At 38.4% G+C, this 576,716-nt stretch overlaps 2 protein-coding genes across 3 annotated transcripts; both read right to left on the bottom strand.

Annotated features, from left to right (window-relative positions):
* Positions 1-122,818: 122,818 nt before the first annotated feature.
* SIM1 (SIM bHLH transcription factor 1) lies at positions 122,819-169,663 on the bottom strand. Its single transcript, XM_086608159.1, is given in 12 exon segments — positions 122,819-123,549; positions 126,687-126,872; positions 126,875-127,091; positions 134,410-134,575; positions 154,683-154,830; positions 155,080-155,186; positions 155,470-155,669; positions 156,888-156,973; positions 157,091-157,199; positions 157,337-157,426; positions 158,362-158,444; positions 169,489-169,663. Coding segments are annotated over 12 exon segments (2,298 nt in total).
* Positions 169,664-197,698: 28,035 nt separating this feature from the next.
* Positions 197,699-478,684, bottom strand: ASCC3 (activating signal cointegrator 1 complex subunit 3). 2 transcript variants are annotated; one of them, XM_086631271.1, is made up of 42 exons: positions 478,651-478,684; positions 457,058-457,201; positions 456,122-456,272; positions 451,807-452,390; positions 427,908-428,028; positions 422,688-422,895; positions 421,790-421,931; positions 421,090-421,215; positions 399,285-399,485; positions 398,685-398,825; positions 373,399-373,563; positions 361,905-362,081; positions 358,887-358,958; positions 334,206-334,340; positions 301,879-302,070; positions 301,326-301,550; positions 291,671-291,790; positions 287,327-287,491; positions 286,406-286,492; positions 283,973-284,149; positions 281,601-281,826; positions 277,361-277,515; positions 273,577-273,675; positions 272,903-273,071; positions 270,758-270,978; positions 268,973-269,058; positions 267,281-267,447; positions 266,998-267,143; positions 266,764-266,884; positions 264,630-264,772; positions 254,725-254,862; positions 254,503-254,623; positions 250,922-251,054; positions 248,202-248,327; positions 238,818-238,929; positions 238,408-238,542; positions 220,113-220,337; positions 207,279-207,430; positions 206,617-206,767; positions 200,620-200,826; positions 198,351-198,526; positions 197,699-198,252 (listed from the first exon to the last, which is right to left on the bottom strand). In XM_086631271.1, the coding sequence occupies exons 2-42, from the start codon at positions 457,145-457,147 to the stop codon at positions 198,105-198,107; spliced, it is 6,636 nt and encodes a 2,211-aa protein (XP_086487397.1). In that variant the 5' UTR covers positions 457,148-457,201; positions 478,651-478,684; the 3' UTR covers positions 197,699-198,104. The 2 variants fall into 2 exon arrangements, with proteins under 2 accessions (XP_086487397.1, XP_086487398.1); XM_086631272.1 differs by lacking the exons at positions 197,699-198,252; positions 198,351-198,526; positions 200,620-200,826; ... (2 more) ...; positions 220,113-220,337; positions 238,408-238,542 and adding an exon at positions 243,769-243,834 and having other exon boundaries at positions 238,899-238,929.
* Between the last annotated feature and the right edge of the window lie 98,032 nt (positions 478,685-576,716).

The following is a 576,716-nucleotide window of genomic DNA, read 5'->3' as shown; positions in this document are numbered from 1 at the left end:
ACTCTATAGAAAGCGTGAGATTTCTGTTTTTACAATACCTTACTTCTCACTTCTAAATTTCACACAGAATTTTCAGATTTAAATTTAAGTATTTGCACAGCCCTATCTGCAGGCTCAGATGCCTGTCAGCAGTTCCTTCAGCTGCATGGCAGTCTTCCCACTCAGTCCCCAGCGCTGCTTCACGATGCTCTTCTGCCCCCCCAGGAGCCACCTCCTTCCCCACTCCCCTCTCCAGTTATTTCCCAGCTCTTGTGGAAGTGTTACTACCTTTAGTTGCCCACTGAAATACTCGCACTCGTTCTCCCCTTTCTATCCTGCCAGCATGGCTAAAACTGGTCTGAAAATTTTGGAGGAATGTAAAATACATGTATCTATTTTAATCACACAATTGAAAGCTAGCTAATTGAGAGAAAGATTTTCTTTCCGAAACAGCGCAGCGTCACTCAAAGTACTTTTAGGCCGTTTGACTGTATAAATAACCTTTTGCACTTCAAGGGTCATTAGATCACGATAGTTTGTAATACAATTATAGTCAGCACTCTGCTCTTATGGGCTGCCTGGTAATTTGCTTGTTAATATATTAGCACAAAGCATTGATCAAGTAGCTAATCCAATCACACGCTTGTTATTGATCTCTTATTGAACATCCTGCCAGTGATCACTTTTTGCTTAGGCCTGGTCAATAGCAAATGCCAAATAGGCTCTTCCACACCTAATGAGCTTACGAAATAAACCAAACATTTTCCTTTGCCCTCAAGGCTAGGATCAATTGAGAGCTTTTAGAGCAGAATTCAGATGATTTTTTCATCAGCTTTTCCCCATTCTTTCAGCAAGCACGCAGGTTTGCATTAAGACCTCTATCTAAGACTTTCATTCTAATTTGAGGACATCTGAAAAGCAGCTGCCATATCTGAAATACTCGAACAGCTGTAAACAATAAATCACACGGGTGAGGAATTCTGGGCTGCAAGTTGGCATGTGGTCTGTCAAGCCAAAAAAATAGAGACATACAAAAGATCAAGAGGTCAGAGGTACCTGAAGTTTACAAAAAAATGAACTTGCCCCATATTTCATCCCAGAAAGCCATATTCTGGAGGAAGGCCTACACAGCATTCTTTTTCAGAAGGATCATACCTTCATACATCGGGGTGGGGGGAGGCTTGGGGGAACTGCAATGAATTAGACATGAGCCTTTTCATATTGCTGCTATTGCATTAAGGCGATTCCAGTATCAGCTAATGGAATTTCACACTAGAGACACAGATTCTTGCTGATGAGAAGCACACCCGAATTATACAGGAAGAAACAGTATTTCAGTTACATGCATAAGTGCCAAATACTAGTTCTTTAACTTATAACAGTTGCCAGTTGCTTACCATGCAGTACGCGAATGTGACCATAATGGATTTACAGTTACTCAGGAAAGAAAAGAGGGAGAGAGAAGAGAGGAGAGAGGTTTTTTAGAAGAGGTAACTTTTACTTATTGCAAGAATTTTGTAACTTTTATCAGATGTCTTTTCAGCTAAAACAGCTTATTAAGTCTCGAGGAAAGGTCTTTGGAAGGAACATTTTTCCATTTAGTCAGAGGCCTTGTAGCAAAACAATAGTGCTGTAATAGTAGCTTCTATTAGATCATAAAAGAAGAATGCAAGATCCTTAGATCTTAAATATCCTTGCTTCAGCTATTACTATTAGCACTATTTTATATAGCTGGGTTGCATTTTCACTTTAATCACTTTTATTCCATGATCTTGTTTTGATTATTGTGGTTACTATTTTCCTCGTTACTGTACCAGATTTAAATTACAGAGAGACACAATCTGAATATAAACCAGGTACAGATTTAAAATCTTTAAAAGCATTTGTAACATATAAGCATGCAATTTAAAACCATTACCAAAATCTGATTACTTGCCTGAGGAAAAAAACAGTTCAGCTAGAAATGTTGGTGATATCTTTTCGGAATTTTTCTTTTGAATTACTCTCAATTATGCATTACAAAAATATTTGTTTGGCAACTTTTTTTGATTTCAAATGAAAACGAGCACATCTTTGACTCTGAGTTTTGCAAGTTTCCACTCTCTATTTCTGTGAGATCCTCTTAACAACCAGCTGTACAAACCTTTACTGATGAGGCTGGACCTTTTGTAAGAGGACTTTCATGAACATGACAAGACCTTGCTCTTGCTGTTAGTAAGTCTTACGGGGTCAGCCTCAATTGACAAATACTTTACCTCTTGTTTCACCTCTATGTTTCACCCTCTTATCTCACTGCCTACACTTGTTCACAGACTTTCTTTCAGTTTGATCCAGACAATTCCTCCAGGATCAAACTGCGCGTGCTTCCTGGAATGGTTTAACCGCAACATCATTCCTGAAAAGACTGTAAGAAGACTGAACAGAGTATGGGCAGCATCCACCTTCAACCTGGACAGGGCTCACCTTCTCAAACACCTACCTGCAGCTTCATGCTGCAAAAACACTGGTCTGGTGGCTGTGGTACTCCTCGTATTGTTTAAGGCATTTTTGTTGAAAAAGGCACATATCCAAAAATAATATCTGAACCCATGGGACCATCACAGCAGGCCCAGAGGATAGTGTAGGCCACATCCAGAGTATTTTACTCATTCTGCTCAATAAAAGACAGTTAAGAGCCATCTTATACCATCTGGTTTGGAAGCAAGAGCTTGCTCTGTGGGTGGGATGCCCTTGGCTGCACAGGCAGAGCCATCCAGCTGATTTGCATCTTTCTTATGCAATCTTAAACCAGGAGAAACTCCACTAAGTCAGTGCACTTAAGCAGTATACATGCTATTTGAACTCAGCTCAATTGTGTAAGAACTGCTTGGATGAGTCAAGCGTCAAGCCAATAGCCTGCAAAATTGAGGACTTAACTCTTTATAACAAAGTTCCTAGAAGTATCGCATTTTCTAATGCAGGTAGTCTAGTACTGCAATTCTACCTTCAGCTAAATCATTTCCTAATCGGCTTCTGCACAACCAATTAAGTTTATACAAATACTCCAATTTTGCAAGCAACTAAAGGTAGCGGACAAAGTTAGAAAAATATGACACTAAATGTGAGCACGCATCCCATTGAACTTACAAGTTTAATCAAAAAATTGGTCTCTAAGGTATAATTAAAATTCGGCTTAGTTTGTTCTTTAAATTGTTATTTAAAATTTCAGAAACATAAGCTTCTTCTTTTTAAAAATGTTTTCTAATAGGCACCTCTATTAGGAGGAAATGCCCAAATTCTGCATCACATCATGTCCTTGCATTACTGCACTTCTCAAGTCAGTAACTACTTAGGTTTTCAGAACTGCATATTTGTTCTTCACTTAACTCTGGAGGTGTAATCAGGCCTTCTGACTAACTGCAAAAAAGGCTCCATGTTCCTTGTACTTTTAGGGTTTATTGTAAAATGCAGGACACCATCTACATGGTGGGGGCAAAAATGGGAGGGATTTAATATTTTGGAGACAGGAGAGTTTCTAAGTCCTAATTCTGCATCTTTCTCAAAATCTAAAGGGAAAAACTTCTTTCTAAGGTTTTTTTTTTCCACTATACTTTCCTCATTGACCACCAGAACCTCTCGATCAACAACTGACCAAATTGTTACACTTTTTCTTAACCACATTTTCCTGCTGTACAGCTCTCCGAAACAAGGATCAAAAAGTGGGAAGTGATTGTTAATATTTTTCATCTTGAGATGAAACTCTTGTAGGCATCTAGCAAAAATACTGTGAATTAACCATAAGAGTCTGCTTATGACAGTAGTAGTTCTCCATCTTTTTCTTCTTACTCAGCCAGTCAAGTCCTAAAGAGTTATTGGAACTAGTCATATGAAAGCGTTGTTAAGGCACTGAGACAGAAAGGTTTCATTGTTGTTGTTGGTTTTCAAATTGTGTTTCATACCCGAATGCTTAGCAGCTTAATTTGGACAGTATTTTATGCTCTTGTGAGTCCCTCTGTACCTCTTGGGGAAAGAATTTTTTAGAAGCTTACATTTCATATTGTGTCTCTTTAAGGAAATGATACAAGCATGAATAACAAATAATAGCCAGTTTCCTGTAACTGAGGAGAGACAGAATTCAATTTGGTTTTGTCTTCTTGTGACCTATTGTGAACAGCTGCTTTGTTCTCTAGCTAGGTCTATGTTTTAGGTGCACCTCACTAGACAATACAATGTATATAATTAGACATTTTAAGTTAGAGAAGATGAAAATCAAGTAGTCGAAATGTGGTCTTCTACCATAATAATTTCCAAGAAAGAGACTGAATAGATAGGAATAAAGATCCAACATCTAAAGATGATGCTTTTCATATGGATTCATCCAATGAACTCCTTCAACAGCACCTGTCTGGGAGAGGGTTTTCTTGGCTCCCTGGCAAGTGTCTGGCACTACCTTTTAAGAAGTATGGAAAGCTTTCTGGTGAAAATGAGAGCCATTCTAAGATAGCTAAAATAAGATTTTAGCATAATATGTTTAACCATATATTTTATCATGTCTTGAATTGGCATTGTTCTTGGTTATTTCTTCACTGTTGATGCAAGCCATTCTGAAGTTCTGCAGTGGCAATGAAGCAGCTTATCTCTGAGAACAAAGGCTAATTGGCTACACATTGCAAACTGAAGCATTGTGAAATGATGCAAAAAAAAAAGAAAATCAGTGTGTTAGCATTTTCCTGGTGGAATGAAACTGACAATGAGACTGGAATGACAAAATTACTTAAATAATGTTAATATTATGTTAGAAGTATAAGCATAAGTGGAAATATTTGTTTTTCTCATTCGCCTGTGAAAACTGACAACAATGTTAAGCTTGGTCAAATACAATAAGGCATGCATGTGTAGCAAGAAGCTATGAAAATGCCCTTTTTCCCCAACTCGTTTAGATGAGTGTTTTTCTAAAGCAGTGGATAAGAAAGCAATTCCCTTCTTTGATCTGAGTAGTCACCATCATTCAGTATAGAACGCTGCATGTGATCATTATCTATTTCTTTATAGTACTTCAAGAACAAAAAATCACAAAGCCATGCTCAGCTCAGTTCCCTTGTGAAACAAAGGAATTAGATGGACTATCAGAGACGTACTTCAGGAGAGGCTGACGCCTCTAGAATGTCAAGGAGGTTCAGAGAAATGATAATTTCAAACACAAAGTCTTCCCTTCATGTCATCTGTTAGAGGTAAAAATTAAAAATGTGGAAATGTTAATATGAAGCACTGTGATGTTGTTTTACTTGTGCTGCTTTTGAAATGCGTATTTGAAAACACTTTCTGTAAGAACTTCCTAAAAAGAAATCTGTGCTTTACCAGCTAAAAATAGCTATTTAAATAGCTATGAAAATTTCTGTCCTTTCAATAACGATATGAAAGATATCTGTAAAATGTGTAGAACTAGTCTCTTCTGTGTTTCTTATCTACAATACTTTAAAAGCATTCATGTCCTTTAAAATAAATTTTAAATATTCTTTTGTAATTATAGTAAGTTTACAAAATAATACCATATTTTAAAACTATCATTCAAACATGTTTAATCAGCTACCAGAACTCTGATTAATAACATTAGCAGAATGAAGGAAGACATCTTCAGAAAACAGATTAACTAAATGTCGCAAAAATCCAAAACGTCCACATTAGACTCTCAACTTCGATTTTAAGACATTGACAAAGACAGGCTTCAGACTTGCTATACTAAGTTAGGTGCTACTGTGGTGCCTAATCCAAGAAAAAACAGCTCAAGAAAGTCTGAAGGTATACAAAGCAACTCTTAACTTCTTAAGAGTTATAACACAGAAGACATCTTAAAAAACTTCTGATGTGCCTTCCTTCACCTTTACTTCTGGAGTTTGGGCAGAAGTATTCTGCTTTCAAAATCTAGACCTGTATTTGGTATACAGAACTAATTTGAAGGTAAGTAGAATTTGTATTTTAATCAATTGCTTCCTACAGAAACAGTGCTTGGAGCTCAAGCCAGGACTAAGATATTTTCTGGCCAATCTGAATATCCTAGCCATTACATCATCAGTTACAAGTCTTGTCCCTCCTGGCTTGTTCCTCTTCTAACTCCATGACTGATGCATTCCATAGTGGGCAGTGTCAACTGGATGACAGGAAGACACCTCTGAAACACTGTCTGGGTTGAGTGTAGCACATACTTGGCAAGTGGAGGATGTCACAAATTTTTATGTTCTCAGGCTATGAAGGGAAGTGACCTTCAGTTTCTGCCTTCCTAGGCAGTTGCTCAAATCACTAGGTCATTATATAAAATTAGATCCACACTTTAACACTCTCTTTTTCTCCTTCAGCAATGTTCCGGGTTTTTTTCAGTCTTTTGTAACCAGAGTGGTGTTTCTGCTCTCTCTGTTAGACTCAGTGTTACTAGTGTAGAGTCTGGTGTTTCTCAGGGATAAGGTATTAATTTTTTTCTGCTTTCCAGATGAATTATGATGAAATTGAGGGCAAATTTGGTCACCTAGTTGCTCAAGTCAAAGCATTTATGCATATGTACAAGATGTGAACTTAAGACAGCTAGCAAAATTTCGAGACCACCAGCAAGGTATTTAGAAAGTTGTAGGTGCCTCTAGAGCTATATAATGCTGGGGATGATCTTTCTAAATCATTTCAATAGTTTAGGTGCCAGCATTCTATAAAAGCCCCAGTCTAAGTTGATTTTGCAAGTTTTATCTCACCTTTTAAGGGTGCTTAAAGCCTAATCTGAAGGTTTTTATTTTGGATCAGTAGATATAATATTTTTTTCGTTTTGAAAAATAGTTTATTCTATAACTAATTCTGTTCTCATCAATGGAGTAAGTCTTGAAGGAAGTTGGAACCTGACATCTATTAAAAGTATGAATGGCTGGTGATATCCAAAAGGTTTTGTTCACTCCTAATTGCGTGAACTCTCCCAAAAGTCAATGGGAGCAACCAAATCAAAACTTTAGAATTCATTCAGTACTGAATTTTAATATCAGGGCAGGATGGGGGAGGGCGGGGCAGGGGTATATTTGAATTTATTTTAAAAAAAAGAGTAATAAGGACACAAGCATGGCTCTCTAATGTGGTCTCAAACTTTCCCATAAACTCTTTTAAAAATTTCCCTCATTTCTACTCATAGATTCATTTGAGGTAAGAGCTATTAGATTATTGCAATAGCAAGGGCTAAGTACATTTTAAGTTGTGGCTTCTCTTTAAGTGAAATGTATAAATATACATGTCTTCTTGAAGACTTTGAGTTCAAACTTGAAAGATGTCAGACTTAAACTGTAGTAAAGTGTTAAAAACTATCTGAAAAATTAATTTCAAAATTATAAGTCTTCATGCTCCTTGCCCATAATATAGATCTAATGTATAGAGGTCCCTTTCAACCCTAACCATTCTATGACTCTATGATTTTCTAAATTAAAACCATTTGTGATTACATACACAAGGGAGGTTGTAATCACACACTAATGCACAAATTTATGCCTCTATGTGATTGAGATTAATAACAACTTAAGAATTAAAAGAACATCAAAAAGGCCCTGTCAGTCATTGGTACAGGAGAGCTGTTACGCTTCTTGGATATCTACTTATTATTCTAAAATTAGGGTACAGATACAGAAGCTAGCCAACTAAGATACCAGCAGTCATTTAACTGCAGTGTCATACAGCTCTCTGTGGATCTAATATCACTGCATTTCTCATGTCTCAAATTCATGGTCATATTATGTAGTGCAGCTCCATGGGTTTCCTTCCTCTTAAATGTGTCCACGCTTGTTCTGCCTTGGGAGCATATGCAGTATATCATATAAAACAGTTACAGTAAAAATAGACCTCTCTCCTCCCAGAATAGCAACAAAACAACAACTCCTGCCAAAAAAAAGAAGGGGGGAATTCCCAAACAGTCTCTTTGGTCATTAGGCCTTCTTAAGAATGACTAATCAGAAAACCCAAAGACTTTGGACCGTGTCCATTTTATGCACTGAACCAAGCAGAAATGGAAATTCCATAGTCAAACTTTTCATTCAAAGAGCCTTGTACTAAAATTCCCTGCTGACCTCTACCAATATGGCACCATCTGAACAAAAATCTGTCAGGGCCTAGAAATACAGGCAGAAAGATGCACATTTTCCAGAATAAATTCACGGCTGATAAAGGCTGCAAATCACAGCTCTGATGTGCTCACTGAAAGAAGTTCTGTTTAGTAAATTCACACCACAGTCTGCACCACTCAAATGTCTAGTCATCCATGAAACAGAAACCCCAGAAATGCACATTAGTGTAGACTTGTCTCATAGGGTTCTCTGTAGGAAGATTAATATCTAATATTTTAAAATATGTCTTGGCAAGAACAGATGCACATTAAGATTCTGTCAACATTTTCTGAATATGGCTCCAGACGGCAAAAAAGCAGGAGAACTCCTTCTGCACACTGATCCGTTAGCAGCTCCACAGATAGCCTCCACAGTATTGATTGCCTTTGACACAGTCACAGTGAATCTATTATTTAAGAAGGAGATATTCTTCAGTGAATCCCTGAAATAAGCAATAACAAATACTGCATGTTCTTGGTTTCCTGCTGGAGTGGTAATGGGCAGAAACTCAGAGCATTATTGTTGCCATATGTCTCAACAGTCGTATTGATTTAATTGGTTGTCATAAAAATCTGAAAAGAGAGAAGCCAGTTCATAGCTGGGTATGGGCCAGAGAGTACTGGTGAATGGTCTACTTAGATCTCTCAAGAGACTCTTTGTCTTCTACCAGTGTCGTTGAACTGGTTGTCTTGTCCATAATCTAAAACCAATCTATTCTGTGAATGGAAATGCAAGCCATTTACTTTTGGATCCAATTTGTCTTACAGAATTGCAGAAAATCTTATACTGTGTGGAAACTAACTATATTAAAATATAAATTCTCTGAAATGGAAAATGTTTCCACTGAGGGCAGCAGACGGACTGCCTCATCATTTGTCTCTATATCACCCATCCATAAATCTGTGCCATATTTAAACTGCTTCAGTCTTTCCTTAGCATCAAAAGACAACCACATGCAAGAACATCCATATTACATAACAGAATATTTAGCACTTGCATGAGAACTGTCATAGAAGAAGCTTAATGCACTCTTACATATCTGTGGTTTACTGCAGGATAGCCTTGCTACCCACATTTTATGGAAAGGGAAGGAAACCAGAGATGCTAGAGAAATTACGTGACTTGGCTACGGTGTGAGGTAAAACCAGGAGTGGAGCCCAGGGGCTCCGCTTTCAGGCCATGGGCTTTACTAACAGACCTGTCCTCTTATTCTTTTCCTGTCACCCCGGCTCTGGAGTGGTATGAAAACATTCACTTAGTTTGGAAGAAGAGAGCAAAACTACAGTTACCTTCCGTCCATGTTGAAAATTCAACAGCCAAGAGATACTCTTGTTTGCATGTTCATTTTTTAACACGTAGTTCGTATCACTTAGGTTCATCCATGAGGAAGTTAAGTGTCCAGTCTGCTGAATCATCTAGGCTGCCTCTGTGTTCAGTGTCTTCTCTGGCAGCTCTTTCTACTGTAAGACAAACAAGTCTATTAAGCAGAGAGAATCATCCTTATGGACTGAGAAGAACATTTAAGCATCACCTATGAAAGAATTTTGAACAATCTTGAACCAGTCTTGTGTATTGACTTAGTGTACTACAGCTTTATGAACACTATCAGATGCGTCAGAACTTCTGTAGATTCAATGCAGACTTGTTTTAGTGAAAATGCAACTTTAAAGGTTCAGTAGGTAATATTATATTCAATACATTACATTAGTCTAAGAAAGGAGAGACATGAACTTAAAGACAAAGTTCAGCTTAGTTTTTTCTCATCAAATGTTTCCAATGATTGTTATTATTCTGAAAACTGTACTAAAAAAGAATGTAATAGTGATTTAACAATACAACACTAAACAGTATACTGTTTTTTTTTTTCCTCCAATAAAAGATTCAACAGACTATATCCATCAAGGCTGACTATCCAAAATATTTATTGTATTTTTTTGGCTCAAAACTCTCTCAGTGTAGGTAATTTGTAAATTCAGACATTTGTGCCCATGAAATTGTACTATTCAATAAACCGATTTGATAAGCTCATCTGAAAAGCATCAAATTAAACTCTCGAGTTTCATGCCCTAATAAATGGTCAGCTAGTTATGAATGAATTTAAATATATAAATTATCATCAACTTGCTCATGAGAGATGATTAGTGAAAACAGCATACCACCATGGCAAGAACTGTAACACAGAGGAACATTTCCATGCAGCAATTAAGTTCATACCCGTTAGCTAAGGACAATGTATCCAAGCCATGAAACTGATTGAACAGAGTCTGCACAGTAACTGTATCCTATTTCAAAATACTGAAGTGAACAATCATCTGTTCAAATGCAACATTACTAGATTGAAGAGACCATAGCTGATTTTGGCTACTATGGCATAAATCTTGAGACAAATCCATGCTACTAATAAATTTAGTCAGTTTTCACCACTGAACTCGAGATTGACTCACTCTAAGGAGTGTATTTGATGTGACAGGAAAAGTAAACCAGTTAGACGACACTCTTTGGTGAATTACACCTGTGCAATCCTACTTACTTCTTTTAGTTTACTTCAGATGAAAGCCGGTGCAAAGTCGAGTGTTGAACATTTGTATGTTAAACACCTGATGGGTTTTAAATTCTTAAGAGCTTACCAAGCTCTAACACAAAAATCAATTGCACTAAAGCAATACTGAGCAGTTTATTGAAAACTCTGTTTTTCCCTTGTGATAGGCTTATCTGAAATTGTTTCAGATGGTGGCAATAAATTATTTGAAAAAAAAAGGCTTTTCCATGAATCTTTATAAAGAACTTCAGATTCCAGCTATATTATCCAATAATAGAGGTGGTGCATACACCTTTTGCTGGCCTATGTAGAAAGAGAAATCTCTAAATTTGTTAAAGCTAAAAGAAAATTTTAAGATATTGAAGCAGGAAAAATCTAAGACATTGTTTCATCTTGAAGATATGGAGTGAAATGCTGGATTCGGACACATCAATTCAGAGCAACTCCAAAGAAGCAGATAAAGTTATTTACTTTCAACCAAATGCATGACAGCAGATTTTGGCCTTTCCTCTTCTAACCTTACATCTCTGTTGGTGTTAATCTGATCTCATATGCACTCAAGCATACTTTTTTGATTTACCTGCTATTAGATTAAACACGTGAAGTTGAGGACCTATACAGATTTTAGGGATTCAAGTCCATTACTAAATAACAGTGGGATGATCAAAACCAGCAAATAACTGCTTCTTAATACATCACATGCCTAAAGTACCTGTGTTTTCCCTTTAAAAATTGGAGCTGGTCAGAATCTTCCTTTTGAAAGCCAATAAGCATTTCAACATCCCCAAGACAGTTTGGGGATTTAGGCTTATTTAGCCCACAGGTATTACAACAGGCTGATTCAAAGCCGTCTGCATCCAGTGCTTAGTGCTAGCGGGAAATGCAAGAATACGGTCCCAAACTTAGTGGGAGCTAGGACACCTTGCAGGACACCACTGGCTACAACGCATTCAAGGCAGTGGTTGCCAGTACCTGAGTGCCTGCTAGCCTCAGGAACAAAGAGTAATGTCAGCTATCCGCAGACACACAAGCTTTCCCAGTTTCTGCTGAGTTCCTCTAAGCCCTAAGGTGTCCAAGGCAAGAGCTGCCCCACTAGACCATTTTCTGTGTTTTCCCCGTATGACTCAGTTTGTCTTCAGTTATGCTCACTACTGAGCTGAAGACCTATAAAATTCAGAGCTGGCCAGTTGTTCCATAATAAAAATAAGCCAAGTCAAACAATGTGGTTCGTGAACCCAGCTGAAGATGAAGCAAAGCTAATTATTAAACCAGCCATCACCAAATAAAATATTACCTTTTCACATATCACCACACTTGTTTTGCTGCTTGTATTTTTTCCTTTCTATAAACAGAGGTCAGTTATATGACCAGGAAAAAAAAAATCAATTAGACCAGCTTTACAGAGAACAGCAATAAACATTCTACTGAACTTAATCTCGTCCCATGGACTAACCTCCCAGTTATACTGTCTCTATTTGTCCTTCTCAGCCATGCTGCTTTGTGCTGACCAGGCTGACAATATTGCTCATCTGCATTGCTTTTTGCACTGCTGTTCTGCAAAATGAAATAAGAAACTGTGATCAGTCAAAGCGTTATATGGATATTTAAATTGCTAATGTATTTTGACTCTTTTAGGTTTTACTCCTGTCTCTGCATTTTCCTTTACTTTGATGCTTTAAAAATGGATACATCATGCCAGCAATCAAACAAAAACTCCAAAAGTCATATTTTGCGTTGTTGAGGCAAATTCAAAAGGACACAATAAGTAACTTTTGTGCTTTCTGGATTGGTTTCAAACCAATCTTTTTAAAAGGTAAAAAAGTCACTGAAAAATGTCAAGTGCCTTTACAATTTACCAGGACTCATAATTTGATTTTGATTAATGCTCAACCTAACAATACCACCAGCATTTGAAATCAGTTCATCAGCATTAAATCTTAACAAAAGTAGCTAAGTGCTACATCCAGCTCCAGAGTGCATATAGTAATTAGCAGTTCACAGCAAGGAAGAATTTCACTCTACAAGAAGCAGCTGAGCAGGGCATCATCATTCTATATCAGAAACAGCCATCATTATCACTCTTCTTAGTTTCATACCAAAGCACTCATACAGCCAGCAGCCACACAGATTGGAGAGCTAGGGAAAAGAAAAGTTTTGGTAAGTGGCCCATAGGCAAAAGACCACAGTTGTTCTCCTAAGATATCACTATTTCTCTGCCTAGAAGGGGTTGAGGTGAGCCAGAGCAAGGCAAGGCAGAAGCCTCAGTGGACTTACTTACCCACATAACCAGGAGTCTGGAGTATGTAGCCTCCATCCTCATTTTACAGGTAGAACGCAGAATGTAGTATCTGAAATCTTCTCATCAATAGAGGAAGAGCTATATCTGACTAAAACCCATGAACAGGTCACTCCTGCTTTATATATAATAACCATTTGGATAATTTAATTTGAAAAAATACAATTACTTGCATGGCACAATGATCACCATCATTAGATCAACACAGAAAGTGCTACAGACTCTTTCGTTAGCATCAGTGTTTAGTTGTTTATTTCGGCTGGAAGATGATATCTCCAACAGTAAAGGGCCCACTAACGTCATGATGAAGCACTGATTCAGTGAGGTACAAAACTTAAGTGCCACGTACTGAATGACCAGAACTACTTCCTGTTCCTCCTATGTCCTTCCCACGGGTCCAACATCCGGGCATTGATGCTGTTTGATGCTGATTTGGAATCAAATTCAGAGCCATAAAATACAGCAGTCCAGAGAGATAGCCTTAAAAATACTTTAGAATTAAGTTAAAGAAACTAAAATTAGTTTGACTGGTTTTGTTTTTCAAAATTCAGGTAGTTCTTTCTTCTAAATATCACAAACACATATTTGAAATCCTTCCACAGTTAAGAAATTGTATTTCCAGCACACAAAAAGGATTCCTATTTTAACTCTTTGTTTGAATGTTAGTCTGCAGGCACACTAAAGGTTAGATGTCTTGTCTACATTAGTCAAATTCAGAAGTAATTAGCAAATGTCTCGAGTATGTTGACAAATGAGCCAGTCGTGTAAGTAATGGGCAACACTGGACAAAGAAAATAGGAGTTGTGCTTGTCAGCATGAGGGATTTCACTGCAGGAGAGTTGCTGTGGCTTTCATTATTCCAATGGTCAACGAATGTTGCTATAGAAACTACATAGTTAGCAAGCCATGTAAGAAAAGCAATATGATTAAAACAAAACTAAAACAAGGAAAGGATAAAACCTCAAGGATCTCGTATCAGTCCAACAACTTAAATTCGTTTGTTAGTTTTGTCTTTCAATCATATCAGCGATTGGCGAGATTCCTAGTAACGATATCATATATTCACATAACACTTTTATGTAAATCCCATTATGTATTATAACACATGATAATCAAAATCAGCATCAAACCCAAACCCTTTCAATATCAATTAAAAAATGAAACAGCATTGATTTATTTGAATATATAAAAATAGTATTTGGCTTCATAACAAAATATTAGCCCTCCATAAATACTAATGAGTAGTAATAACATCTATTGTATGATGTACTTTCTTTGCTTAGAGGAAAAATAACGTATTAATATTTAAACTAGGTTTCATATGTGTCAGAAAGTACTTGCAAATACAGTTACTTGCCTGAAGCATGCAGGCATTCATGATCACCTGCGTAACAGGTTGGCTCTATTCAATGCGTGTCACAAAGTTTATGCTAATTTGAATATTTGGACTTAATGAATGAAGCCTGAGACTCTTCTTTCTTCCATTTTGGATAATAAAGTAAATAGCTGATCTGTGATTTTTTTTTTAAAGTGGGATTAAAGAGATATAGAGATCTTATCATTATGAAAACATACGTAACAGGTGATCATAGAATCACAGAATCGTAGAATTATAGAATGGTTAGGGATGGAAGGGACCTCAAAGATCATCTAGTTCCAACCCCCTGCCATGGGCAGGGAAATCCTTCACTATGCCAGGTTGCCCAAAGCCTCATCCAACCTGGCCTTGAACACTTCCAGGGATGGGGCATCCACACCTTCTCTGGGGAACCTGTTCCAGTGCCTCACCACCCTCAGAGTGAAGAATTTCTTCCTTATATCTAATCTGAATTTGCCCTCTTTCAGTTTAAAGCCATTACCCTTTATCTTATCACTATGATCGTATGTCATTCTGAGTTTACACAGATTCCATGGGCTGTATTCTACGAATCATAGAATCATAGAATCATAGAATGGCATAGGCTGGAAGGGACCTCAGAGATCATCTAATCCAACCTTCCTGTCATGGGCAGGGACGCCTCTCAACTAGATCAGGCTACTCAAGGCTCCGTCCAACCTGGCCTTGAACACCTCCAGGGAGGGGGCATCCACAACTTCTCTGGGCAATTTATTCCAAAGTCTTACCACCCTCGTACTGAAGAATTTCTTCCTAAGATCTAATCTAAATCTGTTCTCCTTCAACTTAAACCCATTTCCCCTTGTCCTATCAGTGGACACTCTTGTAAAAAGTCCCTCCTCAGCCTTCCTGTAAGTTCCCTTCAGGTATTGGAATATATATATCTCGAATATATTTTTTGACAGTTTTTCCATAATCACATTTTCCTCTAAGTTGATTTCTGTTGTGTACCCTTTCAGTATGTGTACCCATGACTTTTTACTTTAAAATGTGGATATAATAAAATATACAGAAAAAGAGGTACACATCAGAACCTGAAAATCCTCTTATTTCCCTTCCCAATCCTGTGACCGGGGTTGAGTGACAGAGCCCTGAGCTTTTCACTTCAACTGCTGCCTGGCTGGAGGATTTTTTGATAGAGGAGTTCCACAGCATCAATTACCAAAAGAGATGTGTTACATGAGCAGAAGCCAAGAGAATCAGAAAATCTGATCAAGATGAGAACTGTGCCAAGTAAGCAAAAACTACACAAGCATTAATGTCTTTGGACAAAGAAAAGCAACTTGAAGATCACAGCAAAAGCAGACAACATTTGCCCTCTATTCAACTGCAGTTTGTTCATCTAGCCATCACAAATAAACTTTTCATTATCATGTTGCTTTCCTGGTCTATGGAGAAAATATGCCAACATATAGAAATGATTGCTTTCATTGCCATTGAAAGCCTTGGTGCTTTTAGCTCCAAAGTCTCTTGAGAAATGTTGATAAGCTCTTGCCACTAGGTCACATAAAAAAAGAGAATACCAAGTGTTTCATAAACGTTTGCACTAGCGCTGTAGAAAAACATACAAGGATGATTAAACTGAAAGAGCGCATTCAAAAACTTTTTCTTTTTTTTTTTTTTAATAGTGAAAGCAAAACCCAAGAAATAACAATTTAAATGGGACACTTCTGGTTTGCACTGGTCCATGATTTGGTCAGTTTGGTCATTTTAGCTGGACTATTAAAAGTAATTCTCAGAAAAGACACTGAGTCTTCAAGGGTCTCATTCCCTTATCATCCCAGAGGGCTGAGCAACACACAAGTTGCCTAGAGGTTAAAGAGAATCCCAAAAATAACAGCTCAGGTAATAAAACTTCCCCCGCTAGGGGTGCCGTGGGGTCGAAAGCCCAACTTACGTGCTTCTATACAAACGCACGTAGTATGGGCAATAAACAAGAGGAACTGGAAGCTCTTGCTATCCGGGGAAACTACGACATAGTTGCCATCACTGAAACATGGTGGGATGACTCGTATAACTGGAGTGCTACCATGGATGGCTACAAACTCTTCAGGAGGGATAGGAGAGGTAGAAGGGGTGGTGGGGTTGCCCTGTATGTAAGGGAAGATCTAAACTGTTTAGAGTTAAATGTTGGGGATGACCTAGTAGAATGTCTGTGGGTGAAAATCAAAGAGGGGCCTATGAAGGCGGATATTGTAGTGGGTATCTGCTATAGGCCACCCTATCAGGACAGTGAGACTGATGAGCTATTCTTTAAACAACTGGGGGAAGTCTCGCGCTCACTAGCCCTTGTCCTTATGGGTGACTTTAACCTGCCTGATGTCTGTTGGAAGTATAACATGGCAGTCAGGAAACAGTCTAGGCGGTTCCTGCAGAGTGTGGAGGACAACTTCCTCTCACAACTGGTTAGTGAACCGACTAGAGAAGGAGCTCCCCTAGACCTGCTGTTTGTGAACAGAGAAGGTCTTGTGGGAGATGTGAAGGTTGGAGGACGCCTGGGGCTTAGTGACCACGAGATAATTGAATTCTCAATTCTAGGGGAAGTTAGGAGAGGGAACACTAAAACGGCCAAGCTGGACTTTGGGCGAGCTGACTTTGGGCTGTTTAGAAGTCTGGTTAACAAAGTCCAATGGGAGACAGCTCTCAAGGGTAAGGGGGCGCAGGAGGGATGGTTACTATTCAAAAAGGAAATTCTGGAGGCACAGGAGCGAGCTGTCCCTGTGTGCCGGAAGTCGAGCCGCCGGGGTAGAAAACCAGCTTGGATAACAAAGGAGATTTGGGAACATCTCAAAAGAAAAAGGGATGTCTACAAGTCTTGGAAGAATGGGCAGGCATCCAGGAATCAATACAGGGAGGAAGTTAGGGCATGTAGGGAGATAATCAGGGAGGCAAAAGCCCAATTGGAACTTAGACTAGCCAGCTCCGTAAGGGACAACAAAAAGTCTTTCTATAAATATATTAATAACAAAAGGAGGGCTAAAGATCACCTCCAGCCCCTACTGGACTCAGGGGGTACGTTAGTCACTAGGGATGAAGACAAGGCTGAGGTCCTTAATGCCTTCTTTGCCTCAGTCTTTAATAATAAGGTCAGCAGTTCCCAGGTGAGCTGGCCTTCGGTGTCTGAGTGCAGGGAGGGAGAGCAGATCGAAGCTCCTGTGATCCAAGAGGAACGGGTCAAGGATCTGCTCCTTCGGCTGGATGCCCACAAGTCTATGGGGCCTGATGGTATCCACCCGAGAGTCCTGAGAGAGCTGGCGGATGTCATTGCCAAACCCCTGTCCATTATCTTTGGGCAGTCTTGGCTCACTGGGGAAGTTCCGCTGGACTGGAGGCTGGCGGATGTTACCCCCATTTACAAAAAAGGGCGGAAGGAGGATCCGGGGAACTACAGGCCTGTCAGTCTGACCTCGGTGACGGGCAAAGTCATGGAACAGGTTATCTTGAGTGCTAGTAATGAGCACATACAGGTTAACCGGGTGATCAGGCCCAGTCAACATGGGTTTATGAAAGGCAGGTCTTGCCAATCAAACCTGATCACCTTCTATGACAGGGTGACCCGCCTGGTTGACGAGGGAAGGGCTGTGGATGTAGTTTTCCTGGACCTCAGTAAAGCCTTTGATACAGTTTCTCATAGTGTTCTGGTGGAGAAACTGGTAACTGCTGGCCTGGATAGGCACACCCTCCTTTGGGTTAAAAACTGGCTGGATGGCCGGGCCCAAAGAGTGGTGGTAAATGGGGCTAAATCCGGCTGGAGGCCGGTCACCAGTGGGGTTCCCCAGGGCTCAGTGCTGGGTCCAGTTCTGTTTAACATCTTTATCAATGACCTGGATGAGGGGATTGAATGTACCCTCAGTAAATTTGCGGACGACACCAAGCTGGGAGGCTGTGTTGATCTGCTTGAGGGTAGGGAGGCCCTTCAGAGGGATTTGAACAGACTGGATCGTTGGGCTGAGGCCAATGGCATGAGCTTTAATAAGGCCAAGTGCAGAGTCCTTCACTTGGGGTATAAAAACCCCAAGCATCGCTATAGGCTCGGGGAGGAGTGGCTGGAGAGCTGCCTGGCGGAAAAGGACCTGGGGGTGTTGGTTGACTACCGGCTTGATATGAGCCAGCAGTGTGCCCAGGTGGCCAAAAAGGCCAATGGGATACTGGCGTGTATCAAGAATAGTGTGACCAGCAGGAGCAGGGAGGTGATCCTGCCCCTGTACTCGGCACTGGTGAGGCCGCACCTGGAATATTGTGTCCAGTTTTGGGCCCCTCGCTTTAAGAGAGATATTGAGCTCCTGGAGCGAGTCCAAAGAAGGGCGACTAAACTGATCAAGGGGCTGGAAAATAAAACTTATGAGGAGCGGCTGAGGGAGTTGGGGCTGTTTAGCCTGGAGAAGAGGAGGCTGAGGGGAGACCTGATTACGGCCTATAAATACTTGAGAAAATATGGTGGGGAGTTAGGGGAAGGGCTCTTTACATTAGTGATGGGAGATAGAACAAGAGGAAATGGGCATAAGCTTAGTCAGGGGAGATTCAGGTTGGATGTTAGGAAGTATTTCTTCTCTGAAAGGGTTGTCAGCCACTGGAATAGGCTGCCCAGGGAAGTGGTTGAGTCCCCATCCCTGGATGTGTTTAAGAATAGGGTGGATGAGCTACTTGAGGATATGGTTTAATGGGGATTAGGGATGGTTGGACTCGATGATCTCTAAGGTCTTTTCCAACCTAGAAATCTATGAATCTATGAATCTTTTCTTGTTAACGCTGCTTCTGGAAAAAAGAGAACTATTGTAAACCTCTTAACGCACTTTCCTCTTGCCGTGTCTCTCAACCCTGTCACACAATTTGAAAGGATATTAGAACAGACAGAGAGTGCAGAGTTGAAGTCAAGCATAAGTCCTTATTCCATGAAAGCTTTGCATATCATAGGGTCTGTGTTATGAAATGGGCAACCGTTTGCCCCTGAGTCCTCATCCATTACATCCACATAAAAAAGACCATCTTGCAGTCGGAGCTGTGCAAACCACTGGATGCTGCCTCAATCTGGCAGGAGGGAAGAAGTTCACTGCCCAAGCCCACTAGCTCAATATACCTCAGGGGACCCAAGCTGAGCCAAGGCAGTCAAAGGACAGACATAAAACCAATTTGTTTCTTTGCAGAAGAAAATATCTGAGGCTGTTATTGGTGTGTCTAACCTTCAGATTAGGGGTCTTTCAGGTGTAGAGAGCTTAATGCTATACCAGTGATCGAGGCAGAGCATGCTACTGTGGCTGACAATGCCACATGTCTTGCCAAAACAGAAATTCCTTGGGAAGAGAGTGGATTTGTCAGGATTTCTGTAAATGGATATTATCTGTATGTGTTATTTGGTGCTAAAACTGTCTATGCTTTACTAAGTATATTCATTTAATTGGAAAATAATTTGAATAATTGACTGAAATCTACTAACACAAAATTGATCTGCTGCAAAACCACAAAGTACACTATCGTTATCTAGCAAAGAAGAAACACTCACCAACTGTATAAGATTTGTTCATGGAAAATTCTCTAAGACTGGAAACCAGTAATTAATTTTTCTCATCACCTCAGGAAGGTAGCGCAATGTCTTTTCTATGGATAAACAATCTAAGGCACAAAGGTCTGGATCCATCCTACTCAGTTCACATTCTTCAGTGAGGAACCTCACCCAGGTTTGCAGTGTAGCCACTAGAGGAACCAGATCACCCTGGGCACAGCTAGCACATTTCCTGTCTAGATCAGGTAGGGACAATCTGGTGAAACTGCTTAATTCAGTCTCCCAAAGCCATGCATCAAGTTAATGACAAACCTCAAAGCAGAACACCATCCATAACAGTTTTGGTGGTGGTATCTGTCAGCCATGAGAACAAGTGGGTTCTCGGTATTGGACGGTCAATCGTGAACAGGGAAAAGGATAAAGGAGAAGGGAGGCTAATTTTGTGTGACTACATTGACTATGTCTATCCTGGTAAACTTCCCCAGGGGCAGACTTTTCCATATTGTTTAATTGTTAACTGTGCTCTTTGGCACAGCTATAGTCAGTGCCCCCATAGGTCCAAGCACTGTCCTGGCACATTCAGGAGAGGACACAAGCTGTCATTTGCTCCCAATAGGCTTAACATGGATTTGCGGGCAGATGGATGTAAATAAGACTAGTTTTATGGACATAACTCTCCTGTGCTACTTGCTGTTAGGGCCAAGGATGAGCCCTGGCCATGTCTGATCTCCAGGTAAAGTTGTAGTCGTTATGTTTGTTGCTGTTTCAAAGACAACATTTCAAGCCATGTTAATGTATTTTCAGCTTTGCTGTGTTTGGGGGAATGTCAGGTATTGGAAAAAAGTTGTGGTAGATTAAATAGCTATCCAGTCTCAGAATGTCTTCCTCTGGAAGCTTAATATGCTTTATTTATCCAAGGAAAGCTTAAGAAAAGTCTTAATCGTGACCTGCGTATTTGCAATGTTTCCAACTTCCGATAATTCTGCTGAGTTTTCTAAAATTTCTGTAGTTTTTTGATTGTTTTTTTTTTTTTGTACAGTGGATTACGCCACTTTAAACAATGCTGCCTGTTGTACTCTCTTTTAACCCTGAGTTGATATTCCTTATTCATACCTAGCTGATGCGTTACTGTGCCTCTGGATGCTTTTCCGTGTCACCTAATTCCAGATCAATGCTGCCCATCTGGTGTACATGACCTACTTTGTAGTACTATGTTAGCAGGATGAATTGGAGAAAAATTGATGGACTCATATTCTATTTGAATATTCAATTCTATGAGAATCATAAAGGTATTCCTAAAGTTACATTCTGGAAGAAAGATGTTTAAGGCAATGCTGAGATTTACAGTTTGAGGGCAAGATACTTGCTTTTCTGATTGGGAGGGGTTTTTTGAGTTAAAAAAGCAACTAATATTAAAATGAAATATTCAATTAAAGTAAATGTAGTCAAATAATTCTTTTTTTTTCTTTAATGCAGAACGGATAAGTTCATAGTTCATAGTACATGTCATGAAGGCAAACTGAGATCTTAGTTTGTTCCACACTCCATGTGAAGGAAGTTCATTGTCAGGTTTGATTGACATTCAATTTTATTTTTTTATCATTATCATCATCATCATCATTTTCTGAGCAATGATTTTACACTTTATTTTAGATCACAACAGAAAATGGATATATATCATTCACAAACAGGACCTGGCAGACCAAACTAGACTTTTTGTCCCTTTTTGGATGTAGATTTTCCATTTGAAATTAGGATTTGCAGACCAGTTTAATTTCTTTCATATGGGTTCCATGATATTTTTTGTTAAGCTATTTTTAACCAGAATGTAATGTGGTACTGAGCCCTTACGTTGTGCATGATGTCAATACGGTTAACTTCATGAGCTGGCATTGATTATGTAAATGTTTTTTAATTTGTTATTTGACTATGCGTGGTATGAGCTTTTCCATGGTGTTGATCAGAAGACTAGCCAGCTTATATACTCTAAATACACTGTTTATCTTTTTTCATATCAGGACAGTGTATCTATATTTCTTACAAATCAAGAAGAGTGACTGAGAAATTAATGAACTAACTTTAATGTACAGTGGACGTAGGTTTTCCAGTCGTTCATTCACATTGTCTTATTAGATTAGATTTGGTTTAACATTTTTGCAACTTAATAGTAGCTTTTGCACTGTATTTGATAGCTATTCTGCTCTTGTCTCTTACTAGAACTATATGAACTGTAGGATTTTCCTTTCTTTCTCTTATTTTGTAACAATTAATTCCTAAAGATCTGATAGCTTCTCTTGCCTGTTATCAGTCATGGATGACATTTGTTGATGAAACATTCATATACCTCTATACGCATGAACATGTTTCTATGGCTTATCTACATATACATTATGTACAACGTTCCTATGTCTTAGTTTCTAACTGGGATGGCTTTCTAATCTGTCCTGGTTTCAGTTGGGACAGAGTTAGTTTTCTTTTTTAGTAACTAGAATAGTGCTGTTGTTTGGATCTAGTATGGCATTTGTTATGAGAAGAATGTTGATAGAACACTGGTGTTTGTAGTTGGTGCTGAGACATCAAGGACCTTTCAGCTTCCCGTGTTTTGCTGGTGTGGAGGAGCACAATGGGCTGGGAGGGATCATAGCTGGGACAAAGAGCTCACAATTCCTGGCTTATGATTTGAGCTTAGATTTAGGATTGAGACCCAAATTAACCCATGGAATACTCCATATAATGCAAGGTCATGCCTGACATATAAATGAGGGTTGGCTGGGAAGTTTGGTTTTCTGAGTCTCAAGTGCGTGCTCTCTCTCTTTTCAGATCTCTTTTTGGGCCTCCCACTTGTCTGGGATTGCAGTTTTGGGACTTATCTGTTTTAGGATTGCTTGCTGGAATGAGACGGACATTGATCACTGGGTAGTGAAAATTATACTGTGCATCACTTTTTTGTATGTATTATTATCTTTTTAATATATTTTCATATAATAATAATTTTAATTATTTTTATCATTATTACTTTTAATTTTATTTTAGGTTAATTATTAAACTGCTCTTATCTTGACCCATGAGTTTCCTTTCCTTTTCTCCTTTAATTCTCCTCCTCATTCCCCGGGGTGAGGAAGGGTGAGTAAGTGGCTGCGTGGTGTTTGATTGCCAGCTGGGTTAAACCATGACAAAATCACAGAAAATATTTTGGTTCATTTCAGAATTGCTACTCATTCCTCCAGAAAGCACTGTTCCACAATTCTCAGCTATGAAGTTTAAGCCAATCCTGCTGTAATGGATAAATAAAACAAAATATTGAAAAATTTATTAGAGCAGAAAGCTAGAATTTTGCAGGCCATCAGTTTTCAGTGCTTGGCTTGCAACACCTGGGGCTTGTATTTCAGTGGTACTTATTGCTGGCAGTTTAAAGCAACTTTAAGAGCAGTAGTAGTGCTGCACTTTTTTTTCCTTATTCAATATTAACACATTCACACATGAGAAACCACAAGGGTAGTCTAATATGTTGTATATTTATCAAATATTAAGCAGTCATTGTTTGGATTTTAAGAAATGGAACCGCAGAAGTGTGTTTAAGTTATTTCCGCTTCTTGCAAGGGAGGGTCAAAACAGTGCAGAGTAGTGTTTAGGTTACTAGTGGATTAGTAACACCGTGCAATGTTTCCTAGATGGAAAATAGGATGTTAGCAGTATGAACAAATCTTAAAGGGCAAATATCTCTTCAGACATCACCCACTTAAACAGTTGCCATTAGAGGAAGCTGTATTCAGCACAGATGTTAAGTGTCCGCAGGAGCTGCTGTGTAAAACATCAGGCTACTAAGCTCTTTCCAAGGCTCAGTGCCTGAATCGTACATGCCAGTCGGACTGAACATCCCCTGTGAAAGGGACGTTTGGATGGAGTCCTGACTCCATCAATACATTACACATTCAGATCTTATTATTTTCACAAGGCTCCTCACTGCGCCAGTTCCAAATGGGCATTAAGGCTCAACACCAGAGTAAACAGTGTGGGCAATGAACTTCATCACCACAAACACCTGATGACTGCTTCCACTAGCCCTTTCTTTTCTCTTTCTCTTGCAGGCTGCCCATTATTTTGGTCCTCCTGGCAGCAATTAGCTGTCATCAGGCTCGCTCTCTCAGGCACCCTTTATGCTGGAGACTAATCCCCCTCAACACAGCCCATTCTTCTATTTGCTGCCATTCTTTATTGGTTACACCGTGTGCACAAATTAATTAGGGCTCGATTTAAAGGATGACTCAGCTGGCTCATAGCACAAATGAGTTTTTCTGCAAAAGGTTTTCAGCTTCTTTTTTTTTAGGCTTTTTTTTTTCCTCTTGGTTTAGAAATATACTCTGTGTGTGTGTGCACGCACACGAGTGCAAATTAAACATGAGATTTTTGGCAGATGCAATTGGCTAAGGAAGTTGACAACATGGATCTGTTTAGCCCATCTGCCCTTGAGGATCCAACTCAATTTCTTGCAGATCTATAGGGATAAGACTACTGAGTTTCCAGTGTCAAAGGGTGGCTTCTTTACATCAGACATGCTGGTATTCTGATCCTGGGAGGTCCCCTGCCCCCCAAAAACAGAAACATCTGGAATCACATGGGCAGCTTGTCTGCCGAGTTCAGCAGCAGGGATCCCTGCAGCTTCAGCTCCACCCCACTGTTAGGGGACCTAGAAGGCACTTAACAATTACTGTCTTTACTATAGGATTACAAGTGCAGTAGATATCATATGTATAGTACAATCCTTCAGATTTTACACAAAAAATATTCTTGGGGTATAGTTCACACTGAAATATATCCTCGGAGAGATAAGCATCATGATGTTTTAATTTAATTTAGTAAATATTCCCAAAATAAGAGGATATTTTACTTAAGTAACCATGTTATGTTTATATCCTCTTACATATGCTGGAATTTTAAAATCCTGAGTCATAATTCAATACCAGAGCGATAAAGAACCTCAAGTGATAGGGAAAAGTACATTCTGAACATGCAGATATTGTTCTTCACTGTTCATTTCAACTGGGAGAATTTAGTCTTTGATCATGGAACTGGTGTTTGTTTCTGTTCTCACTGAAGTCAAATGAGACTATTGCTGTTAACTTCTATGGATGACTGTAAAATGTTAGCGTATATGAGTTTATGAGACTTCAACCAAAATGTTTACTACTTTGGGCTTAGTGTTACTGCCACTGGGCTTTAAAGAGGACAACAATATATGAACACTGCTATAATTACCTGGTTGATAATTACTTCTCGTTGACTTCATGAGTTTTACATTCACTGTGGTTAACTGAGGGCTTATTTTATTGGCATATAGAATTTTAAAGTCCAACTGTGTAAATATTGCTAAAAAACAAACAAGTACAGGCATAAGCCTCAGAGCCTCTGGAATTTTTCACAAGCTGAAACAACTAGTTTATATTTTGTATCTACGTATATGCATGTATATATACATACATAGACACACTATTTTTCCCCTCAAGATTCGTAAACTCATCGGGATAAGCATTGTCCCTGACTAAAGTGTACATATCACTCAACAGGAACTTGATGGGTTCAATCCTTCCATATCACCAGTGTCCAAACAGTGGCAAAGGCAACTTGGCATTTGGAATCAGAAGACTACTTACGTGCTTACAATTAAACAGCTGCTGAAGTGCTTCATTAGACTGGGTTAATCAGCTCCTTCTCAGAACACACCTTCATTTCAATAACTGAAGTCCTGTACTCATATTTACTGAAGCAAAAGTCTTCAGTTTTTTCCTATTTTAAACAGGAAGGAAGTAAGTATATATTATTTAGTCTGTTCTATCTTTTTCTCAAGAAGTAGCTACTGAGTTTTCATCAGTTCAGATGTGAACCACTACCTTGAATGTCGAATACAAATATTGCATAAATTATATGTTTGAATCACTCATGGAATAGATATGGAATTATTAGGCATACAGTATGTAAACACTAGGGCAAAAGTCTCTGAATTGACCTTTGAAGAAAAGTTATTTAAATCAGCAGAGTGAAAACAAGAGGTAAAAAAGGTGCAATTCAGAAGAAAAACCAGATTCATAATTTCCTAGAACAAATACGCAAATTTAAATTCATCTGTGCTAGAAAAAAAATAAAAATAAAAAAGAAAGGCAAATATTTACATGAGCAGAATCTCACCCAGCGCGGTCCCAATACTTGTACGCATGAATAACTTTACACACTTTAGCGGTAAGATTGTCTGGAATGGCATTCCTCGGGTGAGAAATGTCCCGTATTTGCAGAGCTGTCCATTACCACGTAATTGTTATGCACCATAAAGAAAGCTTGCCGGTCTAAAGAAAATACTTTGACAATTCAAAATAAACATTTTCTAATATAAAAAAAAAATTACTTTTACCTGTAGACTGTGCTATTAACAGCCACTGATTTTTAAGCCGAACCTCATTAAGAGCTTCTGTACCAATGAAACCGCTTTCTGGATTGACAGGTGGCTGATTTAACAAAAAAAAAATATCTTATTTTGAAGGTTTTTTATCACGAAAAAACCTCTCAAACGGCCCAGCGCATTGTGATTTCCGTGGTTCTTTTTCTTCTGAGCTGTTCAATTAGTTGGAAATCTCTCTCTGATGGACTGAAGCCGCTGGAGTGAACGCCTGAGCGCACAACCAATTAGGCTCATTTGAAGTTGCAGAATTGCCTTCTTTGGTGTTAAAACCCCATGTCAAACACTGGGTCTAAGATCATTTGTACTACAAAATGAGATTGACAGAGCAGCTGCAACAGGGGGCATGCCTGCTGGACGACTTAATTGTGGAGACTGAAGGGCCATCATGAACTGGCGTGTGGAGATTGTATCACCACCGCTGCATTACAAATGCTCTTTATTAACAGTGGTCTGTAATCAATGAGCTCAGGCTTTTTGCCAGAGCTCCGAAATCAGACAGGCAGCTCTCTCCTCCCAAGGAATAGGAGGAGCCACCGGAGCAGGGTGTTGTGCTGAGAAAGGCAGAAGGGATGTGCTCCCAGGCACCTTGTTGGGGTCGTGAAGCTGTGGAGAGGGAAACAGCCACCGAATGATGCATAGCTTCCCTCATTTAGTAGAATATGCATTAGCTGGGTTGAGCTTGTGGCAATTGCACTTATATTGGCATGAATGAAACACTTGAAGAGATATTTTCTTAGTGAAAGAGACTACACCAACTCACACTGATCTGAATACATAGTTTTGATGGTGGCATAATGCCTGTAGCCTAATGGTAATCTCATGAAACAAATAAACTGAAGTAAAGCCAGTAGGCTTAGTTTCAGCAAATTAATGTAAAAAAACCAGTATATTTTAATCTTTTGGGTAGAAAATCTTTAGCTTTTGTTAATAAGACATATTGCTTTTGAAAAGAGTAGTTGCTTTTTCACTGGCTGTTCCAAGCCAACAATTTTGTTTATTCCTTCGCTATTAAAAACAATGTCCCCCTTACCGTAACCAACTGGGTCAGTATTCTGGTCTAAAATAAATGATGCTATTAGAATATAAATTGAAAATATACCTTTGACATTCCACCTTCTGAAGACAACAGCTGCATCCTCTGTAATCTAGGGTAAATAGGGAAAAACCTGGTACTGTATAAACACTTTTAAAAAAATATATCTTGCTTAGAGTCATAGAATCATAGAATGCTTAGGGTTGGAAGAGACCTCAAAGATCATCTAGTTCCAACCCCCCTGCAACGGGCAGGAAAACCCTCCACTACACCAAGTTGCTCAAAGCCTCATCCAACCTGGCCTTGAACACTTCCAGGGATGGGGCAGCCACAACTTCTCTGGGCAACCTGTTCCACTGCCTCACCACCCTCTGAGTGAAAAATTTCTTCCTTATATCTAATCTAAATCTACCCTCCTTCAGTTGAAATCCATTGTCCCTTGTCTTATCACTACACGCCCTTGTAAAAAGTCCCTCTCCAACTTTCCTGTAGGCCCCCTTTAAGTGCTGGAAGGCTGCTATAAGATCACCCCAGAGCCTTCTCTTCTCCAGGCTGAACAGCCCCAACTCGTTCAGCCTGTCTTCATAGGAGAGGTGCTCCAGCCCTTGGATCATCTTTGTTTCTCTCCTCTGGACCCGCTCCAGCAGCTCCATGTCCTTCTTGTGTTGGGGACTCCAGAGATGAACTCAGTATTCTAGGTGGGGTCTCACGAGAGCAGAGGAGAGGGACAGAATCACCTCCCTTGACCTGCTGGCTGTGCTTCTTTTGATGCAGCCCAGGACACAGTTGGCTTCCTGGGCTGCCAGCGCACATTGCCGGCTCATGTTGAGCTTCTCATCCACCAGCATTCCCAAGTCCTTTTCCTCAGGGCTGCTCTCAATCCATTTCCACCCAGCCTGTACTTGTGCTTGGGATTGCCCCGACCCACATGTAGGACCTTGACCTTGGCCTTGTTGAACTTCATGAGGTTCTCACAGGCCTGCCTCTCCAGCCTGTCAAGGTCCCTCTGGATGGCATTCCTTCCCTCCAGCGTGTCCACAACACTACACAGCTTGGTGTCATCGGCAAACTTGCTCTCCATGTCACCAACAAAGATGTTAAATAGCATCTCTGTTCTCCCAGTACTGACCCTTGAGGAACACCACTTGTCACTGGCCTCCACTTGGACATTGAACTTTTGACCACAACTCTTTGAGTGCGACCATCCAGCCAATTCCTTATCCACCGAGTGGTCCATCCATCAAAACCATGTCTCTCCAGTTTAGAGACAAGGATGTTGTGTGGGACAGTATCAAATGCTTTGGTCAAGTCCGGGTAGATGATGTCAGTTGCTCTTCCCCTATCCATCAATGCTGTAATCTCATCATAGAAGGCCACCAAATTAGTCAGGCTATTTAAATCTGTGCAAATTCTTCAGTGATTATGGTATTTAAATAATGTCACAGATATCAAAGGAATTAGTGTTGATTCCAAATTTTCATGCTTATTTATATGCTATAGATTTTTGTACAGAGAAATGAAATTTGCTTTCATCTGTGGAAATACCACACATTATATTTGTCTGAACTTCCATTTAGGGAAGTCAAAGCTTTTTCTGCAAGCCACGTTTTTTTAAAAAACAGAAAGAAAATTAAAGCACAATATATGAAGTGTATTGGCATTGCTAATCAGTAATCTGTGACTTTATACCCGGTTATCAAAAGGAAGTTTCATGTAACCAGGAATTAAAGGACAGAAAACTGCTATTCTCAAGAATAATCTTTTAAGGAGGAGTCAAATATTACAAGATAACAACAATATCTAGCACCATGCTACCAGAAATTGTAGCTGGGACATACAAACATATCCTTGAGATTTTAAAACCGTCATTAATCACTAGGTCAATACAAGACTTCCTAGAAAAGAGTTTGTTATATATCTAGCAGCCATGGGTATTTTGCACCTTTCTCTCTGGTGGCACTGTTAAGCAAGCTTTAACTAAACAGGCTCTGTTTAATTCTATCATTCAGAGAACAACAATAATTGCTATTATTCAAAGACTGATAACAAGCTTCAACCTAGTTTTGAAATACTTGTTGCATTTCTTATCTCTATCATCTTCTGTTAGTTATCAGAATGTAAGGAACATCTTAAATAAAAATACTCTGTTTTTGAAGTTATAGATAAAAATTCTAAACATGCAATATAAAACTAATACAATATTATTTTTAAATTCTATTACAAGACTCTTCTTTCCCTCTCACCAAAACAGGGAAATGAAGCTGACAGGCTGAAATATCAATTGATTTGTAGCAATATATCTAGATTGAGATTCATCTTCTGTAATCTAAGATTCCTCATTTTAGTAGTCCAAGTCACCCTTGTCTCCTTTATGGTCAATAGAAGAAATCACATAACTTCAGAAAACAATTCATCTTGCCTATCTTAATGCAACCAGTTAAAGATGAGATGAATCGCTTGTTTCTCTCATTGACTATACATATTCCCTAGGGAGACTAACCTGAATTTAAACAACTAAATTTTAACACCGAAATTAAGGAAAATTAATCTTCTCGCAATCTGTAAAATTGCTTAATTTACAACTAAGCCAAAAAATCAGCTACTATAGCAGCATAAGACAACACCCAGGCTGCTATGGTGACCCTGAAAGCTTTTACCCTTTTAGTTTTGCTCCAGTCATTGTAAGTCATTAGTATCTCCTTGATTTTTTCAGTGATTAATTTCCTTTCTCATTGATTATCCTTTTCCAGATGTAAAGAAATGTTGACCGGCTTCTCTGAATAACATTTAACATTAGCAACAACTGTTGTCTCTCTTTGTGACCAAGTAGGATTTATAACTTCTTTGTTCATGGTTTAGCAGCTTTTTTTTCAGGAGCAAAGCTGCTGTTCATATTAAAAAAAACAAAGTTATAAAATAAAAAATGCAACTCTGGAATAAATAACATCCTAAAGCAGTAGAATCTCTACAAAGAAAAGACGCAGAATCTGAATATGCTACAGATAACCTTCAAAATACCATTGTCTGAACCTGTTTTGTTCATGTTATAGTTCTATTATCAAGCCTATTTCTTTATAGATATTTACAATGATAAAAGAGCCAAAAATAATTAGGAAGTCAGAATGTGACTTTGTGAAAGAACACAAAAGAACAGCAGTATCACATATATTTTATGAGCAGTCTAAATTAGGTTGTCCACAACTTTGGTGTGGTTACTTGCAAATGATTCTCCATTTGGATTAAATGTGAAGGTGATGTGGCATTGTTCCTGGAGTGAAAACTAATCAGTTGACGAAGATTTTGTTGCTTACTTTTAGATAAAGATAGAACCTTTCCTCTGAGAGGAAAAATTTCTAAGTAACCAGTGATTCAGTTTATTGCTCTTATCAGGTTCTTTACTTGCTGTTTAATCATTTAATCTGTTAACAAAACAATTTTATTTTATTTATCTGAGTGGAAGCCTGATCTGTACATATTATGTATCACTCACCTATGTTGTGTCGCACATCAGACTCAAAATCTCTATGCTATTTTTATTGTATGCACTGGTCTTCTGTTTCTTGCCAAACTTCTAGTCATGCATAAATGCTCTGTATCAAACTTCAAATGCTTCTGAAGAGATTTTTCAATGTCATTGCACAAATTATCATAGGATGCAGCTGACTAATACGGTAGGACATTGTTGTGGTTTAGCACTAGGCAGCAACTAAACACCACGCAGCCGCTCGGTCCCTCCTTTCCCTCTCCACTCCCCCATACCCTCCTCTCTAGTGGGATGGAAAGGAGAAAATGTAACAAAAAGCCAGAGAGTGGAGATAGGAATAGGGAGCGATCACCCACCAACCATGGCCCTGGGCAAAATGGCTCGGACACAAAACAATTTAATTTGTTTTCAGTTACTTCAGAGAGGATAACGAGGAACAAAGTCAAATCTTAAAGCCATCTTCTCCCCATCCCTCTCTTCTTCCTGGCTCTACCTCCTCCCCAGCAGCACAGTGGGACAGGGAATGGGAGAGTTGCAGAACAGTTTGTCACACATTGTTTCTGCTGCTTCTTCCTCTTCAGAAGTAGGACTTCCTTACACTCTTCCCTCGCTCCATCGTGGGGTCCCTTCCCACAGGACAGAGTTACAGAATCATAGAATCATAGAACCATAGAGTGGTTTGGGTTGGAAGGGACCTTAAAGATCATCTAGTTCCAACCCCCCTGCCATGGGCAGGGAAACCCTCCACTACACCAGGTTGCCCAAAGCCTCATCCAACCTGGCCTTGAACACTTCCAGGGATGGGGCATCTACAACTTCTCTGGGCAACCTGTTCCACTGCCTCACCACCATCATAGTAAAAAATTTCTTCCTTATATCTAATCTAAATCTACCCTCTTTCAATTTAAAGCCATTGCCCCTTGTCCTATCACTACACATCCTTGTAAAAAGTTCCTCTCCAGCTTTCCTGTAGGCCTCCTTTAAGTGCTGTAAGGCTGCAATAAGATCACCCCAGAGCCTTCTCTTCTCCAGGCTGAACAGCCCCAACTCTCTCAGCCTGTCTTCATAGCACAGGTGCTCCAGCCCTTGGATCATCTTTGTTTCCCTCCTCTGGACCCGCTCCAGCAGCTCCATGTTCTTCTTGTGTTGGGAACTCCAGAGATGAACACAGTATTCCAGGTGGGGTCTCACGAGAGCAGAGGAGAGGGGCAGAATCACCTCCCTTGACCTGCTGGCCACACTTCTTTTGGTGCAGCCCAGGATACAGATGGCTTTCTGGGCTGCAAGGGCACATCGCTGGCTCATGTTGAGCTTCGCATCCACCAGCACTCCTAAGTCCTTTTCCTCAGGGCTGCTCTCAATCCATTCTCCACTCAGCCTGTACTTGTGCTTGGGATTGCCCCGACCCACATGCAGGACCTTGCACTTGGCCTTGTTGAACTTCATGAGGTTCTCACAGGCCTGCCTCTCCAGCCTGTCAAGGTCCCTCTGGATAGCATTCCTTCCCTCCAACATGTCCACAACACTACACAACTTGGTGTCATCTGCAAACTTGCTGAGGGTGCACTCAATCCCACCGTCCATGTCACCAACAAAGATGTTAAATAACATCTCTGTTCTCCATTGTGGAGAAATCTTTTGGCTGCTGCAGCATCCTGTGAAGGTTCTTTCCCTATGCAGGTTAACTAAAACACCTGTGGCTCGTTACACTGGGAAAGTTACCTTGAAACAGGTGCTGTAGCATTCAGCCAATCACTCTGGGAGATGGATGGTCAAGTGACCAATAGCCTTGACCCATCTAGCAAACCATGTGACTCCTGACTATTTAAGGCAGGGTGTTTACTTCTAAGGGTGAGGCATTTCCTCCTGAGTCTTGGAGGAGTGTGGGCCTTCCTTAGAGTAAGCCTGAAGCCTTCGCATTAGAGCATTGGTCTACTTGGAGCCACCTGAAGCCTTCCAGCAGTGACAACTGGTGACCCCGACGTGATCCAGCCGCAACGAAGATCTGAAGGTACGTGCTTCCGTACACGGGGCTCCAAGGGACGAACTGCAAATTAGAATGATGGGACAAAGCTCCACAAAAGAAAGCATGATGTTTTCCATTCTCAAACCTGCAATGACAGTCGCAGGGGCTAAAGTAAGTGATGAAGCTCTCTGTGAGCTGTTAGATTGGGCGGCAGAGCATGAATGCCTGACCGACCTCAACACCCCCTTTAGCTCTGAAGCGTGGAAGCAGCTAGGGGATAAGCTAATCTATGAAACAGTATTTGGACGAAAGAACCTGACTGGTTTGCTACGTATTTGGGGAACTGTATATGATGTAATGCAGACATGGACGGTAGAAAGGAAGGAAAAAGTATTGCCAGATTCTGATGAATCCACAAGTGACGTTTCTGAAGGGGACGATGAATTATCTGAAAGGGGACTGACCACGGGTAGTGCACCAGTTGTGCCCCCGCTGTCCTCAGATATGGAGAAAGTTGTGGGGACTGCACAGAAGCTTTACCCCTCCCTGCGAGATTATGTCCAACCCAAGTGTCCTCCTTGTGATTTTTTGCGGGAATGCTCCTCCGGACAAGACAAAGCATCGGAGCGTCCCCCACCCTTCGCCCCAACAGCCTCCCCTTCTTCTGCATCTCAACCGGCTACTTCAGCCATTACAGCAGAATGTGTTCTTCCTACTGCTCCGCCATTGGCCCCTCAACCAGACCAGGCACCACAAGGACAGTTCCCAGGCATGGCACCCTGGTTTACTGCAACCTCATGTCCTGCGGCATCACCCATAGCGCCCGGCTATCTGCCACGGGCACAAATGGAGCAACCCCGAACAACGCATTTCATAATACAGCAGGTTATGGCAGGTTTGCAAGGAATGTCGCAACAACTAACGGCATTGATGGAAATGTTGCGGCAGGTTATTGCTGCCGAATCTGTACCGGGACAACCTGGGCTGGCCATGCCAACCGGCCCAGCAACGACCCCGGAAGTGGCGCCAAGCATGCCACTGACAACAGCAGTGGCACCTTCACAGACAGTGGTGCCGACACAAGTTTCCGCAACCCAGACTGCATCTCCATGGACTGTTCCACAACCGGCCACAGCCTCCGCCTTTACACGACCCGTTGGCCCAGCGTCTGCATCCTGTCAGAAGCCATTGGACACACCCCTGCCTGATAATGTTTCATCACTGCAGGAAGCCGTGGCGACAGTCAGACAACAACAAACATGGCCAGCCCACAACCGTCCCTGGACGCTTCCCGAATGCAAGGTGACTGTGCGCCCAAAAAATTCAAAACGGTTCTGGGAAGAAGTCAAGAGGCGGGCTCTGGAGGCTGGCGACTGGGATCTAATAGAAAAAGTTGGGTTGCCTGAAAAGGGGTCTGAGCAGATTGTTCAGGGAAGTAATGAACGAACAGAGGATGTTATCCAAGCCTTTCCAGTACAAAAGGCGCTTCCCAACTCAGGTCAAATTGACAAACACGAAACCATCGCCTGGAAGGTAGTCCAAGACCTGCAAACCAAGGTAGCACAATACGGGTTAGATTCTCCTCAGGTCATGCAGATCATCAGGATATTAAATACTGACCTACTCTCCCCATTCGACATTAAACATCTAGGTCAGGTATTATTTCAACCAGTACAATATACGGTCTTCGAGGCCAATTGGAGAAGAATGGCTGAGAGAGCTGCAGCCGGAAACATGCAATTACCCCCAACTGACCCCAGATACGGAGCTCCAGCAGATGCTCTACTGGGAGCCAATGCTTTCGCTGACCCTGATTTTCAAGCTACATGGCACCCCCAAGTTCTTGAGCAAGCCCAAAAGATCGGCGTGGGAGCTCTATTAAAGGGCATAGATATGGCTGCCCCAAAAACACGGTACGTGAAGATTTATCAGGGGCAGAAAGAACACTTTTTATCTTTCGTAGAGAAAGTTGCTGCAGCCCTCGAAAAACAGGTCGAAGATGAAAACCTGAGACAACTACTATGTAAGCAGCTGGCAAAAGACAATGCCAATGAAGAATGTAGAAAAATCATAAATTCCATGCCAGGGGAGCCTACACTAACAGAAATGATCGAAGCATGCTCTAAGCTAGAATCTGAAAGCTATAAGTCTGCTCTGGCCACAATTCTACGGCCTATTCAACCCAAAAATGCTGACCCGGAACTGAAAAGACAACCTAAGAGGGACAATAGACAAAGACAGACGAGACAAAGAAGAAACAAGGATAACAGGAGACCTGCTCGCTGCATAAGATGCGATAAGCCAGGCCATTCTGCGAGATATTGTGAATCGTTATACCATGCCAATGGCCGACCCCTGACTCGTTCGGGAAACTTCCCCAGGAGCGCAATGGGGATGTGCGCTCAGACAGAAATGTTTCCCCAGGGCATGATACCAACCCAGGCTTACTCAGCCAGCTTTCAGCCAGCACCCAGGGATCAGCCGGGGTGGATGTATGCACCGCAACAACAGTCGTCTTAGAATCCTGTCGGGTCTATAAGGTTCCCTTGGATGCATTTGGGCCTCTAGGACATGGGCTAAGTGCATTATTGGTGGGAAGATCTAGTACCACCATTCAAGGGATCTTTGTTCACCCAGGAGTTATTGACGCCGACTTCACAGGACAAATCTGTGCGATGATTTCCACGCCCACCCCCCCTGTCACAATACTGGAAAAGACTCGGATCGCTCAACTTGTACCCTTCAAATCAAGCGTCCCTAAGGCAAAACGACAAAGTCGTGAAGGTGGTGGTTTTGGTTCCACAGGACTTCCGCAAGTTTACTGGACTGCGGATATCTCCAGCCAAAAGCCACAGATGACTTGCACCTTAATATTGCCAGATGCCCAGCCGTCCAGGATTCAGCTCCGAGGTTTGATTGACACAGGGGCTGATGTGACAATCGTCTCCTTCTCCGCATGGCCTCCTACATGGCCTTTAGCCCCCGCAGGGTCAGCCATTGCAGGACTGGGAGGAACCACACAGAGTTATCGAAGTGAACGACCTGTGGTGGTAAAGAACGCAGAGGGTCAAACAGCTACAATTCGGCCCTATGTCACTACAGCTCCACTCAACCTCTGGGGGCGAGATGTCTTGGCAGCCTGGGGAGTACGTATCGGGACAAATTTTTGATGGGGGCCACTGTACTGAAGGGCGCACAATATCCTACGTTGCCTTTGCGATGGTTAGCAAACAAACCCATCTGGCAACCCCAGTGGCCCCTACCAAAAGAAAAATTAGTCGCCCTTCATCAACTAGTTAAGGAACAATTACAACAGGGACACCTTGAACCTTCTACCAGTCCCTGGAATACGCCTGTCTTCGTAATTAAGAAGAAATCAGGAAAATGGAGATTGCTACAAGATCTCCGAAAAATCAATGCAGTAATGGAAAGCATGGGGGCATTGCAGCCTGGTATGCCCTCACCCACCATGATTCCAGCAGGGTGGGAAATCTTGATCATTGACTTGAAGGACTGTTTTTTCACGATCCCCTTACATCCTAATGACAAACCAAAATTTGCCTTTACTGTACCTGCGGTTAACAACGCTGAACCTGCAAAGAGATATCAATGGAAGGTCCTACCTCAGGGCATGAAGAACAGCCCGACTATCTGTCAATGGTACGTTGCTCAAGCTTTGTCCGGAATCCGTAAGCAGTTCCCTGAAGCATACTGCTACCATTACATGGATGATATCCTGGTAGCAGCATCCACCCAGGACGAGCTGCTGAAGATACAGCCTCGGCTACTCACTGCTCTGCATTCTTATGGATTGCAAGTGGCTCCGGAGAAAGTTCAACAGCATCCTCCTTGGAGATATTTAGGAGTCAAAATTTTGGACCAAACTATACAACACCAAGAGGTGCAATTCTCGAGTTCTATTAAGACCTTGAATGACGCTCAGAAACTGTTGGGCGTCATCAATTGGTTATGTCCCTATCTAGGGCTAACCACGGCGCAACTTGCGCCGCTCTTCAATAATTTAAAGGGGGACCCTGAGTTGAATTCACCTCGAAAATTGACTCCTGAAGCGCGACGGGCACTAGAGGAGGTTCAACAGGCCATTTCTGCTTGTCAGGTTTACCGAATAGATCCCTCCATTGATATTACCGTTTTTATTACCACTCCAGATTCTCATCCTACAGGTATCATTGGCCAATGGAACAAACAGTGGTCTGACCCCTTGCATATTCTGGAATGGGTCTTTTTGCCGCACCAACCAAAAAAGACAGCATCTACATTATTTGAATTAATTGCTTGTCTGATAATCAAATGCCGTCAGCGCTGTCTACAATTGGTGGCAGCAGATCCTGCAATAATTGTTCTGCCAGTACAGCAGGAATACTTTGAGTGGAGCCTTACTAACAGTGCTCCTCTCCAAAGTGCGCTGGAAAATTTCTCAGGACAAATTGCATATCATCTGCCTAGCCATAAATTGCTGCAATTGGCAAGATCGACAAGCTTTACCTTGCGGCCAAAAAATAGCCGAGTGCCAGTACAAGGACCCACTGTCTTCACTGATGGGTCTGGGAAAACTGGGAAAGCTATTGTTACCTGGAAGGAGGAATCTGAGTGGCAGGTGCTGGAAGGCCATGAGTCAGGCTCAGCCCAGTTGGTTGAACTGAGGGCTGTTGCCATGGCCTTTCAACGGTTCTCGCAGGTACCTTTGAATTTGGTCACCGATTCTGCTTATGTGGCTGATATAACACAACGCTTAGATTGTTCACTTCTGAAAGAAGTGAATAATGCGGCTCTGTTTTCTCTGTTAAAAACCTTATGGTGTGCAATTCAAGATCGAGTTCACCCATATTATATCCTGCATATCCATAGTCATACTAATTTGCCAGGCTTTATAACGGAAGGCAACGCCAGGGCTGACATGCTAGCTAACCCCGCATGGGTAGCACCTCAGCCCGATAAGATCGCACAAGCCAAGGCATCGCATAATTTCTTCCATCAAAGTGCACATACCCTGCAGAAGCAGTTCCATTTAACGCCCACTGAGGCTCGGGACATTGTCAGCGCTTGCGCTGACTGCCACGGACTTGCGGCACCTCTGCCATCGGGGGTAAACCCCAGAGGCCTAAAGGCCCTGCAGCTTTGGCAGACGGATGTAACGCATGTTCCTGAATTTGGCAGGTTTAAGTATGTGCACGTGTCTATTGACACTTTCTCCTCAGCTATGTGGGCAACTGCTCATACTGGGGAGAAAAGTCGCGATGCCATTGCCCATTGGAAACTCGCTTTTGCGGTCTTGGGCGTGCCTTCTTCTATAAAAACTGATAATGGCCCGGCCTATGTCTCACAGAAGACGCGGCAGTTTTTACAACTATGGGGTGTAAATCATACTTTGGGTATTCCGCATTCTCCTACTGGCCAAGCCATTGTTGAACGCGCTCATGGCACCTTGAAGCGTGTTTTAGAAAAACAAAAAGGGGGAATGCATGGAGAAACCCCACAGAGTCGCCTAGAAAAAGTGTTATACACAATTAACCATCTTACGGTGCCATCAAATTCAAATAATCCCATTATTTTGAATCACTTTCTTTCGTTGCAGTCTTCAGGCGAGACGCACCTGCCCCGAGCGAAAGTCTGGATACGGGACCTACTCACTAAGACGTGGGAAGGCCCGTATGAGCTTATTGCTTGGGGTCGTGGGTATGCTTGCGTTTCCACAGATACTGGGATACGATGGCTGCCCGCAAGATGCGTCCGCCCTGACCTGCAACATCGGAAACAGAACAGGCAACATCCGAACGATGGCCAGGACGGAGATCATCCATCAAATGACCCTCCTAATGGAAATAATGACATCGGCCATCAACCTGTTCCTTCCACGAGCAGAGACTAAATTTCAAGTCTCCGTCGGAGTCAGAATTAATAACTGAATGTACAACTGGTTTGCTAGATGTATCTCCCATGGTATTGCTGAAAAATCTCCCTGCTTGATTCAAATTAATCTTAAAACAAAAAGGGGGAATTGTGGAGAAATCTTTTGGCTGCTGCAGCATCCTGTGAAGGTTCTTTCCCTATGCAGGTTAACTAAAACACCTGTGGCTCGTTACACTGGGAAAGTTACCTTGAAACAGGTGCTGTAGCATTCAGCCAATCACTCTGGGAGATGGATGGTCAAGTGACCAATAGCCTTGACCCATCTAGCAAACCATGTGACTCCTGACTATTTAAGGCAGGGTGTTTACTTCTAAGGGTGAGGCATTTCCTCCTGAGTCTTGGAGGAGTGTGGGCCTTCCTTAGAGTAAGCCTGAAGCCTTCGCATTAGAGCATTGGTCTACTTGGAGCCACCTGAAGCCTTCCAGCAGTGACACTCCATGAACTTCTCCAATGTGAGTCCTCCCATGGAATTCAGTCCTTACCTTACTCAGGCTGTTCCAGCATGGATTTTTCCCACAGAGTCACAGCTTCTTAGGTACAGCCACCTGCTCTGGTGTGGGATCCTCCACGGACTGCATATGGATCTCAACTCCACTGTTAAACTCCAGCAGTGTGGCAGGTCCTTTCCCATGAAGACAGTCCTCTGTAAACTCCTTCAGGTGCAGCCATCCGCTCCAACGTGGGGTCCTCCATGGACTGCGGGTGGATCTCTGCTCCACCATTAATCTCTGTGGGCTGCAGAGGGACAGCCTGCCATCTCATCATGGGCTGCAGGGGGATCTCAGCTCTGGCACACCTCCTGCTCCTCCACATTTCTATCTGAGTACTTATTTCTCTCACATCTCAGTCCTCTGTCTGCTGCAGCCATGACAGCCCCAATGAGCCCAACAAACCTTGGCAGTCCCAGCAGGATGAACTCTGCCCAGCAGGCGTCCCAGGAGTGGGGGCACTTGGAAGCTCTCCAAGCTGAGCCACTGTGGTCATCTCCAGTCAGGTGGTGGCAGCCCAGCACAGGCAGCTGCCCTTGCAGGAGGCTGGGATGGGGGGCCAGCCCCCCACCTCCCTGCCCCTCTCTTCACTGCAGGTCCTGAATAGCACAGGTTTCTTTGTCTATTCTTAAATATGTTATTCACAGAGGTGATGATTGGCTCAGTCCTGGTCAGAGGCAGGTCCGACTTGGAGCCAGGGAATCTTCCAGCAGCTCCTTACAAGGGCTATCCCTGTAGCCCCTGCCCTGCTACCAAAACCCCACCACATAAACCCTCCACACACATAAACTGCTGCTATAGTTTGTGACCATCTAAACAATTATCTCTCTACAGTGCCAATGAGTCCTACCTTGTTTCTACTATCAGTGGATGTTTCCCACAGTCTTGAACGATAATGCACTTAATGACTCAAAGATGAAGCTGCCTACTTACAGGCACTTCTCCATAAGCCTTTTCCTGATAAATATAATGGAAAAGCCAGCTGTCAGGGAATGCATCTGGGTCTTTTCAGAGCCTGAATCTGTAGACTTCTGAACTTAATGTGCGGAGATATTTGCTAGATTATTTCCTCTTTTGTTTTTCATGTGACTAATGTTATATTTTTCATGTGTTCTACATCTTTTTTTAATCTCTTATGCTTCTTCCTCCTGGTTTGTTCTTTTTTTTTTTCCCCCTCCTATCACCTTCCTTCACATAACCTTCTTTGCAGTTCCTTTGCTTTTTTCCTATATTTCAATATCACTCTTCCTTTCAAATTTTGCCCATTTTGCTTATTATTCTGAAGTGCATTAATCTCACCTAACTACAGCCATAGTTAAGGCAGTTGTTTCAACTTCCTTTATAGTCAGCAGAGAAGAAGTATACTGACCAAAGTCATTTATACCATGCACTTTATACATCAGCCTCAGATAGGGTCAGGCTAGATAAGATAAGGCCTCCTAGTAACCTCCACAGATAGAGACTGGATGACTAGTTTAGACTAGATGCTGAAGTTTAAGATAGTTAAAATCTGGCAGCGTAAATCCCATCTCTTATAATCATCTCATCTTCTTCTTCTGCAGTAAGCTTTAAACTCTCTAGTTTCACTTCACTAACCCTAGCTATTGGTACCTGCCCACTCAAGCCTCCCTTTGTCTTCTGCTACTTCTGCAACTTTAAGAAAAATGTGTCTAAGGATCTCGAATCTTATCACTGTTGCCTTCCTTTATCCTTTTTTGCTTTCTCCCTTCTTCATGCATGCTCTCAGTATGTGAGATTAGACTGAATGCTATGAGTACATAGAGACCGTATGTTTATTTTTCTATGTCAAGTAGTACATTTTAGACACTCTCACTTTTTAAGAGGCATCCTCCCAGGTGTTGATGGAATGGAGTGTGGACCAGATGCCCAGATTTTCACCTGAAACAGAAGATGGCCAACATTTCCTGAGATGGCTGAGGAACAATCCATGGGTCACTCCTCAAGTTCTGTAGGTGCTCATTCTGAAAATGGAAATATGGGATAATCTTCTAAGGGAATGCTAAGGACATCTTCTCACTGTGGTTCTTTCATGGTTGTTTTTTTTTTCCCCAAATTAAAAATGAATCAATTTGCTCAAACACGCAGTGTTTAACTGGGAAAAAGCAAGGAAAAAATCTCCATGACAGCTGTATCTTACACCTGTTTTAATAAATTTCCTACACAGAAGATTGATAAGTTAATTTTAGTCAACCACAAAATGATCAATGATTAAAAGAAATGCTTTATTAAGAAGCAGCATAAATATTTCTGACAAGTCATACAGCTTTTCTCTGCAATTTAAATCTGACATGCAACCTTGCTTATCTTTTACATCACTTAAAATATAGTCTAAATGCTTCCAAGAAACTTACAATTGTTTTTTCCGCATTAAGAACCTGTATTTCAGTATTTCCCAGAGACTTCAAGACACTGAGGTTCCTAAAGCCTGGTCAGATAAGTGAAACACTTCATTCACCATTAAATACCACAGAAATGGCTGTTAAACATCACAGAGTCACACATTAAACAATCAGTTTTCAATTAAGTCTTCTTTCCTTGCCTAAATCAGAGGAAGAATCCAAAACTAGGTTGAGAAGTTCAAGAATCATTTCATGTGCAGAGGCTGTTGAAAGGAAAAGCAGAACACGCTGACTAGGAGAGTTGAGGGAGGATAGCAGACAAGCAGAAACCCCTCCTCATTCAAAATAGCTGGGACACCCTAACTTAAAGCCTTGCAGCTGTGAAAGTCTCATGAGGCTTTACTGATCTTAAGAGCTCAGCCTCAGTTTTGAAGGAGAGATATATTTCCTATGTTTTCTGTCCTGAATTATACTGTCACAGCTGCACTGACAGTTCCACGGTATAGTTTTTTCTAAAAATAAAATCGTAACAAAAGACATCTTGCTTGTTTGTTTAAAGCACTTTCCTCTGAGTGTTCCTCCAGCCAGGAAAAAGTTATTTCAGAATTTTACATGATCTTGCAAAGCAGGTATCAAAAAGTATGAAAGCACCCCTCCTGACTTTTCTATACCACTCCACTTCCTTCAAAAAAATGAAACCAGATGACATTTTGGTTTATTTGTTATTAGGAGAAGCGGGAAGAATCTAACGTTATGTACATCCTCAGTCCATTATTTCTGTGCCAGCTTGAGTTTCATAATTTAATTCAATTCCAGTAGGGCAGAGCACAGCAATACATTTCGTAAAACAGTAAACTATGCAAACATGACACAGAAGTTATAATGCAGTATTCATATGCATGCTGAGTTGTCATTTTTATAACACAGCATTTTCACCAGAGGGACACTTAATTAAAAACAGATTCTTTGTATCTGATATCAAACTAGCACCAACAATTAATTCATTCTAATGCTGTTTTTCTATCAGGAACTAGTCTTCTAATTGTGTTGAAAAATGCAACATGCACGTTTGATTTGAATTAAAGTAACCATACTAAGGCTCAGCAAGAAGCAAAAAGTGGATAACCATTTTGTAATGGGAAAAAACGCTTGTACAAACTACAGGAGACCATTGTTTTTTTGAAGAGAAGGGAAGCTTTCAACACTCTACAATATAGAAGATGGACAGGTGTAAAACTGATCTCTTAGCTTTATTATCTGTAAGTTATTTAATACTAACAGTATCCTTACGTAATATAATACACAAATAAAGATGTTCACTTCCTCTACTTTCTGACTCAGATACACAGTGGATTTGACCCAGTAGAAAATGCTAAGGCTAGCGATGTTAGGTATGCGGGTTTTCTTTTCTCTTAAATTCACTTTTGTGTGTTCAGAGAGAAGCAGTGTGTTAGAAAGCATTTGAATGAGGACAAGGTGATGGGTAAGTAAATAAAGGTGGTAAAAAATATTATGCATTGCAGAAAATGAGGGAAAATACACAGAGGACTATATATGACTAGTACTGGTGACAAGACTGGGACAAGTTAGGGTAGGTACTGGATGTTTTCACTCTCCAAAGCTTTCACTGGCTTTGGAGAAAAAATTTTTTGCAGGAGATATCTGTGAACATCTGCTACGAGATATAATTTGGGATTCCATGAGCAGATGATTGACCAAACATGAACCAGAGTTTTTTACCTAAGAAAGACTTTCCCTTGGTGCCGATGCTTCCTGTCTCTGTGCTCTACGTCACATTCCTGGGGCAAGACACAGAGCAGAAAATGTTGGCCCAAGACTCCGGGAACTGCTCTTCCAGAACCTGAGCATAGGCCGACCTATTCCATCTCACCTGCCTTATATTTCATTATGAAGGTTCTTCAGATTTTTAAAATCAGCTCAATTGTGCCTCCTTTGTCTGTACATAGCTCTCATTTGAGTCAAAGGAAGACTGACAAACAAGCGAGCCCCGTTAGTTTTTCCTGTAATCAATGTTATGGTCATTTCTCACCAGCCTGTGGCACAGTGTGTCTTCTCCCTCTTTCCAGCTCTCTTCTGTGAACTGCTACTTTCTTCCACAGTTTCCTGTTCAAGATATACTTGTTTTATGACCCATTATTGCTACTGTTTCTCAAACATGTTGTCTTTGTGTTACTACTTTGAGCTAATTGAAAAATGACTATTTATCTTTTTCTGCCATAAAGCAGAATAGGTTTGTGGGTCAAGTGGTTTTGCTACACGTAACCTTTCAAAACATGCTTCCAGCTGGGAAACTTGTGCTGTTGACAAACACCACAAAGAATGTCAGGCTGAGCGTTAGATTTACACAGCCTCTGTATCACTGTGCGTATCACGTGGCCCTTGTTCGGTAAGTGATTGTTCTTCGTCTCAGGACTTTGAAGTAGTGCTGTCAGGCTAAAAGCCGTAAGACTAATTTAGCAAGAGAAACAAAGGTAAAATGAAGGCAGAATTTAAGTACCCGTGTCAAAGACTATGGGCTGAATCTGCTTGTCCCTTTCTGCTGTCTCATCTAGGCATCTCGTTGCCTGGCATCCAGGTTTTTAACAAGAAAGTTACTTTGCTAAAGAGCAAACTTTCCAGTTTTGGTGACTTTGGTGTATATCTGTTTATGTGCCAATAAATCTAAGCTTCCATTTTTGTTTCCAAGATCTGTTCTGACCATGCCCAAAAGAGAGAGAATTGAGTTCAGCAGGAAGGATAGGAGCTCATGGCACTACCACACTCTTTAATCAGCAGTACTTTAAACACTACAGACATGAGTAAAGACTTGCAGGAATCACAATAGACCAGACTGCCCTCACACTGGGCCAGAATATGTGTTCCTTTTGGCAATTATGAGTCTCTAGTTTGTGAAGGGTGTAAAGAAAATATATCCACCTAAAGGGTGTGAGTTTTACTCCAACAGTTGAAGTGGGATCTGTCTACCTAAATGTGGACATTACCAAATGTAGAAATATAGATCTGAGTAAATAAAATATTATTTTCTCTAAGTCAGGGAACAAATTAGTAATTTTCTAATACTGACTCCAAGATTTCTAAGTTGATATCTCAATTTTTATTTTACCTGTTTTATTAAAGAAAGCAATAAACAGTCACAGCCTATCTGATTCACTGATTATAAAAGGAGACTGGGGTTCATGTGTTCAAGCTTCTGCAAAGATAGATGAGATGAATCTAATCTGACTTCTGAGTCTGATATCACTCCTGATAGTTGCCACGTGCAAATTCTGGTGATCGATTGGAACTTACTAGAAAAGGAATATTTTTCTAGTCTAAAGATAAAAGTTAGGGTAGAGAGCTACGCCAATGGTTTTTGTTACCATCGCAAACCTTTTTGACAACCCAGCTTCAAATTGCTTTTGTAGGATAAATGTGAAGAAGATATATAAGGCCAATAGTTATTTTTTTATAGCCATGGTTTACTTGAGCAGTTCTGTTAATATGTTTTGTTTCATTTTTCATATGCTTTCATTGTCAAGCTGCCCACAGCAGTTTATTTATGCCCATGGTAAGTTCTGACCAATGCATTTGGGCAGAAAGACATCTCAGAATAACATTTCCAAATCTGCTGCAGGTTGAGTAGTCAATGAAAACATTTCATTTCTCACAGTGCTCTAGTAAACACTGTTGGCTAACCAACTGGGAAATAGCTCTGCAGGGGACCCGGGGATCTGGTTCTGGGCTCCTTGGTAGAAGACAGCCATGAACTTACTAGAGGGCAACAAAGATGATGAAGAGATGGAGCATCTGTCATATGAGAAAAGGCTGAGAGAGGTGGGGTTGTTCAGCCTGGAGCACAGAAGGCTCAGAGGGATCTGATCAATGTGTTCAAAAACCTGATTGCAGGTGGGGGATGAGAAAGACAGAGACAGTGTGGCCCAGTGACAGGAGAAGAGGTCATGGGCACAAAATGAGATCCCATTTAAACATATGAAAAAGCTTTTCTACAGTGAAGGTGACCAAGCACCGACACGGGTGCCCAGAGAGGTTGTGAAGTCTCCATCCTTGGAGATATTTAAAACTTGACTGCACATAGCTCTGGGTAACTTATTGTAATTGACCCTGCTTTGAGCAGGGGGCTTGGACTAGAGATCTCCAGAGGTACCTTCCAGCCTCAGCATTTCTGTGATTCTATGATTCTGTAATTTATTTTTTCAATTAAAAAGGAACATTTCTATAAAAGTCATACTTTTCAGTAAAAATTATACTAAAAATAAGCAACTTCACATAAAAGTTCTCATAGGAATTTCCAGCGCCTGGTTTTCAAGAAGACAGTATTTTTAGGAATTTCTGTGTTGCTTTGTAGAGGGAATAGATATAAATCTAATCTATTTTTGTTACCCAGAGAACTTAATATAACAAGGTTGAATTTATTATAAGGGAACACAGAGTAAATTTACTGTCTGTGCAGGCAAACATGCACAAAAGAGCATAAGCAAGTAATTATGTAATGCTCTGATTTGACATGCAAGTTAGTATAAACTAATACTGACTTGAGCCTCCTAATCATGTTCACACTGATTCAAATGAAAATGTGTGTTTTCTATTACAATGATTTTACCACTGATTTAATGGCATTTCTCTCCAGCTAAGAGTGATTATTAGTCACAGAAGTGCGGTAGTGCTGTGACCCTTTCAAACTTTTGCTATGAAACAGTTGTTATTGCATTTCTAATGTCCAAATAGTTGCAGTTGGATTCACATAATTTGACAATTATCTTGCAACAGAATGTCCATATGCAATTTAGAGCTTTCTTACGATGTTCGTTTTCAGAAATACAACAGATAGTACCTAGTCTATCGATTGGAGTAAGCACTGTAATTGTAATATTGTAATAATATTCCACAGGATGAAACAGACAAAACTAAATAATTTAAAGATTGAGTGCTACTCTTAAACATTTTATACCATTCATCCAGCTGTAACACTGATAGTATATTTTTGAATAGATGATACTGTATAAATGTTTCTTGACATTTCGTTCCTAGCAAGTGGTTAAAGGACTTAATATTCTCCTATTTATAATTAATTTTGTTGGTTTAGGTTGTTTTTTACCCTATGCTTCTTACATAGATAAAGCTCTAGGGAAAACCCATGCTAGCAGGCCTATATATGATCTCTACTATTATGTACCTTTTCTATCAATATCAGTGATAAAGGTCAGGTACAAACACATGATAGGTAGTGTGTTACTATCTCTGAAATAAAGTGGGACAGATAATAATCTGTATGCTAATAAATTTGACTCAACGATCTTCTTTATATTCATAATAAAATACTACTTGTAGAAGAAAGAAAAGTTGTTCTCAAGGATGTCAATAGATAACCCTAACTGCTCTTCCTATTCCTACTGCTTGAAAACACGCTATTGCACATATATAGATGTGCAGGGCTACAAAAATGTTGTAGATCGTATTTCACTCACAAGGCTTTGCTTTATTGTAATTTTCTTCATCTTCTTCCTGTGTGAGACTCATCCTGAACAGAACAAATTCTAAGGACATATGAGTAGAGACAGATGTGCATTAAATACAGGGCAGTTTTGATTATGTGAGAATTCACTGATGACTGAAACTAGTGACAAGGAGTAGTAAATGGGTTGGAGACACTGGTCCGTGACACATTGTGTTGCTTTTCACGCACTGAACACTGAATGCCAGCAGTGAAGAAACTGTAGTCAAAAATTTGCCGCAGCATGCCCCTGTGCTCCCAATGAGAAGAGATTTTAACAGGTTCCCTGTCGGAGTGCAGATCCTTGAAGAGACTGCACGAAGAAAATCCTGTGTAAATAAAGACTGGAGCTCGAAAGTTAGGCCTCAAGGGCAGAATGCCCTTGAAGTTAAGGATAAGAAAACTATGCAGTATGATAAGGGAGTAGTGTTTGCTTAGAGCAGAGCTTCGCTAGGCGGGTACCTGTTTGAAATAAGCTGTTAAATATGACAAGCGTATGTATCATCCAATAATGGTGTGGAAAAGGTGTGGTCTCAGGATTATTGGCAAATACTGTCTATATAAGCAATAAGAACTGCGCAATAAAGGAGACTTCCTGCAGCTAACTCATATTGAGTCGTCTCAGTACTTCTCCAAATCCCTTCTCCGCAGTTCCCGTAGACTTGTATTATGCTGTTAGCAAAGTTTACATGGATAGCTTTGCAACATTCAGTGCAATGATGAAATGTGGAGGTAGAGCTGTATTCTGAAGTGGCGTAAGTGCATTAGTATTGTATGTCCAGCAGTAGCTGCTAGGGCTGTTAATAGATCTTTGGCTTTTTTAGTACTTAGCAAATAATAATATTTAAATTCCTTGGACATAATGAAGATAAGTCTTCTTTTTCTTTCTTTTTTTCTTTCTTTTTTTTCCTTTTTTGGTACAAAGACGCATCTAGGGAAGTTGGTCAACTGCCAGTTCAAGAGAAATACTAAATGTGAGAAGTACCTCAGACGTACATTAGCTAGATAGATCAGATAGCTTGAAAGTTCCTTTCCTCACTGTAGGATAATCAAGGAACTCAGTCAAACTCCAATTCAAGTTACTTATTTGACTTGTTGCAAGTTGCAAAAGGATATAAAATACCCCATAGCATTTGGGAATATGGAACTAAAACGGCCAAGTCTGAAGAAAAAGTACACTTGTGAATACCAGCAGTCAGGAGCCATTCATCACTGATGCAGAACCCCAGAATCCTGACAGCCTGAATTGATTTGATTTGATATTCATAGTCAAACCTTGCTCCTGAAAGCAGTGAAACAGTCCTCTGTGATGCTACAGTTGTGATAACAGACCAAATGACTTCATCTTCCAGAGGTGAGACTCTAACAGACTTGCCAAATCCTGTAAATAACCCTAAAAATTTATTTCTTTAAATCATGAAGAGGGTTTAAAATTCACTTAGCCAAATATATACTTTCTGAGGTTTGCGTACTTCGTCATAAGGTTTCCTACAATCATTGTTTCAATTCTACACTGAGGCACTTCAGAGCAGACTGCTAAAGGACTGCAAATGACCTGGTTGTTATCCACACCGCGGGCTGTAAAAAACATGACCTTGGAAGAGTAGTTGATGCTAGTCTTTGATTTTCTCATTTATGTTTTGTGTCTGTTGTCTTTGCCAAATTTAATTTTCTGTGTCACAACACATATAATGCCTAGAAAGCCTTTTAAGTCTTAAGTCATGTTGGTTTGTGGATTTTATTAACTTGGTTCTAGATTAAATTTTATATGCTATAATGAAAGACATATGGCTAGTTTTAGATTCATGAAACTATATTTTGTCTCTTTCAGTATCATGACATGGTCTCAGAGGTGCAGGATAACATCCCAGCCTTTGCTCCCAATGCATTTCCTCTTGCTGAGAGGAAGACCTAGAAACACTCCATCTCTCCTTCTTTCCTGGGCGGGAGCCACAAGGTAAACCACCACCTTCTTAGAGCTGAACATTGGAGGAAAAGCGAGGGCACTCTGCACCACTGAATGCACCTCCTACGCAATCTAGACGTCCAGCCAGTCTTCTACTGAAAATGTCTTTGGCTTCAGGGGAAGCACTCAGCATGAGATTGAACTCAGTCTAAATGTTACAGGACTCAATCTACATAACATTTAATTTTGAGTCTTTGGTCAGACACAGCCAAGATATTTCACGGTATCTGCATAATAACTTCCCATGGTTTCTCAATAGATATTTTCTGCTTTTAAACCTCAGTTGAATTATGTAGTGGTAGGTTTTGTAACTCAAAAGGGTCTGACATGTAGGTGAATAAGGAGGCTAATCATTTTGCTGTAAAGAAGAAAAATATGCATATTTTCTCATGCTTAGTAGAGTGTAACAGATATCCTAGATGATAAAGGCTCACAATTGTAGAGTAGTTAAACCAGGGCTGGTCAGTTTAAATGAATTAAAACCCCTTTAATTCCTCTGAGACCTCTCGATTTCTGTTCAGATTTAAACTGTAGTCACAGCCTCCTGTTAACTAATACGCATGCTGCGGATTTTCCATCCTATTCATCACAAATTCCTGCAGTAGTGGGAATGGGGGAAGGGAGGAGGAAGGACTTCAACTCGGTTATAAATCGTCAAGAAATGACTGACAAATACCAATGCAGACCTTTGCACAGTGCTATGCTGGAGATGGCACATTGCCAGGCAGGCTGCAGATACACATGGTGTTATCTCCAAGCAATTTTAGAGAAATGATATGTTTACTCTAAAGAAAGGGAGGAGAACAAAATGGAGCTCTTGCAGTTTCAGTTATAAGGCAATAGAAAAACTATTGGAATTACCTTTTCCTGGTTTATTTCATAGGTAAATAAGGAAAGGGAACAGGAAAAAAAACCCTCCAAGATAATTCAATATCATACACTGTGAAAAATAAAATAGGTAATGAAATTTATTTAGTTCATTCTAAATGTGTTGTGCATTTAGCGTTCCTTCACCAGGCTTTGGTCATATTTTGAAGTTTTTGTATATAATACATTTGAATTCCAGAGTATTCTATATTTCTGAAGCAAGCATTTTTGCTTGAAGTGAAAAAGTCATTTCCAAACCACTTACATCTAACTCATGATATATGTTGTATATTTGTTTAATAACGTCTCTGTAAATTCAGTCATCTCTCTGATTTATGTACACAGCTGTCTGATCACAGTTTGCTACTTGCCATATAGCTACAACTATGCAACATGAAACTTAAATTATAATTCTTCAAGTCTGTGTCATTTTTTGTTGATAGTTACAAGAGGACAGGATGATCATAGTTTAACATAGACATTAATATATGCAGTCAGTGTGTGTACTTTGTTTTGATTTACTTAATTGGCCACAGTAATGTATAAAATCTGAACACAGGAGGGAAAAATTTAAGAAAAAATCAAGAAGCAAAAGTTTGTAGCTCTGCACACGGCTCTCCTAAGATACACATGTAATATTATGGCACATAGGATATGCAGCTCACATTTAAACACTGTTAAAAATATTATGCCTATTACACTTGTATGATAATATTAATCTTGCTTTTTCCTGTGAATCAGTGTCATCTGTTTAAAATCCCTAGAACAGTGATCAATTTCTTGGAAGACAATCGACATTTTTTCCAATCAATTTTACTTATGCTGATGGCAGAAAAATGAATTAACGAAAATTCTGCAGAACTATTTTCAGCATTCAAAATAAATACAGAAAGGAAGGATTCAAGTCGCAATCCCTTTCATCTCTTGCAGCTTACTGATCACAGACAGAAGGGAAAAATGTGGAACATATTCCAGATTTCCTACTTGTCTCTGTTGTTTCAGTGCCAAGAGGAAAATAAGTAAAATATTATGTAAAATATTAAACATTATGAGCCAAATATTCTTTAGAGGAGCTGGAGGAAAGACAGCCAAAAGAAAATGCTTTTCAATAGGGGTAATGATATTAACTTCCCTTCCAAAACACTTCGGAATACATAGCTCAAAAGTGACAAGTATCTTTAACAATTAAAAAAAAATCAAAAAAAAAGGATCCATTCAGCATTCTTAGAAAACTGACTGTTCAGCAGAAATTACAAACATAAAGGAAGACAATTTCAGTCAAATTTCCAAAGAATTAAACCTACTGAGATTCAGAGGTGATACAAGTGAAGTGTTGATTACTAACCAGATTGCTTTTTGTTCCTTCTCTTCATATCACAAACTTGGCTCTTGGAGTTACACAAGCAGACGCTTGCTCTCACTGGAGTCCAGAATAAGCCAAGCACAGGGTTCCTGGTGGTAAGTTTAGTTATACCAAAGCCATCTTGTTGGTTTTGCTTGTCCCTGTGAACAGGAGTCAGACAAGGATAGATAACTATCACTGGAACAGGTTTCCTTCCTCCTCAGACACTGGAACAGGCTTTCTAGAGAGGTGGTCCATGCCCCATGCCTGTCAGTGTTTAAGAGGCATTTGGACAATGCCCTTGACGTGCTTTAACTTTTGTCAGCCCTGAAGCCATCAGGCAATTGTACTAGATGGTGGTTGTAGGTCCCTTCCAACTGAGCTATTCTATTCTCTTTCACTGGGATGGAAACATCTTGCATTTTAACAGTGAACAACAAATATAAGAACTGAAATACGAAAAGTCAGCAGGCAAGGCAATCCACAACAATATTAATTTGATTTATACAGTTGGTTAAGGTGTTTTGTTGTTGTTTATATCATATAAATCAAATTAACAATAGACATTGTGAGCCCATTTTACTTGATGCCAAGAAAACCTACAGGTACAAGAAGAGACAGGAAGAGGAATTATCAGGGTATTTATTTTCCTTTTCATTTCACATTTTCCTTTTGGAAATGAACAATCCACAACTGCAATTCTGCCTGTCTCTCATCCCTGGCTGATTACTTGTAGCATCCAGCAGAGATCATCTGAAAGGGATTTGGATGAAAGTAAGCTAACAACTTTTCAGATTTATTTATGAAGGAAAACCTGTGTGACCATTGCCATGATATCAGGTGTGAAGATGATCAAGAGCAGAAGTGAATAAATTGATCTTCAATATTAGGAAGACCGGTGGACAGATACATTAAAAACCAACATTGGGTAAGTGGCTTTGAAGAGAGATACAAAAACGACTTGATAGTATAGAAACTTCTAGAAAGTTTCTAAGACAGGCATGGTTTCCTCAATGTAAGGGACAAGGACAATCACTTTACATGCTAAGGTCTACATGGATTATTTGGGTGTGAGAGGAAGAGTGGCAGAAGAAAAAATTGATATATCTGCAAGACAGGCCAGAAGGCAGTGTTCAAGGAATGAAATACCAGCCTCCAACGTCCATCAAGAGAAACCTACTTTGCCATCTCCTTGAATATACAGACAGACTCTTTTTCGGTTATTCCTTTTAGTCATGAGCAGAGATGTGGACAGCATCAGACTTTAAAACTGAGGTACAGTTTAAACCTTACATATTGTTCAACACACGTATATCACACAGACCTGCTGAAGAGTTTAACACAATGTGAAAGAAGTCAAAGTTTTAATACACTTTACCATAAATCACACATAATCTTGGCAAGCAAAGTCCACTCTTTCTAAGGACTATCAAATTCTTTGGATATTGTGACAGTGTATATTCAGATCAACAATTTAGAAAAATAAGAGTAGTGTAGCTGTAGTCATTACATCACAGAGCCAGGTGTGATGTATGCAGGCGTGAAAGCTCCCCATGGGTCTCTGCCGATGTCTCCTAGGCTGAGGAGAGCAGGCCAAGATTCAAGGAGGTTTTGTGAAATGGAAAATCCCTTGGCCTTCAAAATCAGTTTAGCAAATGTATTGTTGCTCATTGACAAACAACAAGCCTTGATTTTGGGTCAAATCTCTTGAAACTGAAGTCTATGCAACATACGACGTTTATTTACCCAGGCTAAATGAGAAAGCATAGCCTTAAGAATTTATTTCACTTTATGTTTAATTTACATTCAACAAAACGTATCACAGACAGTTCATACTTGTCTTTACATCAGTGGAGGGATCTAAACAAGCAGAAATGTATTCATAAGTTACTACTATTTAGGCTTGCTTGGGAACAGAGACAACTGCATCTTAACAATTTGTCAAGTGGACGATTTCTACTCAGGCTAAGAAATATTTCTGAAGAAGTGACCTGATCATCCCTGTGGTCTCTTGACTAGTTCTCAGGGATGTGAGAAAAGAAATTATAAAAAAGACTGACTAACATCAGTCAGTTTCGTTTTTCAAGTTGAAAAAAGGTGAATTCAGACACATCATTTTCTCAAGGTGTCTCCAGATGAAAAATGTTTGAAAATCACTATTCTGTAATAACCTACAATCACATTTCTGACTGCATTCTTTCAAGAATAAATGATAAAATCTCACACATTTAACACTGGGGAACTGAAAAGACTAATCGCTTCATGGAAGTATCATTCTCCCTTTCTTGGTTTTCCAAAATTTCAGCATATCAAAAATGTATGCGTTGGAAAGAAAATACTAAGACAAAGAAATAGGAGGTAGTACTTTTTACTTAATTTCTTACTTTACTTTTTCTGAAAGAAAAGAGTAGATTTTTAAGTGGTATTTAAAAAACACATGCTTCCATGAATACAATATTTTTATAGAAGGTAGTGAATATGACAGTTTTTAAGCGGATTTAAACACGCTTTGAGCAAGACTCCTTTCTCCTCAGCAAAGTTGTGTTGTGGATAGGTAGGTAGATGAGAGAGAGAGAGGGAGGGAGGGAGCAAGGGATGGATGGAGGGATGGATGTGTTCTGCTTGTAAGTTACTAGAACTTTTTCCAAATAACTGCAAAAAAATCTTGAGGTGAAGGACATTGCATGTGTTTTAGCAAAGGAAGAGCAATCAGGAGGCATAAAAAACATTATGATCTAGCAAAGCAGGATATCATTACTTATGTACCTGGACTCATTCAAAGCATTTGACACTGTCCCACACAACATCCTTGTCTCTAAATTGGAGAGACATGGTTTTGATGGATGGACCACTCGGTGGATAAGGAATTGGCTGGATGGTCGCACTCAAAGAGTTGCATTCAATGGCTCAATATCCAAGTGGAAGCCAGTGATGAGTGGTGTTCCTCAGGGGTCTGTATTGGGACCCATGCTGTTTAACATCTTTTTCGGTGACATGGACAGTGGGATTGAATGCATCCTCAGCAAGTTTGCTGATGACACTAAGCTGTGTGGTCAACACGCTGGAGGAAAGGAATGCCATCCAGAGGGACCTTGACAGGCTAGAGAGGTGCAAACCTCATGAAGTTCAACAAGGCCAAGTGCAAGGTCCTCTACATGGGTCAGGGCAATCCCAAGCACAAGTACAGGCTGAGTGGAGAACAGATTGAAAGCCACCCTGAAGACTTGCGGGTGTTGGTGGATGAGAAGCTCAACATGAGCCGAAAATGTTCACTTGTAGCCCAGAAAGCCAACCATATCCCGGACTGCATCAAAAGAAGTGTGGCCAGCAGGTTGAGGGAGGTGATTCTGGCCCTCTACTCCACTCTTGTGAGACCTCACCTGGAGTACTGCATTCAGGCCCCAACATAAGATGGACATGGAGCTGTTGAAGCGAGTCCAGAGGAGGGCCACAAAAACGATCCGAGGGCTGGACCGCCTCTCCTATGAAGACTGGCTGAAAGAGTTGGGGTTGTTCAGCCTGGAGAAGAGAAGGCTCTGGGGAGATCTTGTATCAGTCTTCCAGTACCTAAAGGGGGCCTATGAGAAAGCTGGAGAGGGACTTTTGACAAGGGCATATACTGATAGGACAAGGGACAATGACTTTAAACTGAAAGAGGGGAGATTTCAATTCGATATAAGGACGAGAATCTTCATGATGAGGGTGGTGAGGCACTGGAACCAATTGCACAGAGAAGTTGTGGATGCCCCATCCTTGGAATTGTTCAAGGCCAGGTTGGATGAGGCTTTGAGCAACCTGATCTAGTGGAAGGTTTATCTGTCAATGGCAAGGGTGTTGGAACTAGATGATCTTTAAGGTCCCTTCCAGCCCAAACCATTCTATGATTTTATGACTCTATGTTCTCCAGAGTGCCTACAGCATATATACATAATCCTAACTTGTTCATCTTTAGGCTTTACAGTTCTAACCTGTGGTTTTAACTCCAGAAATATTGTCCGGTTGTATTGCAGCATGTTTGTTAATATGCTGGTTCATCTTGGTTTAATGAGTTAAGCAGAGATTTCACATACAATGTCTTCTTAGGATGCTCCACAAATCAACCGATTTTTGAGGGAAGAAATTTTTTTTCTCTCTGTTGTGCCACTTGTTCATTTGAACCATAATTACACTCTCAAAAACCTAGAATCCCATACTAATAAAAAAAAAAAAGTGTCTACAATAATTTTTGATTCAACTACATGGAATCAAATACAGCACCAGAAATGTAGCAGCAAGATTTATCAAAGAAACTGGAAACATCTGGAGACTTGTAATGAAAGTGAATAAATAATGAACAGCAACACAATGGGCCATCATGACACCACATTCTAACTGCACTTCAAGCGGTGTTCAGAAAGCACTACACAGTTGTGCGTTTCCTACTGGCTCAACCAAGAGTTCGGTCTTGTTCAGGTAAGTGGCTGATAAATGTTCTATAACATGGAAAGCGTCACAGCAGTCCAGCCTTGGTGGTACAACAAAACTGACCATGCCAGACAACAGCCACTCAGTGACTTCTCACCACAGCACACAAAGCAACTAAAAAGCAGAGTGGAAAAGGAGTATTTCTGGATTATATACGATGATTTATATGACATCCATACAAAAGTGTTGAAAATCTCTGGAGCTTTTTACCAATTTTGGAGTGACACAGTGGACTGTCTTTCTATGAAGTCCTATTACAGAACTTGACAATGTAAATATATGCAAAATCAGCAGATATTCCCGGTGTCTTTACTTCCATTTTTTACTTGAATGTTGCCTTGGCGAAACATGGAATATTCTTCTCTTAGAAAATCTCATAAATATGAAGACAGAAAAAAGGTAACACACAGATAACTCTGCTGACTTACTGGTTCCTTTTCTTCCCTCCTAGTTCATGTTTTGGAAGTTAAGTATGTAACTCATGTTTCTGTCCCGTATTTGCACTAAAATTACAGCACTGGGACAATTACAGCACTGTTGTGGTTTTTTTTCCTTCAGCAAATCAAAACCTTTTGTTTTAATCACAAGAAATGACAATGTGTCACACAGCAGGTAATAATTTAAGATGGGGAAAAATCAGATACTGAAAATGATGCGGGCAGCATTAAATATTTGCTCTAAATTAAGAGTGGATTTTTGAAGTATTTTTTTCCTGTTTTTCATTACTTTTGTTCTCATCTTCTGTTGAACTTCTACTCAAACAAGCCAAAAGAGACTGATACACCAAAGAAGGGCCAATAGCTCACTCTGGCTTCTTACTCCTAGACTTCATGTAGAAATTTGAGAGAACTTTTGAGTCAGCTTTGCTCAAATGATGGAAAGACTGACAGCAGCTCCTTTCCCTTGTAAAAACCCTCAGCCAGCATGAAGCCTACTTACTACAATAAACAACACAGTGTGAACTATTTTTGCAGGTGAGATGTCCTGCTGGTGGCCCACCCATAAATCAAGGAAACTGCCTAACAGCAAGGGAAGCAGCCAGAGCTAAAAGAAGGGGAAATGAAGTGTTGCACATAACCCCCTACTGATTGAAGGTCACAGACCCGTTGAGACTGACAATTTATTATAATTTATTAGTGTTGTATTTCTTCTTTAAACCAGCAGGAGCATCAGAATCTAAGTGTATGAATTCTGAACCTGAGGAAGAATAAAAAGTCTTTAGACGATGTGCAGCGTGTGTATGCAGTAAAGGGAAATAAGGTAAAGGTAGCTAATTCAGCCAATTTGTTTTTGATGAAAGTAAAGTTTGAATGATGGGTGACAAGTAGTATTTGTAAACATGTTAGGATGCACATAAAATATGTCAGAAATTAGTAATCACACAGTCATTAACAAAAACGTGCCAAAATTTGTCTTTCAGCAACACCTGGATCTTAATATTTAGACATGATGTGAAAGATCTCCTGAAATTATTACTATAAACAGTAATTAAATGAATCCAATCTTTGGTTGTTATCAGGCAAGAGCTTAACTTCATGTGAAGTCCCTAGCAAGCCACATTTTTGAAAGACTGTTTGAACCCAGTTTTGAAGTCCTTCATCTAGGAAGGACTTGAAGTTCAGAAATGACTGAACTCTGATCGTATATTAAAAGATTTCAGCAATATCAGCTTGCACAGCTGCACATAAACTGTTCATCCACAACATAAAGAGACAACCTGTGAGCTGGTAAGTGGATAAAAATGCACTAGATTTTATATATTTAAAAAAAAAAAAAGTTTGTAATAAAGGTAAAGCTATTTTCCTACCTGTCTTAGATATTTCCCATGTTTAGATATTACATTAACTAGTAAGTACAGGTGATCATGAAGTATTAAAAATTGCCACACTTCTGACCCCAAAATTGTGATTTTTGGAGTTAAGGTAGACTCTGTGTAGTCACAAAATCATTCAAAATAAAATAAAAAAACTAGCCAAGTGAAAATTCACTAGCTTCACACGGCTGGACTGATAAATCCTAAAGATTTCCTGGGAATGCAACATGAATATCAAAGTCATGTGTTGGGGAACATTTTTTTAATCAGTCATACCATTTAAAAACCTCCTAAACCAGAACAATACAGTGCCCCTCAGGAAAAGGAATGATCAAAAGAACAAACCCCTCTGGCAGATATAAATCACCCCACTTAATGCATTACTGGAGGGTTCTTATATTCAGGTGATGAGGGTAGTTTAAAAATACAGTTTGACCATATGGTACAACATCTCATAATTTGGATGGTAAGATGCCTGCTTCGTCTCTTTGGCTGCAGATTCCAAATCCAGCTTGTCCCCACTTCCATCAAGGTTCAAATGACCTTCTGTTGTAACTTAAATTGCTTTGATAGTGAACTACCACTTTCTGTCTCTCTGTTCTGGCTTACCAAAATTTGTATCTGCAATAGCTCTTTCCCGGTTACATTCTTATTTATCAAAGTGCTTTCTTTCCCTACTTTTTTCCTCACTTGAAGTGATCAGTTCTGAACTTGGAAATGTCATTTCTTACAGCACATGGGTGAAAGTGTGCTCCTTTAAGAAACAGGTACAGATGGCAAGTCCATCAGCTAAGTTCAAACTAGAGGTCAAGAGAGGAAAAGGAAATTACCCCTAGTACTCATCTCAGACTCTGCCCTCTTCCACTGTCTTCTCTCACTGCTGGTAAATTTAGCTCATCATTTCCCCAACCAGCACCCAGCTTAGCCACTGACAGTGGGAAATCAATATATCCACCACATTTGACCTTATCACCTTTAAACCAGTATCTTACAAATCACTCAGGGTAAACAGACATGATCACAGAGTTAGTAGAGAGGTCAACTAGTCTAAAGAAGGAATCAACTGTACCTAAACCATTTCTGGCAGAGGTTTGTCTAATGTTTTCTTAAAAACTTCCAGCAATTGAGACTCCTTAGCTCTCCTTAGAAATCTCTTCCACTGTGTGATTATCCTCGCTGATAAAAAATCTTTTCTTGTGTCTAACCTAAATCTTCCTAGCTGCATTTTAGCGTGCTATTTCTCACCCTAAAGATCAACAAATCAAGGTCCTAAATAATGCCTGGAGAATATTTTTTAAACCTCACCTTTTCAGTGGCCTATTTGAAGACTTACATCTACTCCTCAGTTTTCTGTTCTTTGTACTCAACCATCCCAATTCTTTCTTTAAAGCCACATTTTCTAGGTTTCTGATTAATCTTTTTGCTCTGCTTTGCCCTCTCCTTCTTTTGGTCCACAAACTTCTGGAAATATGATGCCTTTAATTGAATGCAGTAATGCTCCAGTTGAGGCCAGTATTCAGCAGAGCAGCTGGTTTACATATAATACTCATGTTTATACATCCTGATACAGTGTTTGCTTTTTTAAAAATATTTTTGGCAGAAGTTTAACATTGAGAATACATGCTCAGTTTGGGGTACATTCTAGTTCCTAGGCTGTTTTCTGCTGAGCTGCCAGCCAGGTGGAGATCCATCTTTGTGAAAGGACACAAAACCGGAGGAGCCCTCCCTTCTATGTCAGAGTACTCTGGAAATACTGGGCTGGTCTGACAATTTGTGTTAGTTGTTACTTAACAGATTATTGCCTTCAAAGGTGCTTACACGCAATGTATTTGATTATTCATTCCCTTGTTTCTCTGGGACCCTAGTTATGCCAACTGTTCAGTAGCTCCTTCGTCTAGCAAAAAGAAAACAGAATTACCTTCCTCACCAGCCTTAGGCCATGACTGGTGTGTGTATGGACATGTCACTTTAGGAAAAAAAAAAAAAAAAAGAATAGAAGATGATTACCTCTCTCTCTTAACTAAAGACAAAGGGAGGTATTTTTTAAAAGAGGTCTAAGTGGCCTATGAATTCAGGTCCTACTAATTATACCTCAGAGCTCAGCAGTAAGCCCTTATTCGAGTAACCCCACTGATTTAAACCAGTTGTGGGGTAGAACCGAAGGAAGAGCCTCAGAGAAGTTTTATGTGCAAATAATAGTCTGCAGTAGTAGTCCAAAACCAAAAGAATTTACTCAGAGATGTTCCCAAACAGAAACATATTAAGCTGTTTATGATGAATCAAGAAGAATTTTAACTTTCAGATAGCCAAAAGAATGGGGTTTGATTGCTTTTTTTTTTTTTTTTTTTTTTTTAGCTTGTGTTACCTTGTAGCAGTAGTCAGTGAACAAGGAACTGTAACAAACCACACACACAGCATGCAGGGTATGGAAAACAAAGAAAAAAAGTTTCACAGCTCAGCCAAGAAGCACCTGCAGTGACAGAGCACTCGGCTGTCAAAAGCTTTTCTACTTCATGTTCTGGGTATGTTCAGAATTGGTAAACATCAAAATGACATAAAACTTGGGGGGAAAAGCTTACTGTGAATGCAAAAAGAAAGGACTTTTTTCCCCCCAAATTTGACCATATCTGCTAGATTTCTATCTCTACCAGAGCTATACTTTATAGCAGAAAAGAAAAGGCTATCATCTAGCTACCTGGTTTTAAGAGCAACTGCATTCCCTATGTGATGCACATCTACTAACCTGTGACATTGTGCAGTGCCAATAGAGCTGGATGCTGATAGATCTCACGCCAGAATGACTAGCAAAGTTAAGGAGCTCTGCCCCAGCTCATAAGGCGGGCCTGTGAGAACCTCATGAAGTTCAACAAGGCCAAGTGCAAGGTCCTGCACGTGGGTCGGGGCAATCCCAAGCACAAGTACAGGCTGGGCGGAGAATGGATTGAGAGCAACCCTGAGGAAAAGGACTTGGGAGTGCTGGTGGATGAGAAGCTCAACATGATCCGGCAATGTGCGCTGGCAGCCCAGAAAGCCAACCGTATCCTGGGCTGTATCAAAAGAAGTGTGGCCAGCAGGCCGAGGGAAGTGATTCTGCCCCTTTACTCTGCTCTCGTGAGACCCCACCTGGAATACTGTGTTCAGCTCTAGAGTCACCAACATAAGAAGGACATGGAGGTACTGTAACAAGTCCAGAGGAGGGCCACGAAGATGATCAGAGGGCTGGAGCACCTCTGCTATGAAGACAGGCTGAGAGAGTTGGGGCTGTTCAGCCTGGAGAAGAGAAGGCTCCGGGGTGATCTTATTGCAGCCTTCCAGTACCTAAAGGGGGCCTACAGGAAAGCTGGAGAGGGACTTTTTGCAAGGGCATGTAGTGATAGGACAAGGGGCAATGGATTTAAACTGAAAGAGGGGAGATTTCGATTAGATATAAGGAAGAAATTTTTTACTATGAGGGTGGTGAGGCAGTGGAACAGGTTGCCCGGAGAAGTTGTGGATGCCCCATCCCTGGAAGTGTTGAAGGCCAGGTTGGATGAGGCTTTGGGCAACCTGGTGTAGTGGAGGATTTCTCTGCCCATGGCAGGGGAGTTGGAACTAGATGATCTTTGAGGTCCCTTCCAACCCTATCCATTCTATGATTCTATGATTCTATGATTCATGCTCCATCCAAACGCTTCTGTGTCACCTGGTCAGGAATGTTATGACAACACAACATTTTGGGATATTAAAAAGACATTAACCAAACTATTCTGGTCAGAAGTACAGGGTTTTTTTTAATTCACTAGCTTGTGAAAAAAAAAGATGGATTTGGAGCTGCCTAAAAGTTTCTTTTTACAAATATCATAAAAATAAAAGGTTTGCTTTCCACATGAATGTCCCTCTCATGTTGAAGTACCAAGGTATTTTTAAAATATAAAAATTATTATGCTGATTGTATTTGATTTCTCTTTTTCTAATCAGTTCACAGAGGTTTTACAGGCTGGTATTTCATCAAGAGTCAAAGTCAGGAAGGTTTCAATGTTGCTATAAGGATTAGAAACAAATCCAATTGACACAGACCTGCTTTTGAGCACTTCTAATTACTTTATTTTGTATTTTCTGTCCATATTTATTTTTCCTGATGACAACTTCTTTTTACAGAACTTATTTCTATTATTTCAACATGTGCATTCATCATTTGAACAGCTATAAATATCCTCACTCCCCTCATCCCTAATTACTGTTTTGAAGGTACCATAGAGTCATGCAAGTGACTTAATTTGCAACTGGGAAAATAATTCTTAGCGTAGTCTGGACCACTCATCAGTGTTTAATACCTAGTGAATTTTTAGAATAAACTTTTACAATATTATGGATTGATCTGCTTTTTCTACCGCTAATTCAAGGACAAGCATAGTCAGCACAGCACTGAGTGATTTTGAGAATTACTCTCATCAGCAATTTTTCCAGTAAAATACATCAAATTCTGAAGTCTTGCATAGCCACTGGAAGTGGAAATGTTTGCATTTTTGCCGGGCCCCTGCTCAGCGAAGGGCAGTTATGATTAAATTACCCATATTCACTAGTGTATTGGTGGAGATCTAAATTACAAACCCACAAATATGGAGAAACTTCCAAACAAATTCAACCTCCCTGAAAATGTCACTGAGAAATATGACCGAGCCTGTTTGACTCTGTGTGTGAAAATGCAACCACCAAACATTCTTCACTGTAAACTCAGTTTTCATTCGTACAACAGCAAACAAAGCGTGTATTGTAATGACTTTTGATCCTATAATCCGAACCAGAGCTCAGAGGTGAGCTAGCAATTTACAGAGCTTTGTCCCTGAGCCTTTCTGGCACTTTTCTACTATTCAAGTACACACTGTCCTGGTGGCTGATCCAAGTTATAGATATGGTAGAAAGGAAAGGAGCTTACAGGGCATACTCTGAAAACTTCAATCGCCATGATTTTTACCAATTTTGTTAATTTTTTTTTTTTTCCTCCTAAGGAAAATTTCTCATCTTACTCTTAAAATTGTCATGTGATTCAGCATAACATTATGCCTGCCAACAACTCAGCATAAACGTAGAACAGCAATGAAAAAACACCTGTTTCACATTCCTTTTTACTTCATTTCACAAAAAGTATTTTCTTTTCTTCTGTTAGAATTTCCAGTTCCCCAAATCTCTCCATCTGCTTTATAACACATGACAAAACAAACTCTTAAATTGCAATAGATTTCCACTTGCGAGCTACTGTGCAACTCTATTTTCAGGCATTTCACTGTAATATTTAAAAACATGAGCAGTGTTTGATTTTCACATTTTACTGAGATGAAGTTGACTTCAATGAGGAAATATCTCTTATGGGAACTTTGGTTATCAAAGCAGGCATTTTGCTCTGTTTGGTTTCCTGGCTGTGTTACCAAAGAAATCCCTAAACAGTGAACTCAGATTTGGAACCAGAAGGTCCCGTCAACAAAGTGGTAAATGGCAAAGGGGAAGCATGATCAGTCAGAGAGGATTAGAAAAACTTCTTATTTGGATTACCCAGAACTACTGAAAATAAAAATAAAACCCGCTGGAAAAAAAAAAAAAAAAAAAGATTCAAATCATCCAGATCAGTTAGCAATCAATTATGTTGTATTAAAACGCCAAGATTCCTGCAGACCAGGCTAAACCTACCCAGGACAGGGCAGCAGAAAAGAAAGCAGATTTCTGCTCAGTGAGAGGGTTCCCATATAAAGCAAGTAATTTTTCTGCTTTTGATCTCAGCTCCTTGTTAGTGGAAGAGAGAATAGCTACTGCTGTTTGTGCCATTTATGCTTTTGCATTATTTTCTGTGCTGCATACCTTTTTTTTTCTCCATAAGAAGTTAACCACAAATTAGACATGTATGGAGACGCCTCAAAATGTATCAAGGCTTTACAATAACCTGTTGGGCAGCACTATCAAGAGTGTAATCCTCATTTAGAAATGTAGAAGTTTTGACTGGGTTAAGTGGGAGGTCCTGCATTCTGATCCAGCTGGGGCCAGTGCCAGATATTCCACAAAAGGGCGCAAGATCCTCTGAAGTGTGAGAACACAGTTAATAATGGGAGAAAATAATTCTTAACTTTTTAGGAAGTAATTGATTTTCATTCTGATACAGAATCCTCATACTAGATGTTAGCCTCTATTCTTTAATTCTATTACTTATTGTCTAAATAAATATAACTTGCACCCTCAGCAAGTTCGCCGATGACACCAAGCTGTGTGGTGCCGTCGACACGCTGGAAGGGAGGGATGCCATCCAGAGGGACCTCGACAGGCTGGAGAGGTGGGCCCGTACCAAGCTCATGAAGTTTAACCAGGCCAAATGCAAGGTCCTACATCTGGGTCGTGGCAATCCCAGGCATAAATACAGACTGGGTGGTGAATGGATCGACAGCAGCCCTGAGGAGAAGGACTTGGGAGTACTGGTGGACGAGAAGCTCAATATGAGCCGGCAATGTGCTCTTGCGGCCCAGAAGGCCAACCGCGTCCTGGGCTGCATCAAGAGGAGCGTGGCCAGCAGGTCGAGGGAGGTGATTCTCCCCCTCTACTCTGCCCTCGTGAGACCTCACTTGGAGTACTGCGTCCAGTTCTGGAGTCCCCAACATAAGAAGGACATGGACCAGTTGGAGAGGGTCCAGAGGAGGGCCACGAAGATGATAAGAGGGCTGGAGCACCTTTCCTATGAGGACAGGCTGAAAGAGTTGGTGCTGTTCAGCCTGGAGAAGAGGAGGCTCCGGGGTGACCTTATAGCGGTCTTCCAGTACCTCAAGGGGGCCTACAGGAAAGATGGGGAGAGGCTGTTCAGGAGGGCCAGTTATGATAGGACAAGGGGTAACGGTTTTAAAATAGAGGGAGGTAGGTTCAGGTTGGATATTAGGAAAAAATTTTTTACCATGAGAGTGGTAGAACACTGGAACAGGTTGCCCAGAGAGGTGGTGGATGCTCCATCCCTGGAGACGTTCAAGGCCAGGTTGGACAAGGCCCTGAGCAACCTGATCTAGTTGGAGATATCCCTGTTCCTTGCAGGGGGGTTGGACTAGATGACCTTTGAAGGTCCCTTCCAGCCCTAACCATTCTATGATTCTATGATTCTATAAACCTTTTAAAATTATGGTGGGATTTGCAAGCAACAGTATTTTGTAGCAATTAATTCCAGAAAGACATTATAAATTGTATAATGTTTTTCTTTTCTTTTGAAATTTTTCATCTTTTAAATGATTTAAACAATCCCTTCTCTCATAATCCGAAGCATATTAAATTGTGTTGTTTTTACTTTCTCAGTCTTGTGTTAACCAACCTCTTCAATGTCTCACTACTCCTTCAATAATTTTTTTTCCAGCTGCAAAATTTCTGATTTAGATATACGCATCAAAAATATTTTATATATATCAGAAGTATTTTTAATAGGATCTCATATCCGAAATGGAACACAAATGAGAGCATACTGCCAGTTATTATAATTGACACTACAATACATTGAGATTTTTTCCTGTCTCTTTTACAAAATTTTCTTCACTGGATTCACTGTAGCAGCAGACCAACATGAGAGTATCGTTGAGATAAACTCAACGATGCTAAGGTTTACTTTCCTTAATCCCAGCACGGAATTTAAAGTCAGCAGAATTCATTCAGGCTGTTCCATCTCAGCATTTAGGAGCAGTTAAACTGGTACTGTGCTTACTTTTCCCTATGCTTTTTACGATTCGTATCAAATCTTGATTAGTCTAAGTATTGCTAGTCTAATTTTTTTTTTTTTTGATTTGCCACTTCTCTAATTGTGCCTTTTTTCTAGATTGCTAATGAATAAAAACCAATAGTTTGGACACTCTACTCGCAAAAGTGGTTACACAAAGCTGGTGACATGTTCTTAGTTTCACAAGTGCAATGATTGTGAGTACAACAATATAGCTGCTTATTCAGTGCCTCCTGTCACATGGGTCCCGATATTACAAGCACGAAGGAACGACTTCAGTGCCATACATATCAAAACAGTGTACCTGAACCAAGAGTTTGCTTCTGGAGTCTTTGACTGTCAGAAATAACAGTGTTGTCCTGGTTTCAGCTGGGAGAGAGTTAGGATGACCCATGGCGGAGCAAGTGGCAACATCCTGGCTGGCATCACAGCCAGTGTTCAGGCAGTTTCATGTATATATGTGAACACTTTGCCCCTCAGTGAGTGAGTAAATTAATTATGTTAATAAGCCTACTGCAGAGCTTTGAAGATTGAGTGTCTTCAGGTGTTTATTAGAGGAAGGACTCCTCCATTAAGCTGTCCTAACCACAATCTACAAGACAGGAGGGATTTGACAACCAGGGTTTACTTCTGGCACAACTGAGCAGGAGATGAGACATAATGACACCCTTTATTTTTGATGAGCATATTGTCCTAGATAAACCGCCCTGTTATTCTCACCCACAAATGGCATGGGAAAAGAGCAGTCAAAATTCCTATGATATAAATGTGCTACAATTCTCTAGCAGCTACAGAATGTGTTGGAAAAGAGGGATAGTCTCCTGACCTTCTTGAAAATATGCACCAAGACAGCAATCAGCTCCACACTGTTAGAGCTCAGAGGTATGAAAACCAGATTGCACAGAGATGAGCATCTTGGGTGATGGTTCCCCAGATAACTATATCCCCTTACCAACAGTTTTGGCCTGAACCAGCAATGAATCTCACAATCTACTCTGTCCTTTCAGCTTGGCTGAAGGAGTCTCTGCTCAAACACCTCCATTCGACACGGAACAACTCACCCTCTAGTGGGAAAAATGTAAAGAAAAAATCAGTCACCCAAATCTTTCCACGGGCCTTTTCATAACCTCGGCTTCCGCTTTTACCCACCAATCTCATAGCTCATCTCAGATGAGTCTTTCTAAGAGCTGGCTTTGTAAATGGTCTCGGACTGTCTCAGAAGGTCTTTTCTAAGACAAACATCTGCACAGAGTACAAAAGAGTAACAAGCTAAAACATTCATGAGCACTTCAGGCAGAAGGAAAATACCAGAAAACACCTTCAAACACCAGTCCAAATCTAAATGATTACACCTGAACCCTGCATAGCATCTTAGTTATGTCATATAACAATGTAATATGCAATATATCATGTCCCCAGAGGAGATTTGCACCTTACAAGGTTCCCTGAGGAGCCTCTTTTCCAATACTACTCCAACAGCTTCCTCCTTCCTCAATCTGGACCCCAGTGAGCTGTGCTACCTCCAAAAGCCACAAGTGGGAGAAACTAACACACAAAGGCATCAACTACTTCAGCATGGTGGGATCCACCAACATGAGTAAATCACTGGAGAAAGGCTGAATGATGAGTTTTCTGTGGCATTTCTATTCCTAAGAAACAGAAATGGCTTTCTAGAACAACCTCCACAGCCCTAAAGTGGTTCAAGGTGTGTGTTCCCAGACTAAATTATGTGAGCCCTGTACAACTCCGGTATCAAAGTAGTTTTCCCCTCTGTCTCATGCCTGCATTACACCTGCAGAACACAGGATGGGGAGGTGAGCAAGCTGAAAGAGATTCTTTGAGGCAAACATTTTTTTCCTAGTCTGTTTAAAAAAAAAAAAAGCAAACAAACAAACAAACATGCAAATAAAGCTTATATCTGTTTTCCTGCCTGACTGCACACATTGGAGATAGGAGATGCTGGGACCTGCTGAAAATAGCCTTGCTGGGAATGGGCAATCCAACAGTGACCAGGAATGTGTACAGTATGTGGTCAAGGCATATAGTTGTCGTTGTGATTAGCTCATGTCATAGAGTTGTGATTAACTTACATCAGCCAGATACATGGTGCAGCAGGTAGATTTGGAAGGTATAAACTGTACAGACCAGCTCTTCAGGCAGGGAGACTACCTGAGCAGTGGAGGCTTTCAGAAGACCTGACAGCGTGGGGGTTCTTGTGTGTGCTCAGTGGTGAGCCTAGATTTCTCACTCCTCAAATGGGAAATCTGGGGGAGAGGCGGATTTCCTGAGACAGCATGAAGCTGCGTGTAGGAGGGTGCTGCGAGGCCAGATCTGAAGTTCCCACCTCCGCAGGGTTCCCAGCACCCTACTTGTAATACACATGGGTCAAGGCCACAATAGAAAACCAGGGAACCTACCCCTGAGGGAACCATGTGGGGCTCATTAATAAGACAATGTAGATTCCGTCTAGAATAAAAGAGCAAAAGTCGCCCCCATTGCAATACTTTTGAGTGTTGGGGGGAGCATACACAACATATTAATCCCTTATGGGTGGTTTGGGAACACTTAGCTGACGAAGCCCGTCAGGAATGAATCTTGTGAGTCACAATGGGGTTTGGCTAGGAATTAGGCTCCAAGCTGCTCAGTGCTATTGAGACTAAGATACTCCCAGGTCCACAGAGAAACAAAACATGAGGGTCTATAAAACTCCAAAAGCACAGTCTCCTCTCAATTTTATGCTGCCTCCCACATTAGGCAGGGGTTGAGTAGGAATTTTGCAGCTTTCCCCAGATGCAAGTTAAGCAGCTAAACCTTACAATCTTTTGTATGACATTTAAGGTCATTTGGATAATATAATCTGATTCTGGCAGCTTGATGGTTTGTGATGCATCAGAAAGTTCTAGCACCTTTTGTATGTTTTCAGCCCATGAAAAAGTCTCTAAATTTATTTTCTTATTATTAAAAGAGTAATCTTATGTTTTTTGCACTGTCAGTGTCCCCTTGGTGTTTACGAGTTCTGTCTATTCCTGTCTTCCATGGGAGAGACCAATAATCAGAGGAACCTGCAAGAAAGAAAAGAGTCTTAAACCAAGTTTCTGAACAATGACATAAGAAGCCAGTAACTCTCTGGAGCCAATTTTAATTCTGAGCACTAAACATTTTCTCATGCTGCTCACACATCCTTAAAACTGAAGCAAGCAGTTTGCAGACTCTACTAGCATGTTCCGTGAAGTCAAACTTTTACCCCATCTTATTTGGATGAAATACTGTTCTGTTAGCTAAAAGCAGTGATTCTGCTCATCAAACGTACTGCTGCCTCACCAATAATTGCCATGCCTGTTTTGCCAGAGATGGTATCTTCGGAAAGGTAAATGAGGATTCTTAAAAAAAAACAGGTACTTTCACCTGAATTTCTGGACTTTGAATGTTCTCTCTTACTATTCTGGTTTGTATTGCTGGCCTGTGCTGTTAACTGGATGATTTCATTCCTAATCTTAATTACTTACTACTTTATTTGAAATATGAATTTCAACATCCTTTTTAAGTTTTGAATGAAACTTTCCTGGTACATTCTTCATGTTTGGGATTTGGTTGAAATTCCTCCAAACTCTAGTTTAGTCTACTGTCTTAACAGTTCATAAACTAATTCCCATTTTTTCTCCCTTATTGAGGACACGGGATAACAAGCGAGTTTAGTCATTAGAGGATATGTTGTGAATGCATCATACTTCCTATCTTAAGAATGTCAGATGAAATATTATAAAACTGATCCTGGTAACTGACATTTTGTTAATCTTCTGGTATATTTAAAACTAAAAAAGTGTAAATAAAGTAATACTGGAAAGACTCTGTAATCAATAAATAAAGCATAAAAATACATAACTAATTCTGCACGCTAGATTTGCACTACTGCAAAAGGCAGTAGCATGTTCCAATAAATTATTATTCCAGTCAGGTCTTTTGTAATATTAATTGGTTGCTTTTGTATAGCTTTGAATCAATAAACTGATTACAGTCTGTTGCTTTGGCTTTCAAACTTTTATTCAGCCATTAACTTCTATCCAACAGTATCTATCACAGCTGACAGTATTAGTAAAGCTTTTAATAGAGACAAACCCCAAGTAGAGAATGCTAAAGAAGTTTGGATATGAATGCCACAACTGGACTCCCTTAAACCAGAGATGCCTTAGAATACTTATCATCATTTTTAACCTAAATTGCAGGCAATTTTGGTTCTTCAGACCTTGAATCGCATCAAGCTAATTCTCACTTAATGCTGGAGCAGTATAAAAATTTTTGAGCGGGAATGGGAGTCAGATCCTTAGCTGTTTCTATGTTTGCTCTCTTATAGTTATCGCTTCCTTAAAATAAGGTGAACTACAAAATCAAGTTGCCAGTTTGGACTGTGGGTTTTTTTTCCTATACTAAAGTATTTATATACATACTGTAAAAATCTAGACAAGCATTAGTCCAGATGTAATTCTAGTTAAACTTTGCAAGGAAATACATCTTTTCACATCTTCTCAGGGAAAAAAAAAATCATATTCTGTTAACATATCACTGATAGAATAAGTGATACATATTTTTATATAATAAAAGTATCTCAGTACTTATGTATTAAAAATATTTTACGTATTAAAAGTATCTCTGCTGAAAAAAAAATCAGTCCTTTTGTCATATTAAACCAGTAAGAAGCATATCGGGTTTTATATTTTTCCTGTGCTGTCAATCTGCCATTCCCGTTAAATCTTGCAGTATTCTTATAATGTAAAATATCCAAGTGTTGCATAGCTGTGCTGAATCTAATTTAGTCTCAAGCACACCAGCAACTGCTGGTATTGCTCTGGAGTTTCTTTGCTGAAGCTTCCATATCTATCACTACTTATATCAGAGCCAACATTCGCTTAAGACAGTAGGCAAGGAAGTGGAAATCCTCTACCGCAAACTAGATCTGTGTTATAAATGTGTAAAAAGATAAACAGTGTCACTCTGAAATGAGCATTACTTACAGGTTAGAGACTCTTTTTCATTTAAATACTTTGCAAACTTTACCATTTAACCTAAGAGACCTAGTTCATCTAACGGAGACAGGGTTTATGCGTGACCTCCACTAATACACATTAGAAGACTTCTTGAGGTGCCAAAACATACGGAGGCCAAACAGCAGTTGGACAATGTTCATTTTATTGTCCGCTCTTGCATACTTACCCCCATCCTAAAGGAGTTCACGAGTTACAGCATGAGGTGAAATAAGCTTTGCTGCTTGCAGTTCTGCAGCCATTGAATTATTAATACTTGGGCCGTTGCTCAGAAAGGTTCATTTCGATAGTTCACAAGACCACCGTCTGGTGAAATTGCTCTTTGCTGTCTTACACCAGTAGCTCATACACTGGCCTTAATGGGGCAAAGTTAAAAAGTTGCACAAGGCTTCCTCTCGTAAACACTTGTGCGCGGGGATGCGAGTATGTGTAGGGAAGTGAGGGAGAGATGGAGGGAGGGAAGGAGAGGGAGAATCGTTCTGATTCTTACACACTCACATCTGTCTGCAAGGTGTGCAGTTCCTCAGGGCGGAAGACCTGAGCCTGGCAATTGGTAAAAGCTAAAGAAGCCACCCTAACTGCTAGGAAAAAACAGCTAGCGAGAAAACAGATGGTTATACATGTGGGGCTTCTCCCAGAAGTTCTACTTAAGGCTTTTTTGTTTTGTTTTCACAGCAAAATGGAAAAATGTGAATGCATAAAGAAAAAGCCACATATTTATTTTCTGATTTGGGTCACATTATTCTTATAAAAATGAAAAACTTACAGATCTGGAAACAATCTTACTGCCACATAGCTAATTTCAAAAAAAGAGTGTAGACTGTAAACCGAGTGTGCAATGTGCCACAAATACTTCCGTGTGCACAAATAGTAAGATTTTGTGGGAACTCTATTTACACATGTGAAATTAAGTGGTTACCTAGTGATGCAAATTTGCAGGCATAAAATAAAATCACAACTTCTGCACATAGACAGTAGTCGCAGAAAACTCCATGTAGACTATAGCTATAACTTAGCATGCAGCTTCTAAACCAGCTCAGGAATAAGAACAATTGTAATATTAATATTTTTTAAAATCAAGTTAGTGGAAAAAATGGCTCAGTCCTCATGCACTGATATGTAAGAGTTTGCCTTAGTGACTATGAGCCACACAGGGTGCATGGTTCAGGTGAATTACCTAAATAATGTATTAGTTCTGTATTGGTTTGTCTGTCTTCATTCCAATATCCTTGTGCTGACATAAGGCAAACATGGCATGTGACAACTAGACTGAACGGCGGGAAGGGAGCAAGAAGGGAGCATAAAACTGACATGATTAATAGAGCTGCCACAATTTGTTTACCAGAATGACTTTGATGAACATGTACTTTTTTCAAGACTGTTAGTTCACTGCCATTTGTCTGTTGATTCACATTAAGGGTAAAATCAGGCCATCAAACTGCCTGGGAAAAAAAAATCCCACCCTAGCAGGCTGGCTGAAGCAGCTGAAGGTATTATAGGAACACTCAAATGCTCGGTGATGACTGCATGGTGTGTTTGAGTCATCTTTGTATAGACTAATACTAAGGACAATGTGGGACACTTTTCATTACCTTCTATAAATTCACAAATAATATTCCTCATTGACAAAAATGACATGGAGTGAAATGAGTTGTTTGAATAAAGCAGAAACTGCAATGTTCCAGTAATTAAAAAGCTTAACTGTAAAGTAAGTTTGAACCAAGCATTTCAGTCTGAGTACCCTAATCTTATGTACAGATTAGAAAAAAATCTAAATTAAGATGCTTTTCCACTTATAGCCATACGGTTGCCTTTCTTTGATGCGAATGACTAGCCAAATTTAACAGATTTGCAGCTTGTTGTGATAGGAGACACTGATTCTATCTTCTTAGATAAAATCCTGTTTACTTACAGAGCGTATCTGAAGTCCCAAAAAAATTCAGATAGGAGACAGTTGATTTGCCCACAGATACAAGCTTCTTTTTCAGGCAATACTCGACCCAAAATTACATCTCAGCTTTTCTCAAGGTCATACTCTCAGAGAATCTTTGTTCTTTCCTTGCGTATAACCACCCTGTTTCTACCGCTTCTCTGCAATCCCTTATCCATCCGTAACCTCTTTAGCCACTCAATTTATCTTACTGTGGAGTTTTACACATAGGTCAGGTTTCAGATGAAACTACAGACCAACCAGCTAGCTCCACAGAGAGATTCATTTCTTTCACCTGGAAAAAAAAAAAAAACAAACCTAAAAAAAAACCCCTAAATTTTGTTCCAAGAATATTTCTCCCAATCCTTTGCACAATAATGTGTTACATGTCTTTTTTACTCATTTAAAGCTATCCACATAACTAAAGTTATATGAAGTCCTCAGGTTTACAAAAGGGAAGGGAAGAGCTGTTAGAGTTAATCACTCTGTAAACTGAATTTGTAACTCCTGCTATCTCCCCGGTGGCAGATGCTTGGGTTTTTTGTTAAATCATTGACTAGAAGAAATGCAGCCAAGTGACTAAGTTGTTTCAGTTTTCTCTTGTTGGCTTTTCTTCAACATCTCCCATCAAATCTGTGAACTTCATAGTGATCAAAATGGCCCTTTTTTGTATTGCCTCTCAAACTACGAATTTAAGTGTCCAGGACAAGGCATCTCTATTGGGGAAGTTCTGGTCACACTTCAGAAATATGAGCCTTCTGTTTCTCCTGATAACATTGTTGACCACGTTCTCAACATCTGCAAACGTGCAAGTGAGAAAAAATCAAGCTAAAACCCATAAACTGCTGAAATAGTAAAGAGACAGAAAATCTGAATCAGTTATGTTGAAGATCAAAGCGATCAGTGTCTCTTAAAATGTTTAGAGACTGAAATTCTCAATTTATGGCTTCAGTCTTACAGCTCTCTCAGGTGTTGTATGCACCTGGGATCATGGATCCTTACTGACTCTTTCAGTCCCTGGGTCCTGTCATGCAGGCAAGACAGACATTTAAGCAGGTCAGTAGATTACTTCTTCGTAAGTAATACTCTGAGAGTGAATCTTCATACTAGCTACTATAGTATGGCTCATGGAATATTTTTAATTTATCATAGTCATTCAGTTATTATAATTAGATTCCAAATTCTCATCTGTTTGAAAGATTTTTTTGATCAGTCTGGTATTCCATATTTTAGGAGGCAATCTATTCAGAGGTGGACATGCTGCACTCCTAAACAAAATAAAATTTTAAGAAATGTAAGGGTAAAAACTCGAGCTGCTGCATAAATAGTAGAAATTGTAAAATAATCAAATGAGCTGGGTTTGTTCATAAAAAGTTGTTTTGACAAGTCTAATTAAATTCATAACATAATAAAGTGACAGATTATAGACCATAACATGCTACTCCTCCAATACAGTATAAGTTAAACTCAAGGCATTATCTCTAACAAAAAGATAAAGTTCACTTTCTAATGTTTAATGTTTCGTTTCTGATAGTAAATTGGAAAATTGCTCATAACTTTATAAACAGAGAATTTTTGAAAAAACATTGTCTGATATCAGAGTTCATCAAGTCAGAATTTTTCTCCCTTCACAAGCCTTGAAATGTAATTCCTTCACAATACAGTTGAACCGAGGTGGCACCTCACCTCCTTCTACGTAATCAAAGCTAATATGGATGAATACGAAACTAAGTACTCAAGTTCAAAATTTTACAGAGCATCATTTTAATTGGACAGACTCTTAGAGCATTTGGAGGTTAGTTGGGGGGTTGGACATTTGTTTTCCTCTTTCAAGAAAAAGGAATTTTGATGTGATGTTGATTTGCCGTTTTTCAGTTGAGTGCTGTTTGTCACAGGCATATACAGGTACATCTGTAAAAACAAAAAAAAAGTGCAAGCCTTTTCTCAAACTGTAGTGCCAGAGTGCCAGATCACCGTATCACAGTGATATCAATAGTTAGTTAGCTAGTTTTTTCTTCTCTGCGATAATAGGCAGTAGAATATAAAGCATTCTTCTACAGAATATTCACAAAAATCTATGACAGAAAAAAGTCTAGATATGATGACAGTGAATATTTGGGATAAAGGAACAATCTGATAACCACAGAAGAAATCTCACACTACAAACACAGTTTCTAGTGAGAAATCTGTACACAAAATACCTTTTCAGCTAAAACTCAAAGTCCTCAAGGAGCATTATGCTTTCAAGAGCAACTACAGACCTAAAAGCTATTTTTTTCCAGTATTAATTTGAAGGGAAAAAAAAAGTCATCAGTCTCTCTTCATGCAGTTTTTCCTGTCTTCATTGTATGAAATGTAATCATTACAGACAACAAATTTTATATGCACAGAAGCAGAAGAAACTGTGCATTAAATACAGCAATGTGAAAATCCAGCAGAGCAATACGTGAAATCTGGTATTTTAAAATCCAGTTCAACCCAATGCAAATTTTGAAACAGAAGAACTAAAGAAAAATAAGCCATCAAAATATATTTTAAATTAAAGTAAATAATATATAACGTTAAAAATCAAAATAATTGTACATGAACACTTCACAAAATACTGTCTAACACAACAAAATATTACCGGAGTCTGTTAAGAGAACTGCTTTTAATTTTTTCTCTACTTTTTAAAGTAAATCATGATGAGCCTCTAAAAATAAGTTTAAAAGCCACATGTCATGACTGTACAGGTATATCACCAGAAGGTCACTTGCCAGTACAGCATTTGGACTCCCTTCTTCTCCACTCCTTTATGAAATGTAGTACCTTCCATCACTTTACCAGATAAAGACATAATTTCTTATTGTCTTTCTTATATGGTAATACATACTATATCATCTTCACTCCAGATATGAAAGGTCTTCTCCTTATCATTTTGTGGTCATGAATTTTAATAAGATTTAATATAGATAGCTAGATTAAAATCAGATATTTTTTGTCCGAGCCGATACAAGTGTAGTCATTGGTGGTATGTCATTTGGGATTGTCATACTGAGACCTTCTTATGTTATTTAGTTGTGATGGCAGGGGTTAAGATACATTTTGTGGCATTGTATGTTGATCCCACATGGAGTAAAGATCTGCTACTAGAGGGATATGAATAAATCAGGCATTCTATTCAACTTAAAAAAAAAATCCAATAAACCTGTTTCTACTTTTCAGTAATGCAATCTGTAAAAGATATAGCAAATAACTAGATGATAGAAAACTGGGAGGGGAAAAAAAAATGCTCTTTATTGTAGCTAATGATCTAATTGTTCTAATATTCCATATTTCTCAAAAAGTCTTGTAGCCAATGGTAGAGAAGCCCAAATGAAACACATCTGCAGAACAGAGACACTGTTACCCACATCCTTCTTCTCTATGCAGCAGAACTATAGTATTTTTATTGCTTACAAAGTCTTCCAGAAACAGTAAGTCTGAATAACTTCTCCATTTTAATATTTTACTTCAGGGCTGAGAGTCAAATCAGGAATCTTTTTCAAGCCATAGTATTTAAAAATCTCAAAGGTGGGTGAGAAGCAAAAAAAAAAACCTCTTACAAAGTATTTATTCAAACTAGTCATGCTGGTTTTGTTTTAATTTTCATGTCTGCATTGACTTATGTCTCAAGAAAAATTCTGTTTTAAAGAATGTTGACAAAAATAATTTCAGGCAAGAGGAAGAAATTTGTTATGTAGTCTGTTGGAATGTTTTTAGTGAAGAGGAACAGAAATGGTATTACACCACTGAGAGGATCAGGCGTACAGATCAAGTTGCGTGATTAACTTAACTCTGTGTGTCAGATAAATAAAGTAATGCTCAATTTTTATGTAGAAAATACAATGAAATGTATAGAAATAAAGTAGGATTCCACCAAATTATGATTAAACTATTTGTATTTTTTCCTGCATTGGAGAGAACCTCATTCAGAAAGGGCCAAAGTTAATCAAAGAAAACTGTTCACACCAAAAAGATAAATTGCCCCACATTGTGTTAATTAGAAGGGTATTGTCTTTGAACTGACTTCTCTATACCTGAATAAAAGTGTTAAGAAGCCATATTTATTCTCAAAAACTCTAGATCAGAAAAGATGTAAGTGCCAAGATGTAGATTTTTGTCAGAACATTTTATGCGTACAGTTTTATGCATGCAATCTTGTGAGTGCAACAGTATTGTAGAAAGCGTCCAGGAGAAATTGAAAATATTTTGTTAAACACTTATGAACAGTATCTTTAACTTGGACTGTATGAGACCATATTTTCCCTTCTTGGAATTACTGCTGCAAGTTTCTGCTATTGCAAGACGATTTATCAAAAACTCTTTATGATAAATGTAATGGATTAGTAAATTGAAAGAAAGGACAATGCTCTATTCTCAAATCTACCTTTAGTTGAGTTCAGCTAGAGCTTAAATTGCTCAAGAAAGGGCATAATTTTGTTCCAAAAGAAAGAAAAAATAACAAAAACCACAAACCACTTATATCTACCTGAAGATGAGACTTAAGTATAGTTGCAGCAGATTTCTTGGTTAAGCTCCTCATCACTAGCTTTTCATAAATCTATTTTTCTTTCTCTGGTCAGTTTAATTCTTCTCAGAGTTGTTTCTGTCTTTGTATGCAATTTAAGTTGCTCATTGATTAGTGAAAAACCCCATTTTTCTTCAGAAATATTTCCACTGAAAATATTCACATTGTTATTCATCAGCAGATATTAAAAAGAAATCAAAAAATGCTTCTGCAATGCCGCATCCTAAAAACTTTTTTGTTTGTTAGTATCACTGCTTTCCCAAAATTTGCACCTGTCCAATTTTACCTTGAATAAATCACAGCGCTTTAAAAAACAGCACAAAGAGAAGCTTGCGAATCTGTGGAAAATGAAAAGAAAATATTTTTTCCATATCAATCAACTTTTGTATTCAGATATTGTGTTTTTATTTTTTTTAAGTTATAAAAACTATTGTGCAAGTTAGCATGTGGCACACAGAGTGCCTCGGCTTCTTCCCCATTTATTTTCTGTTTCCACTTTTAAAGTTTCAGATGCAATATTCAAGCTAGCAAAGGATCTTATATTCATCTTCACATTAATACTATACTGTATCGAAATTGTAAGTCGCGTTGCGTCTAAGAATTCTAATAGCATGATGCATACTTCATACATTACCTCTATTTTCCTCTTGCCCTTTCAACCTTGTTTATAGTTTTGCATAATTTGTAATCTACTCAGGAGGGTGAGATAATTGCCTGGTTAGAGTGGAGAATATTGAGGCAGGGCTTGAGTCTGAAAATCCTTTCTTGGGTAAGCAGTCCTTACTCAAATAGGTATTAGCCAACGAATTCAAGAGAGTTTACATAAAAGCAGTTTGTAAGTGTCTAGTCTAGGAGGATATTGAACACCGTGTCTGAAGTTTCCCTACAGAAATGGATATCAGATATGCTTTCATTTTCAGTACAATTGGAAAAGAATTAGTTTATTAGACCATGATGGATCATCCTGCACTTAGCTTTCTAAGTTACTACAAATTTTTAAGGCCAGATAAAACCAGTCCATCTCCAGAGATTTCAGAATTGTACTGTTACTCATGAACAAACTCCCACTCCCATTTTGCAATAAATCTTATTATAATTTCCAAGTAACATTATATTCCACAGAGAAGATGGGAACAGAAAGAAGCATAACAGTTATATAAATCACTGCAAAGACCCAAGAGTTCGAAAAGAAGGTATAGAATAGTAAATCATAATAATATTTATTAATTTTTATTTATTGGATTAATCAGGAAAAGATAAATATACAGAGAACAAATATTTCTTAAATTCTGATTACTGTCATACAGTCTTAAAAATGGAAGCAGGCAAGGAAAAGAGGATGTCTAGCAAATTACAATGTGAATAAGACAAATCAGCTTCATGCCACTTATTTTTCTTTCAATCGATGGAAAATGTTTCTGTGTCATTTCCAAAGGGAAAGGGGTAAAGAGGCTTTAATTAGTATTCCATAAACAACTCCAATACTGTCGTTAGAAGACAATAAACAAATGACAAAGAATGTAGATCTTCAAAAGTGGCATAGTATTTGGAGAAAATCCGTGGAAGCAGTGGGAACAAAAATAATTTTAAAAAAAAGAGCCTAATAGATGAGATATAATCTCTGTAAGAAGGACAAGATGCACAGAGGATAGGCGAGAGCATAGGTTAGTTGGGGTTGCTGGAACCGACACATCTAATCCAAAAAGTAAACTAAACACAGAACCTTTGTATTTCGAAACCGTCTTAGGTAGCAGACTTTTGTGTGCCTTTTACCTTTTTAGTTTAGAAAAGAAAGTTAAAAAAACCCACAAACCTTTTGATGGAGAGTAAATGGCATACTTTAGAATCTCACTAAATCACGATTCCTTTGCTGTTTGATTAGGAATGCATTTGAGAGTCTGGACACTTTCTTTCAAACTTGTTTGCTTTTCTTCCTCCCTGCTTCTCTTTGCTCAACATTGTCTGTCTGTGGTGCCGAGATTTTAGAACTCTCTTTACCCTTTAAACTGTTGCTGTCAAAGACTACAATAAAAGGGAGATTCATAATAAGAAGCGCATTCTGCCAAGACGCTTCTCCAATATATATTGCTATTATGTATCTTGACAGATCCTTGTGATTAATATTGTCGTTCTAAGCCAATGAAATTGATCCTGTCATCACCTTTAGAAGAGAAGACAACCAAAAGAAAAAGTTCATTTCCAGGGTTTACACAGAAGATGAAAAAAAAACTTTTAAATGGTCATCACGCAAAAGGCAAAGTCATTCCTTGTATGAGTTCGCTGCCAACCGCTGCCAACCATGCCATACATAACAAAACACCTCAGACTTTATCACTATCTAAATCTAGGGTCCCTGACACACTTTCATTAGTTGCATCTTCCAGCAGCACAGAGAGTATTTTCACACAACTTGGAATGAAGCATATGTTGTTAGCAATTTATCATCCTTGTCTTAAATTCTTCTGATCCTATAGACACACAGTAAAATGCTCAAGCCAAATAAAAATTGTCAGGGAACAACACAAATCAATCTTACAAACAGGCAATGGAACAATTTAATTGATCAAAAAGCATTTACAATAAAAGCAATAAAGACATGAATACGGCACCTTTATCAAATTCATTTTCTCTTTCTTTATCTCACCTTTTTTTTTTTTTCTCTTCCTCCTGCTCACAGTGCATAAATGTCCAGAGAAACTATATCTTCTTTGGGTATGGGCAATCTTTTTGCTAATAACTTGCTGCTTCCTTCCTTTTCCTTTTTGCTGCTTGAATGAAAAATTCCTCTGCAAAATTGCATTTTTGGCTGAATTGATTGCCTGAACCTTTAATTCTAATGTTTCAATACATTGACTTCTGGAGATTATATACGTGTCTTGTATTTCATAGACTTTTAGTTGTGATAATTTAGGCTTAGATTGCTGATAATGTTAGACCATTAGAGAATATATAGTCTGACAGCAGTCATAAAACAGGCATTTGTTACTGCATTGTGTTTTATGTTGGTTAATGGTGTGTCCACAAATGTTTGCAAAACATAAAAGATACCAATATTTTAATGATGCAATAAGACTGAATCAAATAAAAAGTCATATCTTTGTGACAAGAAAATTTATTCCTAAACAATGGCATCAGAATTTAAATGAAAAGTTTTATAGAAAAGAATAGTGTGCTTGTCAGAGGTTTATATATGTATGCATTTATTGGTGTGCTAAATTGATTATATACAGTAAATGGCATTGCTGTTATTACACCCTATTCTGATCATTTCCATATGCTCCAGGCTTTTATATTGACTTTACAATTATGAATGTATAATCACAGTTATTTGAGCAGGTTACATTCTGTGGGGAGAAAAAGTGATTGAGTAACAAAATAACATGTGAACATAGGAAAGTTTAAACTGGTCAAACAGAAAAACAAAGTGCTGACTGCTTGTAGGCTTCAGAATATATGCTCCAAAGTCATTAACCTGAATTTTACCAGGAGTCAAGGCCAGATAAACAATAACAAATGTGAAGCTGCTCAGATTTGGAAGTGGCGTATCTATACTGACAGCAATCTTTTTTTTTTTGTTTTGTTATATCAGCGTTTTATAGGTAAAAAAACTGACACAGGTGAGAGATTAAGCTACTTGCCCAGATCAGAATTTCATACTTAAATTCTGCCTACCTCAAATGGTCTTTGCAAGGACAGCAACACTACTCTTCTTTCTGTCCTAAACTGATATAGAGGAGTAGATAAAGAGTTGAACTCTGCCATAGAAGCATTTGCCAATCTGTGCTGGATAAAGTTCTACCTTTCATCTCTTTGTGTTTTTTCCTCTGGAGCAGGGAGCTCACTAACCTCAACACACAGTGTCCCCAGGCAGGAGAACAGCTCACGGGGCAGACTCAGAGCCCCAAACCAAGTGTGGAGATGGAGATACGGAGCATGCAAGCAAGAGAAATTACTCTGACTTATATCATGCAACAGCTGGGCATCATGCTGGTGAAACCGCAGCTGCACTGCCATGCAGGATAATGGGATCTCCACAAAGGCAGAAGTGCTTTAAGTGAAGCACCACCCTCACCAGTTTTTGCATCTCTTTCAAGCTCAGATGTAAAGCAAGACGCAACAGCATGGGGATGAAGTGGTGGTGAGAGAGAAAAATGGCTCCCAATTCACAGAAGAAATATTGTCCTAAATAACAACCATCCTGCTCCAACGGTACGGGCAGCAGAGAAGCCAACCACATAGGTGATAAAGTCCAGGGAAGCCCCCTCTCTTTCCACTCTGCCTGGAGTAGGAGAAACATCATCTTCCCTTCCTTGCTTTCAAGAAGGACTGTTGCAATGAAGTTAGATAATTTGAGCCAGTGAGGTCTCATATGCAGCACCCCATGGGAGTTAGCAGGAATCTTCTGCAAGCAGAGGAGAGCCTGAAGGACTATTCCTGTTCCCTCTGCTGCATAGCAGTAACCTTTGGCTGAAGAAATCAGTGGGGTTAGATTCAAGCAGTACCAGAGATGCACCACAGGATCAAATGAGGAAAATTGATGGAGATACAAAGGCATATCAGTGAGCAAGACAGCACAGGATAAAATGATGTAAGAGATAAGACTGTTTATTTTCTACCAAAATCACATTCTTCAGATGCTTTTTTCCTACATCAGCCTACCCTTTTCCTCTTTTGTGGTAAATGCCTCCATAGAGTACTGGCATTTACCACTTGTGCCAGTACTTTAGTCAGTGGTAAATTTAGCTTAACAGTTTATAAAATGATTTCATGACCTTTAGAATAATAATTCCCTCAGTATTTGACTATCCTTTGAAATAATTTTGTTGTATTATCAGTTCTACAACTCCTCGGAGAATCTTAATTTGTTATTAATAATTTCTTGAGGATTTTGGCTGAGAAGATATACAAGCACGTTTTCGTTTTCACAATAAAGTGTGAGTAACATATAAATTTGTACTGCTTTCAAAGAGTGCAGCTATTTCAGGTGGGCTCTTAAGAAAAAAAAACCTTGATGGACAGTCGTCACTTTATTGTTTACTGATTGTTGTCAGTGGCAAAACTAGCCATTTTCCAAGCAAGATTTCTTTAATTTGCAGCCTGTTTTCCCAAAAATACAACTGATTTCTGTACACATTGTAACCTGTTTATAACAAGGTCACAAAGAGGAGTTTGGTTGATGGGAAAATCTTTCAAGCCGAAAGGAGGAGAAGGCACATCGTTGGTACATAGATCAATCCCAGTAAGTTCCTGACAGCAAAGAGAGAAGCGGCTCTGAGATTCTATTTAGTGCCTGTGTTCCTCGTACCTAATGGATATCAGGCAGAGCAATGCAAGTAATTCACAGGTTGTATTTTGTATTACGAGTTCGATCCTATGATTTTAAAACAAATGAAAATTTTGTTGGGATTGGGCCCTGGCAGAAGTGTGGTGAGTTCAGAAATTGGTATGGTTTACATCATATCTTTGAGAAAACTTTTGAAGGAAACAGGGGCCTGCTTTGCCTGCTCCAGAGACCAAGGAATCTGACAGAAAATTACCTTTGTTTTTAATACTACTATCCCACAGAGCATAACAATGGGTATGGAATAAATATGTCAGGATTAAAAGGTTGTAGATTAGAAATGCCTTAAATAGAAACAATATCACAAAACTGAACTTATATGTTACTGCCAATAGAACAAACCAGGTCTGCCTATAGCCAAATTAAAAAAAAAAAAAAAAAAATCATATGTTTTTATTCAAGAATCTACAGTCTTGATTCACATAGGTTTGTCACAGCTATCTGCAGCTTGTTTTCCGGTCTGTGGTCGTCAGGAGTGACATGTGACATGTTGGTAAATACCAGTTTAAAGCACGTTATCCAATAAAGGAGGTATATTTTTTCCACTGAATTTGCATTAAATTTAAATTTATGTAGGGAAATAGTACACTATAAAGTAGAGGCTTCAGGTTTAGCAAGGCAGCTGGGTAGGTCTACTAAAACAGCATCCATCAGGCACCCTACTGAGGCTTGTAAGAATGCTACATGGGTAGTTGGCTTGGCTGTAGACAACATTGCCACTGATGACAATAAGCCTCCAAAAGCCCAGCTACGGCTCCACAGCTACTTGCAAAAATGTCCAGTTCGATTTTAACATCATCCTCTCTATTCGAAAGCAGTTCTCCCCTCCCCAGTTCGAAAAAGCAGCTGTGGTGTCAACAGGCACATTATGTAAAAATAAACCATTTGATAAGTGGATGGAGAAGAACGCTCTTTGATCACCAGAATATACAGACGTCCATGAGTGCAAGGGGCACCGGAGGAATTCCTAAGAAGTAAGTTCCAGCAAGGGTGAATTTGCTAGAAGGGTAATTGTGTGAGAATCTGTCAGGCAGCAAGAAAGAGCTGTGAGCTTCCAAACCATATGATCCAAACCAAGAAAAAAAGAAAAAGCACTTTTGCTTTCAAAAGTCTCTTGAAAGACTAAAAATAGATCACGGGGAGATGAATCAAATAATAATTTATGCAGAAAACTAACTTGCAGACAGAGTACACAATCCTTTGATGTTTGAAAACTATTGAAGAAGGTTGGTCTATTTCAAAATAGCAGTTTCAAAGTTTCTTTTCTTCCCTCTTATTTCAATGAAGTTTTCAATGCGGTTAAACTTTTCTGCTGCTACTATATTTCCAGGCATCAAAAAGAGCAGAAGAGATGCCCATGGTTCTGGGTAGATAATATGTTTCTGTCTACTGCAAAACCAACAGTAAGTCCCGCTCCAGCAGAATACACTCACAGTTAAACAATCACCTCTAAAATTCTCCAAGATCACATTTTGTTCAACCTCTAGATAAAGGTCAGCTCTTCTAAGTAACTAATTTTTACTTTTTCCTTGGGTTGTCAACTTACAAGTTTCCCTGTACGCTTCAGAAAAACAAGCACAGAAGGTTTTATTCTGCAAGACGTTCTACTTGTAATGAAAAGTGAAGGCTTTAAACTGCCTTCCCTTATATAAACTTTTCATGTTGAGGAGTCAGATTATGCTTAAAGTGATGAAACCTGATGATTGGTATTTTCTACAGTAATTCGAAGGCAGAACCTTGGGCAGTTGAATTGTACTAACTGGCAAAAACCTGGCAACTGGCAGCATGTTTAAGTCTCAGGTTGCTATATTGATTATGTCTTTTTGAATTTTAGGATTTGAAATGTGCAGTTGATTTAGCCAATCAAGCAGCAAAAAGTTGAGTGAGCTGTTTTTCCCCTCTTACTTTCTGGGTGTATTTTCATTCTGTAACAAGAATCCGGTTTATCAGGAGGTAAACTTTCGGGGAAAATCCCAAATTGCTCGTTTTAAAGACTATCAGCAATCACTGAGGATACCAAACTTCACTGACACTGGCAAATCCAACACCTGCAGAAAGATAACAGAGGAACCCAGTGCTGTTTCAGAAACACCAGCAGTATCACAGTCACAGCTAGATAAATATCACATGATGAGAAGCGATAATACACTGCCATAACCTCAGGAAGATCTACGTTTACAAAGATTAAGGAGGAAAACATGAGGAAATGCAGTTAAACAAAGAGCCTAAAAGATACTTCTATTTCACATCAGTTGTGGAAAAAATCAACAGAAAAATACAAAGAATGAACTCAGTGTGTTGAGATCCTTATAAAAATAACTCAGAGCAAATGCAAGCAAGCTGGAAAATCAGACCCATGCTGGCAGTTGTTAAAGTGCTACCAGAAGGATTTAAGTCCTGTGCTGTGTTGGCTTTCAGATGCACTCGGTTTGCTTTACATAGGTGGGGGTGTTGCAACTGAACGTGTGAGCTTCTGGTGACAAAATGCGAGGCACACAAGTTGCTGCTCAGGTCAACCTGATGGACTTCATCTCATACGACAGAAAACTACATCACCCACCCCCTGCCCCTCATTTCAAACCAGGGCTGAGATAAATTATGCTTCCTTTACTGAATTGTACTGCCTTGGCTGTTCAGGAACCACCAGACTCTGCATTAATATTGATGCCGCCACTTCAACCCAAACTGGATGCAATAGATATTCAGAAAGAAAATTGATGGGGAAAAGTGTAATATATTTTTCAGTGACTTGCTCCATATATATTTTGTGTTCTCAATATTCTAACTTCATACTTTTCTACTGATACCTATGTAAAAGAAATATGAGACTAAAACATCTTTCTTAATTTGTTGGGTATATGACTAGAAAAACTCAATAATGGTAAAGATTTTGAAGTCTTTGAAACAATTAGTATAATTTACTTATTTTTTTTTTACCCAGACCGTCTATCTGAGTTGGGTTTTTAGATTATGTCTTAAGGCTTAGATATAATTTTTCCCCCATGACAAATAATTCCAGCTTAGATGTTGTAGTCCTTGTTATCATTACTGGATGAAAAAGTTATGATTTAGTTGTCACATAAGATGAAAAAGTTCTAGAGATGGACCATCCTTCTGAAAATAATGCCATTTTATTTTTGACTGCATGCGACAAAGATGGGGAAAAAACGTAATAGCCACTGTTTTATTTCACTTAACAAATATGAGCCTGTAAACCACTGACCATATAAACCCACTTTCATTTATCTGAGACAACAGGACACTTTGCAGATCCTGACAACTGTGAACATGTAAGCAACCTGATAGATCTTTGAGGTCTTTCCTCATTTCTTCCCACATTAATTTAAATAAAATCAGACTTTTGAATGAAGACTCTTTCACAGCTACCTTCAACCACAGGCATATTGCACAGCAGAGGCAGATGTTTCCTTCTCACCTATGACTGACAGAGCAGGTGTGAGATTTCCTACCTGACTCTAACCCAAGAGGAAAGTGTGCCCTTTAGTGCTACTTACTGGATCTCAGCCTTAACTTCTCAGCATTTCTCCTTCTCCCTCTTCAGACCTAGGATGCCTATTACAGGCCAAAGAAACCAAAGAAAAGCTGTTATGGACCTGCTCTAGCAGATGGGACTTCAATGGGCTATTGAGTATGGTCACATACCTTGTACACAGTATTTTCCTTTCTCTTGTGTTTCGAAGGCCAGCTGAGAAGTAAAAAGGTGTTTTACTAACACTTTCCAAGCTAGTTACAGCTTCTAGGTACCAACCACAACCTCTGGGACCATTTACTGTCAGATAGGGTTAGTTAAAGAGTTTTAAAGTTTTTCTTCACAATGTTTTCATTGTGTGAATTAACCGACAAGTGATAAACACCTGCCACAATCTTGATCAGGACAGGGAAGACACTGTGTACTATTCTACTGGAGTCATGCTTGTTTTCTAAGGTATCTGTTTCTGAAGATTACTGTTAATATAGACTCAGATGTCACTGTGATTGCAACCTAGTTAACAACATTGTCAGGAACTGCTAGGTAAACAGCATATTCAAGTACTTTTATTGTCTTACTGATGAAGCTGTTTGGAATGTTTTTCTTATACTCTCACACAGAATGTACCTCCTAAGGCTTAGTGGTCCACTGCCCCCAAAGTCATTGAAGTACTCAGAAGTTTTATGACCGGTCTTCCGGCAGGAAGCTACACACAAACTGAACTTCAGGCATGTGAACCATCCCATTGAAGTTAGCTGCAGATTTCAAGTTCATACCCATGTGTCTGTAGGATGACAGTACCTCAACATCTTCATGCCTCTTGATTAAAGGCTGGTAATTGGAGCCAGCTTCTGGTAGTATGGGCAGCATTTCTTTCTGCAGCTCTGAGGACTCAGGATAGGGCTGCTCCTGTAATAAAAAGTGAAAAAAGGACAACCCTGGGGAGCCAGACTTGCTACTTCTGGAAGGGGCTATCTCCTGCGCTTTGAATCACTGTGGCTTCTCCTGGACTCCAGCTCAGGCAAAGCAATGGCTGCAATCTCAGTGATTCTCAGCATTGTCACAGCGAGGTTGTGATCCCAGAGATATAAGTAAGGAGACAAAAGATAACTTGACACCCTGCATCATAGAAGGAACCCAGACGTACGGAGCCTACTGCCAAAGAAACAGATATTTCTATTGTTCTGGAGCCAAAGGTTGTTCAACATCTTCACGGCCTCTCAAGAGTCCACTTTTTGGGGCTGCTTCCACACATCTGCATATGAGACATAACTTCTAGCATATTTTCATCTCAGCTCAAACACTGAAAAACTAACGGAAGAGAACAACAGGAGAGAAAAACATGATTGAAACTTGACTACTTGGAAGACAAAATTATAGAAGGTCCAGGTATTTGTCATAAATGAGCTTTGGGACTATCAGCTACCTCTATGAAAAGAAATGTTGGTTTTGCTCCATTCTCAGTAGTGAAGACGTTTGGACTGCATTAAACTGCAGAGTGGGAGTGGATTCAAAACAAAATTTCCCCTGCCAAAGATTGCGTGTGAGGCTGCTTTAAGCAAAAGAGCACGGTTGTCATAAACCTTAATATTACAATGTTTTCAATTAGTTTAAAAGCTTTTTTTATTGATCATTTTTATTATAGTTCTTCAGTTATTTTGTATCTTTTATTTGGAATAAGTCTCAGTTTATTTGAAACACTTTTTTAAACTACATGGCTTTTTCAAGTGATATCAAGTATGAGTACTTTACAAGGCTAGGTTAGTGTACCTACTTTCAACTTCTAGTGACTATTTTTGTTTTAATGTTTCTAAAAGTTCATGTTGTGTTTGTTTTTCATCCATTGATCTGGTTTTGCAAGACTTTGTGCAGCTTAGCTTTGGTTCGTTTGAGATGCTAAACACCTCAAAATTTTAGCTATTGTTTTGTAACTGAGATTCAACAAATCCAGATACTGATGATTTGTGTACAAATCAAATCTGATATGGAGATTTCTTTCATGAATAGGTTAGCTTGCATTAATATATTCTTGCTTTTCTAACTTACACAATGCATTCTTTTTTCTTTCTCTTTAACTATTTCAGTTTTAGTTGTGGGGTTTTTTTATGCCTCAAGTCTAGGTTCTGCACATTTTGTAGGTTCCTGATTAAAGGTTTTAAAATTCTGAAAATCAACTGATGTGTCAATAAGCTCAGCAATACTTGGATAATATCCATACCACATACACTTTTAATAAACAAGCACAACAGATAAATTCCAATGCAAGACCTATGTTGAAGATTTACTAAGACTGAATATTTAGTATTAATCGGATACAAATTGGTATAACAGAATTATCCTGAGTAAGTACTTTCAGCTATTAAATTTAAGTAACTTAATCTGTTTCTAAACCAATTATAAGCTACAGAGTTTGGGGGATGGGGAGGAGACGGTGAGGGATAACTGGAGAAGGAGAAAAGAATTAATTGGACATGAGCAGATGATTTGTATGAAGGGAAACATATCTATAATGTTACCCATCTGACCTAAAGGACACATGACAGCCTACCCACTATTTTTACTAATAATTTATAGACCCAAGATTACTTGTAAAGCTTGCCACACTGTAAATGCAAGAAAAATGTAAGCAATACTTAAGTTACTTCAGTGATTCTGAATATCTGTGCTTCACAAAAAGGGGTGGGAAGAGGTAATAACTAGATTAATGGGATATTTTAATCCTAAAGCTGATACTATGGTTCTTTTTTTCCCTTCTGCCACAACAATTGTTCCCCTGCATAACCAACCCCAAACACTAATTGACTTATCTGACAGCTGTAAACAAGGACCACACCATAGTATAACTACATCATATAACAACTTTATCACACAGCTGGTGTTATTACCTTGTCCTTAATCCATCTAGCAGACAGGAGACACAATGAAGCCAAAATCAGTTTATGCAGGTGTTCAATAATTTGACACTTATTCAGGTGTATGACTTTTCCTCTATAAAGGTTTTTTCCTTTTCTTTTTTTTTTTTTTCCTTTCTTCTTATTCTCTAACCCTATCTGGTGTTGACTTCTTAATGCTATTCTTGTTCAGAATGTTTTGACAGATGGCAAGCCTGGGGCATATTCCCCCTTCCACACAAAATTCAAGGCAAAAAAAAGAATAGAGAAAAAGTTGTCAATGTTTTGGATAGCCTTTCTAAACAAGTAGACTCATCTCAAATCACCAAAAAAGTAGAAAAGGATAAACAAGACTGTGACGGGAAATGTGAGTCAACTATTTTAAGTTTGTTTTAAACTGCAAAAGTGGCAGTTTTACTCTGAACCTGTTGCCAGAATCCAGCATAGAAGCAGGAGGAGGAAGAGGCTGGAGCGAGAAAAGGTGAATTGCCTATGTCCATTTTTTGACACCATTCTGTTAAAATAGAAAGTTTCTCATTAATCAAAACATTTGAAGACCTACACATGCAAGGAACTGACTTAATACTTTTGCAAGATGCTTCCCACACCTCAGTGATTCTTTGTATGTAGAATAAAAAGTGGAAATACAATTCCACATGAGTAGGATTGGCTTAAAAATACAAGTTTGCCAAAACTGAAAGATAAAGATTTCAGCAGCACTCAATTTAAAGCAAGAAAGCTAAGCTTTTAACTTCAGAGAGTCCCCATTTCTGATTAAATTCTTTAGCACTCTGATTTCCTTTCCCAGAATAAGAAATCAGATCACAGAAAGGGAAAAAAAGATCCCAGAGAGGAGACCATTACTGACGGAAGCCATGTGTCATTAATTCAGTTATAAATTATTAGCTGAAAGCAGCCTCTCAGCATTTGTATTTGATGAATAAAAATTGATTGCTTCAAGGGCATTTCAATCCTTTTGATGTTACCATCTTTTAGTCCACCACAAATCTGAATCCTTAACAGAATGATTATAGCATTATAGTAATCCTAAGAGCCAATACTAAAGGATTTGGAAGAGCAACAGAGATCAATAGTTTGAAAAAAGCATGTCTTTTTGAGTTGACAGAGCTGTCTAGCCTGATAGTGAACCTGAAAAAAAAAAAAGTGGGGGCTAAGTAAACAAGCAATTCTGCAGACTGAGCTAAACTGAAATGATGAGCCATTTTTTCTGAATTGTTGAATACACCAGGAAGCTCTGAATATTTCCATGGGATTTAAGCAAAACTAATGGCAACCAAGGAATATTTTGCTCACAATAATAAAAAAAAGAGTTCGAGAAATATGTTTGCAAATGTTTTCAGAGCTTTGTGAACTATTCTGGAGGTTGGGAAGTTCTGTGAGGTCAACATTTGTGTTTTGCATAGACTTTGAGATTATTTGAACTCGGATTTGAGGGAACATTGTCTTAATGATTGTCTTCCTTTTAGTTGCTTTGAAATCCAGAATCTGGGCCATATTCCAACATAGAGATGAAAGTTCAGTCCTCTCAGCAATTGCATTGTGAGATATACAGTATACAGAAGGACTATGCATCTTTGTCATGTAATCTCTACCAAATTTTTAAAAAAACATTTAAACTATAGAAGCAATAGGTAATGCTTGTGGATAGTTCAGGTTATGCCAGGATCTAAGTAACACAGTTTCCCTAGCACAACAAATCAGTAAATGAGCTGAAGACTAATGCCCTCTTCAACAGCTCAAGGATTAGCATAAAATTATACTTCGAAGGAGGAAAAAGAACAACATTGCAACAGTGCGGTATTGTTAAAGATCACTGGAATGGAGAGAGGAAAGAAAGAGAAGAAAAAATTCCTTACACCAGAACACTGCAAACCCCTATAATGTTTAGCAGGTATTTAACGATTCTTTTGGTGTGCTAAACAACAGATTAACTTCATAGTACTCAAGTGAAAATTCAGAGAAATTCAGATGCAACACATCTGGAGAGCATCCCGTGGCAAATGGTGAATGGCTAAGTAATCTGTTTCAATAGCAAGACATGTAGTGATAATTTATTGTTTGCAACAAGGGCTGTGAGCCTATCATTAATACTAATGCAAAAACTTTGAAAATTATTTGAAGGACAAATGCAGGACTTCCAATAATCACATTTCTTTAGTGAGACATATGTCACTGATACATACTATTATTAAAAGATGAAATCATAGAAGTCATTTGGAAAAGGATGTGTTTTTCAATTCTGAATGATCTTGCATATGAAGACTAGTGAAAAAAGTGTGGCACGTATCTTTTATGCTACTGTAGATTATTTTCTTTATGGACCCTTACTTTTTAGCTTGGTTCGTGTTTTCACATTTCTTACATCTGAAAGAGTGGCACAAATTAAGTGCACATTAAAGACATGATTTTGGAACACTGTGTTGAAGCAGGTTTAACCCATTATTTTGAAGCTGTTCATGATAACATGTGATCTTTAAGCTTAACCTTTATCTCAAGCTGTTTAAAATGTTTTGTAGCTGTTCTTGTCTAAATGAATAAAGAGGATGATAAGCAGAGACTGGCATAAATAATAGCTGCTTTAAAACGGGCAAAGAAATTGATAGCTCTACAAATGGTAGCCACCTGTATCAGGAAACTAAAGAAAGAGTGAGTATTCAGAGGAGAAGAATGACTGAAAACCTGACAGCAAAGGATAGAAATGGCAAAGGGAGAGAGGTCTTTTTAAAATGCTCTGTTCTCTAATCATGCAGTGCCAACTTCAAGCCATGAATGCAGGTTATAATATCACTGGTGGTCTGCTGACTTTATCCAGCCACTCCTAACTTCAGTGAGTTACAAGATTTCACCAGTGTTGGAAGCTGACTTATCTAATGAATACACAAACCTTCATTTTCCCTCTTTATGGTAATGTTTTTTGGCCCATGGTCTCTACATCTTCCACTACACCACACACTCCCTTGAGCAGAACTGGAGATTATGAGCATAAAAGCGGACAAGACTCTGCCCATTTCAAGGTAAGATCTCATGGAAATCCTGCAAGCATTGATGACTTTCCACAGAGGTTCACAGAAGCAGAGGTGATTAGCAAAGTACAACTGGCTGACAAAAGGCAAGGACACAATTTGTGAACAGCAGCAGATGAGCAGACAAAAGGACACAACAGCATAACTGCTGTAAATCACAGGATCATGTAATCTGCAGGCAGTCTCGTGGGGGAAAAAAGGGTGACTTTGTGAGGTCTGAGACAAAATCTGAACCAGTGCTTCCAATAGTGAGAGACAAGAAGACAAAGCTATGTTTTATGCCATGTTACAGTTTCTGGAAGACCATAATATCCTGCTTGCAAGGCTAAGTCCTTGAAAATCTTTACATCTTTTTCATTCTGTGACATTCACAAAAACACAAGTGAGCTTCTGCAACGGGAGAGGAACTTCAACTGTCCTGAAAAGCCAGAACATCTCTGGCTCTGGCTGCATAGCATAAACCCCACAATTAACTTCCAGGTATGAAAAATTCTTGTTTTCCTCAATAAAGCTTCTGTTTTTCTTGGCCCGTAAAATTTTTTTCTTTGCTACAGTTTAGAAAGAGTAGTAGTTCTTCAGACATGAAGCTACTGTAGAACTGCCTACTACTAACCAGTTGTTTTTGCATTTCCACTCAGCATCAACCTGGACAGGCAGAAAATATATGTTACTAAATTTACCTCAATCCTTAGGAAAAAAAGGTAGCACAGAACCATTGCAGAAAAAGATCTATACTTCCCCTTTTATAAGGTCTGACACATTCATCTCAGCCTACACTTCTACAGCAATCTTGTGGAGATATTTCTATAGATTATTGCTGGGTGGATTTGAAATCTGCATGTATTCTTTTCAAATTATTGATATGATTCTTGGCAGTTGGGTTGTCAAACATATGTTCAATAACAAGATTAACATTTCAGCCAAAGTAGCTTCATTCCTAAAAAAGTATAATTAACAAAAATCTTTATATCCTTCCTATCTATCTATACAATATTCCCCACATGTGGTAATCTCTATACAGATTGAAGTTTCCAAAGGTCCTATTGACATCAGTGGCAGTTAATATGTATATATGTATATGTTTTTTTCTACATGTGGGTGAAAACTAACTTGAAATAAGAAAAATGTATTGCAAATATTGAAAGTTTTTGTAACATCGGAAAAAAAAATGGACATGATCTGGTCAAACCCATCTATCCTTACTCAAGGCAATGCTACCTTTCATCAAGGCTAACTTGATTCTACCGTGCTTATCAATGAATAATTCGTTCAAACTAATGTTCTTTACCTGTGATAAGAGAAAACTCAGAAACATAGTATGTGAGCTGTAAAAGGTGTTGCTTCTTGACATCTCTGAATCTCAAGGATTAACCTCCTCAGGATTACTCTCCTTGAAGTAGCCCCATCACCTTCTCAATCCTTCACAACTCACTACAATTCTCTTCCTAAGTTACAAGCTTTTACTAATTGCCTCCTTGTACACAAAGTCTTACTCAGAATACATAACTTACTCCCTCTGTATTCATACAACCAGATAACACCTCTCCTACAGACGAGGTTTGCTCATATCTGCTTCTCACAGGTATTTTAAAGGATTTACGTGTACTTTAACTTGTTTCTTAATGAGGATTGTTAGACAAAAGAAGCCAGAATTAATATTGAAAAATGTTAAAAATTATTATAAATTTTTTTTTCCACTTCAATTAAAGTTGCATAACATGGACTCCAAAAAGAGCATCTCATTTTAAGAACTACATATCACGTCTCCTGAGGGTTTCCCATATGGTTTTGGTGGATTGAAAGATAATCACTAATACATTTTTAGGATGAGCATGATGTTTAATCATTAAATTTACGATTAATAAGGGTGAAAAATATCCAGTGAAGTTCACTAAAACAATAGGGATTGATCGACCAACAAGCAAAACGAAAGTTTTCAATAAGATGGGAAAAGTTTTTAAGTATGGAAGGGAAACAAATCACCACTATGAAAAATAAAATGCTTCAGCTGTGTGTTACTGAGAAACCATAGGGAGATGATTTATGATTCCTGAATCAAGACTTAAAAATAAAATAGAATAATTTTACATCACATTATTTTTTAGTAATTTTTGACAGGTTTCTGACATGAGGTCAATTGAAGGATTTTGGAGAATCTGTTTCAGTATTGTTTTATTGTTTCAAATAAAAGCAAAACTCTGATCATAAGAGGCTGATCAATTGTAGCATGTGTCTATCATTATTTCTATTTTAGCATTGCCACAGCCCTTGCATCTGTTATTCAAGATAAACTGAATCAATTCCGTAAGTAGTTCATGACTACACGTTACATATGCAAACTACATTGAGGGGTATAGGAATGGAAAAAATCTTAATCACTCAGCCTACTCAGCTGCTATTGCTGGCAATCATAACTACTCACAAGTTGCCATATCTTTTAATTTTTTTTATCTTCATTTTCTTTGGTTTAGAACATTGCTGCATTCTACACTCAAAATTGTCTTTAGTTTTCACCCTACATCTTTTCGAGAGCATCTTTACCCATTCACTCCTGGATCAAGATAGTCCTTTAGGTTAAATAATTTTTTTCTCTCCTTAGGGCTTGTTTCCATCATAAATTTTGAGTCAGCATTAAAATTTCTCCCAGCTCTTGTTTTGCTATGCTACACAAAGCCAACCCTTCCAGTCTGTTCTAACGTTAGCTCTGTTCATCATCTGATTTAGCGGAGATATTCACTGTCTTCATGTTCAGTAATAATTGACATTTACTTTAGTAACTCAAATTTCAATCTCTTAAGGTTTTTTTAAAAAAATTTTTGTAATCAAACATGCTAAATGAGTTTAGCTGATTGCCTAAGGAATTGCTCACAGGAATTCTCTAAAGGCGTGGATAGGAGAGTTTTCTAAAACAGCATTAAGCTCACATAATCAGCAGAACACTACATATTCCTCTACATCTTTTTTCCTTGTTCTGTGCACAAGAAATTTAGCCTCTGTGGCCAGCTCCAGGAAGAAGCTGGGTGCATTGGGGAGTGAATCTCAGATAGAAGAAAAAGAGTTAATTGCTAGAAACAAATTATTTTAAATTAATGATTTGACCATTCCATGATGGAATGTGAATACTCCCTCTTAGTTCACTAGGTCCAGAGTACACAGAAGTTAGATGTAGCTGTACTGAAGTGAAAGGCCTCATGTGGATCTATTTCCTATTTTTTTAAGTAAAGAACATCAGTTCATTCCAATGCGAAAGAAGTGGAAATGTTGATTTACTTGTCTAAAATTTACTCTGATTTACACGGAGTTGTGAGTTATGCAAGAATCACAGCAAGCCTGATCTTACTTACTTTTAAGTAGTAAAATTTGCAAGTTCCCAATTGCTACTTTTGCAACAAATCATCTTATGTGAGGACTAAGTTAACAGGACCCGCCAACAGTTTAGAAGGACAAAACAATGTGATCTAGCATTCCCAGAGGGACCATAGGAAAGCTGTGGAATACATGGAGGCATAATAGCTCCTCAGGCAGCTGGAGACTGACACCTACGCAAATACTCTCTAGCTTTGCAGACAGTATGACAACAGTTGGCACTACAGAGCAACAGAAACATGGAAAGCCCAAGAATCTGCAAAATAAGCTAAGCATTTTAAGCATTAATCTGCAAAAATGTTAATTTGGCATTTTTTTAATGCTTCATGCTGAAAAGCTTCAGGCAAAACTGCACAGAAGAGAGACACCATGTCCCATTTGCTCTCTGATGCCATTCAGCTACGCCTGAACTAACTTTGATGTGGAAAAGACTGAAATACAGCACAGGTTCTCTGCTCTGACTAAAGCATATATTTAGACCTTGATTCAAAACCAAGAAAGAATTATTTATTGACAAAACACATAAAACATTAGTAGACATCTCAATGAAAAATTACAAAACTGAGAGAAAAATTGTATGTCTGCCGAAATTCTATGTTAACTGATGGTCCTATTATTTTCTTCACAGGACTAAAAAGAGATATCATTTCTTGAATTTTCTTGTTGGTGTTTCCCTTTCCCTTTGGAGAATGGGACTAGTATCAAGTAAGTCAATCTAGTTATCAGTGGAAAAGACTATCCACATGGAGCAGGTTTTTGGTATATTTGAGATCACTCATTACTGACTTATATAACAAAGTCACCAGCTATTTTTATATTTTCTTTACTTTAGTTGATCCAAACTTATTTCTATTTCAAGGACTACTTATCTCACTAGAAAAGTATGAAAAACTGATAAGAATTGAGCCCAGTATAGCCAGCCAATTACATGAAACGCTAAGGCAGTATGCCATACTTTTTTTAGTTGGAAACTGGCTTAGTCCTACAAATGGGAGGCAGGTCAGAGGGAAAGACGCCAATACAGAAACATAAGATCTTAGAAATACTGGCCATGGGCTATGACTAAAAATATTGTATAAAACATAACAGTGTTTCAGGGAACACTTTTATAAAAAAAAAAGTTTAAATGTAGTAGAGCAGCTCCAGTAGGAACAATAAAGAAAGAACCACCTTAGACTTTCAATATCTTCTCTATTGCTTGATACACCCCACAGCATATTGGCCTTTTGCTGCACCATTCATGAGACTAAAATCCACTTTATGCTTACCCTCAGTGGAAGCATCCTAATAAGTTGCCTGTAGAGAATATTCATGTGAACCTCCTCCCTTTCTCGCTTTACATAAGTAAACAGTTCCCAAGATAGAACAATTTGCTTTCCAGGCTGGTGGTTAAGACAATTCTTTCAGAGCCCTACAGCCTGCTGATTTCAGTATTCCCTTTGTTCATTGGGGCTCTCAGAAAGACAGGGGAACGAGAACAGGAAGTCTGAATCTGGATCTCCTGTCCTATTTTGAGTACTCTTTTAATCCACATATATGTGCTGATAACCAATCAAGTTTAAGGAACCAGATCCTGCCAAAGAAAGAAGGTTTTAAAGCACTTTACTGAAAATAATTACAAAATTCAGCAAATAAGAATACATCATACAAAATGTTATGAAAATATCAATACTAAGTTAAAAAAAAAAAAAGAAAACAAAGAATGATAATTCAGAATTTATTGTAAGTTTTAAGGTGTTGAAAAACACTAACAGGTGTCCAGTCTGTCAGTGATAAGTCTTGCCTAAGCCTTAGATGTTAAGCTGCAGAGAAATGGAGGTCTCATTGCATTTGCAGATAGGAACTTTGGCATTGAATATGAGTTCAATGCCAGATGAAAGCTGCCTCATGGACGAGTCTTGTTTTATTACCTAGTCACCAACACTAAGCTGCACTAGTACAAATATAGCAAATGATTTCACTTAATGTCTCTGGGTGGACCAGATCTGACTTTTGTCCTAATGCATATACTTCATTGTTATCTAAATGAGTCTGATATTATTCTGTGGTCATTTTTGGTTCTGTGAATGTGAAGAATTAATTCAATGACCATGTCTTTTAATTCTTGATCCCTGAAATCTGTTTCTGACTCAAAGGTCAGTCAGAGTTTGACTAGAGGTCTTAACTTGTAAATCTTAGACCTTTAGTATTCTACATGAACCCTTCCTGCTTATTCCTGGAAGCAATGTATTTACTCTATTTGAAACACCCCTACCCTTGGTCTCAGAACTGCTAAAAGGTTTAGAGCTGGCAGAAAATTTCCAGAAGGGAATCTGAATCTAGTCCCCTGTTTTCTTATCCTAAGTAAGCAAAGTTATCTTTTAGTTGTTTTACACCAAAGCACAGTAATTTCAAAAAGTTCACTTTCGAAATAAAAGATTTTTTTTTCCCCCAGTATTTGCTTTATCTGCTCCACTGAAAAGAGAAGAGACTTTAGCATTGTCATGGTTTGATGTGGAGGGGGGGTGGTTCTGGTGGCAGGAGAGGGGTTTTGCTCCCTGCGACCTCCCCGGTTTTGGAACCGGGTTAGGCTTAGTTCTGGCCACCAGATCAGACTGCCATCCCCCTCGGGGTTGAGCCAATAGGGCACCTCTGTGAATTGCCCTATTTAAGTCAGGACAAGGGAACCGGAAAAGGTGCTTCGCCCAGGATCGAGCAGAGAAGGGAGGAGGGCACTGCCCCCGCTCCCTGGCTCCCGGCCGGGCAGCTGCCTGCGTTGGGCCGGCGCCGCCCACGGAGGATGGCGGCGGCGGAGCCAGCTGGGGAACTCGGGGGCACCCCACTCCCGGGGTGCCCACTGGGCTGAGTTCACCTGGAGAGGACTGAGATCTGAGAGAAACAGCCACATCGACAGCAGGTCAGTGAGGATGGAGCGGGAGGAGGTGTGCAGGAGCCGAGTTTCCCCTGCGGCTGATGGTGAGATAGCAGGCGGCCCCCCTCCAACCAGGACGGCCTCGGTGGAGCAGAGACCCACTCACAGCCCGTGGGGAGAAGATGCCTGAGCCTGAGGATGGTCGTGTTGGGACGCACGACAAGGCAGAGAGGCATCTGGAGTCTGCGTGACGACCCACGCCGGAGCGAGTGGCTACAGCTCCCTAAGTACTCGAGACTGTGGTAAAGCCCACACTGGAGCAATCTGTGGGGAAGGATTGTTTCCAGTGGGCTGGACTCACGCTGGAGAAGTTTGTGGATTTCTCCTCGTGGGTAGGGGATCCATTGGAGCAGGGGAAAAGGGTGTAAGGACTCCTTCTCCTTTGACAGAGAAGCAGCAGTAACAGCACGGAATGAACTGACCTGCACTCCCCCAGTCCCTGCCCCCTGTGCTGCTGGGGGAGGAGGTAGAGCCGGGAGGAAAAGGAAAGGGGGGGGGAAGGTGTCGGTTTTAAGATCTGGTTCTGTTTCTTTCTGTCCTCTCGAGTAATCGGTTTTTGTTTCCCTTTGTCCTTCTAAGTAATCATTAATAAACTCTTTTGCTTCGAGAAAGCCCTGTCTGGTTTGCCCAGGACCATGGTTGGTGGGTGCTCCCTCTGTTCTTGTCTCAACCCTCAGTCCCTTTGTTTTTTTTTCTCTCCTCTCTACTTTACTGGAGAAGGAGAGACTGTGTGAGTTTTAGTTGCTGGATCAGCCTAAAACCACGACAAGCTTCCAAACCCTGAGAATTCATAACTTATACACACAGAACCTTGTATAATACGTGCTTCAAAACATGGAATATTGGCAAAGGTTGCTAGGTTTCTGATTTTAGATGAGCAATCAGAGGAAGTCAACAGAGTTTAGGGACTGTTGTCTCCAGGAAAGAATGTGAAGAAACAAATGGACGATCCTATGGGCTCACAGGATATGTTTGCAAAATCATCTGATAGAGCAGACACTGATGACGTATTCCCATAGCTGGTATTGCTATTCCCACATAAGAAGTAATTTTATTTACATCACATTTAAAAATTGTAACTTGTGCTTTCAAAGCTTGTATTCTCTTGGACTGCTCAAGGTCAGAACTCATTGTGGATGAAATATCGACTTTCCTTTTTCCATATTTCTGATGATACTAAGGCCAAAGAGACTGTGTTAGGTATGGCAACATCTGTATTATCTACCACTAATTTAAGCCACTAGGAAGTCACAAAATTCTTTCAGAATCATCCCACCTCATTATACTACTAGTATTTTCATTGAAATTGAAGGATCTGCCAGCTGAGTCAGTTCGTCTCAAACTCATTATCCCCACAAATAATTCTTCTTTCGTCTCGTGCAATATCTAGAAACACCTGCAAGCATCACAATGTTGGTACAAGTGCAGCTGTCGGTTTGTGGGTGTAGGAAGAGGCTTCACCCTGAAGCTATGATTCAAAAAGGGCTTCATACAGAAACATACCCTTCTTTAATAGCATTCTTCCTCTAATAGCACTGCTAGTGGTGGCAATCTCTGTCCAAGGTGCTTGCTCCCTGCACCACCTTCCTCTCTCCCCTCTAGTAGCTGCACAGTGAACCAGACTGAGGAGCTGATCCAGCAGAAATACAACTTTCTCAGTCAGGTAATTTTCCAGCCATATCACAGCTCTGATTCAGTTCTCCTCATGGTTATCCAGCAGACAGGTATCTATCGAAGAATGGGAAATGCTTGAGTTGTTTTAAACATTGCTGCTGCCAAATACTAGATTGATTTATTTTTTTTTACTAATTTCTTATCAGGGAAGCTATGCATTTTCTTTCAGTACAGGTTAACACTACCCAACATAACTGAGGTCTCCAACACAAGAAGCACATGGAGCTGTTGGAGCAGGTCCAGAGGAGGCCATGAAGATGATCCGAGAGCTGGAGCACCTCTCCTATAAAGACAGGACAAGAGAGAGCTGGGATTGTTTAGCCAGGAGAAAGCTGTGGGGAGACCTTCTAGCAACCTTCCAGTACCTAAAGGAGGCCTAAAGAAGCTGGAGAGATACTTTGACAAGGGCATGGAGTGATAGGGCAAGGGGTAATGGCTTTAAACTAAAAGAGGGTAGATTTAGATTAGATATAAGGAAGAATTTCTTCCTTCTGGGGGTGGTGAGGCACTGGAACAGGTTGCTCAGAGAAGTTGTGGATGCCACATCCCTGGAAGTGTTCAAGGCCAGGTTGGATGAGGCTTTGAGCAACTGGGTGTAGTGGAAGATGTCCCTGTCCATGGCAGGAGGATTGGAACTAGTTGACTTTTAAGGTCTCTTCCAACCCAAATGATTCTATGATTCTACGCTAAAAGCTTGGCTAAAGCCCAGTAGTGTAGTAAGCTAACTGTTTATGCTCTGGAGAAGTGACAATTGCATGTGGTTACTCTTAGGGACATCAGCAGTATGAGTGGTTGAGGATGAAAATGTTCAGGAAACAAAGCAGAAAATCCCTTTATTCTTGACTCAACTACTGAAATTTGAGGTGGGAGAAAGAAGAAGGGGAAAAATGTGGACTTGGTTTAAATGGTCTTCCAAGGGAAGCTTGGACTATAAAAGTAGGGCTCCAGACTAGATCCTTCTTCAGAAGCACAACATAAAGATATGAAGCCGAAATAAAAGGCTGTCATTAAAGAGGCTGTGATTGTCTAATATTTAGTCAGCAAGAGCATGAAGGGTGAAAGGAACCTTTGGTGATATGCTGCTAAATAGATCTACCAACTGATTTCTTTTAGCACTTATTCACCCATTTCCATGAAGTTTTCAAACTCACTAGAGGAGTGAGTGATAGAGAGGATGAAAAGAACCTCTATATTTGTTTTATGGAAACATTCTGCTGCTTACTACCAATGAGAGTGAACTTAGCAATGAGACACTGAAGTAGAGCAAAGCAAACTTTAAGGAAAATATACAACTCCAACTTAGAAATTCCAGCTCCTTCTGTGTGAGGACATTTTGGAACTGAAGTTGAAGATCTCCTATAGTACAAGGGAATGTAAGTGCTGAAGACATACACAAATCATGGTATAAGCAAATTGTCAATATTTTTTAACAGCGTGTATCGGCAGAATATGTAAAGTATTATCCTGAGATGTAAAAGAATAATTTACCTACATAAGGACACCATGAAAAGTAGATACTCAGTCAATGAAACAGCATTAAAACATTCTCTACAAAAAGTACACTGTCAAGACAAACATACATTTAATTCTTGTTTTCCTTTAAGATCTAAGGGCTCTGGAATATTCAAGCCACACAGACTAAGTTATATTGGCTTTTCACAAAAAGTTTACATGCAGTTATGAAAGGCATCTGCTAATTGCAGACCCACCAAAAGGCCCAGACTTCTTCGAGCTTTTCTCACCGTCATTTTTCAGAAAAACTTTATCAGATTCTCTGTTGCTTAGTATTTACAGCGTCTTTAAAGAGTACACAGTGAAAAGAATCTGTGGAACTGTGGTGAGGTTTATGGCCTTATACAGAAGGCCTGGCTAGATCATTACATGATTCCCTCACTATAAGAGGGAAAAAAAAAGTGTTAGAATCTCATCCAAGCTGTTGGAATTCCCTTTTACACAGATGAGTTTAATACCCATGCACTGATTCTCAAAACTACTATCCCTTTTTTCAAGGAGGCAGGGAAATTCAAAACAAATGTAGGAACAATAATTACAAAAAATATATACTAGCCAGCTGGAAAGGAAATGTGAAGCACTCTTACATGCAGAACACGCTACTACTACTTCTTTCCCAGAATTAACACAAAGCAAACAGAAAAAACACATATTAGTGAAGTCAAATCTGTATTATCAAGCCCATGGGTCAAAAAGAAAAACAGATTCTGGAAAGGGGGCCGAAAAAAAGACTATTTTGAGGACTACTACCCAGGATGTTCAATGAGAAAGAAACAGAAGACAAAACACTTATTGCAAACTTCCATTTATTTATTCAGCCATCTTTTCCTGGCCATCCACATCCATAAATTTTCTGGAAATAGATTTAAACAGATTGAATTACATTTCTCTGGAAATGCAAAATGTTACTGATGTGACTAGTATCCGTAGTAAGATCCAGTGGGATTTGTAACAATATGTGTATGATACAGATTTTCTTTTAGATACTATCCTGAAACAACTAGACAAACTTTTTGTCTTTTCTGTTTACCTAAATGGAACTTTCCCTTATACATGACAGAGGTTGACATCACACATTTCAGAAGACACCTTGCAACACACAAAATCTCCCTTCAGCATCTTATCCTTACCTTGACAGTTAGAGAACTGTGTAGTTCAACACTGTGAGAGATACTTGATCATCCTTTCTTACATTTAATCACTGCACCCTGAACGTAACGGCTAATCATATGAGACAACAGTTCCTCTTTCAACCCTGCCAAATGGTCTCTGTCACTTTTTGGACGCAGATCTCTGTGCTGTTACCTCAGATCTAGATCGCCTCTCGGTCACTCATATTGCATTTTGCACAGAGGCACACAAGTCTCCCCAAAAGAGGAGTTAGTGCACCTCCTTTTCAAAGAGATGCAGAGGTTTGCACAGCTGTTTGGAAGTATGTGATATTTATCTTACACATCTACTAATGTATTTCATCATGGTTTGATAGGAAAGCTACGGGGGAAGTTCTTCACTGGATACAAGTCAAAGCTAATTAATTTAGGAATGTGAACACAGTACCCCAAGGTAAGGCAGTCTGCAAACTTACAGTGCTCTCGGCCTACAGAGAATGCTCATCAAGAGCTCATTCAAAGCAGCTCATCCATTGCTGACCTCAAGACCATTTCCACAGACAATAAGCCCTGTGTAACTGGCCCTTAACAGAGCTTAGCTAACCCAGGCAGCTAGTTCAAGGATGCAGCCTCGTGAGGATCCCTGCACAACTGCAATAATTTATCACAGCCAAAGCATCAGTTTTCAAGGTGGTTTGTGTTGTTTTTTTTCCTTTAGAACAAAGGGAAAAACTAATATTGCAATCTGAAAATGGAGAGAATACAATGCTCAAAGAGTTTTAAGAGGAAAGTCTTGTGCTTTAAAATAACAAGAACGGATGTCAGTTCAAAAACAGGAAAAGTACACTTTGTCCTGGGCTTGAGTCTAAGGTCTACAGGACTTAGAGGTGCTAAGAACATTTTACACTAAGAGCTGTCAAGGGAGGATGTTCTAGTTGCTAGCCAGCTTTTCGGGAAAGTCAAGCCAGTGCTGTCCTAAATTTTCCTTACATAGTCAGCTTTAAAAAAGGGGTTTCGTCCTCCTGCTTTTAGCCAGTGAGAATTTTTTTTTCATAAGGGACATCAGGCCTGTCGGTGTGGAGAATCAGTTTGGGGAGTGTGAATGCTGTAGTTGCCAGCAGTCCATGGTGCTGATGGAGAGATTTATATTTGAATATGGTCAGTGTCCTCAGTCTGCAGCTGGAACGGATTATTTCCAACATTTTTTGAAAGGTCAGTTGGTGCGTTTCTGTGTCAGCATTGTCAAGGATTTATGGACAGCAAGAAAAGGTCAATAATGCACACAAAATGGCCTGCCAAAATGAGTTGTGATCTACTAGTGGGTTGTTGCTCTACAAAGTTCCACTAAACTGGAGATAACATACAGAAAACCCACTTGTTAGTTTACCATGCTGCTTGGCAATTGCTCAGCATAGCTTGAGTCTCCTGCTAAGCTATGAAAAAAGTGATACTAAAAGTCACAATAGGAAAAATTTTAGCATATATCATCTTCATGGTCCATTTTTCTTTCATGTGCTTCCCCATAATAATGTAGTGTTCACTGGATTTTCATGGGTGTCCAGGGTATGCATGTTAAAAAGAGTGGATCGTATTCAGAGATATATTTTCCATTTTATGTTACTGTGTTATGGGATCCTTAACTGTGCAATGTTTTCATTTAAAAGATGCTGCTGCCTATGTTTTATTAAATTAAGAAAGGAAGAAGTGTGGCAAGTTGATATTATGAGGGTTTTTTTAACGACTAATGAAAAAGGATGAACTGTGTTGTAACCAAAAATGGCTGCACATGAGAAACAGAGCACATAGATAAACTTCCCCCCATCCCCACCATCCAGATTGCATCCAGACCATCACATGTATTAGCAATTGACTGACCTATCCTTTGTCAGTTTGGACCCATTTAGCTTTTGGCTTATAGTCAAAATCTATAGCTCTAGCAAATGCAGAAGAGGAGGACTGTCTAAGTCACCTTTCAACACCCACAGTAATTCACTGAGCTCGGACCCAGCATGGCAGCCATCACACTATACTCATTCTGCCATGCTAATGGTAGCACCATTCTCACAAGAACCGTGTCGTGGTTAAACCCAGCTGGCAACTAAACACCGCACAGCCACTCAGTCTCCCTGCCCCATCCCTGGGGAATGGGGAAGAGAATCAAACGGGAAAAGGGGAGGAGACTTGTGGGTTGAGACAAGAACAATTTAATAATAGCAATAATATCAAATTTAAATTAGTAGTGATAACATATGAATATATATAATGATAATAATATATACAAACAAGAGATGCGCAGCATAACTGCTCACCACCCAGAGACCCACTTCTGTCTGGTCCCAGCAAAACAGACAAGTCTCAACACCAAAATCTGGACTAGCGAAAGGCCCAAAAAGAGAGCAAGAGGAAGATAGGGCTCTGAGAGTCCGAGAGTTCAAGAGAAAGCCTAGGAAGAGCAAGACCTTCTTCCCGGTCAACCCTCATCTGTATACTGGGCATGACATTGCATGGTATGGAATATTTCATTGGCCAATTTGGCCCCCCATACGAAGTCTAAGTTCAAATTATAAGGGGAGTTGTGGACCCTTTGTCCCAGCCATGCTCCCTGCAGCCCATTGTGCTCCTGCACACTGGAAAAACATGGGAAGCTGAAAGGTCCTTTGTATCTCAGTACCAACTATGAATATCAGTGCACTATCAACATTTTCTCGTACCAAATCCCATATTTAATCCAAAACACAGAGCTCTTCTAGCTGCTAAAAAGAAAAACTACCTCTGTCCCAGTCAAAACCAGGACAAACTGTTAAAAGACATGAGCCCTCAAAGCAAGATGTGTGATGAGCACCAAGCTACTCCCAGGACATTGGCTCCAAGTCTCAGCAAAACTACCGCCTCTCAAGTTGTCACTTCTTATGCAGAGAGACAAAACCCAGACTCCTCTTCTGTAACCCAGCCAAAAGATCCTGTGGAAACAACAGAGTATTGTTTTTCCTAAAATTCTTTACTATTTCTCTAGACATTTGACTGTCTTCCCCTTAACAATTTGCCCTGCCTCTCTCTGAGCCACCAGAAAGGTTGCCCTGCTCGGACACCTCTTTTTGGCCTTGGCTGAGATGGTTGAGTGGCTGCTTCTGCTTGGTGACTTGGTCACAGCTGCAGAAAGACACAGACTCACAACTAGAAAACCCCTTCAGGACATTCCGAGTCGGGTGTCTGCGCCCTCTCCCCCCAAACAAACATCCGAAGGCCACATAGCTACAATGTTTTGCCTCAAATGAAGGTCCCTCCCTCAATCTGCTTCTATTTTATTGCTGTTACTAGACAAATTATGGCATTGAATCAAAGAAGAAAACAGAAATGCCTTTTTTCCTTCTGTATCAACTATTTACTGTTACCCATTTCTGTGTCCTATAGCCTTTTCAAGGAAATCAGATAAACGTCAGATAAGCAATCAGAATCTCTTCTTAGTGCTTTGATACTTCAGCTGTTGTTCGTACTGTCCTTCTAGCATGCCTTAGTGCCACAAACCACTGTCCAATAACTAGTATGTTTTACTTCACATTAGAAATGTAGCAAGCAGGCTCGCTGTGGTGTTCTCACCATGGGCTCACATCAGCCAGCAGCTAAATGGGAAGAATAAACATGGAGAGAAGCTACTTTTAAATCTCAAAATAGTACTTCATTTGAGTTTTGTTCATCGCTGGGAATCATTCCAATTTTAATGAAACCGAATTTCTCGGTCATATTTCCACATTGCGTTTCCATCTTTCATTAAAGCAGAGCCAGAAAAGCACTTAAGCAGATGCTTAAAACTTCAAAAATGCATTCTGAACGTATTGCCTAATTCCTGTGATATTTTTGTTCACTGGGGGTCTTCACAAGTTCAGACAAATACTAGAAATTGGCTTTGATTTAGATAAAAGCATTCTTGTCCTAAATGAGGTCAAATACAACAAGGCCAAAACCTGAAACCTTCGCATGTGCTGGAGGAGACAGACACTATCATTCTTCCCTACACTCATGCCACTAAAACATTGGCCAGTTAGACGCAGAGCGAAGAGAAACTCCTCTATCTTCCTCTCTGCAGAAAGCTGGCCCACTTGCTGGCCCATGGTCTAGGTTGGCTCAGATGCTAGCACCAAGAGCAATGACTACTTTCAGCAGAGTGACTTGTTGAGTGCAATGCTCTTCAAAATGAGCTTTAAAAAAACGTAAAAGTGGCAACGTAGTGGCTCTCCTATCCAGTTTTTAGAACAGTCCTGAGTCTTTGTTGTTATTACTGGCTTCCCTTTGTCAAAGAAAGGGTATTTTCTACTGGAGGATGTTCGCTCAGTCATTTCCCCTCTAAGGGACCCCATGTCTTCACATAAAAGTGCAGGATTTCCTAAGTGGTTCACAAACAACAGGCCAAATTCTTATTCCGGTTTCAAAATATTATTTTCTTCAGTAGTCTTCGTGAGGAAGGTTCAGATCCCAGAGAGCAGGAGCAGGCTATTTTAATACAAAGGAACTCAGACCTTTAAAGAGATTCAAGCTGCTCTTTATATCTTCCAGAAAGCCTTGCTCTGAATCGCATGCTCCCAGCGTCTGCTCCCTATTGTCACCTATTCTCCTCCTTTCACCTGGGGAGTTAGGTAATGTCTGGCCCAAGTACAATAAGGCCTCCACTCCCTTTAAAGGCCATCTTATTCTAGAACAACATCGTTTATGGATTCCATATGGTCTATCATTAGTGTTATCCTTGATTCTCTGTCTCTCACTTTCCTCTTGTGCAATAAAAGAGATGAAGTAACACATTGTAAAAGAATGTGTTCGCAAGATAGAATAGACATCTGCCTCTCTCCTTTGGAGGCTGCTGCGAGAATACAGTTGCTACCTATTTTGCCAGTTTGACCCCAACATGTCTAGGGCCTCTCAGAGCAATTGTGTGTGAACACATCAATATGTTCATGAGCAGTAACTCTGTGTCTGAGATGGCCATTGATTTGATTTTTTTGACTGTTATTGGCACAATTTGTCCAAAACCTGCACAAGTTATTGTTCGTACCGTTACAAAGGATGCTAAGGACCCTTCAGGGAAGATGTGACCTGGTCTTTCTGGAACATTTTTAAAAATATTGTCTTTCTTTTTTAAAGCAAATATCATTCTTCCTTGGAGCCAGCAAGCCCTGCGCATCCAGACAAGGCCAGGAAGAAGTCATGTTTCCACTTCCAGAATTAAAGACAGAATGCTTTGTACATTTCTGAGAAAAAAACCAATCTATTCCAACTTGATCACATAACTTGCCTTAGATCTATCTGTGACAGCTTAAAAATAAGGAAGGATAATTTCATCAATTAAAACCACCTGCTGTTTGATTTATGATGACTGCACAACACCTAAGAATCAGTTAACACAGTGAATATTGGTTGTCAAAAAGGCTCATTTTGCCCTCTGTTTCTCTTTTACATCATCTTAAGCCAAGAATACCTCTGGTGGATTTGCCACAATTAGTCTGCTGTAATACCGTACAAAGGTGGATGGCTTCTGACCGCAGTGCAGGCAGCTCCCCCACCTTACACTGAGATGGGAATCAGGCACAAAGGCTGCAAAACTGGTCTTTAACCACACACTTGGTGCCCTGTCAGCATTTGGAAATCTGTTTGTACGTCTCATTTTATTGTCTGCTAGCCCTAAGGCCATTTAAAAAAAAAAAAAAAAAATGACAGCATGTCTTCTCCTATCAACACATGGAAAAAGATATAAAAATATAAATAAACCAAAGTCATCTGTCTTTCTGGATTATTGAGGATAACCTCATCTTAATGAAGATATAACAATATGCTTTAACAGAACCCGCGGCATAGACTCTGATTGAAAGAGGAATTATTATTTCTCTCTAGTTCCCAAGCAATCAGACTTGAAGGCAGGTCTTCTTGTGTTACTTCCTAGACGTAAGGCAGAGACTATTTTAAAAACACTGAATCTATTCTTTCCTCTCCACTGAAGACCTGGTGTTTCACTGGTGACTCAGGGAAAATTATTGCTGGAGTTGGCGAAATATTCTTGGAATGAGGTATATAGAGGTTGGCATACTTATTGTAGTGTTAAAATTATTTTTCTTGTGTAAAAGACAAGAAATCAACCAATGTAAATAAATAAATAAATAAATAAATAAATTAATTAATTAATAAACAATTGCATACTAGTTGCCAGCAAGTCCACTGAATCTTTCTTTTTGATTTAGAGGAAGCTTAAGTATCTGCCTTCCTGCCAGCTTCATTTCATGGTCTTGCATCTATTCTCCTACACACATTCATCAATTTCGTCAGAATTATAATTGTTCTGTACTATATTCTGTCGTGTATTCTTTTTTTCCTTGTAAGCACCTGAATTATTCTTGCCTTAATCATTTTTTTCTCAGCCTTCCGAAATCTCTATAATCTGAATTTATCTATAAGGCTAGAAACAATTAGTTAGAGAATATATGAAATCTATGAGAGAACCAATTGCAGATTGGCTTGCAATTTTGGGAGTAAGACTGGCCAAGACAGTGACTCGATCCTTCACAACTGCAGCAGCCAAGCAACAGATACTCACTTTCCAGGGAACAGAGGTGTACAACTGGCAAAGCATTCTCCATTCACCAGAACAGGAAGCCCTTAAGAAGGACGAAAGACTGCATATGGAATATGGTACAGTGGGAGAGATACTGAAGATCTTAACCTAAATGCGCTCATTTAAACACTACAAAACCTCAGGTCACTTCAGGTGCTTGTATTATTTTAATATTATTGCCTCTGACTGACAGTAAAAGTGACTTGGAAGTGTGTTTGAAAACTATTTATACAATATGCTTACACCAAAATGCAGTTGAACCTCTATACTTGCAAGAGTCTGTGCATCATTAGTCTAGGATTGATTTTTGGACACTGCTTTTTACATTGTTTTCTTTTAACTAGATACTGGTAAAGTCGTCTCTTCTCTAGCGTACTCGGTGCAGTGTAATTTATAGTGTTATGCAGATGCTGGATCATTTGAATCTCCATTCTGTTGCACATAATTTACATTGTCTGTGGCATATAAAAAGATAAGTGCAATCCATATTGCAAATGCATTGTACCATTGTGAATTTGCATGCTTTCTCCTTGCTGTTCTTCACCTCATGGAATTTATGTCATTGTAGCAATATCTGTTATCACAGTGCATATCCTCATATCAGTTACGTTTGGATTTTAAAACTAGCTGTTTCTATATACATTGTCATAACAGTCTTCACCATCACCCTAAATAATTCCCAAACTATGGTAAAAAATCTGCTGAACCAAAATTTACAGTAAAAGTAAAGACACTACTTGAAAATACACATATAATGTTTTCTCTTATTTAATTCATGTTCAAGCAAGCAGCCCTAAATCAGATTAAAAAAAAAAAAAAAGAAATAAATCACTTTACAGATTTAAATCCATTTGTGTTGGGACATTTTTATTTGTGACACTTTATGTGAACCTTGTAGCTCCTTTGAAATAATTTTCACTTGAACATCAGTATTTCACCATGTTAATGAATGTCTCCCTGATGCAGGAGACCATCTTGCCTTTTGAAGGCTCAGACACATAAAGTGATCTTCCAACTAGATTTGAACAGGTAGTATCAAAGTAACTTTAAATACAATAAAATACACAGTTCTGTAAGAAGATAACTCACTGAACCTCATTCCCTAAGGTCTTGTGTGTTGTGTCTGAGTTTCCATGTTCTGATCTTGTGTAAGAGGAATGTGAGCTGCAGCACAGAAGGTCTCTTGCCTTTCTGTAGCATTCTATTTTTACAAAAATTGTGAGGATTTGGACTGACATCTCTTTTGAAAACTTAGTGCAATTTGGCTGAAGAGTTGCAAAGATATTAGGGATGAAGTGACTGACAGATGGACAAAGAGACTAAGTGGTTGCATGAGCTTCATTCATTCTCATAGGAAACCATGACAAGTAGAAAGAGAGACTTGGAGACCTTTAGCTGGAACAAGTCGGTACAGCTTCACTTACCTCAGCGAGCTGGAGTGACCTGCTGAGAATTTGAGCGCTAAAAATAGATAGTGATTAAAATGGAAACACTGGGCTGGGCAAACTCTACCTGAATGCTCTCTCTCCTCTGCACCTCCCTGTAGTACAAACACAGCGCAATCAAATTTGAATGAATTCTTCATATATTCATAAAGTAGCATGTTTTTGAGTATCAAAACCAGCACTTTAAAATCGCCATTGTGAAAGTAGCCTGTAATTAAAATGCAATACATTCATTTTAGCATTAAAGTTTAATTCTTACTCTTGACTTTTTGATATTAATTTTATAACACTGCAATTCCAGTGCAGGAAAAACAATGCCATGTAAAAAATGGAAATGAGTTTCCTTGTCTATTTATTTTCTAATCACTTTCCCATCTCCTTCTGGTAAACTACCACGAAATGTTTACAGCAATTTCTAATGCTGTAAAGTATCTATATTTGCCCCTCCCTGTGAAACAATTACCTAATCAAGCACTGGATAATAAAACAAATACCAAAATATGACCCATTACTGCTGTGTGAAAAAAAGAAAATATTAACCAAGGTCTGTTTAAAAAATTTTCATATGATAAATCACAACTTGTTAAAAAGCCAAATGAATGAATTTTTTTAAAGAATAGAAGCAGAAAACAGAGAACTTCAATCTCTTTTAAATTCTCTCCATAAAAAATACCTCTTCAACTCATTTGCTGCAGTATGTTAATCAAACATTATTGATTAATATACAGCATCTGTGACATGCTGATGTGGGAGGTGAGGGAGTTGTTTGGACTACAGAAGTCTTTAAAAACTTCCCTTCCCCTGGCAGGGCCATCTCAGGTGGGAAGTTAAATGTATGCTCAGCCACCGGCTGCAAGAAGTCACTAAAGCAAACACCGAAGCACCTTGGTGAAGGCAATTGCAGCCTCAATACTATCAAGCGACACTTCTGCTCAGTGACCCTCTCAGGTCTTGGAAATGGTCTTTTCAGATTCCAGGTCTCGCTGTATTGATTTCAATCAGCGGCTTTTCCTAAGAGCCCCACTTTGAAATAGCCCTGCCAGAATTTCTACTCTCTAAGCCCAAGTTTTATCTCTGGGCTTTTATTCACGTTTGGCATCGTTCAGCTAAATGACAAGAGAGGATTTTGTGTGTGTACTTCTTTCCCTACCCACTTATTTTTTTTAATTATGTTTGTTTCAAACAGGAGTAAATCTCTGTGTACTTACGCTTTCACTCACTCCATCAAGGGAGGCACGCCGAGCTGCCTCAAGGGTTGTTTTTACAACGTTTTTACATTTCTCCCCATGCTTGGGTGGGACCAAAATATTTCTGTTGATGACTTCATTAATGCCAGGATTTTACCCCTGGCGTTTGAATACCTGAGGCACCCCACAGGAGGCTTTCTCACCCCTCAGATTCCCGTACTCCCCCCTTACCCTTACCCGAGCAGCAGAGCCTTCAATAGCCCACTCACTCCCGTGGCACAACTGGTGAGGGGCCGGGCAGCCGTCACTCAGTGCCAGGGCACGGGAGCTGGAGCAGGGAGAAGAGCAGGCGAGAGCTGTGCCCTCCATCCCACCTCTCCCTCACTGCACTGCATCACCAAAGGCACGGAGCAAAGCAAGTCAGGGGGGAGGCGAAGTCGCTTAAGCCGTGTTTGCACCTTCTAATTTTTATAGCTCTCAGCATAAATGAAAGCCGCCTAAAGGGCTTTTTGGTGGTTAAGATTCGAGAGGGGGGAGAAGAGTATTTCAGACAGTAAAAAATTTTCAAAGTTTTTCCATTTTTCTGCTGTTTTTCTGTTGTTTCTTTTTTTTTTAAATGAAGAAAGTTATCAGGAAATCCTCAGCAGAAACTGAGAATGGGTTCCTGATGGCCGGGTGGATTTTGCCAAAATCCATTTTAAGGTTTACTTTGAGTAAGCTCAAATCAGGTTGCCATATGGAATTACTCCGTGCAGCAGCCTGACCTAGAGCAAAACTGAACAAAGCTGAGATTATTTACTAAACTCCTAAACCGCTGGCTGTTTTGCATCTCTCCCACACTGGATCTAATTCCCTAAGTAAATAAGCACATATTAAGTTAAAAACCCAAGCTAACGAATAGGCAAAATAGTTTTGCACAAGGTAGGCTATTTGATGACACACAAAACACAACCATGGGTCAGCATTCAAGCCTCAGACTGTCTGAAAGCTTGCTGGCACCTGCAGTTTAGCATATTTACTGCTGTAGCCAAGAAGATTGATCACAGGAAGCCGAAGCTGTTCAGTGAAAAAAAAAAGAATCAGCTGTTTTCTATGAGCAGTCTGTCAGATAACCAGCCTAATGAAACTGTGGGCATTTCTCTTGAGCTCAAGAAACGTTCATGCTGGAGAGGATACTGGAATCATTCTAATACTTTGCAGTTGTTTTAGAGGTTAAATAGAAAGCGGCACAGAAGAAAGGCTCTGCCTTGATGATTAAAGAAAAGGCAGAAACATAACATCAAAATGCACGGTTGTGCCCTCGACTGAAAGAGACATAACACTAATGCTGTATTTTTCACCTCACTGATGTGCTCCAAATTGAAAACACAAAGGATGCCTTTCGCTGGTATTCTTTAAAAAAAAAAATGACACAACTGTCCCACAGAGAAACCAGACAGACAAGACACGGTCCTGCTTTTGTAAAAATAATTCATAACCTGATGAAATGTGTTGTGTCAGAATCAAAACCAAGAAGCTTCAGATGAAAAACGGATCTGACTCCTGTTAGAACTGCATAAGCTGCTCTGCAGTCACAGCCCTCTCCGTCCTGGGCTCCAAATGGATGCAAAGGTAAAAGGAAAGCAGCAAAAGGCTCAGCACACCATGATCCTAGTGTCCTTCGACAGGACACATCATCAACATGGAAAACACTGGCATTCATGCACGGGTTTTCGCTCAGCTTGTACATACAAATGTGGTTTTGCCAGCCATCCCACTGTCAGTGCAGAAGGGCATTTCCACATAATTTGTCTCACCTAGTCGCAGGCAGGCAGGACTCCACCAGTCAGGCGTGTATTCTGCTGTGATGAGAACACTCTTCTGGGTGTTCAATCAGTTTTGCTGGACAGTGTGGGAGAAAAAGCATAGTTTCACATCTTCTGGTACCTTCTTCCTTTCATTTCTTACCACTTGTGAAGCTAATAGCACAGGAGAGAGGTGCTGCTTTGCCTCACAAATCAGGCAATACCAATGGAAGAAAGTGATTTTAAATGGTGATGAGATTCACACCGCTATTTCAGCCCTCTTGCACTTATAAACTCTCTACAAGCCAGAGGGCCACTGTTTTTCATATACAACGGACATGTAGACAATTGTGGTCGGTGGCACAAATCAGTGTAGCCTCAAGGCTGCTCTAGTTGATCCCAAGAAGCTGATTTCAGTTCAGAAGTACCTCAAGCTTCAAGGAAGATAGGAGTCACAGAAAGACTCCAGTCTCTCCTTTGAAAGTGAATCGAATGATCTCTGACACTACTTCTTGAAGGAAAATTGAAAGTGTCCAGCTTAAAAAAGAACCTTAAGATTTCTTCACCATTTTGTCCTGTTTCTCCTTATCAGAAAAAAAAAAAAAAAAAAAGAGCAAAATCAAGTAAATATGGCATATTTGATAACACGCAAGTCTATCTGTTTGCAACACAGCTTTGGTATAATTTCCAAATACATCATACTAATAATTCCTAGGAATATTGCTGGAAGTGAAAGATGGCTCCCATATGACATTTACTACCTGATACATTGGGTACCAAATAGTGGAACTTACTTATAGTCAGTTGAAAGCTTGGAATATGCTGATACTTTCTGGTTTTCATTTCCCAGGCCTCAGTTTATGCTCTGCATTTTATATTAATATTATTTTTATTATATAACATTTTTATTTATAGATGAAATACAGTATAGGTAACAGGTGGCAAAGATAACGTGATAAAAAGGACAACGCTGATGACAGCTCATGATAACAATGAACAAATGAATAATACTGATGAAATGAACAGTAATAATGAACATTTAATTATTTGCATGTTATTTAATGCATGCTTAGGCAAAGACCAAATTTCTAAGTTTCCCTCTCAGGTGCAGCTCACAGTAGCTTTTGTTGTTATTTTCCGATACAGGCATATGTCCTCTGGTTTCGGTTTCATTTTTGTGTTCTGTTTGCAGGCCGAGAGTGACGATGTTTTGCAATGCAGCTAAAGTAGTATGTGTATTTGGTATGCCAAAGGCATCTATCGTCTTTTGTCTGCAGCTTTTCTGAAAAGTTCATCACCTCCATTCCCTCAGCCAATAGCTTTCTTGTAGCAGAACTAATACCTGTGAGAAAAAGATTGCAGGATCCTCAGTACGGCATTTACACCAGCTGTATAGAGAAGGGAAAGGGAAAGGGGAGTGCAAGTGATGGAAACTTTTGCCAGATAGCCATTTTCATCATGAAAAGGAAAACATGATTTTCAGGATCAACAGAGGACACTTACTGGGCAAGCAAGATCACAGGATTTGTGAAACCACAGGCCTGGGCTTGGGCAGAAGGGAGGAAAGGGAAATGGAAGGGATAATGCTGGAGGAAGCTGAAAATGAGAGGACTGTGAGAGAAAGGCAATGACAGACTGTGAGCAGAGAGAGATGTCTGCGAGGATGAACAGGCTTGATGATGGCGGGGCCCAGCTGTTTCCATGTATACATATCCTTGCACCTGGCCTCCGGACCATAGCCCGGAATGTTGTGTGCATGCTTTGTGAAACTCCTGTTAACATCCATGGAGAAACCACACAGTCCGTCAGGCTTTGCGCCACAGTGGACAGCCCTTTTTATTCACACAGGCACACCGGGCTGCACAGCAGCAGGCTGTTTGTGACCCTCCAACTGTAAAAGAAGCTGTATCAAGTGCAATTGCTGATGCCAAAGCCTCTGATGGCCACCATATGGGGATAGAGGAAGTTCCCGATGATATCACACACTTTTATTACAATGGCCATGACAGCAGATTTCCTCAGTGAAAAGCAATTTGCCAATGTGAGTAGGAGCCAAGAGTGAACAGAGATCAGTGGGCAATAGGTATTCTTTATGCACTAGAAGAGAGACTGAAGAGCAGGCATTCATGTGGCAGGACTTTCAGCATATAGCATCCAGGATGATACTCAGTTTTGTTGCAGAGCTGAACATGGAGAAATTAGGACTACTGCTGCCCTGTGGAGGACAATATGGTTCCATGAGTGCCTGTTGATCTCAGTGTCTCTTTTTCAGCATAGGCTTCAAAGGCAGAGAGGTAGGTCAATAACAGACATTTCTGAAACCCCTCACTCATGCGTTAAAATAAAAAAGAAAGAAAGAAAGAAAGAAAGAAAGAAAGAAAGAAAGAAAGAAAGAAAGAAAGAAAGGAAAGAGAAAGAATGAGAGAAAGAAAGAAAGAGAGAAAGAAAGAAAAGAAAGAAAGAAAAAGAAAGAAAGAAGAAAGAAAGAAAGAAAGAAAGAAAGAAAGAAAGAAAGAAAGAAAGAAAGAAAGAAAGAAAGAAAGAAAGAAAGAAAGAAAGAAAGAAAGAAAGAAAGAAAGAAAGAAAGAAAGAAAGAAAGAAAGAAAGAAGAAAAAAAGAGAGAAAGAAAGAAAGAAAGAAAGAAAGAAAGAAAGAAAGAAAGAAAGAAAGAAAGAAAGAAAGAAAGAAAGAAAGAAAGAAAGAAAGAAAGAAAGAAAGAAAGAAAGAAAGAAAGAAAGAAAGAAAGAGAAAGAATGAGAGAGAGAAAGAAAGAATGAAACCCAACACATGTTTTGCACAGCTAAACAGCATCGTTTGTGGAAAAGATGACACCATTTCCTGCCTGCATGGACAACCAGGGCCAAATTCAGGCCAAGGAGAGGGGAACTGCCTAAACTACCCTATAGGAAACATTGAAACCATGAACGAAGTTTAAACATTTAACTCATTGCTGCAGAGTATACCCTAATCCCAGGAGCTTCTCTGAGAACCGAGTGCCTCTGTCCATGCAGGAGCTAAGGGACAGTGATGCTCTCCATTTTATGCAGTTAATTTACTTGAGACTCAAACCTGACTCTTCTGTGCATCTCACTCCCATCCCTGCTGCTTATGTATTTTGCTCTGAGTCTTACGAACAGATATGTGATTCACCACTTGCTCTCCTGAGAAAGCTGCTCTCTCCCTTGACCACAGCGTCAGGATCCCACTACTCTCTGACACCATCAGTCTTGCCTTTGTTCACCAGCAGGGAAGAGCCTCAATGCCCCAGAGCAGGCAAGGGTTACAGCAGCTAAGCTACTGCACGGAGGCTCGTGTTATTATGGGTCGATTGAACTGTACAAGCACAGAAGCCCAAGCAATAGCCAACTCTCAGATCTGAATGCAGTTTAGCATAACTTCTCACCTGTTCCTTTGTCAGAACGCTCCTCTTATTGTCTGAGTATAGCATTTTTAACACCTATGGGGCATCATTCTCCAAGTCAGCCAGCTGATTTAGCTGAGGCACAGGGGTGGTGAATGGTTTCACAAAGTAGAAAACTAATCTTAAGTAAGTCAGCTCTTCCTGACAGAATAGTATCTGAGCAGATTCAGACATCTTTCTTAAATGGGGTAGCAGTATATTGTCAGTGTCCCTTCATATTTGATAAACTTCATTCAAGATTCAGAGACCACTGAGGACTCACAGGAATCAAAATAAATTGCTTTTACTGTGTCCCCTCCCCATTCTGAGAAATACTCTAATTAATTAAAATGAAGTCCTGAAAATGTATCCTATATAGGACAATCCTTAGTTTTTAAAATGTAGAAAACCAGACAAAAATTGCATATTGGTAGCTATATTTTAAACCAAAAAAAATCTTCACATAATAAATACATCTTATGCACATTAACTTCAAATTTACTTCAGAAAGCTATTTACAATATAAATAATTATAAATGGGAACACTTTGCAAGATATTGTTGACATAGCTAAATTGTGTTTCCTACATTACATTCCAAAGGAAAACTTCAAATTACAGATGTTATGCTACAATGTCACTAGACCCTATACATTGCAAGGCATGGTATTTGAAATGCTGGCAATCTGTGTCTTTTTCTTCCATAAATACAACCCATTGGTTTAAAGCAAACACAAAATGCTTCATTATGTCTCAAGTGCTTTTTTTTGCTAGAACAGAATATTTTTAATGCATTGAAATATTTACCTTGGGAAAAAGTTGCAGTGCCTTAAAAGTACTTTTTCTAAAAGACTTTATTTCCTTAGAAACATAAAGGTGCCAATGTTTTATAATGTGTGAGCAAGATTATTTCTTGCATTTCTCAACTTCCCACTGTATTGGTAGCTGAAAAAAAAATGCACGCAGTTCAAATTGCAATAAATAAAACGTATTTTGAATCCTAGAACAACAGGAAATCTTGAAAAATCTGTGTGAGAGAGGAGTTAACTGGTGAATACAACCAGACAAAAGCTTTGTTTCTTCCTGTATTTGATCTTTCCTTTCAAAGACAGCTTCATAGATGGAGTCGTAAATTACCTCTTTTCAGAAGGGGATGTATTCCCAGCAACTTAGAGCCAGATTTATCCACAGAACTCTTGTATACATAAGCTAAATGCCACAGTGAAGTTTAACCTCACATCAGGTTTTTTTTTTCATTAATAAATGATCTAAGGAAATGTGAATTGGAATCACACTAGTGTTCTCACTGTTCTGAACAGAAGACTATTTAATTTTTTGGTCTTCAAAACAACAACTAAACCCTCAGTTACACCTCTAGCAGGCTTTACTAATGCCAAACTGATGGGTTATAGAAAAAAACTGTGGGGTTTTTTGGGGTTTTTTTGGGTTTTTTTCTGTTGTGGGTTTTTGGGTGTTTGGGTTTTTTTTTTTAGCTTCTCAGTGTATGTAGCCAAAATATTTAACTGTCAATACTAACTGCAAATAAAATAAAATAGGTCCACTTCCACACTGTGGAGGTGTCTGGAGCTAATCCAGTATACCTACAGGAAAGCATGTTCATCCACCACTGTTCCTAATAACAAAGCCTGTATTGCTTTTAGACCCTTAGGTGTTTTAAGTAAACTTGCAGCTCATGGAAAGAGCAGAGCCTGAATCCATTTGCTGCCAGACATTAACTATAGCCACCTTAAAATAGACATAGCTAGGTCTAATCCTGGAACTGCGTGCTATAATCCCCATTATATACAGCTTCGTATGCAGAAGGTCTGAAACCGATGCGTATGCCACAGCTTTGTGCCTTGACTGAGAGGTTAACTGACCTTTGCAACAGCCAGTTTGATTTTCAGGGGTGGCTGTGCCTTTTCCAGAAATACTGTGCGACCTTTTATTTTTTTTCCAGCTCACTCAGGGCGTTCACACAAATGAACATATGGTGGTTAACATACTTAGGGACATTAATGGATAAACGCTGCATGTCCAGAGACAGAAATGAGATTCAGGCAAGAGTGATTAAAAGAGTTTAAAAGAGCAGAATTTCACTGTGCAACCTGTGGCAGTATTGCGGACACATCAACAAAAGTCATTTAAAGCATAAAAAATACTTTGGGGCTTTTCAGTGCAGAGATGCACTCATTTTTTCAAAGCATGTATAAATAACCTCTGTTATAGAAACACAGCCATTACAGCTATTACCTTCCATAGTTTCTATACTCGCATCCTGAGATTTTAAAAAAAAAAATTACGAACAAACCCCGAACCTATTGCCAGTTCCCTTACACATATTAAGTAGTACCTTACTCCACAAATATTCCCATTCGAGCCAATGGGACAAATTGCTGAGTAAGGTTCCTCTTCTAATGTAAGAATTGCTTTGCCAGTTTGTCCAAAATCACAAACTCCATGCCGCTGGGGTTCAATTTTGTATAAAGAAGAGGGATCTTTTTTGCTGCTTTAGACAAAAGAGATATACCAAAATCATGATGCACCATCTGCTGATACCAGTAAGAAATGGTTTGAAAGAGCTGTGGTCACTCTGTATTTGGAGTAGCTAAAGAGTATTAATTTGGTGTCAAGAGCAAAACACTGTTGCATCAGACAAATAATGCAACATAGCAATTTGTATCGTTTCCGTTCCAAAACAAAACCTATACAGCATCTTTAAAGTGATAACGTGTAGCTATTGTGATGCGTTTGAAATTTATGTGGTACAAATGCCTTGCATTTTTCAATTTCGCAAAATATCTCATTTTATCTGATTTTTAAAAGGAAGAAACAAAAAAAAAAAAGATGACATCCTTGAAGGATACTAAATGATAATTAGAATTAAATAAATATGTAATGAAAAAAAAAAAAGCTTTATACTATATTGAAAAGTACATGTTATATGAGCTGCAGTGATATTATATGCTATAATTAAGATTGCAAACTTGTTTCCATGTAGCATGAGGAGTCTATGTTTACAACATTCAATGTTCTCTGTCAAATAAGAAGAAATCCCTGGCTATCTGAAGAAGCAGGATGGCAAATTAGCTGACAAAAGGCAACTATCTCCAGCAGACTGTACCGAAGTGCTAAGGAGTGCCAGTTGCTGGAATCCCTTGGGTGGAGTGAGCATCAGCCTTTGCTTGTAGCACAATGCGGCTGCGTGTGCAGACCTCTCTACGGAGATATTAGATATTCCACTCATTACAGTGCGTTTTGCTGCATTTGTCATTGTAGTGGGCTGGAACTATTGAAAACAGGATAAATAACTACAGTTTGGGAAGTTTTATTTTGGGATCATAGCAAACAAGAATGGGGAATTTTTATTGCATAGCACACTGGCTTTTTTCCTAGGTGAAATCATATAGAGTACAAGCATCTTACATCACGCCTGTTCATTTTATAAGTCTTCTATTTTTGAAAAGTGCCTGTCAGAATGCAAATACAACAGTGCCCAAACTGTAGTTTCCCGACTACTTGTGGCCATTAGATCATAACCAGGGAATTGCAGCTGGTCTGCAGATCTCTATTGCCTTCTAATTAAAAGCTTGATAGCAAGGGTGCTTGGTGATCCCAAGGAACTCGGGTGCTGATAAAATCCCATTCATCCAAACAGTTTAGGAAACTCTTCTGTAATACAAAATAATATTGACACTTAGACTTATTTTTCGTATGTACTAGTAGGGATAATACGATACCATGTACCTCTACTCTAATTCGCTTTGCAAATTGTATTTTTATACTGTACAATGAGACTCCAAATACAAGTTTATTCATACTATTCATAGGAGTAAGTGAAATAAATATGTATCCAGAACTAGATTTATCAAAAATACTTTCTCGTTCCTATGCTTTAGGAATATATACAATTGTTGGGCTGAAAGAAGTCCATTTTGGTCGATTCCTTCCTCTGAGTTAACAGTTGTCAATGTTTTTCTTTCCCTCAATTATTTGCCTTGTTTTTATCTTAAAACAAACAAATAAACAAACAAAAATCTCTAGCTGCTTCTTTTCATGACTTTTGTTATTCATTTGGCAGCTAGTCAAATAAATCTCTTGCCAAATCATTTTGTTCTCATTTTGCCTTGGCTAACATTCAATGCCCTGTCTCTCATTCCTGCCACTAGTTCAAATAGTTTTAGACCATTATTTATCTCTCTTCTGTGCAGAGCTTGGTGCACATCAGTGACATTCCCCCTTATTCTTTTCCCTTACAAAGATGACAGACCCAGTTTATTTAAAGTTTTTATTAGATCTTTCAGCCTCTTTATCTTTTTGCTGAGCTCTGCTCCACCTTTTCTATTATGAGCTTTAGATAATGAAGACCAGACTGTGTTGCTCTTCCTTGTGTGCAACGTACATTTCACCAGGAGCGATCGCACTGCAGTCAACAAAGATGGCTTATGGAGTAAGGTACTACTCAATTCAAGATTCACAATCTGCCTTGGAGTGATCGGAACTATACACGATATTCCAAGTTCAGAGAGGTAATTTCCTCTGCTTTCAAGTACATCTCTACTTATGTATAGCTTATAATGTTATTATTTAGCTTTTGCTTCTGATTAGTTTTATTTGAAAATAGATATTTTTAACCCACCCATAGCATACTGGTTTATATTTAGTCCCATTGATGACTCGGTCCCATATGTCAAGCTTCTTAATGTTACAGATGAAGCTAGACTTAGTGCTAATCTCATTTTAATAATCACCTCAAGTCCCCTTACCTCCACATCAGTATAATAGGGAGCAGTGGTCCTGCTCCTGTTGCAGTTAGCTTTTGAGACTTCATATAAATGCCATACAGAGAAGGACAGGTCTAGCAATAGTGCCTATGAATGACCTATTTTACTGGTTTTAACATATGTTTTTTATTTACTCTTTTCCAATCAATTAGTGTCTCTTTGTTCATGAGATTATTAAAAATTGTAAAAAAAAGTTTCTCTGCCTCTTTTGATGTCTTATATAGCTCTAGGACAGGCCCTGATAATATCAGCATTCTTAATACAATTGAATTTCTTGGAAACTCGATTTCCCTCAGTATTTTTTATGCACATATGACTGATTTTGATACCTCTAATATGTTCTGATATTCATTAAATTTTCTGCTGCAAGCAAGAAAAGAATATGTATCTCATTTTCAAAGTCATACCTATTACTTTACTGTATGTCAGACAGAGTAGTTACAATTTTCTAGACTTTCTTAATTTACTCCAAAACTTTATCAGAAGTAGGACAAACCACCATAGAGTTTTTGTCTATTCTTGCCTCTCATATTGTTACACTTCTGCAGTTGCTTTTGTATTTTACAGCAAAATTTCTATAATTCTATTGAGTTCCTGCTGTGTTTTAAATTAATTCTTGATTATTTGGCCACTTAGAACCACTTTTACTTGTTTTGTAATTATTACTAAATGACAGACATAGCCATAGGGTTAAATGCATTTATCTTGGACCACTCCTAATTCCACCCTATTTTCTGTTTCTCCTGACAATTTTCTTCCGTTTCACTTCACTACCCACCTTGTGCAACCTTTCAAAAATATGAGGGCAGTCTCCCACCTCTACATCAAGACAACCAAGCCCTATGTGTTTCTCAAAAGTACACTGAGAAAGGCCCTCTTTCTTTTAAATACAGCAGAAGTAAATATTTGATCATGCTAATCATGAAGATACTGCTCATCTGACTCCTTTCAAATCAAGCGTATGTAAATAGCTATGCATGTGAGTACACAAGGAAATAATAATTCAAGGATTTCTCTCTTCTTTCTCTCCCTTTTGATTTTGTACTAGTTAGACATGGATGTTTTATACCATGGAGCAGCATAACACACTTGGCCATTATGGAATAAATAGATCACCAGAAGTACGCATTTTGATGCGTGTTTCAAAGGAACACATTCCAACTTTCTGCTTAAAAAGAGTGCATAGCAGTTTTGTTGGCTGGAATCTGTGGGGCACAGGCAGTTCAGAAGGTCTGCCCTTGGCAGCGTTTCCAAACAACAACCTCTTACACATTACGCGTAAATTACTCTACTAGCCTGCCCCAAGCACTCCCTGCCTAGACCTCTTCCATCCTTCTCACCTTGCATGGCACCAACTTTGAGTATAGCTCCATAATCCGGCATGCCAGTGCATTTTTTATTTTTTAAAAGCAATGTATGTTAACTAACTTATTCCCCCAAACCTTAGGCTATTTTTTGTAGTGCACTGTGGTATATCAAATGCTGGTAACGACAAGGGCATGAAAACATATAATATTTTCCAATTAGATCTCAAAGGTTAATTTTTAAAGCACAAAAGTTTTTAGAAAAAAAGTGTCAGCTTCCATTGGTTATTATAACGGATGTCCCCTTGTGTCCTTGTGCTGGATCTTGCTGCATCCTTAAGTGAGAAGTCACATCAAAATGTGATCCATTACAGCCTAGTGAATAGTTTCTGATGGTTTCAGTGTCATATAAATGCTCCAGGGCATATCCAGTTAACGTGTAAGCATGCTTATCAAAGTACTGCCTGTGGGAGCTGTAATAATTTGGAGAGGCTGCTGGGTGGTCCCCTGGGGTTTGATGAGGGGACATGTCTGAATGCAGGTAGTCTTTACCTAGTACCAAGCTAGATTTTGATATTCGATCAGAATTGGGGCTGCTTATCCTAGACAGTGTTGTGGGGCTGTTGTCATAGTCATTTTCATGTGGGCTCATCATCTTTCCATCTCGTGGCTGGATGTGTTCACAGGGAGGAGTGTTGGCAACCGTTGGGACGCAGCAGACATCCACTGCCAACTGCTGCTGAGGGTAGTTTGCAAAACAGATAGCGTGCTTCTTCCCTGTGCCATTAATGGAGACCAGTGGATCAGGGGTTGTCTTCCGCAGCTGTAGTCTGTTTTCTTCCTCTTTAATCATTTGCTGGGTGGCTCTTATCAGAGTTTCAATTTTGCTGGGCTCGTGCGGACTGCTCTGATATTGCTCAGGACGGTATCGGTCGCCTGATTCACTGGCAGAGCCAGGATCGGGTGAGCTAACCACACTGTCCTCATCCCAGTGTCCTCTTCCTAGGAAAGACAGAAAGGGTATAACCATTGACGTTGAAGCAGGCAAGCAATCTTGAAGAACATGTACTCTCAATCTTATTTTACAGACAGAAGGGGCAAATGACTCCTACAAAGTCACCAAAAATTACCATCTTAGGTGCCTTACTTTTCATTGACAGCCTCTGGTTTCCAGTGTCTGCACATGGAACAAGTAACACAGCTGAAAATGTACAAATGAGAGATCTAAGCACCTCAACACAGACATCTAGTGTCACCTGAGGTGCTCCAGGGTAACGAAGCATCTGCATAGGCCCAGCAGATGTGGCACCACCTCTACAAGAACTTTGTGTCTTCTGGAGCAGACAGAGGCCAGGCAGGGTACCCTAGGGCATGTCAAAGTGCCCTCAACACAGATGTTCAGTTCCCTGACCCCTCACTACCTCTTTGCATCAACAAAGACTAAGTGAATAGAGACCCTGGTGAAAACAAAAATCTCAAGGATTTACAAGTGTACATGACTCCAGTGTGTCTTCTTGGCCCTTTCCAGGAGCTAAAACATAGAGAAAGAAAGCACAACAGAGCAGTTTGTGGCCCTATGGTGACTTTATGAAGGTTACACAACAAATAATCAGAAGAAATGAAGCAGTTTTCCTTCTTTAGAAGCATAAGAACCCATAGCTGTTAGACTTGTTACTTGTTCCATGTTACTGGAAAAACCTGGTTTAAAAAATAAGACCCATAGACAAATCAGAGAAGGTGTTCAGCTTGTATGTAGCTGAAAGGACAGAGTCAGACCTGTCAATCCACTAGGAAGAAAGTGAATGACCTGCATACCTGAACTGTCAATTGAGGCCACGCTATAACAAAGGGCTTGCTAAAGGATGTGCTGAGGTACGTGATCGCAGGAGAGCATGTGTTGGACTCGCACAAATGGCTTAATGATGCCTTTGCCTCAGCACATAGAAAGTCTTCTCTGGGGACAAGGCCCTCTGGGTTGCTTGACAGGACCCCTCCTCAAAGAAAACCCATTTTCAGACTAGCATGAGGGGTTTCCCCTTTGTGTTGGGTCAAGGCACGCAAATTTGTTTGGGTTGCAGAGCTCATGACAAAATCAGTGTTGGACTTTCATAATAAACATATCCCGCCCTTTGTAGGTGGAAGTACTGCCCTGCAGAGTATCTCACAAGCATAATTTTATCCTTCACATCCTCTTAGGGTCTGGGTTCCAAATGCCAGAGCCTGGAGGTATAGGAGAGCTCCAGCCTCCAGAGCGTGCGATATGTCAGGCACACCACGACACGCTGGGGAGCTGGTCAGCCACGGCTCTAAACCAAACACTCGGTTTGTCTCACCTCACAGGCCATACCTACAGTGCCCCAGGCTTGCTGAGGGTCACCAGAAACACATGGGCTCGTACGCAATGCCTGGGACCTGCCATACCGATCAGCTAATTGTCGTTAGTGTGAGATGACTCAGCCAGAACTACCAGAAGATGCATTAAAAGAACTGAAAAGGAAGAAAACGTTTTCTGCCTGAAGAAACTGCTCTGACAGCAATGTTCAGAGATCATATCAAAAAGAGTTTCAATTGTGAAAGGTCAAGGTTTGAAACTGCCTAAATTTAAATTAAAATGGCACATTTGCAAGGGAAGCTGAGATGTTCCTCTCCTCAACTGAGACCAATGTGTCAGGTTTTACCCCCAAAGCCACATGCAGAGTGAAGGTCCACTGAAGTGTGTAAGATTTCATACAATAAAGAAAACAACTTGCAGCATCTGAAGTTATAGCAAAACTAAGGAAAAACCAAAAATTAAATTATATTATCCATTTGCATTGATTATCCTCGATAAAAGTATGGAATAAATATTTAAGACTTTTGCATTTGTGGCTCTGCATGATATTTCTACATTACTATCTTTCTATGCTCAGTAAGAATTATCATGCGTTAAACTTGCCAGTGAAATTATCGTATTCTGCTCAATTCTCTGTTTTAGAGAGGAAAAAGCTAGAGAAACACAAGTATGACAGAAGTACAGAACAGACACAAGGAAGGAGGTGTATTCTCACAGGAAAAGTGAGGAACAGTACTCATCAGCAAAATTTAGGTGCCCTTTTCTTTCCTCTTTTTTCCTCTGCTTGTATTTCCCAGAACTTGATATTTAATCATTTTTCTAATCGCAACATAATTTTTGTCAGATTGGAGTAAAATAGTACAATTTTTAATCTTAATTTCCAAAGCCTCATTTTGCAAGTCAATGGAATGGTACTAATGTAATTTGCTTTTGTGATTTCTTCAGATACAACCTATGTTTTGACAGATTTTTTAGTAGAAAAGCTTTTTTGTGTGTGTGCTGCATGTATCCTTACAATCTTAAACTCTGATTTTTGGGCCAGTCACAGTCTTTCAACTCTCAGCGTACCCTTTAAACTCAAGGATCTTTGGATTTTTCCAAATCCAAGAACAGCCTTTCATTCTGAATTTTTAATCAACTTCAACCTCTAAAGATGTGCTAATGCCATGAGGTTGCAACCTGTCAGACACCAAGCAAGGCTTGAGGCTTGGTGCTGAAAGGATGAAGAGACTCAAATTGACCAAAAATTATAGCTGGGGATAAATATCTGAAACCAAAAGCAGACGTTAATTTGAATTGCCAATTTCAAATAAAAGCAATCAGCAAAAATTTAAGAATCTAGTAATAACTAGTGCAGAGAAAATAAATCATTTGGAGAACAATTTCTCCAAAGACTTTAAAGTTTTTTTTAATATCTAGCTTGGGTTTAGTTCTAACTAATTTCATGCTAAATATATTCCATCCAAAGTAGTTTGATATTAAGTCAAATAAATACCACGTTTCTATCAAGAGTAGAAATTTGTTCATATTTTTAAGCATCCTTAAGATCTCACCAGTCACATATTCCCATCTTGATTTCACAGACTAAAACATAGACAATAAATTCTATTTTGCTGCATATGAGCCAGACTGTCAAGCTCAAGTTGAACTGTAAGTGTTCCTCATCTCCATAGATGCAATCTCTGAGACAGGGACAGGGATCAAGAGCCACTCTCATTTTCCATCTCTCACACAAACATCTGCCTGTTTACGTCATGTTGCTTTATCTGAGACGGTGCCACTTCTGCAAACCCTTGTTATCTCTTACCATGAATCCTGTGCACTGAAGTTATGTGAGGCATACTGTTTTCATATGCTTCTCTGCTCTCAGGGGATGACTTAGTCAGGGGCAATGCTGAACGAGAACCCCACCAGCTCTCCCTTCCCGGCTGTGGCGTGCCAAGGAAATACCGGCCAGCTTCACATCTGCCTCCTTCACAGGCCTGAGTATGGAATGTCTGTCATCACTCAGCCTGGAGTGGTCGAGTGCAAAACCGTAGCAGAGAGCGCCGCGGTCTGAGTACTGTCTGTAGGCACAGGAGACATCGTGGTGCTGGGAGCTCGGTCTGTCCGCGGGCTCCAGGAGCTGGGGAGAAGCCGTGTCGGTCAAGGGGCTCCCACCCCACTGGCTCTCGTGGTCGGACTCGGATCTCTCGGTGTGAAATCCAGAATACTGCAAAACAGGAGAAGAAGCGGAGAGATTACTACGCCTGGGTAAAATCTGCAAGTAACTGCGCTGAAAAGACAGAGTAATCCATGTGATAGGGTGTTTTTTGCGAGCACGCCCGCACGTCTGCACCTTCCGATCAGACTCCTGGTCCTTTCCTGTATAACACTCTGTAATCAGCTCATAGATGACAGGACAGACCTCGTGAAAGTCTAAAACATCCCCTGTCGACCCTTAACAGCCATCTCCTTTATGATGTGTAATATTAGGCTCAGCAACATCAATGTTGCAATTCGATATTTTTTTAGTACGTCCAGGTTTTTCTCATTGCTTTGAAAGCGAGTGCTTACGCTCAGCAATGGTGCTGCAGTGCTCCTCGGCAAAACGCTTTCAAAAGGGACTGAAGTAACACCGCTCCCGGAGCGTTCTCACATGTTCAATTGAAACTGAATGTATTTCAAGTTCTTTTTCTAAGGGTTCCCTCTCTTATCCTCTTATTTTGTTGCTAAGTGGTTGGGTTTTTTTCTTACCTGGAGCAATATCTTGGAACTTCTTTCCTCCTATTAGTAGGGAAAAGAAAGCCTCCTGTAGATCTTGGGACTACCAACACTACCGCGGAATAAAGCTCCAAAGTGATGGCAGATCGGTAGGAGGCTGAAAATCACAGCTCTGTTGCAATGTGGGAACAAGCAAAATCCAGAAACGGTTTGCCAGAAAAGGCAACCTCTAGTCAAAGCAGGCAGAGCGGGCATTTGGGCACCCTTGCTTAAGCAGGGCCCTCTCAACATCGAAGATGAAGTTAGCAGGCGGTTGGAAAAGCAGACAGAATAGGAACATGATCTTGGTTAGAAAGAAGTAGGGGCTAAGTTAAATGTCACAAATTTCTATATGTTCATAGTGAATGTTTCAAATTTTTAGATACTTTCTGAGAGGGGAAAAAAAAAGAATGCTTATTAAACCTCCTAGGATTTAGCTATCTCATTTTTAAATCTTTTTATTTATTAAACTGTCTAACTCCATGGAACATCTTTAAATCAATTTCACCCATGATTATGAAATGGGATGAGACCAAAGCTGTACATGCTCACCTCTTCAGTACTGCACACTCGTGTCACAAATCAATGTATTACAACATGAAACCTTGGAATTCTCCCATTCCATCACTCGCCTTCCAGATGCCCACTCTGCCTTTTCTTTTAATAGGCATTAGTCCTCTCTCCTGAAAACATAAGCTTACCTTCCTTTTCATTAGATTGAGTTGCTATGAAACTCCTCATTATCAGACAGGATCAAGGTTTTATGCACTTACCAATCGAAAGTACCGACCAGATGTTAGACTTACAGAAACTTAAACCATCTGTGCAACATCAGTAGTGGAACTACTTCGGTTTTGGCATTTAATTGGGTATTTCTTCAGTATTCCTCTTTATATTTGTGGATGCTGTTTATTAACACGGTAAGTTATTTAAAGGAAAGAAAGAAAGGGTCATGGCTTTGAGGAGCTCAATTATATGTTGTTGTTAGTTTTCAGAAGAATATTCGTAGGCAAAAAGTTTACCAGTAGATTTGGAGGTCAGCAAGTTAGTATCACCATATTCATTGGAAGGTCTTAGAGATGAAAGGATACATCTGATTTTGTGTGGAGGCAAGATAGTTACAGAGCCACAATAAAGTTTTCTTCAAATGCCAGTAACTTGGAATACGTTAACTAGGATCTTTATACAGCCATCACAGTGTTATGTGACCAACTGGAATGTCTAGCTCTTCTATTATCCTTTCAGATCTAATGTCTTCAAACTGCTTAGTCACAAAGGTATCCTCATAAATACCAACGGAATTATTGTAAACCTTTTACAAAAATATATAGATAAAATTAAGTTTCCAATGAAAAAAAATAGAAATTATTAACAAGATTTTGACTATTAAATTTTAGCTAAAATGGAAATTCACAAAAGGAAAACTACTTTTGCACCTGTTCTTAATTTTAGAATTATTTTTAGTGCTCTTTTTGGATTTGACTTTTATAAACTAGATTTTTTAATTTAAAAATTTAAGCTGAAATAGAAGATAATGTAAACATAAGTGTAAGTATAAAAAAAGTTAAAATGTTTTTTTAAATTTTAAACTACTTTTTGAAAAAGTCTTTTCTTATTAAAAAAAACTCATAGTATTTCTTTCATAAAGAGGACAACAGAAATTAATTTCTAATAATATTATAATGAAATTTCATTTTTGGACAATTTATTATGATAATAAATTCCAGATATTCTTTCAAATTGAAAATTCTTAATATCATTTAGCTCTAATAGATATTCTTCTACTAGTTCTCTATTTCTAAGGACACTCGAGGGTGCAACACTGCTTCTCTTGAAGGAAATTTCTCCATTTAACTGAAAACTTCTCAATTTTTGTTTTTTTATCTTGAACCTAACCACAAAGGATTCAATTGTACAGGTCTTGGTGCACTTTTCTTAAAGAAAGGGAAACCATTTCAAAGGGTATATGTTCAGCATATCAGAAATGCACCATGTAATGTCGTATAACCATGTAGTCAAGACCAACAATACTTCATGCATATTCTTTGTACTTGATGTAAATGATGATTATTTGAGATCTGACCCATCGCAGCTGCTAGGCCATGGACAGAACTAAATTAACACAGTGAATTGCTTGTAGCCCACACCGTCTATCAAGCTTTGACATGACTGCTTATTCTTAAGGTACAACATAAGCAGACAGAGGCCAAAAATATGTCTAATTCCCTTTAAAGCTAATCACATCTCTATTTGGCATCGTCAGGCTGCTTCTAACACTGCAGTCCTATCACTGGCTTTTCTGGGAATCTGATGTTGACAGGTGGAGACTCCAAATACAGGCATGTGTGACATGTTGACGGAGGGAGAAATGAAAGGATGATCAAAGATACTGCTTACTGAAATGGGAGTGGAAACACTATCTCTCAAGTCAGAATTAGGCTCCCATATGTCAAGTGATGAAAGACCATAGAAAACGGAATCAGATTTAACAAACATTATGGCCAATTAAAATTAGTGATTTTTTTTATTTCAATCCTAGTCCTGCCTCACCAGAAATGTTTTCCTTTCTGCTAATTTTTGCCTTTCTGGCTCATATTTTTGGTTTTTTGACAAAATTTAATCAGCAGACAGAAGTTAAACATGACAAAAAACTTCAGATAGGTAACGTGAAATCCCTTCAGGTGAATTCTGAATTGTCTTCTGGCATAAACAACAACAACAGATAAATTAAATGGTCCTCCAGCTGTCTCCTGGAAACTCAATTGCCACTTCTGGATACTAGAAATGTCTTCCAGACTGCTAATCCAGTGTATTATCATAGTGAGAGCACACCAGTGAGATTAGGACTGGCATAGAAAGGGGCTATAGGCCATTACTGGTGCTATTTTCACTTCAAGAAGAACTTCAGGAGGGCTGAAGGGGCAAGGAAATAGGAAAATATCAATTCCATATCTAAGAAAAGCTTACTTCACGAGAGCCCATGGAAGTGTATTAGATAATATTTCTTAGATTATTTTCTTTTGCCTGACCTCTCATTCCTACAGGTGTATCACTGGCCTGAGCACTCATCCTGTCATACGCAGCAACACCAGCCTGCTCCGTGCACCAAATGTTTGAACAATAGTTGCTATAGATATCTAATGTTCTGGCAGCCTACTCAGGTTTTTATCATTATAAACACTAAATATATAGTGAAACCCTCTCAGAGTCCTCTTTTCCATGAAAAACTTTCACTACATCAGCATTAGCAGCTTTCCTCTTGATTTGTGTCTTAACCATGAGAAAAAACATCACAGATGCGGGCTGTGTTGTACTAAGAACATGTGCATGCTTTTAAATCACTTTTATCTTACTTTTTACTAATGTAATCCTGAAATGTAAAATACGTTCTTTTTGCATTCACGATTATAGGCAGAACAGATGGTGGAAGGCTTAGATTAAAGTAATACAGCATGTCCATTAAAATAACCCCCACTGCTGGTGACTCTTCACCAGATCAGGAGTTATGTTTACTATAAAAAGAGGCTTTTGAATACACTGGAAGCTGCCAAAGCTTTAGGCTACAGGAAGAAATGAAAAAAAAAACAAACAAACAAAAAAAGGCTGACTAGAATTCAGCCTGTTTCTGTTATCATTACCCCTTTGGGTGATATGCCCAAACAGAGGTGGATTTCAGAATTAATCCAGATCATCTGTTTAAAAGATCTATAAAATCAATGTACCTCCAAAATCAGGTGTATTAACATACACATACCAGAGAAGGCTCTTACTTCCAAAAATTCATGCATGCCGTAACACACACCAAAGCCTCCATCCAACAGCTCTTGTGTACATCCTTACTTGTATGTGTGCGTTCATTTTATATATATATAATCTTTATCCAAGAACTAAGATGAGATATTAAGTAATAAATGTTTATCCAGATCTGACCATAAAATGTTTCCATTAGAGGTAGACAACAGACAATTTTGAATATTTTCTTTAAACGATCATCATCAACAGGAGAATAAACTCCGAAGCAGTTGTTCAGATGATCACAATTAAAATGTTTTTCCAATCTTGTTGCTATTTCCTGTGCACAGAATAAATGAGGTCCAGGGCTAGCTTTTGGGAACACAAAATAAATGAGGTCCGGGGCTAGATTTTGGGAGCCCCTCACAATTATTATTACTATGGGGGAAGACTACAGGCATCTTTTAACCAACTCACAACCTCCTTTTTCTGCAAACCTCTAGCAAGTCTTCATCTCTCCTATTTTTTCACCTTCTCTTTCAGCCCTCCACCTCTCTGGTAGGACAGGACTAGAAGAGCAATGTTCAAAGTGTTTGTGCAAATCCTACAGCTGTTTCATGAATTTTGGGTTACTCTCCTCTCTGCTTGCCCTTCTCCTGCCTGGGGCTGGTTCCACAGAACTCTACTGTACTAATGTCAGTCAGTGCTAATTAGATGCTGGCCAATGCCTCCAATTTAATTAACTCAGTTTTTACCTAAAAAGTCTACAAGTGCCATATCACACTATGCTTTTGCATAAGGTTTGAAGAAAAAAACATTAACACTGTCTTAAGTGACCAAAACATCCACCTTCTGCCCTAGTAGTAAACATTCAGCTGAAGTTTATTAACATGGTTTTCATAAGTTCACATCTCACATAGCTATCCTAGGGGCACACAGCTGGCAAAGGAGAGGATTCGCAGTCAACACCCAATAAAACAGATGATTCCCTTTTGTCTTCAAGAGTGAAGCAAAGTAAATGGCAAGGGAAAAGAAAGGAAAAAAAAAAAAAAGGGAAGAAAGTGTGTACATTTAAAATCTCCTAGGTGCCCTTACCTTTAAGAAATACTTTGCCCACTGACATTATTTTACTAATAAACTTCCTGCTTCCTTCCTCCACCAAAACCCAGGCTCCTGTGTAAGCCAAAACCCATGACCTCACTTTTTAGCCGTGGCTTTTGAGTCACACTCTAATTCTCCGCGACTGGCTGGCAAATTACGTGGGCTGGAGACTGAGGGACACAGGCCATACCACCTGCTGCATGTTCTTCACAACAGCTTTTCTTAGTCTTTCAACAGTTTGTTCAGCGGTGGAGAAGGATGGGAGGGATGCAAAGCCAAGCTGCCAGCCTTGCTTGTGGTGATGTGCTACAATGAACGGTATGACCATTTTTCAAGATATTGGCAACCAGCACGGCTGCTTCTTTTTAAATGACGAAATCTGTGACTTTACCACCAGGCAACTTGTAATAAAGATGCAAAATGAAACTGGACATAAAACATTCTGAGATTTCAGACAACAATCCCTGATAAATCAGCAGTTTCAATGCTGCACTGCTAGTTCAGGATTTTTTTTCTGGTGGCAGAGAGAATAAGGAGGTACTGATGAAAGTCACGCTTTCAGAAAGCAGATTGATGTGGGAGGATAATGGGTCTTCAGTTGAGATTGTCCTGCTAGCAAATAAGGACTTCTGAAAGGACTATATAAGGGGAGACAAAAGGTAATTTCAGTAAATCAAAGATAGTAATCATAAATATCTAATTTGTAATTAATTGCAGGTATAGTTCCCAATTCTTTGAAGCAGTTTTATTGCAATTATTTGGTGTAGCGCATTCAAGAGAAAGGCTCTTCTTTAACCCACAGAAATGCGTATGAACAAATGATTAAACAACGAGAGTCATAACGACCTCTGGCAAAATCAGATTCTTAAAATAAAGAATCTGAGTTCATATTTAGGCACTTGGTTCAATATTCCCTGTGTCAAAAGCAGATGTGTTTTAACTGAAATTCTTACCCTTGGTACTTTTGAGAGGAAAAAGAAAGAATACAAGGAAATGATGTAGACATGTGGGCTCCCATTGTGCACCCTTAGAGGTCAGTTTAGAAAACATTGTGCCTGCAGAGAAACTTTAGTCATCAAGGTCATTATCAGTTAAATATTGACCTGGACTCTTTAAAAGTACAGAGTTCTTCAATGTTACATCATGCATGCATACATTTCTATCCACTGTGTGGATGCAGTAAGACTTGCATCATTGTTTAGTAAACATAATAGTTATTTTGACAAAGAGATTTATTTGAGCTAAAGGGTCGGCAATGTAAGTGTGCAAGTGCTATGGCATTGTCTGCAGAAAGCAGCTGCATAAATGTATTAGGCAAGCTCCGGTTCAGCGACCCAGTCAAGTCTAATCCATTCTCCAAGTGGGGACATGTACCTTACACATTAGGCCTGCAAATTATACCTGAGAAATTAAAATCTACTGACACTAATGGTCACCTCCTAGCACTTTCTCCCTTTCAAAGCTTTGTTCATAGAAATGCTTTCCTGTCCCAGTTCAGCAAGCCAGCTTGTTGCTTTCCCTCCTCAAAACTCACTCCTCCTGACTAAGATTTCAGTATTAAACTGCTGTCAAACATCTGGCGGCTTTCTAGTTGGATCTATTAAAGAGTAAGTAAGAAAAAGCAAGCCTTCCCAAATGGCAAAACTCACAATCCTCTCAAACCAAGTATTTCAAAACCAACGTTTTCACTTGTCCTTCTGTCTGCTCGTTAACTCTGAGCTCTACACTGTTATTATTGTTGATTATGATTTATTACGCATGCTGAAACATAAATGTTTCCAGCTTTTTAGAAACAGTTTAAAGAAACATATTCCTGTCTCGAGATCTTATAACCTGTTGTCCTTTATTCGCTTTCAGTAACATGTTCTTTGGCCCATTCTGATTACTTGGGTAAAATAGCAGTCAAAATCAAGATATTAAAAAAAGTTTTAGTTTTGTTTTTCAAAGACAACTACCTGTGGGTATGGTGATGTCCTTGATTTTGACTTTGTGCTCGAGAGGCGAGATTTGCTTCCCTTTCTATTATCCGTTATGGTCGGAGTTGAATTTGCGTATGAGAATGCCGGCTTGGTAGCAGTGACCTGATCCAGGGAGAGCTGTAGTCCTTTATATTCAGTATCCCTATGTAAAAGGCAAAAGTGAAAAACAAACTCACTTCATATCTTAATGGGAAACATTCTTTCCTTCTTAGTGGGGGGTGGAAATGAAAGATATTTTTAACAAAAAAGAATAAAACCATCCAGGGCAAGCCAGTATATCCCCTTAATACATTTAAGTAGTATAGCTTACTAAACAATAGCACTATTTTTATGCCGAAAATATGATTGCTTTTTGCATCCAACTGTTATCATCCTGGTCTACTTTCTTCAGTAATAAAAAACAATAGGATGGAAATTTCTGAGATTTATATTACAGTTCTGTATTGGTCACATAGCTATGCAGTAAACAGGATACATTTTCCTCAAAACTCTTTTAACTGAACAACCTCAAACTTACCACGTGTGTGTATGTGTGTGCTTTCATGCGTGCATGGGGGTGCACATAACAGCCTACCCAGATGACTAAGTAAATAGAACAAAGTAATTTTTTTGATGGAAAACACTTCATCTTTAAGGTTATATTTTTTATTTTTTACAAGGTTTCAGGCAATTGGTGCAAATTTTTGAATTTTTCTTCTTCTACCAGTTCTGTGTATTTATTCCCCTGTTTGAAGTTTCTTACACTGAAAGAGTTGACAAGTCAGAGAAAACCACTAAATAAATAACAAATCTTGTGATTTAAATGATCTGACCCCTACTCACAAAATACCAGAGGTTTTCTATGAGGAGCTAGACATAATGGCAGTTTGTAAAGTTCAGTGTTAGTTTCTTCAAACTTTCTAATGAATACATAAAAGTAAGGAAAACGGGCATTGTTCACAATGTCTTAGCAAGCATAACGAGGGCATATGCATGGAATTGCACCCCTCTGCACACATCTGCATGTCTGCCGATACCCGAGGGAGTAAGAAATGAGCTCTCCAGCTTTCATGTAGTCATACGGAATCTATTCTGACAATGATTTATTAAAAGAGAGTGAAGCAAGAGTTTCTTCCTGACCTACCTACCTGGAGGAAAAGAGGAAGGATTCATGGCTTTTCCCTTCCTTTGTGTTAATCAGCAGAGAAGTAGGAGAGCAAAGGAAGAATAATGCTTCTCTTATGCAGCCAAGGAGGCAACATATTCATTCAAACACGACCTCATACTTCATCTAAACCTAAAGACTCATCCTTAATGAATTACGTTAATAATAAATTGTTCACCCAGCTTTAGCAACAGTGTCTTGCTCTATAATCACACATATATTGATGTAAGCTGTGACAGTGTAACATTTTTTAGAAAGGAACTGCACCACAACCTGAGCATATCACAGCTTAGTACACTGAAATGCTTTCAGACAAAAGTCAGGGGCAAAAGGATAAACTTGATAACACTGAAATAAATGAAATACAATGAATCTTTGGACAGTCACAGATAAACCTGCAGAACAGATAAATTAATTCATGCCAGTTCTACACTACTTTTTTTTTCACCTGATAAACAACAAACTTGTTGGTTGAAGAGGCTTAGTTTTTTGGGCACTGCAGACAATGTGTATGTATCCATGTATATATAACACATGAAAACAAATCACTGACATTAGAATTGTACTCACTATGCTGTTTCCCATTCATAGCAGACAGAGATTGGCCAAGTATAATTAATGTTTTGTAACATGACATTACTTCTTAATGAGGTCATTTCTTCAAATTTTGGCTTTAATAGAGATAGGCCTCTGCTATAATATTTGCATTTCAAATATCCTGCCTGCAGTGAAAGCATCTGAATATAGGGATTTGCTCTGGCCTATTTGACAGATAAGGCTCATCCACATATTTTGAAACCATTAATCTTTCCCATGGTTACCCTCAGAATTTCCATCCAGACACTTTGTCCTGACATGCAAAGCATCTGTCTCCATTATTGAGTCTTACCAAATTATCTTTATGTTATACAAAACATCAGAAATAAAGGATGTCAATTAATCTCCGTATTTAACTACTACAGTAGTGTGAGATATTATCAATAGTCCCGAAAAAATTATTAGTCTCATCCTGATATACACATTCCCACTGACTATTTGATTATAAGAAAAGGAAGAGTCCTGTGGTCCTAGTACAGATGCAGAAGTGTTGCCTCCAGACATTAAAATTAATCAAAACTAAGTAGATAAGTTGTTCACAATCTTAGGAATATGAGGAGGTTCTATTTAGTTTTTGAGCCTACCAATCCCATTTGCCTCTTGTTTTGCTGGAGAACTCATAGCTCTGCACTCCTTCCCATCCCTGGTGTATGCCACCTGGTAACAGTCTGTTGTTTTCTCATGTTAGTGGAAGAGTTTTCAAAAATTGAATGAAACATCACCCCAGAATTTAGACCACAGACTGTCACTCCAACACTACTTGCCTGTTGCTATGATCTGAGTAAGGGCCGAGTATTAAAATCTTAGAAACTACACTGTACAACACGTATAGGTCATGGGAATCTAAACAAATCCAGGCAAACTGGGCTGCCCAAAACCTTACATGTTACTTTTTTAAGTCCTTGGTATCCTTAAGGTGAGGAGTGACTCTCCCAGAACATCACACATTAGAATAAACACAAGCTGGTATTTGTAGCCAATTACTTAGACAATAACATCATCAAACAAAGGATAAGAAGAAAACTATCTGAAGTTCTTGCTGTTGAACGCAAAGGTTCCCCTCAGAAAAACAACACATCTGTGCTCCCCTTGCAGATGAAACACCTGGACTTCTTTTGCATCACCAAGGCATGATTGAATACCATCTCAACCTTATCCTGGCACAGCTACCCTTCAGAAGAGTCAAGATAGAGAGCAGAACACTGATAGTAACAGGCCACGATAAATACCAGAAGTTTTTTAAAAAAAAACAAATAAAACATAGAGGAAGGGTCCAGTGGTCTCAATGTCAAATGCAGAAGATGTTCCACCAAGAAATGAAAACATTTGAGTGTATCCATATGCACTGTGAGACAAAGGAATAGAGAATCCAGGGCTTCCAGTGGTACGCAAACTACAGATGGAAATTCTGACAACTTCCTAGAGGATTTTATAAAACTCCCACCAACCACGGAACTTTAATCTCCAGATTCCCTGTTCTCAGACACCTGAATCCTCTATTACACAGTCCCAACAACACAGTAGTACTGCATCTTGTGTTCTACCCATAATTCATAAAAAAAGCAGTGGATAGGAGACTCTTCCTCCAAGGTCCTCCCTCACCTTCAGAATCACACGGGGATCCATACAATCTACATCTATCTACATGAGACTGCTGAGAGGGAGAGTGATATGGCATGTGTTCAATTGCTAACAGTATGTTGCTGACAATCTACTATTTATCTCATTTTCTGATGCAACTATCATCACTATAAAACATCAGAATAACTACAGGAAATTAGCTCTTAAATGAAGAACAGATGGATCAAACTGAATCCAGACAAGACCAAAGTGATGCTTCTTTGCAAAGAGAAACACATTGAAGACCTCCACCTTTTCATGATGGGAAACAGCCATCCTTTCCACAGTTTGATGGAAATTCTAGGTTCTCTTTGACTCCTAAAAAAACTTGGATGCATATGCTTCTGGTAGCATATGCTTCCAAAAATGTATTATTTCTCCTCTATCTTATCCCTCCCACCATATGAGAATTTGGCCAGTATGGTCAATGTATCAGGCACCTACAGACTGAATTGTCCTGCTTCACTGTAAACAAAAAGAAATCAGAGGACAAAGTGTAAGATTCTCTTGCTACAATATGCTGCTTCCCATTTTCTTCTCAGATCTAACTCCCAGAAGCATTTCCACTCTGTGCCATGTCTCTGGCTCTTCCAATGCCCATTATAAAGGTTGAGCCTAATTTTGAAAGCACTTACTGATATACTAGAGATAGCATCATGAAAAACCAAGGATCGATGTCTGTACCAAATCCACTTCTCTAAAGCAAAGCATCTGAAAGCTGAGTACAAAGCATTCGTTACTAAAGGGATCTAGCTATAGTGAGCTGCATAGATGCAGAAGGACAAAGGCTGAAGCAGAAAAGCATTTGGAAGAGGAAGCCAGTCTGTTTACACATGATTTGGATGCCAACTGGATCTGCAACGCTTGCGTGAAGAGTTCTTACAATTCAGCTTTAGAAGACACTTTCTGCCTACTACCGTTGTCAAACTGTACATTATGAAACATGGTGGCCACAGTCTGTCTAATGAAAGTTTGAGGAAGAGATAATGACTTACTATCAGATAGATCCAAAAAAGAACACTAAGAGAATATCAGAGCACCACAAAATCTGAAAGCCATAAGAAAGAGCATCTTTTTACATTAACACCACAACATTCCAGAAAGGAAGAATAACCTACACATGCAGTGACCGAGAACACACAGATAACCAACAAAGAGGCAGATACTTACAATGTTTTTAATTCCATCAAAAGACATTAAATTTAAACACCTTAAAGAATATTCACAGAAATTCAGTTTTCATACATGGAATTACGGCATTGGATTAGAAATGCATTTCAGTTCATTCTTTCCAGCAGCAATCAAAATATCAGTATGCAACTGGAAACAGATCTTACTCTTATTCTTAGGTATCTTTCAATTGATAGTTTGAACAATATGCAATGATCATACTGTCACTGGAAATCATAGCACATAAGGAATAAAAAGGCACCATGTGACCACCTAAACCTTACAAACACTGGATAACCTATATCCATGTCATTCCTTACACATATTAAAGTAATAAATGAAGTACAAGATGCAAGTAAAAACATTAGACCATCTTAATGCAGCAGGTTCCTACATCATTCACATCACTGAAGCAAAGTAGAAAATATTGCTCATGCAAAAAAAAACAAGGTGTAATTTCAATTGGTTACATTATTATTTCTATTGAACATATCTATGTTCGTAATTTCCTCTAGTTTTACATGAAAAATCTATGAAGAGAGTCATATGCACTCAGCATTTCTTTTAGTTAAAAATCAGAAAAATGGTATTTATCAGATTTTCTGCCAGTTTAACGAAACACAGATAGAAATTATGAGATTAAACTAAAGGTGTTAATGCTATGAATATTCACTCTATTTTGCTGAGCTGTTGCAATCCAGTTAAAATCAGCCATGAAGGTGGTAAAAGTCTGGCACTTCCTCATGCATGTCTGACCACAATACTGTAATAATAGATCATTCTTCTACTTTTAAACAATGCCTGCAAGTTTTAACATTTCCACACCCCAGCTCATGCAAAGCTAACAGAGCGCTATTCAGCAGATGAGTAAAAAAGAGAACAGATTCTGGCTGTTTGTCATCTTCATGACTTTCTAAATCAGCAGATGGTACAACAAAACAGACAATTTCCTCATCTGCTGTGTCCTCTGTTCATGTACAATGTGTCTCAGAAATGTTTACAAAGGCCTCAGTCTGCTCACGAGAGTTGTCAGGAGGAGCATATGCAATCCCTTTAGCATCTTCCAGAACCAGTCAAAATAAGGAGGTTTCACTTAGCTCATACAGGAAGTCAAAATTCAGAACACAGTGGGAAAAAAAGCTGTTGAATCTCACTACTTGACACGAAATTCAGTTGTGTGACCTCAGAGATAGTCCCTGCATCAGTTTTTCCATCAGTTATTGGGATGATGTCAGTAATTCTCCTTTCTAAAACTTTTCAAGTGAAAAGTCCCATATGCCGTGGTCTGACCTACTGCTCACCAAAGTACTCGGAAAGACCCTCCAGAAATCATAGAATCATAGAATCATAGAATGATTAGGGTTGGAAGGGACCTCAAAGATCATCTAGTTCTAACCCCCCTGCCATGGGCAGGGAAATCCTCCACTACACCAGGTTGCCCAAAGCCTCAACCAACCTGGCCTTGAACACCTCCAAGGATGGGGCATCCACAACTTCTCTGGGCAACCTGTTCCAGTACTTCACCACCCTCAATGTAAAGAATTTCTTTCTTATATCTAACCTAAATCTCCCCTCTTTCAGTTTAAATCCATTGCCCCTTGTCCTATCACTACATGCCCTTGTGAAAAGTCCCTCTCCAGCTTTCCTGTAGGCCCCCTTTAGGGACGGAAAGCTGCTATAAGATAAAATCTTTCGAGTAGTTGCTTATCATTGGTACACTTAATGGTTAAGCAATGCACCTACTTGGAGAAGCATGAGATCTGTATATTGGATCCCTTCATTAAGTTTCAGATACTCATTTATCACCATAAATAGCATAAGCAACGGTAGCTGTGTACATCCTGTTGAGCCAAAGTTTACAGCTTCTCCAGCCATGAGATTCACATACATGGTATCATGTTTCTGTATCGGCTTTTAAAGACAGAGCAATCCAAACCAGGAAATTTAATTAAATTATTTGATACGTTCAGGAAAATCGAAGCACAAAGTTTCCTACATGGATCATTTAACACAAATGTCTGAGGATATCCTCTAGACAGCTACTGTCAGAAAAATTTTAGATATATTCCCTGATTGGTTTCTTGTCTCAGAACGCGGTCATTTAACTGTCAGTTGGAGTTAAATAAAACATCCTGGCCTCTAGATAATCATTGTGTGGCAGTTTTCAGCAGTCTGAAGGTACAGTTTGTCATTCCCAACCACATGTCTAGCCATCTCTGTCTCTGAAAGGAGCCCTTTGTACACTATATTTGCCCTTATTTACTAGATCTGCTAGATGAAAATACGCATCAGGGATTTATTATTGTTTGTGACTAAAATACCTAAGATGTACTAGGCTAATTATATATAAATATAATAACCATTTTTAGTTACAGATAGCACTGAAATAAAATGCTTTAAATAAATAAAATACGAGAACCTGAGTTTAATTCTGTAACATTTATTTATACTGGTAGTGCTTTCTTTCAAATGTGAGGTGCCTAGGAGCACAATTGGCTAAAAGTCCTGTTCAGTATATATTCAGTGCTTGTCAAGTTATATGGAGAAATATATTTGGCAGGAGTTTATTAATATTTGCATATGTTAGAATCTGCCTAATAATGAGAAATTTGAATTAGAGAGACACAGCCTGAAATGTTTGGGGTTTCTTGGGTGGCCATCAAATAGTTAAGATTACTTCATCTGAAGGCATGTTAAACCTTGCAGAATTCCATCGCTCACGTCTATACTGTCAGCCTTTATTAAATTATTGTGGTGAATTCTTTGTAATGATTTTGAGTTTTCCATTACTTTAAATTCACCTGCACATTCAAAATAATATTTCTGAATACACCAAAGGCCTTTTAAATGAGATTTTAAAAAGTCTCATTTTTTTCCTGTAACTACTGCCTTTCAACCGCTCCATAAAAACCAATGTCACCTCAGTGCATTGGCAAGTGCACGTACACAGCACTCCTTTAGGAATTCATGCCACATAAACGTAGGTTCTCACATATCCCTGTAAGGCGGTTTCCGTTTTGCAAAAAGCCAGACTGACAACAGCGCAACAGTCTGCTGTTATACAGGGTAGATTTTCCCATCTCAGACTTCTGAGAATTTTTTATGTGTTAAAAAATATACCTTGAATACCACTGACATCTTTCAGACACCCATCTAGCAGCCAAGCGATCTGAGTGCAATTCCCAGCCCTCCCACAGACTACTGGTGCCACGCTGGACAAACTGTGTATCATGGGACGATTTTAGCAAGCACTTGACACTTGCCTGAGCTTACCCTCGAGGCAACAAATAAGACTTTTAGTTTTGATAGGGTCAAATTTAGCACAGCACTGATCACTTCTGAAAATCCCTTCCTTAACTTTGCTGAAAGGGAGGATAACAATAAGTTCATGCAGGAAATACTTTTTTTTTTGTGAAGTATCTTTGTCTTGCCTATTAAACTTAAGCTTTTGTTGGACGGAGCAATCTCCCACCACGAACACACGATAGCCAATGTTACTAAGCTAACTCAACTGCAGCCCCTGGCTGCACATCTACCACAGATAACAAAAAAATTAATTTCCCGAGACCAGCACTCATGTCACTATTGATGCCAAACCTGTTTTTATTATTTCAGAATCTCCACGTATTCAAAGCAAATGTTTTTAAGTATGTCCTATACCCTTTATCCTTGATTAAACCTCTTCTAGATAGTTAATCATTAATGATTTCTTTACAGTTGCTGTGCAAACAGTTCACTGATGTCTATGACATATCAAATTTCACAGATGTGTTCTTTAATTGGATTCATTTATTTCTAATCTACTTAAGCCCTCACTACGGTAATGCTTGACTAAATATACATTAAACTTACTTATTTAAACTGCTAAAATAAATTTGAGATGTATTCTATGAATAAAAATACTTGATTGAATACATGTAATACCATTGTTATTGTGTACCTAACTGAGCAGAAATTATTGGAAATAGCATACCAGATAGCTATATGATATGCTTGGACAAAAGGATTTGAGAGGATGACGATTTTTTAACAGAGATTATAAATTAACGAGTTTCTAAATCCTAAGAATTCCTATAGCACATTAAGTTATGCAATAAGGAGAATCAAAAGGAGCTCCTCACGATTTTCGTGAAGGATGTTGAGTGTTTTCATCTTAGAGTCCAAGCACTTTTTTAGACATATGAGCCACATACCAGTTCTGTCCCCTCATTGCAAGGAAAAGGGCTAAAACAGTCAAGATACTTTCAAGATTAGACTATTTTATGTTTTGTAAGGAACATTAACTGAAAAGTTGGCACGAAACTGGACAAAAGTCCTGTTTCTGGGTGTTTAGAAGCCACAAAAGACAATTATGTAGCTATGGACTCAGAGTTATTAGGGTCATATACAACACTCTCCTCCATGGGGCTTAAGTATGGTCTTTAAAACCTAGTTTCAGACTTCTCTGTCTAAAACCGGTAGCCTTAAGCTCCATTTTGGTGAAGAATCCTCTAATTTATATGAGAGGTCACTGATAACACAGACTGTCCTGTGTGTAAGAAAATTCACATCACTGCATAATTATGCAGTAAATGTGGATCATAAAAATAAGGATTATACCTCATACTGTACACAAACCCCTCATGCACTGACACTTCAAATATTTTACACTCTGACCACCCCATCTGAAAACCTGTAAAAGCTCAGAGTGGGACAGTAAGAATGGTGGGCTTGGAACAGCCTCTCTAAGAGGAACAATTAAGGCTGAAAGAGAGATGACTGAGAGAACAAAATAAGATCTGTAAATTATGAGCAACATGAAGAAAATGAGTAGGAAGTAGTTTTCACTTTTTCTTCTAACGCAAGAAGTATGGGCTATGAAAGGAATGAAAAGGTACACTTTCACAACAAAAGAAGGCCTTTTTACCACATTTATTTAAGCTTGGCAAAAGCTCACATGGTTTCAAAAAGTAAACAGATAAATTTGTGAAGAGAAAAAAAAGACACAACACAAAACATTGACAGCTAATACACTCAAAGATCTCACCTCTTTCTATAAAGTCATTTGAACTTCTTGAAGACTGGGAGAAAGTGCTAGGGAAGCATTACTGCATGCTTGTCCTATTTTTAAACTCTTTCCAGAGTATTTGCCATGGTCACTATCAGTATGAGCCTGATCCTGTATAGCTGTTCTTACATTACGCTCTATACCACAGTAGTGAAGCAATTTCATACTTCAGTTCCTTTGAAACTGTGCAGTGAAAAGTGGTCCTGACAATTTGCTGTTATTACTTCTAATAATTTGCTGTGAAAGTTAGTTTATTGATATTTCAGATTTTATCAACTCCTCTATGTTCCCCATAGTTAAAGCTCAAAAGCTTGAAGGTTGTTGAGACAATCTTCCTAAGGCAAACATTTAAAAAAATTAGTTAGCTTTTCTGTGATGACTGTCTGGATAAGCTTCGCTGATCTGGGAAAAGTCTATTTGAAAAAAAACAATGTGGCTGAAAAATGGTTTACTGTTCATTCTGTTTGTTTCTCCTTGGAAAATTTCTCATCTGCATGCCTCATAACCCCATTTTTTTTGATCAGCTGTGCCCCGTAGTGAAGAGGCATGTTGAACCCAAAAGGATTAATGAACTCCATCTGCTACGAGAGTCCTATTTACAGGAGATGGCTTCCTCTTTTATCAGATTAGTCCTTTCTGGTCATAAGACTTTTACCTTCCTCAGAAGAAGCAAGATTTTTCTACAATGAAAGACTTTCCAATTCACTTGTCCAAGCTTTCTCAGCTTTGGCCAAGGGACAGCACTTTGCCCCTGAGTGCCATTGTGTACCATTATCAGCCCACAAAGCAAGCAATCATGATATGATACTTAATAAATGCTTACAGCGGAACTTCGTTTTGCTTTAATTTTAGAGGAGGTAAGGGGAGGAAGACAGGCAAGGACTTGCATATGGGTTTTGGCATTTGGGGAGAATGGTTTCTTGGGTTTTTTTACAAACTAACATACCTGTTTTCTTATTTCATTATTTGTACCTGAGTGATAACTATATTTTAGCTCCTTCCCACACACAACCAAACCTCTACTGCAGCCAAATCCCATTCACATTACTTGCCACTTGGGTCTAAGGCTCTGTTCATATCAGACTCAGGCTTGGTCATCCAGCTTTGATAGATGTACAATGCATAAAGCGTTTATGTTGATAAAAAAGGAGACAAAGAGCAAGAAAAGCCAGTATCATGAGGTTATAAGATAACACATAATACTTTGTTTTATTTGATACTTTCCTGATAATGATTGATTCTATCTCCTCAACATATATATTATACATGGTTGTATTTGTTAAGTGGGTCCATTGAATGTTCAAATTGTTACAAGATAACTTGTTCAACTAGTAGACCCTCTGAGCCACAGAGTAAGTTAAATCACCACACATTGCACAACTACTGCTGACCCCACACCTTCTATCAAATCCAGAAAAGATACTTTTTTAATGGTTATTAATGCTTTTTGACAATACTCCTAACCACAAGCCATCATGAACGTACACTGCCAGAAATGAATGTCTACATTAAAATCCAGCTTATGAAACTGAAGAACAAGTCTCAAGTGGGTTGAATGGTTATAGGTAGTGAAATACTTGCTAGGCATATCTAAAATTTCTCAACAAATAAATAAAAATCATTTTGTAAAACACAATAACATCTAGCTATAATTATCTTTAGGAATTTAAATCTATCTTCAGACTAGTATCTTCATCCTCTTGGTCCTTGCTTTGACAAGGAGAGGCAGGGGCCTTAGCTGCCTTCAGCCACTCTGTTGTCACTGCTTCACACGCACATTTATCAAGGGTTTCTGGATGCCTAGAAGTGTCTCTGACCAGACCACTGTATGTTCCCATAAAAATGTCCACAGCACACATCCAGATTGACTCCATGGCCATCCTACAACTGTCCTCGGACCAACACTGCAGCTGATCTGCAGCTGGACTATACGAACACTTGGGTTTGTACAACAAATCCAGTATATCATAAAATATGACATTTACCGTACTTGTGGTCACCACTTCTGTAGCGCATATGCAGCAACTCCAGAGTATCACACCTGTGCAAATGCTGCTGTGTACCTTCTCTTCTGTTGCTTTCTTGAACTCACGAGATATCATCATGGAAGACCTAATTGCATATTCCCATGTTAAGTTACACAGTTGTAGGCACACAGAGATGCGGTTTTCTTTGGCCTGAAGCCACATCCCCACCCCCGTTGCTGGTTTTCACAGACCAGAAAGCACTAAGGAGGCTAATCGTCTTTCAGAAGATGACACTCTTTCTTTAACTTTCCTACTCACAGCTTAGGATCAACAGAATTATTTTGGGGAACACTGTTGAGCAGTTTGGCTGCAAAGGGGAGGATGCTATCAGGTTATTTATCCCCAAATCTAGCCTTTATTTGAGCAGATACTCTACTGGGATATGCCTCGTGGAGCAGTCATTAAAGACTATTATTTTGTTCCGTGTACAAAACAGTCTTTGGAAACAGCAAGAGAAAAATAGCGTGCAATGCCTTTGGGTGGATTTCAGTTAACCAGGGCCTAAGTCAGGGGGAGAGAGTTTTCTATAGCAACAGCCCAGGCTACGAGCTGCCAAACATAATACAGAGATGATCGAAAGCCACAGGCTACTTGGGAACAGGCTGCCTTCGAGGCAGACTGTGCATGTTCACTTCCTAACGGATAGTACAGTTGAACATTGGATGGGTTTAAAGATCTTTGCTCTAGGTTATGCCAAAATATCCACACAATGCTAGGGATATAGCCAATCTTTAGTTAGCCAGGCATTTGAGTTTCCATAGCTGCACTGAAACTTCAGCAGATAATAGCTGTTATTTTCAACGTCGCTGCCCCCAAGATTTATACACAGTGGTTTGTAGCTGAGAAACTACGGCTGTTCTTTATTAGGTCCCAATTCAACACAGTAACAAACGCGTCCTTCAAGCCGTCTCTGTTTGGCAAAGTCAAGGAATATTCTTATTTCTAAGCATGTGCCTAAGGGTAGGGTTTTTTTATTTCAAAACTGAATTCACTAGGATATAATCATGTACTGAAAGTTATGGCTAAGCACTTTTAGAGCCTGCCATGTGCTCAAGTGCTTTAGTAAATCAGGACTTCTGTGATTTAATTGCACTAAGTGGATGATAACAAAAGACAACAACAGGAATAAATCGCCTAACTGTGTTAAAGATCATGTGATTGACTCCAGACTTCAGCCATCCCAAGCCTTCAGAAGGGTCAGACGCTTTACCCTTGTTCACGCAGAGCGATGCCTGCCTCCATAAATAGTGTCATCAAAGTGAAAGGGGCTGCCTCTGAAGTAACCTACTGAGTACGAACATGTGTGCTGGAGCCTGGCCCATGCTGTAAAGTACAAAAGAGAGGTGAGGGAAGGAGAATTAGATTTTAAACAGATACTTGCCACTGTTGAAGGGACAAAGGAGATTTATTTGTTAACACTTAATTTAGGCCGTGTCGAAATGCTGCGTTTGTGTGTGTACGAACAAAAACTAGCAAGAACACCATAACGCAGAGAGAAGAGCTTACCTCAGAAGCAGTGTTGTAACTTATCACACCTGTTGTATCGCATGATAATTACAGTGAGACAACATGGGAATCACAGCAGTACTGAGAGGCAGCACAGAGCAATGAGAGCAAACGTGCAACAGATTAAGGAAACGGAAGCAGAGCTAGTAAAATTGTAGACTTGCTTAAGGAACGCACTGTTGTTGTTATGAGAGCAGAAGCCAGTTCAGCATCCAGTTTTGTGCAGAGTATTGAAAGGATGATAGCGTGGGGGGTACATCCTTTGGTAGCAGTTCAACTGCTTGGCCTGTGTCTTCTGCATAGCCGCTAACACGATCCATAAACGAGATATAAATGCTGCGTGGCAAAACCAGCAGACGTTCTTCCAACTGCCTCGCTTGTCTTCAGCTCTCTGAACTATCACACAGCAGTGAACGTAACCCTAAATTCCATGGCCTGCGGTCTCCCCCTCCTCTGCCATGTAGGAGGACCACTGGGGCCGAGCCCCAAAGGGACTGAAGCACCCAGCTGCAGTAGTGGTGTTCACAAGCCTCATCTGTGCCATTCAAAGTGCTGAAGGGCAGAGAAAAGACAAAGCATGAGCAACCTCTCCAACAGAAACGGTTGCACTACAGCATACAGTCCAATGCTTCCACGCAAAGTGAAATCTGTGGCAGTTTACCTTAAACCATCAACTATGGCATTTTGGGAGTAAAAGTCCCTGCAACAGGCCCTGTACCTTCCAGCAACGGAGTGATGCAGACAGCTGGAGATAGTAATTCCTTCAGCCATTGCTGCTGCTGAGTGTGTCTCAACCCCAGACAATCATGTTACAAGATCTTTTAACAGAGTGTTTTGGGAGGAGGGAGTTTCCAACGGCCTGGGTCAGCCAGCACACTCAATGGGAAAAGGATGAAGTGGAAAGCATCTGAAGTCACTTTTCTTTCTTGGAATAGAGACACTTATTTGCAATCCCGAATTTCAAGCCGTGTGAGACTCTCAGTATGCATGCATTTAAACTAATGACTGCCTTTTTTTTCCTATGGATCTGAGCTGAAGTCCTTTAATCCTTACTCTAGCAAATAAAACTTTCTTCACACGAGCAGTGACTGTAGACTCTGGGTCACAGTTTCAGTGCCTCAGACATTACAGTCACCTGGTTTAAATACAAGCCTAGAAATTTGGAGTGAATTAAACAAATGGTAGCTAAGAAAGCTCCTACATGAACAAAGAAGAACTGCAGAAACGTATTGTGGACACCTGGAAAAGCCTGTCTCCTATTTGCAAGAAATATATAAACAATGTTCCAGGGAGACAAGTCTGTAATAAAAACTAGTGGCGAACAAACAGAATACTGTACTGAGTAGTTAAAGAGGAATCCTTTTATACTTTTTTCTTTGAGGCATATGCTTCCCAAGCATTTTGATTGATTAAAACAATTCCTTTATATATTTGTGTTGCTAATCAAATCACATTAATGATGGTAAGCCTTAGGAAAAGTACATTGTAGACTGACAGACTAAGTGGAACCCAGTTCTGTGCACAATTACACAAGTGGCAAAATTCTCGTTAATACGGAGAAATATAAAGGAAAAGCAGCAGGTCAAATTTAATTCTACTCTTTACAACTGTTTAAGGAAAAATACATTATCCAGTTAAAGTCACTAAGCCTTATCCTGAGTATTCAAGTTAGATGGCTAAGATTACTCATACAAGTGGTTCCACTAATGATATGAGTAAGGGTGTGCAGAATTACTTCTGCAAGTAAAAAAAACCTTCCCAGCATATTCACTATCCTACACACTCCATCACACGCTTGAGAGATACAAGAGAACACACATCTACCTTTGACTGAGGACTCTGTGGCAGTTCCAAATAGGTCAATTTGAGAGAAACACTTAAGAAAGGCAGGCCTATAGGTGTAGAAATACAGTCTGTGGATTCTCCCATTGACTAGGAAGAGAAGGAGGTGAGGCCTTCTGGCCCAGAGACAGGCCAAAAAGAGGATGTTTATGAAAAGCTATAGAAGTATTTCATCATTACTGTCCGAAAATAGGGACAGAGTTTTATTTCCACATGAAACACAAATTCTCCTAAAGTCCACTTAATAGGCCAGGGAGGAATGTTTTCAAAGTCTGAGCCATCACACAGAATGATGTCACATTGCTTATACAATCACTTTAAATCTGGTAGTACATAAAGCTATAAATAGTAATAACAATCTAAAGATTAAATGTGTAGATACGATTAATGGTTAATTTATTCTAAATTGCATTTATCACATCATTAAGTAAAACATTCATCAATATGGCAGTTATTTGTGAAATAGTCTTTCAAACAAATTGCATTCAATTTGTGCTTCTAATCAGCCAGTTACATAATGCAATGCGAAGAGGTCAACTGGAACTATATCATATATGTACTACATCATCAGAACAGAGATTAATCACAATTAGGTACTAATCCATGTTATCTGTATATGTTACCGCTATTGCTATTCTTTTAAATGCCAAAGGACAACAAAATGTGTCTAGAAAATCTTCCTTAGCTTTCTCTGGGGACAAATTGTTATAATCTTTGCTAGTGCTTAAAAAGTCAAAGGATTTGCACTTTGCGTTACACATTTGTTTAAAGGGAGGTTGTTTGCGACCTAAGTACAAACTTAACTTCAGCAGTTGCATTCTCTATTAATTGACTCACACTTGAGTCCCTTTATGTGATAAACATGCACAGCTAATAATCAATGGTACGGCAACTGTGTGTACAGAACAAATACGAAAAGAAACACATATTCTGTGTCTGCACTCACACACGCCAAGCGGAATACAAAGAAGAGCAAGTGTGTGCTTTAAAACTGAAGTCGTCAAAGGTCATTTATATTAATTTTTGAGACACCGCTAGTACACAAAAAATAACCTTTCCTTTTGTTGCTAAAGTGCCCTTGCCACTGTACCTGTTTCGTTCAGCATGTATACTTATCACAAACATTTGTTCTCAATCCTAGAATTTCCTTTCTCAAAGCTTGGGATTTACGGAAGATAGAAATCACTTCTTTTTTTATTTTCGTATCCTGGAGGGGGGGAGGGTTCCTTTCTGCATAAACCCTTTCTTATTCTTTCCATTTTCATCACCTATATCGCCCAGCGGATTTGGGAAGCTACAAGATAAGAGATTCTCACTCTTCCTGCTCAGCCTGCACTGAAACTGGTCCTCCAGACAAGTTTGGCACTTATGTCACTCAGTACCCGCTCCTTTCTAAAACATCCCAGGTTCCTCTAAATAGTGAGAAAACGCTCCTTATCCCATGAGCAAACAAAAAAAAACATTCTGGGGCTTTCCCTGGGTGAAGAAGTACTGTGCAAGGGGATCAGGAACCCAGCAGGTCAAAAACCTGTACCATATCTTCCAAAGCTTATGACCCCTTTTGCTATTTTCACCCCAATTCAGGGAAACAGACTGACATCTCCTATTTTCAATGGAATCTTTGGCAAGAGGCATCCCATCTTTCAGGCTCTGCCCTGCAATCCCAAACACAACTCTCTATTATTTCAAAACACAAACCCACGAGTTTGCACCTCTTTTGCTTTCTCCTTGGCTTCCATACACAAGAGTTGATATGTAAAGGTTTGGCTTTCTCTTCCCTAAGCGCGTTTTTTTCCTAGCTGGGTTTATAATATGCTGAGGCTGCAGCGGGCAAACCTGTGCCTCTGCCAGGAACTGCATCTGCACAAGTGGCCCTGCCACGCACCCAGTCCCAGGTGGGTGAAGTCTGGGAGGAACCCACAACACGCACACACACATACATCTCAGCTATTCCTGGTTTACTGGAATAATCCAGCGTCATCCTTAAAGAACTGCAGTAGCTATAGGATTTATATCGGAATAAAGCATGTTGAACGTTTGCAAATTTTCAGTGCTACAGGGCCTTTACTTGGCCCTCCTGAGGTGTAGCCTACCTTATACCAGAGGAAAACGTCAAGCGTCCGTAACTTCTAATTTTCCCCTGTATTTTCACCACTTACCTTCCTCAATTGAATGATAACATTTTGACCCTGCATTGCTTATTAAGACAACTAAGCTGGCTCTAGATATGAGAAGTTCAACATCTCTAGCTGCTCAACTGTCCTACCATTAACCTTCCCCCAACAGCTCCCCTCCACCCTAGATTACCCATTCCAGAGGCTGACTACATCTCACTTTTTAAAAAGCCATCCCTTTCTCTGCTTACAGCCCGCCGGCACACGGCAGGGCCTGTTCTTCTCATTTATTTTCCCGAATGGCAGGCTAGCTGTAAGATGATGATGTTAATAATAATAATAAATAATAATGCAATGGAAGCTTCGCCTGTCCCCTAGACCGAGGGCAGCGATCTCAGCAGTGGCAGCCCTGATGCACAAAGCAAGCGGGACGCGATCCCTCCTTCTGCAGCACCCTAATGAATATCCAGCCAGGCTTGATGAGACCTCAAAGGACCTGAGCGCACCAAAACTCGATTTTAATGCAGTCGCGGTGCCCCTGCTGCAGCAGCCCACGGCCCATGACAGTTGCCTCAGCCAACGATGGACCTCCCAGCATTTACGCTCCGCGATTTGGCTCCCCCGGCTCCCTCCCTGCCCTCTCGCCGTCCTCCGCGCTCGCGGCGACTGCGCACAGAGCGCAAGGCGAGCCTTGCACCGGGGCGTAACGAAGTCGCGCCGCGGTAGGACCGTGTTCTCCGAGGGAAATCTTGAAAGAACAGCTGTAGTCCTCCATCATGTCAGTCCTGCTGAAAGCAGGTTGAAATATAACCTTGTTCTTAAAATCCATAGACACGCGCGAAAACGTAAAGACGCTGCCTCCAGCGGAAAATCAGCTGAGGCGGAGGAATTGCGCCGTTTCGGTACCGCTCCCGAGGGGGAAGCCGCCTTCCCTGCAGCGCCGTTTTAGGGGGTGCGGTGAGCGCCGGGGCTCCCCGAGCCCGGCTTCCAGGAGGCTGGGAAATCCCGGCGGGAGCCGCGGGGCGCGCAGGGGCTGTCGGCCGCCCCCGCGGGAGGACGCGGACGGGGGATCGAGGAGCACCTGAGCAGCCGGCTGCGCAGGTCCAAACGGACTGCGAACAAGCTGAGCGCGGTGGCCACCCTCCGAGACCCTGGTAGCCACCCCGGGCTGGGTTGCGCCGGTGGTGACCGCGGCACTGGTGCGGCATATGGTATAACCCGTCCCGCTGCTGGAAAACAGCTTCGAGGGGGTTGTCTGACCGGTCCCCAAGGGACCAGGGCACTCCCTGCTTGCTTCGCTGTGCCAGCCCGAAACGCTGGTGCCTTGGTGGTCACCCCGGCAAGCAGGGGACTGATCGAGACGAATCCCCAGCTGACTTTAAGCAGATTCCACTGGGATGTTTCATTTCCACTCGGGTCATTTGAGGTAGAGATCCGTGATTGTTGTTCGCGCTTTTGGGATTAAAGGAGAGGGAAACGACCGATAATCTCAGGTGCTGGTAGAAAAAACATGTAGCGTCTCTGGTGCAAAACCACTCTAGCGTGCTAGTTGACTTTGGGTTCCTTGTTCCTTAGTTTTACGACACGCTCACTTCTGTCTTTCAGTTCCCGTTCACCTAGGGCGGGTGCTTGGACTTAACTGAGAATCACAAAACGCGAAAGACAGATAAAAATAGGCTGGTATAGAGGGAAAGGACATACAAGTGTAGGGAACTGCTAGAATAGAGGTGATGACGCCTCTGCTGATCCGCATCCTTGCAAGGTGAGCGCCACAGGATTAACCCGACGCGCCCCGCATCCCTTTTTAAAGCGAATAAAAGGGATTCTCTTTACAGGAGAACGGCAGTTTAGTCCCTCCACCAGAGTGCTGACCCAAATGCATGTTTTTTCATGCAGGCGCAATAAGTCATGTCTGCCCAGATAAGAGCACGATGCCCGTTATCACCTTACGTACAAAGTGATTACGTCCTAGAGACGCAGGCGCCTTCCCCACCCCCCGCGCCGCGCCTGCACACATGAGCGGACCCGTTGCCTCCGTACCGAGCCGCTCTATTTTGGAAAGCACGTCTTAAAATTCGGCTACAAAACCACTCGCCACCTGTGCACGCACGAAACCCGCAACGGCAAGATTGTGATGCTGCCACCACCGCAGTTTTAGGAGAGGGGAGGGTTTGCCCTCTCAGACGTTTCCAACACCTACATTTGCCTCCAAAATAAAAAATTAGCAGCGGAACAGAGGAATATTCAGCCCCTAAAACCGAGGTACCGCCGACCTGACCGGCCCTACGACCCTAACGAAGCACCAGTGCTGCTGCCAGCAGCTGCTGCCATGTCCGGAGGAGATGCGAACAGTCACGACGATAAACACTTCAAAATAGTCCCACCGAGCGTCCCCTCCCTTACTGGGCCGCTGTTTCAGTTTAAGCAGCACGGCTAGAGCACAACCTAGCAATCCCCAAGTACAAGGAGATATGGTATCTCAGCAGTCACCCTGATTTTTTTATTACTATTATTCTATTTTAAAAAAAAAAAAAAAAAGTTCAGCTGACCCTTCTGGTCACCAACTTTCTTTGTGGTTCACTGTAAGGATCGCTCTCCAAGAACAAAAAAGAAATCTCGGAGCTTTGATAGAGACTCTGGATGAAATTAAGAACTTCAAACCCCAGATTTTTGAAAAGAAAAACAGATGTCCTGTTTGTTGAGTATAAATAACTCTGTACGTGGAAACTATTTTTTTTTTACGCTGCATTAAATTTTATTTAATGCTGTGTGCATTTAAACTGGGAAAAAAAAAAAAAAGAGAGGGAGGGGAAGGGGAGACTGCAAAATATGTGGGTGACAAACCTCTAAATCTTTTCCCCTCTCGCAAGAGAAAGAAACAGGCAGACGGGAAACCCTTCATCTAGATGAAAGTGTTCAATGTGTTTCCTAGCAGACCTGGCGAGCCTGCACTGGTCAGTGCGGCAGCGAGGGAGCTCAGCAGCCGTGACCGGGGAAGGGGGCAGAGGAGGGCGGCAGGAGCGGCCGCCGGGCCCGTCCCGCAGCGCTGCCCTGCGCGGGGTGCACAGGCAGATGCCCGCCGCCCGTCACCCGCCGCCCGCCACCCGGCGCTCGCTCCCGCTCGGCCCCGCTCGCTCCCGCTCGGCCTCGCGCAGGTTGGAGCGGCGCCCGGGCTGACTTACGTGAGGACGTAGTTGACGCTGACGATGCAGTGCGGGCGGGACGAGCGGCTGTTGTGCACGATGGTGGCGTAGCTTTGCACCCACACCCAGCCGCCGTGCTTGGCCAGGAAGCGGTAGTACTTGGTGGTCACCTGCCCTTTCACCAGCACTGCGGGGGACAAAGCGGGGAGAGCCTCAGCGCAGCTCCTGCCTCCCTTTCGGTCGGCCCTGGGGAAGGGGGTGCACCGCCCCCACCACCCCCCAGGCCCCCGTGGGCGAGAAGAGGGACTGAGAACCCCTTAGCATCACATGGGGAAGCGGCGTGGACCGAAACCCCCGTGGGCGAGATTCCCCTGCAGAGAGAGAAGGGGGAGGGGGGGTGAGGAGCAAGGTCTCTACAAGAACGTCATTTCCTTACACAAGTGATGCGCGCATCGCAGGTGGAAGGTGTCACAGCCATGGACGTGGTGGTAAAGGGTCTTCTCTATCAAGTCCTGGGGCTCATAACCTGTTAGCTCAGCTACCCTGAAAGAGACACAGCAGCAGGTATCAGAGGGTGCGAGGACATGAGAGGAGGCCTGAGGGAGTTGTTCTTCCCCAGGAAAGGGCTAGGGAAATAGATCTGGACATAACAGAGAAGTTGTGGCTGCCCCATCCCTGGAAGTGTTCAAGGCCAGATTGGATGAGGCTTTAGGCAACCTGGTGTAGTGGAGGGTTTCTCTGCCCATGGCAGGGGGGTTGGAACTAGATGATCTTTGAGGTCCCTTCCAACCCTAACCATTCGATGATTCTATAACCCCAGCCCTACCTGGAATCTAAGAATATGAGCTTCATGTCTAGGCTGGCCCGAAACATGAACATGTTGCTGTGCAGCTTGATCTCCGTCACGGCGCTGGGCGGCAGCGAGTGGCCCACGGCGACCAAGCCAACGTTTTGGTAGCAGCCGTCGAAGGGGGACATGTCCAGGCTGTACTGGCGAATCTTCAAGTACCCGCTGCAGTGAATGACCTGCCGGAGACACAGGAAAGCTCGGAGGCTGCCTCGCAGCGGGGGAAGGGTGTGTTGTGACAAGCTTCCCTCCCCGCCGAGGGGACCCGGACAGACCCGCCCGCCGCCCCGGCTGGTGCCGCTGCGGCCGCCGGGTGCCCCGGAGTCGCTGCCCCGCGGCACCGCTCCGGCAGAGCGGCACTGTCTGCGGGTATTCTGCTTTTCTCTTTGGGTTGGTTTTTGGTTGTTTTTTTGTTGGTTTTTTTTTTTTTTTTTTTTTTCCCATACGAGAGTTCAGCGCTGATCTAAGGCCCATTAAAGTCGACGAGATTTTTCTTTTTTCCATTGACTTAAGTGGTTTTTGGACCACCTCCTAACTACGCTTTTATTATTCTTCTAAAAAGGAAAGACGCGGAAGCGCCAAGCCCGTTACAACTTTGTAATGAAGAGTGCATGCGTGTGAGAGAAAGAGTTTACATGTGTGCATATGTCACATGTGTAAGATACGTCTATTATATAGATAGAGCAGACGCGATCCGTACCCAGAATGTATCATTGGACGTGGATTAGGTATGTCTCCTAAATGTATCCTTGCATATGACTGCTGTGTACTTCAGTCTTACTTGTCTATTATTAGGGTGTTTCTTCCCGGAGTAATTTCAACAGATGTTCTTGTTCTACGGCACGTCGTGGCATGACATCTCCTTGGGTTATAGGTACCCGCTGCTCTCCAGCGCTGTGCAGCTGACACAAAAGCGGGGAGAAGGTGGGAGAGCAGGGGCTGTCCCCACCGAGGAGCTCTGAGCAGAACCGTGTGAAACGCCCGGACAAAAACCTTGACTTGGAGACCTGCCCCTGAAGCTGACGAGTTACCCAATAAAATAAATTAACCCAGGGCTCCCATTGTGTCACCTGACAGCTTCCACAGACGCCTCGGCAACGCCAGTGGTTGTGCGAGCTTCCAAAAAAAAAAAAAAAAAAAAAGCAAAATAAACCCCCAAACCCTACGGGGAGCTCGATTGCTTGGGTTTCTGGTTTCAGCTCTTCAACCTGAAACTCCGAGAGAAAGTCTGGCTACGGACCACATGAAAGAGCACCAGGCTGGGACAGCCCCCGCGGGCAGAGGGCTCATCCCCACGCCTGTCCCCGTTTCCACCGCCCGCCCAGCATGCTCGGCGCTGCCGGAGCCGGGGAGCGGGAAGGCGGGGGCGGGGGGGTGTCCTGGCCGCGGGCACGCACCTTGTAGCCCCCGCAGGTCAGGCCCGCGTTCCTCTTGGCCAGGACGCACTTCATCCTCAGGAAAAAGGACCTCTCGATCTCGTACTCTGGGAGGGAGAGAAAGGGAAGGCAGAGGCAGGGTGAGCCGCGGGCTCCGCCGCTCCTGCGCGGTCCCCTCCGCGGCCGCGCAGGTGAAGCGGGGGCGGGAAGGCTGTGTGCTTTACCCTGCACAAAGTGGGAGTGGTAGGGCTGGTGGGCCGTGAGCACCGCCGTCATCTCATCGTGGTCGGCGGGGTGGATGTACTCGTAAATGCTATTGCCGGTCAGCTCTACCTGTGAGAGAGGAGGAGGAGGAGGGGAAGGAAGGGAAGGGTTCATTGCCGGCACCACTCACCCTCCCCGCACGCACCTCCTCTGTCAGATGGGGAAGAAGAGGGGGCAGACATGGGAGTTAAGTGGCCCCAGTTTACCTGCGACAAGCCCAGGTGCACCGAGGCGGTCTCCGAGATGTACATGATCTTGCCATCCGGAGCCACGACGAATATGAAACCGTCCAACGTCTGCAGAAAAGGGTCGAGGGGTGGGAAATACAAATATATCACTGGATAGACAGATAGACCCAACCATGAAGACCGATGGATTAATGAAGTACCTGTCCCTCGAATTTATTTTAGCAAACAGGCACTCCTGTTCAGGCTGTAATTATTAAAAAAGTTGGAAGGAAATGGGCAGGTCCTGGACGAGAATCCCTCTAAAGCTCCTGGACCTCTGAGATACAGCCCATTTCTCAGAGAGGCCGAGCTCAAAAGTGATGCAAAGTGTCTGGAAAGTATCTAAGAAGAGGTCCTGGCTACTCGGTGATTAATATGTCGGTCTCAGAAAGCCTGAATACTTCCATGCCATTTCAAATGTCGCAAGGGGTTTAGAGCTTGGATATTTGCTAAGGAGACTTTAAGAGAGCGAGGAGGATCTAAAACTCTCCACAGTGTAAATAAGGGACGAGACAATTTGTCAGGCACGTTTCAGCAGACATTGGTGGGACTTCTGAGTGTGCCGAAGGCAGAACAGGTCCCGCAAAGGCCACACGACCTCACCAAAAATGCGTGGTCATGGTAACCGCTAACATCCCTTAGTATTTCACACCGCAGTGAGTTTTCAAACATGTCCTACCTAGTTTGTGTCCATGCTCACTTGTGTGCCTGCTGAGCCCTTTTCTTCAGGACAGCCTCCCCCAGTCTGTCCCTAGAGCGTCTCCCCGTCTCTACACCACCCTGATGTTCTACCCATTGCCGCCAATTGTCACCTTGTTCACAATTCGGGGAGAAGTCATGCTCCTGTTCCCCACCCCAGCTCCTCCTCCCCCCCCCTTTTTTTTTTTTTTTTTATTAAACACGTGAACAGTTAAAAATTAGTCACGGTGGCAATTAATGGCTCAGAAGAAAGAATGATTTCTTTAATCATTAATACCACATGGCTGTCGTTTCCAGACCAGTACCTGCAAAAGATGGGATCCCAGTTCCCGTCCGACATTATCCAGCGGGCTGGTTCGGCTAGAGTGGCCCCAGGCTTCTCCAAGACCTGTTTATTTAAGACATACAAAAAAAAAAAAAAAAGAAAAAAAAAAGTAAGGTGAGGAGGTGAAGAAATCACACGTGAGAAATTTTTTCTCTTTTTTTTTGCTTATATTCGCTGTAAACCGTATACATATAATCTTTGGAAAACTAGACATGATTTGGTTGCACAGAGAAACCTCTTATGTGGATTTTTTAAGGATCTAGCTCCCACGAGAGAAAAATATCAAAACATCTATTTTGAATTAACGGTGAAGTTCATTCCTAAGACCTAAATGAAAGAGCGTGTCAGATAAAAAGAGCTTTTGGTGCAGCCTGCGGCTACTGGGGACCGGCTCCTCGAACTTCAGGGAAAGCGCCTTTCTCCTAACTTCGCCGAAGGGATCCTGGACAACACTGAGAGCTATTTAAAATGAAAGAAAAGGGATGCGCGGGTGAAAGCCTTTGATGTCGAGAGAAGGATGCGGTTAACGTGGCACGACAGTGTCCGGAAAGAGAAGCCTCTTGGCGCGGCCAGGCCAGCGTTGCAGATGAGTCCTGCCAGCCCCTGAGCCCTGCCTGCTAGGGGGTTCCTCCCCCTGCAGAAGGCAGAGCTTGGCCACAACCTGCCGGGTAATTAGCCAGAAGACTTCGGAGGGGGAGTGATAAGGATGGCCTTAGACCCCCTGCTTGCCAGACATCACTTTCCAGTTTGATTTGTGACCTCCTGCCTCTCTCTCTTCGGAGCCACCGTCCTCTCACCTGGAAGGTTTGTAATCACCTATTTAGGGATTAGGGAGAGAGAAGCGACCAGGTGCGACTTCTCCAGCTTCCCCCCAAGCCCCGTGTTAAAACACTTTCCCTTTTAGCGATCCCCACTCAAGCCCACGAAAAGCGAACCACCTGTCGCTAAGCCGAGCGTAGCTTCACAGCTGCGGCAAGGAGCTCCTGGGGCGGCCCAGGCAGGCACCATCCGACGGCACGGACCGTCCTCCCTCCCGCCCCTAGAAGCCGGGTCTCCGGGATTCACCTGCCTTCCCATCCCTCCCTCCTCCCCGCTGCTCTGGCAGGCGGGATGTATCTCTCTGCAGAACGGGCGATCTGCCTCCGAACAGCCTCCCTCCAGAATTAATCTCTCCGGACCAGTCTAATGTTTCAGACTCCGCTTGTTTTCTCCTATGCAAAGTCAGGAGGAATAAAAGCCAGATGGAAATTACTCCGCGGGAGTAAAACTATTTACGGGCGATGCCTTTTCCCAGTTTTGGTGCGGAAATCATTTAAACGGGGCAGTTAAAACCTTCTACGCTTATGCCATGAAGTAAGGCTCAGCCTGACACGCACAAACACTGGGATAAAGTAAAAGGGAGGGAAAGAAAAACACAAATCCTGATTGATGGCCGGGGTGCGGATCGCCCGGGAGAGGCGAGGGCCGAACCGGCGAGGTCTCCCTCCCGCAGGGCGGGCTCGGGGAAGGCAAGACCCCGTTTTCCGGCTATTTCGAGGCATACAAGCGAGGTGGCGACAGCAGGCAGCTGCGGGCATCCCTCGCTATTGACCGGCTTCACCTGAGTGTTTACCGGTCTAAACAAAGATAACGATTTCCTCCGCGCTGTTTGAACGGGGCATCCCACGGCGGCCCTCGCCCGCCCTCCCCACCGCCGAAGCGGCAGAGTGATGCGCCCCTCTCGTCCCCGCCTTCCCCTGTCTTCTCCCCCCCTTCCTCGTCTACCTCTTCACGCCAACTTGTCGCTTTACCGCTCCTGCACTTCCTCCCTCCTTCCTCCTTAACTTCCCAGCCCTACAAAGGCAGTGGCGTCTCTCTGACCTGCCACTCCTCCCGCAGCCGCGGCGTGTACCCAGCACCAGGTGCCAGCCAAAACCAGGCTCCTTCCCGTTAATTCCTCCGCGCTAATTGTGGGGACCCGGTGACTTTGCTCTGATTCTTTGGGCTTCACCCCTCTCTGCGCCCTCCGGAGCGGGTGGAAGCGCCCCTCCCCGGGGAGCCAGCTGCCAGGACGGAGGGTCACTCCCGCCCCCCGAAATCACCAAGGAGCTGGCAAATCTTGCGCAGCTTCCAAGGAAAGAGAGGAAAAACCCGCTGTATGTTGGTGGTTGTTGTTGTGTTGTTTTTGTTTTTTTTTTTTTCCCGAGCTCCTCGGAGGTTTCTCCGCTGGAGAGCCAGGACGACCCGTCCGAGCGGAGGCTCCTTGCGACGTCCCTTCACCTGGAGGGAAATCTGAATGACGGGGTTTCTGTGTTCAGAAACTAAATCTGCTCTCCCCGCCTATGATTTAAGTTGTTTATTAATCGAAGTTTAATAATTCTTCTTCTAAAAGGGAAAATAACCCGGCCCCGGCAGGTTAATGAACAGCCCACGGGTACCACAGGTTAACCTCCCTCTGGGAAGGCGGTTCTTCACGGGGCGCTGGGCTCCTCGCTGTGTTTCAGGTGGAAACCCTGCGCTGCTGGGCTGTGTCTGTTAATGGTTTATAATTAAACGCTTTCACCCGTCTACCTGAACAGGCTTTTTGAAATCCTATCACATGAGACGGTTCTTTGTGTACTCCCCAGATGTTTCAGCACTTTCAAGTCGGAGACTATTTCTGTCTCTCCCAAATCGATGGGCTCTCTTGATGCCCCTTAAATACTGTCCTTAAAGATTATACGAGAAAACCTCTCCATTAATGTTCTCTTTTTTCTTTTTTTTTTTCCTGTCTATTCGTTTTAACATCCAATTTCCTTTTATCGAGGGGGCAAACTGTGATTTCTTGCACTTGACCTACCGCAGAAAATTCTGCAAATCCTTTGATTGTCTATTTAAAACAAAACAAGGAAATCAGCTCTCCCTTTTGCTTCAGGATTATGCTTGGAAACAAGATCTAAAGATTCTCTTGTAATTTGGAGAGCCAACAGCATAATAGGTTTGGAATAGAAACAAGCAGCTTTGCAAGGGGAAGGAGAACTAAATCGTTTTTAGGCAAAGGATTTTCCCAGCTAAAGTGGCCGAAGACAAAGCAAAACATAATCTATTTTGGGAGATTTCCAAGATATGCCACATTAACCTTAGCAGATAAAATTTGCTTTCTTCCCTGCCTCCCCTCCTCCACCAAGGTCTGGTTTATCATATTTACATAAGTAGCCTTAGAAAGGATGTATCTCTTATGGATCTAAGGAGCTAGCGAGCTCACATTTCATTTGGAAATAGAGGCGAAGTTTTACTGTTGCTTGATACTTAATGCATTGTAGAACCATTTCCATTTAAATACACCCGACCCACGGATTACCTCAATGGACTGGCTGCATGGGTTTTGTAATTTCCTGAAAATGAGATTTCGATTTATAAAACAAGAAACCAATTAGTAACCAAATGAGGCGAAGTAGATCCACTAAAATTGACCTAATCCCACAGGCACCATTTAGGCCGGTTCTTGGCAAATGAATGATGAGCAACCGTCTAGCGTAAGCTCAAGGCATCATCCAGCTGTGTTATTCAAGCGGCAAAAATAAATGGGTCGAGCTTTTCTTTCGGAATGAATTTGATACTCTTGACAAAACATAGATTATAGGCTCCTACCTAACAATCTCCTCCACTCGAGGATTTCTTCTTTTTTTTTTTTTACTAAGAAGAGAAACAATTTCGGCCACAGGAAAGTGTCCACCGCCAGGAGGAAGAAAACACATACATAAAAAAACCCCAAGCAACCAAACAAAACACAAGGCATTTTACAGAGCCTCTTTCTTAGTTCGTCAACAACAGTCTTGTTAACTAACAGCGTGCGCTGAGACTGCGCGGATCCCGCTCGGAGCGAGCGTGCTGACTCAGCGGTTCCCTCAGCACTTCCCAATGGAAAACCACTGCCCTTTCCACATCAAAAAGCATCTCAATCGGTTTCGTGGGGTAGCTACACCGGCGAGTCCATGCGAAATGCCTTCTCCTCGGCTGTGCCCACCCCCGGCACTCGCCAAGCCGGTCGCCACTGACAGCCCGTACCCCCACGCTCACGACCAGCACCGCAGCGCTCGGCTGCGCTGGCCCTGTCCTTCCCCTCATCGCTTGACTGATGCAAGCCCCGATGCCGGCAGCCAACAGAGGGGTCGGGTGGATATCGTCTCTACCCTGTGGCGATATTGTCGCAGGAAGCTCCTCTGTCCCACGGAAGGGGGAAGAGATTCCTCGATCATTTCTAATTTGATTTAGCAAAGACGGAGGAAAGCAGGAGCAGGGAAGGGATAGTCCAGGAGTCCCGGGCAGCTCCTTGGCCCTGGGTGATCACCGGGTTACTTGTCTCTCTGTGAGCATCTGCAGCGCAGAAGCCACCTTGATCCCCTCTCCTTTGTCTGGCAATAGCCAAGGGGGGCGGGGGTGGACGGTGGGGGTGGGGTGGCCAGAAGATGTAAGCCCTTACCTACTTTGTGTTGATTTGCCGGCTTTTAAAAGCAGTTACTACGATTTCCCCAACGGACTCTCCGTCATGAAATCTCAGCTCAATCCGGATTCACGGTAGTGAAAACAGCAGCAGAGCGGGCGATTTGACGTCCCCAGTTAAAAATCACTTAGCGGAGAGCCCAGCCTGAGCTCCAGATCCGCTCCTTTGCGGGGCCGGGCTTTGAGGGGCAGCTGCCTGCGGGGCGAGGGAGAACCCCTGGGAACGCTCCCCAGGAATTGCCCCTGAGCCCTGCATGGCTGCGCGGCCCGGCGAGGCCCACGGGCGCGGCTAGAGGTGTGAGGGCCGCGGAAGCCGTGCACGCCGGGTAGATGCTGGCTTGGAGAGAAGCCCTGCAGGCAGGGTTTTCCCCTGTTGCTGAGGATGGGAAGAGGGAGAGGCGCAGGGAGCTGCACCGGAGGCAGCCCGTTGGTGCGGGGCTGCCCTGGACAACGGCCCTGCGAGGCAGCAGCCGAGATTCTTGCCTAAGCCGAGTCCTAGGAGCTCCACGGTGCGTTTCGCTTCCAGGCGCTTCTTGAAACTCCCTCTCTGGACAGCGGCCCCCGCCGCCCAGCTGCCAGACTCTCCTCGCCGCCTCCCGGGGCCGCGTCCTGGGGACGCCTCTGCTTTGCTTTTGTTTCGGTGCGTTCGCTTTGCACTTTTATCAACCGCTCTCTGCCTGTTAAAGATGGAAGAGAGGCAGCTCGCCTGCCGCCCCACCGGCCACCCGCGCCGCTGGGGATGCTGAGCCCGCGAAGAGCGAGGGATGCGGGACCCCCGGTCACCTCCGCACCGGGGATGCTGAGCCCGTTCCCTGCGGCACCGAGGCAGGCCGGGTCCCGCCAGCCACCTCTGCGGCGCTGGGGAGGCCGAGGAGGGGCGGCCCGGTCCCGGCGGGGCTGCCCCGCCTTGGGGGAGCCGGTCCCGCCGGACCCTCTCCCCTCCCGCCCCCGCACGCCGGCTCCGCGTAACCTGCTCGGCGGAGCCGCTCGTAAACCTTTACGGCGGCCGCGGGCGTTTCACCTCCGTGTGCAGTTCGTAAAGCAACACCTTCCCCATCTCTCCATCGCCCCTCGCTGGCACCGCTGCTACCTTATACCCCCCGCTGCAGCTGCTCTGGGGAGAAGCGGGGCCCGGATGTTGTTTTTTTGGGGAGAGGGAGGCCGGACAGCTTGGTCTCTGTCTTCAAGGCGGTCATTTTCGAGGGAAAATAACAAACAACAGCACCGGCAGCCGCAGGGACAGAAGCTATACGTCCTAGTTACTGGGAAGGGAAAAGGCAACTGGCTGTTGTATCGAGGAATTAGCTTGATTCGATTAACCGTTTAATTAAATCGTCTACCGCCAGCGCTGCGTTTTGCCGTTGCCTAACGCCCGACAGGGCTGATTTCGCACTTAATTTAACAGGCAGTGGTTAATGATAACTCAAAATCTCGGCCAAATGAGGCTTCTGTGAAGGAGTGGGTCGCCGTCGGAGGGTTCAGTTGAAATGGAATAAGCTATGTTTAAAAAAAAAAAAAATGCTGTTCATTTCCAACTGCCTGCGGATGCCATTAGCAAGGTTTTGTAAAGATTTATTTTCTCAGTAAATCACATGGGTTCATTTGAAGCAGAGATAAGTTAGCATCCCGCTTTCTTTATAAAAATAATAGTAAGAGGGAGGAAAAGTCCTGTTGACTAAACAAACAACCCTATTAAGAAAACGGTAGTGGAAATAATGCCGAGACTGATTCACTCTAGGAAGAAATACCAGCATTTTGGCACACACGAGGTAACGGAATTGCGCTCTGAAATGCAAACAAACGGAACCGTGCCCAAATCAGAGGAGGGGGGAGGTGGGTGTTGGAAATCAGGCATATTTTCGGGCGCAAACTATTTATTCGCGTCTACAGAAGATGCAGATTCAGATAGTCCTTATTCCGAAGAAATTAGGGAGGGAAGGGTTTCCACCAACGCACTTGGTGAACACAGGCTATTTATACGCAAATCGAAAAATATCCTCCAACATTGAAACAGTCATATGTTATCAAGAAGGGAACGGATGTTTCTAAAGAAAATATTATATTCTTTTCCCACTCGTCTCACGTAGTATTCTTTCTAACACATAAATCTGCTTTTTCAAGGATCATGCTAGCAGTTTAGTTCTGCGCTTCACGTTTTAAGTTCACATCAAAACGGGAATTAAACAGAGAGGCAGCGTGGAGAGTAAACTGCAGCTTAAATGAGAAAAACTTCTGTAAGAAAATAAACACTGAAACCCAATGCTCAATCATTTCCCTTAGCAGTAAGAAAAACAGCATTAAATCACCTATCCACGTGGGAAACGGATTTTTTTTTTTTTTCCGCTGATCTCTTCCCCCTTTAAAATAAAACAAGATTAAGGGTTTCAATATTGAAATGTTAACCATCCTGATTCGGCGAAAGTTTATGTAAACGGTGCCTCTGCTTTTGTCTCGAAAATCAAACGTCTCTGCGCGCCGAAACCATCCGTCCCCAGTAGGACAGAGACTGTGAAACCTCCTTTTCCCTCTCTGTTCGCGTGAGGAGAATAGGACCCGTAAAATATTGCCAACTAAAAAAGTGAACCAAAAAAAAACCCGATCAACCAAAAAGCTATTCACTATGCCACTTGGTGGTGTTTTCTTTTTTTTTTTTTTTTTTTTTTTTTTCCTGTTGCGGTTGTTCGGGGTTTTGTTTGTTTGTGGTTTTTTTTTCCCCCCCTCTCTTCGCTTTTGGATACTGGTGAGGGTTAGTGAAGAATTACCCCGCCAGTTAGAGCCACTGCATCGTTTTTTAAGAAAAATTCTTTCAGTTCTTCGACATCCCGTAGATTTTTCCAAAATTTTTTGAGGCTACATTACTTGCCATCAACTGTTTAATGTTAAATTGCAATTTAGGTTTTTTTTTTTTTTTTTTAATTATTATTTTCTTTTTAATGAACGGTAACTCATTAGTGAATTTATTAGGAAGCTCTGCTTAAACAAACAAACAAAACCAAAACCCAAAAAAAACTCCATCGATCTTCCGTACGGTCCTCAGCGATTTAGCAGATCTTCAGCCTTTCCAAAAACTGATTGCCGAAAACTACTACGTGTCTTACAGGCTCTCTCCTCCAGAGACAGCAGAGTTTTTGCACTGAAACAATGCAAGCTACCTAAGCCGCTGAACGCTTTTCGACCTTGACAGTTTTAATCTGCTGGAAGACCTAGTAAGGTGAAATCAGGGGTAGAGAGAACAACCCCGGCGTTTTAGTAGCTTGTGAGAATTACACAGCCATTACGAGAGGGAGCTCGTTGGCAAATCTCTGCTCGATTTATCAAGTTTATTCGGTGCCACCGATTTGTGTTTAAATTTCTCGGGGGTGGGAGGGAGACGGAAACCGCACGGGGATTATTCCGTGTGTGACTTTCCTGGCGTTTTACTCCCAGCAAACTCTCTCATTTCCAAAATGAACCCGAAATCCACCCACCTTCTCTCTCTCTAGGAACCTTTTAGACGTAAAAATATGCAGGCAAACGCGCACCGATTCTTTCCGCCTGTCCCCAGCCCCGCGGGCGCGCGGCGGCGAGGAGCGTATATCTTTCTGTACGTGATTATTTACAACCAGCCCCTGTGCAAAGTGCTCTCCGGGCAGATGGAAATTCGCTCTCGTACCGGCTGTGTGAGTTAACACACTGGAACCGCAGCTCGCTCTTACGGAAGCAACTCTTCTCTATCCTGACTCCTCCGAGATCTCTTTAAATGCGTGACGTGACACCTCGCCGTGCTCCCGAGCCTTCTGCTACCCATCTCCAGCCCTTTGGCCAACTCGCCGGGTCTCTCCCGGTGCTTCTATCGTTTTCCTCCCCAGGGAAAACCAAGCAAACGGACCCCCCCCATTAAATCTATCCCACATCCCTACCCTGCCTCCTGCTTTCAGAAAAGCTTTTCCGTTGGGCACGTAGTTTCCCTGGCTGCCACTACCTGTCCTCCTTCTCAGTGAAGCAATGACTTCTTTCCTGGCTGGAAGTAGCAGGAGATCAGGATCGCCCTCCCCGCCTTCCTCGCCTCCTGCCCTGCAGCCGGACCCGCCGAAAGGGCCGGTACACAAGTACACGCGCACCGTGAGCCCGAGCGGCCGCTCCTCCCGCTCCTGCCTCTTTCCCGGAGCCCCCGCCGCCCCCCGAGGTTCTGGGGAAAATCATCCGGCTCCGGGCTCGGCTCCCGCACTGCCAGACACAGGCATAGCACCGGGAAGCCGCCGGTGGTCGAGTCGCTCGTGATTAATCGCGGAACTGGCGAGCGCAGGGAAACTCGCGGCTCCGGGGCCGGGCCGGGGTGCGCTCGCCGCTCACCCGCCTCCTCGGGAATCCGTGGGACGGAGAGGGAGCGCGCGTGGGGCCGCCGAGAAACGGCCCGGCCCCCACTCTCAGGCCTTTGTGCCCGGCCCGCAGTGCCCCCCCACCTCTCCCACCCGCGGCCCCGTGCGGGGATACGCGGCTCCGGGGGGCGGGAGTCGTGGAGGGGAGGCGCGGCGTTCCCGTGTGGATCTGCCGCCCGCTCGGCGCCGGGCCTGCAGCGCGCCTCGGAGGAGCGAGCCCTTCCGTGCCTGCTCGCTGCCTTCCTTTTTAATTTGCAGTTTGCCTTTAATTAGGCTGCGAAGGCTCTGCTGCTTCCAAAGCCCCGCTTAGCCGCCCCCTCTGTCTCGGCGCTCAAATTAGCATCTGCTGCGGCCGGCAGCGGCCCCGGCCCGGCGCACTTCGCCACACGGTTCCCCAGGGCATTCAAACATCCTGCGCCGCCACCGAGGGACGGGGATCAGCTATTCTTCTCTTCCCATGATTACTCACAGCCTACAAGCAACACCATATGCTTCTTCTGATCAAACAACCCGCTACATAGGCACCAGTAATTGACGAGACCTGCTCGAAATCACGCAGAAAGGTAGCCTACTGAGACCGCAGGAGTTGACAAATCATTGCTAATAATCCTTTTAGGAACATCGCAGGCATCAGAGTTTGCAATAGCTTTATTTTTATAAAGTATGCGCTGACAGTATAAAGGACAACTCGGTCTCCTTTGAAACAGAGGACTGCCTCGCATAGTGATCTTCAAGGTGGCAGATCACACGGAAAAGGAGAGTGGCTTGATGAAGGCTGTAATTATTACTGTTTTTTTTAAGTCTTCCTTTATCTCCTTCTTTGGTTCTAAGTTAATCGGAGGTACGGAAGGTTGTTTAAACAAACTATTGCAAGATGCACTGGACTGGAAATCACTGCTGTGGACTCTAGGTATAAGGGTTCACATGTAACAGGGGGTGGTGGTGGGGGGGTACCTCTCCCAGTCCAAGTGACTGCCCGATCCCTGTTTACTTTTAAAAAGTTGAATTAGGACCAATAGTTCACAGCCTTTGTCAGATTAAAAAAAAAAAAAAAGGCAAACCAAACAAACCAACAAAACAGGCCGTATACCCTTACTGTTGATTTGTAAAACATAATAGTCAGACAGACCGACCGACTGGAGGCATAGCTGCAGAAAACACAGAGGGACATGCCTATATTGTGCTGTTTCTTATGTACATACTCTTTTCAACGAAAGATGTAGCGAATTTTGTTATTAGGTCGGAAAGAAGCTCTCAATACTTTTTCTTTCATGCAGACAGTATCTCAATTGATTGATCTAAATAAAAGATTACTGAAGTATTTTTGATTTTTTTCCTACTTCTTCTAAAAGCAAAAGAGTGAGAACACAAGAGAACTTTATTCCGACCCTTTCAACTTTCTATGCTGTTTGTTTTTCTTGGCAGCCGGTCTAGAAGCCCCAAGACGGTCGCTTTAAATCCTAATTCTACTCCAAAGCAAGACATCCTTTAGGGCGCTTAAGTCCGCTTTTGCTGGACAGGCAGGACTTTTGCTGCTGCCGTGGAAGTCAAAGCGAAGTTTACAGTTGCTTGACCGTGGAGGAGAATCAGGCCCAGGCTCGGATGTTGGGCTCGCAGCGTTGGGTGGGCGGGGGGCGGGGGGGGATCGACTATGTCCGAGTACAAAACTCCTGTTAAAAATTTCCGAGGTCGATTAACGCCTTCAAACTGCCTTAATGATCCTTAGAGCGAGACACATCACATTCGCGATGCGATTTGGTGTGCTCGGCTTATTTATTTAGGCTGTGGCTGTGCGTGTGTGAGCCCGCCCGTACGCGTGTGCTGTACCTGTAAACCCGCACCTTTGCTCCAGACTTGAACTAAGGCTTTAGGACTTTGCATAGACTTATGTAAATATTTACCCATATATTAACTCCCCCCCCCCAGTATGGCTATAAATAGGGGTGAATCGTCCCCTCTTTCGCCACGCACGTGCTTGGCGGGGGATGCACATCTTACCGAGACACGGGGGGAAAAGAAAACCCGTGTTTGCTTTAGCAGAACACGCAGCAGAGCTCAGTGCCTTCAAGTGTTGACAAAAGCACTGTAAGTCTCCAACCAAACCTGTCATAGGAACTGAAGGGAAAGTATTTACGACAGAGAAAAGTGACAGCGGAGAGCACCCTGCCTCCGAGCACACTACCCTACGCGATTTATTATTTATTATATATATATATATTTTTAAGTCAAAACGACAAGCGACATCTGGATCGGAATGGAAATAGAGGCGAATAGGCATTCCCACCTACCTTCTGGAAAAACCACTCTCATTTTTAAATAGCTGGTGGTGAGTCTGATTATGGATGCTTTGTCCAGCTGAGAGGTGATAGCGGAGGGCAGGGGTAGTAATTTCGCCAGTTCATAAAATTCACTGTTTTCTTTCTCCCGTCTAGTCCGGGCAGCATTTTTGGACTTCTCTTTCATCGTGTTTTTTTCCCCCCTTCCTTCCTACAACTTAAACTCCAGAGATTCATCCAAAGGTGGAAGGGAAACTTTCAGCTGCAATTCATCTCTCCGGAGCATCAGGCAGTGATTCTGAGCGCGGCCATTACTCTGAGAAACCGTTCAGTTGCGTAAAACGCAAACAAGTATTGAAGACCAGAGAGGCGTTCTTAGAGGAAAAAAAAAAAAAAAACAAAACCAAAATATTCTCTGAAAAGCAGAGTCAATCGGATGGGAAAGGCATTTATCCAATGCAGCTCAGAGACTCCAAGCAACTGCAGGAAAAAAAATAAAATAAAAAAGCTAGAAGCTTGTGGCACCAGACAGCAACCAAACGAGGTATTTCTGGCCTTTTTTCCTACTCATGGCGGGCAGCATAGCTCCTCGGAAGAGGGTCATAATAATCCCGTTTCTTCCCGTGATCCGTCGTCAATCCGAGGCCCGAAACTCCCGGCCGTGAGCTGCCTCCCAGGGCGCTGGGTGACTTCCTGGGAGCCTCTGTGGAGAAAAGAGCAGCCCTGGGGTGAGAGAGCCGCTACACAACGCCGCAGCCGAGAAATAATAATCAACAAACACCCTCCGGTGGGTGTAGTATTTTCTCTCACCAGAGGGGAAAAAAAAAAAAGTATATTTTCCCATCTAGCTCGCCCGTGGAGGAGCCTGTCCCGCACTCTCCTCCCACAGCCCTCGCACACCCCAGGCCAGGTGTGCACGGCATGACCAGAACGAAACCAAGGCAGAAACCAGCCCCCGGCTCCCGGCAAAGGCGAAGGAGTCACCGGCTGGTGTCGGTGCCGGCAGGGCTGCGCCGTCCCCTCCGCGCTCCCCCAGGCTGGCACTGCGGCGGCGGCCAGACCTCCCCGCGCACCGCGCTGCTAGCCCCGCAGCGGGGCAAGCGTTTCCAATGCCGGACTATTTCTGCGCTTTTTTTTTTAAAAAAAAAAAAAAATAAAATCTCTCTTCTCGAGAGCTCCCCTCATTCCCCGGTTGGGGTTGGGGGTGTCTGCCCCAGCTGCACCGCGGCCAGGAGAGACACGCTCTGCCCGGCCTTGCCCCGAGCCGGAATCCCCCCAAACATCACATTTTTCCAATCTTTTTTTTTTTTTTCCTCTTTTTCCACCGGGGGGAAGCGACCCTCAGCCTAGCCCCGCACATCGCGGCGGCTCCTTGCTGAGGCTGGCAGCTTCTGGTGGCGAGTTATGATCTTCTTTTTACCTACCTTGAGTCCCTGAGCCCGGCAGCCTGCAGAGAGCTCTCCCGGGGAGAGGAGCCCAACTCTTTAATTGGTTCATTAATGGCACGGGGAAAAGTTTGCGCCTGTCACTGCTCCTCACCCCGATGGGCAGACAGACATTGCCGCCTCCCCATCCCCTTTATCGGCTCCCAGGCTTTCCCTCTCACATAACGGGGGCGGGGGGGAGGTGGGGGGGTAGGGTGGGGTGGGGGGCGAGGTTGGTATTAATGAAGAATCCCTAATTTGCGGCTGAGAAATGCCTAATAACTTCTTGATGGCTAAAAGCCTTTTAGCACAACTTCATTTCTCTCCCAGCCCCCCCTCCCTCCCCATCCATCCCCCCCCTCCAGCCGAGCCCTCCCGTAACGCCACTCACGGACCCACCTCGCCTCCCATTGGTCGCCTCTGCTCCGCGCCCGGCCTCCCACTGGTGGAGAGGAGGGTGACGTCACCAAGCGCCCCTCCCCTCTCTCCCCGCGCCCGCCCTCTGACCTGGCGGCTCTGCGGGAGGGGTGTGTGGGCGCCGCGCGGGGACGCGCGCGGGGACACACCCCCCTGCGCGCGTCCCCGCGCGACGCCTCCCCACCCCCCCCCCCCCCCCATACCTGTCCGCTCCGCTCTGTGGGGCTTTATTGTTGTTTACTCGGGGGGTGCGATCCAGGCGACGCTCCGGTCTCCCCGCTGGGCACTGGAGAGGAGCGGCCGAGGTCCCTCGGGACTGCGGGTTGTGAGGATCCGCAGTTCCCCCCGCCCCGCCAATTTCCGCCCCTCCAAATCCCTCTAAGCGAGTGGTCGTGCTTAAGATAAAGAAGCGGTAGCCACGTCTCCTGTCCCGTCCCCCACCTCTTTAACGGGGAACGGTTCAGCCCCGGGGCTGATGCGCTGTGGGACGGTGTCAACCGAGCCGTGGAGGGGAGGAGGATGGACAAAGATTTTAACAAACCTTCTTGATACACGCTGGAAAAAAACAAAACAAAACAAAACAAACCCCCACAAACCCACAACAAACAAACAGTCCCACAAATAGACAAAAAAAAAAAAAAGAGAAAAAAAAATCAACAAAACCAATCCTTCTGTATCAGGAGACAGAGGCACTTTAAAACTGTCCGCAAAGTGGGAGCGGAGCTAGGGGGTTTCTTTCTTTCTTTCCTTCCCAGGGAGAGGGGCTATTCCTAATCTCGCCAGTCCCCTGAAAAAAAAAAACACAACACAGACGTGGGTCCAACTGCTGGCTCCTAAAAAGAGTAGATAGAGAAGAAAGAAAGCGCCTGGGGGGTTGGGGGGGGGGGGAGGGGGGGGGAGAAAGGTTGTAGAGGCTTCCGTAAAACCAGAGGAGACGCTCAAAAGCCTGAAATAATTGCCAAACCGGTCGGTGCGAGAGTTCGGCTAAAACAGTTGGTTAAAACGAAATCGCACTGGCAAGGCAACCGTCGGAATAGTTCGAAGAAAAAGAAAAGGTCTCCATTTTTGAAAGGAGAAAAATGTCAAAAACAACCCGAAAAAAGCCTTTGAAACACCCCATCCCTTTCACTCCACAGAGGGCTGCAGCTCGAAGCTCACGCTCCCAGCGTCGACCGCCAGTTCGCTGCTTATCACCTTAAATCTCCCTTCGGTTAAAAGCTTTCCCTGTGTTCATTTGGGTAAATAAAGGAAGGACGGGAGGAAAGGCATTCAACAACTCCTCTGGGTGTCCAGGCGTCTACAAGCAGCAGAGAAATGGATCCACGGAGTCTCAAATGTTCTTTTGATTGTCTTGTTTACCGAAGCGACCCGTTGTTAAACAAACACGAACGCAAGTCATTTAGTGAAGGTATGGATTAAAAAAAAACCCAAACAACCAAAAACAGCAAGAAAAGGAAAAAAAAAAAAAAAGCAGTACCCCTCCCCGCCCCGAGTCACGTTGTCAAGCGATCGATGCTATGGGGGAAGGTGATACTGAATTTTCAAAAATTTTCCCTGTGTGTTACTGCCATCAGGTGTAAAGTGGGGTTAGGGGAGAAGAAAAAAAAAAGTCTTCCTTCTGGTTTTCATTTGAGGTAATTCTCTTGCTAAACGGCACTGACGTCTCTTCCAGGGTATTTAGACATATGGGCAACAACTGGACTAACACTGTCAGGTAGCTCACCAGTTATTTGTCAACATGAGCCGCAGAGAATGTCTTTTATAACACCCTTGGTTTGGGAAAAATAAATAAATCAGTCGGATACACTTCTGCTAATTTATACCAGGGAAACATGAGTATCCACCTTACCAACCCCACACAGCCCCAGCGAGGACGTCAGCTCACCGAGGATCCTCTTTCCCGGTGTACCGGAACTCGGTTTGTTCCCCGCAGTGGCAGACGGGTGGGAGTCAGCAGCCACCCCGGTTCCCCCCGTGGCCGGAGCCCGGGGCTGGGACTCGACAAGCCCAATATGTAGATTTTTAATGTATAAATGCTGGGGTAGATAAAGTACAAGACGTGAAAGGACCAGCGTACGAAAGGGAATTACTCGAATTTCCAAGTTACAGTGAGCACGGACAAAGCTTAACGGAATTACTAGCGGGGGGTCAGCACGCTCGGGACATTTCCCAGCAGATTTGAAGAGGCAGTTGCCGAATGGGGAGAGGATTTGGCCGTTTCAGAGGCGTTAGCTTTGTTTTCCTTCCTCAAAACACGCCACTTCTGACAGCGGCTGTCAGAGCTAGCACTGCCCTGGTCCAGGTATGCGCAGAAAGGCAGCCCACTGTGGCTAAATTCGCCGTCTTCGTACCAGCCAAGAGCCCGGTGTCACTCCCCGTGGGCTCGACGAGGCTGCGGCCGCGCCCCGATGCAGCCCGCTTGCCCCAGAGGGGAGCGCACGGTGGTGTTTGACCAACAAAGTGCACGCACCACTGCGGGGTGGCCGTGCCGCCGCTACTCCTCGGTGCACAAGCCGTCGGAGCGGAGTTTACACCAGCGAGCGCGCTGACGGAGCGGAGGGGACACCTGCGAGCAGAGGGGCTGAGCCCCGGGGGGAGCCCCGCGGCCTCGGCACCCCCTCCGCCCCCCCTCCGCCGCCCCCGAAGCGGGGAACGGAGCGGTTCGGCGGCGGTGCCCCGCTGCCGGCACAGCGGGTCGGGGCACTGAGAGGGGGCCGAGAGAGACCCTCCGGCTGCCTGAAGCACGTAGAAAGATGCGCTGAGTTCAGATGCGTTTATTCTGGGGTGAGAATACTCTGGGAAAAAAAAAGAGAGAATACCGGAAAACTGAATAATCAGGTACTGCAGCGCGGTGTGATTCGAAAAGACGCAGAATAAACCGGGATGTCTGAAGAAAGGCTGGGTGAAAACAACGCGTTTCACAGACAGGTTTCCGACTACGTGTAGTAGAAAACTCGTGCAGCCAGGCACAATCTGCAGCGTGTACTGCGGCGTGTGTGCGTGTGAGTGTGTGTGCGGAGGAATGGGGGGGGAGGGGAGGGGGGGGCGGAACGCGAGAACCGCACAAATCAGAGGCGGGGGGGGAAGAAATAAAAACCCTACTGGGTGATTTCCCTATAGGACACGTCTGATCCAGTTTCTTCTCCAGCACATTCTGGCGTACTCTGATATTGGTTTATGAATTTCGATGCGTTTAGCGTTTACTAACACCTCCCCCCCCCCGGAATAAAGTGGCCAGTTCTTATGCAGAGAGAAAAATCTTCTCCACATCGCTTATCCCCTGCTTTTCTGATAACGTTTTAAAAAGGTAAGCATTAGCGAATTAAGCATGTGGGTCTCTCTCATGATTGCGTAAAAAAACCTCAAACAACCCATCGGCCTGGTATCGGTAATGGACAGATCCTGACACGCCAAACACCCCTCCGCTTTGCACCGGGGCGAAGGCAGGGTCCGACCTGGCACGGACCCGCCCGGCCGAGGAGAGCGCATCGCCACCGCCGCGGCGACGAGAGAGATGCGGTTCCTCCCCCCGAGGTGCTCCGCCTCGGGGGCGCCCGGACGAGGGCGGCGGCGCGGAGAGCCAGACTCTTTTTAGGAGACGGATAACTTCAGACACACGCACTCGGGTACCCTGGTGAATTGGGAGTGTGACGTGAATTTCCATCCGCGCCCTAATCAAGGCTTTATTGACATAAATAGACAGGGTAAATGCTCTTTGAGACCATTCAGAAGCAATTAATATGTTTTTAACTGATCTAGATCTTAACCTCCAAGACTCGAGCCATGCTCTGGGTACTTTATTCCTGCTCTTTTGCTAATGTTATTAGGATGTTCAGGGGAGCAGGACAAGGGGAAAGCCGGTTCTCTAGCAAAACACAGGAAATAGTTAGCAGACCCTTGGACACCAGCTCTCGGATATAAGCAGTTCCGAATGCATCTCTTAAAAATAATTACAGAAACACTGCAAAAGCAGAGTATTCGACCACCGGCATGATTGTTAGTAATTTTCGGTAACTCTTTTAAGCCATTTTCGGCGATACGTCCGTGGATTTTTTTAAGCGATGCTTTGCGAGGTACTTCTCTTGACCACGCACTCCTTTCAATTTTATTGTTTTTGGCATAAACGTAACAAGATGATTTATATTCATTTTTTTCCAGTGGAGCCAAAGGTCAGTATCTTTTAGCCCTCATCTTATTGAATACACTCTTGCTAACGATCGAAGTTAAGCTATCATACTGTTACGTAGAGCAGCGAATGAAAACATAAAATATAAATAAGTGTTTTTTTAAAAAAATCTACTTTATGGTCAGCAACAATTACCCCCAGGTACATTTTTCTTGTCTTCTGCATTTCCAAAGGTACGTCCGAACCGAGCTGAAACGCCCTTGCAGGGGATGAGAGGTTCGGGAAACATACGGGACTGGAAACGAACTTTGAAGAAATTACAAACTTTAAGAAAGTGCCTCCCGCCCTCCCCACGTCTGCACAGACATCTTGCTTAGCTCCGATCCTCCTTTCTGCTGCACGACCGTTCAATTTTTCCCTCCTGCTGCCGGACGGTACCAGCGGCCCGGGCAGTGTCGGTGCGGCGCTCCCGGCTCCCCCCTCACCTGCGCCGGGCTCCCCCAGCCGCTCGGCCTGCCGGGCGCCGGGGAGGCGGCTCCGAGACCTACACCCGGCGCTCCCGCAGCCTCCCGCGGGGCCCGCCGCGCCCCTCCGCGCCGCGTGGAGCCCACCCCCTACGCGGGGACTTCGGTCGCGAGTGACCCCTCTCCCCTTCAGGTCGCCGCGGCGCTATTTGTCTCTCCCTCCTCCTGGCGGAGGCGAGGGGCGCTAGCACTGATGGCGGCAGCGGCGCCCGGGGAAAGAGCCAGCCGGGCGCCCCCGGGATCTGCCGCCGGCCCCTCACAGCTCTCCTTCGTGGGAGGGCAGAGCCGGGCTGCCGCTGCGCGCCCGCCCGCCCCTGGAGCATTTCGAGGGAAGCTTCCCAGCGGCCGAGGGCTTTGTTCGGCTGCGGTGCTTCCACCGGGGCTCTCCGGTGGCTCGGCAGCGGCCCGCGGCGAGCAGACCAGACCAGCCCAGCCCCGCGCCGCCTCCCGGCCCCTCCGCCCTGCCCTGCGCTGCCCTCGCCGCGCCCGACGCCAGCGGCCGCGGGACCGGCAGCGCCCCACGCGCCGCGCCGGCCCCAGGCACGAGCGCGCCCGTGCGCGCCAGCGCGGGAAACGGCGCCTCGCAGCGCGCCCCGCCCCCACTCCCACCCCCTCCCCCTCCCGACAGCGCCGCGCGCCGCCTTCCCCGCGGAAACGGCGGGCACGCGCCGCGCCGTGCGGGATCGACGATGTCCCGCTGTCCCAACTAGCGTCCCCTCACCTGCGGCGGCGCCCCGACGGGGAAGGCGGGGGCTAACGGGGCGGCGAGAGTGTCCTCATGGCGCGAGCCGCCGGTGCTCGCCCCCTCCGCCCCCCGTTTCGTGCCTTCGCCTGCCTGGGGTCGCGCCTGCCCTCCGCGCCCCGGAACGAGAGGGGCGACGGGGAGGAAGCGTCGCTCTAACGTTGTTTTATTCGCCAGGTTGGGTTTTGCCATCCCCCGTCCCAAACCGAGAGGAACGAACGGAGGCTGCGCCCCGGGGCCGGCCGGCGGCAGGGCGGCCAGGCGGGCCGCTTCACGGCGGGGGGAGCCTCCGCGGGAGGGTGGTCTCTTCCCGGCCCCTCAGGTGCGGTGTGAGAGCTGCGCTTAACTCCCCTGCGCTCGTGGAGCTGCGTCAGGCTTCCTCCAACCCCTCGCTATCGCTGGAATCTCCTTTCCCAAGGCCTGGCTTTCATTAGCAAGTTACTTCATTAGTCGGGGGAAAATCTGTCAGCAGAAGCCTGTTTAAATTTCAGCACCCCAAAGAGTAATGCTTAAAATAGTGGGATCCGCTCCACAGTCTGTTCTTACTATCAACCTGATAATTACGAGGTCACAAATAGATTTGTGTCGCTGCTTTGTTTCAGTGGAGGAAAGCGGCTTAATCCGTCTCGGGGACACGCTTTGCTTCAAAAAAACGTGCCGTTTCAGATGAAATCGGTAGCACGAGGAACCGTCCCCCTCTCCCTCCCGTCACTTCACCCCTCCCCAAAAAGGAGGGACACAGGGGGTGAGGCTGCCTGGCAGCTCCGGAGCTGCTGCGTGTTGTGCTTAGTGCGTATGATAGTCGTCAGGACGCTCGTGGTTTGGTGGGAAGCATTCCCTGCGTGGATTTTTATAGGAACTTGTTTTAGTCTCGCTCCTGTTTGTGGTCATGAGTCTAATTAAGTTGATGAGCCCTGCGCACTAGCCTGGGAGCAAGCCCTCTGTCGCTGAATAGTTTCTGAATTATTTGGGTGCTCCGCAAGCCTGTCGCTGCTCTCCGCCGCGTTCCCTACGTGGTGGACTGAGTTTGTAACTGTTTTCTTCGGAAGTGATGCGGAAGAGATGATGTCTCTGAGGAAAACACTGTGGGATCAATTGCTTGCATTGGAAGAGGGCACAGGGAAACAGCACCAGACTTGTAAGCCCAAATCCAGTTTTAACCTATTTCAGACTGTACTAAATCTGTTGCTGAGGGGTTGGGGTGTTTCCCAAGGCTTGGCATATGCCCACAATTAATGTTTTTTTTTTATTTAGGTTTTGCCCCACTATTGAAATGTTTTGCCTAAACCCTGAATTCTGACTGTTCACTGATGGTGGGACTCCATTTACATAATGCAGTGGCTGGATATAACCAGCTGAAGCTACAGCCTATTAAAAGGACAGTTTCCCCACAGTGCCTCTCCTGAGGAGTGTCCACTACTTGCAGCTGGAGGGAGGAAGCTCCAGGGCTTGCTTGCTCTGTGTAATTCCTCTCAGACTTAGCTGGTAGAAGAACAAGGAATTGTCATTTCTTTGGTCTGGCAATAGCTTGGTGATGTTAATGCCACATTTTTGAAATGTGCCGAAACCTTAGGATGTATTGGAGTCTGGTTTTAATTTTGGCTTCTGCACAAAACGCTCCTGGTGCATGGCTTAACCCAGCCACTTGTTAGAGCAGCCATACTGGTAAGAGAGGAGAAGACTGTGTGTGTCAGGTCGCTGAGTGCACTAATAAGCCTTAATTGCCCTGATGAGCCTCACCTGGCAGCTCTGCTCGCACTCTGTGCCCTCAGTGCTTGCCTGAGCCAGGCTGTAGGGGTTCCTGGCTCCAGCAGCACTGCAGCTATGCCTGTACCAGCCTAGGGACCCTGTTGATCTGGACCCTGACCTGTGGACTGGCTTCCCAGCTTGACGTTGGGCCTGCCTGGCTGCTATGGACTTGCCTGATGACCTGGGCTCTGGCCTGAGATCGGCTGCCATCCCCACACCACCCCTGCTCTCCTCACTCAGGTAGTGTGGGGCGGGCCCTCACTAGTGGGGTCCCTGCCCTGCTGGCCTTGCTGTTACACTCGGATCGTGGCTCCCTGTCCTGTCCCAGTAGCCCAGTCCTTATTGTTTACTGATGCTGGGCTGCTTCTGTTAATTGTGGGGCTCAAATGACCTTTCTGCTTTCCCTCTGGGGCAAAGGATTAGCCTGCTCGTCTATGCTCTTTTGCTTTTCCAAGGGCACTAGTGCCTGTCCCAGAAGCTGTTGCGCTCTGGGGAGCTTCCTGAGAGGTACCAGAGACCTCTGTGTGGGTGCAGACTTCTTCCTGCAGTTATGGGACCTTAGAAATCACAGCGCTGGAGAGGGAAGGATGTTGCATGGCACAGAGCTTCCTCCGATTTCCTGGCAGAAGCAAAACATTTGAGTTTGAGTGATGTAAATAAGGGTTAGAAGTTCGGTAAGATGGTGGACTTGTCTAAGCTTGGGTGTAGTTCAACTGCTAAAGAGTGGGAGAGGAATGGCTTAGAGAGGCTCAGGCTCCCTGCACCCGAAGCTTGCTTGCCACTTCTCTGATTAGAAGGGTTAGGCAGGAAGTTTTGACCGCCTTGGAGGGCTGGGGGCCTCCGCAGGGGCGCAAGAATCTATCTGCCCAGATCAGTTTACAAGGCCAGGACCATACAATACAAGCTCTTGGAGGCAAGGACTGTGTTTATCTCCATACAGCGTTGATCACAATAGGATCCTATTTCTGTTTAGGGCTTCCAGATGCAATGCTAGTCGACAATAATAATAACATAATAAACAATAATATTAATAATAAGTATTAACATGCCAAGCTGCAAATCACTGACATAGTTTTCTAATATTGCTGGTTACTTTCCAGTATTGTCCTCCAGTCTTACTGCAGTACATTGTATACAAAAGAATTGAAACCCAATAATCGACGTTTCAAGAGTTTGAAGGCATGATCACATTTTTTTCTTCTGAAATCCATCTATTGAAACTGACATCACAACAAGTGAGTTCATTGGCCTAATAAACCCAGTGCCCAGCATGCACACGCTGTTCCGTGTACCAGAACGTTCGTAATTAGGCTGGTAACGAGGCTGCTGTTTCATGGAATATCTAGTATGAAAATGTTAGAAGTTAAGCATAATGGGGGAATAATGCGGCAAAAATGTAAACAGTAGACATCAGAGATGACATTTATTTTCACTCACAGGAAGACAGCTGAAAGGAAGACTTTAGCTATAATTTGTTTTCTTTGCTTTACTGAATCTATAAAAAGTCTACAACGATTTCGTTCTTCTGACCACAGTAGCGTAGCTTTACATTTGAACAGAAATGTAACTTTAAATTTAGATTTTAATTTCATGTCTGATTGCAGACATAGTAGAAACTTTATCCTAAAATAACGTTTCTTCTATAGCCAGCTCCTTTTGTGCTACTGAAAGAAATAATAATGAGAAAGTATTCCAGCAGGAGGAGCTGGTTTAGAAACAAATGGATTCCATGGCAACTCCTGACTCTACATGACACCTAATAACTAGCATTTATGTTGGAAATTGTCTGTGTTATCTGGTACCCCAGATCTGGTCTTCTTATAGGGTTTTCCCCTCATTTTAAAGCAATAAAACATAAGTTTTTTTTTTTTCTTTAAATAGAGATTCAAGAATTAGCATGAAGTGAAATGAGTTTGTCTGCCTCAAATGTGTGCTTAGGCAAGCTGTTTTGAACTGAGTGAAATTAATTTATTTTTTTTTTTTAAATCTATTTCAGAAATGAATCTGTCAAGGAAAGAGTTGTGTAGGATCAGAACATTGAAACTGCGTATTTTTTAATGTCACGAGATATCCATATTCAACAGTTTGAAACGTAACACAAGAAGATCCAACCGAATCAGATGAGTATCGTGGTTCTCACAGTGCTGAATGCACCAGGGGAATCTTGTAATGGGCAGCTGGAGAATAACCCAGTGCTATGGGCACCCTGTCTGCCGTCAGTCAGCCAGTTTGACTGATTTATGGTCTGAAGAATGTGGGTTTATATCCTTCTGTGCTATGATCCAGTCTTGCGCACGTGTGAGGCCCGACAACTGTTGCTGCTTGAGTGTGGAATATTTAAACTCGCGATTTTATACCTAAATTGAAAGGAATCTGTTTTTAAACTGTCATGTGGTAAGCCACTTTTTCCTATGGCAGTTTTTTCAGTATTACTGCATGAACAAGAGAGCGTTAGCTGAAATTAACCCTGGAGATGAAGTTTTCTGTAGGCACTTTGTGGCCTGGCTGGTTTCTCAGTCAGCTGTTGTTTAACTGGTCGCTTGAGGGCCTCAGACTATAGAAAAGCATAGTCTAGGCTTGGGGAAAAAGAAAAAAAGTCTCCCCTGTGGTCAAATGAAAGCTGATTGAGGTTTGTGTTGCTCCCTTCTCCTCAGTGTGAGTGAAAGAGCAAAGAAGAGCAAAGAAAGTGTGGCTGAGGGAAACTCCTGGGTTTGTGATTGTTTGGCTGGGGAGAAGTGCAATCACAGATGGTGTTCTAAAGTGCAAGTGAAGGGTGGCCAAATGAGAAAGATGGAAGACTCTAGGGTACTGTAACCTTATTGCTAGGTGTTACTGATAGCAAAATACATATTGATACCTCTTGAAGATGCCTCTGTTTAACTTTTCACCCAAGGGAAGGAGTGCTTTTTTCCTCTTCCTGCCCATACAGACAAGATAGTGCTTATTACCTGCCTTTCAAAACATAGATTTCATAGATTTCATAGATTTCTAGGTTGGAAAAGACCTTAGAGATCATCGAGTCCAACCATCCCTAATCCCCATTAAACCATATCCTCAAGTAGATCATCCACCCTATTCTTAAACACATCCAGGGATGGGGACTCAACCACCTCCCTGGGCTGCCTATTCCAGTGGCTGACAACCCTTTCAGAGAAGAAATACTTCCTAACATCCAACCTGAATCTCCCCTGACTAAGCTTATGCCCATATCTATCTATGGTTCTATCACCCATCACTAATGTAAAGAGTCCTTCCCCTACCTCCCCACCATCTTTTCTCAAGTATTTATAGGCCGTAATCAGGTCTCCCCTCAGTCTCCTCTTCTCCAGGCTAAACAGCCCCAACTCCCTCAGCCGCTCCTCATAAGTTTTATTTTCCAGCCCCTTGACCAGTTTGGTCGCCCTTCTTTGGACTCGCTCCAGGAGCTCAATATCTCTCTTAAAGCGAGGGGCCCAAAACTGGACACAATATTCCAGGTGCGGCCTCACCAGTGCCGAGTACAGGGGCAGGATCACTTCCCTGCTCCTGCTGGTCACACTATTCTTGATACACGCCAGTATCCCATTGGCCTTTTTGGCCACCTGGGCACACTGCTGGCTCATATCAAGCCGGTAGTCAACCAACACCCCCAGGTCCTTCTCCGCCACTCTTCCCCGAGCCTATAGCGATGCTTGGGGTATTTATACCCCAAGTGAAGGACGCTGCACTTGGCCTTATTAAAGCTCATGCCATTGGCCTCGGCCCAACGATCCAGTCTGTTCAAATCCCTCTGAAGGGCCTCCCTACCCTCGAGCAGATCGACACAGCCTCCCAGCTTGGTGTCGTCCGCAAATTTACTGAGGGTACTTTCAGTTCCCTCATCCAGGTCATTGATAAAGATGTTAAACAGAACTGGACCCAGCACTGAGCCCTGGGGAACCCCACTGGTGACCGGCCTCCAGCCGGATTTAGCCCCATTTACCACCACTCTTTGGGCCCGGCCGTCCAGCCAGTTTGTAACCCAAAGGAGGGTGTGCCTATCCAGGCCAGCAGTTATCAGTTTCTCAACCAGAACACTATGAGAAACTGTATCAAAGGCTTTACTGAGGTCTAGGAAAACTACATCCACAGCCCTTCCCTCGTCAACCAGGCGGGTCACCCTGTCATAGAAGGTGATCAGGTTTGATTGGCAAGACCTGCCTTTCATAAACCCATGTTGACTGGGCCTGATCACCTGGTTAACCTGTATGTGCTCATTAATAGCACTCAAGATAACCTGTTCCATGACTTTGCCCGTCACCGAGGTCAAACTGACAGGCCTGTAGTTCCCCGGATCCTCCTTCCACCCTTTTTTGTAAATGGGGGTAACATCCGCCAGCCTCCAGTCCAGCGGAACTTCCCCAGTGAGCCAAGACTGTCCAAAGATAATGGACAGGGGTTTGGCAATGACATCCGCCAGCTCTCTCAGGACTCTCGGGTGGATACCATCAGGCCCCATAGACTTGTGGGCATCCAGCCGGAGGAGCAGTTCCTTGACCCGTTCCTCTTGGATCACAGAAGCTTCGATTTGCTCTCCCTCCCTGCTCTCAGACACCATAGGCCAGCTCACCTGGGAACTACTAACCTTATTATTAAAGACTGAGGCAAAGAAGGCATTAAGGACCTCAGCCTTGCCCTCATCCCTAGTGACTAACGCACCCCCTGAGTCCAGTAGGGGCTGGAGGTGATCTTTAGCCCTCCTTTTGTTATTAATATATTTATAGAAAGACTTTTTGTTGTCCCTTATGGAGCTGGCTAGTCTAAGTTCCAATTGGGCTTTTGCCCCCCTGATTATCTCCCTACATGTCCTAACTTCCTCCCTGTATTGATTCCTGGATGCCTGCCCATTCTTCCAAGACTTATAGACATCCCTTTTTCTTTTGAGATGTTCCCAAATCTCCTTTGTCATCCAAGCTGGTTTTCTACCCCGGCGGCTCGACTTCCGGCACACAGGGACAGCTCGCTCCTGTGCCTCCAGAATTTCCTTTTTGAATAGTAACCATCCCTCCTGCGCCCCCTTACCCTTGAGAGCTGTCTCCCATTGGACTTTGTTAATCAGACTTCTAAACAGCCCAAAGTCAGCTCGCCCAAAGTCCAGCTTGGCCGTTTTAGTGTTCCCCCTTCTAACTTCGTAATCCTGAGCAAATACACTAAATGGATGGGCAGAAAATGTGAAAATGAGGCTTGGTTTAGCTCACCTCTCACCGTAGCTCACAATTAGATGCTGGCATGGAGTTCCTTCAATGGAGAGCCTGATCTGTCACTAGGGTATTTGTGACTAGTGCTTGGGATAAAAACTGAACTGCTATAAGAAGGGTTATAACAGATCATGTAACAAAGGTGATGGCAGGGTGGGGAAGCCAAAGTCACAACCAGACTTTGGAACACAGTTTGATGATAAAGGCATAGAAATGGAAAAGGCAATGGAAAATACAGAAATCCCAGGGGAAGGTGCTCTGGGTATCAGTGGTAGGAAGAATCATAGAATCATAGAATGGCATAGGCTGGAAGGGACCTTAGAGATGATCTAATCCAACCTCCCTGTCATGGGCAGGGACGCCTCTCAACTAGATCAGGCTACTCAAGGCTCCGTCCAGCCTGGCCTTGAACACCTCCAGGGAGGGGGCATCCACAACTTCTCTGGGCAATTTATTCCAAAGTCTTACCACCCTCGTACTGAAGAATTTCTTTCTAAGATCTAATCTAAATCTGTTCTCCTTTAACTTAAACCCATTTCCCTTGTCCTATCAGTGGACACTCTTGTAAAAAGTCCCTCCCCAGCCTTCCTGTAGGTTCCCTTCAGGTATTGGAAGGCAGCTATTAGGTCCCCCCGAAGTCTTCTCTTTTCAAGGCTGAACAATCCCAGCTCCCGCAACCTGTCCTCGTAGCAGAGGTGCTCCAGCCCCTGGATCATCTGGATCAAGAAAATGGTTTTAAAACTTTTTTAGGCTTGTGTGTTTATTTTTATCAACAAGATAAAAGAAGGTTCACCACAGAAAAGAGAAATAAGGGCGTAAATAGAATAAAAGCAATGCTAGACAGATTGGCAAATTCAAATGGAGATGAGGTGAGGGCTGAAATGCAAGAGCAACCGTAATTATGGGAAAGGAAGAAGAATTAGGAAAAATAGAAATTTCAAAAAGGGAACTACTTCGTTTATCCTTATTCCTATATCTAATTGCATTGCTATTTCTCATAGCCTGAACTTTTGTTGTTTGAAGAAGAGATGGCAGAACAACGTTGGGTTGGTTATCTGAGCTGGACAGGGATTCTTACATAGAAAGGTAAGTGGCAGATAAAAGAATGAAATAATGATTGTGGACAAAAGTGTGAGGTTTTTTTTTTTTTGTTCTCTTTTTTAATTGCAGGAAAATAAAGGAGTATAAGTAAAGAAATAGAGCAGTGAAAGTTAATTTTAAAGGAGACTGTCTTCTCTGGTTACGCATAAACCTAATACATAGACAGAGGTCTGATTCCAATCAGTAATCTCTTTGCTCTTCCAAAAGATCAAAGCGATGTTTCTCCTCTGAATGTTAGTTTTGGTGGGTTCTTGCCTTCCTTCAGTAGTGGTGGCAACAGTAACTGCTAACTTCAATGGCTTGTTATGTTCATGTTAATCAGTAACATCTTCATGTTACTATAATATTTATATATATATAATTATAGAGAGATATATATCCATGTATCTATTTATTCTTCCTTTCCTGAGAAATGTTGACATAACTGTCTGTATTTTATTAATGTCACATGCTATACTTCCAAATGTAAGGATACGGACTGGTTTTTAATGTGGACTACTTATTCTTAACATCAAATTGGTATGATGTAACATGAGAGCTACAAGCATAGGTGTGTAAAATGGAAAGAAGAGCATATATAGTTTATAAAATGAAGAGTACACACTTCTTTAGGGATATAGTTAAGGAAGGATTTGAAAATAGCAAGAATCTCACCCCTAAATGCACCCAGAGTGGAATTCAAGATGTGAGGTGCTGAAATTCCTCTATCTGGTGAGTATGGAAAATTAGGTGTCTCAAAGAGACTGGATAACTGCATATGATGAGGGAAGCTTAGCACAAAGATGGAAGACAGAGATGTAGCTTACATTTGGTACCTCGCCTAAGACTGCAGGAGAGGTGCTTGTCTGTTTAGGATGCGTTACTTGGAACCTTCTTCTGAAAACAGAGGCTTGCTGTTTTTCAGAACAAGAGACAGGACTTGTGTTTGCTTATTTAAAAATTAGCTATCGCATCTCCTCCCGTACAAAATTCCCTCCTTCAATTCTTTCTTCCCTTTTCTGACCACGTTTTCCCCCTAATGTGCCCTCATCACCAGGTCAATGGGACAGGTATGCTTTTGTGGAAGCTGTGCCATCATGCCGAAATAATTTGGTGTAGCAAAAGCAGACAAGATTGTATAAAAAAACCCAAACAGGACCGTTACCTCACAGCAGCCCTGTCTGTGTGATCCAAAGCTTTGTCCCTCCTTGGAGATGGGATTCTTATCCTGTTTTTCTCATTAGGGGTATTTTTTTCATCTAATTTCATCCGATTAGCAATTTTTCATGGTCATGAGTTCTTAGTCTGTTCCTGTAAAGTCAATGATTCCTAAGAATTAAATAACTTTAGGACATTACCTACCCATCCAGTTCAGGAAACTACAATTTATCCCTGAATTAGAAATGTTATAAAATCTGCAGCTGTTAATCTTTGAGTCCTAGGTCTGAGTGAAGGATTAGATAATACTAATGCTACTGTCTATTCACAAATCCTTTGAAAGTAATAGCAGGAACTAAATCTGATCTGCTAATAATATATGTTGGGAATGCATTTCATCCTCCAATCGCTGAAGCAAAGGGCAGTGCATCAACAGAAAAGAAACTTTAGCATATTTTTCAGTTACTTCATGATGAGATTTCTTTTTAGGTTCTGTTTGTATCCTTAACAGCACCCATATTTCCCAAAAGATTTTCACTGATATCATTAAATTAATCTAGCTGTTCCCCAAGACATTCAGACAAATAGGTAGGTACTACATGTTTTTAAAATGAAGAAACAAAGCATTTGGCATTCTTGTCAGTATCCCTTTGGTGAGATTTTTCCTTTTTATTTCATGTTTACAAAGAACAGAATATTCTAGCGATCCGTCTGGACCACGTGTTTCTAAATAAATCCCTATTTCTTAAAGGTTTTGGTCCTTTAAGGTCAGCATTCCCTGAGGACTCTGGTCCTGGGAGAATTTTGGACAAGGTCCAGTTTAGTTGAGGTGCATTTAAGTTTGGAATAGAAATTTAGACTCTTGTTGTCAAAACAGCGCATCTCTCTGGACACACTCTCTTGCCAGTGGAGGAAGCTGAAGCATGACCTGGAAGGCTGATGCACTCGTCCACTACTGTGGGATGTATAGGGCAGAGGAGTGAGAGGAAACTTTCACATCTTCCAGAGGAGCTTGGGTGCCTCTGTCAGCTGAAGAGTCACAGCACAATGCCCAAGAGCTGGCGCCTGACTGAGCACCTCCTGCAAACCAGACAGAAAATGAACTGAATGTCTGGTTTCAGCCTTTCTAAGTAACATTGATGCGGGCGTTTCGGTTTCCGCAACAAAAGGGAAGAGCTGTCACTGCATGTTCTGTGACAGTTTTCCAGGGAGCTCCAGGTTGTATTTATGTGCCAAAGATGGTGCAGTGACCTGCTTTTCTGTTGCAAAAAAGCTAAACAGAAAAAAGAAACAAACTACTTTCCACACATCAACAAAATAAAACCCCTTTTCTTACGACTTTTATATTGCAACGGTATGATCGTGCTTCATTCAGCTTGCATAACCCAAATGTCATTTCTCCTACTCTTAAGCACCTAGGAAAGTTAAATGTCATTGCTTTATGTCTCATGGCTTTATGAATGGGCATAATTTTAGGAGATTGGTAGCATTTCTTGGCTCTATAGGGCTGAACTAAATGAATTCATTAAGTCAATTCCTTTTACTATTACAACTGCTTTCATTCATAATTTAGTTTTGTTTTTAAAAAACGATCTAGCAGTCTTTTACCTAAAAAAAGACAACAAATTTGTATATTCATTTAGAATAACATGATCTGGATAGTTTAGAGCTTAGATTGATTAATTCTAGATATGCTTAGAAAAGGTGTAATCAGAGAATTTAATCCAGACAAGCAGATGATTTTACTCTGAGCTGCATTTTCCCAAAAAATACATAGTCCTTCACAGAATCACAGAATGTTAGGGATTGGAAGGGACCTCAAAGGGTCATCTAGTCCAATCCCCCTGCTGGAGCAGGACCACCTAGATCAGATCACACAAGAATGCATCCAGGCGGGTTTGGAACATCTCCAAAGAAGGAGACTCCACAACCTCTCTGGGCAGCCTGTTCCAGTGTTCTGTTACCTTTATGGTGAAGAAGTTCTTCCTCATGTTTAAGCAGAACCTCCTATGTTCCAGCTTATATCCATTTCCCCTTGTCCTATCATTGGATGCCAGTGAGAAGAGCCTGGCTCCATCCTCATGACAGTCACCCTTTACATATTTATAAACATTAATGAGGTCACCCCTCAGTCTCCTCCAAGCTAAAGAGACCCAGCTCCCTCAGCCTTTCCTCATAAGGGAGATGCTCCTTATCCTAAGAAAGTCTTGGTTTCAACTTAAACTCTTCTTTTGGAGTACAAGCCAGAGTATTTAGTTCTCTTCCCGCCCCCGCCCATCCCCCCAACTTCACCAGCTCCCTCTGTTCGTAGCCATTTTCCAGCGAAACTCACTGAAAAATTAAGTCTTCTGCTAATTGGATGTCTAAGTCAAGTCTTCAGGGTTACAGTGGTATTTCCTTGTGCTTCCAGCTAAAAGTGTCAAATGGTTTTAGGATGAAAAAAGTATTGTTGAGTCAACTGTTAATCAATTCTCGTAGGTCTGGTAGGCTTATGGGATGAGAATGTTCCTGTTTTCTCCAAGTTTTAAGTTTGTGGCCAGACTAGTGATAAGACTGAACAGGATGAAAAAGCTATTGTAGCACTCCTTGGGTATGTCACATGCTATGAAGCCAAAACCTGGGGGTCATCAGCAGTGTTAGGGCAAAAGTCCTCTACTATTGCAGTCCAGCCACAAGTTATTGACATGGAATTCCATTAAAGGAAAAAAATATTATGAAAGATGATTATTTGCAGGGGATAGCGTCTGTGTATAGTTTAGCAACAGAAGGCAAAAATTGTTAGCAAAAGTTTCAGAAACTTTACCCAGCTGTGATTTCTTCTGAGTTACTGGACAGCACTGCAGAAGGCGGCACTGCACCGATATACAACTGGGTGAGAGCAAAGTCTTCATCTGTTACGAATGTGTTTTGCAATTTCTAACCCTTTTGCTAAGGGGTCATTGTGAAGTTGTGGGAAGTGTTTGTCTTCTGATACGCGTGCCATTGTATGTAAATTATGGAGGCGCTGTTCTCTTGGGAAGTGTAAACCATGTGTTTTCCTAGTATCTGCGAGGATGAGGCTGAAAGATGTTGTCCATGTTTGCGTGTAGGAGTGGAGTCAAAATGTGTGAAATGCACCAAGGTAGAACTTGACTAGATGAGTATCGCACGCGTGGATAAAGCCTGTAACTATTTCACTTTGGTCAGTTCTGAGCATACCAAGGAGAACTGAGAAATCTCCATATCCCTCTTTTCCCAGATTCCCTCATTAAATTAAGTCACTTAGAATTAAAACCTGAAATGAAACTGCTGGCGTTTGCCTTAATTAATCATACAGCCAACTGTGCTGCGTGTTTCGCATCTGTCTTATTTACTTAGTGTGTTCTTGGAGTAACGTTGCATCATGTTTTGAGTTTAGCACAGTAGGGCCTTTTTGTAGATCTTGGCTTGCAGGAACCTAATCGTGGACCAGGACTTCCTCTGTGCTATGTGTCCTATAAACCGAGAATGAAATTCCCCAGAAGGTCCTATCCCAGAAATCTTAGTCTGAGTAAAATATGAGAGACTGCGTCACTGTGTCGGCAGGGGTGGGGGAGTGGGATGGGACAGGGCAGGGCCGAGCCAAAGAAACAGCAAGACGCTGTAACTGGGGTAAACTGTTAGATAGTCATGTTGTCTCTCGGTAGAGAGTTGAACTGGTTTACGTTGCATTTTAGATAGGGCAAATTAGCAAAAATCTTTAGGGATAAATCGTGCTCTGGTGTGAGTGAGTGAAGGAGCCTATTTATGGAGATGGCAGAATCCTCCCGGGTGTTTTTTCCAGCTCTCCCTTTAGTCATTGTAATCGTTAGAGACAATAAAATAAGGTTTAATTGCAGAATCTTCACAGGTACAAAGATGACAGTTTATCAGAACCTGATATTACTGTGCTACTACAATGAGTTATTAGTCGCTAATTAGTTAGATTTACTGACAAATACATGATGGGAGCTCACCATGTGTTACTGGCATCTGAAACAATTTTATCCTGTTAGCTAGAAGGAAGTACCGCTGTCAAGTACGTAAGCCTAATTTTCCCACATTAGCACTTCATGGTAGAAACAGAGTTATTTCCATTCCAAGGTGCAAATTTGCTAGTGTGTGAAGAATGCCGTTTATCACATTTATGTAGAGATTTAAAATGTAGTTAGAAAAAGATGGTGACGTTTCCAGAGTCTCCTTTCTACTGTTCTTCTTGCCAGTAATTAATAGCATAGCCCTATAACTATTTGTGCATGTATCACTTTAGTGAGAGCATGATTTTTCAAAAATGCCCAATTCACCTCTGCTGTCATTACAATTAGTGGGAATCTTATTATTGGAAATGATAATATTTAGCACAGAGCACTTTTCATTCTTTATTCCGTTGGTTTTCTAGCACATGAAAATACTTCTAGCCAGTGTCTTTATTTTCTTTCCTTTTCTCCCTATGTTCTCATTTCTATTCTGAAATGTAGATATAGACACCGCCTCCAATGGTCACTTAGTATATTTTTAATGATTACCTCCATCTTGTCCTCTCCCTTGTGTGACCTTTCTCATTGTGCAATGGGATGTCACCAATTCTGCTGTGTATGGATCTTCTGCAAGGAGAGATACAAGCCTTCTGTTTTGTGTGCCTGTTTTTGTTGAGAGTCTTGGTAGGACAAGGCTAAGCTGGAGGAAAAAAGCAGCAGTGAAGCCTAAGGTATAGGCTTAGTGACGATTTTACGTTCTTTATTTCTGAGGAGACATCTGAACAGAGAAGGTGGTTGTGATTTTCTAGGAATAGAGATGCAGAAGAAAGGCTTACTGACTTGGAGAGTCCCAGATTCAAATCCCATTGATGCAGTATGGAGCTCATTAGAAGATCTGAGTACAAGACATATTGTAAACATATTTAATTGCAGGATGGCGTAATCACTGTGGAGAAGCCTTTTCTATAGAGCTTGTTTCTTCTGTCTAGATTGAATCCTCTGTAGGAATTATTTACATAGAGACTTACTTAGTACGAGCGGTACAATTGCTTTCCAGAGAAGTTCCTTTAATATCGACGTTCCCCTCACACACTTCGTGCAAGCAGCTTAACCTCTCGCTGCTACCAGTGTGTGACATTAATAACAAACTTGGTTAGTTCGTTCCTCAGCTTTTGCAAATCACTGCAGAAAAATGTGCATCGAAATTTCTGCAGATGTAAGTCTTGGCACAGCCTGCTGAAGTGCAGCGTGCTCTGAAAAGACATGCCATTTAACAAGATATGTATTTAAAAAGGCAGGTGGGAATCAAACAGAGCTGATTGATGGAATAGGCACAGTGTGTAAGTAGAAATGCAATGACCATTCTCAGCAGCAGCCCTACTTACCTTTTTTGTAGCTCACGTGTCTGTCTGGGCATCCTATGGCATCCAGACCTTTTTTCAGAAAAATATTTTTTCTCATGAAGCAAAGAGTATACTCCCTTCTCATAAAATAGCTTGCACTGTACTATGGAAGAGAGAATTTTGAATGCTTACGTTTTTTCTGACTTACAAAAGAGCATGGGCTTGATTAGCTAATTAAGCTTGAGTATGTAGGTATGCACCCCATGATATTGGCATAGCTGCATAGGGGTAGTGGAAGTGGAACAGGACATATGGAGGACTTGATGTAATCTACCTGGACTTGTCCAAAGCATTCAACACTGTCCCACATGACATCCTTGTCTCTAAATTGGAGAGATATGGATTTGATGCATGGACCACTCAGTGGATAAGGAACTGGCTGGATGGTTGCACTCAAAGTTGCAGTCAGTGGCTTGATGTCCAAGTGGAGGCCAGTGACAAGAGGTGTTCCTCAGAGGTTGGTATTGGGGCTGGTGCTGTCTACCGTCTTTGTCAGTGACATGGACAGTGGGATTGAGTGCACCCTCAGCAAGTTTGCTGACGACACCAAGTTGTGTGGTGTTATGGACACACTGGAGGGAAGGGATGCCATCGAGAGGGTCCTTGACAGGCTGGAGAGGTGGGACTGTGAGAACCTAATGAAGTTTAGCAAGGCCAAGTGCAAGGTCCTACACGTGGGTTGGGGCAATCTCAAGCACAAGTACAGGCTGGGCAGAGAATGGATTGAGAGCAGCCCTGAGGAAAAGGACTTGGGAGTGCTGGCTGTTTCTGATACAGAAAGCCAACTGTATCCTGGGCTGCATCAAAAGAAGCCTGGCCAGCAGGCTGAGGGAGGGGATTCTGCCCCTCTACTCTGCTCTTGTGAGACCCCACCTGGAGTACTGCATTCAGCTCAGGAGTCCCCAACAAAAGAAGGACATGGAGCTGCTGGAGTGAGTCCAGAGGAGGGCCACAAAGATGATCCACAAAGAACACCTCTGCTATGAAGACAGGCTGAGAGAGTTGTGGTTGTTCAGGCTGGAGAAGAGAAGGCTCTGGGGTGATCTTATAGCAGCCTTCCAGTACCTACAGGAGGCCTACAAGAAAGCTGGAGAGGGACTTTTTTTTAGAAGGGTATGTAGTGATAGGACAAGGGGCAATGGCTTTAAACTGAAAGAGGGTAGATCCAGATATCCTTGGTGATTTTGAAGTGCATTGGATGCAGTTAAGCAACTGTGTTGCTTACCTATGACTAAACAAGTAATAAGGGCTCGATTTGGTTATCTGATTATGTATCTGGTTGTGTAGATACCTTGTGCTATTTCGGATGCCTTAGGTTACTTGAGGCACCCACAGAGAGTCACCGATAGAAGAGCATCATGTTTCACATCTGATAGCCCTCCGTAGATGGTGCACAATCTTCTGGAGCTGAATGCAGAGGCCAGGTGAGATATCACATATTAAATGGCACTAGATATCTGCATGTAAGCAACTAAATCAAGGATGAAGGTGTGCAAGGAGCTATAAGAAAGGATACAAGGATACCTAAAACTAAAAAAAAAAGGAAAGAGTTTATATAAAAATCACTTACACAAATTTACCATTTCATATGAGATGTAAAGTACACTTGGATGGATGGGCGGCTTCTTTATACCCATGGCTTGGCTTTCTGGTTACAGAATTATCATACAGATTTTTTTTTCTACTCTCAGCATTAGCTCAGACTTTTTTGTGGAGATCTTTAGGATGTGGAAAAAATATATACGCTTTGCTTGTATGACCTTATTTGTCCTGCTTCAGTACTTACTACATAGGCTAGAAGTGTGTCCCTATCACATCATAGAGATGTCTGTAAAAAATTCCTTCTGTGATAATTTACTGCCACTAATATGGATAACTGTCTGTGAACAGGTGTGATTGCAGAGTTTACAGGTAGTGGAAGGAGCTAAAGGGAGAGGTGAAGGCAAGACAAGAGAGTGAACTGGCTGCTGTAAATAAGCTTCTTCATAGAGAAGTGATGCCTGTTGGACCAGTTAATCAAACTGTCTTAAAAATACCACAACCTCTTTTTCTTGAGTGAGAGAGGAACACAAGAATTTGGATTCAGCTTGTCATATGCAAGAGCAGACACACACAGGATACCTTCTTCTCTTCATAAGTACGTCTCAGAACTAGAAAATTAGAGTTACAGAACTTACCTTTCTTTAAATGCAGCCTGTTCAGCGAATGTTCAAGTCTTTACTAGGCTCCAGGATGGAGGTTGATGACTGAGACTTCCTGAAGTTTTCTTCAGGATGACCATCTAGAGATGGTCTCTAGAAGCCAACTAATGATGGGGGAGAGGAATTTTTTGTCAGCAGCATAAAACCCTGAATTCATCTGGGTGAAATTAGGGCCTCCAAAGATTCAATGTCCAACAGACGAGAAAGACCTGTAGTGGTGGAGATGGCTTCATGGTGCCACAGCGATACATTCAGGGCCTGGACTAGAACCAAAGCCGTAAGTAAGGTTCTAAACATCAGACTGAATTGTAAGAATTCCTTAAGAAGAGACGAGGGATGGTTGTACATACTCAAACCTCCTTTAGCTCCTGCTAAGTACTGCTGTGATGCCGCCATCAGGTTAGAACAGGGTAAGATGGAAAAGGTGGGCTCACACAGGCAGACTTAAATGCATCTTGATACATAAGATGTGTGTGGTTTTTGTTGCTCTTTCCAATTTTTGGAGGAAGTGTCATACCTGAGCAGGCAGCACTAACTGCAGCTGCTCCAAGAAGGAAAGAAAAAAAAAAAAGAAAAAGGAAAAAAAACCTGCTTGCAAACTGGAATGCGAAACTGAACATTAAAAATTTCTGCATGTGGTGTCAATTTGCCCATTTATCCCTAATGATGTTAATTACATCAACAAAGTATTTATATCTTTTTTTTTTTAATTCTGTGTTTGATTTTAATACTTTTGTTAGACAGCTGTTCTCACTTTCCACCATTAGATAACACTGGATTGAACATATTGATTGTTCCTTCTAAGCAGCTGTTTCAAATGCATCAGAATTCCTTCTCTCGGGTTTTTCAGATAAATAGAGATTCTGATCAATTTACTTAAATTCATTCTATATTACTTCAGACTTTGTCTTCATGAATCCAATACTTCTTAAAAGAAAATTTTCAAATATGTTACTTAGAAATTTCACCAAACTATTTCTAAAAACAATTAAGATGCTAGGAAATTGAATACAATATTTCCAAACCGGAGTACAAATGGTACAAAATGACATTACAGAAACTCTTTAATTGATTAATACAGAATACTGAAGCTATTGTCTGCTGCTCTGCAGTTAGACTGTTTTGTGATGTGCATTTACAAAGCAACAAGAGCTGGCGTCACAATGTTGGTATTTTGTTTGACTGTGGCATAGCTCTTTTTCCTAATGAATTAAAATTGTTGAGGGACAATGTATTGCTTCAGCCAAGAATTTTCCCAAAGGAAGGACTTAATTTCTGCGAAAATTTACTTGCAGATTAGAGAAAACAATTGTCTTAAAAATGGGCGTAGGACTAAGTAAATGTGTGTATAACCAAACTTTTGCCTACCAATTTGAAAAAAATTCTGTTTGCTGTGTGACACAACACCATATTATATTGGATATAGTCTAAATGGCAAAGGCAGCAGTTGTATCATCTAGCAGGCTGTAAATACTGTGACTTTTTTTCTATTATTGTCTGTTTTCTTTCTGACAATAAAGTCAACCTATGATAATGAAATATAAATTTTTGAACATCATCGGATGATGTGAAGATCTCTGAAAACACTCAATTACAGAATTGATAATTTTAAAAACTTTTCTCACAATTTAGAGGTGCCAGATAGTTATGAAATAAATTGATGTTAAACTATTGACCCTTTGAAATTGGCCAGGCTTCTCTTTGCTGCAGTATAGTGTTGCCAGCAGGTTGAGGGAGGTGATCAGCATTGTTGAGGCCACACCTGGAGTATTGTGTCTGGTTCAGGGCTTCCCAGTGCAAGAGAGGCACAGACATACTGGAGAGAGTCCAGTGAAGTGCCACAAGAGGATGAAGCGACTGGAGCATCTCTCACATGAGGAAAGGCTGAGAGAGCGGGGACTTTTCAGCCTGGAGAAAAGAAAGCTCAGGGGGATCTGATCAATGTATATAAATACCCGAATGGAAGATGTTAACGAGGACGGAGCCAGGCTTTTCTCAGTGGTGCCCAGTGACAGGACCTGAGGCAGTGGGCACAGACTGAAACACAAGAGAGTTCTGAAACATTTTTTTACTGAGAGGGTGACCAAGCACTGGCACAGGTTGCCCAGAGAGGTTGTGGAGTCTCCTTCCTTGAAGATATTCAAAAGCCATCTGGACATGGTTGGATGGATGGTTGCACTCAAAGAGTTGTGGTCAACGGTTCAATGTCCAAGTGGAGGCCAGTGATGAGTGGTGTTCCTCAGGGGTCAGTACTGAGGCCAGTGCTATTTAACATCTTTGTTGGTGACATGGACAGTGGGATCGAGTGCACCCTCAGCAAGTTTGCAGATGACACCAAGTTGTGTGGTGTTGTGGACACACTGGAGGGAAGGGATGCCATCCAGAAGGACCTCGACAGGCTCTAGAGGTGGGCCTGTGAGAACCTCATGAAGTTCAACAAGGCTAAGTGCAAGGTCCTGCATGTGGGTCGGGGCAATCTCAAGCACAAGTACAGGCTGAGTGGAGAATGGATTGAGCGCAACCCTGAGGAAAAGGACTTGGGAGTGCTGGTGGATGAGAAGCTCAACATGAGCCGGCAATGTGCACTGGCAGCACAGAAAGCCAACTGTATCCTGGGCTGCATCAAAAGAAGTGTGGCAAGCAGGTTGAGGGAGGTGATTTCTGCCCCTCTACTCAGCTCTCATGAGACCCCACCTGGAATACTGTGTTCAGCTCTGGAGTCCCCAGCACAAGAAGGACATGGAGCTGCTGGAGCGGGTCCAGAGGAGGGCCACGAAGATGATCCGAGGGCTGGAGCACCTCTGCTATGAAGACAGGCTGAGAGAGTTGTGGTTGTTCAGGCTGGAGAAGAGAAGGCTCCGGGTTGATCTTATAGCAGCTTTCCAGTACTTAAAGGGGGCCTAGAGGAAAGCTGGAGAGGGACTTTTTACAAGGGCATGTAGTGATAGGACAAGGGGTAATGGCTTTAAACTGGAAAAGGGGAGATTTAGATTAGATATAAGGAAGAAACTTTTCACTCAGAGCGTGGTGAGGTACTGGAACAGGTTGCCCAGAGACGTTGTAGATGCCCCATCCCTGGAAGTGTTCAAGGCCAAGTTGGATGAGGCTTTGGGCAACCTGGTGTAGTGGAGGGTTTCCCTGCCCATGGCAGGGGGGTTGGAACTAGATGATCTCTGAGGTCCCTTCCAACTCTAATTATTCTATGATTCTGTGGTCCTGAGCAACCAGCTGTAGGTGGCCCTGCTTGATCCGGGGGGCTGGAAAAGATGGCCTTCAGAAGTCCCTTTCAACCTCTGCCATTCTGTGATTCTATGTGGGTGCGGCAGCACTGGTGCCCTTGTTTTTTGCGGGGGAAGCTTCTAGACAACAACTCTGTTGTGTTCTTTCATCTGGTGATACACAAGGTAAATGATCCCTCAGAGAGGTAATGCTTATCAGCTAAAGGCAAAGCTTTACAAGTTCAAATATGAATATTCCGTTGAAGGTCTAGTCTATCTGAATGAAGATGTATGATGTTTTTGCAGTATGCTGCCCCCAGGTACTCGTGCAGCATCTCGAATCCCCGTAAGAGGACTGACCTCAGGATGAGGTCTTAGATCTGCAGTCCAATCACTGTACTGCCCAGAAGATCGATGCTGCTACCTTCTCCCTTCACATTTATGTCTTGCAGGTGGAAGTGTCTCCATGATTCTATCACCGAACTAAGCATCTCTTGGACGCTACCTATTGTCTGGCAGAACTCTTCCTTGGTCATCAAGCCATCTGTTGTAAACCCTGTTTTTGAAGCCTCACTCTCCCTTATTTACAGAATGTAGTTGCCCACTTTAGCTCTGAACCCTAGAACAGGACACTTGATTTTATATGCCTTAGTCCTTCAAAATTCAGGAAAAAACACTATAGACATTGTAATTATGTAATATATATGTATGGTGTGTGTGTATATATATATATGTACATACTTGTAAAGGTATGACCTATATAAATTGCAATATTTCATACTGTTTAGCATGCTTTTATAACCAGATTTACTGCATATATAATTGATACAAATTTGTGAATTTTTTCCTTTAGATTATCACCTTCAAAATGCAGTACGTGCAGGAGGATGATTTTGTTACTGTACATCTCACATTTTACTCTTAAAAAATCCAATGCAAAACATTCTTACGGCCATATTTTTATTAAACATGAAATATAACACATCCATCAATATTTTCAGCAGTTCTTAGATCAAATGTTGTATTTTTCCCTATAAATTAAAAAAGTTGACTATTTAAACTACATTAATACATAGGCTACAGAACACTGCCCTAAATTTGCGCAAAGTACAATACCTTTTAGTCTTTTTATTTTGATGTGTCAAAATTCAATTAACAATATGACTTCTGAAAGAAAAAAAAGGATGAAACAAGAAAAAACAAATCTTGATAAAGGAGTAAGGCCACTGTGGCTAACTCTGCGTTACCAGAGTCGATACAGTAGTCGCTTTCGATTTCCTGGTTGTCTTGAGGTTTGAAGTTGGTTCCACTAAGGCAAATGCATTTTTGGATGTCCAGAATGACCAGATGTCTTAGCTGCAAGACCAGCTCTTTCGAATGGACTTTTCAGAGCACCTTACTTCAGAGCCAGGTGACTCACAGCGTCCGACACCTCCGTTGTGACTCGTGCTGAAGTATTAGCTGCTATAATGTTCAGGTAGATATCGTACTGTTGGTCCATGCCAAGGTAACTGTCACTCATGAGATACAATGTGTAGATACACCTGGAATGTAAAAAGCAGAATCATTAGATTGGAAATTAGGTCTTGGCTACCTGGAAAAGATAATCATTAAAAGAACTTAGTTTTTAAATTTTACATACTTTCCAGGAGTTTCTGGAGTATAAAAAGCAACAGAAACAGTATTTCGATTTCTGATGTATCCAGTTCTCTTCAGGGCAATGAGTTCTTTTTTATCGACTTCTCCCAGTATCAAAAACCATCCTTCATCTTTAACTTTGGGGAATCGAGGAGCCACTGCTTTACTGTCTTGCTTTCCCTGTTGGGGAAAAGAAACAGTTTAGTAAAACTAGAAACCCAACATGCCACTCTTCCTTGAATGAAAAACACCACAAAAACACGCTGTTGTGAATTTTTACATAAGATGATAATTTAGCCAGACTAAATTTTTTTTTTTTACTTATTTCCAGATTAAAAAAAAAAAAAAAAAAATAATCAGAGTCCACAGAGAAAAACCCAGAAAAGGAGATACTATTCCACTTATTTTGTAAGCTATTAAAACTTGAATGGAAACACTGTTCCCTTTTTGTAATTTCATCTAATGTATTCCAAATGCTATTCTCTGCAGAAGGGTTAACTGTAAACCTTGTGTCTTTAAATAATGCTGAACAATATTGTTCAAGATTAATATAAAGACAAAAACAGCATTTGAAGTCTTTGTTTGAGGTTGATATAGCAAAAGGAAAGATTATTTTAGTGATTCTTTAAGACAGCGACTTTACTGCTGGAAGCTGAAGATATAATGACGCACACTCAATCAGCATTCGTTTTGTGTTCTGTAGACGGAAGGGTTTTACTGAAGATTTATCCAGAAGAAGCAGCACCATCATAGCAATGAAGCTTCAGAAACAGTTTGATCCAGCTGTTTATTACAAAAGAGGGATAAAATTCTAAGAGAGGTTTATAAAACAGTGATCGCTGCATGAAATGCTTCTGCTCCCTTCTTTTCAGGGGCTTCTGGTTAGGGAAAGTCTCTGTCAGTAACTGACACAGCAAATCGAGCGACTTATGGAGGAGCTTTGACCTTTTTTCCTTCCTACAATTGAAACAGTCTCCCCTTGAAGCTATGGTGAACCTGCTGCACTCAGGACAAGAAGTTTTTTGGGAAAGAAGAATAATTTTCAAATATAATTCTTTAACTAATGTAGGTTAACTTCAGGATTTACAACAGAACATATGTATCTCTGTTACTATTTTTATCAAACTGTAGTTGTCTTAAGAGTCTCAGAACTAAAATCTAAAACTGTTCTCTGCTTATAGCTTGAACTCTTCTTGGTATCTTAACAAAAATGCTAGTAATTACCATAGAATAATAGAATCGTAGAGTGGTTTGGGTTGGAAGGGACCTTAAAGATCATCTAGTTCCAACCCCCCTGCCACAGGCAGGGACACCTTCAACTAGACCAGGTTGCTCAAAGCCTCATCCAACTTGGCCTTGAACACTTCCAGGGATGGGGCATCCACAACTCCTCTGGGCAACCTGTTCCAGTGTTTGAAATGCTAGAGAAATTCATTAGCAAAATTATAATCATGGTGGTCCAGATGCCACTCATGGTATGCAAATAACGAAAAAATGCATCTATAAGTAAGTGATAGCTACAGTGTCAGCAGCACCTGATTTGAATGCAGGAGGCACCGTCTTCACTTTTTTAGGAGCTGACAAACAGGCACTGTGAGTTACTGCTGCCAGGGGCAGGGCAGCTGGAGGCCTGTGCAGCTGCTGGTGTTTCTGGCTTGGCACATGGAGACTTGCTGAGAGCCCAGTGAGGTGACCATCCCAAGAGAAGATGGGATGTGCTTTAATCGCGCAAAGGGGTGGGACTGAAAGTAAAGGCCTGAGGTTGTGTTATGAGTAGAAACATACAGGTTTCTACTCCGATGGGTATGGGTTATAGGTATGGGTCTGGTATGCAGTTTGGAGGTACATGGGGATATAATAGGGAAGCTTATAAACTGGTTTGGGGAAGCAGGATATGCAAGAGTAGGAGTGGCAGGAGTTTGGGGCTGGTGCATACTTAAGTACTGCCTGTGAAGTTATTATCTCTATTTCCACTGCTTGTAGTACCCAAGCATATGAATTTTATGAGTTTCTGGTTTGTAAAATCTGAGGGTTTTTTTTGCATTGACTTAAATTGGTCTAGGATTTTACCTTAAGAGTCCATTTACTATCCTACGGCAACCTGGAAAACCATTTGCTTCATTACTAACACAGAAAAGGCCTTGAAAGCGTGTCTAATTTGCATAGCACTTAAACCATAAACAAACTTGTTGTGCTGTATAAAGCATTATTGATAACGCGAATGGATTATTGGAAACTTGTGCACTTGGGAAGGAAATGCTAAATTCATCTACCTGATGCCCCATCTGGGTTCTCTGCAGATCTATTTGGAGCACATACTCTTGATCAGCATGTAATTTGATCCATCTTTTGTCGTCTCGCGTGTCTGCTGTCAAAGAAGGAACAGGCACTTCGGTCTGTGGCTGAACTGGGTCATCCCAGCAGCCCTTAATGCTCAGGCTGACGTTTAGAATGGGCAAACGGCACAAGAAATTCCAAGCCTGTAGAAAAAGCAGATCCCTGTGGATTACAAGACAATCTATACAACTCAGAGCATTGTCATTGTAACAATAACATTTCAATGTGCAGTATACATAGTTATTCTATATTAATCATACTTTATTATGTATTAGAATATCATATATAATCGTACAACTCTCAATCATAAGCATAAAATACTTTTCATTAACCTCTCACTCTACTTTCTTCTAAGCAAATAAAAAAAAAAGTGAAACTCCTCAGCATGTTACACATGCCTCACTAAGATTACTGATGTCTGAACATAGGAAAAATTCCTTTCCGCTCCCGATTAAAGTTATTTTTTCCCTATAAGCCACTTAAAAACTAGTATAATTAAGTTTTAAATTAAACTTCCTTAACATAATCCATAAAGAACAAGTCACTGCAGTGATAATTAGCAATGGGCAAACCTCAGAGAGTTCAGAGGATCAGTTCAGATAATTAACCAAAAGTCAACTGCATATCCAAAGTTATCCCTAGGTTTTATTTTTTAAGGTTTCCTTGCTTCGATCTTCATGAACCCTCCTTCTTACAGTCCTCCTGAGGAATCTGAAGTCTCTGTGGTTTCTTATGAACTGCAACAGGCCCTCAACTTTCTCTCATCCTTGTACAGAGAACTTGTTGTTAGAGGCATAGAATTTGTGTAGCTGGACATGACACTCTCTTCAACCTTAAAGAGGCATCCTGAAAATGTAGCCCCATGTCTCTCTCATTTTGGTCTCCATCAGACAAGGAAAAGCAGCTCTGAGAAGCTGTGACAAAAATGGAAGGGAGTAATGCAGGCTTTCATTAGTAAAAAGAAAATCTGCATGTTCAGCCAACGAAATTTGTTGGGAAGACGAAATGGAAAAATGGGCTGTGGAATGGAGGCAGTGATTTGTGGCCTCACGATGGCTGAAATAGATTTGAGGCTGGCACTGGAAGAAAAACAAACAAAAAACCAAGAACCACCTTCTGCCCTGCCCTCCTTCCCCTCCACCACCAAAACCAAATAGGAATCAGCACTTCACCCACGTGTTCAGACAACACATACGAAAAGCTAAAGGATGGGAAGGAGAAGGCAGCAAGAATACTACTGATCCCAGTAAAGAGTCAGCAGATGTCAAAATGGGAACTTGTGGGAGCGAAGAAGGTAGCCATAGTCGCATGGGCAATACTGGCATGGAACAGAAATGTCTTATCTGGAAAAAGATCAAAGTGTAATTTATTTTTAATGTATTGGTCTGACCGTCTTGTGTTTCAACAAAAAAATCTATTTTCATTTGGATTGCGCTTGATGTGTCTCTGATTACTTTTTCTGTGCTGGAAGTCACAGAGCCCTAATAAAAGCTTAGTTTGCTTTTTGGAGACATCACTGCCGTGATTCATACTGACAAAAATGGTATATGTTAATACATATTTAGGGATCCAGCACCCAGGGTAAGCAGACTGTAGATCGCACCACCGCAGGAAAAGGTGGTACTGTCCCTCTCTCCAACACCCTCCTTGCCAGCTCGCTGTGCCCCCCTCCATCCTCGACAGGTTGGCACTACCGTGCTGTGATGGTGCAGCTCGATGGATCAGCTTGCTAATCATTTTGGTGACAGCATGAACTTAGATCAGCTTAAAGCTGACTGCGGAAGCATATTCCCTAATCCTGTGAGCACTCTGAATAAGCATGAACCTTCATCGCCATGGAAAGACGTGGTCCAGCCTCCTCCCCTGCCAGCACGAGCATTCACGTAGCCGCTTGGCGACAGGCCATTTTGGCTGTCAGCGAGAGGGCTGATAGAATCCCTCCTCCTCTTGCCCCCAGATGCTCGTTCCCACCTCCTCACCCGAGGAGCCGCGGCGTTTGTGCAGCTGTGTGGTGAGCTGGGTCAGGGGAGGTGAAAATGGCACGGGGAGGGCAGGACTGCCCATTTCGGCAGCGGTGCAGACTTAGGTTGGATTAAAATGGCTGCATTGCCAGAGCCTGGCTGGACTAAATGAGAAAACTGATTTAGGCCAAAACTAATCTCTCTCTCTCTTCCCTCTTCTGTGTGCTGCATGAACAGCTGTGCCTGCTCAATGGAGAAGGTGGGGAGGGCCAGCTGTGAGCGCTCAGGAGCTGCAGTGCAAAAGCAGGGGACACCGATGAACTGCACTGATGTTCTTAATAGTGCCTTAGCTACAAAAGGACAGGAAAATTATAACTGCAAATAAACGGCTAGAACGTTAAGGGAAAAGATGTCCCTCTCTGTCCCAACTCTGAAAGGGAAAAGGGGGAAAAAAAGGCAGCACCTTGAAGAAGGAGACAAAACACCGGAGACATTCTTAATTAATTAGTTGTTGCCAGGATTTAGCTACAGTTAACACATAAGACACCGCTAAAATCACCTCCAGAAGATCACACTGGATGAGACAACTGGAGTAGTAGTAACACCTTCACTAGCAAATAATTTTCCTTTTAATGTAAAAGTTTTTAAGATGAAGCTTACTGTAGGAATTGTACCGACCCACTGCATGAGACTCTCTGTGCACCAAAGCAGCGTTCTTCCGCTGTGTTCTGTAGAGGCACCCTAATATATACCAACCTGGTGATCTCCCCTTTGGTTATACTTTAGATATCATTTACCTGGAAAACTTTTACGTGTACTATCCCAAAGGACAAGACCTGTTACGATTATGTTAGAACACCGTTTAATTTCAGCAGAGACCATAACGTATTAACTCCTTCAGTGGTGTTACCTGTTGCTCTGTCGAAGACTATGATTTGGTCTGTTTCACACCGTACAACCCCAACATATTCTACTTGTTAAAGGCTGTCATGCCCTCACGTAGCTTTTACAGTGCAAACAAAACAAAGTAACTTTGAATAACTTTCTAATTAGATAAGAAAGTAATTGTAATATGTCATTCTCCAGGCCTTGAGTATTTGAAAACTAAAGGCAAAGTTAGTACTGCTTGATACGGCATGGACAGCAGGCTGCCTTTTTATCATCCATGCAACGTGGAGAAAATGAAGAAATGCTTTTCTTACTGAAGAAAAAAGTTAAGCAGTAGCAGGTGAAAATGAAAAAGAAATTATAGGAACACAGATACTTCCAGAGTAAAGGCAGTTAATACTACAGCAGGGATAATATTTTTTTTCAATCTTGAGGTTTCTTTTTTCTCTTTCAATAATATAAATACGAGCTTAGTATTTTAAAAGGTGCCTAATACCTAGGTGACTTAGAAACTGAAAAAGATTTGTTAAATAAATATGATTCAGAATGAATCACTGAAACAAACAGGGAGCTTAGGCCAAAGATCACAGTTACAGTCTAAATAGTTTTTGAATTTAGACTGTCAGCTTTTAAAGCCCCATGGACTTTCAATGAGGCTTAGGATTATAAGTAACTTTTTAAAAATTAAACTCAGGCTTCCACATCACTTAGGTATTTCTTGACAATTTTACTGTTTTTTTTTGCTGTACAGGATGACACAAGCACATATTATCTCCTTTTAAATATATGAACATGTCTAATGTGTGCATGTACATATATACTATTCACATATTTACCTACCAAACCCATAGATTCAAATCATAATCACATGAGAAATTCTTCATGAACCTTTGATAACATCATTAGCATTTTTGCCAATAATCCGTCTCCTCAGGACCTAGCCTAATATTCCAAATCCATGAGCAGCTTCAAGAGCTGCTATTTAAAAATTAATTACCAATCTGCTTAAAAGACGTTTTCTTCTTTCCAAATGTGAAATTTCTTCCTTTTCCTGTCAGCCTCAAATTCGCGTAAAGCTCAAGAGCTATTTCTACCAGTTTCATGCTAGTAACAGGTTTAAGATATAGGTTCAGTATACTGTGAGTGAGAAGTAAAAGGTTTGTTAGGAAAATAATGATTTTGGGCAATTTAGTGGTGTACTTACCACTTTATTTGACTTTGTTCAGGTCTGGTGCCAGAATGCTAGGCTTAAACTCTGTAATCTTACATTCTTTCATTATAGAAAGTATATCATACGGATGCATTATTTATTGAAGAATTTTTCTCTTGGTTGGCCCCTGTCTAAGTGTGCATCGAAGGACTTTACATATGAAGGCACTCAACAGGCCGTCTCAATATGAATTTTAATTCTCTACAAGGCATTACCATATTTTTTTCTGAAAAAAAAAATGCCATAAAGAATATAAAATATCGGTATAAATGTTTCACATTTGCAGTGACCTGCATAATACAGTCGTAGCTTTGCTATATCCAATACGGCCATTCCCAACTCACAGAAGTGAAACTTTCTCCTTCTATGATGCTAAGGCATTATGTTTTTCCCTCTTATATGCATTATATTTACAAACATAGGCATATAGAGGCATAGAGTCACTCACAGTGTGAACGTACACACCACATACACACAAGCTATTTTTGAAGAAACTGCTAAGACATTTCAATACCAGCCAAACATATTTATCTGAGGATTAATCTTCATCTATTGAATCAGACGAGAACACTGCCATGCATACAATTATTTAATTAGCAGCCAAATCCTCTGCCAGTCAGCAGCCGTTCCAGGCATACTGATGGGACAGTAGATGCAAATCTCACAGTAGTACTGCTTTTTCTCATTACTACTGCAATTAGCACTTAAATTGATGCTTTAAACATACTAATTTCTGGAATAATTCAGGATTTGTATGTTACCTGGGATCGCCTCACTGCAGAGACGACACCAGATTGCTACGCAAATTGAAGCACTTTTGAGCCAAATAACCATCATCATATCAGACAGAGCCAATTTGCATTTGCTTTTAAAGATAACAGAATGGCAATTTATGCAAATAAATTAAGTAAGTTTACTTCTGAGTTCTCCCTGAACTAATTACAACAATGTTCTAATTTTTTATCGCATCTGAAAGTTGGACTGAAATCAATGTGTATTACGTTAGAAATCTGTTGTTAAAGGAAGCCTTGTTTTGATGTCAATACATTTTCTTAATTCAGAATTTTGATGTTAATTTAGTTACAAATGCAGATGTCTGTAATAGACATTTAAGTACTTTTCTTCTTGTTTGCATACCAGTGGAAGGTTTAACTGAAGCTGAACAGTCAAACACAGGACATATTGCTGTCCGTTTAAATATTCAAATAAACCATATTTGAAGTATAGCTTTTGAAGTTTTCATCTTTCGTACATTTATTTGAAATCAATAGGCTTAACATGTGATGAATACTATGGAATATAGCTGCCCTTTGCTGGAAATGGCTTGAAAACCAAACTGAAAATAAGACTCCAGCAGCCTCAACATTTTGAGATAGTATTTTTTTTTCTTCCTCCTGTGAAGTGTGAAAATTTAATCTGCTTTTTCTGTTTCAAACAGAAAATGAGTGCTGGATCTTTCACTAAGGGTATTGTCAGAAAAAAAAATGGTGTTTGACAGACCACTTCAGAAACCAGCTACGATGACATTTGCAATGCATGTATTCCTAGTGCATAGCTGGCTAGGAAAAGGTGGATAACACTCAGCAGATTGAATGACCTAAAGAAGCATCTTTAGGGCAAAGAGATGTGGTAATATCAGCCATAAACCAGACTCTGTTACTGGTTAGCAGGGAATAAGTGAAAATTATATTAAGAAAACAGGCAGACAGGAAACCCTGTAAAGCTAGCAGGATCTTGAAATTAGAGCAATGAACGTGTTGAACTTTATACAGAACATGACATATTTGCTGAAGGGAAGTGAAGAGAGTATTTCTTTTCCCAACTACTCTTCCCTTCCAATCACATTGATAATGACCACGGATAGAAAGTAGTACCTGTGAAATGTGTGCTGTCTGCAATTCACTTTCCACAATGGAAGCAAAAACATTCTCTTTTCCTTCGCAGGCAGCCATTAGTTCGGGAAGACACTCGATAGGTCCGTGGTAACCTCCATGCACACTCTTCCTTTTGCCTTGGCTCCACTTGCTGATACAGACAGCAAAACATATGCCCAGGGAGGGAAAGCAAACACGTGTTTTCAGTTGTTTCGGTGGTAAAACTTGATACTGGTTTCTGTTATTAAATGCTGGTCATTTATTTTTGGGTAGCTTTAATTACTGCATCATCTAGGCATCTATAGAGCTTAGCATTATCTATGATATTAAGATGGATACTAATGTATTTTTAAAATGGATTAAAATAAAGAGATAATTAATATACAGAGTGAGATTTGTTAGGACTTGGAGCTCTTCCAGTGATCTCTTGTTAATTTGTCTGGAATCATGGTTCTCAAAATAATCAGTGGGTGTTAATTAATCAATGAATATTGAAAACAGAAACAGAAACTCTATTTGGGAAAGCATCACTGTGAAAGAATGAGTTCTGCTTCTGGTGCATTAATGAACATTCTTGGGCACAACAATGACATTCAAACACAATCAGTAGTCAGAGGTGGAATGAAATTACAAACCTGCAAATGCTTAGAAGAATTACCTACCGAAAAAGGTAAAGGTGGTGTAGCTCTATATTGGGCAAAGTAAGCAGGGAAGAGTCATGTATCCATCTACCCTGAACCACCATCTGCACCAGACTGGTTATATTCAGAGCAGTCACCAGCCAGCCATGATGCGCTGCAACATCCAGCATTGCCTAATCAAAGGAGACATATATAAAAAAAAGAGAATGTAAGTATAATTGCATGTCTGTTTGATACAAGTAAAAAGCATTTATTTACTGTTTAACATGCAGAAATTTCTAGGCCTTCAACACAGGAATTTACTTCAACCTCTACTGATGGCAGCAGGCACCTCTTCTGAATTGACCTTGAAAAAAGACGGACTAAATCCTGCATCATCATCATCATCATCATCATCTCTTACCCTTGAAAAGGTAATTTACACCATGTAAATGCACATATGAGAGTAGAAGGTGAGATCTTTTCCTTACATTTTATTCCTTTTTTACGTAATCCAAGTCAGAATGAAAGGAATAAGTTTACTGTAATGGAAGAAGTTACAACTAACTGCAGTATCAGTTTATATTTTGACACAAGAACTTCGCCAGAATTGCATATTTATTAAAAAATCCTCCAACTATTTAAGGACAATAACAACATATTTACATTTGTTCAAAAATTAATAGTAAAGCCACTTACCAGTAGCAGTTATTATTCCCATTTTAACCTGAGGACTTAAAAAATGTCTTGAATTGGGCTAGATAAAAACCCTAAAATTTAGCTTAATGAGAATTTTTGAGGTTTTGTTCAACAGTGACACCTAACTTGAAAGCTTGAAGAAAGATTACAAAATAGCTAATAGTTTGCCTAAGGTGAGTAAGAGCAGTCAGAAATAACACAAATTTCACCTTTTCCATTGTGAACAGTTGATTGTCTTGAGAATGAGGGATGCTTGGCTGTCTCTCTTTTGGCATCTCTATCCTGAGGCTGAAAAGCTTTCCCAAAGTACATAAAAAACCCGAGCAAACAAAAAAAAACCCCATCCAGCTACACATCACACTTTAAAGTGTTAGCAACCATCCTGCCTTCCATGTCTGGTGAGTTTCTGTTCTGTTTCTACTTACTATGTTTTAGACAATACAAGTAAAAAGTATCCTATGAGTATCACTTGCATAAAGATCTGAGTCTGCAAAATTCATTACAGATTGTGTATTGTGAGTGGCCCTATTGACATGAAAAATTTGTTATGCTTGCTTTTTTCCTGACTGGACTTAAATTCTGTTTGGTTAGCCTGAAAGAGAATTTAAGAGTTCTTCCAAAGGAGAAAGGATCAAACATGAGCTTTTGGTTTCAACATATATATTTTTTTTAATAGTAGATGCATCTATTTGAATATATACTTCTTGCCCTGAGTACATTAAAACAATTATTACAATTGATAGAAGCATTTCAGCTGGTGAAGAAAATGATGCTGTTAGTTTTCTTGTTTATTTTGTTATCTAATACTATCACAATCACAAAAAAGTGTGGGTCTTCATATTACAATACTCTAATTCTGTAGAAAGTCATGTATTTAAAAGTGGCTTGCCATGTAGCAAATTTGGGCTTCGATTAAAATACTAGAAAATGTTTTTTAAGAAAGCAAGAAAAGAGTCTGGTATATTGAACAGTTTCAACACTTCTTTAAACAACCAGGTACTTGATATTAGGAGAGCTGTAGTTTAATTTTAGGACTAGGCTTAAGATATTTCCATGGGTTTTTCTTTTAAAGACAAATGATATTGTTTGATACTTCCTTAGACAGCAGATACCTGCATCATTTTAACTTATTTTCCAGCCACCAGCGTAATGAGAAGCTGTCTATGTAAGTCTTTACATTTAATCAAATGTTTTACAGACAAACAAAAGGCGGCATTTACTTACGGCAAACTAAACAGTGAAATCTTCTTTAAACAAAGGATTTGTTTACACACGCAGAGCTATTTCAATTAAATAACACTGATTCTGGAGAAATACTGAGTTTAAAGACACAAGTAAGTTTCAGTCCTGGCCAGTCACACAGTTTATTTTAGCAGTTTACAATGCAATTTCAACAGGTTTTATTCCAGATCGGGGTGATAAGATCAGTGACACTTCGAAAAATATTTGAAGTGTTACTCCGTATTGCACAAATGTTGTCTCATTTCTCATGAATTGTGAATAAAGTGCCTTTCAACTAATAAAGATCTAGATCTAACATTTAACTCGTCTTTTTTGAAGAAAGAGCCATATCACCCTGAAACACCCTAATAACATCCCTAGTGACCCTAGAAATAGTACCTCACAGCACAACATTAATGTTTTTCTCTCTTTTCACTTGGCTTGCCAGGGCGATTTCCAGGTATGATTCTTTTTACCCAACAAAAAATAAAATTACATTAGAAGTCACATTTGAAAGGAGCAGCTTCATGGCCTGTTGATTTACGTGTTGGTTCACATGATTTTTAGTCAGATAAAGGGAATTGTTCTCAGCATGTATCAGAGTGAAGTCCGTCTTTTAAACTTACAGGGTGAGTCGCTCTTTACCCACTTCCATATTTTAAAATATATTGAGGCCTCCACATATGGTACAGTCCGTGTCCCTGAGCGTGTTGCTCAGACAGTACGGTATCTCACTCCTATTCTCCACTGCCTGATTCTTGTTCTCTCCTTTCTGCTATTCTGACATCACCTGAAACATCATGTTCCTCAATGACAAGGCTGCTGTATGTATGTGAAGAATAATGGGTGCACAGATATCCTGTCTTTTCCACGAGCAGCAAGAGGAATACAGTAAGTTGTATTTTCAGTCATCACGAAGCAGTGGTATTTTCATAAAATGCTTCTGAGGATACATGCATAACACTGTTTTAATTGTTTGTTTCTTTTTTTTTTTTTTTTTCAATTATTCCCCTACCCCCATCCCTTTTAACTGAGGTTTGAAAAGGGGAAAAGGAAGAGAGAAGACGTAAGAGAAAGATAAATCTAAACCAAGCTACACACTGAAATTAACTGGAGGATCCTTTCAACCTAGAAAATCTCCTAGAAATTGATAGAGGCCCACAGATAGATATCCCGTAGGGAGTACGGAAAGCCTGTGTGTATGAGACTCTGTGTTCCACATTGTTATAATGAATCCACATGGCAAATCCTCTTTTCCTCCTTATTTTCTGCTTCTTCACCCATAGAATTTATTCACAGCATCTCTATCTGGATGTGAAATCCAAGACAGTGACATTGTGAAAAAGTCAGAACAATGGTAACGTTGGCTTGTTTCATCTGCTGCCTTGGAAACCTGCATACGTTTCATTCTCTGCTAAGTGTAAAACACACGGATGCTTGATACTTACATGGTTCCTGAAATTCCTGTATATAAATACTCAAGGTAACAAATTTAGTCATTCTCCACAAATTTAGTCATTCTCCTATCTCCAAATTAGCTATATAAAATGTAGGAACTAAATAAAGAAAATAATAGAAGAGACAAAAGGAAAAATATTAGTATTTAATATTTGTTATCTGGTGAATAACATTTAGTCTGTCTAGTTTCTCCAATTACTGCTTGTTTGGTTTGTTATTGTTGTTTTTAACTACAAACCAGCATAATTTTCTAGAAATTTGTGGCTTCTTAACTTCAACTCTTAGTTGGCAAAGTAGTAATTAATTTCTAAATATCTTATAGGTGATAAGATTGGAACAGATTAAGAATATTATTCTAAACTGAGAAATGGCATAAATTGGTTGTCTGCCTTTCTAGCCTCAGAATTTCATGCCAACACAGGATAATTTCATATAGAGAGAAAAATCAAAAGAAGCATACAGGGAGTGCAAGAAGTGAAACAACCAAACTATAAAGATGCTTTTACTTACAGAAAAAACATACAAATATTGTTTTGTAAACCAACAAGTTAAAAAAAAAAGCCCTAAGCCCACCACTTTTTAACCTAAAGTAGAAAAGATGGAGTAAATAAATGGAGTCAGGGGAAATATTGCTTGTTATAGTGAAAAATATGTTTACCATTATCTTATTTGGGCCTCTTCCTGTGCTTTAGGGGAATAAAAGCAGAGGCCTGGACTGAGATGGATTTTAATGAAAGAATCTGGCATTAGCTTTTAAGCCTTTCAAGTGTTATACTTGGATAACCACAAAGTAATAATAGCAATTATTGACACATCCTTTAACATTTTGTCTGTCATTATCAAAAATAGCTTGGCTTGTACCAACATGGGAAGCAACAAGCTATAAACCATGGCAGGGGCAGGACAAAGATGCTGATGCTCATTGCTGATTGATGTAGGTGTACCTGTCAGGTATGGCAAAAATTTCCATTTTGATGATATTCAGAATTGAATGTCAAAACGTTTGGATCAAAATCTTGCTATTTCTCTCTTCATTCCAGGAGTGTATTAATACGAAACCTTGAATATCTATTATCAGGTTTCCATCATCTTATTTTCAGGAACAGTGGGTGGTTATCCTGAAGTACTGAATTATTTAAACTGATGAAACTGCACCTTTCTGGTCTAACATGAAGCTGAGATTTTACAGTCCGTTTCTTCTTAGCCAAAGCTACTACCCATGGTTGGAATTTAAATTATGGTTTATAATTCTCTGCCTTGAGGGGAACCAAAGATGGAGGCACCATATGGGAGAAGTGAGTGTGTGGCACACTCACTGATAGCCAAACACACTGATAGCAAAACATTGCTTTTCTCTGGTGTTTTAAGCACTCTGAATACGTGTTCAAAATAACAGATACAAAATCGGTCCATAATGAACATACTCACCCCACTTACCTCCCACCCATTTAGGAGATTTGCCTGGCAACTGAAGTATGTTTTATTTTAGAAACTTTTTGCGAAGTTTTAACACTCTCTTTGGTATTACTTTCACATCCTTCATTTGAAAGCCAGATATTCTGGATCACTCTTGTACGACTGGGTAGGTGGCAGGGGAACAGAGACTGTACAAGTAGAAGAATTTCTGATCTACTCAAATGACTTAAATAGGTTTTTCCTTTAAGATAAGTTATTGAAGTGCTAAAAATGAATCTTGCAGCTTGCATCTTATTAACAGGGACTACATACTGCTTGGAATAATTTCTTCTTCTGTTTGAAGTTACCTGTCATATAACTCTGAATATACTAAGTATTTCTACTTAAGTACTGTAAATCTAAATGTAATTGCAAACATTGTAAATATAAATGTCAATATTTTGTGGCTAGAGTATATTTAAGGAAGCTAAATGAACAATGATAACTGCTCTGGATACAGAGGCTAGCTAAGGAGACTAAGGTAATGTAAGAAGTTCCATTGTGGCTGAGAATTACATCTGTGATTACTCAGCTGCCTACAGCGACGCCGCTGGTGCTAATGACTTGGGGGGTGTGGGCTGAAACTTCAGGAGTACTCATGGTGAGCTACATGGCTCAATTTTCTCCACTCTTAAAAGATTATTTATTTTTTTATTAGTGCTTCACAGACTATGACACTTTCGTGAGTGCCTTCATTCAGGAAATTGAAGGTTGGTACACTAATGTATACAGCCCTCTAGGCAGAATGACGTTCGCCTTCAACTTGAAAGTTTATGTAAAGTAAATCCAACACGTTCTTAGCCAAACAAATATGAGTCTTATTCTGCAGTGACGCTTTGAGGAAGGAAACAATAATTCAAAAGAAAGAAACTGTTTAAGACTAAAATACTTTAAACTGTTATTGCACAGTTACATCAGAAAGCAGAGTTACTTGAATTTATTGTGTTTAGTATTCCAATATCAAATAATCAAAATACCCTACTCTGTCTTTGCTGCATGCTAATATAAGTTCTGCTGTCTAGGACTAGACTTCAGTTAGAAATACGAGTTTAAATCCACAGATCTAGTAAAATCATTAGAATGATGCCTAATTACAGCTGTTTAGGACTACAGAGTTTATATGACAAATATTTATAGATAATAATATGCAGAAGGGTATGCATTTTACCCATTTTCCTGAAAACTATGAATTCAGAATAATAATAAATCTTTTTTGCACATGCTTCAAATGTAGGAAGCCTTCCAATATGTAATATTATATTATGATCCACATGTGACTTGAGATCACACTAATACAAGTAAAATATTTTTCCAGATGTTAAAGCATGCCATGTACTATAAGTTTCATGTTTTTATATAAATCATGATTACGATGCTTCAATTATATACCCCAGAAACAAAAACTGACTTGAAAAGTTGGAATTTATTTGAAGAAGTCTTACAGAGGGTTTTGAGGTCACTACCTCTTGTATATTATATATTGGCAAAACAGGTATCTATCTACAGAACCTTTGCACTTCAGAGATCTAGTCCAAGATTACTTTTCAGAAATGTATTAATTTGAGGAGGGGGAGGAGTTATTTTAGATCAATTAAATCAGACTCATATAGCTGTATAGTTTCAGCCTACAGGCCACCCCCCTCCTTGTATTTTATCAGAGATATAGTGAATAAGATGTAATTAATCCTATTCAGAAGGCACTCCTTTTATACTGGTCTCTGCATCCCCCTTCCCTTCACTTTTTTTACAAGTATATTCAGCTCCCTCTTCCATATGCCCTGCTACCCCCTACGAGGGACTAATTCTTCGTTCTCCCATCATCATAAAGGTCTCACTGATGTATGCAAATTACGACCTTCCTAGCTGCTTTGTAAGATTCCTATCCCTGTACTCATCCTTTAGCCTCCATAGTAACATTATTAGTAGAATCAGAATCAGGGAAAGGACAAATCACTTACTGTCTACATTTAGTGGACTGCAACCCTTGGGTTCTCACTGACTTTTGTTTGGATAGTATTACAGAGGTAAAAGCAGCTATGGACTGTGATACCAGCAGTATAAACTTGGTAGGGCATAACCCAACACGTTCTGAACTTGTTGAGTCCCAATATCCAATTTATTTTCAAATTAGTAATTAATACATTTATAGTCTCTACTATGCTAGTGAACTGTAAATACAATAAAATGTTTTTGAGAAAAATCTCTTGGCAAGAGATCCCAGTTTCCTAAACATATACAATGTCTTTCTTCCAAATCTTACACAAACCTACCAAACTCACAAAAAATATACAGCATCTTTCTCATAATAAATCTGCTCTCTTTAGAGTTTAAAGTCAATTTCAAAGTAGTAACATAATATTTTGTCAATAATTAAAAATTTTGAGTGCATTCACAAGAATCCTTTTCAACAGCAACAGTTATTCCCAGTAACTTTCTCCTGAACTTTTAGCCCCATAAGGTTAGCATTCAGGAAGCTCAGCTGCTGTCTAACAAACTTAATTAATCAAAAAGTCATTTCCGAGCTGTAACTATGAGTAAAAGTGCTTCAAGTGTGCTAGCAAGCCTACAAGTTAATCAAAATGCTAATGCAGTACAAATTAAAGTTGTGATTAACATTTCACAGTAGCTGCTTAAGTGAATTGATCACACAAATGGGTTAAGCATTACTCATTTCCTCCAGCCCCAACTGGGAAAAGGTTTGTCATGGGTGGGGGAGGGATTATATATATAAGCAGCACCAAATGATCATTAAACTGTCACCAAGATGCTTCCATACACCAGTTCACCAATTAGCCATAGCAAGCAAAAACCCCAATACCACTGCCACAAAGGTAACCTTCCCTTCTCCCACCTGTGAAACACAACCAGGCAGGGGGTTGGAACTCGATGATCTTCAAGGTCCCTTCTAACCCAAACCATTCTATGATTCTAATTGCACCTCAACATTGCCTATGCCCAGGTATTTTCACTACAAAGCTATCCATTGCTGCTTAGTATCTATAAATAAGCATTCCTGTCCGGTATACGTGCTACAAGTTTTTTCATTATTCTATTATTTCCACCCTCCTAATGTGGAATAATAGCCATCCAACCATGAAAGCAGCCTGTATTTAAGTAAAATTGCAAACATGGTGCTATCACTGGAATATCACCGCATAGGCAAAGAATACGTGTAGTAGCTAAAGAGAGGTGGCCTCTGCTCTTCACTTGTTTCTGAATAATCCTCTGCATTCTCAAGTTAATTTGATTCTCTTCCCTTCCTTCAGTAAAGCTGCCTGTTTATTTACAGTTGCCAATGCATCCGTTAAACAAAGCAATTATCTCTTTCCCTGGGCACTTCTGGACAACTCTTACATACACAACTGTAAAATAGGCCATTGCTGTAACTCCCACCACCTTGCAGCAAGTAATCGGCACACCTGCCCAAACAACAGGCAACGTAGGAGCTCAAAACACACTTAGGATCTTCAAGAACTTCTCCGTTTCCTCATAGGCAGGAAAACAAATGATCCAAGGGATACAGCTCCCCAAGGCAATAGTTTTAGGGGCTGTTATGAACTGAGGAGGTTTGGGGAGGATGAGAAGTCCAGAAGTGAGGGACATTCTCATTCTTTTAGTCCAGGAACTGCAGCTCGGGCACCTCTGCTGTTTGCAGCTGTGCCAATATGGCTGGAAAGTACAGCTCCCACCATCAGCCAGAACAGTCTGCAGTTTAGGAGAGTAAGCATTTAGTATGTAAGCTAGCTCTCAAAAGACAGCTGAATTGGGCAGCATATTTTTTGTGCAATATTTGATGACCCTGAACATGTACCATAAAGATGATTCTCATAAGCAGAACTGTAGCAAAAGCTGCAATTTAAATGACCAGAAACAACTCGCTTTAACTATTTTAGAATGGGTAACGTGGTGTTATGCACATCATCGTCCAGCTAAGGAAATGCAACGCTTAACCCAAAGAGTTTTTTATTTCCTGTCAAAATTAGGTTCTCTGGAGGAGTAATATGATGGGGAAAGTCAAGCCATCAGTGACAGTGTTACAAGGTCCTCGTTTCAGGGACGTGCATGTTTCCTGTGCAAACTAGTCTTTACTCTGCAGTTTGGGATCTGACTTCATGTCCATCTTCTCAGTGCACAGGTACCCTGCTGAGATGCGTTTAACACATCCATAGGTAAACACTTCTCAAAGGTTAAGGCTGAGCTCCCTGGCAGTTCTGCTCCTGGCAATATTAAAATATTTTAGCAACGATTATACTACAAGTGGAGGCTTGTGGCCAATCCCAATGCAAAGCCAGCAACCATCACATTATTTCCTAGAAGAGACTGCCCTGATGAATCTGAGACTGACGGTATTACTGCCTCAATTATCCATTTCAATTAATGCAAATATAGGCGATAGTCTTCGAACAGCAGAGTAAGAACTGATCGCTGAATACACAGTCTCAGAATATAAGGCTTGACAAAAGAAGTAAAAAGGAGATTAGATTTAGTCCATTTCACATATTCTTAAGTCAGAGATAGGAAAAAAGGGGGGGTATTGTCTTTACAATAATAATTATATTCTATAAAAATATTAGACAAATCATTTCATTAGAATTTTTCTTCTTTGATGTTCTTCTGCAAGAAGTGGAGGAGTGTTTGATTTTGAGCAGCTACTGGAGTGCTCATCACTGTCTTACTGACACCTCTATCTTTTCTTAGTAAAAATAATGCATAGAGAGGTTGGCTTGAAGAGAATATGCAGTCTGCTGTAATTGTATTAAAGGTAACAGAGGCAAATAAAAAATAAATGACTTGCCCAAGATCACATAGGAAGAAGTCATGGCAGATTTTCTGAGCCATGGGAACCTTTTGCGCCTTATCTACGAGAGCCTGTCACTGATAACAAACTTGTTAGTTTTTGACTTGAGCTTTTCAATGAAGATCAGGGACATTCCTTCAGTCTAGTCAATGCCTCAGTGGCCATTCATTACAGAGTTGGGTGTGGGAGCAGATAGGCATTCACCTTCCAGAAGGTTACATACTGCTATTCTCCATATTCCTGCAGTAAAAGGGAAAGAATTCTGTATTTCATACTGGGTAAATAGATACTAAATTTTATCTTGCTATAATGAACTCCATCTGTACCTAACAAATTCTAACTATAGGAAAACTGTAACAGAACATATTTCTTCCATTTTCGATGTTAACAATTACATTCCTTTATTGAGCCAGCACCATGACTCCTCAAATTCTGTTAAATGCTCCTGACTTCTCTCTTTTGTCATGAGTACAGATGAACAGAATTCTAACAAAACCCCAAAACTTCTAAGACATCTCAAGAAACTTAATTTAAGAATGATTGCATATTTTTTTTTTTTTATTAGAAGAAAGTGGAATCATATCAGAAATCCATCAGATACATTTATTGATCTGATGCTGTTAACATAGTTTTCTGACTGACCATTAACACTACTCAGCTTAAGGCCAGTAGTGATCAAAGAGGCCCAGAGAATGCTGGAGGAACGGGTGGGAGGACACAACCATGGGAGAGAAGGCTGATTCAGGTAAAAGACAGCACAGAAGAATGGAGAAGTTAGCCTGCAATGGAAAGAGGTTTGCTTACGTATTGTGGCTAGGGATGGCAAATCTGCTCTGCAGGGACCTGGGATGGAGGCCTGCTGTATGTACTGAGAAACTGCCACTTGTGAAAGCTCTTTGAAAGATCTTGCTTTCTTGCAACAGAAAAGCAGCGCTGATATGGGAAATCTGTCATTCATGTACCCACCAGCAAAAATAACAGTTTATGTTCAGGTCACAGTTTGAATGTTAGCTATACAACCTTAACAGCTAAAGTACTTTGTAAGTAAATAAACTAAAGTGCAACATAACTCAAAACCCAATTCCTGTCTCACTGCTGAATTTGAATTTCGGTGGTGCACGAGCTCATGTTCACACACGCAGAGAACATCACCCACTGAAGATGTTTATCAATGGATCTTTCTATGGTTCAGTTCCTTTTCTCACAACTAACATCTTTTTTTCCACCTCTATTGACCCAGAGTTCATCAGCAGGTCAGTGCTAAGGAAGAAGGTAACAACCAGTATTGAAAGTGTAACCCTGTCTATTGCTTAGATTCTGGGAACTTTAACCTCCGTTTGGAAAGCGTGACTAATAAGATGGAACAAATATTCTCCCAAGAGATGTAAACCATGCGCCAACTCCAAAATACAAAAATGCTTGCATGTTTTTTCTTTTTTTTTTTTTTTTTGAATGGAGGAACTTTATTTTTGTTTTTTTAAGATGACTATATACGTAACATTATGTAGTAGTTAACTGAAGGCAGGAGTGCACAGTATAGAATGCTAGTCTTCTGAACTCTATTTCAGTTTAAAGGAACTGTTGAATATTTTAGGTTTTTTTCTTTCTTCTGAGTGGTTATTGTTTCTGAAACACCTATTATGCAGTAACAGGATTAAAAAAACCATTTCTTAGCATAGCAGGATAAATATTAAGCAAAATAATTATTGAAAAGATAATTTACATTTTTTTTCCAAATATGTAATTAACCCCCAAACGCTAATTCCACAAACATCTAAATGAACTTTTAAGTATGTGATTTCTTGAAACAAAGGTGAATTTCTTACCTGAGCAAGTGACATTGTTCTCTGTTAATAACTGAGTATTATGAATAATAACTGTTCTTACATTGAAGCTTTCAGTATCATGATTTTATTGATTTGAAATATGTGGAGTAGACTTGCATTCAAGCACTGCTGGTTGCCAAGTTTAAGACTGCATAGCAATGGCATCTGTGGTGTTATTTGCTTCTTACTTGCTTTTTCTTAATTTTAGTTTCGTGTTGTTTGATATTAGTACTACAAGCTTGCAGGTTTTACTGGTGTAAGGCTGGGACCCACTCAAATCACTGGACACTGAATTGCCCATGGTATTTTGTCCATCTAGAACATTGATCAATAATTTCTCATAGTGTGGTTTTACAAACTGGTAGGCTTGACACAATGATGCTTGCAGTTACCATACTGCCAACAGGCTTCAAACAAGTTCAAAGCCTCATTCTGACAGTAGACATGCAGACCACGGAGGTTATTAAAATCTGAGCAAACAAAACTATTGGAAGAAAGAATTACTGTCCCTATTTAACAGATATGGAACTGAGGAAGATAAAAAGAATACTTTGTTGAAGGCTACCTGAACTTCAAGAACCTTTGAATAAATCCTTGTCCAGTTCTGTTAAAGTGAATATTCCTTTCTGGCAGAATCAGACAGGGGGCTGTTCTTTGCATCAACTAGAGCTCACCCTTCCTGCGGTAACTGTGGTTGTTCTTCAGATATGGCAGCACTCTATTCCTAACCAAATTGCTGTTTTAAAATTCTTTTGAGGCATTCAGCTGTGCATGTGATCGCTTGTTACCAGTAGTCTCAATGGTCAGTTTAGTTTCTGTGGGTTGCCACTGCAGTACAACTGTAAAAGTCACAAGCCTCCAGATTAAGATTAAAATCTGTGTTTAAAAGTGTGCTCTTTGACTCTATGATAATTGGGAAATAGAAGACATTATCTTTTCACAAGCTAGAGAAACCCCCTGTATTCTTGTCCCAAATCACATTTCAAAACTTGTTTTATTTATGCTTGGCAGTGACTACAGCACTTTTGGGTGCTATAAAAATAAAAGTACCCATGGGAAACAGGTTCTCTGGGGTCAGCACAACAATCTGCAGGGAGCACACCCATGCAGGAATGACTTATGTACAACATTCCATGATACAGAGATAGAAAGCTGTTGCATATGAAAGAAGAGGCGAGCCCTATGGCAACAGATGCCTCTAACCAGAGTACCACAGTCTTTTACCATGAGTTTGTTTAACGCCAGTTCTGTAAAGTGGGCATCTAGTTCCTCCCTATCAAAGTGGTACCATACCATGTGGTACCATTTCTCCACAAGACTGAGAGAAATCTTCAAATTTTTCTATATTCAAAATATTATAACACATTAACAATAAATAGTAACCCAACAAGAATTAAATATTGAAATGCCTTACTATACCTGACATATTCTAATTGCTTGGTCCAGCACTGTCTTTGTATCAGTTGCATAATCTGGACAAGGCAGCGTGGCACGACTGAAGTGGGCTTGCAGCAGGAGGTGTGTTTTTGTGTGTGAACTGTCAAATGAATGGGGATTGACTTCAACTGGAAGATGCTTTGCCAGTTCACTGTTCATCTGATCTTCATTGTGTCTCACAGGCAGATCTGTGTACTCCTCCGCATTCTTAAAAAAAAACCAAAAAAAAAATTAGCCATTGTAATTAACTTCATAATAATTATTATTCCTTACTGAGACATTAAAAGTAGATGCATTTAATTTACTGCAGATAGATTTAATTGTTAAAATAGCAGCATTTTAATGTTTAGAAAGCGTACTTATTTATCAAAATCATGTGTGTGGGAAAACAATAGCTAGTAAAATATTCACAAATATTCACACACTTATAGGCTTTAAAATTCCTTTAATGTAGCTGATTTTAACATTAGAGAAGAAAATAAAAGCAGTGAAATAAATACATTAATTGGATGGACTCAGTATTTGAGATGACCTTCTACAGATATCCTACCTTGGTTGGCTTACAAAAAACACTATGAAGTATAAATAAATCAATAATTTATATTTTCAGTTTTCAGGGTTTCTACTTTTCTCTTTGTATTCAAAACACACTGGGTTTGAAATAACTCTGGTAAGGTTCTTTTAAAATATATTTTCAATATTTTGAGCAGTCAGTGTCTAAGCAACAGATGATCAGCGATCAAAGCAAAAACCAAAATTGTAAGTAGGTGCCGAAAACTATCCTCTGTGCTCTGGAGTGGGATGAATACCATTCACGCCAAAACAAAAGCTGTCTAAGAACTTTCTCATTGTTGCAAAAAGGAGCTGCACACCAACAGGTAATCTAAATGTAATTGTGAGTAGCAACATCCTTGGGGCTGAGAGGAACAAGTATGACTGTTCTATTAGCCAGAGCAGAGATGTTCATTCTCCTGCTAGGGATATCTACTGTCTCTGAAGGAAAAAAAAATTCAACAGAAGCATCCTAAGAACTACAATTTAGGATGAAGAGTCAGGTCTGTGACTTAATTGGTAATTTTTTTTTCCTCAGCAAAATCCTCTCGTGCATGTACACATACACGTTCTTGTTCAGAACAAGAATGATCTCTCTAAAGTATGAAACTTGCAAGTAGAGTAAGAGTTTTATAATATATGATATCTTTTCCATCTGTAATTTAAGAGAGTGTATTTCTTTTGTCGTAAAATAAAAACTCATCTGGGCAGCCCGAAGGGCAATGTCTTCCAAACTATGGGCTTAGCAGAGACCATTAAATTAAAGTATTCAGGGTTTTATATCCCTCTTAAACTATAGGTTGGATATTAGGCATTTTAGTCTTCAATCTCGAGTCAGACTTCCTGCAAATCTGTATTGATGAAATATTCACAATGGTAAGCAAGTGATGTAAAGAAAAATGGCAATTTTAGAACACCTAATAGAAGTACCTAATTGACTTGCAAAGTACCGCATCCACTCATTAATATTCTAACACAAAGAACCTTTTTTTGACAATTTCTAAAACCAGTTATATAGCTGTTTTTCACCCCCTTGGAAACTGACAGCACAAATTTTTCTATTTTCTTTAATGGCACAATAAAACTACAGCTAAACTGTGATACAAATGTAAAAGGAAAGATCGGTATTGGATAATTGAAGATTTGGAAAGAAAATCAGAATGTCATTAATTTATTTCATATCTCGACTGCAGATTAGAAGTGAAGACTGACTAAAGACAACTGCTGCTTAATCCTGGATGTCTCTGCTAGATCTCTTGTGAAAACTGTGGTCATTTATTCTCTGAACCTAAGGTCACAATCTTTTTAAGCCCTATAGAAGGCTGCATGTTTGCTTCACTCTTTTTATTTAACTGGCATCTCCTTTAAAGATATTTTAAAGAATATTTACCAAGGAGATTTTTTACTTAGTTTTGCTTTGCAGTTTAAAGTAGCAGAAAGAAGAAGGATCAGCCAAGTCACTCCAGACCAACTGGTACTCCTGAAAATGCATTTTTCCTAATTCTTCCCCAGCACATGTTTTATTTACCTCCAAAACACTCCTCTTATTTTAAACAACTTGCCTACTTAATTTCCTGTTTGTGATCATTGACTGTAAGTAAGTGAGGTTCATTTTCTTATCTGCATCATGTAGGTAATTAAAGGAAATTGAGAATGGGTAGTGAAGCTTTTATACAACTGAGAATGAAGCTGAATGGAGGGCACCGAGGTCAGCAGAGTCCATTATATTTTTATGTGTGAGGCCAGTATGTCTGCCCTGTCCTTGTTTGCTTAGTGTAGGCTGGACAGACTACTAACTGCAAATCTGTTTCTCTGATTTGCCCAGCTGTCCTTGAATAAAGACATCTTCCATTGCAAAATGTTAAATGACAGTGATTGACAACTCTGTGATGAACTCTGCTTGTAACCCCCTGCTACTGTTTTCAGGTTGCACAAGAAAAGACAGAATAAAGAAACATCCTTTGTAATCACCTCAAATGGGCCCTGCTGTTCACTCAATATTTTTTCATTTTAGTTTTCCTTTTCTTTGTGAATCTCAATCTGTTCTGCAAAGGCTGTTGCTTCAACCATTCCACACAATATATAATATATATTATTTTAGTACAGCATATCTGAATACCGTTCTTACTTCCATGGGTGAGGAAACAGATCAAATTACGCATCAATCATTAATCTTCATTCTCAATTCAAGAAACTTAATGCAAACTTTATAGTTAAACCACAAAGCACTGCTGTGCATTTTTCACTTTCCCTTTTTCTTCTGTTAAATCAGGACTATTGCAGCCCATGTGTGAATAATATATTTACAAGCACCTACACAGTTAAGCATAACTTGGGAGTATACCAGGAGATAACTAGGGATTTTAGCTACGGGTTCTGCAACCATGCATTTGGTAGTCACGTGACATCTCTCTTTTCTATAGGTCTGTGATGGACTTTCCCAATAATGTCTTCTTTTGGGCGTTAGAGACTGCGGCATCATTTCGAGGGTGTAAGAGTCCTCTCAAACCTGCATTTCAACCTATATGCCATGCAGGGTCATATAGGAGACAGTAACTTGCTTCGCCAGTGAGAAATGTCACACATAGACCTGCATTAACTCGATAGCTACATTTTACAAGGCCAAAGGGCTATTCCGATAATTGAATTCTGTTTCCCGCATAACACCAGCCACAGAATCATCTTAAAGAGTCCTGTCTGCAACATCGTGTTCCAGATATGCAGCTTATCATCACCCTTTATTTGAATTGTTAGAATTGTTCTAAAAGTAAACAACTCATCCCATTTTCAAATATATCTTTTGCAGTTTTCTGGTACTATGAAGCATTTGAGGAGTCAGACTGATCTAAAATTTAAATAAGGTATCCAATATGGTGAGTATTGTGCTCTGCAGTGTCCATAGGGTTAAAAAAAACTAAATCAGTTTTTCTTTCTACCCATCAAACACACAAATTTGGCTGAAATTACTGACTCATAGTGAGAGCTGAATTATAAACTTATACTACATGTAAACCTGCTGAAATATTTTAATCTCAGGTAACTACATCTTGCCATCTGCTTGCAAGAAAGAAGAGGATACTTGTGAAGAATAGACAGAAATGGGATCAAGGTGAACAACTAAAGTAAACTTGAATATTTTAAGTTCAGTTCAGTCATGGGAACAGTAAAACTTATAAAGTTAATGAGTTCTAGACTTTAAAGAGCAGTTGATTAATTTGTAACAATGAAGGTCTAAACCAAACCAAAAATAGTTTCTCACATTCCAGAGTTGAACCAGTAGTCTTTTCTTTAGTGATGTAGTTACTAAAACTACCTTAGAATTGACTGACTGCCTGTGTGTTCCTTTTCTTTATATAGGTACAGTGAACCCAAACACACCATATTTTCAATTTTAATAAACTTGCAATGTGTTTTGCTCTCTTTCAAATTTCTGATGTAGAAAGAAACAAGGGAAAAGCATTCTCAGAAAATTTGATACCAAAATTAACAGTCATTAAGCTAAAGTACTAAAAAAATCTTGCAGTAAACTAGTACTAAAAGTAACTACCAGAATAATAAAAAAGGAGAAAAGATGAGGATCATTTTTAGCTAATATAGTAATCACATCCTCTTTACCTGAACCTTGATTTAAATTACATAAACTTCTGGTAGTCTGAGTACATGCTGAAGGACTGCAAAAATCATACATTTGTGCATAGAATTAAAAATAAAAATTAAGCTGCAATAAATAAATGTGATTTTTTTTACAGCTGTTCTGCAATTAAATACATTATGAAGTAAATTTTAGTTCTCTGCTATCAGAAGGTATGCCAATATGCGATTTATTTTTCCAATGAAAACAGCATATTTTGATCTTTAAGTAACTGGATAGGCAAATAGAAGCTCAACAATAATATTTTATGATTGACTTTTGTCTTTTGTTCCGTTGTACAAAGTGCTACAGAGTACTTCAGTGCAACATCCTGACCTATCACTTCCACATAGTGCTACACTGTATAGGAAGTAGCTGGACTCCAATCTTTAAAGTGGTCTGTAAGCGTCCTCATTTGGGTGATACCTATGTCACCCTTAGTATAGGAATGAGTAAAGCAGCGTGGTCAAGATAGAGAGAGAACAAGCACTGATAGTGCGTGAGTAGCTAGGTAACTGGATAATAATGCCTTATAATAGATTCACAAATTCTTAATTTCTTTCAAGGATACTTAAACTTGTGTACTTTGAAACATTTGAAATTATTTCTGTTTTTTATATATACATATGTATCTCTCCATTCATGTGTTGACAAAAGTCTCATTTGACCCTGTTAAATGTATTGTAAGGAAATAAAAAAATCGCTTAACTAAAGTTCCCAAGTTAATCTTCCTTTGCCCATGCTCTTCTCAACAGCACAAGGCTCTATTACATGACACAATAATGACACAGGTATTTATTATGAAAATTATTTAAATTAACCAACATATTTATATCATAATTTATCTTCACGTTTTCAAGTGTGAGTTTGATTTATAAGGAAAGACATTAAATTTACACAGATGTATCCTGGCAGGTGGCTGTAAGATAATCAAGCTCAGATTTATATTCAGAAAACAAATGTGAGAAAATATGTGCTTACAAAAGAAAACAAAAACGAAAAAAGAAAAAAAGCCCAAACTGACCACATATTTAAAAGTTGTTTCTCAGCTCACACCAAAAAAGTAGATTGAAAAATGGAATTGTAGGGTACTTGCTAGAATGACTGCTCTGAAAATGATATCTGTGTTAGTGATTCCATTATAAATGCCTATTTTAAGGAGTTTATTGGTAGCCTATAAATGTGTATGCTTTGGTCTCAGTTTTATGGGACACAATTCAAACTTCTGAAGTTTAAAATGTTTGGGTGTTTTTTTACTCTTAGATATAAAAGGTCTAGGACAATATGACAGTTAAAGACAGTTATAAACATATATTACTAGTTATAAGTTTTAAGAACAAATACGATGCATGTAGTCAAGATTCATATTATAGAAAGGAAAAAAAAAAGTCATTTCTACCAGCTTATTGAGGCCGCTACATAACACAGGAATACTTAGATTTTAGACAGCAGGCATTTGCTCAAAGAGCTTCCTCACTCTATTTTACGCATGTAAAAATTCACTTTTAGGACAAAATTTGCAGAAGTGACATTCCAGATTTTTAGGGCAGCCTGGCAGGCTCCGCTAAGTAACAGAGCAGGCTGAAGTTTTGTAGAGATCTTGAAGAGTGGCTAACATGAGGCAAAAGAAGAAAACAAAAATTGTCAGGCAAGATTAGAATATATTTACTACCTGATACTGTAATTCATCACGCAGGCCATTTCTACATAAGCTCTTTGCCTTCGTGTACCATACGGCACCTCTCCCTGTCAACTGCACGTGTGTCAGTGCAGGCAAATGGCATCCAGCATATTAGAGGCAACCCTGCGGTGCAGTTCCTTTCCTATGGAGGCTTTCCCATTCCTTCCTTCCAGGGTCAGCGGCTGGCAGGGAGGAAAGGCAGAAAGTGAAGCCCTGTGCCAGTCCCTGTGCCGCAGGGCACTGAGGAGTCTGAGCCACAGCCCCGGGCAGCAGCTGTCCCTGGCTGCAGAGAAGGAGCTCCCTCTCTGGCACCAGTGCCTCCCACTGGGGACTCTGCCCGCCCTAACTCTCCACTCCAGCTTGGGTAACAGGAAAATGATCTTGCCACTTCTCTAGTACTCCATTGGAGTACTCTCCACTCTCTACTTTTGGAAAAACGACAGGAGGAAAATAAACAAATATGCGTAGGATGGAGAGCAACATCCAAGGGTAAGGGCTGCTCAGTGTCTTTTTGAAACAAATACTAACTTTTTAATTTATTATCTAATTAGTGGGTAATGCATTTTTACAGATAAAAGATATCTGTTTAAAAACCAAAAAGTATGGAATTCAAATTGTCAAGTTAACCCAATTCACTAGGTAGGAGCAAAATAGTGAGGCTGGGCTACCCTGGGCTCTGTCTCCAGATTTAAGACTTACCAGAGAGAGCACTGGAAATTTCCACTTGTGCATGAGAAGTTTAAGAGATAAAGTTGAACAACCCATCAACATGCAATTATGTAAATCTATTATTTTTAAAAAATTAATTCATAACTATCTTTTCCGGATTTAAAATGAGCACGTGTCAGTAATGGGACCCACAAACATAGTTTATAAGAACATACAGGTTAAAAACTCTTACAGATCTTATAAAAGTTTTCACATTAGCAATCAGAGAAATTATATATAATTGTATTCTCAGACTTCTCACTTTAAACAGACAAGTGTTTGATTTTTGCTTTTAAATAGCTGCGTATGGTAAACATCACAAATTTTACAATTACAGACATCATAAAAAGTACAAGCTAGGGCAATGAAACAGTTGAGTGATCACTTAAAAACACCCTGAAGGGTTTAGATTTCACAAGTTCACCTCTTACTTAAAACATCCAAACTACAAACTACCGATGACATTCCTGATGACCAGAGGTCAGGAGTCTGAAAGACCTTTGCCACTGCGCACAGAGCAATAGGAGGTCAGCAATATTAGCTACCAGTAGCAGAGTGACCTGGCAGATCTGGGAACTTCTAAAGTACAAAGTTAAATTACAGACCTCTGCTTCAGCATGGAGTTGCTAAAAGAAAATGCAAGCATGCTAGCTTAGGTGAGAGGGAGGATTATATAAAGTAACAATAATTCGACATGGGAAAAAAGTTCTTAGGACTTCTATACTAACTTGAAAGTTGACTTCCCTTTTTTTTCATAAAGGTTCCTAGGCATATCAGAGGAGCTAGTTTCAGTGTACAGGAAGATACATTAATAGATAATACAATCACTGTAATCAGTTTACCAAATGGCAAAAAATATACTTATGGAACCATTCTGTTTCAGAATAAATTGCTTTTAAATTGCGTACTTTACTAAAACATATTAAAACAAGGAATGAATTAATGATTGTAAGTCTTAACTCTCACAATCTATATTTCATAAAGTTTATGATCACAATTATAATTCAGTGCCACTTTTTTTGCCAGTCCTAATAAACCTCATTTTTATAATACATTCATTCTTCCCCCAAATGTGTTGATATTTTCATAGTATTAAGTCTGTTCAACTTTCACAGAAGTGGATTTAGTTCATTCTCAGGTTTTTAAGTTAAACTATTGATTATAGGTAAGCCTGTAACACTTGGACATTTTAAGGAAAAATAAATGCAAAAGACGACTAATGTAGGACAAAAATAAGAGCAAACATCTGAAATTGGTATGGCATACACATTATTCACCTAGAATATGTTACTTTGACCATAGCGAATAAATATAAATGGAATGGTATAAATTCCATTTATGAAGTGAATTATAGCGATGTGAGAGAATTATTACATTTTATCACTGGAAATGGTATATTTGTGATTTTTGCCTCTCCAAGATGCCTGACTTTTCCTATTACTTTTCATGAGAAAGCTTTGAACCTGCACATTGTGAATGCATTACCATCACCCCATTTTTTTTAATGTCTAGATGGGGCAGTGACCCACAACTTTCTTCCCCTGTGATCTCAAGTCATAATATAGGAAGGATTTCAAACTGACTGGTTTTTGCTGTACTGAAAGTAATTTGATTGTACTAATACAGAAAAGCTTTTCAGTGCATGAATTCAGTAATGTGCTAACACAAAACTGGGAAAATCTCTCAGAGTATACATTCAAAAGTCTGATTGTCATGAGAAATCTACTTCAGTTCCATTTGGACGTTTGTCCACATTTTGAAGCTGAGCTTGGCTGAATCAGCTGGCTCAACTACTGATTGAGATGATGATAGCAATAAAAATTGTAATAGCCAATCTTGGCACACAGCTTTCCCTGGGAAAGTGATCAGTCATTTTCCATCTTTGGCTTTGATCCTCCAGTGGGATCTTCCAGCGCAGAGCCCAGACCCAGGGAAAAGTTAAGAGATCTCTGCATTAAGTTAATGCTACTCTGCATGGAGACATCAGTAAGCACTACTAATTCTTTATGTGAAATGGGGCCCATACATACTGTATATGTTAACGGCAAGCTGTAGAAGCTCTGTGTGTTGAAAACCGGATTTCAGATCTACTGACCTGTGGCAGGTCCCCTAGTGGGGAGCCACAAATGCACACTGCTGCATTTTTGTACCGGATTAAATTCTGGATCTAGACTACTATGTGACCAGAGACAAAAGGGAAAAAAAAAGTTGACAGGCGTGAATACCTGTCATCATGTGGTGAAATGACTGGCAGCCTCTGTTCAAGAGAGGCTCAAGCCCAGAATAACAGAAGAACAATATGAACTGGCAGAAATTTACGGGAAACTTGGAAGGTGCCTACATGCACAATGTCTTTTCAGCGAGCCAATGCTACTGGTCTCACTCTGAGCACTTTTAAATGAAAAAATAGTTTAATATAATAGTAAAACCAGACAACTGTAAGAGGAAGTGACAGCTGCTGCAAGTAAATTTCAATAAGGGTAGTTCCCTGCTGATAAAACCCTGGCACATCTCCCTTCATTTCAGCGTAACTATGTGGATTAACATTGCTTGAAAATCTGACCCAATGTTTTAAAGAACTCAAGAGCTACAAGGTAATGCAAATATGGAAGACACTGATAATTACAAGGGTGGGAAGAGAGGTAATGATTGAAGAAACAATAAAGTCAGAAAAGGAAAAATATATGAAGTTTGTTAAACAAAGAGATGATCTGTCAGTATTTTGGTGTGCTTGATTTGACAAAGTTCTATCAACACTTCTGTCATGAATGACCAGAGGTCTGATACAGAGAGTAATATGGCAAAAATGCCCTTGTATCTATCTGACGTTAACAGAACATCCCATTACCTGAATGGGATGGACCATGCATTACTAGGGCAGATCTAACTCTTTCTGGATGGCAAGTGATAATTTTTCTTGGTGATGTTCACTGCACATGAATTTTTGAGAATATTGTAAACTCAGTGTTCCTATATAGACTTATACCATGTCTTTTTTTACCTGTAAATAAAGGCATTCATCTAAAGTACACTGTAAGAGCTGTATGAAAAAAAAAATTAATTAAAATGGAAAGATAACTGATGATTAAGAGAGTTGCAGATACTTTGCCTCTGGTGTAAAGTTTTAAGAACTTCTTTTAAAAGACAAAGAAAACAGAGATTTTCAGTACCAGATGTCTAGGAAGATCCCATTTGGATTTGAGCTACTTAAATTTGCAATCATGTATTTATACATCTAACAGAGCTTCTGTTTCCCCTAGAATCTGAAAATTAACTAGCTTTGTAGCATCTTCCTTGATCTGCCACCCGTGCCCTGAGGATTAGAGACTCCACCTGAGCTTGTTTTACAAGCATAACAGAAAAAATTAATCTCTGCTGGCAGCGATCCCACTGGGATACTGATGAATAATGATATCCCTCTCTTGCTGCCCTCTCAGTCCACTAGAAAAGCCACTCTAACCCAGCAACGTGGAAACTGCTGAAACCATTCCAGCTGTGGATTAGCAGGCAGTCAAGCATCCATCTGTTCTGTGTGAATCAAGAGAAAGCAAACACGCATTCTTATAGCTAAAGAAGTATTAAAAATTAGCATCTTATATGACTGCATACAGTAAATATTAAGACAATCATATACAAAAGAAAAAATAATCTATTATCTACACCTCATGTTGTTTACATTTGCTTGCTGCCTTAAGCAAATGATAAAACAGAATTCATCTCAACCTACAGAATATTGGGCATTCAATGATTTAACATATTTAAGATAAAATTTCTGAATATTGTATGCATCAGTTGTACCTAAAAATATTTTGTAAGTAGACATGCATACACACATTAAATAAATATAAGTGAATATAACAGCATACCTTCACCTTGACAGGAGAAGGATTTAAGAGACCTGTTGTGAGAGGGATTTTAGCCATTTTCTCACCCTCTAAGGTGAGAGGAATAGACTTGAGACATTTTCACTTTCTGAGAACTAGTAGTTTGAATAATCTCTACTTGTTTGCTATTCTTTTCCATTGGAAGACAGAAAAGGAAAGGCAGTGGGAAGTTGGCATGTGGGCAACCCAACCAAATTGGTGATGTCTGATTTGATTCTTACATGGGAAACAGGACAATGATCTACTATAAATTAAGGAAAATCGTATTCGAGTATCATCCCAGATAAAATTACTTAGAAAAATGCATAATTTGACACTTTTCATATACAGCAATTCCAATATTTTGCTGGATACCTGGCTCACATTAATTAAGCTGCAGCAGTGAAGAAAATCTGCAACTGTTTGTTCTCTAAAAGCAAGCTTACTATTGCTATACCAAATTTACAAATGCATATGTTAACTTTTTCAAATGGTAAGAAAAGTTTGGGCTTTTTGGTAGCAAAAATCCCTCTGCAATTTCTTCTAACATTATAGGTAGCATGAGCTATCTAAGCAACTGTGAAATAAAGCACCTTGTAAATACTAGGCCAATAACAGGAGAGGCTGATTTCTTAAAGGTTCATCTGTGATAATGCATAATATCAACATTTAAAATAAAATTCAACCTTCTGAAGCTAGCCAGGTTCCATCAGGGATAAAAAAGGAAAGAATGACACAAAGAAAGAATCTAAATGTAAATAAGAATATACAAGTGTCAGATACTTCATTAAGGACTGATCAGTAATCCTCTTATGTCCTTTTTTTATGCTAAAGGAACAATATATGCTGGATACCAATCTTGTATGATGCAATTTTTCAGCCAAACCAATCCTTATCCTCAAATTTCTGTTCCAATCAGAGAACAGGCTACAAAATGCCATCCTCGTTCTTAAGAGTTTTACAAGTCTGAGCAATAACTTCTTCGCTGATAGAGAAAAACATTTGTGTGCCTTTAAACAGCAGTCACTGTCACTGTGACTAGTGACCGAGCCGGTGTCACTAGGTGAACTGAATTCTGTGAAAACAAATCCATCAGCAATATAATTGTTAACTGGTATAATTTATAGCACAACGGTATAATTCTATCAAAGCAAAGGCAATAACCAGAAATCAGTGTATACAAAAGAATTGCAGGCTGCAGAGGGCCTGAATTTGCCTATCATGCTTTAGTTACAAATTGGGAGCCACAAAGTAGGTAGGACTTGTATTGACTTATTAAAGGCACGCTGAGCTGTAAGGCTGCCTTCTAGGGTACTTGGGGCATGAGAACCCACAGCCGTTTATCAGAGCAGCATTGCGTATTATAAAACGTTCAGCTTTACCTTCATAAAGATGCAGTTTAGAACTTCAGTTTTGTTTCAACAAACACAAACATTATTTCAACAAATATATTGTACATATTTGAAAAGAGAGCCATATGACATGACTGCTAAAAGGAGCCATTTCCCTTTCAATATGAATACTTTGCAAAGTATTGGCTGCATGTACACAACGATGCATAGTTTGAAATCTCCCATATTGACGATGCCTACAACTCAAATTGCCCAGACTTTCGTGCTAAAATAAACAAACAAATGAATAGTGTGCAGTTGAATTGCCTGCAGCTTTAAGCAGTCAGCTAAACCAAGCTTCTATCACTGAACTTGTTTTCTAGCATATATACCAAGGACAAGCATTGATTTGCCACAGATGGCCGCCAACATTCACATTTGTAAGCACAAGACCAGGACGGTACTCCTGTCTGCCCTGGTGGATACAAGCGTAATAGCTTTCCGGCTCATCCAAATACTTTTCATTGGTATACATGAGCATTTTGCTGCTGTAACTGCATCTGTAGCTCCTGTGAAAGGAATTTTTTCCTCATTTTTCTGACAGAAACGGTTACTAAAGCAGCTGTTTGAAATGAGGATATAGCCTGAGGCTACTGGCTTCTGTTACCACAGCTATATACACTTGCACAAGTTTTTCCCTTGGATGCTGCACTGCAATCAAAACAAATTAAAAAAAAATAATTAAAGATACTACATTATTTCCAAGATAACACTTCTCGTCTTATGGCCTACCTCATGGGAAATGTATGTTAGAAACCTTTAACTTCAACTTTAAAATAGGTTTTATTATAACTTTCCTGAGTATTGATTTAGTTTTTTAAACTGGCAAATAATTAGGGAAGTTGAGTAAGAAGATTGGAGGGAAAAAAAAGGAGATCTGTTAATTGGAGATTAGAAAGTCATGTGATATTGGAGATGGGAAGGTTTTATATTTTCTAGTTTTGAATGTAATTCTTTCTTATTGATGCCATAGAAATGAAAGACTTATGCCATGTTCAGCTAGCTGTCAGTGGTGGGCATTGTCTTCTTGATTTACCAGCTGATTGTGCTTTTCTGGAAAGACAGGCAGCATATGATGCTTTCAAAGTAAAAAGCAAAACAATAATTCGGAAAAAGAAAAAAAAATAATTGTGTCATGATGTTAGAAAAAATGTACTATATTCAAGTACTACAGCAACATTTAAAACTGCTCCACCTACTGGGACTAGAGAAAAATAAAGACAAATTTAATGTGTGAGTATTCATGTGTATAAGTATTCTTTCTGCTAAGTACAAGATATTTTGAATATATTGGACATAGATGAAATTTGGATGCTATTAAAATTCACTGTAGCATTTTGTTTTGTTTTCAAGAAGCTGAATATGATTTTCAAATTTAAATGATTTTATTAAAATCTAGAGAATATAAGCTGTACAAAAATTAAGTAAATGACCTGGTAATGCCTGTGTTTAGGATGAAATTTATGCACTGAACAGTCCTAGGGGTGGATTTATTGTGAAGAAAAGATTTAACGTTAAGAGGTAACAGTTTTCTCCTATTATAAGGGGTCACTAAAATATGCATAGCGGCTGAGGCCTCTTCCGATTTGTAGAGTGGCCACAGCAGTCATGTTCATATTGTTGAGAAAGCGTGATATATGTGAAATCAAATATGTAAGTTCTTTAAACGTTAGCATCAAAACCATAGTAGCACCTTTATTTCCTTCTAAATGAAAGGTAAACATAAATTGAAACTAGAAAATGACTGACTTCGGAAAAGTGATCTGATTTTTTCCTGAAACGGCTCATAAAACAGAAAACCAGTTTTATACAATGTATTAAAAAAACCCCACAACAATGTTTCTGCCATGACTTGCAGAGAAAATACTACACAAACCAGCTCACGTTAACTTGTTTTTGGTCAATATTTTTGTAACTTATTAATTCCTCCTTCCCTGGCGTCTAACTGGAGACCAGTAGAAAAGATGGTTTAACACTGAGTCAAAAACCTTTGTGGTCCCTTCATGGGAGATTGAACCAACAGCTTTAAGATAGAACCCTGCTAAGGTAACAAAGTTATTTTAGACGAAGAGTGTAAATATTCACAAAGATTCACGTATTTCTCTGGTTAGAATAGGATGTGCCAATGATGATGAAGAGAAAATAAAGCCATAGGTTAACTAGGTTAGCTAGAATCAACTTGTACAAATACCTGACGGGTAACGAAAGACAGATAAGGCGTTAATAACTTTATGCTTTTGTTATCCATGTATCTGGGATGGAGAGCGCCTGTTTCATGAGCCTCCTCCTTTTGCCTTCCAAATGTGCTACTCCAGCAACGCCAGATTTTCTGCTGAATTCCAGAATACTTAGTCTAATACAAGCCAGTGTAACAAAACAATGTCAATATAGGGAAGAGGTATTATAAGCTCATGTTTATATCACAGAAAGATGGATATGTATGCCCCCACTGTAACACAAATACTATGTTGTTCTGTCCCTAAACTCCCCGGTTAGAAAGAAACCCACCTCTCATGGCCAGTTTACATGAAAGACAGCAGTAGGCACAAGAAAACCAATCAGTTCTCTCTTGTAGGTAGAATTCAAAAACAGAAATAAGGGACAACAGGCAGATGAAACAAGGGATGAAAGATGGTAATGTTGTCCCCCTCACTGTCTGGTATGAACAGATATGTCAAAGTATTTGCTCTGTAAATAAGAATATTAACGAGATAAACAGATAAGTGCAGTAAGAAATCACCAAAAATCACGAAGCTAGTGGATCTAGCTATCACAGTCCTGATAAATCATCAAGACAGACCTCCTTTCCTTGAAGTACAACAAACCTACATTTGATTTTAAAAAGATTTGTGGTGACTGTTGCTTTAGTACAGAAAATGACAAAAATTACCCCAAAGTATCTCTCACTGTTTTTTACCTAGACCTCTGTTTTAATCTCTGCACCTAACTTTCAGAATAAAAGGAAACAGTCTTTAGACACCTCAGGGAAATCCAGCCTGTCAGTAATAATTCATGAACACTTTCTCATCAATAACACTTAATGCAAGAAGCACCATAACTCAACAGTGATTAAGCTCATTTGGATTACTGCTGCCTGAAGCACGGTTAGGAAAGTTTTAAAGAAAGCTCTATGGAAAAGCATCAAACATTTTCTCTCAGAAAAATTACAGGTCCACTAGCACAAGTCAGTTACAAAAGTAACTGAATCTGAACTTTGCCTGCTAACTGCAAACCCAAGAAAGATGAAACATCTCAAGTACAGATTTACCGAGAGAAGAAGGGAAAGTGTGAGGGGATTGTATCTCACCTATTTTTATCACTTATTACTGTATACTTCCAACATGACTGCAAGGCTGTTCCAGTGTGCCATGTTCCTGTTCATGTTACGGATACTTTAGCCTCTAGACTATACTGAAAAAAATTCATTTGATCTTGCAAAATGCCGGCACACGATCAAATGAAAAGATAAAATAAAAACAGAGAAAAGAACAGATACTGGAGAAGACTATGAATAGTCTTGATTACTAAGTGGAAACAAATCTTGAGAGTAAGTGCCTTTTTTGAGAAACCCATCAGCACCAGAAACAAGATGACTCAAAATTGCTCTTTCACGTGCCTTGCAAAAATTCATTGATAATTAATTGGTGAATGATCCTGAATTCTGAACACTTCCAGCAGCATGGCAAAATATCAATCTGGAACTCAAAATCGCTTAATCAAACTCAGATTCAAAAATTTTAATACAAACATAAATTTCTGGATTCTTGAATGCAATCTTGCTTTTTTCCTGTTTTTATTTTAAACAAACTTTTGCTCCTTTTCAAGTTACACATTGGCAATTTGTTAAAAATTGTATATATCCCATTTTAAACTCACAACATCAATTTTCTTTGTTACAATTGTAGACTTCTGCCTTCCTTATATACATCAGACAACTTGTGAATGTCTAAAGGTTTGCAAGATTATGAACAATGCTAACAAAAAAAAGACCCACATGTTGCATCTACAATATCCTGTAACTGCATTTGAGAAATGTTTTAGATGGTTATTCTTAAATAATACAGTCCAAAATTCAAAACTTTGAAACTGAGTGATCAGCAGAATAATCACAATTATAATTGTTTTTTGCAATGATACAAGGCCCTTTTGTACTATAAGCTCCAGCTTTCAGTTCCAGCATCATTAAGAGATTCTTCAAATTACTTTTTAAATATCCTTTTCCCTCAGGATTTTCACTTATACCTAATTAGACTACTTACCCCATGCCATGTAATTCCCTATTGCCAAAACTGCTAAATGCTTCAATAAGAAGGAGGAGGGCACCAGCGGAGCAAGGCAGATGTAATGTCATTGGTTAACAATAGAGGTGTGAAGCAACTGCTGTAATTATAAAACTCATTAATTCACAGTGTTTTTGGGGAAAAAAAACCCCTTGGCAATAACTCTGCTGAAATGGCAATTCTTTTCAACACTACATCAGATTGAAAAAAACATTTCCATTTACACCTTCAACAAGACAGAAGAGTAATTCCACCAGTAATTATGAAAATCAACATCTGCATAAAAAGTAAGGAAAAATTGTCAGCTATAATGGCATCCAGCATTCGTACATCCTTTTCATCTTTCAAATTCACATGTGGCATCTTTTGACCCCTAACCGATTTTATTTTTAGTCTCATTACTCTTAAGACTCTAAGTGGACAACTTCCAAGACTGTATTTCCAGGAGAAAAAAAAATAAAAAAAAATAATTGGAAAGAATTAAAGTAAGATTAATGAATTTTAAATTCTACAATCTCTGCCCAACAATAGGGTCCTAGATTTCATTTGCAACAGAAATATTTGCCATTTACCTTTGTGCTTCATGCATGCATGGAGCCCTGACATAAGATAGGCAGTTCTAGGTTCTGCTTCCATCATTCATCTTCCATATGTGGCTCATGAGCTTAGGCTGTGTCATGAAATGTCCCCCATCTCTGCTAATGCTATTCTCAAACTTTCCCTGTCCAAACTTATCTGAAAAAAAATTCTGAAGTTTCTAGGTGGAGAAAATTTGCTCTATAGAGAAGAAGAGATTTTAAAGAGACAGCAGCTGGAGTAAAGCTTTCACCTTGAATACTCAACATTATATTATTTATCTTCTGTTCACTAGTGGGTATTTCTTCTTAAAATTTCAGTTATTGTACATACAGCATATATAGGAATTGGGGTTGATTACCATTTTGAAATCAGTCAAATACACTGAATTTCCTTGCCTATAATTTGCAATATTTTCTGACAACAGAACAACAGATATTGCAGGGTCAGTGATAGCAATTCCCCTATTTAGGCTGTCTAACACTTTCCATTATAAAAGATTACTGTGGCCTTTGTTTCTAAGCTGTAACACTCCGAATGTTTGCAGCAGGCGATTTAAATTTATCAGAAAGAAAGTCTCTGTACTAGAAAAGTGGCTTTCCTAGTGCATTAAAATGCTGATCAGGTTTTGTTGAGATGCAAACTGTTGAATAGCACTATTTTTTTTATTTGTTCTCAGAGAAGTTTTGGCAACATGTCAAAACAATAATGAATATAAAAGTAACATACATGAATATTAGACTCTAGATTTTGAAGTTAATATTTGGAAATCAGAATATTAAAGAATTTGAGCCACTTGTATAATGTATATAATGTAACAGAGACTATAATCGTAAATGGGCAGAAATAAGTTTTCCTGGATAATATTCAGGCACTTCTTTTCAAATACGTGTGTACAAGTGCAGTTACACCATTTTGAAAGAGAAGATTTTGTATATATACCTACTTAAGTACTCACAAAAGAAAATGGAGTAAAACCTGATTCTTTTACGGTAAGAATGTAATACTAGCATGTTGCCCTGTACACTGTGTCTCCAAATTTGTACTCTAAAATCTTTTGCATTGCACTTCTCTACTAAACAGTTGCTAGACTAATCATATGAGTTGACATTACTGCAGGTTATGACCTCAGGGATCATGAGGTGGCTGGGACAAGGAAAAGAAGGTATTTTAGGAAACAGGTCTTCCCCATAGGTCTACCCCACTTCTTAAAGCTGCTGTATCTTCCAGATTGTCCCAGTGTAACGTGACGGCCCTGGTACTGATTTAGGATGTTGATAGGCAGTTACTATTCTGGCATTTTAGTATTACACCCAACTCATTTAGAAAAAAACAATTATCAGTTTTGTATAGATCCTGAACATTACAAAGGGATATAAGAGGATAAACAGGTGTATACAGTAATTTTGATGTACTGATTAGAGGAAACACTTGAAACATCAAAAATGATTCAGGTATATTACTCAAAGCAAAAAAAAAAGAAATTATAGATCAGGGAAGAAAGGCTTTTCTTAATTTTAGGGTGTTCTTTCATACATTTGTAAATATCTTTAAAAGTCACAAGTGACATATGTTAAGAAAACATCAGCACTTACTGTCAGAATTAAGAGCAATTCTTCGATGTTACTTTCAGGTTTCAACTGATCTTTGAACATCCCAATAGTTGGATGCTTCAGATAGTAGTAGGAAGCAATGCGGCCATATGTCAGAGGCTCAATGCTGCGATTATCCTGTTAGAAGAGTAATCAAATATGCATGGTTCAGTATAAATGATTCCTACGAAACTGCAAAATATTTTAAGACTGCTTTATAAAAGAGAACAGCAAAAATGATTTAGCATTGTAATTTAGCTGCAACCCCAATTAAGGTCAGTTTTCGATGCACATCTTACAAATAGCTCCATAGACAAACTCTAACATCTCAAATCAAGAGCATGTGTCTTGTTGTTCCCAACTTTTAGGACCATGTATCTTACCAAATCTTGTAAGGCACAGATTAGTCTTACCTCCCCAATTTCAATACAGTAGGAGCATTCCAAATCAAAGAGGGATTTCTCAACAAGGCTTGAGAGGTACTTATTCATAGTGTCATGGCTCACATCATCCAAGTTATAGTAACTAGATAAATTGAAAACAGATGCACTACGTGAATACTTTTGACACTCTGAAGATTTTTAACAATAAAATCTTGTAGGAAAACTTACAAGGCTGCTATAATATACACACATACTTGGAACAGCAATATCCATATTAAACAATTAAACACAGAACTATTCCCTTATATAGTCTAACAAGAAATTCAAGATTCTTAAATGGTTTGTGGGAGTCACCAACACAATACAAGCATGTACATATGAAAGATGGTAATTTATCTATTAATAGAAAGGTTGATGCAAACAGAGCTAGACTGGCTACATTCTGTTAATGGGAAAATTTTCCTGATTGCATAAGTATATTTTCCTGATTATATAAGTATGAAAGAGAACAACCAATACTAACACAAGTAACAGTATTTTAACTTGAAAGAAAGAAAAGCCACCAAGGATGGCAACTGTTCTTACATCCTGGAATTCTGAAAAATAGAAACTAGGCATATAGTGACACCTTACACCACCCCACATGTTGGTGTTTGCTGTTATACTTCCGTGTCATTTTATTCTCAAAGTTAAAATTGCTAAGAAAAGGAACAGGGTATTTGTCAATGTGGTTACTTCACACATTCATTTTCAAGCAAAATTGTTTAGGTAAACTATATATAGTAACAATGGTTCTTAGTTATCTGAATAAAGGAAAAATTATAAAGTGTGCCAAAACATAGTTATGCCAGCATATAAAAAAGACGCAGTGACTGAAGTTTGCACTCAACTATAGAACTTAAGCTGTATTAGAAGATTTTAGTCACACAAACTAACGTAATTTCAGGGACAGCTTTTACCTAGAAAACTCCAGATAAAAATGTAGTAAGAACTTGTGTCCTAGATTCAACAAAGGCACCAATTCAGAAAGTAATGAATAAGTTCAATGAGAGCTAAAGAAAAATTGAGCATGCTCAGAGAGTTTGAAAATTCTGAATTTAAGCAGAGCAATTAAATCATGCAATTTCAAAGTGGAATTCAAGTAAACAAAAAATTTGATGATTTACTGAGATGTTAAAAAGCACAGGAAAAAAGGTTGTTGCTGCTCATTTAATTCTGTAAAATACTGTGGCACAAATAGACTACTGAGATTGCTGCAATGATGAAAGATGCTCCTTTGTTCATACTAGCTGCTTTACTAAAATTTCCTACTGTTATGATGTACTCAGCATCCCCACTGGAAACAACACCACATGCTGTAATGGAGATTAGGTTCTTTCAGTGTTATTTTGTGCAGGTGAACAACAGGCTGCAAAACAGTGTGCTGAGATTCATTTTAGGTGATTTTACATAGTTACAGCTACACCTGAGTTAGTCTTTTTAACTCCCTTTACTGCCAATAGAGAGAAATGTGCGATTGCAGAATGCTATTCATCTGAAGTATTTGATATATCTGGTTTAGGATGGGGTGAAATGTAATCACTGACTGAAAAAAAAAGAACTTTAGACAATCAGTTCAGCTGTTGATGCTATATTTGGGCAGATGAATCCCATTCTCTGATTTAGACTCTATTTCGTTTACTGTAACGCTGCTGTTAGCAAATTTCAAAGGATGGAATTGCATTTTTGTATACTACAAGCACCCTTCCATGACTCTTATCAAAAGAAACTGATTTGCATTATTATTTTCTTAAATACAGTTTTCAACATTTATCTTTTTGAATAGCAATGGCATAACTGAAAAAAGCCTGCATGCTAAATAGTACAGTGATTTCCAGATTTTTTTCCCTTGTTGCTAATCCTTAATTATTAGGTTATTCTCTGATGCTTTGAATGCTCACTTATAATTGGGTAAAGTTGGAGTAAAACACTACTACCATAAGAAAAAGATTAAAAAAATCTGTTCCGATAGCGGGAAACAGTCAGCTACATTAGACAACAACAAAGTGTATGGCAGTGAAGTATACAGCTCTGTGATATTTTATAGGAGTTCATCCTGAGATGATCTCAAATATTTCAAACATAGCTATTGTCAAAAGACAAAACAAAACAAATATTTATATTGACTAAAAAGTTTCATATGGTAGACAGCCACGTTATCTGTCGTATGCAAAGAAAACTTATTCGTAGCAAAAGTGCTCTAACGTTCTTTATAACGCAACTTAATTTTCACGAGTCCGATTTTAAATTTACTGAAGTAATATAGTAACGATAAAAAATGGTCAATATTTCCATCCGCACCTTTTTTCTGCCTGGCTTCTTATGACTGAACACATTTAGATTCAGTTTATTAGCAGAAATTACTTTGTAACATTTTGTTTACCTTCTGAAAATAATTGAGTAAATTAACTTCATAAGTTGTTTAAGGATGACAAAAGATTTTCTATTTTATACATCTGAACCACTAATGATTCATTAGTATTTTTCTCTAAATTGAATATAACACTACTGAAGTGATTCTAATTAAGGCAGTTTGTTGTCACGATATTCAGACTTTCACCATATCATTGCAGCACTATTATTTGCAGTATCACAACACTGATGATGAATACTGATAAAACAAAGGAAGAGACATGGGCAGTACACTGAAATTTTTGAGATTGAAATTTAAGACAGTAATTCAGAAAGATTTTGTCTTGTGCTTTGCCTAATTTGCAGGATTTCAGACTGAAGTCATAATAATAAGAGGCATTATAACGTCTTTTAAAAATTATGGGAATTTTAAATTTGCTGATTTTTGGTAACTTTTTGTCAGAGAAGTAAATATGTAGCGGCCTAGGGCAAATAAAACAATGTAGAGAAAAATCTTATATGATTTGTAATCTTGAGTGAAGTGGTACCAGTGTGTTTTAACTACTATCTATAATGGGGTAAATATAATTTTGAGCACACCCACAGGAGCTTCTTGGTCACTCAGCACATTTTCCCCTAATAAAAAGCAAAGCCATTCATCTAGAAAGACTATGTCAAAATCATTAATGAAAACAGAGGTATCATGACATTAGACAGTATTTTGAATGCACAGGCATAAATGCAAGTTGAATTTTGCATGTTGGTATGCTCCAAGTGTAAAACCTGCATTGTATGTGAGGTCTTCTATAAAGCTATATTACCTAACTATTTAATTACAGATAAAGAATAAAAACAATGCAGTTTCATGCTCACTGCATTGAATCATCTAGTCATTATTTTCCCTTTGCTATAAACAGACAGCCTACCTTTTTATCAGCACACCATTTCATTTATTTCACAGTGAAGCCCAGTTTCACAATAATTGACTTGTCAGAAGCTCTAATTTATGAGGCTGGGCTCTGTAAGCCTTCTCCTATATTGGACTCAACCTGCACACAAGCAGGGTTGAATATTTACAATGCTGTTAACAGGTGCTGAGTTGTTTAATGATTCTAATAGCCAGAAGCGTACTGAGAAAGCCAGCGGGATCACAATTACAGGCTGTTTGAACACAACAATTACTCGTCCCCTGAGAGGTGTGAAAGTCAAAGGCAGTTTTATCCTAACAGCATCTAGCACATGGGCTAGACAGGCTAACTTCCATTAGTAGTCCATTGGGAAAAAGCAATAACAAACCCCTAGGTATCATAAAAATTTACAAAGTATGTAAAATTTAAACAATCAAAAACTGAAGGAACTTTTGTTTTTTAAATAATATATTAAAAATCTCAAACCTCGTAGAGCTCAGCAAAAACAACAAACTGTGAAACATGAACGTATTTCTCTAATCTGAGGAAGTGTGGAATTTCATCAGCTGAGAAAGACAGAGAGACGTGCAGGAACATAAAATGTAGATGAAGTTACACCAAACATTTAGGATTTAATGTGAATGGTGGCAATCATTTCCTGTTTAGCTTATGTAAACCTGACCTGAGATCTCTCTGGGAAATTTTTCATCAGCCTTGAAATGGTCCTGCTATAACTGTCAATGCTGTGAAGTCATTTGTTACAGCACCATGTTTTTTATGTTCAGATTATACGGTAGTAATAGTGACACACATAATGAAAATCGGTGGCAGAGTCAGCCAAAAATATTAAAAGAAAAAACTTCTTAGCCGGAAGGCCTTTTGAAACAAATGCACAAAAAAGACAAATCTACAGCATTCACTTGATAGCAAGAAAGTGTGCTTTCTGAGATTTTCCAGTCCTGAAAGCAGAATTTTGCTATGAACAAGTATGGGAGAAGCACAGATCGTCGTTTTTGTAAATCGCTTTACTGCAGTCATCAATTGTGTTTACTTTCATCAGCTTGTGGCCTTCAGCAGCTGCCATCTTCAAATGGCACCATGGAAATGGTTCCGAGTATATAGCACAATTGATGGACCTTCATAGCCAGAGACCATGAACCAATGTACCAACTCACTTCTGTTATTAAGGCGTCACTGACTGACTCTGGAGTCCGTGACTGGCGTGCTAAAATGCCCTACAGCACGCACAAATGCTGCAGACAGTAATCTCCATCTGTATTTTGCTTGTATCATATTTTCTTGCACTCATATATTTGCTTATACCAGGTATGAAAAATAGATACATTGCTATCTTTGATCAGTTTTTAGTATATTGTACATTGTGGTTATTTAAGATGATCAAAAAAGACTCCAGTTCCTCTGACATCAGCAAGGTATTTGCCTCCAGATCAGTGCTTCTAATTGAAATATTTACAAGAAAGTTTACCTCCTCAGATGCATTCGTAAGCTGAGAAATCAGAGGTAAGTAAATTTGCTTACATATTGATCAGGTATTTCTTTTTCCTGTGATATATTCCCACAGCTAATTTGTACAGGTAAATCATATCCAGGAGTAGGAAGACAATTAAGTGAATTTGCTTTCTGAATGGGGAGATGTGGGATCTTCAGTTTTGCATTCTCACCTAAGACTGCAGCAGACTGAGGAACAGGAGGTGGCTCAAATACTCAGCAGCCTGGGGCTTCCCAGTCTGAGAGAATCAGAAAAATTTTCACATCACTATGACCCTAATAATCTGAAAGAACAAGCTCTTGTTACGAAATTCATAATAATGCCTATAGCTGTTATTTATGCACACAGGTCAGAATGAGACTGTAAAAGAAATAATCCACCCTGAGAAATACCTGTTTACTAACTCAAAACATAGACATTGGTAATTACTGCAGCGTTAACATACCTGCATCATCTTAGCTCCTGTTCTTAGTAGCTACTGCCAAACTTTTCCATTTTATCTCTTATTATTAGTTAATTGAACTATCTTCAGTAGACCTCCCTTCTGCTATAATTCCAAACTAGTCCTAAAATTCTGAATAACTGTGATTTTGTCACTGATATACATATTATTCTATCCTGACTGGCTGATATTAGCTGTCACCTCAGTACCAGAAACTATATTGGAATAGTATATAATCATAATTTTTATTCAGATGTTTTATTCACATGTTATTAGACATGCTCTGCTAATCATACTGAGAAAAGGAAATTTAAAGTAAAATATAAGTGTATGATGATAAGAGCATCAGTCTGAGATAATTTAATTATAATTTATGCTACATTATTCCTTCACTCCCGAAAACTTCATAAGACTGACATTAAGTGAAAAAAAACCAGCTCTTAATAATAATTTTCAGAATGAATTAATGAAACAATTTTTTCAGGTCTTCACAAGGCAATTTACATGGAAAACTGATTTTATAAATGTATATGTATACACACACACTCTTTCACATATATTTATAAATACATAAAACCCCACACATTTTAACGGTGATGTGGATGTGTGCTCTCAGAATATCTAAAATTTAACTCTCCAAATGAAAGCTGATTCTGCTTAACTTTACATATGTTGTAAATTTCTATTTCTCTTTTACTGCACATGTGTCTGGAAAATATCATAACCTGATTTACAGAAAATGTTTCCCATAGCTATTTCTCTTTTGCGGAAAGTTGCAGATTATAATCTTCTATAAAGGTAAAATAATGAAATAGTCAAGGAATTTCAGCCAAGGAAAGGTGATTGACGAGCCTCTCAAAATAGCCCCCTTCAAAGAACAGGGCACTTCGCTGATCTGTCTTGTATGATCTTGACTAAGTAAAGAACATATCGAATAAAGTTGCATGTGGAAAGGAGAACATGTTGCAGTACTTGACTGAAGTAGCACAGAAACTTTGACTTAACATGCAAATTCATAAACCTTTTTATTTAGGAATAATTCCTTTGGGGGGAGGAAAGAACAGGGAAGAAACTCTGGATATTGAGATCGATACACTTTGATAAAGTGATTGGCATAAAAGTCATTGTGTGCGATGCTGTAAATCCCAAGTTATTTGGACCACCCCTCCCATTTGCACATCATCTCTTGAACAACATGCACATGACTAGTCAGAATGCCTCTGAACAAAACTAGCACTCAGCTACTCCACTCTCCCAAATCAACAAACCAATTATTCCTCTTAACTAGACAGGTAAAACCCATTTCACAGATTTCAAGATACAGGCGTTCATCAAACAAGAAAATTAAAAGGATTTAATGAAAAGAAGTATTGTAACGTGCAAGGATTTTCAACGCCACCATTAAAAAAGCCGTTATTACAAGTCTAACAAATGATCTCAAGTGTGCCAGAAAAACTTTCCTAATGACTGCATGTTTAGGAGAAACCCGGACACTTAGAGCAAAAGGATACTTTGATCTCTATGTCACAACAAAGGTAGATTAACATTACTTAAATAGTACGAATTGTAGGCATTCTAAGGCATTTTATGATACTGGATTGGAATAGACTGATCCTAGATTTGTTTATGCAGCTTTAATATACAAGTAGGTAAAACTGGCAATAAATGAGAATATAAATCTTCTGCATATTATCTAAGCCCATTATTTGGGGGATTTACAGCATTGCACACAATGACTTTTATGCCAATGAATCCCAAGGCAATTTACCAATTGTGCATACGGGAATTACTTATTCATCACTAAGGTACAATCACCTGCTGGCTGGAAAATAGTTCTTGTTTCACAGCAGAGAGAAAGTCAACAAAATTGCTTCGGGGCAGGACATGACAGAGAACATTGTATCAAGTGACACTGAGTACGTATTGCGTTAACTACCCAAACCAAAATTCAGCTATGGTGCTCCTACTGTCATGAAAAAAATAAACTCTAAAACCTTTGGATTATCAAGGGCCACAGATAGTTCTTGTTTGCTAAGATTAATAATTTCATATGCTCATCTGTGGCACAGTAAACTCCATTACTATACTGCAATTTATTCAAAGTTATCTCAACTATTTCTGACTTCTCTTCATAAAACTCTTCAGTTTTCCTTTGATGGATCTCATTCAAACATTGACCACGCTGGAACTACTTGGCTTGTAAGAGGTTTGAAAATATCACAGATAGGTCCAGGAACTCTACTAACTGGCTAGTTTAGTAACTTTGGATGAAACTTAATAGAACTTATTATCATGTCAAAGAATGGAAATCATGCACATCCATTGCACTTGCACTTGGTATCTAAAGTGACCTCTTTGACAGTCAATAACGTCCTTCATTTTTCTCCCGGCATGACTGAGTACAGAAGGAATGCTGAGTACCTCTGTGTGGATAAGACAGGGGGTAAAGCAGCACAGCTTGTGGACTGTTCCAACCTGCATGTGTGGCATTCCAGTGAAAGACTCCAATTTCATCAGAAACTTCAATATAAATTCCTATCCTGCCATTATGGACATGACTAGTCAAGATCTGTTCACCTTGTTTCTCACTACAAAGGCTCTGCATCTCACTATATTTCATATAACTTGAAATATAACCCTCCTAACTTTCTCCCCATAACTCTCCCAGAATAGCAGAACTTTTGCTTAAAAGTTGATATTGTGGTAACTTCAGATATAGCTTTCCATGACACTGCCACATTAAAGAAACTGCTGAGAAAAAAGGACCATCGGTAAACATGCCAACCTCATACACCAGTGGGAACCTTCTTTTATATTGGGAAGAGCTTGCCTATTAAATCAAACGACTACATTTCTATATTCTACACTTACCTTTGGGCTATATGTTGTGTCTTAAAAAACTACCTAGCACAGAGACCACATGATCAAAGCTTGCCAAAGACAAATCAACAAAATCACTTTAACACAGCAATTCAAGAGCAAGGCATTTTAAAATACCATTACTTATTCTTTATACTAAAAAAGAATAGTGTCTGCAGTGGCACAGTTTTTAACACTAGTTGTAGTATGGATCGTGTAAATTCCAAAGCCATACAACTAAACACAGCTTTACCCACATCTAACCTAGACAAAACCAGAATTTAGCTGTTTGTCACTCTCAGGGAAGAAATACCTTCCACATAAATGGATTCATTTTGTTAGTTATGAAGTGAGAGAACTGAATATGTTTTCTTTAGTTTACAGTTCTAACACTCTGCATTTTTTATTTCCCAAGAAGATTAGATGGAAATTCTGTTTCGTGGGAGACTCTCAGCATAGGACTAGATGCAGAATTCAAAACTAATGAAGACTAAAAACAGAATTAAAGGAAATTATTTTAGCACCTGCAGGCTACCACAAGCAGTTGCCCATAAAGAACTCAGCTGAAAATTCAGCCAATGTTATGGATATTAACATGATTTCAGAAACACAACACTTTGGAGTACATCAAGAAATATTTAGTGCTATAAATGCCTAATTCTTTATTTGCCACATTATTTTGGTGGGTGAACGATCACATAATAAGTAACATACCATTTACCCAAAACAATATTGTGGCAAAGGCAGGCTACATTGCTGGAACAGCTCAGAATGATCTGCATACCAGCTGGACATAGGCAGGATGATAACAATCATTGAAAATACTGCACACATGGTTTCACCAGGATACCCCAACGAAAGTAAACTTTATCACATAGAAACAGCTGATAGCTATTCTCTCATTTATTAGGAAAAGCCAGGTCTTAATAGATTTTCTATAGAAAACCAGGCAGAACATATCAATGTGGTAGCTAAAAAAAAAAGTAACACATTATAAATACAATACCTAAAGGAATGTGATAATCTGGAGTTTTATTTTAGGGATGCTGATGTAGCCCTCTCAATGGGCTATTTTATAGTTGTCACTAAACTGTAAAGTTATCTGCCAAGAAATGCATTTATATTTAGATAAAAAAATCATTAAAAAAACGTGCACACAAGTTTTATTCGATGTGTGGGCCAGTAATGCTCCTACATTGGACACTGCTAAGTATCCTAGGCTCCAATAGCAGCGGGATCACCTTTGGATCAACTCTACTCTCAAGTTACCTTTAGATTAAATTGCATTTGTATTTTATACTCACGTTGGGTTCATTATAAGTCGACGGAAGAAATAAGTCCAGGTGATATAATCCATTGCATCCTGCTTAGAAGTAATAGTTCCAGCAGCAATTTCAGCATTCAAGTGGTCAGCCAGCACTTCTAACAAGCTGAAGAACAGAAGACCAGAGGACTTAGCTGACTTTACAACCACAAAGACAGGTAATATATTTTGTAGAGTTGTGCATAAAAAGGTTTATTACTTTTAATCTGAAAAAATTTTATAATTATCTTCCGGTAAAAGAGAAGAGGGGAAGAAGGGGAAATGTAATTGCAAGGCCAGTCATCTTCTTTACATGATAGTGGAATGAAGCTCAAATTATTTCTTGATTGGACCAAGAATGCACAAGTTTAAGTCACTCATGGATTGTATTCAGATGGAGCTACTCAGTGGTAACTTCTGAATACTGTGTGTTGACCATATGATCATGCTGGTTTAATCCAATAGAGAATCATATGGAAAGACAAACAGGAAATGAAACAGTGGCAATAGCTTAGCTAATACTTGATGAATACTTGAGGGCTATTAAAATTACATCAAAACTCCTTCCCTCAGATTTTGCCTCATCTTCATCCAATGTAAAAAAAAAAAAAAAAAAATCCAGAAAGAGCTAAATTCAGAAACACAGAAGAACAAAAGCAGTTTAAAATTATTCTTACAAAGTAAAATACTGTTTAGTGCCATTAAATGGAACAAAGACCTCCATTAGGGTATCTAATGAGATCATGCCTGGCTAGAGTTCAATCAGGGAATGGCAAATATCCTTAAGGATCAACCTAATTTTTCCTGGATTAAAATCCTTTTTCTTTTTCTGCTATTCTTCCCCTATTGCTAAAAGTAAAGAATAATTTGGCATGAATAGCTGTTTTACTGCTCTGTACCACTGATTGCATGCTTCTGAAGGTAAGAACTGCAGATGTTCTACCCAGACTGTCCAGCAGAAACTGGACAGATGATTCAATAGCTGTTCCATAACAAAGAATGCTTTCTCTTTTGCCTCTAATGGGCCATATTTCAGACCCATGATCAGTGAGAGCACAAAGCCTGTCGTACGAGTTGTGTACTCAAGTCTTACAACTAAAACATAGACAATAACTTTTAGAAAAAGCTTTAATTAAAAAAAAAAAATTAATTTTACAAATTGAAAATACTACACAAAGCTGATAAATATGCTCTTTGGTAGAACAGATGGGAAAGCATTCTAAAACTAAAAACCCTTCAAGAACCCCCAAACCATTTCTCTTGGATTTTATGAAGCCTCTTACTTCAAATACTTGATCATAAAAGAGACCAAGACAACTCTAAGTTAATCAGATCCCAACCTACATAGAACTTAATGTGATTGCTATTAATATGTGAATCTTCATCTGAAAATTTATCAAATATTCTTTGTTTATAGTAAAAGATGGAATACATCACACTATAAAGTAAATATACACACACAACATGAGCTACTAGAAAAGGAAAATACAGTATTCCAAAGAGGAAGAAGGTGTGATTACTACTGTTATATTGCAAATACGACTTCTTCATTTAGAAACAACACTCACCAATGATTTGAGAGATTTCTTAGTTTATGCAAGTGCCATACAGTCTGGATATATCATCCACATTTTAACCACACTGCTCTTTTGACTCATTAGCTAGTATTCTGAAGAAGTTTAACTTCTAGCCTTTTGTGCTAAATTAAATTTATATGTTAAAAAAAGAAAAGTGTGGTTTCCTAAGGAAATGAAGCGCATGTCTCCACATTCTTTGTTTGCAAAAATTATATGTCTGTCTGTGCACCACAGAAATTAACCTTCGAATACACCAGCCCATTCAAACTACATTCCACAGGCAGATAGGACTCTGAAGCTCCTACAAATTTCCTGACCAGATAGAGGTGCTCTTATCGCTTATGTTGAGGAATGAAATTTCCTTAGGAGAATAATACTGTGAATGCTTATCACTGAGAAAATCTTTCAGTAATGCTCATGCTTTTTTGGATGTCTGAGAATTTCTCCATGAAACAAGCAACTATAGGAGACTGATGTAACTAGTTCTGCTTCTCATTGAACAACTAAGTATATTATAAATATCAAAACCAAGGCACGAGTTACATTATGCTGGACAGCAAACTTTGTAGCAACTAAGTTCAGAGAGGCTGCGAAGAGGTGGTGTTTCTACATTTCTGACAAAAACATGGCAATTTTGAAACGAAAGATGAGTAGGAAGTGTATTAGAAATAGTTTACACCATGCAAATTTCTTTTTGAACCTGTGAGATTTTGAAGAATGTGATATCTATAATGGTACAAGTATTCTACGTAAAAAGTGCTAGAAACTCACCGATTTTTTTCCTATTAAGAACTTGTCACGGAACCTCAGAGAGGGTTCTGAGGATCATGCATTGCTGTCCTACATACTGGCCTTGAAGAACTGTTTGTGGTCTCATTCAAATGTCTGAGACAACACTCAGAAGCAGAGAAGCATTTGTAGTATTATCTGGCAATGGACTGAAGAGCTCAACAGTGCTTCAAAATTCATTGAAGAAAGGATTTTTCTGCCTAAAGATGGATAATATTTCTTGGAAAATTATTTTCCTCTAGGACCCCAAATTTAGGAGATACTTAACACAGGAATTCTGTTTTCACTTTTCTCTGTCCCTCATTTGTAGTACCATTTATAGTTTGATCGGCTTTTCTGATTGCTTTATCTTTACCTTGATTCCACTGGGAAAGGTTCATAAAGGAATTTTTTGTAGAAGTCTTTCTTAATATCGTGAACTAGAATTACAGCTTTTCCTTGGTCATCAAACTGTGGTCTGCCAGCACGTCCCATCATCTGAAGTACATCTGCCAAAGAGACAATAATGTATAAACCAAATGTATTTACCTGAAAGTAGAAATAAATGTATTTATGTCTGTATAATGTGCAATATAGGATTTCTGGATTTCTTTGGCCTCGTATGCCCTATTGGTTTTGACACATCTAATTTTTTTTTTCCATCTCAAAAAATTTGCGATGAACTTTCTGGCAGAGACTGTCTTCCTGCATACCTGAAGACCACCCACTGCAACAGAACCCAAGATTGCATGTAATATAAATCTCCTCTACTCTCCTTCCATTCCACATCCATCCCTTGTTTGGTCATATGCAATTAAAGATGAGGAGTAAGAGAGCTCATGAAGCCTACCGTCTATTATTTCCAATTTTCAAGTATTTGACTTCACAATAATACAAGTTCCTTGTATAAGCTTTTCTGCTTTTTATGATTTCCTAAGTTTTCAATATTTTAGAGCAAAAAAGGTAAAGGCAAATCCTAATTACCAACAGCTATGACCTTTAGCACTCAAACTTCAGGACAAGTTATATTAGTTATTAGCGCTGGAGCAGAGATGGTTTAGTATTATACATTGTCCCTGTATCAGATCATGATATACAAATTTAAAAGCAGGTACAGTTAAAGCTTACCTCTGCTATTCTGCCTACACATCATCACTTGCAAATGCTAGTTAATGATTTCTATAAACACTGAAAATACTAGTTTATACAAAACATGCTCAGCGTGCCACCTGGCCACCAAGTTAAGTATGCTTATCATCTGTTTGTGTCTTCTCGTAATCCTAGAAGTGCATCTGCACATGTGGTGTGTCTCGCTCAATAGAGCTCTGATTCCTTTTTGGTGCCTCCAGCTGCTATTTAACTTCGAAGAAATAATGGAAGGCAATTCATAAGTAAGTTTTACATCTTTATTTTAAAACTTTTAATTTTTTTTTTTTTTTTTTTTGTATTCTTTCTGAACGCACAACATGTGGCTTGCAGTACCTGGCATTCTGAAAAGCGATTGCTTTGGCCCAATGGCCAGTTGGAGAAGGAAAAGCCAGAGGGTGCAGAATGGGATACGGCAACAGACAATGATAGGAGAAACAATGCCGATAAACAGTTTTTATTAACACATTTTCACTTGCCTACTCACGAGCTATATAGACAGCAATGCTTTTTATCAGTTTATTCCTTTTGTTAATTGAGGAGTGACATGGCAATGTAAAATGAAACTAGTTTGAAAATGTTTCTGAATAGGTATGTGCACAAGAGGGTGATGAAACAACTTCTTGCTATTCTAACGTGGTGAATTAAATTATTCGTAATACCATATAAGAAATGGATTTACCAAAAAGCATCAGGAAATTATTTTTGCCAACATCGAGTACGTAATTATCCAAACCCAATAATTTCTTTAGTGACTCTATGTTGCTTGGCTGCTTTAATCACTGGACTAAACTCCTGAAATGTTAAATAAGATCCAACTGGCTGACTCAATGTCTGGTAACTGAGAAAAGGCCCTCCCCAAAACCTCTGACTTCACTCAAATAAGCATTTTTACTTATTTTGAATTACCGAACACTCTAGAATGATTCATTCTGCCCTCAGCTGCTTCCTTGGAGCCAAATGCATCCCTGATACAGAAAGGTAGCTTCAGCAGGGAGAAACCAAGTTACACCATGACGGAACGGCGAAGGCAATACTCGAGGGCAGCATTAAAGACAGCATCGTGAAATTTTAGAATTATTTCAGAATGAAACTCATTACATTTTCATTTTTCCACTGCTGCAAAACTGTACTACCTATTTGCAGAACTTCCAGATGCATAAATATTCTCTAGAAAGTTAAAAATAAAAATGCTCTAAGCAAACCACACCACATGTTTCTTCATAAAATAAGGAATCTGCATTTTCTGTTGCAGTGCAGACAACAAAATCTAAATGCTTCCATCACAGATGGTGGTATTCCATCCACCCCTCCTCCTCAGAGTCTTATTAAAAATTCAAGAATTGAACAACCCTCAATGTCCAAGTCACCTGAATTCAAAAAGACAATAAAGAGTGAGAGTATAAGCATTCTCTAAAGCCTTTGTGAGTACTTGTACAACAGATTTCTAAAAGAGCACTGTAAGCCTTTAATGCTTATCGAGTTTCTGATTTCTTTTGAATATGTTATTTGCTCTGTGGCAGTCCCACAGATTCAACGCAAAATTTAGAACTTCAGTTGATTTCTTTCCTCATCACTCTTCCCCATTCTCCATTCAGTAATAAAGTCAGTTGTCACTATTCTTCCAGTTGGGATGAGCGAGATACTACTTCTCTGCAGAGACTGCTTGTACTAAGTTTACATGAGCCGAAGCCTGTCACAAGATGCAAGCGTGCATGGCTAAGCTCCCAGGTCATACCAGAATCTTTGAACGAGTGAGCTAGTCTGGAAATGGATCCCAAGTTTCCTGCAGAGCACTAACCACTAAATTAAGCTCTCTGATGGGTCACTTGGAGAAGTAACTCCTGTATTATTTTCATGTTGAGCCTTTTTCATTAGCAAACTTCTCTTGCTGAAAAGACAGTGTATCGTTAAAAAGATGCAAGCTCTCTATTTACACTACAAATAACATTTAGATTGTCCTTAGGTGTACGCATCTCTGGTGTAGTGTAGTATTATTTAATAATAAACTTGCTTTTGCAAAAAGAGAAAGGGAAAACAGAACAGGAAACCTGGAATAAATTTAGCTTGTCCTCATTCTACAAGCTTAGTACCATCCAGACAAATATTCTCCCTGTCTGAACTCTGAAAGAAGTTCTTCCATGGTTCACTTTCTTAAGCTTGTTGAAAATGCTACAGAACAGTTTATGAAAAGTGGAGTTTCCTGGAGCCAGAAAGCAATAAAAGTCTGTATCAAACCAGAAATTCAAATATTTAATTTAGCTGCTTATTTTTAAGTATCACTTACTTGAAGTATCACTTATATCACTGAAGGTACTAGGCTAGTTAAGGTTTCTTGTTTACTGTCAAGTGACTATGTATAAATGTTATGTTCTCATACACACGTAATTCAACTGTCGCATTTCAAACCATGGCTAAGTTTACCGTTAAAAATCTGTTTCTATTTAAAAAGGTTTCAAAAATCAAAAAAATTATTTGCATGCAGGAAAACTTTCTTTTATACAATTAGCTAGATAGCTAAATATGACTTTATATTGTCCCTTTAATTGTTTAATGTCTATTTTGGATGATACACATGAAAAGAATTTAGCATTAAAAAAAGATTTGCAGACCAGAAACATTTTCATTACTACATAAAATCTTAAGAGTCCTCTTACAACTTGCATTAAACAAAGAAACCCTTTCCTCAGCACTCCTAGTCTCTACCCAAATTAGGTATTTTCCGTGATCAGTTACTAAATAATTCAGATCATTTGCATATGCCTGAAATATATTTCGGCATATGAGAACTTTCATAATTTATGTGAGTACCTGTAATGGGATAATCCACGTAACGCCTTGTTTTTCCATCATAGTATTCTGTTCCTTTAACAATTACTAAATGAGCTGGAAAATTTACACCCCAAGCTAATGTGCTTGTGGCAATAAGAACCTAAAACAGAAAGAAAGATTAATGAGGTACACGTAACAAAAAGCCAACTTTTAAAATTCCATATAAAACTCATTACGGCAGGATTCGAAGAACAAACGTACCTGGATTTTGCAGTTCACAAACAATTCTTCCACAGTTTTCCTGTCTCTTTCATGCAGCCCCGCGTGGTGCATGCCTATTCCAAAAGCAAGTGTCAGCTTCAGATTTGAATCTCTAACTGTCACTATAATGTCATTCATCTGTAACAGAAAGAACAGTTGTATGTTTTAAAATAGATTACTCAGAAATTTTAAACTTTTAGGGTTGTCATTATCTTTTTTTTTTTTTAATAGCAAGGATAATTTGCTCAACATTGTTTATACAAACAGGAAAAAACAGTCTTCAGTCTCTGAATAGCCTGGTTTTAGTCTTTAAAAATACTATATTAATGATGGGGGGAATACAAAATGCACATGACTTTATTGGCACACTAAGTAGCGCAGATAAGGAAATGAAAATGCTGAAAATATCTTGACAGGTCTGGCAAATGCTGTGCATTCAGCTCTGTGTTTGTTTAATGCAATCCCTAGTATCAAAGGGGTTAGCACTAGTATAAAGATAGCAAATCCCTGCAACCAGTAACACAATAACGGCAATGAAAAAGAAATTTGGCTCTTTCTAATGCCTATGAAAAGACAGACACAGTTCTTCAGTTTAATAATTCTGCAATTATTATTCATCAAAAAAGCTTTCTATTCACATGCTGAAATGAAAATTAATTTTAATTGTTTTTTTAGTGTGAGTTTGGAATTTATAGACTCAAACCCTATAGTGAAACCCCATCATACAATAAGTGTCTTCATTTAAAACTTTTAGAAGTCCAGACAAAAAGCTGTTTTTTATGACTATTACTGTTTTTTTGAAATCTCATGTCAATGACTACTTGAAGTAATTTTAACTACTATCATTGTAACTATATTTCTTGCCTATATTTTCAAGTAGTAAACTCCACAACAAGCTCATTTATTTCTGTAGACGACCTCTGTGAAAAGCCCCTCACTAATAACAAACAAGAGCTTTATAACTTCTGTCTTGTTTAGTGATTTTACCTCTCAGTATTCCTTCTGTTGTTTTATTTCTAAAGCCATTAATTATTTTATGTGATTTTAACATATTTATAGCCAGGAACTTTCAAACCTCATCTCTTATTAGTGGTTTCCTGGTGCCACCAGCAGTGGCATGACGATATTGCATACTTACGGGCAGCATCGCTCATGGTTAACCTAGGAGGTATAGCCAAGGTTAGAGAAAAAATAATAAAGAATTACCTACAATAAATTACTCTAGGTAACTGAAGAATTTGGATTGAGTATTCACTCTCATCTTGGACCGAGTATTTCAAAGTACTGAGATATGACACCTGCATGACTGCAGTGATACTGTCACTTCTACTAAGGACTCTACTAAGTGTTGCACCTCTGATCTTCAGAATTGTAATCTTCTTTAAATGTTTCCTGGGTTCTAAAATTCTCAGATCTTAATATTAATAAAATTATTCCCATATCTAAACCCAAGTAACATATGTCACTACTATTATAAAAAAAATCCTTAAAAGGTACGAAAAAACCCAGAGAATATAACAGTCCATATTCAGGATTAAAAAACCCCAACCAAATAAAGATTTTGTAAATCAATCAATTTTGTCAGGAAGACCAAATTACAAAGCATTTTAAAAAGTCTATTTGTTGAAGTAGTATTAACTAACAGAACCAGACAGATGGAAGTAACAGAGAACCCAATAAAAAAAAGAATTGTTCAAGTTTTGACTTGGTCCAATCAATTTGATCTGTCAATGGAAGCTCCTAAGCTTTATTTTCACTCATAATGCAATTGCCTGGATGTTGTGGAGAGTTTCCTATATTATGAGACGTGGAAGGTTTGTGGAATAAACTCAGCTGGCATGTATAAAAGAAAAGGATGCTCACAGAAGAAAAGAGTGAAAGGGACTATAAACCACTGAGAGGAAATGAAGCAGAAAGAAAAAAGCAATGAATTGAGAAGTGAAGAGGGGATAAGTCTTCCTTTAGGAAAGGGAAATGAGAAGAGGGGTAGATAAGTAGAAGAGAGTAAAGAACTGAATGAAAGGAGGATATGTTAAAGGATAAAGTTTATCTATCTAGACACAATCAGCAAACCTTTGATTTCTCTAGTCAACATGTAGACATGTGACTGCAGCGTAGACAACATGAATTATGACCCATCTTAAAGACTTTTTTCTTCTAAGACAAAAAATAGCTCCATGAAATAAGAACCTGTATACTGTTTTATGACTATCAACATACTTTACTAAATACAATTGCAAATCTATTAATACTTTTTGCGCTATGGATTTATAAAGTGGTACTAGCATTGCACAGGCTCCTTATGCTTAGATAGACAGTTCCAGAAATAATAGTTATATGTATACATTTGTCAGGGAATTAAGATGAAAAAGAAGAAAATGGCACTGGTAACTATCAGAAAAATAAATGAACAAATTAATGCCTTTACATTTTTCTCAATTTCTCCATTCAAAAATTGACAAAAGATATTATATTGCTGCATTAATTTTCCTCCTCCCCACCAAGATTCATCACTTTATGATAGTTATGTCTTTAATGCAAGGGAACAAGCCAGTTCCAAGGACATTTATATCATTATTCATATAAGCAAAATTTGGTATTGGGAAAATAATGAATCTAAACTCTCTTTTCCTCTAGAGGAGTACAGGGATCAAATTAGCTGATTTGGATTAGTCTATAGTGATTAGATTGCTCCTTCTGCACACACAGTTTTACAGTGTTAGCTGTTTTCAGTCCAGAACCTGAGCTAAACCTTTTTGCCATGTAGTTGCCAGCATAAAACATCCTAAATTCACACTGCTGGGAATTTATTCAAAGATGTTCTTCTTGCTTTTACTATCAGTGTTGGTTATTTTTTTTTTTCCCTCTGACTTGTATTACAGCAGTGGCCTGTGGTGCTGTTAGTCATACCTGCAAAGCAGTGTAATTTACCACAGGAACACTAAAGAACCCTTAGCAGGAGAGCTGGCGCGTGTACTACTATCCTGTCATTTTAGCAGCAGGGAATCCTAGTCATTTTTAGCTGACCCCTTACTTTCACATAAATCAACGTAATAAACACAACTATTTTACCCATAGGCACAATCCAAGGCTTAAAATTCTCATGACAATTTATTTAAAAATATAACTCTCTTATGTCAGTGTAGTGTAAGAATATTATCACTTTCTATTAAGAAATAACGGCACAATTAATAGGTTCATTAACCAGAAACAGACACAGCATCACGACTATAAAACAAATCTAACGTTTCTGCATTGTTGTAACTTCGTAGCTATTTATTTTTCTGAAAACAACTGTAATGTTAACTCATAAAAGGGTATAGAAAATATATTATATCTTAAGAATAGAAAAAGTATATAAAAATAATAGAAGGATATATACATGGTACTGCCGTACAAAAAACCCTACAACATAGATGCAAGGAAATTAATGCAAGGAATTTTCCCTGGACTCCAAGAGAGGCAGGATTGGACCCACACAGAAAAGGTTTTGTTATCCTTCACAGATTTTTTGATGAACAAACAAAAATACCTCCTGTGCTTTCCTAACATTAGATTGATTAGGAATCCATCATTTCATAGAAAACCTTTGAAAACCAACTTGGGACTCTAGTAGTATTGCAAAATATTTATTATAAAAAATAAAGTTTATTTCTACCTTTTATATTCTAATCTCTGAACAAGCTAAATTTTTCTCAAACTATTAAGTAGTCATTTTCTTTGTTCCTGCACATATGTAAACTGTTGAACCATTTACTTTAAGCTAATAGAACTTTTTTATATTTTAAATTTATTATACTTAAAAAGCTTTTGTAGAAAGATAGGATTCCATTTAAGTAGATACATTACCCTGTGCCTGAAATACATTCCAGTCAGAGTATAATTCAGCAAGTTGATGACAATGCTGGCTCCAAAAGAAAGGAGGAGACCAGATTGGACAAGAATGAGCTAACAGATTGTGCAGCCCAATTCTGTCCCTTTGAGTGTGATATATTGTTTCAAGATGCTAAAAACCCATACTTTCTCAAAGCATATCTGTTGTGCTGGTTTTCCCATTTTCACAGAATCCTCATTATTAGTACTCTGTACTCTTTTCAAAGCACGTCAGACTCAGACCATATGCCACTGAATAATGCTTATCAATTGTCTAAAATGCCCAATAGAAGAAAGATGTGCCAAACAAAAGAATCGTGAAAGTTATGAAGTCTTTTACAAAAATAATTACATATTTCACATCTGCTACAGATGTTAAGTGAAATAAAACCATCTCCTTGTTATAACTAAATGTTAATTTTTTATGACACACTTCTGTGTCATTAAAAACAACATCTTGCAGAAGGAAGTTGAACTCCTATAATGAGTGAAACACTTAGAAATCATTCTTGGGTACCCTACTGATCTTTAAAGGCGGAAAAAAAAGTTGTCATTTTTGATGAAGAGTTGACATCCTTATACTCCAGAACTCTCCTATACAAACAAGATGCCTAAAACACCTGAAAAAAGATTATTCAAGAAACATTTTAAAACATGGTTTAAACAGTTGAAATATATTATTAATGTATATACGTTTAACGCTAAAAGTCTCATCTAAAAGTCAGCAACATATCTACCCATGACACAGACCAGATTGTTCTATTCCTATTTTATAGCACAGCATTACCTCAGAGCAATAACATGGAGATAATAGGTTATTTGATTTAAAGATTAGAGAAGGAAAAGTCATCTTTTGTCTCTCCAACAATTCTTGGGGATTTTTTTTTTTTTTTAGCAACGCAAAACAGAACTATACGGTAAAATTTAATTCACTTTCATGCATATTTCCACATAACGTATGAACACATATACAAACCCATAATTACCTCACACATGTTTATACACTCACATCTCTAAAATCACAAAAACCAGCAATGGCCTGATTCACTTTTTTGGAGTCAATGAGTGCCCTGATTCAACTGTGCTTGAATTCAGTGGAAGCTGGCTATTGCCCGGTACAGATACTACTGAATATTACAGTAGGTAAGCTTGTGCTAAAGGATTTTAGTTATTTCTAGAGGTTTCATAAAGAACAGTCTTAACAAGATGCAGATGGTAAAATGATGCACAAAGCAGAACACAAAAATCATTGTGGTTAAAGTTAAAACCGTGTACATGGGTATATTTCTTCTCAGTCCTTCCACTGTAAATATATAAAAAAAAAAAAAAATCCAAAATCTCTGGCCAGGGAATAAATCTCTTTAAACACCCCCCCTCCTCTCCCCCCCAAACCCAAATAAGAAAACACCCTGCTTGTTTGCTGGTGAGAACTGCATTCTAACTTCAAACAATAAACAATAAATACTACTTTGTACTTTTGTTTTAGGTTAAAAACAAAAAGCAGTAAAAACATTAGAGAAAAATAAATAAACTGAAAACTTCATTCTAATAAATTATGTTGTAAAAAGATTGCAACATCTGCCACCACCACAGATGTAGATGCAATTTCTGAAAGAGAAGGACTTGTTCCTCTTTAGGCAGCTCCTAATGTAGAACAGTGTAACTGATCTTACTCAAGCTTACCACCACAAACTGGTGGCACTGTTTGTTTCCAAAAAAATAATCTGAGCTGTTGTCCCTTTTAATAAGATAAGTAATGGGTCACAAGCTTGATTTTGACAGTCCTGGCTGACAGCTCCAAATTAGAATTTTAGCTAGAAAGTTTATATTTAAAAAATCATCTCATGATTATGCAAAAAAGCAGGGTAAGCATAAGGTTTTATTTTTTAATTGGCACGCTGGCATCAATGAACTATAGAAAGAAATAAATAATTACTCAATTTACAGGGAAATCTTCTCTTTGAGATGCACTGCCTATTCACATTTCTTTCATGATGCACCTGTGCCTCACAAGTATGACTAGGACTGTCTCTACAGAGTGATATCTACTGAAGAGTCCTTGACACTACTGCAAATGGCAAGGATGGCAGCTTCAGCTGATTCTTCACTCTTTGATGAAAAATAAACTCTGTGTCAGGAATGAAAATCATGAGATGGGTAGAAAGCTCATTTTGGAATGTGTATGGACAATGTACCTTACAGAAAAAGGAAATAAAACCCACCTCTACGGCTCTAAAATAGGTAACTATTCTTTCTTCTTCAAGAGTCTGCTCACTCATACTCCGGGCAAACTGTGGCAGTCCTGCTTAAATCCTGAATAACTTCTGCATGTGCTACGCACAGCAGTTGGTAAACGTAGGGATGATCTTTGAACTATCAGCTACAAATTTCAGTAAGTAGGATATTTCAACATCATTGGAGGCTTCCTTGCTCAGACTAAACTAGACATGTATTTGAGTGGACGTTTCTTCATAAAAAGCATGCACATAGCCTGAAACTTAGTTGGACAGAATCTATTGAACTGATCTAGTTGTGCAACCACAGGTCCAGTAGAATCGGAAAACTTATCAGTACTAGAAATAGCAATTTTCATCAAGTATGGTTCAGTTTTATGAAAACAGACTGCTGTCTCAACTTTCTGAATACTGTAGGAACATGGGTATGAGCAGGAAACTGTACAGCAGAAATGAAATTCAAGGAAAGCATTCAGGAAGAATCATCTCGAAAACCGAATGGAGATGCCTGTAATACATATTTTCAGTAGATGGATGTAGAAGAAAATTCCTTCTTCACTATAATTCAGCTGCACCTATTGGACTACTGACTCCTTTGAGGAAAAGAACAGGTTGTATGATTCCTCCATGATCCAGGTATGCTGTTGTCTGCTTCGGTGGCAACAGCTGAAGGGTTGTTTCTCTCTGTTACCATCACAGAAAAGCTGCCATGCAGGGTAACAGAGAAAAATAACTTTTAATGGCTGTAAGAATCTCTATCTACCTCAATATCAGTCTTCCAGATGTTATTAGGGATGGCATAGTTTACACCATTATAAGAATGCATTATTTAATTACAGCCTATGAATTATATACTCTATATGTATGCTAACATACACATAAACTAACATTTGACCATCATGTAGCAAAACCAATTACACCATTAGACAAAACTAACCAATAAGTTCTCAAAGGAATCTTATGTCAGGCAAAATTAATGTCATACAAATAAGGCTGAATGAAGAAAAATGCCAAGGCCTGTGGTAAAGCACATAAACTTTGTATATATTCATATATAAAAACTCTTATATCTCAATATACTTCACAATTAACAATTGCTAATACTTTGAAAATAATGTCATTTGTCTAGAAGTTCCCCTAAAGGAAAACTGGTTGGCAAAACACAAACGTGAAAAACTGACAGACAACAAAACAACAATTTATTTCTTCAAACAGGTCCATTTGTATCCATATGGAATTAGAGAAACATTTGAAATACTTGGGCAAGTGTTTAACATAGGTAATACCTACTATAAAGTAAGTATTCAATAATTCTACTTTTAAAACTTAAAATGGTATATCAATATGGAGAGAATTTTGTCTATTTCCCCTAGTCCAAGCTTGACTTTAATAGAATTTGAAGTTAGAATTTTTAAATGAAAAATAAAATTATTATGGATAAAGAATTAAGCAGTACATACACTATGTATGTAGCACTACTATAGCTTTGTCCTTTGCTTCAATGTCAAGTGAAACTCAGACTAACCATGCTCATTTAAAACACAAAACTACGAACTGGTCCCATAATTACCTAAAGAAATGTCCACTTGAAATTGTGGGTACTTCAAACACAATTGTGTTCTGCATAATAGCGGTAAGATATAACAACTTAGGGCTTAATCCTCGGTCTTTTATATTTACGCAATCAGAACTGAATAACTTGCTGGGTATCTTATTCTCCAAACATTCATCTTATTAATTCAAATACAAATAATATGCAAATGTTATTAAACTAATCAATGCAAAGTCTGCTTGTCCTTGTTGGCTCCTCTTTCAAAACCTTCAGAGGTATATTCTGAAACACATGAAATTCAAAGACTCCTAATAGAAAACCCTCTTCCAGCAAGTGAAGAAGCTGCAGTTACGGTTCCTTTCCGACAGCAGTGGCTCACAGCCAGCGCATGAGGAAGCGATTCGTATTAATGCAAGTCATTTAGGGCAAGCTGCACGTTGCATATTCTAATTGTAGGTGAGATCACTACAGCCAACTAGCACGAGGTACTAGAGTACTCTACTACGCACTAATAATTTTGATATGAAATGTTTCTGTTATGCTCAAGAAAACACTAAATACAGGTTACACAGTTAGAAAAGCAGCATCAAATTGAGGTTTGTTTTAGTGCTAGTAGTTTATCAGCCAAGACATCATTTTCTCTTTTAAAATCCATCCAAAAGAAGAAGGATACAGATGTTATTCTTTATTACAGGAAAATCACACTTGATTTTTTTGCAAAGAGCAAACAAAATCAAATAGTGTCATCTAGAAACTTGTACTTTTCAGCATATAATTTTTGGTATACAATTGTATAACTATTCACAAAACTGTTGATATATAAGTATTCATACAATATTCAATTTGGACCTTATATTTACGAGTCATGCATTTTGCTGTGTTTTGGCCCTATATTATCACAGAAATTCCTATGCAGAAGGTCTGCAACTAAAAAAGCTAAACTTCCAAAATCTAGAAAATCTGAATATTAACCAAAAAAATAATTTTCAAGCAATGACATACTACAATCAGGACCCTTAGTCCAGAAGGAAACAAATAATTCTGTATTCAGAGCAGGTGCAGAACCGAGTGCAGTAAATAAAATCTAGTATACGTTTGAAGAATGCAGATAAACCAGAATATTGAATGGTTGTTTATTATTTGACCATCATTCATGTTTTGGAATAAATGGAAGATTTTTTTTTAGAAACAATACAAGAAAATGTAATTAAAGATTATATTGCTTGAAAAAGAACAAAAATTAAACCTTTACTCCAGCATTGCTTAACATCTCAGTATTGGACCTTGTAATCTTTATGTTCATATAACAGATATTGGCAGAAGCTATCTTATTTTTTTATAACATTGATTTATTTCATTGATATGTAATACTGAACCATTCCTAAACTGTTGGTTCTGCAACATATCTACATCTGTATGAACACAGATGGATAGATATGTGCATATACATGTGACATATCCACACTCAGTCTACAAGAAAGCTGGAGATGGACTTTTTACAAGTGTATATAGTGATAAGACAAGGGGCAATGGATTCAAACTGAAAGAGGGCAGACTTACATTAGATACAAGGAAGAATTTTTTTACAATAAGAGTGGTGAGGCACTGGAACAGGTTGCCCAGAGAAGTTGTGGATGCTCCATCCCTGGAAGTGTTCAAGGCCAGGTTGGATGAGGCTTTGAGCAACGTGGTGTAGTGGAGGATGTCCCTGCCCATGGCAGGGGGGTTGGAACTAGATGATCTTTAAGGTGCCTTCCAACCCAAACCATTCTATGATTCTATATATGCATATATATAACCCTCACACACAGAGTTACCTTCTGAGAAGGACAATTTTGCTCCTAAAATACTGAAGAGATGTAGTTTAAATTCCAGCTGAACATCTATATGTCACAGATTTCCAGCTGTAAATTTTGGAGAACACTACTCCTCTTTCTTTTATTCTTTGTCTTTGTATCAAAGACTTGTATCATGTGATATATGTTATCTGGGAAAATGGAACTAGCATTAAGAATAACATGCAGGAAAAATAAAAGAGTTTGCGTTCTAAAATTCAGATCTTGCAAAGATGCTTATGTAGTCTCAATACTGACAGTAGTTTTAATACATATTGAAATTTAGCATATGCATAGACTATTTCAAGATCTAGCTCCAAAGGACTCTCTTGTTTTAGATGTATTATCTTTTCAAACAAACACCAATAAAATAGAAGCAAAGCACAAATAATGCAGGTAAAATGATTCTACCTCTCTTTCATCCATCTTCAGCCATTGTTTGGGATCGTCCTCAGTGGCTAGGAAAGCTATCAGATCTAAGGCAGTAAGCCTTGTCTGACGTCTGGATGACACAAAAATAAGAACAGGCTTGGCTGGAGAATGACTCCGAATCGCTGTTGAGGAAAACAGAACTTGAGAATTCGGCCTTTTAATGACAAAACCTAGAGTTTCTCTTTGCAATACCTAGACTGCTGATATACCTCTCTACAGATGATATAAAGGTATGTATACTTAGTCTCTATTCTGTCAGATACAACTGAGGTGAGCATATATCATGTCTGAATCAAAGATCATATAACTACGCTCAAGTGAGTCTGAGCTAACTTTTCCTGCTACTTCAGTGATCATTGTAAGCTAAAGATTTAAGAGAAGCAGTTAGAAAAAAAAATTAACAAACCACACAAAATCTGGACATGCTTTCTAGCTTGTGAATTTCTCTATCTCAGTCTAATAACTATGTCATGTTTTTTTCTGCCCTATTGGGATATTTGTCTCAGGCAAAGTGCCATCAAGGTCCAAAACTTGTTTTCTGCCTGACCCAGAGCTCAGACTGCATAAACTCATGGCTGCCTGCAAAGGATATCTTCAAAATCAGAAAAGATAAAAAAGGTAGAAAGTGACTTTTCAATAGCTCCTGTGAATGGTGGGCATTACGGTACAAAAGAAATTTGTTTCTGCTGCTTACTAATTAGTCTGATATATTTAAATCAATTGTTTTAGGACTTTTTTAAAAAGTGTTTTCTTTCTCAGCCCACGTTTGAAAAGTTTCAGGTTGAAGCAAAATTTTTAGGGTCTCAGGAGTAAGTATTGTCATGGAAATGCTAAAACAACCTTGACAATATCACGTCAAACAAGTGGGAAAAAAGCCCTCAATAAATCATACGTCTACAGATTTTCTAACATCAACAAGCACTAGAAGTATAAACTTTCAAGTATATTCTAGTACATGGAACTTCAAATACTTTCTCTAAATCTCTTACAAATCCACCTGTGTGTTTTCTCATGTAATTCTCATTCTAGCTATTAATTTATGCATTTTTAATTTCCAAAAATTATTTCATACTATCCACCATCACATACTGTTCCCAGCTCATGAATACTATTCAGCATGTGCTTCTGCACGTACATACGCTATACAGTTGGGGAATTATTGAAATAGGATAATTCATGTGTATTTATACCTTACAACTATATATGCCAATATATCTATATATTTTAAAAGCCCAGCATCTAATGGATTTTTGTTGCTTCAGGAACAGGTGTGGCAGAACAGCCCAAGACAGATTTATTGTTCATTAGTGTTTTTGTACAATGCTCTTGTGGAGGTGTAAATAATCTGAGCTGTCAAGATTGGTCTCTAGTCCACAATCAATACTTTGCTTCTGTCATAAGGCTAATTAAAGCAGCTAAAAAGTCACCTCACAAATGTCACCTCACAATCAACAGCAGTTCACACTACAAAATTTATTTTGGAGGTTATTTTTAATTGATATAATAAATATTCCTTATGCAACTAAAAGAACCTATGTTCAAATAAAATACGAGAGTTTTTCTTAAATCTATTCTGCTTGCCAGCTTTGTTAAGAATAAAAAATTAGAAACAGAAGCATATCTGGATGCACTACAAATTTTGAATTTTATGGTTACTGCTTTGAAACTAGAATTATAGGTTAGCCTGACTTGCAACTTCTGTACAAAATTTTTTTGTAATGCTTATATACAGTGGTCCATATGAAAATACCTCAGCAGATTAACAATATGAATGGGTTTATTATTTTCTAAATTTCAAATATTTTTACACAAATGTTTCTTTATGGTGTCAAACACTAAGAGAAAACACATTTTATTTCCCCTTCATTAGCACTAATTTTATTCTTCTGTTCTAAATACATTACATTCCTCTGTTATATGTTGCATTTGCAGCACACTTTATGTTTCAGACAAATAGTTTTGGGTCATTAGCAGAGCAGATTCCCCCTATGCATGCCAAGAGTACATACGGTAACACATGTTGTAAATGTGCTGCAAATGAACTGTGTAAAGTGCTCCAAGTCTTTTTTTCTTTTACAGAAAGAGGGAAAAGATCTAGGAGATCATTGCTTACCCTGAAATGCAGGTTTGTTCATGCTAGCCATGCGAGGACAGTAATGCTGGCCAGGGAAGCCTTGAATGTGCACCTCCAGGGGAACTGGGCGTACTGATGGTCGGAAGTTGAACAGACCCATCTACAAGAAAAATTTTTTTTTTTTCCAAGTTTAATCTTGAATTATGTTATAAATTGCTGTTTTGTTTTTCTGCAGCACAAATACATATCCATCTTCTCAAACATTTTTCATACCTGATTAATATTGAGCCAGTCAGCAAGGTCTCTGGCATTTGCTAAAGCAGTGGATAAACCAACTACTCTTACAGGTTTCTCAGTGTGAGAAGAGATGAAGTTTGTTCGAGACACAATGACTTCCAATACTGGGCCTCTCTCATCCCCTAGTAAATGAAAAGTTCATTAAAAACAGAGAAAAAGAAAAAGCTTAGATGTCAAAAAGTATATTCACATCATAAGTACCAGCACGCTTCTTCAAATTTAGCAATTACTCTGATTAAAAACAACAAAACATGCTCACCTAGCAGATGAATCTCATCTATGATAAGAATAGAAACTTTCTGAACGTAGCTTCTGTTCTGCCAGCTTCTGCTGACACCATCCCACTTCTCTGGGGTAGTAACGATCAGGTCAGCTTGAGCAACAGCTCTCATATCAGGAGTCACATCTCCAGTCAGCTCTACAACCCTGTAATTAAGAAAGACGGCGGCTTGGCTTTACAAAGCTTTAGAACATCTTCATGTTCAAATATTAACTCCTAAATATTAACTCTTAGAGAAGAAACAAAATTAAACAAAGTCATTTTGTTTCTGGTCAAATACTTCTAAAAGGATTTTCAGAACTGTTTTAAGTAAACAAACCTGTCTCTTTGTTTTCCTAGCAAATAGCATACAAATACCAAATACCATGCATTAGCAAAACCATATAAAAAGAAGAGGGCAGATATGAGTCCCAAACCAACTATGGCTAATTTTTCAAAATGAAGATAATGTAAGAATATTAGTACGATACAATGTGAATCACAACATCCAGTCATAGCCAGGATGGAAGCCTTCTAGAGAGCTATCGAGTTGCTGCCTGCTGTTCTGTATAGATCTCTAGTTTGAATAACGAGACTAGATGGCAGTGTATCTGCATTTGTTGGTGAAGTTCCATTAAGACTGGAGCAGAAATTATCCTGAGGTATTTTTTTTTGTAAGACTAGCAGAGTTTTTCCAATTGTTTATCTTATTATCCTTTCGAGTTCTACAAACAGCATTTGAGATGATCTTTAAGGTCCCTTCCTTCGTCCTATGTTTTAGATGAAATATAATGGATTTTTGACATTTCTATGACACATCCTACATCCAGTTGAACATCTAATAAAAATTCCTCAAAGTAATGTGTATCTTCTATTCAAAATTTCAGTCCCAAGTAATTGAGTAAATTTCAAAAAAGAAATATTACCTCAAAATATTTTACAATTATGAGGCAAATAATTTATCCTCACACGCCATTAAAATAGAAAAAAAAATTAAAAATTTGCCAATATGTCACTGCTATGATAATAGCAGGAATCTCAGTAGTAATTTCATGTACACAGAGTAGCACCTCGTTCATATTGTTCTATGGTGTTCTTTGAGCTTTAATTTACAAAGAAAGCTGTATCTAGGAAAGGAAAAGGCCCTAAATAATGCATCCTATGGATTTAATTTTTAACTCAAGATAGTATAATTTTGGAAAGCATTAGCATGACTGATACACCTTATATGTCATAAAGTAATGGCTGAACTCCAACATCTGAGAAGATTAGCACGAAATTAATGTTACCAAGGAATAAAATTTAAATCTGAAGGACAATATATGAATATTAGTATACAGTCTGTGCAACTCCTATGAGTTTCTTACAGCTGAAGATTCTTAAGAAAGCTTATTCTGGATTGGAATTTGAATTTCCAAAGATACTGCAGAGAGAAATCTGAGCTGCGGTTTTGTTATAATGGGAAATCATAAGAATGAAAATAGCTAGGTATCAAAGTGTATCCCTTTTTTAGTTTTGATTTTGCTATCACTACAGTGACTATTGATAAGATTTTTAAGCGCAAAAATTTGAAGGATAGTACACAATCAAAACATATTTTGAAATACTCAAAAGTATTCTGTAGATTTTATTCATACTTGATGGGCTGTTCTTTTGCTTCTTATTTTTCTGATTAGGTAAAGAGAAACATACTTTTTACCAAGTTTTTCTTCAATCCTAACTTTCCAGTCCTCAATTCTTTCACGAACGAGTGCTTTTAAGGGTGCAATATACACCGCCTGCAAAAGAAAAGTCACAAAACCAGAAGTTAAACAAGAAACCTTTATTAAAGTGTACTTATAAGGAAAAAAATTATTTGGTACTTGAGAGATTTGAACATACTCATTATCAATAAAATAATTAAGGCCTGAGTTCCTTAAATGACTTACAACAGGATTATAGTTAAAACAAACTTAACACTTTGAAAATGCTGTTTTATTTCCTGAGCCATTAAGAAGTAAATAAAATAAGAAAGAGAAAGAATAATTTCTTGAATTGGAAGTATTTATCATATCGTTTAATATCAAAACCCACTCATATAAATAATGCAAGCTAACATTCTAAAACAGAAATAATCAGAATTTCCAGCCAGCAGTATCTTATCTGACTTCTAGTTATGTCATTAAATTGTTGAAACATTTCCAATCAAATTAAAAAACTGATTATTTTAAGCAAAATTTCACAATATTTTTCTCAAAGAAGCCTGCTGTGCAGAGGGGAATGCTCTGACATGTAGAAACAATATTTATTTACAGATTTATGGTTACATATTTTGAAACTTTTGAATATGAAGAAACTGCTATTCACATACATTCTTTAAAATGTATAGCTAGGTTTTCAGCTTTATTATAACCTAAAGGATATATTCCTTTGAGAATTGGCTATTTTGTAAGTCTAATAGATAAGCTGAAAATGTATGAGTGTCTTGTTTACCTCACTTGGACTAACAAATTACATAAAGATATTGAAATGTCAAAGATGAGTAAGGGATTTACGTACATGATTTCTGTTAATTTCAAAGGTTATTCTTCAGTTAAATCTTATGGTCAGATACAAATACCTTTTCCAAAGACTTTAAAGGTAAAATGTGGTTAACTAAGACACAATGGCTAAGTCAAGATACAGATACATATTCGCTTTGAAAACGAAACTCCAAAAGCTGAGTTGCTCAGAAGCAGAAAATTGGCTTATAGTAATTAATTGCAACTTTTTTGTTTTATTTAAATAAGAGAAAGACTGGGCTAGTTATATTCACATGGAGGGTAGCTAATAGCTATAAATCAGTACTACTGCTAGTAGAAGGAGATTAAAGCAGGGAATGCAGGTAAGTATAGAAAAGGAAACCCAGCACGCTTGTATGTCATGTTTTTAGAATCATAGAATGGTTTGGGTTGGAAGGGACCTTAAATATCATCCCTCCCCATGCAACGGGCAGGGATAACTTCCCCTAGATCAGGTTGCTCAAAGCGTCATCCAACCTGGCCTTGAACACTTCCAGGGCAGCTACAACTCCTCTGGGCAACCTATTCCAGTGTTTCACCACTCTCATTGTAAAAAATTTCTTCCTTATATCTAATAAAAACCTCCCCTCTTTTACTTTAAAGCCATTGCCCCCTGTCCTATCACTACATGTCTTTGTAAAAAGCCCCTCACCATCTTTCTTGTAGGCTCCCTTTAGGTATTGGAAGGCTGCTATAAAATCTCTCCGGAGCCTTCTCTTCTCCAGGCTGAACAACCTCAGATTTAACTCTAGTTGAACACTGATTAATATACAAAGTTGAAATAAAAGCATAATGTACATAATGCAGTACCATTTTGTGTACAGACACATATAAATTAGACAAAGCAAAATTTAGTTTGCCATAGTCTTTTTCTAGGATTTTGTATTGCTGAAAACACGCCTACACAAAGTGATTCTAATAAACCTATTTTACAAACCTTTGATGTGGGATACTTGTTAAAAACTCTAAAGATGGCTAATTCAGCTGCAACAGTTTTTCCAGAACCTGTAGGTGCTCCAAGAAGAACATTACAGTCTGTATGATAAAGTGTATGAAATATCTGGGTCTGGATAGGGTTGAAGTGTGTGAATTTGTACAGGACTTCATATTCCCGATGTCCCAAGGCTGTGACAGGCAAAGGCTGAAGATCCAGAAGCTCTGAAAACACAAAATAATCGTAAGTGCATGACAAGAGATGCCATGACATAATAGTTGATTCTGAAGATAAAGATATTAAGCAATACTTTAGTGAAAAACAACTTACACTGGAAATTGTTTTACTTAATATCTCATGTGACATGGAGTCTATGTTGGGGTCATTGCTGAATTCAATGAGGAATAATGAAAAGTTGATTGTACAGCTCTTAAGTATTTCTGCAAGTACTGTTAGTATTTTGATAGCTGTGAATCAGTCATTTACATAAATTAATCTTTTTCTTAAATCTGTTTCCTTTTTATCCAGTTGTAGTAAGTTCTAAACTCACTGTATTAGATTATACATATATCCAGCTTGTTATAATAACAATGTGGACTTGGAGGACAGCATAGTCTGTGTATTTCAGATTCAAGGAAAAAACCTATTTAAAAAGGAAGGATTCTTTGGAGTTTCTAAGTTGATATAATAATAAAAATCAGATGGGTACAACTAAATTTTCCATCTAATCCTTTAAACATGTAATTAAAGACATAATCTTAATAAATAAACAAACACTTTCAATATATGATTCTCAATATATCTTGAGGGCATCTGCTATCCAAACAATTTGAGATTGTGGAATTTGGAAGATGATATATATAACCAGTTTGGATTTGGAATCCTACCAAATTAAGGAGACTGTAGTGATTCTGCTATGCAGATGCTTGCTTTGAAGTTTGGTGTGTTTTTTTTTTTTTTTTTTTTTTGTGGCTGGAGGTCTCATTGTCTTTTCAGGGTGCTTCACATTAAGGTATGATATGGGAGTCATAAAATCTACTGAGGCAATGATGCCTAATATTCTTCACATGCTTTTCACTGATACCTTATGGCTGTTTTACCATTCCCACTGAAACTGCGATTTCTTGGGCTCTGTTGAGGAGAAAGAAGGTTTTTTTGCCTAGCAGGGCCTCTATGTACTTCATTGTTGAGTGGGAACCAGATGGGAATTGAAATCAATTACCATAAATCCTAGAGGCTCCATAACTGGTGATGTGTAAATATCTTTCTGTTTCTTCTGAATAGTAGTCAGTGATCAGTCAATTAGATAAAAAGGTTACACATGCTTTTTCAGACAGCGTAGGTACAGTATAACAATAGCTAAACACTTCACAAACACATGTGAATTTATACATGCCAAAGGACAACACCGTATGAGAACTGAGTATTTCTGAAGGCACTCACTTCACAGACTGGTAGATGAGCCAAATGTAATTACAGTGGAAAGGTTTTACAATGACATCAGGCACAATGAATGTATAAAGCAATTTATGTATCCAGAAAAAAAGAAGCAAAACACAAACATATGCTTCTGTGCCAAGTGTTAAAAAAGGAGGGGGAGGGGACTCCTGATGACTTGATCAGCAGTGCTGAGTTGAAATGTGATGTTCGGTACTCTAACAGTGCTTGCTATGATGATTTAATTTTAGTAAAAATAGTGAAATGTTTTGTATTTTCAAAATTTTAACTGTTTGCTTTTTCTTTGCTGAATGCCATTTGTAATACAACCATCCACTCTAAGATTATTTTTAACCAGTCCAGAAGAAACGTAACGCCTACAAGCACGAAGATAAGACATACTGTAACATAGAGATTTGCTTAGTTTTATGCGATAGTTTCAATTTTCCTATAGTTTATAGAGAACCTGGAGTAACTAAAAATCTGGTATTATGTTGAGATGAAATGAGCTGCTTTTTGTTCAGAAATTTAAAATTTTAGGGAGCTTTAAAGTTAGTGAAGAAATGGTCTCAATAATACAAATATATCACAAAGTGAAATTTCATATACTTTTCTACAATAAAGCAGAAGTTAAGAGATTTATTGCACTATCATAAGGAAAATCAGTATGAGCAACATGAATGAAAACAAAATGATCAAATTTGAAGTTACCTGTGTGGGGTGGATGTCTCTCTGGAAGAATCAAATGCTGAAAATTTATGATACATACAGCCTCTGCTCCTAACCATCTATCGGACACAGCTCGAATGTAATATTGAGAAGGAAGAGGTTCAAAAATTGGGATTGTGAACACCAGCAGTTGAGGTTCTTTAGTAATGACCTAATGCAAATGTGTAGAGAATAATTACCGCACAGACAAATCAGTAACTTGAAAAATCATACTTTGCCTCACTTCCATAAGCATTACCAACACAAAGCAATAAAGTATTCATGTAACTCCATGTGCAAAATGTTCACATCTTTATAAAATATTTCTCCACTGTGAATGGATTTTGTTTCCATGGACTTCAAAAGACAAAAATAAGGCTGGCTCTTCATCATTGTCTTTAACAGACAAAACCATTCCAGTCTGTCTTTTTTTTTTTTTTGCCTGGAAATAACTGTCCCACCAAAGGAAGAGGAGAAAAAGGGACATCTGAGATTAAAAACCATCTTTGTTTTTTAATCTTTGTTTTTTAATAATATCTTTCACGTACATCTGAAACTGAAAGCTGTGCTACTGATTTGAAAATCTGCTTAGGTCACAATACTGTTTGATCTTACAAATCCGCATCTCACTAACTTTATTTTTGTTTTGTTATGAGATTCCGAATAAAATCCATTACCTGTTTTTTCTGAATGATGAAGTACTCTGAATGATAAATGTGATCATTAGTAGGGTCTTCTACCCAAATCCACCAGGGCTCTCCGACAGTGCCGTGTACCTTTAAGAGTAGAAAAGACAGCTTGTTACAGTTGTAATGAGGTTTTCTAGGTTTGCTGGGTGTATCGGTTATATTTCTAAATTACAAAGGAATATGGAAATGGAGAAATCAGAGGTAAGAGCAATGTAACATTTCTAATTAGATCAGTTTGCTTAAAGATTGTTTCAGTAAGAGTTTGCTTAAGGTACGTATAATATAAATGGACACAATATAAATGCAACTAAAGCTAGTGGCTCAGCTGTTTATAAATAGACTGAACTCCCAGGGTTTCCTCTAGGCTCCTAAAAAAGAACTCCTCCTTTTTCCTCCTGGTACTTCTGTCTTCGGATTCTGTACAGAGGATTCTTTTTTGCTATGCACGGCTCATTTTTCTGTGAAAAACATTCAGGAAAAACTGGACGCTGAATTGTGACATTCCTCTCTCTCTCTTCCTCCCTCCTCTAGAAAGATACAGTAAGTGGATTCAGAAGGCTGCAGATCTATTCATTGCTACAGGTGAAGTGAGAAGAACATAAACAGAGGTGTCTCTTGATGATTCTCATGCCATCTGGCAACACTTTATTTCGTCCCAGATTTTTGTTTGCTTTGTTGTGTACCTTATTTTGCAATGCCAGCCACAAATTACAGCTAGGTGGGTTGCTCAGTTAAGAATTTTTGTTTCTTTGTCAGAATAAATGACTTGTGCCAATGTACAAGCATTTTACTTAAATATCTAGGAAAAGAAGAAAAATGCATAGTAATGGAGTACGGAAGACATACTGTTAAATGAATATAGGTTTCTCACGTTTCTGATGTGGACTGTGATAAGGTACAAAAGCAGTATGAAGACGAAAAAAAAGTTGGAAATATTCCTAAACTGCAGTTAATAGGAAAAACAATAAAGTGCATAGTTGCTTCTAATGGCAATTTTAACGCTACAGGAATCTAGTATGGATTCACACAGCACACATTATTTTCAACGTAATTCATTATTGTGTATGTGTTGGGAAACGGTCTGTACTGGCTTTTGAAGACAAAAATATGTAATAAGAATAGAACTATGGTGCTTTTGTTTCTTTTTTAATATGGTTGCACAATAGATAAGTAGATGGACAGTAAAGATTGTCACTCATTTTCATTATATTTGAATTTCACTGGCAGGTTCACTGGGAACTGAAGCAGTGAAACTAAAAGGACACAGGTCACTGCAGGTAACACTTTGAAAAATGACAGTAAGACTATTACTTCATCGGGGTTTAGGAGAATTTAAGGGAGGAAAGAAGAATTAATGAAGGTGCTAAAGTTCAAAGCTCAGAAATATTACTATCAACTGTAAGAGCATCTTAGTTTTGGAGAGTTCTGTGACAAAGCTGCATGCGGAAAAAAGGGCAATGTGGGAAGAGCCAACGCAACATGCTCTCCAGTAATGATTCTCAAGAACTCTGGAGAGCTCTTAAGAACTGACACATACCTGTATTTTGGACAACGATTGCCCTAATAATGCATGTCTGGTATGTGACTCGGCTGATTAATACCAGTTGCATTATCCTCTATTTCTGCTGGACTCCTCCTGGCTGCAGTAAGGCTTACTTGCTCTGTCTGGGTATGTTTATAGTCCTTTGCTTCTAACAATATAATAAGAATTTTCCACTGGGATATGGCGCACACGCTTTTACTGAACTTAAGGACTCCCAGCACTGAAATCTGCAGCCATTAAAAATCAAGATGATATCATATCCTCACGACTATCAAAACATATCTTCTTTCTCTTGTAAAGGCAAGTGCAAAATCTGTGATGAGATCATTCTAGAACTAAGTACTCAGGTAAAGGAATAGTCTTAAAACCATGAAATGTTAGCTAAGCAAGGTATTTCAATTAAGTATGGTATTTGAATCTTTAATATTCTGATTTTATTTGACTACACCCACTCTTTGAATGGAATTTTTTGGCAGCTAGTTTTTATATCACTTACAGCTATACCTATAAGTTTCTATAGTCTTCTGCTCGATAGCTTGCTAAAATACTGTGTAATGATGGAGAAACAGTTTTGGAGTGTCAGTGGTTTAATTTAAAATACAGTTATTAATTTTTAGAGACTATTAAAATTTAACAGCTTTTTTTGTTTATTTACTGTGACAGAAGTTTCATTTACTGAAGAAACAAGAAAATAAACAGCTACCTTACAAAAAGAAAAAAAAACCAGAAAAAAAGTTTTCCAAGTTTTGATGAGTACCAATATACAAATTCACACAAAAAGAACTCCCTAAGTTGAATTGATAAAACAATCACGTTTCCAAAGCAACCATAAGGAAAACTGTCAAGGGGTCATAGGAGAAAATAGATTTTTGCTGAAGTTTTGCTATAACTTTAGAAGTTCAGAATCGAAATAAGAGGGTATAATCTGTGTGGATCTCTTTTCAATTTGTAAAAATGTAGAAGAACCTAGATTTTGTAGAAATATCTAAAAATGGATTGAGAAATTACTTTGTATTAAGAGACTGTTTAATATGAAGAACAGTCGTGGGCTTTTTGTCTTTAATAGACTAAAGGTAAAGTGGATGAAAGATTGTTTCAATCCTAAAAAGTAATGCTTGTTTGCCCTCTTAAATATTGTACATAAATAAGGCAGCAAAAAATAATTTATGTTATAATTCATGTTAGGAATCCATTCAAATATTTCTGTAATAAATCCAGGTAGCAAACAAAATCTAACTTTCTATGTTTTCATCATTAATCTTCCATTCATAAGCTAACTTGGTGAAACTTCCAAAGGAAAGGAAAAAGCTTTTAGGGAGGGAAAATAAACTCTAAAATAATCTCGTTCATGGAATAAAACTCTTAATTTGCTTGCGCTTAAGGTAAATTTGTAATCTAAGGGATTTTAAAATTATTTTGCAATAAAAGAAGAGATACTTAATATCCACCTTTCAGAATAATTTTTCTGAAGCATAAATCTCCTAAGAGTTAAAAAAAGAAAAATACGCTTGCCCATTGAGGTATCTTTGCCTTGTTTCTGTAGAAAGTTTCAGAAGTACCAGCAACGACACAATGCCCCCATGTGGACATTTGTATTTCATTTAGATTTGTCTTAAATCTATTTCTAATGAACAGATTCTGAATCAAAGGATTTGGGTATATCTAAATGTGCAACTAATACAACTCCTTTCATACAAATTTGCACCATAAAACATAGATGAATATAATTCCAAACATATCTCGTTTTTTTCTGTTCAGACAAGTCCCTACAGAAAAAAAGACATTGATGTTGTGAATGTACATTCGTAAAGCCATAAAGAGCAGCAGAATTTGGCACGCATGAACTCTATTTCAAGGCTTTATTCTCTGCGTTTGACATTCATTCATAGTTCAGAGAGCCATCTGTGTCTCCCCGTTTCTTGCTTCTCATTTTTGGGCATATAACTCAAATCTGTGTGTGACTACAATTAATATGCAGTATAAGCACTTGCTCCAACATGTTATAAACAGCGCAATCCTGTAACAATTAGCAAAAATGAAAAAATGAGCTTTGGGCGCCTTCTACAAAAGTCTTAATTCTGCTCCTATTATAAATTTTGCTTTATAGCTAAAATAAATATTTTTTTTCTTCTCCAAACAGCTATGGACTCCCTATGATCCTCTCCTTTACTGAAGCTAAATTAATGAATTAATGTTTCCTGTCCTTCCTCCACCTCCTTTTTTTTTTACCTGATCGTTCCACGTGAAGTCAGGAGCGATGTTCAGCCGAACTCGGAGCACTGTGCGGGTAATTGGCTGAATCGTTGCTTCCATTATGATGGAGGGGATTTGATGGACGCATTGTTTTACCTTTAACCCAATCTTCACATGATGCAGCATATGACCTGCCAAGAAAACATTAGGTGTAACAAATTTGCATTTCCAGGAAAAAGAACACAACTCCGACTTTCAAATAGGCTTTTAGAGAGAAGTATTATTGCTTGCTTGTTTTGCTCTTAGGTGCGTAAATGTCTGACTCTCTTGACCTGGCATGTCTGAATATTTTGTAATACTTAACTTGAATTAGCAATTTAGAGCCTAGAAAAATGAGTATTAACCCCCACTGTTAACTATAACTAAGGGGTTAAAATAACTATTAGGAATTCACACTGAAAACATAATATGTCAAGCTAGTTCCCTTTCCCTTACTGACTTTTTGACCAGACTCTTACTGAGCTATGTAGTTCTTTTTCAAGGCATGAATACTGACCTTTCACTTAATGAAGGGCACACATTTGAACTTCTACAATTCCTGTGTAATGGTTCAAAGCAGACAGAACGCTTTTCATAAAACTGAATGAAGGTAGTTAACAGCCTAAAAATGCACGCAACTAGTAAACATCTCGCAGCAGCTCTGATCTTTCAGAATACACCAGTGTGTAACTGAGACAAAGGAAAAACTAAACGTTGCAGTGGTTTTTATTTCCGATCACAATCATAGTAAGTAAGGCAATAAAGTGATTGTATTAATTTCAAAATTTTCCTACTTGTATTTTACAGTTGAAATCTCTGTTTCCTTGGTTTTAATTTTATATTTAAAAGGAGTATGGAGCAGTGATTTATTTTTCCCTGAAAAATATTGCAACTTTTAGCTTATTTGGGGAAAGAAGGTTGATTTATCACATTTTCACTGAAATTGCTTATATAATTATGTGGAGCATATTTTAAATTTTAATTGCAATGTTCATAAGCACTCACTATTAAAAGCTACCTTACAAATGGCTAGCTATATTTTCTGATACTGTTATGTGGTTGCTGTGCACACTTTCCTACTTAAAAAAAAAGGAAAAAGAAGAGAAGAAATCCTATTAATTTGCATTACGTACAAAGTGAAAAAGTGATACAAAGTTTTTCTTGCATGAAATTTAGGAGCGTAACATCTTGCTATTGCTTTTTTTTTTCTATTCATCCTGACTTTCCCTACTCAGTTTTTCCTATTTAACAAACTGGTGGATTTTGCCTCACGGAGGTGTTTATCTATACCCTGAAGTAATGAATGGTGATCTTAAGCTTAAGAAGCAAATCCCTAATGCAAAATTTTAACACATATTTAATCAGTTTATCAGTGCACCTCCTTTGGTTTTATTAAAAACCAAACCAATTATATTGGTACAACTTGGTGATACGTGCAGTACTATAATGTACTTACATAGTGACTAGCTTCTGCAATTAGATGTAAAACTTTAAAAATCTCATTAAATAAAGGTAAGTGCCAAATATTCAAAGATTTCATAGATTTCATAGATTTCATAGATTTCTAGGTTGGAAAAGACCTTAGAGATCATCGAGTCCAACCGTAAATAAATAAATTTTACACCATTTTATTAATCTTCAACTGCAGTGGAAAAATATAACCTTTTACAAGTGCCGTCTTGTGTAAGCTCAAGTCGGTATATATATATTTTATATAAATTTCTATTTTTTTCCTTTTTTTTTGTTTTTGAAGTGCAGCAAGAGACCAATACCACATAAAATTTGATCAAATAAAGAGCACAACTTTATATGAGAGATATGACTCAATAAGCTTACATAGGCAAGTACTCTTTTGCATAATAAAAATCACTTTCTGTATCATGATGTGTGAGGTGAACTGTGTTTGTACAGGACGTATTATACACTTATCTGCTAGGGGAAAATAAGGCTCCTCTCCTAATCTCTGTAAAACATTATAAAACTCTCCCTCCCTCTCCGTCTTTGTTGTTTTTTTTTTTTTTTTGTGTTTATTTATATATTTTTTTTAAACACTGACATTATGAGAAACTATCAATGGCAGTTTAGAAATATCAAAACCTTCTGAACAAAAGCTGACTATTTGAGAAAATAGGTGTGTTTAAAAAAAGAATAAATTTTGCTTATTCCACAATGATTGTCGTCTGTATTGTGAAAAAACAGGACTGTTTATCTCAGATAACACGGTGGTTTCTTGGCTTTCTGGAAACTCCATGGTTACATTGCAATAGCGCATAGATTGGTGTTGACCAATTCGTGGTACACTGGAATCCAGGATCTGTGCACACAACATGCTCTTCATTCACTGAGAGAGCTGGCACCCATCTGACACTTTTGTCTATCCCTAGGCCATGGACTGAGTTAGCTAGCTAGCTCCTGTCTTTTTTTTATTCTATCTCCAAGGTCACAATAACATTTAAAAAGGAAGAAATGCTAAGACTGAAACTAGTCCTATGGAGCCAGAGAACAAGGCGGCACCTGGAAGCTGTGCCTTTTCTCCTTTCAACATGGCTTTGAATTCAAATAAAAATAAGGCAGCTGCCCAGCAAGCGCTTCCTTCACACCCATGGTGTCAGAAAGAGAGTAGAGAGGAAGAAGGATGCCAAGCAACAGCACTTCACAGAGATGCACTGACCAACTTGCTTTGCTCTTTACAAGGCTGAAGAACATGAAATACCATTACTTATACTCAGCAACGACTTATTTCCACAGTCAAATCCCAAGTCTCATCTACTTTCAAACTAAGCTAATATAGAACAAAACTAGGCATATTATAGGTATATATTGATATGTTTCCATCTTGTCAATACTAATTCCACTACATTGAAGGAAACAAAATTGTTTTTGTATTTTAATACAAAATTTCTTTCTTCTCCAAGGGCAGGTATGAGGAGAAAGAAGTATAAAAAAGAAAAGAAAAAAGCACTAACACAATTAATGGAAAAGAATATTAAATACTAAAAAACTGCATAAATACACAACAAATTAACAAATTTGAATAAAAAAGTGCTATAACACTTCTGAATAGAAAAGCATGATAATGCTAGCACTTGAAATAAAATGCTACATTTTTAATACATTTAAAATTATTATATGTTATGTGCACAGTTAAAGTAAACTTTTAAAATTTTCTTACAATCCTTTGGCTTAACTTATTAAATAGCAATATAGCCTTTAATTCTGCAAACTTTTACATATTTATTTAACTTTTTCCAACTTAAATTAGGCATGTAACAAAACTTTCTAAGTTAGGAATGTTGTTCTCTTGTCAAATGAGAGAAACGTCAAGTCAGAGGTCTATAACTTCTATAAAGTAATGACTATGAATTGTATTTTTATTGTGAATTTTTTTTTAAAGGCAGCTTGTTTCTCAACAATTTTGCAATAACAGGTTCAAAAAAAGCCCAAATAAGAAAAAATAGGAAAAAGAAATACATTATGAGCAAATTCTTTTTTCAACTTCAACCAGTTGGTGGACAGTTTATGCGCAACAGTTTATACACACATACTAGAAATTGTCATTATGTCTATCAGTAGGCTTGTGGACTTTCTCATTATTGAAGTGTCAAATCCTTAAAAAAATTCCATTAAGGTTTTGCTGCAATGACACCAATGACAATGTATTCTCCATGTCCAATGAAAATTAATGCAGTGTTTCAGAAGAAGGCCATTTATTGATAGTATACCAAGACATAATGATCTGTTTTCATTCTTTTTCACGTTAACAGCATTTCAATAAAAAAAAGAGGCCATATTTTGCCAACTGGGAAAAATAAACAGATGCCTTTTATAGTAGTGTATTATGTAATGTGAGCAAGAAGGGAATCACAGGTCAATTTATATAGACACATATGTAAATAAATCCTAGAGTCATAGAATGCTTAGGGTTGGAAGGGACCTCAAAGACCATCTTGTTCCAACCCCCCTGCCACGGGCAGGGAGACCCTCCAACATACATCTCCATTCCACATGTGTTCTGGAGTTGGCAGGACATGGGCTAGCCTTACCCTCAAAGCTGTGTCATATTACAAGCTGTGGAGACTGAATAAACCATCGTTATTGGACAGACTATAAAACGATATTAATGTATCTACATGGCTTCCAGACCAGAGTGGGTATATTAATGAATGGCTCAGATTTAGTTCTAACTTGTCCATTGATTACTAATAATTTAAGCAGATCAGCATTGCTGATTTCTCACCTATTTCATCTTTTCTCATGTCCTTCATCTTGTCTATAGTGAGATTCTTTTCTTCCAACTTTGAGAGGACTGATGGTGGTAACACTGAGAACTGTCTCAAAGGGCTAACCCAGCCCCACAGCCGCTTGTCAATGACTTTGCTGAGATTCAGTAGTCGATATGTCATTGCAGGCCAACGTTTCCTAAGGGCAATCTCAAAAAGAGCTCGAACAATACGAGCTGCATTCTGGAGAGTGAAAAAAAAAAAGCAAAAATGTTGTAATTCTCTCAAGTATTCTTTGTAAAATGAAAAGGATCCCATAGACTCATCTTTGACAAAACATAACAATAGATTTCTCTTTTCAAACTTATTTCAAACATTCTTGAAAGCAAGTTTTTCCTTCACTGTCTAGTGACAGAACTACCTTATGACTGCCTATAGAAATTATGAAAAGAAACATGTGCAACTAATTAAAGTTGTAGTGGCAGGTCCGCCATAGAATTTTGATCACGGTTATGCTAACATTAGGGAGTTCTAAATTTATTGTGTGTGAATCATTTCTGAAACAAATGCACTTACCGTATTTAATATCTTCTTCCTTTTCCTCCCCATATAATATACATCTGCAAACTCAGTTTATATGGAAATTCAAGTTTTAATTTTTCACTTCAGTTGTGCTTCCATAATAAAATCCCATTTCATACTGAATCTCACTACATTCGCACAGAAGTTTAACAGTAGTGACCTTTTTTAACATGTTACTACCTTCTGAGGCTACTGTATAACCAAACCCTATAAATCTGCTTTGGGCTTGGAAAATTGAATATTAACATAAGATTGAATGAGGTCAGTCTTATCCTGAAAATGTAAGTTATGATATTCCTTTAATAAACTTATCAAGCTGTATTATGAAGTTGTGGGTGTTTTTTTTGTGTTTTTTGTTGTTGTTGTTGTTTTTTGGCCTACTGGTATTGTGCCTGGATTAGCAATTTTGTTCCCTGAATAGAATACAATCATTGTCTCCTGGCTTTGTAATGCCAACAGGAATAAAAACCAGAGAATTATTTGGTCCTGATAGAAGCATATGTTACTAAAGAAGCACATTTCTTTTACTTAGAAAGAATGAATGATTTTCTTAATAGTCACTATCCAATTAAAAAAATTCACAATTTGTAGTACTGGTTCCACATGTACAATTTATGAAGATCTGAGAAGACGACCATGTTGCCTCACTAAAAATCCTGTAATTGAGACAGACAAATAAAAGAAATTGTCTGGGAAGCAAAGATGAAAAGAATCATGCTGAAAATGATCTTGCTGTGCAAGTACCACAATTATTATGATGTGCATAATGATTTCAGAATTTTCTCATTTGTACACATATGTGCTATGAAATGTAAACACTTCTGAAGAAGGTAATGTTAGCATGAAAATCTTGCTGAAGAATATGTATACTTTTGAATATTTAACTCTCATCTTTACCACCAACTAAATGTAATTTTACAATCAATTCTTTCCGAAAAGGTTTTGTAAGGACGAGACAAAAATGATTCAATGCAACATGTTGCTAATTGTTTAGGGGGAAAAAAAAAAAAAAAAACAAACGAGAGAGAAAGACGTAGAGCAGGCTAAAAGGTAAAACTTTATCACCTATATTATACATTCATTACTGTTGCACATCTGGGATTGTCTACGACCTTTTGTCACTTTGACTTCTTTGGGATTCAGAATTCTAAACTTTCAAGCAACATCTCTTTCTTTTAAGGTGGGCTCTAGTTGTGTAAGCAAGTAGCTCTGTCACTTGCAGCTCTTTTATTATCCTGTGTAATAACTAAACGTGCTGCATAACTATTAACCATTTAGGTGTCAAATCAAGCTGACAAACAAATTTATAGACTGATAAGTAAATTTGCATGATTACATCTAGCAATAAAATTGTAACAGCATATCTTTTTTGTGTAAACCAAGGTTTGTGAATAAAACATAAATTAAGTTTTGCAGAATGAAGTATAAAAGTACACAAACCATAAAAATAGATTGCAATAGTTTTCCAGATTTAGAATAAAATCCAGTAGGTTAAGAATAACATTTCTGTGCAATCACAGTTAGAATTACTACATATAATAAGACTACAGGGGTAATACGAGGAAAAAGGACATTCATAATTAACTAAAAATGCAATAGTCTCCCAAGGTAGGCTTTTGCAAATCTTTTCTATTTAAATATTATACCACACACGCGCCCACACACAAGGCTCTGATTTTCAAATCCATTTGCATAAAAATGTACAAAAAAGTTGCAGATCGAGGCCTACTTATATAATTGTAAACATTTGGGAGAATGCAACCAGCAAAAGAAAGGAACAGATATGTAAAAAAAAATATATTTTTACCTGTGCAACATACGCAGAATCTGAAATAAGGGAGAAGCTGTCCATCTCTCCTCTACTAATATATGTTTGAAGGAGGATATTAATTTTTCCATAATTGTTTTCCACACCTCCTGGAGCAGGAAGTTCACAGAAATCATTCAGTAAGGTATCCAGCTCTTCTATTTCTTCTTCTCTTACCTAAAATGTAATTATACATTATGAAGAGGCTGGAGCAATTTGATAAAAATTTTTACACTGAAATAAAATTTTCCTTACAACAGTTACATTATTTTTAAAAGGAGTCTCTAGTTTTAGGGGGAGGGGGAAAGAAAGGAGAAAAAAGCAGCAAGTCCACATCTTCCACAATGTAGCTAATAGACCATAATTGAAACTATCTTAATAGTGACACAATTACATTTTATTATTCATCACCATCTATTAAGGTTGCCATTGACATACAAAAATTTGATATGCCATAAAAATTGAATCATCTGACCCTACCATCCTTCATCTGATGAGATTTCATTTTTTATTTGACCAGAGCAAAACCTCTGTCCATCTGGATTAGGGCAATCTTGAATTAACATTAAATGTACTCATTATAGTTACATAGTTTGCATGTGGCATAATACATTTGTAACTCAAAACTGTGAAGTACTATGATTCATGATATTAAAATTTTCACTGTTAATAAGATTAAGTCTTAATATGAGTAAAGAAATATTCATATCTATGGTTTGAATAATGCATAACATTTCACATTCTAACTGATGACCCTTACATGGCAAAACCAGCATAAATCTACATATTCTTTGATTTACTGATAGTCTGTTAGTGTAAAACTTATTTAAAGAGGGTAAATGTTTGGTCCCTGCAGGGATCCAGTTGAAAGTAATTTTCATATGGGCCTGACTACCTGACGTACAAAAGACCCTAAGACAATTGGGTTAAAATCCCCAACTATCCAGACACTGGTCCTACAGGAAAGAAAAAGATGAAGGACACAACCATCACAGATGACTCCAGTGTCAGGGGAATATTATGCTCTGCTTATAAGAGCATTTTTGATAATTTTCTCTGCTCTTGCATAGCACAGTACAGGTCAAACACAGATCTGCATTTCAGCTACTGGCGACTTACCTATCTAAAATTACACAATTTTTAAAGGCATTATACAGACATGATTCATAGTAACAAAAGTCACAATTTGTATCACACGGAGGGGTAAATTCTGAGTTATTCTTGTGAAAATCAGTTACTGTTATTAATATTCAGAGTTGCACAGCAAATAAATCATAAAAAACCTGGAAATGATGATGCGCTGATGCCACACCATAAAAATCTGAGAAAGCAAACTAGAAAAAACATGCCTTAGTCAAGAAGCATCACTACTAACTTTATTACAAATATAGAAACATATCACATCATATTTTCCATATGCTTTCCTTTTAAATATCCAACTATGCTAACTTTAGGCCTAGCAAAGCAGTATCACTGTCATAAAAAACCCGTTTTAGCTTGGAAAACATTGCATGTATCACTGTGAAAGCTCACTGCTTATTATCTTCTATAATAGAAGAGATTACAGCAAAATAGAATTTCTACATTAGATAAAGAGATGGTAATACTCAGACAATCTGTGCAAATATGTAAATATGTAGATGGTGAGGGATTCACACTGCCAGTTCGCAGAGCCAGGTGAATGAGAGCCAGCTCTGATCTGAAAGTTGTATAATTGTGGTAAAATGGCAATGAGCCCAAGCCAACAAACCCTGCGGAGTCTGGCTCGCACCTCTGTGAGACGGAAGCATGGGCAAACAAGCTCATGCCAGCTTGCAATGTATCGTCTTGTGCCCTACCCACACAGGAAGCAAAAATGGAGGCTGGAATTGAACTGAGTACGATAGTACTGTATCAGCCTGCACAACAAAATCTGTTACAACAGCTTTCTAGATTTCAAATGTGAAAATAATTCATCAGAATTTATCATTCTGCTAATCTAAAATTGTTCACTGCATGAAGTATATCACAGAGTTAACTTCAGTGATTCCTGCCTCATTTCTGATAAAGCAAATTTTTCAAGGAGACATCTACTGACAGTTTAAACTTCAAACAGAAAAACTATCCCATCCCTGTGTGCACCATTGCAATGGACACTTACTTTCACCTGTTAATAACTGAGGAGCTGAGAAGTTCTTAAAAGCATGTAAAAAGAATTCTGAAAGATCCATAACTAGTTATTAAATGTGTGCTATAGTTCAAGCTGAACTACATATAAATTTGAGTGAGAGCATATTTAGTTCTTGGCAATTATGCCTACTTAGAAAACATTTTATAATGGTTTTTAATATTTAACAAAACTTGGGTCTGTAGCCACTTACTATTTATGGAGTGAGAACTACAGAAGTGTCTAGTTCTAAGACATACTCTGTGTATGAAAGGATACAACTTTACCTTTATCTGTTCGAATTCTTCAGCTTTTGATACTATTGCAAGAATATCACCTTCTGTTTTATGAGCATCAAACAATTCATTGAAAGTCTATTAAAAATAAAATGAATAGATTGAACACTGAAAACATAAATATACATATAGCACAAAAGAAAGCAACATTAACCAATATTTAAAAAATCATATAAAGTTAAAATGTAAGTTACTGGAAGATCAGAGTCATGCAATTCAAACAATTTCCAGAATGACTTTACAGCATTTTCAGAAAAACAGTCCCTCAAAACTTGGGAACTCCAAAATTGAGAGACATGCAATCTATGGCAATTTCAAAAAAAGTCTAGGACATATTTCAGTGAATAAATATGTCAGACTAATTATACATAGTGACAGTAAACAGTTAAAAAATATTAATGCCAAGTCTTCACTTTTTATTCGGGAAAAAGACTTATTTACTACAAAAGAAAGGTTTTATGATTAATGTTTACATCAAATCAAGCTTCCAGTACTACAAAGTTTGGTACAAATGCATCTTCCTTACATGTTTATAACACAATCTGATTCCAGTGCTGAAAGTTGTTTAAGGTTGGAAACTTGATAGGATTTTAAGGTAGAAAAACTCTTCCATTATCAGAGTCTATAATTAAATGTGCTATCATGTACCAAAGGTTGCACACACTGTTGATATCAAAATGTTTCTTATAATTCATGTAAAAGAAGGCAGAGATGACAGAAATTTCAAATCTCATTCCACATCAACTCTAATTTTTCAGCATTGCTTCATACTCACTTTATTCTCATTTCGGTAAATATGATTTGAAAATAAATTGAACGAATCAGCTACATGTTCTGTAATATTTTACAACTATTTTAGGTATAGATTCAAAAAGAAGGAAAAAACCCCAGAAATAAAACATCATATTTTACCTCTATAGTATTGTATTTAATATAGTAGTGGCTGGCAGTTCTGCCTAAATCTGTTGAAGAAAAAAAGCCAGTTCGTTCTTCAAAGCGAATCATGCGAGCTTTGTCCAGTTTTCTGCCAACTTCAATTACCAATTGTTCTCTGTGCTTTTCTAGACCTGGATCCATCTAGATGAGAAATGCACATTTATTTGTATAAAAGGTAACAAAAAGTGTTAAATAAATAATTTTATTGAGATAACTTGATCACACAAGGCCAGAAATCAAATAAAAGGAAGGTACAGTTATTAAGTCAAGATTTTCCTGAGATCTCATTAATAACAGTTACTTTGACATTATTGACCAAAACCTGCCTGTACAGGACAAAATAACCAGAATAATATTTCCTTTACAATGCTTCGAGACTATCAATACAATGTAGACTAATATTACTTATGAAACAGTAGCACGATTATGACATAAATTTACATTGAAGTTTTTGAAAGAAGCTTTAATGATAACATACTCTTCATGAAATTAGTTTTACTGCATCACTTCATAAAAACGTGCCATCTTATGGTATCTTCTAGTTATGAAAACGGCTGAAGATATATCTTGTCTGGGTATCTGACATGAGGATGGCTTTAATTGTATCCCAAATAAAACAAGCTTCAAATTGGATGGCTAAAATATTTACTAGCAAAAAACCTCTAATATCCCCAAAAGCTTTGGATATGTCTGCTGGGATACTCTAATTATTGAGTTATAGATGTACCATATAAACATTCACGAGAAAAACACACAAGGAGCTTACTGTGCCCAACGCTGCTTCTATTCATATCAAACTTCAGGGGCTTGAACATTTTGTCCAAGTAATAATGTACATTATCTCCTCAGTACATACAAGGCTGGGTAAAACTCCCACCCGAGTGGGATTGCTGTATAACTGTGGGTTTCCACATCATGCACCTGGGATATCCAGACTGACAGGGATGGGTAAAAAGGGATTCATAGTCATGTAATCCTCTAGTATATGTGCACCTGAGATATGGCTCTGATTACGTAAGCAATGACTAGTCACCAAATTTGAAAAGACAGAAACTCTGTTCTAGTCCACAGGCAGCATTTGGAAATAGGGTTGTATAGTTCAGATTTCCCACACAGCAAGTCACACCAGCTCTCTTGGTAAATCTGCACCAGATATATATGACCAAGACTACAAAAAGGAGCAGGCTTTAAGGATTTCTATGCCTTGGTTTGCTCTCATTTTCCCTGGGCCAAGATTCAGTTTCATCTTTGTGCCGAAGTGCTTCATCTCACGTTCAGTGAAGCTGCACATGAACATAGCCATCTCCACCAAGCTACTGCGAGAGTAGTTCCTAATATTCCCTATCTTTGCCAGTTACTCTGAACCTGTTTTTCCTTAGTTATGGCTTGCCTTAGTTTCAAGTCAAAAGCTAAGATGGCAAAGGTCTAGAGTGCTTTTCTCAATAGCAAGTCATGCATTGAGGTCAGATTTCAGAGCAGAGGTAGTAAAAAAAAAAGTGATCAAGATGCCGGATGTTTAACATTTCTTAAAATCAAAGAGGGGGGGGAAATTAAAAAAAAATCATCAAAATGCTTCCCTACTCCTTTAGCAGTCCAAATTACCTGCCAATCTTTTGCCTTACCTACAAAAAGCTAAAGCTGTAACAGTAGACTAACATTTTTTACAAGTACAAAGGTTTTAACTTTAAAGGAATGGTCGCCAACTTGAAAAGGCTGTGAAGCAATATTCCAGTCTAGAGAATCCATGGTTAGCACTCTTCTTGTTAAACTTGCATAACCAGAAATCCCACCGAGTGAAAGATCCAGCCTAGAACACCTTTAAGCCACGCTCTTAAGAACAAACCTTGGCATGTCCACAGCAAGAGACTGAGCCGGTCTGGAGTACACCCATGCAACTTTAAGCATGCATGATAAAGTACGTTACTATTTTCTCCATAAAACTGAGAGAAGTGTTGGGTCAAGCTCTTCTAACTTTTACAGATGTTCCAAACATAAACACACGGCTTAGGGGAAAAAAAGCTTTGCTTAACTGTGGAAACACCAAAGAGCAGAATCAAAAAGACAAGAAAACAAAGGACCAAAAAGACCTTAAAAAAACCCAGCCACCTTTCCTTTGGAACTCTGAAAGGGTGAGAAAATGCCTATAATTCATACTACAGGCTTTGCTAATATGACATTGGCATTTGCCCCACGTTTTTCTTCCACTCGTTGTTTCTTCTTGCTGCTCATCATAAATTCTGGCCTTTTCCCCAACTCAGTAAAAATTGGTATTATATATAAAATTGGTATTATATATATAAAAAAGCACTATTGTTACTTCTGGCAAGCAACTTGAAAAGTCACAAATCAAAGCAGTGGGCCTGGAATAGCCCAGAAATGGGCTAGGTGGGCAACAGTAATATCCCAGAAGGCACACACTGGGTGCAGAATGTGTTGGTGCACGGCAGGTGCATGCTTGCCCTGGTCTCCCTGTGCAGTACAACATGCCCCTTTTGGAAGGACAGGCTGGACCTTTTGTTCCCTAAAGTAATTACTGGATGTGGTGAGCAACTGTGGAAAGAGAAAGGAGAAGGACTTTGCATCTTCTTTGCCCCACTGAACAGCTGGGAAGTATGACCCATGATGGTTATGCAAATACATGGATTCTGAATGGGTAACGTTGACTGTCAGCCAAAACAGAGACAGAAATTGGCACACTGCAACATTACTAAGAAACAACAAGATATCAGTTATGGAAATTGGATACCTATAACCAGAACAGAAGGACTAAAATGGCCTAAGTGAGCAAACCTGTAGTTATGCCCACTTTTGGCACTATACTGTAGTGACTACAGTGACATATATACTACACTGACTATAAGACATCAGCTTTGAAGTTTAAAACTAGTTTATCTAGAAAGTAAGAGGACTGGCATTGGTTTTGCTCCTACATGAATAGATTAACACTTCAAAGTGATATAACTTGTTACAGCCTTAACACAAAAATAGGAATATCTATTATTAGCACATCAAATCAGAAGAAGTAGAAAGGAGGTTAGTGGTGGGAAAAGACAAGTGCTGGCAATCTCCACTTTCTGAGCAGCTGAATAAAAACACAAAAGCAAGAGGAGGGGGAGCAACTCTTGTTTGTTATTTTTTTAATTTATAAAAAAATATTTCTGTTAGTGTTTTATTACTTTTTCCACCAGTTATTACCACCACATTTGCATTCCTTTTAATCTAAAGTTTGTTAATAACACTGGTTGAAAACACCTAATGAAAAAAAATTACAGCAATGGGACGACAACATTCTTCTCATTAGCAAAGCAATTTTTGCCTTTCATTTATCTATTACTTTGTGATTTGTGTTATATAATGTTACATTAACATATGGTAATGTACTGTAAAGCTTTTAGTAGAAAACAGATTTGAGATGACCAGAAGTCTAAAGGTGTCTGCAGAAGCTTGCTTAAACAATAGCCTACCTACTTCCACTGCAGCTTCCACTATCAGACACAAAAGCGATCAAATAAATATCTCCTGACATGTCCTTACATGTTACAATAACCGAAACAACTGCTGCTCACAATATCATGACAAAAATGAAGTCACAAAACAGATTCAGGACGTGTGAAATAAACTGCAGCTACTATACACTTGTGGGAGTTTTACCTGTGTTAGGCTTAATTACCTGTGTCCAAACTATGTTAACATTAAATGGTTATGAACAGCTGTACAGAAAAAAGTAACAATGTTTAGATAATCCGTAAACAATTAAACTTCCTAAAAATAACAGATAATGAAAAAAACTTGAAAAAAAATTATGTAACTGTGCTCTGATTTCTATCACTGCATGGAAGACTTCTAAATAAACAAATTCAAAATAAATGAACAAAAATATTTTACAATTACTAAATCACAAGAAATAAAAAAAATAAACCAATTAAAATATGACTATAATCACTTTATATTTTATAAGACATCATGGGATGAAACATTCTGAAATGAAAGCTGGCAAGGGGGAAGCAAGCAACTCAAGAATGCTTTAGTTTATCATTTATATCTAGCCTACAACACTGAAAATAGGCTAAAATATAGCAACTGTCTGATAAGAATGAATGTTGTCCTTTGGAGCATAAATGTATTTTTATGTGAACAGAAGGGGCCTCTTAATTTAGTGTCAAAAATACTTCGCTACAGAAAATATCTTCCTTTTCCTAAGCACTTTAAAAGAATTGCTGATGTCAGGTTAAGTAGAAATAGCAAATATTTATCCTCACATCAGGGAAGGATTAGAGACCCAGAACAGGTTACAGATTTTTTTTAAAACGCATTTTATACCTGATAAGCTTTGTGACTGATGCCGTACACTAATGGATTTGCTCTCATCCGTACATAAAGATAAGTGTAACTTATCCACTTTACTGCTTCTTCCACATTAGTTACTGTTCCAAGAGCAATCTGAAATAGGAAAAGGGACAAAATGAAATGTATATGTTATAGTTGAACGTAAGTATTTGGCTGAAAACATATGGAATTCAGAGCAATAGCACTAGATTAAAGAAAGTGTCAGTATGTTTCCAACTTATTTCAAAGTAATCATATGACAATAATTTGCACCATTTACACATCTTCCTCTTATGAACACCTAATAACGTGGTATGTTCTGTGGCATAAGATTATAGGTACAGTGACCTGTATGATCTTTCCTATACCACTTATGATTTTTACAATTCAAAGATGATACCGAGTAAGCTTGTTATAAAAAACAAGACAAACGAAACAGCGTAATTATTTAGTGAATATGCTCAGAGTAATTTAAAGAAGAGTACCATTAAAAAAAAAATCTATACTTGAAAGATTAATTTTTCATACCGATGTAAAAGCACTTTCTGGTTCAAGTTCTAAACCAAATGATACGAACAATCTTAAGGATTTTCTTCATCATACCCTCATACCTAGCAATCTGTTTGTACAGACTGTTTATACAGATATGTTTAAAAACTGTTTTTACAAAGACTTTTCTCCTTTTGTATCTGGCAAGTCAAACACACAGATACCGCCTACATTTTTGTTATATCAAACTATAACAAAATTGAACAGGTAATATGCACATATATGTATAATTATATTTATTTTTCAAGGCTAAATCAGGTATACCGAAACAGTTTTTTACTGACTTTTTGCCAATTCAATAGTTCTATCACCAAGTTATTTACCACACACACATTTTTACTTGATAAATTCAGCTTATATTGTATTGGTTACGTTCACGACAAGTATTTTACCACTTAATTCCAGTTAACCAGATTTTACCAGGATCATTTAATATTTCCTGCATGTCCCATGAACAAACATTTTTCGGTCGTTGCTGATTGTTTAAAAAAAGCAAAAGTCTCTCTTACCGAATTTTCATGATCCATTACTACATTTTTAAAGCTATTTTTGTTTTATTGATGTTTGGATTTCTTATAAACATTTTACATGACTTGGCAAAAATTAAAAAAAACCCTATACAACTGTAAGTGATTTCATATGTATGTTCAGATCTAACCATCTAGACCTCAATAATAATATATTCTTTTTGAAATAACATAAATATCTAGTCAAAAGCAATAATGCAAGCCAAATTTGCCCTGAGTTAAAATAACTTAGAGCTGGCAAAATCTTGTTGATATCAATGACCAAGAGCATGGAGTAACCTCAATCTTTGTCTCTCGCATTTTTCAAGTGATATTTTGCCCTTCAGCAGCATAAGGAGTTCAGGGGAAGCCCCAATGTGTTATTTTTCAAAGTATATAGCTACATAATGCACTGAAGTAGCTACAAAAGCATTCAGTTCTTCATAGACTACTACAGGCAGAACATCTAATACAGCCCACAGGTTATTATTACTCAATTTGTTACTCAGGTTAATTTCAGCATTTGGTTTCTTTCCATGATTCAAATATCTTTCAGTACACAACTTGAAATAGCTTAACAGTATAGTCCAATAGTAACATTTTCCCCCAAGTAAAAATTTTCACAATCATGATAATGTAAAATTCTCATTACCGAGGACAGTGAAGTCTGATAATAAAAAGAAAAAAAAAACGCCCACTTTTTTTTGCCTCATTTGTTCAAATATCTGATTGTATTACTTAACAATTTAATTATCTTCACAAGCTAAAAGTAAAACTGAGGGAAAAAAAGTGATTATGAAACACAATTGGGTTTCAGATATGGTACTGAAATCTAATACTGCATTTTCTTTCCTCCCCCAACTTTAATGAATATTCACTGAATAATATGCAGAGACACAAAAAGAAAAAGGCAACTTCTAAATATTTGCTGCCATCTAGTGTTCAAGTAAAGTTCTTATGGATTGTTTGAAAATTTATCCCTTTGTTAAAACAGTATGAATGACATAAGTTATCTTATTAATACAAACATTTAAGAGTAATTATGAAATGAATTCTTTACGAAGTTAGGAGAGGACCTCTGTTAAGACCTAGGATATGTAATATTCGTAAAATCAATAGACAAGGTGAAACTTCATCAAAATAAAAGAAAAAAAGTTCTGAATTTTCCAGCATTTCCTCAACCATGTACTAGGCATTTAGTGTCAGATGGAATAATCAATGAGTAGAAACATTTACTATGTTGACATTGTATTGTCTGATTGCACCAGTCATCACAAAGCACTCTTTTTTTTAAACTTTTCAAATACAAATAACTGCGTTGCACCCACAAAATTAAAACTTGAGTACTGTATTAATCCAAGTCAGTGTGTCTTTTTAAATGAAAAAAATCATCAGCATCGCAAATTTTCAACTAATTGTTCAATGGCTGATGTCACCATCACCGAGTGATGTGCTTAGTAGTAATTTTTTTCACAAATGCTATCCCACGGAGTTTATCAAGTTGATTACTATTTCAGAGGAAGTGTTTTTGATTCTCAAAAAAGTGTGAACAGACATAAGTAGCATGGATTTTCAGAGGTAGTTTTTGAAAGATGAAGTTTTTTTCTCCGATATTTCTATACAGACTAGAAAAGGACATAAACATATTACTGATATATATATAATTGCTTACATAAGAATGTTTAATTTCTCTTATATTTGTATAATTCAGTCAAATTACACGGATGAAAAATTTCTACATATGAATCACATATTTGTTAAGTGAAGAGAGTAAGGAATCTTTCTAACAACCTAATAAGTAATTTTGTTTGCTTTGGAAATCAGTGTATTTTGAAGTGATTATAGTCTTATTCCTATATGGCTTCTCGGATAATTTCTTAATGCTGCTAGAATTGTCCCAAGTGGGACAGAATCTCCTCCAGTCACACGTGACCAAAGGACCATTTGTAAGTACAGAACGACTACATCAGAGTTGTCATTATGTGTTAACTTCAAATAACTTCTCCACCATCTGGACACAGCAGAAGAAGGTGAGGGGAGAATGGAAGAGGTTGCTGGTCTCATGCAGGTCAGGTCAGGCCCCAGGGCCTTGGCCACCCAAGGAGAAAACTTAACTTTCCCCCCATCCTGCGCTTTGCCCCATACTCAGATTAGTTGTTCAGTCACCCAGCTCCTGAGTGATTTTTTTGGATGGGCTTTGAAGGAATTCTGTGTCTCTTCCAAGGACCACAATAGCTGCCCACTCTTTCAAGGCAAAAAACAGACTAAGAGGTTTGTCCAAACTAAACAAGTCACCGCCTCTTACATTCCTGGCTTCACAGCAAAATCGTAAGTAAATGCAAGGAAAGGAACACCCCCTGCAGAAGGTATACCTACTGTCCAGCACTGCAAATCCTCTCAGTTTCTAAGCTCTCTGGGGAAAGGAGTTGTCCCAGCAACAAGCTGGGGTGCAGCTGTGGATGTCAGGGAGGGCTCTATCAGGTGGAAACAATTAGGGAAGGAATGGTGACCTGCATTGTACGAGCTATTGATGATAGTTCCCAGATAAGCTAAAGTTTACGGTCTAATTAAATCACATCTCCTGCATCTTATCTTTCTTCCTGTGTTTCCAGAAAATACAACCACAGGTATTTTCTGTTTGCCAGCTGGTCAACTGACCCGGGATTTGCTCCTCTTAAAAAAGCACCCCAACCAGCTGTTCATTGCTGTTGTGCCCAGTGGCACAACTTCAGCAGAAAAGGGAAAAGGGCACCTCCATGCCTATGTTGGTCATCACTGACCATTACTCTTTTTCTGCTCATTTTTAGAAGGAGAAAATCCACAACAAAACCCAAACGAGCCTCAAAACACATCTGCAGGAGAGTTCTCAGTGGATTAGATAATGCAAATGCTCTCATTAGATAATGGCAAATGCTGACAGGCAGAAGGTGGCAACGAGAAGCAAGTACCATTTCTCCCAAATTCTTTAACTATTATATCTCAAGGTCTTTAGTTAAAGGAATTGCCTTTGCATGTGTTATCTTTCAATTGATTTTTATTCCATTTTGTACAGTTTTTGAACTACTCTACCTTTTAGGTACAACTCTCTGCAGCAAAGAGTTCCATAGTCTAACCACCCAGCTAGCACCTTTCTGTGTTTCTGAACCAGCCACTGACTCATCTCAGCCAATATCTTCTGGTTCTGTCCCAGCAGAGATGTAATCTTGCCATGTCACTCATTACTGCATAAAACTCTGTCACATAATCTCCCATTTCTCTTTGTTCTCACCTGAAGCGTGCAGGTAAACTACTGTGTTCCTTTCATAGAAGCTGATCTATTCCTTTGCCCTTCTCTGAAAATTTTCCGCTTCTAGAAAATTAATTTTGGAATAAGAATTAAAAATAACCTATTTTTTTTGCATCATTGCCCAAATTTTCTCTCCTGCATAAGCCTAGGTACAAAATTCAAGGCTCTGGATTCTGTTTAGTGGTTGTGTGGCTACAATGACATATTGTATTACCCCAAATGTCTGAATCATCGCCTCATTCTTACCACCTACCCATTTCTGCCAAGAGACCTGGTCTACATAAAAGCTACTTCATATTCTTGTGCAAACACGGAGTCTTCCCATATTTCCAACTGCTGCCTTCTTTTTACTAGTTCTTCTTTCAGCTATTGATCTGTCTATAATAAATTAAGAATTTAAACAATTCAGCAGTCCTTCTGGCCTTTGATTGGTTTCTCTTTACAACTGCAGCATAAGCATTTGGATTTCCTGAATGACTTGTAATAAAAGCAGACGTCGTTTTGTTATATCTCAGCACAGATTTCCTGGTGCTAGTGCTAACAACAGGCTCTGTTATGCCAAAGATGACAGTGGTCATCAGCATACTGTCTAGATTTCTGTAACAAATCAGTCAATAAATATTTAGTTTGTCTCCATATATTGGTATTGTTACTGCCAAAGGGACAGCATCTATAAAATATGTCCAAAACTGAACGTGCTTCCTAAGACTACTGATTAATACGATGGCATATATTTTAAAGTATTTATTTTTTTCAGAATGCAACAGCCTATGGAATAGTCATATCCAGATAAACATAACAATTTCTAAAACACCTGTATCCTTCTCAGAGGATTCCACTACCTTAGATCAAATCAGCATATATAGAAGTTTAGACTGACTCCAATTATAAAGAAATGACAAAATTACTTTCCAAAAAACCCTAACACAGTAGCTCCTTGTAACTGCTCATAGTATTGATTTCCTGCAATCTGGCAGGCGCTAATTTTTCCTGCATGTCATGACAGAAGGATAAGTAACATCACACATATCAGATAACAAAAGAATGGTGGTTTAATGCCCTTGTTACTCTACTGCTTTTCAGCATTTTCCATTGCTATTTCTACTAACAACCATTTATCACAGCGATTAACAAAACTCTGACTGCAGCTTCAGCTGCTGCAACTGCACTGCAGCCACAGAATCTTCAGCAATTTAAAGCCGTAAGTACACTGTTCTTTTCAGGTAACACTACCATTACATAAAATATGAAAAGAAATAACTCTGTCTAAATTAGTTTGTCAGTTTTCTGCACTTTTCCCCAAACCCCAACTACTTGGAAGTAGTTTTTTATGATACTATACATCATATACTTATATATCTTTGATTGGATAAGTTTAGATTACTACCTCCTACAAAATGGCATTGTTCCATTCCATTGTTTTTTTCTTCTTTAGTACTACTATTTTAACAGAGCAGGAGGATTAACTTCTTAATTTTACATCTTCAATGTAACCAAATTATTTTTGCAGTGTTTACTAGCAATAGATGTTAAACAGAACTGGCCCCAATACTGAGCCCTGGGGAACACCACTTGTGACCGGCCACTGACTGGATTTAACTCCACTCACTACAGCTCTTTGAGCCCAGCCATCCAGCCAGTTTTTTACCCAGTGAAGCATATGCCTGTCCAAGTAATGAGCAGACAGTTTCTCCAGGAGAATGCAGTGGGAAATGGTGTCAAAGGCTTTACTAACGTCTAGGTCGACAACATCCACAGCCTTTCCTTCATCCACTGAGCAGGTCACCTTGTCATAGGAGATCAGGTTATCCAAGCATGACCTGCCTTTCATAAACCCATGCTGACTGGGCCTGATCATTTGGTTGTCCTGTATGTGCTGTGTGATGGCACTCAAGATGATCTGCTCCATAACCTTGCCAAGCATCGAGGTCAGACTGACAGGCCTGTAGTTCCCTGGATCCTCCTTCTGGCCCTTCTTGTAGATGGGCGTCACGTTTGCTAGCCTCCAGTCAACTAAGATCTCCCTGGTTAGCCAGGACTGCTGATAAATGATGGAAAGTGGCTTGGTGAGCACTTCTGCCAGCTCCCTCAAGACCCTTGGGTGGATCCCATCTGACCCTGTAGACTTGTGCATGTCTAAGCGGTGCAGCAGGTTGCTAACCATTTCCCCTTGGATTATGGGGATTTCATTGTGCTCCCTATCCCTGTCTTCCAGCTCAGGGAGCTGGGTATCTGGAGAACAAGTGGTCTTACTATTAAAGACTGAGGCAAAGAAGGCATTAAGTATCTCATTTTTTGTCACTATGTTTCCCTCTGCATCCAATGAAGGATGAAGATTCCCCTTAGACATCCATTTATTGCTAATGTATTTATGGAAACATTTTCTGTTGACTTTTACAGCAGCAGCCAGACTAAGTTCTAGTTGGGCTTTGGCCCTTCTAATCTTCTCCCTGCATAACCTCACAACATCCTTGTCCCTTCTTCCAGAGATCATAAACTCTCCTTTTTTTCCTGAGTTCCAGCCAAAGCTCCCTGTTCAGCCAGGTTGGTCTTCTTCCCTGCCAGCTCGTCTTTCGGCACATGAGGATGGTCTGCTCCTGCATCTTTAGGATTTCCTTCTTGAACAATGTCCAGCCTTCCTGGACTCCTTCACCCTTCAGGACTGCCTCTCAAGAGACTCTGTCAATCAGGCTCCTAAACAGTCCAAAGTCTGTCCTCTGGAAGTCCAAGGTAGCAGTTCTGCTGACCTCCCTCCTTACTTCGTCAAGAATTAAAAACTATCTAATTTCATGATCACTATGCTCAAGACGGCCTCCAATCGTCACATCACCCACAAGTCTGTCTCTGCAAACAAGTCCAGAGGGGCTCCTTCCCTAGTTGGCTGACTCACCAGTGTCAGGAAGTGATCTTCCACACACTCCAGGAACCTCCTGGACTATTTCTTCTCTGCTGTATTGTATTTACAGCAGACATCTGGTAAATTGAAGTCCTCCATGAGAAAAAGGACTAGTGATTGTGAGACCTCTTGCAGCTGCTTATAGAATATTTGTCTGCCTCTTTGTCCTGGTTGGGTGGTCTATAACAGACTCCCAACATGATATCTGCCTTGTTGGCCTTCCCTCTGATTCTTACCCATAAACACTCAACCCTATCACCACCATCATTAAGCTCTGGATAATCAAAACACTCCCTAACTTACAAAGCTATCCCACCACCTGTCCTTCCTTGCCTATCCCTTCTGAAGAGTTTATACCTATCTGTACTGGGTTTATGTGGTGGGATTTTGGTGTAAGTTCACTGTCCCCTCAAACTCCTCCCCCACAAAAAAAACCCAAAACAACTCCCCCCCCTTTCCTTTAAGCTGGCATATAACAATCATTGCTGCTTTCTGGCCTTGCTGAAAGACTTGTGCATTTTGGAACTACAGCTCAGATCAGAGGAAACACAGGCTGCCCATTAAACCCTCCCTCTCTGCAGAATACTATCCATTTAAAATTAAGAGCTTACATCTCATACTTTCTTAACTAAGCATTCTCAGCTGAGAAGAAAGAAATAGGACTAAAACTCCTGATTCATCAAGTCAAATCTTTTCCTCATATGCAATCACATCTTCCACACAAATCCCATCACTTACTACAAAATCTTCACCACAATTAAAAATTAAGACTTCTTTTATCTCCACTACTGCTAAAAGAAAGACTGTTCCAGATCTTACATTTCAGGCAACCTTACTTATGAGCAGGGTGATTAATTCTTGTACTGGCATTGGTCAAAATTATCTTCTTTTTCTTTTGCTTATTCACTTCTAATTCCGGCTACTTATTACAGTTAATGTGTAAGTAGCTACTACCTAATTTTAAAGAACTGTATATCCATCCAGTTCCACTTACAGAACATTCACAGGTGTCTATCTCCAGGGACATAAAAGCGTGGTCAATGGTTGAGAGCTCTACACCTGCCCCCTGAAGCATGCCTTCTGTTTATTTTTCCTCTCTGTGGTAGAAAGAGGGATGGGAAAATTGCAAACATCTCCTTTTCATCACATTTGCGTCTCATGTTCTGGAGTTAAATTTCTCTCTCCCTCCTTGTACTCAGACCACTCCAGAGCCTTGAGGTAAAGAGGAGTAGCTGTGGGCGCAGTCAGGTGTCAATATTTTCATTCCCCCACATTTGCATGTGGAAATACTTGGAATGCAGTTAAATCTTATTCTGCTTCTGATGTGCAGCTCTATTTGGGCAGAAATTTTTCCTGTTAACAGGAACTGAAGACATAACTTATGAGACCCCCTTAAAAGAAAAAAAACAAACAACCGAAATCATGAATGATTAAACTGGGTCATTTGTAAAGAATCAAGAAATGAATCGTAACATTTTAAAAGGTCACTGTATCAATTTCTGCTCCCTTCCAGAACGTCCTTTTAAAATTATTATTTATGATTGAATAATGCAAAGTGATGAAAAGTTAAAAAATAAATTTGTAAGAATTATATAGATAAACCAGAACCAGCATCTTAAAAAACCAAGACTATACCTAACAGACCAAAGAAACGTCACATCTTTCAAAGGAATAAGTTTTAAGATGCCACTGGACATTTCAATTTAGCTAAACTCCTTTACTTTTATTGAAAAAATGTCTGGTGTCTTTGAAAAACAGTATTCTTTCCGTCATTTAAGCATGTTTGAATTTCTGAGCTTTCCTTGTAAAAAGTTTCTGTGTGTGTACATACATATTTTTAATTGGTTATTACAATGGATAACTTTTCAATCATTATATTTTAATATGACAGAGGTTAGTACTTTCAACAGAAGCACAGCATTTTCAAAGAAACTGCATTTTAAGATTTAAACTGAAGCAAACTGAGAACTTGCTATTTATAATAAATTAGTTCTGATTATGACTGTAAAAGAAAACAGAGTCCAAGCCAAATACATTATTTTTCCTATATTTCAGTCTATACTGTTTATATACAGACAGACGCGCTTTAATTTTTTTCGCAGATTTTAATTTGCAGCTATGCAGAACACTTACTAAATTCTAATACAGCACTTCTGATTAAAAGGTAAATGCTGTGTTTCTAAGGTTTTATCTTAATATTCTGACCCTCCATACTACTTCTGATACCTACTACCTTTTATAAAAGGCCCCCAAATTTTCACGTGTAACAGTTCACTCCTCTTAATCATACACACCTACAGACCACCAGTAACAACACAATTTACATTTTAGTGTAATAATATTGCATTTTTGTTCAAAAAAATAGTAATTCTTTAAAGTGATGCTAGTTTCTCTAAATGAATCAAAGGTTACCTCTGCATTTAGGTTGTCTGCAAGGCTTTCAAGAAACTGGCTTTCAATTGGATTCTGCTGAGTAAGAAGAGTCAGGTAATGACTGAGTTTATCATGAGTTGTAATAATGATGCCTTCACCGAATTTGTCAAACTGAGGCCGTCCAGCTCGACCAAATATCTGCATGACATCTAAAATTCCAAGGTCAACAAAGGAGCCTCTTTTTGCAGCATATATTTGTGTTCCCTGGTTGAGGAAAAGTTAATAAAAATTAACATAAATACACATGAATATAATCCTTATGAGCTGAATACTGAAATTAGGCAAATATATCATGATTTCAGAAGTGTACTTTAACTAATCCTTTCATAATCTTTGATATATTTAAATCTTTACTATACAAACTAGATTCCCACTGGAGAGAATCAGTTTAATGAGATATAAATAACATTTCAAGTCAATCAGACATTTCCCCTCCAGGCCCAAAACCCACAATAAAGATCTTGCCATCTATGCTTCTTTACAGGTTTCTTTTAAGACAGATACCTATGTGCAGAGTAATGGAAGCTCTTACCTTAATAACAACAGCATGAGCAGGAAGATTGACACCCCAGGCGAGTGTAGCTGTACAAACTAGGACTTTGATATGTCCGTTAGAGAACAAGTTCTCAACCAAACTTCTGTCTTGCCGCAGCATTCCTGCATGATGAATACTAAACCCATCTGGAAACAGCTCACGTAACTGCTTATTTCTGGATCTCTGCACCTAGAATGGAGAGGCATAAAAATCAAATTCACTTCTAAATACAGTACAAGAAGCATTGTATCAAAAAAAAATTACATAAAAAAAACATTGACTATTATTTTATGAGTCATAGGAAAGAAACTATTTATATTAATGTCAAACTTTTCATCAAGGCCAACATGTCATGATTTCCTATCAATGAATTTGACTTCTATTCTTATTTTCCAGAGAATACACTTAATTGTTTAAAGGAATACTTTTATAAAAGTATAGCTTTACTTAAACAGACGTCCAAATTTACTGATAACCAGTATGAATACCAAAACCGAGAACTCACATATTGCTTTTCCTTAAAAAGCAACTCTTTCACAGTTTATGCAGGCAGCTAGGACAGGTTTAAGGCAGCAGGCTACGCACTATACTTAAGATTAAGGAGGGGATATCCTTTCCCAACACCAGCCATTGCATCAGCTCGGCACAGTGTGGATTATTAAATTCATAGTATGGAATCAAACTATTCATCTGCCCCTCATTTTTACCTTCCCAAAGCACAGGAGGCTGGGATCTCAGTCTGCAAAACCTCAAGTCCTCCAGCCTCCCACTGCGTACGAAGTCTGTAAGCATGTCTCCCTTATTTTTGGGTGCTACCTTTATCATGCTTCACCTAAATCGAATATTGACTGAAAGTTAAGAAAAAGTAATACACTTCCCTTCCAAACACTAAACTCTGAAACTCCAATTGCTTTGCAGTGTGTCTTCCAGAAGCAACAGAGAAGGTAACTCAACTATTTTAAGAGAAAACCCAAACCACTAGAGTTCATGCCTCTTTAGCCCAACAGGAACAGTTTATTTCTGTTCAGAAACAAGACTTTAGGCTAAAGCTCAAGTATCACAAAAAGTGCAGCTCTTTTATTACAAATGAGATGACAGGAGGAAAGGCACAGTAACCCTGTTGTAAACTGGAATAAAGGACCTTCAACCAAGCTTATATGAGCTTAAATATAAGGTCAGAAAGCACGCTGTACACAACCTCTTCACTCTCATCCCTGGCTACTGGTTTCCCAGATCTTCACATTTCATTTTCCCTGATTTGCCACAAACACCTCTGATTTTCTTCCCATCTCTTCTACCTTCCTAATTGCTGCACTCACTGCCTTCCAAAATCAATTGTTACTGAATATGACACCAGGAGGGTTGTGGAAATGACGAATCTAATCTTTCCCTAAACCACATTTCATTATTATCTCTGTCAGCAAAGAATCACTACTTTTCCATAGACCACAAGAGAGTTAAGTATATTTTGACTATCACTGTATTTCAGCCCTCTATTTTATAGTGAATTAATTCTAGATCAAATTATTATCATTATTTTAAATCTTCACATTTACTAGTACCTGACACATCACCACTGAAAGTTGACTTAAGGGATACAGAGCGGGTAAAGCAAAGCAAAATATGGTTCAAAGTACTGGCATATTGCCAACATGAACAATGAACAATAAATCTCTGCAAACAGAAATAAATAGGGAGATGGGAATGCAATTATAAAGGAGGATACCAAAAGAAAAATATTGTAGGAAAACCACATTTCTCTGCTTCACAATTATCCAGCTTCTCCATATCTGATCTTCCCTGCTTTAGCAGTAATTATTTACTATTCATATAAAGGAAATCCAACTCAGCTTTTAACTACAAATGATTTTTTGGAAAATTTAATTAACTGCTGTAGTGCTTAAAAATGAATAAATAAGAAATTGAGAAAGTGGCAGTGCAGTTCATGAAGCTTATTCTTTATGAGCTAGTGAACAGAGCACCAAGGTTTGCATTTATAGTCTATCAACAACGAATCTCGCAGAAGACAGGCATGTAGAAAATTCACTTTGGCTGCAAATCTGAGAATAATTGTGACACAGAAATTTGGATTGATCTTGATTACATTCAGAACGTGGTGTAAGCATTTAACAATGTAATTAGCTTTTGTCTTAAATAAAGCAAATCTTCCTATGTGATAAGACAACCTTCAGAAATTTCACTTTTTTAGTAGAGCTTGTAAAATAGTCATGTCAGAACAATACGGGCATCAAAATAACTGCTTTTCAAAACCTACAATTATTCAGTATAAAAAAATTACACTTCAAATATTATAATCTGTAGCTGAAAATGCCAAATCTTGTTCTCAAATCTCCACACCTTTGTAATCTGATTGCTTATGCTGTTTAATGCGATTGAAAGGCAGGGCAGTTTACTAATGGGAAACTAAGAGTAAAATCTTGTACTATATACGCAAGGAAACTGTATTCGTTTACAGTTTTAGGAACTGCAATTTCATCAATTTAGAGAGAGAAACTTGTGAATATAGGAAAAAGGAGGAGGAAGGGGAAAACTGTGTAACAGAAAACACATTAAGATATGGCAATGCTAGTCTGACTACAATTCAAGTACTTACAAGCTTAAGATCAATAAATAATTTAAAAATAAGTAGGTACACCTAAATGTATCAATATAGTTGCTTTTAGAAAGAATATCCATATGCTTCTAAAATCTACCACACATTTAACCAACATCTTTAAAATATTTAATATTCACAGACGTCTGTTCATTTATTGAAACTATGAAGTGCCAGATTTCCACGTTACACAGTAACTAGTTCAGAGACAGAGTAGAAATTTTTTTCCAATGCAAAAGATGATGAACTTTTTAAAATTAAAAACTCATGGCCCACTTTTGACATAGGAAAAAACAAATGCCAGGCAAAACAAACCATTAAGTATCCTGGATGATTCCATTAACTGCACAGAAATTGAATTAATTTTCTTTCCATAAATTTGTGGGCTTTTTAAACTACAAAGATACAAAGCAAGTTAGTTCAAGAACAATGAAGTAACCTAATTTCATAAAGTTACACTTGAGAAAATAAAATAAAAAAATAAATCACATATCTCAGTGATGGCTTGGAAGACTGCTCCCACAGCATATTTGCAAACAGACCTTCTAAGTTCTTGTGTCAATGAACTGCATGGTTATTTTATTAAATTTGGATTTTAATGGTTGCAGAGACAAAAAGCCCAAACAACTAGTAAATAAGGCAAGTGAAACTATAAGAAGTTATACTATTTCCACCTTGTTCTATTACTGACTAAAAGGTTTTGCTTAAAATTTATACGAAATGTTGCTAAGTGCCTCAGGTGTATGGAGAAGTTGTTATTATGAGGTCTGGCACCGGTGTCCTGATTAGAATTGATTTTCTTTCCCCTCCCTTATTGCTCAAGAGGGCTGTAGATTTATGACCTTTGCTTACATGTGTGTGTGCATCTAAACCAGTATGTATTAAATAAATTCCTAGTTTAGCTTGCTGCCACCTATATTTCTCTGTTAAATGTCTTGAATTTCATGCAGTTCTTGATTAAGACACATTAAAAACGTCACTATTAGGCACAAAGAAAAATGTCCTGCTTAATTTTAATGAGAAGCGAAGCATATGTAGCAGAAAAAAAGATTTAATCAAACTTTAGGGTATTTCAGCTAAAGACATCTGGTATCACAAAGGTATCATCACTCATAAAGTCTATAAGCTGTATGCTTTTTGGCTGGACTACCAACACTATGTGAACTAAAGAATTAAATTTTTAATAGGTTTATAGCTATTTTTTCTTATTTTATAAAAAAAAAACAAGTAAAAATGTAATAAAACTTGATTATGAAAAGCAGCTGACAATAAATTACTTCTTGATAAGCAAAATATCAATTTATGTCTTTTCTTTAATCCCCAATTGCTACGCTCATCTAGGACAGAATAAGTTGATCACCACTAGTTGGCAAGATCATTTTTTTTTGCTTTCTGTAAATTACTTATTTTTCCTTTCTGCCTCCACATTTTGAAGATATTGTTTGCAACTTTGAATTTTGGTGTCTTTTTTCCCCACTAATAAGACAGCTTTTGACTATCCTGTATTTTCTTCCAGTAACAGAAATGGCACAGGTTATTCTAGTATTTTTCTCACGATCACCTTACTACAGCAAAACTTCATGCTTGTGACTGTAAGACTCAATCATGGTAATTTCCTTTCTGTGGAGTTCACAATAGGGCAGCACTTGCAGTTTGTTCAGAATGCACCATCATATTTGTTCACTGGTTTGAGCAATTCTGAGCAATTTATTCCCATCCTTCATTCTCTGCACTGTCCTGACACCCTGCAAATTACCAGCTCTTAATTCTGAGGCTTCATTAGCTTCAATTGATGAGTGTTGGTGCTCAGATAGCACAGATATCAGACACCTAAACCAAACAAAGTAAGGCATCTTCTGATGCAGCCTTCAATGAAAGGCAGTTTTACTCGGTACTACTACTGTGTGACGAATACAATTTAATTATTTCCAAAATAACTATTCTGTAATATTCCTGAAGACATCCGAAAGCGCAATTCTTAGGTTGACCTTCTAAAGTGTTTTAAGTTCCAAAAAGACAAAAGCCTCCTCTGCCTCATTCATATTAATCATCTGCTGAATCTGCTCTGCTGGCTCATTTAAAGAATACTGATTGTCTTTCAAAATTTATGAGATCAAGGTAAGCTGGGAGAAGTCTCTATCCATTGAGAAAGTAAAGGGCAGCTGAGAAAAACAGAATGAAAAAAGGGAAGTTGAAGAGTCTGTCAGTGGGCTTATTCCTGTTCCTTAAATACAAAAACCTAACATGACTTCAGAATGTATGAATGAGGACTGAGAGAAACGGAAAGAAATGATCAAAGGATTGCATGATCATTCACCATTTTTGCTCTTAAGAATTTACTACATACATATTGCAAATTAATTAATCTACACAAGTTAAATCTTTAACATGTTTTATTTTTTTATTCACAGCTGCTGTTTCAAAGCTCAAAACTTAGATAGTGCCACTAAAAACATGAAAAGGGTTCTTAAATATGGAGTCAAAATACAATAACTTCTTGCCACAGAAAAAAAACATGAGACTCCTTAATATGCACAGTTAGAGCAAATATATGAAAACTAGAGAAAATACTAAACCATGAAGATGAGCAGTAACACTATCTGACAGTTTATGAAAAAAATGAACATGAAGAAATACAGATTGGAGTCTAAAGGGAGAAAAAAGGAATGCATTTGAGCTACAATGATTTTACCTGAGGACTTTCCTTTTATGAATTAGAATTTTTATTTGTATTACTCAACTTGTACTGTCTGCATAATAACTAAGCTATCAGCAGCTCCTTCTAGGACAAGAGTGAAGTGGCATGTTACGTGGTAACAGTAAGATCAAATTATTATTTTAATACTGTAGTAAATAATTAATTTTGAAATAAATTTTCCCTAAATTCCTGAAGGATTTAGAAGCTGGCCACGTTTCTGTGATGTATATATACTAAACAATTGTTCTTTATTTTACACTACCTTTCAAACTGCTTGAGAAACAGCATGAAATGGAAAATTATTAGTATTTACTAAACATGTAGTAATATACTAAATCACATACAAGCAACTTGCCGTGAAGCTCTTCTGTAAAGTTATAAATCAGTCACTTTTAAAAAGATACCTGACAGTTCAATACATTGGATTCGGGTAGTGCTGCTGTGTTGCTACGCCCTCATAGTACATCCCCTGCTCTTTCCTGAAAACAGCAGCGCTAGCTTCACTGACTCTTCACCCTGCAGCCAGTTCCTGTGAAGAACCCAAAGACTACCAAGAGCTCTTCTCAACCAAGATGACTCGAATGACCTAGCAGGCCATTTCTGGATGGATGCAGACTGGCCAATACGCTATTCTACCTAATGAGTATGCGTGCTCATTCTCTACATCTTCACTTTTTTAATGTATCTAGCTATTAACTTTGTAAAGTTATCCTGAAGTAATATCTCTGTCCAACACTTACTCTTTTACTGGGTTATAATTAGTGGGTGCCTGGCAAGACAGTATTTGAAGAAGGTAATTCTAGCAAACAAATGTGAATCAGTTTGAATTTCTCCTAGAAGAGTCAATAATCTAATTGTCTCCCTCTGGAGATTTAAGTTCACTGTATTAAAGTTAGAATTGTTTAAACCTATGAGCTACTGATCTGATCAATTTACTGAAATCACCTCAGTAAGTTCTGTAAAGAGCTCTAAAAATACCTCTGAAGGAGAAAGAAAGGAGAGTACTGTGATTGCTTTGCTTAAACATCTTCCTCTATCAGTGTAAAGGTAAAAATTCTTTGAGTGCAATCATCAGGAGCACATAATTCCGGACTAATTTTATGCTTTATAGTATTATAACTGGTTTTCTTCTGAACCTTCTTCTCTTTGTGTGTATGCAGGTTTCTATTGATTTAGAGTTGTCTCCTGTCAATTTGTAAATTAGAAATACTTGTTTAGAATAGGAATCTATCTGTCCTTAGTCCTCAGTAGGCCACAGACTATTTTTTCAGTTGTTGCACTAAAAGCAATTCTTTCTACATGCGCCTATAATTTTCTGCAGGACAGAGGTACCTTCAGTGAAAGTTTTAAAAATACGTCAAGTCTATATAACATAGTGGGTTTCTATAGTTTGTAAAACACAGAGCCACTGCAGAGTGAAGTATCAAAGATTTCAGTTTTAATGTATTTAAACCACAATTAGAAAAACTTGTATGAAAAAGACAAGGAAGAAGTTTAGACAATCAGAAGCAACTGCCAAGCACCTATCCAAGTTACGACTGTCTTGTTCTAACATGGTAGTATTTTTTAATACAAGTGAAATAATGGCCTCTTTTCTTCGAAGCCATGCAATTTTCATTGTGTATGACTACCAATCTTGAGATATGGTTAGATGATACTTATATTTTAGTATATTCTTTTGCTTATCTTTATTATTTACACTTAGTTGTTTACTTTTCAGCCCAGGTTGCTAACTTTTTTACTTTTTACAGGGTTGGTGTTTGTAGATGTTCTTTGAAGAAAAAACTTGGGAAGCTGTTGTTCCCTTTGAAGTATAAGTAATTCTGTTATTACAGACCAAAAAGACTTGTCTGCTTTCAAACATAGAGTGAAAACTTTCAAACATAGAGTGATTTTTCTGCTAATAAAGAAAATATGAATTATTGCTGGAACACTACTTACACAGTAGTGGTAACTGTTGTGAATTTGAAATCTGGCAATTCAATGATTTCCTGATGTACTTTGCATATGATACATAATACTGTGATTTTGGAAAACAATGCAGATTTAAAACGTACTTTGCAGTTGTACAAATAGCAATGTTTGTTATTCCTTATGCCTTTGTGCTCCAATCAGAGAATAGTTTAAAAAAAGTTCCTCCAAATTATCCTCCTGTTCTCTTTTTGATTCACAAGGAAAGGAGGCCTAAGACAGAATTTCTGGCACATTTTTATATTGCCCTGGCCTTACAGATCATAACCTATTTATTGCACAAAGTTGTGCTTCATCCAGTTGGCACATTAGGGAGTGATGATTACCAGTTAAAGAATAGACTGGTATGGTGTCGAGAAACGTCTTGCCTTATTCAGTATGCTCTTTTTACAGTATACTGAGTTACGTCATAGCAGACCCATCTTTTTTTTCATTGGAAAAGTTACATGGTGCATAGAAAATGAAATAGGATTCTATGGGAGAAGGAAGAATAGCAATCAGATTAAAAACCCTGTACAAGAGGTAAACATTTAATTTAATCTTTAATTCCCCAGTTCTATAGCTTATATGCAGCAGATAAAAGTGTTTACAGATCTCACTGACAATAGAAAATTTACTACTGTTAAAAGGTTACGTTTTTGAGCCAGCCAGACAAGCCACGAATGAAAGAATCATGAATACAAGTTTGACCGTGCACAAATGATGGATTTACAACAAATCACTGAGGATGCATAGTTTCAAATTACCACATTTAATGCCTAGCTGTTATAAAGCAAAAAAAGGAACTATTTGTATAGACAATACACTATCTCAAATTGAGCCAGAATTTTGTAATAGGGACCAAAGTAACCTAACATTTCACTTCAAGCCAGACTGTGGCGCCTGTCTTATAACTGAATGAATTACTAATTCTTAGATAAAAGGGTTTAAGAACTCAAAATCAAAAATAATTATTCTATGAAAATACACATGGAAAACAGCAGTAGGTTTAGATAGAATGGAAATATTCATTACAATGACCCAGTTTAAGCTCCACCACTGAGTGAAAACAACAATAGTTTTCATATATTGTACAGTGATAAGCATCTTTCTATTGTTTATAGCAAGTGCAATAAAAATTAGAAACATTTTTGTACTGCTTCAGTATGATGAAAATCTAGAGTTCACACTGAATAGAAATCTGTGCCTAATAATATCAAATCTTATTAAAAGAAGCATCAAAACAATTCAGTTTAGCAATAACATACAAATGTAGGTCAATTAAGATTGAATTAATTGTATAACATCACAATATTAAAATAGATGTAAAATCACATAAAGCTCTGGTTTTCTTTCTCATTAATTTAGAATTAAACTGTTCTCTCTTTGGAAATAGATACATGAAACATGTAAAATACAGCAAGGCATCTATTCTGCTGCAGCCCTTGAGACAGGAAATCCTGTCATCATATTTGTTAATCACTTGGAGTACACAGATGACAAAGTCATCAATCTTGGTCTGTTTTGTTGGCAGCAGAAGTTTTCAGTACGCTGTTAGAAAACTAGCCAGTAGGGAAGATATATAGCAAGAAAAGAAATTGATAGAGAGCAAGACAGTTTGATGACATGCAAGGGTAGCATTGCAACAGCAAGGATGAATTTGTACTGGTTTCAGTTTGAATACTGACATCCTCTGGAGACCGAGTTAAAACTTTTGATGCTGTGCTTAACTGTGCAAGGATTTCAATATTTCTGCTTCAACAGGAAACTGACACTGCATGGATTCTACAAAAATATTTGTTATATTTGAGAACACCTCCTTTGCTGTGTAATACTCAAAACTGCCACTCTGCTGAGCCATGACAATACTGGATGTATTTTCACTCTCAGACAATGAAAGCGGAAAGTATTTTCAAGATCTTTCCAATACAGTTGCAGCTTGCTTATGACATATCATCATGATTTTTAGTGCAACTCCTCCTCAAAGGCTATACTGACCAAGACATCATTAACCTTGCAAGAAAAAAATCCATTTGTGAACATTAAGTGGATTTCTCATTTCATAATTAAACTGTAACAGTTCACTACAACTTCACAGCTATGCAAAGTGACAGATTGAGCATTCTTCAGAAGAACAGAAATGCTCTTACAAGTTTTATAGGCAATTGGAAATGTGCACCATGAATTAATAGTCTATAGGGTTTTCAAACAGTTTTAGACTGGCATCAGTATGTAGGACCATGAAAAGCTGAAATTTATCTTAAAACAGGGAAATAAATTTTGAAGAGATGAACCTTAGGCATTAAATGTCTTTTGATTTGGTATTGTGGCTTGCCTTCTTCATTTTCCTAATTTCTGCTCTATCGCATGGAAGAAATAAACATAACAGTACTAAGCAGAAGTGATAAAAGAAAAAATGCAGGTCAATAAAAGTGGTACAAATTCCTAAACGAAAACAGGTCAAAATTACACTCAATACTCACTAAGTAGCTTGAACTATGTAACCTGAACTTTAACAAGGAAAAAAGATAACCAAGTCCATAAAAATAAGTTTTTTCACTGATACCTGTGTAAACTGAAGACCAATAAGAAAATTCATGATGTAATTAGCATCACTTTTTTTCATTTGTGTGTTAATAACATTAAAAAAGTCTCAGAACTAAAGATATTTTATATCTCCTTTGTCTTTGCTATTTTAAAAGAATTTCAAGAATTCCTCAGTAACACTTTGTAGTTCAGTGTCGCCAAATGCTAAATCTTACAAGACAAGCACTTTCGAGAAATCTCCAAAAGATAGGAAAAATTACAGATGTTTATGTATTTTCATATTGAAATGCTTATCTAATATAATCTGATTAATTATAATAAGTTATAACTATTTACTTTATCTGATTACGTAGTAACAGAAAAAAATCTCTTAAGAAACGAATAGACCTTTAAGTGGTGGGACCAGTGAAACAGGTTTCCTTTTATATTCCTTGTGCCCCTGTGTCATGGGTTAGGTTGAACCCCCCCCCACAGCCGGTCACTCCCCCTCCTCCACCCCCAGGAATGAGAGAGAGAATTAAAGGATAAATGGGAAACACGTGGGTTGAGATAAGAACAATTTAATACAGATGATTTAATACACAGGGTAGATGCTCACCACCCCGTCGTATGCGAAGCCCGTCTCGTCCCGAAGCTGCAATCCCGGACGAACGCGAGGCCCCGAAATAGAGAGGGGCAGAGAGAGAGAGAGAGAGTACTCTGAGAGTGGGAGTACTGGGAGAGAGAGAAAAAGAAAGAAAAACAATAGAGCAAAAGCGCAGCAAGCGCAAAAGAGCAAAAGCGGCGAAAGAGCCAAAGCGCAAAAGCCCTTCTTCCTGGCTGACCCTCACTTTTATACTGGGCATGACGCTGCATGATATGGAATACTAATTGGCCAGTTTGGCCCCTCAGTCTTAAGTCCAAGTACAAATCACAAGGGGAATCGTGTCCCCCTTGTCCCAGCTGTGCTCCCCCCTTATCCTGCCGTGCTTCTGCACTCCGGCACACTGAAAAGTCCTTGGAGTTTCACGTCCAACCACAAACATCAACTTGCTATCAGCATTCTTCTCAGAGCGAGCCTCTGAGCAAAACCAAAACACGGAGCTCTTCTAGCTGCTAAAAAGAAGAGCTAACCCGGTCCCAGCTAAAACCAGGACACCCTGTCCCAACTGAAACGCATATCCCGTCAGATTTCCATAAACTCATTTCTGTCAGAATTATCTCCTTGCCTTACTGTTTCATAAATTTTCCACTGTAATTTCAGGACAAAAAAAAATACATCTTAGGAATGACATCTGTAAGACTTAGCTGATTATCAACACAGCCATCTGATTATTACCAACACCTTTGACAATTGGGCTGTCTTTTTTGTTAGTTTTATTCCAAATTACTAGCAGCCTGCTCTCTGAAGTTCTGCAATGTCAGTGCAGAACTGTGAAGCCTGTGGACTATTAAACATCTTTCAAAGTCAGTTTCAAAGGCAACACAATGTCTCTACACACCTAACAGGGCACAGAAATAGTACCTAATAAGTGATGAAACAGGACGGTTTATATTACTACATCCTTTTGGCCAGCAGACTTGGGAATCTAGAGACAGATTGTCAGTTAAACTGAGGCAACTATTAGGCTTGCTGCCAGAGGAAACCAGCTGAGGCAAGAAAGGAGTACTGTGCAGTCACCTCCATAGAGCTCAATTTTACAGCCAGATCCTGTTCAAATGTAGGGTATTTTCCCACAGACTTCTGCTAAATTATGAGATCTATGTACTGAAAAAAAATAAAAGATTTTATTACCCTCCTCTCTTTAAAAAGAAATCCCGCCAAATCCACCCTTTATAGTCCCAATATTTTACGTCACTTACTAACATTACGCTTCATACTTTGTGAAGCCTGCAAGAAAATTGCTTTATCAAGTTTAAAAATCAGAGACGAAGACAATTATGTATAATTAAATTTGGCTTTAAAAGATTGTTTTCTACATTTGTAGTTCTTTAAGCATGTACCTAGCACATATACCTGCTCTCCAAGGCTGACATTTTGAGCAAAGGATGACTTATTTTCTTGTGTAATTAATTTTTATAATATCTTTACAGAGATTTGAGAAAAAAATATTGCATTGATGTTCAGTCATTGATCTGTTTTGCCTGGGGTTTTAAACTAGACTATAAAACCCTGTGTCAAAAGTGAGGAGCTCTGTATTGTTAAGATACTGTAATTCATATACCATTTTTTTAAAGCAGGCTAAACAGTTTTTTCAGCAAGCTAACTTTAAATGTCTTATCCACACAGTAGATAGATCTCAGAGGAAATTTAAGAAAATATCTCACATATCAAACGTACCATGGAGATTAAATTACCTGGTATAGGAAGAAGTAAGGAGATTGTTACTTTCTCACTTAATGCAGCATAGCAGCACAAAACAGGTGAGAGGAGAGCTGCTGAGCTGCTTCCACAGCCTCTCTCCAACTCTGATTAATTTCCATTTTTCATACTCTGTTTACTTATTGTGCATACATTAGAGCTAATGACTGTTCAAAAGTGTTAGATGCCATACTGTGAGCTTCATTTTCTTTAATCTTTTAATTATATTGACAATCTTTCTTCTGTATGACTAATAGTCATATCTGTTTGAATCATTACATCCTTCATGTATTTCCTCTCCTTAAAAAATTTTCATCTCACCACTCCGCATTCTTTTAAGATCAGTCTAATCTCAAAAGGCTTTGCAAAATTCTTCACCTAAAAGTTGAACCCGTATCTGTAATGCTACCTTTGTTGGGCTGTTAGGACTCTAGGAGGAAAGCAAATAGTAAACAATGTCAATGCTTGCCTTAAAATTAGTATGTCTATATAATTTACCACTTGAAATACTAGCATTTTAAAACTGAGTATCTTTATATTGTTTTAAATGACAAAAATAACTGAAGTTGTAGTAAAAACATATATAAAAATAAAGTTTTTTCTCTACTTTAAGACTGAAAGCTAATACTTTCTATGTAAAACAGTTCTATAACTAACACTGCAATCACTCTCAAGACATACTAATAGCTTTCCTCTAAAAAGTAAAACTTTATCTGACTGTACAGAACTGAACCACATACCATGGTTCAGTGCTAAGGCAAATATGTTTGCGGAGTTTTGTAACACATGCGTACTACAGGGTTATCAGCAGGATATCAGTTTTCAGTGGTTTCAAGACAGCACTACTGAATTACGAATGAAAATCAGAATAAAAGGAGTGGAGAATCTTTGACTCTCGCAATCCGGACAAACTTTTAATTAGATTCATTGTAATAGCTATTTAAAAATTTTCTACTGTTTTGCTTGATTTTCCCAATATGCACTTTGAAAGCTAACATAAAATATGATATTTTGGGTGTGTATATATATACACACACAAAAAAATATATTTGTATGTATTTTGTATATTGTCTATAAAATGAATGTAAAAACTTAATGTAGAAATAATAATTCAAAATACATTGCAAAGGAAACTTAGTCATCATATCATCACTCATCTTTAGGAACTGGATTACACATCTAACAATATTTTACTTTGCAAATTCCAATCTAAATATCTGAAGCTATTCAACTAAAGTATTTCCTTCTGATAATTTTGTATTTGGATTTAAGCTAATTTTGTAATTGATCTTTTGAGCTCCAAATATGGAACTGTCAACTATCTATCTTGTGACAGAAATTTTACAGAGAATGGAAACACAGAGGCTACACTTACCTATAACACTACTCTCCCCAGTGACCACTCTCTAGAGGAAAACCTACTGAGCCTGTTTTCTGTCATAATATCAGACACTCTTTCTGATCAGATTTATAGAAACAGATTGATGACTTATAATTCTTGGCATAGACTTTTCAATCTTGAGATCAACCTAGAAAAGATTTCCTACTCTATTTCTTTTTTGAGGAGGCATCACTTGAGATAACTAGATAGTTCCATCATACTTGTTTAATCTGCACACTGCTAAAACTGAAGATAAGAGGGCCAACTAATGCTGTCTGATCCCTAGAAAATAAAGTAACTACCTGACCATTTGAGATAGGCCACTTTGACAGGAGCTTGGTATGGCAGGGTTCAGTTTGAGATGAAAACACTGTAGATGTCTACAAGCAGATCTGTACAGCTGCAGTAGCAGTCTGAGCACCCTTCACAGTCCATGGGCACCAGGCAGCAGGGCTTGTACAGCATTTCTGCTTCCTGACCACCCTGTGCCTGCTCATGGTTGAGCTCAGGCATCCTCTTGGCTCTGCTGCCTGAAATGCACTGAACTCCGCCAACTACAACAGGAGCTCAGACACATCACGCATTTGTAGTTGCCACATGCAGTCTCCTAAAATTGTGTGTTATAACCTTAGCTTGAAAAGCACTCTACTGGCATGTTTCAGCTTTAGACTAATGAACAAGAATTATCCTGGAAAGAATCAAAGACAAACTAGACCCTAAAATAACTTTCCGTTGCAAGAAATTTCTATTGTAACTGATGCAGGTGGCATTGTCTCAACACTCCCAGATGGCACATATCAATAATAGCTCTTAATTATCACTCACTGTTCCAAGTAAATTGGAATTTGCATTATCTGTCTTCACACTAATCTCTGCTTATTCTGATGCTGAATACCTCCTATCACAGAGAAACTGAAGAAACAATTGAAAAGTTAATGGTCCTATACATGAAAATTAATCAGATCATCCTATGATTTTAAATGCCTGAACATAACAGAACTTTACATCCTTTCTATTGGCGACAACGGCAACTTAATCGGGGCATTATTTATCATAAATTCATGCTGTACTTCTTAGAAACTCCAAATATCCCTATGCGCCTTCCCATAAAACATTACATTCCCACAGCCCTTTCTTTGCCACGGACAAAATTATGCAATACATTCACAGAATCTGTCATCACCACACAGTCATAGTGCTACTTAAAAGTATGACAAGAAACAGTTCTCTCCAATGTGACAAAGTTGATAAGAACATACTATAACTGAAATAATCCCAAACTGTTGTTGCCAGACAAAGAATGGGATTAAATACCTAGTTAATCTCAATTTTCCCCTAACAAGAAAAAGGATAGCAGATGTTGAGATGTTTTTTTTTTTTTCTTATCTGTGCAAATTTCTACAGTTACTGATTTAATTTTTAGTTTGAGATTAAAATTCAGGAGTTTTGTGTTTGATGGAATGAGTTGCCCGTGAGACCCGGAAGTTGTCTGAGCCCACAGTACAAATTCAGCCATAGAAGAAAAAAGGTTTCTGCTAATATCAGAAGTAAGTATTAACTTTATGGGGAATCCCACCTCTACCCCCTCAAAATCCCAAAAGAAAATGTTTGGTAGAGTATTGGTACTGCTTCAACCTCGACCTTTACACCCAGCATATACTTTATATTACAGAACAGAAAACTGAATTCTGGAAAATACAGATTGCTACTTTAACTGATGACTTCCTGTATTTACATCAGCCCCTTTATAGTCACAATAACTTTTGACGTCTCTCCTCCAGAAAAAGACAGAAATTCATAAGGCTATTTTGCAAAGCTGTATCCAAGAGTAATCAATTCACCCTCATGCGTTTTCTCCATCCAATCTCAGTTCTGATGCCTGAAACTAATTTCATACATACATTTTGTAAGAGTAAATAAAAACTTGAAAGATATAAATATTGAATTTTTGTATTTACTATTAACTGTTGTTCCAGTAAACAAAACAATTACTAACAGACACAGAAAAATAATTCCTTAAAACTATCAAATTTCCTAAAACATGCACTGTTCAAGAATTCATATTGCTTTCAGCAACAGTGAACTTAGTCCATATTATATTACTATACATATACTTTGTAAATATACAAACTATACAAGTATGTTATACATTATACTTATTACACATGTAACTTATCAATCTTGCATTTAATAGTTATCCATTAATATATGCAAGAATAGAAAAGGCAAGGAAGAAATGAGAGAATAAGTAAAAAATTATCTCAGAAATTTCACATGAATGTAAAGAACTCATCTTTCATGTCAAGCAGAGAGCTGCACTTCAGGCTACATGCCTGTAAGTAGAACATATTTATCTATTTATTTTTAATTCTCAATCTTCAAAATGCTCTGACGTGAAACGATGCCATAAATCACCTGCCATAAAATCAACAGCATACTGGCATTAAAAAGTATGGCCACAAGGTGGCTGTCAATACTCAGCATTGAAAACTATAAACCTGAAAACTAAATAAAAAAGAATCTCAATTAGCTTTGTTTTCTTAAGATTATAAGTGATATATTTCACCTCACTTATTCTTAGAAACATTTATTTCCACACCAGACAAATTCTTTGAAGATATTTTAAATTTACTTTGTTCCTCAACATCATGAACCCTTATATAAAGGATTCCAATGAGATATTTCTAGACTCAATATGTAACCGCATCATTTTCCTGTAGTCACATATTTCCCCAAAAATCTGAGCCCTTTGGACAGTTGGAATTCATATATACATGACTGAAATAATTTATTTACTGTTTTTTGATAAAGTTAGTTTTCAACTCTTTACCAGTGCTAGGTCTGCTTCATGATGAAAACTGTATGAAACATCTACACAGAACATGAATTTGCATGTGGATAGCATCTTATATACCTTGCTTTTTTTCCCATATGCTCTAGCTATATTCTTTATGTTCTTAATTACCACTTTACTTTTCCTTGACAGGTTTATTAATAGTTGAGAGTTTTGTTGGTAACCTTCCCCCCATTCCTGTAGTTATTTCAGTTTCAAAAATATCTGTTTTCATTTAACGTTTATTTTTCCCACAAGTGTGGATATCTGAAATTTAAAGAAACTGGACCATGTAGGGAAAAAAGAAATAGGGTTACAATTGTCAAACTAGGAAAGAATTATTACTTGTTTCTGAACCAATGAATTGTAGACATGTACAGTACTCTGAAAGGATAGAAGTCTCTTAGAACCATCATCTTGGATATATTCCTTAGACAAGAGATCTTGGTGGTTACTTCAAGGAATATGCTCCCTCACAGAAACAAAATCTGAGAGAATACCTGAAAATAACTATTACACCTGTTTTGAAATTACAGGCCCACAGAGCAAGAAACCAGATATGTTTTCAATGCTACACTGCAGTACAAATACTTTTTTACTACACTATAACTATTGAATCAAGAGCCCAGAAAATAATTACTGAGTGTACGGGATCATTAAAAGAATTATAAGTAATCCTGGTGAACCTATATGAGTGTTTCTAACTCTTGAATCACTGGAACAAATTCACATTTTCTTATTGCTTTCAGTTCCAGAAGCTTGCAGAAAATCCACATCTGCAAAAAGTTAAACACTGCTGTGTTTTCTCTATGAAACACTATTGTGTGCTGTATCAAGTTGTGGCCTTAGGGCTTACTCTAAAGCCAACAGTCTATTTCCCATTAGCTTCAATATGTTTTTCAATTATATTCTTCAACTGCAAACCAACTAGGACTTTGGTCTATTATTCAGCAATATTACAGTTTAAAAGAAAACATGGCAATACGATGCTAAAAGGTTTCAAACTCTAGTCAGACTTCTGATTGTTGTCCTTGATAAACATACATAGCACAATATTTGGAAAAAGTGATCTCTAGAATCAAAGACTTTGCAATGGAATTCTATATTTTGATTACAAAATTGATATATATCAAAGCCAGAGGTACCTTCACAGATAGAAAACATGCAATATTTTTCATCCTTGATGCAACGGCCTTTGATTCCCGAGTTAACTGCTTTTATTACTGTTACAAAGACTCTAGAAAGGCTTTTGCAAAGCTTTTGATACTCTAAATTCTATAATCTAAGAGTTTGCCATCCAATACTAGGTTTTTAGCGTCTTCTCAATAGTTCTCAATATTTTAGAACTTCCAAATTTATAAGCCAGTATGAACTACATTCCTACAGATTTGTCTATCTTAAAACCCCTGAAAAACCATAAAGAAGAATCTCTAGCACACCAGTTACTAAACTAGAGGTCACAACCTTAAACACAGAAACAATGACAGTTTTGCACATGGCAAATTCAAATTTCATCTCATAGTGTTAATGTTCATAATCAAAATGAATCATACGACGTCACCTATAGAAAATGATAGATCCTTATAGCAGTTACCAGAAATCAACATGGCTTCTTCAAAAATGCTGCTAAAGGTCATTATTCAAATAGATAACATACTTTTAGAGCTCTTACAAATCCTTATTTGGAAAAAACCCTTTAATTCAAAAGAAAAACATATCAGGTACAATGACACTTTCAAGGTTTATGCATAAGATTTCCAAAGCGCAGGTTGAATTTGCCAGTGAAAACTGAACAGCAACCAGTAAATATTGCCTCTTGAACCAAGATGCTGCAAACTCTTTTGGTCACAATTACTTCATTGGTGTGCAGGTCTTGCTGAGTTCAGGCAACCAGCAGCTCCACACATAACATTTTCCCCAGGCAACAACAATTCTTTTTCTTATCTGAAGATGTTTTTTGACTGTTAGGAAAAAGTAACTTAGTAGAAATGTTTCCACTTATCTTTACCTACACAAACTTCATTTTGGTCTTAGTCCTCTTCTATCTATTGGGAAATATGGATAATTGGCTAATTTTTTTAGAACCTTTGCTAAGATAGGACAAGGGCAATGGCTTTAAACTGAAAGAGGGGAGATTTAGATTAGATGTAAGGAAGAAATTTTTCATTCTGAGGGTGGTGAGGCACTGGAACAGGTTGCCCAGTGGAATTGTGGATGCCCCATCCCTGGAAGTGTTCAAGGCCAGGTTGGATGAAGCTTTGAATAACCTTGTGTAGAGGAGGGTGTCCCTGCCCATGGCAGGGGGGTTGGAACTAGATGATCTTTGAGGTCCCTTCCAACCCAAACCATTCTATGATTCTAAGGAAAACCAGGAAGATTCATCAAAATCTTCCAGCCTGTAGGGAAGTTGCTGGCCTATGTTCATATCTTACTCAGCAATTCACATTTTTGTAATTTCTGTTTTCTGTCACTAAAATATTCACTGGAGAAGATGTGTACAAACTTTTGGAATCACATACGTAGTTTTCATACAGAGGTGATAAACCATCACAATAAGGCAAAACTTATGTACAGATAAATATTTTCAATAAAGCTTCAAATATGTTTCATTAGACATTTTTAAATGGCTGGGCAGATCAGATATCTGAACATGGCATATACAAAAGATGTATTAGTATTTTGATTTCTACTGCAAGGGGCACATAACATAAACATGAGAAATTTACTCATGAGGTACTGGGCAGGATAGAGGCATGGGGAATCCTGGCCTGCACAAGCACTGTCAGAAACATGCCAACTCCACTATATGCTGATACCGTTCTTTATTAAAGAGGCAACAAAGAAATATATATTTTATTAGAATTAAAATTGACTAATGGCTTAACTAGTTGTTGGTATCAATATAGATAAAGTAAAATACCATAATACTTATGCACTGATTTTAATATATAATGTATATAATCTATAAAGTTATCACAGTTTAAATTCCACTATTTTTGACTTCAGAAAATTATATATTCAAAATCTTTGCTAAGATCTCCTAACTATTATTGATTATCAAAAGAATAAAATATTCTTTTGCAAAGAGAGGATGATGCTGAAAAGTTTTAATTGTCTAATTAGAACTGTTTTAAATATGAACTATACCAAGAAATATAAATTGTAAGCCAAAAAAGTTTCAAATCTGAAAGTCTTGTGCAAATTTTTTGGAAAAGTTTTCAGGCCATACGCACATCATCTGCAAATACGTCAAAACACTATCTGTCCTGCTTGTCTATTGTTTTTCTAGTTATCCTTACAGGTTAGGAATGATTTTATTCAACAAAAGTCCAAAGCTGAATAAAACCACTGCCTGAAATGCATTGCAATTCATCCCACACATTTGGTATCCAAATGTTCTAGAAATATCACCTTAGTTCTTAATGTTCTCTTAATATCCTATTCTACAGAACGCTTTAGAAGTGCTCACAGTATTCAACTCAAATGGCTTTTCCATTTGGAGTATGGTAAATACTAGGACATGGCACTTCTGTGTTTTTAGAATTTCTTAAAATATTTAGTGCCTATATTATATATGACTGTTGCTTGGAGAAGAAACAGACTCTGCTGGCTGGCAACACAGTTGTCATATAGGAGATCATAAACCAAATCTTGCTTCTTAGTCAAGTTGGTTGACCTAATAAGTAAAGTTAGTATTTGATAGGCAGGAAATATCCTAGGAAGAAACACACTCCAGTGTCAACGTTTTTCAGTATGTAACATCCAAGTTCTAAAAATGATTTAGATTAAGACCTTGTTCTACCAAAAGCCAAACAACTTTCTTATTATTTCATGTAAATAAAATTTTAAGTTCTAGAAGTTTACACATTTTTCGTTTTTTAGCTTTATAGGCTAAAATGAATTATTTATCTACTAGTACTGATATTGTCCAAAGATGAAGGTCTGTTTGGTGGGATGGGGATGGTGAACATTTAGAATTCATTATACTTAAGCACTGAAATTCACAAGTCTCCTAATATTGCAGTCTTCCTATCTGCACTCTCCCAGCAGCCATCTACTTCCAGATCTGCCTCCCATTTTTTTTAGCAATTTTATTGTCATTCCATAATACAGAGTTAGCTCCATTTTTGTTACCTACCAGTTTTCATTATAGTTCATGCACAGTTTGTGTATACTCTAGCCTTGTCAAAAACATGATGCTGTCAGTCTAGTTCCCACTAGCATAATACACAACTTTTAGTTCTAGTTCTGTCTTTTGGTCAAATGAGCCAAAAATTAATAACATGGTACACGTACAAAGATGTATCCAAATACATATTTATATTATGCTCATTCAAAATCTCAGTAGCAGGATGAAAAGAATACTATTTTTTAGCTTTTTATGTTTATTGGAAATCTTCTGTAATCACTCTCTGGTGTTTTTGATGTAACAATCTGCTAACAATAAAATGAGGTTTCCGAAATAATTAGGTTTTTCAAAAGAGATTTGGCAAATCTAGGCAAAATTATAATTTTACTTTGATAAAGATGGTATGCAATGGTATCTGTAATTCTAAAGCATAGCTGCTTGTGGTTTTATACAATACAATGCTTTTCTCCAGCACAATGATTTCCAGTAAGCAGGGATTCTCCCAAATCTTGGTTGACTCTTGAAATTCCAGTTCAAAGGAGCGTAAGATGAATTTGAAAAAAATCAGAAGATAAAACTAAACGTTGTAGATATCAAAGCTTCTTCTAGTCTCCTACTACAGAGAAATGTTAATAATACAAAACATACAGAGGATATGCTAAAAACCAGAGGCTGACTATACATGTAATACAACTTAAACCAGGAAAAGCAATATACGGTAATCTCAGGAAAAAAAATCTGCACAACTTTCCAAAACTTTGCATAATTACTTTTTAACCTATTTTGTTTTTCCCAAAGCACCTCCAGCTCTCCGTATGTGGTATTGACAGACTGTGGATCAAATTAAATTCACTCACTCTAAATGGTTGCTTCTAATTGCTCTTTTATTTAAATTCTTAAAAGTGTGCACCCATCTTACTCATTATTTCATAATTCTTTTAACTAGATGTCATTGAAAGCTTCTGTGCAAAAATGCTTCTGTCCAGTTCTGGTCTGCTCTATATATTGTGCAAATAAACTAAAGGAATAGTTAAAAAGTCCAATCAAATTATGGTATTTGGGGAGTTGGAAGTGGTAAGTGGATGACAACTGAAAGAGTGAGCAAACATAGCTAAACCATTCCCTCAAACCACAATCAAACTAAACTGTATTTGAAAAGCTTTCTTATTTTGAAAAGAAATGAAATTAAGAATATGAACTGAATTGAAATTTAATATTTTTCTTCATCTGTTAAAAAAATAATGTTTTCTAAATGAAAAACTGCATCAAGTATCTAAATGTAACTTGAGGGGGGGCGGAGAATCTAATGTTTGCCACAGCCTGGGTTCAACAGCACAAAACCTATCAATAAGTAAATGAACAGAATATTTAATGCAACAGGTGAACTTATTTAATTGCACTTATTCTAATCATGTTTTTAAAGAGACAGTGTGAGATAGTTTCCCATATTGCAATGATGCTTTTTATCAAATCAGGTGTTTATAAACCTGCATTTTTTAATAATGACAGGTCAAAAACTTCAATTTTAAAATATTCATGGTCTAAAAATATCCTCTACATTTTTTGTTTTACAATATAAGTAAATAGTTTCACATGAATCCTCAGGGAGCAAAAGAAAACATGGTCAGTTAATAATGATATTCTGAAGGAAAACCATCAAGCAACCCTAGAAGAAAGCACATAGATTTATTCTACAGGATTAATTGTGAACTACAGGTTTTGTTCTGAATTTTGTTTCAGGAAAGGCAACTACAAAGGGTGTTCAGTGATGGCCTGCATCTTTAAAGCAATGACTAATCACAAAATCACCACATTATCTACTTCATTTACAGCCCCAAAGAATAGTACTTTGAGACTTTTGCAATGATTCTTTTTAAGTCAACTGTGATGCTAGAGAAAAAACTAAAATCAAATACAATTCACTAGACCTCGGAAAATTTACTCTGGATAGTTTCTGTAAAATAAATCCAATATAGTTTCTAACAAAATGTCAATCACTGAACAGTTTCAAGTCTGTTTGAGAATAATGTAATCACCATGAAATACAAAATACAACTGATCAACAAGCAGCACTCACTGTCAGTGCACAATGCTGAAAACCCATAAATCCTTTCTAACTTTTCAGTGATTACTCTTCATTAGTAATAACCACTGTAACTACACTATTTCCTGACAAATGAATTCCTGAGTAGACAGGATGTCTTTAAATAGTAGTTTCTAGGCAGCATATGGTTTCCATACTAAGCTATTTAAATTGCATGCGACTAGAACCATTTGCCAGTATGGTTTCGTGCATCCTATAAAGAAAAGGTGCCTGAAAAATATGATTACTGTCTACAGTCTCATCGTGAACATATTGCACAAGACCATGCATTGCAGCCAAAAACTAACTGGCGCATCTTGGAAAATGAATGCAAGACCTAGGGGTCATTAGTAAATTAAGCTTTTTTTTTTTTTTTTTTTTAAATTTCTTGCTTGGAAAAGTCCCTAGGAATTGAAAGCAGTTGAAAATAACTGAGCCAATGAAGCTCTTTGAGAGAGGGCTGAAGAGGGGCTAGGGCAGAGAGCGCCTACGCTGACTTTAATATTATCTTATAATTTCTTCTTGCCAGAGTGTTCACAAGTGACCAGATATAGCCAGCCTTTGAACCTGTTAAATGACAGAAGAAAACATGAAGAAAAGGGCGCTTTATCCTCTGAAGAAATCTTACGTATTTTTGGTATATACCTGAACTTCATTACACGTGGTGAAGGCAAGCACTGGCAAAACTGGGTAGCAGGCTGTGTTGCTGAACTGGAAAGAAGGTAGTCCTGTTTCCTAGACTTGTGAATATGAAAATAATCATATTGTGGGGTTTTTTGTTTGTTTTTCTTTTTCCTTCCCAAACGGCTTTGAAGTTTTCTTTTGAAATGTGTTTCTTTACATTTAGCATAGCTATTCAATATCCATATACACTTTATGTAATAATGAGATTTTAAATTGAAATCACCTTACCCAGGGAAGCTATCAGTTAATAACTACCATGAAAAGACAGAGCAAACTTTTTCTTTTTCATAGATTTCATAGATTTTCTAGGTTGGAAAAGACCTTAGAGATCATCCAGTCCAACCGTCCCTAATCTCCCATTAAACCATATCTTTAAGTAGTTCATCCACCCTTTTCTTAAACACATCCAGGGATGGGGACTCAACCACCTCCCTGGGCAGCCTATTCCAGTGGCTGATGACCCTGGATCACACGTTAAAACATTCTAGCAGCTAACTGAAGGAGATTTTCACAGTCAAAGGAAAAAAGAGTGTTGTGTGTCTCTTGTCTCTGTCAGTGCCCCAGAATGACGTTAAAACTTCGGGAAAGACAAGGAAGTCACAAATTGTCATGTAAGAAATAGCTAAGAATGTATAGGAAAATGGTTAAGTATATTATACTTTAGATATCTTCACTTATTTACATCGAAATAAGTTAGTTTTACAAAAATATCAATATTTAAGCTAATTTTTAAGGAAAAAAAATACACATATGTTGCCAATGACTCTGCAAACTTCTGTGACTGCAGAATTAGCCAAGTAACTTGTTAGAGCTACTCATTACTGTAAGCAATCTCATAGCCTGATATCAAGGAACCTCTATGAACCTAATATTGTTCTCATATTCCAGAGAAAATAAGTTTCAGTGTATTTTAATCACAGACATAAAAAAAATTCAGATTTAAATCAAATTAACAATTAAAAACATTCTTATAAACAATACAACTTCGAATTTCAGTTTCTAAGTTTTTTAGAAGCAAAAATAAAGAAGACATTTTAAAAAACGTATTTACCTTAAGATCTGAACTGACTGAATGCAAATACTGCACTACCTTACAGGTAGATGCAAATATGATAGACTGCATTTAAGGAAAGGAGCTTAATGATATCATAAATATGACAACAGATTCAAATGATCTTACTAAGCGCCTTTAGTATTTAATAGGAATTTTGTCAACAATGAAAGGAGATTCTATGGGCAACACATTATCCTACTGTTTATCAGAGCATTTCCAAGGAGGATTAGTAAGAAGAGGTATTATCTTACGTTTAGAGTGATGAAATCCGTTACCAATTTTAACCTGAATAACTCCAAAATCACTGAAAAGTTGGGTACAAACCCATAAAATGTCTGTCTGTAGTTCCCTGAACAAAAACATCAGCACCCCTGCCAGCTGTATTTGCAACCTCAGAGATCATTCTAGAAAAGGTTTGCTAACCCAATTTACTTCTAGGAGTCCCATTACTAATACAGTGCAGCTTCTGGAAGTAGAACAAATATTCATGAGGCAGCTTTCCAGTGATAAATAGGATAAAACTAAGCATTGTTGCACATCAAGTTGACGCTCATGATAGATAAAACAGAATATATGATCAAGACCATGGATTAGGGAAAAAAAAGTCCTATTTTATTTTTCACAGGATAGCAGAAGACTGTTACTTGTTACTTCAGTGCTGTAACTACCAGAACTAGAGACAAGCCAACGAATCTGAAATCCTTGGATCAGAGACTGATATTCAGAAAGACAGTTTATAACAGAATTCAATCCATATCTTATATTTTATACTTTCTGATTTGTAATAAAACCACTAGAAAATTTCAGTAGATTGTATACACTGTACAGGAGTACATACAACTAGAAACAGAAAATAGAATTACAAATCTATAGCTATGCAAATACAATTTCTTGAGTAACACTCAATAAAGTAATTATCATAATAAAAGAAATATACTTCAAATGTTTTTCCTTTTTAAAAGTCAGGAAAAGCAAAAGTCAAAAGAAGTTGTGTACTGTTTCTGTCAACTTTTCATTTCCATTTACAACAGTTAATGGTTAAGTTAACTCTAATATATAGGAATACTGCCAAAAAAACTGGAGGCAACATTTCTCTATTGTTCACAATATATTTCTCTGTAAATAGGTCTCTCCAAAACCTAAATGTCCATCTAAGTAACTCTTAATACTAAATTCCACATCTCAAGATTCATTAAAACAGTAAGATCGCTCTGTGCAGAACACATTTTTCTTAAACCCATCAATTGTTAGGACCACATCATCTCATGAATTTTCTCTCTGACCTTTAAGCAGGACTACTGAATAAAAAATCCCATGAAAGAAATATAGAGCTTCATTCCATTCTCTGAGAGATAATTAGCAAATATTTTTCAAAAGTAAAAAAATATAGTAATTATAAAACAAATAAGGAACTTCAATATATGTTTGACATTTAATATAGTCTAATGTGTTTGAATACATATCCTCATTTTATTTTTATAGTTTTTTTAATGGCATATCAAATATTAGATATGTTATTAGTAAAACAAAAATAAAATGAGGATTTGCTCTGAAATAATTAAATGTCAAACAAATGATTACACATCAAATATTTGATGAATGTTCTCTAAAAATTAATTTCTAATCATTTAAAAACACTTGACAGATAATTAAGAGGATTAGTAAAATTGCTTTCAAATTTTAAAGGCCAGCAAAGAATACAATGCTTTTAACTATTCTACTTTTTCAGTTCCTCCTGTGTGTTCAAGTAGCCTTCGCTTACACTTGCTGTGTCTAGACTAGAACATGCATGATTTGGGCATTACTTATTCTTGTAAGCCATACACTGGATTTCAGATGTTTCTAAACATCTTCTTCATCCATTACAGTGAACACTGCATACAGAATACAAAATTAGGATTGTATTACATTGTCAAGATTGTTCTCTGCCAGGTACCGCTGAATTTCACATCAAATGAAATGGCAAGACTAAATGGCCTGCAGTCTGACACATTTGGGAACTCTGCCAATAAACATTCCTTTATACAAGATAACTCTTGTCAGACAAACATGATATTATCATTATGAAGCTTAAATTAATCACTCTGCATCACACAGCACTGATATAATACAGTTAGACTTCTGTCAGAAATTTCATTTACATGGTATGGTACTGGGAATTTAGTACTATACAAAATGAATTTCACTTATTAAGGAGATTAATATTCGGCAACGATGATCAAAGAAATTAATAGTATATAGAAACTCTGACTTGACAGAATGTCTAATGAGGCTCTTCAGAGATACAGTTTGACCCATGAACATTTCATATTTGTACTGGTGATCAAAAATTTAAAATGTGATCACGCTGATTAAAGGTACAGTTTGGAAATCAGAAGCACTCTGAAGGAATGGTAAATGCTTGCAAGGACAGATCAGTTCCATAGGGCCATTTGGCTCACCTACGGGCTGAGCTCTGAGAATATCTGGGAACAAAGAACCTAGGTTGTGTTTTGAGAATGGATTTTACAAAGAACCCTGTAAAGCTCTTACAATTCATGTGTTTTATGATGTTATTATTCAATTTATTGCATGAGATGTATCTGATTTATAGTATAAGTCGTAAGAACTACTGTGCCAGGTCAGACTGGAAGTATATCTAGAGCAGTAGTCTCTCTGAACAATAAATGCCCAAGGAAGAGTATGTGTCAATGCTCTTCCCATTATACTCTCCTGGCCACCAGAAATTTGCCAATAAGAGACTTACTGATTAGCTTGATCTACACTTAATAACATTTCACTATTATTTAAATGAATAAGAACTTTCACGTGAAAAAACTTAAATTAGTGAAGAGAACCAGCATGAGATTCTACGTTTAGAGCAGTAGACAGGCCAATTCAGACATGAAGAATGACACACATCAAGGCTATATACACGTTAGAAATCGTATCTGGAGCTCAAACAGAAATTCAGGCCTTGTTCAATTCTCTACATCACATTACAAAAAATTTCACAACAGCCAGTCCTTTTAGTCCACAAAAACTATGAATCCATTAGTGTGTCTTCGCAGTGTTTCTATAACTCTGACTCATTCTGTCCAGAACCACACCTGACTGCAAGAACCAAGTTTTTTTTTTTTTCTGACAGTTTTAATAGTAGAAAACGGAACAGCTATAATTCCTGGTGACAGTCACTCGTGCCTATATATGCAGGGTCTGTCTGTACACCTATGTGGTACTTAGAAGTTCTTACCTTGGCCAGTAAATCTCTCCAGTATTAGAATTACCAGTGGAGGAGAAAATTTCTACACTTTTAGGCTACCTGAACGTAGACGTGTATTGCACATGCCTCAGATAGCGCTATTCCAGCCTTAGGTGTTTAGTTACTGGATGGGTTTCTCAGAGAGGGAGCAGAAAGTTAAGGGGAAAAAAAAATAAATCTCTTTATATCCAGCTTGACTTCACTGTGCCTTGTGTCTTTATCTGTTACACTTTGAAATCTTAAGAAATTTTAGTGCAGAAAGTTCCTGTGACAAAACACATGATTATAAAACCCTTTAGTGAGATGCACATACATTATCGCTGTTACTATAGTCACTTCTGTTAGAAACATTTACCACTAAGAAAGAAAAAGAAAATTTAGACTGAACAGTAATAGTTTTAGCAACAAATCCCCACATGCTCTAATCACTGAAATCTTTGGTATGCTCATAAGTCTTAATATGTTAGCCTTAATTGCTCAGCAAAATATTGCTAGCATATTACTCACTTTATGATTATTAATGATTGTTTATGCAGAGTTGCTGCCTTGGCAGAGTATATATCTTATTTGATTAGTATTCTTATTGTGATAACTGTATATAAATAAAAATACGCCTCAAAGATATATGCTGTGACATAATCATTTCGATACGTGATATGCCTTTTTATTTTAAACAGTAACAAGTTTCCTATGAAGAGAGAAGACATATTAGATTCCCTTTCTATCTTAAAAACTCCTTTTGTAGATAATATTTATCAGGTAACAGAGATAGAACCAATGAAATATCTAATTTTTATAGTAAGTAAAATTAAAATAACTTAACCTTGTTGAATGGATCCTGAAAGAGGACAAAGGAAAGTATGTAGGGAAAAGTTATTAGTGATGTTTTGCCACAGACTACAGTACGACTAGGCCTTCACTCTATTTTTATTATTCCATTACTACTTTATTTATGTGTGTCAATGAAGAAGCCCTTAAGTACACTGGAATATATAATGTGTATACTAATAACAACAACAACAATATTTCCCCCCAAGATTTAGGTGATATTTACTTGCATAAGAAGTAATATAACATGAATATGCATTAATATAAAGTGTGCACATCAGATATACTGATCACTGGAAGAATTTAAAGAATTATTCTGTCTCTTGATAGTCATTGTAAGACTCATGGCAGCCACATTATGTAACTTTGCTGAACACCACATTTCTCTCTCATTCATTGCTATGGTCTTCCCACCTCTTCCTTCTTATCAGTTTCTGGTTATAAATTTGTTTTGTTATTAAGAGTCATAATTCTTGGTCTTGCTTTCCAAGACAATCATCACCAGCTTCGTTTGTCACTGCATTTGGCCTCATCTTTTGCACTCTTCCTAGGTACTAATTCTTAAGAACTTTTCAAATTATATTGGGAAAGACTCTTGTAATTTCTCACATTATACTTTCATGCTTCAAGTTCCTCTGTAAAGATCTAAGAACACTTGGAAGTGTGTATACCACACAACCAGTTCCACTGTGGAGCTCTGCACAAAGATGTAACTAACAGGGAGCACAACTCCCTCTCCTCCCCTTCCCTGTCTGTCCTTTCCAATATGGCACATAAGATGCATTGCCTCAGAGATGTAACTTGCCTGCTACATCCACTAGTACTAAGTATTACATCAAATCAAAACACATTCGTATTACACATTACATTCTGAAGCAGTCAGAAATGCTATAAACACAGTTGATTCTTCCTTTTGATGTAGTGTAGACAAGTACACCTTTTAAAATGCCTTTTACAGTACTATGACTCTAGGATTTCCTGCTCAAGCTGAAGGGCAGCCAGGAAAGAGGCTAGCCAAAACCAGGATAGCCTAGCAGGGCAAATTCTGGCAACCAACAGTTCAATCCCTCATGGAAAAGGGTTACTGAGAACAGACAGTTGATTGAATGCTTTACTTTGGCAGGTGGCATATGATCTAAAGATGATAAGACAACTACTTTAAGGAATAGACAATGAGTTTATTAAAAAAAATACCCTAATTTCAAATGTGCTTTCCATAATTAAAAAATAAATTAAAGGAGAATCTCTCCTTACTAGTATCACAAATCTGATATCAGTTAATGTACGGGACAATGACATCTTAAGGAAAAAGAGCAGCCAACACTGGTATGTGCATCATATTATTCTACGTTTAAAGACTTCGTGTCGCAATGTCCACTCATTACATTTAAAAATAAAATAAAATACTGAAATAAAAGATTCAGGCATTTCCAATGGAGAATAATTCTATCCTTCATACAATGTCTACACTTGTGGTGACAGTTTTTAAATGTTTCAGGGAATTCCCAGTGAAATTTATTTAGCATCAAAATAACCACTCAATTCAGTGAGAACTACAGTCTCTGGCTGTATTACAGTAAGTGAAATGGTTCTTCACAGTATCACGCATGCTTCTTCAATTACATTTTATAACATACAAGTCCCTAAACCTTTGGGGCAAAGAAGCCTTTTTGCTATTGTAATAATGCAGAAAGTAGTCAAAAGGATCAAAGATTCCCATGAAATAGAAGAGAAGAATTCATTTGCTTTTAACTACAGCGAAGGTCTGTTTGCTTTATGACAAAAGTTAGACAAATGTATCTTTTAAAGCAAAGTCAGCTTTTCTACAATCTTTCGCACAGATCAACATTTGGAACTACAATCCAAACAATTAAAAATTCAATTTAGAACAGATGCTGAGATTCACAACAAGTGTATGTGCGCTGGGATGAGGATTGTAGGGGACAAAGGAAAGAGCAGAGAATTAGCTGCATCTCAGTGTGATGCATAAATACCATCAGAAAAAGATATTTCAGATATGTAGTCAATCAACTATAGGCCGTCTTATATAACACTCCCTTAATTTGTACTGTAAATGCAACCGTAAATTCTATCCAAGCACAAGTAGCAATAACCTGAATTCCAAATAGGTTTAGAACTTTCTGACATTCTGGTGGTTCCCATCAACATATGAACACATATTCTAATTCATTTAATCCCAGAATGAAGAGAAGAACTAAACATACCACAGTAGTTTTCACCAAAATACAGAGTGAGTTGGACAAATACTTCTTTGACAGATATCTCACATAATATGCACTGTGGAAATGAGCATATCATTTTTCCTAACTTGTTTAGCAATAATTTTGAGTCTCTAAATAAGCACTGGTACTTTCAATAGCTTAAAATATTTTTTTTCTATTAGTATTAAAAAACTAATATTATTTTTAATAAACTAAGAGTTTCAGATTTTGCTCTAAGAAATCAAATGAAAGTCCAGCGTTAATTACCAGTGTTACAGTAGAAACATGGGATCTCCATGTTCGGGTTTGATATTATTTTTATAACGCAGTAGATACTAATATCCACTAGAAATACAGGGTCTTTTTAATATGCTATTTTATAAAATATAAGGACATCAATTTATAACTTAGCACACTTAAAAATATTTATTATAGCTCTCAGAAGCATCTCAACAGAACATATTTGATCCTGATTTAAAAAAAAACCTCTGTAAAATAGAATTTTATCTACATTTCAGAAATTTGAATTTACCAACTGTAACAACTGTGCTCTATTCATATTTAGTAAGTCTAAATGAATCCCTTCACATTCTCCTCAGAGGTGTAAAATAAGGTAACATATTTTTTACATCTAAAGACAGACACAGAATCTACAAACCTCACAGAATTCCTAATTCACAGAGACCCAAAATATTTAAGAGTTTATCAACACATTTGCCAATGAGAGAAGGTATCTAACACATATATTAAACTTTCTACAATGAATAAGTATCTCCTCTATGTTCTGCTATTTAGTTGGAGAGAGAGAGAAAGAACATTATTTTTCCATGAATATTAACAAGACACTGCTAACTCTAATCTTTAGACCTCAATGAATACCACCAAACCTAAATGTCACATATACCACTGAATTAAGAATTGTTTTGGAAATATTCTCTCAGCAGGAATACTGGCATATTGCTTGAATAGATGAAAAGAAGTTGTTGCAGATCAAGTTACTTCTGTATGTTATATATTAGAAAAAAAAAAGTAAGATCGCGTAACCCAATTCATACAAAGAACTATTAGAACACGTAAAAACGTACAGGGTTTCAGCTGGCAAGTATTTGTCCACTGTTCAAAATACTAGTAATTTATGATCCATACAAGTATTTTTAAACAAGACCAGATTAAGGGGGCTAAACCCTTGCGAGATTCAAATGGCTTTCCCGCTTCTGAATCTCAAATAGATTACTTTTGATTGCCCACCATTAGTTGATTCATGAGGAAAGTCGGATGGTTTTGGAAAGGTGGTAAATTTACAGCCTAGATCAGCATAATACTTGAAGACAGTTTTCGGTCTTAAAAGAGTGGACAGGAACAGATGCTTAGGGAAAGAGTGCAAAAAGCAGGAGATATGTAGTCTCCCAAATTGCGGCGGCTGGTGGTTTAGGGACTTCCTGAGCTGCGGACACATGAAGACTACTGTGAAGTAGTACAAGTTGCATAAAACACAACCTATTATCAGCTTTTGTTTAAAAATCTAGAAGTAACAGCACTTTTCTCTTCCTTCATCATTACTCTTTCTTCTATTCAATTCAGCAACTCCCACGTCCCATTCAGAGCAAAATATATCTTCCCAGAAGCTCAAAAATGCTTCATCTATTCCCATCGTGGACTGTTTTGTGAAAACATCAATTCTAGGATAGTAAAGACTACCAATGTAAATTATTCACTTACCTGCTTTTCAGCTTGTCCATAATCCGATCCTTGGGGTGACAGAAAGTGACAAATATGACCATTGTTTTTTGCTTTTTCTCGAAGACCCATTGCAGTTCGTACTGTGGCATTTCTGGCATGAACAAACACCATCACCTTAAGATAGAAAGAAACAGGGCTGATGATAAATAACAAAAGTCTTAATTAAGTAGTGAAAAAACTTTAGTTACAAAATATTCCCTGTAGGAATGAAAGAAAAATAATACGTGATATACTGATGAAAACTAATGTTGTTTTAGGAAAATTAAAGGGTGATCCTGCCTATATTATATTTAATATTTTCAAAGAGCTTTTGAGAAAGGTTCTCTTTTTTAATTCTTTAGTCTTTAAGAGATAGGGAACAATTGTTGGCAATAAATAGTTCATCTTCACAAAGCAGCGAGATTATGATTGATGTAAAGAGTTATGTTATTTGACACATCCTAAGTGATCCAGAAAGCAAATATTGAAGTGGTAAGTTTCCCCATGGTATGACTTGACTATGTGAGACAGCTGAAACAAAAACTGAGTATAAAGAACCTCAGGAGGATATTGCAGGCCCAAAACACTGGACAATCAAACAGAAGAATGAAATTAAGCACTAACAAATGCAAAACACATTCAGGGATACAAATTTTAAACTAACAGATGTGATTATCGGTTCTACACCACATAATATCACTCAGTAAGATACCTTAGAAACACTGCGGACATTTCCCTGAAAACATGAACTAAGAGTTGAGTGGTAATCAAAAGTCATTTGTACCCGTGTCTGCAGTAGGCTTTTGAAATACAATTGGGTATCATTCAGCCAACACCACTGTCACTTGATTATGCTTATTACCATGTCGTGGGTTAGGTCAAATCCCACACACAGCCGGTCACTCCCCCTCCCCCACCCCCAGGAATGAGGGAGAGAATTAAAGGATAAACAGGAAACCCATGGGTTGAGATAAGAACAATTTAATACAGATGATTTAATACACAGTGTGGATGCTCACCACCCTCTCATATGCGAAGCCCGTCTTGTCCCGAAGCTGCAATCCCGGACGAACGCGAGGTCCCGAAATAGGGGGAGAAAGGGGGAGAGAGATAGTACTCCGAGAGTGGGAGTACTGGGAGAGAGAGGAAAAAGAAAGAAAAACAGCAGAGCAACAGCGCAGCAAGCGCAAAAGAGCAAAAGCGGCGAAAGAGCCAAAGCACAAAAGCCCTTCTTCCTGGCTGACCCTCACTTTTATACTGGGCATGACGCTGCATGATATGGAATACTAGTTGGCCAGTTTGGCCCTCAATCTTAAGTTCCACCACAAATCACAAGGGGAATCGTGTCCCCCTTGTCCCAACTATGTTCCCCCCTTATCCCGCCGTGCTTCTGCACTCCGGCACACTGAAAAGTCCTTGGAGTTTCACGTCCAACCACAAACATCAGCTTGCTATCAGCATTCTTCTCAGAGTGAGCCTCTGAGTAAAACCAAAACACGGAGCTCTTCTAGCTGTTACAAAGAAGAGCTAACCCAGTCCCAGCTAAAACTGGGACATACCATCATGTATGGCATCTGAACCAACAGACAGCAATGAGATATTAATATTTATTCCGTTAGATATGTATATGAAGCAATTTAAACTGATATTAAATTAAGATTCGCTGCAAGGCACATTTAAGATTGATCATGGCAGTAGGCCCTCCAGTCAGCATAGAAATGGAAAAGTAATTAAATACCACTTAATTCCAGTGTCATAACAGTTCTGAGTGTCCGTTAACCACATACTGCTGGGAAAGGTACATTATGGAAAACACTCTATATTGTCCCCCTAAGCACTTTGTATTGCCCACGGTTTGCTTCCATTGACCCCACATACTTTGTCAGACAACTCTTCAGTTTCATCAAGTATGACAATTCCTTTGTTCTAAAAACTCACAGATGGAAAAGTCTAGTGTCTGGCTCTTTAGTAAATGGAAAGCGCTGTTTTGCAAGTCCATCTAATTTTAATTAAAAATGTAACTACGGAGTTACAGTTCTCTTTTAAAGTAGATTCAGTTGAATTTTAAGATTGGTATGGCAAATTCCAGAGAATCGTGGGTTTAATCTCGGCCTTTTGGCCAAACTTGCAAACTTTTTGTATCAACTTGCAGGGTATAACTGAATTACTTTAAATGAAACACTGTTAAGAAAGTAGCTGTATTTAGAGTATAATTAAACAACTTATTGCCTCTGTTCTTAATTTGGAAATTCATAATTTAATTATAAATGTATAATGTACATACACTTTTATACAAAAGTAGATACAACAGTTATGAATTTATACAGATTATAAACTTATAATTAAAACCAAGCAAATCAATTCAGGTGGCAATAGAGAGAAGAGCTAAAAAGATAAACTATATGTGTGCAAGTATTTGCTTCCTCTTTACTTGTTTTGGCTTATTTGATACATCTTTCCATCATCAGTAATATGACTCCTACTATTATCAGCTTTCATCTGAGTAGAAATATTCTCAGATACATGTCACAGTTAGCAACATATCAATTTTCTCTAACTTTAAAACAGCGTAGTGGCAAAATCTTTTAAAAATTTCTTCAAAAAGTAAGAGACCCACAACATAAAAAAAGTACAGTGTATGTCCCTTCATTAATTGTGCAAGGATTACTTGTCTATTTACCTTTTTGTAACTTTTCTTTACAGAAAGCCTCAGTAAAAATATATAACTACTCAAAACAGGAATTTCCTTTTATTAACAGATCCACTATATCTTCTTCATTGAATTCTCACTTATAAACCCCTTTACAAACTATAAAAAAGGATTTTATAGTTTACTAATTTGTTTCCTTTTTAAATGGAGTCATAGTAACTTTTGATTCTTTGCCAAATAGATTAAAAATTCATCTTGTGAAGACAGCTTATCAAAAAGTTAAGAAACTGAGGAAATACAGTATTGGGCATTAAGGTGAAACAGGAATGGTCTTTTTATCCAGGTAATTTTTAAACTCCTGAATCAGGAAGTGTAAAAACATTTGACTTGTTGATTCAAAAAAAAAAAAAAAAAAAAAAAAAAAAAAAAAAAGCGCCACATAAGGCACTGCGGTTTTATGATTTAACTACAAAACAAGTATGTTGACTGGTTGAGAATGGTGTTTACACAGTGCTAATATTAATTAAGTTCAAACATATTAGACTAATATATTTCTGCATGCTTTGACATAATATTGATAAATATCTTACTGGTTCTCCCGACCTTTTTAAAATTCCTAATCAGAGACCAAACGAAGTGTGGTTTGATTGGATTTTTTTGAGATGGTGGGAGTTATATGGCTAGATGGAAAAAGCTAAAAGAGCAGCTGCAAGCAGGAATGCTTTTAAAGTTTGAAAGGAATAATAAAAACAGTCAAATAGCAAGCAAATCTGCACACAAGTGTATCTATATCCAATCCATCTCTTAATTAACCAAGGTATAATTCTTTATGGCTTGTTTAAACAAGATACAGAGAAAGAATCACATTAGGAGGTAACTTCAAAATAAACAAGTGAAATCAGAAAAAGTAGGTGTAACACACTGGCGGCCTACACCTATTTAAAAAAAAAAAAGGGGTAAAAACCCAGTACTTGGAAATGACAACATGTAAAACCGTTAAGTCACTACAGTTACACGAAGCAGAGCACAGACACGGAAAAGATGACACGGAAAAGATAGTCACGGAAAAGATGATAGTAGAAAACAGGCCCTTAACTGAAGAAACTTCCTTTCAATTAATATAAAAATGAACAGCAACTGCGATGTTTGTATAGAGCCCGCTCCTGAAACTCTAAGTGTGAGGAAAACCTCTCTTAGTTCCAGTCATAATGTCCTGGTTTTAGCTGGGACAGAGTTAGCTCTTCTTTTTAGCAGCTAGAAGAGCTCCGTGTTTTGGTTTTACTCAGAGGCTCGCTCTGAGAAGAAAGTTGATAGCAAGCTGATGTTTGTGGCTGGCACTGAGGTCTCAAGGACTTTTCAGCTTGCTGTGTTCTTGCCAGTGTGCAGGAGCACAAAGGATAGGGGAGAGCATGGCCGGGACAAGGGGTCCACGACTCTCCTTATGATTTGTACTTGGACTTAAGACTGAGGGCCAAACTGGCCAACTAGTATTCCATATCATGCAGCGTCATGCCCAGTATAAAGGTGAGGGACAGCCGGACAGAAGGGCTTTTGTGCTTTGGCTCTTTCGCCGCTTTTGCTCTTTTGCCTTTTTTTCCTCTCTCTCCCAGTACTCCCACTCTCGGAGTACTCCCTCTCTCTCTCTGCCCCTCTCTATTTCGGGACCTCGCGTTCGTCCGGGATTGCAGCTGCGGGACGAGACGGGCTGCAGATAAGAGGAAGTGGTGAGCATCTACACTGTGTATTAAATCATCTGTATTAAATTGTTCTTATCTCAACCCATGGGTATCCCATTTATACTTTAATTCTCTCCATCATCCGTGGGGCTGGGGGAGGGTGAGTGAACGACTGCGGGGGGGCTGGTTTGGTTGCTGGAGGGGCCTAACCCACGACACATAATCAGGTAGAGCCTTTAGGAATTGACACTCTGAAGTTAACTGTCACAATGATGTCCTGGTCCTACTAAGACAACGATAAGCAACAGCAAAAAGACAAGGAAATACTATTTTGAACACTTAGAAGAAAATTTGTTGCTATTTTCAGGTTTCTTCCCTGCCCTTAATCCTATCTCGCCTTGAAAGCAGATGTGATACCATCTCTTTCTTGGAATGAAACAGTATTAAAGTAGTAGACTGGTGAATGAAGCAGTAAAATTCATTCATTCAACCTAATTTTTACTAGTCATATAGAAAATATTAGAAACTCAACGTAATATGAACTTCTGTAGGAAAATAAAATCTAATAGCTTATACTTTGCTACAGAATATTATACAAACATATAAATGTAAGTATATTGTATAACTGAATCTTGGTCACCGAACATTTCTAAAATGACTACATAGCATTACTTTTGCAATACTTTCCTTTAATTAGCATACTTTAAAACACATTCCTCAATAATCAGTTTGTCTCAGCAGAAAAGAATCTGAACTCTTTTTCAGAGTCTGACGCCTTGATTTTATTTGAAGTGATGACAGACTTTAGGATTAATCTAAAAAATGACAGAAAATATTATGGAGCACTACGGAAGATTTACCAATGTAATAGTCGTACAGAATTGAGAACATCTGCAGTCATCTACTTGAGATGCTAGATAAGATACATATGAGCTCAAGAAATGTAGACATTAAAAGCACAGCTAATAAAGGGCTACTAGAAAAGACCAATATGCCTTAAGAAATAAGACCATAAAATAAATTAAATTTAGATTTCCTAGAAAAATGGAATTCTTGGCAGAAATAAAATTATACAGTCTAGGGTACTGGGCAGGGCATTGAAGCAAAAAGAAGCAGAGAACTACTGTGCAATGCTCATAGTTAAAAGCTCACAAGAATATTACAACTGTTACAGCAGGATCACTGATACAATATTCAAAAGCCATGAAAATACTAATCGAAATGTTTATGAGAAACATTTTTTCATGCTGCCAAGAATGTCAACAGTGCTGGAAAAAGAGTTGGAGCCTTTTACCTCAAAACAACTAAAATGTTCCTTTCTCATATCTGCCTGCCATAGTATACGTTCAGAAACATATACTTTAGGAACTTGATACTAGAAGGAACTCAGATTAGATGATTCAGAACTGCAAGACAGATGGATTGGGACCTCATCGCACTTTATGCTCCAAGATTCCTTTATCTTTTACATTAACTATTATACTCAATAAATTTCAATAAATAATATTGAAAATTTCTTTCTGATACCCAGTACTATATATAAAAATAAACTGTAGCCATAAAAAGCAACAACATTCTTGACACCATTTACCCAGTGAACTGAGGGGTTACTATTTAAAGAGTGTGTGTTTTTGCTTTCAGTTAGCAGAGGACTGCTACAGGCTTGATAAAACATCAGTTATGATTTCTAAAGCTTCTGTCTACATGCAGCTGAAACTGAATAGGACAAGTGCAACTCCATGCTGGGTTTTCCACAAGAATTTAAAAACAAGCAGCTTGTTTCTCTGTCAGAGGACTGGAAGGTGTTTCAAGTGCATCATCAGGAATAGTCGCTAGGCAGGAGAAATAAAAAATAAACACCTGGAATTGCCAAAACCAACTTGAAGGAGCTGGCTGGGCTACCACGCAAAATATGTAAAAAATAAGACAGTGCTAAATTGGGAAGCCAGTCTTTAACAAACAGACTTTGTATTTAATCTTACTTGTTACATCAAAACATTACCTGCCACATTTTGCATGTGAAACAGAATAATAAATAAATTATTTTGGCCAAAAAGGCCAATGGGATACTGGCGTGTATCAAGAATAGTGTGACCAGCAGGAGCAGGGAAGTGATCCTGCCCCTGTACTCGGCACTGGTGAGGCCGCACCTGGAATATTGTGTCCAGTTTTGGGCCCCTCGCTTTAAGAGAGATATTGAGCTCCTGGAGCGAGTCCAAAGAAGGGCGACTAAACTGGTCAAGGGGCTGGAAAATAAAACTTATGAGGAGCGGCTGAGGGAGTTGGGGCTGTTTAGCCTGGAGAAGAGGAGGCTGAGGGGAGACCTGATTACGGCCTATAAATACTTGAGAAAAGATGGTGGGGAGTTAGGGGAGGGGCTCTTTACATTAGTGATGGGTGATAGAACAAGAGGAAATGGGCATAAGCTTAGTCAGGGGAGATTCAGGTTGGATGTTAGGAAGTATTTCTTCTCTGAAAGGGTTGTCAGCCACTGGAATAGGCTGCCCAGGGAGGTGGTTGAGTCCCCATCCCTGGATGTGTTTAAGAATAGGGTGGATGAGCTACTTGAGGATATGGTTTAATGGGGATTAAGGATGGTTGAACTCGATGATCTCTAAGGTCTTTTCCAACCTAGAAATCTATGAAATCTATGAAATCTATGAAATCAATTATTATCAATTAATAAATCAACATCTAGTTTTTACTTTCTTTTATGTAATGTACTCTGATCAAACCCTGCTCTCAAGAATTACCAATTCTTCATTGCTGTGAAGTTAATCATTACAAGAAGTCAGGATTACATAACACCGAGAAAAATACATTGTTTCCTCATATTCCCTTTTTTCAAGTGAAACTAAGGTTAAGTGTATTCACTGAGTGTGAAACTAAAGATGTGGGATATACTGCTTACTCTACATGACTTGATAAACTCAAAGCAGAGCTCCTATTAACTCAGTATTAATTCACCAAATACTCTTAATCATCAGATCAATGCTTCCTATATCATAATTCTCAAAATTTAGAAGTCCTGATTAGTAGGTACTTCTGAAGACTTTTACTGCAGCAGCTTCAGCTTCTGTAATATCAGCCATAATCTGTGAGAGGCAGGGACAAAATCTAAGTTTTAGTGAAGTGTTTCTTTGTCCTGCATAACAGACCATTTCTTATTTTTCTATCACTCTCTATTGTATCCATCACATGGTTTTAATCTTCTGCAATGAAGATGTGTACCGACACAGAACTATTTCTTTAACGTATTAAATCTCTTGCACTAAATGAACTAAAAGAAAGAAAAAAACCCCACAAAACCCCTCAAAATATTTCCTAGTCGAAGAACACATTTGATATTCTCTTAACATTTTTTATATAGCTTCTTCTTCCAGAATCATTGAATGAAAATGTCTGACATCATAGCAATGATTCATTCAGAATGATGTAAGACCTTATTATGCAAACAATAACTAAGAAACAAGCATTTTATAACTGTTCTCTACCCAGAAGCCTTTCTACAGTTCTTGCAGAAAGATACCTAATTTTCAGATGTGTAGCATGTTCTGTTTACGAAATTTACCTCCCACTGTCTTTTAACTAATAATGCATACTTGAATTCATTGACTTTCATGTATTTCATGATCACATATCAACACCTGAGCATATTTTTAAATTTAAAATGATTGCACAAATTGCTGACAATAAAAAGAACATCTCAGAGAGGCAGAGGGACAAGTCCGATTAAAAAATATAGACCATTTTATTAGCTGATTAGAAGTGCCCAATCTTAAGGTTAATAGTTATTTGTAATCTCTGTACATCACCAAATATGTTTGTGAAGAAACAGCCCTAGCTAAAAATTGACATAAAATACCTTTTTGAATGGTTTTCTCCTAAGGAAGCTGGCAAAGTATTTACCAAATACATTGTGAGACAAGAATGTAGTCTTAAGAGGGTTAATTTAGCCTGTCCTAACTGTGTCAGAGAATATGATATTTCAGTGGCAAAATCTCTGAGCAGTAAATTATGCAAATAAGTTAGGAAAAGTAATTTAGAACAGAGAGAAGCGGTTCCACAGCTGCAAGCTGTGTAATTAGATCTGCACTTTGCAGTTCAAAGCTAACTGCTGTATGTAGCCATAGTGCTGAAAGTGTCTGTTGCTGCTCTCCTGAAACCAAAGCTTTTAAATAATACAAAACATACAATGAAGGAGAAAGCAAATGTTTCTAGCTGGGTTACCTCCCCAGAATTTTCTTAAAGTATGAAATAGATCAAAGGTTTTCACTGAAGACTTCGTTTAAAATTCACAATAGGAAGTGCTTGAATTCCCCAAGAGTTGCATATTCCAGGTTGCAATCTTACTGAATCTTACCAAAGCACTGAAAAGTGTGCTATTATTCAAAATACCTAAGAGAATCAGTACTTTTCTGTTATCAGAGACACGTAACTAGACGTTAGTAGGACTTATACTTTCACTTGGAGAAAGAAAAAACACACCACATATACGCACAACAAAACAGTCTAAAAACATTCATATCACTCGTGAAAATTTATAATCAGGTACTTGAAATCCCTTGAAACACCTTTCTTCTGCCTGGGACAGAATAGCTGCTTGTGCTAACTTTTGCTACTGGAAAATATGTATTTCAAACTAACATTCTCTACGATAACTCCAAAATGGTGCCTTCATCTTTTTGAGGAAGCCCACTGACTCTTTCAGGTATCTTTCCATCTTGTTATTAGACTGCTGGTCACTCAAATGCTTGAGTTCAGCATCTCCGTTTTACTTAACACCTCTCCTTGAGGACAGCAGGTCTAGGTTTTGCCACCCACTTTGCATCACATCTTTCAAGGAAATTAAGATGAAAGAATGAATTTATTTAATGCAATGTTGATATTAACTCTGTAGTTTAGAGACAAGTATACATATTTTATTTCAGCTTCAAGACATTGTTTGGCTTCACCCTGCTAAATCATTATAATGTATTCTTTTATGCTGTAGCCTGTTCTTGACCTGGGTATTACTTCTACTGAAAATGATCAAGCGATCAATGTATCCAACCGTCTTCTCCCTTCAGGTCAGCATCAAAACTCCTCCAAGTATTTTACAAAACTCAATTCCTAACAAGGTTTCAAATCTTCTCTCCAAGGAGCGCTGACTGCACCTAGTTAAGTTAAAAATGTCATCCTTTGCACCTCATTAAACAGAACCATCTCCCAGACTAAGTACAACTCAGTAATGTCTAGCCTCATTCTAAGGAATAATAAAATTGTTTCTCTCTCGTATTATGATTTCTCCCCAACTTCCAAGACACAGTTCAAAATTTCAGTGCCTAACATTTACAGAATGAAAAGTATATTCCATGCAAAATATAAATGAAAACAACATATGCAGCTCACTAATAGCTCTTGATCAAAAACACTCATTGCAAAATCAGAATGTCTTGATTACCAGATGTAAACGATAGCATGACAGTGTATAAAAGTGATTTTCCCTTCCTCTCAATAATACCACAATAACTTATGAAGATCACTATCCAGAACTACTAACTAAAAGAACTGCAATGAAGTATATGAAATAAGAATTTTAATAAAGTGACCTATACTAAAGCTTAAAAAGTTTAATGTAGAAATCTTTATTTTAGCAGATTTTGTATTTTGACATTAAAGTCTTTTCACATATTAAACAACACCATGGGAACAGAAAAGCTGAACAGGCTGTGTCACTTAACAAGGAAACAGAAGAATTTGAATATATTTTCTAATTACTTTAATTCATTTTAGTACCTCTTGTATTTAAAACAAATATTGATATAATCTGCATGTGTATTAAGATCTTCTTTTACACTACAGAAAATTCAAGGATTACTAACTTGTCTACAAACTACTTCTAATGAGATATTATATCCTGTCTTTTTGTATAGAAAATTCTTCACAAATTAAAAGCAGACTGCAAGAATTTTTCTTCAAGCTTGAGGGGTCAAAAATGCAAAAAAATATTCAGGGATATTAAAGAGTCACCATTAAAACATATGTACATTCAAAAGAAACATTCAGTAAACTCTGCTGAAGAACAATATTTTAACAGAAAATATTAACTAATAACAAAAATAAAGAAATCCATAATGCTGCATTGGCTAATCAGTACTGTAATGTGATATACTTTGAACTCTTGATAGATCACCGTTAATTGCTGTCTCTGTTAAGTTAATTCTATTTAAAATAGCTACTTATCTAATTATATTTCTATTTAGATACACCAGCTTTTAAGGGTATTAACTGTTATTTAGTTAACAGATATTTTTACTATTGTAATGTGCACTTGCTCGTTTATCTCATTTATTTTTTTTACAGACATCTGTCCTATAATTTTAATTTTTGTATTTCTTTTAATGTGGAAAAGTATTTTTTACTTAAGAAGTGCCCACTCTAATGAATATTGTACCATACAGTTCCATTTAATTTTTGTTACTGCACATTAAATTCTACGTATAAAGCTATGGTAAGGACATTATATGAGAAGTACTTTCTTAATTCTCTTCCTACCTGTCCTTCCTTCATTGAGCCTTTTGTGTCCTAAATCTATCCATAAAAAAGGCTCGACTACCATACACATTTTGAAATACTACCATCTTTCTTCTTCTTAATTTTCATTTCTCTTCATTTCCTCCTTGATGCATCTCCTGCTCCGTCTTGTTCCAATCTTTATTCCTGTAACTTTATTCTACTTCTCAATATAAACTTAGTTCCTCCTGATTTTATTTTCTTCCTTTTTCCTTGTCTTTCTGCTATCTTTGCTGCATCGTCTCTAGTAAAAGATCTTGCCACTTAACCACAGACTTTTGAACACAGAACTTGTGGAACTACCACCATTTAAAAAAAATTTTTGTAGGTGTCATAAGTATGTAGCATTTTTGTTGCAAAAGACATAAATTTGGAATAGTCCCAAATAGTTCCAACAATATATATATATCTATATATAAAACCATATCCTTTTCTTGTTTCTATATAATTTCTAGGCATTCTGAAAACTATCTCACTGATTTCCAAGTGGCAGGAAATGATTTGAAAGGAGCACAGAATCATTCATGAAAGGTAGATTCCACCACAAAAAATGGCCCTACTACTGTTAGTTATTAAAATGACTTTTTAGGATTATATCTAACAAGACATTTTAGCATGGTGTGACCAAGGAATTTAACTAGAAGTTGATAAATTTTCTTCCTCATCTTCTGACTTTTTTTTCCCTTTATTTTAACATTATAACCTCAACTGAGCTCCTGGTAGTCAAGTTCTTGTCCTTTCTGAAGATAAGGATGAAATATGCCGTCTTTCAATTCTTAGGAACCACCCCTGATAACTGTGGTCTTTCAAGGACTTTCTTAAGTGGCTCTGCAATGACATTGGCCAGCTACTTCAGCATGTGTGTTGTCTCCAGTCAGGTTGCATAGATTTATGTAAGGGTAAGAGTAAGGATAAGTCTTTGCTCCAATCTTTCCCGTTTGTTTCAGGAACTTTGGGATTCCTGTAGGGAAATTTTACCAGCAAAGACCAAGGTGGAGAGGACATTGAGTAGCTCAATCTTCTGCATGTCATTTGTCACTAGGTTTCCTGCTCCATTCAGCAAAAAGCCATCATTTTCCCTTGTTGATGTCTTGCTGCTGGTGTACTTGTGGAAGCCATTCTTGCTGCCCTTTACACTTCTTGCCAGATTCATGTCCAGATGGGGTTGGGCTTTCCTAATCCTACTTCTGCATGCTTAGATAGTGCCTTCATATTCCTCCGGGGTCTCCTCTCCCTGCTTTACCCTCCTATATGCTTCTTTTTCACGTTTGAGTTTTTTCAGGAGTTTCTTTCTCATCCATGGTGGCCTTAGGCCACCATTGCACATCAGGATGGACTGTTCTTGAACTTGACAGATGCGATCCCTGAAAATCAACCAGCTCTCCTGGACTACCCGTTACAGCATATCCCTGAAAAGGCTCAAGTGCTCTCCTGAAGCCCAGGGCTGTGGTCTAGCTTTTTGCCTTGTTCAGAATCCTGAACTTCACCATCTCATGGTCACTGCAGCCAAGGCTTCTCCCAGCATTCACATCCCCAATCTGTCTTTCCCTTTTTGTAAGTTCAAGATCCAGCACAGCATCAACCCTCATCAGCTCCTCAATCAACTGTGCTAGGAAGCTGTCATCGATGCACTCCAGAAAATTCCTGGATTACTTTTGCCCTGCTGTATTGTTCCTCCAGCACATATTGGGGTAGTAAAGTTCCCCAAGAAGACCATGGAAAGTGAACGCGAGGTCTTCTTCAGACAACTAGAAGAAGCCTCATCTACTTTATTCCTGATCAGTGGGTCTGTAGCAATGTTGCTTATGTCTATCTGCTGGCTAATTCTCCTCCTATGCTCTAGGCTGGTTCATCATTCATTCCTAGGCAGAGCTCCAGGTATCCCTGCTATGCTTTCACATACAAGCAAGTTTCTTGCTGTCCTGGCCTGACCTTGCTCAAGAGCCTGTTTCCACCCATTGCAGCATTCAGTCATGTGAGCTATCGCACCACATCTCTGATCTCAATATGATCTTAGCTCAGGAACTGGATGCAGATCCCTAATTTCTCCTTTTTGTTCCATGCTGCACATAGCAGTGCGCAGGCATTTCAGAGAGGCAACCTGTTATGCTCATGTAAAACATGACATTGCATCTTATAGAATCATAGAATGGTTAGGGTTGGAAGGGACCTTAAAGATCATCTAGTTCCAACTCCCCTGCCATGGGCAGAGAAATCCTCCACTACACCAGGTTGCCCAAAGCCTCACCTAAACTGGCCTTGAACACTTCCAGGGATGGGGCAGCCACAACTTCTCTGGGCAACCTGTTCCAGTGCCTCACCACCCTCAATGTAAAAAATGTCTTCCTTGTATCTAATCTAAATCTGCCCTCTTTCAGTTTAAATCCATTGTCCCTTGTCCTATCACTACATGCCCTTGTAAAAAGTCCCTCTCCAGCTTTCCTCTAGGCCCCCTTTAGGTACTGGAAAGCTGCTATAAGATCACCCCGGAGCCTTCTCTTCTCCAGGCTGAACAGCCCCAACTCTCTCAGCCTGTCTTCATAGCAGAGGTAATGATCCAGCCCAGAGAAGATGATCCAGCCCTCAGATCATCTTCGTGGCCCTCCTCTGGACTCGCTCCAGTAGCTCCATGTCCTTCTTATGTTGGGGACTCCAGAGCTGAACACAGTATTCTAGGTGGGGTCTCACAAGAGCAGAGTAGAGGGGCAGAATCACTTCCCTTGACCTGCTGGCCACACTTCTTTTGATACAGCCCAGGATACGATTTGCTTTCTGGGCTGCAAGCGCACATTGCCGGCTCATGTTGAGTTTCTCATCCACCAGCACTCCCAAATCCTTTTCCTCAGGGCTGCTCTTGATCCATTCTCCGCCCAGCCTGTACTTGTGCTTGGGATTGCCCCGACCCATGTGCAGGACCTTGCACTTGGCCTTGCTGAACTTCATGAGGTTCTCACAGGCCCACCTCTCAAGCCTGTCAAGGTCCCTCTGGATGGCATCCCTTCCCTCCAGCGTGTCCACAACACCACACAACTTGGTGTCATCTGCAAACTTGCTGAGGGTGCACTCGATCCCACTGTCAATGTCTCCAACAAAGATGTTAAATAGCACTGGTCCCAGTACCAACCCCAAGGAACACCACTCGTCACAGGCCTCCACGTGGACATTGAACTGTTGACCACAACTCTTTGAGTGCCACCATCCAGCCAATTCCTTATCCACCGAGTGGTCCATCCATCAAAACCACGTCTTTCTAGTTTAGAGACAAGGATGTCGTGTGGGACAGTATCAAATGCTTTGGATAAGTCCAGGTAGATGATGTTAGTTGCTCTTCCCCTATCCATCAATGCTGTAACCTCATCATAGAAGGCCACCAAATTAGTCAGGCAGGATTTGCCCTTAGTGAAGCCATGTTGGCTATTACCAATCACCTCCTTATTTTCTATGTGCCTTAGCATAGTTGCCAGGAGGATCTGCTCCATGATCTTGCCAGGCACAGAGGTGAGACTGACTGGCCTGTAGTTCCCTGGGTGTTCTTTTTTCCCCTTTTTAAAGATGGGGGCTATGTTTCCCCTTTCCAGTCATTGGAAATTTCATAGTCTTCTGCCACTATGTAAAAATGAAAGATAGTCCTGTATCTTTATAGGTTCGGTGTCATTTCCATTCAAAGCTACGGATAACACAGTTCCGGACCCATAAGTCTGACATTAAGCCTCTAGCGTTAAAATAGGAGAGACTGATGATATCAAACCTTTACACTGAAGGACAGTCAGTGTGTATGCAGCAGCATTAACAGGAGGATGTTTCTGAGTAAAAATTACTTGCCCATATGAAACTTCATGACCCTTCCTTTATACCTATACAAGTTATACACATTTTCCACTAATGTATGCTGATTGGTTTGTCTGATTTAATTTACATTAGGAGGTTCTAAATTATTAATTACTTTAAAAATGTCAAGCACTTGCATTTAAGATCTTGTTTTATTATATTTTGAATTATATTAGATAGCCTATAAAACAAATGCTCAGTTAAGGAATCAATGCTTAAACATGGATTCTGAACACTAAAGGAAATCTGTTTCAGAACAGTATAATGGGATCTATGCTATCTTCGATTTGTAGAATTAGTCAAATATATGACAAAATGCAGAGGAAAAATGAACAGAGTGAAAATTAAAGTAGAGGGCAAATTATTCAGAAAGAAAAAAGCAATACCAACTTCTACAGGTATTAGAAATTATTCTGAATTTTAATTGACAGGATAGAAATAGAAATAGCAATATCTATTCTTGTATAGAAAATTAAGGAAGAATAGCTAGTCTATTACTATGCAAATATATGTCATTAGGCAGTTAACAACATTTTTGCAGATGCCAATGGACTTGAACGACAGTTATTATTGAAAATTATAAGCAGCTTTTCACTGCATCTTTTTTTTTTAGAAAAACAAGATCATGCAACAATTTGTTTTGAGCCTTTCCCTCTATCCTGTTCTGACATAACTATTTTCAGTTTGTATAATAAAATGTTTCCACATTATCATAAATTTTATTTTTGACATATATCACTCCAGAGTAAGAGTTGTCATGTCTACCGTTATCTCTTATGTTTCCACAACTATTTATACTTATATATATACCATCCATAATATGGAAAAATACCCAGGAACCAGTATTCATAAGCAGATTCTCTTCAGCTTTAATGAAGGAAAGAAACATAGAGGACACTGGAGAAATCTTCATATTTATTTCTATTCTTTTTACCCAAGTAAAAAGATTAAGAAAATTGCCATGTCAACCTCTCTATCTTCTGGTTTTATAAGATTCAGTAACATAAATAAAACTACTAAACAATTAAAGACCAGAACAGCCAGGTTTTCTACCTTATTTCTTATCAGTACTGACTTAAAAACATAGACCTTTATCCAGAAGCTTTTTTGCTCCTAATCAACAGGTTTTCTACATCATTAAAGTGAAGAATCAACTTCAAGTATTAGCAATGTTTTTAATACGAAACTTAGTTACAAAGAATTTAAATTATGCAATATTTTGCAAACAATAGTAAACTGTGCTAAGACAATTACAATGTCCCTCGTAAGCATGTACCTTATATACCCAGCACTTCTCAAGATATCCTCTCCTAAATCAGAATATTATGAATACCTCACAATTAAATACATGACAATATACAAATATAACATATTCTGGAGTCATCTCTTCAGTAACCACAAACAAAACTATCAACATCAGAGCACTACATATGTGAGAAATCTCATACTCTGGAAAGTGAATAGAGGTATAAAGTCAAAGGAATTTCCTGATGCATCTTGGTGTCTTAATAAAGAATATTTATTTCCCATCTTCATGGATTCCTCAAAATAACTTATTTTCTATATCATCCTATATTACTGTATTTTTCAAATTAAAACCCACTAATGACACTACTACTGGATTCTCTGGTAACATCTGTTAAAAAGTCTGTGATAGGCACAGGGTCTCGGTGGACAGTAGTTATCTTGTTATATTTTGAATAATTTACAGAAGTTTTGACAATAATCAAATTTACTAGTTGATACTACCTATTATGTTAAACTAAGCACACAGATCAATTTCTTTCAAGGCTACAGAGCAAGAGTTTTGAAAAGCTTTCAATCACTGACAATCTTCAATATGTCTTCTGGAGTATTATTTATCCTTGCCATTAAATTCTTACTGAAGAACAATATGAAGCTGACAGGGATCCACAGACAACTTCCCACAATCTTCTAGACAACTAATGGTCTGCAGTCCCATGTGTAAAAAAAAGCTTTTAAGACAGAGCTTGTAAAGCTCATCACATTAGGATGCAAGACTAGTCAAGCCACCTCTACCACACTTGTAAGCCACATCTGTAGCTTAACACTTAGGTCACCCACGTAAGGCCAACTGGTTCAAGATGTAACTGCTTATTATTTCATTTAAATGTAATTTTAGGGTATGAGAAGTTACTTATTTGGAATGAAATTTGATTTTTTGTTTTAATGATTCACTGTACGTTCATAATATCGGAAGAATAATCATTCTAAATAGCAGCACTTGCTACCTTAAACAGTTGTATTATCAATACTGACATCATTGGGCAGCTGTGGAGGACTTACAGACATAAACTGAACACCTTGTGAACTCATAATTAATGGAATGGTATTAAATTGGTGCTTCCGGCCCACATAAATTCATTGTGAACACCTGAGTACCCATATACAGACAAGCTACTATATAAATACAAACATATATGCAAAAATTAGCATAAGGCATAGAAATATAGCATATAGACACTTAGAATGCTACCCAATTGAAGAATAATGAGTTGTAATATACATAACTGGTTAGGGAATCCATTTCCAGTAATTTCCTCAGCTGTTCACATAGGCAGCTGACAAGGTATTAAATGTTTGAAGTCAAATAGATTTGACCAGAAATATAGAGGAAAATAGTACATACACCCATTTGACAGTAACATGAAACATCTGGTATATAATATTTTTTTGAAGCGTAACTTCTACACAGCACATCAATATAGTATTTTTAATTAAAGTAAGACACAAAATTACATTCATCCAGACATAAGATTATATTAACAATTATATCCTTAAAATTGCAAAAGGCAGTTATTGTGGAAATGAAGTGCATAAATAAATTATGAAGATGCAGAACATAAAAATAGTGTACCATCACTGAATTAGTTTGCTTGTGATTTTGTTAAAGAAATCATACATACAAATGGGCCCTAATTGTGCAAAAACTGCAAAGAAATTCTACATAAATCTATCCAAAGTATTCAAGTCTTCACTTAATCAGCTGACACAGAAATAACATCCAAAATGATGAGCCATAATTCAGCTATCCTGCTGGACCACTTTACCTTCTGTATTTGTGTATTTTTATATACCTACATACATGTGTGCATATACAAAGATAGAAGCAATACATACACATATATATGCAAATAAGCTACTCCAGGTGCTGAAGTACAAGCAATCTGTACAGACAGAGTTACAAAAACTCAAGACTAAAAGAAACTCTTTAGGCAATAAGATGGAAGTCTAGGAAAAAAAAATCTAGATACAGAATATATTTTAACAAAACTAGTATCTTTTCAGAGTTATTTGTCCAAAGCGTGCTATAAACACTATTTCACCCAGGAAAAATACTAGGGCAAGCTTAATTCTCAAGGTACTAACTTCCAGAGAGACCTCTAAAGAAAATACTGTTTTATGAAATCTTATCACACGACACAGCTATAAAAGCATTGTCAACAGTTGCATTAACTAAGCTTATTAAACTTTTATCTTCACACGGCTTCTGTAACCAAATAACTGCTGGAAAACTGATAATAAAGAAATTTAATCCATCATTTTTACAGATGAAATTAATACCTGTCAAATTCACTTCTGACAATTTAATATAATAGATTTAAAATAACTATTCAGTGTTTCTTTTTCGGTTTAAGATAGCATTGTAAGAGAAACAAGATGACACTTCTTAGTACTGCAAAGTTCAAATAAATTAATGCAAACAGAGAACAATTACAGACGAAGTGAATGCTTTATGTGCAATACATAGCACAGAACCAGTTTTGAATATATAAATTCAAGTGTAATCTGTTTCTGATCTGTGACATCAAAAATCTTGATTTGGAAGAGTAAAATATTAAAAATCTGTGCAAGGTGATACTTATAAACATTTCTCAGATTTAAAAAAAATATAGCATCTCAATATTACTTCTAATGAACTAAATGCATAACAGTGGTACAGAACATTTTAATTAAGTACATAAATTTTAATTAATAAAGCAAGCTTGGTCTCCGGAAAACTGCATACTAAGCACCCAATGCATACACTAATTAAAAATTTAACAAGTATATATGGCTGTATTCTGTGCATTAAAAAAATTTTCCAAATTTCATTTTAAAAGATAAAAGGTAAAGCTTGTCATAAGTGTATCAGATGCAGCTGAGACAACACTGTAAAAGCAAAATGGTGAGACAGAAGCAGCCAGCTAAACCTAAGAAATCAGTTCAAATCAGGAGAGGAAAAGCTCAGAAATTAAAAAGGTACTTGAAAAGCACTTTTCCTCAGATGGTTGTTAAGAAAACTGAACTGAAATAAGCATAAAACAGGCAGTCTGAAATCATGACTTTCAGCACATCATCAAGAATGGATGGTTTGTTTAAGACTGTTTATTTTTTTAAGTAGCTTTTCTCTACATTTTTAGCCTCAGTAGTAATATTTCCAGCATGTTAATTCTAAAAAGTTTGCCATATCTCCACACTGGTTTACAGTTCCTGAAGTCTGCTCCACTCAAGTTAACCAGAGTTGTTGCTAAATACGAAGGAATACTACTACTGCATTTGTTTTGGATGTTGTGGTGAGGCTTTTAACAGCTATTTACTGTTTCAAAAATCCAACAGACAACCTGGCAACTCTGGCCATCAGAAAAGCTCTTCCTTGCACACTGAAACCAGTTCCTGTAAAGCCATGATGACTCCTCAGCATTTAAGTACTGACACCTTGAGCCTCAATGCCTGCACAGGCAGCAAGGGCAATGAGAACCACAGAAAGATTTTGGAACTTCCACTGAAGAGTCAGTTTTTGCCATGAACTGAAAATACCAAACTCAGTGAGAAAATGAACTTTCAAAGAGTTTCACTGAGTATCAGAGCTAGTGGAAGAAAAGTTAAAACAGACAATATATCATCTCATAGTTACATGGAAAACCAGAGACTTTCATTGTCTTAAAACGGAAAAGAGGTTTCAGCAGACAGGATAATGCCAAAGGCACTCCAAGTTGAAAACTGTAATGAAAAGAACAAATTGGCAAACGAGCAAAGTGCATTGGGTAAGGAAACTTAGATATCCGTGGCTGAAGACAAGCACAAGAACAGAGTATCAAAGGTCAGAAAAAAACCCAGAGAAGAAAGTAAGGTGCAGAGAGTAAATATGGGAGACCTACTGAAACAATACCAAGGGCAAAGAGAACACAGGATTTCTTTTGAAAGTTTAAGTAATATCAAAAAAAATGATCTATGAGAAAAAGAAAATGAAAAGGTTGCAGAAACAGAAGAGATGAGCAGTCTGGGGAATGTGGCAAAACCAAGAGAGTTTTATGAGCGCAGTTTGAGTAAGTACTTCCTCTGAAAGCTTTCAAAGAACTTCAGAAACTCTAATTCATAATGCAAGAAATAAACAAGATGCCAAGAAATCTCATGCAATTTAAAGTTTTGACTTTTTTTTTGATGAAGAATGGTCAGACCACCAAAAAAAAAAAAAAAGAAAAGATAGCAGTAAGGTTCTGACAAATTCATAACAGCGAAAGTATTTAAGAGGTGATGGGGACAATGAGAGAAACGTATGATCATCTCTCGGTAACCAAGGTAATGGGATAAAACAGCAAAAGGTCAGCAACAGCAGGAGATATAATGGACATGAACCTATATAACAGCGGCAATGGTCAGAATTAACTCAAAAAGAGTTAATGCCCTAGGATACTAGCTTAAGCAACTGAACCTTGACAAAGGGCAACAGCTCCACATTTTTTAGATAAGGGGATTTAATGTAAAGTTAAAATTTACATATGATATGTTTCAGAAGAAATAAGAAACCCTTAAAAATACTGTTGTTTCTCAAAATTCCGAAAAATGTTATTTCTCAAAGCATAACATGTCAAGACTGTTTTCCCCCTCATACACTGTGAAGATACAGCCTATGATACATATTGTCCTAAACTAGCTACTAATGCAATGTTTCAGTTTATTATAGAAGTTATGTTGATACATATGTTCTTTGCTGGTCTCACAAGGTTCTCTACAGGCTGCCTCAGAAAGGAGTTACCAGCTCCCTGGAACTTGTTGCCATTATTGGTGGCTGCCTGACAAGAGACAGATGTAATCACTCTGAGGTAATGATAATTTTCAATGACTGAGCTTTGCCCAGTCGTCAAGAGAACAATATCCCAGAAGATAAATGCTGGCAAAAATACCCTACCTGCAACTGAGTGTGGAGTCATATTCTCTGATGAACAGTGTGTAATTTCAGTTGTTTCATTTTTTAATTTGCTTAAAGAATCTCTGGTTTATTAAGAGGTAGAAATAAAACTCCAAAAGTGTAAATCAGTCCCAGGGATCTAACATCTTTTCGGATAATATCAGAACATAGCAAATTCAAAGTACGACATGAAAACAAATATTCACTAGCTAATATCGAGCACAGAAGGGTGGTCCTAGGAAAGTAGACTTAATAGCACTAGAAGTTCTCACTTAAAGCAGTTTTAAGAGGATCTGACAGAGAAACCTTCTAATGAAGATCTAAATTGTTAGTAATCCTACAACAAGAGCACACTGACTTAAATGTACCTGGAAACCTTTGGGACATTTTCTGATCTTACTTCTTCAGTCACGATAAAGTTTCTGTAACAAAAACCCTAGGAAACTCAGTAGGGTAAGCCATCTATCAATATATCTTTCCTCAAGTTAAACAAGAGAATTGTGCTCTTAGACAAATGTTATAGCTTCAGTTGCATTCAGTAATTCAAAGTGAAGCCTACAAATGAGATATCTCATTAGTTTGAGCAGATGGATCAAAATTAAAGGCTGAATCACCAACTATTAATTTCCCAGTAGCCAGGAAGAGCTTGAAGTCTTGCAGAGGATGACTGTTGAAAAATCAACATAAGAAACTTCTCTCCATCTGTCAAAACACATGCCTGTAGAACACAACTACCTCCTACCAGCCTTAGTCTTAAAAAATGAAAACACACGTACATCTATTAAAACACATGAACATGTAACCTCAGTCAAGCATTACACTGTAACCTATAACATGACAGGGGCACACCAGCGTGACTTCCATAAGAGTAAACTACTCAGTTCTGGCATGGCAGAATTCTTTGAAAATGAGTTAGCAGAACTGTACAAAAACAATGTTGAATTTAATTTATTAAGTCATTCCGAAGACTCTGGTAAAGAATCTTAAAAGAGACAACACTGTGCAAGTTTGATGGCCACAGGAAAGTGCACATTAACTAATGGAACTTTAGAAGCGGGAAAGCCTTTTTCTCTGATTTTGATATTTCTTTCCTGTGTTTCAGTAGAAATTAGAACAGGTAGGTTTTTGGCTCTCTGGAGCACTCCTAATGAGATCTGTGTCTGTCACACACTACTCCCTGAATAGTTATAAAATTCCAACCATTTCCTGAATTCCATACAGATATACAACTGCCACGGATTTTTTTTTTTTTCTGAAGTATTAGGGAGGGCAATGTGTTAATATATCTTTCTAAGAAGTATATTTAGAAATAACCACAGATTTTTAAAAAAGCAAACAAACTTTACACACAGAGAATGTAAATAAACACAAATTTCGAGGATAACTCAAGTTAAGAAAGGTAACAGAGCATGATGGTTACAGACTACCATGAACGTGGACACAAGGTAATGGACTTCCAAAAATTAAGAAGATTGGAAGAAGGTGATAACTTTAGAAGATCAAAGACTATTCTCAAAATTGTGAAAAGACACTAAAGAAAACCTTCCTAGCATAGTATTCATCATATTCACTCATAATATTAATCTTCCACTATGGGGTAGGAATTTAATTGTAGATATTTTTGGGTTTGCACCTTTTTTTTTTTAACATATGCAGTTAGCTTAATGATTAGACAGATCATTTATCATTGCACATGCATTAAAAGGAAAAATCTCTAATTTTCAGTATGTAGTACAATCCTACATACTATAATTAATTGTATTATATAATAAGCTGATATGCTTGATTCTGCATTGTCAGAGACTGTATACCAATGTTTGTATATCATTCATTTCAGGATATGAATGTTTCATAAGTATCAAGACCAATACATTTGAAATACTCTGAAGAAAGGTCCAGTGTAACAGGTTGGTATTTAGACTTGTATTTAAGAAAGTTCTGCAACATAGCAAAACAAACATTTTCAAGGAAGGAAAATGCTTAACATTTACAATCAATTGAATCAAATTAACCAAAGCGTTCTGAAACCAAATCAACATTTATATAGGAAGGGAAACCACCCTTCTACTTTGTCTGAAGATACAGTCCTTATTCGGTTGTCAGTTGAGAACATAATTTTCAGAAACTGAGATCAGCAAAAGCGTCAGCTGCTGAAACTGTAACATTAAGTAGACAGCAGTTCTTCACTTGACCTCTTTCAGCTGTATGTCATGCCTTAAAACAAAACACTCACGCATTCAGCTGCTAGTACAGGAACTAAAAACTATTCTCAAGGAAAGCTACAAAAACATCTGCTAGAATTGCAGAATTTATTGCACTTGAATTTTTCAAATAATATTACATATGTTTACAGACAGTTTTTTCCTCAGTGTGAAGAAAAGAGAGGGGAAGAAAGTTGCAATAAATACACTGGAAAAGCACGCAATTTCCTGCTGGGAATCCAAGATATGCTACTCATTTAGACATACTGATTTAAAGAATCTGCTACTTGTAGATTTATCTACAGCAAGTGAAAATACATAAAATCATAACAAGAAATGACAGATAAGCAATGAAATGTTAGCTTAACTGTAACTAAACAACTAAATGTTAGCAACACTATAAGTAACAGTGTTAGGAATTTGGTAAGGTACATGCACAATTGACAATGAGGAAAAAATAAACTAAAGTTTCCTTGGTACTGCCAACAAATTTTATTAACAGTCTTCAGTCAGGAAAATATCATTTTCATACGCAATCTTCACGAAAGTTTTCTGAATGTAACAACAGTAACTGCTATAAACAAGAGAAGGTAAGTGGAAGAATGGTGTTAAAACTGGGAGAGCAGGAGGACTAAGAAGCTGTTGATGAAGTTTTTTTATCCCTCCAAGTCATAAATCCACTGTTCATCTTTCAAAAAACACCACAACCTGAATTTTATGTGAAAAGGGGGAAATGTGAAATTCTTAGTGGGACTATGTGGGAAAGAGTTTCCCTCTTTTACATATAGGTTATTTAGTGAAAGCCTCTTCAAGGATCACAGTGCACTAGCTTTTCTTCCCGCTCCGAACAGGTATCTGCTACAACCACTGCTGCTCACGCTGCTGCATGTGCAAAGTTCTAACAAAAATGAGACGTTGTGTGTGGGTGATGCAGGAGCGCAATAACAACAGAATGATAAACTATTCAAGCAAATGAGTTAAGCCCACAATCTTACTGAAGGGGAATATCAGACTGGAAAATTCACTGCAGAAACCTCTATTGTAAAGCAAAATGAAGAATTACTTCCTTTAAAAAGAAAATAAAACACAAATCCCAGGATATTTCAAACGACAGACGCTGATCCCTTGTGCACCATGTCTTGAACACTCTGCATAATTCTCAGCCCTCATCGCTAACAGGAGATAATAGAATTTGAAAGATATGGGAAAGGCTAAGAATAACAACTAAGTGCTATATTTTTTCTTTTTTTAATCATTAAGTGTACCTAAGTGTTAGGTCTCTAAAGCACATGCATTGTTATTTTAAAAAAATGACATAAACATACATTAATTAGTTAAGGGATATATAAAGTACCAGGAATTTTCACCTTAGCTAGAAGCCAATACTATTTAGCCTGTTTAGATTTTCTTGCATGCTGTTCCTATAAAATGTTTTCAAGATCAGAGATGACCTCCTAAGTGGCATATCTCAAAATAACAATAATAATACAATAATAAAAACTGTTAATACATTGTTATAATGATCAAAACTGATTTCTTTACGTGTTCTGAATGTAAACTAAAGCAAAAAATAAATACCTGGTGTCCAGCCATTATTTGCTTCAGTACATTTTCATAACATACTTCATCCATATGATTCAGCTGCTGCACCTGAAAAACCAACATCATACTTCATATCGAAAGTATTTCTATCTTTATGTATTTTCTACCACATATCAAGCAACTTACAATGATCCATGAAAGAAAAATGTGATTATGCAATTAAATTTACAATATACTGATTCCCACTCTTAACAATATCATTTTAGTATTCTTATATTCGCAAATAGAACATGAAAATAAGTAGATAAAATATGAGGAAGGGCAGTGGATAAAGAAATTATTACATGATTTTTTTGTGTTGTTTTTAATGACTAAAGAGATATAACCCAAGTCTATTCTATAATTTATCTGTTTAAGGATTTATCATATTAAGGATTCTTACTTCTATAGGATATTGATAAAATATCCATTTAATACATCATCTTATCTAACGTAAAGTTCTTCCATTTAGTAATATAAAAATAGTTTTAACATTGCAGATACACATATCCAGGAAATTACTGATTGTCAGCTTTTTTGCCTCAGAGAACTGAAATTTCTTCATAGTTGGGTCATGCATGGGGAAAGGCGGGAGTATCATGTACAGTCTCCAATTATGGATAAATAAATTGTTTCAGGAAAGTTGCAAAATAAAGAGTTTACCTGAAATAAAAAGTATTCTTCAAGAGACTAAAGATTATTTTTCTATTTTTTTATTCATCCCAATACAAATAGCATGTATCTACTTGAATGCACCTCGGTATTAATATTGTGACAAATTAAAATAAATACATGAAGTTCAAAATCACAGTAATCCATTCTTCATTGTGCATTCTTGTTCTATAACCAAATTTTTTTGACACAAATAAATGTTTTACAAGAGCAAAGCATCTAAAAAATTCAAAAATGGAAATTTAGTACTTGCAGTTATCTAGAACAGCTGAAAGTTGAAAAACACAGCTTTAAAACAGCTTTAGAGGGAAGAAGAGAACATTCATATTTGGAATCGTACAAATATAGCAACAAAAAGACGAGACAACACGGATATCTGTGCAAGAGGCAAGTAGCCAGCCTAATTATTCTGAAAATGAGAGGTTAGCATTTTAATTAGTTATTTTTTCAAATAATAACAAGTGAAAATCATTAAGGAGAAACATACACAGGCAGTGCATAAATACACATGTGGACATAGAGATATACACATACATACAAATGTAACTTTATGTATTCTTTGCATCTATTCCTAAAGAGGAAAACATAAACATGCATAAATTAAAAATAACTGACATCAAATAAAAATATCTGACATTAACAGACCTCCAACTGAAGAAGCCAAACTTTAGTCTTGGTCCCACATGCTCTAAGACTTTCAACGTACAGAGTTTTAAGAGCTTTCCTGGCTAACTTCTATGCATAAGAAATACATGATGCTGTTCTTGCCTTTGAAATCTTGCCTACGGTTTGCATGTGATTCTGCAAATCACTAATCCGCTCCAATTTTTTTTGGAGGTTTTTGGATGAATGATGTCAGAAACCTGTGGCAAAGCATCTACCTCAAGTAACTAAGAGCCTTCCATCTTCTTGAAACTCATCAGTGTGGACATAGACATAGCATTGATAGCACTTGCTGATGTTCTGTGGGTTCTTACATCGCTTTCTTCCTCTCATACAGACCAGAAAGATATTGATATTGGCAATAATTTGGCAGCTTTAGTATTAGTGTTATCCTGAATAGAATCGTTTTTCAAAGAGGCTTGATACTTTTACTTTTCATTTGCTATAATATGTATAAACTTGATGGCACAATGTATGTTACTCTATGAAATCTGTAATAATGTTCTTCTGAAAAGCAAAAACTCCTCGCTGTGGTATTACCAAAACACTCTGCCAGGTACTCACATTTCAAAATAACTACTAGCTTCTAATATTTCCTCATCTCCTCGTGTTTTTTTTTTTTTAGAAAATGTACCGTTTTTTGAGTAATTTCAAATTTTATAGGATTATTTGTATATTTCTTTGATTTTTAAATTCCTAAAGTAAGTATGAAGAAATTAAGTTTTTTCTTTTTTCTTACCATACAGTGGAAGTAAACTAAATATTCAAATCAAGTATCAGGAAAAGATTAAAGAAAAGAAACAGCAAATAACAGTGAAGGTACTCGAAACAATTAATGAAGGTTAAAATATGCAAATCATGGTAAGCACCATACGGTAAACTATTCTTGTGTGTATAGACTTGAAACGGCTCCCTACAGTTGTAAAATAAGCTTTTCCTGCATTGCAGAGGGAATGAACTACTTAAATAATCGACTAAGAAAGGCAATGTGCATTTTTACAAAAAAGAAAAAAAAATTCTATTATCGATTAAGCCATTAACTTTTGATTGAAAATGTTCTGATTTATATATTAAATTGAATCATAGCAGAATAAGATTTTCTAAAAGTTGAGCTATATACACTTTAATTATCACCTAGTGAGATGCACAGGAAATCTTATGGAGAAGTGTGTGAATTAATTCCTATATTAAAAGAAGAATTATAATTTACGTGTCAAGTGGCACTGCACTTATGATTTTTAATGAGACTATTATACCTGACCATGGCCTTAATGCTTCCCAAAATGAGCAAGAGCACAAAAAGTAAATAAGCTTATTTAGGGACTTTAGTGTGTTTTCTATCGGATGTGCACATATAATAGCTAATGGCTTAGCATGCTAAGGATTTTATCAATAATTTATAACTAACTAGTTTTAATGCATGTCATATTAATATATATAGATTTCATAAATGAATATTTTATTACAATATTCCTCATGCACCCTTGCAGCCAAACAAGTATTATAACCTGAGGAAATACGACTCTTAAAGCATCTTTTAATTATGTTTATCTTTATAGAGAAGAAAATATGTTTCATAAAACACCTGCAGCATAACAAACCAGTGCCCCCTACACATACGTATGTGAAGCATGATCAAAACAAATAGTAACCCTTTCTTTGGCATTCATGATTCTTTACCTTATTGGTTGTCTTAATTCCTATAAAGGTTTGTCCCAGAGGTACAGGTCGGAAACGGCCATCAAAGTAAAATAGTCCAATGCAGGGATTGACGTGTAGAAATGTAGCAACATCAAGATAATTGGGTAATGTAGCTGAAAGGCCCAAAATCCTAATCATACTTTGTGTAGACTCAACCTATTAAAAAAACAGAAAACCTGTAGATGATTCAATTGTTTAAGCCAAGGAATCAATCAAAGAGTTTTAAAATAATGTGAAAGAAGCATTTAATACTTTCTACAAAAGGTGAACAATAGATGCGAGTTAGTGATTGCTCTGTACTGAAGAAATCAGAGTACTCTGTAATTCCATCAAATTTTGCTTATTCATCTTTCTATTTTATTGTACTTTTGCCCTCCAAAAGGTTATTAACTGACATGGAGGAACAATAGCAGTAAAACTGCCTTTGTTAAAAAGGGACAGTCCAATTTATAGGCAAAACTGGGACAGATAATTTGGTATCATTTCTTTCTTAGTCCAAATCACACCACGATTCTGAAAAGAAAGAAGAATGTAATTCATATTAGTCCTGTCTTGGCTTTTGCTTAGACCTTTCTACAACTCTCAGACAATTTATTCTAGTTCATTACTATCTGAATTTCTCCAGTATGTAGCAGCACTTCTGCAGAGTTGAAGATATTTAAATACCAAGAAGTCACTCTGTAAAAGACTTTTTTTTTTCTTTAATGCCCCAAATGTTTGCATTACATGCCTTGCCATTGAATAGGGGACAGAAATGGTGCTTTACAATGAAATACTCTGTTCCACATAAAAGCCTGCATATCATATTTATTGCTAGGTAATTTTCAAAAAGACTCGAATAAGGAAAGTATGCAAGAATTTTCCCATTTCCTTCTGGAATATTAAAAGCTGTGTAGGCTGGCTTACAACTTTCTTACTACCATAATTATTTAGAAGTGAAGTTCACTGTAATTTTCATCAAAAGGGTTTTTATACAGTATAACTGAAGTCATATACAAGATTCTCAACTTGTCTCAAATGTGCGAATGTCTCATGATGAGTAAGGCTGATAACTTCTACCTGGCTAAAGCCTCTTCAAAACAATATGAGGTTTTACTCAGAATATAGATTTTGAATCACTCAGGTGTTTTGAGTTAAAGCGAAAGGAAGTGCCATGTAATTAAAACAGATGAACTAAAAGTTTTCAAAAAGGATTACTAAAAAGCATATGAAGAGCATTCTTAAGGAAGATAAAATATACCATGTCATAACATGGACCTGGCGAATAACGAGCACATCAAAATAATAAACCAAATCCCAAAAGAAGCTACCCTCCACAACTCCACAGACATCAAGCAGACAAAGTAAATCACTACATTGCCTGATAATGGACATGTTCCTTGGCAAAAATGTGGATGCTTAAACTGTGGATGCAACCAACTAAACGACACAGAAAACCTGCTGATTGACCCTGCTGCACTTATAGAAAGATCAGCTTTGCAAAGGAAAGCCCATGTACAACAAAATCGTGTATGTAAATGCAAATTTTGAGATGACTGAGACAAATGAGAGATTTAATTTTCAAAAGTCTTCCATCTGCAGGGAACAAAAGCAGCATTCACCCTTGAGAATACAAATAAGCATTATCAGTTCTTACACATCTTTTAATAACTGCATTATGTGATGACTTAAGGGTTATAAGTCTCAACCACACAGTTTTGAGGTGTTTGAGGTTTGGGTTTATTTCGGAAGAGGGGGAGTGAGTGGCTTTCTTTTTGTTTGCGCATTTTTGTGGGTTTGGTTTGGTTTTGGCTGTGTCCCCTGGAGCACCACCTCCTTCTGTGCTGACCTTGGTGTCTGTAGGGCTGTTTCTCACACTTTTTTCCCCCTCACTCCTCTCTCTCTCAAACGCCGCACAGTGTTTTTACTCTTTCTTAAAGACACTTTTACAGAGGCAGCACCACCGTGGCTGCTGGGCTGAGCTGTGCCCTGCGGTGGGTCAGCTGGAACCAGCTGTGTCCGTGTTCTGGACACGTGCATCCAGTAGAAAAGTTTAATTTACTTAATGTTTATACTTTTTTTTTAAAAAAAACTTGAATCTGTAAGAACAGTAACCGGCTGCTGATATACTTCTCCTGCACTTTGTTCATAATCACCTGATAATAAGTACAACAAACTGAAAGCTGAGCTCCAATCTGGAAAATGTTATTTGATTTTGCTAAATTCAATAACAACTTTTTTCAAATCTCCTAAGAGCCTCAAAGCACTAGTTTGAAAATGCGCTCAGTTCCACCTGAAGGTAGGAAAGCATTTCAAGTATTTAAACAATTAACAAGAACTCTGCTTAATCACCATGGAAGTATGAATTTTTACAGCAATTGACTGTAAGCTGTAGGCTCACAGTTTTCTTTCAAAATATAAACAATGCCTAGAGAACAGTTACAGTTTTGTGAGACTTGCCACTTTCAAAACCTTTGTAAAAAGAAGCCATTTAACTTCACTGATGTGGCAGGTGGCCCTTGAGTTAAGGAGATGAGTGAAAACCCTGAATTATAACTCCACATGAAAACTGCAGCAGAGAGCTAACACGAGCAAGTAATTAAAAGTACTAATATGTATAGCAGATTTTTAAACAAAATAGATTTTTGCATATTTTGTATTACAGTTTACACATATTTGTGCATATGTATATAGTGCCTACGTAACTTTTTTGATTTATAAATTTAAAATTTACAAATTATTCAGACAATTTGTTTTCTATCAAGCCACAAAAATCAAGTCAGAGTACTAAGAAATCAGGCAATAATGTCTTTTGATCTATAGTAATGTTTTCTTAGTCTTCATAATTAAATAAAGACTATTAAGACTCTAAATCATTCCATCAATTTCTTTAACTTCTTTCAAGGCTATCCAAACAAAAAGTCTTTACTTTTTACCATCTAATTTTCTATTCACTTAGCCACACAAAATATCAATAATTAATAGATATTAAAAAAAATAACCAAGAACCAAAAAAGGCACATCTACCCTAAAAGACAAAATGTATCATAACAACTTTCCCAATTATTTTATGCTTACATCAAATTAAAACTGTAAACTAAAACTCCGCGTGACTGCACATCATCATATACATATACAGAATGAGTTTTGTTTATTCTTTTAATTATACATGGCAATATATCAACAACAGTGACTAAAACTGTGATAAACTTAAAATCAAAATTACCCAAATATGCAACCATAACACATGATTTTTTTTTTTACTTTTTCTCTGTGATTGTAACTCAATTTCAACTATTTATCCATTATTCATCTATTCAAGCAATATATAGACTTTATTTTTCATAATGGCTTTTAGAATTCTAACCCATTTTTGGAACAGAGTTCTCTGCATACATTTTTCAAATACTTTTCTGACTTTCCTTTGAAGAGCAAGCATTAGTATGTTTTGCTCTCAGATGCTTATAAAGAAAAGTAAGTCTTGAAAGTGTGCAGATGGCCTTTGTAAATACAATCCATTCAAACACTGATGTTTTTCAAGTGCTGAATCACTTATTACTTGGTCCTAGAAGTCCCAATTAGAGATGATACTTTCATATACAACATACTATGAACATGTCTTTTCCTGAAACTGCATTAAAAATTACCGAAAAGACATTTTGGATGACAAAGTTTTCTGTTTACATTCTCTGTCACTGGCTGGTGTTATGGAGCTAAGCGCATTTTCTTCACTACTGGCACACAGTCTCAAAGATATTAATCTTCATATGTGTATAATTATCTCAGTAAAAATATAAGCATCATTTGAACTTACAAGGCTTTCTTAGGAAAACTGAACTGTCATAGTATTTACACATCATGTTCTTTGAAAGCTTTACTATATTGTATTGATTTGATGTTATACTGGAACTAAAAATTAAAATTGCCATAACTATATTTAATTGACATATCTAATTAGTATATCTAATTCAAAAGCATTCATGATGGCATGTGGAGAATTGACAGCATGTTCACCATACACGTTCTTAGGACACAATTATAACACCATGAAATTCCAAGTACACGGAAAAAAACCCCAGAAGATAGCTATCCAGTACCAATCTCCACACTCAAGCATCATCTGCGTTTACACTGTAAATGATAAAGGATCAGGTATAAGAAGTGCCTCTCTGGATTGTAAATTGATCACAGCAGGATCATTTTCTTACTAATAGGTTTTAAGATTTGCATAACATCTCATTACATTTCACTCGCCACTTGAGAGCATACAGAATATGCATAGAGATACTCTTTTATCTGACTTCTAAAGTTCTTCCTGAACTTTGTGATCTTGGCGGTCTTCCCATTTCCATGTATTAAATATTACATTCACAGAATGAATTACAATCAAGCTGGAAAGCGTATCCCTCATTGCTCAACTCCAGCACAGAATTAAGTGAAGCACGCAAGTTTACATATTCTAATCTTTGAAGAACTGTCCACTGTTTAGAAATTAATCTGATATTCAGATGACCCAAGATCACTTCAACACACCCTCTTACAGTCTGTATGCCCTTCAGATGTACCCTAAAGACAAGATACACAGAAAATTAGCCACAAGCATTTCAGTCTAGAGGTGCAAGAAGATGAATTCTTAACTTAGGTTCCTGAGTTCCCTGCTCAACAGTGGTAAGAATAAAGTACTGCATACAGGGATTCACATTAGTTATTAGTCAGATACCACCCTCCCCACAGAACGGCCCTAAGTCTCAGCCTCTCACAAGATCTATGTTTTTCCTATTATCCAAAAAGATGGAAAAAAAGAAAGGAAAAAAAAGGAATCCTTAGAACATTAAAAAAAAAAAAGAATTAAATGTCTTTCAAAATGACTAAAAAGGGAGTTTGTTAGAATGTTTCACTAGTGTTTACTTGTTTATTGATATCTTGTTTACTAATGAAAGAATTAAGAAGTTGTTAATCAGTCCACATAGGTGTTAACTTCCTAGTTTTCGGAACAGAAATGGAAAAAACAGTTAAATTGTAAAATCAAAAGTACATAGTAAAAATGCAATTACTAATACTGTTCTGAAGATTCTACATAGGACGTTATCTACAACTCCAACACTCTGCACAGAATGCATTTGTTACTAGGCAACCATCTAGTTAAGTAATTTTATAAATTAGTTTTACTCTGCTTCCAATGAACCCTGAAAATACTGTGATCTCAGTCCTCCATTTAGAACATATTTAAAAATCTAGAGGTACTGAAAAAATGTAACCATGCAGAAAGCACTATTAGAAGCCATATTATTTTCCCTCAGCAAAATATTAAGTATGCAATACTTTGCCTTAAGAAATAACATTTTGAATATACCTATTAAGAGATTTCTATGCCCTGCACAGTGCCATGTCAGTTTTTCTTGAACGACAGAATGCCTTTTCATGCTATGCTTACTGTTTTGTTCCAATTTAAGAAACAAAAAGAAGTATGAACCCTTCTACAAATCAGTTTAACTGCTTTGCCATATGAAATCACTATTACCTTTTAAACTCCATGAATATATCATGAACATGGAAAAATGTTCACATATCAATAACAAAAAATGACATGTAGAATGACTTCTTGACATCACTTCCATGCGAAGTAATAGAAAAACTTCTGGAGATTTATTTAAATATCTGATACCTAACATTTTCCAAAGAAATGGAGATTAGATTTTGTTTTAAAACAGTATGTTTTTTAAAAAAGTCATTTTTACACAACTACAAGGTTGCCAGAAAAGATAACAAGATAAATCTAGACTCATGTAAGGCATTAGACATACAGCTCCACACCATACTGTTTAAAAATAACATCACAGACTAGCAAGAAAACATGTATTAAATTTATCGCAAGCTGATGAACTGACAGATTTTAAAGAGAATGTATAATTGAAAAACAGCAATTAAAAAGAGATGCCTCTAATTGCTTTCTAAGTCTGACTCTATTCAATAATTTTATCCATGATATGCAGTAAATAAAAAATAACTAGTGACAAGAAAAGCAGGTGATTGGCAGAATTAATATAACTGATGTATGCATCAGCCATACAGATAAATCTAGGTTGATGGTCCCATTCAAACTAAATTTCTTTTAACTTAACTCATTCTAAACCAGAACACAACTGCAAAACGAGACATCATTCTCAAGAAACATTCTTATAGCAACAAGTGAATCCTGCAGCAACTATAAAGAGGTTTGTCTGAAGACTCAGAACAAGCATCTGAACAAGCATCTGAACGCAAGCTCTGAAGATGATGTGTTAGCAAACTAAGTACATGGCAATTCTTAGAGGTATAAAAAGGATAGAACTGAGTAATAGGAGGAAAATGCTCTACCTCTGTATATGCCACAACCGAAACTAACACAAAAGTTCTATACTTAGTTTTGTTGACATTATAAGGAAGTGAAAAGAGTCTCACCACATTATAGTTGGAAACAAACAAACAAAAAAATCATTGTAGAGGTATCAGTAAGCTTGTGGGGTTTTTCCTGTAATAGAAGATGCTGAGAAACTTGATTAGCCTATGCAAGGAATATCAAAGAGACAAAAGACTAACAGCAATCACTCAAGATGAGAAATGAAGAACCAAATGAAATGCCAATACCATTCCAAACCCAAAAGGCACATAAAGGAACTACAGTGAGCTACCATTAGACACAAGATACATAGATCTAATCAGCTGGTTTTTGGTCATTAGCTATCAGCCTTGCCTGTGGTTGTTTTTTTCTATCTATTTATTCATTATTTTATTTTATTTATTTCGGACTGCTCAAATTTTCTTAATCAAGAATGGGGTTCCAAATACATAAAAATTCCTAATTTGAAAACAATTAAGCATTTGGCTTTGGGTGAACTTGTTTGCTTCTGATTTCTAGTAAGGAGGTAAGAGGGAAACAAAATGATAGAAAAAAGAGGTAGAGGAGATAATGGAAATTGAAAATGCATGGAGAGCAAGGAAAACTACATGACAGTAGAGAGGGAAAGTTTATTTAAGTAAGGTGTCATGAGGAAAGAACGCTCAGAAAGGAATCATAAGAATTTCCAGGGGAAGAAGAACTCCACCATCTCATGGCCACTGCAGCCAAGGCTGCCTTTGATCTTCACATCCCCAGCGAGCCCCTCCCTTGTTGGTGAGTATGGAGTACAGAAAGCACTTCTCCTTGTTGGCTCCTCTATGACCTGGAGGAGGAAGTTCTCATCAATGCACTCCAGAAACCTCCTGGATTGCTTGTCCTGCTGTGTCGTCCCACCACTAATTTATGTAGCAACTTTGATGATGTAACACAAAAACATAAAGTAATTGAAACTTAACTTTGAAGAATAAGACTGTGATAAGAACAGTATTTGTGTGTCTAAGACAGGAGTTTCAGTTCCCCCAAATCCGAGAAGTCTTTTATTATGGATTTTCTTTTCTTTAATTTATCATTCACATAGTTGAGAGAAGGTATCAAAACTCACATATCACTCAAGTATAATATTCAGTATGCTTTTTGTGAAAAAATACCCATAAGCAGCAAAGAATTCATCAAAACCTCTGAATAATTATGACAAAATAATTCAGTGTTCTTTAAAAGTGGTCACTTTTTTTCTTTCAAGCTAATAAGCTTAATAGATACTACAGAAGTGTGGAAAGTTTGATTAAAAAGTTTAAGCATTTCAGTTTTACATCCGCATTATGCTTTAGACTAAAACTTTAAACATCAAAGCTATAAATTATATTCAAAGAAGTTGTTTGATGTTATACCTACAATGTATAACAGAGCTCAAAGCAATTTTACCACCAAAATGTTTAGCAAAGTCAATTTAAATCACTTGCAAAAAGTGATTTCTCTAAAATTTGAAAAGTGCAAACATGCACGAAAATGCTGTTCATTCTGCTATAAGTAAAACTGTCAGCAAAAATATATGCTCCTTCCAGGTTTTCAAAAAAAACTGATTCTAAAAAGTGCCATAAGTTAAAATGAACATGTTAAAGTCTTACAGTAAGTGGTGTGACTCAGTGTTCATTTGGGGGAAAGTAAAACCATAATTCAAGTATTTTGAGGTAGAAATTAGGACAGACCTGCTAATGCATTAGGATATTCCTGTTTCGAGAATGTATTTGGATAGGTATATATGTAGAGCACACAAATATGGATCTCAAAACATTCTTTTCTGGCATAGTTGTAGGCTCAAGTAGGTAGATGAACACTAATTCTCTAAAAGACAGAAAAGAATTAAAAAAAAAAAAATTGTCCGTTTTTCTATTATCTGCCATCTAAGCAAAACAACCGTCATACACTCCAACAAAACAAGAGAGATGCTTTTTCTATAAGACAGGATAACAAGTCCTGCGAAATGTAAAAGGCACTACATCATACATCGTGACCTGCACAGGAATAATGACATTGTCTCATATACAAGCTAGTGAAGCATGATGAAGTATGATGCAGATGAAACTATAGGTACACATCGTTATTAATTGAAAAGGCTGAAGTAGTATTCAAAGGAATTTATCACTGTTCTCTCTTAGAAGTGATACAAGAAATGACTGTTTCAGGTCATACCAAAAATTCAGCTACTTCAGCACACTGTCTCCCACAGTGGCCAAAAGGGACAGTACAGAAACTGGGAAAACGTCAATGATGTTTGCCAGCACAGCCCCTCGTCACTACGGCCCCCAGTCTCATCTAGTGACTATTAATCGGCAATGGATTTTTCTTTGAATTACTCATCTGGTCACTTCATGAATCCCTCCACTACAAATGAAGAAAAACTAGTCAATATTTCTGACGTCTTACACCAGCACACAAATTGCATGACTGATTTCAGTAATTACTGCAGTGGTGTAATTGACGTAAGCATATTTTAGACTGATGATGTCTACATTTTTTTGTGTGTGTGTTTTGTTTTTCTTTTTTTTTTTTTCAAGAACTGAACAATTATTCTTACCTCCTGTGCGCATGAATTTTGAATGAGTATGATGTTACTACAGATATCAGTGAAAAATACGTTCTAAAACCACTTTGAGAAGGGCTGGAGAGGAGCTTCATGTTTCATACAGAACCATCAAAGTCAGAAGGACATTCTCCAGGGATAGGCTGAATATCTTGGACTTAGCTCCTGCTCCAGGGACTTTTATGAATTTGTATCAAAAACATAAAACAGAACTATGAGCAGGGAATAGAACCAAAGAAATGTTATCAAATATTTTTTCTTTGCAAAATATCATTAAAATATTATTAGATATGATATTTTTACACTTAAAAAATCTACAATAGTATTTTCCCTACACTCCAGTGAAATACTCCTGAAATCAGAAAATTTATGTTCTTTTAGTCATCAAATATAAATTCCAGTAATTTCATAATTAGTTATGGTTGTATACTGCCAACTTCATAGACCTATGCTTGCAGGCTCAGATGCTACGGTATAACATTTCGGTGTAATTTTTAAAACTAGCCCTCTTATTATTTGTTTCCATATTAAAAAGGTAAAACAGTTGTACAAAACCTCCTGTTTCTTTGTCCCCGAGCTCTCTGGGAGTCTTGCAATTCAAAATATTTTTGTCTGGAATTGTTTTCTACTGCATAATTCTAAATATTTCTACGAGTAGTTTTGTTCTCTGTTTTAACTGTGGGGGTTTTTTTTAGTGAACTATGAATTGTCCCTCTCTTCAACTACTTTCTTTTAAAGATTCCTAGTGGTCTCCGTTACTGCCTTTCTTATCAACTTAGAATAAATAAGGTCTTTAGAAAGGTGGTGATACAGTTAATTTCGAGATTTGTGTTTTGTTTTTCTTCTGAACTGTTTCACTTAAGGAATGGTTACAAATGAGTAGCTTCAATTCCAGATGAATTAAACTCCAACTTGGTAGGTAAAGCAAACCTTGAAATCCTGGAAGATTAAAGCACCCTAGAGAGCTATTTTTCAAATGAGTGTTGAAGCAAGATACTGCTATATTACAATAAACACACTAAAGGTAGGATTCAGTACCCAAGACATAATTGCCTCAAATTTTATATTCCTTAAGTTACCTGCACAGGCCTGATAATACAAAAGGAAAGGATCTATGGGAGATTTGTGTCCAAATGAAGCAGAAACAGGACGCGAAGCTGAATAATGTAGGGCAGATAAAATGCCTTGTACACATCTATTTCGGACAACTAAACCCTACAAGTCTCACAATACTTTGCATTAAAAAAATGACTGACTCTTGCAATCTAACATGAAGACAATGACCATCAAGGTCACTGCTAAAAGCAAAGATGTTTTACTTTAAAGACACCTAAGGAAAACAAGGTTATCAAAACCTTTTAAGAAAGAAAATACATCAAACATGTTAAGCTTTAGTGCCCCTGAGGGGGTCTAAACTTTAGAAAGCCTACTCTCCATTAAAAAAAAATAATCTTTCCAAGTTTAGCTGCTTCTAAGGAATCATTACTTCTGTTGTTCTCTATACAGGAAGTTTACACTCTCTGTACTAGATTACAGCAGATATACATTTTATTCTGTTCTCAGAGAAGCTGAAATCAGATGATTCAGAGAGCCTTAACAAGGTTAGCATAGCCTTACCAAGAAAAAAGTGGCTTGAAAGCTAAAAGGCTTTAAACATTTAACGTGCTACAAAAAGAGGCATAAGAATACCAATTGTGTTTATTTTTAATTTGTTACAGATTATTTGTATTGACATACTTTTGCTCTGCATGACAGAAAAGTAAAAGAATGGCGCTCTATCCTCTCCTTACCATTATTTATTTATCTTAATTCCATCCTTTTTATTCATCTCTAAATTCTACATTTTATTTTTCTTGTAAATGCACATCTCAGCATTAAGACCTATCTTATTTATTGCCTAAGTCTAAATCCTTCCCTTGCACAACATTTAAGAAAAAAACTCCACATATTATTCTTTTCTTCTTTTGCTATTTCAAATCTTGGTATTTAGAATGTACCACTAAAGCATGGTGGAAAAAAAAAAAAGGATCAATTACGCTAAAGTAGAAATTACATCGTATTTTTCTAGCAGTGCTGAAAGTTTTATGTAGGTTTAAGACACTACTCTTAATTTAAAAAAAAAAATATTCTCCTAGGAAAACTCCCAATTAAAAATCAGCATTTCTGCTAAGAAAATACTTTCAATTTTGTTTATGTTACAATATTAACTTGATCATTATTTGTTTGAAAATGTTTTAATTTTGCTGTTACATGTATTTTGTTGTTACTTGTTACTTAAATTAAGTAAACGAATTGTAAGTAAAGAAATAGCTCTGTAATAAATGATGCATCCTAGGAGTCTGATAGTTGATATAACACAGAAGAGAATGTAGGAGAAAAGAATTTTTCTTCACTCTTAGCACAGAATAGCTATAAAAGAAATTGTAAACTGCCTAAGCATTTTGATTTCACTGTCTAAGCATTTCTCCTTTTTCAATGAAATTTATCTATTCTTGACCAAAATAAAACTCTTCTGAAGGCTTTTTCACTCTTACCTGACGTAAAGTACGTGCTACTATACTTTCAAGTACTGGTCCTCTGTCTTCATGCAACAGATGAACTTCATCCAGAATCAAGAGTTTAACCAGCTGAGAGAGGGCTACATCTCCAACGCTTTTTCTTGTCACTACATCCCATTTCTCTGGCGTAGTCACAAGCATCTAGTAGAGCAGAAGAAAGAAACATGAAGCATTCACAAAGAAAAATCCAGATTCAAATTTATAAACCCTCAGTATTTTAATATACAGCAGAGTAAATGAAACGTAGAATTTTTAACTAAATTGCCAGCTTTTTCTTCCCAAACATCTGGATTTGTTTCTTCTCACAGAGTTTGATTCCAAGGTAATTTTAATACAAATTTTAGAACCAAGCGACAAATATCTTAAACCAATATTACATCCCTATTTTTCCTCTCAATAAATATTTTTCTGTAATTCCACTTAAAGATAAAAAGAACAAAGAGTAATAAATAGATTTTAACATTTAGTATTTGATGAATCCATGCTTTACACCAGAAATAATAATAGTCTACAATCAGACAAGAAAACATGCATCTGATCCCTATCAATTCTTTCATAATTGTTAATAATAAGCATGCTTTCTCTTCACTTTAGACGTTAAGAAATAAAATACTAAGACAACATACAATTCAGCCTTATAGATGATAATGCTTCTACAGCAAACATAATAATAGTAAGTCCTTATAAAACTTACACACCACACAAATGTTTTCATCTAGTCAGCATTTCCTATATGCTAAGCAGCCATGGTAGAATAATAAAACCCCCACAAATTAAAAGAGTTGACCAGATACTATCAGTATCTGATCTCAAATTTGACCAGATAACATAAACCCAACAGAATATGCAATTCATGACATTTTCTTCTCAAACAAAATTTTATTATCTGTGAAAACACAATGCACAAATACAAATGCCTTTTCCCCATATGAGAGATGCTCCAGCCCCTTCATCATCTTCATGGCCCTTCAGTGGACTCTCTCCAGTATGTCCATGTCTCTCTTCTACTGGGGAGCCCAGAACTACACACAGTACTCCACAGATAGCCTCAGCAGTGCTGAGGGGACAGACCACCTCCCTCAATCTGCTGGCAATACTTTGTCTAACGCAGTAAAGGCATTCTCGTCAGAGAAATATTTTTCCCCGCACTGCCTCACAGTATTGTTCCAGTCCAATTTTTTAGCATCAGAATGTATCTTTACTAATTACCAAGAAATACTTCTGAAGAGACTTTCTAATATTACAGAAAAGGATGTTCTTGTCCTGCAATATTTAAAACTTAACACTTGAAAGACTCTCTGAGTCACTAATATCACTGAGAAAGTGGTTGTGTGTGTGGGGTGTCTCTCTGTTTTGTTAAAATATTACTGGGTACGTTTTGCTAGCAAATATAGATTTTTCAAATGCTTGTACTCCTACAAAATAGTAGGTGTAAAAAGTATGACGGTAATTTATGAACTGAATTGTAACACTACTACAGATGCAACTGTTATCACTTTAAAATGAGCCATGTCAACCACAAAAAATTAGTAGCTGTACTTCCACAGAACATTAATTAGCAAACAGTGAGGAAATATATTTAGCAATGCGTATTAAGACTTTAAGGTGTGAAATACTACAAATGCAAGCTACTTGGCTAATTTGCTAAATCTAAATTGGTAATGTTCAGATCGCAGGTTTTTTAATGTCAGTTGTGTTATCAAGATACATATTTAAAACGATATCATTAATTTTTCTATTTCTAAGTGATAACTAAATATTCATTATAATGGTCTTCTACTTTGATCTTATTTTAAAACAGCAACGTTACTCAAAGTAATGACATGAACTAAAAGCTATACTTGATATACTGTCTTTATTTAGTATGAGCAGAGATCTCCAGAGACTATCTTGCCAGAAAATATTATTTTTATATTTCTTTTGCAGATAGAAATTACAGTTGAGAAAAAAAATCCTCCAAAAACCCCCAAACAAATCAGCTTTGTATTGTCAAAGCATAAATTGAATTCAAATATATAAAGTGCTAATTAAAAATATCAGCTAAAAGAAAATGTTGACTATCAGCAAATGTTAACAAAGCTACAGATTATTTTTTCAATTAAAATAATAAACAAAGCAGCATTATGATCCATCTCATAATTAGTTTTAAACGTGGCAGTGGCATTTCTTTTTATAATTAATTTTCAGAGACAATGCATTTTATCCACGAAGTTATAAACTCAAAACTCAGATTCAGCAAAAGGATTCTGCTTTCTATTTGGGGGCAAGGGAAGGACACAGTAACCAAGTCTTGAAATATCTTTTTAATATTTTCCTTTTTTACTTTGATTTGAGTTATCTGCACAGTGAGAAGTGTGTTCATTTATATTGCTATTTCACCACTTCACTTCTTTCAGCATTGAAATAGCTAGAAAATAAAGTGTCACATTTGCTTAATGAACTGCAACTCATGCAAGACATTTCAATCTGGTTTTTGTATTAGGGTATGGCTGAATAGAAATGGGTTAACTGTCAACATTTTTACTGTCAACTTAAATATTTGCACACACACACACAACTCTCCCTTTCCAATACTTTTCAGATTATCATTAGTAACTATTCCACATTGACTTTTTCTACTAGGGAAAACATAGGCTTATCACAAAGTCTTCTGTCTTAGGTGAGGACCACTGCTCAATTTCACTTTTATACCAAAAAAAAGATGACAGTTGAAATAAATAAATCTTTCAACTCAAAATGATCTGCCACTTATCTGACCTTTTGTCCCTTTCATATATTCAACAGTAAATCATAAGTTTGCATATTATGATTGAGTAAACACCCTACAAGCCAAATCATACCTTTGGTAATTTCTCTTCAAATAGATTTTTATAATTTTTTATTCCTGATGCACATGGTAAACATAATTCAACTATTATTTAAATATAAGACTTCTGAATGAATTGATGAAATAATTAAAAAGGAAAGACGTTGTTAAATTTCCTATAGCAGAGATTTTATGGACACTCCTGAGAATAAAAACGAAACATTCCCAACAAACAACAGGAACAGAAGATTAAAAACTAGCCTGCCGTAAGCAGCCCCATTCAGAAAGCAGATCTTGCTGCCAGTGAGCTGTTGTTCATTAAAATAATTTTTACAAAATGAATATGAGTAAAGGCTTTTGCAGAACTACAGAATTTGTATCAACCATTAGATTTTAAGTCCAAATAAAGAACTGCCAATCTTACAGGCACTAGAATTAGCCAGTAGAACAATCTCAGAAGACCAACCTGAACTGAAGTGATGAATTAAAGGCTCTGAATAGAAAAGTAACAAAGACCGCAAAAGGCGTACAAAATTCTGAAGAACCAACATAGAGGTTGCATAAACCAAAATCTTTTGAGAAAATCTTAGAACTGCACATGAACAAATAGAGCAGTTGCTCTACCTCTCACAGTTATCTTCAGCTTAGCATTCACTTTCAAGTTTTAATTTTCCTGCTACTGTGTTCACAAATGAATTATGAGCAGTAATTCTTTATGTAGAGTGTTTCCCAGAATCATGATAACTTAAAATGTTTTATCTGTGTGGGTTTTTTTAATTATTTTTTAGTAGGCTCACACAAATGTTAGGCAAGAACTGTTGGAGATGGCATGCCTATATAGGCATATAGTTTTCAAAGAAGATGGGGAAAATATCTTTTGGGGGAATTTTTCAAAGAAGCCGCAAATGCCTGCCATTAGGAATAACAACCACTAGCAACAGTGGTCAATTTTAACATTTAGTTATGACCATTGCTTACAGGACCCAGTCACAGTAACAAACTTCGTTCTCATCTACGCAAGAACGGGTAAGTACTCTGCTAAGGTATACAAAATTTTTCTACTACAACACACTTATAGCTCACCACAGATTCCATAAAAACATCATCCTGTAGGGCTATAACTATGCAGAACCTTACTATGCAGGTTCTTATACTGCACTGATAAATGCAGTATGCAAGTCCTTTCTAGTAAAGCATAATATGAATATTCTCTGTCATTTCTTTAGCCCCATGCCCTGTGCATGAGCACACAGTATTTTAATATGTGATTACGTAGCTTTCTGTAACGTGAAAGGTAGAAGAGTACCTTTTACTTAGACTGGATAGTTTTGATATTCTGAGCATCAGCACTACTCCAGAAATAAGCCTGCACACTGCTATACTGTAAGCAGAGCAGTAGTAGTATGAATTAACATATAGTTTCACCATCTGTCCTTAACACTGAATGTCAACATGCTTGCCTTTATTAAGTCAGAATTGTGAAAATACATACAATGGCACACACAAATACTTTCAAACATTTGATCTGTAAGTTTTAATTCATATTCTTGTTTATACTGGTCATTATCTATCATTCTTTCTAGAAAGAAACTGTAGAATAAGCTCAAGGTTATAATGAACAAATCCAGAGGCCTCTGCATGAGGAAAATATTGTGGATGTTCAATAGTAAAGCCCGTTTGTTATGGGAAGTTTCCAAAATGAAATTATCTTACCAAAGCTGGATCAAGATCCACAAACATTTCACGACCATATGTCATTGCACCCCTGGAGCACAACAGAGATATTTTCATATTTAACATGCCTATATGAAAGTACTACTTCCTCTTTGCTTTGAAATCATTATTTAGAATAGCTGCTAAATAAGCAGTAAATATTTATGTTATCTTTCTCTGTGAAGTTCACAATATTGTTTTTCAAAGCATTGATTAAATCAACAAGAAAATCACATTTCCTCTGTAATTTCATTCTTTATTTAGGTTACCCTCTTAACAGACATTTCTTTGTACCTTTCCCACTTTCTATTAAGTAGCCCTCTTACTATTTCAGCATCCTTAGGAAAGGAAAAAGAAAGTCAAATCTTATTATAAAAAACACCTGATGCCTGTGGCTATGCAAGCATTGGTCCTCTAAAGGCTACCTCCTGTGCTCCTCCTGTGCAATGACCAATGATGCTGGAGTTAGTAGTTTTGTTGTTAGCATAAGAAAGTCTGACTGAAGATACCACAGCCAAAACCAAGGAGAGGTAAAAAGACTGAAAAAGCTAAAATACAGCCTGGAAATAACTGAAATATATATTCTCCATTGAAAAAATGCATGTTAAGTATTTCAGAAATTTCCCTTTTAACAGCACAAAACAATGACTAGATATGACTAGAAATCATTTAATGATTTGAAGATTAAAAAAAAATTTGTTTACTGAAATTAAGTGTGATGAAATAAAGCATCATTCCAAATATAGAAATTCAGAAAATTTAAAAAAGTAGTATTTTCTGAAGTGCTTTGATGATGTTGCAGAAGAATTTTAAGGCCTATTCCACTTGAATACATAGTTACAGAAAAAAACATAGTTTATGTACGAAATACAAGCTCTAAAGATCTAAAAGCTTTCGAAAGCATGGAACAAGCCTTTTTATGTCAGTGCTGCTACCAAGTTTGTCTCCACCACAGTGATTCATCACACGTGGATAGCAATACAGAATTCTGCTGCTTTCTTGTCAATATTCAAAGATACTATCTCAAAGATCTACTTCTGTAGATTTCAATTAATACAACTTTTTCATCTTTATGGTTTTCACCTTGCTACTGGTCCTTCTATCTTCTTCTCCCACTCCTTTACACATATTTAATTTCCCTTTATCACGCTTGAAAACAGCATGTAAGAGTATGTGGTTCATCTTAGAGGAAGCTTTGTTCAGTCACAGCCAGCACTCCTCATCTTCTGACAGCTTTCTGGCAAAGGGACATGGCCAAACTACACAGTTTACTCTATTCATGCTATAACTATTTCTCTTGGTGCTTTTTTTTCTGGCAGAAAGTTGATTGCAAGAGCTTTACTATGCAGAAATGGAGACAACAGAAAACTGCACACAACTACACACATTCACCCAGAGCAGCCCCTCACTGGAATGCAGCATATTCTGCAATTCTGTGGTGAGAGCTGCTACACTGGGGCTTTATACAATTTGGAAATATTTCCTTTCTAATCAGTGGTGCTTTGGAGCTTCTCACAAATTTTAATATTAGATACCTGATATCACACCCCATGACAGATACTTTACCACTTTGGCACTCTCTGAGGTAAACCTTCATCAAAACATGTTTCAAGACCAGCAGCCTGCAAGTCACTTTCATAATGCTGTTTTTATTCCTCTTTTTATTGCACTCTTCCTCTGTATGATTTATTCAAGCACTTCACAAACCCTCATGTGAGCTGGAGCTCAGGCAGGCAGTGGAAAAACATACAGAAAGTAAAACAGAGAGCAGCAATTCAAAACAAGAATATGAGGTAGGAAGGCAGGAATCAATACATAATTAACACAAATATTTTCTATTTCATAAATCAGAGACAACCATCTGATTCTGTCTTTTACACAATTAAAACAGAATATGTCTCCAGTAAAGCAGATTCCTTACAATACAAAGATATGCAAATGAGCAGTATGTCTATTTGGGTGAATAGATGATGTTACACCAAACCTTAACATGTATTTGTAGTCTAAAATAATGGCAATACAGGATCACATACACATACACACACACAGATATATATATATAAAAAGGTAACTTAGAAACATTCAATAATAAGACTGTACTTACAAAAAGTATCTACATAAAAGATTTGAGTTTTACATGTCAAAGACTCACAGAGGTGCATTATATTGATGCCCATTAGCAGCAATTAGTAAGCCACCAAAGCTAACACCAATAATCAATCAACAGTAGGTCTAGAAATCAAAGGGAACAACAAAAATTGTAACAGCTGCCACGTAGAACTCATTAAAATGGCAAATGAATTTTTAACTAAAGAAACATAATTGTTCAGCATGTTTTATTTCGTAACTTAATCCTAGGAAATCATATAATTACAGATGATTTAGATCTTTACAGAACCCAGCTAGTCCACCTAATGAGAAGGCAACTGATTCACAATATATCAGCACACCTCCTTAGCAAAGTAAGATACTTATGACAAATCTCACGTGTACGGTTGAACTGATTTTTTCAATTTTATTTTATTTGTTTTATACTCACGTTTCACAGTTATGATTAACAGATGTAATTTTGTAGGTTAAGATTTAAAATTTTATGCTTTCAGCACTGTCCTGGATGTTCCAGCAATTAAAAAATTCATTTGTAAGTTCCAACACTACTTTTGAACTTCAATACAATGGACTCTGACGGAGTCAAAATAAACTGGAATCAACTGCAGTACAACCAATCAAGATGATGAATCAGACAGAAGAATTTGGTTTTGTTGCTGCTGTGAAAGCACTAAAGATTTTTATATTCTTACTAAAAGAATATAAAGCATTACATATGGAGTAGTTACATTAATCTGAGCAGAAACTATGGAAAACAATATACATTAGGATCACAATAGCTGTACCGAGAAATAATATGATAAGAGCACCTGCTCTCTGTATTTTTTTTCAAGGAAAAAAAACAACAGTCTGTTTACAGTCAGTACAAACCTTATTTTAACAACCATAGTGAGAAAGAACAGCTTGCATGCTTTGTGAAATTTAGCCCTTATATTGTAAAATATTTAATTAGTCACTCAGCCTTCATGTTTAAATAATGACCTAAATGTTTCAAAGGAGTTTGATCCAAAACATTACCCTCTTTCCCTCTTTGCTGTTAATCAGTTCACTAATTATAGTTACACTAATCTCCGATACACTACTGTCAGGTCTGATTGATGCCAATAGCTCCCTTAATCAGATCTGACAACTTTCAGCAAGAGCCTGTCTCTTGAGACACTGCATCCAGCCTGCGTGTTTTCAAGTCTTTCCAGTGTTATTTTGCATTTTCTTCTCCCCCAGCCCCTTTTTCATATAGAAGAGAGATACAGCAGAATAACAACAAAATGTGTAGACTATATTTTTTGTATGTTTTTAAATATCATTACAGCAATATTTGGGTTAAAGTTGATAGTTTGTTTACTGGACAACAATTTGCAAGATAAAACTAAGTTCAAGAACAATTTCTGGGAAGTGCATTTCTGCGAAACGCGATATTGTTGCTTGGTTGGTGGTTTCTTTGTTTATTTGTGGTTTTATTTTTCCTTTTTCTCTGAAAGCTGCAAGGAAAAGGTTTTCAAAGTCATCCCTGTTGTACAGGGAAACTCTAGGTTTGGGTTGCACAACTTTAGGAGACAAAAATAAGACTACCTCAGCTACCATTTGTTCTAACGTATTTATACTGACGTGCTTTTAAGGCTCATCACAATGGTCCTGCATATCTCATTATTAACTTTTTATATTTAAAGTTCAGAATAACTTTTGTTGGCATAACTATAACCTTTTATTGATTTATTTTTATTTTAAGATTAGCCAGAGTGGGGGGAGAGAGAAACTGCATCTCTTTCTGATACTTGAAAAAAATCAGTGATCAAAACATCTATTCTCTGGAACACAGAGACAACTTTTTCTCTAAAAGTCAGGAACTGTTCTTCAAGAAGCAGTTGTTCTTGATCAGTTCTTTTCCCCTCTGTTCTGCTCCTGTAAAGCATTACTCGAAGACATGGATTAATCCAATACTATGAGAAGATACACCAGGTTGCAACAGTGACATTTTGTTCCAAATATCCTTTTTAACATAGCTTCACTCAACAGTTTTATTTTCTTTCACAGATTTGTATGCGAGCGGAAGCAAACAATGCTTTTTTTTGTCTCAAACCATTGTTTTTTTTCAAGAATCAATGCAAATCACTGACTCAGAGGCATACTGAGTACAAGCTGAAGAAAGGTTTCTTGGTTCAGCTAAGATTCTAATGTTAAATAGATATTGCATTGAGTGAATTTCTTGACACCTGTTCACAAAATGACAACCCAAACACCAATTCAGTTCCTTTCATGCATATGCGATCTCATGAAATTTGCTTTCAAGTCTACACTCCAGAGAAAATTATGTATGCTAATATTAACGATAATCAGCGTTGAAGGTGATTGCAACAGATCTACAGTATGATAGTTAGATTTATATTCTCCAGTTATGTTAACTAAAAACTAGCACACACTTTGGATTTCAGCAGGTTCCTTTAAGCATTCAGAGGAAATATCAACAGTTCTCTGTTGTAATGAAAGGATCATCTCAAACAGAGTTCCACAGGAGCCTATCCACCTCAATACTATTGCATATTTTCATGAGTAATCCCAATGATAGACTGAAGATTATACTCACTAAACTTTCAATTGGTATTATGCTGCATGGAGCTGTAAACACACTGGAGGATGGAGAAAGAATTTAAAAATGCCTTAATAAATTAAAGAACAGATGTGTTAACGGACGAAAGACAAATACAATTTTAAGATTCTACACCAAGGATGAGATTCATCTTGCCTATCTTACCTGCTAATTTAGAAATTCACCATCTAAACTAGTTGTCTAAGGTCCCTTCCAACTCAAATCATTCTATGATTCTCTCTAGCTGGATCATTTGATGCGTGTAAGTATGAATATGAATTTTTCTTTACAGTGTTCTTCCCACAAGTCTGTGCAACTAGTTTAGACTAGTTGCCTATTTTTTGCATGGCTAAAGCCAAAATAGATTAAGCTGACCTTTAGGAATAATTATCTCAACAAACACAGGAGTTAAAACAACTGGCAAGACAGAAGTTGAACAGGGTAAAGAGAAAGAGCAGATAAGTCTGCATATGAATCTAAAATGCTATGCTGTTGCAAAAAATTAAACCTTGGAACAGAAATGCTGTTATTTAGACATGTTAAATAAACCTTCCACTCCACTCAGCAGCAGTATGACCTTGGGGCAATACATTATGTTTTGGGCAACTTAATTCAAGAAGTGCAAACCAACTGAGAGCTCAGAAGTGAAAAATAAGAGTGACTAAACATAAATGAAGCGTGACCTTTAAGAAAAGTTTAAATGAATTGATGCATAGGCTAAATCAACATGACTGAACAGAGATAACTACAACTACAAGAGTCTTCAAAAAGCAAACAGCCATGGCTGGGGAAGACAGACATTCAGATAAGGAAAGCGGTAATAAAATTTGAGTAGGATTTATGTTGAAAATAGATTTCTGTTAAAAATAATAATTAAAAAATAGTCTTCAAACAGTGAAGACAGATAACCCCTGAAGGAGATTCACCAGGAAGTTTAAGAAAGCTCCATGATCAGAGTGTTGTAAGATCAAATTAGACCAGTATTTATCTACAGTGAAATTTATGTATTACATCTGTTTTTGCAGAAGGACAATTTAGATTAATTCTCATATTATTTTGAACAGTTTGAAGATCAGCTTAGTGTACATAACTGCACTTAATGTTCCATTCACATCAAGGTAAATGTCCTCAAAACTTCAATTAAAAAACACTTTTCCAATTTCAATTCTAAAAAAATACAGAACATATCCTAATAATGTACTGTAATTATATTCTATATTAATAAGTTAATATGCTACTAATATCTACTCTGCTAATACTATATGCGATAATACATACTATTATACACTTCATGCTAATAAAATACTTTTATTATTATAATATTACTTCGTCCTATTATATATACTCTAATTCTATTGTAAACTAGAGTACATTTCAATATAGTTATTCCATGTAAAGTCATTCTTTAGTATCAAAGATTCTTTAAAAAAATTTTGTAATGTAGCATAGAAAAAGCTGTACTTTCAAATGCAGTCAAATTTAGCAAGATTCTCTGCAATATTTGTCAGTATTAATTTTGAAGTATGTGTTTTTTTGTTCCACAAATAGTCACAATAAATGCTAAACAACCTAAAATATTCTGTAACATGTAAGATGACAACTTAGAGGATATACATTCTAAATTAGCCTGATGCTGTTTTGTAATTTACCTGCATTTAAAACTGACCAGAAGCAGTTAAATTTGAAAAAGGCAAACATTCCCTGAGCAACCTGTCCTCAAATCTACTCAAATAAGCTATCTTTTTGCAGAGGAATATTCACTCAGCAGGCACAGCTGTAATTCTGCAATTTTTACATCTAAATCAAAGATAATTGGACTTCTGAGTACCTTTAAATTGTACTCCGGGAGCAGGGTCTAACTTAATGCATCATTTGCATTAACGATAAAAGACTGCTTTTTTATCCTGTAAAATTTATTGTGCTTAAAAAAGTATTTGGAAGCGCAAAACAGTTACTCGGTACTTTTACAGACACGTGGATTCCTTTTGCATAGAACCTTTTCAGTTATAAAGGACCATTAAAACCAAAAGTAAATCATTCTTCCAAGTTCTTCATAGATAAAATATTAATGATAATAGACAGTCTAGAAAATTATATTCCTACAAGTTTTACTGAAGATTACATCCTCAGTGCCAAAAAAAAGCCTCAGAGACAAAGCCCTATGATGGTATTTTATTTGGTGTTTTTAATAAATTCAATAATTATTCATATGCAGATGAGCAGTTAGCTCATATCATGAAGTACTTCAATTTCAGATTCTTTGCTATTAATTTAAGACCTTCAGTTGAGGCATTCTTTATTGTTACTTTTAAGACTCATTGTACTTCAGAATTTAACATTCAGACAATGTATTTTAAGGATTTTTAGTCTTAATTTTACATATAAAAATATGAAAAGCATACTGCTTATTAGCCTTCCATCACTGGAAAAGAAAATCTGAAACTTGCTTGACAAAACATCATCTTTAATCATTACGCAGTAATGTTAGGCAAAATGTTGTCTAAAATGGTTTCTTGCTCATCTTTTATTGACACATGCAGTAACTATCACATAGGCAATTCCATCAAAAATGGACTAATCTTGATTTTCACAGAATCACACAATGGATAAAGTTGGAAGGCACCTTTGGAGATCTTCCAGTGTAACCCTTTGCTCAAAACAGTCACCTAGAGGAGCATGCTCAAGACCATGCCCAGTCAGGTTTTGAGTAACTCTAAGGTGACAACTACACAACTTCTCTAGACAAACTTCCAGTGTCTGACTGCCCTCATAGGAAGAAAAAAAATAATCTTATGTTTAAAGAGAATTTCCTGTATTGCAGTTTGTGCCCGTTGCCTCTGGTCCTCTCACTGGACACTCCTGAGGTCTGGCTTAAGTCTTCTTTACACACGTATACACATTGATCACTCTATCTGAGCTTTCTCATACCTGGGCCGAATGATCCCAGCTCGCTTTGCCTCTCCTCATGTGTCAGATGTTCCTACTCCCTAATCACCTTCATGGCTTTTTGCCAGACTTGCTCTAGTATGTCCTTGTTCCTCTTACAACAGAGAAGCTCAGAATTGGACCCAGCATTCCACTAGGCTTAGTCTACTACTGAATCTCATGTAAGGTAACCACCGTAAGGTCCCTAAATACTACAGCTGACTAGCCAACACCTGGTAGTCTATACAAAGCCATTCAAATCTTTCTATGCTCAGAATACACAAGACTGATATATATGAGTGACATAAAAGGAACAGAAAGCTCAAAGGCAGCTTCTCCATAGGAACTTCTATTACACAGAAGCCTCTCTGACATCATCACTAGTATTCACAATGTCGCTTAAAACATTACAAATACTTTGCAACTCACATGTGATTCAGTAGCCACTGGATGATCACATCTCTGCAATAATGCAACTAAAAACCTTTCATGTAAAGGTCAAGACAGAAGTTGATTCAGTCAATCCTAGTCATGCAAAAGTCAAGAAATAAGTGACTTTGTTTCTTTGTTTTGATTAATTACAAACCTGGCAACAGAGAAAGGAAGATGCTGAAGCCTCAAAAATAACTGAAGAACAGCAGTCCCCTCTCATAACATAAATTAAATTCATGTTATTCTATTTTAAGAAAGCTTTGGTATTGTTAATATCTTTTGTATTGAAGTAACAGATACAATAATCTAAGAGCAATCTTTTACATATAGAAATTTAAAATGTGTTTATTAATTTGTTTTTTTTTAACCCAAATGTAATACTTTGACACTTTAATTCATATCCACTTCAGCAATATTCTACCACAATGAATTGAGATGAATCATCAATAAATGATGAATTTTCACCTCTATAAAAACATACAGAGTAAACAAAACTTAATGACATAAACCACATGCATTTTCAGTGTAACTTGATTTTAAACATCAAATGGGCAGAATATTCTCAAGAAACATCTTTTATGCACATTAAAGAATGATTTCACAATTGTTTTAGCAAGCACTTCTTAAAAAAATATTTTAAATGACGTATTTGCACTTAATTTCATAACCAGAATGAGCACCAAAATTTATTTAAGATATTTATTGGAAAGTTATTAAACCAGATCTTCCCATTTTCAATAGGTAACTTATCTTGTGCGTCTGAGTTTTGCACTTGAAAAGTTAAGAAATCTGCTTGATTCACCTGCAGGTGACACTGTTGATCTTAGCCATACAGCCAAAGAACAACAGCATTCCTCTCAATATATTCAGTTGCAGTCCGGATCAATGATCTATCCAAAATACAATTATTTTTCTTATATTTGTACACTAGTACTTTTAAAGTTCCACTGTAATATCAAACCTCTGCAGAGACAGTGATTAATGCAAGTGCTTCAAGTACAGATACATTAAAACTGAATTTATTCTGATAAAGCTTAAAGTAAATGGAAAAAATAAGCGCACTGGAGGGGGAAAAAAAAAGAGTATATACTACTTGTATCAAGGGCTCTTCATCCAAATTGAATATAAATACTGTATATTCTCATAAAAGTGCTAAAGTACAATATCAAAGATTTATATAAGTTCATTTAAAAAAAAAGAAGACAAAAAAAATACTCAAAACTGAGGTTTCAAAACAGTTTAGAAAAAACTCTAGGAAATAGAGCTAAGTCAGGCATGCACATAATTACTTCCAATAAAAGAGAACACACAACCAAGAATACAATCACAAACTAAACCCTATATTCTTTAACTAGACAGTACATAGAACAATTTTTTTCCTGTTGTTCAAAATTACTGTAATTTTATTTGGCATCATTTCAACTAGATTTTACTGCTAAAACAAAAATTAACTCCCACCTTCTAACCCAATCTAAATAGAGATTTTAGCCAAGTGAGTCATACCAAAGAATATCAGTCAATTACACGTTATCAGAGTATGTGGCGCTTGATTATTAAACACAAAGTAGGCTACTCAACGTTTGTACTAAAATTCTACAGATTATGCAATAACAGCAAGCTAGTAGGCATGTAGTGTAATAAACCACTATATCTGTCTATTTGAAAAATAAATTATTTCAAACAAAAGGTAAATTAATGTCTTAGAGTAGCAATTCTAATTCCTGAAGCATGGAAACCTGATTTTAGTAAAATCAAGATGAATTCTGTCATAAATCTAGAAATTAACTTAGGTCACAGTCAGCACCTCAAGTTCCTTATAAAGGACTACTATTTTTCATTCAAACTGCTACTGTTTGATGATGTATAAGTACTTTTTCCTCTCTGGCAAAATTTTAGCTGTCATAGGCACATATATAGTAATGGTAGAGCAGTAAATCAGAAGGGCTTCCAAGAATCCCACTAGGGTATTGGAAGGCTGTTGCCAAAGAAAAAGAAGTACAATGCTGAAGGCACAGATCGATAACATCAGCCTGAGAAAGCAATGTAGTTGTCCCAGCAACACAAACAAAAGAAAGAATGCAGACAACAATTCAACTAAGCAACTGAACCCTCTGAGAAGTTATCCAGAAATCTCTCATACAAGCCGAACTTAAATTCTTTCTTAATTATTTTCATCATAAGAGACAACAAGGAGTCCTACATGTGAAGTCACAGAGTTTAATGCTTTTGTTTCTGAGAGTTAAATCATTCATTCAAAGAATTAACATAACTGGCCTCAAATTGCCTCTCTGCTGTTCAACGTATTTTTTTTTTTTATCCCAGCTTTACTATTATTTCCCCAATTTGGTGTAAGGAAAGAAGAAAACTGTGGAGAAAACCATATAATTCATAAAAATAGCACCCACGGGAAAATTCCTTCCTTGTCTTTAAAAGGTTAAGAAATAGAACTATAATGCTAAGAAACTGGGAACTTGTTCCTAAGGTGCTCTGTATGGGCAGAGTGCCATTACAGAAGTGCGGCCAAGCTGGGAGGGTGAGGCCTTCAACTATTTTCCCCACTTTCAGAATCTAGTCAATGTAGGTTCACCTAATCCAGATTATCTCTTGATTTTCCTCTCGTTATTCCCTATTTTGGATATCTGAAGATGATGCTCTTAGAAAAAATCATTAGCTTTTTTTCCTTTTGATCATCCATCAAAACCTTTCTGGGATTCCACTTTCTCCCTCCAAAAGCCAAAGAGAATGAACTCAGTTCAGCTGAGGACCTGAGTGCTACTGGTCACCAGACTGCTATCAACTGGGAGTGTACACTGCTTACTGGTGAAGAGACTGACAAGACCAAAACCTTAACAAATAGTATTTTGAATCTTTAAAAACAATACAGTAGGTATCTGCATATGTACAAAGACACATCTCTTCTGATTTTATTTTAATACTCTTGCTTTCAGAACTAAACATTAAGAAATACATTTAACATTTACAGAGAAAAGGTTTAAAAAGTAAGACAGAAAAAGATACGTAACAGTCTGTGGAGTCTCATCAAGCCTCACTGCATCAAAGAGATCCTGGATAGTGTTTGTTTTTTCTGTTTAAAACACAATTTGCCCTGAAGATAGCATGGACAATGAAGCAGGGAGTAAGATTTTATTTTTCAGACTGCGAAGTCTTCCGAAACAAAGGAAATCTTTATGGAGATGACAGTGCGAAACAGAGGTGACTTTGGGATATAGAAAACCTACTGTATAGAAAGATTTTGATCTTTCTTGACTCAGGTATATATTTCAGCAAGCATTTATGTTCTAAACATTTTGGTATATTGCAATTAAGGGCATGCTGCAAAGCTTACAAAATCAGAGAGTCATTTCAATTCTTCTCTGGTTTGGAGGTAACTGAAACGTGAACTAGTAAATTATTTCTGCCTGGGCTGATCATGTACGTCTGTCAAATTCTTAGCCATATATTTGCTTTACTACATTTTACACATATAGATTCAATAGCCAGTTTCCAGTATCTTGATGTGTATCAAGCCAGCCTAGGAAGTCTTTTCAGCATACTATTTAACAAAATTTCATAGTATCCCATATTACTTCAATGCTTCAGAGTGTTTCTTTATAACTACTCTCTGAAAGACCACCTCCACAGAACTCATTAAGTCCTACTAAAACATACGGAATGGAGAGAGAGAGAGAACGTCAAGAAAAATAGTGTTAAAAAAGTAAACCCACACCACCAAATCCTGTTTTCAAGATGTTTCTTATACACAAACCCCCTTTTAATTGGAAAAACTGGACACTGAAAGTGCTGCTTACATGGATTTATGACATCTATCAGAATTCAATCTACGTATATGGCTTCAGAGTTAAACAGGTCCAGCAGTCGAAAAGAAACCCTTAACGTATAACATGTTTTAATGGTAATTCTGTCATCACTAATTTTTTTGCCAATTCCTGAATGCAAAAAAAACCCAAACTCTTTGATTTCAAATAGTCTCTCATCCTTTATCTCCTTTTCCTGGTGTAAAGATGTCCTAAATTCTGGTTACACATAAACGTGAATGTAATGGGTGGGTACTGTTTATTTAAAAGTAGTATGTAAATGAGTAACTACTGCAGAGAATCACTATCTTATGTACTTACTATACACATAATGGAAATTACTATATAAGCATATTCAGCTTCTAACATTGGGCTTTGTATACGCATGAAACGGGAAGTGCACACACATAGCACGATATCATAGAATACAAGGCACTAAAAATTAATAAAATCTATGTATTTCCATAGGAAAACAAGTAGCAGAAATCAAGTTCAATATTTGCTTTTACTGAAAAGCATTTCTATACCTTAATAAAGTGCAGGAAATGAGAAATAGTGTATCAGAAAAAGAAAGCTGTAGATGAAACAGAAGGCACCTCAAGTTTACAGTCCTCTTTTGCTTCAAATAGATTCAGACTTGATTAGTTTTATATTGCGGATAAGAACTTAAGAAAAAAGCATTATTCCATTTTATTAGTATCAGATTCCAGTAGGGAATAAAGCCTTCATGACTTAATACCAGAGTCTATCAGCTGACAGAATCTATCAGAGTGATCATCCATATTACTCAAAGGTCCTGATGTCATTTGCCATTCTCAGAACTACTTGCCGTATTCAGCTCTGATGCTTTTGTGGTTTTGCTTCACTTCTCACTTCTGCCTTGCCATCACAAGTACAATTAATCAGCTAATCTTAGAGATGTCAAAATACATTCAGTCCTTCAGGCTACTTCCGCTCCTCAAGAAAAGCATTCTGTTCAGTAATCAGACAAATGTATTTGCCAATGCAAATGCAGCTTACACAAATTCCCTTTTCATTTGCAACACTGGTGTTTTCAAAAACACTATCAGTACTGTTGTATTACTCATGCTCTTCAATAAGAGTAGTTTAGAACAAAAGGGCAATTCTTATTTCCAGTGTAAACAGCTAAAGTTAAAAAGAAAAACAACCAGCTAATAAAATTTGCAATAAGCTAACAAAACATTCATCTTGGATTTAAATACCAAAAGTAAAATTTCAATGAAAGTAGTAACCTTATTTCAAAAGAATCCAAAACTAAAACTAGCTGTGGTGGGTTGACATTGGTGGCTGCCAGAAACTCACCCAGCCACTCTCCTGCTTCCCCTCCTCAACTGGACAGGGGTAGAAAATAAGATGGAACAGCTCATGAGTCGAGATAAAGACTGGAAAGTCATTTATCAATGACTGTCACAGGCAAAACAGACTTGACTTGGGGAAAATTAATTTGATTTGTTGCAAATTAAAAATAGAGTACAACAGGGAGGAAACAAAAGATGAAACCTAAAAGACCCTTCCTCTTAGTCTCCCTTCTTCACAGGCTAAACTTCACTACTTTGTTCCCAACTCCTCTGCCTCCCAGGGGATGGGGAATGGAGGTTGCAGTCAATCTATAACCCTTTGTCTCTGCCGTTCCTTCCCTATGCTTTTCCCTCGATTAAGTGTGGGGTCCCTCCCACAGGATATGGATCTTCACAAACTGCTCCAATACAGGTCCTTTCCATGGGCTGCAGTTCCTGCCAGGATGAACCAGCTCCTGTGTGGGCTCCTCTCCATGGGCCACAGTTCCTGCCAGGAATCTGCTCCTGCATGGGCTCTCCATGGGCCACAGTTTCCTTTTGGGCACCATCCACTTGCTGCAGTGTGGGGTCCTCCCAGCCCTGCACTGTGGATATCAGCTCCTCCATGGTCTTCACCATGGGCTGCAGGGGAATCTCTGCTCCATCCCCTGGAGCACCTTCTCCCCTTCATTCTGCTCTGACCTTAGTGGCTGCAAGGCTGTTTCCATACTTCTTTCCTCACTTCTCTCTCTCAACTGCTGCACAGTGGTTTTGCCCTTTCTTAAATATGCTTTCCCAGAGTCACCGCCACCTTGGCTGCCGGGCTCAGTTGTGCTCTGCAGTGGGTTTGTTGGAGCTGGCTGGAACTGGCTGTCTGGCACCTGCAGCTCCCACTGCCAGCGCCTGGGCACGGACATCCCAAAAATGAGCACAATGTGCTTATAAGGTGATGAAAAGACACTCCGATTAGTTATTGGTGGGTGTTCTTCCTTAACTGACATCTTGGAAATCATTCACATTTTTAAGCCGCTCAACATGTTCAGCACTTGGCAAATGAAAGTGATAAGACTTCTCAAATTTAAAGCTTTGAAGGACGGTTTCTTAGCAAAATGTTAAGATAGTTTTTACATAAACTGTGAGCAACGTTAAGAATCAACTCTGAAAGCAATGTCATTTTAGCTTACACAGACTAATGAGGAGAGAACAAATATGACAGCTCTCTGCCCATTTTCTAACTGACAATGCAAGTCAGGTTTAGCAGGACTTTCCTCACTATCATCACCCTTCCCCCCTCCTTTTTTTTTTTTTTTTTTAACTGCGCTGCATGGATAAAAAGTCTAATCTTTCACTTCATGCCTCTGCATATTTCACTGACACAGGACACTACAGCAAACCAATTTAAGCTTTGAATTTGATTTATTTGAACATCTTGGAATTTTTCAGAGTTATGAAATTACAAAAGTTTATAAAGAAGGCAGTGGTGGTGTTTTTTGCTCTTTTTTTAAAAAAAAAAGAGTGACTGTTACTCTAGGTTTCCCACTTCCTATCTGCGTTAAGGAGAAGTATTTAGAAGCACTTTATGTTGAAAGCAGACTAAGGTCAAGTACACTGCTTCCGAAATCCCTTTCTTTAATCAGACATGCAATTAATTTTTATCAAGTCCACAACAGAAAAAAGATGGAGATATTCAGAAGCCTGTAGAAGCCCAAAAGTTTTAGAAACACCTGTTTCTGTGAAGGCTGGCAGGCCCACGTTGTTGGGCTCAGCCTTGCACTTCATTAAACGTATACATCTCTTTTTGTGGGCCTTGAAGCACTTCGGTACTACGTAAACATTACAGAAAATAATATATTTTAAATTAATAACCTTGCTTTCTGTAAAATTAGTTTCGTGATCAACAAGAACAATAATAAAAATGGAAATACTTTTGTCTATTAAAAAATAAACCTATATTCCAAGAACGCTACAAAAATAAGTATTCAGTAGTTAAGAAGCGGCAGAATCAGGACTGTTCACGTAATAATAGTTAGATTCATTTCACATAATGTTTATTTAGAAGAAGATAAATTTCCTTTTTCTGCTCTCTGAATCCCTTTAACTCCAAGAATATGAGAAGGAAGGAACTGAGATATATAGAGGTTTACAGGTTGAGGAAATTAGCCTGCTTTCAAAATTTGACCAGATTTGTTTTCAACTACTACATAATTTTAGCAACACAGAAAGCACTGATAATCTGGCCTTAACACTAAGACATATCTGTAGCGAGCAAGGCTCATGACAGGCTAGCAGCCTTCAAGGCACAGCAAGAGACACAGGACCAAGAAAAGAAGTCTGGCTTATATCTGCATGTCAGAGGCACAAACTATAGCAAATACATGATAGAAAACTTATTTCAACTTCAAAATGTCCGTCTCACTTATATGTACTTATCTGAATTAGGATGCTAGCTGTTGACAACTGTTGTAGTGTAACACATCCTGTACAAAACTGCTGAGGTACTAGTTTAAGGGTGAGGAATGTTCACAGTAACCGAAGATGTAAAAAACAGTAAAATAACTTTCCTTAAAAAGAAAATAACGTATCTTTAACGGGATGATTTTTTTTCATTGTTTAAAGTTTATACAGGTGGAATAAATTTTGATAAATTTTCATTGTGCTATGCCACAGATCTTTTTTTTTTTTTCATGTTATGTATGTATAAAATATTAAAGAGAAACTGTCTCCTACACATTTTTTTGATGCCCACTACTTTATCAAATAAAAGTTAATAATCACTAAGGCCAGAAGGTATTTCTGCAACTCCCTAGAGGCTACCACTGTTTTGTACAAACTAAGGCATCATGCTAATCATCAGCTTACAATACACTGTGCCCAGTGCAGGGCAGTGCCTTCAGATGTGGTGATTACATTATAATTTATATTGTTCCAATCCCAGTTGTACTCTCCAAATTTTCAAAAGATAATTATTACTAATACATTTGTTGCAAACACAAAGTCAAAGATAACTGACCTGAAAGCCCACAAGTGGATTCTGCAGTTGCATTATATCATTTTCTAGACTGTACAAAGCAAAGACTGAGTAGCTATATATATGCACACTCAAAAAAGTCCATAAGGACATCATCACCCAAATAATTCATTGCCTTCTAACAAAACACTTCATGTTATCTCGAACGATTCTAGCAAAATACACAATTTATTACTTATGAATATTTTCCATTTAAACACTAACATACCAAAACTAACTTACCAAGCAACAGATTATGGTTAAAGTATGCTCAATATCATCAGTGGTGTAAGCGATGGCTAAATATCAGAGTTTCCTAGATGATAGTATGTCAGTATATGAACACACTCAGATAATAGCAGGTCAGTATACAAGCATACATATGTTTAGAATAGAGCCAACAGGAAAAATTTCAACTGCAGGGAAATAAACTTCCTTAGATTGTTTTTTAATGAGAAAAAGAAAGCAAAAAGTTAATGTATCTATATTCAGACTATGAAAAAAGCTTTAATAACATAAGATAAACTCTCTACAAGAACCAGTACAATAGCTAGCATTATTTATTTTTTTAACAAGTTTATTTTCTTCTGTTTCCAGATTCAGTGAAGCACTTATTTACGTAAAATTATTTGGTAATGGACCCTGGATCTATTCCATCTGAAATACTAAAGCGACATGTTAAATATTTACATGTACTCCTTTTCACAAAAACATGAAGGGAGACTGTGTCTGTGCCTTACAGTTTTAGCATGCATCCCACACCTTACAGTTAGATAAGAAGTTTCAGTGTACACGATGTGAGGAGCAGGTTAGAAGACTGACTGAAGAGTCAATAAAACAATTATTTTGATTTTTCTTTTTAAGGCAATTTCATTAGCAGTAAAATTAGAAATAACTTTTTTGAAAAGTTTGGCTTCTGAAATATGTTTTGGAAACACAGTACTGTTAATGAATATTCAAAGAACAGTATAGAACAACATAGAAGTAAAATCATCTTATGTATAATACCATAAAAGTATGGAGCAGTAAGAGACACATGGATGCCTTCTGGATGAAAATAAACCACAGCATGAAAAGCACAGAGAAACTTCTTTCTGAAAAATTATGCTACAGACCTTTGTAATGGGCATATCTTTTAAAAACATTTAAAAGATTTTATTCCATCATAAAAGGCATGAAAATTTAAAGTGCTCATTACTTTTTTTTGGCTAGCATTTTCAGATTTTAAAAATATTTGAAGAAAAAGTTATAAAGACAGACCCCACTATACATGAAGGGTGGATTCCTGAGACGTGAAACAGTTAGGTATTTGTCAAATAAAGCAATTCTTCCTCATTAGAATAAGCATAACAGATGCATGTAATGACTTACAAAATACACATATTTAAATACACACAGGCAAAGTATGAAGGATGAAGCATGAAGGATGGAAACAAAGGAGAAAATTATCAGCATTGTCACTGAAGTGCTACTTCTAATACCTGACAATCATCTCATTTTTACATCTTTCATTGTGACTGATTTGATTCACCTGAGGATTCAAATGAAGATGGTGAAAATGTAACTGCTAGAAAAGAGGCAGAAGACGACTGTCATAGAAGATTTATATCAGGCCTTCAGTGTCCTAGAAGAATCAACTGAGATCTTTTGAGACAGTGATCCAACCTAAAATGCCTGCATCTACTTCAGCTGATGTTCCTGCTCCCGCCTTGCATCCCCCATACTATGTATACTATCCCTGCCTATTTAAATTGTGTGCATGCATCCACATGCTATAACGTTAATTGTTACAGGAAAAACCGCTGTACTGCTAAACCCAGGTACTTCACCTATTACACCAGTAAAGGCTAGAAAGCAGGGTAATGATTGGCAAAGCAACTCTGAAACTATAAATACAGCAGCAATACATATAAGAGTCTTCCTGTCTGAGAAGTGCATACATTACAGAGGCTGACAAGGAAAATAAAGTTTTGAAGCAACAATCAATTTAACGTAGAGTAAAACGCAACGAAAGGCACCTGCCTGGACGAGGTGGTTTAAGTGTATAGTTGATGAAAGAAAGCTCATGAGTTTTCATTGGAAACAATATATGCAAAGAGCAATGAGCAAGATCCAGCACGAGGAAGTGCCCTTTCCTTTGTTTATAATAAGGCCACGTATCTTCTGCGCACTTTGATAAGGAGAGATAAAACAAAGCCCACTGCTGGGCTCCAGAGTCTGCAAGAAGAGCAGCAGCAATTGCAGCGATAACTCTTGGATTGGTGTTCTCTCTCCTCTGCACCTTCTCTGATTCATCATAAAGAAAGACTGACTAGCAACAATAAGCAAAAGAAAACAAAAAATGAATACTTCACAGTCCCAGAATTTTTGGGCTTTATTGTATTTATCTTTTTAAACTTCCCAATATTTCTGGTTTAACTACAGTTCCTTTGAAAATCTAGGAACTAAATTTTGGGTCACATGTAAATAATGGTTTCCAAATTTTTCCTTTTCTGGAGACCATTTTTTTTCCACCTCCATTCCTCCAAAAGTTTAAGAACTACAAATACACTACACTTCAGATTTGTGTTTCTACCCTATAAAGTACATACGGAACTGTAGAAATCCTTAAATAGTATTTGAAGATGAGTTTCAAATTAAAAAAATAAATTTCAATGCAATGAGATGAGTCCACGGCAGTAAAAAAATTGATTTTCACCTAGGTCTCCCCTTGACATTCTTCTTGATTTATTTTTTTTTTTTATACATAACTCTACTTCACCCTCTTCCCCAAAAGAAAATGATGAATTATGCTACTGGTGGTATTTTAAAGTAAAAAGGAGAGCATGATGAAGCAGATGGTCTTTATACACTTAAGTTACTATGTTGCTCTACATTAATACTTTGTACATATTAATAATTTCCCATTACCAGAGTAATAAAATTTCAAGTTTGTGAACCATTTTACATACGCATTTCTTAATAATGCCTGAAATTGGTTTTTGGTGGTTTTTTTTTGTTCTTTCATTACTTCTTTACTGGATGTAAGCAGAGTTTTAGCAATGAGATGAGATTTTATGAATTACGTTGCAAATTAGGATAGCAAGAGAAAATAGCACTTTTCCATTCTACATTCATCCTGTTCATCAAACTTTGTAGTTGCACTCAGAGTAGACTGTTACTTCAGTTTTGCCAATGATTACACACGCTCTCTTCACTATTAAAACTCTGACCTACTTGATTCCGTGTCCTAGCTGAAAAATATTGCGAAAACAGCAAGTAGTTTTAAATGATTTTACTTGGTCTATGTAAATAATTTCAATTATTAAAAAGTCTCTATTGGAAAGTTTTTTATTTTGTAAACTCAAGTTTTAGGCAGATGGTGTTGCAAAGTAATTCTGACAAAGTACCAGTAATATTGCTGTTACTCACTGATATTGTTTTTTTATTTATTGGTTACCACAGCACTGTGACTGTATGTGTCAATACGTATGCATATGTTCTTCTAATAAAGAAGATCATTATTCGGGACTTCATACCGGATTATTGCAGTGGTCCTCTTTATTATTAATTACATCTTTTCTTGTCATGTGTTGAGTCTTCTCCAGTCATACCATAAAAATGTAAATACATCAAAGCTAAAACTCACAAAATAGAACTCATCTGAATCAATAATTACTACAAGTTACATCTATAAAAGTTCACGCTGATAATACAACCAAGTCTTACTCAGTCTCTTGGAACAGCCAGGAGGAAGAAGGGTAATTACAAGGAACTTTATGTAAAAACAGATGTAAAAGTATCTCAATATTATTGAAAAATGATATTTCACTGACACAAACAGCATTTGCCTGAAATAAATATGACAAGAAGTATCTGCTAAAACAGAAAAATCTCCATTTATGCAATACTGTTTGAGGCTAAAAAAGTAAATTTTAGTAATTTCTACGAATGCTCAAATGTTTAACCTAGTACCGTCTTATACTTTTCCTCATTTCTCCTTAAAAATGAAAAGTAAGATCAGAATTAACAGGAACCTACCGCTTTTTAAACTTTTTTATTTTTAAAAACAAAAAAGAAGGTAAGTATTATTTTGACGTATTTACAACCATGTTGTTAAAGCATTTCAAACTTATCTATAATTTACCATTTGCAGATCAGGCCTTCAACTTTTCAAAGACAGTTATTATCAAATAATGCCAAATCTGAAATTACGAATGTTAGGTTCTTGCAAACACATACATACAACACTTGGTTTAAAATCCTGAAAGGGGGGCAAAATCCACTAGAGTTCACAAGCTGGGAATCATGCAAGATTTTATATAGAGGTTATACAGAGATGAGGTGCTCCAGTAATAAGACTAAATGGGAGAAACCAAAAAATTTAATGAGCCCATTGCTTAAGATACTTCAGATGCATTAATGTTTTAATAACTTTGAATTGAACATCACATATTAGAACATAACCAATGTAATTAGAGACTCAGTAATAACATTTCAGCTGCTTCATCAAGACTTTTACAAGAACTTTTATGAAAGGACTAGTGTACCTATGAGGAGATAGGAATACAGACATTTAAAACATTAAGCATACCTGTGTTCGCAGAATTTCCCCTTTTGACAGTTGCATATCACCAGTCAACTCTTTCACAGTAATGCCGAGTGGTTCCAGACGCTTGCTGAAGTAATTTGTCATTTCAGCTGCCAAAGCCTTCATAGGAGCAACATACACAATCTGCACCAAAAGGACACTCACTTGATAAATGAGCAAACCCCACAATGTTGTTTGTTTCATGGCAACCATTACAAATCACAATTTATTGTGAAATATGATGCCAGCCGCTTACAGTGAAAAATCTTAATAGTGATATATGAAAAGTAGTTATCTTTGTTGGATAAGTGCGCAGCTGTTTAAAGGACAATGGATTTTGTTTATACAGCCTCATCACTTTGAAAATTGGTTCTGCATCAAAGCTAAATGCATTTTCATAGCTTTTTACTCACATAATAAGATTTTTAGAACACAAATAAGAATAGCTTTAATAATAACAAAGTAAATCAAAACTAGCCTTATCTTTGACTTGGAAAAGCGTAATACCCTTGAAAACTTCCTGATTTCATATTCCATTTATAACATATAATGGGTTTTACCTTGCAAGTTAAAAAGCTGTTACTTGGTTCATTAAACTCCTACCTTAAACTCATCCTTTTTGATAACACCGTGCTGGACATGCTGGCGAATTTCATGAAGGACTGTCAGCATTGCAATGTTAGTCTTCCCAGCTCCAGTAGGGGCACAGATTAGCATGTTCTCGTTTGTGTTGTAGGCAGTCTCAAAAACTATAGATTGAATTCGGTTTAGTCTTTTCATGCCTTTAAAAGCAAGTTGTCCAATCTGTTAAAACAAACCACACACATATTTTGGTTTTTTCATATACGTAAAAACATGCGTGTGTGTATGTATGTCTCTATAAATCTATGAATCACAAGAAAAAGAACACATGGTAACAGAACTTAGGATACCTGTTGAAATATATTTATTATTCCAAGGTTTTTATTCTGAGGCTACCTCTCCCACCCAACTCTCAAATATTGAATCCATAAGGAAAACAAAGCAGGATAACATCTGTTAAAACTAATCAAAATCTTTGGTCACATGCTATTTCAGCTTTTTTTTTTTTTTAATCAAGAGTGTGACCAAAAGTAATATACAGTAAAACAACATATTAATAATTAAATATCAGTAAAATGGCAATCATCAGACTAGAAGAATACATGTCTTTAAATCCAAGATGACAAACTACAACTACTCTAATGGAAGAAGAGGCAGCAATACACAGGAACCTGCTGAAGAAACAGATGATTTTAAAAATTATTTATGATCAATTTTGTGCAAAAAAGTTTAATTATGTAAATACGCACACACAAATTCAGTAACAACCTTCTCTTTGCTTCTGAGGAAATCTCAATCTTGCAATTGTTAATGTTCAGACTTTCCTCCAACAGTATTTACAAGAAACTGCAGTCTCCAAGAGGAACATAAAACGTGTATGTGTGGTCTCAAGTAAATTTTGATAATGTTTTCAAAAATTAAGTTATATAGTTAATACAAGTAATTATAGTTATTATTATCTTTTAATACATGTTTAAATCTTATAAAATACATTTCCCCAATTATAAAAATACTTTGTTTATGCTGGTCTCTCTGAAAAATTATATTTTCACCAAGAAAGAACTGCTGTAGACAGTTACAATTTCTGCATTTGAAGAATCTAAAACTTTTGCAAGTGAAGATCAGACCCTTAAGATATAAAATTAATTTTCTAATAATCTTGCTTTTTCTTAGTTGCTTTTCACACTTAAAAGAGACTGCAGAACACAGAATTATTTCCTTTCTACAGATTTAATTACCAGCACTGCTTCTACTAAAAATCATGAAAAGTATCTTGCTGATATTTCTGACAACTACAATTTTTAAGTGTAGTAAACCACAAAAGTACAAATTCACTGTAAAGAACCGTCCTGAAAGCACCTTCTGATGATCACCCTTCCATTATTACAGGTGCTTTAGTTAATTTACAGTCATTTGCTATGGTAATAGCCTCACCAATACTAATAATATTCTTTCCAATTCTCTCCAATACAAGCAAATTATTTGAGCAGGACCCAATTTAATGCTACATGTACTGGTTGTGGCTGGGATGGAGTTAATTTTGTTCATAGTAGCTACTACGGGGCTATGTTTTGGATTTGTGCTGAAAACAGTGTTGATAATGCAGAGATGTTTTTGTTATTGCTGAGCAGCGCCCACAGACAGTCAGGGCCTTTTCTGCTTCTCACCTCACCCCACCAGTGAGTAGGCTGGGGGTGCACAAGAAGTTGAGAGGGGACACACAGCTGGGACAGCTGTGCCCAACTGACCAAAGGGATATTCCATGCCATATGATGTCATGCTCAGCATATAAAGCTGGGGGAAGAAGCAAGGAGGGAAATGTTAGCCATGATGGCATTTGTCTTCTCAAGCAACCACTACACATGACGGAGCCCTGCTTTCCTGGAGACGGCGAAGTAGTAGCGAATGAATTCCTTGTTTTACTTTGCTTGCATGTGTTGCTTTTGCTTTACCTACTGAACTGCCTTTATCTCAACCCATTAGTTTTCTCACTTTTATCCTTCTGATTCTCTCCCCCATCCCATTGTGGGGGAAGTGAGCAAGTGGCTGGGTGGGGCTGAGCTGCCGGCTGGGTTAAACCACACCACCACTACCTCAAGTAATGCAAGCTTAGAAATGAGGGCTTCATCAGTTACTCAGATCAACTCTTTTATTTAACTTGTGACCAACAGCACTAGGTCTATCGTTTTGCTGCAGCTTCTTGGTAGCAGCCTCATGTGAAAGGCTGACATGTAACCAAATTTGGGTCAATACACTACTTTCACAATACATGACAATGCTCTACTCTTAAATGCAGACGAATGACACACTTAATGACTGGCCAACTGTAGTTTTATTCTAGAGGCCTTAATATCATAACCCAACATTCATTAATATAAAAATCAGTGAAAATGCTATGCAATCACCACACTATATCTTTTTGAAAAATGTGCTCTTCAATTTAGCAGTACTTTAGTCTTAGCAAAGCTTTCAGGTTGAAAACTTCTTGTGCAATATTGAAAAAACAAGTTTTATTCAAATCATGGATTGCATTTTTATTTATACGACTAATCCATGCTGGTTTACAGAAAGTCCATGAAATTCAGGAAATGAGGTTCAGATGTCCCTCGTCCTGACATGTAAATACTCTCAAGGTCATCTTTCTCCTTTGCTGTACTTTGGAATGTTGTTGGTTAAAACACATATCTATGTGTACACACTCATATACACAAAAATATATACTTTTATATATATATGTATATACATATAGATATTTTAATAAATACATTCCCACTATCCCTCCAAATTACGAACTTTTAGTACTCTCTCCTGCTTTCTAATTATGCCTGTACACACTTAAAGCTCTTTGTGCCAGCGCAAATCCTATTTTGCTACCAAAGGTACACTCAGAAAAAACCCAAAGATGTCACACCTGGTGATTTTCACAGACTCCCTCTCCTGAGGATACTTTTCATATTCTGCTACTTTGATGGAGGTGGTAGCTCATGAGATTCAGAAACAATAATAAATAAAAATATAACTATATAAATACCATAAAAGGTATTTTTATATTATCTAAGAAGTACTATTTGAGAATATAATTTCCTGCCTGCTCCAAAGACTGAAATGTTGTCTTTCAAACTATGTATGTACATTTTAAGCAAAGGGTCATAACATGTAAAAGAAAAACTGCATGATGGTTAGATCTGTTCCATTTAGCACCAAATCATATCAGTGAGTTTTCACTGGACTTAGAGGGACAATTTTTGTAGGAACAAGTAGCATATACAAAGATATGAAAATTATACAAGTGTACCAGATAGAGCTTAGGATTGGCTTCAGGCTATAATCAGCCAATACAATTTCTTCATTTAAGCATAAATTATGTCTCATCCCAAGTTTAGTACCTGAAGAGTTATGTGCTATAAAGGAAACTTGGAGTAAAACACATTAGACAGATGCAAGTAACAAAAGGCACCAGGGAATCAGCAGCTGGTTTCAAAGCTATACGTGCTACAAGTGATTAGACAGTAACTAAAAGCAATTCTTGCATGGTATGGCTATCTATGTCACATAGATCATAGAATCATTGAGGTTGGAGATCATCTAGTCCAACCCCCCTGCTCAAAGCAGGATCACCTACATTAGATGGCCCAGGACAGTGCAGTTGGGTTTTAAATAACTCCAAGGATGGAGACTCCACAATTTCTCTGGGCAAGGTACACCAGTGTTTGCCCACCTCACAATAAAAAATTATTTTCCTATATTTTAATTTGTGTGCATTGCCTCTGGTGCTGTTGCTGGGTACCACTGAGGAAAGTCTGGCTCCCTCTTAGTTAATCATTCTCACAACATCATCATCATAGAATAGCATAGCCCCTGGATCATCTTTGTGGCCCTCCTCTGAACACGCTCCAACCATCAGGTATTTATATACACTTGTAAGATTCCCTCTGAGCCTTCTCTTCTCCAGCTCTCTCAGCCTCTCCTCATACGAAAGATGCTCCGGTCCCTTAATTAGACTAAGAAGCCAGAAGAAATTCCTAGAAATGACAGACAATGAACCATAAAGGTAAAATTATGGTCTGAAATCCTACAGAACACAGAATCACAGCCCATGAGACTTTCCTGAATATGTTTTTATTTTGAATTAAACATCATCTTTCAGAAAACTATGGAGTCTTGATTTTTAAAATTATCACCACATTCATGGTTAATGCAATAGGTATTTAAATAACAGCAGCCATCAGAAACCAGGGAAATTTTTATGCTTGCAAGTTGTATTAGTGTCATTTAACTCAAAACAAACACTAAAATTTTCCTAGATTCTGACAAAGAATTCACAAGAATAAAAAAGTATCCCAAGGGGGAAAAAAGAGAATATATGAATGTTCATTATATATGAAAGTACTACCTCTGCTTGAAGCTATCGTAGCACACAAACTACAAAAACGGTTTTACTTTATTTGGAATGCTGCTTTTAAATCCTTATTAAACATTTCCCCTCCAGACTTTTGGACTTAATGTTTGCCAAGACACTGAAACTGTTATTTTTCTGACAGTTATTCAGTTCTCAGAAACAGGAAAATTCTGGACAGCTCATGACAGTGAGTGCTCTTCAACAAACAGACTTTCATTAGAGAAGAACCAGTCTCCATCCAGAGGAATCCCCGAACAGTTCCATTAAAAAATTGCAGGGAAATCTAGTATTATATTAATCTCCCCCTAACTATGGTAGCATAAGCACCCCTTGGAAAAAAATAGCCAATTAAAAAAAAAAATAAAATCAAAGAATAAAACCCTCCCATGTCTGTCTGTTTTTCTTTTTTCTTTTTTTTTTTTTGTTTTTAAATCATCAGTCCTGCCATCTGCTCTCTTGAAGAAAGAAGAGAGATCTATTCAAAAGCAAGAGTTTTTAGGGAAAATATTTAACTTCATATATGACAGCTAAGAGCTAACATGCCTGAAGTAATTTCAACAAAATCCTTTTAAGTCTATAGATGTATTGCCACCAACATTGTCTAAAATATTCCCTTGACAAGCTATGCTATACAAACAACTGCAGCAGTCAGACCTTTTCTACAGATTTCTGAATTATTCAACCACTGATTTATATTTAAAAATGAAACACTGAAAAAATTTATTTAGTTCAATTTATAGATTAAAACCAAAAGACTTCTGCATGTATAAACCCAAAATCAGTTTGATGGAAACAACAGGAAAGCACCATAGCTCCAAGGCTTTCACTGCTTTGAGTTAAAACACTGAAACAGCTTGGGGAATATCCTCCCCTCACTGGGAGAAGTGTTGTGTTCCTCAATCTAGTTATAATATGACAAAAGATTATAGACAGAGCGATTATACCCTCTGGTGATTTGATTTCAGGAAATGGATAAAAAAGTGTTTCAGAAAGATTTTTCCATAAAAGCAAATATTTCTACAGCACAGCAAATATACATAAATTCTGGCATCCAAATAGACACGTAGGAGAGATTGTGATTTCAGTGACGCCACTGTAAACTTGAAAGCATCGGATGTCAAGAGAATTATTCCACATTGTAGCAATGAAATGGAGATCAGAACACAGTCTCCTCTTAAGACCTTTCTGATGCCATTTGTGAATTACACTCAAAAATTACCTTGAAGTATGCAGCTAGCAGGAAAACAGTAAAAAAAAAAGAAAACTGGCAACAGTTGTGGCATTGCCTAATAATAACAGAAGTTAAAATTATATGAGGTTAGAAGGATTTGAGTTTATTTTGCTCACATTTCATTTATATTAACAGTATTATATAAAACAGGATTTCTTTCCTTTAAAAAGAACACTATACAAAGCTAAAAACATGGAAGAGTGAAATACAAAAATCTCTACAAAGTTTAAAACATTTAAAATGTTGTTACCCTTAACGGTAAGGTTCCTTCTGGACTGCTATGTATCAGGACTTCCACTACCACCATCTCCCTGACTTTTCTAGATGGAGCTATGAGGAAACCGATGTTTACATACCAAAACATGTAGTGGCTGTGGTTTTCTTCTGTTCAGAGGACACTTTGATAATTTCCTACGCTTGTATACACCTAAAACAGACACCTAGTTCTGCTGACGGCATGTTGCTCCCTTAATTTACTCCCCAGGGAAAACATAGTGCATCTCTTTAAAAGGAAATTACTGTTTGAGGCACACTGTCTCAAATGTAACTGTAATCAAAGAGTTAGTACAAAAAACCCTTTTTCAGTTGTTCAAAACCAAAGATACTGCAAGACAAAGGGAGAAACCCAACAAAGAAGAAGCAAGGAGAACGAGGGTGTAGTTAAAGGCATTACATAAGTCATTTCTCACATAAGTGAGAAAAAAGTTACTCTACGAACACAGTATAAAAACTGAAGCACTTTTTTGCAACCAATATAAAATGGTTTTAGCTAATTTTTCCCAGATAAAGATATTATGAGATGGTGCTAAAGTACACATAGAAGCTACTTTTTGGAAGTTGAATTCTTGCATGAATTGCCATTTCTGAACCAGCTGGCAAAATTTTTAAACAACTGCATCACATCAAGAGAGATAACTTTCCTTCCATGTTTTTGTTGCAATTCTGAAAGAATATGCCACTACTAAGATAAAAAAAAAAAAAAAAAAAGATTTCTAAGCAGTAAGTTGTGTTGATGAGAGCATACATACATCTCAAAAAAGGTGTGGCTGCTGCAACTAGCCTAGACAGATAATTGGAAAATCTAGTAGGGACCAAGAGTACTGACAGAAATCAGCAGATAGTTTTTGGCCAAATCTGAAAAACGGTGACCATGAGGAAGAGGCAGACATGACACTAAAGAGATCAAAGCCCAGACCATCCCATAACAGATTTATATGAATGATTGGAACAGGTTGCCCAGAGAAGTTGTAGATGCCCCATTCCTGGAAGTGTTCAAGGCCAGGTTGGATGAGGCTTTGGGCAAGCTGGTGTAGCGGAGGGTTTCCCTGCCCATGGCAGGGGGGTTGGAACTAGATGATCTTCAAGGTCCCTTCCAACCCTAACCATTCTGTGATTCTATGATTCTATTGAGGTATGGGTCAGGATAAAGACACAAAACTTTTGAAAGGGCTGCATCTGGGCATTTCCATTCAGCAGTTCTCAGGATTTAGATTAATAGACAATTAAGACACTGAAAACTACAGAATCACAAAAACTGAAAAGCTGATGAAGATAGTTCTTGCTTTGCAAACAGCACTACAGATTTGACAAAGCGTTCACAGGTGCTGCAAGTTACAACTGGATCAGACTTTTTGTTTTGCTGCTACAGCAGCTATTGACATGCAAACCAGTCTGTTTTCTAAGGTAGGTAAATTACTGATGCAAAACTTGAGAGGCATTCTTATTTAGCTTAAACATACATTTGACAACAAGCCAAAAAGTCTCCATCTAAGGAGTATGCATGGCAGGGAGACAGTCTCATGCTTAGAGGTCCAGAAGGACAAAGGTCCACAGATGTCAAAAGCATGGGGAAGAATAATCAGGAACACAGGAAACTGACTCCTACATAGTCTCTGATGAATTAGAAAAAATTCCCATCCTTTTCAGGTTCAGGGAACAAAAGCAGAGAAGAAAGAATATTGGCAGAGAAGTTTCCTTCATTATATTACATTTAATGATAAGTAATTCCCATGAATGGCTAAACAAATCTTCTTCCTCTATATTTTGTTTCCTGCAAATGAAAAGTTCCTATTTCTCTTCTACAGATTAATTTCCAACATGCTACAGAGGAAAGAAATGGTTTCTGCTTTTACCGTTGTTATTATTATTATACAAAGCACACCCATTTATTCATATGAAAAGAAAAAATAACTCCAGTCTTATTTGATGTGTTCAGTTGCAATATTCTAACTGAAAGATTGAGCGGTAGGATAACTCTAATTTTCCAATTAGATTTTTGAAAAAGTATTTTGCTAGAATAAGATATAGTACATTCACAGAAAAAAAATCTATTTCCTGCTTTAAGAGACTTTATATTACTTGTTCTGCAGACTTAACCAATTACTACTCTTTGAAAATTCTAAAACTTCCACTTTATTAGCAGTTACCATGTGATCTTAAGGTTAGCGGAGCCTGCAAGTCTGAGATGAAGAGCCTATCAGATATAAAGTCAATCTTTTCAGATATAAAGTCAATCTTTTAGTCATGTAGCTCCTCTATCTCAAAACCTTTTAAAAACATTTAAAAATATTTTGTGATTTCTAACTGAATCCCTTGGTGGACAATCTCAGTCTCATTTCTACTACCGAAAGACCTGGGACATTCTTATCCTAGATAAGTGATTAATGTTTCAAGGACAGTACTGAAACTTGTGCTACTTAAATACAAACATTAAAATCAGACAAACAATAATTTGTCCAAAATATTTTCAGTGAGAGTTAATCTTTGAAATGTTACAGCATATCAGAATTAGCATATACTTCTTTCATCTTTGAAAAGTCTCACTTTGATATAACATTTCTTAAAAATGAAAAACAATTTTGGTCTTGAGCAAAATTTTAATTGGAATTTAAAATACTATCCTGTAGTATTCTTTAAATTGAAGAACAGTTACTTCTATAGGAACGAAAGCTTGCTTTCAGGTAAGCTGCCAAAGTAAAGCAGACTACTGCATTCTTCCACACTCGTACTATGAATGTCCATTCAGAAATGGTTATCCCCTAAACAGGATGCAGAAGCACATTATTCACTCTTCAGTCTTAATTATCAAAATGACTAAAACTGCTGTGGGTTGTTTTCATTAAAAACTTTACTCCATGTGCTTTATACCAAAAAGTCTCTATATTCAGTCAGTGCGTCCCTAAAGAATGAAAACCAAACATTCAACAATTTGCTTTCTCAGTTTAAATATTTCACTTATTATGATCATTTAATCAGGTCAAGAAACATAACAGCTGCTAAGTCACTAGGTAGATATAATTAGATTTCAAATATTACAGTGATGAAGTACAAGAGGAAAAAATTGCTGTGAACCAGAAAGTTGGATTTCTCTCAGCTACATGCAGCTGCACTATGACAGAATAGGTCTACCCGAAATGCTTCTTGGATTTTTATTGGTCATTGGTTGTATGCTGCAAAAATTTAATATATCACTCAATTTTACAGTCAGTTGAACATCACAATTTGGAGCTTAAATGTTGTCTTCCTTTGAAAGCAAATTTAAACCTGTCTTTTAAGAGAGCAGGGTAACAGCACTTCATATTATTATAAACTTTGAAATTATAGATATCTCTCAGTATTCTTATATTTAAATAAACCCACATTAACTCAATACTATTTTATGCACACAAAAGCATTAGTTCTAACTGTCCATGTAGAAGTCACTTCAGGATAATAGTTTCAAATATGTACTTCAGCTTGCCCTTAACATATGATATAAACTGTTTCTTCTTAATTGTACGTAACAAAACCCAGAAAAACTAACAGAGTGCTCCAAAGGGTAATTATAGTTGAAATTAGTAATAATTTTAACACATCGAGCAAAAATGAAAGAATGTCAAACAGAAGAATATTCCTAGGAGAGGAAGTATTGCTGTCATAATCTTTCTACACCTCAATTTTCTTCTCTGTTTCAGTTAATTTCACACTACTGCTAAGCAAGCAGGTAGTACTGTTTTACAATACAGATGTTAAAAGACATTTCCCTAAATTTTACAAGGCAAGACTGCAAGCACAATCATTCTTCTTTCTACAAGAACACAGTTATTTTGTTCTCCCTAATCTCAAATAAAATCAGCAGCATTCAAAGAAGTTTTTCTACTTGATCTATCATAGGAAAATAAAAGGTAGGTGAGGGAAGATGAACTTTTTGTGGTAAAGTCACCAAGCATGTGGGAACAAGCAAAGTTGAAGTATCAAAAGACAAACTATACAATAGTTTTAAATAATATTTGGAAAATTTTTCTAATGACTTCTGATTGTAAGGTATATTTCTCTGTGTGTGTTATCATCCATAACAAATCAAATACACTGTGATAAAAAAAGAAACATATACTCTCACAAAACCCCCTGAGATCCATCTCTCAAATTAAGCCACACAAAAACTGGAAACCTGCTCTTCAGTACCATAATCTCTTCCATACTGACTGCATCCTTTAGTAAGACACTATGCACAGGGTAGCTGAGATTTTTGCCTGCCATATCTGGGTTTGTTTGTACTAAAACAAAAACATAAAATAGTTGTTCAATGAGAAGCTTTCACGGACTCCTATTGCTCAGAAGTGGTGCTCTTTTGCACAAAAAAAAACAAGTTGCTTTTTTTTTTTCTTTTCTTAAGTATTCAGAACTAGTTTCATTGGTTGAATCTTTACACAAATTAAGATTCTGACAGGTAAAAGCAGGTACTTTCTTAGATTACTTCTAGCTACAGGCAGATGCATCTATTCCCACAGTGGCTCAGCAGGTGCTTTTCAGCAGCTGGTGCCCTTTACTGGTTTGCCTTTGTAAGCGTTCCCATCAGATTTTCAAACATTTCAGAGGCAGCCCTACACAATATACACACACTTGGCAGCTGTGTAGAAAATGAAACAGGCTTAGTGTTTTATTCAAATCAGATGCAGTCAATTTTACCTCATGTTAATATTAAAAAGTGCATTTCCCTATTCATATTTACCATCTGCATGAAAAGGAGCAATCAAAATCCCAAATAACTCTAAGAATACGCAACTCTCACATGATAGTATCTACTAAATATTTTTCAGCAATTTTTGCTTAGTATATCATACACAGCCATGATAGTTTAAAGAACAGAGAAAAAGAAATTAAGTGCTTTATATTCACCAGTACAGATATTGTCAGTATTAGACTTTGACCCAATTGTCAATAAATTGTTCTTGTCTTCAAACTTGTACTGCCCAAGAGGAGATAACTCAGATTTTACAGAACTCTTTTCAATGAAAAAAAAAGTTGTTCATTACTAGTACTTAGAATAAACAGAACATCTATAAATGAGAAGATCTGTTTAAGTTTCAATTACAACTTCACTAATCAAAGGACATTTGAAAATACTATTTTATAGTCACAAGGATTTTTTCTTGCTGTACCTACATTTATCAGTGTTTTTCACATATATTTTCATTAATATGAAGCCTTTGAAAATACAAATGTGCTTAAAAACATAACCCAGACTGACACAACAAAGAGCATATTTATGAGGTTTTTCACAGCATCCTTGCCACTCTCAATATCTTTGGTGTCTTAAAGGTAGCTTGTTCACGCAACACAAGTGTCAAATTTCTCCCAAGATGTTAAAAAGCTCTTATATGAGTATCTAAACAGATAAGCCAACAGCAGAAAAATAAATAAAGCTATAAAGTATTATACAATATACTATCCTAACAGTGTTTAGAAACCGATGTTTAAAGGAAAAAGACAACCTTTGATAGCCTTAAAAAGAATAAAAGCACAAGACTACAAGATGTCTTCAACTAAACTGCACGTGTCACTAGGACAAAGGCAACTTAAAAAAATCATATCGTATTTTAAGCAGTCAATTTTAAGACACTACAAGACAGGAAGAGGCATTAGGTTATAGATGAATAGCAAAGAGGAGCTTATTGGCCAAAAATATAATTTTGCACCTTTGTGAAAAGTCATCTGAAAAATTTGTGTAGATGAGCTAAGACAGCACATATTGCAAAGGGAATCTTCATTCAGCATGACTATAAAAGAATCAAACTTGCCCAGTATCAAATCAAAGCAAATAAACCTGCTGCGAGACTGAAAAAAGACAGGTTTATGACAGAGGAAGACAGAGGACGTTATTTTGGAAAAAGAAAAAGGTTACGCTGCAAGTTTTTGCATTGTTTGTTGGTTTGTTTTTTGTGTTTTTTTTTTAATCAGGGAAACATACAATTTGAAAATGAGGGTGCAAATGGTTATCGAAAAATTTCTCCAATAACTCCCCGTAACCCAAAATTTTAAGCAAACACAGGCTTACGTCTGACCAGTTATATAACGCCGAGCTCTGAAACTCATGAGTGGCAAAAATTTACCTTTATTCTTCCCATCCCAAAAGAGGTGAACTATGGCATTACTTCCACAACGGTGGACTGACACAGATTGTTTCAGTACATATGGTCTGCTGCTCAGTGAAAGTTGCTTTTTGATCTTCATAAAATCTGACATAAGGTCATACTTCAGTTCTTGTTGCTCTCCAATTATTCATTATCTTCCTCTGGATTTTTTGCATCCTATATATAGATCTGTATAAGGGGCATAGCTTGGCTTGACTATCTTTTTTGCATACAGATCTTTTCTTTCTATTTCAAAATAAAAAAGTAAAAATCTAGCAAGCTGAGGGAAGTGAAGGGTAGAATATCAAAAAAAGTAGTGATGGGTCTGTTAAAAAGCATCTGCTACTTAAGAAATGAACTATGCATTAATAGGAAACACACACACTCCTATATACGTGTTGTATACGTGTTGTGTATATATAATATATATTTTATAAATATATTTTTAAATATCTAAAATTTATACTTTTTTATGTCTATGATAATCATAGACTCATAATGGAAGAAGCCTCATGAATTAAGGCAAAGACTCCAGTCATAGAATCATAGAATGGTTAGGGCTGGAAGGGACCTTCAAAGGTCATCTAGTCCAACCCCCCTGCAAGGAACAGGGATATCTCCAACTAGAACAGGTTCCTCAGGGCCTCGTCCAACCTGGGCTTGAATGAAAGGTTCAGGTGTGCCCTTGTCACACCTGCCTAATGCAGAGATGTTTCAGAAAAAACAGTTTCAATTTCTTATCTTGTGTTAAGAGACAGGTCAGACAGGTCCTCTCAAAGACTATAATAATGTTAAATACATATTTTTGCTGAGTCAAAAATCACAGTTTTCAAATGCTAAGGGTATATACCACAATCCTTACTGCCAGGTACCACTGCATTTCAAAATGTTTTTTAAAATAACTATACAGCTTACAAAATAAAATGCTCTGGAGGAAACCCATGAAATGGCTAAGAGATGAACATATCCAATACTGTGTTCAGCTCTTATGAGCTACCACACACCTGGGATGTGTGTCTCGGGAAAAGAAGTTATATTATGGGTTTTGTGAGAAAACAAAGTGTCGATCTCTATTTCGCACTTCCTTATTTTTAGAACCACCTTGATATCACTATCCGTGATAACGCTTCCCTTATGTTTTGTGCTTTACTATCACTATGTTAAAAAAGAAAATCATTATCCTTGGTATATCTCTTCTGAGATGATTCTTTTCTCTCTCATTTCAGCACCAGCATAAACTCTTATTATGATGTTTTAGGAAAACTACTCTATATATTTGGACACAGATTTCAGAGATACAAAAATACTCTCATTTCAGGAGAAAGTAAACCTAGGTGGAACCATGTTTAGAACAATAACCTCAGATTATCAGGCAAAACCATCCACCTATAACGTATTTCTTGATTACATATTTATTCTTTTATTATCTACCTGCTTTATCCCTAATCTTTGCTTTCGGTGTTTTCAAATTCTCAAGCTCATGGCTATCTATTCGAGGGTGCCTGTAATCCCTGATCCTCCCAAGCTTTGCTCCTAAGAACTCTGCCTCACTGGAGCTGGGACATCCATGTGCCATGACAAAACGAGGAATTTAGACTTGCACATTTCATTCTGGAATTAATTCAAAGTTATACTACAACCTTCATAAAGTCTTGCTATCACTTCTGTGTATCTGTGTTTCAATTACCATATCAAGTCTCCTTCTCTTTTAAAATTATTTAGATGTATTTTGTTTTAAAGGTGTTACCTAAAATAAATCAGGTTAATAATCTGGAATGCAACAAAATAAATGATTCTGTTGAACAAAAAAAAAAAGAGCCTCTTACTGTCAAAAGAATATTAGTGTTTAAACTAACGGAAAGGTTTTGTGAATCCAGAAAAATGCTATGGTACCATTTGTAGTATCAAATGCTGTATCAATAAAGTGAGAATATTTTTCAAAATACTCTTCAGACATTTATCAAAATGGGAAGATGTTTTCTATTGCTGAAAGGAAATGAAATGTTTAGCATTCAGGAAATCATATAGTGATATCTAAACATTGGAAAGCCACAGTCAAGTGAGGCATATTTAAAAAAAAAATATTAGGTTCAATGAGTTATATTCAAGTACAGCAAGTATTTTCCAACAGTGAATTAGAAGCCAGCAACGGAGCACATATCTGCATTTCTCTGACTTCAGATTACAGGTGAGTTTTAAGACCAGAATAACACTTTACAGGTTGCACGTCATAGCAACGAATCTTTTTGATGAAGAGTTAATAAACTATTTCTAATAAGAAATAGGATTTTCTTAATGGAAAATATGGTAATTTTACACAAGACAGATAATAAACTGTTGGCTTAGCACGACGGAAATATTTTAACATGCTTTCAATCAAAGTAACCGTATTTAAACACCACAATGCACAAAAGCCTCAGCTGAGGCTAAGTTAGATACTCAAACAACTTGATGCAGAAATTGTAAATATTGCATCTGGGATTCTAAAGTAATAAAGAAATATCCATTAACTCACATACTGAAGAAAAGTAAGCCAGAGCTTGTAGGCTTTAAGATTAATATCAGTGTAGAATCTTAACTCCAATATTCTTGTTAACCTGTTACTGCACATATTCTACCTTCTTTGGACCCCCACTCATGAAATATGAAGACAGACTGCAATTCCTAGTATACATTACGAGCTATTAAAACCATTTTATCATGACCTACATGGTTTTTTGCTTGTCTGAAGTTGAGACTAACAATTACAAAACTTGTAAACTTTCCTCAGAGCTATTTTTCAGTATGCTTCATTGGCTAAATGACAAGAGTTCAATAAAATTAATAATATTTTTAAAAATTATTCAATTCAGTCCAACTGTCAATTGCTGTTTCAAAAATAAGCAACTGAAATATACACTAAAATCAGCTTTGGAATAAATGGTCCAATATTCTGGATGTGAAAAATGAAATTTATGCAAAAAATCTATACTTCTATTCAGTACACATATTTTGTACAATTCTAAAAACAGGAAAACATTACAGGAAAAAAGGGAATATTGATTTTGCAATAATTCCTTCACATAATGCAGAGGAAAAAAAAACCAACAACATTTCTTATTTAGACCATTAAGTAGTGCTAGTAAAAGGAAATGGAAATAACATGAAATAAAGAAATAAATCCTACCTCGAACACCCAATTTAGGTAAAAAGCTGAAGTCATTTTTCATGAACAGCAATTTGTTAGATAAAACCTGTTTTCACAGTCTTGGAGAGGAACTTTCCCTGACCTGAGTTTATGACTTTAAAGGTACATTTATTTGGCAAAAAGGCTGGCACAAAACCACCTTTATAGTAAGTACAAAAAATAAATTTCAGTAACGGTCAAGCTGCCTGTCAAGCAGCCAAAGCTAATAAATCTAAGCTTGTGCTTACTCCATTTTTAAAATTCTCGTTATCGAAACAACCTAGCTAGCACGCCACTTTCGCAAATAATAGTACCATAATACTCCAGACTGAACTCGCTACTTACAAGCCGCATGTGTGTGCTGTTGTGAAAACACAGCTCTCCAAGTAATAACAAATGCCAAGATGACTAATTATCTACAAATCGATTTGGAGGTGGGATTTGCTGCCTTGTAGTAAGGCGAGAACCCTTCGTGACTCCTTCCGTGGGACGCAGCGCGCTCTTCTGCCACTGAATGCCAGAGATGTTCCCAAGCAGCAGCACAGCGTCCTCCGTGCAAACCACTAGCTCCTGCTCCCAACTCAACAGGGGCAGGAAATAAAGAATAGGAGATGACACAGGTGGAATCGGACTGTGGCAGGAGGTGAAGCAGTTCGGATCACAGAGTGGAAAGGTAGTGGGCAACAAAGCAGACAAAGAAACAACACAGACAGGAGGAGAGCGCTAACGGAGCAGTTTATGACAGAAGCTATAGTAGGATTTTATGGCTGCTAAACTGTGAAAGGTGCATAATGGGATTAGGTTGGAATGGTAGCTACAAAAATTTGTATCTTTGTCAGTTTTATTCTGAGTTTAATCTTAGCATCTGTATTCTTCCGGGCACTGACTCCATGACACTTTCAAAAAATCTGCCTGTGGAATAATTTAACTAATCATGAAGTTAAACTCTTTAGAAAAGCTCTGATCCTTTGCAACAAGGCTCTAACTAAACTAAATATTATGCCAGAAATAATAGTCATAAGATTTCAGATAATATAATGCCAGACCTAGCTAAAATGTTTTAGTTCTTCATTCTGCAGTGCTGTGGAAGGTGCATTCTGACCACACTGCCAATCCTATAAGTAAGAACCTCCTGTTAATGTCTATGCTAGCTTAAGGCATTGCTGCTCCCTTTGGTGTTGGTCTGTCAAGGTCTGTAATTTTGCCTTATATTTGAACAAAAGAAATAAATAAAAAAATAAGTCTAAAAACATTTAAAGCATGGTTAAAATGTGGTTTGTTAGAATTAATATTTAGAGGAATACATTTCTCTCATCTCTTCTTAACCTATGCATATATCAATTTAAGGAAATGAGAAAAACTTAAGTAATCTGAACTAATACTTAAGAACATTTAAAATGAAAGACTACTTCAGCTTACACGATCCAGAGGTTTAACTTTTGTCTAACAGTTCACAATATAAATGAACTCCTTATCGTGAACTCAGTTCTGACCTTAAAAGCTTTGAAGATTAAATTTAATAGTGTATTCTGCAATACACGTGCTACACAGTCAAATACTTCACCTAAACTGCCAACAATGTGATCAAAATCGTGTAACTCATGAGAAATATAGAATATAGTGTCCTTAAAATTACTTTTGTGCAATTGAAAACATACAGATTAAAAAGAAAAGAAGCTCCTATGATACTTCAAAATTTCTCACACTAATATTCAGGGAAGCATTTTTTCAAAGGAATATAAACTAGCCATTTTAGACTAATTCTTACCCTCTCTCTTTTAAAAGGAAAACTAAAGGTAAATTAAACTTTTTGACAGTTTAGTTTCATGAATAGCATTATGTTATGCCTATACCTCACAGATTCTCTCATAGAGCAATTTTGTCTGTCAGAGGTGACATAAACACAAACTAGTAGCCTAATAACAAAATTTTCAACTGCTAGGTAATGTGAATATTAAGTTGAATAATTAAGAACTGTTGTCTTCTGTCTCTGCACTATCACTGATTGCCAGTTCTCCTGTCCATTTGAAAACTTATGCTATTACCACCTGCATTTTCTAAACATACCTTGTCTATGAAATGCACTCACTCAGCTTCTCAGCCTGCCTCAGTACGTTCCCAGACTCACTCTTGTCAATGTACCCAATACAAATTACTAGTGAAAAACTAATATTATTTTGTATTGCTACTATTCTTCTCACGCTCTTTTTTTATTGGTCACACTTCATAGTGAGGTTTACTTCTTTTCAGTCCTTTGGGAAAACTGATGCAGTTCAGGTTTTTAACTACGAATGAGCAAAGGTACCACTGGAAATTTTCAAATCAAGATGTAGGATTCTTTATATTATCAATGGCATATCAATTTCTCTCCCTTAAAAAGAAATCTACAGCAGCATTTAAAAAGCTTTCAATAAATCAAATCTAAGAAGACACTTCTCTACACAACACGAGAAACTACAACTAGAGCTGGCTCTTGGCAAGACAAGAAACTGACCAAAGCGTAACAGAAATGGGACTGGTGAAATGGAGAACAGATGAAAACTAAATTAACGGATTCAAAGGAAGAAGAATATTTATTATTTTTAAAACCATCAGGATTTCTCGATAGAACAACAAGCATTTGGAGAGCTGTGATAAATATCCTTGTAACATCAACAATAGATGGTTTGTTTTTTCTGAGCTTTTTTTTTTTTTTTTTCTGGGAATCTTTGTTATTACAGGTTTATGTATATTGTCTCATTAAACAGAACCAGTACCTTTATGTTTAGATCAACTCAATGTCTTACCACTAACAGCATCTCATAATAGTCAATAGTAGCAAAACTCTTGACTTCCTCATGATGCCTTTAGATGCTGCTATGAACTATGTACAGTTATATTTACTGTGACCTTTCATCCTTACCCATCTGTTTACATTTTATACGATCCTGCAAAAACATCTATACAGAGATATAAGAGAGTTATCTTACAAGCACTTGTATATGCTAAGGAGAAAGCTACAAAAATTTTAATTTTGCTGCTTTTGCTTACACTAGTTCACCAAAAAGAATAAAACATATTGACAGAAAAACTTGCCCTCTAAATCAACTTGAGTTAATCGGCAAAAATTTTAAACACCAAGCAACATTTTATGAGCTTAGAGATCTAAAACAGCCATAAAGAGAAAGCAAAAAGAAATTTTTCCTTAACCAAGATACTTACATCTTGACCACGTATATCTTAAACAACACACACATTGGCAACTTCAGCCTCTTTACCTCACTGAGAAAAAGGTGCTATTCAGCAAGATGCAAATCTATTAGTCTCACTAATGGAAATGGGAATCTGACAAGTGCTGCAGTTGGACAAACTATTCATAAATTTGTCATCTTTTGTTGCAAAACGTTATCAAAGTCAGGGCCAGGAATTAAATACATAGGTGTTCAAACATTCAAAATTGTATTTGTTGTTGACATTCCTGTTTGATTTTCTCTAACAGAAAACACACGGAAGAGAAAAGTTTTGACGAAAATTGTTTCTATTTCAGAATTTCACTGCAAAACTGAAAAGTATACCTCTTGATGATATACAGTCTACAAAGGAGAGGAATTATTTGTGAAATCTGTATAACTGATGCACTTTGTAACATTTATTTTAAACATTGTAGGTGTAAAAATCCACAAATAACTTCTTTCAGATATTTATTTTTCTGTCTGAACTATATTTTTTCTTAAACAAGTTATTGTCCATTGAAATATTGGTACTAGTTGCAAAAAGTTTACAGATTAGTAGGTAGTATTTAGCTTAGTAGAAAGACCTCTCATTGCAAAAAGCTGTCATGTTGAAAATTGTCATAAAATGTCTCATTTTATAGCTGCAGTGGCTCAACTTTTCTGTCTAGTTTAGCTGTCAGTCACTTCATAAACATGACATTAGGTACTATCACCTAAGCAGAAAAGAATAGAATCAGATTCTAAAATTAAACTGTCTTCTGTTTAAAAAGAGTTAAATCTTTACGTAAGACATAATCTTTACTGAGATCCCCAATACAGTGCTCTGGGTAACCATATTAGATTTATATTCTCATTTCCTGTTCTCCCACAGGGAATAGGTAGGAAACATTTTTTCATATAGTATGCTACTGAAGAACCAAGAAACATAAAGCCTTCTTCATATCACAGAATGTTAGGGATTGGAAGGGACCTCAAAGGATCATCTAGTCCAATCCCCCTGCTGGAGCAGGACCACCTAGATCAGATCACACAAGAACGCGTCCAGGCAGGTTTTGAACATCTCCACAGAAGATGACTCCACAACCTCTCTGGGCAGCCTGTTCCAGTCTTCTGTTATCCTTACTGTGAAGAAGTACTTCCTCATGTTTAAGCGGAAATTCCTATGTTCCAGCTTATATCCATTTCCCCTTGTCCTATCATTGGATGCCACTGAGAAGAGTCTGGCTCCATCCTCATGACAGTCACCCTTTACATATTTATAAACATGAATGAGGTCCCCCCTCAGTCTCCTCTTCTCCAAGCTAAAGAGACCCAGCTCCCTCAGCCTTTCCTCATAAGGGAGATGCTCCACTCCCTTAATCATCTTTGTGGCCCTGCACTGGACTCTCTCAAGCAGTTCCTTGTCCTTCTTGAACTGAGGGGCCCAGAACTGGACACAGTATTCCAAATGTGGCCTCACCAGGGCAGAGTAGAGGGGGAGGAGAACCTCTCTCGACCTACTAACCACACCCCTTCTAATACACCCCAGGATGCCATTGGCCTTCTTGGCCACAAGGGCACATTGCTGGCTCATGGTCATCCTGCTGTCCACCAGGACCCCCAGGTCCCTTTCCTCTGTGCTGTTCCCCAACAGTTCAGTCCCCAACTTGTACTGGTACGTGGGGTTGTTCTTACCCAAATGCAAGACTCTACACTTGCCCTTGTTGTATTTCATTAAATTTCTCCCCGCCCAACTCTCCAGCCTGTCCAGGTCTCTCTGAATGGCGGCACAGCCTCCAGGTGTGTCAGCCACTCCTCCCAGTTTAGTATCATCAGCAAACTTGCTGACCGTGCACTCTTTTCCCTCATCCAAATCATCGATGAATATGTTGAACAATACAGGTCCCAGTACTGACCCTTGAGGGACTCCACTGGATACAGGCCTCCAACTGGACTCTGTCCCATTGACCACTACTCTCTGGCTTCTATCCTTCAGCCAGTTCACAATCCACCTCACTATCCAATCATCCAGACCACACTTCCTCAGTTTAGCTTTGAGGATGCCGTGGGAGACTGTGTCAAATGCTTTACTGAAGTCAAGATAGACCACATCCACTGCTCTACCATCATCCACCCACTGGGTGATATCCTCATAACAGGCTATCAGGTTTGTCACGCACGACTTCCCCTTAGTGAAGCCATGTCGACTGCCCCTAATGACCCTCTTATCCTTGATATGCCTAGAGACAGCACCAAGGATAAGTTGTTCCATTATCTTTCCAGGGATGGAGGTGAGGCTGACCAGTCTATAGTTACCTGGGTCTTCCTGCTTGCCCTTTTTGAAGACCAGAGTGACCTGTGATTTCTTTCATTTCCTGGCTCGTAAACTTTTTCCAATCTTAAAATTATTCAGAATCATTAAAATTCCTACTGGAAATTCTGGCTTTCTTTTTAACAGTAATATTTTCCTGTTGTATTCTTTGAATAACTTTATTCTAAATTAATATAGCCTAACATGATTAGGCTTTTGGACACTAACCCAGTGCTTAGCAAACTATTAAATTTCAAGCCCTGTACATAGTAGTTTTGCATGCTGGATTATAAACTAGTCTGTAGCGTTGTCTGTACATATGTACATACAGCTTGCTCTTTATGGCCCTGTTCAAATCCATAGCAAATCTTCCATTCATCAACAGATTTGACACACACAATGAGAAGTGAGCAGGCACACATGATGGAATACTGCAAGTTCTAGGCAGTAAATACTAACAATAAATTCAGTTCCCTTACCTCAGCATTTTTTTTCCACCATTTAAAATCAGATAAAGATAAAACATTAATGTTTGTTTTACCTGCATTTTTCCTCTCTGCCCTCTATTTTCTATCATCAAAGTTTTGCTAATAATTATTCGTCGTCTTCTGCTTAAAGAAGCACTATTCCAGGAGGTTTTGCACTCCATACAGTCTATAACTCCGTAACTCAATATCCCCACAACTGAATTGTACTGTAAGATCAGTCTCATGGTCTGCAAAATAGAGCTGTGCGGTCACAAGCCAATCTGCACAAGTGAAGATACAGAAGCCTGGACTCACTTTTCCATGTGGCCTCCAAAAAGAGATGAGACTCACCATCATCTTGTTTTCCATTTTAGTGATTCTGATCACAGCTCAAAACCATAAATAGCTGAACAGGTAATGTCAAAGGAATTGAGAACTGCAGACATGAACAAGTAGTTTAGAGCAGGAATTTTTTGAATCTGAGTCATGATGAAAGGGATTATATAACTCAACTACATCCCCCAAATATTCTCAAAATTAGTAGTGAAGAAATTAACTGGCTGCACTTACACATCGTATATCACAGTACTAACTGGTAATATTTTTTCAGCTAAATTTTTGTAATACAAAGTAGAAACTACTTTAATATTTTTGAAATGGTTTACTCACCTCATCTAAGTCTTTAATATAAACAATTTTCTCTTCAATACCAATAGGCATTGGTTCACTATGTGGGATCTTCACCTCTTCATACATTTTATTGTTTTCTCTCTGAACTGTCTCTGGTAAGAACACCTAAAACAGTATTACAGGAGAATTAATTGAAAGTATGAAAACAGAAAGTGTTGTTACGTATAATCCACTTTGAACAATGGTTTATCACTTTCCTTCAAAAAATGAATCCAAAATAAAAGCAATTCTCACTGATTCATTTTATAGATAGCACTGAACACCCCAAATGGAAAATAATCAGTTTTGCTACTCAGAAAATAGTCCCAAAAAGACAAAAAAAGTTAACTCCATTTTATTGAATTTCAAAAGCTGTTAAGTCTAGAATTTCATAAAGCACTCATTTTGTTAAAGTCAATTCAAGGGTTTCCAAGATAGAAAGAGAAAAATAGTATTTAATGATTCAAGTGACTCTGGAAATAAAACCAAATACAGCAGTTGAGAATGAGATTATTTCTTCTAGAGTCAAAATAAAAACAGAATATATGAAAGCATTTAAAACCCTCTGCGAAGAGGCACTGGTTCATACACTGGACTTTGATAAGTTGCAGAATCTCTATGGGAACAAAGGGAACCCTGCTGCACATTATTCACTGGGAAAGATGTACTGTTCAAGAAGGGTCATGCACCAAACACATACCTTTGCACCCCCAATGAATGCTGATGTTTTCATAGCTTCAGCTCGGGAATCATAAACATGCGGGTAATGAATTTTCTCGAAGTCCATCTCTCTCTGTCTACCTAGGACTGGCATACTTCGAGCATTCAAAAGTGCTAGTTCTCTGTAAGCAGAAAAATGACTGCAATAATTCTGCCTGCTTTAGGCAGCCATTGCAAAATCTCAATGTGGTATATTAAAGACAGAGCTAGAGTTGTGGAAATTTAAGGAAAAAAAAATTGAACAAAATAATAAAAGGAATTTTACAGTGTTATTCCCTGGCATCGTTTAAACTAAGTCCTTATAACACATTGTCTAGATAAAAATCAGAAGTACAATCTAGTAAGTTCAAGGCTTTCCTAAATGCAGTTTTGCCTCTTTTTAAGCAATACAGCAACGTGTATTCACAGTTAGATACCAGTCCTACTATATTTTTCTCAATACGAAACACAACACTTATTTGCTTCTTATCCTCTCCTTCCCCTAGTCCTCCCACTACCTTTAGTTGACAACATGGAAAATAGTACCCATTAATCTTGAGAGGAAAAAAAGAAAGATAGTTCTGATAGATTTAGTACAGACTTCATAAATCTTAAGCAAGTAGTGTGCATACAGAAACTAAGAAAGATAGCCTACGCCTCTAATCTGCATCTCCAGCCCACATAGATGAGATCAAGAAGATTTTCATTAAGCAGATCACTGATTTCTTTCCCTGAAAATTAGTTTTTCACGTAAAAAAAAAATTCTACACTTGTAATAAAACGTGACTTGAAGTCAGAATCACCTAATCACCAAAGCAAACTAAAAGAAAATAAACTATTATGATATGCCAAAGCAGCAATTACAACAGAAGCATTTCTCAACTTTTGGCATTTATTACCTTTGCATCCGCAGCTCTTTGGGATCAAAGCACGTTAGTCCTTCTCCAGAAACTTCTCCATCTTCCCCAGCTTGTTTTTCTTTTCTGGCATTTCGCTTTTCTTCCCGACGATATTGTTTCATTAACAGCTTTTCTTGTTCAGACTGAATTGTAACTTGACAACCATAATTGGGCTTAGCATTTTCTCCTATAAACTTCTTGCACTGTTCTGAAACATGATAACAGGTATGCATCTCCTTAAGTATTGGATTCCATCTTTGTTTTCCCCAGTTTTCTTCTAAAGTTTTGCTTTTTGAGGTTTGGTTGAGGTTTTTTGGAGATGGAGGCCATATGTATTTAAAGATAGTTTAGCTTTATGTAGATGAGTGCAGCAGTTGGCCTCAAGAAATTCAAAAGAAGCACCAGCTCATGTCACAAAGATAGGCTGTTTAAAGTTAAGCAAACAAAACTACTTCAGCCCAAAGCAAGAGGATGAGCTAGCAGCAAAAGGAAGGGCTTTTTTTCTTTTCTTTTCTGTATTTATAGTAACTTCACCAACACTGGAAATATCACTTATTTCTCCTCTTACATGTATACACTGATGAGTAGAATGCTGTGAAAAATGATTCAACAGGTGTTTTTTTTTTTTTAAACAGCCTTTTCGTATAACCACTAGTGTGTACTTACTTGATAACACGATCGTAGTGAAAGCATACTCGCAATGTAATTTCCCTAAACAAGTGAGAAAAGAAATCCTATGCTATACAACCACAAGAACTCCTTCCTTTTATGTGGATAAGCAGCAGGATTGAATCAAGAGTAAGAACCACAGAACAATTACAGTAAACAATAAATAAGAGGGAGCAGGGAGTCAATCCAAAAAAGCCCAGTCACATTCACCCTTCCTAGGTCATAACTGGCCAAAACCAAAGACACAATCAAGTCTTTTATATGCAATGGGGTGGAGTTGTTTTGTTTTGGTTTTAACTATATCAGTGTTTTTAAATGTCTATTTTCAAAATTCTGCAAACAGATTATTAGTTTATGTAGGTTTGACTGAATACTATATACTTAATTCAATTATGTTTCATATGTACTTTTGCAGTCAAACTCTGAAGCCAAAAACTTGAAAACTTTTTTTCACCAAATAAACCCATTTGACTGATGTTCTGAACAATTTGTGCTGCTTAGTTTTCACCCACAGTAACAGTGAAATTGCTACATCTCAAGCATGGATACTGGATAAGGTGACTATAACTTGTTAAATGGCATTGAAAAAATTCTAATAAACTGTCAAAATGTCCACATTAATACCATCATGTCTGTAGCTTTAACACACTCTCTCGTATTAAAAGATGACAACAGTGGATGCAATTTCCTGACTAAATTTAATTAAGACTGAACACATCAGGGCAAAGAACTGTTTGTCTGATGTTTGTTTGATTTGTCTGATAAGCACAATCACCTTTACTCGCATGGAAGTAAATTACATAAGAAGTAGCCATATAATACAGTATGCTACAAAAATGCGGTACACGTACAGTTCCTTGACTTGTGCTTATTTTCTCAAGACACAAATTACTCAAAGTTGACTGAATTTCTGCAGACGCAAATGATTCCCTTCCCCAAATGCAATTCTAGAAAGATAAAAGTTCAATCCCCATTAGAAACACCATTTTGGTCAACTTAAAAAAAAAAAAAAGCCTTATTAAAATTAATGAACTAAACTTGGGGCAGAGCATCTTCAACTTCAGAGAAGATACTCCAACACCATTGACTTCTTTACCAGAGTGAAAGAAGGGTTCTCTCATCAGTGAAAGAAGTGTACAATCAATAATGCTCTCCTATTGTCTCAAAAGCACAACACTGAAAATATTCTTCCTTCGCATTCTAGCAGAAATTACTGTGATAGATTTTACTGATGGCATAATGAAGAATAAATTCATAAAAGCTTCCAAATTACTACTTATGCTAAGTGAGAAGAAAATGTGTAACTAAAATCTGCACATAGGAGAAAAACTGTAATAGTTCAGTTTCTACTGAACGTATTTTTAATTTTTGATTTGATTATTTGAGAAGGGAAATAATACCATGACACAAAACCTTGTTACACTGATAGCAAGTCATTTCACTTTGAAACCACGAACAGATAAAGTTATAGGTTGTTCTGATGAGTTTAGACTAACCATCAGCACAATAAGAGGTGAATTTCTAAACATTTGGTTATATAATATTTCATTTAAGCTAAAGGTATTAAAATGGAGTTACATGCATTTTAAAATTATTGTGAGGATACCTAAGTACACCATTACTAGTTTTATTCACATTTTTCTAACTCTGTATGCTGTGAACATGCAATGGGCTGCATGGTGCTATGCCTATGTAAGATTTATCCCAAGTCACAACCTGTTCACAAACATATTTATTTTTGTCAGAGTAGAAAGTGAGAAGACTTGTTTTTAAACAGCAATTTGCAAAACAGATTTTAAAAGAATTACTCTGTGCGGGCAATTTATCTTAAAAAAAAAAAAATCACAGTGTAAAATGTGAACCTTTTTTTTCCTCTCACTTATCCATCCTTAAACTGAACTGTATTTTTTTCTGAAGTGGTGGCTACTGTGCTTTTTTTCCCCTAAGACATACATTTGATCATAGTACAGAAGTAAGGAGTAAACAGGAAAGCAGATGGGGAAGATCAAACTTACTTGAGAGTAATCAGAACCAAAGATGAACTTACTTCAGAGTAATCCATTGAAATAGAAAAAGTGCAACAGTTAATATATTTTAAAATGACACATGCCCAAAGGCAGATGAAAAGTAAATAAATATAAGCAATATATATTTGTTTCCTCTGTATAACCCGACCATGATTTTTTTTGTTTAAGCCCATATAAGCCCTAAGCTGTAAGCCCTAAGGCAGACTTTGGCCTCTTCAGGGATCTCCTTGGTAGAGTACAATGGGACGAAGCCCTGGCGGGAAGAGGGGCCCCAAGAAAGCTGGATAATATTAAAGATGGATAATATTAAAGGATCACCTCCTCCAAGCTCAGGAGCGGTGCATCCCAACAAAGTCAGGTAGGAACACCAGGAGGCCTGCATGGATGAATAAGGAGCTCCTGGACCAACTCGGGCACAAAAAGAAGGCCTATAGGGGGTGGAAGCAAGGACAGGTAGCCTGGGAAGAATACAGAACAATTGTCCGAGCAACCAGAGATCATGTTAGGAAAGCTAAAGCCCTGATAGAGTTAAATCTGGCCAGGGACATCAAGGGCAACAAGAAAAACTTCTATAGATATGTCAGTGATAAAAAGACATCTAGGGAAAATGTAGGCCCTCTCCGGAAGGAAACGAGGGACCTGGCTGCCCAGGATATGGAGAAGGCTGAGGTTCTTAATGACTTCTTTGCCTCAGTCTTCACTGACAAGAGCTCCAGTGGCACAGCCCAAGTCACAGAAGGCAAAGGCAAAGGCAGGGACTGGGAGAATGAAGAACCACCCACTGTAGGAGGAGATCAGGTCCAAAACCATCAAAAGAACATGAAGGTGGACAAGTCCCATGGACTTGTCCTGAGGGACAAGTGGATCCTGAGGGTCCTGAGGGAATTGGCGCATGAAGTTGCTAAGCTGCTATCCATCATACTTCAGAAGTCGTGGCAATCTGGTGAAGTTCCCAATGATTGGAAAAGGGGAAACATAGCCCCCATCTTTAAAAAGGGGAAAAAAGAACACCCAGGGAACTACAGACCAGTCAGTCTCACCTCTGTGCCTGGCAAGATCATGGAGCAGATCCTCCTGGCAACTATGCTAAGGCACATAGAAAATAAGGAGGTGATTGGTGACAGCCAACATGGCTTCACTAAGGGCAAATCCTGCCTGACTAATTTGGTGACCTTCTATGATGAGGTTACAGCACTGATGGATAAGGGAAGAGCAAGTGACATTGTCTACCTGGACTTGTCCAAAGCGTTTGATACTGTCCCACATGACATCCTTGTCTCTAAACCGGAAAGACATGGTTTTGATGGATGGACCACTCAGTGGATAAGGAATTGGCTGGATGGTCGCTCTCAAAGAGCTGTGGTCAATGATTCAATGTCCACGTGGAGGCCAGTGACAAGTGGTGTTCCTCAGAGGTCAGTACTGGGACCAGTGCTATTTAACATCTTTGTTGGTGACATGGACAGTGGGATCAAGTGCACCCTCAGCAAGTTTGCAGATGACATTAAGCTGTGTGGTGTTGTGGACACGCAGGAGGGAAGGGATGCCATCCAGAGGGACCTTGACAGGCTGGAGAGGTGGGCCTGTGAGAACCTCATGAAGTTCAACAAGGCCAAGTGCAAGGTCCTGCACGTGGGTCGGGACAATCCCATGCACAAGTACAGGCTGGGCGGAGAATGGATTGAGAGCAGCCCTGAGGAAAAGGACTTGGGAGTGCTGGTGGATGAGAAGCTCAACATGAGCCGGCAATGTGCGCTGGCAGCCCAGAAAGCCAACCGTATCCTGGGCTGTATCAAAAGGAGCGTGGCCAGCAGGTCGAGGGAAGTGATTCTGCCCCTCTACTCTGCTCTTGTGAGACCCCACCTAGAATACTGTATTCAGCTCCGGAGTCCCCAACACAAGAAGGACATAGAGCTACTGGAACGAGTCCAGTGGAGGGCCACAAAGATGATTCAAGGGATGGAGCACCTCTGCTATGAAGACAGGCTGAGAGAGTTGGGGCTGTTCAGCCTGGAGAAGAGAAGGCTCCGGGGTGATCTTATTGCAGCTTTCCAGTACTTAAAGGGCGCCTACAGGAAAGCTGGAGAGGGACTTTTTACAAGGGCGTGTAGTGATAGGACAAGGAGCAATGGATTCAAACTTAAAGAGGGGAGATTTTGATTAGATATAAGGAAGAAATTCTTCACTCTGAGGGTAGTGAGGCACTGGAACAGGTTGCCTAGCAAAGCTGTGGCTGCCCCATCCCTGGAGGTGTTCAAGGCCAGGTTGGATGAGGCTTTGAGCAACCTGATGTAGTGGAGGGTGTCCCTGCCCATGGTAGGGTGGTTGGAAGTAGATGATCTTTGAGGTCCCTTCCAACCCTAACCATTCTATGATTCTATATAAATATTACCCTTCTCCCCCATATTTTTTGGCTTGCTTTTTAAATACACATTGACAGTATTGTTGTTTGAAATATAACGGTTTGAACAGTTAGAAAACTACTTTTTATCTGGTTTGGAATAAAAATTTTGTAGTTGTTTACCTTGCAGAGTCTGGAACCTGTTATCATTTGGACAAGTCAAAGATCTTTCCAGAATCAGAGATCTGTGCTGTAGGAGTTTCTCTATGAGTTCAAAACCTTCAGGGCCCAGCAGTTCAAATAACTACAAAGAAAACAAAGTCATAAGTCATTATCCAAATTAACGTAAATTTATAAATAGGACTGCAATATTTCCATTCCTGGCAACAGCGTATCTCTTGACAATGAGTTTAAACAAATTAATGAAATTCAACTCCAAGTAATTCAACCCAAAAGGTATCATTGCTAGTATTCACCCAGATTCTCTATTATAAAAAGGGAAAATCACAGAAAGTTTTCAGCTGGAAATATTTAAAATCTGTAATTTTTTTCTATTAAGTAAAACGCCATTTCTCTTAGTGATTCTTCAATTTAACTTTTCCCAAGACAAAACTTCATGTGTCTGTCTTTATGGTTATTTACATAAACTATACTGCAAATTTATTCCTCTACAATCTAAGCAGATAAATCAAGAGAACCAATGCTTTCTCATAGAAGTCAGATTAACAGGAAGTTATTCCCATTTCAGTGAACAAGAGATATAGCATCTTCTGCATCTTCAGAATCACATCCTACATAAAAAAAACAACAACAACAACAAAAAAAATCACAGACATGGAGTACATCAAGAATTTGAAGAATTAATTAAGACGATCCTAGTATTGACTTCAGTCCATACTACTTGCACATATAACGCTGTGTGTGTGAGCAGATGTGCTTCAAACACATGACGTAGGTGATGTACACCAGAACAGAATTCCATACCAATAAGCACTATTTTGTCCCAATGATTCTCTTACTCAAATGACTCTCTTGTAGCAGGTTAGATAAACACAGCTCCCTATTTGAAGTTTTCTTTTCCACATAATACTGGTTTTTAAGGGAAAAAAGCCACCCAAAACATTAAAAGCACCTCCCTCTCCATCTTATCTATAATAATTTTGTAAAAAATCAAAGCATTACAGTAGAGCACTAAGTTACTCGGAACCCATTCTTGATTTCTAATACTGCTTAAAACTATTTTTCTCCATTTTTTTTAACTTCCAAAAAGGTAAACAGGCCAATTTCTCTTTAGTGCTCTTTAAGTTTGCTGATAATATTATTCATACAACTTCAGGAATCAGGGAATAATAAAAGTTATTATGTACTTTGATGCGATGTTCTATTAAAGAGAAAGACTTCGGCACTGTAGGTTCAAGTATTTCTGTTCTAACTATAAAAAGGAGAGAGAGGTCTCTTACTGTCCCGTATTTAATTTGCCATCTCCTTAACAGAGAGCTTTTCTGTGGCTGTCTGTGACTACTACCCTCTGGGAACACTGCAAAATAACTTTATGCTGCCTCTTCATATATTTGCAAAATTTTGAACTGTGCCATGGGCAATGGGCATCAGATCACTGATTTTTTTTTCACCCCAATCTGTACTTATATTATAAAGTCATCATTTAAAAAGAAAAAAAAAAAAAGCATTACTCCTGACCCTCAGGGTTTCTATGAAAAACTTAAAGGTTTGTGCAAATTAGTAGTACAATGATGGGAGAGTTTGCAGAGACGATGAAATAACAGCCCTGAAATATATAAAGTCTTCTATTTCTTTCATTAGAATAACCAATGATGACATATTGGAGTAGTCTGGAAAAAAAAAATGGGGACACACAGAAAATTCTATACTCGAATAGAAGGAACAAACTACAAAAATACAGGACAGGGAACTGCTGGCTAGACGTCAATTCTGCTATCAAGGATCTCAAGCTATGATAGATTTCTTTTTATCCACCCTTCACTAACAATGATCATTAATTCTGCTTTCTGCATAGCTATTCCCTGTCACTTTACTGCCACATTTTAGCTAATACTATCTAAAGATATAAGACGACCTTGTTTTTATATTTCAAAAGAAAGTGGCATATTAGCACTGGTAAATTTAAGGAGTAGGTATTTTCCAAGGATAAATGCTTCAGGCAGGGAGAGAAAAATAATTACAAAAGCAACAAGAAACTAAGCATATTTGAAATAGTTTAATTGTACAAAGAACTGAATACAAGCTTGTCTCAACTTTGCTAACGTCCTGTTGATTGTGAAACACCAGCAAGACAGGGACGTTAAATGCTTTCCATTCAATCAGATGTGGGTTTAAACACCAGCTTCTTATCAAGGCAGCACATAAAGTGTAAGCATATTTAGACTTACCATGTTGCCCCCCAAAACCAAAACAAACACATACCACTGCCCCATCACCCCTAGAAGGCAAATGACACATTAGCCCTAAAACATCCGATGTAGACTTTCAGCTCTGCACAAGACTCTAGAGAATCCCTATCACTGAAAGCCATTAAGAACAAGCTAGAAAAACATGAATCAAAAGATAGGTTTTTCTGGGGAAAGAGATGGCATCATTTTTCAGAACAGGAAGATATTTTCCCACTCCTGTTTTCCCAATATATTCTGAAACAAAAACCATTTGTATCAAAACCATTTCAACCAATTAGAACACCAGAGCCGTACAAAGAAGCAGTAGTGTCACACGATGCATTCTACTGCATCGTCAGAGGTCATGAAGTAAAAACAGTATCACTTACATCCATCAGGGGCTCAAAAGAAGAGCACCAAGGTGAAATGGCATATCCTACTCTCCAGACAGTCTACCAGTCAAAGAGAACTGAACCCATACAGCATTACACATGACAGATTCTGCAATGCTCATGTGGTAAAAGCCACTCCATTTTGCCTTCTTGACAAAGTGTGGTATTCATTTGCTATCAGCAGTTTGAGAACTGTCCATATCACCTAAATAATCCTGCTGCTGTCTGAAAAGGGAGGAGGCTTTCAGAACATTTTAAATAGCTAAGACGGACTGAGCTCATTGTTCAAGACTGAGGGGTAAAAAGCTAAAGAACAGAGGAGACCAGAAGGAATGACCTGTTCTTATTGACAAGATGTCTCCCACACCTACTAGAAGCCTGTCAGAGATCATGGGTAGAAAACAACCCTTAAGAGCTAAACTGTGACAGAAGTGCTGAGATGGAGAATAAGCTAAAGAGCAAGATCTGTCACCACCTATCACTGATGGTAGAAATGGTGACAATGGCAGAAAAAGTTTGCAAAGAGCAGAAATAACTAAACTTGAAGACTTGTAAGACCGATACGTTGATTAATCATCATACTCTACGAGTAATTCATTGCTTCCTAATTAAGGCATTAGGAAGTTTCACAGAATGCTGCTGTTTCAAAGTGCAATTCTTTGTCTTCTCATTTGTTTAGACTTCTAAAAATGTCAGGGTCAATTCACAAGGCTTTCTACCATTTCAGAAAATCTTTGACATCCGTTGGAGTTTTTAAGTCTAATTTTCAAAGTAATCAACAAATTAAACAACCACCTCAACTTCTGTAATTATAGACAATATTAAAGATCTAAGCAGCAACTGCACTCCAAGGCAACTCATGAAAACCAATATAAGTTGAAGAGAAAACACCACTTATTGGGAACCAACTTCGAAAAAGTGAACGCTGAGCCTGACATCTTCAGAAAGAGCACAAAATTTGCTTTCTTAAAAAAAACTTTTCCAGTGTAAGAATTACATTTTTAATATTGGTAGCCACACTCCCCAAATAATCCTGGGCCAAAGTTTGTACAAAGCAACCATCTCTCTACTACTATCAATCTTAAATTGGATAGCACGCACGCTTTATAGTGACAGGTTGACTGTATACATCAAAGAGCAGGAAAGAAAAAAATAGGAGCTGTGTTGAACTGCCTTATGCCTACTAGGAGAAATGAAGCCCAAAGGCACAGAAAACATCTGACCAAGAAATAAAGTGGCCTTCTTTTGCCAGGATGTATCTTTCCTATAGCAGTTCTATTTTTTGATGGTATAAATTGAAGTTATCAACATAGGCTGGAGTGGCTGAACCAGCTGTAAAAGAGCAAAATCCACAACACCCTCCAGTACCTGCTAAATGCTGATGTAGTCCTGACCACCGCTGTTCAGTCTCACGCCTGGATGTTCAGCTGGAGGCACAATGCTGAAGTGGCTGCTTACTAAAGTTGCTTTGCATGTGGATTTACAAAATACAAATGTATTACTTGTCAAAGGAGGCTTGTCATCTTCTAACACACAGAACAGGCTTTCTCGTTAAGGTGATTGCCCTACTAGTCTTAAGAATATATCCATAAAGAATCAAACTCTACAAACAGGAGTGAAATAAAAACAAAGTAACAATTTATGTAAAATGGAAGGCTTAAGAAAATTATGAGGCAAGTTGGCAATCCTATCTACTCTTATGCCTCTCCAAGAGATGAAGCAGTAACCTCCAATAAACGGCTTTGCTCCTTTGGATTAATATCTAGTGTAAGCTGCACAGAAACTCCTAGCATTCACTACAGGAAAGGAGAACTTCAGAGGTTTTATGCTGTTGAGAGAAGAATTTCTGATACAACATTTTGCTCTCTCTTCTAGAGAAGTAAAGGCAAATTGAAAAACTGTGATGCATGCCTAGCACTTTACATAGCTTAAGAGGCTAATTATTATGTTTCATTCCAAATGAAATGTTTTCCATTAATTAAACCCAAGAGTTAGCAGGGTCGTATCCAATTCAACAGTCTGCAGGATTAAATTTCTAGCATTCAAATGTGAACTAGAAGCAAAGAATCTTAGAAGGACAGTAAGGCTGGAAACCATGTTGATGACAGCCTAATGGCAGCTTTTAATGAAGAAACTATCAGAGTAACAGGAAATATTTTCAACGCTTCCTTAGTATCACACTTATTTCTAATATATTGAGTTTCCATCACACATCTCAAGTGCTCATTCCAACAAGGGGACAATAGGGAAATTTATGCTTGAAATAAAGATGGTGCAGGTTTAAATGACAGACATGTTGCTGGCACTTGAGCGCTATTAATGATCTCACATGGCTGATGGAAAAACACTAAACAAATGTGTAACACTGCATGTAAAAAAAATAATAATAAAATAGGTTCTCAGACCAGTGGTTACCCAGGTCATGACCCTTTCAGGACAGCCTGGTAGGAAAAAACATCTGTGTAATCTTGTTTGCTAAAATCTGTGAGAGTTCTGACACAGAAAGTGGCACAGGGGCATAATTCTACATTTAGTGTAGGTGCTAGCATCTCAGATTTGATACATTATTATATATTCCACCCTGAAAAGTCAACATTCAAAACCCTGAGAGCAGGTGAAAGAATCTGGTGAATGTTCTTAGATACCTTTTTATTAAGTTGTAATGAGATAAACTAGACAATGGGCAACAGTTGGAGAGGCTGCGTGTCAATCAGCAGTTTCTTGAATACTGGCCAAACTATTAGGTTTCTTGAAGTCAGTAACAGATTGTGCCCAAAAGGCAACCCTGACTGCCTTCAGTAACAAAGGTCCCAGATGACTTCAGCTACTACTTAGTGACCATAAAGACACAGATGAGTGTGATATATGGTGACTCATATTTGTTTGAATTATTTTTACGTTTCGTTTTACGTGCATAGCCTGAATATCTGGAAGGAAGCGTAATGAGTAAACAATCTAGGAGCCAAAGGACAAAATGTGTCATATAGCAACAGAAAGGTGAGGCAAGGTCCCCATGCTAATGATTTCTACTGAGCATACACTAGTTACATGGAAAAAGCAAGGAGACACAGACAGAAGTCTTGCAAAGAGACAGCAGCCTATCTGCCAGAGCAGGTAACAAGCAAGAAGCTGAACCCCAAAGAGATGCATGACACAGTAAATTTTTTCAAGTAAGGCTTGGCCATTAAAAGTACACCTTTACTGTGGAACTCACAGTTCAAGACTGAAATGAGATTTTATTCTGAATGTTAAATAGCTAATGTTCACTTCTCAATTCTATAAGGCACAATTTACAAGGAGCCTCATACGTCCTTAGTGAGACCTCCAATATGAGGTACAGAACTATGAATATTACTTTGACATCATAAACTATCTGCCATCACAAGGACATTTTCTTGATTTCTGCCATCTTCTATGAGGCAGGAAGGGATCCTATAAATCTCAGAAAATATTTTGTTTTTCCAGCGTGAACAAAAATAGACTAGGAAAGGTTCTCGTACCTTGCTTGAGTCTTAGCACTAAGCAATAAACGAAACATGACCCCAAATTCAGCCAACCAATGCTTGTCCTCTCTATCTCTCTACCTTTAGAGTCTTAGAACTGGTCTAGGTTACAGAGGACCATCTGCATGGCTAATTGCTATGCCTGCACTTAGTGTCTTGTTTGCAGATGATTTTGCTTTGCAAGGCACAGTTTTCAAATAGCCATGGAAGAATCATCTCCATAGCACGATCTCAAGTTTCTTCTGTTCTAATAGCTCTAAAGCAACTGAAATGATTGTTGCATTTCAAAAATTATAGGGAAAACACGACATTTTTCTTGGGCTACAAGCTTACTGCAAAAGCTTTCTGGATATACTAGCCAAAGAGTACCAGAAGGAAAAATTCATATTAGCTATTGCTTAAAAGTTTCAGTAGCAAAAACAAAGACATTGAAGATAGAGGTTTTTTTTGCATAAGAAAATTCAACACAAACTTCATAAATGCAATATGTACACTGACTGCTATTTACTACTGTGTTTCTGAAAAGTAATGGACTAACACCACCTCTTACATCTACAGACTACAGAAGAACACTTGGTTTAAAAACAAAAATCAGATTTTCTATATTTTCATGTTTCTTACAGGTTGATTAAAACAAGACAAGCCAGGCAAAGCATAATTTCTTACCACTTGTATTAAAAACAGATATTAGGTGTGTAAGAAAGTCATTCAGCTCTTAGATCTCCATTTTCAGGCCTGGCATTTTTGAATATGCAGCCCAGTACATTAAGTCCATTTATACAGAAACGATCTTCCAAACCTAGGAACCATTTCCACCTAGGAGACTTGCACAGAGTCTTAGCAAGCTCAGCTTAACTGCACCTGCCTGAGTGGCCAGGCACTTCAAAGACTTTGAAGGTGAGTTGCTGATAAGTAACATATATGCAAAATGCAATCTATTTTACTTACAACATAGAAAAAGGCTGAGTAAAGAAGCTGATGGAGAAATTTTCATATAACATTGTCTTTGGCAAAGATATTTGCATGAAGATAGTGCATTCATAAAAAATTCTTACGCAATGTTCAACTTTTGGCTGCTTTTCTCATTACTACATTCGCAGCGCCACAATTAATGCTGGAAGTCTGATCTTCAGCCAGGGACACATTTTAGTTCAGGAGTAAAAGTTCAATGTGCAAATAAAGACACAGTCAACTATTCTTTTTAAAACTGTCTCTCCTCAGCACAACAGCATACCCTCTATTTCTGTATCCATAGATCACTATGCAATTTTACTTCAACTACACACTAGTAGAAATAAATGAATCACAGCAAGAAAAATTCCAAAATTAGTATTAAAATATGAAAACTAATTTCTTAGAAGACTAAGCCTACAGGTAGCAGGCAAGATTTCTTTTAAATAAAACTGAAATCTAAAGCTAAAACACTGAAAGTGATCAGTTACAGGAAAAAAAAATGCTAAGATTATTTTTCTTATAACAAGAGTAAAAAACCAGACTATCAGATTGAAAGTATATGCAAATAGTGCTTAATAGGCCTAAAACGATCATCCTACCTATTGAATTTCCTATCAGTTTTGATTAGAGATCTGTCTTTAGTATTCTCATATAAAAATCAGCATAATCTGTCACAGTATAATTCTAAAATATTTGCTGGAAATCTTTCTCCAGCTTCTTGTGCAAATCTGTACTAAAACTGCCTACCGTATACAAAGAGACAAGCAGAAAATCACAAAGTACCTTGGTAAATTTTCATAATGTTTTTTAAGAGAAAATAAGTAGACTGAAGAGATTGCCACCATCATCAATGTTTTAACACTGGCTAATTAAAAACTTACACAGATGCACTAATTTTGAAAATTTCAAACATATAGCTACAAGGTGACTTTCAGCAGCTTATTTAGCCTAAAGACTTCAGTAATTGGAAATAATGTCAAACCCAGCTACAAACAGCAGACTACTGACATGCCTTTTAAAAAGGAAGCCCTGAAGACCAATTTAAGCATAGAAAAACTAGTTGTAACATGATTCCTTAAACTGGTATTTATCTTCAGAAGTATTCTGGGATCAGCTATTTATGAATTTTGAAGAAAAAAAAATTGTAAGTTGAGCTAATTGCTGCACTTCCCACTAATCTAAGAATAGGGAGCAGCCAAATTTGGAATTACTGAATGAGTATCTATAAAGGTACTAGACAGATGTCTGCATCACTATTGCAGTAGTACAAATTCAAATTATCCTGAAGAAAAAAAAATAGAAATTAAAAACCCAAGACAGCAGAACTTGTATAGGAGACAGCAGATACCTATTCATTATGCAGTGAAAGCAAACAGCAAAGTAGATACAGGGATAAAAAATTCTGACTTTATCCGGCAAGAAATACACATTTATGGAAGACATTTCTGTATCAGAATCAAACATCTAAATCAGTTTTTTTAGGGTTGATGACTTCAGATGCTTATAACATGGCAGTGGTTGGCACAGAATCCTTTTCTGCAAAAGCCAAAAACCTGTAGATATTCTTAAAGGACAGCAATTCCCAAACCTGACCATTTCAGAAGAGGGACTTCATGTTGCTTCAGCAGCTTCTTCAGCAGGTACTTCATGTTGCTTAACAGAGATGGAGGATGAAGAGTAACGAGGGCAACATGCTGGAAGGTCTCCCGCCTCTGCTCCTGTTGCCCAGCCCCAGGCTGAGCACTCCCGCACCCTGCCTTGCCATGCGCCCAAGGGGGTAAGAAGGAAACAAGGAGTTTTTCCCTGAAACAGCCTTCTATATTATTTTAGGTGTGTGTAGAAAAGAAGAAAAAGGGTTTCAGCTAAGGAAAGGTGAATTTTCAGCCTAGCTTTCCAAGAAAACGAGGCCGACCAAACCACTCTGTGCATTTACCAGCGTGTGAACTAACAAACAAGTTTTAAGCTGCTTCAGTATTTTCAAAATTTGAAAATGAGACAGAAAGGTTCAGAGATCTGAAGGGACTAGTAGAGGAGACCGATCCGACCGACGGCTCTTTGTGCCTCCTGCTCTTATCCTCTGCACGGCTGCAGCATCAACACGGTGGCCACAGCACGCACCAGTGAGCCCACCAGTAAAGCACTGGCACGGGCTCTTCTTTGGCTGGCAAAGCTGCAGCGCTCACAATGCAGCGGACATGGGGTATTGGAAACCACGCTCCACTGAGAGCCATGGGAAACCCGGCCTCAAGCAGCTGTGGGTTCTGGGTTTTTTTTATGGATTTTCCTTTCCACCTCCCATAAAACGATTTGGAGGAAAGTGATTTTGTGTCTAGTTAACGAAGGAGCCTTAATCTTTCAGGTGCCACCTGACTGCATTTCTTGCAGATCTTGTAGTTCCTTATGTCTCCATGTGGATTTGAAGAGAACTTCTCAGCATCAAAGAAAATATAAAAGGAGTTCTATCAGCTACAGACTGGTTCAGTCTAGAAAAAGATCTCATTAAGCTTAATGATACATTGAAGCTGATTTAAATGTTATCATGAATAGATCAAGCCTCATACCACCTCAAAGATACAACAAGCTTCCTCACAGTACAAAACTAAGTAAAGGAGTTAATAGGAAAGAGTAAAAGTTACTGACAGGAAGGAGAGCGACTGGCTCGTAGCACCAGGATGAAGCCTGGCATCTCTTGGCTCTCACTGGGGCTCTTTCATCATTTCTTCAGTTCTGTCATCAAAACCCAGCACTCAAATGCCATTGAATTTGGTTTCTTAGGAAGGGAGGCAGCATGGCTCTGTTTTCACAAAAACACAGTTTCCTGCCATCCTTGGGGTTTCAACAGTCCTTGGACATCAACAGAGCTGTATATCTCGATTTTTAAAAAAAAAAAAGAAAAAAAGGCTACAACTGAAAAAGGAGAAAACGGTTTAAAAAACAACTGGGTTATTTTATCTGTATGAAAGGGGAGTAGATAAGATTCCTGATCAAGAATAATGAGACTCAAGCTTTGCACTGTCTGAATATAAAATTCTTAGTAATTTTAATAAAATTACAAAGAGAACAATATGAGCTTGAAAAGCCAGTCTCATGCCAAGTTAGAAGCTTTAAAGATAAGCTAAAGATAAAACACCACAGGGATGATCCACATACGCCTGTATTTTCCCAGAATGGCTACTGCTTTTAAGAACTAGGTAATGGGGAATAAGCTTTGTGATATGATAATTTGTGAGGGCTGGAAAGTCCTTTTACTGAACAAAAGGAAGAGTCACTTTGACGTTTAAAACCAAACATGTTTTATGAGACAAGTTGCTTTGACATGAAAATATCTGTGGTGCAAGGGTACACACACACACGAAACTAAAAGCTAATGTTATAATTTCATGATACATTAAGAAAAATGTAGATTAAGTTACATCAACATAGTATCATACCCAAAATTTTCAAGTAGCGTTGCATATACATAGCAATGTACATCTAAATGAGCCGATTTTAAGTCAAAATTGATGTTAAACTGTAGCTTTTTGAACTGTTCTCTCACAGGAGTCTCACAACAAGAGCTACCTCACTTCTTTACTGATTTTAACCAAGAAATAATTTCTAAGGACATCTTGAATTTTGTTTATTTTCTACTATGTAAACAACTTCCTATAGTAAACTTGTGTGTGACGGTTATTAAGAGGCAAACTTAACTAATTAGCTTGTAGCAAACAGCTACATGAAAGGAATATGATGGCCACAGAAATTCAATCTGTCCTCAGGAAAGTTCCCTGGCAAAAGCCTTCTAAATTGTCCAAAGACAAAACAGGAGCCATAATGAATTCAGAGAGTTTTGGAGATGACATTTTGGAGTGACTTCAGGGGTACATAAGCAAATAATGACAGAAGAGAAAGTAGGAGAAATGTGAACTACTAAAAAATTACTCTGGCTATGAGCACTTCCTGTTCTTTATTACGTCCCAGATACTTGGAAAAACTACTAGATATTGCTCTTCCATGTTTTCTAACAAACCTTTGAACTATGATACTGAAGCCTGGGATTCATAACCATTTGTAAACATTCAAACAAGGATCCTAGCTGGATAGGTTTCCTAAACTTATAGTTAACTTCACGATAACTACTAGACTAGTAACAATCACTAGCAGGGCTGGTTGAAGAGCTCTCCAGGAGCAAAAGATGAACATCTCTGGAAGTCTGGTAAGCACTTCCATTTCCTTCTGTCACCAAACATAAGGCATTTATAACTTCCAAAGTCCCTTAGAGTTTCTAGATAACATTTTAACTATTACTTCAGACTTTTTTCAATATTGCAAAAAAAGACCAAATGAATGGTGGTTCAGTAATAATGAAAAAACGGTATCAATAGTAGAAAGTATGTAACAGGTACAGGAACATACTGATACAACCTGTGACAACTGCCATTACTAAAGAACACTGGTCATCTAGCTATGTCTTGTATAAAAATTGACATTGAGTACTTATAGAAAAAATAATAATCTACTTCTGATTCTCAGTGTCTGCTTAAAGCCCTTACAAGAAACTGAATTTCCATGTCCAAAAGGAGCAATTAGGCAACTTACAGCATCCTGGAGAACGTCTTACAAAGAGGAGACAATTGCTCTGTGTGTAACAGTTCTGAGAGTTGATGCTCATGCACGTTTCTTTTAACAGCGAAAATTGCTTGGTTACTGTAAAAGCTGTGCTAGCACTGGAAAGAAACTTGAAAAATTTGAAGTTAATGGAAACTCTTAGTGAGATTTTTCCTTACTAGGAAGAACAGCAAATATTTACAAAACGTTTGGTTTATGCTGCTAGTCTATTGCTATCCTCTCCCTCTCTCCGAGTGCCTTTTCCTGCAAGCCACAGTCCGTTGATGCGTTACTCCCACACTAAATATGTTGGTACTCCTGCTACTTCTTCGCATCAAGCCAGACTGGCAATTATTTTTTCATATTTCATTTCCTCAGTTTTCCATGCTTTATTTCACATGCTACCTAACTATACAATGGACCTCCCGTGAACCCTTTTCTAATTATTTTTTAGCACCTCCTATACATAGTAATGATGAAGTCATCTTCTCAAACTGCTTTCTCTATCAAAAGGCATTCTATATTAACATGTTCTCCACTTAAGATCAACTACGAAATGCAGTTGTAACACTGGAAGTATCTGGTAGTGTCTACAATGAAGGTCTTTAAGGACTTTGTAATGACGTATAAACATATAGATGTTGATGTTTTTGAAACACATTCAGTCAAAACAACATTTGCTGGTTGTGGCCTTTTTTAAAATTTATTTAAATATCTACATACCTGGATGTATATTTTTATGTTTTCTGCATCTTCATTTTTTAAGAGAATAACAATTTAACTAGTATGCCAGGATATTTAATGTTTAATTTGACTACTTTGAGCAAGGAAAGTAAAATTCCTTGCAAATCCCTTTGCTCAAGTAACTTCCACAGTTTTGTTTTGTTCCTTAATAAACGTAATATTAATAAGGAAAAGTTTTATAATGACTTCTACATAACAAAGTACCATGGTTTTTTACTACTCTTGATGTAGCCTCCACAAACTTGGGGCTTCAATAAACATTGCCAAGTAACACAAGACAATAATACATAACTACCTATATAATATACTATATTTATACTATATGTAATACAAGATGCTGAAGAACAGAATGCTTTTGTTGCTTTTCTGCAGAGTCCATGCATGACATTAACACACTGAGAGGCCTGAACAACTTCTGTAGCGTGACAGAAATATACTCCTGAGACACTCAGTTTTGTCATCAAATACCCAATATTTTCCCTATATTAATCCATTTTTGAAAGCTATTTCGCAATATCTTTTGTCTCTTAAGATAAATAACTAAAGTAATAAATACAATAGCTCATAAAAAATAGTTCATGCTCTAAAACAAGCTGTTTAGTCAAGGTTTTTATGACCAAAAACCCATAACATAATCTTCTTATTTTCCATGTTGAACAGAAAAGTTGCAGTATGAATGACTTCTGCTCACATGAGCAATCAGTTTTCGCTAAATGTTTTACGTAGTTATTACTACATCTGCTTATATCACTTATTCAAGACTATTTTATTAACAGTGTAAAACTCATTGGATTAAACTAGTTAAAAGCAGTAAAGAGCAGTTAACCAGTGAGTGTGTAACCAGCTTTCAGTTCCTTTGTGGGAAAGTCTCATAAAAATGCAATGGCAACGTAACATTGAAGCTCTTCTAAGTGGCAAAAATTTCCCAAGCCACATTCAAATACATGTTAGTGCAATCCTACTTTGTAACAGTGCTATTTTGCTGGCTGTGCATGAAAATATCAGCTATATATACATACACAGTTCATAAGTTACGTCTGTAAATTAAGTTGAAAACATAAGCACAGACTAAAACAAAACCCTTTTGAAATCAAGGACAAATCTCCAACTGATTTTAATGACTCTAGTATTTTATCATAGAGGTTTTGTCTTTGCACTTACACACGTTTAATTATTATTTCAAAATATATTAAATTTTCTCATTTCTTTCACTTTGGACAATCACATCAGCCATTTCACCACTGACTTCAGTTTCTGACCAATTTAATTTTCTCATTCACTAATAAGTTGTACTTTTTACTTGTGCCTTAGTACACTACGCTATTTATTATATTTCAAAAAGTGTCTCCCACTACATTTTCTAAAGATTATATACTAAAACTACTTATATCGGCCTCAAGTTCTGCCAAATCACATTTTGACATCAAAGTTGTCTTTCTCCACATAATAATGGCTAGATGAAAACTGCAGGGAAAACAGCAGCCTTGTGCTGAGGGTCTCAGAGCACCTTTGGTTCTGCTTCAGACAAGTTAGAAAAGCTGCAGCTGGGAGTCCTAAGGCTGAAGAGAAGAAGAGCAGCTCATACAGAAAAGCCAAGCTTTGGCTTTGACAGAGAACAGAGAACCTTCTGGGAGGACTGAAGCACAAGCAGATTGACATGCTGAGCTGATGACAAGAAAAATTGAGTTTCCAACAGGAGAACATTTGTGTTTGATATTTGGAGGAGCTAAGCATTTGCAAAGTCCAATATCCGGCATTCTACAAAGCAGCAAAAAGCTGATGCTTCACGTCATATTTTGCTTGAAGAAAGAAAAGTACACATCTACTTTCACACCTGCACACTGCACTTTTCTAATGGAGAAGGTCAGCTTGTAACTAGGGGAATGGCTATGCAGCATACGCAAACAAGCTCCACTTCCCCTCTGAGCCAACTAAAAGTATTAGTCAAATATTGAGCCAGAGCTGATTGCACTGTGCACAGATAATGCAGCCTGTTTCCCTAAACCATCTCTCTTGGCGCCTGCATGGTATGTCAGAAGAGGGATCTCAAGACTAGCACCTGAGCACCAGAGAAGTCTGCAAAAAATGAAAAGCCAAAGCACTTTTCACAGTCAGTATTACAATGTGAACTGTGAAGAGTTCAGAGCTAATAATATAAATTACATATTCAGACTGTTCAGGGAATCATTCTCAATACAGACCTGAGAATTATTAAACTGAATTCAGATTTAGAAATGAGAGTCAAATGTTTCTCAGGTCATCAATTTTTTGGATACTAATAGCTAGAACATATAGTTTTTATTTGTAAAATATAACACCAAAGTTCTGACTACTCTTGAAAACAACGAGCAAGTAAGTAAATGCAGAGAGCAGTGTCTGCAGTGCGAGCCACTGACAAACAGCACACTAAGTCACCAATAGGAAACAAAATCTACACACATTTGCTTAGTAGTTATTCTGAAGTAATGTGATTTTGTGCAACACTGTATATGCTCTTCCATTCACTTACCTGATGTAGAGAGCAAGTGTGTGCAACCTGTAAGAATTCAAAAATCCTTTTGTAGCTGCTTTGCATTATAAGCATTAAAATATGTTCTTTCCTGTTGAACCATATTTCAATCTCATTTACATGTCTTAGCTTACACTTGAAAAAAAAATTAAATGTTCACATAAATAATGATAGGGTTTTAAAGGGTATCTGAAATTTGGTCAAATAAATTAATCATAGAATCATAGAATCATAGAATGGTTAGGGCTGGAAGGGACCTTCAAAGGTCATCTAGTCCAACCCCCCTGCAAGGAACAGGGATATCTCCAACTAGATCAGGTTGCTCAGGGCCTCATCCAACCTGGCCTTGAACGTCTCCAGGGATGGAGCATCCACCACCTCTCTGGGCAACCTGTTCCAGTGTTCTACAACTCTCATGGTAAAAAATTTTTTTCTAATATCCAACCTGAATCTACCTCCCTCTATTTTAAAACCATTACCCCTTGTCCTATCACAACTGGTCCTCCTGAATAGCCTCTCCCCATCTTTCCTGTAGGCCCCCTTGAGGTACTGGAAGACCGCTATAAGGTCACCCCGGAGCCTCCTCTTCTCCAGGCTGAACAGCCCCAACTCTTTCAGCCTGTCCTCATAGGAAAGGTGCTCCAGCCCTCTTATCATCTTCGTGGCCCTCCTCTGGACCCTCTCCAACTGGTCCATGTCCTTCTTATGTTGGGGGCTCCAGAACTGGACGCAGTACTCCAGGTGAGGTCTCACGAGGGCAGAGTAGAGGGGAAGAATCACCTCTCTCGACCTGCTGGCCACACTCCTCTTGATGCAGCCCAGGACGCGATTAAGACAGGATGCATTTTCTCTTAAGAGAACAATGACCATTACAGATTCCTGTTTAATGCAGGAAACTAAATTAATGATTTCTCTGAACAACAAAATGCCCATTATTTCTAGATACTTAATTTAGGAGACCAATTTAACTCATCTGAAATCAGGGTCGCTATAAAAGCTAATTGAGATTACTTGCAACACAAGGACTATTTATTTCCTGTATACCATAATTCATTAAGTTACACACAAGGTTAAAATGTAAGTATTTAAAAAAGCCCACTCAATTTATTTATTATGACATTCTACTAACAAGGAACTTGTTACAAAACATGAAGTTTTTTTAACTTAAGAAAAGAACATATTACAGTAAGGGATAGTTTACACTTAATTTTAATGCAAGAAATCTATCAGGAAAAGTGAAGACTTAAGTTAATACAGAATTAGGAGCAAATATAACAGAAGAATTTTCTCCAATTACTTCTATTTATTCAACTGAAATAACAGAATCACAGAACAGTTGAGGCTGGAGGGAACCTCTGGAGATGATCTTGTTTCTAGGGTTGGAAACTCCACAACCTCTTGAGCAAACTGCTCCTGTGTCTGACCACCCTCACAGTGACAAAATTTTTTTATGTTTACATGGAACACTGTATTTCAGTTTACGCCCATTGCCTCTACACCTGCCACTGGATATCACCAAGAGGAGTGTGGCTCCATCTTCTCCACTCCCTCACCATCCGATCTGATCAGATCAGATCCCCTTGAGCCTCCCCTTCTCCAGGCTGAACAATTCCAGCTCTCAGTCTCTTCTTGTATGTCAGACGCTCCAGTCCTTTCAACATCCCTGTGGTCCTTCACTGGACTCAGTCCAGTATGCCCATACTGGACACCACCCTACTACATCTTTTAGATTTTATTTGTTCATGTTACTGCTCCAAGCAGGGCAATAAGATGCATAAAAGTGTAATGTTAATTAAGAAAGCCTAACGTTTGAATAATAACCACAGATAGTTTTCATAGCTTTTCCTCTGTGCTGCTTGCCTTCCTCTCCATTTTATAAGCAAAATGAAGCAAGTATACTTAGCAATAAAATAATATTAACAGTAGAGGTAAAAGAAATTTAGTTGATGACCTGTATTACCCAGAATAAGAGGTGAGTACTGATCAAAGTCAGTCTAGACACACCTTTTGTCATGATCAGACTATCATGAGAAATGAGATATCAAAATTTTTTAATTATAACTTTTTCAACTTTAAGGGTGGGGGGAGGTGGAGGGAAGGAAGTGTTGTTCAAATAAGAGGGGACTGCATCAGATAAAGTTTAGTGACAGCAATCCAAGAACTGTGGGGCTTTTTGAAAGATAACTATGCTAGATGAAGGTGATATTTACCCAGCTTCAAAAAATATTCTTTCCTTGCAGCACTGTGAAACAACAAGTGGAGTTTTCCCCTCAAAAAGCTCAGCAAACACAACAGTGAACATTATTCAGGCAAATTTAAGGGGTTTTATCTCCTCTACCAACTCATCAGTTTCCAGGGTAACATACTACTCAATATTAAAATGCATTTTCAGAAATTAATGCAGCAGTCAATATTCAAAAAAACCCAAAACTGTAGAGGCTTTCTATGTTCTAAAAAAATATGCATCTTTCTATAGTATCCACAAAACACATGATAAAAAGCTTTCTGAAAAAAAAAAAAAGAAAAAAATCAATGGTAACTAAAAGGCGAGAGGAAAAAAAACACATTATCTGTTGACTACTGAGCTGTATAGTTTCAATTCTGATCAGAATTAACAACACTGAGCAGTTCTGGTTTACTGTGAATGACGTGCCCTGTGACTTGCAAGCAGCAGTGTAAGGCTGCTACTTCTATTGCCAAATCTGTCTACTATGTTTTGCTTTAGACATGAAGACATTCTTAAAGAGAGTCATCGCTACAGGCTGAAGGATACATCGTTTTAGAAATACAACTGTTTTCAAATATCAAGAAAATACATTGAAGTCCAAGTTTGTCTAACTCAGGAAAAGACTTTATAATCTGTGAATACCTTTTTTCCTTTCCTTATTTAACTGCAAGCATCATTTAAGAGTTTTATATGTGAATTTCCCACTTATAAGGAACAGTGTATGTTTCCAGAAGGCGGTAGTGCTATACTAGATTTGACTGGGTAGATTGGAAAGACTTCTTAAAAGATGATTGTGGAGAAAAAACCCAAGCCAAAAAACCTCATCTCCTGCTATGTGTTTCCTTTGTTTATTGGCTCATGCCCCTACATCAGGGAATAATTTTAGTGTCTCTTTCTTTGAAAGCATCCAGGCCTATTTTCCATTCTGAATTCCGCGGATGAATCAACTTTACTATCTAGGTCTCTTACTGTAGCACAAATTTCCCTTTTGAAAAGAGAAATTTTGGCTCTTAATTATTTACTCTTAACTACTAACCTCTAATTCATTTAAACTTTAAAATTTATCTCTGGTTAAAGAAAAATATTTTATTTTGGAGATAAGGATAAAGTGGTTAAAGAGAAAAGAGTATGGATATGAAAGTGATTGCATCAAAGCTGGGAAATCAGCTCATTGTTCTTACAGCTTGAGTGCAAGACAACCTCTCATAAATCTTCAAAACCTGACACATGAAATCGAAGGTCAGGGAGAACACATCTACAAGTGCAATAACACTGAATAAGAAAAATAAAAACATGATTGGAGAAGAGTTAAAAGAATGCATTTTGGAAAAAAAGAATCAAAAAAATGCAGGTAACTGGAAAATGGCATAAATGTAGCATAGGCTTACTAATGATACATCACTTGGTCTAACACTTCATTAATCTAGAAAATGAATAAATAGCAGTTGTCTCACATCTGGACTTCATTTAAAACACTGCAATTTTCCACATGAGGACTTGGTTAAATTCGTGAAGATGAGCGTTAATAGAAGAATTAAAAGTTGGCAAGGAACTGCCTGAAGGGTAAATGAAAGGGAAGGCAGTGCTGAAAAGGCATAGCATCGGCAGGGGGGCAGTTCCAAGCACAGTCTTTGATGCTCATTTTTTTAATTGAAAAAAAAAAAGAAAAAAAAAAGAGGACAACCGTAGCACAGGAAAAGTGATCATAAAACCAGCCTTGAATAAAGCTAGAAAGCAGATAACAAGGGTACATTTTAACCACCCAGGCAACGAGATTGTGGAGTAGCCTTGAAGGGAGAAGCTGGGACAAACTTTCCCATGTTCTTTTATTAATGAATCTTCCTTAATTTAAGATACTGTATCACTGACAAGAAAGGTCCCTTCCATATTCAGTGAAAGTTTAAACAGACTTTGCTTTCCTTTACTCTTCTGTACTTCTTTTGCAGAAAGACTTGTGGCAGACACAGAGGAGCTTCCTGCCAGTTAGCTGAATTGACAAATTAGTTAAGTTCCCCTTGTTCTTGATCCCAAGAGCATTTACAGGTTCGACCGACAAAGCATATCGGCAGACATTTGTGGTGGGATTAGGATAGTGCAACACAAACAATGTAGATGAACTCAAGCGGAAAAAAAAAAATAATCATTATATTGCCACCAGTGACAAAGGCAGCTGAAGAAAAGTTACAGGCAGAAGCCTGAGACACAACAGGGCTCCACATAGTTGAGCCTGGGGAAAACTCTCTAAAAGCTTGTTGCTACATCAAGCATTCGGAGACAAACACCACGCTGGAAAAAAAAAAAAAAATCCTACTTAATGAAACAACAAAATATTCTATTAACTTCCATTCTGAAATAAGAATGAAAAGAACTGCATTTCAGCAACAAAGCTGTAACCTTCTGGCTCTAATGACGAGTATGTTATTGGATGGATCTATTAAAAAATACACACAGCAAGAGGTGCTGCCCAACTCTTGACCTCTTTTTTTTCCCCATCACATAGACCCACAACTTGTACTTTTCTGATTTCAGGTCTACTTTGATTTGAAAGGAATGTTTTTGACCCTTGAAGGAAGCGTTTAGCACCTTCGAACTCCACGTTACCACCCGTTGGTCTCTTACTGTAGTATTCATCACCTGAATGTTTGCAGATATTTATGCCAACAAAGAAGCCACCATATTGAAATTTTTTAAATAAGAATGATGAGTAACGGATTATTCTTAGAAACGAAACAAAACAGGAATGTTTGTTCACCAGTACAACAGTTTGCTGGATAGTATTTGACTGATGGAAGTCCTGCATGCTATAGCTCAAGTACCTGTATATGTTACCTTTTAACGCTGGAACTGGAGACAGCCACAACTAGGAAGCAGACAAAAGAAACCTAAGCAGTAAATTCTTGTGTCTTATTTTATAGGCAAATAAATGTATCACATATAGATAGAAGTAAACACATGTACTACTCACATAATATGCAAACTACTACTTACAGTGTAATTTTCTTGAAACAGTTCTGCTGTTTCACATCACAGCTTAGTGTTCTTCTAGTAATTTACACAGTGTTTAACATTATTTTGACTGAGAAACATCATCTAATCTAATACACTGAATTACATTAATGTTGCTTAATTTTATTTGGGCAAATTTCTTTCCTCATCCCGAGGTGAATAAATTGCACAATTTTTCATAATCTATGCAGTATAAACTAGATCTTAACACAATTCTGATTTAATTTCCTTTTTTTTTCCTCTAGTTATTTTATCTATATAGGAAATTTCTTCCTGTTTTGCTATGATAAAGGAATAATGCATCTTTGCATTCGCATAAAAATAGAGATAGGTATCTCCAAAATAAAATTCAGAAAAAATTTGCAGATAGATTATAACAAGAGGTCACAGAAGAAAGAAGAACAACCTCTAAGAACAGCACGGTGTAACCAAAGAGGGACTAAACTCCTCCAACTTTTTCGTAGTTATTCTGGGAGGGGTTAGGTGGAAAGGTTGCTGAAATGCTCTCAGGTGCCTCAGGTCTTCATTTGGAAAGCATCATATACTAGAAACTGAGTACTAGAACTGAGGAATGCACTGCATGCTAAGTTTTAATTTTAAAAAAAGCACGATGGTTATTTGACTAAACTCCATAGTTTGTCATCAGCTTTTTCTTCATGTTTTTAAATAATGTTCTTGTTACCACATCATTACCATTTTATACTCATCAACAAAATCTGACATACAGTGAAAAGCATGCTTCAGTAGTTGTCATCTAGCCTTACTAGACTCTATGTCCCTAATGAAAAGCACATGTCCTAAACACTTAGAAAATAAGTTATAAGTCCCATATCACTCCAAGCATAAGAATAATTTTTCTCTAATTAAGAGTCACCAGTGATGTGCCAGACAAACAAACTGTCCCAAAGGAAGTGTGGAATGCTCTTAAATAGTGAAAACAAAAGAATAAAGCATTTCTTGTACCTCACCAATCACTTTAAATGTGAGGTACACAGTGCTGGAGAAAGAAGTTCATTTTAATTCCTTACAGAGTTCATTAAGTAGATAAAAATCTAAAATAGCATATATGTGTTTGCCTATACACACACTACAAAAAAAACCCAGGATGTCACCCTTGAAATGATCTAAAAATGCTCACATTCCTAATGTGATCTGGAATCTTAATAAACTGTGCTTAAGGATAAAATGAAATTTTCCTAGAGAAGACCACTCATCAATATCCCCACCACCAGCATGATTTTTCTCTTGTTTAATAATAAACAGGCAGTGCTATCTTCCTAAACAGAATAACAGACATGGCCATTGTTTTAAAATATTAATATATGTTTAACAAATCTGGATGTTTATTTGCAAAGAATTATCATGTTTCATATCAATAGTTCTTTCTTTGTTTATAAAGAAAAAATAATTTTGTAGAGCACAGAGACTTTAGCATGCATGCATCATCCCAATTGACGCAAGATTTTCAATATGTATGATCAAACACATACTTGTTATAACATAAGGCAAATCTATGACCTAGTTCTAGAAACGGGTTATCTTCAGGTTAAAATTTTCTGTTCTTCTTTTAAACAGGTTTAAAAGCACCACCTGCTCTTTATGATGCCACCAGCAAATTTGCTGTAATAAAAAAAAAAAAAGAAAAAAATCCCTAAGTGATGGAAAAGAACAGAAAAAAAAAAACCAGAAGAAATTTTAAGTCATGACTACTCTTAAAAGAGCACAATCCAAATGCCAGCTAGCTTTTAACAAAAGGTAATCAGGTTCAAATTAGTCTTACCCCCTCCTCGGCCTCCATATTGTGCAACGAAAAAGGAGTTAAAGAGATTGTCACAAGGAAAGGCAATGTGGGGCACAAATAAGCAGAATGAAGAGAAAAATTATTTTTTTATTACTAATACTTCTTAAAAATCCAAAATAAGATACAAGTTTCAGACACTGAAGGGAAAGAACCCTTTTTCTCTCTAGTAACATAAAGAAAAGGATTTACTCTTGCTAAATAATCTTCAGAAAGGTATGTGTACATTGGCAGAGTAAACAATTTTTTCCTGTAAAGCCATCAAACCAGAAATTTTCAAGAAAGTCTTTGTTCCAAAAACCAAAGGAAGGTCTTTATCAGTGATCTACAGTAAAACTGATAGCTTGTACTGTCTGCCAATTGATTTAGCAATCTGTTATGATCATGAAGTTGCAAAATAAAAATTATTTCTTCTTGCTTCAAGTGAAAAGTTTCAAGCATTTAATTAAACATTTTAAAAATTAAACTTAGGCATTAAGTAGGCATTATCAGAAGTATGGAATTATTTCTGCATATCCTGTGACTATATCTGAAAGTCTCTGATCCGGAAAAAAAAAAAAAAAAAATTGAAATCTTTATCTCTGTACAATTAATAAACTTCAGGTCCCTATGGCAAATGAAGGTACTCTTTTTTATTTTCCATTTGACATGCAAGCTTCATTATCCAATCTCCTTCTTCAACACCTGTTCAGTCTTCTATTTTCATGTATCTTCCCTCAATACAACCACCAAAAATATGACACTTTGTAGACATGCATAAAAGTGTTATTTTTAAAATATATTTTAATGCGGTAGAAATTAGATCAGCTTCCCTTTATATGCATATTTAGGTTTTCAAGTTAGAAGTAGTTCCTAAAAAAATATTCCTATACAGAAAATATCTCAAGGGACAGCTGAAATGTGGTCTACTGACTACCAAACAAAACAAGAATATGACCTCAGCAACGATATCATTACACGACAGACATCAATACATAGTTATCTAAATCTAAAATGAAATATTCTGGTGCTCTTCTCTATCACGTCATGTTTTTGTTAAGAAGAATAAAATCTGCAACTGTGATGGTAAAATTCCAGTAAATTTTCATTATACTGTCGGTCACATGATTCTCTATTCCTACCACTGTCAGTTGTATTTCTGTAGCAAATTTTCAACATTTAAAGTCTTCCTGAAAAGTTAGTTTAAGAATTTAAGTACTGGACATTTTCAGGGGAGGAAACAGGACAAGTTAGGAAAAACAAACAGATCAGAAAAGTGCACAGGAAGAAGCAATTAGCAAATTGCAGGAATTCGTTCTCAACCCCATGAAAAAAATAGTTCTGTCTTGTCTACATAAATCCAATCATCTCTCCTGCAAATGCCTTGAAAGCCCCTTCACCAGTTTTTAATCATGGTCTTCCTCTTTCTACCACTATGCTTATTCTTCAACTCCAGCCTCCCAGCAACTTCTCTCCCTCAAGTTTTCTCTGCCTTTCTTGTGATAAACCCTCCCCCTTTCCTTACTGAAAGAAATCTAAGTTATATGACAAAGTTTTAAAGTAGCACCACCTGCACAGTCCTCTGACTTCCTTCCAGCAACATGAAGGCTCTGAAACTAGAGATGGAACCTGCTGAAGAAAGTTAAGCTCGGTTTGGCATTGCAAGTTCTCCCATTTTTAGACAATAGCTTAAATTGGCTACTGCTTAAAAAGAAAGTATGGAGAAGCTGAGCAAATGGTCAAAAAAAAAAAAAGCCTGTCTGTTATGGGAGAAAGGAGAATAATTTACATAAGATTCATGCTGTATCCATCTCCTAGCTGATAAATTAAGATGTTGCCATGTAATTTTTCTGAAGACAAAAAAAAAAAGCATAGACAACACTTGGATAAAGTATCTTGGCATAACCCAGTATGAAATAATTTGATATTTGTGCAGCACTCAAATACATGCAGTATGGTTAATATGCTACTGTACCTCATTTTGAAGTTCATCGCCACTTTTGGTAGAAGCAAGCATCTCGTACAAAGTACAGCAGAGGTCTTCTGTTGTTGGCCCTCCAGGGGTACCCCCTTGGGATTCATTCAGATACTTTCCAACTTCACACCATAAAAAAGAATCGTCTATTTTTTCCGAACACTTGAGATCAGATTTCTCATCACAGTAATTCTGTAAGTGATTCAGCTGGTTATTCAGAAATTTGTTATAATCTAAGCTTATAATTTTCTGTGCATCGGCCTCACCATTCACAGGCAGCTCCTCAGAGTGATCCAAGCCATGCATGTCAAATGAAAACACTATATTTTTACCGAAGAACACTCTGTTATCACCATTTTTCTCTTCAGCCATCTGTATGAGGGCTGTAAGCTGTTCTTCAGTGAAGTGAGAAGCAATCCGATATGTGGCATTACAAGCTGCAGTAGCAGATGATGACGGAAATGGCCCAAACATCTGCTTGATCGCTTTTGTCTCATCATGGCCAACACATTCTTTCCTGTGAAACGTCTTAAAAAGAAAAACAGCTCCACTTTCAATTGCTTCTTGTCCATTTTCAGCTCCAACTGTTAACAAAACCAAAATCAAATGTAACTGTATACACTTCAAACTAATTTTCTTTCATTGCCTATAACATAACTGTATTCAATTTCTCGCTGCAAGTCTCATCAGCAGAGATATGAAACGAAGACCATAACAACAAGTAGCAATTGTTGCAAGGTACTGAATTATAAAAGCTATATGATCATAAAGCATCCATCTTTATTATCCTTCTACTTACTAGAAATTCATATTCAGGATTACCAATGCTTTCCTATCTGTTCAAGAAAAGAGGAGAAATTTGCCTGAGGTCTTAAACTCACCATAGTACATTTATGAGCGTTTTAAAAGTTTACAAGTTTCCACTTTGTATGAATGTTTATTCACTGCCTAATCTGAATATTCATAACAGACTAAACATACAGAAATCAGATGGGAATTACTACATTCTTGTAGTAATTCCCAGCTGAATTACTACAGAATGTATGTTAGTTAGAAAAATCGCGCCACGAAATTAAAGCAAATAAATGCATGAATTTAGATTTAGAGTTACAAAACATATTATGGTTTAATGGGGATTAAGGATGGTTGGACTCGATGATCTCTAAGGTCTTTTCCAACCTAGAAATCTATGAATCTATGAATTATGCAAATAAACATTAAAGAAAAACATGAATTTACGTCTTACGCAAATATCTGCAAAGGAACTCAAGGAAAACGTAAGCAAAACCACCATCTGATGAATCAAAATGTCACCACTAAACAAGATTTTAAAAGTCATCAAGCATAAAATAAACAAAACCAGACAGTATACTGGGGGTTTTTGTTGGTTTTATATGAAGACTACATGAAGAATTATTTTTTAAGTTTAAAAAATAGAATCTAAAAAGTTGGGTAGATTACGCCAACATTTTCAGTAGAAATCGAATTTCTTACAAGATTGCAAAATTTTTAAAACATCATAAAAAATTTCTGTCGAGATTTACAAGTTGCTATTGTCAAAATGTCTTTATCTGGTCAATTCTTTAGTTATATCAAGAGTGCCCGGCACAGTTCCAGCAGAGAACAGTATGGTTTAACTGAGAACACTGGTAATTAAACCCCGGTATTGCTAATTCAAAAGAACAAGAAAGACATATAAATATATCTCAAAGGGAAAAGGTGGTTTGGCCTCCCTCTCAGCATTAGCTATACAGGAATCACAAAAAGAAAACCCCAGCATCTGAAAACTTACAGATCTAAGTCTGGCTGTATGAACCTCACTCTTATATTCCTAACATACGAATACATATCATTATTTAAAGTTACTTGTGTCAGAACAGAAGTACGTGTTATTAAAGTAAAAGAGCAATTGTACCGAAGGATTTGAGAATAGGTTTGCTGTGTGCTAATGCTCCTTTATTATCAACATCTCCTATTCATGGAAGCATCTTTTGAGAAAATCCTACCTCTATCCTTCAAATATAATGAGCCAGCCAAGATGGCAAGAAATGCACTACTTGAAGCTACTCTTTCCTTTTTGTTTTTAAGCCAAATAAGCATTTCAGTAAGTGACATTTTCCCTGTAAAGTAAATCAATATTACAGTATCTGCTGCCTAGTCTGAGAATTCATTTCCTTGAAATTAAGCTAAAAAAGGCATACAAGCAATTCCCTTTCCATACTACACATTTCTGATGATGATGGTTGGAACATTACCATCGGTTCAGTTTGTGCTTCAGTCACTCTAATCCATTCTGGTTTGTGTTTCCATAACATTACACATCCTTATTCAGAAGCATCAAAGCTGATGGTTTCTTTCTAACTTATTCTAACTAAATGATCATGAGTTTGTTTTCATTTGTTTTGTCCTCTCCACTGTATCAAATAAAAACGTACCATTATTACTTCCAAGTCTTTCTTCCACCACATTGGGCCTGCTATTAAAGGCAGGGAGAAGAAAAGTTTTTGCAGCCATCTTTGGCAAAAAGTGGAAATTAAAGAAAATTTTTTAAAAAAAATAAATCACACAGCTAATACTAAATTCTGTCATTAATACAGAAAACAAATCTGTCAAATTATTTTCATAGATAACATTTACAGCTAAGAACAGCAAATGCTTAATTTGCTTATAACCTTTTTTTCCCATCACAAGACATTACTTCCTACTTGCTAAACCACACATGGTCTTACTTTTTATACTGCAAACTTCATAGTCATTATATATTTGTCAGCCCTAACTTAGGCAACATTCTATTCCAGTATCTCTTAAGACTAAACTATACCCAGAGGATATTTAAAACAACTATGTAGACCTTCTCAATCAATACAGATCAGTTATCAATACAGACTGCACCTTCTCCATATTAACCTTAGGCACTGGCAGTTGATGCAAACTTACTCCCCACCTTGCACGACTTTCCCCCAAACCTTGCTTATCTCAAGCACCAGCTGTAATCTGTGCACTGAAGCAGAGGTACCTGAGTCGGGGCAGAGAGGTGGCCCTTCCCAGAGGTCTCTCTCTCAGAAAGACAGGCAGCCACGTGCTTAACTTCTGGTCTGAAGAGGTTAAAGTCTACTAACAGCACAAGCTCTACCACTTGTATTAGAAAAATAGGATTAAGAAAAAAAAAATCAGGATGAAACTTATAAAAATGACAGCTATGTCACTAACATGGAAGGAATGAACCACCAAGCAAAGTTTAAAACATGTATCTTCAGATGAGTTTAAAACATTTTTGTCAGTGATTTGAGAAATACTTGGGATTGTTCTTCTGATGACTCACTACAGCAATAGCCATTACAACCAGTAAGAGCTTTAACAGACATCTTCTGTGCAACCGTACAGCACAAGTGATTACTACATGCTGGACACAAATAACTTGTCCAGCCTTTTCTGAAAGCCTGTGATTAAATACTTGTTTCTTTCTCAATTTGCTAGTTATTTCCAAAAGAACTGTCATGAAACAGAAACACAAGCGAAGCAGGTTAACATTTGTATTGTAATAAAAAACCCCCTCTATTTATACATACTAACTCTATCAGTCTTTTTACTTAGAGTTCTAGTCAAGATAACTGAAACAATCAGAAAAGGAGAAAATATACCTATTAGATAGAAATGAAAAATTCTTAAATATGTGACAGTTAGAGCTTGAGCCACGTGCTCAGTTTACAAGCAGATGAAGTTACATTCTGCTAACAGCACAAGCTGACTTAATTTTAGTCTGTTAATCAAAAACTAAGTTTACAATCAAAACTAAGTTTTCACATTTTCTTCGCCATAATGCATTTTCAGTTTTAAAAACTTAATCACAGATGAGTGAAATTTATTATTTCTCTCCTCAACACCAAACACTTCAAGCACAAACATATTTTACATTTTTATCTGCCTATGTAGCAGTCCAATTTTTCATGACACACATCACATGGAATTAAAGCCAATAATATCAATATTGTTCTTTTCTAAGGGTATTGCCATTCCAAAAAAAGCTGTTGCTTTTGCTTAGTAAAGGTCCATCACAAATCATCCCGCACACTATACAACAATACTATCAAAAAGCAAGAATATCCACATAACAACAGAATGATATTTTAAAACAAAACAGAAAACCAAACTATGCATATACATATCAGATTAACTGGAATTTCAAAGATATTTGAAGTCAAGGTAGCACTAAAATCGTGCCAATATGCAAAGTATGCAAGCAGAAAGCAGCTTGAAAAAAAAGCCAACCCATCAAAACAATCTATTATTAGACTACTAGAGAATGAAAACGTACCTATTTGTTTTGCAGCTTGTAGTATAGTTTTTAAGTCACTATTTACAGTTTGGTGTTCTTTTTTGTCCAAATTGTCATCGACAAACTTTATTATCTTCTTCCAGGTAAGATCAGACTTCAGCAACTGTTCATGTAGTTTTGATCTTTTAGTCTGAAAATGCAAAATATTTGGGTTTTTTTTATTTATTTCAGATTAGTATATGGAGATTCCTTTGAAATAAAACAGCAAATAAAAAAAAACTCTCTTTCCAATTGCATTCAGTCAGTATGTAGTAAAAATTGCAAGCAGTTTCCCTGTTACTTGTTCTTTACAGTCTTTCCTGTGCATAAGCAAGGAGGAAGATACACATACATACTCTCTCTCTCACTACTTTACTCTTTCCAAGGGAGAATACTCTGTAAACCTCAACTCTTCTAACTTCATGAGATTTACAGCTCTCAGGATTCCAAATTCATTTCACGTTACAGGTTCCCACAATGCATTTATTGCTTGGGGGGAAAAAAAAAAGTATCTAAATTCAATATCACTACTTTAAACATCCCTCAACAAGAGTCCAAAGTGAACTTAATATTCAAAGGGAAACATTTGGCTGCCCAGCTCTGCATAAGCTCGGAGCTAAAAACATACCAGCCCAGCCCAATGTAAATAACTTCCTGAAACACGAAGTAACAGGGCTATACTAACACAGCCAAGTGATCCTACCCCTATAGCATATCGTGATTGTAAAAGCCTAGTATAAATCACAAAGCTACAGCAAATTTGACTTTGAGTGAGGACACTACGAAGGAATGCACAGGAAACCATACACACTCTGCCCAGTCTTGCTTGCCTGCTCTTATAAAATAGCAATGCAAATTAATAAAGCAAACAATTCTTACTACATACACACGAATACTTTACAATTATGCTTTGGAAAAGAAAAAAAAAATCTTTACCGTTAAGTCAGCTAATTCTTCACTGTAATCCTCATGTTTAGTGACATTTGAAAAGGAGCGTAAAGCGCCTGTAAGACGAGGTAAGGCCATCTGTTACTCATTCAGTGATCCATAGGATGAAAAATTAAATCCCAGTTCAAGCACCTAGATGAGAACAAAACAAATAACATGGCTTTGTAAATGCTATAAATACAAACTCACATCACAAACTTGAAAGACCTTTTCTGAGCAAGCGGAACTTGGCTGGTACTTCAATTAAACAAGTTAAAATTTAAAAAAAAAAAATCTCTCTCAAACTGCTGATAATCAAGATTCAACAGGAGAGAGGCGAAAGGCACAGACAGTAGGCAAGACATGGCAACATGCAGAGGTCACGCAGCAGGTTCTTCTCTCTCCTCCCTAAAGAAGAGTTACCAGCAATGAGGCAAAGTGGCAATTATTCCTTTAGCACCACTAGCACAAGAGCATTACAGTGAAATCTATGTAACTGAACTTTAGCTCCCAACAGCAGCGATTACAACCTACGGGAAGGTTTTCCCTGAACCAGCCCACACCGGGAGCTTTCAGGTCATTAACAGCCTCCAGCGCTGATGCAGGGACATCCTTCTTGACAACCGCTTAGCCATTTTTAACCAGCAAAACAGGCAAAGAAAATTACAACAGGGAAAAAAAAGCTCATAATACATATAGCACTAACCTATTGTAAGAGATAAAAGGAAAAAAAAAAAAAGGACTACCAGAAAACTGAGAAAAAGTAAGCCTCGGGATGCCTTCACCTCGCAACTGGAAGTGCACACACACACGATTATGCAGCGCGGGGCTCTCTCCAGGACTACAGCCTATTTCTGCACGGTCTTATTTCCTCTGTGAAACAGGGTCATGTCTATACAGCAACACACAGCTGTTCTCCAGCTGAACTTGTACTCCTTCCAAGCCTTCTACTGAAGCTATTTTCCAAGTTGTTTAATTTCAAAAGGTGCCCACAGCTGAATTGTTTAATGAACTCTAATGCACAGCTACAGTTTCGGATGGTAGCAGATAGATAGAGATTTAGATTATTTTTGAAACAATTAATGATACCATTACAAACCTAATGATCTGCATCATTCTTAGCATGCCTGAAGACCATTGGCCATCCGGAATTTAGATAACTTAAAACAGAGCTAATAAAATGACTTCCTTTCCCCCACAGCCACATACTGTACAGAACTCCCTGCTTTAATCCAATTATCCTTAACATTTTTCTTCATTTAATGACCACATTTGTATTTTAACTCTCAACTTTGCAATATAGCACAACAGCAAGTCTAGATGCAGCGTTCCAGTCACAGACAGAAATGTCACTGACTTGTCAGGTCTACTTTTTTTCCCACCTCACATTAAGATGCTTTTTGAAAAAAAAGCCATTACAACAGCTGATATTTTGGAGAAAAATGTTGTAATGATGAAGCTACAAAATATGGAAATATAAAATCTTTAACTGTGAAGGGGATCAAGAGGACACTTTCAAATTCAAGCCTGGAAGCAGACAGAGTCAACCAACATTGCGACTTTTGAGATGTTCAGTGGGTACATGACATGTAAGTCATACCAGCATAGCTCCCAGTGAAAATAGCCCGTGAACATTATAGACACCATTATAGAAGGGAAGCAACACGCCCAAAATCTGAGGGAACCTAACCCGACCTTTTTTGTTTGAACCCAACAAACAAAGTAAATCACTCTCATACTGCTCCAATGACATTATTGCCATTAGCTCTTAAAGATCATTCTATTTCGCCTACTTATTTTGTACCTACAATCGAATACCTATTTCTATGGAGCTATGGTCCCTTAAAATAACATAAAACAACATAATTGTAACATCATTATCTTAATTGTCCTTTCTGAAATAACATGCACAGTAATTTATGAAAGTTCTAACCCACTTTTAAAAAGTTCCCTTTTCACACACTTTTAAGAGATTTTAAAGCATCTCCAGTAGGCCCATTCGTTAGGAAATCAAGTTCCAAAGGAATGTTTCTTCCTCCTTTATTCATCAAGTTATTAATACTTTCTGAAATAAAAAATCTGGAACCCCAAAGAATAAGTAACGGCACACCTTCCCAATCGCAAGCTTGGCCAAAGAGCCAAATACAGCCCTGAAGCCCTACAGCTGAGCTCATACTAATCACAGAATGGTTTGGCTGGAAGGGACCTTAAAGATGATCTAGTTCCAACCAGGGACACCAGGTTGCTCAAAGCCTCAACCAGCCTGGTCTTGAACACTTCCAGGGATGGGACACCCACAACTTTGGGCAACCTGTTCCAGTGCTTCATGCTGTAATCAACGCTGCTCCACATGCTTTCAGAACTTGCTGGTCCCTAGAAGGGCTGATTTGGCACAGCAGCTGCCCAAAGCTTCTGCACCTCAGTCATAGGCAAACCTCACGTACCCTTCACTTCTGACCCATGACACCCGCTCTCGCCAGGGCACCAGAGGAAAACAAAAACAGCCATCAATTAGAAGGCAGGAGACAAGTGCAATTACTCTATTGCTAACATGAAAACCAAAGTAAAGATTAGGAAAGTAAGCTATTATTCTGCAACATACTTGAGCCAGCTGTAAATGCTGGGTCAAAAATGCTGTGGCCCAAAGAGGTGCAGCATAAGTTTTCATTTGCTTTAGAAAAATAAGTTACCTGCTTTCACATCAAGCCTGCTGAGGCAGATACCTGCCTGCATCACGCTGCCTTTAGAGCAGATCAGCTCCTGCTTGTCTTCCCACAGCCACCATAAGGGTAACTAATTCCTTCTGATTTGACAGAAATACACCTGTTTGCCAGCAGCTTGATCTGAAACATCTGTACTACCAAAAGATCCTGCTAAGGTTTTGGAACAAGGACCTAAAAGGCAGCAGTGATTAAATCCTATTTACCAGGGCGCACATACAGAGATGCAAGATGAACTTTTGCCATCCTTCTGCTCATTCCCCTCGAGAAAAAGGTGTGAGAATAGATTTAGGTTTCTAAGCTTCTAAACATTGACTTAGGTTATTTCATGTTTGTAGAGGCACAAGCAGCATGGGAATTTAAGCTTGAGATCAGTGCAACTTCACATGGTAAAAATATTTTTTTTTCCTTTTTTTTTTTTTCTTCAATCAAATAAGGACATTTTGGGCCCATTCTGTTAAAGTTTTTTTAATGTTTTTTTAGGAAAGGGAACTGAAGTTTGAAGATTCCTAGCACTATCTCAGATTCCCCGCCTCTTTTAAAAAAACCTTAATTTTCCACCAAGCTTCTGACTGTAAAGCAAAATGCAATATTCACCTTTCTAAAGCTTTACAAAGGTGAGAGTCAGTATCTTTTAAAGTCTATTTTACTACTTTTAAAAACAAGTGTGATTTTAACCTCGAAACTTTGTATGAGAGGAATTAAAACTTAAAAGCAGATTATACTCAGAATACATGTATGCCACCATTTAAACTTTATTGTTTGAAGGTAAATGGAACTGTAAACATGGATCATAATCTCATCAGGGTTTTTATTCATTAAACTGAAACATTTAAAAAAAATGCTAGCAATATCACAAAGGTAACAAACATGACTAGAGAAGTTTTCCACTTCATACTTGCACCAACTAAAGTTTTCCTCCCACTCCTGGCCTTCCCATGATTTTTCTATAAGCAAATAATGGAACAGTCTCTTTATCTTCTCCACTGAAATGTTACAGAGACTATGGTCAAAGAGATGCTCCTTTTAAATTTAATTCCTATACTCTCTAACAAAACAAGCCGGCTGACCGGTAGGGCTAAGAGAAGGGGACTGCTCAAATGTGGTATCTTAATTTTCAAACTGAATGCAAATTTTTCTTTACTTATGTAATGATGAAATAACATAGCATTAACAGAATCGCACATAAAATCGGAAGTTACACTCTACTAAAGCACCAGCTTCTGCAGTTTCTAATATTTGGCTTGTCACAGATCCTTTAAAACCTCACAGCAGTCATTTTGTTTAAACTATTTAAGGAATATTAAGCCATGTTACCAGGTTTTGCCTCTATTGCCTATAACTCTTTAAACTATTAACAAGTTCCTTGCTGTCTATATAAATTTCTAATTTATAAAACCTGAAGCAGTTATTATTGATAACTAATCTAAACAATGAACATTACAAAGAAAAAGAAAAAAAGACTCTTTACACATTGGCGATTAATAGCAGATTTCTATTGACCACATATTATCTGGATCAAATGGCATTTTTACTTTCACTTGTCAGAGGAATCATTTCAAATGAAAAGAAATCTAAAAAGGCAAATAATATCCCATCCGTAAGGCAATTCAAACAACAAAGAAAAAAAAAGTCCAATGTAGTAACTTATTTTGCACTTTAAAGGCATTTAAGAGACATGAAAATCAATGTTAGCACAGGATTATCTAAATCAAATATAAAAGCAGCAAAACATGATGACACATTAAGACATTTTAAAATATATCAACACACAGAGTATTTTACTTATTTACACTACAAGAGGAATACAAATAGGTACGAGGGTGGTAAGACTTTGGAATAAATTGCCCAGAGAAGTTGTGGATGCCCCCTCCCTGGAGGTGTTCAAGGCCAAGTTGGATGGAGCCTTGAGTAGCCTGATCTAGTTGAGAGGTGTCCTTGCCCATGACAGGGAGGTTGGATTAGATGATCTCTAAGGTCCCTTCCAGCCTATGCCATTCTATGATTCTACGAAATAAACAATTCCTGAAACATTAAATTTTAGTGACACAGACACATCTTAGAACTGCTACAATTAATCTCAGCAGCTTCATTAACACAAAGGTAAACTTCATGTTTTATTTACAAATAAGTCTCAATATTTCAAAACTTCCCCATTCTATTTGGTGTCTATTTCTCACAATCATTTTAAAGGAATAAATAAAAGCATTAGATGAAAAAGCTATTTTACAATGATGAGGGCATTTGTATTAGATTCACTTAAACTTCTTATCCAAGCATGTTTGATTCAAACAGTACAAGCAGAGCACCTAGCATCACAGTTGACAGCCAAGGATAACAATGGTTTAATAATGTCTGGGACATTCATCATAAACAGCAGGCAAAAGCAAGATACTACAATATTAATGTTTTCTGACTTTGTATTTTGCACCTTTATAAGCACTGCTACATGATGTAGTAACGATTGTAAGCTTTCAGACATCTAATTTTCTGCAAAAGGTTCAGACATTACACCGGAATTCTTTCAAGTTGTCTGGGTCAAATATTGCTGATCTCCAGTCAAGACCGGGTCAATCTTTGAAAGGGAGATGTCAAGATTAACGAATATGTACTCAGGAAGAAAGAGTGGCTGCCTGATACACGGTATTCATCTCAGTGAATACCAGAATTCGAGCAAATGCTTCAGCATAATGAGGAGGCATAACAGTGCCTGTGTGTGCCATCATTCATATAGGAGACAATTTTCAGGATCTTAATTATATAACTCACTAAACCAAAAAAAAAACCTAAAAAAAACAAATAATGGAACTGCAAGCCATTCAACAGCGTATTAACCCTTTCCAGATTCTCTCTCTCTCAATCTTAACCATGCACACAGGATTAAACACCAGCTGCCTAATACTCACTGCTCCTGCTACTGTCAGCTGGAGAGGTGCTTCCTGTGATTATGGTCACAGGTGTTTTGATGTGATGTTAAACATGTGGCTTGGCCCAATCACACGTTCATTTTAGATGCACTTTGAGACCATTAGTAAGCATAGGTGTTGTTTCTTAAAAAAACCAATGCAAATCAAACCCCCCAAAACCCCCTTTTTTCAGAATAATTTTCCAAAAGCATACAAAGTTCAATTATCAGACAGAGAAATGTCTGCATTTTTACACCTAATCACCTTTTTCATTCTTTGCAGCAAGAGACAAACTGCATCCCAAGCAACAGAGACTTAAAGACTTGCCTTACGTGCAGAGATGTACCATAAGCGAATCTCCAACTTCAGCATATATAACACAAATGTTCATTTAAACACTAGGCATGAGCCACAAATACAAGACTGCAAGGTGTTGTGTACGTGTGTTTGGTTTTACTTTAGTTTAATAAGGGGCTGTCTATGACCCTCTCTTTCACATCATGCCATCAACAGAGGTTGAAAATCACCCCAAGGGGTTAATCTTACTCCATTCCAGAAAAGTTTGTTACTAAGGAAAAAGGAAGAGGTGCATGGAAGTTAAATACAGATGTACATGTCCAGAGGAAGTAAACAGAGGATGAAAAACAACAGATAAGTGAGAGAAAGAAAAAAAAAAAATCTTTGAGCTAACGATGACAGCTAAGTAACACAGGTTGCATCTCACTGAGGATGGCTGAGAGAACCTGGGATGCACTCCAGCAAAAATAACTGCTGTAATAACACATACATAATACTTAATTGCATAACTGCTGTGGTAAGACCATGCTAGAGCACCTGCTCAGATGGTAGTAAGAAAGTCTCCATAACACATTTCTGTAGTGAACAGCAGCCCAAGTTTGAGTCTACACATGCACACAAGGACACAGCCTCCAATGCTAACTACCAGCCACAGAGATGGCATTGCCAGGCTCTTCGCAGCAAAGCTTCAGGAGGTAAAAAACCTGCTTATAATAGTTGCTGAAGATTCACAATAAAATTTTAATGGAATAAAGAACTTTGGGTTACTGCACAGAGGTACAACGGGGTGACTACCTGCGAATGAAAATTTGTACAAGTAATAATCAGCAAGCAAAACAGGTTTATTGTAGCAGAAAAACAAGAATAAAAGCTTTTATCTTTCTTCTGCGCTCTAATGGGAAGGCAAGAATAGAAAGAATCTTTATTTCTTTGTGCAGTCTGCTTTAAAAATAACATTCTGCACAGATCAAGTCACACCTTTAAACATTACACAACCTGTGATAACAGGAATCTTGCCACTACGGAGGTTTAATTTTACTTCCACCGTTGATTACTACATCAAAGAAGTTCTGAAGGTGGCCACAAGAATTGCTTACCAAAACAAGTTTTCTCATTCTAGCATCACTTCTAAACTATGCCAGGGAGTTGTTCCTTGGTCGTTCACCCCCTCGCCTTCTCCCAGGAGAACAGTTTACAGGTACATTAGCCCTTTCAGAACATCAGAAGGTGGTCTCCCGTAACACTTCACTTCAAAACATCAGTGAAATTGATCTGGGAGAGTGAACTGACCTCATATTACATCAAGGGAGAGAATGGATGCATCTACGTGTCCAAATCCTTCAGCAACCCAAAAAGAAAAGCAAGAACCAGAAAATAATCATACTGAAAAATGCTCTTGCAAAGATATAGCTATGGCATAATACAAAAAGTATTTAAGTGTAACACCATTTTGCAAGAGGTAAATTTCATCACATTACAGCTCTTCTAGAAAGATTTGTTAAATACTATCTATACAAACCTGTGTGAGCACCTTTACATAACCAAGGCAAATTAATGTGAGGAATTATCAAGAATAGTTTATCAGCTTCAGTGTGCAGTCAAGGACATCCCTCATGGAAAACACTCAGCTATGCCTGGACATAGACAACTATGACATACAGTGAAAATCCAAACATCCTCTTGGAATTAGTAACATCCCATGAGCAGATGAGATAATGACTCAGATTAATACCACTTAAGTTAATAAATTGGACCTCTACTTTGGCAGAGCGACAATATTACTTCACTTATTTTTATTAACTTTTCAAATAATAAAGCTATAATAAGAAAGTTACTTTTGGATAATACAAAATATGTTTAATTAACTGAAATACCAATGCATATAATAGAAGCTTATTGTTGGGATACCCAAAACTCAGGAAGCAAGTAAAGTTAACTGAAAAATTAGCTTTCAAAAGACAAGATAAATTACTCTTGGCTCATGAGCTTGGTGTACAACTAAGATCAGGTTCTCCTTTTTATTTTCTTTTGAGAAACGTTTCTTATGTTTACTACACAGAAGAAAACAAAGTCCAAAGGACTCTTCAAGGAAAATGGGACTACCAGAAGGAAAGCAATTATACTGCACTTTCCAGCTGCTTCAGCAGCATAAAATGAGTAAGACCAAAAGGAGACGGTCATTTAACAGATACATACCTGAAATTGCTCAAACTGCGTGTCCAATTACTAAAATTAGGATATCTAAGTCACACTGTTCATGGCAGGTAGATCTTATCCATAATTCAGTTAATTCTGCTTTGATATTTTCCATAGAAGGAAATAACTAGCCAATTTATTCTATATTTCAAATCAAGCTTGACTAGCATGGATTTGTTTAAGAGCAGGGACAAATTCATTTAACAAATAAAACTTCAGAAAATGCAACAGAAACAGTAAAGATACCATACAGCGACAGCTTTCATTCATTATCAGTGAAACTGACTGAAAACCATGCTTAATTTTTCTGCTCTCTAACGCTCCCTCCCTTCCATCTCCACTCTTACAACACTAAAGCATTCAGTCCTACAAATACATCTTGAGATAGTCAGGAGCATAAGACCATTTCAGACTGAGGGCTGAGAAATGTCTTTTTGCCACTGCTTCCTGTGAAAACAGCATTGGTCCATGCCTGCTGGAGAAACTATTCCCCACAACTCAGCACTCACACCTGCCCTTGAACCTTCAGAGGGGGTGGGGGGGAAATCATCTGTTTCTATTCCTGGTCCCTACAGCATAATTGGAGATACAAACCCCACACATACTCCCAAAGGTTGCCTACCTTGCCTAGATTAATCTTAAAAAGTAAGGAATATATAGACTGCTTCTAGCCAGGTCTAAGGTCTAACTCCTAAACAATTGGAAACAAGACTGGAAAGCAGAAACAAAGTCTTTGACTCCATTGCAGAATAAATTTGACAAGTTGTTCGTTAGAAGAGCTGCTATTCTCATCTTAATCCCTGCCACACATCCCAGGGAATCTGTACAGAAAAATTTACATTCTGAATACTGCCCCAAGAACTCTGTGGTCTCATACCTATGTAATGTAATATGAGAGCACCTCACATGTCTACTGTGGTTATGTTTACAACACACACACATAAGCAGACACTACTATGCTTATAGACAGAGAAGTGTCACACAAAGCCTAGAGCCCGTTTTCTTCAGGGCACTTTGCATGCACTGATATTTTTCTCTCCAAAACCAGCTGTGATTTTGGATAGAAAACCAAGAACATGAAACAATTTTTGAAGACCTGTGCCTGAACCATGAGGAAGATTCAAGCTTCCCTTATGGCAGGCACCTGGCTGGGATTTAGTCCCTAAGTACAGCATCTAGTGGAACCTTTACAATATTAAAGATATTTGCATGGATCAGTAGATGTAACACAGGACCTATGAAACGACCACACCCTCTGAAACAGTAGCTGGATACAAGGTGTCATTCTGTGAGGTTTTTTTAAATTGGCAACACATGTGTGTTAAAGCACCTGAATCACTTACCAGATTTACAGACAACTCAACAAATACCCCAAATACTGTATTATCTCCCAGTTCTAAATAACTGGATTCTTATTATCCACTCAATACCATTATTATCTTTCATAATCAACTCTGATTTCCATCAAAATATGGTTTCAATAGGCCTCAAGGTTGGAACAGAATTAGTCTGAATCTGGTGCATCTGCCCCAAATGCTTTTGAAAGAAGCACAAACAATCCCTTTTGAGAAAAACATAACCTATTTTAGCATTTAAGGAGGATATCAAATGCAATAACACAAAAACTAAGCCAGGTACACTAATCCCCAAGACCCTGCCTGCACACTATTACTCAAGTTACAAACCAGACGCTGTGCAAGTACGGTTGTTCTCTTACTTCTCATTAACCCATCCTATAAGATTCCCAAAATAACTTTGAGATAGTTTTTGAAACAGCATAGACCAAAATAAAAAAAGTATTATGGTAAAGCCTAGAAAATAGTTTTTAAGAGGCATATAACCAACCATTATATATCAGTTGCCATTATTTTTAAGATTACTACGTTCACAAGAGACAATACACAGGACATCTAACATAAGTGACCCTGAAGCACTAAGCTTCTTCCCAGGCCTGGGGACTGCGTGGCCACACAGCTAACGCACCCCTGCACAAACATGGGAGGCACTATCAGCAGCCTTCGGATCCCAAAGCAGCAAACACTCTGTAACACCTCCAGCCAACCACTCTGTTACACGTATATGTATGGTATCGCAAGTGATTTTTACAAACTGATCTGACAGAAAAAAAAAAAAAAAAAATTATGTATGTGGACAAGTCCAGCTGTATTACTGGCAAAACTCTTACAGACTTGGAAAATGTATTTCTGAGATTCATTTGACAGTAGCAAAATTAACCATGTGAGAATGTCATTTTGAAATTGTAACACTCACTGCATGAGTTGTGTAGCTATTAGCACCACCAAAATCAGAATCAAGGATTCATTAATCGCTTAAATAACACTGTCTCTGGTATTTTATGATATTACTATTTTATACTCTGCTGAATTTGTAATCAAAAATTATGTCCAAGAATTGCACTGACTTGTAAGTAAAGTGGCGGACGTCATCAGTGTCACCAAAGGCGGATCACAAAATTAATGCTTTATTCAACACGGTGTAAAATGAACGCTTTACTTGACAGAAAAGTCATTGGTAACATTCATGTCACCTGGAAAGACAGGATGTCAGTTCTGAATTAACTGTCTTACCAAACATCAAGACTTCCTTTTGAGGACTTTAATAATTAGTTATGTGTTCTAGTTTTGAATACACTTTGAGGCTTTGAGCAACCTGATGCAGTGGAAGGTGTCCCCTGCCCATGGCACGGAAGATGGAACTAGATGATCTTAGAGGTCCCTTCCAACCCAAACCATTCTATGATTCTATACTAAGATAATGCTAATAAAGTGTCATAAATAAACATCCTCTGAATATTATTTACTAGGCTGCTGTATTTAAGTCCTGTATCAACACATTGAATACAAATATTTAAACTTCGCTAAGTTTGAGTAGATTTTAGCACTATGCTACTCTTTAATCTTTCTAACATTACTCCTAAAAGTTTCCATCAGCTTTTCTTACCAATGTGGTGGTACTAAAACTGCCAAATACTCTAAGTAACTCCTGGGAAACTCCTGTTTCCTGGGAAACATCATGATTTAGAATCACAGAATGGTTAGGGTTGGAAGAGACCTCAAAGATCATCTAGTTCCAACACCCCTGCCATGGGAAGGGAAACCCTCCACTACACCAGGTTGCTCAAAGCCTCATCCAACCTGGCCTTGAACACTTCCAGGGATGGGGCATCCACAACTTTTCTGGGCAACCTGTTTCAGTGCCTCACCACCCTGAGAGGGAAAAATTTCTTCCTTATATCTAACCAAGACTACCGGCTTGATATGAGCCAGCAGTGTGCCCAGGTGGCCAAAAAGGCCAATGGGATACTGGCGTGTATCAAGAATAGTGTAACCAGCAGGAATAGGGAAGTGATCCTGCCCCTGTACTCGGCACTGGTGAGGCCGCACCTGGAATATTGTGTCCAGTTTTGGGCCCCTTGCTTTAAGAGAGATATTGAACTCCCGAAGCGAGTCCAAAGAAGGGCGACTAAACTGGTCAAGGGCTGGAAAATAAAACTTATGAGGAGCGGCTGAGGGAGTTGGGGCTGTTTAGCCTGGAGAAGAGGAGGCTGAGGGGAGACCTGATTACAGCCTACAAATACTTGAGAAAAGATGGTGGGGAGGTAGGGGAGGGGCTCTTTACATTAGTGTTGGGTGACAGAACAAGAGGAAATGGGTATAAGCTTAGTCAGGGGAGATTCAGGTTGGATGTTAGGAAGTATTTCTTCTCTGAAAGGGTTGTCAGCCACTGGAATAGGCTGCCCAGGGAGGTGGTTGAGTCCCCATCCCTGGATGTGTTTAAGAATAGGGTGGATGATCTACTTAGCGATATGGTTTAATGGGGACTAGGGATGGTTGGACTCGATGATCTCTAAGGTCTTTTCCAACCTAGAAATCTATGAATCTATGAATAATCGAAATCTCCCCTCTTTCAGTTTAAATCCATTGCCCCTTGTCTTATCACTACATGCCCGTGTAAAAAGTCCCTCTCCAGCTTTCCTGTAGGCCCCCTTTAGGTACTGGAAAGCTGCTATAAGATCACCCCGGAGAAGCAGCTCAACATGAGCCGGCAATGTGCACTAGCAGCCCAGAAAGCCAACCGTATCCTGGGCTGTATCAAAAGGAGCGTGGCCAGCAGGTCAAGGGAAGTGATTCTGCCCCTCTACTCAACTCTCATGAGACCCCACCTGGAATACTGTGTTCAGCTCTGGAGTCCCCAACATAAGAAGGACATAGAGCTACTGGAACGAGTCCAGAGGAGGGCCACGAAGATGATCAGAGGGCTGGAGCACCTCTCCTATGAAGACAGGCTGAGAGAGTTGGGACTGTTCAACCTGGAGAAGAGAAGGCTCTGGGGTGATCTTATTGCAGCTTTCCAGTACCTAAAGGGGGCCTACAGGAAAGCTGGAGAGGGACTTTTTACAAGGGTGTGTAGTGATAGGACAAGGGGCAATGGATTCAAACTGAAAGAGGGGAGATTTCGATTAGGTATAAGGAAGAAAGTTTTTATTTTTTACATTGAGAGTGGTGAGGCAGTTGAACAGGTTGCCCAGAGAAGTTGTGGATGCCCCATCCCTGGAGGTGTTCAAGGCCAGGTTGGATGAGGCTTTGGGCAACCTGGTGTAGTGGAGGATATCTCTGCCCATGGCAGGGGGATTGGAACTAGATGATCGTTGAGGTCCCTTCCAACCCTAACCATTCTATGATTCTATGATTCTAAATGTTGTGCCTTTTTCTGTCATTGTTATGTTCAGTCCATAGATTCTTGTCAATGATTTTGCCCCCAGGTTGGCACCTCACAGTCTGCTCTCTTCTATTTTCTTTTAATTAAGCTCTCCTCATAACAAAATTCTGCTTAAAAGAAGAAAAAAGAATCAGCGAAAACAGGAACCTATGAAATGAAATGAAAGTATTCAGCTGGTAACATTTAAGTCATTTCATTGGAATACTGAAACAGAATGAAAGCTTCTTTCTTCTTTGCTCTATGCCTGCCTTCAAAATAATTTTAGATATTATATTAGATTATATTCTCCCAGGCAGCCATTGTTTTATTTTATTGCAGAGGCTTTGGACAACCTGGTGTAGTGGAGGGTGTCCCTGCCCATGGCAGGGGGGATTGGAACTAGATGATCTTTTCCAACCCTAACTATTCTATGATTCTATGATTCTATAACACTCCCAATCCTTTTCCTCAGGGCTGCTCTCAATCCATTCTCTGCCCAGCCTCTACTTGCTCTTGATATTGCCCCAACCCACGTGCAGGACCTTGCACTTGGTCCTGTTGAACTTCATGAGGTTCTCACAGGCCCACCTCTCCAGTCTGTCAAGGTCCCTCTGAATGACATCCCATCCATATTTAAGAATACACAGAAATTCAGGCTTTCTAACGAAACTCTCCAGGAACACAAAATAACCAAGATAACTCTTCCCAAATCCGCAAACTGTAAGTCACACACAAAAGACACAGATCTACACAACACAAAACAAATTCTACTAATGTTGTTTTCTGACCAAATGCTTTGGCATTTTGAGAAGATATTGACTACTGGATAGTTTATTCTTGCTTTCTGCATAAAAGAAAAACCCTGACATGCCTTCTCTTTCCAAGTGACTTCCAGCTAGTCTTCTAATTCAGATGACGTACCGATCATCTCTGGTGATGACCAATGTGTTCTATAAGACAACTATTTATTTTTTAGTACTATGCTACCCTTCAGTCTTTCCAATGTTCCTCCTGAAAGTCTCTGTCAGTTTATTTACATACTTCTCCATGTCTACATGAATGAACCCTTCACGGTCTAGCAGCCCTCTCTTATCGGATCACTATCACGGCACACTGAAAGTTCAGTCCAGCTCAGGGGTTAAAAAAGTGAAAGTTTGTCTTTCCTATCAGAAAAGCAAACAGAGTCACATTCAAAATCGAGGTCACAGACATAACACGGTCAAATAGTACAGTGCAGCAAAGCTGCATACAGATTTCTCAAAAAAAATCAATTTATCAAGACAAGCTTTTCCAGTTAAGGAAGAGTTCAAAGCACAATCCAAACCCCACCAGCCTTCCAGGTACCTTTTGGGTGCCTCCCTCTTCAGATCTTCCTCCTACTGCGAGGCGATACTATGTCCTTCTCTGTGAAGAGTTGTAAAGAAATCCAAGGTTGTAACAGACATACCTGAAGCTGTCCCAAGGCAGACAATTGTTCACTTCCAATTTGTCTTAAATATAAATTACTCTAATCTGTTCTTTAATGTTGGTAGGATGTAGGGGGAAAAAAGGTCAAAACTGCAGCCTAAAAATGTATGGAAAAACGCAAGCAGCACTTTTTTAAGTACACTCTTATAGCCTGAAAACATGCTACTTGATTTCAAGGCAAGCCCTTCTATCAAGAAAAAAAAAGTTATTTAAAAATGCATTTCAGCAACATTCAACTATTGAACAAACATATATAGTCCCTTGTCATCTCTTCAAGAGCTCACATGCCACGCAGGCACCTCAAACAGCACATCAGCTATTTGACGACCAACAAATGGCAGCCTCCTAATGGATAATTTATTATTACAGTTTAGAATTAGAATTAAAAAACAAGTAAGTAGTGCTACATTCCTGTAACATTACCACACGTGCAAACTAGAACCAAAACTAACAGCTGCTGCCCACCCTTCCTGGGCTGTCTGCCTACAGTCTTGGCAACACATGCAAGAAAGATACTTTGAGAAAACACACCTGTGTGGTTTCCTACAGGGAAGAGACACCTAATCATCTTTTCACAAAGCCTATAAACATCAGAAATGCTTGCTTGTTCCACGAGAAAACGGGGAGGAGAACAAAAATGGAGGCATAATGTTACTACTCTTGGCTGATATAGTGGAAACGAAAACAGGCGTGTCACATCTCCAGTAACATGAGGAGGTTAAAGTAGGATTTTTTCCAGTTGTGCAATATTTTAAATGGTTACATGTCTAGAAATGTAGTCATATTCTGTTAGAACGTACGCAAAATTTCTTAAAACATGTTTTGAAAAAATTGTACTGTAAGCTAAGAAATACACACATATTAGCCAAGATTCTCCTATTTAACAATTAAAAGCCTTTGAAAAAGTATCATGAGTATTTAGCACGGCAGATATACAAACTATTCAGATTTATAGAATCAACTTCAAAAGACTTCCTATAAACAAAAATGCCACACTATCAAGAAAATGATATACCCAAGAATTTTATTTATATTCATGCTCCAGAGACAACCCAGCTCTACACCATACGATGTCATGCTCGGCAATAAAAACTCAGGGAGAGGAGAAGCAAGGCAGGGGACATTCAAGCTTCTGGTGTTTGTCTTCCCAAGCAACTGTTACACATCTATTTTCTCTCCATCTCGCAGCAGGAGGGAGTGAGTGAGAGGCTGAGTGGGCGTTTGGCTGCTGGCCAGGGTCAACTCACAACAGATAACAAATTTCTTGAAAGAAATGGAAGAGAGGACTTTCAGAGATCGTCTTTACTCTTCCTTAATCTTCCAAGGAGAGGACAAATTGTTCCCCCCTTAGAGCAGCAGCTGAGAATAATTCCTTCACATTTCTTGAACAACTCAATCAGAATCCAGTTTCCAAATACAGCCTCACTAAGCAACTCAGTTCAGCGGTCTTCACCAGTTTCAACAAAAGGAGTGGTTGATATAGATATAAATGTTTCTGTCTATGTTTTAATAAATATTTGAATGCATGCAAGGAATTCTCTACTGTACAAACTCATCTACTAATTCTCACATCCTCAAAATCTGATTTACAACTTGAAAACTGAAATTTACTCCACAAATCACGCAATAAAAGCTTCAATCACCAACCCATCACTGCATGATCATCTATTTATACTGTATGACCAGTTTAAGATTATGACTCAGGCCTGTAATACCAGATTCAGTTTATTTTTCAGGCCTTCCAACATATCTTTGGGCAAGCAAGAGTAACAGATGGCTGAGAGTAAACACATGCCACAGAACAAATGATGGGAAAAATCTAGGAAGGTGTATAATCCGTATCCCTAAGCTATGATCCTAATCGGCCCACCAATAACCAAGCAACAAACACCCTGGAAGCAAAAAAAACCCCAATCTTCTTCCTCTACCTCAGTTTTTATTTCTGAGCATAACAACGCACAGTACGGAATATCCCTTTGGCAATTCAGGTTGGCTGTCCCAGCTGTGTTCCCACCCAACCTCATGCCCTTCTTTTTCTTGGGAGAAAGAAAGTCTTGATGCTACGCAAGTGCTCAGCAACAGTCAAAACAGTGGTGTGTTCTCAACACTGTTTTAGCCACGAATCTGAAGCACTACGGCTATGGCAAAAGTTAACTCCTAAACTTCGTACAAGAACGTACTCGCTCTGCTTTGTGCAGAGGCAATCAAATTCCTCCGAGAGAGACGAGCATAAAGAATGCCCTGACTGCAGATCCCCACAGGCATCGTACGTGCAGTAAACATGGAACTGCTCATTTCTGTGATATGGTGAGGTGTTTAAAAAGCAAGAATGAGGAAATACAGGTGTGGTGGGTTGACACTGGCTAGACACGAGATGCCCACCAAAGCTGCACTGTCACTCCCCCTTCTCAGCTGGGCAGAGGAGAAAAAATACAATGAAAGGCTCGTGGGCCAAGATAAGGGCAGGGAGAGATCCTTTACCAATTACCGTCATGGGCAAAACAGACTTGCCTTGGGGAAAATTAATTTAATTTATTGCCAGTCAAATCAGAATAGGATAATGAGAAACAAAACCAAATCTTAAAACCACCTTCCTCCCTCCTCTCCCTTCTTCCCAGGTTTAACTCTACTCTTGGTTCCTCTATGTCCTCCCCATAGTGGCACAGGGCAACGAGAAAAGGGGGTTGTGGTAAGCTCGTCACACATTGTTTCTGCTGCTCCTTCCTTCTCATGGGGAGGACTCCTCACACTCTTCCGCTGCTCCAGTGTGGGGTCCCTCCCATGGGAGACAGTCCTCTGTGACCTTCTCCAATGCGAGTCCTTCCCACAGGCTGCAGTTCTTCACAAACTGCTCCAACGTCCCTTCCACGGGGTGCAGTCCTTCAGGAACAGACTCCTCCAGCATGGGTCTCCCACGGGGTCACAAGTCCTGCTCGAGTGCAGGCTCCTCTCTCCATGGGTTCACAGGTCCTGTCAGGAGCCTACCCCAGCACAAGCTTCCTATGGGGCCACAGACTCCTTTGGGCACATCCATCTGCTCCAGTGTGGGATCCTCCATGGGCTGCAAGTGGATCTCCGCTCCACTGTTCACCTCCATGGGCTGCTGGGGGACAGCCTGCCTCACCATGGCCTTCACCATGGGTTGCAAGTGAATCTCTGCTCTGGCACCTGAAGCACCTCCTCCTCCTCCTTCTTCACCGACCTTGGTGTCTGCAGAGTCGTTTCTCTCACATATTCTCACTCCTCTCTTTGGATGCTGTTTCCGTAGCAGTTTTTTCCCCTCCTTCTTAAACGTGTTATCCCAGAGGTGCTACCATCATTGCTGATGATCTCAGCCATGGCCAGGGGCAGGTCTGTCTTGGAGCCGGCTGGCATTGGCTCTGTTGGACACAGGGGAAGCTTCCAGCAGCTTCTCACAAAAGCCACCCGTGGAGCCCCCACTGCTACCAAAGCCTTGCCACACAAACCAATACAACAGAATGACTGACTATTGCTCGTAATGCTAGATTGAGGTACATGACAAAAATTGAATATTAGGGTGAAAATAATACACCCTTATTACACAGGCTGGAGAGGTGAGTCTGTGAGAACTTCATGAAGTTCAACAAGGCCAAGTGCAAGGTCCTGCATGTGGGTTGGGGCAATCCCAAGCACAAGTACAGGCTGGGCAGAGAATGGATTGAGAGCAGCAAGGAGGAAAAGGACTTGGGAGTGCTGGTGGATGAGAAGCTCAACATGAGCCGGCAATGTGCACTGGCAGCCCAGAAAGCCAACTGTATCCTGGGCAGTATCAAAAGAAGTGTGGCCAGCAGGTCGAGGGAAGTGATTCTGCCCCTCTACTCAGCTCTCGTGAGACCCCACCTAGAATACTGTGTTCAGCTCTGGAGTCCCCAACACAAGAAGGACATGGAGCTGCTGGAGCGAGTCCAGAAGAGGGCTACGAAGATGATCAGAGGGCTGGAACACCTCTGCTATGGAGACACGCTGAGAGAGTTGGGGCTGTTCAGCCTGGAGAAGAGAAGGCTCCGGGGTGATCTTATGGCAGCTTTCCAGTACCTAAAGGGGGCCTACAGGAAAGCTGGAGAGGGACTTTTTACAAGGGCATGTAGTGATAGGGCAAGGGGCAATGGATTTAAACTGAAAGAGGGGAGATTTCGATCAGATATAAGGAAAAAATTTTTCACTCAGCGGGTGGTGAGGCACTGGAACAGGTTGTCCAGAAAAGTTGTGGATGCCCCATCCCTGGAAGTGTTCAAGGCCAGGTTGGATGAGGCTTTGGGCAACCTGGTGTAGTGGAGGATTTCTCTGCCCATGGCAGGGTGGTTGGAACTAGATGATCTTTAAGGTCCCTTCCAACCCTAACCATTCTATGATTCTATAAAAGAATACCAAATGGAATGCCTTTTTTATGTAGAACATAATTAAATAATTATATCTGAGAATTCATTGCCACAAGATGCTGAAAAGACTACAAGTTCAAGCATGCTTAAAAAAAGAATTAGATTAATTAAGAGAAGTCAGATACCTTGGTAGCTACTGAACTCCACAGCGTAGAGGCAGACCATCAGTTATTTAAATTATTGACTACTGAAAGGTAATATGAAATCAAAAGCATCATTGTATCTGTTTTCTAATTATTAGTTTTTTTTCAGTACATCGCCTAAGCACATGCTACTGGCCACTACAGGAGAGAGAAACTAGACAAAAAATTTGTTTGAAAACAGAGCTACAGGGTGATGTGACGACAGAAATTCCAAGGACTACAACTTGAGATTTAGAAGCCTAATATCTCTAAATCTGTTTGAGTCCCACTCTTGTTTTCTTCTCAGTTCAGACACCGGCTACTGTATTTCAAACAAATTTCCAGCTATACATTATAGGTCATTTGTTAAACTGCTTTTAATTAGATAAGTTTGTCCAGACCAGAGTAGATTTTGTTTTTTCTTCTTTCTCCAAACAGTAAAGCATAATTTGGTTTAAAAAAATGCATAGGCTTGAAAGTGCTCAACTCCAACTTCAACAATTGTTAATAAACACAATTTGCCAGGAAAACATTAAGCTGTTATTTGGAGTAATGAGGACTTCCAGCAAATTTTGTAGGGAAGAAGAAGGTACCAAGACGCAAGGGACTGCAACTATTTTAGGGGCCAAATGACAATTTACAAGTATCTTGAAAGAACCATACCCAACATGGACAGTTTCAACATATTACATCAAAGCAAGGGTAAGAAACTGCAAAATCAGAGGAGGCCAAGTACCAACACGCCAGTCACAGTTTTTCAGAAACACATCTACAGACTACAGCAAGTTGCAATCATCATGTCATTTGTCACGCTGGAAATATGGAAAGACAGGAAACACTAATATGTAAAGACAAGAGTGAGGCCTTAAAGCATACCATGTTGTCCTTTTCAATAGTCAATACTAAAAGACTCCATGAGAGCACTGTTGTCTTTGTCTCACACCTTGTCTGCAGAAGGACACATACTAGTTTAGAAGGATGCAGTGGAGGATAATAAAACTGACCAGCAATGTACAAGACATTACCTACTAGGAAAGATACAACAAAGTAAGGTTAGATAGGTTACTGGGAGGACAAACATACTGATATATTTCAAATATATACATGACAGCTGTAGAAAGAAAGGAACAGGAAGAAAACAAAGGAGTGAAAAAGAGCAATGTACACCCTTCTTAATTTTAAAAACAGCCTACCTAAGTATCACTTCAGGTTGAGCTTCAAAGAAAGTTCCATAAACACAGAACTGCCAGAACAAAATATTGTCATTTGACAATTTCTGACTTTTTCTCTGATTCAATGGAACTACCAATCTCACTTCTTTCAAAGGCCAAGCTAGCTTTTAGAGAAAACTGGTCTAACAGTTAAACTAATTTATACAGTGCATAAAGGCCCTAGTTGTGAGTTGTGTCAGTGTTCTCACATAAATGGGAAGAGAGTTCCTCCAAATAACTACACATCTAATTCCAGGATGAAGCAAGTTTACCCTGTCATGGCCAGAAGCAAGTCAGATCCAAAGGAAATTATTTTATTACAGCATCTGCTGAAAAGCAGTGTGTATTTACTTAGATGCAGCACCTCACTGACATAATGAACGTGGTCTTCAGCTCGAAGCCAACTTGCACCTGAACTGATGGTTGGTTTGGTTTTCTTCCTTCTAAAAATTTATCTCTGCAACCTGCCATGTGGACATACATAACCCTTGCTGCATCTTCTCTGGAATCTCTATTTTTTCTACTCCCTGACAAGTCTCAAGTCAAGTCTCTCCTCAAGAAAATAACTATGCTTGACTATTAGATCTCTTCTCTACACAAGTGAAGATTACCAGTTCCATTTCAGTAGTACTATTTCACTGTCGATTCTTTTAAAAAGCCTGAAAATTGAAAATTGAAAAGGACCTACTTAAATGTTAGTATACTAAAAACACAAATCTAAAATCACAATCATAAAAGCTTTTAAATAAAGGTGTTACTTAAATTTCAACATGATACACTAACCTGAAGGGTAAGCCTTCAGACAGTGGAGACTGTTAGGCATTTTACAAGCAAAGCTGTCAGTTTACTCTTTCCAATCAAAGAGAAGCTCGTAGTACTTGAAAGGGAAAAACCTTCTACGTGATCACACACCATTTTTGTTGTTCTTCATTTCTAATTCTCTTCATTTTACTTACAGTACTTACTACTGGTATTGATTTCAAGCCCGTTCAACACCTGTGCCGTTTTCCATTTCACAATACTCCCGTTATCTCCGATTCAATAAACACACTGAGGCCAAGACCAGAAACCGAACGAGAAGAGAAACGGACCCGGCCTTTATTAGCCATCTGGTACCGCCCGCCGAGCTGCACACGCACCCTGCCCGCCTGCCCCGGCTGGCCCCGCCGCCGGGCCCCCGCCAGGAGGCGGCTGGAGAGGCGAGGCCTGGCACCGGCCAGCGGCCTCGCTGCCCCGAAACCGCCGGGAGCCCGGCGCCGCGCCCCCGCTCTCCCTCCCCCACAGGCGGCAGGCAGAGACCCGCGCACCGGCCGCAGGACGCGCACCGCCACCGGAGCGGGCCGAGCGGCCCCTCTCCTCGCCCAGAGGGCCCGACCGCGGCTCCGCACCGGCCATCAACACCGCGGCGGAAAGCAACGCTCGCCCCGTCTGCCGGAGCGTGACGAACTCCAGCTGCTGCCCGCCGCCGCCCGCCCCCGCGCCGCCTGCCGCCGGAGCCCGGCGAGCCGAGGCCACCCGCCCCACGCAGCCGCCCGACCCCCGCCCGCCCGAGCCCGCCGCGCACCTGCCTTCCGGCCCGCCGGTTCCGCTGCCGCGAAGAGCCGGCACGGCGCGACACTGCCGTAAAGTGAGGAGGCGGGGCGCGGCGCCGGCGGTCGACGGGGGTGCTTATGGCGGTGCTCCGCTCCGCCGGGCCCGCTCGTCGGCCTCGCCGGGCTTTCCACCGTCCGCGCCTTTGCCCCCCTCCGTCTTTCTCGCCTCTCTGCACCGCGAAAGGCCGGCGCCGCGCACGGGCCTGCCCCGACTGTGCGCCGCGCGACCGAACACACCGCGGGAGCAGGTCCCGGCGCGACCGAACACACCGCGGGAGCAGGTCCCGGCTGCTCCCGCCGCAGCGCCTCGCGCCTTCCCGGGCACGGGCTTCCCTGGCCTTCAGCCTTCTGTGCTCTACCGGCTTGTCCGTCCCTGCGCGCTTGCTGCTTCCCAACGCACGTGTGTGCCTTACGTGCTCCTCGTCGTTCTGTCGGGCGTGCTCCTGAGCGCTGGGCTTTCTCACGCAAAGGCACCGTGTCGCAAAATGGTGCTAAAGACCAGGCTGTGCAGAGAGAGGGGCAAAGAATCACAGAATGTTAGGGCTTGGAAGGGACCTCAAAGGATCATCTAGTCCAGTCCCCCGAAGAAGAATGAGCAATGGCAGATAATCTTAGGACAAAACCAAGTAACGGGAGAAAAAAAGTTATATCACATTCTTGTATATATTATATAAAATAATATATAAATGTATTATAAATAATATAGGATGTTTATATATTATATGTTCTTCTATATATTATATTCTTTTTGAATGCAGATCTTTAAGGGAGAGTGTGGACTAGTAATTGGTGTATTGCTTCCTTTAAGGTAGAATGAAGTTTCGTTACAGACTTGTGAGTCGAAGCTGTGGCTTCACTAGAGATCTGCCTTTCCTTCCTGGCTCCTTGAAACACTTGCATCACAGAAAAGCGAGTTTCCAGCCTAGCCAAACCAAGACTTGTTTTCTTACCCGAGAAGAGACTGAGGCAGATTTTTCGTGTGTGTAATTCTATTTGTAGGCAAAAGCCCAGTATGGTTTGAATGTTTTCTGATAGATAAATAGCAATACAGAAATAATAACAAAGGGCGATGTTTCTTAATAGACATTAAGGATGAATTCTACCAAGCTAGGCTTTGCAAGGAATACTTTGGCTTTGCAAGATAATACTACCCATGGATCTCATAAGATCACAGATGTTCTAGTTTTGTTTGTGTTGCACTCAAAATCGTGTTTATGGACAAAAGAGAACTCACCTTATACCTAGGACCAAGAACTGACTTTCAGCCCGATTAATGTTTTAACAGTCTAACAGTCCAAGTTTTCATCTACTAGAGAAAAGTTTGTCCTGTTTGTAATGCGGCTGTGGGAGCCAGCACAGGCAAGATGCAGGAACAACCACAAAACCACAGATGAAATGCAAAAAGTAAATTTATTTCTGTTACCTCACCAGCTGGGGATCCCTGAAGCAGCACCCAGGCAGGGGCATAGAAGTGGGAATGCAGTCACTGGGGAGCTCAGTCCATGCTAGAGGATCGCTGGACCTGCTGTTTTTGCCTATATTTCAAGGATTGACGCAGGTGTGGTTTACCACTCTGCTTTGATCTTTCCCGCAGCAGGGCAGGAATCTCAAGCATGTTCAATAGGGTGCCTCTAAGTATATCACAGGCCTGTGTTATCTAAACACAGATGTTCTACTTGTCCAACACATAAGGCTAAACAACAATTAGCATGATATATGTGGGTTTTTTATACCCCAGCTGCAAGTCACTTGAGCATGTTTACAATCCCCCTTGCCAATCTTCTGTTATTTTCCTACAGCCTCTAAAACCTTCCTCGTATCTACCCTTTTGTTTCGTGTTATGATCACCTTTCAAATGTTCCTCTGAATCCTGAAGCCAACATACCTGCCCTTCTCAAGCAGAGTGCAGGAGGGGCTTACAAGATGTTATCAGCATCATGAGGTCTTCCCTTAGAATAATGTTCCTGATGGGGGCTTTCTTCTCTTTGCCAGCAGGAGCATGATGTCGCTGCTTTCTTCCTCCTCTGTCTTGTAACCTGATTGTGTTTATTTTTATATGTTTTCTTATATTTCAGAACTTTCAGCTCAGATCTGAGAGTTGCCCTACAGCCTTCTCGGCCTCAGCTGACAAAAATAGCTATCGTTTTGTACCATATGTATCATTTGTGTCATATGTGGTATTGACCAAGCTTAAGATAAAACAGATCATGCCATAGACACTTGACCACTAGACAACTGTTAAAGCAAGCTATAACTAACTCAGGCTGAGACAGGCCTGGATAAGCTCTGAGACCCTACACTGTCAGGTCAATGCAAATTCTACTAATGGCAAACAAAAATAATCACACTTACTGGGTTACATTTGTTTCCTCATCTTGGAAAATGTTGAAACTTTACCTTTTTGTGGCTCTTAGGTTTGATAGTCACTTCCTAGAATACATTAGGAATATACCATAGCCTTACTATGACCTAGCTTTCAAAGACCTTAAATGCACAAAAGGTTATATCAACTCCTAAGGAACGCCACTCATCACTGGCCTCCACTTGAACACCGAGCTGTTGACTGCAACTCTTTGAGTGCAACCATCCAGCCAATTCCTTATCCACCGAGAGGTCCATCATCAAATCCATGTCTCTCTGGTGTAGAGACAAAGATGTAATGCGGGATGGTGTCAAATGCTTTGGACAAGTCCAGGTAACTGATGTCAGTTGCTCTTCTGTTATCCACCAGCACTGTAACCCCATCACAGAGGGCCACCAAATTAGTCAGGCAGGATTTGCCCTTAGTGAAGCCATGTTGGCTGTCACCAATCACCTCCTTATTTTCCATGTGCCTTAGCATAGTTTCCAGGTGGATCTGCTCCATGGTCTTGCCGGGCACAGAGGTGAGACTGACTGGCCTGTAGTTCCCTGGGTCTTCCTTTTTTATTTTTTTTTTTAAGAATGAGGGCTATATTTCCCCTTTTCCAGTCAGTGGGAACTTCACCAGACTGCCACAACTTCTGAAATATGATGGATAGCGGCTTAGCAACTTCATGCGCCAGTTCCCTTAGGACCCGCGATGCACCTCATCAGGTCCCATGGACTTGTGCACCTTCAGGTTCCTTAGATGGTCTCAAACCTGATCTTCTCCTACAGTGGGCGGTTCTTCATTCTCCCAGTCCCTGCCTTTGCCTTCTGTGACTTGGGCAGAGCAGCTAGAGCTCTTGCCAGTGAAGACTGATTATCTGCTAAAATTTAGTGTAACGGAAGTGCCACACATGGCATGGAATTAATTTTATCAAATACAGATGACTTAACATAGGCTTACTAAGTACCTCAGATAAAAAATCTGATTTTCTTCAGGGTATACTATTTTTTTTTGAACACATACAGTGTATAAAAGTGATAAACTATTCATAGAGAGGACTTTGTCTTAGAAATTTTACATTCATGCCCTACAGAAATCTGTGTAGGTGCTCATCTTCTGCATTTGCTTAAGAAACAGTGGAAGCATGCAGGTTCTTTCCATCTCACCCTAAAGTCAGATGAATCATACTGTAAGAGTCCCGGTGCTTCTCAATTATCGGTAAAGGGAGCATAAATTGTCCATCTTACATGTAAATGTGTATATATTAATGTAATATCTAAAGTTAACTAAAGGAAGATATACAAGATGAGTACAATTTCATCCTATTTATGGACTAAGATGGACAGAAATGTAAATTATGAGATGAACTTAAGAGGAATTTGCTCCTCAGGGAAAAAAAAAATAATCTTCTTACATCATTTGTTTTATGCCCATGCCTTCACTAATCCCTTGTTTATTCTTTTTTTTTTTTTTTTGGTAACACCAGATCTTGGGCAACATTTCATTATGCTTCAATTCACAGTGTCTTGTGCTTTGTTTGACTGTTATGTCTCTTGCAGGTCCAATAAAAAGTTCTAAAAACATCTCCCTCTATCTTTTACACCAAATCCTTCCAGCATAGCCATTTAAGAAGTTCAGGCTCAAAATTACAGAATCTTGGAAGAAACATATCTGATTTTAAGTTTGCAAAATACCATGCAAATTTGCATGAGTGAGTTCACTACTGTATCCTGTATTTCTCACTTGATGTGTTTATTAACCAAGCAATATTGCATTCAGAGTTAAACAAGGGGTTTCCACGTGGAGAACAATGGGTACTCACAAGACTTGATCTCTCGTTTATGATCACTGTGAGTACTGCCAACCTATGGCACTTGAATTATTATCTGCAAATGCATTGTAATTTCTGGGCTGTTGAATCAACTCTTTTGTTTCTTTTTAACAGCTAAAAACTAATGCTAATATGTGAACCACAAATTTTACAGTTACTTGAAATGTACTTCAGGTTCAGAAAGGAAAGGAACTAGTGATTACAATTACCTTGTCTTTACTTTGACAACAGAAAACTTATTAAATCACCATGTTGCGAAAAATCCAGCAAATTCCACCTTTGTTGAAGTTGTAAGACAAGCCTGACAGACACCCGTGCCTCGCTGTTGGTCTCTCTGGCTGTGATGACAGTATTGAGCATCCAAACTAAACTGCTCTCTGCAGGTGCCACTGTTACCAACACTGGGAGAAGAGTTTTAAATCAATGTTACTATGTGAGGATAATGCAGCTTCCTCAGAAAACATCCAAAATCTCTATTGCCCGTGGTTGTGTGTGGCTACAACTGCAATGCTAGCACAAGTCAGTGTGTCAAAGGTGCTGTCATTTAAATGAGCTGTAATTCCTTACGATCATCTTGTTCCTATGGCTCTTAATCATTTATTTAAAAGTCGCACAGTACTGTAAGTGGTCTGTGAGTTCTTGAAACTTAATACACAGGGTATCATAAGAAAATACTGCTGAAGAAAATATGCATAAGAAAATATGAGGCCATTGCTGCTTAAAAATTCATAATTCAAATTTTTTCTTTGAGGCCGGAACCTCTTTTAATGTAATGCAGGCTGCATAAAGGAGATGTATCATCTGCATTATTACTGGTTCTTCTGCATTGCTCTCTGACTTCAATCTATTCATATTATCTTCTACTGGATATGAATGTACCCGGGTTTAACACCCAGTTGCTCTTCTTTAACTTACTGATTTTTCTGAGCAATCTTATATTTTGTTCAGTGTTTTTCAGGTTAATCAAGCATTGTGATATTCCTGCTGTGTTGGTGAATATCGATGTAGCCAGAATAGAAAATGTGTTTCATATTAGTCTCCATTTGTGATTATCTGTAATTTCTTAAACTCTTTTAAAAGTGCAACAGCATTAGTTGCTTCACAGGTTTGGGTAAAGAATATAGAAACATCACACACATTCTCATAACAGTGTTCTGGAGTAGTAGTGGACAAGTTTTCTTTCAGTTGTTGAAATGTTGTTTAAACAGTTGGAGGTTTTCTACTAATCCCCAGTGCTACAATTTTTTGAATTCTAAGAGAGTTAATCATCTCATCATGAATTACTTTCCATACATAATAATTGAATAAGGAATGCATTATTATTTTGCTTTATTTTTTCTTTCAGAAAACTATGATCTTTTATTTGCTTTTAAAAAATAAGTACGTCAGAATCTAATAGAAAATTTATATTATTATATCCAACAAGGAGCCTGAACTTAGAAAACAGCAAAAATATTTTAAAAGATTTACCAGTATTGATTTACAGAATTATTTTTAAAGGTCTCCTTTAATGATAGCGTTTCTGTACCTCGGTCATGCGTCTAGTCTGATCTGTGCTGGCATAATTTCAAGATGACTGCACTGTGTGTCATGTTTCCTGAATTTGCATTGACATATTTGCCAGCTCCGTATCAGAGGAGAATGAAAAAAGAAAGTGAAACAAATGGAAACATAATTTCATTCTGAACATGAAACAAACAAGTAACTTTTCTTTTGTGAAAATCACCATAGGCAACTGTTTAAAGACATTAATGGACAGAGTAAAACTTCGTAAGAAAATGGCAATTTATGTTTGAAGCAGCCACACTGTTGCCAGGTTTCAGTTTTTCTTGGTGAGAGGTACTCGCAGGTTTGAGAACTCTTAACTTACCTGAATGCTGATACGACAGTATCTTGCCAGAGAGAGATGATTTGTTGGATAATGTTCTGGGTAAACAGTCATAAAATATAGAGCTGTTAAAAGCAGTTAAGCCCAGGGAGAAGGCTAGAACTGAATCCTATGTTTTATAACTTGTTAATTTATTTTTAAAAATTATTTATAATGTAAGAACTGTATGTGTGGTCAGGAATGGGACCTGCTCAGAAAGAATTTATGTTGGTCTGAGGTGTATATATGGTGTCCTATCCTATTTCTTGTTTCTTTCTCATTCTTTTGTTAGTGATTTTGAAAGACTGCACATTAAAATCGTTCTTTTATATAACTAATATCAGTGTAGTGTTGAAGTGAACTGAGTTGAAATGTTGAATCATCAGGGTCAATAGGCCACGCTTCACGCCCATTTAGTCTGATGGCTGATTGCTAATACTCTAGAGCCAGATTTAGAACCTGGTGGACAGACCTTATCCATCATCTTATGTTTTCTTTGATCTTTCTTCATATTTTTGTGTGCCCTGGTGGCACATAGAAAGATGAGTAGAAGTGGTTCTCTGTCTCAAGGATATCACTGCAATGATTCATACTGTTTATATTTCCTTTAGTAAGTTTGTCAAAGAAGAGCAGCTGAAGAAAGTAGTTTGTTGAAGAAAGTATCAATATCTTATCTCTAAATACTGGATAATGCTGAAGAAAGAGAAATTTAAGAGATTGATTCACATGGGTTTGGAAACAAATTACTGGAAAAGCAACATCGTTACAGCCCCCCTTATATCAGTGAAACTTCTTAATTTCAAGCCAAGAATGCTGAGATCTAGTCTTCAGTATTACTTATGTCCAATATAAGCACTCTGTGTTTCCAATAGGATGCATTCCTCAAAAGCTAGGTGGATGCATTGTAGTTTACATGGTCTGAAGATGATACTTAGGTCTAGATTATATTAATCTAGAGTCACCTCAGAATACTAGCAAAATTTTCACAAGAAAGAAAAAAAAGGTTCGTCTTCTGGTCAGACACAGACAGAAAAATTCTTTTCTCATTTTAACTGATAATTGATCCTTTAAAGCAGGATTTGAGTGATCACATGGCAAGAACAACCATATTCTCACCAGATTCTGGAACTGGGGCATAGTCATAATTCGCTCAGTCAGCTACAGTTGCAGATGTCATCTCAACTCCGTTTTCTGCTTGCTTCTTCCAACTCCCACAGCCTCACAGCAGGATGCTGGATATCCTTGTGAGCTCTGCTGAAAGTGGGACATCATTTTTAATGCCAGGTGCTAGGCTGTTGTCAGTTATGCTGCTAGATGTTTGCCATTCTGGCTCATGTCACTGAGCGTAACTCCACACACACAAAAAAAGAGGTTAGATTTTGGTCACGGGGTTTGTTTCAGAAATGAATATGTGAAAAGGGTTGGTAGCTGTGAGAAAATGGCAAAGGTCTGCTGTAGCTTAACAGTTCGCTGCTTACACAAACTGCTGACATATGTGTGTGTATGTACATATAGACAAAGAGAAAAAGAAATTCTCAGGATTTTATACACGTTTTTATTTAAAAACTGATTTTGGATTATAACCACCTTATTGTTGTGTATTTTTTTAGGTTATCAGGAGATTTCTTAGAGGCCTATGAAGCATCTAAAGAAAATCAAAATGTTATTGAAAGCTCTGCTGACACAAGACAGGATAGCGCTATAGAGATCCATAAGGGAGGAGGAGGAGGAGGCAGATGCTCCTACCAGCAGCAAAGCAAAAGCACCGGAGACAGGGCAGAGTAATTTCTAGCTAGGACTTTTAAAAAGTCCTGTTTAGTCACTAACTTGGAGAATGACTTCAGGCAAATAATTTCAAAAGCTTTACGTAAAAAAAAAAAAAAAAAAAAGAAGATAATATTCCAACATTTGCCCTGTTTGGAAAAGGAATTGTCAATGGAAAGGAAAAACAGAGTGAGGTTGGGAGACAGAAGAGTGCTGCCTGAGGACAGTAAAGAACAGAGCTGTCCCAGTAAGGAGTGAGTAATATCTTGTGCTTTGTAAATTGCTGAAGCTAGTGTGCTCACTTCTGACTTAGGATGGTTGGCATAAAGTAATCAATAAATAGAGTTTTGAATAGTAAGTCTTTTGTTATGGACACTGCAGTTTTTTCTCCTATTTATTCAGGGGAATCGTATTAGCCAAAAGACTTTTTAAAATACTTCTATTGAAAAAGGTGTTGAGATGTTCCTGCTGAGATTATTTCTTTGTACCTCATAAAGGATTCGTAAGAATTGTCCAGGTGTCCTTCAACACACATAATAAGAATGATTATCCTTTTGATGTGATCGTCATGCCCCTCTGCCTTTTGAAGGCTATTCAGGGAACCAATTACTTGTATTGGAGACAATTGTCGTGAGAACTGAACGGAAAGATCCTTTGACAGAGTGATCTTATTTAAAATGTTGGTACTTAGTTTGACAGGACGGATATGATGCTTTTTTTTTTCATATGGCTCACGTGTTTCTGTTAGGTTATGTGGTAGCTTGTCTACATACATAGAAGGGAGCACAGAGATATAGTGACGGGCTGGGGTACCTGGATTATGGACTCGGAGGACATCCTGTCCAGGCCCCTTCTAGAGCATCCCAGGAGAGCCTCATCCATGGGCCAGGGTGACACCCATCAAGATGAGTCTCCAGAGCACCTTTTGGACTGAGAGGGTCACTGCATTTATCATGGCCAGCAGGTCGAGGGAGGGGATTCTGCCCCTCTGCTCTGCTCTGTGAGATGCCACCTAAAGTACTGCATTCAGCTCTGAGGTCCCCAACATCAGAAGGACATGGAGCTGTTGGAGCGGGTTCAGAGGAGGGCCACAAAGATAATCTGAGGGCTGGAGCACCTCTCCTATGAAGACAGGCTGAGAGAGTTGGGGTTGTTCAGCCTGGAGAAGAGAAGGCTCTGGGGTGATCTTATAGCAGCTTTCCAGTACCTAGAGAGAGCCTACAAGAAAGCTGGAGAGGGACTTTTTTCAAGGGTGTGTAGTGATAGGACAAGGGGTAATGGCTGAAAAAGGGGAGATTTCGATTAGATATAAGGAAGAAATTTTTTACAATGAAAGCAGTGAAACACTGGAACAAGTTGCCCAGAAAAGTTGCGGATGCCGCATCCCTGGAAGGTGTTCAAGGCCAGGTTGGATGAGGCTTTGAGCAACTTGATCTAGTGGAAGGTGTCCCTGCCCGTGGCAGAGGGGTTGGAACTAGATGATCTTTAAGGTCCCTTCCAACCCAAATCATTCTATGATTCTATGATTCCATGATTTTGGGATTGCGCAACACTTATAATGGGATGTTTAGAGAAGGAAAGAAGGCAGGAAAAGAAATGAATCTGTGTGATTTGGGGAGGAGCTGTCATGGGAAAATAGAAGGATAAGGGGACTGAAGGGGCCACTTGCAGGTAAACAAGGTTGGTACACTTGTCTGGCCGTGCCATGTGCCTGATCAGCACAGTCTGTCCTATCTTCTTAGCAAAGTCCATTTTCTAGTTCTTTTCCTGCATGAGAGGCTCTCTGTTCTGTGTGGATGTGTGTGTGAGGGTCTAAGTGCCAGCCACTGGAGTCGGAGGGCAGGTGTGTCTGTGGTGCCAGCAGCTGGAGAGTGTGTGGGTGTGCAAGTGGAGGGGCAGCTACTGGACAGACTGGGTGCCTGAGCCCAGCTGCTAGAGGGACCCACATTGTATATGTGTATACATACATTTCACACTAAGAGACCTTCATCCAGCTCAAGCAGAAAGGGGAACAGGATGAGGCTGTTGGTGGTGTTCGTGTGAGTGCTCTGTGTGTATCTGTCTTGGTCTGTGTGGCCAGCCGTGTATATATGTATATAGGTGGTGTATATGTCTACCCAGTGTGCATGTGGCACAGTACTAGGAATATATTCTCAGCCTTGCTGCTGGCTGGACCTGACGGAATGAATCTGCAGCAGCCTCACCTCTGTTGGGCTACTGGATTCACTGGGTCCCTCTCTTAATTTCTTATTCATCATTTATTCTGTCATCTGATGAAACAGTTTTTATATTTTATTCACAGAACAACAAGCGCTCATAGATCACACCGGTGACAGAGCTACTTCAGGGACTGTGATACCAAATTTGCATTTTGCATTCTGGCATAGAGATGCTGTATTGTGCATTACTTACCTGAGAATTGCATGCGTAAAAATAGTTGAAAACATGCCCTATAAATTACCAAGAATTCTGTTTACTGCTTTCTACCTAATGAGCTATACTTTCAGTCTTACCACCTTATGCTATTATAACATCAAGCTTTACAAACTAACTCAGTGTAAGGCAGGGTAGACCCAGAGGGCCGTCCATTAATTTGTTACGTTCAGCTAACATTTCCTTTAAATTGTGTGGTTTGTCTGCTGGAAATCTGCAATAATAGTCTGGATCTGTTAGGCTGTAGTTAGTACCGTGCCATAAATGTTTATCAGCCAAAGATCAGACAGGTAGTATTTAAGATACTAGAAGAAGAACGCTTTCTTATGCCTCCAGCAGATAAACATTTGATGCCTTAATCTTCCTAACACTACAGTGCAATTCCTTAACTATAATCTTGTATTTCTCCACAAATAGAATACTTCACATTTTTATAAGAATGTATGTATCAGTGATGAATAACACTTCTGAAGGCATGATTATGATTTGCTTTATAACATAAGAGATGTTAATGTTGTACGTAGTGTGCTTCCTTACCTAGAAGGACATTCACTTTCCTCTATAAGTATCAAATCATCAGATGATCAGAAACTCACTTCTTGTTTCTGGAAGAAGAGAACAAAAGCCTATTGAATATGTTGACTCCTGTTCTTTTTGCATGAAGCAAGCCGCTACAGAAAAAAGAGTTCAAATACCCCAGGAGGGCAAGCAGTCATCACTGATGACTCTGTGTTGAAAAGAGAGGACAGAGAATCCACCAGATACATGTGAGATATTAGTAAGGGATGATGCACATTGAAATTAGTTACATGACATTCACGTGGAACTATCCTCTTTAGGAAAGCTTCGGTTATCTTGAAGGGAGGCAGAAGACAAAAGCTCACATAATCTTCTTAGAGTCATTCTAACAGCACTGAAAAGGCAGAAGATACCAGAGGGGACCACTGTTTGCATGGCTGGTATGAAAAGGAAGGTTTCAGTTTGTAAAACATTTATCCTAAGAGATGGTTGGATTTATAAATACTGCAGCTTATTTCTCACAGAAAAAAAAAAAAGTGATAATCTTCTCAACTGGAGATTAGCTGAAGCAACTATGAGGCTATTAGCACAAAAATAAAAAAGAAAACTTAATAAGAATGCAAATGTGGAATAAACATAAACTCAGGATGTTGTTATCAAGGTCAACAGATGTGGAAAGAATATATTTTTCAATTGCTATATGCTACTGCTTGAAGGCAATAAGCATGAGGAATTGGAATTTCTCATTGATTAGAAGAAATGTTATATAACATATTCCTAAAAGCTGATGAGTTCATTTGCATGATTAGAAGATTAAAATCAGTGGTTATTACCCACTTCAAGAGAATAAAATAGGCAAAAGAGGTAATAGGATATACTGAAGTAACATCACTGTGCTAACTAGCATAGTCTAGAAGACTGAAAAATAGCATAAATGAAAAGAAAATTAGGTTATTGTCAGTAATGCTGTAATCATTAGAGACATATTAGAGGTCTCATAGAGCCCTGCGAAAAGCATCCTTTAATTCTTTTAAACATTATAGATGACTTATTTAACATGAAAGATTGTGCCACCAATACGCTGTTTCTGTTTTGGTCATCATTATAGCACATATAGAGATGAATTAATCACCTGGGCTGAATCAAGACTAGTCATTATGATTATATACAGTCTGGCAAACAAATTGAATGTTTTCCATTAATCAGAAATAACTGATGAAAATTTACTAGAGGACCAAAATTATATGATCCCACAGTCAAGACGAGCCCCCTCTGCCTCACTGGTAAGTTAAAAATAAAATAAAATATACAATACATGAAATAATAAATAGATACCAAAACCTGCCTGTTAGAATTTTAGGAAGAAAGAAGCTGAAGGAAACAACTTTGGGAAAAGATCCATGATGGCTGTGCGAACAATAGTAGAATAATTTTTTAAGGATAATTTTTTAGGAACAGGTAATCAAGAAGTATGAATATGCCACATTGCTAACTGATGATTGTTACTGAACATCTCTCTCCTAGATTATGAAAGAAGTGCAATAAAGGGCTTATTTCACAGAGGGTGATTAAGTATTTTCTGTTAGTAACCAAGAAGGTTAAAAACATCTGCTGTGACAGACAATTCTGAATTCACCAGGTCTGGATAGAATTCCAGAAGACATGATTGAAGGAATGTCTGACCAGCTGATGTGCATTCTTAAGAAATCTTGTAATAGTGGATAAATTCCAGAAGACTAAAAGATTAGTATCTTGTGACATGTCTAAATAAGAGATTTTATCCTCGAAGTAAAAATTAATAAATAATATATAAAAGCTGCTTAATAGACAATTATTTAAAAATTAAGTAATATATGTCACTGTGAATTCATAGAAAGTAGATCATGTCAAAAAAACTTGTTTTCATTCCTTAGGACTACAGATTTGATTGCTAAAAGTAACTTCTTGGGTGTAACATTCATTTTTATAAGGTATTTGACTGTGACTCGCATCACATCTTGATTACAAAATTGGCACTACACAATATTGACAAAGTTTGCATTTAGTGGGCTAATGAACTGGCTAATGAATAGCCTACGAATAAGTAGTTATCAACAGAAAATCACCCCTCCATGAGGGGTTGCACAAGGATTGGAGTGGGTCCAGTGCTATGGGATGTTTTTGTTACTCCAAAAATTTACTAATCTGTCAGCGTGTTAAATAATAAGAGCTAAGAATTATACTGTATGACATAAATTTCTTGGTGAGATATATTCTGTCAAACAAAATGTATTTAAATACAACCAACTGTGAAAGCTATAAATGTGTAAAACACTTGTAGTTCAAATTTCATACAGTTAAAACAATACGTACACAAACTTTATAGTATCTACCCCTTTCTATGATGTTATGCTCAACCTTCTACTGTCCCTCTGGGTCTTACAATCCAAGCCAAAGTTGTACAGCAAGTCAACAGTTTCACCAGTCCCTCACTGGGAGGAGTGTGATGATAGTGAAGTCTTCTGCCTCACTGTAGAATCCACTTGGTGTCCCTTTTATGTGTTTATTAAAACAGTCTGCGTCTGGCTCTGTCTCTATTGGTCTGCAAGTTGGTGGTACGTCCAAATTTACAGTATCTGATGTAATTTACATCTCTTAGGTACTTGTTCTTTGCTCTGTCACCTCTAAAACTGGTTTTGCCCAGCTCTGAAGGCTGCATTACTTTGCTGACCAGTAATTGATGACCATTGCTATTTATTGCTGTGTGGCCTTTGGTGTCTTCTGTGCCCTTACTTTCAAGGCTTCCACTATTGTCACGTGCCTGTGCTCCTCTACGCAGCATTTCACACTAGGGTCATAGGTAAGTCATTGCACATAGAATAACTACATGTTCTGACTATTTGTTGGTTGCAAAAGATAGATAACAATAGGACCTATTTGTACAACAGTGTGAAGCTCAGCAAAAGTAAAACAAAGCAAGTAGTAGTTACCTGGTCATTGGGTAATTTCTGTTACATGCTCCAGACAGGCCAACACTAGTCCAGACAAAACTTCATTCATCCTGCTGCCTGTGTTACTAACTTTACGCGAAGACTGTGGTCATGGAATACAAGCCATGGAAACTCTGTATTGGCTGGGCTACAAGGCTACAATATTGTGTTAGAAATTATAGGGGAAAATTACTCACAATTCAATATTAGGATTTATATTTGGTATGATTTCCATATTTCTCATTAGGTTCTGTTTGACTGAGTCTAATAATGTTTATTTTTAAAGTAAATTGTGTAGTTTTTCTCTTCAATAGGAAGAGCAAATTTAGTGGAGAGGTTTTGCTTCTCGATAGATTGAGATATTGTTGCCTTTTGTATTGGAGTGCTTTCTTCTGCAAAATGCAAGCAAGGAAACAAAAAAGCTGTAAGATTTTTTTGAATGCATTGTCTAATATTGCCATAGCAACATTAAAAACCCTGTTAAGTTTAGTTCTGTGAAAACTGAGAAAAGCTATATGGTTACCTAATGACTTGGCTCGAGTCAGTATACCATGATTTTATGTCATCTAAAGAGAAAATTACCATGTAACGTCTTGAAGTCAGTTGTCTGTGATTACATGGGTGTTACCGAAACAGCGAAGATCCAAACATCAGCTTTTTTTTTTTTGATGCAGAGGCAACATATCATAATAGTATGTTCTCTGCTTTGCGTCTGTGTGCAGTTAAGGTGTTGGGTTTGACCATTTCATCTCTAGTTTTTCAGGAAGTGCTAGCATCAGCTGTCCCATCTTTTATTTTGCAATGTCTTGGTAGATGAGCAACAGTTAAATAGTCTCAGGTTTGAGTGGTGTCTGAAAATGTTCCTTAATTCTGAATGTCATTCTCCCTTCTGGTGTCAGTTGCCTGAACTTGACTTATCTCAAGCATTGCTGTGTGAAGAGGCAATATGTCAATTATTGCTTTTAAACTGTATACCTGATACATTCCACTTCTAAAAGCTGATTTAGTGCCAGCATCTTTTGGAGGATCAGGGACAGCTGCTTATCTCTGAGGAGCAGAATTGCTTTCAGCAGCAGTTCTAGGAATGAAATGACTTGTACTCAAACGTTACCCAACAATGTAAAACAAACTATAAAACTGGCCAAATAAAAAAAAATATTAAAGTATGTATTGAGATAAAATGAAAGAAAATAAATTAAAAAAAATCAGAATATAATTAACATTCCTTTTCTGTTCATCCGTCTGGAAAGAAAAAGAATCCGTTTGGTTGTATTATGCATTCAGATTCTACGCACCTAATTTTTACGGCTTGCTTTATTCATCACATACAGGATCAGTACAGGGAAAAACGCTTAAGAATTCCATTTTCATGCAGTTTTTCCTGAAGAATAAGGTCAGTAAGCTGAGATGCCATCCCTATCATTCTTTAAAGGTCTCTGAATATGCTATTAGGAGGTATTAAGTGTTTTGTTTATCCTAAACCCCTATGATATGACCAATCAGACCATGTCATTTTGTCTTGTCATTCATAAATATTTTCTTTGGTGTATGTATAAAATGCTCATCAGTCATTACTTTTTAGTCTTTCTTTTTTTCTGTTGGTGAACCTCTTTTATTTTTTTCCTACAGCTCACATTCTTTTTCATAGCTGATATTCATCAGAGATGCTCAGGGACATAGTTCTCGCCTGTTGCAGTAGTCATGGGGATTAAACGGCTGTATACATTTTCATGTTCAATAGCAGCAGCATCATTAGAATCCCAGAACTCCATCACAAAACTTTTCCATTCAACTGATACAGATGTTCATTATTCTTGCTTTGTTTCTGCTATAGGGTGCCACCTCATTTTCCTGCATGACAACCAAGCTGTCAGCATAAACTTTTAAACATGACAGAACTCAGAGTAGCAATATCCTTTAAAACGGTTGTTGACATCTAAGTAACAAAACTCCTTACTGTAGACTGGTGCTTGTCAGTCAGAAGCAGTGGAATTATAATCATCATCTCTGTTTCACGTGTTCTTGCTGCTGACTCCACACAGTGATTTGTGAAATCCAGCATGACTTCAGAAATTAACAAGTTTTGACTTTTGCTTTCTCTGGTGCAGTATATAAGTTTAACTAATGTAATTGGCTTTAACCAAATGAGCACCTACTGCCTCTTAGGAACAGAGGCGCAAATTTAGCACTACTGTTTTTTGCCAGCTCGTGTCAGTGACTATTTGGCTCAGCTTTTCCAGTTTCCCAAATACAAACTGCATTATTTGATTTGCTTCATTATAAGTGCAATGAGCACTCAAGAGGTGATCAGCTAATCAGTGCTGGTATCTATGCTCATCAGGTCATAAAACTAATTAATGGATATATTTAGATTCTTACTGCTGTTGACAAGACTCACTATTTCTTTTTGGTGCTGCATTTAGCCAAACACTGAAAAGGAAGAAGTTTCTATAGATCTGGCATAGAAATTAAAATAAACATGTTGCTTTATGTTTCAGAATAGGGCTATAGATAATGAATTATTTTAATTTTTTAAGTTCCATAAAATAAATACCAATTTCTGCATTAAAAAAAAAAAAAAGAAAGCAATTTCATTATTTTAAATAGCCTTTTCTTTTTACTTCTGGAAGATAAATGGAGTCACTCTGTCATGCTTTTATACAGTTTCTAGTATAAGATGGAGTTATTGTTCACTACACTGCAGTTTGTCCTTCTGACACTCATTTGCTGAATTGCCTACTCATTTGCTGTAGGAGCCTTAGGAATATGTGAAGACCTGGCAATATTACTGGAAGGACTGGTAAAACGAGTAAGACTTTGGTGACAGTTAAAGATAGCAATACCCTGAGCTGAGTATGCCTCGCACCTTCTTGCAAAGGGCAGAATTCTCCCTCTCTCACTGTGATCTCGGAAGCCGAAGTAGCCTGTTTGCAATTGTCCCGTTTCAAACTTCTACTAATGTGAAGTCATTGTGTTCTACTGTGAATGAATCTTTACTGCCGCTTGAAAAAAGTGAGGGCACTGAACTCACTCTTTGGGATAGGAATATTAAAAGCACAAGGCATTAGATAAGTATGCTTCCAAACTTTCAGACCCTCCCAGACTGAATATTTTAAGCAATTGAATAGTACCACGTGCATATAAGAAAGTCAGTTTTCCTTTCTGATTTGTCACAAGTTTCTTGGAACTATGGAGGCACTTTTCTTTTTAGAACAAGAAATACATTGTTTTTAATTACTTTCTGAATGTCTGGACAAACCAAGGGAAAAAAAAGAAATTATTCGGCTACCAATGCCTCAGTATGTTTCTTACTTACAGAGTATAATTTTATTGTGGTGGTGGTGTTTTCACAGAAAGTGAAAGCTTTTTTCACAAGTCAGCCTATGGGTTGCATGCAAGGGTGTAACTGCTGTGCCATATCTGTACCATCTTCATCAGGCTGACTAGGTATCCCACTGTTTTTTACTTCACAGAAATAATCTGTTCTGGCAACCCTGCTTCTGCACCACTCCTGCCTGATTTGGCCTCTCAGCATCTACTCTTCCAGCCTGGGCACTGCCTTAAGAGATGGCCTCATATTGTGGCTTTCAGGTTGTACCCCCGCAAGCTTGTGCTCTTAGAGACAGCAACGAAGACTCTCAGTACTTGGTATAGCTCTGGATGCTCTTGTGACCCAGGGTTTGCATGGGGCTTATATGATTTCCTGCTACTGAACTGGACTCGCCAAGAGCACAGGCGATCAGGAATTGGTCAGGATAGAAAGCCCTTACATAGATTTTATAAGACTACGCTTTTTTTTTTCTTCCTATGTTGGAATTTTCTTCTTTGTTTGGATGCAAGATCATAACACCTTCCACAGATTAGTATTGCAGCCTATATGGGTGAGGGTTTAAAAGGCCATCTGAGCAAATTATAGCCTTAAAAGCAAACTGCAGTACGGCAGTTTTCTTTCTTGCATCATTTGCGTCAGGCTTTACAGATCATCAGTGTTACAAATATATTTCCAATGGATTTTTGTGTATATGCCTCACTTAAAGTTTTATTTATATAGTGTCTTCCATTTTATTTTTTTTTTAGCTATATGTCTAAGTCTTTGCTTTTAGACAACTTAAAATGCAGAGGTTTACAAAAGGTTATGGAGAATTAGGGGGCAATATGGCGTTTCTGCCACCATCTTGAATTATGTCTGAGCCTGAAAACCAACAGTAGTGCAATTCTCTGATGTTCCCAGAGGAACTACAACTCTTTCAAATTGCCAAAAGGTGACAATTATCATTGTCCTATCCTTTTCTAAACTACAATACAATTGTCTTACCTATATTTTGTGTGCAAAAAGCCGTTGTAGATATGGACATAGACAAAATCCCTAGGAACCACAGCAAGCTCGACAGACACTGCAGCAAAAATCTGCTGTGCTTTGCCTCTCTAGACAGCATTCTGCTGATTCTGAAGAAACTTCAAGACAATACATTAAAATTTACATATTCTTTAAGCTAATATGTACGTAATAACTTATGTTGACTGTTATGCAACTTACTAATACATTTACTTCAAATACTTTTCAGTCTCTGATGAACATGTAGTATTCAAATTCTTTGGTTTTACTATTTTAACATTTGTGTACATGTTCCTTTAATTTTAGAGAGTTTTTTTTCTAAGGAAAATGTTAAAAATTATTTCCAGATTCTCTTTAAGAGGTTTTGAGGCAATGTGATCACAGTCTTCCAGATTTAAATTAGGATTGAAGGGTAAAACCAACAATTTGTTTACCAATTGTAGTAATAATAATAATAATAATAATAATAATAATAATAATAATAATAATATACGATGGTTCAAATTCCTCCTTTACTGTCTGTTGGTTTTTGCCTCTCTCTCCACGTTTCCTTTTCTTCAAATTCATGGAAAGCAAAATAGATGTCTGAGCAAAACATTTTTTTTTTTTTTTCTTTTTCCAGACTGATTACTATTTTCACTTACAAGGCAAACATAACAATCTTAGTTTAAACTTTGATTCTTCTGGTCAGACTATTTTTATTATCCTGCTATCATTTTGCCTTTGCTCTCATGATCTCAGCTCTCTCAGGTCTTAAGGGACCAAAGAGTTATAGTCAACACAGTTTAAATAATAATCTAAAGATTACCTTTAGAAGTGGTTTGAACTAATTTTCTCTCCATAGTAATATCTCAATTTCAAGCACAATAGAGGAGACTAGAGGCAAGGCTGGAGGCACATGGCTCTGTATGGTACTGGAATGTGAAGATTTTGCTTTTTTGATGGAATAAAATTGGTGATGTAAGATACAAGACAATAAAAAGAAAGTATTTGAAGATTAAAGCTTCTTGCAAGTGTAAAACTGAACTGGGTCATGGGATTATTTACTAAGGAAACAGAACTGTTATACTTGGGAAAAGTAGTTTGGTCATAGATGAATTAATGAGTGTAAATGACAAAGTGATACAGTTTTATCCATGCCTTTTTCATGGACATCATCAACACACGCACATGCAAAAGATGACAGGCGCTGAAAATATTTTCCATATTTACTTCTTTTTGGTGAAATGTGAAATAAAGAATTCATTCAGTTATTTTGAGGAACATCAATGTATTCCTGCATCTCCTTGGAGTAGCAATGAACTTGCTCAAAAATCAGTGATATTGAACGGTACAGAATAACTGTGAATGATTACCTCTGTTTCTGACTTGCAGGAGATGAGCTATCAAAGCAAAGATTGCTGCTCCTGTGCTGTCTCTGGCCTGCAGCTTTCCTGATGTCTATCCAGAATACTGACAGATGACAGGAGACACTGATTGCTTGTTTCTTGATTAGCTTGCTTACAGAAGATTAGGTGCTGGCAGTACTTGATGAAGTTGCTAGTGTCTGCTAAAGATTTATTTAGTCCTAGACAGACTCCTGCATGTTTTAGGATGAAGCGATCAATTTTCTGTCGAAGGAGGTGTTGGTCATCTGCCTAGTGGGAGGCTCAGCTCTTTATTCTCATATTGCCCTGGAAGATGACTAGGGTCCTAATGGCTACTGTTGTTAATTTCTGTGACTGTCAATTTGAATGAGTCAGATATTTGGAAAGAAGGTACAATTTCTCCTCCCACACTCTGTTTTTATTGGACACTGAAAGAGCTGCGCTATTAATTTCAGTTTGTTAATCTCGGGATGAGATTTAGCAATGTTACAAATATAATTAAAGAACACTGATACCATTTCACTGAAATGTTCACCCTTTCAGTCTTCCTTCCCCATTTTGATGCAGAATTGATCATTATTGCCAGACAGTATTGTACTCTCAGTATATCAATGTTAATAGGAATAATATTTTAACGAGAATATGCATACTGAAGATACAGACTGTTTTTCAGTAGTGTAAACTCTATCATTTGTTACTAGCCTCTTGAGCAATGCTATGTGACAATATATTGCTTGAAATTATACATATTGCTGGTAATATATCTAGTGTTTTGTGCCCATAGTAGGCTTGTGTAAACCTTAGGCTTAAAGACACCAAGTTGGCTCTATACATGATGAGCATGCAGAAGAACCCATGTTAGCTCACCGTAAGACTGGTCAGATCTAAAGTGGGACATACCTGTGTTCAGGTCACTGTACCTGTTTTCTGTATTCAGAAGTTAGCTAGGGTACTGATGATTCCTGCATTGCAATGTGTCCTAAATATGATTGCAAGTTTGATAGAAGCAGTAGCTGAGGACCATCATGTGACTGGTACTCAAGTACACGGGACAATGTGTCCACATAATGCATTTGACATTACAAGCAATCAGCTTGGAGTTAAGAAATGGCTTAGGCATGTTCTTGACTGGAGAGCTAGGCAAATCAGTAGTAATGAGCAATTTCATCATTTTATCATTTCAACACATGCATTTTCATGTTTTCCTTGTTAGAAAGAACAGTCAGAGCACTAGCTCTGTGATTTATCTGGAACTCACTGAACTTTTCTTTCATTGCTGCTGAATTCCACACAATTTTTGTACTCTCTGTTATCTTCGTGATAATGGAAAGGAAAGCTTCTCTTTTTCTCAGTATATAACTTTCATGGACTGTATATGTCACTATGATTACAGAACTTTCAAGCTGCTGGTTTAGTTCTAATGGGTGGTGATAGCTGCAGATCTCACAAAACTCTGACACATTAGGTTGGGTCACACTGGTTCAAGGTCTGACAGAACTCTTCTGTCTAGAAGAGGATCCTTTCTGGGTATTTTTTATCTGTCATTGAGACCATGGAGGATGTGTGGTGGGATCAAGAAACTTGGACTCACAGACACCCAAAGAGTTGTTATCTAAAATTGTAGAATTGTCAGATTCCTAAAAACCCTGATTTCCATTGCTATTGTTCTTATGTATAAATTTAAATATGTAAGCCATTCCTGTTTCCCCCTTTCTCCTCACAAAAAGGAGCTATCTATAGTTATGTAGGGAAATTGAACCTGTACCTATACATGGCATAAATATCTGGCAAAAAGGATATCACTGGAGTGGGATTCAGTTTGTATTTAAAATGTAGATATCTACTGGTGGTCACATTCCAGTGAGTCAATGAAGATATTTTCAATATCATTAATGAAACCCAGAGAACAATTTGCCCTTTATAGGGTAGTCACTTAGTGGCTCATGACCTGAGTCATGCTCTACAATCCATATTTTCTCCATATCTATAAATTGTAACAGGGGCTTAGACACCTCATGTACCTTCAGAAAATTCAATGCAGTTGCCTAAATTATGAACTGACTCTTATTCTGTATGTTGATTACTAGTGGTCATAGAAACAGAAAAGCATACTTAACTCAAACAATGACTCCTATATACATGCTGTGGTCAGCTCTCATGGATTTCTTGAAATTTCTCTTCAATTTCCATTTCCTTCTTTTTTTCTTCCTGGAAAGGAACTCCAAATTACCTCAGCTCCTGCAATAAGCCATAGTACTGGCTTATTGTATTCCTCATATAGGGAGGATCAGAGCCTCAACTTCCACTTTCCAGCATCTAGAAACTCTGAGCATTCGTACCTAGGTTGTTTCATATTCATAACTTATAGCAGGACTGAGTGGTTGCATGCTGGGGACAAGATACAGTGCACAGCTTCATAGATTTCATAGATTTCTAGGTTGGAAAAGACCTTAGAGATCATCGAGTCCAACCATCCCTAATCCTCATTAAACCATATCCTCAAGTAGATCATCCACCTTATTCTTAAACACATCCAGGGATGGGGACTCAACCACCTCCCTGGGCAGCCTATTCCAGTGGCCGACAACCCTTTCAGAGAAGAAATACTTCCTAACATCCAACCTGAATCTCCCCTGACTAAGCTTATGCCCATTTCCTCTTGTTCTATCACCCAACACTAATGTAAAGAGCCCTTCCCCACCTCCCCACCATCTTTTCTCAAGTATTTATAGGCCGTAATCAGGTCTCCCCTCAGCCTCCTCTTCTCCAGGCTAAACAGCCCCAACTCCCTCAGCCGCTCCTCATAAGTTTTGTTTTCCAGCCCCTTGACCAGTTTAGTCGCCCTTCTTTGGACTCGCTCCAGGAGCTCAATATCTCTCTTAAAGCAAGGGGCCCAAAACTGGACACAATATTCCAGGTGCGGCCTCACCAGTGCCGAGTACAGGGGCAGGATCACTTCCCTGCTCCTGCTGGTCACACTATTCTTGATACACGCCAGTATCCCATTGGCCTTTTTGGCCACCTGGGCACACTGCTGGCTCATATCATGCCGGTAGTCAACCAAGACCCCCAGGTCCTTCTCCGCCAGGCAGCTCTCCAGCCACTCTTCCCCGACCCTGTAGCGATGCTTGGGGTTTTTATACCCCAAGTGAAGGACTCTGCACTTGGCCTTATTAAAGCTCATGCCATTGGCCTCAGCCCAACGATCCAGTCTGTTCAAATCCCTCTGAAGGGCCTCCCTACCCTCGAGCAGATTGACACAGCCTCCCAGCTTGGTGTCGTCCGCAAATTTACTGAGGGTACATTCAATCCCCTCATCCAGGTCATTGATAAAGATGTTAAACAGAACTGGACCCAGCACTGAGCCCTGGGGAACCCCACTGGTGACCGGCCTCCAGCCGGATTTAGCCCCATTTACCACCACTCTTTGGGCCCGGCCGTCCAGCCAGTTTTTAACCCAAAGGAGGGTGTACCTATCCAGGCCAGCAGTTATCAGTTTCTCAACCAGAACACTATGAGAAACTGTATCAAAGGCTTTACTGAGGTCTAGGAAAACTACATCCACAGCCCTTCCCTCGTCAACCAGGCGGGTCACCCTGTCATAGAAGGTGATCAGGTTTGATTGGCAAGACCTGCCTTTCATAAACCCATGTTGACTGGGCCTGATCACCTGGTTAACCTGTATGTGCTCATTAATAGCACTCAAGATAACCTGTTCCATGACTTTGCCCGTCACCGAGGTCAAACTGACAGGCCTGTAGTTGCCCGGATCCTCCTTCCGCCCTTTTTTGAAAATGGAGGTAACATCCACCAGCCTCCAGTCCAGCGGAACTTCCCCAGTGAGCCAAGACTGCCCAAAGATAATGGACAGGGGTTTGGCAATGACATCCGCCAGCTCTCTCAGGACTCATCCCATTTAATGCTTCATCCCATTTCATTTAAGGCAGTGTTACTTTCTTCCATGTAACTGGAAAACATTCTGTTAGTGTGTGGGTCATCAGCTATGGGTTGCAAGTGTTATTTTTTCACCTTCCACCTTGACCTGCATCAACTACCTCTACTTACTTTTCATTTACAGCTTTGCCAGAATGGTAACTGCGAAGTGCTACAGGATCAGTTTGGGGGCATTTGAAAATGCCTTCTAGTTTTCCAAGTGTTTGAGCCACTTCTGATTATACACTGTAGCTGAATCTCCAATACCTACAGATATCTCCAGTTATTTTGCTCGGTGATGGAATCAGCTGTGTTGCTTTGTCCTCCTTGTCTCTCTCTGCACTGCAGCACTGCAGTGAGCTGACACGAAGTCCAGTGTTAAGATCTGCAGAGCTGCCTTAGTGGGAACCTCTGATTGATTTGACCGTAGACTTGTGCTCCGCTAACTGTGTGGCACACGCCTGCAGCGGTTATACAGCCCAGAGGCAATTCAAACACAAGCTAAATGCGGAGGCTAGAGACACATAACTCTGTATTTCAATCCACAGAATCAATTACAAATGCAAAATTATGTCTCTGAACAAATGATCACTGGAGATTTCTCCGAGTTTGTACTGCCAATGTTCAAGAGCAAGTAGCTGGTGCAACAAGTATAAAAGCCACTCCCTAAGTCTCTTTCGGAATCAATCAGTGCTGTTTCGGTTCAGATAACATTTACTCATTTAAAATTTATATTTTTGTCTGGAATTTTATTTTAGATCAGAAGATCTTATGTTCTAATGATTTATGACTGCTTTAATTTTTCCTAAGAACGTTTCAAAAAAGTTATGAATGTAGAGAAACTGACATTATTCTTCTGAAAATGATAAAATTATCTGTTCAGCATGAGACAAATGCTCTGCCCACCTTTTTTATTTATTTATATGCAATTTAGATCTTACTAATATCAATCATGTGATGACAATCATCTATCTATAAAAAAGTCTTAGCACTATTTCACTATAAAGATGTTCTCCATCAGGCCTTTCAACGGAATCTCTGTAATTCTTCTCTCTGTAGACTTTTAAACCTATTGAGTTTATGACTCTAATGTAAACTCTCTGTGGTTTTTCCTCACTTCCTTCGTCCAGGTAATATATAATTCTAAGTCATTTTATCTGATCTTGACTTGAGCATATCTGTCTATGCAGGGAGTAGGTGTCACAGCTACTCCTGTCAATATTTCCTCCTTGCAGGTGAAATGATGTGATTGCTATCTCCGATGAGTCAGTGCCCCTGCAGTGCCAAGACATTGGGTTTGAGAGTCACTGACTAATTGGATAGTCATGTAAATAATTGATGTTCTTTGTTCTATAGCTGAGCCCCCCTTCCAAAATCTACTTTTTAAAGCATACACTAGAGGGGGAATCTGTCAAATTTAAATCATCACATTATTCAGTTAAATAAGGTGGGGTTTACTTGAAATCCTACAACATTTTGATCAGTTTTCTGGACCCCATGGTTCTGGAAAGATGCTGGCTAACAGTGAAAAGATGTTAAAGCAAAGAGCAGTAAAACTGAGGAGGCAAGGGCAACTGACATAAGTAATGACTAGCAAGTTGCATATTTATAATTTGTTTGAGAATCAGGTTTAGATTGCAAGATATCTGACATATTCTCAGCAGAGGCATCTGGCTTGTTGGTTTCTAGGTACTGCTGCTGCAAACAAATATTGAGTATTATTAGCTGTAATGGCCCAACACCTTGCAAACACAAGTTGAATTTTACAGGTCGTCTCTTTCTTTTCTTAGGTGTGTCACATAGAACTGATTAGAATTGACAGCAAGTACAATACAGAAAAGGATAATTATGTTTGAATAAAACAAGGCAGTTTCTGACTGCACCCTTAACTTTCAAGGTACATGAGATAAATTCCGTTGCTTAGATCAAAATAAAATAATATGGAGTCTGAACAGTATCATATTTGGTATGTAAATTACTGGGAAGAAGTGAACTTACATTTGTGTAAGCTCTTAGTATTGCGGGCCTAATTTTCTGTGCCACTAGAGTTTAGTGACATACAGACACTTTCTTTCATTCCATTGCTCCTAGTTCTAAAATATTTTGTAAATGCTCCTTCTCGGTTATACATTTCTCACTGTTTGCTAAAAACTGAGGCTAAGTCACTGTAATTACTATAACCAGGGCATGTTCTCATAGTAGGCTAGCATTTTTTATCAGGATACTGATTAGGAGTGCCACTTTCAAAATTTACTTCTGAAACAGGTTCCTGAAAGAACCAAGCCCTGTAAAACTCTTCTGTACAGAATATTCTTTTAGCTCAATGGAAGCTCTGCATGTTGAGGATTTCCAGAAGTAGGTTCCAAGCTTATCCTTTTCTTTTAAAATGTTGGTAATTTCAATTTACTTTTGTCTGTATGTAACAGGGAAATAGATCAGTTCAGATGCTGAGCAGCTAAAATAAAAATGCCTTCTAGTTTTGTTGTGACCAATGAGTTCTGGGTATGTTGTACACTGAACAAATATACTTCAGCAGTTCAGTAGCAAGTTTCTCATATGTATAACAATAGTTTTATGCTTTAAATTAGAACTGTTTCAATAAAGAGGGTTGGTTGTTTTTTTTTGTTGTTGTTTTTGCATTGAGTGGTATTTGTATATTGGAAATACAATGCAAGATTATGTCAGACTCCCATTGCAGTTCAAAAATAAGCTCATTTTGTATTATCTATTTTGTACTTACATATTAAATATATCCCAACATTTCAGACCTCTAAAGCACTAGGACAGAAACAAATATACTTGTAGATTTGCATATGTGATCATCTAGCCAGTTTAGTTGTATACCAGTTAAAGGGCTTTGTTGTTTGCTCAATGTCTACAAAGTTTCATCGCCTGGGAAGAAATGTTGTTGGTCTGGTCTACATAATTAACTTTTCGTAGAAAAAGTAATGAACAAAATAGAGGATAAAAGTGTATGGTTTCTTTAGGAACATAGTGTATGTTTAGAGAAAATTCTATAGGAAAGTGGATAGATCTTAGTAGCCAGAACAGATGATGTGTACTGAGTGAAACGCACATTTACTGGCTTTAACACTGCTTCATTCACTGCATATTACCTGATCAATATAGGATTGAGGTATTAAACCTGTAGAAAGAAAACATGTTTTCACACCTGAAAGGTTACATCTGAATGCAAATGTCCCACAGGAAAAAATATGGATTAGCTTTAGCCTTTCTGACTCAAGCAATTTATTTTGTAATTTGAAAGTGTAATGTAGCTTATGTTTAGTTTAGACTGTTTCTCTATAATTTACTATAAAATATAGATACAATAAGATGAAAAAATATTCTTGCAAGAAATTTTCACAAAATCATAGCATATTTGAGACTGAAAAGAACCTCTGGAGGTCGTCTGGTACAACACCCCTCCTCAAGCAGGGCCACCTAAAGCCGGTTGCCCAGGATCATGTCCAGATGGCTTTTGAGTATCTCCAAGGTGGGAGACTCCACAACCTTTCTGGGCAACCTGTGCCAGTGCTTGGTCACCCTCAGAGTAAAAAAGTGTTTCCTGATGTTCAGAGGGAAACTCCTGTGTTTCTGTTTGTGCCCATTGCCTCTGGTCCTGTCACTGGGCACCACTGAGAAGAGCCTGGCTCTGTCTTTGCACGTTCCCTTCAGGTATTTATAAGATTCCCCCTGAGTCTTCTCTTCTCTAGGCTGAACAGTCCCAGTTGTCAGCCTTTGCTCATATGAGAGATGCTCTAGTCCCTTCATCATCTTCTTGACCCTTTGCTGGATCCTCGAGTAGCTCCATAGCTATCAAATACTAACCATTTCACCGTATCTATCAAATTTTGTCATTTTATTCAGGATATGTTTCTTCCATGTTCCAGAAGGTTGCAATGAATTATTGTATGTATTTTTTTTTACATTTACATACCAAAAGGAGCAAGCTAACTAGAAAATATCTTTCCGGTGCTCCTATCTTGATAGTTCTGCCATGTTTTTTCTGCTTCTCTGTCGCCTTACCTACCAGTTTGGTCTATGTTCTGTTATGCTTGAGTACAGGGTTTACTGGCAGATGGGAAGCTGAAACTATACTTGCACTCTTCTCTCAGATATACCAGTGTGAATCCTGGATTAATACGGGCTCTGTGGGACTATGGCATTCCCTGCTGTTTGTACTTTACATAGCAATTGGTATAAATTCTCATGGGCTGTGTATTTACCTTATACAGAACTCCATAATGTTTTAACTGTTATCATCCATATTAAAAAAAAAGCATATAATGTCTTAAGATATATAATAATAATTTATACATGGGGATATTTTTACAAGTGATTTTGACAAATCAAAATTGATCCACTAGCCTTTTTCACTCATTTGCTCTAAAAATGCTAATAAATAGCTTTACAAATACAGAGATTTCTGGGAATGAATGACTAAGGAGGATCTTACAGGAAAGTAAGTTATTTTTAAGGGATCAAGGCAGCATCAGTAAATATTTTTCTAAAATAAAATATAAAAGTTGAGAATGTTATAGGATTTGGCAAGCAAATATGCTTATGGTTTTAGTTAGCAGACTGTTCTCTGCTGCTGCTATCATTTCCAAAAGTTTTTGCTGCTAGCACAAGAATTATGAGACTGCTGTCCATTCACGATGTAAATGATCATAATTTTGGGCAAGAAATGAACATGTGCCACATGAAGAAGCTTGCCCTTCCTAGATATCTTTATCAGCGCATGCATATGGCTTCCCCCTCCCTTCCCTCTGTTGAAACCAGCTACAGTTTTGACAGGGAAATTATCGACTGCATACAATGAACGCACTCCACACCCTGGGTATTATCTGAAACAGCTCCGGCAGGACTGCAGTTTGTCATTTTCCATGGCATGAAGCTGGTGAAATACCAGCTGCAGACTCTCCCTTTCTTTTTTTTTTCCTCTTCTGTCCCAGCAGCATGTCCTCTGTGTGGCTTCCCCTTGACCTTGTGCTATGCTTAAGGTGTAGGACACATCCAAGGCCCACCTGCACTGGAAAACAATACCTTCCTGACCATGGTTCTGGACTTCTCCAGGCCATGGACAGTCTACTCACCAAGCAAGGTTTGCAAGGGTTCAGGCAAGGAAAAGAGCTGACAGTACATGAAGGTGCAGCTGGTGTATTAATTACCCTTCAGAAAAAAAACAAGACACTGCATTCTTTATGTGCGGCAGGATCTGGGTCAGGAAGGAGCAGGACAGTTTGCATGGTCAGATGAAGAACCTTGTATAAAAGTTGCCTAGGACTTGGAACTGAGCAGTGCCTTGCATACCTACCACCTGCAGATCCAAGCACACAGAACTGGAGGGATGTCTCACAGTGGACAGTCTGGGCACGCTTCACTTCTGTAAACCTCAGCTTCTAGCATCGCTCAACATGCCTTCAAACGTTCTGCTGGGCCTCCAGCTACCAGGCCAAAAGATCGAAGTCTTCTCCAAGTCCCATTAATATCTTCCAGTGTTATATATTGAGTCTGCTAAAAGAACTCAGATGACCATAGGCACACATTTAGGAAATTGGATTCTGCCCTTGGGACTTCCTGAGGCTCAAGTGACCATACAGACTAGATCCACCTTCACTTTAATGGAAGCACAGACTTATTTCACTTGTCAACGCCTACATTTGAGACACCTAAAATTAGATGTCTGAAACTGGAACTTCAGAATTCTATTATAATATTTGTAATAGAAAATGTGCCATTTTATAATTTTGTAGTTTTGTGTAGCTGGCTCTGGAAACATCTCAGCTGAATCATGTACTTTTTATATTGTGAGGAATTTTGTTCATTTTTGCCCTGCATTCAGCTTGACCCTGGATTTGCCAGGCTTATTAGTATCATATGAACTTTATGATTTAGATCTTTTCTTTGTCAGCTACTCAGTAGTCTTTTCAAAAGTCAAGTTTTTTCTGTGTAAAATTTATGGATGATGTACTTACCAAGTAACAATAACCTAGTGAAAAAAAAGCATCTCTTTTTTCAGAGGAAAGAAACTATTAAGTGAGGCTTACACAGTTCATTGTGGGACAATGCTTCTGTCTTGTATTGTCTATTTGTAATTTCATCAGGTTATAGTTACTGTATTGGAAGGAAAGTTTTGATTTTTATCAGTTTGACTATCTGAACAGAACTTGAATAATTATAATAACAATTCCCTCATTTAAAATAAATACTGTATCAGTAATGTGAAAAATTTTGACATCCTGAAAAGTTTCTAAATTAGAAATTCCTAATCCTAATTCACTACTTTTAGGAACTACTAAGTGTGATTTTTTTATTTCATATACAGGTCCAGCCTTAAGAAATCATTGATTAGAATATATAGCACTACTGCAGTAACAAAAAAAAATCTTATTTTTTTATCAGTTTTTCTATTTGTCAATAATAACTTTTTTTTTCTGAAAATATAAACCTCTGCAGTACAAGATCATCATCATCATTAGCAATAAATGTTCAGCTTACAAAAATAAATACAGCAGGATTTTTTGTCTTGATCCTGTTTACATTCTATGTTCCTCACCAAGGCTTCCTCCAGAATCTTGCAAGGGGAATCTCTAATGTTCCCTGATTTCATCTCACCTTTCGTGTCTAGATCTGTGTGTCTGAGGGACCAGGAGAACACATCACTGATTTGTGGTAATGCATCCCATCCAGGGCGTGCTCCCCTACATTTCACCTTAAAGATGATCTTGCTAGGGCATCTTTTAGTGGCATTAACACAGCTTTGAAGTGCAAAATACAGAACACATTAAGTCCAGCACAGAATGGGGAAAGTGAAGAGGCTTCCAACCAATAACTTCAGAAAAAAATGTGAGAATAGTACTCGCTCACTCCTTTGCAGAGTAATGTTTCAGTTATATGACAGTTTCTTGTATCCTGATTACTGCCAGGCACCAGGCATCCTTTCCAACAGGAGACCAGTTGAATTTAGATAAAAGTTGTTGGATAGCCTTAGTTTTTTCAAGTAGGGTGCTGGACAAAAAAGAAATAATAAAAAGCCCACAACTTCTGAAAAGGACATCTGTGGTTATGGGGTCCTCTTCTCAATGCCTAAATGTCCTTTCTGAGACATCTGTTCCTGATGATCAAAAATGTCGTTGAGTTCTCAAGTTGCCTGTTTCGCGGGATTCCAGGAATGATTTTCAGACTTAGAATTAGGATTTTTATCTGATCAATTTGTTTTGGGGGCTTTTTACTCTGTCAACGTATTTAAAAGTCCACACTTGTATTAATATTACTGTTATGGTTTGAAGTGGGGGGGGAGGTCCGGGTGGCACAAGCTGCCCATCAGACCGGACTCCCGTCCCCCTCGGGGCTTGAGCCAATCGGCGCCTCTGCGAATTGCCCTATTTACGTCGGACAAAGGAACCGGAAAGGTGTGTGCCGGTGCCCAGGAGCAAGGAGACGGGAGGGGGGCATGGCCACCGCTCCCGTCTCCCGGCCGGGCCGGCGGCCTGGGCCGGGCCGGGCCCGCTCCGTCGAGGATGGCGGCGGCGGAGCCGCTTGGGGAACTCGGGGAGAGCCCCGCTGCCGGGGCGCCCACCGGGCCGAGTTCACCCAGACAGGACTGAAATCTAAGAGAAACGGCCACACACATAAGAGGTCAGCGAAGATGGAAGGGAACAACGTGTGCCGCGGCTGAGTCCCCCTTGCCAGCAGGCCCTTTGCAAACAAGTCCTCGGTGGAGCAAGCAGAGACCCACTCGCAACCAGTGGATGACTCACGTCGGGAAGAGATGCCTAAGCCTGAGACTATTGTGAATCATGGGCACAGGTAGAGACGCATTTTACGCATTTTACGCATTTTACGCATTCAGAGTCTGTACGGAGAGGCATTTAAGGTCGACATGACGACCCACGCCGGAGCACATTTAAAGTTTGTTGATGACCCACGCCAGAGCGAGTGGCTGCAGCTCCTTAAAAGCCCAGGACTGGTAAAGCCCGCACTTGGGGCAAATCCGATGGGGTAAGGATTTGCTCCCCCAGCGGGTAGGATTCACGCTTTCGCCGTGAGTAGGGGATCCACTGGAGCAAGGGACAATGGTGTAAGGACTCCTTTTCCTTTAAGAGAAGCGGCAGTAACAACTTGGAATGAACTGACCTGCACTCCCCCATTCCCTGCCCCCCTGCGCCGCTGGGGGGAGGAGGTAGAGCCGGGAAGAAGAGGCAAAGAAGGGGGGAGTGGTGTTGTTTTTAAGACCTGGCCTTGTTTTCTCGTTATTCTCTTAAGTAACCGTTTTTGTGTGCTTTTCTCTTTTTAGGTAGCTGTTAATAAATAGTTTTGCATTAAGAAAAAAAGCCTCTTTTGCCCGGGACCGTGGTTGGTGGGTGCTCCTCTGTTCCTGTCTCGATCCTCAGCTCTTTTATTACATTTTTCTCTCCTCTCCATTTTACTGGACTAGGAGAGCTGCGTGGGTTTGGATGCCGGACTCAGCCTAACCCACGACAATTACTTATATACTGTGTAAGCAGATAATGTAACCACTAGATTTGTCATTTTTCATTCTCTGCTTGAATTGCTTTGAGATTTGTAGACTTTACTGCACCTTTTTTTAATGTTTAGCTTCTGCATTTATGTTGAATATCTGTATGATCACTACAGTTTAATAAGAATTAGACATAAAAGAGCCATCGCAGTAAAGAAAAAACAGCTTCAGGGTTAGGTAGCTGCTTTTCACAAATGAACTTGTGTGTAATACAATTACTTTTAGACAGTTTTTCCTAAATGTTATGAAGTGATCTGACATAATTACAAAACCAGTGATGGCAAACCAGTGGCATTTCAAAGTTATGGAATTGCTTTTTAAATGGATGTTCAGTGTAGTACCTTTGTTCCTACGGGCTACGAGCACTGAGCTGAAACTAATGACGGTGAGTTACCAATGGCTTTACCTGACAAGTGAAGATTTACTTGATAGTGTAATAGAATTGGAACCAGCGATATTTATCATTTTATCTGTTCCTTTGCAATCAGCAGTGGGGTTTTTTTCAGTCTAGAAGGCAGTATGAGGGAAGATTTCCAGCTTTGCCAAAGACTTCTGCTTTGTAAGTCACTTAACCTCTGTGTCTGAGTCTCACTAGTTGTTAAACAAAGATAATGATATTTTTCTTCTTTTGTAAATGATCCTTCTGGGCATATGATGGAGCAAAACAGCACTTCCATAAACATGGGTACAAGGTATAAAAATTACAGAAAACAATGGCTGTCAAATGAAAAGCAGCTCTGGGAATAAATCCAAATGGATGACAGAGGCATGAATGCGCATAAGCACATAGAAAATGCAAGTAACCATTTCCAGGAGAAGAATGAGTGTGATACTGGCTTATTAGAACTGGTTTGAACAAGGTATGTAGTTATAGGAAGGGAAAATTCAGAGCTCATTGGAGGAAACTCAGCTGCTGACTAGGGTGGCAATATACAGAGTAGTGGACCACCTGTCCTCAGATGGGGATTGGAAGAGTTGGTCCCTCCCCATCTGCTACCTTTCCAGGCTGCAGCCCCTGCTTGAAGGGAGGGATGAATATTATGGGAAGAGACTGCTCCTTTCTCAACAATGACTTGTTTTTACCTCCTTCATAAGGATAAAGTCATGCCTTCCAGTGTATTCTGCAGCCTTTGGCCTGGCTCTGCAGGGCATCTGGGAGGCTTAGCAGAGTCATACAAAGAGTAGATGTTAAATGGTCCAGGCAAGTGGCCGCTTTAGGAAGAGAATGGCTAGGGAGGGGAAGCTGGCAGAGTGGGGAAGGAAAGGAAATCCTGCGGGGTGGCCCAGGCTCCCCCTTTCTAGCTTTCCTTCATTTCCTCTATTTACTCCTGTGTGACTTAACTTGTTATTGTAAGATTTTTCTGGCTAGCTGAAAAGCCTTAAGACATCTCTGAGATAATGTGGGGGATTAGAAATTAGTATGTAGAAATTAAAAAAACTAATTTTAGTAAAGTATGTACTAGGTGATGGAACAGACAGATTAAGGATTATATTGTCCTTCAGGAACAGAGTATATGCGGCTGTTGTCTCTTACGTAACTTCTTTACGAATATTAGTCAGACTTTGGAGTATTTTGCTTTACTGATTGTAGTTGTTTGATGAATAATGAACAGTAATTCAGAGAGTTTTACATGTTGCACATTGGTGAGATTCAATAGAAATTTTATTATTTTATTTAGACTGGAGAGCATCTGTGCCATTCCCATCTGTGCTCTGAACGAATGACTTACCAGCTGGATAAGATACATTTATGGAGAAAGATGGAGCCTGTCCTCAGGGACTATTTGAATTTCACAAGATGGAGTAATGCTAGCACATATGTAAGAGAAACAGAATGTGTATTAGCATCACTGCTGAATATCCTTTTTCTCCAGCCTGTCAGAGCTTGCCAGCTGAAATGAATTACCTTAATAATTTTTAAGGACAGCAATGATTTGTGATTACCTGGTCTGCCCTCCTGAATAACATACCCTATATATAGAATCTCCCCCTAGTGATTTCTGCATGAAGCTCTTAACCTCTGTTTGTGTTATATACTACAGCATAAAGAAAAATAAGAAGACACCTCTGAAACACTCTCTCCTCAGTTCAAAGATACAGGTGGGAGATTTCTCAAAAATTTAACAAGGAGCTACAGAGTATGGCAATACTGACTCACTAGGTGGCAGTCTTACTTCTGAATCCATACCAAATTAAATCCCAGGCATCTATTTTAAGGCTTTTGTATTAAGTAAAACACTATTTTTCAGGGAAGATATTATCCATAGTCCTCAACCTCCTTGCTGCTTATGATGTCAAATTATTATTTAGAAGAAATTGGTAATCTGGAAGCCGCTTATTCTTTCACTCTTACCCCTTTTATTTTTTTTTTTTTGCCACAATCTGTGGCGTTTTTCAAACCTTCAATAATCACCAAGGAGTTAAAAGTGTAGAACTCAGCTAGATTAAATTTGCTGTATTTGCAATGGGTAGTAGGCTTAAAAGAAAGGAAACCTGGTTACCAAAGGGTGCATAACCTGTCTTTGAATGGAAGCTTTGTGTGTGAGAAATCTGGTCTCCTTGCAGAGATGAATTAGGTATGATGTAGATAATTACTTTCAGCAGTCTTCAGGAGTAGGGCACCTGTGGGCTGTAGTGATCGGCTTCTCTGTTACTGAGTGGGTTAAAATCTCTGCTGGGCCAAAGTCTTGATCAAGGAATTCAGTTTGTCAAAGTGTACATTGTCCCTCTGGGAGAAGAATGTAACACTTACAGGTGGAGGGAAAAATTCCTACCTCTAGTGATCCCTGTGAGGAAACTGAGGCAGGATGATAGCACTGCAGGATGATGATGTCCTCCAGGAGCATGTGCATTGAAATGGCGTTTCTATACAAGAATCTTCCCCAGCTTTTCTTTGTACAGAAGGAAACAGATTTCTTCTCAGTTTGTAAGTTAGTCTGTAAAGCACTTCAGCACATCTAAGGTATGGAAAATATTGCACTTCCAACTTTGCAAAGAGCTGATTATATTAAATAGGTCATTCCAGTAGTATCATTAGCACTATTTGCTAAAGTGAGCACAATAGGAGATAGGCTTTCTGTCCTAACATATTGTTAATGTTCTTGGGCCTTATGGAACTCTTCAAATGCACATGTAAGGGGTTGCACTTGTGACTTTATTGTTATATAATTTATTGTGACATCGTTTTAGAACCACGCAAGGATATAAGAAAAGAAATAGGTAAGTCTGTGTACTTCCATTTCGGCTAACTGAGAGTACATCCGCATGAGCAAATAGTGCAATTAGAGCAGATCAGAAAGCAAATCAGGTGTCCATAAGGACTTGATGTCCACATCATATTAATTTGCAGGCCAATGTGTTACTTCAGACTAGCTCTGCTCTGGTCTTGTATACTGAACACCAGTTGTTGGTTTGAATGCACCGCGTGTATGTCACTCTGGGGCACAACTTCTGTTTTAGTTTCATCTGAAAGCAATCCAATTTATGTGCTCCACAATATGAATGTAAGCAAGGATGATCAGAAATTCAAAACAAAAAGCTCTCATGTTCTGAATTAAAACACCAAGGTAAGAGCATTCCGAGTATCTTAATTTTTACTCCAGTGGTGGCATCCACAGGACAGCACGATGTGCTAATGGGAGAATGGGTAGCCAAATGCTTCAGACTGACCTGATTTTTTTTTTCTAGGGAAATCCTTTTCAGCAGAAATGACCTTGTGGTCATCTGCAATTTAGGGGATTCCTTTTCCATTCCTCAATAATATACTCTTACCTGAAAATAAAACTTCTGGTGATGAAACCACACCTATTAATCCCACTGTTTCAAAATATTGTTTCCCATTAGAGGGAAATGTTGCATCATTTTCCTTAAGCTGTAGTAGGTAATGAGATCCCAGATCACATTGTGTTTTCTATTTTGGCATAAATGTCTTTTTTTTTAATACAAACAGCTGCATATTCCCGATGACTGACATCAGCTTCACGTATTTTTGCTGCCAGTTTTTTGCTTAATAAATGTCAGTAGGTGACAACCATATTTCGTAGATGCTCTTGTGTATTACAGTGATTTATTTGTTCAGATATATCTGAACCTACAACGTGGTCGAACAGGAGCTTTGTTTTAACTTGCTTGATGCTGTGGGGATTCAAGGTGACAGATACGAGTCAATACCACATACCCTGAGTTTTACTAGAAACCTCTAAAACTTTCACCTGCTTAGTTACATCCAACAAATCACTGTTAACATGTTGGATATATAATTTCTCTTTTTGCAACAAAATAGATTGATACTGTATACTCCAGCAGAATTGCAGTATCTTCCAGCAAAGCTAAGAGAAGCAAAACCAGTAATATAGGATAAATAAGATGTATTTCCTAGTAGAAAAATGAAATACATACACTTCCTTTGTAGATGGGATGTTGTCTTTGACATGTGACTTATTTTCTGCTTTCCTTAGACAGAACCTACTGATACACTGAAGAGGAACTTGGTTTTTGGCCAAGTTTTGTGGTTTGTAATATAGTGACTTTAGTGTTCTGTTTTCACTTATTGAAGAGAGTCTAAGAGGGCACACTTAGCTGCTGTATTTCCTGGCAAAACTCTTTTGATCTTTTTCAATCGTGACATTCTGTTAATAGTGAAAATCTTGCCGGAGACTGAACAGTTTTGTGCAAGAGGAGTTAGAGGTGTGTGTGCGCCTGTTGGGATATGATCTTATTGGCATCACGGAGACATGGTGGGATGACTCCTATGACTGGAGAGTCAGAATAGAAGGGTACAGGCTCTTTAGGAAGGATAGGCAGGGAAGAAGAGGAGGAGGAGTTGCCCTCTATGTCAAGGACCAGCTCGAGTGCATGGAGCTGCACCTGGGGGTGAAGGAGGTCCTGACTGAGAGCTTATGGGTTAGGATTAAAGGCAGAGCAGGGACAGGGGACGTAGTAGTAGGGGTCTGCTACAGACCACCTGACCAGGAAGACTGGGTGGATGAGGCCCTCTACAGACAGATAGCAGCTGCCTCACGTTCACGAGCCCTGGTCCTCATGGGGGACTTCAACCACCCTGATATCTGTTGGAAGGACAACACAGCAAGGCACAGGCAATCCAGGAGGTTCCTGGAATGCATGGATGATAACTTCCTTCTCCAAGTGGTAGAGGAACCAACGAGGAGAGGTGCTTTGCTGGACCTTGTTCTCACTAACAGTGAAGGGCTGGTGGGGAACGTGACGCTCAAGGACAGCCTTGGCTGCAGCTATCATGAAATGGTAGAATTCAAGATACTTAGAGAAGCAAGGAGGATGCATAGCAGGCTCACTACCCTGGATTTCAGGAGAGCAGACTTTGGCCTCTTCAGTGATCTCCTCAGTAGAGTACAATGGGATGAGGCCCTGGAGGGAAGAGGGGCACAAGAAATCTGGTTAGTATTCAAGGATCACGTCCTCCAAGCTCAGGAGCGGTGCATCCCAACAAAGAGAAAGTCAGGTAGGAACACCAGGAGGCCTGCATGGATGAACAAGGAGCTCCTGGACCAACTTGGACACAAAAAGAAGGCCTATAGGGGGCGGAAGCAAGGACAGGTAGCCTGGGAAGAATACAGAGAGATTGTCTGAGTAACCTGAGATCAGGTTAGGAAAGCTAAAGCCCTGATAGAGTTAAATCTGGCCAGGGACATCAAGGGCAACAAGAAAAACTTCTATAGATATGTCAGTGATAAAAAGAGATCTAGGGAAAATGTAGGCCCTCTCCAGAAGGAAACGGGGGACCTGGCTACCCGGGATATGGAGAAGGCTGAGGTTCTCAATGACTTCTTTGCCTCTGACTTCACTGGCAAGAGCTCCAGCGGCACAGCCCAAGTCACACAAGGCAAAGGCAGGGACTGTGAGAATGAAGAACTGCCCACTGTAGGAGAAGATCAGGTCCGGAACCATCTTAAGAACCTGAAGGTGGACAAGTCCTTGGGACCAGATGAGGTGCATCCGCGGTTCCTGAGGGAACTGACAGATGAAGTTGTTAAGCCACTATCCATCAAATTTCAGAAGTCGTGGCATTCTGGTGAAGTTCCCAATGATTGGAAAAGGGGAAACATAGCCCTCACAGCTCTGGAGTCTTCAACATAAGAAGGACATGGAGCTACTGGTATGAGTCCAGAGGAGGGCCATGAAGATGATCCAAGGGCTGGAGCACCTGTGCTATGAAGACAGGCTGAGCGAGTTGGGGCTGTTCAGCCTGGAGAAGAGAAGGCTCCGGGGTGATCTTATAGCAGCTTTCCAGTACCTAAAGGGGGCCTACAGGAAAGCTGGAGAGGGACTTTTTACAAGGGCATGTAGTGATAGGACAAGGGGCAAGGGTTTCAAACTGAAAGAGGGGAGATTTTGATTAGATATAAGGAAGAAATTTTTTACATTGAGGGTGGTGAGGCAGTGGAACAGGTTGCCCAGAGAAGTTGTGGATGCTCCATCTCTGGAAGTTTTCAAGGCCAGGCTGGATGAGGCTTTGGGCAACCTGGTGTAGTGGAGGATTTCCCTGCCCATGACAGGGGGGTTGGAACTAGATGATTGTTGAGGTCCCTTCTAAGCCTAACCATTCTATGATTCTGTGATTCTAAATGTTGTGCCTTTTTCCGTCATTGTTACGTTCAGTCCATAGATTCTTGTCAATGATTTTGCCCCCAGGTTGGCACCTCACAGTCTGCTCTCTTCTATTTTCTTTTAATTAAGCTCTCCTCATAACAAAATTCTGCTTAAAAGAAGAAAAAAGAATCCACAAAAACAGGAACCTGCGTAATGCAATGAAAGTATTCAGCTGGTAACATTTAAGTCATTTCATTGGAATACTGAAACAGAATGAAAGCTTCTTTCTTCTTTGCTCTATGCCTGCCTTCAAAATAATTTTATATATTATATTAGATTATATTCTCCCAGGCAGCCATTGTTTTATTTTATTGCAGAGTTCCACGCATAACTAGGCCACAGGGACTTCTCTAGTGAATGTTACTAGGATAGTAGGTCTTGAACTCAAGGAAACTCTAGGAATTGTAAATTAGGTTTCACACATATCAGATACCAAAACAAGAGCCTGCTCAGAGCCCTGAACAAGATGTTATCTTGTGCGTTTTGACTTCTTGGGCTCACTAGTGAGTTTTAAATGCAACACGGGCTCAGACTGGTTCCCTGCTTGGACTGGTGTTCCACGAGTCGTTCTGTGCTATTGGCTCATCCTGGGTTTCTTAACTGTTTTTTTTTTTCCTGAGTAACCTATTAAGGAGTAACAATATTCATGTGCCAAAGTGAAATCCCCACAGAAAATTATTCTGACCTTCATATTATCTCCCTTATCCTCTTGTAGTGCTTTGATCAGTGGCCAAATAAGTAATGTTGACAAGTTGATCTTTCAGTTATTATCAATGCACATCTGAGTTAACAACCCATTAAGCAATTCACACATCCCAGAGCACTGAGTGCTAACTCATGCAGATGTTACAACTGTCCATGTTCTGACCTTGTTTTATCTGCAAGAATTAGAGAGGCGTGCTTGTTCTAATATAAGTTTGTAATACTGAAGAACATAATAATAGTACCCAGGAAACTAAAGAAACTGACCTAACTTAATTAAAGCATTTGTTATTAGTAACTAGTTCCTTCTTTAACTGAATCTCAAACTGTCCCTTGAGCCATCCTACTGTGAAAAAAAAGATTTTACTTCTTTATGAGGAGTGCTTTAAGCCATATTTTAACTCAGTTGGGGAAAAAGAGAAAAATTATCAAAGAGTTGTAATGAAATGTGGTAATTGAGATGTCATTTGTGCTAGGATTTATTAGGAATAAAGAACTAAGCCGAGATCATTATTATATTATGTCAATGTGTAAAACTGTAGTTTGCTTGTAAATGCTGTATGCAGGCCTGCTAAAAAAGTAATCACTTTGTGTCAGACTAAAGGTTGGTTGGGCTCACCTGTCCTGTCTCTGGCAGTGGTCAGCTGTGGCTGTCCACAGCAGGGGAGAAGAGGGAAAGCATTTGTGATCCTTCCCTGAAGTTCTCTCCCATCCTCCAGCAATTTCTGCTGCAAGAAATACTTAGTAGATATTTAGAAGCCTCTGGTGGCTTCCTCCTGAACTTGTCTAGCCCAGGTGTGACTACCATGAAACTAGCACGTACAGCATACTGTGACATAGATTCTGCATATTATACTCTACTGGTTTCGGCTAGGATAGAGTTGGTTTTCTTCACAGCAGCTTATATGGTGTTATGTCTTGGATTTGTGACCAAAACAGTGTTGATCAGCTTCAAGGACTTTTCTGCTTCTCACCCCACCCGACCAGTGAGTAGGCTGGGGGTGCACAAGAAGTTGGGAGGGGACACAGCTGAAAGAGCTGATCCCAACCGACCAAAGCGATATCCCATACCATATGATGTTTTGCTCAGCAATAAAAGCTGAAGGGAAGAAAGAGGAAGGGGAGGATGTTTGGAGTGATGTTGCTTGTCTTCCCAAGTAACCATTACACATGATGAAACCCTGCTTTCATGGAAATGGCTAAACATCTGTCTGCCGATAGGAAGTAGTCAATGAAGTCTTAATTTTTCTTTGCTTATGTGCACAGCTTTTGGTTTCTTTATTTATCTGTCTTTACCTTAACCCACAAATTTTCTCACTTTTACCTTTCTGATTCTCTCCCCTATCTTGCTGTGGGGGTGTGAGCGAGTGGCTATGTGGGACTTAGCTCCCTGCTAAGGTTTAACCATTACATAGACTATATAACTACACATTGTGTGAAGAAACATTGCTTTTTGATTGGTTTTAGCCTGTGTGGTAGATTCATTTGTTGCGCCCTAGTTCTTAAATGGGAAGAAATAGTGAATAATTAATTAAAATCCTTGCCTTTTTGGAGGCTAAGTACTTACATCATAAGCCTTTATGGGAGTCTTTTTTAGGTTTCAAATCATCTTTATTGCCTTGAAACTTTTGCAGATCTACTAAATCCTTTTGATCATGAGGGCTTTCCATGCAACGTTCCACATATGAGTGCCCTGTGAAATTTGTAATGGTATAATGTTGTTCTCTCTCTTCTTCTCAGCATTCTCAATCCTTTCCTCACCTTTTATCTCTCCAACAAAACTCCCTCAACAGACAAAACAACATCTGAAGTCTTAATGCGGGCCATGCTGAGAACCGTGGAACAGAAGACTGGAAGAGATGTCTGCTTGGATGCTTGAGTCTAGGATGTTTTCAGAGTAATCAATTATGCAGTTTCATAAAATTCTGCAGATCATGTTTTACATGTTTACATCCTGCCAAGACCATGTAATCCTCCCCAGCAATATTTGACAAACATAGGACTGAGAATAAAACCAAAAATCCATAACCATGTTGTGCCACTGAAAGAAAAACCGAAAAGAACAAAATTGTTACATTCTATTACTACACGTTTTGATATAGGTTATGGTTGATCCTAGTCAGCCTGAACCAATGCATAAACATAATTACTTAACTAATTAGTTTAATTTTATGTTTCTTGTAATTCCTGTTTTGTCATGCAATCCTTTCTACATGCCACTCAAGCATAAATCTAAAACATTTTATCTCCTTTTCTCGTGCTATCTAGCTTGGAAACTGCCCTAGAAATTAATTTCTCAGTGGCCAGAAGCTTTATTCCAATTTTCTATTTTAGATATATTTTCTGCTAATTATTATTTTTCCTTAAACTTAATCTGCGAGACATTTCATTACTTTTTCAATTTACTGGGCTGGGCCTATGGTGAAAATTTACCTACAGACAATTTAAGATGTTAAAAATACTCTATATGTTTTCTCCATTTCACACTGCTTTTCTGGTTGGATATGTACTTTAACAATTTGGTTAGCTGTGAACTTTCTGGTTTAAGCACTTTAATAGGAACATCCTAAGGAAAAAGGATATATACACCTTTCTTTGATAGATAAGCACAATGGAAAATGTGTTTTATAGAAAAATTCCCAAATCCAAATCAATTTTACCAGAAGTTAAGATCAAGAATACAGAAAATTTCGCTCTTAAAAGATTTTCAGAAAACCGAACAATAGAAAATTGAGGTTTTAGACCTCTTAAATGAATTATTAGCTACTGCCAAACCTTATGATATGGATAATGTTACAATTTTTCTATTTCAATCTTTTTGTGCTTGCTATAGCTATGATTTCTTAAAGAAAAACAAGAGTTGTTTTTGAATCAACAGGATGCTTAAAAGAAGTCTAAAATTTCAACACTGCTAGCAGATTACTTCATGAATGCACTGCAGAAACAAAAAGATTGGTTCGAATATTTTACAAGCTTAGGTTGTGAAATTCTTTCATCAAACACTCTAAACTATGTCATAGCATTAAGTCAAACTTTCTGAAGTGCTATGTGAATCTAAGGCATTTCCATTGTTTTCAAAGGATAATTTTTGAAGGTTGGCTTTGAAGTGAGGAAAACACAATGAGGACTCTAAGTAGGTAATCTGTTGAAAACACAGCAGTTATAAAATCACATAAAGACACTTTTGTTCAGTGATAAGCATGTGAATACAGTGTTTTACATTGAAAAAGAATACTTGTAAATTAAAATAAATGCACGAATTTGTAGTTTCACAGCCATAATCAGAAAATAAAGGACTGAAAATACAAGGCTTCAAAACAGAAATCAGTGCTGCCTTTTCCTTGTGTAGACAACTGCTGGTAATGGCTGTTCCAGTGTCAATATGACCTGACACATCATCAGATTGGACTGACATAAATTCTGTTATTTCAGTAAATAATCAAATTTAAACGTCTATTCTCAGATTTTCAGATTTGGTCTGAATACATTCCAAAATACTTCTAGCTGACCAAAACATGCTGTATTCCAGATCTCACTCTTAAATATATTATACTGAAGTCACTGTATGAAGAATTCTTTTGACTTCCAGATGGTACTAAATAATGCAGCTAGGTATGAATTACATCAGTAGATGCAGAAAAATTAGTAAAGGTTAATACAGATTTGTTCTAGGATAAATATAATTATTTGTTGTGCAATTGTTACAGTTACTGTACTGTAACTTTTTCTGTCACTTACGGGAAGTTAGCTATTGCTTGGACTTCATCTAAATTTCAACCAGTTTCTTCAATGATACTGTCTCACTAAGGTAGGAAAAAAGTTTGCTTGATGGACGTGAATTTAACTGAAACACAGAATTTAATGTTTTACCTGTTAATCTGTTATAGTAATCCCATTTCAGCGGTTAGCAAGAAAGAAAAAAAAGGGTACTTCTGTTAAGTTAAAATGTTTGGTCTACTTTTCAGAATAGTTCTTTTTAATTCTTGGAGTAACAAAAAGACTTCCTAAAACTAGATGTTCCTAATTTACTAAGAAATGTTATAAAAAAATTAAGTGTGATAGATCCATTTCAGGAATTGGATTCTAGCTTCTGAAAAGAGGCATTTGCAATATGTGTCCCATTCGACCACATAGTATTAATGGTAAATTGATGCTTTGATATAAAATAATTTTGAGCCTCACAGTAAGAGAATGTTAAGAGCGCTCCTGTATTTCTGCTGAAATAAATCACTCACTGTTTAATGGCTTTAATATAAAAGAACAATATATTTGTGTTTTCAGCTTTCCTGCATTTTTACTTCTGTGATACTTGGAGCTCTTCCTCATAAACACTACCCTTCTCATATTTCTAAGATATCCCTCCCAGCTCTACCTTACTTTTGGTCTAAGAACTGAGAAACCAGAATGAACTGTCCTGCGTGATCTAAATAGCCCGCGGACAGTCTTCATCTAAGGGAAGAAGCGAGAAGCGCCTCCCCCACCAGACATGTCCCCTAGAAGTCCTGCCACTACTGGCCAACACATGACCTCCTTGCACCAGAAGTCCCTCCTCTCTTCCAGCCATGTGGTTTCTTTACTCCATCTCTTTCTGCTTCTGTGAGGTCTCCGTTTTGTAGAATGTCACCCATCACGTGCTGACAGAGTGCCCTGTGATGGGCTGGCAGCACCAGCTGTCCCATCCGGCGTACCCAGAAGTATCTCACAACAGGAAGCCCCTTCCCACTACACGCACAGGAGCCATCGTTTTGTTCAACCGTCACTTCATGGCAGAGAGCTGCCATTTTGTAAGATGTTGCAACCCATGTGTTTTCATGCTGCGCTGTGAGGGGCTGATGGCTTTTTGCAACATGATCATACTCCGTGTGTTCTCCGGCAGCCCCTGACAGGCTGTCAGAACACGCTTCCCTTTTCTGTCCGCCCCGGGAGGGTATCATCGCAGCCATTCGTGTTTCACTAAATGCACTGAGGCTGAAACTAAGTTTATGGTAGTATGAAACTACTAAACCACTGGTTTATGGTGGGGAGCTGCCGTTTTTGACAAGGTCCTGACCCTGTGATTGGCTGCCCGTTTGAATTACAAAATGCTAATACAGAGAAAAATACACGTTTATAAATAATTTTTTATTTCTATAGATAAATTTACATATAAATGAGTGTAGAAATATGCATACAGATGTTATATATGCATGCACTTCATATGTCTATATGTTTATATATGAAGCATATAATTCTATACATACATGAAGGTTCATACATTAAAATGTATATATACCTAAAAATGTAAGTATATAACCTACAAAACTTTCTTTAATAATAGCTAATGAAATTAATAATTAAACTTTTAATGTGAATGGAAAGAAAACGGATAAAAGGCATAAGACAAGTTTGAGGCCCCTCATTTTACTGAACAAGCCCTCACATGTTGGAGTGTGGGGAAGGTGGCAGGGCACCAGAAGGGTGGAGAGCCATAAACATTTTGGAGCATGCTCAAAGGCTATGGATCCATCCAAGGAGACCACCAAGGAGCCCCTGCACAATCTCCGCCACATGAAAAGCAGAGACCTGTGCAGTGGGCTGCTCAGAGAGGCCCTGCATCCAGCCCCAGACAGCTGCTAGGATGGCCACAAACTAGAGTTGGCTTTGGGATTTGCACCATGCTGGAAGACACAGGCAAAGCTGTCTGTGAAAACGCAAAATCCCAACTTCAATAAGGACAATAAGGAAAAACTCTAAAGTGATTCTTGAAATTCCCATGTGAATGTGAAAAAAAACAGTCAATGGACTTGTGATTCAGAAACTGATATTTTGAGGAGTTTCACACAGAGACAATGGGTGGTGGGGGGGTGAGCTCCTGTTCCCCATGGCTGTGGGGGAGCTTACATCTACCAGTAGGACTATTACAGGGTGCAGGCTAGTGCTATATATGTTTCATTATCCCTAAGTCAGTTAACTTACAGACAGTTTCAAAAATTCCAGCTAAATGACCAAGGTGTGCCATAGTCTGTTCACCTTTCTGTCTGGGCATGCAGCAATCAAAGGAAGGAGAACAGGCATAGAAGAGACAGTGGCATTTGAGGAAAAAAAGGAAAAAGGCTGGAGAAATCTGACAGGCAACCAACTCCCCTTGTACCCTGTTAAAGTTTCTTTTTGCATGACTTAAATTGATGGTCCAATGCTTCCTTTTTACATGTGTGTAGTAGCTGCCGGTTGGTAAACATGTCTACGCCCGCCACCACTTCAGGGAAAAGTTAACTATGCTCGTGGGGAGCTGGAAAGGTTTGGGGATATAAATCCTCTGTTAGAAGCTGCTAAAAGCCAACAGAAAGGGTCTGAACAGAAGCCAAGTGGCAACTTGACTTGCAAACCAAGATACTTACAGCTTACACAAGGCAGCAAGGAAGCACTTTAAAAGAAATACGGATTTGAGTTGAATAAAACATTGAATTCTTCTTGTAAATATTGATGTTTTCATGTATTTAGAACTACTGAAACTGCTTGTTTAAATGATATGATTATTTTTCATTTTGTTTCTTCACATTTTAATGGTCACATAAAAATATCACTGTTTATGTGGCTAAACATTATAAGTGAATATTTTGATCATTTTATAAGATTTATTTGAAGTGATTTTGGTCTAGAAGACTTACGATGAAACCTAAACACAATTATAACTTTACTATTCTGCTGAAAATAGTTATTAGAATGCATTGTTCTCAAACACATACAGATTATTCTTTGCTTTATAGAATCATAGAATGGTTTGGGTTGGAAGGGACCTCAATGATCATCTAGTTCCAACCCCCCTGCCATGGGCAGGGAAACCCTCCACTACACCAGGTTGCCCAAAGCCTCATCCAACCTGGCCTTGAACACTTCCAGGGATGGGGCAGCCACAACTTCTCTGGGCAACCTGTTCCACTGCCTCACCACCCACTGAGTGAAAAATTTCTTCCTTATACCTAATTGAAATCTCCCCTCTTTCAGTTTAAATCCATTGCCCCTTGTCCTATCACTACATGCCCTTGTAAAAAGTGTCTCTCCAGCTTTCCTGTAGGCCCCCTTTAAGTACTGGAAAGCTGCTATAAGATCACCCCGGAGCCTTCTCTTCTCCAGGCTGAACAGCCCCAACTCACTCAGCCTGTCTTCATAGTAGAGGTGCTCCAGCCCTTAGATCATCTTCGTGGCCCTCCTCTGGACCCTCTCCAGTAGCTCTATGTCCTTCTTGTGTTGGGAACTCCAGAGCTGAAATGTTATTCCAGGTGGGGTCTCACGAGAGCAGAGTAGAGGGGCAGAATCACCTCCCTCGACCTGCTGGCCACGCTTCTTTGGGTGCAGCCCAGGATATGGTTGGCTTTCTGGGCTGCCAGAGCACATTGCTGGCTCATGTTGAGCTTCTCATCAACCAGCACTCCCAAGTCCTTTTCCTCAGGGCTGCTCTCAAGCAGCCTTTCACACTGTTGACTTCAGAAGAAGTGTATATGAATACACTTCTAAACTATTCAACAGTTTAAACTTCCTATGTGAGATTTCGGTTGCTATGCAGTTTACCATTAAGTGCTTTTTTCCTCCTTAGAATTTTGTCTTCTATAGCAAGTAATGAAGTACTAATTTCTTCCTCAGTGAACAAGGAAATCTTATGTGGCAGAAGGCAAAACTGTGACCAAAGATATGATGGAAGTAAGAAGCTTTACATTAATTTTGTCACATTGATATACCTGCCTTGGAACACTGTTTTCCTTTATGTGGGTTCCTGAATAATCAGATTAGGATACTACAATTCTGCAAGATGGAATTTCCTTTTGTCTAATAAATATCTCCCTTGTTAAGCTGTCTTCTAGGCCGTAAGTGTATAAGAGATGTACTAGGGACACACAGAAGCCTATGGAACACATTTTATCTATATATTTTACCTTTGTGCGAACTATAGTATCTGGAACTGGATGACATTTCAGGATTGCTATAGAAGACAACAATCCTAACCAATACAAAGGCATGGAGAGGCTGCTCAATCTCTAGTGATTTAATTTATCTGTCTTTCAAGGCTTACGTTCTTACACTTCTATCAGTAGATTTTTATGATCTTCCTAATGGTTCTGAAAAAACTTTCCATATTATCTTAATGGTCTGATGATTAAGTATTTGAATAGTTTCTTTTTTTCCTATCATGAAATATTTTTTTCTCCAGCTGAACAGTACTAACAGAATGTAGGACTAAAGATACAAACCTTGTGTGCTTTTTGAAGTTATGTTTCAATGTTTACTATGGTATGAAACATGCTCTGTGGTAGAATCATGTGGAGAAGATAAGTTTCCTCTTCTTAATATGAATTCATTAAAAACATCTGCCTGATTCTTGCAAAGCTGTTTTCCCTTCAGCATCCTGACCCTCTCATTAAAGAGATCTGTGAACTAAACTTTGTATTTTTTTGTCTGCCAATGATCACTATGCTGCTGATCTGAGAAGAGTGCCAGCTGCCACTCTTAACTATAAATGCTGCCTATAGAACTTAGGTCAAGATCTTTATCTGATGTCAAGCGACATCTCTATTATAACCAATAAAGTTCTGATTAGCCAATAAGGTAGACCTTGACAAATACGGAGCAGGACCATCAGTGAAAATGTGTTATGACAACTCACAGAAGGAGTACTTAGAATTTTATTTAAAAACGAAAGAAATACTTGTTTTTGTTACTCAATAAATTTTTTTTTGTCTGTTTTATCAATGGCAAACTTTTTTCCAATTTGTTTTGCATAAAAAGGGATAGTGTAATGTGGGTAACAGAAGATGATAAATTGGGAAGGCCACCATAAGCTTATCAGAATCAAATAAAATAGAGATGGAATACGAATATCGGATCAGACTAGAATTTAGAGGCAAAATGGCTGCTTAGGAAGAACTGAATTTTTATCTTCTTTTGCAGTTCTAAGACAGAAAGGTGGAAAGTTTACTATAATATAATGCTGAAATACTGAGAGGCAGTACCAGAAGCCTGGGACACTTTTCAGAGGAAAACTTATGAATCATAAAAGGCAGCTGTCATTTCATTGCCAGCAGGTACTGAAGTGCCTACAATGTATTGGAAAATAGAAAGCCAGGAATCTTCTAGGTCTATGGAAAATCATTAAAAACATTTATATTGATAGGAAGGGAGAGTGAATGTGAACACATGGGTGAAAATGCCAGGAGGAGAAGGACTGTAAAAATCACATGTGCTGCTGACACCTACAGCATCAGGTCATCAAGATCCTAGCACACATCTACTTGCATTTTCTCAGAACAAGCAGATCTGAAACAGAGGCGGTGACTAAATCCTGATGACTTGCAGAGGTGGGACAGGATAGAGAGATTTATCATTGCCAGCTCCTGAAGGGTAGGATGAAATACATTCAAAATAAGCACACTCCTAAGAAAAACCCAGGAAGTGTGGGAAGCAACTTGAAAACTGATTCCCCTTCTCCTCCATGTCATTGCAAGCAATCCTGGACAGCCTACCTGGATACAGGTGTCTTAGGTCCAGAACACTTGGCAGACTACTTACACGCATTTTGCTGCTTGTGGATATGAGATTATGAGTCTCAGAGACTGAAATCAGTTATGATTCAACACAGATTAATCTCTCCTTCCTTGTTGGAGGTATTTCCTTGAGCTACATTGTTGCTACAGTGTTGCAACATCATTTCCTCCAGGGTAATTTGGCAGTCATTATGTTTTAAGGAGTCTCTAAAAGATGTGTATACTGCAATAAGCAATTCGACATTCATTCATATGATTATAACATGCGAGATGAAATGCCCTATTTGTCAAAATAAAAGGTCATTTCTAGTGCTGAAGCACAAAAGAAAACCTGCATTTGTGGGACTGGGTTCATTCCATCCTGACACAGTGAATTGTAACCACCAGAGCAAAAAACTCAATGTAGGAAAACAATTAAAACGTTTAAATATGTATTTGTAGAGCCACGGTGATGGGAGGGCAGGGGAGGAGAAGCTGCTGCTCTGCGGAGGGGTGTGCCTGGACAGTGCTCCAGCACTGCCAAGTCCAAGGGCTGTTGACCCCCGTTGCCCCCGGACCTGCCCCTCTCCTGACCAGGAGTGAGACATGGGGACTGGCACCAATCGCATAAAAACACAATGGGATATCACACAGTGGGAAGGGATGCGTAGTGGGAAGGGACCACCCATGCTGGCACACTGCTGAGCAAAGGGGAAGGGGCAGCTGTGGACGTGGCTGTGGAAACACCCATCACTTCTTCTCTCAGAGCAGCGTGGTCCTTACACTGCTCCTCCAGAGCTGCCCGTGTGCCGTTTGCTGAGGCTGTCTTTGGGAAGTAACTGCTAGTAGCTGGCTAGCAGAGAGAAGAAGTGGAGACTGAGTTTTCCTTCCCTTTGGTGCATGTGAGTTTTGCTCTCTTTTTGGCTATGGAGTATCATAAACCTTGTAGTAACTTACTTACCTGGCTACTCTTCAGCCTTTGGATTTGACTGATATTGACAAACATACTCAAACTCTTTACTAGCAGGTGAGCAGCATAAAGGCAGACGGAACGACTATCTGTCTATATTTTGTTTGGCATTGAGGCTAGCAGAGGTTAAGTTAATGTATGAAGAAACAGAGGTGAGCAGCTTCTGAATGTCACCGAATTGTTAGTGTGAATGTACAAATATGACCTAACGTGGGAAATAAGGCAGAGACAGTGAAAATGAACAAGAGCACATAGCTGGACTGCATTTGATTTATTATTTCTGTTAACAGTGGATAACAGGATGATTTGCAGAGGTTAGCTAGGCTATATGCTGCTCTAGCTCTAGATCCGGTAAAAGCTGGCTCCTGGAGGGGGATAGATGTTCAGTACCTGTTTGCTGTGGATCTCCAGACAGGTTGCAAACTGCAGTGAGTGTATTTTTATGTCAAGCTTGCCTTCTTAGATGATAGATTTAGGGAAGTTAAGCAGATCACTAGCACGTAGTAAGGAAAAACAGAAGCAAGGAGACTTGTTCATCCTTAAAGTCTTTCTCAAGGAAGTACAAAGAATGTCAGAAACGGGAAAGAAGCTGAGGACCTCCTGATGGCTAGCCCAATGCATATTCCCCTGACTGGAGTAGAGGATTTCTTTTATGTTCAGGGACACATTAAATCATGTATTGTGTTCTGTTTTAACAAAGTTCATGGATTCATGTTTTTTTCATTTCATTTTTGTATTGTGTTCAGCTTTAACACAGTTCATGGATTCATTTTTTTTCATTTCATTTTGGAAGTAAATGTTGTGACAGTTATTTCTGTCAGTATGGCACATTTGCAACTGGAATGAACAGACATATATGTCATATATGATTGAATGGGTAACTGTCCTGGAGGATTCTAACAAGTGTTTAGGTACAGAGCAACAGAAAAGGCATAGAAAGTGGCTGAGATGAAAGGTGCAGCCTTTGATTTTTGCTCTCCACATTCATGTACCCTGTACCAGATACTTGCAGTGTATTTAAGGCATGTCATATGCACCTACTCTCTGCCAGGAATGCCTTGGGATTTTGTTTCTTGCTTTCAGGGATTCACATCATATCTCTTTAGTAGACTGGAGGCAGTGGTAGAATAATGAATTCTTCATGCTACAGTACCAAAACATGATCCTCAGCTTTGGTCTAGACTTTTGAAAAGATCTGTCTGCTCTAAAGTGGCATAACTACTATTATCTGCTGAGGTGCCAAGGCTAAGAAGTAATCACATTTTAATGTGAAAACTGTGGTTGAGGTGGACTTTCAATATGCTTCCTTTGTTGTCAAACCATTCAGAGGCAATAGAGTCTTCTCTGTCTTGTTTGTCTCATTCAAGAGGGAGACATGCATTCCAGCATTTTGAAAATAATAAGGGATGGATTAAGTCTTTCTAAACTTCTTGGCTTCTTTTGCAACATTGGTGCAGTTGCAGTAAAAAAGACTTGGGTTTGTGTTGCTAACCTCCCAAGATCTCCAGAGAGATGAATACCGGAGTGCAGAGAAGTTCTCGGCCACCAGCAGCAAGCTACAGGCAGCCAAATGCCTGCAGCTGCTCAGCTGCTGCTCCACCTGTCAGCCTCCTTGGATGGAGTAAAAGTTGTCAGTTCAGCAGGAAAAGCAAAGGAAAAGGCAGAGCTGGCAATATATTAGAATGATTGCTTTTGAACGCTGATGAACTGTGCTGGAATCACTTTTTTGTTTCTAATGAGATACAGAGGTTCCCTGTTTGCCTTTTCTTATTCACCTTGATTGAAATCCAAGGCTTCATTAAGACAGAAGATCCACTGATTCTTTGTAGGTGTGAGAACAGATTTCTGATTCATTTTGTATGTCGCTGCACCAATTCAGTCTGTCTTTAGTTTGCTTGCATGCTTAAATGATAACCAGGTTTGTCATTACAGTCTGAACAAACCCCAGGAAAAAGCAATCAGAGTAAAGGCTTAAGAATAGTAGGAGGACAGAGAAAGGAAAATGTCTCTTTTTCATGCAGTTGTTAGTATACTGGCCGTAACTGTTTTGTAATCTTTTATGAAACCATTGTAATCTGGCATTTATTGTTTTCTCTACAATCCTGATCTTTGTGACATAAGGTTATCTATGCAGTGGACAGCTGTGTAGTGAAGAGATGTGGGACATAAACCTATTAAGATACTTTAAGAATTGTGTCTGTATAAAGCTCTCTAGATCAAATTATCTCTTATGGAGATCTGTGCAGATGGGGTTAGGCTTCTTTCAGTAAGTTGTATCTTTATTGCAATTACTAAGCTTTGTACTTCAACTTGTTTTTAAAGCCTTCATTTCTGTGGGAAAACGCTGAAATACAAATGCTACAGAACATCACAGAAAAAGAATAAGAGAAGAACCTCACATTTTAAACCAGTCCTGTAGGGTCTTTTGAGATCAAATTAAAGAGTTTCCTAGCTGTGAAGTTGATAATTATTGAGCATAAAACTGGGTAAGCTCAAAGTTGATCCTATATGTATGAAATATGTGTAAAAAAGATACTCCAAAACACACTAATGTGTGTGCTGTAGTTGAGTTTGCCCAGTATGTAGAGTATGTATGTACATGTAGTACGTAGCAGTACATGTATTGTGTGTTTGCATTAAGGCTGTGGTGTACTGCAGCTTTAAGTGCACAGATGTGCAGCATGCTGTTGCCTTCTGCCAAGCAGATGTTAGTGATGTGATAGTACATATGGTAACAAATGTAGGATCCTTTGTCACTTGATCAAAAAACAAGGGCTATGGGAAGGAATGATGAAAAGAAGGAATCTAGGAGTTAATTAATCCTGTCTTAATTTGACAGGATGGAATAACTGAAATGAGAAATACTGTCTCTGCTCTGGATAGCTGTGAAATTCTGCATTATGAAGCTGTGGAAGACAGAATAAACTAAAATTATTAAACAGGTTCCAAATATGAACTCTTTCAGGGTTTCAATTCTGCCTTTCCTACTGAGGAAGGACAGCATCAAGTAAGCATCATATTTGCACCAAATTTGCCTTTGAGACTCTTACTGTATAGAAACAATTCTGCAAAGGCAATAGTAATGTTAGTTGCCAAGTTCTTTTCCTCAGGTAACTTATGTGAAAAGAGCAGAGAAATGTGATGGTCATCCACTATGATAACACCGGGTGCTAACAAACGGCATACTACCTTTAAACAATATACTATAGGGTTACTATTAGCCTGCTTAGCTTAGAAAGCTAATACACTTCTAAAAGACAGAATCAATGTAGAGAGAAATAATGAAAATAAATAATACAGTTCATAACTATTCGATGAGAAGGGAGTGTTGACAAAAAGCAGTCTGGATTAACACCCACTAATGAAGCATGTGCTATTGGAGAGCCTGAAACAATTATGGACATTGATATGCATGAAATTATTCAAAATGGCTCAACATCCTATGAATAAATATGATGTAGTAGAGGATACTGGAAGTTGTGCAAGTGTTATGAACAGCTTAGTGTCACTGTTTGAAACTGTAAAAGACAAGCTACTAGTAAGCATATTCCTGTTTAGCCCTATTGCATATTGATTCACCTTTAAATTGTAGATACTGGAGCAAAGACAAATATTTCCTGTTTTTTTTTAGTGCATAGTATTATCTTTATGCTGTAGAAATAAATAGAACACGTGATGACTGAAATAAAACCAAAGGCAGATGTGTATATGAAAATGTGATTTTTTTTTTCAGGGTGTTTATTAGCTATATATCTACCGATTAGAAATATCCCCCTTCCCCCACCCCCCAAGTCTCTGTACCATATTTAGTGCTTGTAAGAAATTTCTCTGAAATTGCAGTCAGCTATTCCTGTAAAAACTGTACCAGGAAGAAAGCTCTTGATATAGTTCAAAGTAAAATGCTATTATTGTTCACTGTCTCTTTCTAAAGAAATGATATTGGCTGGATACATGTTCTTTTGTATCAGATACTTTGTGTGAGTCAGAACAAAAGTCCTCTAGCTCTTCAAAACTGTGGTCATTTGAAGCACCAGCATTAAATCAATTGCCAGTGCTTCACAGCTTCTCCCTGGACCCCATTAGGATAACGATACATTTGGAGGTCTGGCTTTTGCAGCTGGGCTTCATTTTTCACTGCCTCCTTGAATTTTGCTTTGGTTTTCTACATCTCTTTTTCAAGCAGCCTACTTTTTCTGCTGTTTATTTTCTGGGGCTGACTGCCTCTTCTGAAACTTTCAACCAAACAACTGGACTTCTTATCAGTGCCCCTGGAAACAGTTCGCCAGTTTGGGTTCGGCACTGTAGATCACTGAACTCAGCCAATGTTCTCAGTGCTGACATTATGTCTATACACAGCCATTCAGCGGCCTTGATGTTTTCCTGCTGGCCTCCACAATTGTCAGTGGTCTTGACACATTCCATGAAAAAGTTTTCTGTGTAGATTTAAGCTCCCGATTCCTTCAAGCAAAACATAGTGTGTGTTCTCCCTACTGGTTGTATCCCTGGACTTCTAGCAAAATCTGATTCTAGGAAAAGAAGGGAATACTTTACTATGGTACTCTGTCCTGGAGGCTTCACTTCAGGTTACCTGGGGAAAGAGGTTCACTTTATAACTCCTGACCTCTCTGAACATAATTTTTTTAAGTTGGGCCATTCTCTGTCTGGAGTGTCTGCAAGGTGCCTTTTCAAAGCAGATCCTTATTTCAATATAAAATTGCAGCCTTACATCTCTACCTGGAAAAGTGACCCTTCAAGACATGAATGATGACATGTCTGTCCCTCATCTGAGTTGTCTATCAGCTGACATAAGAGCAGCACATTAGCACTGCTCTTAAAATTGATTTCAGAGCCGGGTTGCAAAGTCACAGTGGCAACTTAATTGATGCTATGGAGATAGTTGAAAAAATGTCTGTGAATCTTTTGGCTCCTTCTGAAATAGAAACAGTGTGGCATCATAACTAATCTGTTGTAGCTGATATATGGACAGTGCAACAGCTGTACAGGTGAAGATAATTTTAATAACAATAGAGGGAGGCAAAAGAGGGATGAGCTTGCTAGGAGTAGGTGGTACTAAACTTCAACAGTAAAGCTGCAGCTTTTGCCTTGTTGCAGGAAACATTTCTTAGAGCAGGAGTTATAAATTATGATACAATCTACAAATTATACTCTCTCTGTAAACACATACTATAAACTATAGCGTGTAGAGTGGTGGTGAATGGAGTTACATCTAGCTGGTGGCCGGTCACCAGTGGTGTTCCGCAGGGCTCAGTGTTGGGGTCTTTAACATCTTTATCAATGATCTGGATGAGGGAATCGAGTGCACCCTCAGCAAGTTTGCAGATGACACTAAATTGGGAGGTAGTGTTGATCTGCCTGAGGGTCTGGAGGCTCTACAGAGGGACCTGGACAGACTGGATTGATGGGCTGAGGCCAACTGTATGAAATTCAACAAGACCAAGTGCCGGGTCCTGCACTTGGGCCACAACAATCCCCTGCAGTGTTACAGGCTTGGGGAAGTGTGGCTGGAAAGCTGCACAGCAGAGAAGGACCTGGGGGTGCTGGTAGACAGCTGATTGAACATGAGCCAGCAGTGTGCCCAAGCAGCCAAGAAAGCCAATGGAATCCTGGCATGTATCAGAAACAGTGTGGCCAGCAAGATCAGAGAAGTGATTGTCCCCCTATACTCAGCACTGGTGAAGCCACACCTTGAGTACTGTGTCCAGTTTTGGGCCCCTCACTTCAAGAAGGACGTTGAGCTGCTGGAGCGGGTTCAGAGAAGGGCAACAAAACTAGTGAAGGGTTTAGAGAACTTGTCCTATGAGGAGCGGCTGAGGGATCTGGGACTGTTTAGTCTGGAGAAGAGGAGGCTCAGGGGGCACCTTATCGCTCTCTACAATTACCTGAAAGGAAGTTGTAGGGAGATGGGGGTCGGTCTCTTCTCCCACTTTATGAATGACAGGACGAGAGGGAATGGCCTCAAGTTGCGCCAGGGGAAATTTAGGTTAGATATCAGGAAGAATTTCTTTACAGAGAGGGTTGTGAAGTATTGGAACAGGCTGCCCAGGGAGGTGGTGGAGTCCCCATCCCTGGAGGTGTTTAAAAACCGTGTAGATTTGGTGTTGAGCAACATGGTTTAGGGACCCTGTCAGTGCAGGGTGAATGGTTGGACTCGATGATCTTGAAGGTCTCTTCCAAGCAGACGATTCTATGATTCTATGAACTATTAGATAACTTTTTCCGAAGCTAAAATTGATCCATTCTCCACCTCACTTTGTGGAGTATAATTTTCCACTGATGTCGAAGAACAGGAAAGATGTTTTGAAATCATGGAAAGAATCAATAGAAATTAGGTAGTTATCTATAGTAATGACAGAATTTGCTCCTAGATTACCTTGTTTATGTTTGCTTTATAATGCAAATAGGGAAAACAAAAAATTATCCAGATGCAATTTTTCCTACGTATCACTTTGTCCTAAATCTCTAATCATTCTTGCATATGACTTCTTGTGATGCAAAGATATTAAGCTTCTGACTTAAAAAGAGAGGAAAAATGCACCTGTGCAAAACGATCAGTATGTAAAAAGGAAACTTTATAATTAGCTCTGGTTGTGTTCTAGACACTAAGCGATTTGTTCCCATTATTAATTTACTTACCTATTCAAACTCCAGCTTTTATTGGCTTTGATAGAATTCTTTAGCTGAGATTTATAATTGGAGAGACAGACGATTCCTTAGACTAAATAAGGATTGATTATTATTGGTGGTTAATTTGATTTAGCACCAATTCAATACTGAGAGTCACTGCCCTGATGTATTTCTAGTTTAATTTAATATTTATAGAGAGTAGGACTGGAAGGGACTTCAAAAGGTCATCTAGTTCATCACCCTGTACCAAGGCAGGAACACTTTACCCTAGTCATTAGTATTAATAATAGTAACTTAGCTTTGATGTAATATTTTCTTTATTTTTCAGTGCTGTGTTAAAACTTGTACATTGGTATTAAATCACAGTAATTGCAATAAACCACATCAATTCAAACTTTTGCATTTCAAGCAGTCAGTCTAAAACCTAAGCTTGCCCTCTTGGCCTTCTGATCTTCACATGGAGTCCTGGCATCTCCTGCTAATCATAGGAGTGTTTTTAGAAAAAAAAAAAAGAAGGATAAATAACAATAAATAACTGCTTATAATGCTGCCTATCTTCAGTAATATAGAATCAGGAAAATAAGCCCAACATCCTCTCACCTAATCTTGTCAACCTTTAAAATAGGGATATGGATAGCCTCCTTCTTAGAATAGGCTGACAGGGTATCTTTACTCAAATTATCTCATTTTGTTCTCAAGGCCAATTTTGCTGAAACCTTTTCTCTGATCTTTTGCCTGTTTAAATTTTGTGTCTTTACGTGTGTGGGGGATGTCATTAAGGCTGGTGCTGATGTAGTGCCTTGTTCAGTAACTGCGCACATCTGGGGGACTGCAGGGTTTTTTTGCAGGTAGTTTATGGGCAGCATCTTGCAACTGTACATGCTATAAGCTTATACACAGTAAGATTTATATGCTATGCTACAGATGTTTTAGAAAAAGAAGTTGCAGAATACAATCTCGAATACTCTTGACATTTGAACTCAGAGTCAAATTCCTTTGGAGACCTTTGAGCTGCACTTCGTCAAGGTGAAACACAAAGTGTTTGTGTGAGGTTTTCTCTGTGTGTATCTCTTAATTTTACATCAAGAATGAAATTTGTTTTAGAGTATGAGATAAAAAATGAAGCAAGGATTTATGTAGCTCATGAAAATCACTGAATGGATAATCTTTGAGTATAGCAAAGAATTACTACCACAAAGAATTCCAGTGGGCAGCACTTTGTCACAGCAATGGCTGTAGTTGTACTGCCCATTTTGTTTTGGATACACTTGATACAATAGTCTCTTTTTGTGAAGAACGTTTTTCAAGAGTGACTTTTCTGGGAAAATCACAGAATCACAGGATCACAGAATGCTAGGGATTGGAAGGGACCTCAAAGGATCATCTAGTCCAATCTCCCTGCCTGAGCAGGACCACCTAGATCAGATCACACAAGAACGCATCCAGGCGGGTTTTGAACATCTCCAGAGAAGGAGACTCCACAACCTCTCTGGGCAGCCTGTTCCAGTCTTCTGTTACCCTTACTGGGAAGAAGTTCTTCCTCATGTTTAAGTGGAAACTCCTATGTTCCAGCTTATATCCATTTCCCCTTGTCCTATCATTGGATGCCACTGAGAAGAGCCTGGCCCCATCCTCATGACAGTCACCCTTTACATATTTATAAACATGAATGAGGTGCCCCCTCAGTCTCCTCTTCTCCAAGCTAAAGAGACCCAGCTCCCTCAGCCTTTCCTCATAAGGAAAGTGGAGATGCTCCACTCCCTTAATAATCTTTGTGGCCCTGCGCTGGACTCTCTCAAGCAGTTCCTTGTCCTTCTTGAACTGAGGGCCCCAGAACTGGACACAATATTCCAGATGCGGCCTCACCAGGGCAGAGTAGAGGGGGAGGAGAACCTCTCTCAACCTACTAACCACACCCCTTCTAATACACCCCAGGATGCCATTGGCCTTCTTGGCCACAAGGGCACATTGCTGGCTCATGGTCATCATGAGATAGGATTGAAATCTTCTGTTGAGCTAAGTAAAGAACAGTCGAAACAAATAATGATTAAATTATATAGTTCACTCACAGAGGCTAAGAAGCATACTGATATTATCTGAGGGTTTTTAGAGTGTTCCCATAAACCTTTATAGTTGAGGAGGGGCAAAAACCTCTCATAACAGACTTGGACATATTTTGAGGAATTTAACTTTCCCACTCAAACAAAGCATTTAATCTTCGTTTTTTGAAGACTGATTGACTTTGATTCTTTCTATATAAGACTAGTTACAGTCCTGCAAGGATATTTTTGACACGTTATATTTTAAGGACCTCAGCAGTAATGAAAAATGTGTTTATCTTATGAAAAATGTATGTATTTATCACGATTTACAAATAAGAAAAACAACCCAAACTTTCTTAAATCTGATACACTCTGTATTGTACACCCAATTACTAAGTTTTATTATTTTTCAATGTAATCACTTACATGTTGTTAACTGGCTCTGAATATTCCTGCTGATGATAATGTAAATTCATGAGCTGTAATCAGCTCTAGAGTAATTTTGTTCAGATCATTCTCAATGAATTTTTATGAAGAAAAATCGTAATTACAGTAACAAGCATTTTAATGCTCAGCCAAATTTATCTGGTGTGATAACTTGTGACAAGTTCTGTGACAGTAGTGGTGTTATGCTGGAAATGAATTTATTCCTTATGATTAGCAGCCTGGTCAATCTATTGTGAGGATTCTTCAAGTGGAAGTAGTTAGCAGTGTAGGCATTTCTATGATTAAGATGGTAGTGTTTTATTATTCTCCGCATAGATCAAGCTATAGGTGTAGTAGTGTTACTCGGTAGGTACAACCAGCTCACCAGCTGCCCTATCCCCAAGGCTGATTGCATTTTATTTGGTGGTATTTCTTTCTGTTCACATCAATACTTAAGGCAGGAACACATCTTATTCTATAAAATGCCTGTCACTCCCTAGTACTATTGAGGGTCAAGCCTGCTTTCCTTCATTTTGCAAGTTTTGAAGTTTGTAATGAAGATTCAGCAAAATCAAGAATACAATGGAACATGGAACATACACAGGAACACAGATAGGTAGAAAGTGTATGTTTTGACAGATGAAGTTATCACAGGTGATTGTAAAAGTAAAGGCTTTGTTTGGCTGTTTGTTCAATCACTGTCTGAGTAACCTTTAAATCTATTCCTGAATAACAGTTGATTGTGTTGTGGGTTTAGGCCGATCTGGCAACTAAACTTGGCACAGCCGCTCTCTCACTCCTTCTCCGGTAAAGTGGAGAGGCGGAAAAAAAAAGAATAAAAGAACTGAGGGTCGAGACAAGAACAGAGGGAGCACCCACCAACCATGATCCCGGGCAAAACAGACTCAGCTTTCTTAAAGCAGAACAACTTATTAACAGTTACTTAAAAGAATAAAGACAAGCAAAACCAGTTACTTAAGAGGATAAAAAAGAAAACAAGGCCACATCTTAAAAACAACACCTCTCCACCCCCCCTTTCCTTTTCTTCCTGGCTCTACCTCTTCCGCCCAGCAGCGCACGGGGACAGGGAATGGGGGAGTGCAGGTCAGTTCATCCCATGTTGTTACGCCGCTCCTTTCTTAAAGGAGAAGGAGTCCTTACACCCTTTTCCCTTGCTCCAGTGGATTCCCTGCTCATGAGGAAAATCCACAAACTTCTCCAGCGTTAGTCCTACCCGCAGGATGCAATCCTTACCCCATCGGATTGCCTCAGTGCAGGCTTTACCACTGTCTTGGATTCTTAGGAGGTTGTTGCCACTCGCTCTGGTGTGGGTCGTCATATAGACTCTAAACGCGTCTCTATACAGACTGTAAATACGTCTCTACCTGTGTCCATGCTTCACAACAGTCCTCAGGCTCAGGTATCTTCTCTAAACAAAACACCTCCCCACCGACAGGGGTCATCCCACGGACTCCGGATGCGTACGGTCCTCAGGCTCAGGCATCTCCTCTCCAACGTGGGTTCTCCATGGGCTGTGAGTAGGTCTCTGCTCCACAAAGGCCATCCTGGCTGCAGGGGGGCTGCTTGCCGTCTCGCCACTGGTTGCAGGGGAAACTCAGCTCCGGCACAACTCCTCCCGCTCCTTCTTCACTGACCTGGTGTCTGTGTGGCCGTTTCTCTCAGATCTCAGTCCTCTCTGGGTGACCTCGGCCTGGTGGGCACCCCGGGAGCGGGGCTCTCCCTGAGTTCCCCAAGCTGCTCCACCGACGCCATCCTCAGCGGGTGGCGCCGGCCCGACGTGGGCAGCCGCCCGTCCGGGTGCCAGGGAGCGGAGGCAGCGCCCCCCTCCCCTCTCCTCGCTCCTGTGCAAAGGCACAACTTTCCGGTTCCTTTGTCCCAATGTAAATAGGGCAATTCGCCGAGGCGCCGATCGGCTCAAACCCCAAGGGGGATGGGAGTCCGATCTGATGGCCAGCTCCTGCCACCAGAACCTCCCCTCCCACATCAAACCATCACAGACTGTAAGGGTATATCAGAAGGGCAGTTTCTGATTGTGCTGATCAAAGGTGGAAGCTTGTTATTCAGAAAAGGAAGTCTAGAACGTCCTCTGAGTTCCTAGCTTGTTAGTAAACTGCTAATTTCTGTTTCCTTTGCTTACATTCATGCTGACTATGGTCTGTGTTTGATTTGAAGTGTTTGTTCCATTTATCCTAATTTTCCTTCTTCATTTTGTGGGAAGTGATCTTTGAAATGGAAACTTTTCACTTAGAGGATTTCAACGCAGGTCTGTAGACTTACGATACATATTTTTTTGCAGAGAACTTTATCCACTCTTACTTGTGTTTACTTTGAACCAGTCATTGCTATTCTTGAATGCTCACGTCTTTAGTCTATTCTTTCGCAGAGTCTAAGCCTGTAGGCCTGTAATAGGGTATTGCCATTGCTAGTAACAGGCCACAGGCATTGTACTAAGTTTGGAAGGCCTCAGGACTGAGGCTTGTCAGGCTTGCTCTGTCTGAGCTTCTCTTGAGATATCTGGAGCTGTGTTTTACATGGCCTGGGTCTAACAACAATTTTTGTTCTGGTTCTGCCTACTTTGTTCCACTGCTACTTATCTTTGTACGATGCAACCACAGGTTTGTATAGATAACAGTAAGAAGCAGTTATTCTATGTAGAGTGAGATGTTCACAACTCTGACATAATGGTCTATTATAGAGTAATGCTGGTCTGGTGTGACAGCAAGAAGCCTTGGGAAGTAGAGGCACAGGATGCAGCATAGAGGAGTACAGGCAGAGGCTGCCAAGAGATGAGGCACAGGCTTTGGTACTGGAGACCCTGCTCTTTCAGACCCACACTTTCTTCAATATGTCCCTGCCTCTCTTGTACTGGGGAGCCCAAAACTGGAACCAGCCTCAGTGTGTCTCACATGGGCTGAGCAGAGAGGAAGGATCACTTGCCTTGATTTGCTGGCAACAGCCTTCCTAATGCAGCCTAGGACACTGTTGACCTTAAATTAGGACTGAGTAAGGCATAAAAGCCTGTTAGTAAATATATAAAAATGATTCCCAGTGGATCCTAGAGGGAAGAGAATGAAACCATCAACATGAACATCGTACTCCTCCTGGTGAAGAACTTGCATATGCTGACAGTTTGTGTAACGATCTCTCCCTCTCCCCAAATACTGTATTGAAACCACTGACCTCCTTAGGACCAAGAGGAGCAAGGGAAGGGTGAGCATAACACCAGGAGAAGGGATAGAAACTAGGAAATGTGTTTGGTTTAATATATTATTACTATTAAGTCTTTTTCTGTAAAGAACTATTATTTTTCTATAATAAAAAGATCTGGACTAATAATTATTCTTTGAATAGATTTTTAAGATTTTGACTGTACGAACAATAGATTCTTGGCTTTATATGTAAAGAACATTTCCTCTTTTCCTGTAAATAAAATTTTGAGTGTAAAAAGACCACAATAAAGATTAATTGTACAGTTACAATTTGTCCACTCAAATTCGTATGCTGGAAGGAGATCTTTTTTGTATGTAAACTAAATGAGCAATTTGGAATTTGGACAAAAATCCATAGCAGAGAGAATCAGGGTAATCCTGAAATGGGAAATATGATGTACAATGTTTTTCAGGGTTAGGCTGACTGCAGGACTAAAGGATATCAACTTGACTTTTTCTATACAGTTATGAACAACTTGCAAAGCTTCTCTTTCTCCAGTTAGCATTTTGCTTTGGAAATTTTTGAGGACAGATACAAATGGAAAAGAATTTATTTCGGAAAGTGTCGTGGTTTAGGCCAATCTGGCAACTAAAGTCTACACAGCTGCTTTCTCACTCCTCCAGTGAAATGGAGAGGAGAAAAATATAATAAAAGGACTGAGGGTCGAGACAAGAACAGAGAGGGAGCACCCACAAACCATGGTCCCAGGCAAAACAGACTCAGCTTTCCTAAAGCAAAACAATTTATTAACAGTTACTTAAAAAGGGAAACAAAACCGGTTACTTGAGAGGATAAAGAGAAAACAAGGCCAGATCTCAAAAACAACACCCCACCCCCCCACCACACCCCTGCCCCCTTTCCTTTTCTTCCCGGCTCTACCTCTTGCCCCAGTGGCCCAGGGGGACAGGGAATGGGGGAGTGCAGGTCAGTTCATCCCATGTTGTTACTGCCTCTCCTTTCTTAAAGGAGGAGGACTCCTTACACCCTTTTCCCTTGCTCCAGTGGATCCCCTACTCACGAGGAAAATCCACAAACTTCTCCAGCGTGAGTCCTACCCGCAGGATGCAATCCTTCCCCATCGGATTGCTCCAGTGCGGGCTTTACCACAGTCTCAGATTCTTAAGGACTTGTTGCCACTCGCTCCAGCGTGGGTTGTCCCACGGACTCTAGATGCTTCTCTACCTTGTTGTGCGTCCCATGCTTCACAACCATCCTCAGGCCCAGGCATCTTTTCTCCGACGTGGGCTTCTCCATGTACTGTGAGTGGGTCTCTGCTCCACCAAGTCTGTCCTGGCTGCAGCGGGGCCGCCTGCTGTCTCACATCTCGTCCTGTTCCATCTTCACTGACCTGGTGTCGGTGTGGCCATTTCTCTCAGATCTCAGTCCTTTCTGGGTGAACTCGGCCCAGCAGGCACCCCGGGAACGGGGCGCTCCCCAAGTTGCCCCGGTGGCTCCACCGTGGCCATCCCATCCTCAGCGGGTGGCCTCGGCCCGGCGTGGGCAGCCCCCAGCTGGGAGCTGGGGATAGGGGACAGTGCCCTCCTCCCTTCTCTCATCACTCCTGGGCAAAATACCTTTTCTGGTTCCTTTGTCCCAACGTAAATAGGGCAATTCGCAGAGGCGCTGATTGGCTCAACCCTGAGGGGGATGGGAGTCCGATCTGGTGGCCAGAACCAGGTCTGACCCAGTTCCAAAACTGGGGAGGTCACAGGGAGCAAATCCCCTCTCCTGCCACCAGAACCCCCACCCCACATCAAACCATCACAGAAAGGGATCCTTTTTTTTCCCCCCAAATATTCTAAGAGATAAGTGCATCTCACTGTTTCGCTGATAGCACCTGATTTGAGCCAGGGCTGTTACACGTAGAGCACAAGATTGCAGAGGTCACCCTTGCAGTTGGAGTCCTGGTGTGTTAAATGCCATACACGCACACACTGCATAGTGTCCTGAGTGATGGATCATGCACCAAGATAGGTTTTGAATAGGATGCAGTCAAGTCTTGTTGAAACAGTGGTGTTCTAAGTAGACCTGTTAACATTTCTATGTGTCAATAGCACTGTGTCAGGTTCCATTATGTGCTGTTGTATATTTACTGTACATATAGCATATTTATTACTATAGCCATCCTTCACCCTTTTGCTATTTTGAGATCAAAGCAGGAGGGAAAAAAGTATACACTTTCCACATTTGCTAAAAATAAATCCTGCTTCTCTTCACAAAACTTTTTGACAGGAAATGTTTTGTCTTGCAGCTGCTGTAAATATTTATGAACTAAATGGTTCTGATACACTACTTCACTGTCCGGGTTAAGATATTTGGGGAGGGGAAAAAGATTTCATACTCTGCTGAGATTAACACAGGTACATCCCACATTCTTACTGGTGTTGGAAAATTCTTTTTTAAAAGTCATAACTGAAAATTCATATGAATAAAGAAAAATCCAAATTAATATCTGCACAGATGGGAAAAAAAACTTTTAGTATTGTATATCATCATACATTATGGTTTGAGAAACTCTTGTTAATGGCATATAAAGAGCTGGCCAATCATCAATTTCTGTACTCTCGGTTGTCAAAGTATGTTAAATGTGTGCATTATTTTCATACATTCTTCTAAAAGTATAATATAAATCCCTGTCTACTTCAGTGTACGTTACACAAAGTTATATTACTCTGCTCCATGTAATAATTTGTCTTAAATGAACTTTTACATGGCACCATACAGTCTACTCTATCCTGCATTTAATATTCTAGTCTTACTCAGAATATATTTTAGGCATTATGTTTCTACATTTGGTCTTTTACCCCTTAATAGTGTTTGGTTTTTAGATTGGAACAAAAAAAAAGAAATTCAGGAAGCTTTATGAATCTCAAAACAGACTTATTTATCATTATGTAATGTTAATAAGTAGTATTGCCTCAAAAGTACTGGCAGGCATATAATAGTTACATTTAATTTGTAATCATCAAAATATCATCCCTACAAGTAAGAGACATTTAAATGGTTACTGAAACTTATATAAATACTACAAGTAGAAATCATGGTCTATTTTTAATGATATAATCTGCAACATTTATGAACGACATGATTAGAACTTCCTAAGTATGACACTTTAAAGGCAAAAAATTACTGTTGAATGTAACAGTTTAAAAGAAGGTATTCTGAAGTTCTTATAAACTGCAAACACGCTACATATGACCAAGTTTCATTAAGAGTTTATGGAGTGTTATTTGACAAAATAAACTGTAGGGAGTTTTCCATATATAATGAGTAAATGTGCTTAGTTAAAGTTAGAAAACGGAAACATTAAGAAAGTCAATTTGCTTTTCACATGGAAAATATTATTTTATGTTAGTCTTGCTACACTTAATAAGGAAGCACTGGGGTTTTTTTGGTTCTTCTGATTTTCACATACTGGTAATGTGCATAGATTGATGTTTATTAAATACTTTTTCCTCTTTCAGAACTTTTTATTTTGTTCAGGAAAGAGTCCATGTATAATGAATTACAGAAAATTACAAGTAAATAAGACATGACAGCAATCTGCCTGCTCAGTGTACGCACAGATAACAGAAAATAGATAGTCCCAATATGCTTGTCTTGTAAGCACAATGTTCAAGGTCACAGTCCTGGGTCTTTTCGTGTGGCTGATCCGTACCCGTACCTGTTTGAAAATCACCTTTGTCTTCCTGTGAAAGTTTAATTCATAGTTAAAACACAACATTATAAAGATAAATAAAGTAGTATTATCCAGGAATAAGAAACAACACAATGTTTATGATCTGTGTCAGTAAATAGCTACTGGAATGTTACATCTATTTTTTCTGTCCAGAAAGTAACACAATATTCACTAACTAATTCAAAGGGATTGACTGTGGAATCACAGAATAGCTAACTATGGTCTCAATAATTTGCATTTCTGTAAAACATTATAGCCTCAAAATGTCACATAAACAATTGATCAAATAATTCACTTTATTTTTCAGCTTTGTTGCTATTCTCATTTTTAACTAAATTCTTTGAAATAGAATATTTTATTTTTAATAAATTATTTCTCTTATTATTCAATGCTCATTTACTAAAGCAGTTCTGTGTTCTAATTTTCTCACATTCTTTGCGTATAAGAAGTATAAAACTAGAGGTTTTACCTTTTACCCTAATTTTCATAGCAAGCAATATTCCTGGTTTGATAGAGGACACATCTATGATTGAAGCTTGCAACTACTTCCGTGACTGAAAATCCAAGCGTGGACTCCTGTTCATGCCTAGACCTATGTGAATTTTACTGTTATAACTCCAGTAACAGTATACTAGAGTATAACTGTATATTGTTATATACAGTTATCACTGTAACTATAAAATTGTTATAGACTCCACATCTGTTTTAAGATCCCTTTATGCTACTGGTACAATGTAATGAGAAACAGTTTCCAAGTATAGGCATCTTTTCACTGCATTGGTCTCATTTACTATTCGAGTTAATGGACGTACTTTTAGAAAGATTCTAGCATAATAGAAATGAGTGGGAGCCTTGAAATTACAGAATCAAGCCCCCAAAGCATATAATCTGCCAAGATTTCTTGGAACATTCTTTGATATGATATTTCATAGGTTCACGTCAGTATTATTTTAAAACTGATTCTGACTTGTCTGAAATAAAATGTATTTACAGAAATTAAAATAGTATATAGGAATAGTGTTTTAAATTAACATATATAAAAATATTAGCTTTGCTTGGATGGCACAGCTGTAGCGTTGCCTGCAATATATCATATGACTTTTATATCTATAATATGATATCATATTCATATTAATACATATTCATATACATATATCAATATGATCTATTGAAAAGTTTTCCTTTCAGTGTGCTAGGATTATGAGATGGAGGTGGACACCGATGGTTTTAGATGTGTATAGCATTTTCTCTATTTGCATCCTTTTGGAATAAATCACATCTGAAGTTAGTATCTAAGGTACTAGGTTAATAAATCCAAGTATTGCAGTGGTACTAAACACAAGTTAAGTATTGAGAAGATGACTAGTGAATTGGCAAATCCTTCCCTTTTTTTTAACACCCAACTATCCCTTGGTTAGGACACCATAGATATTGTAAATCTAAGTTCACATCTGGCTTTCTAAGGCTTCTGTTATTAAGAGATCTTAAAGAACACTTTTTCAACCTTGTGGGATGTACCTACATTAGAGTTTTAGTTCAGAACAGAAGTTCAGTTTCATAGAGAATTTCCATATAGTCCCCACTTTGGCATACATTGCTCCATGGCCCAAGAGAACATAGATTCAATTCTTCTGTGGTGAAATGAAACTAGGCTCCATCTGAAATAACCCTGCACCACTTCTGGAGTAAACTCTAATTACCACTGTTCTTTGCAGATCCATTCCCACAGCTCTGCACTACTCACTATAGCAGTGACACAACATAACTGGGCAAAATGAAAGTAAGATAGGCTAAATCCTAGTTGTTATGCTGAAATATCACTGTATAATAAGAAGGTATGAAATGCTTTATTAAGTATTGTTAGATAACTTCAATTTTTTAGTAAGAATTTAGCCCTTTCACTGTTAAAGTTGATATGGGAAAAATTAGGGCCTGTCACTTAGTCTCATTTTATGCTAATGTTTTCTTGTCTTCCTTCTTCTAATTTATGGAGAATTTGAGATAGTAGCAGAATGACATCTAATTTGGTTTTCTCAGTTTTTACAAATGGAAAACAAAGTTCCCTGTTTTTGCCACTGACTATATCTAATTAAAATTCTTACATGAAAGATAATACTACTAAGATAAAATAACTGTTTGATATTGTTTCTCTATATTTCAGTGATGCGAATTGAGAGGTGTATACAAGTGTTACGCCACTTTTGCAACACCATTTTAGGTCTATGTGTGCTGGTCTGATCCTCTAAGATAGTATAAACCACCTTTAGGCAGTATTAAGCAATTTGAGTGCATAACCCACTAGAATCATTGGCTCACAGTAAGTACATCCTCTTAAACTGCCTCCAGTAACATAGCTCTTGTGATACATCAGTTGAAGTTGACTCTGTTTACACATTTTGTTTGTGGTGAAGCCATGACACTGAAGAAAGTAGGTGATGACAGTCAATGCTCCCTGTAATTGACTTCTCTGCGCTATATAAAGAGGTGTTTAATGTCAGGCAGTGTTTTGTAAACCTTACTGTGCATTTATGTAAGTGTACTCCAAAGAGTATAAATGCAGAAAAAGACAAGAGTAATTGTTTAGGATGATATGAAAATGTACAAGTACGGATAATGAAATATGTTTAGTAGCCTGTGACATATAATGACACTGCTTACATGCTTTTAAAGATTATTTGAAGTTGTAGATGCTATAGATTCGATCTATGTAGTACGTGAAATTACTAACCCATCCTGACTGTTACGGAGATAGTAAGAAGTTTCAAGAAAGAGAAACAAAACTATTCTTGATAAGTAGACTGCTTGAAACTACTTACCCGTTTTTCTTTCATAAAAATGACTGTAATTTAGGAAAATTTTATTTTTAACGAACATTTTTTCCTATATTTATTTATGTAGACTGAAATATTAAAAGTTAAATCCTTACTGGTCTTTAGCTACAGAGTAAATCCCAAAGGAAGTCACATATACTGGATGTTTAAAACTAGATGAGAGAAGAGTAAATGAAACTCTCCATTAGTGATAAAAAGATGCATACATACAATAGAACCATGCTGATTTTTAAATGCAGTTTTTCTAATTATTATTTTCATGGACAGACCTCTTTATACACAGCAAGGAGTAATGCAGAATGACAAATATTAAGTAGGTGATGCTGTATTCTTCAGGTTCATTTCTCTCACTCCCAGCAGTTGTGCTATTCTCAGGACAGCAGGATAATTTTTTTTTGTGGCGTTAAAAATAGAGTTAGCTATGTCATCTTTAAACAGCATAGTGAAAACATGGTGCTCGTCTGGCTAAATATATATATCAATAATTATCATAATCAGTGGTATTTTGATCTTCAGGGGATGGTTGGTATTTTCTTTAACTAGGTTGGTAACTGAGATTTTATCCCTTTGTTAAAGTCAATTTATAGTGCCAGAATAACTTCTTTAAAAAGAAGTACTAACTTGTCTACCACATGGTGAGATAATGGGTGCTTTGGAAAAGCTTCTCAGTTTTGAAGCATCGCATTCCCTTGATCTGGAATGTTTGTACATACTGTTAGTCATACAGAGTTCCAGCCAATAAGAAGAGACTAAATTTTTTCACTATTGACAGCTTCAGAGAATAACTGTTGGGAAGAAAAAATGTTACCAGAACTGCATGTGTCTTTCTCCTACATTCATGACTTAGTCACCTACAGTGTCTCCCACACTATTTGCGTCAAGTTAACTTAGGGAGGCATTAAAATGTATTCTGATTTGTGTAGCGGACCCTCTAAAACTACTGACTTCAGAGCATATTCGTATATTTTCTTTCAAAATGCTTTTGACAACAATATAAGACCTGTAAAATTTAATACTGTAATTTTGGAAAATCAACCATTCACATTTTCTTTAGTTGTTGTTAATGGTAATTCTGATAGGGTGATCTAGGTAAGGCATATCTATTAAGAATGTAAAATCGAATTCCTTCTAAATGCTTTTATACATATCTTCTGCTGAAAATTTCTTTTTCCAGTGGAAGTTAAATACCTAAATTTTTTTTTGCTATTATCAGTGAAGATCTCTATTAATACTGCATTTCTGTATCTGGAACACGTTGAATGCCTGTTGCAATGGAACACTTGATATATTTTTGTTAATCTTATATAGCATGTCCTCCTCGTGCTACTTCTTTCTGACACTTGTCAGATCTACTGTATAGTTGTCTATTTGGCTATGTTACACTAAAAATCTTGTTATGGACAAAAAGGAGACATACCTATATAAAGAGAAGAATTTATTGCTAATATAATTGAGATCTTAAGAGTCTGCTCTAAGAATCCTAATTATTATGGAAAAAGAAAACAAAGAAAAACTCCAAACACATATTGAAAAAGTCTCAATAATGTGGTTAAAATTTCTATCCATTCACTTACTGGTTTCTACCCTTTTTTCTGTGTTATGCACACAATTTGAATGTGGCCATGGAGTATTTTATCGTTAAGGACAGGGTAAACTTCTACAGGTGCTTGGCTTTTGTATGTTTACTCTTTGCCCAGCTGGTAAGATGGTGGGCTCTATGCTCCCCTGTGTAGCCTAAGAGTACCCATTCTCGTTACCTGGCCCAGATATGCCCACATTCTTATTTTTGGGGGAAACATAGCTGGATAAGAGTTTCTATCTATTTGTTGCCCTTGAGTGACTCAAGGAACTAAGGATTTTTAAGTCTGCACAGAGATGTACTGCTGGGATAATTTCCAATTGTTCTTATGCTAACCTTCACCAACTTCACAGACATTGCTTTGCTAAATCCAATATTGATCCATTTTCTTGCGAAAAGGGTACAAGCATTTCCTTGCTCTTTCTCTTCTGGCAGACTGTTAGCACTAGTCTGTACATGAAATATTCCAATTCCTCTTGCAACCTCCCTGTTCTATAACTGATGTGATGGGGACACTGGGTCCACATCCCCATTTTCTCGTGCTGATCTGTATCAAATTTTTTACCAGGACACTTGTTCGAACCTTGTCCCAGCACCTCAGCTGAACACCAGTGTCCTCTAGTGAAACACTACTAGTGAACTACCCTGGTGAACTACTACCAGAGCTGCTTATTGCCTTTGGTCAGATTTGGTGGTCAGGTACCCTTTGTAACCTTTACCTTTTCTTTAGAACAGATATGTCAGCTGACTGTGCAATTGGTTAACATCTGCTATGGCAATTGGTTACTGAGCACTCTTCTCTAGTAATAGGAGTTTTCACCCCAAAAACGTTTCTCTAGAATTGAAAAAATAATTTGTGGTTTTTGCTTTAGTGCAAGAACAAATACATTTAGTTGAGATAAAAGCCCCACAGAAACAATGTTGTTAGCGCTTGGCAACAGTTACAGTCATAATCTGATCTTGGATTTACTAAATATGAAGATGCAAAGGATCATAGAAATTGATGTATCTTTACTTAAACAATAGCTCGTATGCTTAGCCATTAGCTTTTTATCACTTTCTTTGTATCTAATCAATTTACTGAGAACACTTATCATACATCTTTCTTTTGAACTATCATAAAACTGCTATACTTTCCTGCCTGTTTTGTTCTGCTCTTTCTTTTACATTGTGTAATCAGATTCCACATTTTTAATAACATTCATCATTTTTTAATAACATTTCAGCTCTGGAGTCCCCAACACAAGAAGGACATGGAGCTGCTGGAGCGGGTCCAGAGGAGGGCCACGAAGATGATACGAGGACTGGAGCACCTCTGCTATGAAGACAGGCTGAGAGAGTTGGGGCTGTTCAGCCTGGAGAAGAGAAGGCTCCGGGGTGATCTTATAGCAGCTTTCCAGTACTTAAAGGGGGCCTACAGGAAAGCTGGAAAGGGACTTTTTACAAGGGCATGTAGTGATAGGGCAAGGGGCAATGGCTTTAAATTGAAAGAGAGGAGATTTTGATTAGATATAAGGAAGAAATTTTTCACTCAGAGGGTGGTGAGGCAGTGGAACAGGTTGCCCAGGGAAGTTGTGGATGCCCCATCCCTGGAAGTGTTCAAGGCCAGCTTGGATGAGGCTTTGGGCAACCTGGTGTAGTGGAGGATTTCTCTGCCCATGGCAGGGGGCTTGGAACTAGATGATCTTTGAGGTCCCTTCCAACTCTAACCATTCTATGATTCTATGATTCTGTGATTCTACAAAATTATTATGGCTTTAAATTATCATATTATATGGTTGTGTCTTATCAGTGGTAGAAGATTTTATAAAGGTATCTCTAATCTTATTTTCTTTTAAAAATCGGCATGAAATACATCCTCCACTATTTTAAATCTTATAAGTGTGATATAAAATACGTGTAGTCATATTTTAACCTAAACCCTTTATGTCTATGGTTTCAGTTTCTTACAAACTTAAGAGAACTGACTTGGAGATATGGAGAAAATGTCATGATCATTCCTTTTTGTAAAGTTTCACACTTAATTTCCTTGCATTTTATGCTATTCAGGCTCATGAAGGGCTGAAAACTGAAACTGTCTTAAAAAGGAGTAAAAAGGTGTTGCTCTGATCATAAGCAAAGAAAATTATGTGGTACATGGCACAGAAACTGCAATTATCAACACAAAGTAATGAAAATCTGCAACAAATATTAAAATATTGTCTGCTTAAACCAATAAATCGCTAATTCATTTGCAACAGAGGTAAAGTGGTGGCTCAATATGAAAAGACTCTATTCACATATTGTTTCAATATCATATTAATATAAATTAGGTATATTTGGGAAGGTTTAATTACATTTACACTTCTCAAGCATTCCTTTCTTCTATGAGTAATTTTTTCAATGTCTTCTGTTTCTTGTATAAACATGTGTTACAGAAACGGCAAAGTTTTCCAAAGCTAAGCGCGATTTGTTGGAAGAACAGATTCAAATACAGTCAGTAAATTAAAAGTGTGATTAAACAGACAGTTAATGTTATAGGAAGGAAATTGTTCAGATCTGGATATATGATGGGAAAAAGACTTCATCTTTTCAAGAAAAGAAAAATCCTGTATTATTGAAAATACAGTTGCTTTCAGTTGTCTACAGTTTTCAAGGGCTGATCACATTGGAAATTCAAGCTCCTCCATGCATACATGATTGATTACTTTTGTTTTCTGAATGGTCCTATTAAGCCTTATGGACTATTTAATCCAAAACATGCCTACAAATTTACATTCACTGCAAGGACAACATTCTCACACTAGCATTTCCAGAAATCCAATGCACACACAGGATCAAATTCAATCAGGATGTAGAACACCTCAAACTGTGTCCCATTTAAATTTGTCTGTTTACACGAAGGCTGAATTTGATCAAGTCTCTAGCAAACAACTAAATAATTCAGTCCAGTGGCAGCCTTATTTCACATGACTTGTACATCTGTCTTGATTGTGAATGTAGCTGTTTTCCCACGAATGGAAATGTGCTTTGATGAAATGTGTCTGGAAAAACAATTTTTAATACATTCAGTAAATAATACTTTGTTTGTCATTCAACTCACATGTTTTTCCATCTCTATAGAACTTCTTTGTTTTAGATTCCGATGACTAAATAATTCAGTCCAGTAGAACCAGGACTATTTCACTTGGAAATTACAGCTGCTTGAGGCAGGAGAAAAGTGTCTTGTCCTCTCCTCCTGGTGTTGTGGAAGGTCTCACTCTGATGGACGACACTAGAAAAAAAACCAAACAAAAGGGATAGATGGATACTTTGGGAGTCTTACAACCCCACTTTTGAAAAATACTGTAGAACTTTGTATGGTCACACAGTGTAGAATTGTTTAGGCTCCATTACATCATGCTGTGTTGCATTGTAAAATGAAGTGATTACAATGTGATTGGAGCAGCTGATATATTTCAAATCACTTGACAAAAGGGGAAGTGCAGTGGAAAATCAAATGGATATATATGGGTAGCAGAAGTGATCAGAACAAATTGTGAACATAATTATCTTTGATTGCTATCCCTTTTAAAACTGTAATTGCTTTGTAATAACAGTTTGGTTTGGATTCATGACGGTATAGAACCTCAATTTTAATTTCTCAGAAACCATATATCAAATGATAGCTGAATATCATGGTGATATCAAAACATGAGTAGATTATCTTTAGTCATGTGAATTTGAAGCTTTTTTTGCTGTTTCAATTCATTTAATTGATTATAACTGTTTCTAATCAACTGGGATAATAACGTTAGCATCAATAGAGGTTTTTTAGTCCTCATTTCGACGGGGGATGAATCTTCCCTATCCTTATTCTCCAGTTCCTCTGGACCAAAAGCAACTGCTCCTAACACATTACAAAGTCTTGGATCTCTTCCAACCTTAATGTAGGCAGCATACATACGATGGCATTTATTTTGATGGATAGTGTCCTCAGGAATATAGACAAGGATGAAATGTCAGTGCTAGTATTTTTCAGTCTGCTAAGAATCTCTGAAGCTCCTATGCAAAATAATCTGCTGATCTGTTGATGTGACTTAGCACAGGTATCCAGAGTTAGGTCAAGTAAAATCACTCACTGTTATCCAATAAAACTTGCTGGAGCATAATGAGACTCTCTTCTTTCACGTTGAGTATTTCTATCTTTAAGGCTAATAGTCTCCTCTCTGATTGAACATCTACCTGAGGCTGCTGGGAGACCTTTAATGATCAAAATGTGGAAAAAGAGTAAAGCGACCGGTCAATGAATTGACAGCTGGATAATGCACTTTGTAAGCCAGGATTACAGACAGTCTGTTTTTCTTTTCTGGCCTTTTTAATAATTGCTAAAGCTATGCACAGGTGCATAAATGCATGTAGCAGGGGAAAGGCAAAAACACACTGATGAAGAAAAGACTACTATATGTTTTTAAGCAAGTCCTCCATAAAACAATGAAGACAGCTAAATCAAAACGTGGATGGTGAATTTGCTTGTTACTGTTGGGTTTTTTTTGGTTTGGTTTTTGGTTTGTGTTGGGGTTTTGGGGTTTTTTGTGTTTTTTTTTTTTTTTTTAATTCAGTAATGCTGGAACTAGTGTTTTCTGCATTGGTGATATGCCATTGAGGTACAACTTTATTGATCTCCAAATCATGATGGCAAGTGGAATTCTGGGACCTCCTCACATTAACAGGGGACTCAAACTCTTCTGAATATTATCTGAGATGTTCGTTTATCCTCCTTAGCACCTGTAGCTTCAGCTTAGAGGAAAGCTCCTTTTTTTGGAGCCCTCCTTTGTACCCATAACTAATTGATATGAATGGAGCACTGCCAAGATGAATTTCTATGTCTTCTTCATTTTAAGAGCAGTTTCTGTAACAGATTTAATTCTATTAGTGCTGTAATATACTTTTGAGATACACATTTCTAACATATCACATATACTACATTTTATAGAATCATGTGAACGTTGATTTGTATCATTCATCCGTTAGACTTAGCACCAAGCTTTCACATTTGTCATCTACTCAAAGCCCTTTGTTCACTTTGCTTCACTCAGGTCACAATCCGAGACCCCCTTTGTTTGTTTTTAAATGCATTTTTCTGTTTGACTTGCTGCACTGAGAACATTTCCTCTCAGGAATGCATTCATCCTGAACATCTTTGTGATTGTTTGCTGTATGCTTTGGCCTTTTGCTCCAAGCCTTCAGGTTAGGCTGTAGATCTTTCTTTGCATATGGAATTTGTTCCATTCTCCAGATTCTGGGATTTGGGCCCAGAAATAAGAAATTCCTTATACTTGTCTAAGAAAATGTCTTACATTTGACTCAAGGAGACATTATACATTTATGATGTTCTATAAGGCTTCATCTTTTAATGCGCTAGTAGTATACTACTACTAGGTCAATTTTATGGATCTCATGTTTGATGAATTTCCTCTTGTAGTTTAGTACCAGTTTGCAATTATATATGTAGCCATTCATAAATACAAAGAATTGTATTATATACAGGTACATCTATTTTTTATACTCCTGTAGCTATTAATATCTTTAATTCCACCACGCCACCCAGTCCTCCACCCTGTTTTGTTTCTCATTTTCTCAAATATTCCATCTGGACATCTCTTTTCATGTTATTCATTATGCAATCTATGAAATGGTGTAAATAATTCTGTTTTCTGATTTGTGTGCAGTTCATCACCACAGAGTTTTCAGCAGAATCTTGGAAAGCTCAAAACAAAGGAAATTTGTAAAAGTTGTATTAGCAAGTAGCCAATTGAACAAAGTTAGCAGAACAAAAGTCAGGTGACATTTCATTATTTAACATTATGACTTATTGCGACAAATTTGTCAGTGCTACCATTTTCAGTCTTATCAGTGACTCTAACAGTGATGGATGTACATTTCCATATTATGATTTTGTCATGCTTCAGGGTGACACCTTGGCATAATTATTCCAATGTGTGTTGCTGATAGAGCAAATTTTGCAAAGCCGCAAGTAGAGTCTGTATTATATTCTCTCTGAAACCTTTCTTTCTAGTGTCTCACTGTAGGCAAGCTAAGTGGTAGTCAGAAACTTTAGGGCATATTTATTTACGAAAGACTGTAAATATATAGGAGGCAAGAAGGTAAATGTTAAAAATGTATTTTAAGGAAAGAAAATGTGACTTATACAATGTTTGTCAAGGTCAGGAAACAGTATAATAGTTTCTCTCCAATATGGGTTTCGTGTCTGATTTTCAGAAAATCAATGCCTGTTACTGTTTTATAATTAACCCATACTTAAGCAAGTGTTGTGCAGATAGTATAAAACCTTTTTTTTACAAATTGCAAAACCTGAACCATCAACACTAAAATCTCAGATAAAATCAGTAAATATACGGTAACGGAACTCAAGCTAAAAGAATTTTCTTCCTTGCTTAACAACTATCTTATGTCAAGGGTGTCAAACTCATGTAGATCTTTTGTTGCTTAATTTCCTTTTTAATACAGTGTTAACTCTTAATTTCTACCTCAAAACAGTGTTTACAGATAAACACATTTAAAAATAATGTTTTCCTCAGGAAGATGTCTTGCAAATGCCTGAGTTTACTCTTTTCAAACTTGTGTGGGAAAATGAGGGCAAGATATAATCAAAGGAGAGAAGAAAAGGATAGTCGTTATAGAAAGACAACAAAAATAGAAGATACTCGTTATGCTCCTTCATCTTTAAAAGGAAGTAGAGTTTCAATGAAATGGGAATCTGATAGTTTCCTTGCTTTGGAAACTCACAAAGTTTATGGATGGCTCCTGGTTTTGGTGTCAAAGATGATTTCTTGCAATGACCTTTGGGTTAGCTACCATGGATCTGGTCTGAGCCTCATGAGCACTTACTGGGAATGCTTGGAACAGGGCATGCTGAGTTCCTGACATAAAGAATTTAGGCATCGAGGCGTTAAAGTGTCCTAGAGAGACATTTACTGTGGGATGAAGAGAGAGAAGACACAAGTCCAGAAACAGTTTCAGGCAACAAACTTGAAACAAAACAAACATTCCCCTCACCAAACACAGGGAAAAAAGGAGACTTACTCATAAATTCCTCTAATCTGACAGAAAAGCTGTCATTTCTCCCTGTACGTGTAACTAGCTGTTACACAGGGAGGTTGTGAAGTCTTTCCTCTACAGAAAATGCATCTAACAGGAGGAGGCTGAGGACCATTGTGGTTTAGGCTGGCCACTTATGTGAAACTGAAGAGAGCAGGAGAGGAGGATGTTTAAACACAAAGCTGTTCCTGAAGGTGTAATGACAGTACTTTTTCCTGTTGAAGAAACTTTTCTGATAGCTCCTTTAGGAATAATTGACAGAAGAAGCATTAAGTATCATGATCTTATTTCTAGAACTTATTTCACTCTGAGGGAAGAAAGTTTCCTGGGGGGAACTGTGATAAGTAATATGAGTGACATGGCTTTGTCCACTGAAAGGAGAAAAAGGAAAACTAAAAGCCTAAAGGTTCTTCCAGGTCAAGATATCTTCCAGGTCAAGATATATTTACATCTACAAGTACGTGCTGTGAGGAGCTAAAGATCAAGCTGTTTACATTTATACAGTAGTGAAGATCTGTCTGTCTTCCAAATGCCTGCTTATTAATGGTGACTTCTGACACATGTTGCCCACCATGGTTAAATGTCCTGGGTTGAAGCAGTAGCAGAAACTCTGAACATAACTATAAAGTAACACTGTTGAGGGAGCCTGTTTGCCTTGCATCAAAGGTTGCTGAAGGAGGGGACAACTATGTGGACTAAGAATTACTGTCATATTAAGTAGAGTCAGGAGAAAGGCAGAATGGAACTGGTTCTGGCTCTGGCTCTGCTTTGAAACACTGCCATATGGTAAGATAGGAAATGAGAAGCTTTGAGCAGATAAGTGGACATACTCATCTGTGAAAGACAGTGTGTGATAAACTGCTATCAGCATCTAGTAGAACCTAAAGAAAATGGCCTAATTTCACAATCTGTAGTCATCCCTGTATTCAAAATCTAAAAATGTCACTGTTCTCCAAGAGCTGTTTGCATGGCCTCCTGTAAGCTCTATTTCTACATCTATTCAAGTCAAGAGCCAAAATGTGACTGACTTTAATGGGAGCAGAATTAGGCTCTCATTGAATTTTTGGAACAATGTTAACATAGCTGTCAGCAAGATTATGTGTTCTACCCTCATGTTTTCCCTTGACATCTGTCTGTTTCAAGGTATAAATGAACTAACACACAAGGCACACTTGAGGAAATTTTTACATCTGCCTGTATTGGCAGCCGGGAGAGATGGTGTAAAATACTGGAATCTTGACAAACCCTGCAGCTTTCAAAAGTTAGATTGCAAATGTTTTCAGTTTAGCCTCATGAAAATAGGAATAGTAAAGAGAAGGCCAAAATTGAGATTTCTTTTTGATCCAAGACTGTGCAAGAACACAGAACTAGTACTTCCTCTGAAGACCTATAAACAGCTTGAAGTACAGGTTTAGCTCTATTTACAAAGTGAAATTAAGGGCAGAAAGAGATCTGTTTGGTGCCTTGATAGCACTGTCTTTCTTTTAAAACAATAGATTAGACGTGTGTGAAAATTTATTTTCCGCTTTATAATCCTTCAGCAATTGATATGTGACCATTACTTCATACTTTCTACTCTTCTGAACCTTTAAGTTTTGCATCTGCTTCTAGTATTTTGTATGCAGACACAATAATTCTGTGTTCTACATTGTTTGAATAATATGTAGCAGATGTCTGTTCTGTTTTTGCCATTGTACAAATCAATATATTTTCTTAAATGGAAAAGAGAAAAAAAAAAGGTCAACTTAGATGTTGTAGACAAACTGAGTTTGTCTAGTCTGAAATACAAATGCAAAACCCACAAGGTCTTCCCACTGAATGGTCAAAAAAGGCTTTCTTTTTAAAAATATCAAAATGTTTAACATTATGGCTCATTAAATTACTTCAGCAACTTGTTCAAGACTTTCCAAAGGTACTCCATTCTTGACCACAACTAAGAATAAGCTATTTTTTAAATTGAATCAAGCTTTTATTTTGTCATCAATATTAACAACTACATGTCCTTAACATGCAAGCTACTTTTATAAGAAAGAAATAAGAGCTGTTTCAAAGCTGTATCTAAGGATATGGCTTTAAGACCTAACAATGCAAAGATATTGAGTTCTTCCTGTAAAGTGACAAACTTCTTCCACTTCTGGATTTTCAGTGAGCAGGAATTGAGACCATTAATTATCTGACAGGATGTACTGAACAGCTCTCAGGTCATGGGATGAGGTTCCTCTAAAATCTCTACTGCTACAGACTGTACTTTGGCTGAAATATTAGTAGATAGAGCGTAGCATTTTCTTACCAAGATGATTTTCTATTTCCATGGTAGCAGACAGTTTGGACAGAATTCAAGTGTGTGGCTTTTTTCTTTCTTCTGAGCAAAAGGACTAATGAGAGCAGTGGGATTAAATTGCAGCATCCCTGTTCTGTTTGTTATACAAAGCTGTGTTATGTGGTGAATGTTCCTGTCAAGAATGCCAAAAATGAATGAGATAGATATGCAGTAGAAAGGAACTAGAGGTAAAGACGTGGAGTACCTTGCCTGGAGTCTTTCAGTCACAGGATCTCTGGGCCGTAACTAGTGTTTTTCCACTTCTTGCAGCTTTGTTCTTTTTTTATTCTTTTTTTTTTTTTTTATATAATTCCAGTTGTGTTAAAGTGTTATGTCTATAAACATAGTACAGTGTACATGTTACATTTAATGGTGTTCTCCATACTTTTGTTTCTCCAGTTCTTCTCTCTCTCCACATTTCATATTGGATCTGAGTTTCGAAGACGGTAATGCACAAAGCAGATTGGTTGCTGCTGCTGGTATTTCTTAGTTTTCAACAGGAATTTCAGTTACTGCCATAAGTGTAGTACAGAGCCTGAACTAATGTTAAATATAATGCTCTAAGATCAATTGAAGTTACTTGAGTGAAGGTGGCATATATGCCACAGTACTCAACTATATGGTTTTATGATGCGTTTTTGTCAATGTACTTAGAATCATAGAATCATAGAATCATAGAATGGTTAGGGCTGGAAGGGACCTTCAAAGGTCATGTAGTCCAACCCCCCTGCAAGGAACAGGGATATCTCCAACTAGATCAGGTTGCTCAGGGCCTCGTCCAACCTGGCCTTGAACGTCTCCAGGGATGGAGCATCCACCACCTCTCTGGGCAACCTGTTCCAGTGTTCTACAACTCTCATGGAAAAAAATTTTTTCCTAATATCCAATCTGAATCTACCTCCCTCTATTTTAAAACCATTACCCCTTGTCCTATCACAACAGGCCCTCCTGAACAGCCTCTCCCTATCTTTCTTGTAGGCCCCCTTGAGGTACTGGAAGACGGCTATAAGGTCACCCCGGAGCCTCCTCTTCTGCAGGCTGAACAGCCCCAACTCTTTCAGCCTGTCCTCATAGGAAAGGTGCTCCGGCCCTCTTATCATCTTCGTGGCCCTCCTCTGGACCCTCTCCAACTGGTCCATGTCCTTCTTATGTTGGGGGCTCCAGAACTGGACGCAATACTCCAGGTGAGGTCTCACAAGGGCAGAGTAGAGGGGAAGAATCACCTCTCTTGACCTGCTGGCCACGCTCCTCTTGATGCAGCCCAGGATGCGGTTGGCCTTCTGGGCCGCAAGAGCACATTGCCGGCTCATATTGAGCTTCTCGTCCACCAGTACTCCCAAGTCCTTCTCCTCAGGGCTGCTCTTGATCCATTCACGACCCAGTCTGTATTTGTGCCTGGGATTGCCACGACCCAGATGTAGGACCTTGCATTTGGCCTGGTTGAACTTCATGAGGTTGACAGGGGCCCACCTCTCCAGCCTGTCAAGGTCCCTCTGGATGGCATCCCTCCCTTCCAGCGTGTCGACGGCACCACACAGTACTTCTACCTTACTCTATTTCAAAATGTGCATGTAGGCTGTCTCATGGAACAGAAATGAGAGTATTTGCAAAGAAAATTGTGGATAGATATCATAGTGGACCGATACTGAGGATATGAGTGCTCAGGAAGGAAGTAGGATACGTAAGAAAAGGTTACAGAGTCAACTAATAATATAATAAAAAAATAGTCCCTCGGTCTTGTTTTCACGGCTATTATGTGTGTTAATCCTCTTAGTATATTGTTTTTCTGATTGGCATCTCAGAAATGGCTCATAATCAAGTTTAAGTGAAAGATTTAACTGCAACAAAAATGGCAGTGAGTGAAATTTTACAGCTGCAGCCACACACATTTTATTTCAGGAAAGGCAAGGAGGGGAATGAGCTGAGACATTTTAGGAGATTCTAATAAGGAATTGTCAAAAAAAACATGGAGTACTTCAATTCTTTGTTGTCTAAGATGCTTCAGATGGATGTTATGCAATATTATTAAATACAGTACCACAAATCAACATATTTCTGCAAGAAACACTGTTGCAGTATGGTAGTGTTTTCAACAAATATCTTCGGCAATACTGTGGTACTAGCATATTGGGATTTGCATATTGCTAGAGCTAATTGCCACAAAAGCATCTGAAATGGAGAACTGAATTAGTAAGATTGCTAATATTCTCTCTCAGCTTTTCAAATTCCCATTTTCATCCTAGTGCCAACCAACTAGGATCTGTTGCTCTTAAGTATATTTCAATTTCATTCTTTTTATCAAGCTTCCTCAGTCCAACAAGTGCAAACCTGAACAGGTCCAGGAGTAAATACCGGGAATTCAGAAGTGAAATAGTCACTGATCCTATGGTTAAGATGGTCAATTTTTAGACTCAGATTGAAATCCTTCACTGTATCTTACAGAGCTGGACAATGCATTGTTTCTTACGTCCCTCAGAACTACTCTAATGATTCAGTTATTATTGATCTTGTCATAAGTAAGGTTCTGTTTTTAAAATAGAAGATCTTTTTACATTCTTTTTTCATTCTTGTGCAAAACAGTAAGTTTCAAACTTCATACTTTGGAGAAGATGTTCCTTCTCTACTCCAACTAAAAATACACCTGTAGTTTTGAGATCAGAATATGATATTCATTCTGACAGGGTTACAAAAGATGTAGATAACTTGTGTTCACAGATCATATTGCTTGTAGCACGAGCATGAAACCTTCCTGCTACCTGGAAGCTAGGAGGCTGAGCAGTTAGTAGAAGATGTTGGACCTTCAGAGTGCTCAACGGATTTGGATGTAGAACAGCAGTGACCACAGAGGGTAACAGTGCAATGGAGTAAAAAACAACCAGTTTAAAAGACCTAGCAGAAAACTGGGGAGAAAATAACTTTGTATCACAAAGACAGGTTAATATTAAGGCAAGTACGTGCCAGCTTAAGCTGCTGGCAAGGGTGACGAGCAGCTGCCTCAGTCACTAACAATAATTGTAACGTGCCATAGTTAAAGTTTGCCATGTCGCTACAAGCTCATGATTGCAAAGTCAAGTCACAGATATTGTTATGTGGTTACCTCGGTCTTCTACTGTAAGTAACAGCCAAAGTCTATTAAGCCAAAGCATATTTAAGTCTGCGTCAATTGTCGGCAGATGTTGCTTAATATGACTATGTAAACACTTTTCCATTGAAAACTCCTCTCAGAGAATTATAACCATGTCAAGTTAGAGTCTCCTTTTCATGGAAAACTTCTGCTTATAGACCATGAAATGTAACACAGCACATAATTTTGGAATATTATTCCTTTTTTTTTTTTTTTATCCTAAATGCAGGGCTTTGGATTTTACACTTTCAAATTTTGAACTTTAAATCAGATTTTAATCTTCTCACATGGTTTTAAACCTTTCATAAGATAAAGAGCTACAGTGACGGAGATAGAGAGTGCCTCTAAGATTTTTTAGTGCCTTTTTTCCAAATTTAGTACAATAGTTGAATTTGACTGAAAGTAACACTTGAAAATTCGTAATGCTCTGAACACTAGGTTCAACCAATGTTTACAGTGTGTATTATTTTACATTTATTTTTAATTTAAATGCTTAGTGTCATTCTAAATAAGTATCTCATAAAGGTCTAAGGCTTGTTGAAAATCTGTATTAATGATCCAGAAAACTCCTTGATAAACTGTCTTAAAACTCTCAGGTAAAAAATACCTGAAACATAATTTTTAAACTACTAAATTAAGGAAATGCAGTGTCCTCTGAAATTACTGATGAAGTGGAAGGTAATTCTTATTTTATTTAATGCATTTATCACCACATTTTCCCCAAATACTGATGAGCTGTGTTTATTACATACTTCTGTGCGCTTCGTGTTGCTGTTGACAGTTTTACCATTTACCATTATTAGAATATATTTTCTCACATCTTCCAAAATTAATAGTCAAATATTTGTAGTCACTGATATAAAATTCTGGTCTTCATTTGTTATATGCTACTTTTTATTATTTTTAATACCTGTTTTTAATAATCCTCTAAGCCAATACAATCATTAGTGTTTCTTAATTATATATTTTTGAAATATGCAATGTAATATTTTTAATTCATATTCTCATTTTTGTGTTCATAAAATTAGTTGATTTAACTCATAATTTACTTCTAGACATGTGAAAATGCTATTTTTTAAGCACCAGACATATATAAATGCTTCTTTTGTCTTATTCCACTTGCACACAGCAAATATATTCAAAACAAGAGCACTTGCTACAAAGTAATTTTAGTTCTGTGATCATAACTAAATGAACTTGGAATTTCTCTTAAATGGGTGAAAATGTTCCTAAGTTAGGAGACTGACATATATGCCATCAATTCTGATGAAATCAATTGTATCAGGAGGGTGAAGCTGGCATGTTTCACTGACAATAAAAGTTCCTGTGACAACACTTTTTCTACTACTTTTGTAGATGACTGTAAGAGCTGATACTGATATTCTGTGAAGCCTAGTTATACATTTGAATAGTGATCTGTAATCTTTTCGAGGATCATTTGCTTGACAGTTATGGGTGACTGTTGTAGATTAATGCCAGTAGGCAGCTGAGCCCCATGCAGCTGCTCGCTCACTCCCTTACAGTGGGATGGGGGAGAGAATCAGAAGGGTAAAAGTGAGAAAACTCATGAGTTGAGATAAAGACGATTTAATAGGTAATGCAAAAGCTGCGAATGAAAGCAAAGCAAAATGAAGAATTCATTCACTACTTCCCGTGGGCAGGCAGGTGTTCAGCCATCTCCAGGAAAGCAGGGCTCAGTCACATCTAACCATTTACTTGGGAGGACGAACACCATAACTCTGAACATCCTCCCCTTCCTTCTTCTTCCCCCAGCTTTATACGCTAAGCATGATGTCATATGGCACGGAATATACCTTTGGTCAGTTGGGGTCACCTGTCCCAGCTGTGTTCCCTCCCTACTTCTTGTGCAGTCCCAGCCTCCTCACTGGTGGGGTTGTGTGAGAAGCAGAAAAGTCCTTGACACTGTGCAAGCACTGTTCAGCGATAACTAAAACATCCCTATGTTATCAATACTGTTTTGGTCACAAATCCAAAACAGAGCACCATACTAGCTGCTGTGAAGAAAATTAACTCTATCCCAACCAAAATCAGTACAGCAACTCAGTAAGAGCCATTTTGATAGAGTGCAGCTTCAATTCCCACTTTGCTTTTTCTGTCTTGTTTAAATAAGTGATGTCTTATTCTTCAACTTATGCAATTCATTTCACAAGGGTGCTGCAATACCAATTTTATTAAGTTTGGGCATGTAAACAAACAATTCTGATTAATCTTATTTATCACTCAAGCCCCTACCTCAATATCTTCATAGTTTTTGATAACTTTTTTAATACACAACTTGGTTTAGTTCTAAGCAAGTGCTTTGGTCTTTATCTTTGTTTATCAACCTAGTAACTAGACTAGCAAGCTTTATCTGAGAAGGAAGATGACTATTGAGCATTGATAGAATCTAGAGATGTAGGGAACAGGAGTATTTTTCAGCCGCATACCCAAAAAGCATCTGGGAAATAGTTGCGTATCAATGGTAGCTAGGGAAAAAAATACCCAACTTGTTTAGAGGTTATAAAGAAGTTTATAATTAATATGAATCATTCTTCAAATGTATTTCAGCTCACCTCTTACTATATATTAAAAAATTAGTGATGCAATAAAAAGATAAATCTTGATATGTTGCAGTTTTATGTGGCAGTCTCAATGGCAAAATTCACAGTACTCCGTTTTGCAAGAGGTGTTCAGCAAACTATCAACCAATATTACAAGTTTTCCTTATGTGTAATACATTTAAAAATGGCAAAAGCACTCAAACATCCAATGAGAGAAATTGCAGTTATTCCATGTACAGAGATTCAGGTCTGGAGAGACTTCAGGCAGAACTGAGCTTGATTATTCCAGTAGATCTAAAAAGGTTGATCGTTTTGTCACATCTAATTGTATCAGCTGTGATGAGTCCTCAAATGAACAGTACTGCCATAATTTATTGTAGATGCATGCAGTACTATCATGTCACAGATATCATCCAAAAGTGTTGTCCAAAATTGTTCCAGGTTAGACAAAAATCTTTCAGGCTCTCATGACTCCTGCTGCTTCTGTGGTACCACCCAGTAACCAAACCATCAAGCAGCAGTGGCAGTTTTACTGAAATGGAAAGGGGAGGTGAGGAGAGAGACAGACATGGTCATTTCTTAATTTCTTTCGTCCTTCTGAGGTACTCACTGTTGCAGGACTCTGGGGGAACTACTCTGACTAACATCTGAATGGCTTTACTTAGAGAAAAGGAATTTTCCAGAGAGGGACACCTTTGCAGCCATAAATATATGTATTTTTAATATTTACCAAAGCTTACACTATTAAACAGTGACCATATACTCTTGACATAGCTTGCAGGAAAAAATGAGGAAATTCACTTATTACCTCAAGGTCAGCAATTCCGTATCAGCTCATTATTTTTCATGATAAAATTATTAGCAATGTCATGGGTTAGGCTGATCCGGCAACCAAACCCACGCAGCTCTCCCAGTCCAGTAAAATGGAGAGGAGAGAAAAATGTAATAAAAGAGCTGAGGATCGAGACAGGAACAGAGGAGCACCCACCAACCACGGTCCCGGGCAAAAGAGGTTGTTTTCTTAAAGCAAAACTATTTATTAACAGCTACCTACAAAGAGAAAAGCACACAAAAACGGTTACTTAAGAGAATAACAAGAAAAACAAGGCCAGGTCTTAAAATCAACACCACTCTCCCCCCTTTGCTTCTTCTTCCCGGCTCTACCTCCTCCCCCCAGCAGCGCAGGGGGGCAGGGAATGGGGGAGTGCAGGTCAGTTCATTCCAAGTTGTTACTGCCGCTTCTCTTAAAGGAAAAGGAGTCCTTACACCATTGTCCCTTGCTCCAGCGGATCCCCTACTCACGGCGAAAGTGTGAATCCTACCCGCTGGGGGGCAAATCCTTACCCCATCGGATTTGCCCCACGTGCGGGCTTTACCAGTCCTGGACCTTTAAGGAGCTGTAGCCACTCGCTCTGGCGTGGGTCATCATACAGACTTTAAATGTGCTCCAGCGTGGGTCGTCATGTCGACCTTAAATGCGTCTCCATAGAGACTTTAAATGCATAAGTGCGTAAAATGCGTAAAATGCGTAAAATGCGTAATGCGTAAATGTGTCTCTACCTGTGTCCATGATTCACAATAGTCTCAGGCTCAGGCATCTCCTTTAACAAATACCGTGCTCAGGCTCTGGCATCTCTTCTCGACGTGGGTCATCCACTGGTTGCGAGTGGGTCTCTGCTTGCTCCACCGAGGACTTGTTACAAGGGGCCACTCGCAAGGGGGACTCAGCCGCGGCACACGTTGTTCCGTTCCATCTTCACTGACCTCTTATCTGTGTGGCCGTTTCTCTTAGATCTCAGTCCTTTCTGGGTGAACTCGGCCCGGTGGGCGCCCCGGGAGCGGGGCTCTCCCCGAGTTCCCCAAGGGGCTCCGCCGCCGCCATCCTCGACAGGGCGGGCATCGGGCCCGGCCCGGCGGGGAGCCGGGAGCAGGGGCCATGCCCCCCTCCCGTCTCCTTGCTCCTGGGTACCGGCACACATTTCCGGTTCCTTTGTCCAACGTAAATAGGGCAATTCGCAGAGGTGCCGATTGGCTCAAGCCCCGAGGGGGACGGGAGTCCGGTGTGATGGGCAGCTTCTGCCACCCGGACCTCCCCCCCACTTCAAACCATAACAAGCAAGAAGATCATATAGAATGATTTCCAGTCTCTTGATATATGTCCATTATCTTGAAGTCAAGGGAACTTTTGGATATAAATTAGCTGATTATGGAGTTCTAACTACTGAGTAATTATTTTAAGGGAAAAAAATATTTTAATATAAATAAAATGGAATTAGCAATTGTGTATTACATAAACAATATATTATATAGTTGAAAGTGATTCGTACTGTCTTGTTCAGTCTTAAATTGTTGGTATCGGAAGTAATGCACTTAGATACAAGAATATAGCTTTGTGGTTCAGAATTTTAAAAAAACAAATAAAAAGGACAGGACAATTTATTTCACTTTCAAATGTGACAGACATGCAATAGCTTCTCTTTAGGCATTTGAAGACATGTACTGTATATCTGGCAGCATTGTACCTTCAGCTTCTTATCGTAAATGATCTTATATCAGTGACCAGATGATCTACTTTTATGAGAAGCTATTTCACATCAGTGATACTCCTTCTCAGCTAAAGACTTGAGTGTCTTCTTTTATCAGTCCATCAACTTTAAAAGCTTCTCTTTCCTCGTCAATTGTCCTGAATTCATATTTGGCTTGTTTTATCTACCATGGACATAAACTCCATTTTGAGGACTTGAATGCCATCTAAAACACAAGTTAGCGATACAGAAATATCTTCCATGGTATTTCTGCTCCTTTTTCTATAATTTAAATATTATAAACTTATTTTTCTGTTCTAAATCCCTTTTCTGATTTGAATACTTCTCTACGTTTGCCCCTGGCGAACCTCTCTTACTCACTTAGTTAGAAACACTTCTTCAAAGTGAAGTCAGTAGCGACAAAAACTATATAATATTTCCTCTTCATTTATTCTTACATTTTCAAAATAGATCTTGTTCACTGTATGTATGACAAATACCAGGATTAAAGTTGGTCAAGATTTTTTTTGCTTTTGTTAAACATGAAAATGTAACAAAAATATTGGGCTCTCAGTAGACTTTCATCAGCATTCTGTGGTCATTCTGAATGAAATCTAATGCATTCTCCAGCCTCAGCCCTGAGGTCCCTATGATTCTGACAGTCTATATAATATAAATGCAGCACATAGGAGCTGCTTTTTGAGATCAACATCCTTATGTCACAGAAAACCAGAGAAACATCAAAGAAAATAAGCAAATGAGTTACCAAAAATACTTCATGAAAAGTCATTATGAATTACTCACTTCTGCTTTCATATGGCGCATCATGTATTTCTTAAGTGTTGCAGTCACTGTATCGTTCAGATGCTGACCAAAACCAAGTTGTTACAGCAAGACATTTTTGGTAACATTTTTCATGCGAACGTTGCCTACATTTACCATAGTCTTAGATTTTCATGCTTTAAAATTCAAGATGTAAGTATTTACCTTAGCAAGGGAACTTCAAGCAGAGAAGGTTGTAAAGACTTTTCTGTCTTGTGAAAAATTCTGAAGCCTAAAAATCCTGTTCCACACCAGCGTGAGGTCAAGGTATATTGGGAGAGACAAACCAGATTAGTCAAGGCATTCACTTGTAACAGAGAATTGGACTTCCTTTTGTTTCTGATTGAGATCCTGAGAGCCCGAAGTTGCCAGGTGAATCTATCCACTAGACTATTGATGTTGGGCAAAGTCACTTTCTCTTCTTCCGTTCTGTTAAAAAATTAATTATGGACCACATAATTCAATGATTTCTTTTCTGGATGAAAATCTTATTGATTTGTTGAAAAGTTTTATTTATGTAAATTGACTGATGTAAAATCATTTTGTTGAAGTGTCTCAATCAGTTCCAAATCTGATGTTGTTATAGCTCCAATAAAATTATTTATTAATTTTGCTTCCCCCAACTTGACTTTGTGTTCTCCAGAATTATTTCTGTTTTACAAACAGTAAGGCAAAAACTGTTGTTGAAGCATCTAGTTGCACAATATAGTATTTCCACAGCTAATAGAAGGGTTAAGAAAACAAAATTCAAGAGACTAGCAAGACTTTAAAAGATTAGAGAAATATGGGAGACTATTTTGTTCAGTTGAAATGAAATTTAGCATGCTTCTTCCTTGGAAAATAAATTGTTATTTACTGTCTAAAACAGTAGTAAAGATGTTGTTTTATTCACTTCAGATTTATGTGTATAAATATCTGTTTTCTGAAGACTAACAACAAATTAATATGTAGAATATATTCTATATGTATTATGCTGCAATACAAAGGAGTTGAACCTCAATATGTGTCATACAAATCTGCTTATACAAAGAGCTGCTTTGATGTGAGTGATGCTTATGAAATAAGCCTTTATAAACATGCATTTGGTACATTTCAGATCAAACACATTTATTTCTGGCATAATAAAGCAGATCCTATCATTTAAGGCATAATCTTTAAAAGGTTTGAGATGGTCATTGAATGAAGATTCAACATTTCCAATACTCAGGCAGAGACCAGTGAAGTTTGATTAGAAAGCTCTCAGCTGCAAAACACACACTTTAAAAATAAGGCAACAGCATTCTCTCTGAACAAGTAATTTCTTGCCAGAAGGGTATTTGTAGGCAAGATGAAAAGAATTCAGTAAAATCTTATATAGCTTTTTGTAGACAAGATTATCTCAAATCTTTTGGTTGCTCTCTGGTTTTGTGGAGGCTGACTGGCAAAGTTGTGGTTGATTTCAAGTTTCCTCTTCAATATTTTAAGCAGAATATTTGCTATATTCTTTTAAGGCATTTTTTAAAAAGATTAGTATTATCATTTCTAAGCCTTAGCTCCTTGCTAATAAATCCATTGCCCAAGAATTCTCTTGTGTTTCCAGGAATGTTTCTGTGTTCTCCAGTGAAGCTTACAGTTGTTCAAAGACAGAAGGTGTCTCAGAAGAATAGCCTTTATCTTTAAAATACTTGTCTCTTTATTTTGTGTTTCATTCTGATCCTTCAGGAATAGATTTTCTTTTCTAATCAAATCACAGTGAAGTACGGTAAATTAAATCACAGTAGAGTTGGAGCTGGTATATAAGCCAAAGCTAAAAACTGTATATCATCTTAGCTACAAAAGAATTATTCGCAAACACATGGAAACATCATATTTCCATCATATTATTCTATCCATCATATTTCAGAAGTCGTGGCAGTCTGGTGAAGTTTTCACTGACAGGAAAAGGGAAAATATAGCCCTCATCTTTAAAAAGGGGAAAAAAGAAGACCCAGGGAACTACAGGCCACTCAGTCTCACCTCTGTGCCCGGCAAGATCATGGAGCAGATCCTCCTGGTGACTATGCTAAAGCACATGGAAAGTAAAGAGGTGATTAGTGACAGCCAAAATGGCTTCACTAGAGGCAAATCCCACCTGAAATAATTTGGTGGCCTTCTATGATGAGGTTACAGCATTGATAGATAAGGGAAGAGCAACTGACATCGTCTACCTGGACTTCTCCAAAGAATTTGATACTGTCCCACATGACATCCTTGTCTCTAAACTGGAAAGACATGGTTTTGACGATAGACCACTCGGTGGATAAGGAATTGGCTGGATGGTCACACTCAGACTTGTGGTCAACGGTTCAATGTCCAGGTGGAGGCTGGTGATGAGTGGTGTTCCTCAGGGGTCACTACTGGGACCAGTGCTATTTAACATCTTTGTTGGAGACATGGACAGTGGGATTGAGTGCACCCTCAGCAAGTTTGCAGATGACACCAAGTTGTGTGGTGTTGTGGACATGCTGGAGGGAAGGGATGCCATCCAGAGGGACCCTGACAGGCTGGAGAGGTGGGCCTGTGAGAACCTCATGAAGTTCAACAAGGCCAAGTGCAAGGTCCTGCACGTGGGTTGGGGCAATCCCAAGCACAAATACAGGCTGGGCGGAGAATGGATTGAGAGCAGCCCTGAGGAAAAGGACTTGGGAGTGCTGGTGGATGAGAAGCTCAACATGAGCCAGCAATGTGCACTGGCAGCCCAGAAAGCCAACCGTATCCTGGGCTGTATCAAAAGAAGTGTAGCCAGCAGGCTGAGGGAGGTGATTCTGCCCCTTTACTCTGCTCTCATGAGACCCCACCTGGAATACTGTGTTCAGCTCTGGAGTCCCCAACACAAGAAGGACATGGAGCTGCTGGAGCGGGTACAGAGGAGGGCCACAAAGATGTTCCAAAGGCTGGAGCATTTCTCCTATGAAGACAGGCTGAGAGAGTTGGGGCTGTTCAGGCTGGAGAAGAGAAGGCTCCGGGGTGATCTGATTGCCGCTTTTCAGTACTTAAAGGGGGCCTACAGGAAAGCTGGAGAGGGACTTTTTACAAGAGTATGTAGTGATAGGACAAGGGGCAATGGCTTTAAATTGAAAGAGGGGAGACTTTGATTAGATATAAGGAAGAAATTCTTTACATCGAGGGTGGTGAGGCAGTGGAACAGGTTGCCCAGGGAAGTTGTGGATGCCACATCCCTGGAAGTGTTCAAGGCCAGGTTGGATGAGGCTTTGGGCAACCTGGTGTAGTGGAGGATTTCTCTGCCCATGGCAGGGGGCTTGGAACTAGATGATATTTGAGGTCCCTTCCAACCCTTACCATTCTATGATTCTATGATTCTATGAAACTTTTACAAAATTTTGTACCTTATGAAATACTATCTATCTATTACAATTTTTTGTAACATTTCAGAATTCTGATGATTACTTAATCCAGCACACCAAACAATGTTTCAGTGCATCAGGACAAATAATAAATAAGTTACAATCACACCTAATTTGTAGTTAAATTGAAAAATACTTATGATCAAAAAACATATTCTTCACCCAACATAGTATCGCCAATGGATTTTAAAAGTGTCTCCGTATGTTAGTCAACCACGTTATATTTGCTTTCTAGCCAGCTTCCCACAAGAAAATAAGGGACTAAATCCTAATGGCAGCGTCTATATTAGTGGCAAATGTAATATAAATGTCTGGAAGATGGTGATGTGATTTTTTTAATCAACCTTCATAACCAGTCAAAACTCTTTTAAGTCATTTTAAAAATGAAGAAAAACTAATTCGTTACCTGAATAAACTGGATACAGAAATTATTGATATGAAAGAAATAAGGACCTCTACAATGTTATTTATATAATTGCTCTTCTGAGTGCCTTTTGAAATGGTTTTCTTTGATTTAAAATGTGTGTATTAGGTTATAAAACATCTTTGTACAAATAGAGCTGAATGCATTAGGTAGTATATTATAAAACTTATTTCTATATTTTGGTTTGTGAGACAACATTTGCATGTATTATAGAAGCAAAAATCCAGCAGAATAAATTTAAAGCCTATTAAGTCAACCATATGCAATATGCATCTACTGATGATAATAAGAAAAAATAGCTAGTGAAGTTTTGTTTATTTTATTTTACTATATTTACAAGTTTAAAATTCCTTGCCTTATGGAGCATTAATATGATCGTATATGTAATCTTCCTGGACCACTGTATTTGTTGTATTTACGGAAGGTACCTGATAGCACCTGACATGAATTAGGATTTTATAGTTATAGAACGAATTACGAGTCTACAAAGGAGAATCTGAAGAGTTTTCATGGTGTTTCTCTTGTCTAAAATCTAATAGTGCAAAATCCTTAGAGTTTGTCTGCAACACTGAATGCTTTGAAGTTAGACGCATTTTATTTGGAGAAAAGACACTTATTTTTGCCAAGAAATCACATCTCCTAGGACTGGAGGCTGTAGGGAAAGGTAGATAAACCAGGCAAACCTTCTGTAAAATTTTAGTAGGCAAATTCCTGGCAACTATGGGAAGAAGGATGGAGGGTAAACAAACTGGAGAGCAGAAACATTTTTGGGAATGGTTTCAAATCAACTGACTACCTTGTTCTTTTGCATACCAATGTGGAAGGAAGAAGAGTTGTTAGACATCTAATGTGAATGAATAGATTTTTGGCTACTTTTGCAGTCATCAAAAGCCTGGTTGATGATGAACCTACTTGATGATTTGCCTTGGCTCAATGTCCGCTGAGTGTAAGTTTACTTTCATATAGCAATGCTAATTATTAATAATCCAGTAGATGTTCCTTAAACTAGCAAACTTTTGGTTACATTAAATTTTACAAATAACTCACTTGTAGATTAATAAGATTTAAAGAAGTCTAATTTTTTTTCCTTTTTTGCTTTCACAATCCTAATTCTACAGTTGAATTGTTTCCTTACTCTTCAATATTTTGGTGGAATAAAGGTATACATCCACAGAAGAATGAAATCTGTTTTGAGGTTCAACAAAACCAGCTCCTTTGTCTTTCTCGATTGACTAAAATTTCTGTTGCTTTAATATTACATATCCTTCCTGTCTTTTAGCATATTATACATAACTGCAACAACCATGAGCATCCACGATTATTGCCTATTACCTTGTATGGCAATAGAATGATCTCCACAGAGTTGTTTGCTAATCCCTTTAAAAAAAAAAATATCTGTAGCAATAGTGACTTTGCCTTTTTTTTTCATGCTGTATTTTCTTGACCATGATGTTTTCTCCTGTTTACCTTTTTTCTTGTCTAGTTGTCATCAGTCTCATTTAGATTATTCAACTTTTTTTCACTTGCTTGCAAAAAATTTTTAATTCACTTTGATTCACTTCTTTTGATGCTTTCTATATTTTTTTTTCATTATGCATTTTGCATGCGATCATATATGGGTATTTGGCAATTCAGTTCACAAGGCACTGTCACATAAATAATGCATTTCTAGACTTCTGCACATGCCTATTAACCTGATTGACCTCAAACCCCTTTCCAATCTGTAAGAAGTTTCCTCTATAGCAATACTTTATACTTTGTGCCTGATCTAGTCTTTTCATCCAATAGCCCATTTTAACCCTTATTCTTTACCTCAACCACTAATCTCTAGTTTGGAACTTTGTCAAATACTTTTGAAAATCTGAGTATATTACATCCACTGAATTTCCCTTATCTCTTACAGCAGCAATATCTTCAAAGAACTCCAACAGGCTAGATAAGCATGACAGTTCCCTGCCACAGTTCTTACTAGTTATCCTTAATCAAACTATGCTTCTCCAGGTGTTCTCCCTACTGCAAAGGCCTGTGTGAAATAGTTTAAATTATTTTCTTCATGAACTACTATCTACAGTTTGCTGTTAAACCGCTTCTGATTACTTCAAATTTAAATCTATGGTTTTCCTTGGCTTTAGCTAATACTGTTTTCCTTCTACCTGGCATATACACTATGCCAAAATTTTTTGTCGCATTTTAAATATTATTATTATGAATAGATGATTACTGTTTGATTTGTATCTGGTCTAACCAGATCTGTTACTCTGAACTGTAGTTGTCACTTAAAGTTGAAAAGTAGTTCTGCTGTCTGCCAAGCAGATGAATTGCTGCTTTAACAAATTGCAAAAAGAATCTATTATACTGCCCTAGAAAATTTAGTCAAAATTTGTAAACATTTTTGCTCAGTTTTGGACCTCTGTTTTGGACTACTCCTAAATTCATACCAAATGATGTCATGAGTGTTCTCTTTTGAAAAACATTTATCCTTTATATGAGGGATAACTCTTCTTCTTCATGTACTTACAAAAAACCAAGACTCCAGTTGTAATAATCTTTACCTTTTGCCTCTTATACCTGTATATATTATCCCAACAACTCTAATAACCAAGTGTAAAAATCGTCCATATATTTCCTTGTCTTCAAATAACTATTCTGTGGACTGTTATGTGAATGCTTATGGCTCTGTGGGTAGACATAGACTCATAGAATCATAGAATCATAGAATGGTTAGGGCTGGAAGGGACCTTCAAAGGTCATGTAGTCCAACCCCCCTGCAAGGAACAGGGATATCTCCAACTAGATCAGGTTGCTCAGGGCCTCGTCCAACCTGGCCTTGAACGTCTCCAGGGATGGAGCATCCACCACCTCTCTGGGCAACCTGTTCCAGTGTTCTACAACTCTCATGGAAAAAAATTTTTTCCTAATATCCAATCTGAATCTACCTCCCTCTATTTTAAAACCATTACCCCTTATGTATCACAACAGGCCCTCCTGAACAGCCTCTCCTCATCTTTCTTGTTAGGCCCCCTTGAGGTACTGGAAGACCGCTATAAGGTCACCCCGGAGCCTCCTCTTCTGCAGGCTGAACAGCCCCAACTCTTTCAACCTGTCCTCATAGGAAAGGTGCTCCGGCCCTCTTATCATCTTTGTGGCCCTCCTCTGGACCCTCTCCAACTGGTCCATGTCCCTCTTGTGTTGGGGGCTCCAGAACTGGACGCAATACTCCAGGTGAGGTCTCACGAGGGCAGAGTAGAGGGGAAGAATCACCTCCCTCGACCTGCTGGCCACGCTCCTCTTGATGCAGCCCAGGATGCGGTTGGCCTTCTGGGCCGCAAGAGCACATTGCCGGCTCATATTGAGCTTCTCGTCCACCAGTACTCCCAAGTCCTTCTCCTCAGGGCTGCTCTTGATCCATTCACGACCCAGTCTGTATTTGTGCCTGGGATTGCCACGACCCAGATGTAGGACCTTGCATTTGGCCTGGTTGAACTTCATGAGGTTGGTATGGGCCCACCTCTCCAGCCTGTCGAGGTCCCTCTGGATGGCATCCCTCCCTTCCAGCGTGTCGACAGCACCACACAGCTTGGTGTCATCGGTGAACTTGCTGAGGGTGCACTCCGTGCCACTGTCCACGTCACCAACAAAGATGTTGAAGAGGGCCGGGCCCAACACGGACCCCTGAGGGACGCCACTCGTGACCGGTCTCCACTTGGACATCGAGCCGTTGACCACTCTTTGAGTGCGGCCATTGAGCCAATTCCCTATCCACCGAGTGGTCCATCCATCCAGTGGTACATATATGTACGTGATAAGAAATATGACAATAAATATAACTTGGGGACACCCAAGTTATATTTGCAACTCTATATATATACATATATGTGTATATATATATACATATGTGTACATATATATATATAAAAAACCCTCCCCGTCTCCCCTTCTCCCCCTCTCTCCCTCTCCCCTCCAACCAGTGCTTCAATATGACAGATCAGAAATACCTTACAGGCTCTTCTTCAGCAGTACCTGACAAGGCATCAGAAATTAATGGGTGAAGAGATTCATTCCCTCACCAGAGCAGTTCTGGACACAAAGGGATGTGCATGATATGTGACATGATTTCCCTGTCTTTTTGATGTACTATTCCTCCATTGATCACTGCGTTGGGGTGAAGTTGTCAATGCAATCCAACTGTAGACATTTTGTTCTTACAGGACCATGTCAGATTGGTCTTCATTTGTAACTTGCCTTTCTGCAAGGTTCTTAGTCACAGCTCTGTAATGGACTGGCATTAGATAAAGCTTAGGTAATTAGATAATGGAAATAGCAAGTACTTAATCCTTCCTTCCAGCCTTCTTTCCTTCCTTCTGTCTTTCCTTCCTTCCTTTGTACGGTATAGTTTCTCTAAAAGCTTTCTGCTTAAGCAGTTGTCACAGACTTCAGTAGACCAACCACTTGAGCCATTGCAGCTGAAGGAAGTGTATTGTGGACTTGTTTCTCAAACAACCCATATAACTTTTCTCAAGCTTATAGCTTTGAAGCATTTACTTTTTTGCCACTCCACAGGGATGGAGCCTCCTGTGCACACAAGAGCCACATAAGCTATCTGTCTGAAATGGAAGATTTCATTGTCCTCCTGCTGCCTCGGTGTTCTGAGCTGCTGTGACTGCATCTGGCTACAGCCATTCTGTGGTTCTTTTTACATTTGACATACTTTATTGTTGCTCTTGATTGAGATAACACTAAGTGCCTTTGCTATCAGGAGAAGCCTGGAAATCAACAAGTGGGGTGCAATTTCTCTTGCTTAACAGTGATGCCTAAATTACTATTTGCTTTCAGCAGTGCTTAGTTGGTGATTTGATAGTGGGAATATATTTTCTTTGAATTCTTTCTCTCTAAGCTTATAGCTAAAATATTTGCAGGCGTATAATAATTGCTCTGACTTTGGAATATTTTATTTTGCAGCTCTCTGATGGACTTCAAGAAGTGATTTAACAGAAAATTGCCCTGACAATCAAGGCTGTACTGTCTGTGACAAACTTACAGTAGATAACTTTTTAAGAAAAAAATAATTCCTTATTTTGGTGAGGTTGTAAGAGTGTGGCAATCATTCATTTGAATTGAATGACAACAAAATATTTTAAATATAATAATTAGGAAGGAATTTTAGGGTTTGAGGAATAAATCTATGAAATTATTTATTCAATTTTCTTGCAATTTTCTCTGTAACTCACGTTTATGACTGTAACTTTTACCATGAGGAAAGCATCCATTTCTTGTAGCAGAGGTTTGCCACCTCTTGGATGTGTTATTGGTTTTCTCTTCTCATGCCTCAAGCTGGATGGATCAGCTACTTACCATGTGCCTTAGGTCTGTGCTCTGTTGATTTCAACTGAAAAAGTTTGGACTGCCTCAGAGCTGTTTGCTTGGAGCACAGCACGAAGCTGGATACGGTTGTCCATAGTATGTCCACGAGCTTTCTCAGTATGTAAGCAAGGGCAGTTCATACATTTCTAGTGCTTCATAGACATATCATGTGACTAAGAACAGGAATGAGCACTGAGGGAATCAACCTGCAGTGTAATATTGATGTTATGTGAGTGTATTCTGTCATGGAGAAATACACTTGCTAAACGGTGTTGTGTATTCTCTGACATTGTACTTGGTGGTTATAACTGAAATG

The sequence above is a fragment of the Tauraco erythrolophus genome, chromosome 2 (genome assembly GCF_009769465.1).
Source record: "Tauraco erythrolophus isolate bTauEry1 chromosome 2, bTauEry1.pri, whole genome shotgun sequence".
Taxonomy (NCBI): Eukaryota; Metazoa; Chordata; class Aves; order Musophagiformes; family Musophagidae; genus Tauraco; species Tauraco erythrolophus.
The sequence above is the reverse complement of the archived record's forward strand: the minus strand, read 5'-3'. Positions and strand labels throughout refer to the sequence as shown.

Coding starts and splice junctions, on each gene's coding strand:
- ASCC3 (XM_086631271.1), bottom strand. CDS start 457,147: ATGGCCTTACCTCGTCTTACAGGCGCTTTACGCTCCTTTTCAAATGTC. Junction 302,071..334,205: donor ATGGACAAGCTGAAAAGCAG/GTAAGTGAATAA, acceptor TCTCCATTCTAG/GTGCAGAGATCCAGAAATAA. Junction 270,979..272,902: donor GAGACATCCACCCCACACAG/GTAACTTCAAAT, acceptor TTGTGTTTTCAG/AGCTTCTGGATCTTCAGCCT.